Source organism: Arvicola amphibius, chromosome 8, assembly GCF_903992535.2.
Source record: "Arvicola amphibius chromosome 8, mArvAmp1.2, whole genome shotgun sequence".
Taxonomy (NCBI): domain Eukaryota; kingdom Metazoa; phylum Chordata; class Mammalia; order Rodentia; family Cricetidae; genus Arvicola; species Arvicola amphibius.
Genome location: NC_052054.1, coordinates 90,385,481 through 90,962,196, shown reverse-complemented (window position 1 = coordinate 90,962,196; position 576,716 = coordinate 90,385,481). Strand labels below are relative to the sequence as shown.

At 41.8% G+C, this 576,716-nt stretch overlaps 1 protein-coding gene across 2 annotated transcripts; it reads right to left on the bottom strand.

Moving 5' to 3' along the window:
* Nucleotides 1-231,840: 231,840 nt before the first annotated feature.
* On the bottom strand, nucleotides 231,841-515,953 carry Efna5 (ephrin A5). 2 transcript variants are annotated; one of them, XM_038338811.2, is made up of 5 exons: nucleotides 514,008-515,951; nucleotides 280,693-280,985; nucleotides 241,196-241,261; nucleotides 240,678-240,758; nucleotides 231,841-235,027 (listed from the first exon to the last, which is right to left on the bottom strand). In XM_038338811.2, the coding sequence occupies exons 1-5, from the start codon at nucleotides 514,130-514,132 to the stop codon at nucleotides 234,906-234,908; spliced, it is 687 nt and encodes a 228-aa protein (XP_038194739.1). In that variant the 5' UTR covers nucleotides 514,133-515,951; the 3' UTR covers nucleotides 231,841-234,905. The 2 variants fall into 2 exon arrangements, with proteins under 2 accessions (XP_038194739.1, XP_038194740.1); XM_038338812.2 differs by lacking the exon at nucleotides 240,678-240,758 and having other exon boundaries at nucleotides 514,008-515,953.
* Between the last annotated feature and the right edge of the window lie 60,763 nt (nucleotides 515,954-576,716).

Here is a 576,716-nt window from a genome sequence, read left to right as displayed (position 1 = left end):
GTTGTTGGACAAAGGTTCTATGGTGATATTTAAGATAATCATCTGGCTACAGGGCAAGGTCAGTTAGGGCACCTTCTCCTCTACTGCTTAGGGTCTTAGCCAGGGTCATCCTTGTAGATTTGCAAACAGGAATCTTGGGAGCATGAGAGGACCAATGAGACTGGCAAAAGAGGATGGGACCCAGTCACTTCAGTGCTCGAGTTCAAATGAGGAAAACAGGTTTTATTGTGTACAAAAAGAGATACCATATCTTAACCATGACAAATTCCTTGCCATGTAAAAGTCTATACTTAACACGTGCCTTTTGTTCATTGTTATTTATCTTGTGCAATGTGATGAACCTTAAATTCCAAAAATGTTTAATATTATACAACAAATTTAAATGTTTTCATGCTTATTAATAGTAGAGTATTGAGGGAAAAATACTAATTAATATTGACCAACAGTCCGGTTTGTATATTGCTTTTAGTTCCTCAGGGTTTTGTTTTAATTTGCACACTATAGCAGAGCAAGAAAGAGACACAGAGCTAGGGAACATAGCAAAATTAGGACCTACTTTCAAGCAGAATCTACAACACCAAGATACAGATACTGTACTTCTCTCTCCAAACGTTTATGTTAAGTGGTGGCTATTGTCCTTCCATCTTTAGAACTGCCACACTCACAGTGTTGGAATGCTTACATTCAAGCTTAAAAAGATTTTAATTTATTCATGAAAAAATAATATTGTGGAATTCCACTTCCCAATATGGGAGATTGACTTTCACCCACCTTTCCAGTGCATGAGGTGTCCTCTCAGGACTCACCATTGCAACTCTCAACACTTTTTGAGAAAACCTACACAATCCATTACAATACATCACCCAAACAGGGATGAAAACAATCCAACAAACTGAAACATGCATAAAAACATCGAAAAATATGACTCTCTCTAAATAAATACAGCAATGAATAGAAAAATAGTGTGAATACTCCAAGATAGTACAAACGTTACAATGAACAGAAACCAATTTTAAACAGCTAACAATGAGAAATGTGGAGGTTTAAGAGAAAATATGGTCTTAACGAGTGAAGAGATAAGAAATATTAGAAAATTCAGAGGCAAGAAGAAGAGGAAGGGTGGGTGGAGAAGCAGCAGGAGCAAATGGGACAAGAGAAAATCTGGAATTCAGAAGTACAAAATCTAAAATGAAAAACTCACTTTAATGAGCTTGACAAATCTTTGGAGAATGCAGGGGAAGGGGGCAGCAAACTTCAATTATTTGAGTGGAAATCATCTGAAAAGCAGACAGACAAAAATGGAACAGAAATTAGTTATTCTGCAATAACCTGTGGGAAAGTAGCAGACAACAAAATATCTGCAGTCAGGATCTCAGGAACATGCAAAGCTATGAAAGACAGGAATTAGGTGTTTGGAAATTTCATAGTGGAATTTGTCCAATTTATGAAAAAGAGTCAAATTATAGATACATTTATTAAATCTAAAATGAAGAAAACCACACCTATACACATCATGGCAAAATTATTTAACCCAAAAGTTAAGAAGACAGGCAGAGGAAAAAAGAAATATGCAAAGAAATCAGCATGGAAATGTGAAATATTTTGAAATGTATACCCTAGCAATGCTGAAGCATGTATAGGCAGCTCGCACGTACATGGTGGTTCTGTTGAACTTGTCCATGTAGGGTTTCATGGTCTAAGTTGATGAGGACGACTGACCAGGTCTCTTCCTCAAGAAGGCACCGGATCTCATTACAGATGGTTATGAACCACCATGTGGTTGATGGGAATAAAACTCAGGACATTTGGAAGAGCAGGCAGAGCTCCTAACTGCTGAGTCCAGCCTTAGAAAACCACAAAACCAAACAGCTGACTTCTCACCAGAAAATGGGGAAAATATGCCAAGTTATGAGTAAATAGGAATTATTACTTTACTTTTCCTTCTCTCGATTTCTCTTAAGAACAAGTGCATCATTAAAACAAAGATAAGATAATCCGAATTTATTTTATCATCTATGTGAAATGAAAATATTGGAGGACTAGGGCTCCTGTTAACAAAGGCTTCACAGCACAAACATAAGGGCCTGAGTTCAACCCTCGTGACCCATTTGAAAAAAAATTCACCTGGCAAAGTGTGCCTGTGATTACAGCTCTGGGGAGAAAAGACATGCTGGTCAGCCATCTAGTCTACCTTCTGAACTCCAGGCTAGTGAGAGACCCTCTCTCAAAAGCAAGGCATCTGAGGAAGATGCCCAAGACTATCCTCCAACTTTCAAATACACATGCACACACATGCAAGTGCATTGACACAAGCCACACACATGCACAGAAGCAAATAAACAAAAAATATTTAAGAAATCACAAAAGAAGCTATAGATGCTAAGCATATTGTTGTTAGTTTCTTACAGTGGTCTGTAAGAAACACTAACTCTAAAAATCAAGAGGGAGTTAATTCAAGTTACATTCAGTACCAAAACCACGTTACAGAAAAGATAGACATAAAAACTCATGAGAAAACAAATTAACAAAGCACAAAAAAAACCCATTCAATTAAACCAGAAGTAGCCATTGAATAGACAATAAACTAGAGGTAAATGATACAAAGAGGAAGATAAACTAAGTGGGTCTTTCTCTATACTCTAAACTAGTTGGTAGAAGAATGATATTTTGAATTTTTTGAATACTTGGTAGAAATCAAAGTGGAACTGAACAACTCTTTGTAGAGAATATTGTTATTATTACAAATCTAATTTATTTAACAAACAGGGAGTCTTTATTTTCCTTCTTATTCTCTTCTTTTGTCAATTTTAAGATTTTTATCTAATTTCTTAGATAGGGTTGGTAATATTTTCACATTATCTGAATGCTCTATAGTAACTATCTTTCCCATTGGACTTTGTCAGAAAATTATCAATTCTAAGTTTATTGTTGCTGTTTTGTTTATTTTCTTTTAAAGAACCAACTTTTGACTTTTTTAACTTTTAGGTTGTTTTTCCACAGAGAAAATTTGGGACTTTTTTCCCTTCTTTAGTAATTGGTTAAATAAGTAATATTCTTTGTATAGACATTCATTAAATGCCCATATCTTGTTGAAAATATGTAGCAGGATTTTTCCCTTTTTATTTATTATAACATGTCTTTTTAAATGTTTGAATGTCCAAGTAGACATAAATGGATTGAAAAGTGCAATAAATGGCAAACACATGTTAAATAAGTAGAGAGAAGCATTAAAACTTCATATCCCTAGTATCCATAAAAATCTATTATTCAATATGAAGAGTACTACATGAAATACAAAAAGATTAAATAATAATAAAAAATTCAGCTGAAATGTAACAATTTTATATATGCATTTAAATAAGAAATTCTTAAAAAATCATGAAACAGGCTATAAGATGGCTCTGTGGGTAAAGTTCTGCATGTACAAGTATGGCATTCGTACTGAGTTCAAATTTCCAGCTCCCATCTACAAGGCCAGGGATGGTGGTAAAACCTGTGATCCCAGCACAAGAAGACAACAGGATGTCTGAGGCTTGCCAGTCAACCAGTATGACAGAATTTGTAATCCCCTGATCAGTGGGAAACTCTGTATCAACAATCAAGGTGGGATCTAACTGAAGAAGACACAATATCTGGCCTCCACAGAGAGATATACCCAGGTTTAAACACCCATATATATGTATGCAATGTGTGTTATATAATACATATGATTACATATGCATATGACATGGAAAAATTAGTGTATTGGGGTAATGTAATTGAAGTAAAAAGGAAAATACAGGGACTGATAGTCATGATTAAAACATAGAACAACTTTCTCCTAGTTACTGATGCTGTGTGAACATACACAAAAATAAACACATAAAAAATCTGCACTTTTTGTCTAATTATCATTAATAAAAGATATTTACATAGTCCCAACTTTAAGTAATTTAATTAGAAATTAAGATGTCTAAAATAGTTTCAATATTTGGAAACTAAATAGCATACTTTTAAATAAACAGTGGCTAGAGAAAAAGACAAAGAAAATTTGGACTGAGTAATAATGATACCAAATATATAAACATTTATGGATGTACCTAAAATAGTTCTGATGTGGAACTTCATGGTTTTTAAGGTCAATATCAGAAAAAGAAAAACATATAAAAGGAATTATTTAACTTTCTTTGTCAAGGTGATAAAGAGAAAATTATATTGTCTTAATTTCAAGAGCACAGAGAAATGAATAAATGCATGCATGCTACTGCTCATCCAGGTCTCTCCTTTCTGTTCAGTCGGGTGTCCAGCCTACTAAATAGCACTGCCTCATTCAGACGGGTTCTGCCTCAGTTAGGGCACTTCAAAACATCTCACATGGCCAATCTAATGGAGACAGATGTGGGATTCCCCTTTGTATGCTGTAAATACCATTGGTTAATAAAGAAGCTGTTTTTGGCCAATGGTTTAACAGAATATAGACAGGCTGGAAAAGATATATAAAAAAAGTAGGCAGAGTCAAGGAGAAGCCATGTAGCCATTGTAGGAGACAGACGCCAAAAGTACAATGGATCATTACCTATAGGCCACAACTACTTGGCAATTTACAGATTAAAAGAGATGGTTTAATTTACAATATAAGAGTTAACCAGAAATATGCCTAAGCGAATAGCTCAAGCAGTATTTAATAATACAGTTTCTGTGTGGTTATTTTGGGTCTGGGAAGCTGGGAAATGAACAAGCAGCCTCTGACTATAGGAGATAATCTCTTATTGAGGTTCCCTTCCTAAGCAATTCTGCATTGTGCCAGGACAACAATCAAAATTAATCATTATATATGTGTGTGATATATCTAAGTATATACACATATTACATATGATATGTATATACTATAGAATATATTATATAATATACATGTAATGTTTATCAATGTGCATATAATAGTATATATGTGTGTGTGTGTGTGTGTGTGTATAAAATCTCAAAGTCAATTGCTAAAGAAAGAAAGTACTGAGTTTTCTTTGAAAAACAACCCAAAGTTTAACAAAGTCAAAATTTGTTCATATATATATATTCATATATATATATATATTCATATATATAGATATAGATAACTGCCTGACAAAGTCCAATGGGAAAATAGTTACTGTAGAACATTCAGATAATGTAGAAATATTAATAACCTTATCCAAGAAATTAGATAAATATCTTTTAAAACTGATAAAAGAAGAAATAGAAATACCCAAGAGGCTCCCTGTCTGTTAAAGAAACTAGACTGGAAATAACAACAATACTATCCACACAGTGACATTCGAACCCACTCTGATTTCTACCAAGTATTCAAGAAATCAAAATATCATTCTTCCACCAACTAGTTCAGAGTACAGAGAGGGACTCACTTTTCAAGTCATTTTATCCAATAAGTGCCTCCAGTTTCAAGGCAGTGTAACTAAAAACCTTCATGGATTCCATGAAGATTGAAAATCCAAACTTCCAACCCATCTTAGTCCTGAGATGAAAGAGCATTGCAAAAACTTGAGCAAACTACACTCCAATGACTTTTCTTGAATCCCTCAGGTACTTGAAATAACAGAACAACTGACAATACAAAATCAAGAAACAGGCAAATGTGGTCATGCCAAGACTTCCTTACCCAATGGGGAAGCAACTAGAGCCTCAGGGGCTGGGCATTCAAAGGGTAACTTTAACCAAAGTCTGGGACCTAAGATTTGGCATGTTTGGCAGGTGCTTGAGGACCACTGAGGGGGGAGAGGCTGCACACTTCCACTCCAGTAACCACACTAGGAGGATGTGCTTTTGGTGTTCGTTTACATGAAGAACTGTGAGATGTGTGCAGTGCTCCCTTTGTGATAAACACCTGCTCTCCAGGGGAAAGGGCAGTCCTTGCCTCTTGTAAATAAATGGAAACTCCAGGAACAGGTCTTTGGTTGGTTGGTTGGTTGGTTGGTCTGTTTTAATACTAGCAATCAAAACACACTTGACCAGAAATAAAAAATAAATGCATTGGGAGGGCTCATTAGTGGACTGGGCATAGCCAAACCTAAGGTAAGACTGGTGAAGATACAGTAAACTTGTCAAGCATATTTAGAGAGATAAAAAGGAAAAAGCCTGAACAGTGGGAACCAGAACTTCCATTCAAGAACTTGAAAGAGTTTCAAATGTGTAACCTCCATGCACTGGGAATGCCAGAAGGAAGAAGAAAACAGAGGTATTTTAAATAATAGAATTTTCTAAATTAGTGAAATATGACAAATCATTAAAATCTAAGAACCTCAGAAAACCAAATCATATAAGCATTAAAAAAATTTATGCTGGAACATATTGTATTCAAATTATAGAAAACATGAGATAAAATCTTACAGTAGCTGCGGCTGAGAGGGATCAAGTTTCGAATACAGAAACGAGGATGAGCATTACAGAAGAAGGTAGCAACAGGACAAAGCATGCAGCGTAGAGGCTGGAGAAAGAGGTAAAACAATAGCCATTGTCCTCCAAAACATAGGTTGAAAACTGCAGAGAAAAGAGGCTTCTCTTGGGAACAGAAACCAAAAGAGACTATCACCAGCAAACATGCTTTGACATAAATGATAAAACATTCTTCCCAAAGGTGAAACCTAGCCTGAGACATGCACCCACACACAGAAAACTCTGGCAAAGAGAAAAATTAGGAGTTCGTAAAATGTTTCATTGCTTCGTTTTCCTTTATTCTATTTGGTTTAGTATTTTGTTAAAGATAATGCAATACCCTCTCTATTCAGAAAGCAGGAGTGGATAAGATGCAGGAGGGTAGAAGAAAAGCAGTGGGGGATGGGGAGTATAAAGAGGGAAGAGAGGGAACTGCAGTCCTTATGGAGGGTAAATGAAAAAATGTTATTTAAATTAAAAAAAAGGAAAAAGAGAGAGAATATAACACAGCAGGTGGTGAAGCATACAGGCAAAGAAAATGAATGAGGCAGGACAGACGACTGGATACAGTAGCAAAAGGCAATGAGTCTACTTGCCAGATATCCTCATGGTAATTGGTGGTGGACTTAAGTAGATCCATATATACACATATTGAAAAACTAATGCTACTAGATTTTTTCAAAGACACAAAATTGATATCCAGAAATTCAATAAAGTTCTAAGTTAAATTTTTTTTAAAAAAATGGTAAAATAAAATTACAGGACAGTGTCTTTTGTAAAATGGTTTGAAAAATAACAAAACAATACCTAGTAGAATTTCATATGTTAAGAAGTGAAGAATCATAGTCAAGGGAAAGTTATTAAAGAACTAAAAATGAGTTTCAATACTTGAAAACTAATCAGAGTTAATTTACTACATTAACAGGACAAACTGGAAGTCACAGAGTGACATCAATAGATGCAAAAAATCATTTGAAAATTTCAGCATTTAGTCAGTAAAATATGTAGTAAATTAGGAATACACAAAATGCTCGTATATTTGGCAAATCTTATGCTTAACAGAATAATGTTAAGATTCTAATAGATAAGGCTAAATCCATTCTTAGTGTTATATAAGGTGCTTTTCTCCTAATTTTGAAAACAAGCAAGAATTCTGCTCTTTTTTCATATTAAAAATTATATGGAGGTTCTGAATAAGGAAACAAGGCAAGGAAAAGAAACAAAACACATAACTTCTAGAAGCAAGTAATTAAAACTTGCATGGGTCACGAACGGCACAATTAATGTTATAAACCTTTTAAATTTTTCATCTTATAACAATTTATTAGTTAAAAATATATGTCAATAAGATTAACTTTCTTTTAATTTTTTACTTTATATGTTTTATTTACTTTAAATACCAACCACAGTTCTCCCTCTCTCCCCCCTGCCACTCCCCACCTTCCCCCAAACCCTTATCCACTCCTCAGAGAAGGCAAGTACTCTCCTGGGGAGTCAACAAAGTCTGGTATATCACATTGAGGAAGAACCAAGCCCCTGCTCCCCACATCAAGCCTGAGCAAGGTATCCCACCATAGGGAATGGGGTGCAAAAAGCCAGCTCATGCACCAGGGATAAATCCTAGTTCAACTGCCAAGGGCCCTCTCAAACAACCAAGCCACATTACTGTCACCCACATGCAGAGGGCCTAGTTTGGTCCCATGCAGGCTCCCCAGCTGTCAGTCCACAGTCCATGAGCCCCCAGTATGAACTCGAGTTATTCATAAGAAATAATTACTAGTTCAATAACATAAGAACAAAGGTAGAGGCAAATTTCCATGAAAATGATTTTGAGGTACGAATGCAAACAGACAGCAACAAATGATTCTATTAATATGTAGAGAGCACCAAAACAGATCGAAAATATTTGAGTTACAGATACCAACACTGAACAGAAGAAAAAAAGACAACAGAAACGCCGCCCTCAAATCTTTCACTCTTCCAAAGGGGATTAACTCAAAACATAGACAGGTTAAGCAGCATCCCAAAAGATCTGGAAGCTTAGTGAGTCAGAGGTATTTTCTGTTTTAGTTGGTCTTCCTTTTGTTGGTTTGCTATGGCTCTAACGTTGTATAAAAATATGTATCAAATTTACTAGATCATCTTAAAATTGAAAGTCATCATAAGGATGCTCTCAGGAGTGGGGTGGCTGAGCGCTGCCAGGGAGAAACGGTGGCTGTTCTCTAATTATCTGCTCATTATGATTGTGAAATAGCCTCAAAATCAAGAGACATCACCGATTCCACTCATTTTTGCATTAATCTATTTCTATATGGATAAATTACATGACATATAGTCTTCTTGACCTAGTTTATGGGAGGAAAACACAGAAAAGAATTCCTAACATTCTGTTCGTCACATTATTAGGCCTTCATATAAAAACCTGTATCTCGGCTCTTTTAAAATTGGTAATAACCGTAATTGTCAGTGACACATAGACGATGAAGCTTTATGGAGTATAAACAGACACAGATTCAACTGTTTTCTAAAGCAGCACAGAACACTGAACTCTGGTTTTCAAACTGGTTAAAAGTCAAGGCATTTTTGAAACAGTTTATGCCACCCGGAGCATCAAGATTTTTCAGAAGGCGTCACCTTTATTTGTCAGAGGATTACAAAAGAACAGCCCACTAGAAAACTCAGCTCTACTCTCTTTTATGTTCTCAGTTTGTCAATTTGAAATTGACAAACCCTGTTTCCAAATAACTGTTACCTGAAGGCCAACCCAACTCTGAGAATCCTTCTGAGAGCCGCTGAAGCAAAACTAAATTCCGAGCTATGACACTTAGGTGGGAACAGGTGCAGAGGGAATCCTGTGGTGTTTATCCCACACCTGGTACTTAGAAAAAACGGTAATAGCATAGAACCATTCTGCATTGTTTTTATTGGTGTTATTTATTACCCCAGCTAGGCTAAGTTTCTTTTTCATAACTAGCTAAACGGGAATGACAAACGCAAGACGAGATGATGAATATGTACTCCTTGGCATAGATGAATCAGTGGCAATGGATTCTTCACTGAGTTTAGAAGACCCCTGACATTTTAGTCTATGCAAAATAAGGAAAGATAATCTGATTTGACATGTCCTGAGAAGCCTGGAGGCTGCAGGAACCCCACTGGACTAGTGCGTGGTTAGTTAACAAAGCGAAAGCAGACTGACACCAAGGTGAGCAATAATTAAACCCGCTGTGAAACCCTCGAACAGGAAGCAGTAAGTGGCACGGTGTTAGCAGAGTGATGTTTCTTCTCATGACACCGATGGGCAAACCTCAAAGTGAACAGAGATTCTGCTCAAGGCAATATGACTGTGCTTGGGCATTACCGTGAACTGGCTGCTCCCAGGTCACGTTCTGGCTGGCAGTGTCTGCCATACTCAGTCTGTTGGGTGCCTACTGCTTTTCACAATTTATGCAGGGGTGTTAGGACTTTTCATTAATGGAGATAGTGCTCAGGGCTAGGAATCCAAAAAAATAAAATAAATCTGCTATCATAAAAAAGCTTGAAACAGTATAAGATATATAAAGAGATAAATACGTATCAGACTGCTAAGGCTTACAAGAAGGCTGCGCCTAACTCAGCATGTGAGGACCAAGAATATAAAAGAATGAAAACGATGGCATTTAGGAGCAAAAATTGGGGGTCGGGGACAGAAGAGGGCTCAAATTATGACTACACATTTGTAAGATAAAGAAGACATTTCAGGCAACGAAGACCAAATATGAATAAAGATGCAAAGAAGTGGTTATAAAAACGAGTGATAATCCATGAAGTCATACGGCTGCCATCTTGTTCTTTGCGCAAGAGACCATGGGCAAAAAAACAAATCCATCAGAGAAGGACCAAACTGTGAAACACCCTGATGCTGAGCAGACTCTTTTATGGTAAGCAGGATGATCCTCAGCTGAGCATAGATTACAGGAAACATTAAAACATGTTTTCCAGGCGACAGTTAAAATTCTTTTTGTCTAACTCAAACACACTTGAAAGATGTCTGAACATGAGCAGTCAAAGAAAAGGATGCATTAAGATGTCATCATCACCCACTTTATTTGTTGTGTAAACAGTGAAGATAGAGTAGTGGGGTGAGACAAGAGGCTGCGTTAATAGCTAGGGGTGCCCCCCGAGATAGCTGAGATAAAACAAGAGCCAAGCCCACACCGAGGCCATGAAAACAGGGTGAAGAGAAGTGAGGAAAGATCTGGAGTTGAACCAACACATCGTTTCTTTGAGATAAAGGGAGATGACGAAGAGATTATTGAAAACAGTCAGCTTGGACAGAATGCTTGGTGGCAGTATTATAGGTATCATTGAGAACATCATGGGAAAAACAGGATCATCATCCCCATTGATGATGCTCAAAGTCTGGACTAAGGTTTCCAGAAAGCAGTCCTAAACCAAAACCGAATTTTTTTCCCCCTGCACTGTTTTGTTTGGTTAATAATCATTTACTCTCAGTCTACAGTTATGGAATTCCTACAGAACCTTTATTGGTCATTTCTCTTTTCTTCTTCCAAATATAATTCACCTCTCTTCTAGGAATCCACAATCTAGTTATGTTTCAATAACTACACGCTGGGTTTTCTTTCATGGAAAGCAGGAGAGGAGGGAGAAACAAGTTTGTTTCTCAGGTGGTACTTCATAGTGTGAGCAAAACATAAAAATTAGTATGAGGTTATCAATTACATTACGCTCACGAAGGAAAACTCAGAACTCCTATGCTTATGTGTTTACAGGAGGTAAGGGCTCAGTGGGTTGCAAAACTGTCCTCTGAGGAAATCCTACTTAGGAACCTCAAGTGATGTCCAGTGAAACCAGAGCGAGTTCCTGCTTCTGCAAAAGGCTCCCGCTAACTCGGGAAAGGTTTGGCAACAGAGATGGAGACAGTATGACACCCGGGAGTCCCTTGCTTTCCCCCTGAGCCTGTTCTGCTATGCACCCCACACTCAGTCAGTCTCCTTGAGCAAGCATTCTGTGACAACTGGGAGAAGCCTTATTTCAACAGAGTGATGCAGATCTGCCTACAAGAATTACCTGCTGGGGCTGAGGTGAACTTAACCCTGGACGTTTTTCCACATGCTGATTTTGGTGATGCGGATGCTGTTGAAAAGCACCTGGAAGAAAAACAAAAGTTACGTCAAGCTTGAAAGTTACGTTGCTGAGCCATGTTTATGAAAACAGGCTTGAGCGAGCCCTTTATTCTCATTAGCAGTTCTTGGTAGAAAGAGGAGTCTTTGGCTCATCAGCCAAAGCTACCAAGTAGCTAGCTCCCATCCCTCTGCTGAGGCCACAGGCTCCCACACAGAGGGCTCCTAATGGCCTGCAGCCCAACCTTCGACTCACCACACCGCTGCAGTATGTCATATTCCATCAGGAGCAACTGTGCAAATAACATATTTCCATTTTTAAAGTCTGAAAAATGTCACAAAAAGCTTTTGGCATTTACATGACTCAGGCTTACACCCTCTAATTCTCTCTGCAGCTAATTTCTTATGTTCGATACATATCCACCACAGGAAACCAGGAAAAACGATTACAGGAAAAGCTGAAGTTCTGCAGCCTGGCCATTAGCATTCACAAGTCTAAAGAGTCGGGATCTAATGGCACGATCGGCAGTTATTTCTTATATAACGAAAATTAGGACTTTCAACATGTGAGACATTAAAAAATATTCAGTAATTTTTGTTATAGCCTATAGGGCTTTTTAATGCATTTCTGGGAAGCAGCAAAAATCTACAAAGATGTGCACCGAGAGGGTCTGATAGATCAGAAGAGGGAAATTATAGTCAGTGTGGGTAAAACAGTTTGCTGTACGCTCTCCAAGCACTGATCGCATCGGTGGTAAGCCTGCCCCATGCTTCATTTAATGTTGGACCACACTCACTGTGAGAGGATATTCATGCTTGTGTTTTATGAAGCTCAGCATGTAAAATCCACATGCAATGTTTCTACTTCTTCAGTCTCCGTTTACACAGATTGGACTTTTATCTATCTGCTGAGTAACGTTTGTTGTTTTATTTTCTACTGTTTAATATTATAAAAGCTTATCAAAGGCCATGTAGAGACTGGGGTGGGGGAGGTCTCTCTTAGCCCCAGGATGAGATTCAAACGCACTCTGAAAAAAATCATTCATTTGAAGTTAATGGAGTTGTATGCCTTGCTTCAAAAGGAAAAAATGTGCACGATCATAACTATTTCTTGTAAAGTCGATATGAGCAAAATGTACAAGGTCCAATCGTGTAGAAAGCCACATACACAGCAAGCTAGCAGAAACTTAGCAAATAAGTTTGCTACTTACAGGAATAGCAGTGACCACAGCCTTTTGCAAGCCTAGATCCCTAATTCCTTGGCTGATTCGCCCACAAGTGACTGACTTTATTATGTTTTTTTTGTCACGATATTTTTATTGGTTTTTATTTTGGGGGGGTTACATAATGAACCCCAATAGTTTTTGTTTTGTTTTTTTTTTTTGTCTCCAAACTATTCTGCTAGCTAGCTGTGGTGGTTTGAATGAGAATGACTTCCATGAACTCAAATTTTTGAATGTGGATCCCCAATTGGTAGAACTGTTTGGAAAGGAGTAAGAGCTACGGTCTTGGAGGAGGGGTGTCACTGGCTTTGAGGTTTCAAAAGCCCAGGCTACACCCAGTTAGCTCCCTCTTTGCCTCTTACTTACAGATCAAGATACAAGTTCTCAGCGGCTGCTCCAGCCATATGTGACCAGGCCTTCCTTTCACCATCATTGATTCCAAGTCTCTGGAGCTGTGGGCCCAATTAAACTATTGTATGAGTTACCTGATCAGAGAAGCTTATAACAGCAAGAGAAAATGCCAGCCTTATCTTCGTATTGATTACTTAGTCTTTGACTGAGTATTATTGTAAAGATAAAAGAGCTAATTAATCACAAGAAAAGCAGCTGTCTCGTACCCTCTTTCCTTGGTCCACATGCAATGCCGAGTTTTTGGACCCCTTTTACATCAGTTTATCAATTAATGTGTTTCCAAATATCCTGAAATGCCCTAGTTAAAGGCACGCTTTAGGAAGACCATTTCCTAGAAGAGTCACACCAAAGACTAGGGCAGAAGAAACGTTGAAGCAAAGGATTGTCCTCCTATGATGAATGGGTTAGACATCTTTCATATACACAACATATTTGTAAAAATTAGCTGTGCATATATAATAAATACCAACTGGATGAAGCACTAACAGATGGCTTTTTAATTTAGATTCATCTTGACTTTCTTCTGGAAAACGGAGCTGATATCGGGCATTGTCTCCTTATTCTCTGCTCAATGGTGAGAAGGAGATCAACAAAATTTCCTCAAGTAGAACTTACAGAAATATTAAAGACAATCAATATACTTCTTCCACACATACTCATGACATAATGTAGTTTTGATAATTCAATAAATCTATGTACGCAAATTCTTAAGAATTGTCAATTTTAACTAAATTTAAAAACCATAGACTATTCTTAAAAATCTAATTTACCCTAGTGGGAAATTAAGGAGAGTGAGCAATAAGAATAGTTGTCAGTCACTCTCTAACTCTTCTAAGAATAGCCTACTGATCTGTTGGCATTCATTTCCCACTAACAAATACGTACTGAATATCTATCTATATTTAGAGATTTCTAGGGGCAAAGAGTTTTAGGAAGTCAGTTAAACCTGCAAGTAGTTTTCTAATATTCACTAAACTATGCATTTATTCAGCAAACATTTTACTTATGATGGGCAGTTGTAAGTAGACAAATCAAAGGAAAAAGACATATCTGGACTTTACAATGTGAAGGATAACACCAGTATATCCATAGATTTGTTAGCACATATTACGAATGCTAACCGCAGTCTGTATTAGATGACAGAGCAACCAATGGGAACACAGGTTCACCCAATAAGAAAGGGAGGGGAAGGACCATCTTAGAAAGCCCTACAAAGAGGATGACATTGCTGAAAGGCAATTAATAGGAATAAGACCAAAGCTGGGGCAGTAGTTAAAGACACAGAAATCAAATTAAATAGTGGAAAGAGGGGCAGCAGGCAGCAGGCTGGACATTGCTCAAGCATTTCTCAAACCCAAGGGACAGAGGAGCCTGAATTATGTTCACTACAACTTTCTCCATTCCTGAAAATATTCCAGAGTTTAAACAAAAAAGAAGAAAAGAAAAAATTTCAGAGTGCAAGCAGAAATTACAAACTTGCATGCTTTGAACTTTTCTTTAAGAAACCCTGGACGTGTTGTACTTAACTGAAAGAATGCTTTAATTCATGGATAATTTGCAAAAAAAATTCACATATTCTCAAGTTTGAAGCCCCTCCTTTTGGGGTAGGATCTCCCTGTCTATGTAAATCTACTAACTGCTGCCCCCCCACCCCACAAGTGAATTATCAAGGTTCATTTGAAAAAGTAAATTTTTGGCAAATCTGGGCCAGAATAATCTGGAGAGGAAGAACAGGGCTGCACTGCAGAGGCTTTGCGCCAGCTCACTGCCATCCTGTCTTGGCCAGCTTCAGTTCTTACTCCTCCCTGGCAGGCTCAGGCTAGTGTTCTCCTTGAGATGACTGAGCTAAGTGTTTAAGACTTCTGCAATGGCAACGCACCTAGAAAGTAAAAGGTGAAATGTAACCTCTGAACTATGATTCAGTAATTTGCCATTAACACAGTAGAAGAGACCAAGCAGTTGGATAGTGAGCTGGGAAACAGAGCAGTACTTTATGAAGTCATACCTTGGGCATGATCAATCAAAAACTAGCGTTCAGTTGTTCACTTCAAACTGGAAGCTACTTCGGTCCAACATTGAGCTAAATCGTTGGTCTTTCCCCAATGCATATCTTTTCTTATTTACTTAGGTGTTCAAGTTTGCAAGCCTGTAAGCTTTCTCTCAGACCTCTCCTGAAAAGCTCCTGGTGCCATGTCCACTCGCTGGATTCTAACCACAGACATTATCTCCAGGTAAGTAAAATGTTCACTTCTTAAAAAGAAAGAGGAGCCAAGTATCATAGCATTGTTAAACTCCACAGAAAACACATTGGGCATGAGAATTCCCTGCAAAAGCCTTAGGTTACTTTGTTTTTTAGGTTTTGTTTTGTTTTGTTTTGTTTTTGAAGAGTGAATATCCTTGCACACATTGTCACCATCCACCATGTAGGAATAATTATCATCATTAACCTGCGTCTTATTAGGCAGCCTACTTATTAATATGTATTGCCATTCACTATAAGTGCTAAGTTGTGGCAGAAAAACAAAAGAGGTAGCTGAATAAAAATGGCATCCCAGGCTTCAGGAATGTTATTAAAATATTTAGAAAGTGGAGCTAATGAGTTCACCTTTCTTCTCAAAACACACATACTCAAATGCTCTTAGCCTTTCAAAGAACATGTAAGCTCAACGATATTATGTAACCTGATATATACAGAGAAAGTAGAGGAACTCTTACAAAGAAGTTCGACATCATGAACTGCTCATTCACAGAAGACAATGAAGAAAATCAATGACTTGATCAAAATGCTTGAAAATTCCTGAGTTTCACATTCCAAATGTGACATTTGGAAAGCATGCGCTCAGAACCCACAAACCAAAAGCAGATGAAATGTTTGCAAGGGCTTCTAGCAGACATTTAAAGAGTTTCCCAAGCTTTAGGGGGAAAATCCTATGGGGTCAAGGGCTTGGTTTTTGCAACTGTAGTAGATTACTGCTACAAATCAGGACCAACCAAGGGGCTAGGACCCAGGACAGACAGACAGCACCCTCACCAAGGTGAGCAGCAAGACTGAGCTTCTCAAAGTCAGGATGTTCTATGCACTGAAGAATCAAGGCTTTATACCAAAGGCAGATGGCAAGGGGCACAAACCTACTCCAGAGAATAGGGTGGAAATTTATGGAAGTTTCTAACAGTGAAAATGTTTCATGGAAAATGGAAGAAAATAGGATAAGTCAAAGAAAAAAGTTCTAGTTGGGACCTATGGGTGTATGGTATGTTACTTCCTTTCAGATGCATTCAGGAATATCAGCTCTTATCTAGAAATTGTACACTGACCTGTTATTTCTATTCTATCTACTTAAGAAGAATGAATAAGACAGCAAAATGTACTGTCAAAGACATGGATTTTCCTTCTTCATAATGCCACTACTCTGATCTTTATCTTTACCTGTATGCCCCCACTCTGAACCTAGGGAGACAACAGTTTTTCTAAATTCAATGACAAAAATTCATGTCCCTGTATATAATCTTGGTAGTTCTCTTTCAGAAACTGTGTACATCAAGAAAGCAAAACAAATTTAATGTGAGGGAAATAGTAGGGGAAGTCAGATCCTTAAAGAAACTGAAAATAAAACAAATATTATAAAAATCAAGAAAAATGTTAATGAAGATTTTTATTTGATAAGTTTTGAAGACTTCTTTAATATCATCCTTTCCATTCTAATTGTACTTTCTTTTACTGCTTCTTATGATTATCCTTTCCTATAAAATAAAATGGGAAAACAGTCTATTCTTTCTAACAGTGGTTAGAGTTTGTTTAAATTCAGTCATTGAAATGTGTAACATAAAACTTCGAAAGAGGCATAATCATTGTTTATATGACTGATATGAGTTTATGAACACTAACACAAAAATTCTGGTAAGTTCTTTTTTAAGTTCCCATTGGGAAAAAGATGAAGGACACAGTTGAGTTCATCGAAATATATAATTTCGTGTGCTCACGATAAAACTTCCAAACCTTAATGGCAATGCTAACTGAGTCTTCCATTTAAAACTTAAGACACCAGGACAGGCTCTAGAAACTACAGGGAAACCCTGTCTCGAAAAACCAAAATAAATAAATAAATAAATAAATAAATAAATAAATAAATAAATAAAACTTAAGACACCTTATTTGAAATGTTTTCTATGAGCTGTCTTCTGAATTTACGTTTTTCAAACATTGAAATCATTCCTGGTACTAAACATTATAAATCAGATTCACATTATGATAAAACCCTTGCTCTACACACATGGGCAACTCAGCCCAGTGGGCAATCGGGACAACCTGGAAGGCAAGTAGCTAACAGAGCCTGGAACCATGTAATTATATACAGAAAACACAAGTACTGTCTATCTGCAACCCAGCGTCCCCATGTCTTGCCTCAAGACACAATGCTTGCATCCCCATAACCACCTGACTGAAGGAAAGGATATGAGCATTAATCAATTGCAGTTAAGGGACTGAAGTGATGGCTCAGTTGCTAAAATGCCTGTCATGCAATCATAAAAAAGGTGAGTTCAGATCTCCATTCCCCCTGAGAAATCTTGGTGCAGCAGTAGGTTTGGTAACACTTATACGGGTGGATACAGGCAGCTTCCTGGGACTTGCTAACTAAGCCTGCTGAACCAATGATCTCTAGGTTCAACAAGAAACCCTGTCTCAAAAACTAAGATGAAGAATCATCAAGAAAGCCCTTGGCATGGATCTCTGTCCTCTATGTGCAAACATACCTACACCTATCCTTATGAACAGGTACAAACACTATACCCCTTTACCCCCCACAAACCTGAAAATAAAACGTATAAACCTCAATTGCAGTTAAAATATGTGCTGTAGTTTAACATGTATTCTCTACCGAAGCGCATGTGAACTTCTATTTCCAAAGTTACTTATTTGAGAAGTCGTGAGTCCACAAGAGGCCACAGGGTTTTAGGGAATGAGGGGGTAAGCTGAATCTGGTGAGGCTATATTCATCACTGAAAGAGTGGGATGCTTTCAAGCAGAAGCTTCTATCACCTTCTCCTATGCATGCCACACTGTTGGAAAATGAGCTACATAAATTTCTTTTTATAAATGACTCAGCTTTGTGTACTTTGTTACAACAGAGAACTGGCTAAACAATAATTACCTTCAAACTCATTAATGATGTAATGCTGAGGATGTGATCCTAGGACCCCTCTTACAACGTAACAAATTTCTTAAGATGAAAGCTTCAAAATGAATTTTCAATGTCAAATGATCTGGTTATTTTGTGATTGACTTGATTGTAAACTATTTCTAGTAATAAAAAAGCTTTTAGGGAGTCACTTTATGCAAATATCACAAGATTTTTACTAAGCCAAAAAATATTGTAAATGTAGGACACCATGGGAGTTTCTTTAACGTAACTTTGTAAAATTAATATTTTTGTTTGCTATAGATATATATTTCATTATTCTAATTTTCTGTATGTATATCTGTACACACCATGTGTAAGCCTGGTTCCCTTGGAGGCCAGAAGAAGGCATGAGATATCCTGGAACTGAGTCACTGAAAGTTGAAAGCCACCATGTGGGTGTTGGCAATCAGTGTTAGGTACTCTGGAAGAGCAGTCAGGGCTCTTAGTTACCAAGCCACCTCTCCAGCGCCTTTAGTTAGATATTTCAATGTTAACCTAAAACCCTCTATGAGAGAAGTTTGAGGGACATAGTCATTCACTTAGCATATCTAATTCACATTTTAATAACCTGAAAAACCTATTGATTTACACAGACTGACCATACAGTGTTTAAGTAACCAGCATTCTAAGAAGTAATTGAAGTACCTGTCAAATACTTGGCCCTCATCATTTTACACTCTACCAAAAATGAGCTGCTGAACATCATGTTATTTGTTCTAGTCCCCTATCGGATACAGCAAATCATACGCTTGACTAACCTATGCTAATGTATGAGTCATTACAAGGATTTTTCTGACCAACTAATGGAAGGGCAAGGGTTTCCTTCCCCATGGATGATAAGATTTTTCAAGGGTAATTTTGGCAACTCTCACTTCAACCGTTGGTATAAGTACTTAACCTTTTGGGGTAAATTACATGTTCCTGTGCCTCTGGTACTAGAAACAAGGAATTGAGTTTATAAACTCATGTAAAATAGCCTTGCTTGGGTACCAAAAAGAATGTTGTCATTTTTATCAAGGATCAGTGGGCTAGTCTACCAAGAGTACTGAGGGCTGAAGATTGTGAGCCCACAGTCTCAGTTCAGGCATTGGCATGGAGATCATTCTCAGGAAAGTAATTTCTATGATACATGTAATCTAGATGATCTATTTTACTTACTATAAAAGCTCAATTAAGCTCACTCAAATATCTTCAACAACTTGATACCCACGAAAAATGTCTCTTAAACCCTATTGCTGTTTGCACAGCACAGGAGCTTTGTACCTACCCACAATTGCTCTAAATACATTATGAATTTTACATTTAAATGGGTTTCCATTTTAATATGCTCCCAAATAAGTTATATAGTTGCTCTGCAATAAATACCTTATATTATTATTCATGTCCAATATTCTAAGAACATTCACAGCTGCAATCCAGTCGTCCTTCAGGCAGCTGAAAATTAGATTCATTTCATCCTCTTAGTATTTCAGAACAAATCAACCAGTGGAGTTTCTGAAAGCAAACCATGAAGGACCATTCTCAAATTTTTAAATTTTGAAACTTCCTGAGGAAGCACTGCTCGTACAAAGCGGAATCATGCAGTAACATCATTCCAGGTGCATCTGCTCATGAAGCACAGACCACTTCCAAAGTTGGACCCAGGACCACTCAAGGCTTCTCATTTGATATTAATGACACCATAATGTCTTCTCATTCTCCATTGCCATCCAGAAGAAGACAAGACTTGCTTAAATCCGAGAAATTGGCACCGATAAGTGAGAAAATCATCCAAGCCTCCCACGGCAAACGTTTACGCCCTGGAAATAAATTAAGCACATCTGGAAGTAACATTAAAACTCTGCCAGGCCGCTGGGGTGCAGCTGCAGTCATTTGTTAGTGAACGACACCGGTGCAGTATAGACAAACATGCTGTTAAAAGCCATTTCACTCTCAAAGAAAAGCTGAAGGCTTGAGGAAGTCCCAGTGACCATTCTAAATATAATGAAATTTAGACCACATTTGCCATTGATCTGCTTTTTTTCCCCTTTCTTTCCATATTGGTTTGTGTGTGCATCCGCTGTGCTTGCGCCCTGTCCAGAGTTCCAGAGATTAATCTCTACCTTCATGTCCTTTAAACCCAGCTCCAGAAGCTGAATGAACTTTTCCTGTCCTTCATTGTTTCCCTGAGAATTGTTACTTCCAGTAACCTGAGCCATTCTCAGATTTTTGACAAATATTTCAGACTGTAGCCACTGCTAATTTTTCAAGCTCTCCTAAAGCCAGGAACTACTTGTATAGGAACTACTTGTATAACATGAGGACCTGCTTGTTGGGGTTTCTGTCCTGCCTAGTTCCCATAGCCAGTAAATCCCCAAAGAAATCACACAGAGGTCTATATTAATGATAAACTGATTGGCCCATTAGCTCAGGCTTCGTATTAACTTTTATAACTTACATTAGCTTATTATTCTTATCTGTGTTAGCCACATGGCTCAGTACCATTTTCAGCGGGGCAGGTCACATATTCCTTTTTCCATGTCTGAGCAGGACTGGGAGGAATGGGCTTCCTCCTTCCCAGAATTCTCCTGTTTTCATTAACCTGCCTATACTTCCTGTCTGGCTGTTCCGCCTATAATTCCTGCCTGGCTAATGGCCAATCAGCGTTTATTTAAAACATCATTGATAGATTATAAAATTGTCTTGCACCATGCCTGTTTAATTTGTCACAATGTTAAAAACAATAACTGGAAAGATGAGTGAGTCATGGCATCATTATTTGGAGACACTGACAAAGGGACCGCTAGGGACACCGAAAGATGGTGGGGGAAGGGGGTTCCCCTTGCTGGGTGGGGCTATAGCAGCAGGTCTTAAGTGAGGATGAACTCGACCAGGAAACAAGCTGTGGAGGTCAAGTCGTTTCCATCTCAGGACACTCATGCCTTGAAACTGCTCACAGTGTGCCCTTTGCTTGCCCCGATTTCTGAAATTTCATTACAATAAAATAAATGAATGAAAATGAAACCTCTTCAAAGTATTTCGGCTGGGAATGATACTTGTCGAGACCTATTTTAATTGGCTGAGGTTAATGTGCAATGCTACTTTATGAAAACATCCAATATTTTAAATATTGCATGGTGCCAAGTTTTTTTAAAGAAGTAATAATACAATTAACTGAAGAAAATCATCACCTGTCTCAAAGTGCCATTGCTGTTGTCCTCTGCTGCCTGTCACTGGACTTACAAGTGCGAAAATATTTCCATGCCCTGTGAGTGACAGTTTTTAAATTAACAATACCTTCATGTTTTTAGAAAAGAGTGCAGGAAGGAAAACACACCAGTGTGCTTCTCGATAGGAAGCTGGACGGTGTTGTCGCTCAAAAGTGAGAACCGTGGGACGTGAATGCCCCTCAGGCCTCGAGCTAGACACCATTTCTCGCTTCCAAGCCCTTGGCTGCCATAACTCACAGATCAACGCTGGACGGTCACCAGCTTCTGTGCACAAAACTTGGCACAATTTCCAAAATATAAGGTTTGTCTATTTTGTCCTGCCAACCTGCTCAAGACCAAATTTCTTCTCGGGGCCCAAAATATAAAGGGGGGCAGTATATTCTTCTCCCTTCGCTTTTAGAACCTCAGCCTCCGGGAGAAGCCTTAATTTATTGTAACTCCTACAAGGAAGCTACATTTTAGCAGCAAGAACTGTAAGTCAGCTCGAGACATCCAAGCCTTTCAACTCTAATTCATTCCGAATGAGGGGAGATTCGACCATTTATTTGCCCACTAAGAAGATCTGTGCTGTCTCTTAAAGTCAAAAGTACTTCGAAGCTGTCTAGGGTTCACTGCAGCACTGCTGACAGTCATGCTTTGAGGAACAAGTGACTATGGCAGGGACTTGAATCATCAGGTGCCACAGCCCAAAGCATCGACCATTCTAAGACATCTCTGCCCCAGACAAAGACAGGAGCTGACCATTTATAAGCAGTCTTCTAGCGCAAAGGAGAGGGCAGCTGAGAAGCACAGTTCACAGGATCCAAAAAGGTCAAAGTGGGAAAGTCTTAAAATTCACAGACTAAACTGTGAACAGATTTCACAAAATAGGAGATCGACACAATAAGTATCATGTAAGTCCCATTTTTCACTATGAAAAAAATCAAGCAAAACTGACACTACCCAATAACTTAGTCAAAACTCCAAGCATGTACCTCTGACTAGGTACTTGACCGATTGGTATAGTGCCTGCCTGGTTGTGTGGGGAGCTGGGTTCAGTAACAGGGCTATGAAATAGTCAAGGGCAGCGAACCCCACCACAGAATAAGGAAATAGCAACCTTTATATTTGACGAGGACATAAATAAGCAAGAAGAGACATTTTAAATAAGCACAGAACCATTAGGAATTCCAAGTAAATAATAAATAATTGTGCAGTCAATAATGACTCATGATTATCAAGAAGGAAAAATTTTAAAATGTGAGACAAGAAATAGCATAAGATTCATGGAAAGTTTTTTTTTTAAATTTTAATGAATAATTTAAGTGAGTCCTTAGGGGAAAACATTCTCTGAGTTCAGTGACCACATTTCTCAACATTTTGCTCTTAAGAATGTGTGAGCAGAGCTCAGTGCTAAAACTCTCTTCTAGTGTTTGTGAGATTCTTGCTCTACCACAAAGTTTTGATGGAAAAAAATCATTGGCTTTTATGTGACTTTAAACATGTACAGGTAGAAAGTGAAAGAAATTATTTTTGCAAACTATATTTTTAAGAAATACTAGCTAAAATGTTCACAAAGTAAGCTATAAAATTTTAAATATTTTATCTTAGATTGTTTATATATTAGAGTGGTATGGGGAAGAAAGAATAAGAAATCTGTCAGTATTAGACTACAATACAATCTATTGGCAAACTGGAAATTTCATTTATTATTTTGATAATAAATAATAAATAATATATTGATAATAAATAATAAATATTTGATAATAAAAATTTTATTTTTATTATTTTGTAAACAAGCTGTTATTTCATATTTTTTCAATATCTGACTGATATGTGTAGTTCTCCCTAGCTTAAAAAATTCTTGGTCAGGGTGGTGGTGGCGCACGCCTTTAATCCCAGCACTCGGGAGGCAGAGGCAGATGGATCTCTGTGAGTTCGAGGCCAGCCTGGACTACAAGAGCTAGTTCCAAGACCAGCTCCAAAAAAGCCACAGAGAAACTCTGTCTCGAAAAACCAAAAAAAAAAATTCTTGGTCATACTTATGAATATATTAAAGAAATTTTAAAAACGTTACTAAGGTTTGAAGTTCCTACTCAATCCTGAATATCTGATGAATAAATATTAAAGACTAGTAACAGAACACAGTCAAAATGGATATGGTATTATTTTATTTTTATTGAAAATGGATTTTTTTTTCCTCATACAGGACAACAATCCTGACTGCAGTTTCTCCCCGAACCATCCTTTGGCCCAGATCCACGACTGCTCTGTTATTGCCTCCTCAGAAAAAAGAAGGCCTCCTAAAGAAAAGCAGCCAAGCTAGACAAAACAAGATACAGTAAGACAAGGCAAAAAGCCTTTCATTTCCAGCCTTCATTGTTTAGGGATCATCAAAGGACCTCCATAGCCAACAACTCAATTCAATGCCACCCAGCCCCACCACTGGAGGCTTTCCGTGGCTGCAAAAGATGGCCAGTTCAGACCCTGCATCCTCCAATACTAAGGGTCCTCACTAGGGTCACCCTCATAGATTCCAGGAAGTTTCCACTGCACTGGGTTCCAGACACTCCTAATGCTCCTCAATTCCAGCTGTCTCTCCCCTCATTCTCTCCCTCCATCCTTTCACATCCACTGTGAAGTGAATTATTTAGTTAATATTTTGTTAATATATTATTAACTAGAGAAATATGTATCATCTAATACCTTATACAAATTAAGTCAGTCTCGACCCCCACATCCCATTCATCATTCTTGCTTATGAAGATTTCACATGTCCTTAGAAATACAAGGGCTAGAACTTGACAGATGGAGATAAATGCCTATAATTCTGGCACTTGGGAATTGGGAGCAGAATAAAGACCGCATGAGACCTTTTCTCTAAAAAGACCGAAAGAAAGATAGGTGAGTACTGGAGCATTTAATTTCTCCACTAAAATATTTTAAATGGTTGATATTTTATTTGCCCTTTAAGTATATTTCTTGTGCCTGACTTAGTAAAAATGATAAAATATTCACACCACTACTATGATCAAAATACACTGTATAAAATTTTCAAAGAATTAATTAAAATGTTATATAACTTTTAAAAGAACACAATTATCAAACTCGAGGTGTCAAAAACCAAAATCTTGTGAACATGAACAAAATTAGTCATGGTAACAATGAAACACAAGATATTATTTCCCGGGAAACCAGATGTGCTCTAACTACCTGTTACCAGAGAAGTAGTACACATGTCTGAGCGTGGCCCCTGGGTTTTCTAAAGAAGAGACTATAATGGCTTCATGACATGAGCCACTGTGATAACAGAAATCAGCAGAGAAACATATATAACAATTGTTTCATTTACAAACATAAAGAGTGGAACATTGCTTCCAGAAATTGTGCCTCTAGACCCTTTGTGAATCAATAATCAGCTTCCATTTTCACACACACACACACACACACACACACACACACACACACACTGCATAGAGTGTAGCAAAACATCTTCCGAAGTTACACTTGGGATCAGCTGAATGGGAGAACAATGGCAGGGAATATTTAAATTTAAACTGTTTCGGAAAGTGTTGCTTTGTGCTGAAAGAATTACATGGTGTGCCAAAGTGGGCTTAACACGCTGTCAGAAATCCTTCCTCAGCATTATCCATATCTTTCCAAAGGCCTGGCCACTTCAAGAAAGGAGAAATGTGGGTAACCCCTACTTCATGTGTCCTTGCAAAACAAATAATCTTTGTGTGCAATACAACTGAGATATCAAAGCATGCCTTGCTTCCTTTCTTCCATTCAAACTTAGATTTCTTGAAAAACGAAGCTCTTAAGAGAAAATTATGAAAAGGAGCAATAGCTAAAGGCGTGGGCTTCTCTAGTTCTGCTTCATCAAATTCGCAGATGGGGACCTGTCCTCCTTACTTTCTGACAGTGTAAGAAGATCCTGAGCAAAACCAGGTTGTGGAAGAAAGAGTTTGTTTGGCTTGCACATTCAGATCATAGTCCATCTTCAAGAAATGGCGGAAACTCAAGACAGGAACCTGGAGGCAGAGAACTGCGGCAGAGAGCCTGGGAGAATGCTGTTGACTGGCTTGCTACTGCTGGCTTGCTCTGCTTGCTTTCTTGTACCACCCAGGATCTCCCCCCCCAAAGGGGTGGCTCCATCCACAGTGGGCTAGGTTCTCCCACATCAATCATTAGTCTACAAGATATCCCACAGACACTTCTCCAACTGAGATGCCTACCAGATCATCTCTACCAGATGACTCTAGTTTGTGTCAAGTTGACTAAAAATTGAATGACATACTACCCAAAACTTCAATACTATTTGTTAGATATTTGTTTGTTATTCATGTGTGTGTATCTGTGTGTGTGTGTGTGTGTGTGTGTGTGTGTGTGTGTGTGTACATGTGAGTGAAAGTGACTGCGGAAGAGACTGGATTGTCTGGAACTGAAGCTAATAGGAAGCTTTTCAGCAGCCCTATGTGGGTGTTGAAAACACAATTCCATCTGAAAGATCAACAAGCACTCTTAACTACTGAGCCATCTCTCCAGGTCAAAATAGAGCAAGCATCTCACGCTGCTGTCAAGAGTCTCATTGCCATTCATGAAGGTATATACGAATACTTTAATTTCCTTGATTGCTCAATAAATTATCACTTTTCAATACAGCAAGAGAGCTTGATCTTTATACCTCATTATTCTTACTATAATTTAATCATTATGAAGCTTTTGTGAACAACTTACATGTTTAATATTGCAAACAATATAAATACTTTTTGATCTCACAAAGTACCACCTTGTTTGTTGTTTTGGTTGTTGGCAATATGCACCTCTAACAAGTCATTACAGAAAGAAATATACCCAACAGAACATTGCAAGTCATCTCTGAGAGCACTGATCCAAATAAAATTTCAGAGTCACTCATTTTAAGTCTTCTGGAAGTATTAAAATCATAGATTGCTGGTGCCATTTCCATATTTGATGCTTATCATAATGTGTGTCACCAAGCATTTTCCCCAACTTCACTTTTTTCCATAAACAAATTAAAGTGGCAAACTGAGATAATTATCCAAATCATTCAAGCCAAAAATTGCTTTTGCATAAGTATACACAAAAATCAAAATAATGAACTCGATATCTACAATTATGAATTCTCTGGCTATTGGAGGACCAGCTGCCTTGCACTGGTCATGTTTCTATTGCCTTTTTCACTGAAATAATCTTTTAATAACTGCAGGAGCTTTGTTCTTAATCAATTGATCCATGTCCCACATTTCAACCTAGAGCATACATACCAAAAAATAATATTAAATAATGAGGTCAAAGAGTAGTTGATGAACAAATTTTAGTATTGATTATTCTGATTGCCTACACATAGGGACCTGAACATCCATAGGCAAATGACACTTACATCATTAGATCACGCTTTGAATTTTCTTTTCCTCAAGGAAAGTACTAATCTACAAAACTGAAAGAATTGAAAGACAAAACCACACACAAAATGTTGACAGACTCCTCCACAAGAAACAATTTGAAAATAGAAGCTAAATCTTAGGGGCTGATTCATTTTAGTTTTATAATTTTGACTTAAAATTTTTACATATTTTGATTATTTCCCTCTCCTCTTATCCCTGCCAGATTCTAGTCATCCAACTTCATGCTTTCTTTCTCTCCCTCTTCCTTTCCCCACCCCACTCATTTGCTCGCTCTCTCTCTCTCTCTCTCTCTCTCTCTCTCGATTTCCTTTACTCTCAAAAAAGGAAAGAAAGAAGGAAAGAAAGAGAGAGAGAGAAAGAAAGAAAGAAAGAAGAAAGAAAGAAAGAAAGAAAGAAAGAAAGAAAGAAAGAAAGAAAGAAAGAAGAAAGAAAGAGAAAAGAAAGGAGGAAAGGAAAGAAAATAGGAAAAATGAAAGTCACCATTAAACTGCAAAGCTATGCACTGAAAGCATGCTGACTCAACTCTCCATCACCTGAGGCCATGCTACCTCTAGCTCTCAGAGGTCGAAAGACCAAAGACCTTCTCCCTGTTTGTACTGAAGCTATACTGCTTGCCATCTCAGTGTTGGCTTCTGGGTCAGTATCCCCGGGCAGGAAGAGCCACCCAGAGTGACATCCCATGGAGTGATGAGGTCAGAGTATAGAAAAACAGGCAAAGAGGAAAGAGAATTGCGGAAGATAAATCCAGGATCATTCTAAAGCATATAGGGATTAGTGCTAAGACAGAGAGCCTTAGAATCAATTTTAGTATTTATTCCTTCTAACAAAATTCTTTTAAATTCAAAATCATTATAGTGGAAATCTTTAAGCATCTTATAAAGTACATATAAGCATAAGGTACAAACAAAGAAACAATTCAAATAAATAAACAATAAGAATGAAATGAACCAATTAAAAACTTAGAAAGCTGGCACTCCCTGCTCAACCACAGGCCACACCTGCCAGAAAACCAAGGAGGCTGCCCACAGACCTTCTCTGTTCTCTCTGCTTCCCCAGACAAAGTTCCTCAGTCTCGTCCCTAGGGCTGCAATAGGATGCCAGCGGCAACCTCCCTTCCACCCTACCCACATCTTCTGTGGATCCCACAGAACATTCCCCTCCTTAATGCCCCCCTTCTCACTGTATCCCAGCCTCCAATACCAGCAGACATTCCCTGTGAACACACCAGCTGAGCAATGAAACAGGCTTTCACACTCTCCATCACACTCAATGAGCATCCCACTCTCCAAAACTCCAGAGAGAAAACAGAAGCCAAGGAACAAAACACCTACCCAAAAAAGGGATACTCAGAAATCAGCACCTAGGCCTGTAATCATCCCCAAACCAGATGCCTAGACACCAGTATAAGAACAGAATCACTAACAGCCTAGAGTACTATGTCTCCACTAGAGCCCAGGTATCCTACCACAGCAAGCCCTGAATATTACAACATAATTGAAGTACAAAAATGACTTTAAAACCAACTATATGAATATGGTAGAGATGTTTATGAGGAAATGAATAACTCCCTCATAGAAATATAGGAAAATATAAACAATTAGAGGAAATGAATAAATCCATTGAAGAAATTACACAAAAAACAGTTGAATAAAAGTGTTCAACACCTGGAAATGGAAATAGAATCAATCAATAAAGAAAACATAAACTGAGGAAATTCTGAAATTGAAAAACAGGAATTTGAACAGGAACTATAGAGGCAAGCTTCACTAACAGAATAACAAAAAATAAAAGAAAGAATCTCAGGCAACAAAGATATGATAGAAGAAATGGATACATCAGGCAAAGAAAATATTTAATCTGAAAAATTCCTAACACAAAAACCTCCAGGAGATCTGAGATACTATGAAAAGACAAAATCTAAGAATGATATCAATAAAGGATAGAAAAGAATCCCAGCTCAAAGGCTCAGGAAGTGTTTTTAATAAAACTACAAAAGAAAATTTTCCTAACCTAAAGAAGGAGATGCCTATAAAGGTATAAGAAGTATTCCAAACACCAAATAAGTTGGCCCAAAAGAGAAAGACAGAAGGGAGTAAGAACAGGGATTAGTATGTAAGATAAACTGGATAGATTTTTTCTTTTTTAAATAAAAATAAAATGGAAAAAAGTAAAACATGCTGTACATACAAAAAAGGAAAGATATTTTCCCCTTGCAACATAATATTCAAAACACTAAACATACAGAGTAAAAAAAAAGAATATTAAAAGCTATGAGGGAAAAGCCAAGTAACATATAACATATAAAAGCAGACTTATTAGAATTACACCTGACTCCTCAACGGAGACTCTAAAAGCCAGAAGCCCCTAGACAGAAGTGCTCCGGACTCTGGAGAACAGATGCCAGAACAGACTACTATACCCAACAAAACTATCAACCACTATAGATGGAGAAAATAAGATATTCCATTATAAAGTCAAATTTAAATGATATCTATAGATTTAGCCCTACAGTAGGTGCTAGAAAGAAAACTCTAATCCAAGGAGGTTGACTACACCCAGGAAAACAATCTCCTGCCATCAAAAGGGAAGCACACACACAACAGCAACAGCAGCAGCAACAACAATAGAAACAACAAAATATCAGGACTCAACTGTTGGTCATTGATGTTTCTCATTATCAATGGTCTTCATTCCCCAACAAAGAAGTATAAACTAATAGAATAAGTACAAAAACAGGATCTTCCCTTCTACTGCACTCAAGAACCACACATCAACATAAGTGTCTAAGGGTTTCTATCACTTCAACAAAACACCACGGCCAAAAGCAATTGGGAAGGTAAGGGTTTGCTTGACTTACATTTCCACATCGCTGTTCATCACTGACTTGTTTCTCCTGGTTTGCTAACCCTGCTTTCTTATAAAACCCTGGACCACCAGACCAGAGGTGGTATCGCCCACCATGGGCTAGGCCCTCCCCCACTGATAACTAATGGAGAAAATGCCTTACAGCTGGATCTCATTGAAGGACTTCCTCAACTGAGGTTCCTTCCTCTCTGATGACTTTAGCTTGTGTCAAGTTGGCACACAAACACAGCCAGTATACCTGACCTCTTGTCAACTTGAAACACAAATGCATCACTATTAAGTCACAACCTAATTTCTTATTCATCCCTGAGATTTAGCATTAAAATCATAAATAATTTTGAAAGTCCCACAGTCTTTACATATTCAAACACATTAAAGTTTCAGTCCTTTTAAAATATACAATCTCTTTTAAAAGTCTTGCATCAGTCCGGAGCCTCTTCTGAGGCTGCACCTTCACTAATGGCCTCTTCTGGCCTCTCACAGTGCGCAGCCTCAGATGCTCTCCATGACCCCTTCAAGCCTTCAAAACCAGTATCACCTAGGTGATGCTTACACATTATTAAGTCAGGCTGCCGGCACAAGGTAGAATCTTGACCAGCTCTGGAACACAGCTTCTCTGTGCTCTCACAAAACACTTCCCAGATTTCACATCAGTGATACTGGTCTCCTCCTTCTCCTCCTCTTCCTCCTCCTCCTCTTCCTCCTCCTCCTTCTTCTTTTCTTTTCTTTTCTTTTTTAACTAATTGATTTTTTATTTATTAGATTTTTAAAAAATACCAATCCAAGTTCCCACTCCCTCCCCTCCTCCTCTCCTCCTCTCCTCATCCCCTCCCCTTGCCTCCTCCTTCCCTTCTCTCTTCCTCCCCTCCCCTCCACACACCCTCCCAATTTACCCCCTCCAATACTCAAAGAGGGTAAGTCTTAATCAATGCTAATTTCTTAGCTCCAGCTGATCAGCATCAATTGCCCCAGTAACGTAAATGTTTCAGTTTAGTAGTTCTGGTATCATGTTATTCACAGCTGATTCTTCACCCCCAGCTAACCAGAAACACAGGATCTTAATTCAAATTAGCAAATGGTTCTGACAGGATCTTTAAACTTCCCTCTGAAACTTCACAAGTTGCCTGTCTTCTGCTATACTCTCAACGTTATTTTTCAAGTTCCTACAGAACATGGAGTCTCAACATTTAATGGCTTTTCCAGCCCAAAGTTCCAAGGACTTTCCACAATCCTTCCCAAAACATGGTCAGGTATGTCACATCAACACCCCTCTACACCGGTATCTACTTGTCTTAGTTAGGGTATCTATTTCTTCAACAAAACACCACGACCAAAAAGTAAGTTGAGAAGGTAAGGGTTTATTTGCCTTACACTTCCACATTGCTGTTCATCAGTGAAGTCAGGACAGGAACTCAAACAGGGTATGAGCCTGGAGGTAAAAGATGATGCAGAGGCCATGGAGGGGGTGCCACTTAATGGTTTTCTTCCCCTGGCTCGCTCAGCCTGATTTCTTTTAGAATCCAGGAGCACCAGCCCAGGAATGCCTTCACCTACCATGAGTTGGGCCCTCCCCAACTGATCGTTAATGAGATAATGATACCTTACAGCTGGATCTCAATGATTCATTTCCTCAGTTGAGGCTCCTTCCTCACTGATGAACCTGTGTCAAACAAACACACAAAACCAGCCAGTACATCAAGAATAGATATTACTTCAAGGTAAATTATTGGAAAAAGATATTCTAAGCAAATTGACCAAGAAGAAAGCTGGTGTAAGCATTTTAATATGTAAGAAAACAGATTTCAAACCAAAATTAATGAAAGAGATGGGGGAAAATATTACACACTCACCAAAAGAAAAATCCACCACGATGACATTTCATTTTTTAACATGTATGCCCCTAAGACAAGGTCACCCACTTTGTAAAAGAAACCAACGCTCTACAGTTTAAATCATGTATTGACCTTCACATAGTAATCGTGGGAGATATCGATACTCCACTCTCAGTGACGGACAGGTCATCCAGACAAAAACTAAACAGAGAAATACTGGAGCTAACAAATGTTCTAAACCTGAAAAAACCTAACAGATATTTACAAAATATTTCATCTCATGGAACTTTCTCTAAAATTGATCACATACTCAGACCCAAAGCAAGTTTCAACAGCTATGAAAAAAATGAAATAACTCACTGTATCCCATCAGAACATCAGCATTAAAGCTGGATGTCAACAGCAACTAAAACACAGAAAGCTTACAAACTCACAGAAACTGAACAACTCTCTACTAAATGAAAAATGGATCAAGACAGAAATAGAAAGAAATTAAAGACTTTCTAGATTTCATAAGATCTGAATGCCCAAGTGTATGGTGCACAATGAAAGAAGCACTATGAGGGAATTTCATAGCACTAAGTGCCTCATAAAAAAATTGGAAAAATCTCATCTTAGCAATTTAACAGCACATCTAAAGGTTTTTGAACAAAGAGAAGTAAGCACACCCAAGATAAGTAGATAGCAAGAAATAAACTAAAGGTTGAAATCAATAAAATAGAAGGAAAATACATACACACACACACATCATCATCATCATCATCATCATCATCACCACCACCACCATAAATTGGAAAGGAAAAATCAAAGTATGCAAAAGGAAAGCCCTTAAAGTAGAATGAATCAAGTTAAAGATAGAATATCAGGACTGGAAGATCAAGTAGAGAAATTAGATAACACAGCAAATAAATTTCTAAAAAAAGAAAAGAAACATACAGGAAAAAACATCTTTAAATTATAAGCTTAAATAAAGGAGAAGAATCCTAGGTCACTGGCATTGACCAGCTTTTCAACAATATTGTACAAGATTTGTAAACTAAGTAAAGAAGACCTTGTAAATGCAAGAATAACACAGAACACCAAGTAGAAAGGTCCAGAAAAGAAACTCCACCAGAGTATACATCAAATATGTAGAACAAATAAAAATATTTAAAGCTGAAAAAGAAAAAATCTCTTATAAAGGGAAAAACACATCAGGATAAAATCAAATTTCTCAATGAAAACCTGAAGGCCAGAAGAGCCAGAAACAATATACTCTAAGTTCTGAAAGACCGTGACTGACAACCTAGACTATTGTACCTAGTAAAACCATCTGCCATATTGGAAGGAGAAAAAAAACATACCATTACCAGTTAACTCACTCTCTGCTTCATTTTTGTGGATCAGATGGAAGCTCGCAGTTACTTCTCGAGTGCCATGCCAGCTTGCTTGGTGCCATTCTCCTTGCCATGATGATCTAACCCTCTTAACCTGTGAGGTGTGATGATGAGGCGAGCAGGTCTGCTTTTCATCCCACCTGGCTTCCGCATGGCTAGCTTAACCCCAGAAATAATAACACGGAAACTGTATTCATTTAAACACTTCCTGGCCCATTAGTTCTAACCTCTTCTTGGCTAACCCTCACATCTTGCTTTAACCCATATCTAGTAATCTGTGTATCACCACGGGGTTGTGGCTTACCAGGAAGATTCTAACCTACATCCATCTCGGGCCAGAACTTCATGGCGTCTGCCTGACTCTGCTTTCTTTCTCCCAGAATTCTGTTCTGTCTTCCCTGCCTACCATGCTGACCTATCAGGCCAAGCAGTTTTCTTTATTAATTAACTAATAAAAGTAACAGATAGATAGAAGACCCTCCTACATCAGTGAGGCACAAATTAAATGCTTTCTTTTATAAATTGCCCAGTCATGGCGTTTTGTCACAGCAATAGAATAGTAATTAAGACCAGCTCTGAACAGAGATCTCTCAAGGGAAGAAATTTAAAAAAAATTGAAGAAATACCTCAAAAATTGTTTGTTGTCTGTAGCAATTAGAGAAATGCAAATTAAACAACTTTGAGATTTCCTCTTATCCCAGTCAGAATGACTCACTTCAACAAAACAACTGCCTCCCCCCAAGAAAATGCAGCTAAGGATGAGGGAAAATAGGAACCCTCATTCATAGTTGATGTGACTGCAAATAGTACAGAAACCCTGGAAACCAGTATAGAGAATCCTCAAAAGATAGAAGTAAATCTACTACCTTATGACTCAGTTATACCACTCCTAGGCATATTCCCAAAAGACTCTTACATTCTACTCCACAAATACTTGCTCATCCACATTCATTGCTGCCCTTTTCACAATATGTAGGTAATAGAAACAAACTAAACACCTTCAACTGAGAAATGGGCAATGAAATCATACATACACACTATGGAATACAATACAGCTTTAAAGAAAACTGAAATCATGAAATTTCCAAGTAAGTGGATATATCTAGAAATGACTATATTGAATGAGGTAAGACCAAAAAAAAAAAAAAAAAAAAAAAAAAGAACAATGTTACCTGTTCTCTCTTATTTGTGACTCTTAGGTCCAAATCCTCAGAGGTGAGTATAAAATATGGAGTAACCACAAAAAATTATAAAGGGTCCCAGGGGTTGGGGAGACATGAGGGGAATATCAGAATAAAAGTATTTTGAAGAAGAAATGGGAAAAAATGGGGAGCAGACTTTAAATGGGGATGAAGAGGAGAGTCAATACAGAAGAAGAAGGAAGGAAGGAGGAGGGACAAATAACACCAAGCATGTCTGAAAAAACTTCAAGGAATCATACTAGTTTATATTTACCTAAAATTATATATAATACATGTATACATATATTCATAAAGTTATTTTACTTGGGATGGCAAGCGAAAAAAGTTATAGTCTATTTAACAGAATCCCTGGTACCAAACATAAGTACCCTCCATTTGAGCCCTTAGTCAGGGTAGCCCAAGTGACTCCCAATATATCATAGACTATTGCTGCTGCAGCTTGGTAGCCGCTCAGAAGCTGAAGTTGTAAGACCCTATTGCTGGAAATGTTGCACATGAAAGACACAGAACTCAGATGATTTCAGCTGAATCTAACCTAAAATCCTCTTTCTATTGTCTAGTTTCCAAGGTACTGGAAAGTGCAAGCTGTCAAGGGAGGGGAGCCACCCATAAGTCCTAACCAGCTATGACGACTATGAACCACAGTGGCCATCATGGCAAAGCATGCCTAAAGCTGCAATAGTGGCATTCATATGTGGTTGGTAACCAATGGCTGTCTAATCAGACGTACGTCTGGCTCATCAGGAGGAAAGTACCCTAGATTAGTGAGGTCATGGATCTTAAAAGAAAGCCTAACTCTGCCACTTTACTAGACCAGCCTAATTTCTAACTACATTCTTAATTATATCCTCATACCGACACATAAGTGTAACTCTCACCCCTCATTAAGGACACTTCCCTTTACACCAAATGGGGGCTATCACAATAAAATACAACTGGACAGTGCAGAGATCAATGGATCTTAGGAAGCCCAGACTAAATAGACATTTCTACAACTCCTGCATGGTCTTAGTCACTGTCCTATTGCTGTGATAAAACACCATGACTAAGGCAACTTACAAAAGCATTTAATTGAGAACTTACAATTTCAGCGGGTGTGTCCATGGCCATCATGGTGGGCAGGCATAGTACTGGAAAAAAAAAAAGGCTGAGAGCTCACATTTGCAAGAAGGAGGTGGCGTGCAAAAGAGGTTCTGTGGTAGAAAATTAAACTGGGCATGTTTTTGTCTGCAGGTCAATTATTCACTAATGTAAGCCTAACTGTAAACTGTATTTGAGGTTCAGCCTATTAACCACGATATTATGAATGAGAAAATATGGCTGGAGTTGGAAATATAACTCAGGAGTTAAGAGCACTGGTTGCTCAACCAGGTACAATTCCTAGAACCCACATGTGGGCTCACAACTATAGATCTAGGGGATCTGACACACTCTTCTGGACTCTTTGGCACTGCCAGCATAATTGGTAGTGCACAGACATATATATGCAAAATTCCATACACATAAAATCAAAGAAACAAAAGCTTTTAAAAGAAAGCATTGACAAGAAATAGACCATGAAGCTTGTCTATTCAGGTGGGTATAAATTTGGGGAAGGGCAGAATCTCCTCTTTATATTCAACTGCTTCCTGTTTAAAATATTAGTTTTTTTACAAATTAGGATACGTCCTTCTCTTCCACTCCAGGACTGTAGCCACAATTAACCCTTTTCTGCAGCTGAAGGATTGCCAGAAATTTTCTCTAAGGTAGAATGATCATAATTAAATTCCTCTTCTTACAAAACCTGCACTATGTGTCTTCTAATGCACTGTTCCATACTATGATTAACCAGGAAACACTCTGTTGGGTTGGGAATAAGGAGTCATCATTCAGTGGATACAGAATTCTAGTGTAGAGTAAATAAAACAGTTTTGGAGATGGCAGCAAAAGAGTGTGAATGAATTTATTACTAAATTGTGTGCTTAAAAACACGTGGCAATGCCCACGTTTACACCATGCCTGTTGTGTCGCAATAGAAACCTTACATGCCGAATAGCTTCATCCGTGTCAAAGAAGGAAATAAGTAGTGTCTGTTGTATGCCAAGAATGACTTCATGGTCACGGCTGCGACTCAAGACAAGGCATTGTCTTACAGGTTCCCGGTTTGTGGCTACCCAACCGATACTTTCAGTCTTGCCACTTTTTCATTGCCCATGTGGCAGCCCTCCAAGGGGAAATCCACCTGCCATCAGGACATAGCACCAGCCCTTGCAAAGCTCTCACCTCCTGCCCAGGCAGCTGAAGCTGCCCTGTCGTTTCTTTTAGCCTCTTCATTGGAGGCCATCGTGGGAATTTCTCTCACAGCAATTGTTTGATCCTCTGGGGTTCACACTACAACTAGGATAAATCAGGAGATTCTAGGCTGAGAAACTCTGAAACGCACCGTGACCCCCCCCCCCCCCACCAACAACGGCACAAGACATACTCACGAAGGCCGTAGGTGGTATGGCCCTTTAAATCTCTCTCCAAATTCCATCCCCTGGGAAGAGTTCTCCTAAATAACGCCAGCTTAGAGTCTAAATGGAACAACTTTCTTAAGTCGGTTTCGTTCTCCCTGGCCTTTGCTAAAGTAAAATAGGAAAGAGAGTAGTTTTTCGTCTATGCTTATTTCCTTACAATATTTTATGTGTTATCTATTCTTCGAGAATACATTTGTATACATTTGTATGATGTATACATCATACATTTGTATGATGGGTTCTGATCATATCTACTCCCTCACCCCTCATCCAGCTTCTCCAAAACATTCCCACCTCCCCTCTCAAGTTTGTATTTCCTTTACGTTTTATAACCCACTGAGTTCAGTTATGGCTGCTGGTATCTACAAGGCTGTTCAGACCGTTCACTGGAGAACAGACCGCCACAAGAGGATGCAATGACTGACAGAATACAGAAAGTTAGTTTCTAAAAAACATTGCTAATCATGAAATCAGATCTTTTTCCATCTCTTTCAGAGCAAAATAATTCCTATTCTCAGAACTTCCCCTCATAAGGTTGAATTTCCCTTCTTTACATAAAATACATATAATATAAAATTTTTCTCCCAAAGAAAATTTGTTAAGTTTCTCCTGAAACATAACAAAGAAGAGAACACTCAGATTATTTTATTAATTTATTACATCATGGACCATGTTATTATAGTTATCATATTATCATTATCAGGTTAAAGGGAAAGTTTATACTCTGAATTTACACACAGGGATTCATTGTGTCTCAGAGTCACTGGTACTGCGTTGTGGTCAATTTTGCTTCATCAGTCATTTTTCTTATTTATATTGATATTAGTCTATTAGTCCAGATTTTACAATCATGAACCATCTTTCCTTCTGGCTAATGCCAACTAATTATTCTGATATGAAAGAAGACTAAATACGGGAGAAGAATAAATTAGAATGCATTTATTAACCTCATAAACATGACAAGATTTTTAAAATAAAAATGGTTGTGCATTTGAATATCTCAATTCAATAAAGCTAACAAAACACACTGTCAATAATTACCCACCAAGATAGATGTTCTCCAGTATATGGTGTACTGACTTGCAGCTCCGTGTTTTATTTTCCTTTTATTTTTTTTTACATTCTGTATTTTTTTATTAAATTATATAATTTTACAAATTTTCACCTCCTCCCACTTCCCTTCCCCTCCCCCCATACCCCCTTCCTCTCCCTCTCCAGTCCAAGGAGCAGTCAGGGTTCCCTGCCCTGTGGGAAGTCCAAGATCCTCCCCCACTCCATCTAGGTCTAGGAAGGTGAGCATCCAAACAGACTAGGTTCCCACAAAGACAGTACAGTACATACAGTAGAATCAAAACCTAGTGCCATTGTCCTTGGCTTCTCAGTCAGCCCTCCTTGTCAGCCACGTTCAGAGAGTCCTGTTTGATCACATGTTCCATCAGTCCCTGTGCAGTTGGCCTTGGTGAGTTTCCATTAGATCAGTCCCATTGTCTCGGTGACTGGACGAATATACTCAAGAGATGCCCTATCATACTACAAAAGCATTTGTTCAACTATGTTCATAGCAGCATTATTTGTAATAGTCAGATCCTGGAAACAACCTAGATGCCCTTCAATGGAAGAATGGATAAAGAAAGTGTGGAATATATACACATTAGAGTACTACTCAGCGGTAAAAAACAATGACATCTTGAATTTTGCATGCAAATGGATGGAAATAAAAAATACCATCCTGAGTGAGGTAACCAAGACCCAAAAAGATGAATATGGTATGTACTCACTCATTAGTGGATTCTAGCCATAGAATTGAGCCTATATTTCATGATTCTAGAGAAGCTAGATAGGAAGTTGAACCCAAAGAAAAACATGTAGTTATCCTCCTGGATATTGGAGGTGGACCGGATTGCCAGGCAAGGGTTGAGGGCTTGGGGGTGGGGGTGGGAGGAGATGGGGGGAGAGGGCTGCTCCATGTTTTAAAACCAGGTTATGAAGCAAAGGCCCTTTGAGTTTGTATCACACACCAAAATACTTCATAACTCTAATAGAACATCTATTTTATTCAAACTTTTTTTGCAAGTTCCCTTAAGTGGGAAAGGCAACGCAGGAGTCAGAACCCTCCATTACACAAGGAGTGTGAAATGCACCCTGCAGCTCCATCACATTGCAGAGAGTCAGCGTGTGCATTCAGGAGTGGGTATACTGTGCTGAGACACACAAGCCCAGAAGAGCAGTGCAGAGCACGTGATCACCATCATGCAGATGATCTTAATAGTAGAAATACCTCAAAAAATTAGTGTTTTACAGCAGGCACACCCTGTAGCTCACAGCCTGCAGTTTATACATAATCTCTGCTCTGTTCTGGGCTCCAAACATCCCCAGTTAGGACTGCAAACTCTCACTGCCAAGCAAGACCAACCAGATTCCTGAGCAATGATGGATGTGAAGAAAGGAGGGAATAGGGCATCTATGCCATGGCAAACCTGTTCTGACCAGTCCCCCAAGGTGATGAAATGTGTGACTGTCACAAGACTCAGTAATACTGTTATAATTGGGATGTACAGGGAATAGATGCCAGCTGCAGAAACAGTGTGGGCTTTGACAAGGAGTGTGTCAGAAGCAACTGCCAGCCCGTGCCCGCTGCCAACTCCACTCAGCTACAAATAGAAATGACGAGGCACACTGGGCCACAGCTCTTGTAATCTACTTCGCCAACCACTGTCCCAGGACTGAGGAGGATCTGGAATTCTGAAGGGCTCGTGGCGGTCTTCAAATCAGTGACACACGGCAGAACTGTGCCACTCCATGATACCCAGGACTCGCCTGTGTTAGCATCCCCAGAAAAGCATGCCAAACAAAGCCTTCATCCTTACCCAAGCCCTACTGAATCAAAATTCTTGAGGGCAATGCCTGGGAATCTGCATTCTCAAAAGACCATTCTATCGTGTTGTTTCCTAAGTGCAAAGATTTCAAAGCTAAAGGCCAAGCAAACCAATTTAAACAGACACACAAAAGCACAAAGCAAGGTAAACGAGGAGAAAACTGCATTTTCTTTTGTTTTGGCCCATAATAATCTGCCAGGTGTTTTATATGCACCATTATTTCAGCACAAGATTGGATGGAAACCAAATCACTTGCTCAAGATGTGAAAAAAAAATTATTAAGAACAAGAAGGCGTGGCACATACCTGTCTAGAGCACTGTTCATTCTGCTGCTTTCTTTCACGTGTGCAATAATTGTGATGACATGAGAAACACTAAGAAGAATAGAAGTGACAGCAGCTCTTTAGATGGGCCAAACATACTGCTAAAATTTTACACTCATTAATATATTTAATCTCCATAACAACACATAAGACATTATACTTAACAGTTTTACCATCCACAGAATGAAGTCATGAGACATTTAGATTCCTCAGAACAGAAGGCAAATAAGTACTACACCTAGAAACAAGTACACTCTGCCTGTTATTAAAGAGTGAGCCCCAGTCTCTGTGTTCCGTACCCCTTGGTGTGAACCACTGGGTCCACCTACAAGCTGCACCATTGTGGAAGGTGACCTGGCCTCTTTCTCCTGACTACCAGTCTTGCCAAATGGTCCTCTCCGCGACTCTTTCAGGATGGTGTCACCAGTGTTCCCTCTTCAACGATGTTTATTATATGCTCATGGCTTGGCAATAGGAATACAATGATAAATAAAATAAACTTGCGACTTCTGCCATGGAGGGTAAGTGTTGGGCTATACCAGTCTATACTATGGCACTATTTCCCATGACCAAAAGCTAATGATCTGAGATGACCCCATTTTTCCGTGGTCAGCCGTTTATAATAGAAACAGCCCAATTCGTATTGCTTCCAAGGGTCCTTTGACTGAGATAAAGTGTAGTGTCTGTTTCTAACAGTTTAGTAAAATATATTGACTATATCAGTCTCTCAGTCCTTGCAAAGCTCTATGAATTTTAGCAAATCCAGTTCCTTTATTACTAATAGCATCTAACAGGCTCAGATCCCACACTCAGAGAGGCCTGAGTTCACTCTGTCAGAAATAGAGTTGTCAAAAGAAAAAGCCCGTATACTTGGCTTTCACAAAAACAATTATTTTTGACTCAACCACTGAAAGTCCACAGGATTTTCTACATAGATTTAGACTAGGGAAGCCACCGAGACTGTACAGAACTCACTTAGTATCCCTGCTTTCTGCAGTCTTTCATCGTATATTCTCAGCCGTTCTTCCAGCGCTGTAACCGGATGGCTCCCAGCAGCTAAGACACCCACCTCTAAAACTATTTGTGGGTGCAAATGAAAGATGGAACTCATTTTCAGACGTTTTCATCAAAATTCCAGGCTTGAGTCTCATGAGCCTAGTCCAGGAGCCAGCATGTAGCAATCTGTGTGTTCCGGCTAGAAAATAGACCCTTGTGGAAAGAGTTCCGGGCCCAAAGTGCCTAACTGAAAGGAAGTTAGCTGGAGATGCTTCTCTAAAGGAAAGACATGGTGCTGCTAGTAGAGGCCATGCAAACAAAAGAAAGCGTCTATAAAGTCTCCTAACTGGGACTTTAAGAACAACAATGCTTGATGCAGTCCTCCCCCACCCCCCGTAGCTGAGGAGACATTGGCAGCACTGTCTTTATTAGGCGAGTCTCCTCATTAACTTCTGAAAGTGCACGAACAGGAACGGCACCACCAGCTCTCTAGAACACTCCAGGCTCCCCGTGAGTACTGACACCGTGCAGAACGGCCACAGATGGCCACCCAGAGACAACCATACGACTGCATAGACTTCTGCAGAGAGCAATATGTGCTGGAAAGTGCAGCCAAAGTCTCCATTCGAATGTCGCCCAGGAATCTCGGAACTTGCACTGCTGCCAGAGGGCTTCCTGAGGAGGAAGGAGGCTGAGCAGGTGTCTGCGCTTGGTAGCTCCCGCCCCTTCCAGAACAAAGACATTAAGCCCTCGATAGTATGAGAGCCGCTGTTTCTCTCCTCTGCATAGACTGTTGCGTGGTCAAACATGTTACTCGCAGTCTGGGATATTCGACTTCTACTTGTATACCTCCTGCACTTCACGTGTTGGTAGTTTCCATCCCGTCTAATGCCACCAGAAATAGAGTTTTCTATAACGAAGTCCACCGAAATGCAGAGCCAAGGCACCATTCTGGGTAATCATTCTCTTGACAGCGTATGCTGCAGAGGTCAACACAGTGCCACACCTTGAAAACAAGGGAGGGTCAGCCTGTTCCCGGGTACACAGGGAGAGCTCAAGTGAGTGAAGTGGAAGCAAACACTGGAAAGAAATGGTGGCCTTCTAAATGTGTGCCTTTGGGTGATCCAAAAAGCATATATTTTTTAAATGCATATAAAATTAATAAGCAGACACCTCCTCACCAGCTTAAGAGTTAACTTTTCTGTGACATCAAATGTCTTTTCAATACTCGAGACACTATGAATAAATTTTCCCGTCTCCTCTATTATTTCTGGTACTGATCACTCAAGCAGCTAATGGCCCCAAACTATCTCTATTGTAACATTTTGTTCCCTTCAGCTTTTTCTTTAATTCATTTTTTAGAAATCTATTGACAGCTTAAATTTACAGTCTACCTGGCATGTTTACTTGGGTAGAATCATGATTTCTGCATTTGTCTTCATTTTATTCAATAAAAGAAATGCAGTGTGGTTCTTTTTTTTTTTTAATGTTGGCCACTTGTACAATGTCCTGTTGAATCAGTCAAAATATTAAGAAAAATTTTAAATTATTTTACACTCAATGATAAGAAAAATTACTCTATTTTCAATTAGCATTTTAAAAAGTAAAACGGTCAAGATATTTCTATCTTTAATGTCTATATGCATAAAATTATTGCTATAAAGCTAGGAAACTTAAAAGTACATCTCTTTGTGTTTTAAACTTAAGTAAGGCAGATAACGTTTGAATTCACATATTTACATGAGGCTTACCAGAGTCATAATTACAGGTTTTAAACTATAGGACCAGAATTCTTTGTAAAATAAAAAATCCTTCGCTCACTACAGTTACAATGGGTAGATGCAATAAAATTTTCGTCTGCAGACAAAGTAAGATATCGTTCTATTTATCCTTTAGAATTTCAGGACATTCCTAACATGCCATTATATTAGATTTATTCCAAGGAATAAAATGCAAAATAAAGACCCATATCATTTGCTTCTGGAGTCCTGGTGTGACTCACAAAGTATTTCCACGTTAATTGGAGTCTGCTTGTTCAGCATTTTATGACGGTATTGCCTTCTCGGAGTTCATTACACGGTTGCACAGGATCTGAGAACACTGTTAAAATTGCACAAGACTAGCCTTGTGCAACAGTGATGAAGACCACAGTAAAAAGCACATGCTAGCGTTAGATTGCACCACTGTGCATTGCATGCCTATTATGTCATGTCAATTAAGTCATTTTTAAAACAAGAATTTTCTTGAAGTCAAATAGTTGTTATTCTTAACTGGCACTGTGTGTTCTGAACATGAGGCTCAAAGTGAGCAATTTCATTTGATAGCTAAAAAGTCAAAATCCTTTTCACCCATACAAAGGGTTTCTTGGCTTCTCGTATAAGAAGTTTCATGAAATCTAGCAACTGGGGGAGGCCAAATAACATATTCATTGAGTCAGATTTTCAAAGGCCATCTCAGGAATATTTGTATTTTATTAGTTATCTCTTGCCAATTTTTACCTTTATTTTCGGTGACTTCTGGATATTTTGCCTTTATGTGCTTCTGTGATACACCGTCTGAGTCAGGATCCCCTGGAATTGAAGTGACAAACAGTTATGAACCACCATGTGGGTACTGAGTGTTGAACTGGGTTCTCTGGAAGAGTAGTCAGTGCTCTTAACTACTGAGTCAGCTCTCCAACACCATGTCTCTTTAAAAACAATTATTTTTATTATTAATTCTTTGAGAATTTTATCTGATGTATCAATTGTATACATCTTTTCTCTTAACTCATCTCAGATCCACCCCACCTTCCCACCCCCTACAACTTCATATACTAATACTATTAATAATAATAATAATAATAATAATAATAATAAGCCACCAACTCTAAAATGTGCTGTCCAAATATTCTGAGTGTGGAGCCATTTGCTGAAATTTGGTTGACTGTCTTAGTTAGGGTTCCTGATACTGTGAAGAAAGACCATGACCATAACAAATTTGTAAAGGAAAACAATTAACTGGGACAGTCTCAGAGGTTTATTCCATTATTGTCAGGGCAAGAAGTAAGGTGGCATGCAAGCAGACATGGAGAAGGAGCTGAGAGTTCTATATCTTGGTCTGTAGGCAACAGAAGGAGACTATGTACCATACTTGGTGTAGCTTGAACGTAGGAGATCTCAAAGCCTACCCCCACAGTGACACACTTCCTCCAACACTACACTATAACCAGTTGTGAATAATCTCTGTTTTTTGCCCTCCCTTCAATACACAAAGAAACTCCTTGGATGAGATCTGAGAGCTACATTAGTCTATGTGAATAGAAATACAAATTTAGAGGAAGTTTGATTCCATGTCCATTTATGAAAATAATAGTAGGTGGTGCACCCTTGGGACCTGTGATCCCCCAGTCATTTATAGTGCTAGACATGTTTCTACCAGTTAAATGGACCTTACATGCAATCAGAGAGTAGTTGGTTATCCCCATACCATTGGTGCCACTATTGCACCCTGGGGCATGTCTTGCCATGATACTCAGTGTTCATCACTTGGGTAAGAGTTTTGAGAACTTCCTTTTCCCCCAGCAATCTGAGAGGTCATTGATTGAAGCTATGAAAGTAAAGCCTATTGTGTAGGCTAGCCATCTTAAGATGTTCCACATTCCAGAGATGTGGAATACCTGCCAAGGAGCACTGCACAGAGGCTAGAGAATGAGCCCCAAAGACATAAGAATTTTACAGGAACCAAAGACAGAAAAGTGGAACTTTCTAAGCTCTCTGACATCAGACATAGATTTGAGGTTTGACCTGATGGATTCCAGTCTTATTCTAGTTCAGTATTTTCATACTGTGTCCAGATACTTTTTGTATGGTAATATATATCATGTTCCATTATGTGTTGGAAGTATATAATTTGCTTTTTTTATTTTACAGGATGTTGCAGTTAAGAGGTTACCTTGAGTCTCAGAAGAGATTTTGAATTTTGTACTTTTAAACAGTTTGGAGTCTGAAAGAAAATGGGGACATTTGAAATTGGGGAAAATCCTTTTTGTATTATGATACAGCCCAAGGCTGGGGGCAAAGAAATAGAATGCAGTGGTTTGAATGAGATGCCCCCATAAGTCTTGAGCACTTGAATACTAGGTCTCAAGTTGGTGACTATTAGTGGAGGATTAGGTACAAACCTTTCTAGATGAAAGATGTCATTAGGAGTGAGCTTTGAGGTTTAAAAAAACTAATGACATTCCCAGTGTGCTCTATGACCTCCTATTTGTAGTTCAAGATGTGGACTATCAGTCATTACTGCTTCAGTGCAGAAACAACTCTGTCATCATAGACTCTGACTTTCTGGAACTGTAAGCTCAATTAAACATTTTTCTTTAAAAGTTACTTTGTTTGTGGTGTTTTATCAGAATAATAAAACCGTAACCAATGGATATAGTTTAAATAAATTTATTCACCTTGGGGTAATGCTTCCTCCAAGAACCATAGATATGTAACAAAGCCCCAGTACCAGGCATAAGGAACCTCCATTTGAATTACTGAGCAGGAGAGTCCAAGAGATCCTAGCATTTCAGACACAGGATTTTGAAGGGTAGAGATAGATCTGGCCCAAAAGCCTCCTCTCTGAGTTCTAGCTTTCTCTGAGTTTCTAGCACTTTCTGGAAGTGCTATGCAAGCTAGCAAGGGAGAAAAGCAACCAGTATTCCTAGCTGGCCATGATGCTTAAGAACTGCAACAATGATAAGCAGCAGGTCAAGATATCCTAGGATTGCAAAAGTGGCACTCATATCTTGGTGGTAACCAATAGCTATCTGATAGCGTCAAAGATCTACTGAACAGGAACAAAATCATGCCTGGTATTGAAAACCTAGCCGAGCCAATCACCAATGGCTAATGAAGTCACGTGTCTCAGTGGAGGACCCATGACTGTCTCTTTCCTAGACTCGTTTAATTCCTAACTGCATTCTAAATGCTTACCTTTATACCCAGATAACTGTAGCTCTCACCTCTCATTAAAGAATTTTTTTTGCTACAGAGAATGACTATTTCAGAAAATCTTAACAAGCCAGAATGCATAAGCCACCATACATTTGATTCCATTTTCTATGCATGCATTCTCTTTTTATGAAAAATATTTTTAAAAAGCTAACAATATTGTCATAATATAAGCTCTTAATATTATTTTAAAATGGAAAGAATCAGAAAACATATATAACCTAACCAATGTTACTAGAGTTGACAGAATTATACTTTTTCCTCCTTGAGTTTCTAGTAATGATTATTAGAATTTGAAATTAAGAAATATAGGCAAGGCTTCAGAACAATAAGCTAATGGGTAACTAGAACTCTAATAATAAAAAAGTAAGAGTACTGACCTCCAATTTAATGTTTAATAGAAAGAAACATTTCCTCTATTACACAATAAAACTGAGTGCATCTTATCACAAAATATAGTAAATGACACCTCATTATTTTATGGGATTCATGGTTTAGTGACACTAAGAGCAAATCAATTTCAAGAAGAATACATTAAACTTGTTTTAAAGAAAAACAATTGTCAAATGCCAACATATCAACTTTTTTATTTACTCTATTCCCGTAAAACTGTGTTACAAAGAATAATCATTCCCTTATACAATTTCAAAGTATAATTTTCTTTCTTATACTAATTGTATACAATATTAAATGAGTATTTGAAGTTTTTAATTTGACTTATTAAGTAACTATCATGTACTGTAGCTAAATGTATTCCATATAGATTCTGATCAGAATACAAGAAAAGGAGGAAAGTAAAGCAAAACAGCTTGAAATAAAAATTAATCATAAATTTCTTCCCTCCATAGATGTCACCTGGTTAGACAAATTCATAATGTGGGTTGGGAGTCAACCAGTCGCTGCTACCTTCTTCCCTCTACTTGTCTTCAGGTAAACACATCAACTGTCACGAAGCAGGACTCTCTGATGCTCTGACCTTAGCTCTTAAACACTTCCAGACTTGGCCTCCTGCCCTGTTTATGAATTTGCTTAAGGTCACTTCCACCGGCTCTGCTACTGAAAACCTTCTCAGACTTCTCCCGCACTGGTAATAGCACCATCTCAGGACTCCAGTGAGTATGAACTGAGACCCCTCACTTGGCACAGGCACATGCTCATAGATTCCACCTGCTGCTGTTTACATCTACTGTGATAAAGTCTGTGCCATTAATGGGTAACTTTGTGAGAAATTAGACTTCTCCAGAACATGCCCAGCTTGCCTATTTCAGTCTCTTTTTCCCAGTCCCATGCTTTGTGCTGCACCAGATTTGTCAAGGGATGGTGTCACACATAATAGGGACATAGAGTGGAAACTTTAGAGAATCAGATGAAACACAGAGTGAGCATCAATATGTCACTGTCTTTCCTTCTGGGTCCCTAGAATTCTCCCTTCTCCATTTGCTCCCTTGTTCCCACATCTGGGTTCCATTCAAGATCCTAAAGGAGGAGTCCGCGGCCCATCCTCTTGGCATCCGCATCAAAGTCCATCATATGACAGATTCAGAGTCATCTCCAAATCACTTTCAAATGTGAACCCATCTGTCCCACACTCATCCAGTGCTCAGTAACGGCACGGTAACCATGGTGAAAGTCCTACTGGAAGTGAGACGTGTGAGAGCTGAGCAGAACCCCACGGGTCTGGAGCAAGGCTGAAGTGTGCAGATAGTCTGAGGGCTGGTAGACGCAGCAGACAGTACTCTGAGAGACCCACATTCCACACTTGCGAAGGTCTCCCTAACAGCAACCTCTATGGAAGTTCTTTGCCTTTTTCAGTATCCACCTGACTACTGCCCCAGCGAGGCTTCTCAGGCCTCACTGTCACCTCCACATGAAAAGAATGAAGCTCCAAAAAAAAGTGTTTTGAGTCTTAAACAAACCTAAACCGAAGCTCACGAATCTCATTGCCGAGTGAATTTTCATTTTAAAAATTGATAAATATCAAAGAAGCTTCTTCTCGTGGTGGCCAATTGACACAGAGACCCTCAGCTGGTCAATATGCAGAGAACAATAGACTGGGGAGTACTCATCCCTAAGTGAGGTGGGCATTTCACACCCTAGACCCTCAGCTGGTCAATATGCAGAGAACAATAGACTGGGGAGTACTCATCCCTAAGTGAGGTGGGCATTTCACACCCTCTCGAGGAGGCACAGAGCACTTCAAAGAGGAGTCAGGGGTGGTAGGGGATATAAAGGATATTGTCTTTATCTGGACTCAGTAGTAGGGCACATATGAATTCTCAGAAAAACTGACAGCACAAACAAGATTGGCTCAAGCTCGAACCAGAAAAAAAGAAAAGAATCCCACCATAAAGGGGACAAAATCCCACAACTAGTTGAAGAGCTATCAGCACTTGACAGCTGCTGAGAGCTGGAGAGTCGGCACTCTTTAATGATGTGACTCCTGGTAGAAGGACCACATCACAGGGCAGGCATCACACTCAGGAGTGGTCAGCAACTCAGAGTAGACTCAATGGAGGGGGAGAAGAAATTCCAATAGGATGGGTATGGAGGAGAGGGTGGACGAAGAATATATTGGAGAAGGAGGGAACTGAATAGGATCAAAATATACTATATGGAATTTTCAGAGAATAAATAAAAATATTATTTCAAAAATTAATAAAGTTTTCTCAAAAAAATTTCAAGAGTTTAAGGTAAAGTTGGTTTCTATTCTTCTTTAGCAACACCACCATGACTAACCTTCCCCTTTAGTGCACACCACACACACACACACACACACACACACACACACACACACTATATTTTTATTTTAGCCTAAGAACCATTCCTTAAGACTGCAGGCCATTTATCTAACCTAATAGCCCCCAAATGCCCTGAGTTAGGTGAAAGTCTCACTAGATATGTGCCTCTATCACAGGCTGGGTACAGAGATATCTCTCACAACCTGTGGTACCATGGATCTACCAGAACAAAACAGAAGCTTGGATCCCTGTATCACTCCATGGAGTAAACAGAAGCACCCACTCCACTGCTGTTAGGCTAGTAATCAACAGCTACTGACTTAGGCCGTTGAAATTTAGAGGTTAGTTTCTTAATGTGTTTAATGGTCCCAAAGTTTATACAATCAAGTGCTCAAAAGTATTCTAAAGATATTACTGTATTGTATGGTAATAATGCATACAATTGTTCTCTTTATTTAAAGCTCAATAGATAGCAACTGGTATGCTACTTCATCCATGTAGCATTCATTAATGCTCAGAATGAAAAAAAATCACATCTCAGTTTGTCAAGAAATGCGAATTATTTATTGTTCATGTTTTCTATTGATCAAATAAAATGGCATCATAAAAGACACTTTTAAGGCAAGAGCTAAGTTTGATAGTATTCATCTAAAACTTACCAGTTACAATGAGCATAAACTACATACGAAACAAAAAGTCACATGGAAATAGTCAAAGTTTTCTCAGTATGTAAATATTAAATGTAATGATTTTGAAATACCAAAGATCACCACAAGGCTGCATTTTTGACTTTTAAATTATTGATGATTTAAAGCCTAGGTATACAACATTCTGCGTAGGTATTATATACACTGATTATACAGATGGATTTGAAATTTTAAAAAGAACTCTAAATTAGGTTTTAAATACAGAACATAACAATACTGATCTGTCTGTCCTTAAAATAACAGAGTAACAAAAACTATAGGTTTGCCTTTACTTACTCTATATAACTCATTAGCAAATTGGCAAACAACTCTCTAATAATGTCCCATTTTGTTTTAGTTTATGCAAATGAGTGTTTATATCTGATGTATGTGTAACGAACAACCTAAAATTATACTTTTGAGTATCTGAAAAGTAGTTAACCCCAGAAAATCTGATACAAAGAAAGGTTAAAAGGAGGAGAGCTTTATTTTCCCTTTATAATGATACATTGTATAATCTTTGTAACAGTGTGAATGATTCATGCTTGTAAATGGTTTTAATAGAATACATTGTCAGAGCTGAATGATGGAATCTGGGATGGCTTCATTTATAGTTGGTGCCTAGAACAATGCTCTGCCCGAGGTAGGCGCTCAGTAAACAATTGTTAAATGAATAACTCAAGGCATCGCATTCAGAAACTGTTGGTACATGAGACGAGGGAAGAGTTCGTCTTGTTTGATTTCACCACAACGAGATCTCAGTTGTGACAGAACTGACAGCTGGCATTTGCTTTCCAGGGATGCATTATAAAAAGACTTTGTTCGTGTTGTTCTTGAAAAGCTAATAATAAAATTAAATTAGCTATTACAAAAAATAGGTTTAATTATATATTTAATCTTTGGTGGAGGATTTTTTTCCTTTAGAAAAACACAAAAGCCCAAATGGTTTTAAAATGGAGACTACACAATCTTATTTAGCTTGGAACACCAAAGTTTTTGAATGTACCACTTTCTTTTTCTTAATGTCTTTCAATATAAACTTCAGAGAGAATATAGTTTGCCGTTAAATACAAGGGACTTCTAAAAATACCATCTCTGTGATGAGCTGGGTCTTATGTCAGGTTGGAAATATAAGCTGATTAAATCCATGATGATCGCAAAAAGAGAGGCAGATTCAAGAAATATTAGACAGAATTGCACTCAAGATAAAAATGAAATCATAGGAAAGATTTAGCAGTTACCAAGCCAGCAGGAGGAGTCCTGAAATCGGCAGCAGGAACTTCCATTCCTTGGTGAGCTGAACAAAACATATGAGATGCCAATATCAGGTTCTACCAGCCCTGACATTGACCAAAGCCCTTCCAGGAAAGAAATAGCAGCTGAAAACAACCAGGAATTCAAATGTCCATTTTAGACCTACTAAAAATACATGTGCATGCTTAGAGTAAATAGCATTGTACTGGAAACTGTCTACTCTGAGAAAGACAATATGGAAATCATTACCAAGGGGAGTCATAGAATAGAAGAAAATAATCCCCCCCCCCAAAAAATCTCACCTTTTTGGTGTTCAAAATGCTTTTTATCATTTATTTTGAGACTTGCATACATGAGTACCATATTTATGTCCTTTCCACTCCTCTTTCTTTCTTCTCTAAGTCTTCCCTTGTCACCTCTACTCCCTCTCCAATTCATGGCCTCTTCTGCAATTATTATTGCTATACACACACACACACACATACACACACACACACACACACACACACACACACACACACACAACTAGATCTTGCTGAGTTCATTCCATGTTGTTCATATGAATATGTGTTTAGGTCTGAGCACTTGTAATTGAAGTAATTCTTTAAAAAAAAAAACAGATTAAAGAGAGTTATGCAAATTCCGTTCATGACTCCTAAGCTGGATGTGTAATTCAGTGGTAGAGCCCATGCCTCCCATTCTCTGGTCCCAGTTCCAACCTCAGCTCAATCTTAGGAAGAAAAGTAGGAGGGTCTGGCTGTACTAGACAATGCATTAAAGAGACGCATAAGAAACTAGCAAGCATATGAAAATATGCACAGTGCACATTTAATTAGTGAGCTGAAAAGCAAGCACTAGTACACAACCATTAATTCAGTCAAAATGAAAGACAAACAACATTCAGTGCTGGAAAACGTTCGACAAAGATTCCAAACAGGATCTCCCAGCTTTGTTGATAGGAATGGAAAATGCCACTGCGAGTTTTGAAAAGTCTGGTATTTTCCTCCACACCTACACAGACCTCTATCTTAAGACACAGTGTTGGTGTTACTCGGTTATTACCCAATGGTGATGAAATTTTATCTTCACACAAAAACTTTAAGATTGGCACTAAGTAGATTTGCTTACAATTTCTAAGACTCAGAAGCAACCATGTGTACCTCACTGTATACACATATACATATACACATATATATATATATAATTACATAAATATGTAACTATACTGGTCACTGGGATATGAAGAAACAGAGATAGAGACCGAATCAGAGATAAAGATAGAGGATCTGCCAATGGAAAGACACAGGGGAACTTAAATGTGATTGACTAACCGGAAACTGAGAAAACTTTGCCATTCTAACTGTATACTGTTCTGTAAAGGAAACCTACGAAGACTGCCAAAGGGCATTTCCCAGGAGTAGGAAGGGACAATGAACAGGAGCGAAACAGGAGAAAGGACAGTGGAACGTCTCTTTTTAATTTATTTCAGGCACATTTGACTAAGACATAGCCATACACCAAGACTGAAGTTTTATGTAAACGTTGGACTTTGGGTGACAGTGAGGTACAAATGAGGTACAAATGGTACCAACCATCGCAGGATTGGCTGTGAATAGTGAGACAGGCTGTACATACTGTATACATACTGTATACATGCTGGACATGTGTAAAGTCAGAAGGAGATGTAATCTGTTTATAGCTTACTTTTGAATGAAGGTAAAGTTGATCCAATTGTAAATTATTTATGTTTAAAAGGAACTAGAAGCCCATGGCCTGTCCTCCAGGCCTTGTATTCAGGCAGGGGCTCCAGATTCAAAACACTAACCCCATCCATCCTAATAACCCACTTCCCACCCCCTCTCCAGGTAGAGACCCTAGACTCTACCATCATCTCTGCCCACACTATGGCTTATACTCCCAGTAGGGAACCCACTCTTATTGACAACTCTGCCCATCACTGCACCTTGCTTTCTGCATCCTGTTTCCAAGTAGGGACCCTAGACTCCCACAACCAACTCCATTTATACTCCATAATCAACCTTTTATTAGGATACAAAACAAGTCTCAACAAGCATTCCCTAGCCGAGAAACTTCTTTTTACCACAGATGATGATTTGCACAAAAAGTCACAGCTGCTCAAAGTATAGAGAATAGGTGACAACGGAGTGCACAAGCCCAAACCACAAAACTATCCTGGCATGAAGGGGGAAATTAGACATGGAATCTCATTCCTAGCTATTTGAGCAATCAATTGCTATCTGATGAGGATGGCTTTCTCTCCTGGCTTGATTCCTGGTAGGTCTGACACACTCCAGTTCATATCTACCCACCTAAGGGTATATAGGTGCACTAGTGGGACTCAGTGGGTTTTAAAAATTAGGTCACAGTATTAGTTGGTCACAGTGAATCTGGGAGAAGATGGGAGAAGGAATGAACATGATCAAGATAGAATTTACAAAATTCTCAAAGAATTATTAGGAAGTAATACATGTGTGTATGTGTGTGTCTGTTGTCTATAGTTATAAAAACTAAAAAGGAAATGAAAGGTTAAAATGGGAAGCAAGAAAAAAAGATTTCCTTAAACTTTGAAACTCTTAAAAGCGAATCACTTGAGTCATTTAAATTTAGGATTTCCTGATATTTGATTAACATGGATTAACTGGTTAGTCATTTCTCAGTTTATACAAGATTCTTGTTACCGAATAAAGAGGAACCAGATTAGGAGAGCTCTAAATTAAGTGATTAGAACATCATGTTTACTCTGAAGGAAATTCCTTTTGTCTGAGCTTATACTTTACTTACGGGACCCCTCACAATCTCATCTAAAAACTGGCCAATGTCAAACTTCACTAACCCCTGGCTTCTCTCATTCTAACCTTCGATGGTGCCTTTATTCCTTGAAACATGATTGAGTGCCAGCGACTTAAACACTTTGGGTAAGAATTCCTGAGAAACTTTACTTTTTACCCTGAAACACTAAGGGTCTCCATGAGTTAAGAACTGAGTTCATGTCTGTAACCACCACAAGAGAGCCCTTGGGAGTAGCCACACATATGTCATAGAAGCTATGCTCAACAGAGCAACCTTCTGGAACTTTCATTTACTTGATAACTGGAAGTGAATGTATTTGGTATGTTTTAATGAGTCTTAAGCATTCTACTATGATGAGCTGTGAGATTTTTATCAGGTGTAAAATAGTTTTGGGGTGTGTGGGAGGTAAAGACTTAACATATTTAGGAAGAAATTGTTATTAAAATTGTAGATTGCAAATAGGATCTGCGACATTTTTCTTCTCATTTTACTAATATTGCCCATTTTTAAATTCTGCTTTGTATTACGGAGGAGCAGAAGAAACTCGAAAGATCCTACCAACTCTGTTTTCGACTCAACAGTGACTTTCCCATTAGGGCCCGTTACTCAGACACTAGATTCTTTTTCGGTCCCCAACTACTACAAAGACATACAGTTATTCCAATTATTTTGATCACTTAGCTCTCTTCAACTTCTGTAGAAGAAAATAGCCATCAACATACAATGCAGGTATAATTTTAGTATATTTCATGTTTCTCCTCTTTTCAGATAACCATTAAAAAGGCTTGTAGTTTTGATAAACTAGGGTAAAATATGCAGACTTCCTCCTAATCCTGCTCTCTGAAACCCGCTCTGCTAGAATTCCCCTGTTCTCACCTCACAAACATCTCTCCCCTGTTGAAACCTTACCCACCCTATGAAACTTTCTGGATCACCCGCAACCAGATGTGCTCCCACCCCTGTTGAACCACACAGTACTTTGGACTTTCCTTACGGTGAGTCTCACTTTGGGTCTCATGTTAATATTCTTGCCATATTGCCTCCTACTCAGGACAGCCCCTTCCTTGAAAGATGGCCAGTGTTTCGGGTGCCCTTCACCTTCTTTGCCTATTGCTCCTCACCTACTGTTTAATAGGGCAGTAGGTGCATGTTCATGCTGTATTTTTCTAACTAACTGGCTTCTAAGCTTTGGGGCAGCAGATGGTTAGTTTGTTGACTTGCTTGGTTTTATTGGTGAAGGGTTTTTTGGGGTTTTTTGGGGTTTTTTGTTTGTTTGTTTGGTTGGTTGGTTGGTTGATTTTGGTTTTTAATTTTTATGTTTTGCTTTCTGACAGTTAGTTTTATTTTGAGACAAGGACTTTCTACATAGCCCTGATTGTCCCTTTTAGGACCAAGTACTAAGTATTCTAAGGTCTCCTGCTCTGTGCATTGTCTGTATGTCTCTGTATTTGTTCCCATCTACTGCAGGAGCAAGGTTCTTGGGTGATGGCTGAGCCAGGCATGGATCTGGTGCCCTTACCTGCATCCCTCTCGGCTTTTGATGGGAGAACAGAAGGACGGCAACAAATTGAAAGCTTCACACTCAATCAAAAGCACTGAAATCTTTCTTTCATTTTATCCACAGCAACTCAAAGAGGTGTCATGGTACTTATTTCTGGAGAGCTGGTCCTTCTGTAAGGACCTGAGCTATACCCAACACTTTGTTCTTCCAAATCCCTCTCTGGCCCCTAAAACTTACCTTGTCATCACCTCTGGAATTATGAATCACAGAGAATTTCATTTGCTTTCCTATTTCTTTATCTTTAAGAGACATGTTAATGATATTAAAACATCTGCATATAAGTAGAGCAATACACAATGACATCCACAATGAGAAATATTTCACTGATTCCCTGTCACCCCAAGGAAGAATTCTAGACTCTAAAATAAATGAGTTAGCTGTCAACAAGTCTAAAACAGAAGCAAGGAACCTAAAATGCAGTCCAGTCTGCCTTTTGTGTGTGAGAGATCATAAGTAAGTCACTTAATTGTCTACGGACCTCATATTCAAATTATCAGTTATTTCTATGTTTTGTCTACTTTATGTCATTATGAGGCTTGCATAGGCAGCACACTAGACTGTGTGCAGAATGGGGCATAAAACAGGTCAGCCTTAAGCAATGTGATGTGGCTCTGGCCTCAGACTCTGGGTTGGAGAAGCACTCCGCCCTGTACCCCCTGTGAATACTTTTCTCTGACACCTTCTGTGTAACAAGAGGAGACAAAGGAACATGACTAGAGATTATCAGAGGAGTAAATAAGAAAATCTGGGAAAGCGCTCAGCACTGTGTCTATTACTGTTGTAACACTGTAGCTCCAATAAGAATTTTGTTCAGAACTTTTAGTCTCTTAAATACCTTGAAGCTGCATGGCATGACACCAGCACATGGTTTTTATATATAAATCTCCTGGAAGGACTGAAATACTTAGAAAATTTTATGGAAAGGAGCTTGCATTTAAGTATTTCATCACACACTGCAAATCTCTTAAGCAATGTTAAGTACAGAAAAAAATTAAAAAGGCAGACGACGTTCAACACTCAAACTAAAGTCTTGCCATTCAAAAGTAGATGTCGGCACGGCATGGTAGTGCACGCCTTTAATCTCAGCACTTGAGAGGCTAAGGCAAGTGGATCTTTGTGAGTTTGAGTCCAGCCAAGGCTACCTAGTGAAATCCTGTCTCAAAACAACAACAACAAAGTATGATTTTTAGACCCATGAATGAAATTTCACTTTTGACTGATTTCTATGCTCCCATCTATAAAACAATATTCTCTCAGTCCCCAACACTTTACATTTTTCTTATAACTCAATTGCTCCACTTCTGTGCATGTCCATAGAAAACAAGGCGGCTATGTGTACCCTGCAACATGCTATTCGTCTTTGGTTAACAAACTCCAGAGTAAAGAAGTTTCCTAGTAGCCTATTTTGACAACTCTTGTAATTTGCGGTGGTGTTTTCATTACAGTGTGTCATACAGGAAGCCACAGAGGATTAGACACAGACCAGCTCATCCGCATTTTGTCCAGTCAGTAATCACAGCGCTCCCCACCAGCATCCTTAAGCATCTCAGTACCCACGTTCCACTTGCCCTACACGACATCCCTAAACTTGGTAAGAAATAGATGGGCCATGTGGTCAACAAAATGTTATATCTACATTTTATTAGTTTCTGTGATTTGACCCTTCATAAATACCATGGCCCACAACAAGATGAATATTGTGTGGGTCAAAAGGGTGGGAATTAAAAGCCACAGAGAAACTTTAGAGGAACGAAGAGGACAAGAAAACATGAGCTGGAGAAAGACAGAGCCTGAGTAATCGGATTCATGCTCTACCTTCCTCTCGGCATGATAAACCTGATTTGTAAAACTCCATAAATCATGTGTTCTCCATCCAAACCTGAACTGGGCAGAGGAACCTTATACCTTTATGAGACTAACGGAAACCAGGTGATAACGTTTGTCACCAGAATGGAAAAGCCACACCCAGAACTTGTTACTTGTTGTTAATTTATTTCTATTTCCTAAATTATTTTTGGCAGGACACACTAAGGATTAAAAAAAAAATCATTTTAGAACTTTGGGCCTGCTCATCACTTCACAGACTGTCTACAGTTTGGTCCCTCTGGCCAGTTGTACTTCAGTGCCATCATTCTGATGGAATCATTTGACAAGGTTATTTTTGTGTGCTTTGCTTTGTTTGTTTTTTTACTAATTTCCCCTGTTGGACATTCTAATTGGTCCCTAGGTTCTGATTTAAACTCTCTGGATATTTTTTCAACATTTCTTTCCCAGGTTTCTCTCCTGACACCAAATCAGAAGAGATTATCCTTAGCCCTCTCTTCGTTCTGACTCTCTGAGTGATCTCATTCATGCTGCCAGCTATAGCCATTATCTACCTACAACTCCTAATAGTGAAATAGCACTTTATAATCCTGCCTTTGCCCTGAACCTCACTCTCAAATTTTAACTATTGAACCATCTCCTATAAAGATGCTGTATCTTTTATGAATTCAACTATCAAACTCGATTTCTTTAAAATGCTATAAACTTATTTTGACGTTAGGATGGCTGTGTTTGTTGATATGAGATTATACACACATGGCGAGAGAGGTGTGTGTGTGTGTGTGCATAAATGTGTGTGCATGTTTGTTGTGCGTGCACACTCACGTGCACAGGAAACCATGAACACTGCCTTTTCTCTTGAAATGCTGCCTCTTCACATTTAAATCCTAGATAGTACAAACAATATCATTCTGTGATTGGTTAGATATTTCTTTCTTATTACCTCTCATGATACTTTTTATGTGACTCTCTCATAATATTTTTACACAGTAAGTAACTATTATTTCACCTACCTGTGTATCTCAGTTGTAAAGAGAAACAGAGAGCATTCATTTTTTTAAATCTTGTATCACTATCCAGAACTGTGCCTGGCACAAGTAAAAAAATCCAATCAATATTTACAAATGGATACATTAACCAAGCAATTCAAAGGCTGACTTTAATAACTTCACCTTTTTCAGTGCGACATATTTAGAAGAGATCATACACAATTACAATGTTTTCCACTTACCCTTCATGTGTTGTGTTATAAAACACATCTCCAAAAGAAAAGCTTATATCTCAAGTTACAGCATTACTGAATTTCAGGACTTGAGCAAAGTGATAATGCATGACGTCATATGTTTCTAAGTTATTACTTCTAACTATCTCAGAGATACACAACACAAAGGCCTCTGAGCCCTTCCAACAAGCTGTACCTTTTCCCTGGCACTCATCTTCCCAATGAAGAGGTGAAATTGACAGCAATGGCAGGACCCATTCCCTTGAACCTCCTTCCCACTTCATCTGGGACATAAGTGTCTACGATACCTCTTTTAACTGTGTGTGCCGTCAAGTCTCTTTCTGCAAGCCCAGTTTCAGCATTTAAGAATTTACAATTGAGTAGTTTCTTTGTGCCTTGATTACTTATGTCATGAATTTTAAAGTGTTTCAAAACTTTCAGTAGATAGATAAATTCATCTGAGATTATCTGTCAATGTTCTGCCTCCTTAAGAAAAAAAATCCCAATTTTAATTTTTCTGTTTTAGTTTTATTTCCCGGGAAATTTATTCATTGAACAAATATTGAAAAGTGGCTATAAACAGCAGGAGTGTGTGTAAGTGTGTGTGTGTATGTGTGTGCGTGTGTATGTGTGTGTGTGTGTGTACCACATACTATATATATTTTTTCAATATAACATTCTACTGAGGAATATAAAAAATAAATAAAAATACAAAAATAATATATTAAAATAATAAGTAAAACAACAAGAAATGCTATTCATTGGGTTGGAAAGAAAGAGAGAAGGCATGCTTGCATTATAGAAGCCAGTGGTGTGATATGGGGGTCAGATGGTGGGTTTGAAGGGGTATGTGGTTGGGAAAGGAGAAATAGAGATTACAGGCTGTGGAGCTTTTTGTAGATGATAGAATTTTACTCCCTCAAAGAACAGAAGGAAATGAAAGATACTAAGAAGCACGTTCTTATATTTTCAAAGGAAATTGTTGGCTATAGCACTGAGAATAGTTTACAGAAAGCCGAAGTGGAAATATGAAATCTAAAGAGCTGCATAACAAACCAGGCAAGAGTAGATGGTAGCTTGGTGTGGAGCAGCAGAGGAGAAAGGCATGAGAGGCCACTGGATTCTGAATGTTCTCTGGGGATGAGCATAACGTTTCACGGATTGGATGTAAAATACAATACTGTAATACCAGTTCCTTCCCTCAACATCTTTAATGGCATCTTCAAATCTGCACAGCATTACAGAATCATTTTTAGAGTGTCTACTTGTCTCTGAAAAAAATAGATTGTTACAATGTTCTCTCATTTCCAACTCCAAACATCAACTTCTCACCATTCTCAACTTTCTCATCATCAATGTGCAGACCACTATACTTAACGTCCCCCACTATTCTTACCTGGAAATTGCCATAACCTGTTATATGCTTCATATTTTCCAGGTTTTCTCATCTCTAATTCATCTTCCCTAGCAGAACAATATTTTCAAAGCATATGCTTATATCTCTCCTCTCTCCAACAAGCCCCAAAGTCCATACGTCTCCAACTTCATCACCCAAAATTTCTGGTTAAAAAAAAGACCTAGCATGTCCGCCTCGCTTTAATATGATCTCTCTATCTCATGTTCACAGGCTTGAACATACTCAGTGACCACAATGCTGTGTAGCTACAACTTCTTCATAAGGACTTCAAGACATTCAGGACTCTGCTGCAGCTTCTGGCGTGGCTATCTACCGCTCTATCCGGTTTTCATAAAAGACACTCAAAATGCTCACACCCGTGTTGTAGAAAAATGTGCCACGTCCATTGCTTAGGCTCACACTTGGCCAGTCAGTGACCACTCCTTTATTGTTATATTGTAGTAATATTTAACTCAAAGCTACCATGCAGAGAAATGATGCCAGTAAGAGATCCTGAGGGAAAATACAAATAGCCTTTTCTTTTTTTATTATTATTATTAAAATTTTCCGCCTCCTCCCCACCTCCCATTTCCCTACCCCTCCCTCCACTCCCCTCACCCTCCCTTTCTAGTCCAAGGAGAAGTCAGGGTTCCCTACCCTGCGGGAAGTTCAATGTCCAACCCACACCATCTAGGACCAGGAAGGTGTGCCTCTAAACAGACTAGGCTCCCCAAAAGCCAGTACATGCGGTAGGATCAAAACCCAGTGCCATTGTTCTTGGCTTCTCAGTCAGCCTTCATTGTCCGCCACGTTCAGAGAATCCGGTTTGATCCCATGTATTTTCAGTCCAGGTCACGCTGGCCTTGGTGAGCTCCCATTAGACCAGCCCCACTGTCTCAGTGGGTGGGCGCACTCCTCGCGGTCCTGACTTCCTTGCTCATGTTCTCCCTCCTTCAGCTCCTCATTTGGGCCTTGGGAGCTCAGTCCTGCACTCCAGTGTGGTTCTCTGTCTCTATCTCCATCCATCGCCAGATGAAGCTTCTATGGTGATATGCAAGATATTCATCAGTATGGCTATAGGAAAGGGGCATTTCAGGCTCCCTCTCCTCAGCTGCCCAAGGAACTAGCTGGAGACATCTCCATGGATACCTGGGACCCCCTCTAGAGTGAAGTCTCTTGCTAACCCTAAAAGTACTACTCAGCGGTAAAAAACAATGACATCTTGAACTTTGCATGCAAATGGATGGAAATAGAAAACACTATTCTGAATGAGGTAACCCAGACCCAAAAGGATGAATTTGGTATGCACTCATTCATCAGTGGATTCTAGACATAAATAAAGGTCAGCGAGCCTATAATTCCTGATCATAGAGAAGCTAAATAAGAAGGTGAACGCAAAGGAAAACATATAGGTATCCTCCTGGATATTGGAAGTAGACTAGAGTGCCAGGCAAAAATTTGGGATCTTGGGGGTGGGGGTGGGGTGGCAGTAAGGGGTGATGGGGAGATGTGGATAGAAAAGTGAGGAGGGGAGGATGGGGAGACCCTGGGGGAATGGGATGGTTGGGATGGAGGAAGGGTGGATAGGGGTGCAGGGAAGAAGATATCTTAATTAAGGGAGCCATTTTAGGGTTAGCAAGAGACAAATAGCCTTTTCTTATTCCTCGTTAACCACTCATCAGCAAGCGTATTACTTAACAAAGCCTCCCCTATAAACAACCTCCACATTCCTTTCTCCTCCTACTGGTGTGCCATCCTTTCTTTCCCCCTGCCTCTCTCCAGTCATTTTTCCATACGTTATCATCACACTGTTCACTACCACTACAATCAGGGTATTTTTTTGTCCCTGTTGATGATGCTGAAATTGACCTACACCCTGACTTCTAGTCTCACATCTCATCAAATTTCCTTATCACTCAGATGCCAAACAACGTCCTCTATGCAAATGTCACAGAGTTCACAAATACCACTCGCTTTAGCTCTCTCCTATTACCCCCTTTTGTCTGATCAAACTACTATTCTATTTGGTCTGCATAAAATATGTAGGTTAGCTTTTGCTTTCTTCTAGATCCATATTTTATACCATAAGTAATAAAGAGAATATTCTCATTTTATTAACTTATTTCCTTGACAATTTCATTATATAGATAGATTTTCATTGTATAGATAAAATAGATTTATATTAGTCTCTCCCGTTACCATGTATTATCTCCTTCTTATCCTTGTGACACCCAGAGATCCCTACCAGTCCCTTCCCCAGATTCATAAATTTCTGGTGGTTTTAGGATCCATTTTTTGACCCAGGGCCAAATGTATAATCATTGGATTGAAACTTTCCATTAAAACCTGACAGGGTACCAAGTGGATACAAAACCGAAGCCAATGACTTTCCTCTTCTTGAGTCCATCAGTGGCAAAGAGTTCAGTTACAGGAGATAGGGCTGCCAAGGCCCTTCACCATTTAAGACTGGCTGTTGGTGGGCCTATTCCTGGAGACTTGCCATACACATCTGTAGTTGCTATAAGCTTCTGACTTAAAATGGCTGCATCAGTTCAAAATATGACATTCTGTTTGTGGTCTTTATTTCCTCAGCTCTAAAACCAATCTCCCCTACTTTATGTCTTCAAATGAATTTCAAATGACCCTATTCACCCCATGTACCTTCTTCCTATACACCCTAGCTGTGGCTAAAAGACTATAATGTCATCTAATATACACATAAACACACACACACACACACACACACACACAGAGCAGGTGGGGGGCAGAAAGAGAAAGAGGGAACATAAAGAGAGAGGGGGAGGGAGAAAAAGAAAAGGAGGAGGGAGAGAGGGAAAATCATGTATACACTAATACAGATGCTCCTAGCTGAGCAATTCCTAATCAGGAATTCCAGATCTTTCCATCCAGAGGTTCCATCTCACAAGGCCTGCATTCAACCAGAGAGAAGATGCATGTCTTTTAAGCATTAAGCACATTAGCAACAAGGTGATACCTATCAATTCATTCAAGTTTCCCGAGCACAAAACTCAGACTCATCGTCTTAAATAATCCAAAAAAGATAGGAAAATTAATCTGGTGATATGACCAGAAAAAGAAGAAAATGAATTTTTTTGTGAATCCATTATCCTTCTCTGTTGGGTTCATCTTACTAAAGCTAGTCTCTACTCCTTGCCCAAAGACACAGTTTTAAAAGAATTAATCTCCAGAGCCAACCTGAGTGTCAGGCTCCTCTCAAATGAGATGGCACTGGTGTTTGGATGAAGGATAAATTGCCTGGACTCCTCCAACTTTCAGAGTGAAAATAAAGAAATCTCTTCTACCTACTCCCAAATCCAAGCCTGATGAGTGTAACTCTTCACTTTCATAACGGATTATTAAAACAAGCAGAGGACTATGCCACCAGGTCTATGACAATTTAGAATTGTCGCTTAACATCACAGGACACTTAAGACAAAAGCTATATGTTAGATGCTGCTAAGAGAAACACCAGTTCACTGACCATCACCTGTAGCCAATTAAAAAGACCACTTCATTTTTAGACTCATCCTTGTGACTCAGTAACATCAAGGAGACCAACTACAGACACACATTGTTGCCTTAACTTAGAGCAAGAGGACAGCTACAATCGGTCGACACAACCATGGTTTTATTATTCCCATCCAACGGTAGAGGAACCTTGTTAAGGAACTATGTCCAAATCTTAAAAACAGATTAGCTCAACTCTTAGATGTTTCAAGAATCTGTTTTCCCTTTATGAAATGAAAGATTAAATCCCTCCTAGCTGTCACTTGTAAAGAGGAACAACGCAACTGTTGGCGGAAGATATACACATCGAAGTAGGAAATGTGTTCAGACTTGTGTTCGGACTTACAAATCTGTCAAACTGTCAATGCTTTCCACCTTCACCACCTCCTCCTTGAAGCATCAAACCCAGGATGTATTCAATGCAATCGAAGTTGAACAGAAGTTTTCTGAAGGTAAAGTGACACGCAGCCATCCACACGACCACTCAATTAAATGAACAGAGATGCGGGTCTATGTGTCACTCAGAGTGACAGCTGGCCTTTTACTCATTGGACAGTCATACATATAATATAATAGCTCCACCAATTGTCAGGAAGAAAAGAGCAGGCAGTAAAGGTAGCTATTGCCTGCTTCCCAAGCGGTGAGAAAATTCAGTATTGCATTATGTAGTGAAAGCTGAATGTAAGGACAATTAAAAGCTAAAGAGTTGGGAGATAAAATCCTCTTAACTTCTTACATGGCTGTGATGGTCTCCATTGTTGTTTGGTGAAAACTGTGAGTTAACTGAGGTGATGCTGGGCAGGTGTTACACATGGTGATGTTGGGCAGGTGTTACACATGGTGATGCTGGGCAGGTGTTACACATGGTGATGCTGGGCAGGTGTTACACATGGTGATGCTGAGCAGGTGTTAACATGGTGATGCTGGGCAGGTGTTACACATGGTGATGTTGGGCAGGGTGTTGCACATGATGATGCTGGGCAGGTGTTACACATGGTGATGCTGGGCAGGTGTTACACATGGTGATGCTGGGCAGGTGTTACACATGGTGATGCTGGGCAGTTGTTACACATGGTGATGCTGGGCAGGTGTTACACATGGTGATGTTGGGCAGGGTGTTGCACATGATGATGATGGGCAGGGTGTTACACATGGTGATGCTGAGCAGGGTGTTACACATGGTGATGCTGGGCAGGGTGTTACACATAGAATCCCAGAACGTGGGAATCAGAATGGAAGCATGTGAGTGGTCAGATGTCACTCTAAACTGCACAGGAGAATTCTTAAAAAAAAAAAAAAAGAAAGAAAGAAAAGAAGAAAGAAAGAAAGAAAGAAAGAAAGAAAGAAAGAAAGAAACAGATCCACAGATCCAATGTAGAATGTAGTTTCCATAACTACACAACATAGATAAAAAACGTTCATGTCTCTGCTCTAAGAAAACTAGAAGGGATGATGTGCAGAGGCCCCAGGGAGTAAAGGGCTTGCTATGCAAGTGTGACGACCTGAGTTCTGATCCCAGCTGGAACCCAAGAGGAAGCCTAGTGTGGCAGTACTCACCTGGGACCCCAGAACTCTGGGAAACAGAGACAATAGATCACTGCCTCACTGCAAAGCCAGCCTAGCCAAATTGGCAAGCTCCAGTTTAAGTAAGAGATCGAGTCTCAAAAAGGCAAGCTGGAAAATGACTGAGGAGGATAAAGTCAACCTCTGATTCCCACATGCACATACATGTACACATCACACAAACACATACATACACACACACACGCCATACATATACACCACACACACACACCATACATACACACCATACACACACACCACACACATAACATACATACACACCAAACACACAGAGACACCTGTGCATTCATCATACACACCACACACACCACACACACACTTTAAAAAAATAAGCTTATCATAATCCAAGATGTATACACATATGTGTGCCATAAAACTGAAATCTTCCTTGCTCGTGTGTGTGTATCATATATTTAAAATTGTTCTTGCAAGTGAACTGAAATTCACTCCGAAACTCCAGCTAGAATGAAGTAATACATGTTACTAAGGCTCCTAATGCTGCAACTAGTTAGTGGTAAAATACCAAACGCACCAAGTTTAATTCATAAACAATGATAAATCTTCTGTTTATTCAACAAGTGGTTATTGAATGTCTGCCATGTCACTCTGGAGGATTTTTCCCACCCATGGATGCTATGCACCATTCTAGCACCAGGAAGTCAGTAGTAGCTGTAACTGCAAAATCGCTTCCTGATAGAGCATAGGCATTCAAATTGGGAGAGCTGATGATAAACAAAATAAATGATAAAATCGTGAGTGTATGATTAAGCGGTAAATGTCCTAGAGAAATGAAGTGCAGCCATTTCTTGAGCCACCTAAACATGATCCATGAAGACCAGGGCCATGAGAAATTATAAACACAGTACTCGGCAGCTGGAAAGATGGCTCCCTCAGTGGGTAAAATCACTTGCTGCTTTTGCAGAGGACCCAGCTTCAGTTCCTAACATCCACATGACAGGTCTCCATTACTCCAGTGCTAGGAGCTCTGGCTCCCTCCTCCAGCCTTCACAACACCGGGTAGCTTATTCTTCAGACCTCCACAGGCACCGGGGAAATACACAGTGCATATGTGTCCACACAGACAAAATACTTATACACATAAAATAAAACTACATTAAATTTGATAAATAAATAAGGGAAAAGATGGGCAAAGATTTTAAAGTGAGAAGATACCGTTTCCAACCTTTGGGAGCAGATTATCGGAGACAGAGGGAAGAGCTGCCATAGATACCTTGAGAAGACTGTGCATCCTGTCTTTAAGGGAAAGCGGGGAAGCAAGGGTGGCTAAAGAGTGTGAAGTCAGAAAAACAGAGAAGAAAAATGGCCAAGATATTTTATTGGCAACTCCTTTTGTTTTTTTGGTTTTTGTTTTTTTTTTTTTTAATGTATTGAGTTTTATCTGAATAAAGTGGGAACCACCAGTTGTGAGCAGGATCTTAGCTGCATTTCAAACTGATCATTCTAAGCATCGTGTTGACAAAAGATTGGGCTGTGCAAAAGCGGGAGCAATGAAACCAGTTACGAGGCAAGCACAAGAATGAAGCTTGTAGGAGTGGTGGCATTGCTCAATGGCTAAGCACACTTGCTACTCTTCCAGAGGACCCCTGTTTGATGCCCATCACGCACATCAGGCAGGGAGCTAGCAACTTCCTATAACTCCAGTTTCTGAGTGCCTTGCTTTTCTGTACAGCAACACCATGTCTAAGGCAACTTATAAAAGAAAACATTTAATTATGACTTAAACTGAGGACTTGCTTACAGTTTCAGAGGGTGAGTCTGTGAACGTTATGATGGGAAAAGACAGCAACAGGCAGGCAGGTGTGGCTCTGGAGCAGTAACTGGGAGCTTACATATAATCCACAAGTGTAGTGTGGAGCTGCAGGCAGGCCTGCTTTTCATCCCACCCAGCTCCCGCATAGTTAGCTTAGCCCCGGAAATAACAACACACAAACTGTATTCATTTAAACACTGCCTGGCCCATTAGTTTCAGCCTCTTATTAGCTAATTCTCACATATCCTGCTTTAACGCATATCTAATAATCTATATAGCACCACAAGGTGGTGGCTTATCGGGAAGATTCTAGCGTACGTCCATCTTGGGCCGGAACTTCATTGCATCTGACTCACTTCCCTTCTTCCCAGCATTCTGTTCTGTCTACTCCACCCACCTACGTTCTAACCTATCAGGCCAAGCAGTTTCCTTTATTAATTAACCAATGATATCAACAGATTGATAGAAGACCCTCCTCCATCACACAAGCAGGAGAGAGAGAGAGAGAGAGAGAGAGAGAGAGAGAGAGAGAGAGAGAGAGAGAGAGAGAGAGAGAGACTGTGCTTGGCATGGGCTTTTGAAACCTCAGAACTCAACCCCAGTAATACACTTTCTCCAAGAAAGCCACATCTCCTCCAAGAGGGCCACAGCTCCTAATCCTTCCCAAACTGCTCCACAAACTGGGAGCAAAGCATTCAAACCTATAGGGACCATTCTTATTTAAAACCACCACACTAGGAATCAGGTACCTTCTTCTGGCCTCTGTAGGTGAGTGCACACATGTGACATTCACACCTATGACATAAGCACACAAATACAAATTTAATTGTTTTAAATGAATGAAGCTTGGATCTAGATTGCAGCAGGGGAACTAGTAAGGATTAAGATTCTTGGAACATCCGAAGATCATGTAAAAAAGAATTCTGAAAGAATGATGTCAAACATGAAAAAAATGACCAAGAAAGATTTGAGGTTGTGTGGGTTTTACTCGTCTGAGGTTTGTGCTGTCGCATTTGAAGATAGGCAAGAGTGCGGGTACAGCATATTTTAGGGGGAAATCCAAGTGTTCTGTTATTAGCATGATTAGTTTAATGTATCTATAAAATATCTAAGTGGAGATGTTAATAGGCCATTGAATATATGAATCTATAATTGAGTTCCAGTTTGGAGACATAAATTTGTGAGTAGACAAAGTAAATGTGATAATAAAAGAGATCCCAAGAGAGTGAGTACAGACAGAGATCCAAGAATTCACTCCTGCATGATTCCGTAGTAAGAGGATGAAAAGATGAACAAGAGCTAGTATGGAAGATTAAAAGAAGTGCCAGGTAGAGCAGGTGGGAAACTGCGTTCAGAAATGGAGGATTACCACCATGCCTGGTACTGTTGGTAACTATTGCCTGATACAGCCTGTTATCGATGAAGAGCTTACTATGCAATACAACCCAGTTAATTAAAACTAACTAACAATCAGAAAAAGAAACGTTAATAGTAACAATAATAGTATGTTGCATTGTATCTTAACTAGGGTTTCTATCGCTGTGAAGAGACAGCATGACCACGGCAACTTTTATAAAGGAAAATATTTAGCTGGGGCTGGTTTTCAGTTTCAGAGATTTAGTCCATTATCACCATGGTGAGAAGCCTGGCAGCTTGCAGGCAGACATGTTGCTGGAGAAGGAGCTGAGAGTTCTACATCTTGATCACAGGCAGCAGAAGGAGAGACCATGTGCCACACTGGGCATAGCTTAAGCTTATAAGACCTCAAATCCCTCCCCCACAATGACATACTTCTTCCAATAAGGCCATTCCTACTCCAATAAGGCCACATCTCCTAACAGTGCCACTCCCTATGGGCCAATCATTCAAACATGAGTCTATGGGGGGCATGCCTATTCAAACCAACACATGACATACATGTAGTCTGCATTGGACACGCTGTCATCATAATCACATGGGCTACTCTGGAAACTATACTATTGCAGAAAATTCTTCTGGCTCTGAGAACTCTTGTGGTTTTCCTGAGCTCAGGCAACTCTTTAAGGTCACACTCTACGGTTACAGCCACTATTCAGTATTCAATTGTAGTGCATCTCACCAGATCGAAGTCTTTACTGGTCTGAATTTCCAGTTTTTGAAGAGTTTTATTAATTTGGGCAAAGATCACATGTAAAAGACAAAGAAAATAAGACATGCCTACACGGTAATGAAGCCTCTGGGGGGGAAAACTTTATTATAAAAAAGCAATGCAATGTTTTTACAAATTATGCACTAAAATTTACCACACCCAAATACTCTTAAAATTAAACAATTTCTCGCTGTATTATAGAAGTTAAGCCTCAGGGACCATTTTTTTACATGACGGTACATTCAAAGAAAAAAAAGTCTAAGCCTTGACATTTTGATGAACAGCATAGATATTTACTCATTCTTTCTTAGGAATAAAATATGAGGGTGTCAGGATAGAGCACATGTACCATTTGCTACTAAATACTCTCTAAATATCTTATCTGATATATTTCCCTATCCCTCAGTATAACTGCCTTTCTCTTAATTAACCACTTTTGCAGTCACTTAAAACTTTGATGAATAAATGTAATGTCTCATTTGTGAAACAGAATAACAGTTAAAAGTTAAATCCCTGCACCAACTGGAGTTGCCCAGTCCTACTGAGGTATATTAGTACTTTTTACCCTGGCTTTCCCCAGTTACAAAATACAACGACCGAGTTTCATGCCCAGGCCTGTAGAAGACTGTTTGCAGGCGCACATCCTCCCATCCTTCCTTCCTTTTCTGGGGACTCCACAGAACCCTGAAGTGGACCCAGCTTTCCTTTTGCCTGTGGACCTTCGCATCCCTCCATTCTAGCCCATGGCCATTGCTTTACATCATGCTCAAATTGCTTTCTAGCTGAGACTCCCAGTGACCACGCCCAACTGGGGGTTGGCTAGGCAATTTTTACTCTCCTTCCTGTCCTCCAGGGCAATTGCTTATCTCCAGCCCTGTAGTAGACTGCTTTCTGGTGTCTCTTCTCCTACCCTATCTCCATGTTCTGGGGATTCCGTAGAATTTTGCTATAAATTCAGTTTCCCTCCTTTGTGTAGATCTCCAAGCCCTCTACTCTCACTCCTCTGTATTAGCACCTGTACCTAGAAACACATTCTACTTGGGACACCCAACACAGGCTGCGACTCAGGCAGGCAATATTCGCTCTCCTTCCTGTCCTCCATACAATCTCTCCAGCTTCATCTCCAGACCCCTAGCAGACTGCTTGCAGGTGCTTCTCTTTCCCACTCTACCTCCATTGTCCATTGCCACTGGGTGTCCCAAGTAGAGCGTTCCTAGGTACAGACGGCTAATACAAAGTAGTGGCAATAGAGGACTAAGAGAGTCCACACGGGAGGAAAGCTTGCGTTTGTTGTAAACCTCACCAATAGAATAAAAGCAATGGAAGAAAGAGTCCCCAGCATTGAATATTTAGAAGAAGAACTTGACACCTCAACACCCCTCCAAAAAATTAAATATAAAAAGGTCTAGATGCAGAACATCCAGAAAATATGGGATGCTGTGAAAAAGTCCAAATCTACAAATAATAGGAATAAAAGAATGAAAAGAAATGCAGGCCAAACACATAGAAAATATTTTCAACAAAATCATAGAAGAAAATTTCCCAAACCTAAATGAGGTTTCTATCAAGGTACAAGAAGTATACAGAACTCCAAATAAACAAAACCAGAAAGACATTTCCCATAACACATGATCAAAACACTAAACATACAAGACAATGAAAGACTATTAAAAGCTACAAGAGGAAAGGACCAAGTAACATATAAAGGCATTTATATTCCCCATTAGAATAACAACTGATTTTTTAATGGAGATTCTAAAATCCAGAAGAGCCTGGAAGAATATTCTACAGACTTCAACAGATCATAGACTATTATACCAAGAAAAACTATCAATCAGAATAGACAGAGGTAGAAAAACGCCACATGATAATACCAAAGTTAAACAGTATATATCTAATAATATAACTCTACAGAAAGTTCTAAAAGAAAACCCATCTATAAAGCTTAATCACTCTAAAGAAAACATAAGAAGTAAATTATCCAAGATCAGTAATTAAAAAGAGGAGAAAAACCCCACATCTTAACAACAAAGTAACAGGAAATCAATAAACACTGTCAATTGATAATTGTCAATATTAATGGCCTCAATTCCACAATGAAGACACATACTAACAAATTAGATTAGAAAACACAGTCCATATTTCTGCTACATCCAAAAAATACATCTTACCATCAAGGATAAATATCACATCAGGGTAAAAAAAAAATGGGGAAAAAATTTCAAGAAAAGAGACCTAAGAGGCAAGCAGGTGTAGTTATTATAGTATCTGACTAAATAGACTTCAAACCAAAACTAATCAGAAGCAAAGATTACTACATGCTCATCAAAGGAAAAATCCACCAAGAAGATATTACAACCCTCAACATTTATGCACCAAACACAAGGGCACCAAGTTCATAAAAGAAATATTACAGCAGCTCAAATCACATATTGACCCTCACACACTGATAGTGGGTGACTTAAACACTGCACTCTTGAAAATGCGTAAATCATTCAGACAAAAACTAAAACAAGAAATAGTGAAGTTAAATAATGTCATAAATCAAATGGATATAGCAGATGTTTACAGAACCTGTCATCCAATCATAAAGGAATATACCTTCTTCTCAGTAGTTCATGGAACTTTCTCCAAAACTAACCACATACTTGGACTCCAAACAAGGCTCAGCAGATAGGAGAAAATTTAAATAACACTCTGCATCCTATTTGACTGCCATGGGTTAAAGCTATATATCAACAACATAAAGTATACACACTTGTGGAAAATGAGCAACACACTACCAAATGAAAAATGGGTAAAGGCAGAAATTAAAAAGGAAGTTTAAAATTTTTTTAATGAATAAAAATGAAAACACAAAATACCTGAATCTATGGGGTACAAGGAAGGGGGGGGGAGGTCAAAGAGTCAAGTTCATACCCGTTTCCAAAGAGAGAGAGAGAGAGAGAGAGAGAGAGAGAGCTCATATTAGCAAACTAAAGACAAATCTGTAAGCTCTAGAACAAAAAGAAGTTATGCCCCAAATGAGTAGAGAGCAAGAATAATCAAACCCAACACTAGAATCAATAAGATAGAAACACAAAAAAATACAAAAAAAATCAATGAAATGAAATTAGTTCTTTGAGAGAATCAGTAAGAAAGATAAACCTTTAGCTAAACTAGCTAAAAGATGGAGAGAGAAGATACAAATTATTAGCATTTAATACAAACAATGAGAGCATCACAACAGACTCCAAGGACATGCAGACTCAGAAGAACATACTTTAAAAACCTGTACTCCACCAAACTGGAAAACCTAAAAGAAATAGGTAAGTTTCCTGATCTATACAGCCTACCAAAGTTAAACCAAGATAAGATTAACAACTTAAACAGATCCATAAACCCAAGTGAAATAAAAGCAGTACTTAAGAGTCTAAAAACCAAAGAAAACAAAAAACAATACAAAATTTAAAATAAGCAAATTCCCAAGGCCAGATGATTTCAGTGCAGAATTCAACCATACCTTCAACAAAGAATTAATACCATTACTCCTCAAATTATTCAACAAAATAGAATCAGAATAAATATTTTCTAATTCTTTTTATGAGGCCAGAGTTGCCCTGATACCTAAAATACATAAAGACCCAACAAAGAAAGAGAACTATATATTAATTTTCCTTATAATTGTATATGCAAAAATTCTCAAATGAGAATGATACATCAAAAAGATTATCTGCCATGATTAAGAAGCTTCATCCCAGAGATGCAGGGATGGTCCATCAAACAGAAATTAATAATCATAATCTACTAAATAAACTGGTTAAAAGACAAAAGTCACATGATAATCTCATTAAATGTACAAAAGGCCTTTGACAAAATCCAACATCCCTTCATGATAAGAGTCCAGAAAAGCCTAGGAATACAAGGGACATACCTCAACATAGTAAGACAATACACAACAAGCGCACAGACAACATCTATGTAAATAGAGAGAAATTCAAAAGCATTTTCACTAAAACCAGGAACAAGACACTCTCTCCATAACTATTCAATTGAGTACCTGAAGTCTTAGCTAGAGAAAAAAGAAAACTGAACAAAGGAATACCAATAGGAAATGGAGAAATCAAAGTATCTTTATTTGTAGATGATATAATAGTATATGCGACAGACCTTAAAAACTCTACCAGGAAACGTCTACAGCTGATAAACACTTTCACCAAAATAGCAGGATACAAAATTAACATCCCAAATCATCCTGAATGAGGTAACTCATCCCCAAAAGGACAATACTCTATGCATCCTCTTACGTGTGGATGTTAACTTTTAAGTCTTTAGTAGGCATGTTAGTCTCGGAATCACCACAGAAATTAGGTATGGAGTAATGGGGGGAAGAATCTGTCAAGGAAAGAGAAATAGAATATATAGTTAAAGTGAAATGGGGGAGAATGGAAAGAAAGCATAAGTAGGGAAGGGGGAGGAAGAGGTGGGGAATTGCCCAAGGACTGCTAATAGTAAGGGTCATTTAAGGGATCAGACAGAAGCCCACAATTGTCAAAGCTTCTTGAAATACACGTGTGGAGGAAATCTAAAAGGAATCTCCATATAATGGGGGGAGGGAGTCCCACCTAGACATATCTCACCACCACGTTACACCTCTAGTGCCCAGAGTAGGTTACATCTAATTAAGTTTTTGGTCAAAACAAACAAAAAATGATTCTACCCAGCTGTGAGACACACAAACCACCTCAATGGCCAGCCTAGCAAGATATTCTTAAGTGTGTGTCATCCTTGTGGTTGCTATTGCTGAGATGAAACATCATGACCCAAAGCAAGTCGTGGAAGAAGGCTTACATATCCATACAACTCTGCATCATTAAGGAAGTGGGGGCAGGAACTCAAATAAGGCAGGATCTTGGAGGCGGGAGCCGAAGCAGAGGCCCAGGAACGGTGCTGATTTACTGTCTTGATCCCCAGAGCTTGCTCTATCTGCTTTCTTATAGAACCCAGAACCACCATCCCGGAGATGGCACCACCCACCTTTGGTTGGGATCTCTTCCATCAATCTTTAAGAAAATACCTGGATCTTACAGAGGCATTTTCTCAAAAGAAGCTTGCTCCTTTAAGATAACTGCAGCTTGGGTCATGTTGACATAAAACTCTACAGCACAATGAGGTCCTATGACTTTCTACTATATCCACAAGTCAGTGTCTTGCTCACTCATCATCAGAGAAGCTTCCTCTTGAAGTAGATAGTAACTGAAACAGAGACCCACAACTGGATAATGTACAAAGTGAGAGATTCGAGAGTATTCATCCCTTGTAGGATATCTTCATCAAACTCTGCTGTGGGATATTTGCGCACTCTGTGAGGATGTGTCACTGTGACTGGTGTAATAATAAGCTGAATGGCCAGTAGGTAGGCAGAAGGTATAGATAGGTGGGGCTTCCACACAGAGAGGGAACTCTAGGAAGACGCAGGGCAGTGTCACTAGCCAGGTGCAGAGGAAACAGGATGGGCAATACAGAGTAAAGATAACCAGGCCATGTAAAACAACATCAATTAAAAGATAAGGGTTAATGTAAGTTATAAGAACTAGTTAGGAACAAGCCTAAGCTAAGGCTGAACTTTAGTCTCCTTGCCATTATGTGTGAGCTGGCAGCCCAAATAAAAATCCATCTACAAAACTCCTCCCCACAGGTCTTAGGATTCTATGCAGAAGAGCAAAAAGAAGAAAGATGGTAAGAGCCAATGTGGATGGGTGACACCAAGGAAACTGTCTTCCAGACATAACAGGATTGACGCACATCTGAACTCAGAGACTGTGGTCAAATGCACAGGGCCTGCACAGGTTCAAGTCAGAAGAGGTCCCAGTGCTAAGAGGAGAAAGTGGGCACGAGTTCCCATCCCTAACGAGAAGTTGCATCCAATTAACAACCACTTGCAAAGGAAAAGCTGGTTTTTCTCAGATGGAGTCTTGGGGGTCTATAAACCACACTTTTGCCCCTACCTAACAATATATGGCCAACACAAGAGAACCCAGTTCTTGTTGGTTTGGATATGGGTGCCCTATATTGTTTCGTTTGGGCATTTGTTTAACTCACTGATCTTTTGCTTGTTTGTATGTTATGGTTTCTGATTTTGTGCTTTTTTGAGTTCTTGGTGTGTTACTGTCTGGTTTTTGTGCTTTTTCTTTGTTGTTATTTTTAATTCTGGTTCCTTGGCTTGTTTTGTTGCCTGTTTTGTTCCTAAACAGAGAGAGGAATAAGAGGGGGATGGAGAAACTTTGGTCGGAATATATTGTATGAAAAACTTCATTTTCAACAAAACATGAAATAACATTAATAGATGACTTTAATTTTTACATGGGTTAGATATGTTAAAAGTTTAAATATACAAGCATTTTTGACAGTGTTATGTACATAAGGAATGTAATATAAATGTTCACTACTACACTTTTTAAGATATTAAACACTTTCTACAAATACACACACACACACACACACACACACACACACACACACACACACACACATATATATATCATCATTTCCTAGGCATTATGATCATCTTCCAATTTTCACATATTTGCTGTTCAATTGAGTAGTTAGCTATTGACAGTCCTGTCAGTATCTCTCTGGTCATAGTTTGACAGATTTTTAAAGACTAAAATGACCTCTATGTGTGCATCCCAAGGACTCCTCTTATTCATCCTATGATACCTCAGACCAAGTTTTATTCCTTTTGCTTTCCTGGCTCTTACAGCAAGTACCGTGCCCCTCAAAGCTGCTTTTAGCAAGTCCAGGGCAAACTTGTCATATTTCTGATGGGATGTCAACCCTCTCCAGTCCCTAGTAATATTAACATCAGTTCGATTAAGCACTCAGGAGAAAATGCAGGAACAAACATTTCCCGGTGTGCAAACATATTTGACTGTAGATCTCTAACCTAGGGTATGTTTCTTTGGAATTTTTCCACGTCCCTGGAACACTTCATTCCCCTTGTGTTCTGTTATTGATCTAGGGCTCTGTAAAGTACTTCTGTGATTTTGATTTGATAGATCAGAAAAGACATCTACACTTAATGATTATCCTCATGGAGGATGGCAGTTGAGAGAAGCCCCTTGCTAAAACAACTAAGGCCCTACCAGGATAGTCTCTTGCTCTTAAATTTTTCTACAACATGGTGACAGGAGGCGTTCAAAGCAGTAAGGAGCCAGTTAAAATGGAAGCAAAGCACTGTGCATATGATTTCTCCTGAGACAAACTAGGAAGCCAAGTGTCCAACATGCTCATACCAATCCGTTCAGCATTTGCAGTCTGAAGACTCCATTTGCTGGAAGATCAGATTTCATGAAACTGAAGCACACACACACACACACACACACACACACACACACACACACACACACCAGTGCAGCTTCCCAAGATAGGCCTTGTCTCAAGTTCAAAGTTTGGTCTGTGTGTCCTGAGACTTGACAGAATTCCCTCCTTGTCCTCCAAACAGAAGTATTTGGTTCCTTGGCTTAGCAATTAAATCCCAGCCACTGCCTATAAATGGAGAATCTCCTTCTGCAAGTTCTGGCAGAGCATGTTTTAACCTACTGCCCCCTGGTGGGTGGATCAGTGCTGCAGTTAGTTTAATTCTGAGCTTTGAGGACTAAGTCTTTCCATTTGTTGATGCATAGTTGTCAATTCAAGCCCTGAATCTGTTACTCTACCTGCCATTCCCTGTTGAGCTTGGATCTGTAAATGGCCGGAATGTCTGTAGACGCTCGCTTAACTGGGAGCATTTCCCTGCTCTGAGGCTATTTATCTTTGTTCCATTTCAGTGGCATTTCTAACCACTTTCACAGACCTTTAGTCCAGTCCCTGGCATAATACCTCCTACTAATATCTCAAGTTTCTAGAAGAGCTGCCTTCTACCTATGGGCTCAAAGCCGGCTTAATTCTCATCCCAGACTTGCAGCCAAGACCCTAGAGATTTGTTCTCGTCTCGTGAAGTAAGGCAACAGCAACAGACTAACCCAAGCAAGGCTGTCACTGAGCTCCTCTACTTTTCCAGGAACAACTCCAATTTCCTTTGCTCATGGATGCCTACTGACTTTGTATTTTTTTTAAAAAAAAATGTTCAGCTTCTTCTTTCCAAGGTAATTTTTAAGGCTTCCTCGGTTGACCCTCAGCCATGAATCTCCAACCAACCAATGGAATGCTACAAAACACAACCTGATAGCCCTAGATCCATCCCACGAGGAACTGCTCCCACAGAAGCCAGATGCAGCAGCCATTTTTCGGTGAGAAAAACTGCACCATCTTGGGAGCAACAAGCCATCTACAGCCTTTGATTTAAAAGTCACATTTAGTTAATAATAATCTAGCCAAAAATCAGAGACATGGGAAGGAATCTGACTTTTACACAATACAAAGAAAGTGGTTTTCCCTCTTCTCTCACCTTTCGACTTGCAGTTTCTTTGTGAGCCACTATCTCTCTATCCTGTTGACCTCAACTTCCGGTTCTTGTATACTCTTTCCTTTACTGCTTTCTTATTGATAGCCCGTGGCCTCCTTACTATAAGAGGTAGGATCACCTGAAGATGTGATCTCTTAAGTGATATGAGATTGAGTCCATTTAGTCAGCTCTTGTCTGGACACTTTTGATCCATTTATAATCTAAAAATGTACTGTGGACTCCACGTGCTGCCTGGATATTTTATGTGACTATTAACCTGGATCAGTTCCTCTGGCTTCAGTGCAGATCTCAAGCTCTGTGACTTCCTTCTAAGTTTCTTTTTTTTTCATGGTTTATTATTTTTTTTATATTTAAAAATTTCCATCTCCTTCCCTCCTCCTCCCCCCTCCCTCCGCTCCTCCTCCCCCTTCCCTCCCCTCCTTCCGTGAGGGAACCTCCAGCTGGCGACAGATGGGGAAGGTGACTGAGCCCCACATTGGAGCACTGGACTGAGCTCCCAAGGTCCTGATGAGGAGCAGAAGGAGCGAGAACATGAGGGAGAAAGTCAGGAACGAGAGGGGTGCGTTCACTCATGGAGACGGTGGAACAGAACTAATGGGAGATCACCAACTCCAGTTGGAATGGGACTGATGGATCATGCGACCAAACCCGTCTCTCTGAATGTGGCCAACAGCGGGGGCTGACTGAGAAGCAAAGGACAATGGCTCTGGGCTCTGATTCTTCTGCATGGACGGGCTCTGTGGGAGCCTTCTCAGCTTGGTCGATCACCTTCCTGGACCTGGGGGGAGTTGGGAGGACCCTGATCTTAGCATAGAGTGGGGAACCCTGATGGCTCCTTGGCCTTCTAAGTTTCATTCAAACATCTACAACTATCTTCTGCTACATTTCCTGCAGCCATTCAGTCCCAAGTAAACACACAGAGGCTTATACTAATTATAAACTGTGTGGCCTATTGCTAAGGTTTGTTACTTACTACCTCTTACAATTTAAATGAACCTATAATTCTAATCTATGTTAGTCACTGGCTTGGTAACTTTTCTCAATAAGGCATTCCCATCTTGCTTCATCTATGTCTGGGTGGCAACTGCTCTCTGCCTTTCCTCTTCCCAGAATTCTCTTCATCTGGTTGCCCTAACTATACTTCCTGCCTAGCTACTGGCCAATCAGTATTTTATTAAACCAATATGAGTGACAAATCTTTACAGTGTACAGGAGCATTACCCCACAGCATTTCCCCCTTTTTCTTTTCAAAATAAGAACTCTGAATCTAAAATCTTTTTTTATCATTTTTCCTGACCATTATCCATAACAATTTGTAAACAACACTTTAAACAAAGACAAACATCCATAATCCATTTTTTTGGTGAATGTGAGCACATTTTTCCAGGCTACTTCCTGCTAATTAGGGGTGCTGATAATCTTATGGGGACCCAAAGAAAATTTAGGATTATGGTCAAGTCCTGACTGGAGTATTCTGTAAGGCTGGATCATCTCGCCAGCAGTATTAAGGCTGGATGTAGAACTCAAAAGAAACTACAACAGAGGTGCTTTGAAACATTGAATGACCTGGGCCATCTGTTTCCACTGGAGATTTTTCAGGAGGTTTTCTTCAATCAAACCTTATTTTTCTTAGCCCAGAATGAATCTACAGCCTCTCATTTTCTGTGGAAACAAAAGCAAAACCTATTCTCCAAAGTAACATATCTTTTGACTTAAATTTTGAAGTCAGGGCATTTTCAAAATATATATGTTAGACTAATCCAGCAGCATTTATAGTCAAATGTCTTTTAGCAGCTGTTGCTCCTTTTTCTGCAAACAATTCAAAGACAACACAGTAACACACACTATCCATATTCTCTGTGTATTTTCCCTCTTTACATGGCTTTTTTTACTCTATCTTTTATTTATCTTATTTAATTTTTTATATTTTGAGACAGGCTTTCTCTGTGTATCTTTGGCTGTCCTAGACCTCACTCTGGAGGCCACACTGGCCTTGAATGCACAGAGATCTCCCTGACTCCCAAGCACTGGTATTACAGGCATGTGCCACACTTGACTACTCTATTCCTCTTTTCCAAAGGGTTTTCTCTATCCTTTTTCTTATCTCTCCCAAGCCTATGTACATTTTTAAACACAATGAAAACCACATAAAGGTTTTGCTTTGTTTTGTTTTGTTTTTCTTCCACTGAATCCGTCTCTATTGTGTATCTGTAATCATTTTCTGACCAGGAACGTTTTTAATCTGCTAAGCAATATAGCTAGCATTAAAGCTGCAGCTTTGATGACTGGCTCTACCCTATTCCTTAGATCTTTAGAGTCTGGCTTCGTGGCAGAGGTACTGGCAGGAAACACATTTATTGTCACAACTCTGTGGAGTTTCTAGGTCCATGCAAACACCTGATACTGGCTGCTCATAAACACCATTTAAGTGTTTGGTGGCAGAGCCTCTTATAAGAGCTGTGAGGGTTTTTGCCACTAATGCTGAGTCAGGAAGCCTCTCTTAAAGACTCTGAGCCTCTGCTGGCCTCTAGCAAACAAAGCCCACTTTAGAAAAGATGGTTACTTGACTCTGTTCTTGTCTGTCTTGAATCCTTTATTAAAAAAAGAAGAAGAAAAGAAAGAAAGAAAGAAAGAAAGAAAGAAAGAAAGAAAGAAAGAAAGAAAGAAAGAAAAATCAGCTTTCTCAGGCTTTATGTGGACATTGTTGCCAAACATCAAACATTTAGGCACCATTTGTAGATGAAAGTTTCTGTTCCACCTGGTCCCATAGTCATTCAGAACCAAATAAACACACAGAGGCTTACATTTGTATTTATTATATATATTTATTATAAACCGTTTGACCTATTGCTCAGCCTTTTTACTAACTACCTCTTACAACTTAAATTTACCCATAATTCTTATCTATGTTTAGCCACGTGGCTTTGTACTTTCTCAGTAAGGCATTTCTCATCTTGCTTCCTCTGTGTCTATGTAGGCAACTGTTCTTTGCTTTTCCTCTTTCCAGAATTTTCCTGATCTGGTTGCCCTGCCTATTTGTCCAGCCTGACTACTGGCCAATCAGCATTTATTAAACCAATATGAGTGACAAATCTTTACAGTGTACAAGAACAATTTATGGAATGCACAGATGTACTGTAGGAGTTTACAGAGCTCCCTTATATGCTCCTATTTTGTAAAATTATACCTTGAAAATGTCTGCTTCTTACATTGAAGTAGTGATACAATGCAATTCTCATATAATTCATACCTGCATAATTGGAAAGCATAGATACTATCGATGATAACTTTTAGCTTTATTTAAGGTATTGGAACACAAAACCCCAGATATCCATGCTAAAACATAAAAAATCAGCTAAAGCATAGCTGAACCTCATTCAGGCTTTTCTATATTATATCATTATATTATATTATATTATATTATATTATATTATATGTAGGATAAAGCAGGCTGACCAGGGGACCACCAATGCTTTAAACAGATATTGATTAAGAATTACATATTTGCACAAAGCTCTAAAGATGTTATCCTGAAGGGATTCTTGGGCATCTCTATTTCTCCCAGGTTTTCCAAGTGAGGATTCCTGATCATCCCCCATTCCTCTCCTGCTTCCCTACTCCCTTTGACACAGCAAGGAGAGCGACAGCTCTCAACATGTGGTTCTCCACCCTCCACAGCCCCCAAAGTGCAGACTTTGTCTTTCGGCCCAGAATTCTTTTCCCCTACCAGGAGAATTCTACTGAATAGCAACTTAAAGTCCACACCTTGTTAAATTTTCACTTTGTGAAGTATTCAATCATTCACTAATCATCAGAATTGTTCCACAAACACAAATTGTTTTCAGCCACTTCCTCTAGATACCTCTTTCTGATTTTAAGCTACAACATCAATTTAAAGTAATCCAAAAAGAAGGAAGGACCATAGCAAACAGTTGGCAACAGATTTGCTGTCTAAATGAGAACACTTCCGAAACTACTTTAGATCCATAAACCATATTAGACCCGAGTGATTATACATCACTTACTATGTTTGTGCTTAAACAATACAGAACCTCTCTCTCCATACTGATATCTACAATGGTACTTGTTCCCTGACAGTAGTACCTACACATGGTATTTAGGGATGTCTATCCTGAGTGCTGCATTGCTACTCTCAAGAGAATTTCATGGCCCTGAGGGTCAGCTTTCAAAGAGCAATGCATCTTGTCAGACTGGGCTAAGACTAGGGTCTGAGACAGATGCTATTGATGGATTATCACTGAAACTGAAGTGTGCTGAAAGTCGTAAATCATCAGCTTCCTTTAGGCTGAGATGGCACTGATTACTAGATAGATCATCAAAGTCACCAAGCTGTCCTGAGCCCTAAATGGTACATTTTTAAAAAGGCATCATCAAACAAAAATGTAAACAAAACTAATACACATTCCAAGGGAAGAAGCTTGGAGACTACTCATCTCAGATAAATGATAAACAAATAATGAGTTCCGTGTAAATCAAGAGTGTTGTCAAAACATTGCCCTTTTAATCCCAGATAAATGATGACGTTTACAGAAGGAGGTTTTTGAGGGTCATGGAGGATTGTTTAAACATACATGGAGAGTGGTTTAAGTGCTAATCCGTTGCCATTTGTGTATACTGTATTGCTATCGTCGGCCTTTGCTGCCTAAAACTACCTCATCATTTTATAAATCTGCAAACCTAGTCAAAACTCATCCTTACTGGGAACAAATTTTTCACATTAAGCTGGAAAGCTTTAGGCTGTCTGTTACATACACACCCTGACACCACTGTGAAACTCTAGGCTCAAGACATGAAGAAGTTTAAAGCACTCCATAGCGTTCATGAGCGCCACTCTCGACCTGACACTCAAAGATCTAACGGGGCAGAAATGCTTCTCCATCAAGATGTTTCACAAGACACTTTGTAAATGGATCTGGATTCTACTGGAAGCCGTTACACATCTGCTTTGCTTTTCCAGCAAAGAACACAATATGTTGATGGTCTTGGTCCAAACCCGTTTTGCAAGCGAGAAGGAAATGCAAAATGTTCGGCTAATTGCTAAGAGGAAATCCATATGTGTTATTTGCTTTCCATGAAAGGACAGGTCTTCTTGCTGCTTAATTGATGAAATGTTGTACACAAAACCTGACAGTGATTAATACCATTCCGAGATGCCATTTTAAGAGTTGGGAGTGTAATGCTTTAGAATATGTTCTTTGACATTTACATTGCTATTTGCTGGGTATAAAATCTAGTTCTTGCCTTAAGCATTTGTGTTGGGGGAAAAATGTTAAGTAATTTTAAATGGCAATATCTTCCCAGGGAACCAATCTTTGAGAAACCAGGCACCGATTGCTTTTTGCCCCCAATTTCCTTGTTAAAAACAAACACTATGCTAATGCTAAAAATTCACCTAGAAACATTTTTCTAGTACCCAGAGGGTATCTTAGGTAATTTCTCCTTGATAATCTCTTCCCGCAGAAAGACTTGAGGCGCAGATTCCAAATAAGCCTCACATTCAAGGTGCATACAGGAAAACGAATGACTTCTCGGCACACTCTTCTATCCATGGTCTTGTCTCCACACATGAAGAACGTAGCTAGGAAGTCTGTATTCCATTGAGTCCCAAGACAATACACAAGACTTCTCACATTTCCCTGCTTTGGGAGGAGGTAGGGTTCAAGCCTAGGATTTCCCTTGTAATTTCCAACATTCTTCAAAGAATTTACAGTTTATTACTTGCAAACTTTCCATACTTCTCAGGCAAGATTGCCATCCTGAATCACTTATATCTAAAGGAAATAATTCTCTCTTCCTCTTTAAACATTATTACTGATATCACCAATGTTCAGAAACCAGACACACATACACACACACCACACACAGACATACTAAGAGAGACACAGACACACACGTGCACACAAACTAAAACATAGAGAGAAAAAGAGAGAGAGATACACACAGAGAGAAACACACAGACACAGATACACATATGCACACTCGCACACACACACACACACACACACACACACGCACATGCACATGTAGTAAACCCAAATGGCCTTTTATAAGAAGAATCAGTATGCCCTTGTCTCCCTAGAGTTGAAGGCAGGCAAGCAGACCACTGCATTGAAAAAAGAAAGAAAAAAAGAAAGGAAGAAAGGAACGAAGGAAGGAAGGAAGGAAGGAAAAGAAAAAAGAAAGAGAGAGAGAGGGAGGGAGGGGGAAGGAGGGAAGGAAAGAGAAAGAGAGAGAGAGAGAGAGAGAGAGAGAGAGAGAGAAAGCAAGTTGACATTGATACAGTTTTAGTAAGGCAAAATTGCAAATATGAGTTAATGAGTGGCAGTTGACACTGGCTTCGGTGTCATGGAGTCTGTGGTGAAGTTGCTCTATTTAAAAGGGCCCACACTTACTAAACCAAAGACAAGTCTATAAACCCAGAATTTTCAAGACTTAATGGTTTCCTAAGGAGCTGGAAAATCAATATTTTTATGTGATGTTTCTCAACTTTTTAAGTGATAACAATTAAATCAACTAAGTGGAAAAATCCACCCATTCATATCAGAGAACCAAATCTAAGATCAAGGTTAAGAATTTGAATCCATGGTTTTAGTTGGCTTTTAAAAAACATGGGATTCATTTTTCTAACTTTAGTTGAAGCACAAGATTCATTATTATTTAAACTAAAGTTTGGCGTTTGGTGTATTTATTTAGTGTGTGTGGTACTCTGTGTATGCATATGGTTGTACACACACACCCACACCCTTGCATGTACATGCACACACACACACACACACACACACACACACACATATATACCATGGATTCTGGAAGCCAAAAGGACAACTCTCAGAAGTCATTTTCTCCTGCCGCCTTGTGGGATCCAGGGATCAAAGCTAGGTTTATAGGCAAGCACTTCTCTACCTACTGAGCCATTCATTCTACAGATCTTATAGGCCCCAAAGTAAGGCTTTGCTACTGGGATAGTTCCGATAATGAAATCTGCAGCTCTGTAACATGAATTGCCTTGTTGTTTCTTGTCAAACACCACAGAAACTCAAAAGGAACCGATTCCCTTGTCACCAACCACCCATCTTGAACCCTGGAGAACTGAGTCATGATATCCAGCAGAGACACAAATAAGCGAACTGCGGATGAATTTATCTGCATTCATTAGCTGCTTCAACTACCCAGAAGGCCTTCAAGAGAGGTAACAATGTCTACAGAAAGACAAAAGACAGCTCCAATTGGGATGAGAGTAAAACTCAGGAAAGACAGCACAATGGCCCATTAAGCTCTTGAAGGTTGGGGGAGTGGAAGATTAATGCAGGAACAATAAAAAGCACTGACATGGTGACGTAAGCAATTGAACAATGGTCTACATGGATGGGAATTCTGTGCATTCATGAACCACCATCCAACTGAAACTTCCTCCCCTTCCTGATGTCCGGGTGACTATGACTGCTTAGAAACCACAGTGTGCTTCCGTTTCCTGCCATAGCCTGGTTTACTGCTATAATGTCTCGGATGCTCCCCAACCCACATACCCACCCCACCCCCCACACACACACGATAATCCTACACACTTTCTAAGGTCATATGAAGGAGCAATCCACTTTGCAAGAGCAAGGGCAACTTCTCTGTGCGAGTTGCGGCACTCTTCTGAAGACGCTGACCAAGGGAAAATGTCAAATCCTCCATTCAAAACCCTTGCCTTGCTAATGGGAGGGCCAACATCTGCCAGTTTCGTGTGGCAGGCCCTTCATGGTTTGTCTTTGGCAGATCACTATCAAACCAAATAGTTATAGGCCAACATTTTTTTTTTGTACATGGAGACCAAGGGCTTCATGCCTGCTGGTGAAAACTTAAGCAGGCATGTGGGTAATATGAGTATGACAAGCTGGCAGCCCACAGCCTTTTTGAAGTGAAGAGCAAACAAGCTGAGGATTTTTATAATGTAGGCTTTGTCCAGTAATGCAGCCAGAAGTTTTACCAAGGCAGCTGCTTCCAAAAACTCAAACACATGGGAATGAAAGCATTGCACTTTAAAGCAAACAAGATTCACGGCCAGGACCAGCATTCCCGGCAGCTGAAGAGTAGACACGCTCTGCCACTAAAAATAAAGGAGAGGCTGGATTCCGCATGCCTCCCAGACAGACCAAAGGTAGAGGATGCCGGACCACTACAAACTGTAAGAACAACTGGAAACGCCAGCATCAGCTACAACCTCTCTGGGGGGTGGATTGTGAGAAGCACAGTGGGAACTGGCAAGGGGATGGCAGTCATGAACGTGATGCTGAAAAACAATGAATGAAAGGCACAATAAATGATAGGAAATGTGTAGCGCCTTTAATCCTTTACTCCTCATCCTGGGCACACACGTGAATAAATTCATCGGTCTGTCAAGGTTAAAGGCGATCTCCACTTTTTAACTGTTCTTCACACACATGGTCATTTGTCCATCTCGCCTCCTTTCAAGGAAGCCCGGTCCTAATCACACATCAGCATGCAGCCCCGTTGGGTTTGAACCTTCAGCAACCATTAAAGACCCCCTTTCCGTTCCACGGAACAACGACAGCAAAAATCATTCTGTGTTAACATTAGATGACAAACTGCACAAATAGATAAATCAATATTGTCTTAAATGGTATCTTGTGAACGCACAAAGCCTAAATTTCTAAGGATCCCCCTAAGCTAAGAAGCTGCTCTGAAGCCCCTCCTGGGATGTAGGCCAGTGTTCTCTGTCACCGAAAAGAGAAAACCTCAGTTTGGAGTTCCGGGGCTTGAACACCCTTCCATCTACTGGGCACCTAAATGATATATGCTAAAGAGTAGGTAGATAAGGGGGGCGTGAAGGGCCATTTCAGCCAGAAGTCCATCCTTCAACCTGGGGCATAATTTGTGTTCCTCCATCTATATGATAGATTCCCCATTACAGTAATTACTATGAATTATAGATAACTACTCTGGGTATAATGTCCTGCTCTCCATTTCCTACAAATCAAATTACCGAGGCTTATATTGGATTGCGGACATATTTAGAAAATCCTTTTATGGTTGTTTGTTAATTTCCCTTCCGCCAAAGCCTCCAGTCCTCTTCTGACCAGATGGCCCGTGAGGGAGCACTCGCCGCAGAGAGAGCCTGGTACAGGGTGAAGGACTGGAGGCCCTGAAATCACCAATGAGGAAAATAACCAATGGCTAATAAATCCATCCTGACAGGGAAATACTTAAAGTTCCCTGGACGTAAGCATAGGTCGGGTGCTTAGAAAAACAGAATGTCCACTCCGGGTTTTATTCCAAAGAGACAATAGAGAAAACTTGCTTCCACTGAGGGAAGCTGTCGACCTGCCCTCGCAGGCTGTGACTGCTTCCGGCCCCAGGTGTTTGTTTAGGTCTATAAAGGTTGCCATTATCAGCATAAGGAAGAGTGGACCCACAGAGTATATCTACGCGCCGCTCCTACCGTGGAGAATGAATTCTAACATGTTCTAATACTTCATTTGCTCATCGAGCAGGATTCTGCGTATCTTGGCAGCCATAGTTCACACAGATAGGCTACGTTTATGACTGAAGGTATAAGGAACACGTCAAGGAGATGGAGTCACAAAGACCAGAACTACAAAGGAAAACCTGGAGGCGCCCACCCTGTGCTGCCTGTAATTACGGCACTGAAGACAAAATATATTACCATGCAAGTTTTCATCCTTTCCCCCAGGATTATTTCAAAAGGGACAGCTAGTTGTGACAGTAAATACATGTTGCTGTATTATTAAGGGCTAGTAAAGTAACCCTATAATTTTTTAAATGATAACATTTATTGCGCATTCACTGTGTGATGGCTCTTGTTGCATTGGATCATCTCAAGAATCTAATAGGTTAGTGGTATTTATCACTCCCATAGGACAGGTATGGAAACAGGCAAAGAGATATTGCTACTGAGCGGGCGAGTCTGGACTACTAACTTGGTTGGTTTGAGACTTGCCTACACTCATAAAGCACGGTCTCGAAAGCCTGTGAGGAAATTTCTAGAGTGGATTAACTATGGGGAGGAAGCTACCCTGAATGCAAGTGGTTCCACCCGATCGGTTGGGAACCAAGGAGGATCCAAGAGAATGATGAAGAAAGCTCATGGGTGCAAGCTTTCTCTCTGACACCTGGCCACTAGGAGGTGAGCGGCTCAATGCCACCAACACTGTAGCCTCTGTCTGACATTTGCCCTTAAGAGTGACTCTAACCAGGGAATGTAGTTCTGCTAACATACTCAATCCCTCCACATAGCAGCTCATACGCCACACCAGAGGATGGATGTATATATACATACATATATATATATATATATATATATATATATATATATCCATATATCCCTTTTTTTTCTCTGAACATCTTGTCCAGTGGCCCTCAATGGTCAAGTTTGAGCCTGCATCAGATAGAAGCCCATGGTGGCTAAAAGGCTGTGGTTCCTTGCTCCTTCTTCAGTTGGAATACATCTGCTTCAGGCTTTTTGCATGTTATATTCAGCCATAAATTTTCTTTTGCAGGCTAACTCTGGATCTTGAAATCCGTTGATCTTAGAACACAGATATAAACTGAGCCATCCCAAATGCAACCTGAAAGTCATTGTTTCATCCCAAAACTCTATTTTGCTTTGCTTTCATCTAAATGCCACATTGATGTTTAAGACTGGAGATCTTCTGTATAGGTATTGATTCTCTTTTGAAAGATTAGGTGTGTGAGAAATGAAAGACATACCATCACAGCCACTGGGTAGCACGGCCCATTCACACAGTAACTCATGACAGCAATCACTCAGCTCCAGTCATTCAAACACTTCCTTGATGCCAACAAATATCTGAATTTAAAATCTCTAGATTATCTTTAACATTTGTTTGAATCCTGTGTATTTCTACATTGGACTGTACATCTCTAAAAACCTTCATTTTCCATGTATTTAATGTTCACCAGAGATTCCTGCCTCCCTTCATCCCTGTTTTTCCCAGGTCGAGTCATCACCTGGGATGATATGTGATCGCCCAATATCAATGTCCACTACATACTTGAGGTTCTGTAAGTCAGTAAGTGCTCTTTAGATTTGAAAATGACTGTCTGTAATATGCCACTCACAAATACTTATCTCTTATTCATCTTTTGTGTGTGTTTGTATATATAGAATATGTGTGTATACACATTGATGTATATACGTACATGTGTGTAAATCCATGTGCATGCGAGTGCACACACAGAAGTCAGAAGTCAATGTTAGTACCTTCCTCAATAACTCCTCACCTTAATGTTTCGGGTTGTTTGAGAATTTCATATATGTACATAATGTATTTTTTCAAATCCATCCCTCCTCCCTCCCGTCAAATTTGTCCTTTAATTTCCCACCATATTTCTTCCCCTTCACATGCTTTTTCTTTAAACACGCTTAGACTGCTTACTGCTATGTTTATGTGCATGGATGTAAGGCAGTCTATTGGAGTACAGGATAGCCTCTTGGGGCTGCAACCCTCATGAAAACTGACTCTTCTTTCCCAGTAGCCTGACTGCTGAAGGATTTTATCTTGTGTTTGTTTATATGTATGTTTCAGATGCCCTCAAACCAGAGTTACAGGGAACTGTTAGCCACCCCGTTTGAGCACTGGGAACTGAACCTGGGACCTCCGCAGGAGCAACAAGCACTTTTAACTACTAGGTGAGACTTCTCTCTATCCTTACCAGTCTTAGTTTTTGAGACAATGCTCTCACTAAACCTGAAACTCACCAATTCAGATAAATTGCCTATCCAGCAAGCCCCAGGGATCCTCTTGTCTCCCCAAGTGTTGGGATTACAAGGATGCACTGCCATGCCCAGCTTTTTAAATCAATGTTTGGGATCAAAACTCCATTCTGAGTGCTTCCCCAGCAAGCGTTTTAATCAACTGATCCATGTCCTCAGGCCTCATTTTATTGAAGACGCTTGAGCCCTCAATATTTTAACCAAAAGGCATACATTTATAGTATTCTGTTATCTAGTATGCCAGGCAGGTATGTGAGAAATTTAGTGGTTGGTTGATGGACTCTTTGAGCAAAGAATAGTGATTCTAATAGTTACCTCAATTAAGTAGAGTTAATTATAAGGCTGAAATAGGGATATTATGGACCCTTTGTACACTGCAGAGTCCAGTGAGTTGAGGAATAAGAAAAAAAAATCCAATATGGTTCCTGCAATACTATTCTTATTGGCCCAATACCACCAAGAATGGTGTTGCTCTCTTGACTGTGACTCTGGCCTTCTGGCTGCAGCTATTTCTCTCACTAGTACTAATTAGCCACCTCCCATCTTTTCCCTGACATCTCCTTCAGTTCTGCCTACTCATACGTTGTTTACTTGCTCCATCAGTTTGTTCGTCTTTCTTGCTGCCACAAGACCTCTTCTTGTGGTTCTTTCTTAGCTTATGCTCCCTCCCAAAACCAGCTAATTGACTCCCTCCCCAGATGCCCTAGTTCAAATTCCTGAGTGAGGACATCTGACCTAAGTAATCACCATTTTGCCTGTTTGGGCAGTTTTTATGCCAAACCATCTCATAGGACATTGGCCAGCCCAGGGATTGGTTAAGGGTAGGACCACCCTGGACCAGTCAGATGTGTCTGGAAAAAGGGGACTCATAGCCACCCAGGGTGCCTGTCACAGCCCACTTGTGGGTAAGAAGCTTCCATTAGATGAAAGCTATTGGGGTGTCAGGCAACACACTGAACCTGCCCAATAGATTTGTTAGACAATGTCTCCACTTCTGAGGGTGCTTTCCATCTGGAAGAGAAACAAAAGCTACAACATTGCTGTAACATTCCTATTGCTGTGGGCTTTTCAGAAGGCGACTTCAGAGGACCTTTGTGGTTCTTTCATACTCTTTGATGACAATTTTCTCTAACTCAATAAAACAATCCCTCATATACATGGGCCTCAACTGTTTGGGGGTTATAGCAACAAACTCTTTGTATGTGTTATTATCTAGGCTTAAATTCCAGTAAATTATCCCAGCCCCCAAACTTCTTCAACCGCACCATTCCTATGACTTAATATGGCATCTCCATGATAAGGATTCTCAGCAGGATCAACTTTGCCCAACACACTCATCTGAATTCCCTCTCTGTCCTCCATTTCCACATAAATATTCCATAATAATTCCATACTTGTTCAATGCCGCTAAAGTTTATCTTGTCCCAATTAATTCCACCTGCCCTCTCTCCAGTTAAATGGCTCTTCCTCAGTTATCTGCTGGTTCACACAACAAATGTGGCTGTCTCTCCTCACTTTTATGTCTTCTAGGCCTACATTCAATTGATCATTGGCATTCCTGTTGAATATTCCTTCAAAAGCACCTTGTAACTTTGCCTCCATTGCTACTGCTAGGGTAAATTTTTTTTCATTTCCAAGGAGACAACGCTCTTTTGATGTGGGATTCCTCTCTGTATACTGTGAATACTATTGGTTAATAAAGAAACTGTCTTCAGGGCTGGAGAGATGGCTCTGCGGTTAAGAGCACCGCCTGCTCTTCCAAAGGTCCTGAGTTCAATTCCCAGCAACCACAGGGTGGCTCACAACCATCTGTAATGAGATCTGTAGCCCTCTTCTGGCAGGCGGGCAAACATGGAGGCAGAATGTTTTATACATAACAAATAAATAAGATTTTAAAAAAACTGTCTTCAGCCGGACAGTGGTGGCACACACCTTTAATCCCATCACTCAGGAGGCAGAGGCTGGTGGATCTCTGTGAGTTCAAGGCCAGCCTAGTCTACAAGAGCTAGTTCCAAGGCAGGCACCAAAGCTACAGAGAAACATTGTCTCAAAAAAACAAAAAAGGAAAGAAAGAAAGAAAGAAAGAAAGAAAGAAAGAAAGAAAGAAAGAAAGAAGGAAAGAAAGAACAAAGAAAAACTGTCTTGGGAGACAATTAAAATAAAGTAGAGCAGAAAAAACTAAACTGAAGGCTGGGAGAAAGAAGGTGGAGTCAGAGAGACTCCATGTAGCTGCCACGGGGAATTGATGAGCTGGAACCTTGCCAGTAAGCCACAGCCATATTGTGATACACAGATTAAAAGAAATGGGTTAAATTAAGATGTAAGAGCTAGCCAATAACTAGAGCTAATAGACCAAGCAGTGATTTAATTAATACAGTTTCTCTGTGGTTATTTCAGGAGTCTGGGTAGCCAGGAATGAACAACCGGCCTCATACTAGACTCTTTGACACCTCTAGTCCCTTGTATGACAAAATTATTTCTTCTGACAACATTCTTGAACCTGCCCAAATCCTAAATTCCTTCTGTCCTTTTCCTACACATTCTTCAAGTCTCAGATAAGAGTCACTTCCTCAAGGAAACAATTCTGAGGACAGAAAACCCTGCTATTTGCCTCAGTCCTCCCATTTTGGTTTTTTCCCTGCATGCTGTTTGGGTTTATCTGTTCCTCTGTATTCCCACCTAAACAGTTTGCTGTGTCTGAGACTAGAAGCACACCCACCTGTTTAGAGTCTGTTTTCCCAGGACCAGCACAGGAACCCACTTACAGCAGGTCATCACTGAACACTTTTAATCTGGAATGGTAGGGCACACCTGTTACTCAAGCACTGGGGATGCTGAAGGGAGAGAATCACAGTTTCAAAGTACACACGGGCTACATATCAGAATATCTCAAAAAAGACAAAACAGAAACAACAAAGATCTGTATGCCTGTACTATAATTTTTCTCAAACTCCACCCAAAGGAAAAGGTTATGGTGTTGATTAAATTTCAAAGACAATTGGAAACAGTCAAAGACATGCAGAATCCTGAACATGAAACAGTGAGTGATACACAAAAAAAGTCACACTGAGTCTTATAAATCAATTTACATAAGCAGAGTAAAATGTTTTATTTAAATATGTTTCCTAACCTACATTTCTAAAGACAGTAGCATGGCATGCCCCTGGGAATTACAGAATACCTTCCCCCCCCCCATATTGTACACTTTCATACTTTTGAAACTCAAATATTCCAATAAAGAATTACAAATAACCAAGAGTTAGAAAGAAAGTTACAAATTATAGTTATATGTCACAGTCCAAGCAAATAGCAGCCAAATTTCTCTGTATAAATTACAGTATTCTCTTATGATTTCACAAGATGTAATAAAAAGAAAATCAGCAAAAAGAAAATTCATTTCTTCACCCAACTAATATAGTACATTGGAAAAGAACTCGTGTTTAAACAGTTACAGATGAGTGAGTTTTTCTATAAATGCAATTTTAACAAAGCATAATGCCACTGAGATATTAAAACTAAATTTAAAATTTTGTGAATTAGGTTAACACCCTCAGTGCAAAATGATGTTAAGTATCACATATTTTAAATAATGATACTCAGCTAGCAGCAATAAAACATTTTAAAAGAAGACAATGGGAAAATAAAGCTAGTCAACAGGATCTTTAAGGGAAAATTTATTTCAATATACTAAACCTATAACTTAATAATGAAGAATGTTCTATGGGGTGACCCTCCTGTTGTTTGATTTTGTTGCCATAGTTATCGCTGTTGATTACTACTAAGTCCAAAGTTGTGGCTTTGAGAATAAGGCACAAAGTGACACACTCAAGTTTTGGGGCCAGACTTCTATATTTTACTTCTGAGAACAAATCTAATATTCCAAGATAAAATTTTTTTTTATAAAGTGACTATTATGTTTAATACACTTTCACGGTGGAGAAGTCAGAGTAATGTGCTGATGGGGACCCATTTAAAGAGAAAATATGAAGAACCTAAACCTGCAGCCTAGGTTTCCATAAAGGACGGGTGAGCAAATGAAATAGCAGTGCCTTGGGTCAGCTGAGCAGACAAGCAGATGACATGAGACTTTCTCTTGACTCCACCCTCCTTACATCAGGTCCCTGGCCCTGACACAACACAGTTCACCAGACACTGTCGCTTCTCATTCTCCATCAAAATAAGCTCTGAAGTGGCTCCTGCTTACAGGATCCTCACACGGGATAATGTGGGTTTGCCGTTTACATATAATTACGCACTGATCTCAAGTTCAAAAACATAAAGTGTATTCTGCTGCAGTCTGATAAAGAAATTATAAATGTTCACATAATAGAAATAAGCTTGTTCTGGCAAGGCAATTTGGGGATAGTACTTGGCATCTTTGGGCTGTATTAAGAAATAAGTTGAACATCCGTTCATAGCCACCCATAATGACACCATCTCTGTCTGTATTGTAATTATGCTTATAACTGCTTTGAGGATCCAGGCTTGTCTTTTTTATTTCATATTTAAAGGTCTATCTAAGATCTCTTTTATACTTTATTTTTTTCTTGAATCAAGGAAGGCAACAAATTCCAAAAGTAACATTTCCACAGACTGTACAACAACATGAAAAACTCTCAGGGTAAGTCCTTGTGAAATGTGCTGAGTGCGGTGGAGTCAGACCTCTTCCGCATCTCCCAGTGGCTGTCAAAACAGATGTGTGATATCTGTGTCTGTCAGGAACCTCTTTAAAGTCTTACATGGTTGGCTTGTCCTTGCTCTGCTCAGAGTCATTTAAAAAATACTTTGAGAGCCAGCCCTGAGAATTACAAATCATTTTTCAAAGGTATGTACAGCTCTGCAAATTACAATGAGTTTACAGGCGCAGTCTTATTCTCTGTAACCTAGAGATGAAAGAGTTATCAAGGACACCGATGCTCATTGCTGCATCGATGAAAACCTCATGAATTCTAAAATTGTGGCAATAATCTCTTTCATGGAAATAGATCTATGAGGTTTTCCAGCAGAAGCCACCTGATTTCCGCCTGGATGATGAGGCCCTATAAAATTCTATAAAGCTCCGACAGCTACAGGGGCAGGGAGTGGAAGCAAAGATCCTCACCCCTCTGAGGAAATAGGACAGTCACTCTCCTCTAATTTAGTTCACTGAAAACTCAAAGTCACTAGCAGAATGCTTTGCTTTTCTCTCATTTAAAGTTGAGGACACCTAAACACACACACACACACACACACACACACACACACACACACACACACAATATTAAGAGGCACACTGAAATGTTACAGGATTCTTATTGGAAAGGAACTAAAAGGAGATTTGTCTTTGATCTCACACACACACACAGAGGGGGGGGAGAGAGAGGAGAGAGAGAGGAGAGAGAGAGAGAGAGAGAGAGAGAGAGAGAGAGAGAGAGAGGAGAGAGAGGAGAGAGAGAGAGAGAGAGAGAGAGAGAGAGAGAGAGAGAGAGAGAGAGAGAGAGAGAGAACCCCAGAATCCCAAACATCCAACACTACAACCCTAAATTTTCAAACTGCAACCTGATAGTTTCACATTCCCTCGCATCCTTATCTTTGATCTACCCTTTGACCAAACTGGTCTGCTCTGTCTTCTATTGCTGAGATTAACACCATGACCAAAATTAACTTGGGGAGGAAGATTTCATCTCTACCTCCATATGACAGCCCATCGCTGAGGGCAAACAAGGCAGGAACCTGGAGGCAGTGTCTGACTCAGGGACCATAGAAGAATGCTGTCTACTGGTTTGCCCTCCGTAGCCTGTTCATTCTACTTCATTTACATCCTAAGACACGTATACACACTCCCTTCGTACGAAAATCACTATATTATCAGGGCTACATTCTGATAAGTACCCATTCCTATGTATCATTCCACCATGCCTTCCTTTTCAATAAATTCTAGTCTCTCTTCATTTTGTCTTGACCTGTTATACCATTAAAAGAGCATCCTGGGCTAGTTGTTTCTTAACGCTAATTCTGGTAATGGAACTAGGAATATACCTTTTATTCTCTTTACCCTGTCTTTCTCCAGGCTCTCCTTTTGAGCCCACTATACATACTCTCTCTGTGCTGACACAGATAAGCCATGGTTGTGAAAATCCAGGAACCTAAGGCAACTAGTCTAACAGATCCTACCACCCTGTCTGCTATAAAGCAACATGACTACTACTCCTTCCTGACCACAAATTGCTTGCAGATCATATCTTAGGCCTATACTCCCTTCATGATATTTTTAATGATAGACTTTGATCTGTCTACTTGGTGATCTAAAAACATCTATAACTAATTAGGACAAACTAAGTTCTGTGTCCACTCCCTTAAATCGTTGCTGACTTTCAACTTATTACTATATACAGAGGCACTATTACCTCTGTGAAAAATCAGTATTTGAGCTGTAGAGGCCTCTTTATTCTCTCTTTGCTCACCTGTCCCCGAGTGAGACACTGATTAGATTTGCTTTTCTGACTTGAGACCCACATATTCACCCCCTACCGGCTTCAGTTTCAGGAAGCCTACGCATAAATGTCTGTTGCCAGCTTCTCCTAACCACACATACCTATCACATAGAAATAATGATTACCTCCCCATCTGCAAAATCTTCACCATGGTCTACAGAGTCTTCATTTCTGGTCCCTGTCTCAGGTTTCTATTGCCATTAAAAAACAAAAAATAAAGCAGCATGAACAAAGGTAGTTTGGGGAGGAAGGAGTTTATTTATCTTCACCTTACACAACAGTTCGTCACTGAAGGATGTCAGGATAGGTGCGCAAGGAGGAAAGGAACTGAAGCAGAGGCTGTGGAAGAACGCTATGTACTGGTTTGCTCCACTTGGCTTCTTCAGTCTCTTTGCTTATACATCTCAGACCACCTGCCCAGGAATAGCACCTCCCACAACCATCAAGGAAAAATCCTACAGTGTTACCTATAGCCAATCTGGATGGGGGCATTTTCTCAATTGAGACCTCTTTTTACTGATAACTCTAGCTTGTGTCAAGTTGCGGGGACACACAGCAAATTCCTTCATATCAATAGGCCTCATTCCTCTTGCCTTTCCATGCACTGGTTTGTTTTGGATTTTTTTTATCTTGTTTTCCTTTCGTATCTATTAACTTGAAATGCTTTTCTGCCTTCTAGCTTTGAATATTCTGTCCCTTGTCACTGAGTGCTCTATAATACTCCAACTGACCAATACCAACTCAGCAGCTTCCTCCAACTTCTATCAATAATATTCATTTTTAATAAACCTTGTTATAAAAAACTTGCAAACAAAATAAACATCACACACCAAAATTAACCATACCCCAAAAGCCTATACATACCAGTTTCTATACAGTCAAAATAGCCATTAGGGAGCTGTGGCTCTTCACTTTGGATTTTAGACTTTCACTATTGAATGTAATTTTTTCACACTGTCCACCACCAAAATCAAAAGATCTATGACAGCATTATAAGCAGAAGGAATAACAGGCTTTGTATCTTCCTTAATATCTCATATCCATACCCACATTCAGTCCTTCCTAGTCCTCTAGCATTTGTCCTCTTTTGTTCTCTTTTGCTCATGTTGTCCTGAAGCCACATTTACACTTGTTCACATATGCATCTTTGCTAACAGAGAGACTTTTATAGGAGGGATAACATACAGTTTTGTTCCTATCTGAGATGTTTGTGATCTCACTTATTATTCCATATTCTCTAAATCATATCTTCCTACTTCCTATGAACAATTCTAAGTCCATCCATTTACCTCCAAATTATCTGTCAGCTGGATTCTGTTTTATATAGATTCCAAATTTCCATTATCCACTCATCTGTTGATGGACCCACTAGGTTGATTCCAGTTCCTTGCTATTGTGAATAAAGTAGCAATAAACACGAAAGTACACACATCTCTGTAATAGGGAGTTCTCTGGGTTTCTCCCAAAAGTGAAATAGTTGGGTCGTGTGGTATTTCTAAGTTTTTGAGAAATCTCCAAATGGATTACCACAATGTCTGCATTAATTTGTTCTCCTATCAACAGTGAATACAACTTCCTTTCTCTTCACATTCTCCCCGACATCCTTTGTCAGACTTGTTGGCGAAAGCCAGTCTGATTGGAGTGAGGTGGTATCTCCATGCATTTTTAATTTACATTTCCCTGATGACTAAAAATATTGAACACTTTAAAATTTGAGATTATAATATTACAATATTTACCCCCTTTTGTTCCACCCCTCCAAACCCTCCCATGTTCTTTTTCAGATTCATAGCCTTTTTTCTTTATACTATTACATATTTGTGTGTATGAATATATGTGTGTGCATGCTTTAATACACACAAACATATATCATAAATACATACATACAACCAACTCAGTCTTACAGTGTTACTTATATGTACAGTTTCAGAGCTGACCATTTGATGGTCCTGATTGAACAAAAGGTGTGCTCTTCATTGCTCTCCTGCTCGTTCACAGAATTTCTTAGTTCCCTATAGTTCTTTATCTAGGGTTGAGGCCTCTTTAATTTTACCACAGGGGGTCGTCTTTTCCTCTCAGCCCATTCACCATCAGTGCAAGAGAGGAAAGAAGTAGAAATAGTGACAAAAAATTTTGTGCATAGCCTATGAGCACAAACAGAGAAGGCCTCTGGGAGACAGACTTAGGTGAATCAGTTCAACTTTATTCCAGAGTATAAGGAAAATATAGGATTGAGAAGACTGGGAACAAGTCCTATTTGCATTAAGGGGCACATTTCTATCACAAGGCTTTGTATGTGGCAGTAGGGTCCTATCAAAATGGCTAGAGCACTTGCCTAATTACCATGTGGGTCATCAGGGGAAGAGCGTTTGCAGGGAATTATGTCAGGGTCATCCTACAGATAAGGCACACATCCTGGGCCTAGAGACATCCTCCAGATAAGGTTGAGTAGAGAGCAGGAAACTATTGCTGGAGGGATGGAGTCCTGCATGTTGCCGAGCTTAGAGAAAGCTGCCAGGCTGCAATCTCTGATCAGCAGAGTCTTCCAACACCCCAGTATTAGCCATTTGTACTTCTTATTTTGAAAACTATCTATTCAGGTCATTTGCCCATTTATTGATTTACAGTTTTATTTCTTTGGTGTTTAACTCTGCTATTTTTTTTGTAAATTCTGGATATTAAACTCTTGTCTAAAGTATAGCTGGTAAATATTTCTCTCCCATTCTGTGGAGTATCTGTTTGCTCTGCTAAAAACTCTAAAGATTAAGTTATTGTGCCCTGTACTTGTCTTTTCTCATGTTTAATGTAATCTGTAAGTAAATACTTATTTCTGAATAAATACAAATTCAAGGCTGATGAGTAAAAGTACCACCAAACCTAATGACCTGAATCTGATCAACAGAATCCACATGATGGAAAGAGAACCAGATCCTACAAGTTGTACTTAGACTACCACATGTGAGTGCACACACACACACACACACACACACACACACGAACATGAGCACAAAATAAATAAAATATAATAAAAATTCATTACATTTTCCAAATTGATTCTTAAAGTAAAAGAAATAGCATTCACAAAAAAGTCAAGGATGAGAAAGACAGTGGCCCATGTGTAACAATGAAGGGTTACTCTAGGACTGAAACAGAGACACAGACTAGATGGTGTAAAAGGACACTTGGGACACATACTGTAGAAAAACATTGTAAGTCATGGACTGGTGTGTATGCGTTTTCAAGCTAACAATGTAAAAGTATTGGAAATTTAAGAAATGGCATACATAATATGATTATTCTTCTTTGCTTTCTGTTGCTTTGAGAAAACACTAACCAAAAGCAGCACAGGTAAAAAGGAGCTTATTTGGATTCTTCCTGGTTATAGTCCATCATGAGGAAAGCCAAAACAGAATGTCAAAGTGGGACTCCAAAGGCAGGAACTGAAGAAGACACCATGCAGGAAAGACTGAATGGCTATAGCCACTTCCCCTGACTTGGTCAACTACTTTTCTTCCCACATTTTCCCCAACTTCTTTACTTCTATAGCTTAGGCCTGCCTGCCTAGGGACAGCACTGACCACAGTGGGCGGGGCTCTCCTATATTACTTAGCAATGTAGAAAATACTCCCCAGACACACCGACATGTCAATCTGAAAGAGGCAATTCCTCAGTTGAGGTCTCCTCTTCCCAGGTAACTCTAGTTTTTGTCAAACTGACATCTAGCCAATACAATGATCAAACTTGCTTTGTTTGGTTTTTTTGCTTGTTTGTTTTGTTTTTTGCTGGTTTGTGTGTGTGTGAGATCACTCTAGGTAAGGGGTAGAAAGTAAGTCACGGAAGGACAAGATCTGGAGGCTCCTTCAGATATCTTGAGCAGAAGCATGACCATGAAGGTAGAAAGAGGTGGACAATGAACAGGAGTAGTCTGTAGTGAAGCTGATATGCTTCACCTTCCAACTAGCGGTGGCATTAAGGATCGATCATAAATGCCTTCTTTGAGAAGACTGGTGGAGATGAGTCTCTTGATTAAGAGCAACAGATTGGAAGAGGATCACATGAAAACTATTGATGATTTGGGGGTTGAACAGGTTGAATTTTGTAATCTTTTAGAGAGGCCACCAACATATTCTGCTTGATATGCAAATTTGAAAATTCAACGTATCTTAAAGGGTTGAAGTATTGATGCCACCTAGAGATTAGAAAGGTCATTAACGAAGACCAGACAGCTAGGAAGTTTTCCTTGACATACACACTTCTTTCTGTTGTGATAGCTTTTTAAAGACGTCAGAATTTCACTTAAAATTTATACTTTCCATTAAATCCTTCCAAGCTCTAGATTGTCTTTGTCCTACCCTTTTACTAATGCTCCTTGCCCTTAAAACACTGTCATTGGTGATGTGTGTATATACATAATGTTCACAGGGCTATTCTTGTCCTGATAGCACATTGTAAATTCCCAGAGCACAGGTGTCATGTTTCCTCTCTCATTAAACATGCATCTTATTAATTCAGTGGATATACTTGGTCAGCACCATCTATATTTATCAGTAATAAATACCTAGTTAGAGTTTTATAAATTTTGAGTTTTCTAAAGTCACTTAGCAGTTTTAGTAATTTATGCAAATATTTCTGCTTTGCCCAAGCTATGCATGTAACTGAAGAAGATATAATCATATCATTCTGTCCAAATAGAAGGCTAGAATTATAGCTAGAAAACATACTGACCAAAGAGAAATATTAAGGAAAAGCTGCTATCAAGAGCCTAAATCCAACTATAATTTTTCTAGTATTATTTGCAATTCTAGCCAGGCAAGTTCTTTGAGCCTGCACGAGTTGGCCTGCACAGACAGATCTTCTTCTGTCTAAAAGTGTTAGCTATAAAATAATGTCGAGCATGTTCAAGCCCACTAGTTGCTTGGATGGTAGAGAAGGCTCAGAGCTTCAAAGGACAGTCTCTCAGGACAGTCTTCCTCTGGAGTCATTGAGCCCCAGTTTATGCTCTCAGGCTTCCTCTGAGCTCCATGATGGGAGCAAGCAGTAGGAACAAAAGAGAGACCAAAAAGTTCTTGGTGAGATTTCTATAACACCATTCATTGAGTCAGTTAATTAGCCTTCCTTTCTAACTGGTTCTTAAGAGTTTGAAAAAGAAACCTTGCTGAATGCTTCAGAGCATTATATAAATATGAACTGAGCACAGGAATCTGTGTTCGGTAGCTCATACCATGTTTCAGCCCCTTTAAAACAGAACCACAGCTCTCTGGTTATACATAAGACCTACCCAATAAGAGGGAAAAGATGTCTGCTGCTGGAAACCTATCTAACTACTCAGTGCTAGTGAAGTCATAGTTATTAGAGGAATCTAGACAACCACTCATTTACTAAACCACCATAATCCCTAACAACAACCTATGAACATCTGTCCTTATGCCCACAGATGAGTGTGATCTTCACCCACCATCAAGGAAACTTCTTTTCTGAAACAAACAGAGACCACTACAGAAAACCACAACCAATCAAAATCCAGAGTTCTAAAGCCCAGTTCCAGTAGATAAATCTATCACACACTCCCACACCAAATACTTAGGAAACATTACAGAAGAGAGGGTGGAGGATTGTAAGAACCAGAAAACTACGGAGTTTCTTGTGAGAGTGTATCTCCTAGTAGCGTCAGAAGCTACACCAAAAATTCTCAGCAACATAATTGCCCAAACATGAGCTAAACAGGGACAACAACAGAAAGGCCACAAAGCCCTCAACACTAAACAACTACAGGCCAGTGAGGAAATCTGGGAGCAGGAGAGTCAATCTCCCCTATGGAAGAGCACAACAATTGGCTGTCAAATGTCAAATGGTCACCCCTGAACACATACATACAAGTAACATTATACAGACCAAACAGGCTATATTAGGAATAAATATTACTAATTATAATATATAGTATATGATATATAGTATATATTACAATATAATTCATATATGCTATATAATTAGTTATGTATAAATATATATAATTATGTGTGTATGCTATATAATTAGTTATATATAATTACATATAATTAGTACATATACTAATAATTAGTATATATAAAATTAGTATATATACTAATAATTAGTGAAATATGAGGACATGAATTTGAAGGATAGCAAAGTGGACATATATGGGAGGGTTCCGAGGAAGGAAAGGAAATAGAGAAATAATTAAATTTTAATTTCAAAAAGTAGATAAATCTTTTTTGTTGTTGTTTCAGTTTTTTCAAGACAGAATTTCCCTGTGTAACAACCCTTGCAGTCCTGGAACTTGATTTGTAGACCAGGCTGACCTCAATCTCACAGATTCCCTGCCTCTGCCTTCCGAGTGCTAGGATTAAAGGTGTGTGCCACCACACCCAACAATAAATCATTGTTTTAAAAACATATTTTTACAGAAGCATGCTATAGATTAAATTCAAAATCAAAGAAATGGGCTAACCTGATCCATTCGTATAGCATAGTATATGAGAAGTTGAACGTAGGTCAATTTTTTTCCTCTGAGTAAGATTATCCATGCTAACAAAATAAGCATATTGTTCCACCCCATTGGCAAATCACATGGAATGAGAGACTGTCAATGATTGGAAGCCTTAAATGATACTCACACTGCCGTATTGGAGCTACAAAGCCTTCATCCGTGTAGCCACCTATTCTGTAAGTAAGTCTGCTTCAGTAGTCAACATTACAAAATAGGCACGATTTCTCAAAATTCCTTTCCTCCCCCAAAATGATATCCCATAAAGACATGTAAGTGAAGCCAATTAACTGAATAAATTGTACAGTCAGACAAGATGGGCACACTGAATTCCTAGTGTGCCTTGAACTGGAAGTGTCTGCCACCAGCTCGTATTTTCAGTTCTTGTTTCCTTCCTAGTGTGTCAGTTCCAGAGGCTGTGGAATCTCCAGGAGTTCCATGACCACCTGCTGGCATGAGTCACTAGGGGCAGACCTACTGCCACAGACTGAGCTGCTCTGGTTAGTCCTTCCCCACCGTAATGGAAGTCCTCTGAAGCCATGACATAAAGGAGACCCTTCCTCGCTTCTGCTAAATATCTTAAGACAAGAAAAGTAAATAATAATATATCAGTTTTCCATTTTTTTTCCTGTTTCCTATGGGTCGTAGCTAAAGGTTTGTGGTCAATCTTATATGAACAGACAGCAAGCAATTTTGTTTTGAGATGAATTCTAACATTAAAGGAAAGGCTCGAGAGTCACTGCCCCTGACCAGCTCCACTACCTGTGGGTCATTCCCGGCTATTCCTTTGAAACAAAAGATTTCCTGAGAGAAACAATTATATTAAGAGACTAACCAATGAATAGGAGTTAATAGGTAATCCCAGTTACCTATGGATTATAGCATCTTGGTTCACCTTAAGGTATGCAGTTACTTAAGCATATGCAGTAATTAAAAAGTTCCACAATAAAACGCTAATCACTTCTACCTACAAGTACTGTGGGAACTGCAGGGTGCTTAATCGCCATATTCAGCTTACTCATTTGCACAATTAGTAAAATCCTGTAAACATTACGAGTAATAGCACTGATTTTACTATAGTTTATGGCTAAACCTATTTGCTTTTGCACATTGAAAATTAACATTTTTATTTTATTATTATGTGTGCATACATGCACATAGGGTGTGTATGTCTCTGTGTGTGTGTGTGTGTGTGGTGTGTGTGTGTGTGTGTGTGTGTGTGTGTGTGTGTGTGTGTGTGTGTGTCTGGGCATGCCACAGTGTACATATGGAGATAAAAAGACAACTTTTGGGAGTCAGTTCTCCCTTTCAACTTTGCTGAGTTCGCGTCTCCCTTGGTGTTTCTGCCACTCTGCATATTCCAAGCAATTAGGCCTAAAAACTTCTGAGTGAGTTATTCCCTCCCACCTTGCCAAGAGGGTGCTGGGATCACGAGCCATGGTATCTGGTGTGTTTCTGGGTTCTGGGTTCTAAACTCATGTCATCAACTTGGAATGAAGGAGGTTTTACCCATTGTACCAGCTCACCAGCCTAGCACTCGTTTCTCAAAATCGCGTTCTTTTAACTAATGCTGGAGATTGAATGCAGGCCTTGTGTATTCATGATAGGCCTCTGCCACTGAGCTCCCAGTACTCATTTCTTAGTGATAACTGATGCACTTATTGCAGGGGGAAAACACCCACACAAAATTAGCATCATTAATATACAAGGATAGAGACCATATAAACATCTTTATCTTGGCTAACAGGTAACACTGATTGTTGACAATGCTGTGCATTATTATATACTGGGGTGTGCTCTTTGTATTAGAGTACATTGGGGTGTGTTCTGAGTTCTTAAGTCAGGATGAATGGGAAGTTTATCACCAAAATGCTAACCAACCAGAGTATAGAAAGTTTTAACGACCTTAATACCAATAAAACTTCACATATCAATTGCTCGAGGTTAACAAACTACATTTTAAAATAAAATAGACTCATTCTCTCACATTTCTAAAGAGCAGAATTCCAAGATCAAGGTGTCAGCTCTGTGATGGCCATCCTTTCCTTGCTTCTTCTAGCTTCCAGCTACAGTAGGCATACACGGTAGCTATTACCGCAATCCCTGCCTCCATTTTCACACAGCGGTGTCTTTTGTCTATCTTCTCTTATAAGGATATTTTTCAGATAATCTAGGTTGACTTCACTTTGAAAATCTTAATTATATCTGCAAAGACTCCATTTTGCAAATCTAAGACATTTACAGGTTCTGGGAATTAAGTCATGGCTATATCATCTTTATAGACTGTGACTATCAATGTCGTTCCTGCTTAAAAAAATGCTCATATAATTGTGTAATTTCAATAATGAATAAAGGAACAGCACTGGAGCTCATCTATGTTCAATCTTACATCTATTCTGTATTGATTAAATACCCTGTTTGTGCAAATTATGTGTCCGTTAGGCAATGAATACGCCATGGCAACCCAAGCAGCCATGGAATTTAGAGGCGACTCTCAATAAACAAATACATTTTCACATGCTGTGTACTGTGACCACTCATGGAAAGTACAAGCAAGGTATTATGAAAAGGATATCTCTAGTCAGTACTCAGAATGACTGCTCTAAGTGGGAAACTTAGATGAATATCTAACAGTACAAAGGGGGCATATACCTGAAGGACAAGGGCTGCAAGAGAACAGAGAGAACAACCCATGAAAGGGCTTTGAAGCAGTAGTGAGCTAGGCCATTTCTAGGGCCTAAAAATGGCCCATAATATTGGTGGAGAATGAGTGAGGTCAGAAACAAATAAAAGGCAAATATGCATTTAACAGTGGATAGGAACAAAAATATGCTTAGCCTTGGGACTTCTTGTCATTTGTTATGATTAAAAAACAGTTTTTATTCATAGGGACATTGGAAATTTGGAAGACTTTTACCTAGATATGTAAATTTTAGACTACTTTGGTGTTCAGACTGAGAGGCAGTGAGACGGGGTAAGAGCAGGAAGTGTGGCTGGAAAAAGAGTGGTGGCCATAGCTAAGAAAAGGGTGAACTGGGAAAGTCTTTGCAGAGAAAAACAAGTCTTGCTGAAGGGTTTACCCTGGGGGTTGGAGAAAAGAATGCTAACCATTGCAGGTGTTAACTTCAACAGCAAAATGAATGCCAGAAATGCGTAAAGAGATGAGAGAGGATGCAAACAGCATTAGGTAGGATTGGTAGTGGAGAGTTGTTCAATTGGTACTTTTACACATAAATTTAGTATGATGGCTACTTTTGCTTCTCCAGGACAGTGTAAAATTGGATAAAGGCTGTTAAGCCAAAATTATCTCAGGGCCTGTACCTTGAGGCCTGTAGGACAGATAAAAGCCTGGCTCGAGTTTGAAGGATAGTCTTAAAGCTACTGAGGAAATGAGACAGCAAAATCTAGGTAGATGCGTCTCCAGCCAGAAAGAAGTTTGGCTGTCTCTCATTGGCTGGAGGTACCCCCACATCACATGATGTCACTTAACTTATATAAGCTGATGCTCACAGTAATAAACTGAGTTCCTGCTTTGACTTGACTCCCTATTGCATCTGATTGTCCTGCATCATGAGGCTGTGGACCTGATTGTCCTGCATCATGGGGCGGCAGAATGGGCAGAGAGTGCATTCACCTTTCCCTGGGAAATAAGGCTAAGGAGGCTTGGCAAAAGACAGCATCAAGATAGTATACCATATCAGACTAAATGTCATTTATAAGCATTTTAAAATGGGTTTGAGATAAACTCGCAAACTCTGAATAAGGCAAATTACCCTCACCTAACCAATGAGAGAATTTAAGGGCTTGGTACAGATAGAACTCTGTGTCCTCCAAACTGCCCTAGATCCAAGACTCGGTGTTGAAAGAAACATCTGTTCTGCTCAGTGTCTTGTAAACTTCAGACTTACAACCATGGGGGTAGAAGAAGAAAGGGAGAAAGAAAGAGAATACAGTATGTATGAGTAGTCTCTATTTTATTAGTCTATTGGTTCTGCTTTTCTAGAGTATCATGATAAATACATTTATTAATGATATAATATTATCAAATATTTTTGTATAGAAGCATGTACGGAGACTTATGGAAAGCAGTCCCCATCTTAAATTTTTAGTCACTTTGTGATTGGGATGCCTGTGAGGTACACACATGGAAATTTAAGTAGGGAACTGGTTGTGCAACTCAGGGACTCTGAAAACAGGTCTGAGCCAGGGTTGGGTAGTTTTGCGCTGTCGGCATATAAATGCATGTGAAAGCCATGGGACTGGATAAAACATAGAGACAATGAGAAAGTTCCAGAAGTTACAATTGCGTCGTATGCATCATTTCATTTAAAGATTACAGTGCTTCTATAAAACAAATATTATCATCTCCAACTTACAGATGAGAGAGGGTGTGACTCATAAAGATTTTGCCTGAAGCCACCCAGGTAAAATGAAAACCTGAGAATGACTGAATCTAAACCTCTCTTTCCCACACACTCAGCCACGTTCTTTTCGAGGGATGGGGATTGAACCATAGCCTTGCACATGGGAGGAACACATTTAATCATTGTGCTTCGTCTTAGCAAAAGCTGACGCTGTTATCCAACATGACGACAGTTTTTGTTGTTGTTGTTGTTGTTGTTGTTGCTTTATTCACCTTTACATCTAGATCAAGTTTTATCAGGAATTTAAAACCCCACTTTAATTTTATAGCTAAAAGGTTTGACAAATTACTAAGCAAAACTTTTGCAGAATCTAATTTTTTACACACAGAGACGCCTCAAGTACTTTAATGCCACACAGAAATTCTACTTTTAACGTCCTCCCTAAGGGGTAGGGGGCAGGGACAGATGGGAAAGAAAAGGTGCTCTGTACAGAAAACGTCACTGTAAGATTGTTCATAATCTTCAAAGCCTTGAAGAACGTAAAACTCCAAAAGTATCTGAATAGTTAAATTATTAAACGTTCACCCTGCATCTTCATGTAGGCAGTGAAAAATGAGAAACAACTTAAAGCATTGGATACAGACTTGAATATTATATGTGAGAAAATACAGATACTTAGAAGAAACATGCTATAAAAGTACACATTTATGTATGTGCATGTAAAGACTTACAGAAGACATACCAGATGTTCACAGTGGTTATGTCTATGGTATAGCATTATGAATAACTATATTTTTCATATAACTATTATCCAAATTTTCATATATTCATATATATACATATATATTATTTTCAATTTGCACACAGAATAGGAACTTTTGTTCTATTTTTAATAAGCACCAAGTTTCAAAATCCAGGAGCAAAACTGGTAAAGCTTCTATTCCCTAGCAAATTAAGCCATTTAATGTTAGCTCCAGCTATAGCTTGAGTTTATATTTTTATTAAAAATATTTAATGAGTATAAAAATACTTACTGCTCTCCTAGAGAGTTTTAAGAATTAATGCTTTTACTGTGCTTTGGGATCATCGGATAAAAGGTGCTACATAAATGTGATACATTATTATTAAGTATTATTAAAGTAAACTGAAGGCAAGGCATGCAATAAAATTGTCCCTGTGGCAACAGCTGAGGTCTGTGTACAGTTCCATAGTGCTTAGATCATATTTAACTGTGAAAGTACCAATATACGCAAGAGCAGTTCTAGTGATGCTGGGAATCAAGAAAGAACATATTCGATATAGCATTCAGTTTTTAATTACATTTCATATTTCATGAAACTTACTGAAATTATATGCTACAAATCCGGTATTATTTCCTAGGTGCCAAAGTTACAAAAATATTAAAGTATATGTTCTCACTGAAGCCACGAGAAGTTCACTGGGCTACGGTCCTATTAAGGACACACTGAAAGAGACTAAATTTTAAAATCTCAAGCCATAGTGAGCTTCCCAGGTCTACAGTCCTATTTTGATCAGTTCCTACTTGTTCTCCTCAGAAGTGAATAACAGAGGACATCTGCCCGTCTGCTTCCCATGTTTTTGAGTCATCAGAACCAAGGGATTAGCTAGTGACATGCAAGTCTGCAGAAAGGCCGGGCATCCAAACAGAGAGAGAACAAGGAAGAGGGAAAAGCCTCATGAAGTGGAGATGTGGAGAGTCCAGACGTGGAGGTTCAACAGCAAGCTCAGCACAGCTGGAAAAGTGGAAGACTTCTCTGATGGGCTTTCAGAAAACCTAACGACCCCAGGTGTATTCTATGAGAGTGGTTGCAGAAATCTGAATTCATTGTATTTGTTGGCCAGACACTTTTCCTTGAATATTATTATCTGTGGCCCATGGGAGGCCCCTTCGGGTTACAAAGGAGTGTAACTGACTGAAGAACAGAGGAGTTAAACATACTCACTCTTCCCAGTTCTAGAAATACAGCTTAGCGCTTGAGTAACTTTGCCTGGTGTTCATGAGGGCCTGAGTTTAACCCTTAGTATCCCCCCCCCCCCATGCACACGTGCACACAGGTAAACATCCTTTCCTTTTCATTGCACAACTTAAAGGAAAAATAACTCCATATTTAAAAGATAAACTCTGACATCAGTTTATAAAACCATATTTGCTGGATTGGATTAATTGCTAGAATCAACAACACTGAATGGGTCAATATGGTCGACCATACAGCTAAACGATCAGTTTCACATTATGTAACTTGTCCTTTTAGATTTAAAAAAAAAAAAAGTCCACCATATATATTTCCTTCAATTTTTTAAAACAATTATCTCAAGGTCGGGTGGTGGTGGCGCACGCCTTTAATCCCAGCACTCGGGAGGCAGAGGCAGGCGGATCTCTGAGTTTGAAGCCAGCCTGGTCTACAAGAGCTAGTTCCAGGACAGGCTCTAGAAACTACAGGGAAACCCTGTCTTGAAAAACCAAAAAAAAAAAAATTATCTCAGCAGAAATTAAGTTTTTAAAAAGTTAGCAAAGCATCATCAATTATAAATAAGCCATAAAATGATCCCAAACAGCAGCGAATAGAGTGGCTTCCAATGCTGGGGTGAAGGCAGGCCCTCATAATGCCCCTATGCATGGACTACCATCTAAGCCTTTTATTCAGAAGCAAATTCCAAGATCCACACTCCCATGAAGATTCTGACTCAGGTCTGATTCAGAACTGATTCAGTTACCTGGCAGGAGAATACAGGGCAGAAAATCCAAACAAGGCTATATGTGATATTTGGGGTGACTTTATATACATAATAGACAAAAATGGCAATTTCCAACCAGTCCTTAAATTCACATACACAATTTCAGAGCATACAAAATTGCTATGCAAAGTTTGGCTGGCCCATTCTTAAAAATAGCTATTTTTTTATTTTTTTTTCACTGCAAAGGCCAGTGTTCATGTGAACTGTTTTATAGCACACTTTTATTATACTAAATTATTGGCATGGTGTTGAATATTAAAACTGAGTTGATGGGGAGAAAGTAGCAATTTACATTCAAAAAGTTGAAACTCGTTTTCCTCTGGCTCATTAACATTTGCAGACTGGTTTTGCCTATACGGATAAAGAAAAATGGAAATTTGTGTAATTATTCTGTGGATTTGTGTACTTGACCCTTACATGTGAAAAAGAAAACCAGATTTCTCACAATAACAATTTTTTTCATTCAAATTGTCTGGGTAATTTCCTGTATTCTCGAGTTTATATAACCTAAGTAGAAACAACTGTCTCCATTATCCACTAACTAAATCTTTTTTTAGTTTTTCTGAAAGTTTAGCTACAATTTATGTAGATGAAAATGAAAGTTGTTTCTAAGGAATTTAAAACTGAGGTCTTAAAGCATTTAATAAGTACACTTACAGCATAAGACTACATAGCCAGAGACGGGAAGATGGCTCAGTAGACCACCAGCTGGCAAGCCTGAGAACCTGAGTTTGATCCCCAAAGCACACACAGTGGAAGCAGAGAACTGACTTCTGAAAATTCACTTATGATGCCCACCATAGTACATGCATGCACATGTATACACACATGATAGATAGATAGGTAGATAGATAGATAGATAGATAGATAGATAGATAGATAGATAGATAGATAGATAGATGATAGATAGATGCCTTTTAGAAGTTTTAACAATTACATAGTTACCTTTCTTAAATGAATTAAGAAATTCAGAAGTCTGCACATATCTCAACTGGATACTGAGCCCCAAGTATGGTCTTATTCGTCATTTTATTCCAATTGTGAGCAGTAGTTCAACACATACTATTTTGGTAAGTCTTCTCATACATCAAAGCTAAAGACCATATGCTGTTTATGAGAATTAAGTCAATTCACCTTTCTTTGTTCAAAGGTATGTCAACGCAGTTCCTAAATAAATGATGGTAAATAATAAATGGTAAAGTGTTATATAAAGTGTTTCTAGTCACCAAAGAAATTTGAAGCAAAGCCATTTTTTGTTTTTGTTAACTAGGCAACCCGGGTCAAGCGCAAAACAATTCTTAATCAAAAGCATAGCATTAAATTCTCAGAGACATGAGTCAAATTTATAAAAGAGTAAGCTCTCAGGGGCTGATTCACAGAAACGCATGAGTTCAATTTCTTCCTGACTTAGCCTACACAAAACGCCTACAAGATTTTTGAATACCCCACCCCTTTCTTCTCAGGTAAGACACTGACTAAAGCAAAGGAAGTCCAAAGTAGTTTCTCTATCCATTAATGGTAATCCCAGCACACAGAGGGGAATCCCACATCACAAAGACAACACTAGCTTCCAATAAGGGAAGTACAGTTCAGGTGGTGGATAAGTTCAGAAAGAAATAATGTGAGTTCCGGATACTGAGAAGCTGTCAGAACCAAACCAGCATCTGTCCTGAGCAAAGACCCTAGCGAGGGCTGTCCTTTTCCTTCTTCTCTCCTGTACCCTGCCTTCACATTCTGTCCGTTCCTTGCCCAACTTAACCATCACTGTTCCTACTCCCCCTTTCCCCTTCACACCACCCATGCTCTATCCTTCTTCCTTTGCAACCCCACCCCTCAGCCCTTCCTAGTTTCTTGACTTCTGTGTGTGCCCCAATTTAAATACACATATCCAGAGTTTTAAATGTGGTGTTTGTCCTTCTAGGATTGGGCTACCTCAGTAAGAATGCGCATTTGCCTGCAAATGTCATCATTCAGTTTTGCTTCATGGCTGAAAAACATCCCGTTGTGTATAAGTACCGCGTTTTCATCATCCATTCCTCTTTTGATGGGTAGCTAGGCTCTTTTCTGGGTGTTGCGGATAAAGCAGCAATCCACGTGGATGAACAGGTAACTCTGCAGTAGGAGAGAGAATACTCCTGCAGTAGGAGAGAGAATACTCCGAGAAGATGCCCAGGAGAGGTACGCCTGAAAAAACTTTTTTACAACTAAAACATACTTTTATTTCAAATGTGAAATGAAGGTTTGTGAGTTTTTTTCATTTATTGAAAAAAATTTTCATACAGTATATTCTGATTACTGTTTTCTCTATCTTTATTCCTCCCGGGTCCTCTCTACCTTCCCTCTGATCCAGATCCAGTCCCTCTCTGTCTCTCCTTAGGTCTGTTCCAGATTTTCTCTTTAAATCAATTTCTAGCTTCTGGGGAACCTCAGCAGTAATTTCCACGGTGACTGTACCAGTTTTTCCTCCCACCTACAGTGAGTAAGTGCATCCTTTCCCACAAGTCAAAGCCATAACAGCATTTGTTGGGAGGATAGGTTTGTTTTTGTTTTTCTTAGCTGTTCTGGCTAAACGAAGATGAAATCCCAAAGTTTTAATCTGTATTTCCCTGGTAGCTAAGGATGTTGAACATTTAAAAGAAACTATTTCTTTGTTCATTTTTATTTCTTCTTTGGAGAATTTTCTGCTTTCTTCCATGCCCTAACTTTTAATTGAGTCAAATATCCAGCATATATCCAGTTATCTAAAAGGAACTAATTCTAGTCCTTATAAAAATAAACAAGAAAATAAATAAAAGTGTGACTACTGGGGGGGTGGGGGAAGGCAAGAAAGTACTAGAAAATTCAGTATGGGAACTTGGGGGATTTTCCGAATCAGGTACTCAGAATGTGTCTTCATCATCTGAATTCAAATGGCATAACTCCCCAATGCAGCAGACGCCTGGGTTAACTAGAGTACTGAAATATAGAGCAAAACAAAGAAAACAATTATTTGCTATTTAATTTTCTTGCATTCCCTTGTCAATTACCTTCTGCTAAAATAAATATTTTAAAATTTCAAAAAAATTAGCTTGCACCCCAAATTGCTCAAATTGAAAGATAACTGACTAAATTATGCAATGTTTCATATTAAAAGCAACAAAAAAATTATTTTTTCTCACTGAGAAATAATGTTTGGGCCTTCATTGTCATATGTTAACCACCTTCATCTCCAGTTCAGGCACACAAAATGACAGATTTTAAAAAAAGAGAAAGAGAGAATTTAAAACTTAATGTTCAGTCCAAACCGAGGTAGTCATGCCCACAGCCTAGAAAGACAAGGAAATCCGTGGGACAGGCTTGATGACCTCTGTGCGGGGTTCTATGCTGAGAACCAGACAGGTGTGGGGGGGGAGTTTTCTGCCCACACAATGGTGGAGACTAATCCCATATGGGAGTGGTGGCTGAAGCTGCCTCTGCGCTTGGAGTAAGAAGATCCCCCGCTGTAAAAGGGAATTGAAGAGAGACTGAGAATGCAAATATCCTCGAATGTGGGCTCCCCTGAAGCTACCCTGTCTTTCTTAAACCAGTTCTTGCCCTAATGTCATCCTGGAGCCAGAGACCCAAGGTGATTTAACTAAGGGAAAGAGCCTCGTAAGGAAACTGGACAGATCCATCTATAGAATCACTGTATAAGGACAGGTAACGTCCACAGAAAAATGGGTAAAAATCACCACTCCACCTGAGCCTGTGCACTACAATGATAAGCGGGACAAAAACATCTCCCCAAAATGAAGCCCGAGGGCTGGAGCGATGGCTCAGCGGTTAAGAGCATTGCCTGCTCTTCCAAAGGTCCTGAGTTCAATTCCCGGCAACCACATGGTGGCTCACAACCAACTGTAATGAAGTCTGGTGCCCTCTTTCTGGCATGCAAGCATACATGGAAAGAATGTTGTATACATAATAAATAAACAAATAAAATGAAGCCTGAGAAACAGCCAGCTGATATTCACTCAGTATCAAATGGAAATAATATAGTAGGCTGGCAATGATTTTAAGATAAGAGTTGTTTAGAATCCTCAGAGTCAATAATAAAATTAGGACTAGGATAAATGGACATGAAAAAAATAAAACTTTCTAGAAATGTAGTTGAACAGGAACTTTAGGTATTAAAATAATTTCAACAAATTAAGTATACTCTAAAGAGAAAACAGAAAAAAATACCAAAGCATTATAAAGCAGTGCTGAGGAGTTGCCTAAGATTATGGCAAAGAAAGAAAATAGCAGTTAACAGCTATGGCATCAAGGGACGAGTTTAAAAAGCATCTGGGAGAGACAGGGTGTTGCCAAGTGCCTGTAATTCCAGTACACAGGAGGTGGAGGCAGGAGAATTGTTTGGGTCAGCTTTAGCAAAGGAGCAAGATTCTACCTGGGGGAAGGTGGGGTAATAAGAAATATATGGATAAGTATAAGTCTATAAGTCATACATGGACTCAAGGATTAGCACCCCAGCAATCCCAGTAATGTTAGCAAAAAAACAGCCAATTGTCATGGGCACATCTGTGGTTCATCTCAGTCCTTGTGCTGCTGATGTCTAGGGTGTGAGTGAATCTCCGTTAACAGCAAAGCATGGGTCAGGAATAAGTACAGATGTCTACTGTTAACGGCTCTCTGGAGTATATAGACTTACCTGGGTGAACTAAAGTGGCTATCACTAGAACTGTGTCGCTCAGGGCCTAGCATGACTGGAATACCTCTTTACTCTCACAGGTGCCACTGAGGCCTTGAAGAACGGGCAAACGCCGGCATCCTTAATGATGGACCTAAAGAGAAGAAATGGACTTCGTTGCTAGGCAGCCATAAACAAGTACACAGACTTAACGTCTCAAGAAACAGAATTTCCTCACGTTACAAGAGGTGTCATCAGCAGTTGGCTTCACTTTGAAGCCTCTCTCTTTGACTTGCGAGTGGCCGTGCATGCCCTCTCTTTTCACGGGTTCTTCTTTTGTACAGTCTGTGTGTCAGGAACTTGAAGGATAGTCTCCATGATGACCTTGTTAATTACATCTTTAAAGATTCTTTCCACCAAATGCAGTTGCATACTCTATGGCTGAGAACAGTTACAGGGGTTCCACACAGACATTGGCAGCCCCCCCCCCAATAATGCCAGATTCTTTTCTCTAATGTCGGAACCACCCAGGACTAGCTTGCAGAAATGTTCTGGTATTTGCAAAGCAAGGCAACACCAAGGGCTGCCAAAACTTAGCAACCATAGAGACCTGGCAGCAAGGGTGTGCAATGCATCTTCCCAGATACTCTGCTCCGTGGAGTGGTGTAACCTAATTCTAAGGAAACTTGGAAAGAAAGCTCTAATGGAAAGATTGAACTTCCTGTTAATTAGAACAAATGAAGGCTCAAATTCAACCCCAAAAGAAAATTACTTTTCTTAGCTCAAGATAGAAAATGAAGTAAGTCAATTATCATCTGAGAAGTCACATAATCTTTCCTGTAAAAGGAAAAAATCAGTATGTGGTAAAGAAGCAAAGAGGGTAGGTAACCAAGAATACAGCTTAAGAAGGATGGGAGAGAACACTCAGCGGTTAAGGGCAGATACTGCTCTCATAAGGGACCTAAATTGGGTTCTCACAAACCTCTGTAACTCCAGTCCTGGTTGATCTGAGGCCCTTGTCTGGTCTCCATGGGCATCAGGTGTACACAAGCATACATGCAGGTCAAATGCCTACATGTGTGCCAAAACTAATGGGAAATGGATGGATGGATGATGGATGGATGGATGGATGAGGGATGGATGGATGATGGATGGATGGATGGACAGACAGACAAATAAATGGATGGATGAATAGAGAGACAGACAGACAGACAGACAGACAGACAGACAGACGAAGAGGTATGGCTCTGTGCTTATCACACACAGTTAACAACCTTTCCCCAAAGCTTCTGTTTATGTCAGAAGGATCCCTGCTAACGTGTTATGTGAGCAGAATGTTAAAATCAAATATTTGTTTTAGTACAAAACCAATGTCATATTTTTAAATCCCATATAATGTAAGATATTAAAAATAAATGAAGCAAACAGAACATGGAAAAATCATATCTACGGCATTAATTCTCAGATAAATCTATCCACACAGGGACTGCCATCACTCACACACCTGCTTCCATAGTAACTAATCAATACCCCAAGTCATGTGTGCAAATGGCACTAATGAAGAAGCTTGCACATTTATTATTTGTTCATTCAACAAACACTAATGAAAATATAATAGCAAATGAGAAAGACAAGCTTATAATTTTCCCATCTGTGCCCAGTAAGAAGCATGTAGAGATATTTCAATAAAGAACCACTCATAAAATCATGGTCAGAATTAAAGAACACTAGAGGTTGTCTTAGTTGGGGTTTCTGTTTCAGTGAAGGGACACCATGACTATGGCAACTCCTATAAAGGGAAATCTTTTATTGATGTGGCTTGCTTACAGTTTCAGAGGTTCAGACCATTATCATCATGGCGGGAATATGGTGCTATACAAGCACACATGGTGCTTAAGTAGTAACTGAGAGTCCTCTTACAGGCAAGACGAAGTTGGTGGAGACCCTCAGTGGTATCATGAGCTTAAGTGAGCTTAAGAAACCCCAAAACCTGCCTTCACAGTGACACAGTATGCCCTTCCTTCAACAAGGCCATAGCCACTCCAAAGAAGTCACACCTCTTAATAGTACCATTCCCTATTAGATTATGGGAGCCAAGTACATTCAAATGACCAGAGAAGCATAATGTGTTGTTCTGTGTTGAGCAAGTAGGAGCTTATTCCATTATAAGACTGAAGAAGTAAGGAAAGGGGAGGTTACTGGAGTCAAGAGGGCAGTCATATGAGGAGGGTCTTCATGATATCTAGTACTTACTCAGAGAATAAAAGCAGTCTGTCCAGTTTGCTAGGAAGGGGAACAGAGGAACTAAAAACCTGCCTTCTTCCACACTGTCCTTATATCTCCCACCAGGGTGACCCACTAACTAATCCCACCTGAGACCAAAAGACAGGCAAACACAATGCTGCAATGCACACAGCTCAGTCTCCAAGACAGAGCTGGGTGAAGACGGGGGAGGAGCTCCATCTTAAAGGGAAAAAGCAAAGCAGATGGCCTGCATCCCTATCACCACATTTTGTCTACTGGAGTCCAACACGCAGAGAGCTCACTCTCTTTTACACACACATGTTGGCCCCCGCCCCCCAATAAAAGGCCTTTCCAAATATTTGATGTTTTATAGTAATAGCAAAGAAAACTTCACTCTCCAGGAATTTGGAGACTCATGAATGAGATCAACATAAATTTCAAAGCGTTCATTTCAAGGGCTCCCAACGGCTCAGTGACTGAGCATAAAAAGCTGGGAGTTCTTTCTGGCAAGGGTCAGTGATAATAACAGCTTAGTCTGGAGTAACTCCGGAGCCTGTACCTGGATAAAAAGACTTCAGAATCTATACTCTACCTTTAAATGTTAAAAAACCCCTAAAAAGACAGCATTGAAAAATCATCAAGACTCATAAAGCAAGATAAGCAAGTTTTGTGTCGTTTCTCTAAGCATCTGTAGAAAGCGTGCAAACATCAACATCCCCTTGTCACCATCATCTCGTGTGTATTATCCACTTTAAGCTAATCACTGATATTTTCTAGTCCCCATCATTTTGTGTACATTTCAAATGGCTTCAACAGTCTTCCATCCATGGATCTCAACGTGGTTTTTAACGTTCACTTTTTCAACAGGTATGTGATGTAAAAAACGTAGGTATCACTTTTTCCATGTTTGTTTAAATATGGGACACAGAAATGGTTCTTTTTTTTCAAATTTGTGGTCTCAGCTTACATCACTGTAGAATGAGCCTTACGTACAGGCATTCTCTGCTTCCTGGTCACCCAAGGCAAGCTTCTTTGTTCTGCTACCTCTTCCCCATTGTGACAGATTGAGTCTCCAAATCCAAGAACCTAAATAAGTCTTCTTCTTTTGAATTCGTTCTCCCCAGCATTCAGCAGGTGATGAGATCTAATACAAACATCTCTGGGGTGTCAGGCACTGTGGTTAAAATAAGTGATTCTTAAACTCTGCTGCACATTTGGAGCACTGAGGAGGTATTGGAAAGTCCTTATACTCAGACTACATCCCATACAAATCAAATCAGAACCCTTCAGCAATGGGTAAAAAATTAATATATTTTAAACTCAGTGGGCAATTCTGAAATGCAGCCAAATCTCAACACTAGCTTTAAGAATCTTTCACCTGGCATACAGACCAACAACATTAATATCATCTAGAACAGTAGTTCTCAACCTGTGGGTCCTGACCCCTTGGAAGTCCAAATGACCCTTTCACAGGGGTCATTGCCTAAGATCAACAAAAAACACAGATACTTACATTACAATTCATAACAATAAAAAATTACAGTTATGAAGTAGCTATGAAAAGAACTTTATGGTTGGGAGTCACCATAACATAAGGAATTGTGTTAAAGGGTAGCAACTTTATGAAGGTTGAGAACCACTGCTCTAGAAGCTTCTAAGACGTGAAGACCTATATCAGCCACCCAGATCTACTGTAGCAATATTCATTTTAGTGAGCTCCTAAATAATTAATAGGCATGCCGAGGTTTGAACTACTGCTTCAAATAACCCAACAAGAAAAATCAGGCCAATATAACTATCTCCATTTTATAGGAAAACATGTTGATGAAGTCTAAGTAATAGGAAAGTATTGTAATTCTGGGATGTCTGTTTTGGCCACATTGTTTTTAAAACTGAAAAACAAACGAGATTCATAGACTTTGGTGTACCTAATGAAGATTATTAATGCACTGTGGAAGATTTATCGTCCCAGAAGTCCCTTGCTATGGTTCAAGTATGAAATGTTTCCCTAAATGCATATGTATTAAAGACCAAGTCTGTAGCTGATGGCACTATTTAGAGATGATTGTATCATGAGAATGATAATTTCATCAATGGGTTTCTTCATTGGTGAATTCTTAACTGAACAGGCTATTAGGATGGAATTGACAGCCTACTCAGAGGAAGCATATCACTGCCGGAATGCTCTTGAATGATATACCTGGCCCCTCCTCTTCACTCTGCTTCCCAACTATAAAACGGTAAGGAGATCTTCATTGTAACTTCTCTGTGATGAAGCTTCCCCTCCTGTCTTAGTTGCTTCTCTATTGCAATGACAAAACACCATCACCAAGGCAACTTAGAAAAGAAAATACTCACTTTGGAGACTTAAAGTTTCAGAGGGTTAAAGTCCATGACCATTACAGTGGGGCACATGATGGTAGGCAGGTGTGGTGCTCGGATAGGAGCTGAGAGCTCACATCTAACCCACAAGCAGGGGGTAAAGAGGATGAGATGGGACCTGGCATAGGTTTTCGAAACCTCAAAGCCCATCTCCAGCGACATACTTCCTCCAACAAGGCCACACCTCCTAATCCTTCCCCAACAGTTCCACCAGCTGGGGACCAAGCATCCAAACACATGAGCCTACTAGGGCCATTCACATTCAAACCACTGGGTGTCCTACAGGGAATCTACATAAAGCCAAGTCATTAGTGACTGAAAACCTTTAAAGGAAACCAGAGCAAACCTTTCCTTCCACAAGCTGTTTCTCTTGGGCATTTTATCAAGCAGCCACAGGTAAACACTCCCCCATGTAAACCTCCCCCTCCACAGACACCAGATTGTAAATACTGCCACCCTTATCCTTCCCCTAGACTGCTCTCTCTATTCTGCATGCTTGGGACACTTGACTTATTTCTGGTATAGAAGGAGATCTGTAGTGAAAAATGAACTTTATCTTGAACAGATAGATTTATACATGAATGACTATATGTGTGCAAGTGTTTATAAGTCTACACACAGAGAAAAACCTTCCTGCGAACACTCACAGTGCCCTGAGAATTTTACAACTGATAGTCCTCTCAAAAGACACACTGACAAAAGGTAACATTGTTCATGGGCTCTTCTCCACACCTGTTAGCAGTTGAATCTAATTATTCAGCAGCTGGTCCTAATTTGAGATTCTTTCACTATACCTCATTATTCCTGCTTCATGAATTTTTTTCTACTTTCATGCCACTCTTGCTACTTCTGCACAATGTATATATCTTTAAACTAAAAGGACGTGCTTTGAAAGAACTCTGGAGGAGACATTAACATTATTTCTTTGCATACTATGCAGTTGAATTTATTTAAACTGACAGTTGTGATCATTGGGAATGGAACATTCTAAGGGCAAGAAAAGCGTCACTACTTTGATTTCCTTCGTTGTTTTAAATCTTTTTCTGGTCTGTGAGTAGTTTAACTGAACTCATAAAGGATTGGTTTCTTGGTAGATATTTGTGAAACAGAATGTTAAGTATTGTCCTTGTGGGAGTAGAGAAAGATGGTCTTCCTGGTTTGGAACCCACAATTAGCTGTATAATTTCACAAAACGAAATCTGATCAGTTAGTAGACCAGACTGAAAATGATAGTGGCAAAAACTTTCAAATGTAAAGTATCAAGAGAAAGTAATGGTTGCACAGACACACACGCCAAAGCAAACATACCTGAGATGTTCACTTATCAGCATCAAATGATCAAGAGAAGAGCTGAACGTTTACCTGTAAATCCAAATGAAACTTTCCCCGAGTACATTATGTACATCCAGAGCAAAGTACAGTTTAGAAAGACCCAAGTCTTTCTAAAGTGCCAGAACATTGAATAATCATGAGTCAAATCCTTAATGAAGTAAATACAGAGGTCATCAATCACATTTAAATTCACTAAAAATGCAAAGCAAGGTTCTGGGGATGTGGTTCACTGAAAGAATGCAGACTTATCTTGTGTGAGACCCTGGTTTTGATCTCCTGTACACCCTTCCCCAAACAGAGAGAGAGAGAGAGGAAGGAAAAAAAGGAAGGAAGGGAGAGAGGAAGGTAGGGAGGAAGGAAGGAGGGAAGGAAGGAAAGAAGGAAGGAAGGAGGAAGGAAGGAAGGAAGGAAGGAGGAAGGAAGGAAGGAAGGAAGGAAGAATAAAAAGTTACTCATCAGTTTCACCTATTAAAATAACTTCTTAAAAAACAAAATTAACTTGCTAATCATTTATTAATCCTAGAAATACAGCATTTTCTTTTACTTTCCTTGAGCTGAAAAGAGTGGAGTCTTTCAGGTCACACTGCAAGAAAATATGTTTAAAATAAACACCTCAAAACCAACATATAGAACCCAAACTACACAAAGTCGGGCTTGTATGGATTGCTATCGAAATGAATTCTGATATTTAGTGAGCACAGAGAACTAATCGTGTGACAGTCTCAACCAGTGTGCAGGCTAGTTTTTGTGTCAACTCGACACAAGCTAGGGTCCTCTGGGAAGTGGAAATCTTATTTGAGAATAAGCCTCCACAGGATTACCCTGTAGGCATGTCTGTAGGACATTTTCTTGATTGGTGATTGATGGCAGAGGTTCAAACTCACTGTGGGGAGGGCCAATCCTGGGTGGTGGTCCTGGGTACTATTAGAAATCAGGCTCAACAAGCCATGATGCCTAAGTCAGTAAGCAGTGGTCCTCTGTGGCTTCTGCTTCAGCTCCTGCATCCGGGATGCTACCTTGAGTTCCTGCCTTGACTTCCTTGGATGATGAGCTATGAACTATAACAAGAAATAAGCTCTTTTCTTCCCAGGTTGCTTTGGTTATAATATTTTTTATATTAATAGAAACCCTAACTAAGAGAATCAGGATCTCCAAAACTATCTTAGAAGTAAAGATTTTCTTTAAATGATTTCCCTTCCTAAATCACTGAATGGCAAAGATCACATATTTTCATAGCCCTGGCTCACATTCACTTACACCTGCATAAAATTCATTCTTTCCCTTCAGACACGTACAGAACATTAATTCATCATGCTGCCATGGTACGTTTTTCCAGTTGTTCCATGCCTGAGAGGCTTTCCGGAGTCATTTTTAAATCTCTTTTGCTCTTCACCAAATGACTGGTACTCTAAACAGGCAATGTTATGAGTACTGTGCAGGCTAACCTTGGGTCTGAAAGTTATTAGAAAATAGTTATGTTACTTGCCCTTAAATCTCTAGTTGGTAGTATGCATTTATTCTTCAGTGATAAGAGCAGAGAGCAGATGGATTGCTAGAGTTCATATGTTTAACTACAATCAAGATATTCACCCTGATATGTGTGTGTCTGTGTGTATGTGTGCAGTGTAGAATGTACAGTGTCTGTACTCACTAAAATGGATGATTTGCATGAACATTTATAACCCTGAGTGGAATAGAATTGCATTAATTTGCCTCACTATTAATGGCGTTAGCTTTGGATTTACCTACTAGTGTTCTTATAAATCTCATTAATAGATGTAACAGAGGTCCTCTTAACAATGCGCCCTCAGTAATTCTGCAACCATAGCAATAGAAAACATTGAAGTGTCTTGAGACAATTTTCTTGAAAGTGGTGTTTCTATGGCTTGCTAGATATTTATTGCAACATTCTGTTATGTCTTTATCTTTCTTAATGCAGAATTAGCATTGATATTGGCTTCAAGAGAGAATTATTGACTAGAAAGAGTGCCAAATAATGAAGAAAAAGATACTCACTCTTCTTAGACTGAGTAGTGTATTTGTAACGATTTTACAGAATAAATACTAGTTGTAGAATTGGGTAAATATTCACCTCAAATTTACAGTTGTATAATTAGACCTTTGCCTGACTTTTCAATTGTTGCTAGTTTGGAGAAATGTTTATTTTTAAAGACTGAATTCAAACAGTAGGATGACAGCATAAACCATAAACATGAATCCATAATGTTTTAGTTCTTCATTTATTATTCCTTCTCCTCCCGACTGAGTCCAACCGAGTTGGTGGAAAGAGTCTACATCAAACTTGATCTTCAACCATAGTTCTGCCTCTGTCACTGTACAGCAATGTAACCATGAACAGGAACCTTTGCTCTGGGGAAATCCAGTTTCCTCCGAGTAGAACAAGAAAGACCTTCAGGGCAAGAGAATTTTTCACCTGCTTTTAGCTCTGTCCTCTAAGGCATCAACAATGTTATAATGTCTTAGGGAATTGAGCCAGAGAGGATCTTTCCTCTCTGTTTTTCACCACATTACTTCATGAATTATAACATAGCTCCCATAAAGGGTATTTTCCAGAAGTCTTATAAATATAGACATCATGGAGCAAGGCAATGAAAGATGATGCCACAGCTGGTTATTATCTATGATACGCTAACTCTAAGTCTTTGTAACTCTTCCTTCCTGCTTTCCTTCCTTCCTGCCTTCCTTCCTTCCAGTCTGTCTCTTTCTTGTTATTAATTAGACAGGGTTTCTCAATATAGCCCAATCAATTAAATAGTTGACAAATAAATGCACTAAAATAAATAGCTCCTACCTTCTATTAGGGTAACCCAAATTCGTTTCTCACTTTATTACTCCGGCAATTCAAAATGCTGATGAAAGTCACAAAGAATAGAGACTGTGGAATGATCACCCTTAAATGAGACATCTCTGTCACAGCCCCTCCCGCCAAGGCTCGGGAATCATTGCAGAATGAGCCAAAAGCAGTGGGTAAATGAGCACATTGAAAGAACAACCTCCGAACACAGCAAGGCAGCCACATATATGAACTCACAGCAGTTGTGACAGCATGGACAAGCACTGGGCAAGACAAGACTCAAGCCAGACCCAATCTCAGAACAGACAGGAAGGCAGACTCCAGCCGAGTTCTCTTGGCAACTGTCAACTGCTGGGAAAGGGATGTAGGCTTTGTTAAAGAGCATTTCCCCTGTTAAGTTCATCAGATGTAGGCTGTGTTGAAGAGCATTTCCCCTGTTAAGTTCATCAGATGTAGGCTGTGTTGAAGAGCATTTCCCCTGTTAAGTTCATCAGCGGAAGACCACCCATCCAAGAATATATGCGCAGCTCAAATTGAGCTTGATAGTTGGTGAAAGAAAAAAGAAGACAATACAAAATTGATCAGGGGCAGAAATGGTAGAAGTTATGGGAAGAGCAAATATGAACAAAACACAGTATAGAGAATCCTCAAAGAATGAATTAAAAAATGTGAAAACTATACCCCACAGTAACAGGCTGCCCACTGTCTTTGAGCTGGGCTCTCTAGGATACCAGATTTCTGATGCTTCCAGGTACACGGGGCATGAATAGTAAAATGTAAAACTTGACCACAGTGAGCCATGAATATTCTCTGACCTTTGTCTTCCCGGTCACACCATCTTCTACTTCCAGTGCCTGGCTTGGTGCCAACTCAAGAAGCGCCCATCAAATAGATCAAGAGAATCAAGCATTGCAAACGATATGTTGCTTTGATCTGCCATGACACAACAGAATATTCAACACCAGCAAAATAAAATGCACTAAGAGCTGGTATTAGTCAGACTTGACAACGCTGCAGACAAAACTCTGAAAACATGCCGTGGTCGACTGTACAGTGTTCCCATGACTCCATGGGAGCAGGATGTTTCTAGTGGGGAGGCTAGGACTGTTGCTCCAACTCAGCTCAATCAAACAGATTCTGCAATATACCTCAGTTCTGTGCCTGGTGCCTTGAAGGGAAAAGAGACTTGGGTTACTTCCCGCCAGCACCGAGCCCATCTCCTGCCAGTTACAAAGAACCTGCTTTCAACAAATAAAAATACAGAACCCTCAAGATACACAAGGGTCATTGGTATTGGTAATTGGCATTGTTGTTGGTTTGAGTAAATGTGTGTTACTGGAGAAAGCCCTGGATGTTTGGAAGAAATCTACCTTCATCTTCAAGGGTCTTCATGACTCAAGCTTTTGCATTGATCTCCTTTGATGCTGAGAACCCTGCCTGGGCTGTGGGCAGTGCAGGAGCTCCATCTGTATTTTAAAAGGTGAGGGAAGAGTATCCAGAGGGTAGGCAGCAGCCTGGAGGTCAATGATGATAAAGTGCTGGTGCCAGTCAGCTCTCTGACAGGGCCATTTCAACATCCCATAATGATTCTTATCTCCAGATGGATGAAGATTCTTTTGACCCTGGCTTATGGTTTTGGCACAGTCTCCCCAACCTTTGTGATGGCTGCCAAACTCAGTTTTTGTCTCAGAGGCTTGCTATTTATAAATGACCACTGAAAGCCAAACCCAAGGGGTAGCAGGTAATGAAGAGACGGCTGAGGATGAGCTCTGTCTCTCTAATGGCCTCCAATCCCATGAGGTTCAGATCAGTGTCTGAGAGTACCCAAGTGACTGCCTTTGCGAGCTATGAAAATAAAGCTAACTGTTAAACAAATGAGCAAGCTGATACAATGCTCAGAGGAAATTAACACCTGGGCAATTTATTTCTAAATCTAAACTCTTCAAACTTTGCATTTAACACGTAGTTATTCTAATTATAGTCTTAATTTCAATTATTTCTTTTATACATACACACACCCACACACACACCTTAACCTGTCCCTTTCCACAGCAAAACATTTATATAAACTCAAGATATATTCAAGTTACCTTAATTAGCAGACAGCAGTCACTGTGCCCTTTCTAAAAGTGTTGATCTTTTATTGCAGAACTAATTTTACTTTCTTGGTTTTGTGATTTGTCAGTTGCTCACAAAAGAACTTAAAAATTATTTGTGGTTCACAGAAATTAGCATCTAGTTCACACCTTAATCAATCTGTTTGTGCAAACTAGTCATGCACCAGCACAGTGCTTTGCCTTCTGTGGGTGTTTAATTAATATTTGGGGAATGATTGACAGAATAAATGATGCAATGACCTATGAGCATACAGTCTCTTCATTCTGGTGTGTGACTTCCAGCAGAGAACCAGAAGGTCATGAAGTAAAGACGATGGCCTTTAACACAAAGACTCTGGTCATCAGTACTAAATAAGCAAATGACTTAGGCCAATATGTATGACTCACCAGGGTGCTTGGGTTTCTCCACAATGGAGTAAGTGTGGATAAGAATTTAAAATCATCTCTGAAGTTACTTCCAGTGCTAGTGTTTTGTAATTCTAGTTTGAAAAACTATCTGCCAAAGAAAAATATTACCCTCACCAGAAAATAAATATGATTGCAGAGTGATCCCTACAGAGGCTTGGGTTTCAGCTTTAAATGTGTCTAGGGGGTTAAGAATCTTAATGATCCTAATTGAAGACAATGAGGACTTCCCAGATCCTAACAGAGACTGCTTTTAGCACATTATCATCTATTACAGCACCCCATAAAGGGACTGCAGAGGCCACACCAGAGGAGGCTCTAAAGAAAGCTGAACTTCATGCCCTATTCTCTCTCTCTTCCTCTCTCTCCCTCCCTGCTGGTAGCCTTCTCCCTTATTACCTCCCTCTCTGACTCCCTTCCCCCAATCCATTCTTTGACAAATCATATGTAGGAAAGGAAAAAACATCATACTGAGGGAGGTAACCCAGATCCAGAAAGACAAATATCATACGTACTCACTCGTAAGTGGCTTTTAGACATTAAGCAAAGAAAAACCAGCCTACAATTCACAAATCCCAGAGAATCCCAACATCAATGAGGACCCTAAGAGTGACATACATGGATCTAATCTACATGGGAAGTAGAAAAAGACAAGATCTCCTGAGTAAATTGGGAGTAAATCCCAATGAGAGAGGGTAGAAGGGGAAGGAGGAGAAAGGGAGGGGAGCAGAGAAAAATATATAGCTTAATGAAAACAATTAAAAATAAAAAAAAATGAAAAAGAGAAAGCATCTATAATGAAATATTTTGAAATTCCAGAACCTGGGGATAATGCCTAAAAGTCTCTAGGTTTACAAAATGTCAATAAACCTAAAGAAGCAAATGTGTGGGAATAGAGCTGTGCACAGGACACTTTTTCGAAAAACTGGCCACTCAAATGAGTGTTTCAACCAAAAAAAAAAAAAAAAAAAAAAAAAAAAAAAAAAAAAAAAAAAAGGCTGCAACCTCAAGAAAGACACCCCACACCAGAAAAGACCCCAGAGAAGCTGAATGGATTCCTTCAGTCTCTGGGAGTGGGCCAAGGGCAGGAACTCTAACCTTGAGGAGCTCTAAGGAAGCTTAGACTTGCAAAAGACTAAACCTTTAACCAGGTCACCTGCCTGAGCCAGCGAGCCTGATGTTCTAGACAATCCCCTTACCGTTCCACAGCATTTGAAAGAGCCGGCAACTGTGCATGAGAGGACACCACTGGCAGAGAAAATAGCAGGACAGGGAAGCATGTAACTCCAACTGTGAGCTTCAAGACTTTCTTTTTTCCAGTTTCTCCCATGGCAAGCCTTCCCTGGTCTCTGTTTCCTCAATGATACACAGAAAGTTTTACCTAATGTGGCCTAAAACACATGCTAGATAAAATAAAAGAATATAGACCCCACTTGAATACTCATATGTACCTATTATATGTAGAGGTTTTTGGAGAATTAAATATAAAATGTTTTATATAATATAAATAACATAAAATATAAATATAATATAAAATAATCATATAAAAATGTCAGGTGGTAGTACAAATCTATAATTCCAGCATTTGGGAGGTGGAGGAAGATCAGAAGCTCAAGGTTATCCTAGGCTATACAGTAAGCTTGAGGTTAGCCTGGGCTATGTAAGAACTTGTCAGTATAAAAAGCAGATTAACGTTTTTAACTTTTGAAAAATATGAGCAAGGCATCATAACAACAATAAAACCTATCAATCCAGAGAGGAAATGATGAAGCAATTAATAACCCAAGTTGGGACTAACCCAGTGCAGAGAGTTCAAGATCAATTTCTTTGGAACTGGGATGGTAAAGCAGCACAAAGCAGCACAAAGCAGCAGCAGAAGCATGCCTGGGGGGGATGCTCTCTTTCTCTCCATGGGAAAGATGGAGAGAATCATCTTTGAAGCTGTTCTCACCTGTCTTGCCTGGAATCCTACAGACACGGCAACTTTGCATCTATTCCTTTCTACCCATTACTCAGGGCCAAAGAGACCTCTCAGGATGAAACCACATGCCACTGGCTGTGCTCACAGCACAAGTCGAAGTCCTGAAACTGGCGTAAGAGTTCGCCAACTCTGGTCTCTTCCTCGGCAGCCTGGCTTCCACTGTCGTGGTGTGTTCTGTCTTAGCCTTAGCGCAGCAGGTTCCCACCTTGTGGGTCAAGACCCATTGGAGGTGGAATGACCCCTCCACAGAGGTCATATGAGACCTTCCAAAAACACAGATATTTACATTATGATTCATAATATAGCAAAATTCCAGTTAGGAAGAAGCAACAAAAATAATTTTATAGTGGGAGGTGGTTGGTCACCACAATGTGAGGAACCATATTAAAATGTTACAGCATCAGGAAGGCAAGGGGAACACTGATTCAGTGGACTTCATTCCTCACTTCCCCTGTGCCACGATCCTTCCTGCTCTGAGATTTACCTCTGCCATGTCTTCTTCTTAGAGTGGTTGTCTCTCCTCTCTCCCCAGCTTAGCTCTTCTCCTTCTCCTCAGGGCTCCATTCATTCCTCTCTTAACACACCACCCTGCTCTGTTCTCACCAGGCCAATTCCTTGTATTGTTTCTGAAAGACTCTGCGCTTGCCCCTCCCATCACTTACATTGATAGATAAACATGTCTTTCGTAGAATTAGCTATTGATGGATGAGACCACGAAGGTAGAGACTACATCCGTGCTCTCCCCATTGTTATACACAACATCTGGATCTGGGCAGGTAAACAGTAGGTCCTCATTAGCAGTGTTTTCAGTGACTGACGGATATCCATGACTAATGTCCGGGGCTTTTTCTCAGGAAAGTCAAACACACTACTCAGAGCCTCAAGCCGCTGAGCCAGAAAAGGTACTCTTGCCTCTAGACTTCGAATCCCAGCCTTCTCATCCTGCCCTGGCAAACGCAGCTCTAAAACTGGTTCTGAAGCCAAGTCACACATTCCAGTTGTATGGCTGGACAAAAGGTGATTGAGAGGAGAGACAATAGGAATTATTCATTGTGGCCTATGAACAGTGGATCATAAGTGAGAAATTGGGAAATGAAAGCCTGAAGCTCAAAAGAAAAGACAATGAGTGGGATGTGTGGGTAACATATTAATTAACCTAGGGATGGCAGGCGGGTCAGGTTGCTAAGTCTGAAATACACACACACACACTCACACACACACACGAGAGAGAGAGGGAGAGAGAGAGAGACCGAGAGAGACAGAGATAGAGAGAGACAGAGAGAGACAGAGAATGAGACTCCACAAATAAACACACATTCACAGCCTATAGCTAATTAATAGAAAAAGTTCTTCGGTGTAACGAATGAATGTTCTGAAAGGTATAATAGGGCCAAAGTTTTAATCAATTGATTTTGGATCACAAATCCTTCTCGGAGGGAAGAAGAGATAGAATAAGGGCAAAGGTGGAAAATGGATTTTATTGACAGTTTCAGATTTGAGAAATTATACTTAGCAATGTATACACAATGTGTGTACAATTGATTTGTTTTTTTTTAAGGTCAAGTCTTTAAAAGATAATAAGGGGCAAACTAGGAGCCACAGAAATGGCTTATGTCTGATATAGTGTTGAGAGTCGGAGATGAGGGGGGTCTCCATGCTGGTACCCCCACTCTTCTCTTTAGCCAGATCACATCTTGGATGCAATCCTTTCTTTCAACTGGTGCCAGTTTCACTGAGGAGGTGTGAATCTAGGGCCAAGGCTGAAGCACAAGGTTGATGAGCTCAAAGGGTAGGGCTGCCCCAGCCTAAACAGAGAAGGCAAGGTCTCTTTTATATTTCCGCTGAAAGAAGCACGCTTTAACTCAAAACTGGAGGGCTATTAGTTTCCCCACCAAAAGAAAAAGAGTCTCAAATGTGGGATTCCACATAGCAGGGCTGCTTTTGAACTCCCCAGCCCTCAACATCTGCAGCCGTTTCTATTCTTCAGGCGCTGCCAACTTCTGCTTTAAGGACTGATATCTCCATGCACACATGGGCTCTGGCAGCCTCTGTTCAGTACAATGGACTGCGGGAAGCCGAGTCAGCAAGGAGAGGGGTGAAGGGTCCTTCACACATGGCTTTCGCTTTGCTTTGTGTCTGAATCTCCGCCTACAAGAAGAGCTTCAGAATGTACAAATGCAGCGTGCAAAGTACAAATGTGCCCCGAATCATGTGGAAAAATAACCCCCAGGCTTATGTGAGGATAATTAAACAGCAAGTATCACAGAAAGGGCCAGGGAGAAGGCTCAGTGGGCAAAGACAAGACTCTTCTGGCCTGACTTCCATCTCCAGAACCCACACGGTAAAACAAACTCACCAGAAACTGTCCCTAATCTTCCACATGGTAAAACAAACTCACCAGAAACTGTCCCTAATCTTCACACACACACACACACACACACACACACACACACACATGCACACACCATCACACATAAATAAGTGAATAAACATAAGAACAAATATGTAAAATTAAGAATAGTAAGTAAATACTCTCAGAATATCCTGGTGAGCCCTGTTTTCTGATATCAGAGGAGGGACCATGCATTTATAGCTGATTTTTCTGTGGAAACAGTGCAAGCTTCGGACTCACATGAGTTTTGAACCTTAGCTGGGAAACCATGAAAGAGTTACGGATTCTTTTCGAGGCTCAGTTTTTCAACTTTGCTTCATATAAACAAGGAACATCTATGGACACTTTAGAAATCTTGGGAAGGATTGGAATAACCCAAAGCAGGCAAGCAGAGCCTGGAGGGGAACACACTCATCGAATGGCCACTACCTGCACACGTCACAATCTAAAGAAAATCAAGTTGTTGCTTTCCTGCTTCCTCTGTTGGTATTTTTAGCAGTCATTACCAGGCTCATAATCCTTCAGTTTGTAAAAATGAACTCAGCTCAGAGAGACTGATCGGTCATTGGCAAGCTGTTCTCTATCCGGATTCCTGATTCTATTAACCAGTATAAAGGGGCAGTGAAGAAGGACTCTGACCCTCCAAAGTTTCAGAAGGTGAACTCTGCCTCAGTCAGACCAAAGACACAGTTGATGTCCATGAGCTCGGTTTCCTTTGGCCCATCTGCTTGTGTTTCCAAATGCTGGAAAATGCAGCAAAGAAAAAAAGAGTATTCTGTTTGAGATTTGAAATCCTGCTGAAATACTAACAATCACATATTATTATTTAATACCTTTTTGAGGAGACTCCCCTAAAGTACGTTACCCTTGACAGTACCATCCACACATGGTTCCTACTTGCCAGGAGACAATCATTTGAGCCGGTTCTCTGAACTTTGAGTTTTGAGCAACTAAATCGCACTACTAAAGAACTGTAGAGATTTTCATGAGCAATCTATACATTTCAGCAACTTTGCCAGAGCTATCTATTGACCCTTGGTGCTGATCAGGGATTTAAATGCTCATTTGACATGTATCCCTCCTTGTAACTGTCCACTAGCTTGAGTTTGAAGGTCTTGGCATCCTTGTTCCACGTCAGTCTCCAACCCTGCACTGACTCCCTAGAATGGGTATGAGCATCACATCAGTTTCAGAGACTTTGCGTTGGTCCCTACCCTCAGTGTCTTCTACGTCCTATGAACGAATGCTGAAGTTACGGTGTCAGGCTACACTTACACCATTGAAGCTCTGTCACTCTCGTATGAGATTGTTATCTTGCCATCATTTTTAATCTAGTTGTCTAAATTGTCACTGTTTTACTCCTGACAATTAAACTATAGGCATATTTTATTTTTAAGCCCAACATAGTTCAGTATGAATGAACGTCCTCATTGCTTAACACAGTGTATGACAAATCTACTGATCTTCTGGAGTTACTACCCCAGCCCTCAGGAGGCAGGGGCAGGAGGATGTTCTGGTATAAACCAGTTTGATAATATAGCCAGACTCAGTCTCAAAACACACACACACACTCACACAAACACATACACACACACACACACACACACACAAAGATTATTAGCAATCTTTTGAATAAAAGAACCAGACAATTTCTTAGCAGGCACTATTCAGTAACATTATAAACTTTCTATCAATAAGTAGCCCATATTTATTCAAAATGACTTTCGTCAAAGCTGAAGTGATCAGAAGCCTAACGCTTCCACTTATGCCTCCTCACTCAGACTAGCTTCCTTGTGAGTCATGCTGACTCTGCACCTTCCAGTCCCCTCAGCCAGGTCAGTTCAGATTTGCCATGCAGACCAATTTCCTTTCACCTGAGAAATGTCTGCACTTCGCTCAGACATTTCTGAGCGAACCATTTTAAAGTAAAATGGTTTCTCCTTCTACTTCTTATTCTGACATGAGCTAGCTCAGTGAAAATTAGAGACATAACCTGAGACTTTGCATGTAAATAGGTTCAGAATCTGTCCGTAAAGACAAAATAAGCATGCCAAAGGACGTTTGTGGCGCGTTAGGGAGATGGTTGGCTTGGTAAAGTATTTACTTTGCAAGCAAGAGGACCTGCGCTCAATTCCCAGTTGTGGCAGTGTGCTGGTGCATGTACCATAAAATCCCACGGCCGGGAAGGAGGAGCCTAGCAGATCTCATGGGCTTGCTGGCCAGCCAGGATAACCTACTCAGCAAGTTCTATAGCAATGAGATATCTTTCTAAGAAAACAAGGTGGGTTGTTCCTGAGGAACTATACCCAAGGATGACCTCTGACTTCCACATACATACCTATGTAGACATACAGACACCCAGGCACTGTCCGGGATCACACACTGTGATGCTAAGGGATTTGAATGATGGGTGTCTTAGTTAGGGCTTCTACTGCTGTGAAGAGACACCATGACCACAACAACTCTTATAAATGAGAACATTTCATTGGGGTGGCTCGCTTACAGTTTCAAAAGTTCAGTCCTGTATCATCATGGCGGGGAGCACGGTGTATGCAGGCAGCTCTGGTGTTGGCTACATCTTGAACAAAAGGCAGACAGAAGTCGACTGTCTGTCACACTGAAGGAAGCGTGGACAAGAGACCTCAAAGCCCGCATCCACAGTAACACACTTCCTCCAACAAGGCCACACCTCTTAATAGTGCCACCCCCTTTGGGGGCCATTTTCTTTCAAACCATCACAATGGGGGCCCCAAAAAGTTTTGGGGGTCTATAAGCAAAAAGATTGGAGGTCACACAGGGGAGCAGAGCTTGAATTGATGTCTTCACAAGTTTAGGAAAGTAAACCAGGAGGTTAAACAGCCTTTCCGGCATTTCTCAGGCAGGGAGCAAGCACAAGAGAGAGACAGAGAGAGACACAGAGAGAGAGAGTGACAGAAACAGAGAGCACGCTTATGAAGCAGGGCAGGATTTATAGTCATTCAGCGCTCCATGTCCGTAAAACAGGATAAGGAATGTCTCAGTGCTACAGATAAAAGTTATTTGGAAAGAGAACACTCCCTTTAATCCAAGGAATGTAAGTTGATTAGATGAAGAGAACGAGAGAGGAGAACAACACTTATTATTAATAATAATAAAATGACTTTGAACTTCTCCATACCCTTTCATCTTGGAGTTTCAACTCGTCTATTAAACCTCACTTTTGCTTTATCACCTCCTATAAAGAAGCAAGCCTATAGCATGCAGAATTCCTGGATTCTCTTATAGTTTTAAGTCCTTTGTAATCATTTATTTCCCATTCATGCTATAGTCTACTGAGCAAAGTAGTATAATCACCGCCTTTATACAGTTAGGGAAACTGAGACAGAAACATGACATATAGCCAAGACCACACAGTGAGGCGCTCACAGAGGCAGAATCAAGGCCAAGTAACACTTGACACTGAAGCTTCGGCTAGAAAACCAAAACTGGTCAATTCTCCAATTCTTCCTGAACAGCTGACTTCACAATACAAAGTTGGAGGATTTGTGTTTTATTTTTTTTTTTAATTAACCCAGAAGAAAAAGAATGTTAAATCTGAGTATTTCAGATCCTCAGGACAAGGGAAAGGCTCACTAGTAAACCCAAGTGTGTGTGTGTGTGTGTGTGTGTGTGTGTGCATATGCGTGTGCGTGTGTGCGTGTGCGTGTGTGTGTGTGTGTGTGTGTGTGTGTACAAGTGTGAGCGCTCAAAGGCGGGTGCCTGTGTACATATATATGTAAAAGCCATTCCAAATTTTCACAGTGGACAACTGAAGATAAATGGCACCATTCAGACAGTATTTATGTCTCCAGTATGTTATCTGATCCAGCTCAGAGGGGCTTTCTTCCCTAGCTCCTTACCGGCCAAGCCCTGGAGAAAGGACCAACACTATCTCTACTACATTGCAGACCTTGCCTTAGGACTCAGAACAACATCAACAACTACTGGATAGCGTTGGGCATTGGAGGCCTTAAAACCTACTCATTTGACGTTAGGTAACTTAGAATAATTGCTTTAAATACCATATTTTAAAATTCAAATACTAGGCTGAAAGAAGGTAAATACTTTATCAGGCATCTGTGGTCACTTGACCTTTTCCAAACCCAGAATGTTAGCCTTATTAAAATCCACAGCTTTCCTGCCTCTCCCCACTGGGAAGGTGGGGGAAGGAAAAGACCTAACCCTTAGACAAGTATTTTATTTAAATTCAGAAGCCACTGAAGTATTGTATTTCCTTTGTGAACTTTCCAAGAGCCTTCTGCCCCAGGCAACACGCAAGGGGTGAATTTAAGAAGTGGAGAAAGCAAATGCGGCTTGGCTGCTCCTGTCAAGAAGCAAAAATCAACATGTCCTGCAGTTGGGAGAAATCGCCTCCAAACTCGTAGTTTGGAAATGAGGCAGGGTCAGATCAGGCCAGGCTGGGTCATTGTCCCCACCGGCAGCTATTGTCGGAAAGGGGTAACGTCACAGGCAGACACAGCGCTAACGAGAGCCCCTTGCCTCTTGTAGCTCTGCACCCCAAAGACAGACCACGCACTTTGGCATAGTCTGAAGCCACAGAAAGGCAACCGCCTCTTGACTGCTAATCTCAAACTGCAGGCAATGTGTGAACGAGGCAGCTGGCAGGCTGGGATGACCTGCGCAGTCCTCTCTAGAAGCCCAGTCAGGGCTGCTTGTGTTTCTAGCAGTTACTCCAGGAACGGAAGAAGTGTCAGCCTTGGCTTTGCTGCAGGACGACTGGTGTTTCCACCCTTCCTGTTAACCTGCCCACCAGAACTACAACGGAAGGATGGGATCCTTTAGAGCTTTCAGTTAGTGCTCGGGAAACATTGCCAACACGGTCAAAAGAGCCACGAGTCTCCTACCAAACGCCTTCCCCAAAATGCTGAAAGAGACGGTTGGAAAGCAAGGCAGAGCAGGCTGCAAGGAAGTCAGAGCAGACAAGCTGTGGTGTGCTGATCATTTTAGACCTTGAATTACAGCTCCTTAAAGCACTTTCAGAGAAAAGAGAAACAGCAACAAAAACGGGTGGGAGAAGCAGGAAAGAGAGGGACAGAGGGAAAAGAGCGGGACAAAGGGAGGGAGAGAGAGAGAAGTTCCAAATCAAAGGATCCATCCAACGTCTTTTTAAGAATATATAATTTGGTAAGCATCTGCCTACGAGAAACTGGTCAAAGTTATTCGCTGAACGCAGAGCTGATCAGCTGTAAGTTCATCAGAGAACCAGCTCCTAACATCTCAGTAGAAGGTCAGAAGGCTGGCTTTAAATCTGACAGACTGACGTGAGGCAGCTTCTTCTTAACAAGTCTTCATCCAAATACAGCATGGGACCCAACTGTCCCTTGCAATTATGTTTCAGTGGCTCAAGCCTGGTGCTCCTGTTTTCTCTAGGTGATTAATAGTGCTCACATTTACATGGTTGCAGTCAGCCCCTGCACTCATTAACACTCCATTAAGATGGATGAGAATTACTTCTTTTGTTTCAGTCTGTTGGGCTGTGGGCTTAACAAAACCACAAGGCAGTGATTTAGGGAGGGAAGGTTATCTGAGCAGACAGACTGGCTGAAACTTCCTTTAAAACAAAGAACATTTTTAAATACGTTATAAAAACCTTATTCTTGGAGACACTCTTCAAATATCATCTTAAGGATGCTAAACCCAGAGTTGCCCATACCTGGACTTAACGCATTTATTTGGCATGGTTCTCAGGAATGTTGACAAAGCTCTTCTTCTTCTTCTTCTTCTTCTTCTTCTTCTTCTTCTTCTTCTTCTTCTTCTTCTTCTTCTTCTTCTTCTTCTTCTTCTTCTTCTCCTCCTCCTCCTCCTCCTCCTCCTCCTCCTCCTCCTCCTCCTCCTTCTCTTTCTCCTTCTCCTTCTTCTCCTTCTCCTTTCTCTTCCTCTTCCTCTTCCTCTTCTCCTCCCCCTCCTCTTTCTCCTTCTTCTTCTTCTTCTCTCCCCATTCCTTTGCTGGAAGCCTGTAATTATGATCAGAAGGCTGGCGTTTCTAAGGAAAAGCAATAGTAACATGAACATCTGGTTACCTATGAGGGAGCAGACTTCAGTGTAAGCCCATGTGTGACAACCAAACACTGGGTCTATTTCCCCAAGGGGCAGTGGGAACCTCGAGTATCTGGAAAATTCAAGGAAGACTTCATTATTTCTATTTAAAGAGAAAATGAACAGCCTGACATTTGGAGCAGGTTGCACCCCGAGATTCTGTTTAACCACCAGAACTGTCATTGGCACTTAATATTTTCAGTTTCTAAGAAAAGAAGAAGAAAAAAAACCAGCATTCCTTCAAGAGCATCATGCCCAGGGGACATTGGTGGATTTGTAACAGATGACCTATTCACAGAATTCTGGGGCAAGGTGCCTCACTTTTCTGTCTGAAGGCTTCATAGGGAGGCAGCAGAACAGGCCTTTCTTTAAAGGTGGGAGTTTAGCAGCCATGCTGGTCATGTCAACAGAAAACTTCCGGACAATTGTCAGGTACCATGAAGTTTCCACCTTAACTTCCTAGTTAAAAATTTGTTGAAACAATAGACATTCGCCACTATTGTCTCTAAATTGTTATCTTCCATTGAAATGGGTATCTTCAAAGCCATACGGAAAAAATGTAAGAATCTTAAAACATACATTATCCTAAGGGGCTAAGATGAAAGCACATTGTCTCATCTCCTTCAGGGGACAGGGCTGGTGGAGAAGGAAAGGAAGAGAGAAAAGAGAGGGAGAGAGATAGATGAGGGGGGGAGATAGAGAGGGGGAAGAGAGAGGGGGAGGAGAGAGAGAGGAAAGAGATGAGAGAGAGGTAAGAGAGAGAAGAGGGGGAGAGGAGAGAGAGAGGGGAGGGAAAGAGAGGGAGAGAGAGGGAGGAGAGGTAAAGCAGAGAGAGAGGAAAGAGAGAGGGGGAGAGAGAGGGGGAAGAGAGAGGAGAAATAGAGGAGAGAGAAAGGGAGAGATAAGAAAGAGAGAGAGGAGAGAAAGAGGGGGGAGAGAGAGGGGGAATAGAGAGAGGAAGGAGAGACAGAGGAAGAGAGAGAGACTTTTCCTTGCCATATAGGAAGAGATTTTGCTAAGGGGCAACAGTAAGTAATATAAAATTAAAAGTATAAAATAAAATTATTAGATTCCTATTTGTTTTATTTCTAAAGTTACCAAACTAGCCATGGTCCCTGCCCCTTCCTGCTGTATTTGAGTAGCTGACTATTAGTAGCAAGGTCTGGGTCCTCCACTAGGCTTATAAAGACAAATACCCTGCACTGTGCATCGAATGCTTTTGGTTTATTGAATTTTCCCATCAGTACACAAGCATGATTCAGTTTTGCTTATGTTAATGAAATTGACCATTAATCCTGTTAGGAGCTGCGTATCTGTGTAACCCCAAACCCTGAGTCCCAGCGGAACGGCACTAGGAGCTGGACGCTCAGGAGGCAATTAGGTCATGGAAGTAGAAAGATCACGATGGGTTAATGTCCTTGTGAGAAGAAAGAAATGATGAACTTCCTCTCAACTCTGTGAGTACACAGTGACAACCCAGGCGGCGTGCCTGTCCCAGACACCAGATCCTGACCTTTAAAACTGAGAAATAAAGTCGGTTGCTGAAACCACCTAATCTGCGGCATTTTGTTCTGGAGCCTTAATTGAGATAGATCCTATGTCTTCCTCCAAATGTCACTTTACTTCTCAGATCCCGTTCACAGGAAATATTCTCGAGAGAAATTCTCACCGCCTTATCGCCCACTCGTTTTTTCCCACTGCCTCATTTCTTCTCTGTTCCCACCACAGCACTGATACGGCTGTCACACCTACCACCAAGCTCCATATCATTGTTTCTCCAAATACTTCGCTGACCTCATCTTAGCAGGACTCGCCGCAGTATTTAAAATGATGTTTATTTCCTGTCTCTGGCACACAGCCCCTGTGCGCACTCTGGAGGTTTCCATGCCACCTCTGGAGGTGCTTCTGAGCCCATTGGCAATCCCACAGCACCCACACAGCTTTGGATTGTAGTCTGCTCCAAAGCTGCTTCTTGCCTTCTTTTATCCCCCTCTCCTAGTGGGAGCCACAAATCATAATTTTAAAAGTGAAGCAAGCAAGTTAAGTAATAATTCGTCTTGCTAATTCTCTAGACCTGGAGGCCAAGATGGCCTAGTGAGTGAGAGGAAAGCGATAGTCTTTAGTGTTTAGATCAAAGGGAAGGACCATTGTGGGGAGGAAGAGAAGACCTGAGTGGATGTGTGTTGTTTACATGAGTACAGCCCTGTCAAGGACTCCAGTGCCTCAGACCCATGGGAACAGCAAAGCTGACCCTCCATCAGGCTCAGGGAATAGATGGAGTCTTTCTCTGGTCCAAGTGCAAGTGTTTAAAAACAATTTGCCCAGCGTGTCCAGACACCAGCACCCACAACTTCCACTGCCAGGATGACTGCAGGCGGAAACTGCTCCCCTTTAGAGACCTAGCAAGATGACCTAAACTTTCTTCCTTGTTCCAACCATATACCATAAGCCACCTCTTCATTTAACCCGTCCCCTCCTTTCACATTTATGAAATAAACGTGCTGAGTTTCCAGATTGCTGCTTCTGCTGCGTCTGCATCAGTGAGCACACAACTGACCGGACTCCAGCTTTTCTGTATGTGTTTCAGAAAGCACACTTAACAAAAGCTCAGAGACAAAAATTGGGGCTCAACCTATACTAATTGTGGATAACATTTCTGTATGTCTGTCCCTACTTCGCTCCCTCTTGCACCAGTCAGGTTTCCAGGAGCATGCTGTTCAGGATTCAGTACACCATCACCCCTGCCCTAGACAGGGGGATCAGAGGCTCATGGCTACCTTTGGCTATTCGGTGAGTTTAATGCCAGTCTGGGATACCTAAGACTCTGCTTCAGAAAGGGAAGAAGGGAGCGAGGGACAGAGACAGAGAAAGAGAGAGAGAGAGACAGACAGACAAACAGACTCTTACACTGCTAAGTATAATCAAAAGTGAAATATATCCATTGAACTTTTCTTTAAACATGGAGGTTGACAAGACCCTTAGAATCTATGGACTATCATGATGGAGAGAGAAAGGTATCTGAGAGAGGATCTAGCTGGGAGTGAAGGAACAGAAGCAGAGGGAAGAAAAGATGGCTGACAACATGCTGAAGAGCAGCTTGCTTTAAAATTCTCCAGCGTATGTAATATGACTTATATGTGTATGTAAGCCAACTCTAACCAAGCCCCATTGGGAAAATAGTTAGCACATAGAGGAATCTAATTAGGAATCCAAATTTCAGTGTGGCGCTACAGCAAGGGCTTCACATATTTTCAGTCTACCCCTAGAGAGTCGGCTAATTAGTCTAATAAACATTGGAAATACATTTCCTTTTGCATGATGAACAGGGTTCATGGTGTTTGAAGAACAGAAATGATTGGATAGAGGTTGCAGTTCCCACCTGAAAGACAACGAAGAATCCAAGGAATCTAGTCCTTTCTGCCTGGATCAAGTACAAGTTCCGCGAATTATCAGGGGTTCTTCAGAGCAGTTCTTCAGGTCCAGTGGCAAAGGCAGTGATTAGGGAGCCAACAGATTCCACAGGACTGGCTTTGTGAGTTGTGCCTCTATTTCTTAATGTTCGTATAAGGAGAAACTTTCAGACTGCGACTTCCTTTCCGTATGTCACCACGTGGACACAAGGTCATATGAAAAGGAGCCTTAAGGCTCATCAGTCTGTTTGGATCAGAAATGGCCATGTTTTAACAACAACAATAATAAATAGCAATAATAATACATATTAATTGCGTAACGTAGGAGATTCGTGCTGATGTTTTCACACATGCATATATGATACATTAAGTATGAGTTCCCGTGTGTACCAAAATCACTGATCACTGTTAAACTGTGGGTTTTTCTTGAGTCTGCTAGCAATTTTGGAACAAGGACACAAGTGAAGGAAAAAGTCAGCCAGTAAATGCAGGGGGTGAGTATGACTTAAGAAACCGTTTTGTTGTTATTGTTCATTTCTCTTGCTTCTAAATGGAAGAGAAGGGAGAGAGAGTAAACAGTTTAAAAGCAAGAACAAGTGAAGGAGAGGGAGATTCTGGCAGATAAATCAGTGGCAGAGAAGCCTTAGAAACATAAGGGAGGGAAGAATGGGGAACACTGGGGAGTGACTTTCCAGATCTTATAACAGGAACTTAATGGAAATCCTATCTCCACCAGGTAAAAATCCTTCTTTGAGAATAAGTAAAGAGGTAAATAATTCACAGTTCTAAATTGTTCTTAAACAACGTGATCAATGGAGCTCAGATTTAATGTTGAGAGTTTGTGGGGTCTGTTATTCTGGAGACATCAAAACCATGATTACACGGGACTACAAACTGCAAAAGGAAGACCTGTGAATTCTCAGCGGAAATTTATTTTGCCTTTTCCTGCAGTTCCATTATTTCCAGTGCTCCGACTGGAGACTGGAGACGGTCGTTTAATCCCTTCACTGGGGGAAGGCATCACTGCTCGGTGAGAGGGAGGGTGATTTCAATTACTGCAGAAACACCTCAGCAAAAGGGCATGGTCACGCCATGACCGCACCCTCGCTTCAAGGTGGGGGGATGGGAGGGGAAGGTCAATAGGAAGCTTATGAATTCAACTTCTTCCCTTTTGCTTATTTCTTAAATAAAGTAATTTGGGCGCAAGGACCTGGTTTTGAATTTGCTCCAAACCAGCCTTTGTGTTATTGTTATTTTTGCAGCTGTCACTGAGCCTTCTATTTCATTTTATTTCAAAACCAGCGTTTTAAGTCATTATCTTTGAGATGGCAGTCATATGGGAATGAACCTGTTACAAACTGCTGGAGAGCAGAATTTCAGTCGCGACGTTTTTTGCATTAAATGGAAATGATGCTTAGCAGACAACAAAACTTTGGTTCTGTTTTCTTCTCAGCTTTTGTATTCTGTATGAAGCCCCGGGAAACTAGTATTTGATGGGAAGGTTATATGTAAAATGCAAAGGTCATGCGAATTATTCGTGCATGTGGTCTGCGGTCCGTGTATCATTGACTTAGAAATCTGGAGTATTTCATCTTAATGCTAAAGCTTGTGGAATGCTCCGGGCATCCCCAGCACATGGTGGAAGACATGGGAGAAAACTGGCAGGGGCCATCCCAGTTTAACTGACTGAGGCAGGGCAATTTTGTTGGAAGGGGCCTGCTGACAATCTGTAGGTCTCGGCTTGCTCCTCTATGCCTTGCTGAGAGAAGGAGCTCTTGGAAGAGAAGCAAGGCGTGCAACTTTTGCCGGTCGAGTGTAAAACGGGTAAAGGCAAATGATCTCCAGGGCACCAATCCTTTCACCTTGGTAAACATGCAACAAATCTACAAGAAAGAAAAGCTGAGAGGCGGCCCATTTCTCCTCCTGCAGCGACTCGGATACCTGGAGGCTGCAGACTGACTAATAGGTGCCCCACGAGTCTCTACTGGAAGAGAAACGACCTAAGAAAACAAAAGAGACAGAAGTTTGAGGATAATATATATATATATATATATATATATATTATATATATATGGATTTCCCAGAAAGGCCCAAGTCAGTCTGACTAGAAAGCATGTTGCCATTCCTCCTTGTCCTTGCTACACAGATAAAGATGTTCTGACTGACACCAGCAACGGTTTCTAATAGCCTTTTGTTTTATTTTTAATCTCACAACAGGATGCCATGTTTTGTGTTGTTTTGCTTTTTAATCAACTCCATTCTATCCTATTTACGAGCGAGTAGTCCCTCAACAACTTGCTGTGTCAGGGAATGACTCTGAGAGGCAATCTCTTAAATGAGAGCTGAAGGATGCTTCCCCCTCCTATGATTCCGTTTACCGATTTTAACTATTGATTGAAAATTGTTTGCGATGGGTAAAAATACACATGGAGGGGAGAGCGTGGAAACATAAACCCCACACCTAAACCTAAAGACATTTTTCCTGAGTCATACATTTCTTTTAAATTATCGGTGCGGACGGTCAGTGCGTTTGAGGACACCAGGAAGTCTGTAGGAGTTGCTTTCATCCCCAGAAATCTAAAAGCGAGTCAACTTTGCGGTTTCTCAGGCCCTTATCAGAAAACAGGAGCATGAAAAATAGCATTTGATATATGGCCCCTAGAGAAAGCGGTGAGGCAACCCGGCACCGAATTACAGGAACATTCCAATTATGGATGTTATACCAAGATCGCAATCAATAAAGCTATGACTTTTCCCCACCAGAGATCCATCACTTCGAGAAACACCTGAGCTTGCCTTTAAAACTCCGGGCAGTGTGAGAGGAGAGACAGGGGAAATGAAGGGGGTCGCTGTATATCGAATCCTACCATCTTTAAAGAAAATAAGAGAAATCCACTGCGGGAACAAAGTTAGGCGATCCTCAGAGTGTCAGCATCCTTCCTAATAGAAAGGAAGGAAAAGCCCCTGCCCATGAGGATTTCACGGCTTTACTTTCTCTCTTTACAAATCCCTTAAAAATGTCAACTTCCACCCATTAAAAGCTCTAGCAGAGGCTTGGCAATAAATGCAGATTTTTCTACCACCAACAAATGAGGCAAATAAGTCTGGAGGCCTGAATTTCCCCCTCCCTTTCCCAGAGGTGGGCTGTGGTGCTGAGGACCCCCCATAAAGAACACAATGAAATCTTGACAGGTTATCACAGCCACAGGAAAAGGCTTTTGCATGACAGAAAGAGTGGAGTCAGAACACAGAGGGAGGTGGAGTCTGAAATCCCATGGAACCCTATGGACATAAGGTCCTGTTAGCGCAAGGTGGATGTACACAGGATGTCATTTCGTCAAGTGAGATTTTAATTTGGATGAACGGGGAAGATGATCTCAGTGAGGAACCATGAGTGACACTAAATGACGGCTTCCCAGATGGTACTACTGTGTCACCACTGCCATTGATGACCTGGACTCATCCAGGATCAGTCAAGAACATTTACTGCTTGCATGGCAGTAGTGTGGAGAATGAACAAACTGGGGTAGAAAAGGATACACACAAGACACCCCACAGTCGGGCTTTATTGGCAGCAAATGGGGCATATTTGTGTCATCCCTGGGACTGAGTAGAAGAATTCAAGAGGACACCTGTGGCAAAAATTGACCCAGTGAGGAGGGGAGTAAGAGAAAGGGCTCATGGTGCTGAGGAAGGCAGAAATGGAAGGTAAAGCCATCTTCCCCACTGGGTATAGACAGGGACCAGGGAAGAGTAAATGTGGATGAACAAACCACTTGGTCTTCTGGACTGTGGATTTTCTTATTTGATTACCTACCACTCGGGGCTGTCTTCACTAGAGCCTTCTGGGAGCTTCCTTCAAGTGCTTCTCTTTCCAGCCAAAATGCAAAGCCGTGGATATTTTCTAAAATGTTAATTATCAGACAGTAGTATAGGTGTCACCTTCCCATAACGGCTATCAAAACAAGCACACAATAAACCTTCGAGCTGAAAAATATTTCATCTGCCAAAGTGTGGTTATTCTCTTCCATTTCCACTCATGACTCATTCACTTAACAAACATTTATCAGAACACAGGAATGCAGCGAAGCTGTTTATTTCCAACATTTTTATTTTTCTTTCTGAGTTTCTCGTGACTTTCCCCCCAGTTAGCCAGAGGCAAGCACATAGCCTTGAGGAAAAGTCAATTTTGGATATTTGTTTTTAATTTCTAAAACAGCCTCCAGAGAATCAAAAGGAAGGGCCTGAGGGGAGTCAGTGATCAATTCCAGGCTATAAAAATAAAATAGGTAAGAACAGAGGAGAAAGGTGCAAGGGAAAAGCTGAGGCAGGATGGGGGCCCCAGTGGACTGTAGACAGCTTCAGGCAAAACCAAAGTCCCCTCTGGGACCCCAGACACACAGCGCAGTGAAGGTGAACTGTTGCTATGCTCTTCATGAAGCTGAGGAACGAGAGGCTCTTCTAGATGCCATCTTGGTACTCCTCTGACCTTTCTGTCCCTCTGTCCTTTCTACACTTGAGCTGACATGCAGGAAACTCCCCTCCCTCTTTGCACAGTCCCCAAACAAGGGTAAGTCCTCAAGATACCAAACAGGGCTGTCCACACCCAGGCAGCAGGGATATGGTGGGAAATGTCAGGCAAGCATGCCAGCATTGTCTTTGTGCACCCTAAGGACTCAAGACAATGCAACACCTTGTAGGCAAAGGGAGGGAGAGGGTAGACAGTAAGAGAGAAAAGCAGGGGTCACCGTGAAGAGCACGGGGTATCATATCAGGAATGACACATAAAGGACAATCTCCCAAAGCAGAACTAACTCCCAATTGCTTATGAAAGCGTTCACAGCAATTAGCTGTAGGGTGGGATGCATTAACTTCCTACTACAGCTGTCTGAAACTACCACAAGTTTAGTGATGCAAACAGCAAAATGTAGAGCCAGGGGGATGACTCTATCCATAAAGGGCCTGCCGCATAAGCACCAGGATTGAGTTCAGATCCCTAGCACCCACAGAAAAAGTTATATGCCCAGAGCGTGTCTGCAAATGCAGCACTGGTCAGGTAGAGATGGGCAGGTCTTTGAAGCTCACTGGCCAGCCAGCCTAGCTGAAGTTGTGGACTCCAGGTTCAGTGAGAGACCATCTCAAAAAATAAGGAGTAGTGCAATTTAGGATAACAACCAACCCCTGGCCTTCATATGCACATGGACACATATGCACATGCACACCTATGCACATGCATTTGAACACACAGAAACAAACCCAACAAGAGCAACAACAGCAACTTTATAGTCACCAAAGTGGAAAAGCTGAAATGGTTTCACTGGGGTAAAGGTGTAGGCAAAGCTGCACTCTTTATACAAACTACAAAAGAAAGTCAAATCTTTGTTTATAGAATCTGGAGTATCAGCCAATGGCTCCCTCCTGGCAATGGCATCACTTGGACTACTGTGTTCATTATAGTATCATCTTGACAGACTCAAGTCCTCCATCACTAAAAGGATGACTCTGATTACATTAACAATCCCAGAACCTCTAGGTCACCCTATTCAGGCAACAGTAGGGTATAGACAGAAACCAGTGATCTCTTTGCTATTTTAGTAGCTCATTCATAGACTCAGGAATAAGACAGGAGTATGCACTACCATGCCTTTCCAGAAGAGTTGAGAAGGGGCCATGGTCAAAGCAAAGCCCCAAACGTCAGAAAACAATGACCGTGAATAAAAATATAAGCTGAAAAGACTAACACCAAAGACACCATAGCAGGTGTGATGGCTAATCTTGGTGGTCAACTCTACCACATCTGGAGTCCACTAAAGCCCAAATTGCTACGCAAGTCATTGAAGAATTTTCATAATTGGGTTATGTAATGTGGGAGGACACACCCTAAGCCTGGTTTGCATCTCCTAGTGGCAGCCTACATAAAAGAACATGGAAGATAGAAGACTTTGCTTTTTGGACGCTTGCCCTCGCTCTCGCTGGAAAGTTGTTTCCCCTGTTGGCGCAGCCAGAATCTAACATGAGCTGGAGATTAACAGCTCTCCGGGAATCTCCCTGGACTCCAGCACCAGATTAGGACTGCTGAGACGCCCAGCCTTGTGGACGGAACAACTACTGGATGCTAAGTCTTTCTGTCAAGAGACAACCATTGTTGGACCACAGCCTATAAGCCAGTCTAATACATTCCGAATTCTCCCCCTCTATCTCCCTCTCTCCCTCTCTCTCTCTCCCTCTCTCTCTCTCTCTCTCTCAATCTCTCTCTCTCAATCTCTCTCTTTCTCAATCTCTCTCTCTCTCTCTCTCTCTCTCTCTCTCTCTCTCTCTCTCTCTCTCTCTCTCTCTTCTATCTCTTTAAGAAACTCTAATACTTAAGAGCACAGGCTGCTCTTCCAGAGGTCCTGAGTTCAATTCCCAGCAACCACATGGTGGTTCACAACCATCTGTAATGAGATCTGGTGCCCTCCATGCCAGAACACTGTATGTATAATAATTAAAAAAGGAAGAAAGAAAGAAAGAAAGAAAGAAAGAAAGAAAGAAAGAAAGAAAGAAAGAAAGAAAGAAACTCTAATACAACATGACTAGTGCCAGAGGATTCAGGAAGAGGAGTAGGGAGGGATCAGGAGAAGCATTTTATTTCACTTCAAGGAACTGGATTTTAATAGGAAAACCGTAAATTGCCATGCATGGATTCTAAGTAGGGGCCTAACATCATCAGAATGCCTTCTAGAAGAAGCATTCTGGCTAATGTGTACCACAGTATACCCCAAAGTCCCAGAAAGTAGTGAGAGGTTTGAAAAGAAGGAAACAAAGAAGTCTATTCTCACGGCCCAGGAAAGTGACTAGAACCTGAACGGGGACCACAGATAGGGGAAGCGTGAATGGGTGCAAGAAACTGCAGAGAGCCTGCTTATAAGATGCTATGGCTAAAGTTAGTGCAGGATCAACAAGGGGGAAGAGTCAAAGAGGATGACCTGGCTCCCTTCGGGTGACAGCATACCTAGTGATGTTTCTGCCTGACACCTTTCACCAAGGACAGGAATAAAGGGAGCTGGGAATCAGGTTTCAAGGAGGCATGGTGTGGCAGTAAATTTCATTTTACCCCCAACATTCTGCCCCTTCGTAACCACTTTCCAAGTCTCAGCATCTACCTACACAGGGCCCAGTCTTGGGTATAGCTGCAATGCCTAGCCACACCCCAACCTCCGCTGGCTTTTTAATAAGCTAAAAAACAAAACAAAACAAAACAAAAAAACAAAAACAGTAAAGAAATTCTTCCAATGGAAGACTGGTGGTCAGGCCAGCCATCCAGTCTCTATGAAAAAGAAAATTGCCCTGGTAGTGGCAAATGGCTTGGGTGATTAGTCTAGAAATAAAAAAAGAAAAGATAAAAACCAATTGAAGGGGTGGAGGTGGACCCAGTAGCAGGCGTGAAGTCTGAAGACCTTCACACTGTCTGTCAGTACACTCTGAAAGAGACACTAATTAGCACAGTAGACTGACTGTCTTGGACAGGGCTGTCGTTTAGCATATGTCGTCAATCATTCCCAGTGGTGGAGCAATATTGGTATGAACATATGAACACAGCCACGTTAATAGGAATGGAAACGGTGATAGCCAGACCATCATGAGTTCCCCATGATCTAACGCTCAGATAGTTAACATGCTCCTAAATTAACTCTGTGGCAACAAAGGCTACAATGCAGCCGCCCTGTGGTCTCACCCCCTGCAGAGGTGGAACATTGCATTCTGGCCAGCCAAGTTCTGCATACCTCTTCCACTGAGGCAACACCATAGAGTTGATAGAAGAGGTTCGATACAATAGACTTGTGTCCGTGAATGTTTGTTCTCAAGAGAGAGGGCCGGACCAGAAGCTCAGCATTGGTTTCTGTTGCTAATGAAGATTCTTCTCACCTGAAGTTGAATGAAGACATAGCAAGCACAGACAAGAGGTGTCTCTATTCACTTTAAGCTACCACCGGATCCCTGTGGATTTTCTGAGTCAAGTAGCTAACTAATGAAGGAGTCATTTTCTTAAGAAAAACCTGTTTCTTTAACAGCCAAGGCAAAAGATAAAGGCAGTGGCTATGACCTGAGGTAAGCATGAAGACTCTTAGGATGAAGATGTGAGGGTGAAGTCTCCCATCAGATAAACAGCTAGACCAAGTGAGCTTGGCCGGGGAGCTGGGTACAGAATGAACGGAAAGGAGGGAGATGATGAACGCCAGTTGCTTCTCCGAGACCAAGGACTGTGAGCAGACCTGCAACTCACCCTATAGATAGCACTTTAGCCATTGGAATTTTAGGGGAGTCATGCCCAGAGGCCTAAATTTAATACATAAGAGCAAAGGAACTGCTGAGTTTGTTGGCTGTTTGCAGCCCACAGCAGAGTCTACCCTCAGTTGCAAGAAGCCAGCTTGCCCAAGGTTACACCCATATTAAATCACCAGTCACTGGGGGGTTAAAAATAAATCACACATGAGCTCCTTGCCTCAGTTCAAGATGTCTCAGAAGGACCAGTCCCATTGGAGGGCACCACAGGGTCTGGCTGGAGGCTCTATTGCAACCATGCTGCAGTTTATTTTCTCCCCGCGTAAAGCCCGAGTTCCCTCTTCCCATTAAAAGTGTCATTCCTAAGCTCGCTCCCAATAAACAGGCTTCACACAAATCTCGTTCCAGGGTTTGCTTCCCATGGAATCCAAATTATACTTGGCTTCTTTCTCGGTTTTGGCATGATTCAGTCTATTATAAAGCTTTCTGTGCGTTTATAGTGCTGTATAAATAAAAGTCCCAATTGCATAAGCTGGAATACTTCATACTCTTGGTATTATAAACAAGACCAAGTTCTGAGCCTTGTGGTTATTATTCCTAGGTAAGTTTCAAGCTAGTTTTATGCCAACAAAACATGATACACACACAAGAACGTCAAATAATACAATACGTTCTGTCTAGATCACAACCTAAAATGTTTTAGAAATAACTTATTTCGTGCATGCCATACTCTTCTGAATGGTTTCCAGGATAGGATTCATTTAATTTTGGTTCATCATTCTGTATCTATCTTGTCTGGTCTGCACTCACCAGCTCCCATTGCAAAGACGAAATGTACTCTGTGATTTCGTGCTTTTGACGGTATGTGTCTTAAAACACAACTTTAAAACATGTTTTAATACATCCTGCTGTCTCAACAGAATGATGCTTCAAAGTGAACTACAGGGATGATGTCTCTGCCTAAACACAATAATTAAGAGACAAGACATGTTTTTTTTTTTTAGAATCAATTCGAGAGATAATTCTAAGTCGCTCTAATCTGAGTGTCATTAGTTTCTCACATTTTCAAAAGTGACATAGACCGACATTTTTACATCATCCGTGCCCTTGATCTTGTTTTTAATCCTACCGGGGATTTCTGTTTCAATGCATCATAAGCTTTCTCAAAGCAGTCAATGTTCAAAATATGGGTCTTGGCTTTTCATCCCCTCGGCCAACAGTGATTCTTATCCAATCTTAGAAATGAGAATGCCACCATTTCCTTTATTGATCAAGTCAAACCTGTATTTGATTCATTATTTCTCCACTCCCAAAGTCATCCATCACCAAGGTCTGTCACCGGTCTTCAAAACGTACCCCCAAACTACAATCAGTCTCTATCACCCCAGCCAAACTCCTTGACAAGCCCTGTGTATTGTGTCCTACAGTAACCCTCTTGATGCTCTTCCCACCTCATCCCAGCCCCTTTCGGGACACATTACCATCAGAGAACAAAAATGTTTTAATGTAAAGCAAAACACATTATGATTCCACTTAGTCCCTAATGCTTCCTATTGATCATGCAGTGAAATAAAGGCTCCGTCTCAGAGCTCGCAGGCTATTTTCTCTTCCCTTTCTCCTCGAAGGCCCATGTCACTTCATATCACATCCTCTTTATGCTCCAACCTCAGACATTTTGTCTTCAGTTGCTATTGTAGTTTTTGATCAAATGTGCCAGTTTCCTTTCTATCTCGAAACACCTGCTCCATTCCTTCAGTTTGAAAGGTTCTGGCCCACTGCTTCCTGTCACTTGCTAATGCAATCAATAAGTCTTAGCTCAACTCTCATGTCCAATGGGTTCCCCAATCAGCTTCAAAATAGACTACAGTACTCCTCTTCCCAGGAATACATTAATTGATTATCTTATCTAATTTTTATAAACTGCTTACTGTTATTTATTCTAAATCTTTGACTATTTTCTCTTCATGGTACACAATGAAAATAGGGACCTGACCTGACTTCTTGCAGTTGACATATTAATATTTTATCATGCCTACACAGTACTAGGTACTCAGTAGATATCTATTAAATGAATACACCAGAAATACAAATAAATATGAAATGTGAAATGAATATATTTATGGTATACCAAATACAATATGTAAGCATAATATAAATATATGGATGAATTTATAGTTTGAGTGCTTAGTGTAAACACTAGAATATATAGGGGATGGGATTTATAGCTAACAAAATGTGTATTAAAGGTGAAATTGTGTGTGTGTGTGTGTGTGTGTGTGTGTGTGTGTAAAACCATAATGAACTAGTTATTAGGCAAACACACATCCAAACTACTACAATAGGAAATCAATTCATACCTACTTGAGAGAATGAATATTACCCAGTAGACAAAATACTACAGCCATTGGTAAGGACAGGGAAAAAGGAACTTTGCCCAAAGTTAGTGAGACTGTATCTGCAGAGATGTTATGGGAAATTGTATGGAAATGTCTCAAAAATTAGAAGTAGAACCACCATACCATTTTGCAATGTTCCATTTTAGTTTTTCAGACAGGGACTCATGTATCCCGGGTTAGACTCAAATTCTCTATGTAGCCAGTGATGAGCTTCAACTTCTGACATTTTTGACTCTATTTCGTGAGATACATTCAAAGAAATGAAATCAGTATCTCAAAGAGTGATCTTCAGTCCATTGTCCATTGCAGCATAATGCAGTGGCTTATATATTAGATATGTCTATTGATGGAGATATAAAAATGTGAGATGGAAATACATGTATTCCCACACCTATGCATTCTTATGCCTACAAACACACACACACACACACACACACACACACACACACACACACACGTAGATGGAACGGCGGAGGGCCGCTTTCCCAAAATAATTACACAGACACTGTATTCATTTAAATACTGCTTGGCCCATTAGTTTTAGCCTCTTATTGGCTAATTCTCACCTCTTGATTTAACCCATATATAGTAATCTTTGTAGAACCACAAGGTGGTGGCTTACCAGGAAAGATCTTAACCTGTGTCTTGGAGAGGAGAGGCATGGCGACTGCCTGAGGCATCTGCCTGATTCTGCTTTCTTTCTCCCACAATTCTGTTCTGTCTACTCCGCCTACCTAATTTTCTGTCCTATTAAAGGGCCAAGGCAGTTTCTTTATTAACCATAACACATAGACAGATGACCCTCCTCCATCACACACACACACACACACACGCACACACACACACACACACACTGGAATGCTATTTGGTCTTTTAATAGAAGAAAAAGAGAACTCCACGATGCATTAGTGGTATAGTGACAAGCCTTCCAAAGGAAGGAAATACTGCCAATTGCAGCTTCATGAAGGAGCCTGGACATTGAACTGTGTAAAACAAGACAAACAAACACTGCCTGCACTCACTTGTAAGAAAAATGTTGCAGCCGTAGAAACATAAAGCACAATGGTGATTTCCAGGTTACAGGGGTGTGGCAAAGGTAGGATGCTGGCTAAAGGGTATCAAGATTTAGATATGAGAAGTACATAAACTCTGATGATTCTGGTTCGTAATATTGTAGTATATTTGAAATTTGCCAGGAATAGAATTTAAGTTTTCTCATCACATAAAAATATAAGCACGTAAGGTATGTAAATTAATTAGATTGAGACTTTTTACAACATACATATATTAAAGTTCCACACTCTCTATCCATTTTCAACATTTATTTGTCAATTATGTCTCAGTATAGATTTATGAAGAAGTCTCTATGAAAAGTACAGATTTTAACCTTCTTGGTTGTTTTCTTTTCATATAAGGGGCTATATTACAAACTATACTTTCTCAATTTTGAGTACAAATGCATTTTCTCACAGTTTAAGTGTCCTTGTATGTTAAAATCCATGTAGTTATTTAATGTCTCTTATATTCTGTGTATTAGATTCAATATTAAGTAATTGCTGAGTGAGCACCCTTCGCTGTGAACAGAGTAGAAGCATGGGCCTGTGAGGCAAGCAGAGGTGGGGTCTCAGAGGAGGGTCTCTGTAATGTGCTACCTCACTCAGCGAACAAAGAAAAGAAACTAGCCCCTTGACTATGATCTCATTAATACCAAGCTATGACAACCAATTTAAATGATATCTGGGTTAGAAAGAAAAATCAATGCGACTCAGACTTCAACACTGTAAATGAAACAAACCTCTAAATTATAAATTAAGATTTTTCACATAATTACAGCTCTCTCTTTGAGGATCTTTAACAGCCTTGGTGGTGCCGCTGAAAACCCCCATCTATACATCCTTTACTTTGTTCTAGTCTGTTTTTTTTTTAAGTGCGAAAAACCGCTAGTGCTTAATTTTCATATTCAGGCAATGTTAACACCTAAGAAGTGCAGAGTGAATTCAAGTTCGCACCTCTCCCATTGCTATTAGTCAGCTGAGGAGCGTTTAATTAAAGCAGTGAGATTTAATAATTTCTCAGTCTTCTTATCTGTGATCTGAACACACCTCAGGCCTAGAGATGAAACTGAGTCCCAGGGTAGCAGAAAGAATCAGAAATAGCTCACCTCGTTTCCACCCTCCTGGCTCCTCTAGGTGGCCCAGTAGAAAGCAGGGGCGGGTGAGTTACCAGACACATTAAGGAACTCTATCCATTCATCCTAGAACCAAGACAGTCTCGATCTTAGGGTGGTCATGTGACTTCCCTGCATGCCTACTTGTTTGGGGTCACCATCATTCAATCCTAGCTCGAGACAGATTTCTGGTCAGATTTAAGAAGAAAGAACACTATCATAAATGAGCAAAGCATACTAAATCAATATCTATTTCTGAGCACCCACATCAAGTAGGATATTCCTCCACATAATAAAGACTGGTAGATTATCAAAGCAGCAAAGCCTGGTATCTTGTATTGTTACTTCCAAAATTAAAAAATATTTCTTATGCAGCAAGCTCCATTCTAAGCTAATTTTAAATGTTTTAGTTCTTTTAACACCTACCACAACCACAGTGTGGGCAGTTACTTCCTTAGGTCAAGACTGAGCTCTTTGGTTGCTGAGATCTTTGGCTCTCCAATGTCTTTTATACACCGTACTACTTTTGCCTGCTGAGTTATAATACTGACAGCCAGCAAAAGTCCTCGTCTTCGGTCACATGCACTCTGAGTGAATAAGACAGTCAAAATTTCAGTTTCAAATAGTGACTTGAACTGCAGGTCCATAGATGAAACAGTGCCTGTAAGAACCATACATGTGGGACCACCAAGAACGTCTCTAGAGAAATGAACGATGAAGAAAGAACCGGATGATGGAGGGAATGGGGGTGTGTTTGCAACCGTGGGATCAGCGTGTATAAAAGCCGGTGAAGCAAGGACCTGCTGAGCACCTCATGGTCAAGAGCAGCCTGAGGTCAGACTGGAGACAACACTGGCCTGTTCTGTGATCTGATCCCTGGCCATGTCATAAAGAACAATGTAGGCCATAGCAGCAGGTGTGGATGTTATTTCCAGAGCAATGGGAAGCTACATTGAATGAATAAAGACACAATTTCAGCTTATAAAAGACTCGAGGTGAAAAGGGAAAAATAAATAAATAGAAGTCCCTAGTTTAGGATACTTGGCACTTTTCTTAATTTGCTCATTAATTAATTTTAATTTTCTCATGTTTGCCTCGTCTAAAATAAGCTCCGAAGTGGGTGGGTTGTTATCATTCTGCCCACACGTTTCCGGCATACGCTCATTAGCAGAAAGGCTCCACCATGGAACTGCGGAGCAACTGCTCTGAGCCCCACCAAGAATTGTAAACAGAACCGATTCCAAGAGTGGAGGAGGGAAGGATAAGGACGAGCGGCTTCCCAGGCAGTAATGAGATGCTCCTTCCGGATGCACGGGGACCTGACTTCACTTGAAGGTCATTTGACTTTGCACTTGGGGACAGAGTCCTCCGTTTTTGTTTTCACTTACTGAGATTTTTTGATTTTTGGTCTTGATGTCATGAAGTTTCACTGTTTGTCTGTTCTTCCAGAGGATATTCTGTAGAGTCAGAACGCTCAGCGCCAGGACTGGCCAATCAGAACAGATACTGGACTGGGCCGAAGCCCTGAGCTCTCTGTTTCTAGGATATACCATGAAGAGCTCCCGGGGTCTAGGCAGAGATCACAGTGGCCAAGCAATGTTGACACAGAAGACTCCTCAAAAGATGGGCTGGTGCAGAAGTAGATACTAAAACATCTCCTCAGGCTGTAGAGATATTTTACTGTCTGGGTTGCCCTCTCTCCTGGACCCTCTCTAATCCAACAATCGGGATTCTAACTGGGAGTGTCTAAGAGAAACAGGCCCAAGTTGATTTCACACGGTGTTCTGTCAGTTCCCCTAATACTTGGACCGTTTGTTTACACAAGAACAATCAACAGTATGGCTGGAACAGGCCCCTCTCTGTGAGAGAACACATTGATTCTCATAGTACTTTTTTTTGGTAGAGTAGTTGGTTAGGTCAGCCCAGCTCTGTTAGCAAAACACCACCCACCTCAGTCTGGTCAGCTATGAACCAGACTGTTGTCCTAATGCAGACACCAAGTTATAGCACAATAGAGAGGAGCTTGCCAGTGAATGCTGGATGCTTGTCCAACAGCCTAGTAATAGGGGCATTGTATTACATACACTCACGGGTATTGTTCTTTAACGCAGAGCAATACAGCATAAGCCTTGGAGAGCATAGAAGAACCACAATTTATCTCCTGGAGGAATGATGAATACCGTACCCCATCTGAAATCATTAGTAACACAATTTCTAGCAAACGTAATAGGATTTCTAGGTTTCTGAAATCTTTGAACCATGTAGCTTTTCGACCAGTCTTAACTCATTATAATGTCTACGAACAAATATATGAAATACAGTAAAACATTCAGCTCTATAAAATAACAATAAACTGTGATGTTTTTAAACAATTCTCATGATAATTTGAACACATTTTTGTTAAAAAGTATCTGGTAACATCATTGTAGTATCGACTTCTGATTTTTAAGTACTTTTTAATGGGGGGAGGGGTACCTTCATGTTAATGGTGATTATTTTCTTGTAAGAACTGGTCAACCAGCAAAATGACTTTAATGGGTAAAAACACTGACTGTCAATACTGATGAGATACTCACACACTAGAAAGAGATTTTACTCCAGACACTTGTCTCCTGAGCCCTACATATATGCTATGGCACAAGCACACATGAGTATGCACACACATACACACACACACACACACACACACACAAGGATATTCAGACATGTGAACATACAGATACAGGGATACAAAAATATAAAGTATAGTGAAAGATCTTAAACTGAGGAAAGACATTTATATTGACCTAATTTTCACTTTAGGAAAAAAATCTCTTTACTTAAATAAAAAACGAAGTAAAATCCAGTTTGTTTGTAGAACAGTGTGTCAGATTTGGCATAAATTCATTTATAGTTACAGGTTTTTTTTATGATTAAAGGGGTTGGAGAAGTTGAGAATATTGGCTGCTCCTCCAGAGGACCCAGATACAATTCCCAGCACCTACATGGCAGCTCATAGCCATTTGTAAGCCAGTCACAGGTGGTCTGATGTCCTCTTCTGGCCTCTATAGGCACTGAATACATATGATGCACAGATACATACAGTCGCAACTCTCGTGCACATAAATAAACACACACAGTCACAACACTCATGCATATAAATAAAGACTAAATGAAAAGAATCACATCACTTTTCAAGACTCCCATTGTCACTGGAGTGAGTTTTCATGCACATACTTATATATCTATATACAATATTGTTTTTGTTTAAGCCATTGTATATATTCTTTTAGGAATCAAGTGAATCATTTATTCATTCCTCAAAAATTTCATGACATGTATCTTAATCATATACACCCATCCCCCTTCCCTCCAATCACCTTGGTGCCCACCCAACACATCTCTCTCCTTTCTGACTCATGTCCTCCTTTTCTTTTCTTTTTCTGTCTTTTATTGGATAGATTTTTTCTCATATCATATCCTGATTATAGTTTCCCCTACCATTACTCCTCTCAGCACCTCTCCACTTCCCCTCCCTTTAGAATTCTGCTTCCTTTTCTGTCATTAGAAAACAAATATGTTTCTAAGAGATAATAATAATAATAATAAATAAGCTGGGCAGTGGTGGCGCACGCCTTTAATCCCAGCACTCCAGAGGCAGAGGCAGGCAGATCTTTGAGATTTCGAGGCCAGCCTGGTCTACAAGAGCTAGTTCCAGGACAGGCTCCAAAGCTACAGAGAAACCCTGTCTCAAAAAACAATAAATAAATAAATAAATAAATTATAATGAGAAAACCAAAAACTAAATTTAAGAATTGAATAAAACAGAATGAAAAGTGCCCAAGTGAAGAAACAAGGACCCACTTGTTTGCACACTCAGGAATCCAATAAAAACACTAAACTGGGAGCCATGCTATGTATGAAAAAAAGCCTGTAGCATAAAAAAGATATATATATATATGTATATATATCATATTCATATATATCATATATATTTATATATATAATATTTTTTAAAAATAAGATAAAAATTCTAAAAGGTGGGAGCGCCCTGACATGACGTTGCGAGACAAGGGACCTCCAAAGATGCCACTGCTTCATTTCCCTTGGCCATCTACAACGGGGCAGGCAGCCCATCCTTGAGAGCGGTCTGTTTCCCTAGTGAAGCTCCCCTAGAGGAAACTGAATTTTCATCTGCAAGTAGCCATCTACCAGAGATTGCTTCTGGGTCAGGTGTGGGGACCTGTGCACTTCTCCTTTCAGTTCTAGGTTCCTAGCTGATGCACACCTGTGAAGGCCCTGTGTTCTGTGCACTCATATGTGCATCATGACTTTGACATAGAGGGCCTTGTTTTCCTGGTGTCCTCCGTTTCTTCTGCCTCCTCTTACACAGGGTTCACTGAGCCTTGAGGGGAAGAATTTGATGAAGACATCCTCTTGTGGATTTGGTCTGCGTAGTCCGAGGTCTCTCACTCTCCGCATAAGATCAGACTGCGGTCTCTGTGTTTGTTCCAGTCTGTTGCAGGAAGAAGCATCTCTGATGATGGCTGTGCAAGGCACTGATCTATGAGTAAAGCAGACTGTCATTAGAAGTCATTTTATTACTACTTTTTTTGCTGTTTTTATTTGTTAGAACAGTAGTATTTGCTTCCCCGTAGGTTCCTGAGCTATCTATTCTCAGGTTCTTGGTCACCCAAGCAGTGTGGGATATGGGTTCCATCTCATGGAATGGACCTTGAATCAAATCAGGTGTTGGTTGAATGTTCTCACAAGTTTGTCTCACCATTGAATTAGCAAATCGTTCAGGCAGGATACCATGGAAGATGAAAGGTTTTGTGGCTGGGTTGATGTTTACATTTCTCCTTTGACAACATGCAGAGTACCTTCCTGTACCAAAGACTAGAATAGAAGGGTAATGGTTCTATGGAGATACCAGCTCGCTTTCCCCATGTTCAGTGAGCTGTGTGGGTGTTGTCTTTAGCAATGGGACCTTGCTGTGAGTTTGCGGAGAGCAACATATAGCCTTGGCAACAGCCTGGGTTGTTTAGGGATTCACATTTCACCCCTTTGGCCAACAACTCAATTAGATGTAACCAAATTCCATTACTGGAAACTTCATTTGGTGACTAGAGATGGGCAGTTGTGGCTCAGCCTCCTCTGGTTTTGTTTGGTTTGGTTTTTTGTTTGTTTCTTCAACGATTTCATTTAAATCACCTTCATATATGAATATATATTTTAGGACCCTTCTACTGTGTTAGGTTTCCACATGAGTTTTCAAATGCCCCTCAATTTTAGCTGTCCCTCTTTGTAAGCAATGCCCCATCCCCACTTCTCTCCCATTCCCCACTTTGTCCTCCCATTCCAGTCCCTACCCATCCATCCATCCATAACTGTTCAATTCCCTTTCCTAGTCTCCCTAGTCCTTTATTCTATTCCTAACCTCTGCGGTTCTATGGACTGTAGCTTCGTTAACACTGACTTCACAGCAAATATCCACATATAAACAAATACATTCCACATTTGTCTTTCTGGATCTGGGTTACCTCACTCAGTGTGTTAGCTGGGGTTTTTATTGCTGTGACCAAACACTATGACCACAAAGGAAGTTGAGGAGGGAAGATTTTATTTGGCTTATACTTCCCGATCATAGTCCATCATTGGAGGAAGTCAGAACAGGAACAGGGTAGGATCATGCAGGCAGGAGCAGATACAGGGCTCATAGAAGAGAATGCTTACTGGCTTGCTTCTCCTGGCTTGCTCAGCCTGCTTTCTGATAGAACCCAGGACTACCAGCACAGGAATGATACAACTCACCCTGGACTGGGCCTTCCTCCATTGATCACTAATTGAGAAAATGCCTTAGAGATGGGTCTCATGGTGGTATTTCCTCAACTGAGGCTTCTTCCTCTCTGATAACTCTAGCTTGTGTCAAGTGGACACACAAAACCAGCTAGTACGACTGGCCCTTTGTCAATTTGACACACAATGATACCACTCTTAAGCCACAGCCCTTCGTTTCATATTCTTCCCCAAGATCTCACATTAAAATCAGAAATAATTTTGAAAGTTTCACAGTCTTTACACTCAAACACATTAAAATTTCAGTCTCTAAAATATCCAGTATCTTTTAAAAGTTCAAGTCTTTCATCTGTAGGTTCCTTTAAAAATCAAAATGAAATAAAACACCTTCTTCAAGAGGAAAGAACCCGGGCACCATCACAATCTGAACCAAGCAAAACCAAACCCCAAGAGTATAAATAAATAACTCAATGTCCAATTGTCTGGGATTCACTTACCATCGTCTGGACTCCTCCAAAGGGCTTGGGTCACTTCTCCAGCTCTGCCCTTTACAGCACACACAGTTTATTATCTGGGCACCAGCTGGCTCCTCTCCTCCGCTGCTGCTGTTCTTGATGATGGTCCCATGGTACTGGCATCTCCAAAATGCTACAACTGGTCTGATCTTTCACCAATAGCCTCTCATAGACTCTCTTCATGGTGCCGAGCCTCAACTTAATGGCATGACCCTTTCAATCCGGAGCCTTCAACTGCCACTGAGGCTGCACCTTTCACTGAGGCTGCACCTCCACTAAAGGCCTCTCCTGGCCTCCCACAGTGCACAGCCTCCAGCTGATCTCCATGACCCCTTCTTGCCTTCAGAACCAGTATCACCTGGGTGATTCCTGTACATTACCAAGTTTGGCTGCCAGCATGAGGTAGAATCTTGACCGCCTCTGGAACACAGCTTCTCTGTGCTCTCATGAAACACTCCCCAGATTTCACCTCAGTGATGTTGGCCTCTTCTTAATCACTGCTAATTCTTAGCTCCAGCCGACCGGCATCCATTGTCCCAGTGACATAAAGGATTCACTTCAGTAGTTCCGGGATCTTGTTCACAGCCGAGCCCTTCAGCTGACCAGAACCACGGGATCTTAAATCAAAATAATAAATGGTTCTGATTGTCTTTAAACATCCCTTAAAACTTGCCAAGTCAAGCCTTCCTCTGCACTGCTCTCAACCGTCTTATCTTCCGGGTTCCCACAGAGCATCCACAGTCTTTTAACAATCAACGGCTTTTCTAGTCCTAAGTTCCAAAGCCTTTCCACAGTTCTCCACCAAAATATGGTCAGCTCTGTCACAGCAATAACCCTCCTGGTACCAATTTGTCCTAGGGTTTCTGTTGCTGCGACGAAATACCACAGCCAAAAGAAAGTTGGGGAGGAAAGGGTTTATCTGGCTTATACTTCCACATTGCTGTTCATCACGGAAAGGAAGTCAGGACAGGAACTCAAGCGGGGCTGGAACCTGGAGGCAGGAGTTGACGCAGAGACTATGGAGAGGAGCTAGCTGCTTACTGGCTTGCTCCCCATGGCTCGCTCAGGTTGCTTTCTTATAGAACCCAGGACCACCAGCCCAGGGATGGCACCACCCACCATGGACTGGGCCCTCCCCCATTGATCACTAATTGAGAAAATGCCTCACTGCTGGACCTCATGGAGGCATTTCCTCAACTGAGGCTCCTTCCTCTCTGATGACTCTAGCTTGTGTCAAGTTGACAAACAAAACCAGTCGGTACACTCAGGATGATATTTTTTTTTTAGGTTTTATTTTATTACCGTTTTTCTCATTTATGTTACATACTGATCTCAGTTTCCCCTCCCTCTTTTCCCATTCCCACCCTCCAGTTCCCCTTTGCCCTCCCCATCCACTCCTCTGTCTCTGTTAAGAAAGGAACAGACTTCCCATGGGTGTCAACAAAGACTGGCATATCCAGTTGAGGCAGGACCTAGTTCCTTCCCCTGCATCAGTGGTGGGCTAGGCAACCTAGCATGGCACATAAGTTCCCAAAAGTGAGCTTAAGCCCCAGAGACAGGCCCTAATCCCATTGCTAGGAGCCCCACAAACAGACCAAGCCACATGGCTGTCACACAAATGCAGAGGGCCTAGGTCAGTCCCATGCAGGCTCCTGGCTGTTGGCAGGATGATTTTTTTCTACTTCATTTACATGCAAATTTCATTTTCTGACAGCTATGTAATACACCACCGTGTAAATATACCACATTTTTCTTTATCCATTCTTCTGTCGAGAGACATTTACATTATTCCCAATTTCCGGCTATTATGAAGAGAGCAGCAATGAGCATGATTGAGCAAGTGTCCTTGTGGTAAGATGAAGCATCCTTTGGGTATATCCCCAAGAAGGGAATAGCTAGATCTGGAGACAGGGTCCCATTTTCCAGATGAGCTGCCATGCTGATTTCTATAGTGGCTGTATAAGTATGTAGTCCCACCAGCAATAGATGAATGTTTTCCTTACTCAACTTTCTCAAAAGCTATTACTTGCTTTATCATCTTAGCCACTTTGATGAACGTAAGATGAAATCTCAAAGTAGTTTTGCTTTGTGTTTCCCTGATGAGTAAAGATGTTGAACATTTAAGTGTTTCTCAGATATCTGAATTTCCTTTTTTGAAATTTCAATATTTAGATCTATATCCTATTTAAATTGGACTATGTATTTTCTTGATATATAATTTTTTGAGTTCTTTATATATTTCGGATATTAGCCCTCTATAGGATGTGTAGTTGACAAAAAAAAAATCTTGTCTCATTCTCTAAGCTGCCATTTTGTCTAAATGAGAGTGTCCTTTGCCTGAGAGCAGCTCTCCAGTTTCATCAAGTCCTGTTTATTCATTGTTGATTTCAATGCCTGTGCTAATAGTGTTCTGTCCAGAAAGTCTTTTTCTGTACCAATGAGTTCAAAGTCATTCCCCTTTCTCTTCTATCAGGTTTAATGTGTCTGGTTTTATGTTGAGGTCTTCGATCCATCTGGAGTTGAGTTTTGGGCCAGGTGATATATGTGAACCTATTTGGGTTCTTCTACATACAGCTGTTCAGACTGACCAGCACCACTGACTGAGGATGCTGTCTTTTTTCGAGTGTGTATTTCTAGCATCTTTATCGGAAAGTATGTGTCCGTAAGTGTGGTGGTTGGAATAGGAATTGCCCCCACAGGCTCACATATGTGAATGCTTTGTCATCTGGGAGTAGCAGGAAGTGACGGTGGCACCCTAACCAGGTGTGAGCTTCTGAGACATCAAAGCCCACCATGTAGTGACACACCTAGTCTAACAAGGCCAAACCTCCTAATGGCGCACTCCCTATGGGCCTTAGGGACCAGTTTTATTCAAACTATCACAATATCCATTTAGAAAATTATTTATACGTTTTAGATTTTCCAGTTTGGTGGAGTGTAAGTTTTTGAAGTACATCCTTATGATTCTTTGGGTTTCCTGGGTGATTGTTGTTATGTCTCCCTTTTCATTTCTGATTTTCTTAATCTGGGTATTCCCTCTCTCTGTCTTTTAATTAGTTTGGATAAGGGTTTGCCTATCTTGTAGATTTTCTCTAAGAGTTAACTCTTTGTTCCATTGATTCTTTGTACTATTCTATTTGTTCCTATTTTATTGATTTTTAGCCCTAAGTTTGATTATTTTTTGCTGTCAACTCTTCTTGGGTGTGCTAACTTCTTTTTGTTCTAGAGCTTCCGGGTATACTGTTAAGTTGCTAGTATGAGATGTCTCCAATTATGTTTTTAAATTTGATTTTAAAGAATTTTCTTGAGAATATTTGCATACAAGGAAACCAGTCTTTCTTTGTTGTATTCTTATGCCATTTGGTATCAAGATAAGGCTGGACTTGTAGGATGAATTTTGTAGTATTATTTTACTTTTCAATGTATGGAGTAATGTAAGCAACATTTGTGTTGGCTTTTTGAAAAAGGGCTAGTACAATTAAACATTGACTCCATCCAGTCCTAACTTTCCTATAAATCTGTTTCAGTTGTTTATGTCACATAAGTATAATTTTGATGTCTAAAACTGTATACATTTATTCTAGATTTTCTAGTATTTTCTAAGATAAGATTTCGAATTACTTCCTACTGATATCTGGAATTTCTAGTAACCTCTTCTTTTTCATCTCTAATTTTATTAATCTGGGTCTCCTCTTCTTCTACCAATTAGTTTGGATATGGATTTGTCAACCTTGTTCATTTTATTTTTAAGTCAATTGTTCATTTGATTGACTGTATATTCTTCCAGTTACTATTTCATTAATTTCTTCCCTGATCTTTATTTATTGACATCTACTGCTTTTAGGTTTGGGCTATTATTTTTTTTTCATTTTTCTGGGAACTTGAGATGTATCATTAGGTTTTTTAAATCTCTCTGGTTTTTTAATATAAGCATCCATAACTACAAACTTTCCTCTTAGACCTCAAAGATTCAGGCACTTAGTCTATAAACTTTCCCCTTAACATGTCTTTCATTGTTCCCCATAGGTTTGGATATGCTGTGCATTCATTTTCATTCTAGAAAGTCTTTTCTTTCTTTTTTATCTGTTTCAACCCATTTTTTATTCAGTAGAGAGTTGTCCAATTTCCATGAGTTGTCCAATGAGTTTGTAAACTTCCTGTTCTTTCTGTTGATGTTGATATCCAGCTATAATTCATTGTGATCTGATAGTATGGAAGGATTATTTCAAATTTCTTGTATCTGATGAGACTTGCTTTGTGTCAAAGTATGTGGTTGATTTTGGAGAAAGTTCCATGAGGTGTTGAGAAGAAGACCTATTTTGTGTTTGAGTGAAGTGTTATATAAGTAACTGTTAGGTTCTTTGGGTGTATAATATATCTGTTATAAATATCTATTAGCGCCTATATTTTTCTGTTTAGTTTTTGTCTGAATGACCTGTTCTTTCGTGAGAGGGAGGCATTGGAGTCTCCCACTCTCACCGTGTAAGGGACAATATATGATTTAAGCTGTAATCGTATTTCTTTTATAAAAGTGGCCACCCTTGTGTTTGGGGCATAGGTGTTAAGAATTGAAATACCATCTTGATGGATTTTTCCTTTGGTGAGTATGTATTGGTTTCCCATCTCTTTTGATTAGTTTTGGTTTGGATTCTATTTTGTTTTTTTATATTATATTTATGTTTTAATGCTCATACCAGCTCGGATCTTAGGTCCATTTGCTGGGAATTTCTTTTTCCAGCCCTTCTACCCTGAGGTAAATACTTGGTGCTAAGAGTGGTTTTTGGATGCAGCACAAGGATGGATACTGTTTCTGTGTCTTTTTATTAAAGAATGGAGACCGTTAACATTGAATGATATCAACAAGCAATGTTTGTTAATTCCTGTTATTTTGCTGTCAGTGTGTGTGTGTGTGTGTGTGTGTGTGTGTGTCCTCTTTTTGTTGGTCTGGGATTATTTAGTCCTTGTGTTTTCGTCAGTGTGGTTAACATCTTTAAGTTGGAATTTTCCTTCCAGAGCCTTCTGTAGACCTGGATTTATAGGTGGATATCACTTAACTATGACTATGTTTTTGTTTGTTTGTTTTTAATCATGGAATGTCTTATTTTCTCCATTTATTGTAACTGAAAGCTATGTTGGGTATAGTAATTTGGGCTGGCATCTGTGATCTCTTAGCATCTGTAGAACATCTGTGCAGGCCTTTCTGGCTTTTAAAGTCTCCATTGAGAAGTCGGGTGTTAGTCTAATAGGTCTGTCTTTATAAGACTTGATCTTTTTCCCTTGCAGCTTTTAGTATTCTTTTGTTGTATTTTGGTTGTTATGTACTGAGTGGACTTTCTTTTCTCTCCCAATCTATTTGGCATTCCATATGCTTCTTGTACTTTTAGGCATCTCCTTCTTTAGGTTAGGGAAATTTCTTCAATGATTTGGTTAAAAATAATTTCTGTGCCTTTAACATGGGTTTCTTCTCTTTTATATATTCTTATTATTCTATTATTTGCTGTTTTCATGGTATTCCAGACTTCTTGAATTTTTTAAACAAGAGATGTTAAGATTTAAAATTTTTTTTGACTGACATACCCATTTACGCCATGTCGTCTATGCCCAAAATTCTCCCTTCTGTCTCTTGTCTTCTATTGGTGAGACTTGGCTCTGAGGCTCCTGTTCGCATTCCTAAACTTGCATTTCCAGATTTCCCTTAGTCTGGCTTTACTTTATCAACTCTATTTCCACTTTCAAGTCTTGAACTGTTTTAATCATTTCTTCTCCCTGTTTCCTTGTGTTGTCACAGATTTCTTTAAGGAATTATTCATTTCCTGCTTAAAACCCTCTATCATATCATAACGGCTATTTCAAGGTCTTTTTCTTATGCTTCAGCTATGCAGCAATACTCAGGGCCTCTGTGGTAGGGTTGCTGGGCTCTCGTGGAGACCTATTGTTCTAGCTGGTATTTATTGTGCTTTTACGCTGGTTTATAGGCATCTGGATTTTAAAAGATTGTAGTTCTAAGTACTGATATCTGGTCTTGTATTTATTGGGTAGGTGTTTTCTTTCCCTTATTTTCTTTTGTCTTCTCTGATTCTTAGGTAGGTGTGTTGACTGGTAGGGATTTCTTTTTTTCTGGTGTCTTTCCAGCTGTGGTCACTGGGTGTTCCAATGTTTTGGGAGCGGACACTTAGGAATGAGGATGGTTTGGAAGGGTGTGCCAGGCCTCCACAGGAGGGAAGAAAGCAGGGTGTGCCACCAAAATCTGCCTAGTCCACTGGGACCGGAAGCAAAGAGTGAGAGATTGAAACAGGCGATTTGCTGCAGAGCTGGGGGTGAGAATGGGGCATTGGACCTCGAGGAATGGAGGAAAAAGAGAAGATGTGCTGTTAGCCTACCTGCTTAGCTGGCCTGGGTGGTCTGCAGTTCCTGGGAACTATTATTTTATAACCACTGAATCTAGTGCTGCTCATATATGCGCAATGGTATGGACTCTCATCTATTGGCCGTGGGCCACCCACCAGTGGCAGCTTCACACAAGAAATTGACTCTTCCTCCCCAATCGCCATTGACTGTCAATAGCTTCTCAGCTGGGATTGAGTAGGGCCACAGGAGCTTCCTGCTCCTCCAAGCTAGAATTTTCAACTGAGAAAGAGAGGACATTAACTCAGCTTAAGTATCTGCCTTATATTACTTTAGCACTATAACAAAAAAAAGAACCTAATAAGAGTTTGTTAAAGGTCAAAGCCATTTAAAAATTTGAACTGATTAAAAATTGATTTTAAACATATAAATCTATCATACTAATATGAAAGGAAGAACTAACAGACTTCAGCTGCTTTCTAGATAAGAAGCCTTCAGAGAGGCTCATCTTGCTCATCTACAGTCTCCAACCTAGCTAGCTTGAATACAGGTCATGAAATGGAAAAGATCAAAGGTGGCCATATCCCCTCTCAGCTACATCCAAACATGCACAAAGTGATCCCCAGTCACCTGACAATCATCAGAACAGATCTGCTCTTGCTCAAATCACCAGCTCCTAGAACCCACATGATTAGCACAGCACAGAGTCATACTACAGATATTTCAGGCAATTATTAGAGATGCACTGGCCCTGTGCAGGTTTGTAGTGCTTGTCTAAGACTTCCTTTTGCAAGGAACAGTCCTCAGACCTATTTGATCTTCTACGCCTTCCTGAATCTTAGGCTGTACAATACTCTCAACTAGTAACCTACGGATTCAGGGTAAGTCTTTACTGGGACCCTAGAGTTGCTGTAAGAGGAGGATGTGAGCAAAACTGCTAACTCAGTACAATATGGGTCTTTAGGGGATGCTGGATTTGTTAGGGTACACACTCACTTTATTCTGAGAAGATGAAGAGCCTGGAGCCATGGCAGCTCTTTTTCTCTTCCAGGACTGAGAAAGGATAGAAGAGAAAACAGGGACCTGGGGGGAGTTGGGAGGACCTTGGTCTTAACATAGAGTAAGGAACCCGGATGGCTCCTTGGCCTGGAGAGGGAGGGGGGTATGGGTGGAGGGGAGGGGAGGGAAGGGGGAGGAGGAGGGGAGGAGATGGAAATTTTTAAATATAAAAAAATAAACCATTAAAAAAAAAACAGGTACACATGGAAGACAAGGAAAACCAGTGGCCCAAGTAAGTTCTCAATCGCTTCATTTCTCCTCACATAGACTTGCTTCGGTGGGTTTTATTCCATGAATAGAGAAGAATGCCCTACTTCCACGAGTCTTCTTAAGTCACTAGAATTTCTGGTCCAGGCATGGTGGCACCTACCTTAAAGCATAGCACTCAAGGTATAGAAAGGAGGAAAGAGAGTTTGGGCCCAGTTTGATTGCATAGCAGGACTCTATCTCAAAAAAAAAAAAAATTAAAAAGCAAGTAAATAAATATATTGTATTTTTGAGTAATGAAACTATTAACTCTTAAATTTAATTAGACTCACAAATTAAGAGTGAATAAGTATCTCTAAAGTCAAAAGCCTTGGGAACACAACACCATGTGATCATCTCTATTCTTTCTCCCAGTGTGCCCATCAGTAACTTATTCCTCCCCGTCCTAATTGTGAAAATGCCAGAAGAGTCCCCTGCAGACAGCTAGGGGGTTTCAACATGACAGTGACTGGTTCAGCTATGAACTGGAAGCTTGTCATCTAAGCTAGGCAAAAAAAAAAACAGCCTTCTAACTTTTTTGGTCTTTTAATCTCTTAGTTACTTATGGCCATGAATATTTTAAATAGCCTTTGCCTTTCCGCAGGCCCTCACTCACCATGGCCAATTAAACTCAGTGTGAACTTTGTTAGGTACCTTGTCCCACTTCCTATTAGCACAAACACCCCAACTTTTATCACTGCCAGAATCTATGTGTGTGCACAAAATCTATGCGTTTGTGTGTATGTATTTGTGCCTGTGCATGGGTGACTATAGTTATGTTACGTAAATAAATTTACATCTGTATGTCTGAAACCAATTTCGCCACCTTCTAAATATCGTACACCCTGAGAATTCACTGGGGGTGACCCGGATGCCAGATTTTATAGTAATCATAATAACAACCTCAGTTCATATTTATTGAGTGTTTACTACATGCCAGGCTCTCTCCTAATTGCTTTGGGTTTATTGGCTGTCTAATCCTCTTAACAACCTAGAAAGTAAATACTATTATCCTCACTTTCCATATAAGGAAACAGAAGCATGGGGAGGTGAAGGTCACTGAGTTATGCAGATGAGCTGAAACTCAACCGTCTCTGTTTGAGTGAGAGCCTAGTCACATGACTGCCATGGTTGTTAAATGTAGGCTCCAGGACGACATTGTCCAGAATTAAACTCTTACATTGGTGTATATAACATTACAGGATGCAAAAAGCTTTTATATGAAAATGCCCTATTAAATTAATGGTTAATTTGCTATTATTCCTATTTTACAAATGCACCAAAAAATGCAAAGATTAATGGTTTTATTTACTCAAGGTCATTAAACTAATGAATGGTGAATCCACATCTCCATCCAAGCAAAGGAAATTTAGATCAGAAGATTGCTTTCCCACGGGCTCTTTGTCTAGAGATAAATGTTTGAAACTTCGACAAAAATAGCTAGCCCAACTCATTCTCTGTAACTTCATAGCAGCAAATGGTAGCCTCTGGGCTATCTGGGGGACATTGTCATTAATGATCAATTAGTATTGTAATTTATTTTATTTCCAGTTTTCAAAATGATGCCACAGTCTCTCCCCCAAATTGCTTCCTTCCTTCTTCCCTAACGTTCTTTGGTTTTCAGTACCAGTATCACTGTAACTAGGAAGCTACAGTGCTGCCAAGAGAGTCCTGGTTGCTCTTTGCGAAAGCAAAAACATGGTTTTACATATCTTGGTTTTACAGAGCCTGATACACCTCCAAAGTAAGCAAGCAAGTGAAATGAAATATGTCTTCATTGTGGGTTGACTTATACACACTTAAAAAAAGCATACATGTCTTAAACCCCAATGCCTCAGAATCTAACTTTGAAGTAAGATGGTTGCACACCTAGAAGACAGGTTCGCAGAGGCAGAAACTGGACTTGCTGGGTTAACCAAATGGACGAAATGAAGTCGGGTGAGCACGGAAAGGAGGTGAAGCTGAGACGAGCTGGAGGTGGAAGGTGAATACTTTCTAAACACATCGTGCAACATTCTCAAAGAACTAAACAAAAATTAGGGGAAAAAAATGAATGAGCACACAATGGATTAGAACGGGCTTTTTGTCCAGGATTACTGGTGCCCTTATTAAAAAAAAAAAAAAAAAAAAAAAAGGAGGGGAAGAAGGAAAACGTGATCATGTGCAGACAGAAGCAGGGATTGGTGTTAAATCCAGGTGAAGCAAGCTATGTTCTCCCAGAGCAATGAGAAGCTATAATAAGCAAGGAAGGTTCTTCCCCTGGAGTGCTCGGAGAGAGCGTGGCTCTGCCAATACCTCTATCATAGACCTCAGAAACTCTGAGGCTGGACTCGAAGAAAACAGCAAAGATGTTAAGACATGGTTACCACTGGATTTTTGAAACAATAATAGGAGCACAAATCCCCACTAAAGTTCGCACATCCTACGTAATTGAAGGCCTCCTAGTGTGGGATCCAATGGCAGCAGTCAAGAAAAAGCACTTCATAAATCACTTAGGATTTTGAAGGAGCCCACTCTTACTTATTGCCTGTCCCGTCCCCCCCCAAACTATCTCCAACCTATTTGTTCTATGTTTAGTTCCTTCTCTGTTAGAATGAGGACCAGAGACCTTTAGTGAGCAACCCGCTCTCAAAATGCACGGTCCTGGTGCTCTCAGCTTCACTCCTCGCGCTCCTGCACACGCCCTTTAAACTCCAAGATTTGAGTGATATCTAGCACTGTTCCTCAACTGTCTTATCCCCGCCTCCTTTCTAGGATGCCCACAATGCTATTTCCTCCTCCACAGTCACCTGCCTTCTTTGCGCCTGCCGCCCCTTTTCAAGGCCACCAGTTGCAGAAGAGGAAGGGCGTGCCCTGCTGCTGTGTGACCCCGTGTGACCTAGCAGGTGGCGTGTGCACGCATCCTATTTCCTTTTTGACCCGTCCCTCTTGGGTCTGTAGAACAAACAATTCAGATAACATAATCACTACGGGCTGGGCGGAGGAGTGGAGATAAGGGAAATCATGGCAGGCACTGCTCAAATTTAAATTGTCCTCCACAAAGTGCTTATCCTAATCCTTCTTTAAAACTGTTTCGGCGACGCAGCCTGGTGCGGAGGCTGTTCAATTAACAAGCTGGGGTCTCTCCCCCTATGCAAACAGAAATGCCAAACATCCTACTTATTTCGACTAAACAGTTGAATTTTCTCTGACAATAAAACAAATAAATGTCTTAAGCACTGGGCTCATCAGTTCATAAATTCACAGAGGTTTACTTGATCTCATTTCCATCAAAATTGGTAACATCTGGGAGGCCTCCTCTGACATTTAAATGGACATTGAGAAATAATGCTCCTCCATATATTTAGGTATGTTACATGTGTTCCGCAGCTAACTTTTCTTGGCAGGAGTATCAGAATGCAGCCCTGCTTTACCAGGCCGCATAAACATCGTTCTGGTTGACTCCAAACCCTAACACGCTACAGTTTCAAGGGCCAGGCCAATGGGAAGATTCAGAGTCCAGCCTCATTGCAGCTTCCTGTGATTGGAGGAGAGCAACGTGCCGTCTGGTTGGGTGAGAAGGCTGCAGCGGCTCAACAAACCAATTGCGCCTCACTTTCTTCTGTGGGTTTGGGTTCAGGGCTGTGCCCTGAAGCTGACAGCGATCCAGCACTCGCTAAAAGCCTATTTAGAACATCTGGAATTGGACAGAGATGCCCAGGGGAGGCGAAAGCACTTCCTTCTCATGGGCTCGCCCAACTCTATCCCTGTATTAAGTGAGATCTTTGACAAGCAGAATACTTACACTTTCTTATGTGCGGCCCCTTAGGAATGTCTTCATTGAATTATGTTTTAATATTAAATCATCAGTTAGCAAAGAGGACAGACCCAGGGGGTCAGTCCGAACACTCTTTAGATATGGCAGAAGTAAAAAGCTGCTGTTTATTAGGGGGGAGAAAAAAAAATCCCTAATGCAAGAATCCACATAAAAAGTTCTCTTTTAATTTACATCCTGAAATAATTTTTCCCACATACTAAAGTTTGTGCTGTGTTTGGGTTAAACAATGAGGGTTATGTAACCAATATATTTCTGTTTTGCTTTAGAAGCCAAAAATTTCAAGTCAATTCAGTTCAGCAACAACTAAGGAATTTTCTTATCATCAACCATCCCCATGATGTAATTTATAATTGTTTTATATGGCTGTTTATATTTGTCTAATCACATGTTACAATTCCATTTTACAAGCGACGTCAAGCATCCAGGACATGGGATGGTAATTAATCCTAAGAACTAAACTGCTACTCTAAACTTTTTCTTTTTTAAAAAAAAAGGAGTTTGAAAGGTCCTTCAAAAGACATGAGTAATCATTTTCATTTGAAGAGCCGCGACAAAGGAAGAACAAAAATCATGGCACTGTTGTGTCGCACAAACAAGAGCAGCGGGGACTCTATATGGTGGTATGCTTTTTTTTAATCAATCTATTTTGAGTTTGGTGACTCCCCAATGTATACAAATTCCAAAAAGAAAGCGCAGACAAATTCATGCTTGTTGCTCACATCCACAGAGTATTAATAGCTTTTAGAATTGAAATTGTTTTATTAATTTGATTAGGTTGAAGGAAAAATCCAAGACTCATGAATAATTCAGGTTTCTGTCAGCTCCTACAAAGTCTTATGGAAAGCACTGTTATACCTCAAAAAATGCCCTCACAGTAGACCATACATTTAATTTTCAATAACATTGATTTATAGTTTTATAAAGAAAAATAATAAATATAATGAATTACCCCCATATTTCCTGATCTCAGTCACTATAAAATAACTGCTGTAGTTTTACATTTCCAGTGTGAAATATTAAATGCATAAATCAAAACAAAATTATTTTTCATCCAGAGAAAGGGACTGGTTCCTGAGCCTGACAAATTCGTTTTATTTTAAAATTAATGTTTTAACAGGGGAGGGAAAGGCTCCAGTGAATCCCCACTACTTTAGGAAGAAAGAAAGTTCTTACAGATGACTCTTTTGCCTGCGATGTTTTTCAAGCAGGTACTGTGTGTGATGTTATTAAGATCCCCACAACGAAACTTATCAGGAGCCGAATGGTGCCGGCTTGCATGAATCATTTTCCTTTTCCACTTCCTTTCTCATGACGCTTCCTTTTTCCATAATTGTCTCACTTGAAATGGCCACCCCGAGATAAGCTTCACCCACAATATGCTTCGCCAATGCCAGCAGACTGGCATGCTTGCAATTCCAATACTCTCTTACAGCTAAGACTAAGCAATCATGTAACGAGCAGAACATTATCGAACGAGAGCAACTCAGGAGAGATGCGGATTTCTAAATAGGCAGAAACAGATGTGTGAACTTCTTTATTTTCTCAACTTCCTTGCTTAGATTTTATGGAGAATAAGAAACTGCATTTTGCGTCCTTGTTTTAAAAAGTAAGTGTAACTACGAGGATTCATTTTCACATGTAAATACCTCTCAGCTTTTGGGCGTGTTCAACATTCACCCCCAGGAACTTTCGGAAGGTGTGATGAAGGCTGATTACTAAATGTGAAAATCTCCTTGACACATGGGTAGCTCGGAGTTAACAGGCCAAAAAGAAATGCAAACCATCTAGCGGTCATGAGATTGGAAACATAGCTGTAGCATTGTCTCCAAGGCTCGGCCCCATACAAAGAACAGATCAATTCAAATCAGCTTTAAAAAAATATATGAAGGGCTTTTACGATTCTTAAAATGTTATGTGTATCATTGTCAGTTATGAATATATTTGCTCATTGATTCTAAAACTAAAAGTTACATATCAATCTTTTAATTTAAAAAAGTCCACTTGTTACATGACCAAGTGCAAACTAACTTCTATTATAAGCTACTGCATGTAGAGAAAAAGCTATGGATCTTTAGATTAATCTTTGCAAAGCTCAGCGCAGCTTTGCGGTGTTGCGTCTTCTGGAGGACTTTCAAAAGGAGAAGAAGAGACCTCAGAGGTCCTGAAACAACCGTCTGGAGAAGATCTGAACAGACCTCCCTAAAAATAACAATGGGCTGTAGACTTCATAAACATTTTTAGAAATTAAATAGCTGCTAACTCATTCCATATGGAAGCAAATTCACAGAGTCCAGTGTGTTGTTCAATGAGATCATCATAACATATACAGCAAAGGAAGAGGGAAAGCCATCCCCAAAGTCATTCACAAGAGGCCAGAGGAGACAGATGTTGGTGAACCTCCTTTAAAAAAAAAAGGCAAAAGGTTTTGAAAACTACAAGCTACTGTGGCTTTAAAACTCTATGGACAGGCAGCCTTTGGTCAAAAAATCTTTTAAAATCCCCACTAATATGAAACACTCCTTAAAAGGGGCATAGCAAAGTTATTAAAATTTCAGACAGTAGTTATAATTGCAAACCATGAATTTATTTGAATTTTTCACTTGGCGAAAAAGGCAATATCTCATGAATCTATTTTCACAAGATACTTAACACCATACAGAATCACAGGGATTTTAAATTCTTATTAGCATACAAGATATTAGGTTTCATTATGGAACTTCCTTTCAAACAACTTTTGCTTAATGTTCCCCCACTGCCTCCTTATTCCCTTGACCCTGTAGCCTCCTTTCCACTTCCACGTCTCTTGAACGTTCCCTTTCTCCACTTCCTCATACCCTTCCCCCTGTCTTGTGTCCCACTATCTGGTTTCACAGACTACCACAGGACATTAAATGCCAGAGCAGCTGAGGGAGGGATTATATACCTACAGGGCTATCCTCCGTGGTTCAAAATGGCCCATTTGTCTTTTAACTCAGAAATCGTAGTCTTGAGTAATCTTCCCAGCTCAGATTTTGGGGTTTATTTTGGGTTTATGCTCTCCACATAGAAGAAAAGGGAATGAGACTGTGGAACAGGGACAGCCCAGTCTTGCATTTGTTTGGCTGTTTCCCAGCATCTCACCCTGGGCTCATCCACATGCAGGGCTTATTCCTCCCAACTTTATGTTAATAACGTTGGAGAAATTGGTTTCCTCTGGTAAGAAAACACTTAAACTTCAAAGTATTTCCCCTGTATTCAGACCCATGATTTTCATTTTTTGATCTTTCCATCTGCTGTTGTATAGACTCAAACCCCCACCCCCTGCCCAGATCTCTACTCCCTCCAACAGTTCCAAACACATGTTTACTATTTAACACCCAGCACTCCGGCCTCACTGCTTTGTACTCCTGATTTGGAGAGAAACCGGTCACAAGAAGTAAAATTAAAGATGAGATGATATCAAATACATCCTCAGATGAAATTTATTCTGGATTTCATAATTTAAATCAGAATAGGGCTTGTTGGTTGGTTGGTTGTTTGGTTTAAATAAAAGGGAGGTTAAATTTCTGGGCTGTTGCCATAGTGAAAAGAAATAGGAAAAGCTATAGGAGAGAAGCGTAGGGTGTCTGGGGCCGCTGATTGCTTTCCCACTGGGGAGACGCGGTGGGGTCGTGATATTATTGCCTATGTGATCGCTACAGCATGTTTGTTCTTGGATACCAGCAGAAACCTAGGAAATGTGTCTGAGGAGAAGGGAAGAGATAAATATGGAGGCCTTTGTTACAAAGATTCAAATTTCCCCGGATTACGATTTGCTGTGAGTTAACGCTTGTGGGTTTACCTCGACAACAGAAGCGTTGAACATTAACCCATTTTCATCTGGTGGCCCGAAGATCAGGTGGTTTGTGTTGCTTAGGGAGCACAGAGCCAAAACAATTTCTTGCTGTTTATTCTCAATTTCAGGACCATTTTGTAAATCGCTGGATAGGTGGTCATTTGTAGTGGGGACATTTGTGGAGTGTACACTATCATGGTTGATAGCTGGCCATTTGAAGAAAGTACACTGAGTCTAAACACTTTGGTTATCTACTAACAAGTGACAACTGAGATTTCATCACTAAAGGCTGATTTTTCCATAAGACCCTAGTAAAAGTGGCTACTTATAGGAGTCAAAAGGTGACGTTCATAATGTAAGCAAATTTTATTTTGATTTGTATGAATGTATAGCCAAAGGCTAACTCTATGTTTTGAATGTGTCCATCACCCCAGAAATCATGTGTTGGAATATTATCTGCCGATACAGCGACATTGGAAGATGGTACAACTAATGGTGGTTCATAGCTGATAAAGGCTTACTGCTTACAAACCGACTAATGTCAATTTAAGAAAGGGCTGAAGCTGTGTACTCAATCTCTTTTCCTTGTCTTTCTTAACCTTCTTTTTTGCACCATAGCATATAGTAAGATACCTTTGAACTTTGAGCTGCCAGTCTCGAGGACCATTGGCCAGGTAATTCTTTACTTTATCAATTACTGGTGTAGGAGAATCTTCTTTCTATGTGTTGTTTTCATTAGTTGAATAAAGAAGCTACCTTGGCCTTTTGATAGGGCAGCCCTTAAGTGGGTGGAGTAGACAGAACAGGATGCTGGGAGGAAGAAGGCAGGCGGAGAGAGCCGCCGTGGAGCCGCCCGCCAAGAAGCTGCCAGGTCAGACATGCTGAATCTTTCCTGGTAAGCCACGACCTCATGGTAAACACAGATTAATAGAAATGGGGTAGATCAGGATGTGAGAGTTGGCCAATAAGAGGCTAGATATAATGGGCCAGGCAGTGTTTAAATGGAATAGAGTTTTCTGTGTGATTATTTCGGGGGTTAAGTTAGTCAGGTGGCTGGATGCAACCCACTGCTCCTCCTTACTACAAATTACTCAACCTCAGGAATTCTAGCATAGTCACTTAACTGAACCATGGTGGTGTCCAGCTATAAACCTGGCCCTTAGGAGACTGAAGAAAGAGAATCACAAGTTTGAGATCAGGTTGGTCTATATAGTGAGTGAGTCCCTATCAAAACATTCTGAAGTGGTTTCAAATATATCTTCTTGAAACTTTTGATGCTCTACAGAAGTTTCAGTTGAAAAGTAAATGACATATAAGGACTTAATTTTTTAAAAAAAAAAAAAAAAAGTATTGTATTTGCAAGAAGTTGCTGATAGCCAGCTGTGAATGTGAGGAACCCTTGACCCAAAATTATCTTTACTTATGAGTCTCCATCCAACATGCCTGTCCAACCTCATTCATATCATCTCCAGATATCCCTACAAGTGCAGAAAGAAAACCAATACCATAAATAGCTCAAGTTTGAAGTTCAACAAGAAAAGATCGGTAATGAAGAAAAAGGAAGGAGAGAAAGAAGCTGGCTCCTCCTGAGTCTATTTCCTGATGAAAATAGATGTTCTGAGATCGACCTCCCTCCCCCCAAACACACACGGGTGGGTTTTGTAATACAGCAAAATCCAATTGAGAATTACTCTTGGGCAGAAATATGTGGACTATGAGTCTTCTTGAGTTATACTAGCCGCTACCACAAACAACCCCAAATCCCAATGGCTTAACAAAATAAAAGTCTATTTTTTGTTCATATCACAGTCCTAAAAGTTTTCAGGGCTTCTCTGAGCAGGTTTTCCTCCAAGTACCAACTTGGGACTAAGAGTTCCTTCCATCTTTGTCATGCCAGCTTTCACAAATGGCTTCCACCACTGCCGAGGAAAAGGAAGAAAAGGCAGGCAGACATGGTTGGAGAAATCCTTTATGCTCACATCTATGGCCCCTAAACAAATACAAGGATCGCTACAAATATGGTTTTACTTTGTACCAGGAGAGAGAAACAAGATAAATTAACACATAATCAGTTTCCACAATCCCCCCTTCAGAAGTCCTCCTGCAGTCTTTCTGGGCCGCTGTATCAAATTCAAAGTCCTGTATCTATGAACAAAATGCAGTCCTTTCCTTCAGACTGGATATGACCAATCTAGTTCTTTCCTTAACAGAAAAGTTAGGCATTATGAGCCCCAAAGACACATTCCCTACAACACTGTGGGATAACACCGTGTGATAACAGCATAGTACCTATGCAACCAACACTCCTATGTGTGCAGAAGAATCTGAGTCACACAGTAGGCAATTGCCTTAGGGTTCCTATTAATGTGAAGAGACATTATGACCACGGTAACTGGGTGGCTCACTTACAATTTTAGAGGTTCAGTCCATTATCTTTATGACAGGGAGCACAGCAGTGTGCAGGCAGACATGATGCTGGAGTAGGAGCTGAGAGTCCTACATCTTGCCGACAACAGGAAGTCAACTGAGACAATGGGCAGTGTCTTGAGCATAGGAAACCTGAAATCCCAGCCCCACAGTGACACAGTTTCTCCAACAAGGCCATACCCACTCTAACAAAGCCACATCTCCTAATAGTGCCACTCCCTATGAGATTATAGGGGCCAGTTACATTCAAACTGCCGCAACAATGGTCCACAATCATTCTTCAGTTCCACGAGACAGATGGAGGCACTTCCCTGAGTTGTGCAGCTCTTGTTGGGCTTGATTCTTCTCCTTGAAAGAATCTGCCTGTCAACTTTTCTTTATGGCATCTGACTTCACCTCCTGAATGACCCTGTTTACACATCACCTATTTGTGCCTTATGGTCATGTTTCAGAGCATGACTCCCTTGGAGACTTTAAAACATGTCAATACATGGATTTCAGATTCCTTACTATGTGTTCCCTTAAAATCAAGTGGATGGACCAGGATTTACATGACCTAGGACTGGGGGTGACATCAAGAAATATTGCAATGATGGCATCTATAAATAAGGCTCAAAGGTTACTTGAAACTTGAGTAGTCACAAGCATCTTTGGTGGTTTGAATGAGAATGACCCCCATAGGCTCATATATTTGAATACTTGGTCCCAGTTGATAGAAGATTTTGGGAAGAATTAGGAGGTTTTGCCTTGGAGGAAGTGTGTCATTGGAGGTTGGCTTTGAGAATTCAAAAGCCACACCCAGTTATCTTTGCTTCGTGGTTTTACCTCAAGATATGAGCTGTCAGCTCCTGTTCTAGTGCCATGCCTATCTGCCTGCTGCCGCACTCCCCACCACAATTGTTAAGAACTCATCCATCCTCTGAGACTCTAAGTCCCAAATAAACCATTTCTAGTATAAGTTGTCTTGGTCATTAAGCCTTATCAAAGCAATAGAAAAGTGACTATGACAGTATCTTTAGTCTGGACTCACCAGTTCTTTGGCAATACAATTCCCTCAGCAACTTAATAGGCTGCCAATGCATTTGCCATGAGCTCATGTGTTCTTCAATTTTACATCTTAGATATAATTCCTAAGTCAACTCTGCCTTTTTTATACTCATGTCTCTCTTGACAATTTCCCTTAGAGGATGAGGCAATCTTCCTTATCAGTAAATAGCCAGCAAGAATTAGCTGATAATCATCTAAGTGAGTGATACACCTTTAATCTGATTTCCCTTGGTTATTTGAGTCTACCAACAAGTTTAAAAAAAAAAAAACCTCAGCTTTTCTTGTTGCAGTTCTCAAGACACTTTCCAACCAAACATCCCTAGACTCCATATCTTCCCTTTAATTTTTGTTTGTGAATCAGCTAGTTTATTCCTGAGTCCATTGCTTTTTGTAATACCCAGAAAAATATAACAGGTAATAAATAGAAAGCCTATAGTAGCATTCTGCTTCATTTCAACTATTCTCCCAGAGATGCAGGCTAAGTAGGGATTTGTCCTTGCCTCGAACATGACAAGAAAGCCTCACACAATTTAGATTTTTTAAATGGCAGTACTTCACTTTGGATTAAAAAAAAAATCTCTCTGTAGTTACTACAAACAAACGTCTACAAAATTCCAGATGCTTAACACCAAAACCCATGTTTCTCATTCAGACCCCTTCTGAAGTAAGTTGGCAACTCTCCTAGGAAGCTATACACATAGTCAGACTTAAAAGATTTTATAATGGTATGATCTCTGAGATAGCTTTCCTGATCATTGCTTGTCCACCTTCAGTTCCTTGACAAAATACCTAAGCAAAGTAACTGGGGAAGGAAAGGTTTTCTTGGCGGGGGGTTTAAGGGGCTTCAATGAGAATTGGCTTGTTCCATTGCTTCTCGGTTGGAATCAGTGCAGAAGCTTCATAGTGGAAGGTGTCCTGGAAGAAGAGAAGCTCATCAAGATCCAGAAGCAGCCAGAGAAAGAGGACAGAAGAGGACAAGACATATTTCCTTTAAAGTCATGTCCCTCAGGAACCTACTTCCCCAGCCTGAGTCACAACTCCTGATAGTCCAGTCAGCTCTGAATCCATCCATGAATTTTTTTTCATTGACGAGGACACCTTATGATCCAATCATCTCTGAACCCTGCTGCAAAACCAAGCCTCAATACGTGATTTCTTGGGGTCATATATAAACTATAACACTCACCAAGGCAGGAAAAGAGAAGATGAAGCCGTTTAGAAGTTCAGACTGTAAGTCGCAGGGTTCCTCTTCGCTAATACTGTTTTAATCTCACCTCAACTGCAAGGGTCTTGGTAACGGCATTTTGTACAAACACAGAAAGAAGAAATGGATTTACCAAGCTTTATGACTGACAACCAGATTACCCCTAGTAGTACATGGCATTACTATCTGCAACTCCAAGAGAAGACTTACCCTGAAACAAATTAATCTACTGCAATAAAATTCAATAATCACTATGTCACCTAGATAAAGAAGGCCAGGTGTTCCCTATTATCCTGTAGATTATACCACAGTCACATGTGAGTGGGGACTGTCCCTACATTGACAATTCTCATCATCATTAGAGAGTAAGCTGTCAAGAAGCTAACTCCCTTGGCTGGTGGCACATGTGGCTATTTTCCCCACAAGTTTTCCAAGAAGAAAACACGGCCAGTTGCCTTAGACACAGACACAAATATAAGAAAATCTGCTTTCACTTCCCTAGACGCATCCTAGCGAAAACTATTGAAAGCTTTGTAGAAAACAAAGTATGTGTGTGTGTTACATCATCTAAAACAAAAACAACAACAACAAAAAAAAAACAAAGAACAAAAAACAATAACTTCATTAGCCAGGCTAGGGACATGCTCAGTGGCGAAAAGCTTCTCTGGCATGCGTGAGGCCTGAAGTTCAATCCTCAACACTAAAGCAAAAGGCTACGTTTCAGGTGTCAACACGCATGAAAATGTACAGAAACTAAGAAGGAAAAAAAAAGGCTTGTACATTTGCCCTAGCGAAGAAAAGACCAGGATTCAAACAGGGTTTTAAGAATCTCATGGGCCCGGCGGTGGTGGCGCACGCCTTTAATCCCAGCACTCGGGAGGCAGAGGCAGGCGCATCTCTGTGAGTTCGAGACCAGCCTGGTCTACAAGAGCTAGCTCCAGGACAGGCTCTAAAGCTGCAGAGAAACCCTGTCTCGAAAAACCAAAAAAATAAAAAATAAAAAATAAAAAAAATAAGAATCTCATGGTAGATGCATTCAACTTAAGACAAATCAACTACTCACATTCGGGATTCAGTTTTCAAATGCTACAAAACGAGGAGAAATTGCATCTTTATGCATGTACTGTTTCCCACACTCCTCGGTTTTCCCTGAATCTATTACACATAGAACTGTACAACCAAAACCATTGCCATTATACACAGTAAGCATAAAAGCCATGTCCAAAATAATTTGGACTGTGCAATTAAGTACTGATATATTTTTTTTCTAATTCACGTCTAGAAGACAACTTAATTCCTTAGTTGTCTCCTTTCTGTACACAAGCCACCATCCAACTCACCCTCCCTGAATCCTGACACCATCTCCCTCTTCTGGTTCAGCCTCTGCCAGGTCTTTGTGTACAGCTCTAACCCGGCAACAAACATTTGTTTGTGAATAATCTTTTTTATGATAGCCAGAATCTGACTTTCTTTTTTTAATTAATTAATTAATTATTATGTATACAACATTCTGTCTTGTGTGTCTGCCTGCAGGCCAGAAGAGAGCATCAGATCTCATTTCAGATGGTTGGGAGCCACCATGTGGTTGCTGGGAATTGAACTCAGGACCTTTGGAAGAGCAGGCAATGCTCTTAACCGCTGAGCCATCTCTCCAGCCCCTGACTTTCTTTTTTTTTTTTTAACTTTCTTTTTATTTATGCTTGGTGTTTTTCACATCATCCATCTCCATTCCATTCATTTCCTGTCCCTACATCTCCGCCCTCTACCCTTGCGTCCTTCCCTCTCCCAAATAAAATAAAACCTAAGAGGAAAAAAAAGGAAGAAGATCTCGTCATGCAAAGCTGCAGCGTGACACAGGGAGTCATGCAGTAGACCCTTTACCCATAAATCTTTATGTGCAAGTGTTCATTGCAAAGAGCCACTGGTTTGGTTTGCGGTCTCTGGTTTCTGCTACATCATCAATGTCGGGCCCTCACTGGGACTCCGCTTAGTTATCCTGTTGTCCTGTCCTGTGGCGATCCTGCAGCTTTGGGTTTGCAGCATCGGCCCCTTCACGTGCTCCAGCAGATCATAGATGGAGAGGATGTTGGGGTGGACCAACTCATAGCTCTGGTTCTGGGTCTGGGTAGTTGCAGGTTGATCGTCCCGTCAGCTCTCCCCTATCTTCACCATCAGGGTGAGCTCCCCAGTTCAGCCCTTGCAGCAGTGACCAAGGGGCGGGGCCAGTTCTCCTGCTTTCACATCCTCAGGGGCTGCTCTCCCACACCTACTCCTTTACACTCCACCTTTAGGGCCAGCTCTACAGTGTTGCTCAGGGGAGGTGTGGGAGCCACTCTCCCAAGTGCTGCAGCAATAGCTCTCCCGCTCTTGTGACCTCGGGGGCCAGTTGTGCCACCTGCCACAGGTGGCGAGGGGCATCTCTCCCCGCCCGCCCAGGCGAGGGGCAGGGTCCACTTTCCCAAGTGCTGCAGTTAGTAAGGGGGAGGGGTCTGCTCCCTCAGCCACCGCAGGAGTCATAGGCAAAAAAAAAATACAGTAGTAGCAAAGATTTGAACCCTGTCCAATGTTTTCGAAAGACAGTCGCTTCGTATGGAATCGGAAGACCTCTTTAGAAGCCGACGTCTTGATGTGTGCGTGGGACATAAACTCAAATCTTCGGCATCAGCTCTGAGCATGACTGAAGGAAGAGAACAAATCCTTTGTTTCTACAGCTGTCTGTCTCCAGTCACTCAGCGCCACGCATCTTGGCTTTGGCTCCCTGCCGTACTTGTCTGCACGCACAAGCCTCCCTCAGTCTGTATTCATCAAGCATCCACTTGACCAGAGAGTTCCAACTCTAGGGCCACCTCATCCACAAGTTCCAAGAGGCTGCTGCTTTTTTCCCCCAAGAAATACAATGCTGATCACAATAGACACTATTGTTTTTTACATTGGTATCTTACCCACTTTCATTTCTTACATCTTTTTTTACCTACTTACATATATATATATATATATATATATATATATATATATATATATACACACACACACACACACACACACACACACACACACACACACATGGGGGGGGGGGAGATACATACAAGTATGAAGACCAGAGGATAACGTGAAGGAGTTCATTTTCTCCTCCCACCATGTAAGTCTTGAGGAATGTATTTAGGTTGCCAAGACTGACAGCAGATGCTTTGACCTGCTTACCTGATGAGCCCTCTTGCTGGCCCGCCCGATCAATACCAGTTTTTGAGTGTTTACTTTGTAGCAGTCACTCGGCTGACCTTCATGAGTAGTGACTCACTTAACAACCATATGAGATATTTTTACGTTCTTCATTTTATGAATGAGGACATGAAAGAAAGTATTTTTCCCCAAAGCACAATACCTATAGTGATGGGAATATGATTGTACCCATAAATTCTGTCTCCAGAGTCTGAGCTCCGACACACTTTGGCCCTTAGAAAAATTCCTGCTTTGGGCTGGAGAGATGGCTCAGAGGTTAAGAGCATTGCCTGCTCTTCCCAAGGTCCTGAATTCAATTCCCAGCAACCACATGGTGGCTCACAACCATCTGTAATGGGGTCTGGTGCTCTCTTCTGGCCTGCAGGCATACACACAGACAGAATATTGTATACACAATAAATAAATAAATATTTTTTAAAAAAAGAAAAATTCTTGCTTCATCTGTCTGAAGACTATGCCTAATTTTCAATGAGAAACAAACCTACCTTTCAAGGTTGATACTGTCATGATTCTGAGCCCTCCGTCCTAGGATGTTTTCACATTGATTAACTGGGGATGATCACTTAGTCCAGCATTATTATTTCAAAAATTACTTACAGCTCTTTACTTTGGCAGGAAATCAGTAAGAGCCGTCGTTGTTTACGTCCTGCTGCTAGAGTTCTCCTCGCAGGAGCTATTTCCTGAGTGGGGACTCAATGAGAAGAGACAGCTATTCAATCACCCAGACCCCAGCAAATGTAACTGAAAAACGCAGACTTGTGGAAGAGGGAGTCATGATGGATATGCAATTAGTACTGAGTATCTCCCCCTTGAATTGAGTGCTGTCTGCTCAACGCCAGAAAGAGTCCATCAATTTGTTTATTCAAATAAGCCAACCGTTTCTTCAAAGAATAAAATAATTACAAGCAAGCAATTTACTTAGTAACCTGCAAGTATAATATTTGCATAGAGAGGCTCCTGAAATGGGATGGGGTTATTTCCCAAGAAGCATACTCTAAGTTGAAAATATCATCAATTTGAAAAAAACAAAACAAAACAACTAATGTATCCCATTTGTCAAACACTGGATCTTGACAACAATGTTAATCTGGAGAGTAACTGTTGTTTGTCCTGGTGATCCTGTCATCAGGTGGGAGTACTGACTGGCTGCCACCTTCCAGTATCAGAGGAGAGTATCACAACGTTGCTGAGTGGAAGAAAGATGGAAATTCACAATTGAGAGTGTGATCTCTACTGAATATCCATTGCTTTTGTTTGATCTTATAGTTAAAAACTTAACTCCAACCATCTCAGGTCAGGGATTGCCTATATTTAGTATATATAGCCATGCTTAAAAAAATAAACAAAACAAACCTTTACCAGCCATCTGCTTGAGCCATTGATAAAGAAATGCAGAATGCTGTGGCAACAGGGAGCCTCGTGCGTCTTGTTACATGCATGAGTTCTTCCATTCACATCATTGGATGACAGAGGGAATAACCTTGGAACAGAAGGATATTGTATTAAAGTGGCCAATTACACAGAGAAAGCAAAATCAAAACATGCTCAGACTGGGATCTGGATTTAAGCTCTTACTTAAATTGCTTATTGCTCTCTTTGGGAGGTAATTGTGAGAGTATCCTGTAGTTAGGCTTCTGAGTGTATCTTCCTGTATCTTGCTCTTGGGATGGTGCTTGTCCTCCCACTAGTAGGGTTCGGGAACGGGAGACAGTAGGCAACTGGCTATGTGACTATGTGATAATACCGAAGGACCTGACAGGTGTGTTGGCCTAGACTATCTGTCCTTTCCAACATGAAATTTCCACTTCTTGTTTTTGTCTATTGTTCTAAAGCCATGCCCGACGATGAGACTCCATGAAAAAATACATGTGCTGCTTACATAACCCTTTATCTTTACTCGGTAAAGGTCATTTACACAATGACCCAATGTTGGATGGCAGATATCAAGAATCTAGCAGACACAACACTAGTCAATTTCATTCCAACAGAGAAGAGAGAGGAAGTGGAGGCACCGTCGGAGGAGTCAGGACCAAGGGTGAGCACTTCTAAGGAAAAAAGACATTTACGGATCTGGAAAACAGTTTCCCAAAAAGACCAATGGAAAGGTGCCCAGTAACTCAGCTAGCCTAAGGCATGAGGTGACCCATATTGCTCCTGTCTGCCAAATGATAAAGGAGAAATCATGAAAAGGTATCTTGTTTGCGAAATTCAACAGTCTCTGGATGGGGTGGCTGGGGGTGGGGCTCTGAATACAATGGCTAAGAAGGTCAAAGTTCCTTATTGATTCAATCATCCTCCATTTTCCTTTTCAAATATTAGTCTTGTGGCTACAGTAGCTAATCACCATGACGCTAGCAGATAAGACAACAGAAATGGTTTTTCTCACAATCTTGGTGGCTGAAAGTCCCAAGTTGAGAAGTCAGTGGATGGACGGGATCTCAGGAGCATTAAGGAGGACTGGTTGCCTCAACGCTTTCCCATGTCAGAGATACCAGGGACCCTAGGCATTTATTGGCTTTCAAATAAGCAAAACCAGTGTTTCCTCTGCTGTGGGTCTATCTCTATACTGTCTTTTTATCAGGCCTTGGATTAGGGACTACCCCAATCAAGTCTGGGATCATCTCAACTTTTTAAAATCATATATTTGTAATTAAAATAAGTACACCATCCCCCTCCCTTTCTTTTCTCTAGTTTCTCCAGGATCCCCTCTTTACCCCTTCTCCCATGTCTCCTCTTAAGATGGTGGTCCCCTTTTCCTTTAATTATTATTGTTACATACATGCATATGTTATATATGTACAAATACATAAATCTAGCCCGCTCAGTCTGTTTTTTATGTCGATATGTATATGACTTCAGGGATGACAACTTGGCATTGGATAATCAGTTAGAGGCATCATCTGAACGCAGCCCATCTTCACACATCCTATTTACACATAAGGTCGCATCCACAGACAGTCAGTGTCAGGATGTCAGCAAACCATGTGCAAGGAGAAACCGCACCATAGGTCTCTATCCAACTGGCAAGGAGCTTAATTTACCCTTGGTGATCACTGTTCCCAAGGGCCTTCCCACCGTGTAGACCGGATCACCCACCAAAGCAGCCATTCAGCTGAAGCAGGTGATTTAGGCAAACACGACAGCTGTGATTATGAAAGCAAACAGCTCCTTGATATTTAAGACCGTACTCGAATTATGTGCAGCCCATATTCCTATTACGTTCTTCCATCTGGAGCAGCTCCAGCATCAGCATTTCCATAAAGTTTTCAGAGTTTCGCCCTTGGTAGTGAGCCAGTACTCGGGCACAGCAGTAAGGCTTTGGCCAAGAAACACAAAGGTTCACTGTTAGGGTTGGGAGTGGCACCTCAGAAGCATAGAAGACAGAGATGAGCTAATCACAGGGACAAAGGAAGCTGCCCATCCAATCAAAGAGAGTCTTAGAAAGACAGGCTAATGGAGTCTTCGTGTCTATATAGCTACTTTTAGTGAGGTTCTGAACAGAATTGCACCCTGGATAGTAACTAGATATGTTTAACACGTAAATGTCGTCTTCATTCCACAATTTTCTCATCTTGAGGGTTTTTTTTTTTTTTTCACAACTACATCCACACCCAAATTCCGTGCATGCAAAGAAACTAATTAACAGATCAGTCATTGAATAAATGAAACTCAAGTTATCCATGGCATCCACTGAAAATGGGCCAACCTTAATAAACCTACGCACCCATGCAAATCGTAGTGAATCCGTCCTCTGCCGTCAGCACTTAAGACGTCAGCCCCTGAGAGTGGAAGCTGCAGAATGTGTGTGAACAAAATAGAGATGCAACTGACATCAAAATCGGCCACTGGCAGAGCAGTTCCATTACACAAATTAGAGAACCCGACAAGCTTTAGAGGTTTTGGGGGGAAGGAGGTGGCAATCTCACACCTCTTGAAAGTCAGATTTAAGAAGAAAAGAGATGAAACCACGTGCTGAATAGTAACGCTATAGGAACACAAGTTAACCACTCACCTCCGCATTCAACAAGGCTGACCTATATTACTTTTAATCTACAGACTCATCTAACTAAGGCCGTTGAGAATTAAGTTTCATGCTGCTCGCTCGGCCTGCATTGTTAAAAAGCAAGCAGAAATCCTGAGTACCTACTACTTGCTATGTAGTATTTTAAAAGTAAGGCCAAGTCCTTACCCCATGCAAATAGCATGTTAGCAGGGTAAGACAGTCGGGCTGAAGCTTGGAATCAGGGTGCAAGACAGCCTTGGAGGAAGTTGGCTTTTCCCCCTACTATATGTGCATCTTAAAATGAGAGCTTCCTTTCTCAGAGAGGGTTCAGATAGCCCAGGCTGGCCTCCAACACACTAGCATAGCAGAGGGTAGCCGTGAACTTTTGATGCTTCTGCTTGTGCCTTCCAAATATTGGGATTACAAGAGTACATGTGTGCACTACTACCCCAGGTTTAGGGCACCAAATCCAGTGCTTAGGGAATGCTGGCAAGCTCTCTGCCAGCTGGGCTACATCTCTGGTCCCCAAAACTACCTTAGAGGGCAGAAGTTTCTTCTCAATCTTAATTGCCTTTTATAGACACTAGAGAAATAAATACAGAGACATGATAATGTGATTGGTAAATTATATGAGAAGACAAAAAAGGTTGATTAGCACAAGGTCAAAAATTTCAAAACGTATTTTTGCTATTTGATTCTGACAAAAACAAATGCAAAAACTTGAAAAAAGTCATACAACCATAGACAGAAAAAGGGAAAACAAGGCACACCACACAACCATAAAACAGACTTACAGGGATGGAGAGATGGCTCAGTAGTTAAGAGCACTGGCTATTCAGAGGACAGACTCTCAACTCCCCGGTGTCATAATTACCTCAGAGAATCATTGGTCTTACAAGTATTTAAGACAGAATGTAATTTTTTCAGAGCTGGAGATGGGGCTCAGTTGGTAGAGGGCTTGCCTAGCGTGAATGAAACACTAGGTTCAATTCCCAAGGCCACACAGACTAGATACGGTGATGTGTATCTATGATACTAGCACTGGGCAGGCGAAGGTGGTAGTAGCAGAAATTCAAGTTTATCCTTGAAAGAAATAGAAAGCTCAAAACTAGCCTGGGCTACATGAGATCTTGTAACCACCACCACCAAAAGGAAAAAAAAAACAAAAACAAAAAAACCTAACTTGCAAATAATTTTAAAATAGTTTTAAATACAGAGCAAATGTATAATCAAATAATGTTTTGTATAAAAAAAATGGACCATGGAAAACAACCAGAATAAAATTTCTGTGCTCCTGGCCGGGCAGTGGTGGCGCACGCCTTTAATCCCAGCACTCGGGAGGCAGAGGCAGGCGGATCTCTGTGAGTTTGAGACCAGCCTGGTCTACAAGAGCTAGCTCCAGGACAGGCTCTAAAGCTGCAGAGAAACCCTGTCTCAAAAAACCAAAAAAAAAAAAAAATTTCTGTGTTCCTCTTGATCTCAAAGCACGTGTTTGATGTTCCAGAAACTGGATTGTCATAAAGAAGGTTATATCTGTGATCTGGTAATGTTGATCTCCATAAAGTTATTCCTGGCAAGACATGATAATACATGTTTATAATCCCAGCACTCAGGAAGGTTGAGATAGGCTGCCTCCTGAAAGTTCAAAGCCTTCCTGGTCTGCATTGCAAGGCTCGGGGTAACAGAGGCCACATAGCAAGACCCTGTCTTACACACAAAACAGAATAACCAAATGAGCTAGTCCCCAGATTGTCTGCAGGATAGCATATGGCGACGAGGGCTTCGGCCCAAGCACCCTGGGCTCTGCTGTTCCCAGCAGCTTCCACTCAGGGGATGCATTTGGTGTTGACCCTGCTCCCCCAGCTTTCATTCGGATCTGCACACTAATCGAGAGCCAACACATCACTTGGGATAGAATAACTAATTTTGGTACATTCTACGTTTTGTAAAGGTATTAATTTTAAATTTGTGATGAATGATACAGGTATATTAGCTATTGGTAAGAACCAAACATTTTAAAGAAAAATAATTATTGCTTGGCTTTCAAGTTTCTAGGTCAATTTATTTGAAGAAAATCCTGAGGTTCCAAGATGAGCTGCTAAAACCATGGACCATTTGCACCTACTTATTGGTGTGAATTGGGATGATTTCCCATATTATGTAAGTGATGCAAAATGCAAAAAATAAAACTGAACTTTGAGTCTGTATCTGTAATTTTTATAGCACAGGGTATACATGAGTTCACTAATATAGTGTACGTCTCATTATTTTGTTTGCACAGTAAGTAAATGCTACAAATATTCACCTTTAAAATAGTGTTTCAAAGGTACCGCTGCTCTTATCTCTTCTTTACATGGACATTTTTACATGATATTGGCTTAGAAAATGCTTTTTCAAGAAAGCAACTTTTTTTTATGTTGAAAAAGTGTATATTTAGAATTAGCCGGCAGGGCTCAGTTTAGATGATTCCAATTTCATTGGCAATATCCAGAGCATCATAATCAGGAGCCAACCGGACATATGCCTTCTTCTCTCCGTCGGGCCTTATGAGGGTGTTGACTTTGGCCACATCGATGTCGTAGAGTTTCTTCACAGCCTGTCTGGTGCTTGTTGGCCTTGACGTCCACAATGAACACAAGTGTGTTGTTGTCTTCTGTCTTCTTCAGGGCTGACTAGGTGGTCGGGGGAATTTGATGATGGCATAGTGGTCAAGCTTGTTCCTCCTGGGCGCGCTCTTCCGGGGTATTTAGGCTGCCTTCGTAGCCGCAGGGTCTTGGGCCGCCGAAAGGTGGGCGATGTGAGGACCTTCTTTTTGTGGCTGTGGACGCCTTTCAGCACTGCCTTCTTGGCTTTCAAGGCCTTCGCTTTAGCTTCTGCTTTGGGAGGGGCAGGAGCTTCCTTCTTCGCTTTCGACGCCATCTTGACGAAAAGGGTTGCCTACTCTCGTCAGAAAGCAACTTTTACAGTCCTGGGGAAGGCTTCCTTTCAAAAAGCAGAAACTTACTGTAAATATTCACAAGTTTCGACTGTCAATATAAGCAATTCCAACATGTCTGCTCAAACTGTGGTCTTTAAGGCCTGCCATCACGTCGGTCCTGTGCACAGCTCTGGTCTCAAGTCCTGCCACGATCTTCCAGGCTTACGGCGCACCAGCCACACTGAACACCTTGGTGCCTCTTGCCTACCTTCTCATTGTGTGACATTTTTCTGATATTTCCACTTGAAACTGTTTCTCCAACTGTGCCAGGAGACTACTCCCTATGATCAGCGCCTCCGTAGTCCTCTCCTCTTCTCCCTTTCCCCCTCTCTCTATCTCTCTCTGTCTCGATATGTATTTCTGCCACCCTTCCTTCCTCTTTTCCTTCCTTCCTTTATTGTTTGGTTCTTTTATTGAGACATGGTCTTATTATGTAACCCAAGCTCCAGAATCTTCTACCTCCCAGATGATGATTACATATGTGCACCACCATCCATGCCTGTCTCTTGTTTTTCTTTTAGCCATTTTTGTCTTCCAAATTACAGCCTTAATGGCAGCTCCTAATGCTGACACAGAATGATTATAGGATTAATTCTGAACAAATAAATAACTGAGGAGTAGATGAATGAGCAAACAGGATGCTCAACCAAAGGAGTAAACGAGGGAATGGAGGAACTCAGTCAGCTTTGAGAGTCTATTGTTCTCCCCGCCCCCTGTTTTATCTCCTCAATTTACACCTTCTGTTCCTTTCTCCAAACATGTGTTCACAACACTCAAAACTCCCCGCAGGCTCAGCACTGCCTGAGTGCTCATGAGTCTTCTTCTAGCCTCTGTCCCTAGGTTCAGATTCTCAAGTGAGATGAAGTATAGGCTCGGCTCAGCCTCTAGGCTGACTCAACCTTTGTCACGCCACCAAAAGAAGTGACGTAGGATTGGTATGGTAAGGATTCAACCGGCTTTTTAGGAGCACATGTCAACAGGCATAGCTGATGGCAACTTAGCACGACTTCTGCTGGCCACCGACAGAGTACAGCAAAAATAAAAAACGCTAAGGAAGGCCACCTCAGATCCTCCCATTCACATTAACACTTTGACAGCATAAAGTGGAATATATTGTATTTCTTTTTTTCCACTTCTTGTTACATTTTGTAACTAGAATTCATTTCATTGTAATTTACCAAACCTCAAATTTGCTAAAACAAACAAACAAACAAACAAAAAAAAAAACAAACCAAACCAAACAAAAAGAAACAAACACTTGAAATATACTAACTCACAGAACTGAATAGGACAGATGTGTTCTAGATTCAAACAAGGCTTGATCTTGACCTTGGGTTTTTTGTTATTGTTTGGTTTTTTTTTGTTTTTTTGTTTTTGTTTTTGTCTTTGCTTTGTCTTTATCTTTCTCAACTTAATAACCTCAGTGTTCTCACCATTTCAAATGACTGCCAGGCGCTCTGGTGTCCATATTCCCATGCATTCAAGACACCCTGCAAAAGTGCCTACATTTAGGTAAGTCAGCTTACATTGAGTTAACTATACCTGATAAAGAATTGCGGTGTGATGGTTGGCTTAAGCTTCAGCCACAAGTTCTGTCCCAAGAATGAAGAATACAGTTAACTATCATAAGTTGTTAGGAGCTGAGACTATGCGAGAAGAACATCTACCAACATGAAATGCAGCTGCTAAGCAGAAAATTGACAGGCTTCCATTATACTTGGCATCTTCCTCAAGGAGCGGTGGCTGGAAATGATTCCTCGCGTATCCATAAAGCATCTTGACCTCTGAACGTTGCTCTGCTGACTTTAATAAAATAGATAGTGACTACCAAAACAAAGTACTTTTTCATTGGTCTGTAGATAAAGTATCATAAAGTTAATATTACTGCTATATCCTTTGCTTTTGGCTGAATTAACCTATTAACCAATCACTTCTTAGTGAAGTCTCAAAATCCCTACTCACTATACATGTACATTAGGTGACATGAACATCTAATCAGTTAATACTTGCTGGTCAATGCTTTGACATTTTCAAAGGCTGGTACACAACTGCGTGAAACTCTAAGATAAAAATAGGAAAGTAATCAAGAAGACTTGATGACAAAGAAATCGGCTTGATCCAAGATGCCTTTGTCAACCATACTAAGACTTCACATCACACTCACAGTCTGGGTTCTGTGAAAACTCAGACAGATCATGTCCCCCACACAACTCCCGTTCACGGGCTAAAGATCATGTGACCAGTGAAATAAGTCACGGTAAGACAGAGTGTTGGGGCATCTTGTGGACCTGGGCTTTAAGCTTCAAACTCCAGTTTACATTGTGTTGTATCTATTTCTACAATACAACCTCTGTTCTCAGAGAACAGACAGAAATTAATGTATAAAGAGAAAAATATATCATCGAGGTTTAAAACCTCTGTGAATTCTCATGCTAGACTGCTTAGAATCAAGTCCCAAAATTGTACTTATTCCTTGTATGTCCATTTTAGCACCAGAAAAAAAAGTGGAGATACTAATAGTGACTCTCTGCTGGGAACATTGCGGAGGCTAAATGAGTTAATCCACGTGAAGCTCCTAAAGACTTGGGAAAAAAAGAATCCAAGAATTGTTACTACTACTACTACTATTCCCTTTCTCCCTCTCTACTTTTAGTCCTTCTCCTTCCTTCTCCTTCCCTCTCTCTCCCTCTCTCTGACCCCCTCCTCTTTTCCCCCTCCGCATTAAGAAATGCTATTAAATTGCTTTACGACACCTCATTTCTCTATAATGCATATTGCAAATTGGCCCAGCCATGACCGAGATATAATCACCAAAGAGATGCCTTTGACAGAGATGGAGTAGCTGACAAGCTGCTAAACACAATGTTAAATTGTTTGTTATTGTTGAGGAGTGGGAAGCTTCTCTTTCAAAAGACTCCCAAGTTTAAAGCCAACATGATTAATATTCAGAGCAGACAGACTAGGGTATATAGCCAGAAACACTGAGGTCAGCTTGGATAATGGGAGGCCAGGCTCATTCTGAGCCTGTGGTGACACATACTTACATCCCTACCGAGTCTGGGCACCTCAGGCTTGTCAAAGAGAGGTGTGTCCACGGGGCTGTAAAGATGGGAACCTTACAAATGGGCATCATGTAAGCATCCGGGTGAGTCACAGCCTGTTTTATGGGTGTAGCTCATCTTCAAAGAAAGATTGAACTGACCATAAACATCAGATCATGGAACATAAGCTTTTCCAAAGGCTCCTCATAAAATACACAATAAAAATAAATAGAGCTATCTCCTAAGATTCAAAGTCTCACGCGGATTTATTGAGAATCATATGCATCATTTCTCATCTTTTGGACAGTGTAGCACAGAACTAAATTTATTTTTTAAAATGTTGATAAGCCATTTTTGTTGCTATCCATGACTGGTTATAGATGACAACCCCCACAGAGCATGGAAAATGAAAAGATGTTAAAGTATCTACATTTTCCTGTTTTCTGATGTTCCTTTGACCATCCACGGTCTTCCAGATGCACATCAGCTCAAAGGCCATCCGGATATAATCTAACATGACTTTTAAATAAGACGAAGACTTCGAGTGGCCGAAATCTCAAATGAGGTCAAGATGGAAACAAAAATATACTGAGTTGGAGTCATACACATTTTTCCACGTCTGGAATAGTCTAAATTGTTTTATTGATGTTATTACCGTAACATGGGATTGAACCAAATGTCTCCTGCATGCTAAACCAGCATTCTCCCACTGAGATATAACTTTTTACTTCTTATTTTGTGACAGGCTCTCATCAGGCTGTTCTTGAACTCATGCTATAGCCCAGGCAGGCTTTGAATTTCTTGTCCTCTTGCCTCAAGCACACCACCCTAGATTTTTTTTTAATTAGACATGAGAAATCACCTTTTCTTTCCCTTCCATTCTCTTATCTTCCTTCTTGTCTTCTTTTCTCCTTTCCTTTTTCTCTTTCTTTCTCTCTCTTTCTTTTATACTTAAGTCAATAAGGGTCCCACTTCATTGCCCTGGCTATTGTCACCCTCATGATCTTCCTGCGCCAGCTTTCTGAGTGCTGGGATTACAGGCATCGGCCAACGGTCAGCATAAAAATAATCTTCACCAAATACATAAATTAGGTTTTTGTTCTGATTTTAGTATATTTATTAATTTACAGCACCAGCTAGGTGTCGTTGGAAATTTAGAGCAAGCACAAAAGGCAGTCTCTGTACCCTGGGAGCTTCCATTCCACGAGGGAAATTAGCACACGAGCAAATAACAACAAACAATGTACAACAGACAATTTAGCTTTTCAATAGAAACCACTATTATCCAGGATCAGAGATGAGGAGCAAGGACAAATCTGGCAAAATTCAGCAAAACAGCCTAGATATAGTGGGAAGGGCCTTGGTCCTGCCTCAAAGCAATGTGCTAGACTTTGTTGACTCCCATGGGAAGCCTTCGCCTCTCTGAGGAGTGGATGGGGGAGTTGGATGGGGTGGGCGTGGGGAAGGTAGAGGGAGCGGGAGGAGGGGAGGGAGTGGAAAATGGATTTGGCACATAAAATGAGAAAAGATAGTTTTTTTAATAAATTAAAATTAAAACAAAGTTGAACTGAATGAACTTTAATGGCCTGTAGAGACAGAAGCACAGGACATCATAAATGAAGTCTCCAACAGGGAGCCAGTGACTCAGATTGACCTAAACAACAGTAAAATCATGAAAAGATCAGCACAAAAACAAGAAATCAACTCTTAGAAAATTAGCCAGGTTCCTTTGATAAAAATAAAAACACCAGTCAATGATAATTCTTGGATTTCAAACTTGGGCAACCTGGAAAAAAAAATTCCTCTTTAAAGATACAGGTGAAAAAATGTTCACACATAAGGGAAGTTTTGCTAAACTGGGCACAATTGCCACATGCCTGTAATCCCAGCACTCAAGAGGCTGTAGAGGGATTTTGACTTCCAAGCTAGCCTGGGCCACATAGTGAATAAGAAGTCAGCCAAGAAAACATGATGAAACCCTGACTCAAAAAAAAAAAAAATAATAAAGGAAGGAAGGGCAGGAGGGAAAGAGGGGAAAAAGGAAGAAAAAAAGGAAAGGTTTTGTTTAGGAGGTCCTACAGTTGAAGTGTGTGTGTGTATGTGTGTGCGTGCGTGCGTGTGTGTGTGTGTGTGTGTGTGTGTGTGTGAGAGAGAGAGAGAGAGAGAGAGAGAGAAAGATGGCTGTTATGATATCATCTTAATTGTCCCTTAGCAGCTTGCTCAATGGTGTCCAAGTTGCCCATCAATCTCCCACTACCAGCACAAAACAGAGGAACCCTTTCTTTGAACTGTGTCCTAAGCCTCTGAATTTTTTACCCAGGTTTATTGTTTGATGAACAAACAACATTGTTCGATGCTAACGGGGTCATGATGAATCCAGCCATATTTTCCAATTGTCTTCCTCTCCCAATACCTACAAAGTCCAATCATGCACTAGATATGCTAGATTTTAGGTTTTCCTAAGTGAAACATTACATATTGTATACAGTATTATTCCATGTAAGTGCATTGTAACATTAAAAAGTCCATTGTTTTTAGATTTTCTTTAAGCTCATTATCTAAGCCTCAACAGTTATGTTAAGGCCACTTCAAATACCCCTATTATCAAAATCTAAAATTACATGCCATAAATAATGGTCAGAGTAGCCTTTAAGATTATTTTGTATTTTTCACCCTTGGTCACATTATTTGAACCTTTATTATGTGTCCGTAAGAATAAAAGGTGGAAGCCCCAGAGAAGTAGAAGCAGGGGGTTTATTAGGTAAATAACAAGGCATGAGAGGAAGTTCACATACGTTCACATTTTAGCAAGTGCCATTTCCCCGGGTTGTCACAGACACTCATCTTTGCAAAAATACCTTAAAGGAGCCGGGCGGTGGTGGCGCACGCCTTTAATCCCAGCACTCGGGAGGCAGAGGCAGGCAGATCTCTGTGAGTTCGAGGCCAGCCTGGTCTACAAGAGCTAGTTCCAGGACAGGCTTTAAAAAAAAGCTACAGAGAAACCCTGTCTCGAAAAACCAAAAAAAGAAAAAAGAAAAAAAAAATACCTTAAAGGTTCCTTCCTCCCTTCCTTCCTTCCTTCCTTCCTTCCTTCTATCTTTTCTTCCATCTTTTCTTCCTTTCCTCTTTTATTCCTTCCTTTCTTCTTTCCTTGCTTCCTTCCTTCTTTCCTTCTCTCCCTCCCTTCTTTCCTCCCTCTCTCCCTTCCTCCCTCCCTCTCTCCCTTCCTCCCTCCCTCTCTCCATTCCTTTCTTCCTTTCTCTTTTTGACAAGATCTAATGCATCTCAGGCTGGCACACCTCAAACTTACTATGGGATTGAAGAAGACATTGAACTTCTGATCTTCCTTGCCTTCACCATGGTACTGGGATTTCAGGCATGAGCCACCACACCTGGTTTCTATAATGTCAGAGAACGAACAAGGGGTTCGTATATGTCACACAAACACCCTATCAACTGAGCTCCATTCCAACCCCTAATAGATTTCTTAGGAAGACTTGAGTCTGGGACAGACACACGGGGTGGGGGAGTGGGGGCTTTCTCGGTGGAAGGTGTTTCTTGTATTCTGCTCCCAGTTGAGACAGGAATTCAGGCTTTGCACTTGAGTACTTTTTAAAAAGATAACCTTCAAACCCTAACAGACTCCGGAGACTGAGACTGAACTCTCTTTTCCCTGAAGAAAATCTGAAAGGTTGTTAAAAAGAAAAGGCCACGAAAAAAAATGGCAATGGACTCTTAAGATCATTTTTACCAGGTAGGGCTGATTCTCTTGTTACCAGTGGATAAATTCAACCAATCTCGTCTGGAACTACCAGCTTTTTTAACCTCATCAGGCCTTTTCTCCTCCTGTTGACTTCTGTGCTCTTAACCCTGTGTCTGATCCTAACACCCAACGATTCCACACATATTCTCAGAATGTCTCATGTCAGACAGGTTCATGTGCCGTGGTGGCAGATGTATGATTCAATTTCTAGCCAGATCACAATTTAGGAATTTCATGGGACCATATGGCTTGATGGTAGCTCCTTAAACTTGGGAGTTACTTTCCAGGATGTTTGTTAACATTTGATCAATTCACATGCATAGTACAAATGATGAAAATCAAGCAAACACTAATTTGTTTCAGAATGAAACAAAAAAAATAAAGATAGAAGTGTACTTAACAACCTACGAAGGGAAGTTTGGTTAATGATTCTGTGTAAACCTTTGTGAAACTTATTTCTATGGATGTCTGTTTTATCTTAGGTCAATATCTGTGATCAGATCCGTAACTGTGGCTGCCAGGTTTTCATTTTCTTTGTTTGCACGAGGAAAAAATACACAGGGAAATATATGTAGTGTTTCAACGTCTGAAAGATACTTAAAAGCTAAAAACATTTTTGTAAACGTTGAGTAAATTCCTTTTCCTCCCCCTCTATTTAATTTTTACTATAGGAATGAATGGTGGTAAGGATTTCTAGAAGAGTCGGTTGGTTGGTCTTAATCCCTGGGAAATTGGATTGCAGATTAATCATTTAAATGTATGCTTACCTATGTCATAGCAAATAAACACCGGAAACGGACTATGTTTCCCTGGGACTCGGAGTCCCTGATAGCGAAGGCCTGGTGTGGAGCTCTGATCATCTATTGTCCACGGAACCTGCTGGGTGGCAGTTCAGTGGAGATGGCGGTGAGTCAGAAGAGGAGGGAAGCTTGTGACAGCAAAACCAGAAAGGGCAACAACTGAAGCCCTGTCCACTGCTAACCAGGCAAACTCCCCCGGGAAAGAGCTTTGCCACGCCCTGAGAGTCGCCCTGCTTGCACCTGGCATGGTCAGTTTCGCCGGCTGCTCTCCGGAGTGCCTGGGCACACTGCCCTGGGTTGTAGTTTCTTGCTAGCTACCTCTCTCTGGGATGTTGGCAGTGCTTCCTCACCAGGGCGGACAGAAAGTCCAGGAGCAACATTCACACGTAGGCTCTTTCCCCCGCACCACACACTTCGCTTCGCACAGTATTTACTTACGCACATTTGCTGATTTCTGCTCCCTCAAAGGAGCCTTTCAAATTCCATGATTTCGCATCTATCCCCATCTAAGTTGGGTAGAGTGGCTTTGAATGCTGAGCGGTCCTCCGTCGACATTACCATTTCATACGGAGTAAGCGCCGATAAAGGAGAAAGCACATTTCGGCTCGAAACTACGTCTGAAGTGGACAGACAGGCTTGCCTTCATAAGCCCAGCCTGGACGATTATGATAAACTTTGGCTTCACTCTTTCAGACTCTTGAATCTGGGGAACGACTCAGCTGAAGTTTCTATACAGAGTGCAATGTGAGGCTTGCCCAAAAAGCAAAGCTGCCCGTGGGGGAAAAAAGATAGACGGTTTTAAACAAGGCTAATTTAAAAACCTGAATAGAAAATAAATCAAGTCTCTGAATGTAGAGAAACAACACCCAAACCCGAGGTCCACGCAACCCACCAGTGGAGGAGGAACCACCTCCCCTCCGGACAGGAACAGAAGCCCGGGGCAAGGACTCTTTCATGAACCTGCTCTGGCTGGATGAAGACAGACATGGCCCCTGAGAAGAAAAAAAGTATCTATGGTATCCGGTAGTGTGTGTATGTCTGTGTGTCTGTGTGTGTGTGTGTGTGTGTGTGTGTGTGTGTGTGTGTGTGTGTCTGTGTGTGTGTGTGTGTGTTTCAAATTGGAGAAAGCTTTTATGATGTCTCTTGATGAAATATAACCACCCTCTCAGTCTAAGCAGCCCCTAAATCCTCAAATGTGTGTAAATGGAAAACATGCTGTGGGTCTTTATTCGACTGAGCAGCAAGGAATAAATCAGAACTCCCCCTTCCTCGCTACCCCCTCTCTGTCTCTCCCCTGATACCTCACAGATGTGCAGCGTTAGAGGGAAGAGCAGAAAATACTTTACGAAATTAATATGTGGAAACTGCTTATTTACCATAAATGCCTAGCCCAGGGCTTTCTCTACAGTGGCCTGTCAAGATATTAAGCTGATGTCTTGCCTTCTGCCTACCAAAAAGTCTTCCTCTATTTCTATGGGACAAAAGGGTCCCCATCCTCCCATACGAGAGAGGCAGTTGTTAGTGGCTTGGCATTTGTATCAGAAGTAAGGGGGCTTCAACTTAGCGGTAAACAAAACATTTCATCTATGATATATAAAATGTGTAAATCCCTTTAGGATCCTGCTGGGTTCAAAAATCCTAAATAAACACCCTTCATTAGTATAATTGATACTGAACTGGATGCTGGAGACCCCATAGATGAATACAAATGCTAGAACTTGCCTTGGAGTTCATTCATATCTGAAACTATGTAAGAGATATACCACCGCGCTCATGAAAGGCTCTTAACTGATTTTAATAGCAGTCATTACATGAGAAAATGAAACTTCCCCTTGTAGCAGAGATGAACTGGGAAGAAACAAAGGAGGAGAGGTAACCAGTGCAGCACCCCAGTGCCCTGCCAGAATTACTGCTCATCAGTCTTGCTTTCCGCAGTGAGCTGGCGCCTTTTGTCAAAGGCTACCACCGTCTAATGAAACAATTAGGGCTTGACAGTTTAAATATGCTATTTTGTTCCTTTCAAGCCTCCGTGCCAGCCACTAAGACAAACTATACCACCACTTTCCTATCAGCACAGCCATTGTTATCCCAGATAGAATGCCCTAAAAATAAAATCCATTTTGTATGTGAAGCTTCATCAAGTCAGGTCATGTCTGTTCCTTAGGGCAGCCTGCAGTGTACTAATTTCATTATGCTATTTTTAAACGTGGCCTCCTTGGATCTTTAAGTGTGTCCTACATAGCTCCACAGGGCCTCCAGTTAATGTTCGGGGCTTTCTTGCTAATCACCGCTGCCCACCCTGCCCTCGGTCACCTCTGCAGGCCTATATGGTTACATGAAATAGGCACAGTCATGACGGGTATGGTCACACTCAGATGAGTGTCACCTACTGAACGTCATGCAACACACGAGCCGGTGGTGTATCTAATGGGAGTCAGTTTCCTGAATTCATTATTAAAGTTGCTCCAGCTTTCTAAAAGAAAGGCGGGGGATAGCACAAAAAAAGGAGAATAGCTTTCTGGGTGTTTTAGTCGGGGTTCTCTAGAGGAGGCATACCTATTGAATGAATGTTCATCACAGAAGGCAATTTACTGGGTTGGTTTATGTAATCTGTGCTGGGCAACCCTACAGTGACTGTCTGCATGCTGCTCGGTCCCTGGAACCGGATACCCCAGTCATCCCCATCAAGCGATGAAAGCCTGCAGGGTTTTTGGAGAGTTCATGTCGGAATGAGGAAACTGGGTTATAACATCAGCGAAGGATGGTAGGAGTAGCCACAGAAGAAGGGTGGGCGCACTCTCCAGCAAAAGAAGACTGGCAAAAAAACAACAGATTTTCCCTCATATCTCCTCCTATCTGGGATGCTGCTGGGAGATGCCATCCACTCCTGGGGCGGAGCGGAGGGGCTGGATTCTTACCCTCAGTTAATGCTTACCAATAACATCCTGTTCGCAACTACCTAGAGATGCAGAGCTTAGTTGGTTGCATATAATATTAAGCCGATGACCAGGACTTACCATTACACTAAGATACCATCGTAAGCCATTTTGAACCCCGGAAACCACTTCTGTTTGGTCTCTTGTATAACATGCTTCTTGTAGTTGTGAACTGAACCCTTAGTTGCATGAAGCTTAAAGAAGAGCATAGCTTTAAAAGCTACTCTTTGGTTCATGACTAACAAACGAACTCAACCCCACTATGTGATGGAGGTACACAGTGTTCTCTCCCTATCTGGTTTCATTTTCCTCAAACCCAGTATGTGATGGAGACACACGGTAGTTCTCTCCTTATCTGGTTTGATTTCCCTCAGCCTCAGTTACTATAAAAATGTTACACAACAAATTCCAGAAGTAAACAACTCATCGAGCTTAAGTCCTTCCATGTTTTGAGAAGCTTGATAAAATCTGTTTCCAAACTCCTCTACCATGCCCACAGTCGTGAGTCATTTCTTTGTCCATGTTGCATATCCTGCCCACTCATTAGTAAGCTAGTAACAACTTGGGCTATAAGTACTTGTGTTTAAGTAGCCCTTGTTTTACTTAAAACACCATGTCCTGAAAGCTCAGGGGTCTTCCTCCCTGTTCAAGCCACCAAGTCAGAGAGGTTCTCTCTTCCCAGGGGTCCCTCAACAGTCTCAAGATAACAATCATATCAGTCCAGGAACCCTAACAAGGACTCCTTCATCTCAATATTGCAGCTAGAGTCCCCACACTAAGTCTTTATAAGGGTTTGATGTAGATGCCCAGCCCTGAACTTACAGTATGGCCGGAGAAATGGAAATGTCTGGTTTCCTTGCACTTGGTTTTGCTATAGGCTTACTAATGTAGCAAGAAATTTATATCTGTCCTGAACAACCCTCATGGGTAGAAGGAAGGAAACATGTCCCATCAGAGATTACTGATTTTGAGAGGAACATTCAGAGTATGAAAAAAAAATAGATATTCACCACAAGAACTGATGTTACCACACACAAAAATTAATATTTTTTAAAATTTTTACATAGATAGAATCAGAGATACAGACTTCACATTAGAAGAAATGGAAGGATTAAAAGTTTTTTTCTTTTTCACGCATTTTTTTGTTTGTACTAGTTGGAAGAGTTTAATATTTCTTCGTCTAAGATTTAGATATTGTCAGGAGATGCCAGGAAGAGGAAAAATAAGGAACTAATACCCAATGAAGAAAGGATGAATACTCAGAATGTTGCCACTGAGACAAAGCACCCATTAGTTCAAGTCCTCACATTTGAATTCGCTGGTCACCTGCCTTCCTTTCTCATTTTTATCTGATAAAAACATGCCTGGTTTTCTGGAATGGTACTACGTTCAAGATTTTCCTTTTCTTTTCTTCTCTTTCTCCATTTGTTTACAGCATGTTGGTTGTGGTGTGTGTAGGTACTGGTAGCCTTTCATTTCTCCTGTCTGGAATGGTTGGGATGGTTTGAATGTGAATGCTAACATTTACAATCAACTTTGGAAAGTCTTAGCCCTTTCATCTCCATCTTTCTTCTCTGTGTTGATAACTTCTATCAGCTTATTTTGAAGAGAAAGTGGTACCCAGATTTCTCTGACGCTGCTTTAGCTTTTAACCCTTTTTCTGTATCTCAAGTGGTTTACACTCCTTAATTGATATAACTTTGTCTGATGGTTCTTCTTTCCCCTGGGAATTTTGAGCCTTTCTCATGAATTTTTCATTATGATCGTATTATTATTTCTATTGATTTTTTAAATTTAAGTGTGTGTGTGAGAGAGAGAGGAGAGAGAGAGAGAGAGAGAGAGAGAGAGAGAGAGAGACTTGAGGGCAATGCTCAAGATGGCCAGAAGTTGCCGGAACCCCCATCTGGAGTTGCAGCTAGAACTCATGTCCTCTACAACAGCAGTACAGTCTCCCAACCACTGAGCTATCTTGATAACCTCCATTTTTAACTTCAGAATTTCCATTTGTTTTTTTAATGTTCGCTCTTTGATGAGTCTTGCTTTAACTAAATATTGTCATTGTGTCTTTTTAAATTCATTAGACATGGTTTTCTATCATTCTCTGAACACACTTTCAATAGATTCTATGAAGGCCATGTCTGTCAATCCTATCATTGTACTTCCTCCAAAATCATTTTCTATCATCTACTATTTTTATAACACATATATACCCTTTTTTGGTTCTTTGAATATCCTTTTTTAAATTTTAAACTCACAGAAGATAATATATTTATGCAATTCTGGATATTCATGTCCCTTTGGGAGTCAATGCTAGATATTTTTTGGCTTGTTTGTTTGTTTAACCATTTCTTTGGCTAGTGACTAATTTGCTGAGGCCTGTTTCTCTTGTACTACACAGCCTTAATGCTCCTGCTCATGCCACTGTGACTCCTTTTTATTTTCTAGTCTGCTTTCCCAGGGCTTGTCTCTTCTTCAACATAGGCCACTTGTAAGTATTATAAGACAGAGTTTATGCTCAGCTCGTATTGTCTGTTAGATTTGTACCCTTTTCCACTGGGTAAGGAGGGGGCTTTAAAGTACTATTACGTTCCAGGACATCCACGATCAGACAGGAATGAGTAATTGTAAAACTGCCTAATTGCTCCGGAGATGGCAACACCTAGGACATGCAGTGTCTCCGTAACTGGCAGGAGACATGTAGCACCAGTGCTGTTTAATGGGTGTGGCCCTTGGACCAGAGCATCTTACTAGTCAGCCAGCATCCAGTGCTTGTTCCAGGCAGCTTTCTGTGGTGGATTGACCTGTGTGCAGTATGAGTGATTTGAAGTCTCCCACAAGTCCTGTTCTGACCACTTCTGCACAGCTACCCAGCACAGGGCAGTCTTTCTGAGCAAGACTTGGCTGTGTTTCCAAGAGAGTCCTACTTGGCTATCTCTGACTATAGTTCTCTCTGTTAAACTTCTGGCTGCTGTGCTGTTTTACCTGTTGCTACTCGTACATTGCAGCTACTAACGCCCTCTTAATTATCCTCCACTGAATCCCCATTGTCTTCAAATCTCTCAGAACCGGAATTCTACAGAGTCAACCCCCTCCAGGAGAGCTGTTCTCAGTCTTGAGAACAGCAGCTTGGGAAAAGGACAGTGAGCTGTCTCTCTTGAAGTGACATCTTGGCTCCATGAGTGGGTGATGGATGGATTGTATAAAAGGTGCTAACCCTCTGTCTACACTCGCCCCTCCCCATAGGCAACCTCCACACAATTGAGACACACACAACCGGGACCCTAGTCTTCTCTGCCTGCCATATCTGGGGTGGGCCCTCTGTCCTCAGAGGAGGAGGCTGGTGAAAGATAGATCCTTGGTCCTTTCAACCACACTTTCTTCAACAGAGCTTTTGCTTTCAGGGACTGAAGGGGCGGAAAACAAGCATTACCTGCCAGCCTCATTGCCAAAACATGGCACGGTACGGGGAGCTTGAGGAAGAGGGGGGACCTCTCATTTCTACCTCTCTCCTCTTGGCTACACATGCCCATAGTAAAAACACCAGGAAAGAGATTCCCAACACATTACTTGGAGCTCTGGGGTATGAATCAAATGCCATAGAGGCTGGGCTGTAATGCTCAATCAGTTTTCTAGGGTGACTTACATGTATAACATGATCATTTCCAAAGATCTGAAACAGGATTTTAGAAATACCTTTTTAAAAAATATTTTTATGGTTTATTTAATGTGCGTTGGTGTGAAGGTGTCAGATCCCCTGCAACTGGATCTTCAGACAGTTGTGAGCTGCCATGTGGGTGCTGGGAATTGAACCCAGGTCCTTTGGAAGAGTCGTCAGGGCTCTTAACCACTGAGCCATCTCTCCAGCCCCTAGAAATACGTTTTAAGCGCTAAATGGCTGCCTAACTCAGAGTTTTACTCCACACTCACACTTAACCTCCAGTGCCGTGGGTTACAAATCCTAGAGTCGCCAGGCCATTCAAGAGCTTAAAGAGTTATTTGGTCTATTCCTTCTGCCTTTGGGCAGGCTAATACCTTAGCCAGCCCAGATAGATGAAAATCTATACTGGTTTTGAAAACCTCCAGAGAAAAAACATTTCACAGCCTTCCTTAATAACCCAAATCAGTGCTTAATAACTCGCGGTGCCAGGAATTCCTTCTTGCACATAACCCGAAGCCCATGTGCTCTAGTTTAAAGGCCCTTGTCTCAGCAGCTGTCCTGGAGGAGATAGGGAACAGCTGGTCACCATACAGCACACTTCCTCTCTAGGAGACACCAGCAGGAGCCTCTTAAAAAACTATATTTTCAATCCTCCTTGGCTTCTCCCTGGGAATAAATAATCTTAATATTTCCTCATATTCTTCTTTTTTCCCCCAGTCCTCGAATAACCTTTGTGCTCTCATCTGAAATCTTTCCTCTCCTGTATTTGCCCTCTAGAGATCCCCAGTATTTCTCAGGGTCAGAGGCCAGTGGTGAATACCTGAGTGTCTCTGAACACTGGTTAAATGTGCAGATTCCTGTGTTCCACCCGAGGCTGATATTATATCATGGTTATGGAACTGGGCATCAGAACACTTAGCGAATTGCCCTGGGTGGTTCTGGTGCTCTCTGTCCTGCTGAAGGAGGTGCCCTAAGGCATCTGCGCCTGGATAGATGACAATCTGGGACGAGAGGCTGCAACTCCTTACACAGTGGAATCCCACGGACACGTTGGAAAATTCTGAAGTCCAGGCTGCACCCCGATCCAGCCAGCACATGGTCTCCGAGGTGGCATGAGGGCTGGAAGTCTTTTCAGATGTTTTCTGTTGGATTCCAAGTGAAATCAAGAGAATATGACAGCTCTTCAAAGCAAGGTTAATATTAGCATCTTATCCCAGCACTTACTAGCACGGAGACTAGCCGAGAGAGTATGAAGTCACGCTCTCTGTGTTAGGTGACTCGAATTTAAGCCTTACTCCTACATCTGTGTTTATGGGATACCCTATGTTCTTTTATCTGTATCATGGGATTTTATGGAGAGATGTGGGCGTGGGTACCATGGTGCTTGTGGGGAAGTGAGGACGACTTTGGGCAGTTGGTTCTGTCCTTCTGTCTTCACTTTGGTCCTAGGGATTGAACTCGGGCTCTTGTAAAAGGGGTTTGTTTTGTTTTGTTTGCAGCACTGGGGATCTAACTGGAGACCTTACATAGGCTAGGAAAGCACTCTACTGCCGAGCTATGGCCCCAGCATAGCTTCTTTTCCCATTGCAGTTTTAAGGTGGTTCTATATATTAGTAATTAACAGATTCTAAAAATAATTTGAAATAATTTTGTGAGAACAAGATAGCCATAATCAAAATATTTGTGATCAATTCAGATGAACATTTTTATTCTTGTTTATATATGCATGTGATATATATATTTAGGAAGGGAGAAATATGTGCTGAAAAACACACCAGCTCATAAAAGTTCATTGTCTTCTTTTGTTAAACCAGGGTCTTAAGGAACAGTCTTCCCCCAGAGCAGTTAAATGAACGGAACAGAATCTTCTCCATCACAGCAGCTAGCAGAGTACTTGCTCTAGTGTGCACTTAGTATGTGTCTTCTGGCCAAACACATAATAATGAGTAATTATGCTATGGTTCTTGTTGGCTCTTTAAACATTTTCGCGACCAGGACATCTAGGAAGTACCAATGGCTAAGGACAGAAACAGTATTTAACACAATCGAGCAGAGGACAGCCAGTAATGGTAGAGAATTCTGTTCATTATTGCCACTACCATGTGCTCACTACCCTTAGTGATGACTCTAGATAGCAGATAGATCTCACATTGAACAAGTCCAAGTCTTTATAGTAAAGACAAATATTCTAAGAAATTGTATTTATGTTATTTTACATTTTGAAGTTTTTATTTGTTTATGCTTTATGTATGAATGTTCCGCATGTACACCAGCATGCCAGAAGAAGGCATCAGATCCTATTACGGATGGCTCTGAGCCACCATGTGGTTGCTGGGAATTGAACTCAGGACCTCTGGAAGAACAGCCAGTGCTCTTTTAACTGCTGAGCCATTCCAGGACCTATTTATGTTATTTTAAACAAACCATTTTAAATAAAAAACAAATGGATGTTGCAGATAGTATACATGTTTTTAAAAAAATGGTTTTAAAACAAAGCAAAAAAAAAGCCAGGACTGAACTGTAAACAGAAACTGATTTTTATTTTTTTTTGGTCGCTCAGACCTGAATCATACAGAAACTATATTAATTACAACACCACTTGGCCAATGGCTTAGGTGTATTTCCAGCTACCTCTTACATCTTAAATTAATTCATTTCTATTAATCTGTGTATCACCACAAGGCTGTGGACTACCAGTAGATAAGGTTTTAGAATTCTTCTCATTCAGCAGCTACATTCCTCTCTCTCTCTCTCTCTCTCTCTCTCTCTCTCTCTCTCTCTCTCTCTCTCTCTCTCTCTCTCTCTCTCTCTCTCTCTCTCTCTCTCTGTGTGTGTGTGTGTGTGTGTGTGTGTGTGTGTGTTCAGATTTTCCACCTGGTTTTACTCTGCTAAGCCATTGACCAAAACAGCTTTATTCATCAATCAATAAAAGCAACCCATATAGGACATCCCACATCACTGAGCCTTTAGAATCATTCCCAGCTGTCTGATGACCATAGGAGATCTCACTTTGTGACTAAAATGAATCTACTACCTGTTTTGTAAGTGTCCTTACAATTCTAATATAACAGTAGTAGAAGATACACCCTAGGGTTTTTGTTTCATTTTGTTGCTTTTTTAGCGGGGAGGGTTTGGCATGAACTAAAAGGGTGTTTTTATTTCCTCAAGTCCGTCCAAGAGTATCTTTCAGTTGTCTTCATAGGGTGTGGCTGCTACCAAGAAAAGTTTCTAAGTAAGGTCCATGCAAAATGACTGCAACCACTTTCTGCTGATATCGTAGCCTTTGCTGGAGGATTCTAATCATGCTCTTTCTTACAACGTTGTATTCATAAAACACACACCTAAGTCTAAGGCCACACTATCATTTTTCTATCTGTACAGTATGTTTTAGTTGCAGTTTGACAGTTTCTGTATGGAGAACCAGAGAGACTAATGCAAAACACCTTTCAAGGGAAAGTTTTGCATCCTGCAAAGCTGATGGCAAAAACCGTGCCATTGACACAAGATTAATTCAAATACATTTTTTCCAGGCCTCGATTGAAAGATTTATGTAAAAGATACACATAAAGCCATTCTGTCTACTAAGCCATATATACATTTTTATTACCACATCCACTTTTTCCCTCATGTGGTTTGAAATCTATATTAATCATTTTTCTTTTGTCATTTGTTTTCTCTCTATTAATGTGTCAGGTACCTTTAAACAAATCAGAATATATAAGCTATAAAGCTTTTTATGTAGCAACACAGAGTCTTAAAAATGCCGAAGTCTTCAAGCTAAACAGTTGTCCAATTAGTAAATCTTTTAGAAAGTTCTATGAATGAAGCAGTTTGGCCAGTGATACTAACTTAATGCAGAGATAGTAATGTTGAAGGAAAAGCTGGTTATCTGGGAGATCGAAATGTGCCATTGAAGTACTTACCGGAGAGTTAGATAAAATAACAGAAAACCCATTGTCACTTAGAAAGAGGTAGGAGTGGGTAGAAATTGGATTTTTACCTTAATTATTGTGATCAGTAATTCACGTTGATCAAGATCATTGGATACATGTTGACACCTCTTGTCAGGAGCAGATAGATGCACATCTCAATGAAACGTGGGAAGATAGATATAGATGTATCTTGAGCTGGTGTTAAATTGGCTGTGAATGATTTCTGTAATCCTCCCCTTTACAATGACTGCAGGATTACTAGTTTGAATTAAATTATTCCAGATGATGCTCCACGGGCCTTACTTAGTTGTGTGGAGTTGTGTTAGAGAGAGACTCTTACAAACCAGTGTTTTCATCAGGCCAAGGTGTGTTTCTACCGAGCTGAAACATCAGAGAACTGTAGTAAACTCAGACACCACCCCTGTGTAATCTGGAAAAGCTGCTATCTTCTGGGATCACAGAGCTTCATGCTGGCAAGTGGGATGCCACTCAGACCCTCCTTAGCCAGTAGCCCACATGGATGGATTGTGGTTGGTTTTTTTGTTTTGTTTTTCTCTTTGGGAGCCCACTACGCAGCTCCTAGATAAATATATGGACATTTATTCTGATTTATGAAAACCTGGCCTTAGTTGGCTTGCTTCCAGCCAGCTTTTCTAAATTAAATTATTCCATTCCTCTTTACCTACATGTTGCCTCTGGACTTTATACCTTCTTTATTTTTATATCTTTCTTTCCTTCTTACTCCATAGCCAGCCATGTGGCTGAGTGAGTGGTCCCTGGCCTCCTCCTCTTCTCCTTTTCTCACTGCTCTAGTCTTCTCTAGATTTCTCTTCCTATTTCTTCTCTATGCCTGGCAGCCCTACCTATCTCTCTCCTGCCTAGCTATTGGCTGTTCAGCTCTTTATTAGGCCAATCAGGCGTTTTAGGCAGGCGAAGTAACGCAGCTTTACAGAGTTAAACAAAGGCAACATAAAAGAATGCAACACATCTTTGCATCATTAAACAAATATTCCACAGTATAAGTGAACGTAACACATCTTAAACTAATATTCCACAACCAAGGATGTCTGGGGCATCAAGAACGAGCCATCTGAAATTTTTGAATGTCCAATAACCAATATTGTCAGGAGAGTCTTTTCAGTAGTAACTGACTGCTTTGACAGACTAGGATGCTTACATGCAGGTACTAATCATCCTTATTGTTTTTTAGGAAAATAACTGCTTGTTTTATTTGTGAAAAAGAGACAGACTCTTTTAACGGTTTTCATCGAAATTTTCTTCATGGAAAGCATTGATTTGGACTTGCAATGGTTTCATTATTGACCCAGGAACCCTGGGAGCACAAAGCCTTGGATAAAAGCAGAGCTTATGTGACAATTTAGTTTTCATCAGGCGAAATTATGCTATAAATTCGAAAGATGATAAAGGTTATATCCATTGAATTAGCATCTGAGACGATAAATACCATAAAACCACCTTTTAATACAATTTGCTCTTCTATCCTAGGATTTAAAAAAATGATTGGTTTTAAACCTGATATATGATTTTAGAAGCTGTTTTTAGGGTTAAGTTCTATAGTTTCCTGAGTGGGGAAACTCTGTCAGAAAACGCTCACAAGATATTTTAGGCTGTTTCAGATGTCTTCGGGTGTACACTGGGTGTATTCTCAATAGTCCAGATCATTGAATGTCTCAGACATTTCTTTTCTTACTGCTCAGGAAGGAAATCCAGAATCAGTAAAGAAAGTGCGCAACTTTTGACTTAAGAAGCCGAGAACTGCCATATCACGTGGAATATTATTGCACCTTGAAAACACAATCTCCTTTTCTGGCTTCCCCTGATAAACCTTGCCATCTATAAATTTGACATTATTTGTGTAAAATACATTAAGACAGAAAAAAATGTAAGCTGAATGTTATTAAATTCCTAGAGATGAAGTCACTAAATTATAATAGTAAAGCATTACTATGCAAATTGAAGCTAATTTTCCAATATCCCTATCTAATTATTTACAGTGTATGGAATCACGGCGCTGTTAAGCAGGACAGGATGCTGTGTGAAACAGCGTGTTTTTAATTTGAGCCATTTTTACTTCCTGTGATTTTTTTTTCTTTAGTTATAGTAAGCATGGAAAAGGATTAAGCACGGAGAAAACAAGGGCAGATGTCTCCTTCATTGTGTACTCAAGGACTTAGCTAATTAATATTTTCCATATGCTTCAAGCTCAGAGATGGAGATGCGCCCTCTTCGGAGGCGCGCAACGCTTCCTTTTTTCCAGTCTTTATGAGATGTCGGGCAGAACAGTCTACAAAGATTTGCTCCAAGGAATATTTTTAAGAGATTTGTTTTGAGATGAAGGGCTTCTTGAGTGCTAGGCAGCCTAAGTGGGCCTAAGCCTCCAGCTGTGTTTCTCTCCGAAAAGGGTGAGAGAAGGCCGCTTGCCACGTGGCCTTGCAGAATTACCTTTGAAATGGTACTTAAGGAAAGGCTTGGAGAAGACAAGACCACTTTCCATCCCGAGGAGAAATCACGTTGAATAAACAGTTTTGGTGAAAGGTCGCTGAATACTGCGTTCGAGGGACCTGCCTCTTCCTAGATAAGCAAAAACCAGGGCTTGGATCCATTTAGGGAGGCTGTCTGCTTCCTGTTGCCCCCGCAATCCTACGTTTATCCTTCCTATTACTCAGCGATTTCATATAAGCTAAACCGCCGGCATATGAGAAACCTCTCTGCCAATGAGATGATTTTTTTTCCCTCAGAAAACCTTGCCAAGTTTATGAGCCAAGAAATAGTTGAATTATAATGCCTGCAACTTCAAAGAGAAAGAGGAGTGAACGGTACTAAATATTTTTGAGAAATACCTTTGACTCAAAATCAGCAAGGACTGATCGATATGAGAACACAGTAAAAGTTTAGGGCGTGACAGGGTAGGGCGGGGGAGTATCTGGCGACGAGATAGCCCACAGGTGGAGCCCTCTTGCCCAGTGATTTTCCATTCTTAACTTGAGAAAGTGATTGTTAATTCAAGGGGGAAATGTGTCAGATGAACAGGACCTCGCTCTTTTCTCTTGATTTAACACATTTTGTTCCTTCTGTGAGCCACATGTTTTTGAGGGGGTAGCGCGGCTCTTCTGAAACATCCCTATAAAAAGTCTCTTGATCATCAATTATATAAGAATAAGACAAAGCTTTCCTCATTTTCAACTCTTCAAACGCCTATATTTTCCCTCTGAAGCTCTATCCACTGTTACAAAGCCTGCAGGAAATGATCTTAAACCCGGTAACATTTTACCGCTCCCAGAGGACTGTGCCTTGCAGCAGACTAACAAGACACACTGCTTCCTAAATGTAGCCAATAGTTTTATTCCAGGTATCATTAGGAGCTGAATTTACTAGGAACAGAGACAAGATAGAACAACAGATTGAGGCGACTGATTTCCCCCACATGGAGGAAGTCTGGTGATGGGGGCCTTGGATTTGGGGTGCTCCATGTTTCCCTTCATTCTGCTGCTTTGCCTGTATTTAAACCATAGTTCTCATCCTCTACTTTGCCACGGAGTCAAAGATGGCTGTTGCCATACTGGTCATATCCAGGCAGGGATGATTGGCGACAGAAACTCTCTCTCCCTTTTATAATAGTTCTTGAGAAGTTCTCAGATAACTTTTGCTTGCATACTACTGACTATGCCTTCTTATTTAGGAATATCTTTGTCCTCAGTAAATTTGGAGGCTTTGACTTTGAGAAGGAAAAGTGGAGGGTTAGGGACGCAGTTCTGTGATAAAACATTTGTCTAATTATGGTTGAGATGCTGGATTCCATGTCCAGCACCACTGAAAATATTCGGGGGGATAGTTAAGGGGTAGGTAAAGTCAAGGTGCTGCACCTCTTAAAATGCAAATTTCTCTCACTTCCCTACGTACTCCATGCGCATACACGCACAGTCATTTGTGTTAGCCTGTTCTCAGGACTTAAAAAGATAACTACATTATCAATGCAAGGGCCATATGGATAACATATGGAATAAAAATTCAATCCCGTAAGCAAACTACCAATCACTCTTTGTTCTTAGCTATACTGAGAATGGCCAACTCATCCTATATACTTTTGCTCTCTACTTATTTTCATGAGAGTGAGACACTAGATTGTCACGGATAACAAGATACAGATAGGGCTATTGAAAATCTCAAAGCCAACACCAATGTTCAGAGATTTTTTTTTTTATTCCTACTTAAATTATCAGTTGAATTTCACACACAGGAAAACAAATGAAACCAAATCCTGTGCTGGTAGACAAACCCACACACAGAAGAAAATTACAGTTCATATAAGTGGAAAAGGCAGAAGCTTCCTGTCATTGTCTAAAAGAAGTTGTCAAGAAAAGAGTCTTAATATTTTAGTGTGTTGGTGTGAGTAACGTGGCATTTAAAGGCGAACAAGCATGGTAATAACGTTTCCATTTCTCTCTTTCCCCTCCCCTGCGACCCTAATAAACTGGACTTGTAAAGAGCTAATTGCTGAAGTCTAAGGTAAGTCTTATAAGTTTCCAGAAAGCATGTGGCTTGTGCCACCAGAAGAAAAGGATGAAATATCTGACTTTACAATAATCAGGGCTGATGGTAGAAGACTTGCCTAGCATGAACGGGATCCTTGGCTCAGTTTCCAGCACTACAGAACAACAGAGCACAACAAAACAAACAAACAAAAACATGAAACTCATGAGTTGATTGTGGAATATCATGGCTTTTTCCTTTCACTCAATAAGACCTCTTGAGGGTTCATTCACAGTCTTTGCTCAACCCAGTTTAAGTCACCAGGACCCCCTCTTTCTTCCTCCCTCTCTCTCTCTCTCTCTCTCTCTCTCTCTCTCTCTCTCTCTTTTCTTTCTCCTTTCAAGTTTATATATTTCTTGACATTTTTACTTTATTTTTGAGATTATAATTACACATTTTTCCACTTCCCTTTCCTTCCTCCAAACTCTCCTATGTATCTCGCCTTGCTCCATTTCAAATTCAAGGCCTCTTTTTTTTCAATGTTTGTTTCGTTACATGTATATATGCATATGTATGTACATATACATTCCAAAATATTGCCTGCTCAGTCTTTAGAATGTCAGTTGTATGTATTGTATTGTTTTTCAAGCTAACCATTTTGTATTGGATAACCAGTTGGTGTGCTCTTCCTCAGAAAAACTCTTTCTCCTGCCCTGGGCATCTCTAAGTTGCCTGTAATTCTTTGTGTAGGATGTGAGGCCTCATGGGCTTTTTCTTTTCCTCTTTGGAGCATCTATTGTTATTCTTGTTCCACTCATGTTGCTGAGACTTTATGGGTGTAACCTCTAACATTACAATCTCGCAGTGAACTCCCTTATCCCCTGGCTCTTTCTGCCCAACTCTTCTTCTAACCCAGAGCCTTAGGTGTGGGAGTTATTTAGCAGATGTATCCACTGGGATGGAGTATTATAATTGTTCATTTTGACTGATGTGGTTTACTGCAGTGGTCTCTGTTGTAAAAAGAAGTTTCCTTAAGGTGAGGTGATAATTACACTTACTTGTGTGTATAAGGACAAATATTTTAGAAGATAATTAGGGATTATGCTGGTTTAATAAAGCAGTGGTTGTATAGTCTTCTCCAAGATATTTGGCTTCACTAATCATGGATAGTTGACTATATTTCCAGTACCAGAGATGGTTTCCCTCTTGTTGAGTGAGTCTGAAGTCAAGAAGAAGTAGGGAGCTGTTGGTTACCACCAAGGTATGTGTGCCATTACTGCACCTTCTTGGTTATTGTGCCATGCTGGTCATTGTTGTGGTCCATAGCATCACAGCACTATAGGACTATTGGTTGCTTTCCTCCTTTGGAAGAGTACATGTTGCCTTCAACTACCATAAAAGCTAGTCTTCAGGAAAGAAGCACTCAAATCAGTTCCAGCTCAGGGGCCTCCTGACCATGTGTCTTAAATGCATAATTACTTCAGCAATAGGAATTTACCTTCCATCTATGCGTGAAAACCAAGGACAAAAGCAATAGCATGTATATTTTAGGGGTGTCTTGGACAATCTTGACCAACAACTCAAAAGAGGATACACACGCTACAAGGCCTCTCAGCAATGAACAATATACTTAATTTCACTTATAACTGCCTCTGCATCTGTCTTTCTACCTCAGAAATGAGAAGCTTTGGGAAAAGGAATTCAACTTTCTAATGCTCATTTTCTCTTCTCTAAAATGGTGCAAAGATGTAAGAGACAACATGAAGGATAGACCTGACATACAGGTGGCTTGAAAATGGGTTAGGCTTCAAGCCAGAAAGCAGAGGGGCTGGAGAGAGGTGACTGAGACAGTAAGAAAACTTGGTTTTGTGTAAGACTCGGGTTCTCATGAACTCACATGGTGGTTCACTACCCTCCATAATTCAAGTTCCAGGAATCTGCCATCTTCTTCTGACTTCTGTGGGCAGCAGGCATGCACATCTTGCACATACATACATGCAGGCAAACACTCATACACATAAAATAAATATTTTAAAGGTAAAGAAACATAGAAACCATCAAGCAATGTCCTTAGTCTTTTATGGGTCTTTGGGAGGCAGGTGTGAGTCACTCATACATGTGCAGTGACAAAATTTTCTAGTGTAACGTGCATGAATCATCAGCTTAAAGTGTCAGTTTTGAGAGAAAAACTTAAAATATGTTTAGCACCACAATAATAATGAGCATCACTTTAATTTCTTTTGGTAGCTCATAAACTACTTCACCATCTTGTTTAGACTGGCAATCATCAAGACTATAAGAGATGTTCATTGTATGGCCAAAAAGTAGTGGTTAACAAGGTGTTTTGGTGAGGGAGATACCCAACCAAACAGTTTATCTATATTCAGTCTAAATGTGGCTTACAAGTGTTACCAACTAGGTTTTAAATTAGAAGGTTTATATTAAGCCATAAGTACTTTCATATGACACTTGGACAGCACATCTCAAGTTGATGAAATTAAGAAGTCTGATTTATTCCATAGTCATCATTTCTATTATCTAGGTTTGTCACATATTTTTCTTACTTCATATATTATGTATATGAGAAATGTCATCATGCCTGGATTTGCCAGGAGAAGCATAAGGTCGTCCATGTGAACATATGTGTATTTGTGTGACATGTTTATCTTAACTAAGTACAAAGTGTTGAAATAAACATCTGATATCTTTGTTCTTCAAAGAAACAACTTTGCCAGGCAGTGGTGGCGAACGCCTTTAATCCCAGCAGGCAAGAGACAGAGGCAGGTGGATCTCTGTGAGTTCAAGGCCATCCTGGTTTAGAGAGGAAGTTCTAGGGTAGCCAGGGTGGTAACACATAGAAACTCTGTCTCAAAAAAATCAAAATAAATAAATAAATAAAAAGAGGAGAAAGAATGAAAGAAAGAACTTTAAAATTTTAATTAATTCTAGAATTTTAAATTTATATAAAATATCAGAGGACTTTCCCTTCAAAATACCCAAAACCCATAAAAAAACACTGATATTTGGCAAATTACATTTTGTTGAAAAATACCCCCCCATAGCTCATTCACGATAGCAATTTTGGTTTCAAGAAATTTTCCTCTCTCAAATGAAGAGCACCTTTATACATAAAAACGTGTCTTCTCAGAGGATGCTGGAAAGGTTCTGAAGGCAATTACCAAAAGGGAGCATTTTTAAAAGATTTTTAAATAACTGTACTATTGCAGCATGGCTATGGGCTCCTGGAGGACTGTTAGGAAGTGAGAGACTCACAGGAGGAGGAATCCTGATGGGTTTCTTTTTATAAAGCAGCCGTCTCAGGTATGCCATCTGTTGAGCCTTCCTGATTCTGTCAGACAGGAATATTTTCATCATTCCTTCCTCAGAGAGAATGCAAGGCGCACAGAGCAGGGGAGAAGCTTAGAGAGTAGGAGAACGTTAGTCACATCTATCTCTGAAGGAGGAAGAAAGGAGATCAGAAGAGAGAAACCGAATGTAAGTGCTGCCTAAAGACAAACATAAGATGGGGTAGTGACTATGTTCCGTAGTAATTAGATATCACTTTGAATGTTCTTGTTGGTGACGAATCTCATTGAGCATTTACCACAGCCCAATCACCATGCATGGCACCTGACACGTGATAGTTCCCATACACCGTAAGTGCCTCCAAGTGAGATGTCATTACTAGCACCTTTCAGGGACCGAAGTGGCCTAGACCACATTCAGATTCCTGTTTCTATGACTTAGAAGTCATGCGTTGTTCGCATCATGAAACAAACATAAACCAGCACCTCAGGAGACTCTTCAGAGAGTCAGGACTTTCAGACGCATTGAAGACACTTTCTCAACGAATGTGGACGATCTGCCGCTCTGAGCCCATATCATATGCTTCCTGTTGATTCCATCCAGCGTTTTTTATTTAGGCATCAGACTACCTCTTGCAAAGCACATCCCTGGGGTAAACGGGAGCACCCGCTCAGTGCCAACTCAATTAGAGTGACACTAGATAGCCACAGAGGTCCTAGAGTGCTATTTTATTTGATTAGCTTCCCTCTTAATACTGAAAAAACTTTCTACTTGAGTTTCTGGATCACGACTATGTCCCACAGGATCTTAACACTGCCTACGTCACAATAGGTCACCACTGGGAATTAACTGCCTATTGAGAAACTTTTCTACAGATTACAGGTTTTGGATTTTTTTGTTTGTTGGTTTTTTGTTTTGTTTTGTTTTGTTTTTTGGGTTTTTTTGTAAGTTAGCATACAAAAGAATGGGTTTCACTATAGCATTTTCATACACCTTTTCTGTCTTGGTTAAGGTTTCTGTTGCTGTGAAGAGACACCATGAACAAGGCAACTTTTATAAAGGAAATCATTTAAATGGGGTGGCAGAGGTTTAGTCCGTTATCACCATAGCAGGACATGGTGCCATGCAGACAGACATGGCGCTGGAGAAGGGCCTTAGAATTTTACATCTTGGTCTGCAGGCAACAGGAAGTGAACTCTCTACCACACTGAGTGTAGCTTGAGCAAAGGACACCTCAAGGCCCACCCAACAGTGACACACTTCCTCCTACAAGGTCACACCTACACCAATAAAGTCACCCTGCCTAATATCTGTTTGGGGGATATTTTCTTTTTTAATATTTTATTATTATTATTATTATTACTACTACTACTACTACTACTACTACTACTACTACTACTACAAATTTTCACCTCCTCCCATGTCCCTCCCCCTCCCCTCATTCCCCCTCCTTCTCCAGTCCGAAGAGCAGTCAGGGTTCCCTGCCCTGTGGGAAGTCCAAGGTCCTCTCCCCTCCCTCCAGATCTAGGAAGGTGAGGATCCAAACAGATTAGGTTCCCAAAAAGCCAGTACATGCAGTATACTCAGAGCCCAGTGCCATTGTTCTTGGCTTCTCAGTCAGCCCTCCTTGTCAGCCACGTTCAGAGAGTCCGGTTTGATGACATGCTCCATCAGTCCCAGTCCAGCTGGCCTTGGTGAGTTCTCATTAAATCAGCTCCACCATCCCAGTGGGTGGGCGCACCCCTCGTGGCTCTGACTTCCTTGCTCAGGTTCTCCCTCCTTCTGCTCCTCATTTGGACCTTGGGAGCTCAGTCCAGTGCTCCAATGTTGGTCTCTGTCTCTATCTCCATCCATCGCCAGATGAAGGTTCTATGGTGATATACAAGATAATTCATCAGTGTGGCTATAATATAGGGCCAGTTCAGGTGCCCTGTCCTCAGCTGCTCAAGGAGCAAGCTAGGGACATCTCCTTGGACACCTGGGAACCACTCTAGAGTCCAGTCTCTTGCCAACCCTCAAATGGCTCCCTTAATTAAGATATGGGGAATATTTTCTTTCAAGACTATCTTAAGTTATCCATTCCATACAGCCTACTCCACATCCCCCTTGAGTCTGCATAGCCCTTTGGTGCTTTTTCCTTCGCATACTGAACTAAAAATGAAACAAAGGCCTAGAAACTGTTGTCTCCTTCTGCCTGGATGCTGACCAGAAATGACATAAATGGCTCTCGTTTATTTTTTTCTCCTTTTTTCTTTCATTGGGAACAGATTTTTAAATATAATTTTCCTAATTACAGTTTTCTCTCTACTCCTCCCAGTTCTACCCTACCTCCCATTAGGTCCACACCCTTTCTGACTCTCATTAGAAAACAAGCTGGCATCTGAGGTATAATAATAAAATAAAACATACACCAAAAAATGGGATATAGAAACAAAAACAAACAAACCGAAGGAAAAGACAAAATAAACAAACACAAAACCGATAAAAATGCAGAGACAAACTCATTCACACATTCAGGAATTCCAATGAAAGCACAAACCCAGAAGCCACAATATATTTGTAAAAACCTATGATGAATAAATTTTAACATTTTAAAAACCATCCTGATCCAGCAGTGAGAGACAAGGAATCTCCAAAGACGCCACTGAATTCAGATTTTGCTGACCATCTACGGCCGGGTGTGGGGCCTATCCTCCCTTAAGAAGAGTTTGTTTTCGCAGTGAGACTCCCTTGAAGAAAGGTGATTTTTCATCTGCAAGGGACTCTCAGTCGGAAATAACTTTTGGGTCAGCGATAGGGCCATGTGTCCACTTCTCCTTTCAGCTCTGGAACACCATCTGGTGTAGAACCTGCAGGCCCTGAGCACACTGCCTCAGTCTCTGCGAGTGCCTATGTAAGAGATGCTGTTGTGTTTAGAAGGCCTTGCTTCCTTGGTACCTTCTAGCTCCTCTGGATCTTCTTTCTTCCCTCCACTTCCACAGAATTCCTTAAGACCTGAAGGGACAGATTTGATGAGACATTTAGTTTAGTGCTGAGTGGTCCAAGTTCCCTGACTCTGCAGGAAGTCTGACTGTAAGTCTCCCTATTTGTTCCCATCTGCCTCAGGAGGAAGCTTCTCTGATGATGGCTGAGCAAGGCACTGATCTGTAAGTATAGCAGAATGTCATTAGGGGTCTTTTTTAATCACTCCATTCTTTTTGTAGAACCATAGTATTTGGTTTTGCCCTAAGAACCTGGGCTATCTAGACTCCGATTCTTGATCACACAAGCAGTGTAGGCTACGGATTCTGTCTCATAGAGCTGTGCCTGAAACAGCATCAGATATTGATTGGTTACTCCCACAAGTTTTCTGCCACCATTGCGCTATCTGACCTTGCAGGCAAGACACCATTATAGATTGAGGACTTTGTAGCTGGGATGGAGTTTACATTTCTCCTTTGGTAATGTGCAGGGTAGCTTCCAATGCCAAAGCAGAATGTGGGGATGCAGGTTGTAGGTGTGCATAAGAACAACTTGTACATGATCAATGAACTATGTGGGTGTTACTTCCAGTAATGGAGCCTTGACATCAGTTTGTGGAGAGCAACATACAGCTTTTTCCTACATCCTGTTGAATATTCATTCATAGGGGACCCTTTGGCCAATAACTCAATCAGATGTGATCCATTCTCAGTACTGGTTTCATTTGGTAATGAGAGATGTCCAGTTGGGTCTTTGTCTCCCTCATTATTTGGTGATTTCATTTAGATCACCTTCATATATGTATATAATTTAGGAAACCTCTAATGTATTAGGTTTCCATATGATGACTCAAATGAGCCTGATTTTGGCTGTCCCTCTCTGTATTTCCTCCCTCATCCCCCTCATCCTCTGACCCCCTCATCCTGCCCCCTCTCTGTTTGATCCTCAAATTATAGCACCCCACCCATAATTATCTATTCTGTTTCTCCTTCCTAGAGAGCTCGGTCCTCCACCCAGCCCCTTTACTTTGTACTTAATCCCAGTGGTTCTATGGGTTGTAGCCTGCTTATCTTTGACTTAACAGCCAACATCTTCATGTAAGGGAATTCATACCATATTTGTCTTTCTGGGTCTGGGTTACCTTACCCAGGATGATTTTTTTCAGTTCCATTTATTTACTAGTGAATTTCATGATTTCATTTGTATTAATGGCGGAGTAATATTTTGTTTGTTGTGTGAATGTACATTTTTTATCTATTCATCTGCTTGAGGGAATTTAGCATTTTGCCCCAGTTTTCTGGCTATTATGGCTAGAACACCAATAACCCTGGCTGAGCAAGTGTCTCTGAATAGAATTAAGCATCCTTTGGATACAGCTGGATCTGGAGGTGGATCAATTTCCATCTTCCCGAGATTTCCATAGTGGCTTATATGCGTTTGCAGTCTCAACAGCAATAAGTGAATGGCAAATGCATATTTGAATTCTCTTTCACCAATCGTAGAAACTAAGTCCTCAAAAACGAATGTATGTCTAACCATTACACACATCTTAATACCATGTGAGGAATTCCAACTGAGCATGTGCAGCTGTGAGCTACTACAAAGGCACAGAAGGCACACTCCCATTCTTGCTCTTTATCAAAGCATTGTACATTCCATTCTGTCAATTGATACCAGATAACACACACACACACACACACACACACACACACACACACACACACTACTGGAGTTCCTACACAAGAGGCATTAGAATGTACCTCCTCCTTCCCTTCCTTCTCCTCCTCCTCTTCTGCTTCCACCTTCATCCTTCAGCTCCGTTTCCAGTTCCTTAGGGAGGCAGTCCAGGGTATATCCCATAGGAATTCAGTTTCCAATTAGTCTTTTTGCTCCATGAAAACCCTATCACTGGTTCCTCAGATTTTAATACCTAGACAGATGTATGTGCTCTATTAAGGAAGACGCGCTGTGGAACGCGGTGTGCTGCATGCCAAGATTAATCTCCTATTCCAGAGACGCCGGTACTCAGTCTTGGTTGACTAGGCAATTCCCGTGTAGCTTTTGCTTAATGTCTGAGTAATTGGGGGGAGAAGGACGTTGGTTTATCTTTCTCCCTTTGTGACTTCCTCCTTTTGCACTTTTCTTGAGGTTATGAGTGAGTGTGATTTCAGATGAGAAACATTTAACAGTGAGTCAGGAAAATGAAAGAAATTTCACTGAGACACAGAACACAGGAAGAGAAAATGTGTGAAAACTCACGTTGACTGGGTTGTCTTGGTAGCTCGTAAAGCAGAGAAAGGAAATTCCCGCACAGTGGGTTTTTAATAAAATTGGCAAGCTGGGATGTGGGGCTGTGTGAGAAGGCTGGAGAGGAATACAGAGACGGAAAGCAAGTGGCGGAATCATAAGGCCTTTCTTATCTTGGACATTTTTCCCCCTGCACCTAATTTATTCTCCAAATGAGTTCCCAGACGAGAACTGTTTTCCTATGAATCTGCAATCATAAATCTAAGAAGCTAGGGATACATCTTCCAATACAAAAAGTAAATCAAATACCAGGCGATATTATGCTTTGCGACTAGAGATGTCTATGAAGAATTTGCACGCATCTATGTATATGCTAAAGAATATATAAGAATTAAGATTCTCCGAGGAGATAAAGTGAGGCAGGATCATTACTTAATGAAGAGACTCATCATGCAATTAAATAAGAGTCACACTTTAAGAGATTTATAAATATTGTTTGACTCTCATGCAACTTTCCCAGACTTTTCAAGTCTGCCATGTAGAGCGTGACCATCACACGATGGCCACGGAACTGTTTTCTTAGTCCTCATTTTATCTGTGAGCCACCACTTTCTAATTTGTTTCCTTATTTATGTTCTTTTTCCACCTGCCAGTGTCTTGTTATTAACGGTATAGCTCAATGGTAGAGTATCTGCCTAATACTCCCAAGGCCTTGAGTTTGATCACCAGTGTGTGAGTGCGTGTGTGTGCGCGTATGCATGCAAGTATGCTTGTGCCATCATACATACACATACACACACACACCACACACACCACACACACCACACACACACATACACACACACACACACACACACACACACACAAGCATTCTGAATACTCAGAGCCATTTGTGGTACCCATTAGATACTCTGTAACTTGTTTACTGAATAACAAATGACCTTGAGAGGCTGGGAGAGGTTAAGTCACATGAGAAAACCACTGGAATCCCAGCTGGCAGCCAGTCCAGAGCTCCGTCATTTATCACTGTTGCAATAGTTCTTGTTTGCTTAGCCATCACGGTTAGTGTGCAAGAGGTGACATGCCCCCAGAGGAGGCTGCTGAAGGCAGGATCCAGGACATTGAGCACCCCTACGTGCCAGCAGTCACATTGGGAATCGCAGGCGATGTTAGTGGACATAGCTGCTGCCACCCTTCCCTTTGAGACACGTGATAAAGACCCTTCCCAAATTAAGGCCTTTTGGCCTTCAAGAAAGTCAGCAGATTCCAGAGAGAGTGAGGGGTCTTCACTCAGCAACTTCAGGCTCTGCGGAGTGCTTCGGATTTCCATAGCTGGCGCAGAAAAGGCCCGCCAGAGAATCCTGCTAGAGATCCAGGTCGCTTGGCTGCTAGGAGTGGAAGCCACTTTACTATACTACTTCCTCCTCTCCCAAGGGAGACCACGGGCTCAGGCACAAAGTGTGGACAAAATGCCTATTTTGTCTCAAAACATCTATCAAAAGAGGGAGAAAGCAGCCCAGCTCCCGTGCCCCAGCTTGCACTGGAGCTGTGGGATCGGAAGGGGCAAGCAGACCCGGCTCTTCTCAGAGGGATCCACTCTAGAGCCCTGCTAGTATTAACCACTTCACTGTTTTGGGCCCATCTCGTTATCTGTTCTTGTTCAAAATCTTTATTATTCATGGAAGCAAAGAAAAAAAATCCCATCATTAACCCATCATAAATATTCATAACCCTTCGCAGTTGTATGCATTTCATTTAGCCACTTGGCAAAACTTCTCTGAAGTGCCCAGGTTTTAAGGAAATCTGGCTAATGAGACGAGAGCCCAGGAAATGCAGGGTGGCCTCTCTCCTCTGTGCTATTTTATTTTAGCCTGAAAACAAATGCAAAATATAAATAATAATTACAAGAGCTAAACAGGGGAGGCGCTCACCGACAAAGAAGAGCCGCATATCCTCTGGCTTTGTCATGACTGTGTTCTTGTGTTTAGCTGAAGACAACAGTAAACTCTGTACTCCAAGAGGGGGGTTGTGAGTTTGCGCTACTAATGAATTTATCCAGAAGCCAACAGAGGCAGGGCTCTTTCTTCCCATGGTCTGTACCATTACTGACGTCAGGTTGAAGCGGAGATAAGAGTAGTCCTTGTCTTGTACCTTGTTACACCAGGCAGCCATCCCAGTTTCCGTGTCTGGGAAGGTATTATATCACCTCACGCTTCTTCTCATCTACTTTATCTGAACTATGCGCTCTCCCATCAATAAGAAAGCTTTGCGTGGAAGTAAAAGGAAACCCAGGAAATTTCCACTGCCGACGGATACAATTGGAATAACGGACTTCCCCACTGCCATCCCCTCCCAGTGAGGAGAACTTCAGTCCCATAAATTTTCATCTTAAAAATCTCTTTTCTGCCTTTTAACTTCAAGATTCTTATCCCCGAAAAGGGATGTTTACATGGAATGAACTTGGAGAAGAAAATACGTACACCAGTAGACATTGCCCCTTGCCCGCACTTGTTTAGGGTTTTTCCAGGCCACCGCTGACGGCGTTTATGCTCCCTAATGAGCTGCTTTTCCAGCAGAACGGCTAACAGGTGCTGGGAAACGTTTGGGAGCAGTTGAAACCGGTCGGCAAGTTCTCCTGTCCCTAAGGCTTTCTGCAGTATAGAAACAAGTTACCACCAAGGCAAGGACTAGACTGGCTGGTGGCGTGCATCACTTCGTTAGGAAATGTCACATGTTAATAGGGAGCACGCCAGGTTCCCAAGCAGAGGACCAATTAAGGGAAGCTCTCTGTGGTCCGGTCTTGTGGAATTAGACGGAGTTCTTCCAACTATTGATTCCTGAGCTCATTTGTGGTAGTGTTCGGCCTCTGTCGCATTGTTTGTTGGGCCATCTCAAAGACTCTAATTAGAGTCTTTCTTTCTTAAGTTGTCCCTCTGCTAACTGATATGGATTATCATCGGGGAGAAGGGACTCTTCCCACTATTTATTTTATATTCAATCCCATAGAAAAGATCTGTACCGTCCAGAAAATTAAGTGTGCTGTTTTCTAGGATTCATTGTGTCAATGTACATGTGACCTTTGAAATGCGGCACATTTCTTCAGTGAGTTATATATGAAAATTCAAAACCAGGTCTTAAATTCTCATAGTATTAATTACTCCCACAGTGTCTCCACCGTACTTTCTTCAGAATCTCCTTAGCCCAGCATCCTCGCTTAATAAAGTGTTTTGCTTGCAAGGAACTATGACTCGCTCAGAGTGTCACTCAGGTAATGAGGGCTTATTTCAAGGGTGTCTGTGCCATTAATGGAGCCAGAATCTCATGAAATCCTCCAAGTAGAAGCCAGTGGTCTGGCGGTGATGCCGCTGCAATGAGAAAGTGACTCTGCATTTAAGGACTTGGTTCTAAGGAGCTGGAGAGCCGAAGCAAGGCTTTGCCACAAGAGATGCGCCTGGGATCGTGATGCGGACCCATTCGGGTTTCGCTCTTTCCTGTCTCTTCTAACTCATCCGACCCATATCATCTCTTAAAAGGGACACATTAGGGTCCCGAGTAGTCATTCATGAGAAGAGGGGCATTGCTCTCCTTGTCAGGGCACAATAGAGGCCGCTGACCTCTGTTGTTGCTTGCCTTTTGTGTCAAGTGCCCATTCTCTGTCCAGTCAGCTAGCCGTGGTTAAAGTGACGAGCAGATTACACAGCTTGCCACGGCTTCATTGTACTCCCCTGGGTGGCAAATTCTCCAGTTCATGGGAACAAATTCGAGATAACTAGCAGCTTTTCCTGGGTGGGGCCAGCCTCCTAGTAACACATCCACCATGCTTAGCATCAGTGGCGAGGAGCTGTTGGTGCTCCATCACTTACGGGTTACTTGTGGTCCTGCTTCCCGAGGGTGTTTTTGGGTGAAGTAATATTGACTGGCGTTCACATATGGTTTGATATCATGTACTTGTCAATGAGGGAATTCTTCAGGATTCTGGCTTCTAAGACATACATGATAGGTTTCTTTTTACCTCTCCCCTTTCTAGATTTTTCTGTGCATTAAAAAAACAAACAAACAAACAAAACAAACTGTTTGGGTGTGGTGGGCACATGCCTTTAATCCCAGCATTTGGGAGGCAGAGTCAGGCAGATCTCTAAGTGTTAGAGACCACTCTGGTCTACAGAGTAAGTTCCAGGACAGCCAAGGCTACACAGAGAAATTCTGTCTCAAACACACACACACACACGCACGCACGCACGCACGCACGCACGCACGCATGCATGCACGCACGCACTCACACACACGCACACACACAAACACACACAAAACAAGCACAAACAAAAACAGAAAACAACAACTCAAGAGTCATAGCAAAGTCAGCAATCCAGTATATGATATGATATAAAAACTAAACTTTAAGTCTCTCTCCTATACTGGAGTTGCTTTCCTTGGAAGGAAAGAATAAAAACCCTACAGCTTCCACAAGAACAAGCTGCTGGGGAGATGGATTTGTTTTCTGCTTTTCAAAGAGTCATGCTTTGTTTTTATATGGAGAGCTAGACTCCTCCCTTCCAACCCCTTCCTCTCCCTTGGGTCTGGGACAGGTCTCACAGACACCAGGGAGATTAGAGGTAGAACCAGGCATGATTGGCACCCCCTCCTCCCCTCAGAGCAATCATGGGCACACTGCATGGCTCTGCTTCAGTCTCTCGGGTGTATCTTTCCAGGGGAATTAACTGTCTACAAACAAGAAGACATTCTGGACCCACACACTTGATTCTTCTAGAAGCACAAACATGTAGCACCAAGTACAAGTTTGTGCCTTACAAAGGCCTCTCCTGCATGAACTGTCACCCGTCACTGAAGCCCCGCTTTTACCTGTTCCTGCTTGTCTGTCCATGAGTAGGAAGACAGAGTAGGTCACATAGAAACCTAGAAAACACGACAGCAATTGAAACCTCATTTTTTCCTTTTGAAAAATCTCCCATATAAAGATGTGTATTAGTCAAGAGTGGTGGTGCACATCTCTTATCCCAGCACTCAAGAAGCAGAGGCAGGTGGATCTCTGTGAGTTAGAGGCCAGCCCGGTCTACAGAGCAAGTTCCAGGTCAGCCAAGGCTGTTACACAGAGAAACCCTGTCTCGAAAAACTAAAGCCAAAACCAACAAAAAGAAAAACCCAAAAAACAAAAACAAACCAGCAAAAAAAGAAAAAAGAAAAAAGAAAGAAAGGAAGAAGAAAAGAAAATATCAATTCTTCAGTTCTTTCCTGCGAGTCTTTTCCTTACTTTTTATTATGTCCGGGACACTGCTTCTAGAAGATTCTGTTTAGCCGCTGTGTTTCTATAACTAGTTGTGGTTGTATCAGTTACCTTTGCTATCTTCTTGTCTGTCTCCCGTTTCCTCCTACCACTCTGCAGGGTATTTGTCAATAGCTGGAGAACACACTTTTTCCTCTTTCCTCTCCACGGTGCTGTCAGAATTGGGCCAGAGAAGTATGGTATGTGTGTCTGCTTTGAATAGCTTAGTAAAGGAAGCTGATGTTCCCAGTAGGCAGAGTAAGTAATAAGTCTTGTGGGCAGGATCGATGATAAAAGGAAGAGAGAGGCGGGGTGGGGTGGGAGAAGTAGGGGGGGAGCTAGACCAAGAGGAGGGCAGCCACACGGATCCCAGCTAAAACTGACTCTGCTTGCAAATGAATGCACTTGCTAGTACTGCATTCCTGATACTCTCTTCACCTCTCAAGTCAAGTTTAAAAAAAAATTGATCTCATGCCAGTTACAAGGGGCAGAGCTGTCACTTATCAGGCAGATTAACTTGCTTTGTTGAATACTGACAGGGACGAAGGAAGGGCAGCAGCCACACAGAATGGAGGCCGCGCTAACGCATGGTAACCTCGACACCAGGACCAGGAGTGGACCAAGGGTGTGCAGTTTGTGCCAGCACCAAGTCCAGACTCATGGAACCCCCAGGGAGTGAATTGAAGGAATCCTGAAACCAAGAAGGGTTTTGGTCATCTCTGAAGAATCTTTATGCCCAAACTGGTTAGAGGTTGGAAGGTACGGGCTCTAGTCCTTCGGTCGCTGTCACACTCTCTCATGCCGAGCCCGTGACACCAGTCAAAAGAGGTTAATTGTAATAAAGGCTGTACTTGGCCTTGGAAGATTGGGTCACTCTCTGGGTAGGGAATAAGCATAATTGAAGGAAAGACACCCAGGGTCCCTAATGCCAAGTGATGCTTCTGCCAGAGCAGATGGTTTCCCTGTGCAGTTGAGCTCTGGGAAGTCTCTACAGTGTGGTCGGATATGTGGATACTGTCGTGCTTGGCTGGCCGTCCCCCAGCATGGCTTCTTTTAACTGCCACATTTATGCCCTATGGCTCTAGATGTTATCAGACTGATTTCAAATATGTCTAACATGATTCTTAGTGTCCTTTCAAATGCCACATGGCTTAGAACAGACACTGCCTTGGGGGGGAGGGAAAGCTGCTGTAAATACATAAAATTAGAGAATGTACAAAAAAAAGCCTGAGTGTGTTTATGTGGAGCGCGGTAGGGTGGTAGTGGGGACAAATACCCGAAAGAAGTGATAATACAGATCAGAGTTAGCTTTTCCCTATCCGCAGGTTTGGCGCCTTTTGGATTCAACCAACCGCTGGTTGGAAACGCATCTGTCCTAACCATGCAGACTTGTCGTTATCCCTGAACAGCACAAGAGCTATTTCCAGAGTGCTTACATCGTGATAGATAGTGTAGGGAGCACAGATGTGATTTACAGTATGCAGGGCAAGGCCTGCGGCTTTATAAAAACACTACAGTGTTCATATGCAGCACCTGCGCATCCACGGATATTGATTTCTATACGAGTCCTGAATTCTGTCTAGATAGCCAGGATTTCATTAAACGTTTCCTAGGTTTTAGAGATAAATTTGACTATGTCCAAAAGGCCTGCGAGGACTTGAGAAATTAGAGAAGAAAGTTACACGGAAGAGTAAAGGTTTATGGTAAAACCACTGACTCACAAATAAGAAGTATTTGGAAAGCTGCCCGGTCCCTTTCTCCCAATTGCAGGGCTTTGGAAACTTCCTTTAAGACGGGATAAACGTGTCATTTGTTTTTCCTTCAGCCCTGGCTTTTTAGTTCTTAGGAATGGGGAGGAACAGACTGGCGCCCCTGTCCAAATCCTCGCTGAACTTGCCCCTCCCTCCTCCTCTCCCAGTGCTACCTGGGTAAAGCAGCTTGCTGGGCTCCGCTCCTCCAGGGAGGGGAGATGGCAATTCCCCCCACCCCCACCCCCGCGCCCGCCCTTTTCCAGTTAATTCTTCCAAGCTTGTTGGAAAGAGCCATTGGTTTATATTTCATTCTCCATGCCTTTGAGATCTTGGGATGAAATACTCTCTATAAACCACAAAGCCTATTACTATTTTAAGTACCTGCATCTTCCAGAAGGAACATGCTGGCTCCCTGCAGGAGAAATAAATGGAGTCGGCTTTCGGGCTGGCACACTCTCTTTAGTACAAAATAAGAAAGACACAGATTGTCCTGTTCTGTCTACTGTAGAAAATGTGTCTTGATCTAGGAAAGCAGAGCACATATTTCAGAGGAGGTCCTTGTCACACTCTGCTTCACAAACCACGCGGCCTTTCCCAGGGCAGGGGTGTGGAAGGGGTCAAAAGGGGAAAAAAGCAGGCTTTGCATACAAAAAAGACTGATGATAGAATTCACTTTCAGGAATGCAGGGGTGGGGAGAAACTTGCTCTTTTTTGTGTTTTAAGGTGTTCTTTCACGGACGTAAAGGAAGGAAAATGGCTCTGGCTACCCCCATTTCAAAGCCACATACGTGCGGTGTGAGGAAGCACCTGGTACTTCTGAACAACACAGCAGGCAAAAATATTTTGTTCTGTTTTCCCATTGTCATCCCTCTCTCAGATTTTTTTTTTGCCTGTCCCTCCCTTTGTGTCCTTGTCAGGATTGACAAGCAACCGTGTGTTACCAAGTAACATGAAGTTCTTGCTTGAATAATCATGATGAAAATCCAGGGTATTTCAAAGCACATTATTGACTCAGAGAACCACCCACTAGATTGAATTCTTCTGATTAACATTGACTGACAGCATCCTTGAGGTGGTGTTTTTTATACCAACCGGTCAGGTCTGCCGATGTCCCTGCTTTAGCTCTGACACTGGCGTCTTTGTCCCAGAGCTCTTCAGATGTGGGTTGTAGTCAGGAAGGTTTCTCTCACTGAGGATACAAACTCTGCTCAAGTAAAGCAAAACAACACAAAAAGAAAGAAAACAAAAAATAAAACCAAAAAACCCTTAGCAATTGACAAGAAGAGAAATTAGCAGGGATTACTTCCCTTTTTCCCCCCTTTTCTTCCCATCTCTATTATTCATCGGCCTTCAGGGCTGCAATTGGCTGTAATATGGTGGAGCTCATGCCATACTTAGAATGAACAGGGGATGTTTTATTTTTTTTTATTTTTTCTGTCTTTTTTTTTATTTTTTTTTTTTAGGTTTTTCGAGACAGGGTTTCTCTGTAGCTTTGGAGCCTGTGCTGGAACTAGCTCTTGTAGACCAGGCTGGTCTCGAACTCACAGAGATCCGCCTGCCTCTGCCTCCCGAGTGCTGGGATTAAAGGCGTGCGCCACCGCCGCTTTAAGCAACGATATCATGCTTGCCTCGCGGTGTGTGCAGAGGTCATTGAAAGAGTGTAGCAACCTGTGGTGGAAATAAGAAACGGCTCCTTCTGTCGGGGCAGGCTGAACAAGAGGCTCCTATTCCCATTTCTTCTCCTTGGTCCTAAGTTGAGTCCAGAAATACCCCATGAAAGGGTGAAAACTGCACCCTGCTTGGAAACGGGAAGGAGACTGAAGGCTTCCCTGGGAACGCTATCTGCTCAGTGAGCCCCCGGTTTGTAACTAGGTAGGTACTAAGTTCTTCACAGGAGTGGTTTGACAAATCATTTCTTCTACATATGAACTAAATGCTTGGTGAAGTCCTTGACTGTTTCCTGTGCAATGCAATTCCCTGCCTCCTCTTCCTCCTCCTCCTCCTCTTCCTCCTCCTCCTCCTCCTCTTCCTCCTCCTCCTCCTTCTATATTAGGCATTTCCTTATTGTCTGTTTGGTTTTTGTTTTGTTTTGTTTGGTGGGTTGGATATTTTTTTGTTTTGTTTAAGATTGAAACAGGATTTCTCTGTGTAGCTTTGAACCTGTCCTGGAACTTATTGTATGGATTTTAAGAAGAGGACAGAGCTATTACAGCTTCCCCACCCAGAGTCAAGCATTCATGGCTCCATCTTCAATTAGGCACACACGTATATTTAGCCACTGCGCAACCTAACAAAATGGAAGGTATCACACTAAAAACTGACAGAGAATACAGGTCTGGTGAGTTATTTATGATTTTTGGAATATCTCTTTTCCAAGGGGAAAACATAACGCTTCCCAGAGCAGTTCTGCAGTGCTTTCTTAAAGGATTGAGATATTATTAGCTGAACGCGAAACTAAGCTTTGTCAAGAATCTCCAAGAAGCTGTTTTGCAAACAGTTCCCATGAAACTGTTGTGATCAATGAACAATTTCTCAGAAATGCTTGAATTTTTATAGCACCTATATTTACTATTTGTTCCTGTGAGATATGGAATTCTAATACGCATGTGTGCTTTATTCACAAAACACATGGCGACCTAGATGCGAGATGTCCCCTGTGACTTCTTATTTTCGGCACCTTGGATGACAACAAATTCCAAATGCATTTGGTTCCTGTGAACACTGTTCAATGGCCCATCAACTCTGGTCCAGCTTGCTTTGCCATTAGTGTGGCTAGTACTCTCTGTTGAGACCTGTCTCTTCATCTGAAGTTTGCAGCTGTGATCAAATTGCCCATCAGTCTGCAGGTTTTATACTCTGCTTCATTCCCTTAATCATGTGTGTGGGCTCATGCATCATGTCTGTGTGTATACCATGTGTGTTCACCCTCTACCTTCACCCAGACGCTGGACTGCTTAATGTAGATACAGCCTTGCATTCAGGATCAGCTATGTCATTTCTATAAAGTGGAATCTGAAATTGTCATCATTTTTCACTGCCCTTATATCCTCCGGGGAAGAAATGACAATTTCTGTAGGCCCACATATTCAAAGTTAGTTTAGGAACACTCATATTGTCTTGGATCCTCTCACGCTCATAAGCTGCATTATGGCAACCACGAAAGGCCACCCCATGACCTCATCTCTCTTAAAGCCCACAGTGGCTGTTCACTTACCTAGTTTTCAATGTTGTCACGCACTTCTGATCTCATTTTGACTATGGTTTACATGATTTCCTTTAATTTGAGTTTCCTAATCTTCAAATCCCCAACTTTTCTCACTCGCTCAAAAAACAAACAGAAACAAAAAAGACATATACCTATTTGTGCATGGTAGAAAGACCTGAATTGTACACCACCACCTATAGGTGGTTATTACTAGGTTTCCAGGTGCAGCCTGTCCCCCATTGTAAACTTTGAAAGCAGAGACTGTGAAGCCCATTCCACACAGCGCTGCCTGAGAGCAATGCCATGACGGCTTCGATGCTTTGGAGGAGGATGGTGAAGATGGCAATGGCAACGGGACGCTGTTCTGGTGAGGATGCCACAAAGGCGGTCCAGTACATCTTGTGAAAAACAATGTGTGCTGGTTTTCATTTTATAACACTGTCATTCGTCATTAGTAGGAAAAAAAAGTTATGGTAAATTATTAGTGTGTAGTGTCCTCCCAAACAATTCTAGTAGGAAGGTCTCGGTGAGCACAATGTGAGTATCAGGTCACTGAAGCCAAGCTAGGACGCAATGGGGCGTCTGTTGTCACATATTTGTCGGCTTTCCCTCTACGGATGGACGCTGCAGTTGTCCTTATAGCAATGTCTTCCTCAAAGACAAAAATACGTGTAGCTCAGATACAAAATGGGCTCCATACTGCCCAGTGGGCAAAAAGGGTCTAAGGACAGCAACAAGTCACCTCTAAAGTGTCACCACATTCAGAGAAGTAAACAGGGTTCTAAAGATACCATGTGTTTCGCCATGGTCACACCATGTAAGTTAATTCTTCCTCGAGAAGGGAGATTGGGGTTCGGGCTGTACTGAAAGGGTTAATTCCACTGCTTCCCCTGAAGTGGCAGATGACTGTTGCATTAGATGGTGGGATTGAGAAGTTTGTGTAAAATAAAAATATAATGTGTAAACCGGGTGGTGGTGGCGCACGCCTTTAATCCCAGCACTTGGGAGGCAGAGGCGGGCGGATCTCTGTGAGTTCGAGGCCAGCCTGGTCTACAAGAGCTAGTTCCAGGACAGGCTCCAAAGCTACAGAGAAACCCTGTCTCGAAAAAACCAAAAAAAAAAAAAAAAAAAGAAAAAAAATATAATGTGTATACTCCTGATGTATCTGTATCACTAAGAACGCAAGGCTTGTCATACTGCCTATTTTAAGGCTCAAATACAGACAAGGCCGAAACTGCACCATTTTCTCATCAGAATAAACGTGCGTTTTTAAAAACCCGATATTCTTTGATCTTCCCATACCTTCTCTTATATTCGTCATATTATCGTCTCTGTCCATAAAGATTTTTTTCAAAAAAAATTTCAGTAGCGTACAATTAGTCCCTAAAATAAAGGCGTCATTCAAGGAAGAAAGAAGGAGAAGGAGGGATCCAATTAAAATGATGAAAATCTTTAATTTTTATTTAGGTATACTTGTACGGACATGTGTATATACAAATACAGATCATATGGGTTTGCGTGTGTGTGTTTTAATTTTTTTTTACATTTTCTGTTATGTTTATATAATGTCAGCATTTCAAAACAGCACCCCATGAGTAAGTGCAAAGGACTGCGAAGCAGGGAGTACAAGCACAGGGCCACATGAAGCTGGACGTCACACCCAGACGCACACACAATGAGTGGCTTCAATGGGGTGTCAAGGGTAAGCATGGAAAACGGATTCTGACTCATGGGTAACCTCCAACATGCCAGCATCTATTAAACTGTACAAACAATGGGAGTGAGGCCATTGTAGGGAGATTTGTCTCACATCCGAGCAGCTCTGGGGTAAAGGCATGGGAAAATCTCAGTGATGCCAAACCAGAGACAGACCTGCCCATTCACGGCTTTGGGGGGAAAACAGAATGTGGGATGAAGGCAACAACAAAAAAAAAGGAGAAAGTGGGGGGGGGGCAGGCAAACGGGGCTGTTGGTGGAGGTGGTTTTCAAAAGAGGAGCTGGTGACCACAACTCTGAGAGCAATGAATGGAAAAGGAGGAGTTTAAAACTATTTTTTTCTAATTTTGTGAAATTAATAAAAATGGCTGCAGCCGTTGCTAAGGCACAGGAGAAGAACAGAGTCCCTGAAAGCCCACAGGTACTGCGACTCTTCCTTACACAGGACACACAGAGAGAAACAACCCCACTGAGCCTTCCTATAGGGACTGGTCTGCAACCATCCTGAGTCTGAGCCGTACTCGATACTGACAAGACTTCCTGGGGGTGAGAAGGGGGAGGATGACAAACAGAAAACCAAACCAAAGTACAGAACCATTTCTAAGTTCTCTAAACCTTTTCAAACCACATGCTTGGGGTGGGGGAAAAGGACCACAGAGCTCCGACATCAGACCTTGAAAGCACTGAGGACAAAGTATGAATCGAAGCAGTCCTGTTTTTTTTTTTTTTTTTTTTTTTTTTTTTCTGGTCCCAAGATGATGGAGCTGTAAGATTGAGTGGGCAATGACCACGCGAGTCCAGCATGGAGCAGTGTTCCAGTCACGTGTGACTTCTCAGCCATGTATACATTGGATGTTTTCAAAGCCTCAATGCATGTTTTGTATCCTGAAAGTCTACTGTTCTCAGTTACAAAAGACATAAGAATCAAATTAATACTTTATTATCAAACACTATATACAACAGAGGTTGCTAATAATACAGAATTAAAGAACGCATTTTTTTTTAACATTTTAACTTTTCTTTCCTCTGCCACCCAAGAAAGTACAGTACAAAACAATAGTCTAAAACTAACACGGACTGCTACCTGGTCTATTAAAGGATACACAGTATCCACTAAACAGCCAGATCTTTATTCCCTGCTTCATGTTGCAAAGCCCTTGGCAACCAGGGGCAAAGGTCGCTGGGGTTTGACCAACTGGGGCTGAAGGGGCGCTCCAGGGCTTCCCTTCATGCTTTTGAATTGTTTTTAAAATTAAACCCACTACCAAGATGCACCGACATCCTAAGCCCACAGAGGACTGTAACAACACCACAAAAGGCCACCAGCGTTTTTTTTTTTTTCTTTTTTTCGGACAAGATAAAAACGGCCTGACACCAACTGTCTCGAGAACTCCACACGAAGGTATTAGCTATGATTATGTTACTTACAGGTAGGAAAGCATATTGTCTACTGGTGTGGAGAGTTCTGCTTTAAAACCAAAAAACCTTAATCTGCGGTGGCATGACTGTGAAGTAAAAGGGTCCTAATTGCACAGTGAAAAAAGAACGACAATGGCAGAGAGGGCCATGGGTAATTATTTCATCATTTGTTAGAGACAAATGCTAGAAGCAGCACAGAATTCACCTTTTCTAAAATGACATTAGAACTGCTAACGTCGTTAGGACTAACTGGAATTATTACAGGATCACTTTGTTCCCTTGACTGTAGTACATGCAGAATTATTTTGGTTCTATCGATCCATCTTAGAAGGGATTTCTTTTTTTGTCCCCTGACTGAAATCCCACTAACCCACAAACCTGTAACTATTAAGAAAAAGAATATATCTGGATATTACTGAGAGTGTCGAGCCTATAAATCAAGGTAAATCCAATGCTTTGAAGTCTGGCTTCAGTGAAATGGTGGGTGCCTTCTATGATGAGACTCTCCCACTCCGGAGAAGTCTCAGATGTAGGAGGAAGAAGACTGACAGTCTTTGAGGCCGGCAACTGCACGCACATGGTTCAAGCAAGAGCAGATTCCAGTTGACTCCACTCCAAAGGGACCAGGTAAGCCCGGCTCACATTCCAACGTGTGTGAACTCTCTAGGGTGCAGTATGTTCCCAGCTGCCTTCCATTCACATGTTCTTCTAATTTGAAACTACTCACGATTCTAAGCAATTTCCGATTTCACGAAGTTCATCTAGAATGTGAACTCTTTTTTTTTTTACATATACATCTTAAAAACGATTATATAAAAAATTCCTTCCTTTCCTGGAATGCTTTCAATTTTCCACATGACATGATCATTGCATTTACTGACTTGCTTGTTTACAAAGGCATGGCTTCTATTGATGTCGTGCGATGGCAGAACAAGGTTAGACCACCTTTTCACTGGGCTGACACTTTTCCCTGGCTAGGCTTTGGGGTTGAAAGCTCATGGACACCCCGCCAGGAGAAACCCCCGTAGCTTTGTGTTTCCTGGTAATCAGCGGGGACCATCCCCTTGGCCATGCTAAGGTTCTTTGAGCAGGGTCATCCTGTGTTCATTCTCCTTCTGCCCCAACCCTACTAGAAACAAGATACCCCGCCCCCCTCCCATGTTTCTAAATGTATCAAGGGATACCACCTTTTCTCACAAGTTTAAATAGGACAAGCATATATACTCACTCTCAGCATAAAGTATATCTAAATAATGTATTTTCTATTCTAGTGGATTTTTAAAAAAATATTTTGTCAAAGTCTTTGGGACTCCATCTTGTCTATCCCGCACAGATAAACACGTGTTCCCCCTACGCTTTAGGCTGTGTCAGAAAGGGAAAGAATAGAAAATCAACACTTGAATTTTTATTCCAAACTTTGGAATTTTTATTCCAAATTTCCCTTTAGCCCTCCCAAGTAGTGCTGACTGACTCTCCTGGTGACAGGGGTTTGTGTCTGAGTCCCCTGTGAACACGGAGCATGGAGCAGAACGTGGGCATCGGGGTGGGGGTTGGGGAAAGGCCACAGCACACTGGAGCTCCAGCAAAGCCAAATCGCATCTCCTCGGGCCACAGACTTCCTTTCCTTGTACGTGTTGTCCCCAGAGGGGCAGCCAAAGGTATTCTACTCTCTATTCATCAACCCTGGCTTGTCAGCCTCGGGGAAGGTCACTTTATTCATAAAAATGCCTCTTTGAGCTCCTAAAAAGAAAAAGAAAAGTTGTAGCACCATGGTGATCTGTATTCAAAGGAAAAAAAAATCAGGTGTGCACTGCCCAGTGTCACTAAAAAGTTAGAGGCACTCACACCGCCAGCAATAGATCGTTTTCTCAATATACACATCTTCTGCATTACCATCCCTGCATCCAACACTCCTTCCGGGAGAAAAAAGCTTCTTGGGCACAGCACAAGTTTGGCTGGCAAGAACGCTTTAAGACAGTCCTATTTGATAAAACAAAAACTAGTATCTGAACCTTGGAGAAGCCTGCTCATTTCTACACTCCTAGAGGATATGGTGTAATTGTATGTCTACTCTTTATTCCGCCCCTCCAGACCTGACACGCCAACATCACGCTCCACACAACCACCTTACTGTCCTGAATGAGAAGGCGTTAAGTACTGGATAGGAGAGAGATACCCTCTCGGCCTGGCCACGCTCCTTCCTTGTCTGCATACCGTTGACACCCTGAGCTTACAGAGGTGAGTTCGAGAGGAGAACCCACTGGTGTCGCTACAACGATTTGGCATTTTCATCTGGAGTCCATTTAATTTGGAAGGGGTGAGAGAAGTCAAGGACCAGGGCTGGGGATGGGGTAGGGTGAAGGAGGGCAGCGACGAGTTTAGCCTCCAACAACCCCAGGTTGTTGCTTAGAAATCAGGCTGAAGGAAAGAAAACAAAAACAAAACAAAAAAAAATCTGACATCTGCCAAAAAACCAATAACAAGTCCCTTCTTGGGATGAGCAGTTAGGCGGATCTCTGGTGTCCCAAGACCCTGATGTTTACTGTGACAGGTGACGAGAGGAGGCTGTGCTATAATGTCAAAAGCATCGCCAGGAGGAACAGTAGGATTGCCAAAAGGCGGCTGGGTATCCTTGGTGTCTGTGCCGCGTTCTCACCGCGGGATGGCTCGGCTGACTCATGTACGGTGTCATCTGTTCAAACAGAAAGCACACATTCCAATGAGATTTCACATCCTTAATAACTCCCTCACAGCAGCCCGCTGTTAACAGACCTCGCCACCCTCTGCAAAGTAGGGTAATGAACCCTGTGCCACCATTGACTTTCATGTCTGCATAATCACTCATTATTTACAGCAAACAAAGGAGAGGCAGGGAAGATTGGACTTCCTTCACAGTATTTATACTCTCTCTTAAAACCGAGGGAGAAACTGTGCATACAGTGTAATAGTTGCTGCATAAGCTACTTTGATTTGCTATCGGTCGGATGCACTTTGGACCAAACTTGAGATAGGAAAGGGACCTCTAAGTCCGCAATCCTGCGGGGAGGAAAGCCACATATGGGGAGGGAAGGGGGAAAGAGTTATGTGGGCCTATTAGTGGTTACGCAGACAGAGCTGCTCATTTTCTGTGTTTTAGGCATTTCACAGGATTAGTGGTGAATGTTGGGTTGTTCGGTGCCTACGTGTACTTTTGAATGTGAAAAATCAAGTGCCAAAACAACAGTATTTTAAATAAACTATATATAATACCCAGTAAACATCAGAAATCCTGTGCCCACTGGGCTGCCTACAATTAGGAATCAATTACGGTGCTATTTCCATTACAGGCCCTGCATCTCCCAGATTAAATTACTTGAACTTGACTATTCTTATTTTTATCAGGCTGAAGCTTGGCACATAAATTATCAGTGTGGATGCAAATTTTCCTCTAAATAAAATGGATTAAGTGAGTTAAGCTTCTTTTATTTAGCTATAAAGTGTTCTACGAGGCTGCCTCTGACTTTGGATCGCCTCCCTGATCTGCATGATTAACAGGCTTAACTTCGAAATGGGAACTTTGCAGTAATTAGTGCCCAAAGATAGATTGGAGGCTTGCCCATGAGCCATGCTATTCTCTAATGTGGCCCATCTCCTTCCTCCCATCTGGCCGAGCTTATGCTTTTAGCCCAGATGACCTCTGGACATGTTTCTGGAGCTGACAGTTGGCCTCTGAGCAGATTTCATTTCAGCATCAGGGGGACTTCCCATGGGAACACAAGAATTGCTCCTCGGGATTCGCTGACTGGTTAATCAGAGAGAAGAGTAACAAGTGAGACTTCAGTAATTGTTCTCAATTATGTAGACCCCATAAGACAGTCCCTAACAGCCCTCACTGACCTACGTGGTGTCTCTTAGTAGATTAATTGTCCATTATTTTAACCTCATGTAAGGTCACCTACCACACATGTCATTATTAAGGGTACTTTTTTTTCTTCTTACAGGAAAGAGTCACACATTCTATTATCTATCCTGAAGGGAAATCCTTTTTTTTTTTTTTTGTTCACACTTTTTGGAAGTTTCTGTTCATCTCATTCACATCCCATGTGAACTAAGAAACATGCCTTCTCAGAATTAAGTCTTCTGCCCTGGTGGACTCTTATTTCGGCAGGTCTTCATCTAGGAGCCCCTGAAGTCCTTTGTTTAATTTGTCCTCCTTTCCCGGACTTTAGCAAACCTGGATAGATTGCTTTCAGCTTAGGAGACTAGAGAAGGTTAGGAAGCAAGAACGGAGAGGCAAATCCCACACAGTGTAGCCAAGTACGCGTGGGCTCTCGTCTTTTCTTTGCTCTTTTCAGCCTTGCTAATGCATTAATTAAATCTGTAGTTAACAGGAGGCAGAAGTAAAGGCCCTTAATAGCCCTGAAATTAAAATCCAAATCACATTCTTAAGAGCACCAATATGGTGTCAATCAAAACAATGGAGCACTTCAGGCTTAATTATAAAAGAACCATAAACCCCGAGGATTCCACAGCTCATTTTGAAACATCACTTATATTTATACACCTGAAATTACATCACCTACTGGGGTTCTTCTCCACCCTTTTCTCAATAACACATTACTCAGTCTTTCACCTTGTGAAGCTTGGGAACAACCTATTGTTACAAGATACCCAAGCTGCATTTCTGAACTTGGGGCAAGTATGCAGAACAGGGCTTCCCTGCTTCCCTCTCCTGCCAGAGGCTCAGCAAAGGTTATCCACCAGCCCAGGCTCACTCAGTACAAGGCACAGGGAAAGAACCTTGCAGAATACCTGACTTTAACAAGAAGGAAGGCTGCGGTTTTCTTCTAAGCCTAAATTTGGATGCACCTTTCAAGTGCTGCATCATAGATAACCTGTACAGTTAGCCCTTCTGTGAGCTGTGTTGTCTGTTATTTTAACCTCCCGTGTATTCACCTACCATACATGTCCTAATAACCTCCCATGTATTCACCTACCATACATGTCCTAATAACCTCCCATGTAATCACCTACCATAGATGTGCTTATAACCTCCCATGTATTCACCTACCATAGATGTGCTAATAACCTCCCGTGTATTCACCTACCATACATGTCCTAATAACCTCCCATGTATTCACCTACCATACATGTCCTAATAACCTCCCATGTATTCACCTACCATACATGTCCTAATAACCTCCCATGTATTCACCTACCATATATGTCTTAGTAAGGGTACTTTATCTTACAGGGGAGAGTCATGTTTTCCTAAGTTTCTCTCGAATGAGAAAGCCCACTGCATGCTTTTGTTCCTATACCATGATGTTCACGAGTCAGGGTTCTACATGTTGTGCTTTGATTAAAATAGTCGTTGATGGGAAATTCTATGCACCATCACCCCCACCCATACCCCTTACCCATGGCAGTTAATGAGAAGCTGGAGACCATTTAGATAATTTGGGGGGAAATTCAGAATTCTGAGTTGAAACTCCTGAGGGAAATCTACCCGAATGGAAACTAAACCTACATGTGAGAGATTACGTATACTTGCAATAGTGAGTGTGGCTTGGTGGAAGAGAAAGCTCCTCTGCAGAAGCCAAATGGAGTGTTGCCTCTTAGTTACAGGATCCCACCACACCGGGGGTTCGGTGGTTAACTGCGAACACTAACGATACTTCGGAGCATGTAACGTGACATATGTCTGCCCTGAGATCACCCTGGGTCCCTACAGATAGGAAACTGGCAGGCAGAGTGCGCAAGCAAACAACAGAAGACGAATGCATTCCACAGACAGGTGAATTAGTACACGCGGCTGAGAGCATGCGGTAGGATGCGTTCAGGCTCCCTGCGTCTCCAGAGCCTGTATCTAGGGCTGGCGAAAGGAGAACGCTGGTTAAATCCAACAGTTGCCACAGCGGCGAAAAGCGCCAAGTGGGACCGACTAAATTCTCTAGGAAATAAAGAGAAACACTCAACTCTGTTACCACATTCATACTGCCAGGCACTGTGGCTCAACCCCTCTTATCACATTAGTGAGGACGCCTGCCAGCAATCTCTCCACACACACACACACACACACACACACAAACACACACACACACAAACACACACACAAAACTACACTCTGCTAAACTTTCCAAACTTCTATTGGTAATATGTTCATGGATTTGGGGCCACTACGAATTTCAAGTTCTGTATGAGGAAGCGCTTGTCTCTTAGAGACCCCGACATATGCCTATGTAGGAGAGCTTCTTAATATTTCCATTCTCTCATTATTCGAGTCCAAAGGTGATTTTCTCAGTAACAGAATAGTCCCCAGTGTTCTTCTTCATCACCAGAAAATAAAACAAAACAACCAAAAAAAATACACCCATGAAATCTCTTATGTCTCTAGAGGTGCTGGTCCTCGCTAGAGAGGCGATCGACTTTGCCTAGAAAATAAGATCGTGGGAAATGCACATCAAAATTCTCGTCCTGAGCAAGTTCGTAACAGGCCTAACCTGTGGGTCATTCTACTCATGACTTATTTGAGAAGCTAGGGGAAGTAACTTTTTTTTTCTGAACGTCGATACCTCTAGTCGTCTATCCCTCTAGATTCTCTTCTATGATCCTGACAATGGGAGCTAAGGATATGGAGTCTGACAAGCTGAGTGGCTTGGGCTGGCGTCCGCGGCCATGGGAAGAAGGATGTAGGCTCTGTGGTTTTGAAAAAGCTCCTGTTTAACGTGCCCCTATGGTAGTCATGTCCTCAAGCTTCAAGTCTGGTACCTTGAAAAGCCACGCTAATGCGTCCAGTTTTTTGAGACACAATTAAAATTAAAATACCTCCACGTCAGCACTCACTTCTTGCTACTTTCTAGAGTGGTGAACCGATCCCTGGGGAGCCACTAAGGCCTCAGAAAGCTCTAGTACACCTCCCTTTTGCGCTCTGGGTGAGATGGCTGCCTTAGAAAAGACGGGAGTGCTTGGGAAACCCCTAACTCTTCCTGGCAGCTAGAGCGCTAAAGCCTTGTTGGTCTGGAGGCACAGCACTTACACAGGGTACCGCTCCCTAAGGCTCAGTCGTCGTTATCCCTATGACAACACTCAGAGGATGAAGCAGACTGTAAAGCCCTTTAGTTCCTAGAACCGTAAGAAAGATCAGTCCTACTATAAATATAAATAAATAGATAGATAGATAGATAAATAAAATCAAGCAGAAACCCTATCGCTTACATGAGGGGGGCTCAGATTTCTTTGTGAGGGGGAAATGATTTTATTTCTCTTTAGCTCTAAGGTGTTCATGGGAGATGGATAAAGAGCACTGTGAAGATCCACCACGTAGGTGGATGAACTGAAGCGAGACAGGGGCCTCCACAGGGTAAGGTTAGAGGCCTGCTCCCCGTCACAGTGGATCTGGTCACGGTCAACGACCAGATGAGATGGATGAGCAAAGAGAAGGTTTATCCCAGTTTAAACGACCTATGGCAGGCTGCACTGAAAGTGCTTGCATGAATATTCTTGCAGTCTTTCCTTTTCTCACACTGATGGGGAAGTTGAGTATGAACATCAGTAGTAGAAGCAAAAAAAAAAAAAACAAAACTGTCTTTAAAACTTCTTTTGTCTGAGTACTCTAGGACGGCTGCTGGCTCAAGGAGCAGCTGTGTGCATTTGTGGTGGCAGCGGGTATGTGAGTTTGGGGCGGCAGCACAACTGGATGTCTCCAGGCCAACTGCTATTAATAACAGGATAGATAATGCTGAAATGAAATACGATGTTTTAGATCAGTTTCATTGATGCACATACATTTCTAGAGAGAACTAAAGATGCTGAGTCAGTGTTTTTTTTTTTTTTTTTTTGGTTTTTGAGACAGGGTTTCTCTGTAGCTTTGGAGCCTGTCCTGGAACTAGCTCTTGTAGACCAGGCAGTATTTTTATGCAGTGGTTTTTTTACTACTTTTATCCACAGATTTAGATATGATTTTTTTTTAAAAAAGAGAAAGTTTCATAAACAGGTACAATAGAAATGTTTTCTGTCTTGTGAGGAAACTGGCCTTTATCACCGTGATCCACCGACACACCCTGAGGATGCGGCAAAAGGGAGGGAGGTTTTAGTAGTCTGGTAGGGTTTCTATATTAGAATACTGTGTCAAGTGAGACCCACGTCCAAGAAAGAAAAGTTGCATTCTATCTAGCATGCACTACACAAAGATACTGGAGGAATGAGGAAGGAGATAAGTAATATTAGCAAGCCGCTAGCAATGGGCAAAAGCAGAAACGACTGGAGCATGCACACATGCAGAGAGGGAGAAAGGAAAAACAGTACGGAAGCGTGCAGAGGTAGATGCGTTGGTTAAGGAGAGATTCTCTAAGCATACTAACCTGCTGGTTCTAATGAATTTTCTACTTTGTCGTTAACATCGAAAACACGATCATGAACACCTATAGTTTTCATACAGCTATCTATAACAAAAATAGAGATAACAGCCAAATATGTTAGTGAAGACACCCTCAAACTCCCATTTCTTTCTTTTCTTTTTTCTTTCTCTCTATTGCTTCCTTTTGTATTAATGTAGAGATTGTTTTTTGCAATCAATGGCACGTATCCACATGCCAACAGCGTTCCCATTTGCTGTGCATGTACAACAGTCTAAGAAGCAACAAGTTAGCAACTGCTGTGAACTTTTATAAACAAAATTTAAAAAAGCATCGTGAAGAATGATGAGGAAATAATACGATGGAAAACTAAAACATGGATGTGGAAATACAAAACAGATACCACACAAGATCCAACAGTAAACAAAATAAAAGAATAAAATAAAATTTTACCGCTGTGAACCAGACCACAGGATAAAGCATGCGCAGTGAAGGGGCCCTCTGGACTCATTCTAGGAACTTACTTGTGGGTCTCACGAAGACTTTGAGCTTTAGGCAGGACCTTCTTCCATTGTCTGGGATTGCAGAGGCTGCGGGGAAGACAGGGAGACAGGGCAAGAGAAAGAGGAGAGAACAAGGACTCATTATTCCTCGTTTTTCACCTGCAAACAAACGGTCTACGTGTACTCTTTCAGGACATGCTCTAATTCTTGTCCCGAAGCTAAAACAAATAATACTTTTCAGCCTAAGACAAATGCTAGAGAGAGGTGACTTCCACGCTCCCTTCTTCTCTTTCCAGTACAATAAAGGAAGAATCATGCAGGAATGTGGTAATCTAAAGAAAAATGCTCAGGGCTTCTATTTCAAAGGCACTTCCCTTCAACTTGGTCTGCTATCAATTTTCTCTAAATCGGGAGGATAATGCCTGAACTCTCCTGCTCCAGGAACAACCTCCTCCTCAACCGGGAGAAAGAGGGCCCAATAAAGCGCCACAGCGAGGAGCGCTGTCGAAACCAGTAACAGACAGTTACGAGGCCGACTTCAACATGACCCACTTCTGCTGGGGAAAGCAGAGCTTTGTCTGTCCTGAAAGCTTGTCTGTCAGTGCTCGGCAGGTAATTCAATTAGAGGTTTTACTCAGAATTTGGCTGCGCTTTCTCTCTGACTAAGCCAGCCCCTCGACTCCACCATGCTATTGTAAGCACAATCTGCTATTGAGAGGGGACGGGCTGCAGCGGGCACATCGATCTTCTTTTAATTTTCCGCAGAGAAGGATGGAATTAATAAAGTGAGTTTGCTAAAACACGACAACATGTTTCCAGTTATAAATCATCTGAGGAAGAGACTTTCTTCCCCTCTTCAAGACAAGATCTCCGACTTTCCCTAGTTTTTCAGAGTATCTCCTCTTGGCACTCACAAAGCAGTGTCAGAAGGATTCTGAAGGGTGGCCAGATCCTCCACGACCACATGCGTTTACCAACGCCCTCTAGAAATGACAAAAATCGCAGAAATGAGGGCCACATACTTTCCTCCCCGCGGACTTTGCTTCAAGTGGTTTCTTTGTTCAGAAAAGCAGCTGACATCAATCAAAAGGCACATGGCTTAAAATGAGTTTGGGTAATGCTGAAAATGACAGAGAGGCAGCCGGCAGTGCACATGCCTCCTCTCGTCTATCTTCGTCTTGCTCTTCACGACGAGATCAGAAACAGTGCTCCATATGAGGAGAGAGGAGTCAAGCTCCGAAGTTCTTCTGCATGAACTTCCTTATTTACGGAGTTACGGATCCCTGCGGATCTCCTGCCGATTCTCCACGTTCAAGCGCTATGGGACGTAGGCTACTAAAGGTTCTCCACTGCCACTATTCAACACCTGTTGAAACTCTTAATTTGAAGACAGACTACAGAGGAAAGATGCTTTTGGCCCTCTGCGTCTCTCCGGGTCTCCCCGACAAGCAGTTAAGACATGGGAACAGCTGGCTTTGCTGTAGGCTCTCATTAAATCAAAGTTGGGAAGACTCCCCCTACTGACATGAACAGTAACGAGTGTGTTATTTAGGGCACAATATTTTACACTCCGTGGTTTGATCCCGGAAATGGTGTCCTTCCTGTGGAACTCATATGTAGCAAATGAACACACTACAAATACACTGCACACAGGTGACTCCAGCTCATTACAGAGCCCATGGGGTCTCAGTCATCACAAGGTCGTGGGAGAGGTGCCACCGGCACATGGCGCTCTTCTGAGCGGAGATGAAAGTCCCTCGAACTCTCTGAGCTTGAGTGTCATATGCAAATGACTGACTTCCATGTGACGCTTCAAGATGAGCAGGTTCAAAGTAATATCAAAGGTAACTTTTTGTGGGAGTCTTTTTTTTATTTCATGGCGGTTTTTCAGATTTTTATTGGGGAAAACTAAACCCCAACATCAAGAAAAACTAAACGAAAGCAAATGGTGACCTATAAGAAAACTTACCAGCTCACAAACGAGATGTGAGCCTTAGCTATTGTATAAACAGCATTCTCCTGTGAATTAAAGATATTCAGCGTACTTCCGTAAGATGGGAACTAAAAGGCTTATTCTCAACAGCCCCCCTTATCACTCAGTCACCTATCACCCAGAAAGCTGCAATAGTGACAGGCCTGACCTTTTATGATGCTGACTGACTATTTTCCTCCAATCCTTTGGGACATTTGTGGACAAATGATATTCATACATGACATAGTTTGTAAATTCATGTGTAAACTACAGTAGCCCAACCCCATGATCTCTAGGCCTACCCAGACCATGGAATATAATCACAGCTCTCTGGAACTCTCTATACCACCTTGTCTGAAAGTCACAGAATTTTACCTTAGTTTTGCTCTTTCAAAGTTGATAACAGGTATGGCTACAAAACAAGATATCCTGACCTAGGATGTGGTTACTTGGTGTTTGGACATTAAGATGGTCCATACAGGTAGATCTGCTCCCCCCTAACCAATGGTCAGAGAATTCAGGCATACTTCTGCTCCTTCTTTTGAAATAGGAGGTTTGACTTAGGAATTGGCTGCCTGCAGATACTTAATAGGATGTGTTCACTGCCCCAAATATCAAATGCTTTGCTCAGGAATCAATGGCTCAATGTCTCAAGTATCGGAGCAAGTAACTGCTTCTGGTTGTTCTTTGTATCATGTTAAAGCAGTGTGTTGCCTTCTCCCCCACGTTTGTATTGGGGTATAAGAGTGTATGGAAAATAAATGTGGGGCCGGGCGAAGGTGGCGCACGCCTTTAATCCCAGCACTCGGGAGGCAGAGGCAGGCGGATCTCTGTGAGTTTGAGACCAGCCTGGTCTACAGGCTAGTTCCAGGACAGGCTTCAAAGCCACAGAGAAACCCTGTCTCGAAAAACCAAAAAAAAAAAAAAAAAAAAAAAAAAAAAAAAGAAATGTGGGTGGAATTCAACATCGAGTATTCGTTGAGTTGCTCTCCCGGTACTACCCTATGTCTCTGTGCTTCTTTCTTACCTCTGTTCCTCCTACCTAACATTTCTAATCCTCATGTCCCTACCCTGGAATGTACGAACCCATCATGGCTGGACTGTGGCAGAAGTTATCCCCAAAAGGTGACTCACAACACCAACCTATGATGTGACCTTTACTAGGCCCTAGTCACCTGACTTCCTTATGTTTTTGCACTGACACACAAAACCAAAATATAATATAAAAATATATCCCACACATTACCAAAACTTCCTTTACTTACTGAATTTTGTTTTTAAAAAAAAGTGAGATTGCAGTTTACTCTATGTTAAATTTGTGATTTCTGCCACCTGTACTCCTTGGCTTCCAGAGGGTAGAGACATTAATTCTGTTTTAAATATAGATGGTTAGCCGTTAGTAGCCTTGGAAGATACTAGGCAATTTGTAAATAGTGTTTTACTTGTCATAGGAAACAGATGGCAGAGGGAGAGCACTGAAACCACAAATGACATTAATTAAAATATGTAAGATTCCCACAAGTCAACGCAGAAATCAAATCCTCTTGAGATGATTAATAAGCAAAAGATAGAGCCATTGGTAGAAGTGAAAGATTGAAAACCTCCATTCTGCCAGGACTCTGTCGGGAAGGGAACTAACTAATGCCAAGGCCTCAAATTCCAGAAAAAAATTATTTTGTAACAACCACCACTAACCTTACTTTAGTCAAAGTCTCTCTATAACTTTATAGATACAAATTATAAACAGTCATATGTACATTTTTTTGGGAGTTGGGAAGTTGGGAGTAGGGACAGAGGAACCCACTAAAACAAATCCTTCCGTTCTGCCATCTTAGCCACTAGTTCATGAACCTGTCCATAGGCAAAGTACCAGTCAAAACACTGAGATGCCTAATGAAATACTAGCTGAGATTCTCTGGTCTTTTGACTTCAGAATACAACACTAATAGGGCAATGAGGGTCCCTACTTCATTCACGATCTCAGAAGCCCCAAGTTTAAGCATTCCTGAAGCCTCATTCCCTTGGTCTCTTGGTGCTCAAGCGAACTTGGCTCAGCATTTAGTCAATGAGGCACCTATTAGAGACCACATTCCTAGCCGCCGAGTGAGTTCTTATAAATGTGGTATTTAACATTGAAAACGTGCTATTCACACCTCAGGCTACTAACAGTCTACCCATCTAGACACAGCAAGTGTGACCAGCACCATGCTTGACATGGATAGCTTCTGCCATCGTTCTCAACGTTCCCAACAGACTTCCATTAATCCCTCAGTCTCCCATCTTTTTTTCCAAAATCCCATCCCCTGGAGTGTGGGCTGAGTTTAGTTTCTTGCTCCCAATGAACAGAACACAGCAAAAGTTAGGACTTGTCTTCTCCATGATTATGTTCCAAGAGTTGTTGACTTCCTTCTTTCAAAGCATATGAAACAATATGCCATATTGTAAGATTCCAAGTGGAGAGACCCATGCAGCACAGATGCTTCCTGTCAGGAAACTGATGATCCTTAGAAAACATACCAGGATCTGAGTGTTGCTAACACTCACGTAAGTGGGCGAGAAAAAGGGTCCTGCTTAGCTGAGCCTCGAACTCACTGCAGTTTTGTGAGCTGAACCTGGATTCCCAGCTTTCAACTAATTTGGCTGCTTTAGACAAAATAATACAGGTTGAGCCAACCTATTGTTCAAGCATTTACTGATGTATTTTACAAGCAAACTCATGTGACTCCAGGTTTCTCAGGGCTGAGTTCTGATTGACGAAGGCATGGCACCATCCCCCACTCAAGGATGGCCATGCCCTTGCTCCACAGAGCTGTTTACTCCCCATTCTGCGCTGTGCCTGGAGAACTGGATCATTCACTACTTAGACAAACCTGGGAGAGAGGTGATTCTCAAGTGTCTGTTAAAGAAATAGTTGCTCCTACTCCAAACATTTTTTTTTGGTTTTTCAAGACAGGGTTTCTCTGTAGTTTCTAGAGCCTGTCCTGGAACTAGCTCTTGTAGACCAGGCTGGCCTCGAACTCAGAGATCCGCCTGCCTCTGCCTCCCGAGTGCTGGGATTAAAGGCGTGCGCTACCACCGCCCGGCTCCAGCATTTTTTTTTAAAAAAAAAGTTTTTCATTTTCTTCCTCATGCCTCAGTTCAACGCCAAATGACTGGGTGAACCTAAGTAAGTTTCAAAATAAAATGTGAACTTGAATGAATTGTAACAGAAAGAGAGAGTGTATCTCATCAGATCGAGGAAACAGAGTAAAAGAGTGAGTTCTGAAAAATACCCCAAGTGAAAGAACTTAAGAAGCAACTTCAAAGTCCTCCGATTACCCAACATCGTCTATTAGTGATCTTCAATGTGCATCGTCCCATTAAATACAAACATTATGAAAGTTGAGGCTGCTCAGACGTTCCTGGGTAATTAAAGCAAATGTTCTCTGAGACCCAAAGTTTGGCCAGGAGAAGGGTGGGACTTGTGGATCTAGTTTCTTTCAACTGTTCAGGTCCAGTGCTGCGCCATCATTCACCACCCCTGGCTAACCTCATTCCGTCTCTAATCTAAGTCCACAGGCCACAGCCCCCCTTTCTGAATCCACATCAATCTGGATACTTTGGGAAATTTTACTTCTAGAGACAGCTAGCCACTTTCTTCTCTTGAAGGGAGTGAGCATGTGTGAGAGCATTAAAAATGTAGTTTTCCATTATGTTTGCCACGGGCGGCAGTTCTCAATTTGAGCAAGTCAAAAGAAGAGACAGGCTATTAGCCGTTAGCAGGACATGGTTCTTCCCCCTGTAGGTTTTTCTTACGGTTCAACATATAACACAGATACATGTAAATTAGACAGGTAAGGCCAGAATTAAGCACACTATTCCTTCGACAAAAAGAAAAAAAATCCCATTTGAATCCAGAGTGGTACTGGATATGTTTCCCAGAATTTAATGAATCAATAAAATCCATTTTGTATATGTGGGGAAAGGGTGGGGAGCAGAAGTGGTGGGAATATGAGGGAGACTAACCAGAGCCATATGGGAGTCCCAGAAAATGGTTACCAGACATACAGACACACACAAAAAAAAAAAAATTAAAAAAAAAACAAAATAAGTTAGGTCTCAGCAATAATAGCAACTTAGCTATCTGCCATATATCTATATCCAATTATCACATTAAAACAACAAAATAAAACACAACAAAAAACTACCAGTTAGGACAGAATACATAATATTTTGTTTCTTATAGACCAGACTTAAAAGAGACATTGGTGTGACCTAGGCTTGAACCCAGGGCCTTCTGCATGTTGGGACAGTGTTCTACCAAGGGGCAATACCCCTACCCAAAGGCCACCTTGCTGCAGTCACTTGGTTTATGGAACTCCCACCTTAAGAACAACCTCAGGAGCTGCCTAATTTGCCTACACATTTCACCTCTTGAATTTGCTGTGTCTCAGACTTAACTGACAACTCAAGGTCAAGGCCCCCGATGCAAACACTGGAAAGAAGGTTACTGAGTCTAAAGACCTGATAGAAAGTGAAAAGACCACGCTCCTATCAGGCTCTTTAATACAGCTCTGGGACTATTTCTTTTGTACAAACCAGAAGGTGGGAAGGGATGTGTTTCCCAGAATGTAACAAGAACGATTGAAAAAACACACTCTCTAAGTTAAAACTTGGTTTCAACACCAGGGGACTGTAGGGGAAAGAATAATTAGAGCAAAGTTCGGGGCGAAGAAGAGAAAATAAATTCCAGCTGGACAGCCTGAGAAGAAAGCAAGCTTGGAAGGAAGGCTGCTCTCACCTCGCGCCCGGCCTTGACCTGGCTTCCTAACCCTCAGGCAAACTTCTCACCACAGACCAGCTAAAATCCTGTGCAAAAATTCCAGCAGCTACATCTCAGTAGATCAATTACTGTTCTTAGAAAACGTAGGTGACAAAGACAGAGTCTGTTCCCCTTATTTCCGGGAAACAAATGAGGCAAAATGATGCTTATGAACACAGCTATGTGACTTGTGAGCAAACTTCTACAAGACCTTCAAAGTTCAGTGACGATCTGTTTCTGCTACAGAGGGGCTCAACTCTCCCCTATGCCTTGGTCTTTACTGACTAAAAGTAACCGGGAGTTTGGAGTAGTATTTTTAAAGGCCCCTAAAAGAAGCATTTTTGTGTAAGAAAAAAAAAATTTGTTTTTACAACAGTTTAACTAACTCCCAGCCTGTGATTCTAGACTTCAGCCTCTCTCCATGGATGGGAAAATCCACTCCACTTAGGCACAGAAGGAAAAGACAGTGTTTAGATAATTACCTTTTAAAGTCTAGACATGATGGAGCTGTTAGCCTTACTATTAGCTGTTTGCCCGTTTTGTTCATGTGAAGCCACTGAACACCCTTCAGCACTTAGAACACAGCTGGTGTCACAGCAAGTCTCCTAAAGCACCCTGCCCAAGCCTCAGAGTTTAAAGGACTAGCCATGCCTCATAGGTCAGCTGTTCCTCCCCTTCTTACTTGTGGTAACTTCAGTGAGCCTGCTATACTAGATAGGCATCATTTGACAAAAATAAGCAAGCAAAAGCATGAGCAGCAGAACCCTTGGAAAATTTTTCTTCACCTGGAAGCACATAATAAAGGTAATAGCAACAACAACAACAACAACAACAACAACAACAACAAAGTCCAAATAAAAGGCAGAATTCCTGGAATCTCACAAGAAGAGTAATTTATACTTTTCCTTCCCTGTAGATTTCTTGCATTCCTATTATCCATCCACCCACCCACCCATCCATCCACCCACCTATCTACCCACCCATCCATCCACCAACCCACAAACCCATCCATCCATCCATCTACCTATTCACCCACCCACTCACCCATCCATCCATCTACCCACCCACTAACCCATCCATTCATTCATCCACACACCCACCTACCCACCCACCCACCCACCCATCCATCCATCCCCCACCTATTCATCCACCCATCCATCTATCCATCCAGCATGAAGCACTAATAAAGTATGAAATTAATTACTAATTAAGTTATCAAGTTAATACAAGTCAAAGATTGGCGTGGGCAATCCTTCTGTGTATGTGTTGCTTTTATTGGTTAATAAAGAAGCTTCTTTTGGCCAATGGCTTAATAGAACACAGCCAGGATGGAATATATGTGTATATATATATATATATATATATATATAGAGAGAGAGAGAGAGAGAGAGAGAGAGAGAGGGAGGGAAGGAGGGAGGGAGAGAGAGAGAGAGGGAGGGAGAGGGAGAGAGAGAGAGAGAGAGAGAGAGAGAGAGAGAGAGAGAGAGAGAGAGAAGGCAGAGTCAGAGAGAAGCCATGTAGCCCCGCCAGAGATAGACACTGAACAGAACCTTCCCGGTAAGCCACAACCATGTAGCGATACACAGATTAATAGGAATGGGTTAAATTAAGAAGTAAGAGCTAGTCAATAAGAAGCTAGAGCGAATAGGCCAAGGAGTGATTTAATTAATACAGTTTCTGAGTGGTTATTTCGGGGCTGAGCAGCCGGGAACAAGCAAGCGAACTCCTACAACAAAGGATATTCTCAGTACAGTGTCACTATTTCTTCGAGCCTCTTATAACATCCCTCTTACCCCAGACACCTGTGCTAAAGGTCCTAAGGAGAAACGGGGTTGAGGGATATCAATGCAGGCAGAATCATGCTCAGCTTTCTCTCAGATTCATGCATTTCGGCCTTTCTTCATGGCTCTGAGGCAGCTGCTTAATCTGTCTAGGCCTCAGTTTCCCAGCGACCCTCCCTTTCTCAAGAGATTTAATTATCACCCACTTTAGAGGGCATGTATAGTTTTCTAATTCACTTGGGAGTTCAGGTGGCCTATCCTTACAGATCTAGAATAATATCCCACCTAAGAGTCATAGCTACCGATTTGTTTTCTTTCTTCTTCAGAAGTAAGATCCTTCTAAGGTCCTTCTAACTGGGACCTTCTAAGGTCTCTAATGGTGGTGATTGCTCTTCTCCAATACTATTCTCTCTCTCTCTCTCTCTCTGTCTCTCTCTCTGTCTCTCTCTCTGTCTCTGTCTCTCTCTCTCTGTCTCTCTCTCTCTCCCTCTCTCTCTCTCTCTCTCTGTGTGTGTGTGTGTGTGTGTGTGTGTGTGTGTATGTGTACTGCAGCTTTTATGCCTTTGAGTATAGCACCCACAGCAACCAGAAGAGAACACCAGATCCCTGGAAACTGAAGCTAGTTTCCTGACTGAGTGATGAAAACCAAAGCCATGTCTTCTGGGAAAGCAGCTGACAGCCTTAGCCATGGAGGCATCTCTTCAGAACCAGGTCTCTAAGTTCTGAATACCCATATGGGGAAGGGGCAGATGGGGAAGTAACAGGGAGACAGAGTGTGGCTCTTCAAAGCCTGTATGGTTTGCTGCATGCATGTTTGCATGTTCAAGGCAGGTTCTCACTGCTATTCAACCCCTGAGATTAAGTGATCCTCCTGCTTCAGCATCATGAACTTTGGGAACTACCTGCAGCAGTCTCTAGAACCTAAAATTTAACTAATTGTATTCTACTGCAGTTATAGCTGGTATTCTTTTATTTGTGTAGTAGGAGTGTGATATTGATGAGTGCTCTCTCTCTCTGTGTGTGTGTGTGTGCATGTGGTGTGTGTGTGTGTGTGTGTGTGTGTGTGTGTCACTGTGCACTTAGGACAGGGGGATACTTTGAGAATGAGAAACAGCATTAAAGCACCTCTTGTTTTTGAAAAGCATATGAACATTGAGTTTGTTTGTTTGCTTCCAATCGATTTTAAGGTTGTGAGCGTGCTATTAAATTTGAGGCCTGGGAGACAAAAGATGGAACTATGGATTCTTCAGAGGAGCAGCCAGGCTGGCACGTAGACTCCCTTTGTACTTGAAAGGCTGGGGCCAGAAATAGCACCAAAAAATCAGCCTGAAATGGACACAGATACTTTAGCATGTCCTCAGCTGCCCAGATGTGGATGCAGACACCTTAGCATGTCCTCAGCTGCCCAGATGTGGACGCAGACACCTTAGCATGTCCTCAGCTGCCCAGATGTGGACGCAGACACCTTAGCATGTCCTCAGCTGCCCAGATGTGGACGCAGACACCTTAACATGTCCTCAGCTGCCCAGATGTGGATGCAGACACCTTAGCATGTCCTCAGCTGCCCAGATATGACACTACTTCACCAAGGATACTTTAACTCCAGTCTTAAGTGTTCTTTCATAATCTCTAGGCAACCACCTATTTGCACAAATCAGTGAATTCTTTGCTTATTTTTTTAACCAGTAGGCCATGTTCTCTGTATCTTTTGCTTCTGAAGGGACTGAACGTAATACAGGCAGGAATACCCACTGGCTCAGGCAATAGGCTACTGTTAGGGAATATTATTTTAATTGTGTAAAGATGTGTTTTATTTCTGTATGCTGTGGAATATTACTTTAACTGTATAAAAATGTGTTACATTTGTTTATGCTGTAGAATATTACTTTCAGCGTGTAAAGGTGTGTTTCATTTCTTTATGCTGCATGTGTTTAATGATGTAAGGGTATGTGTTTAATTATGTAAAGATGTGTTGCATTTGTTTCGCCTTGGCCGCTTAAGGTAGCCGATTGGTCTAATAAAGAGCTGAATGTCCAATAGCTAGGAGAAGAGGGATAGGTAAGGCTGGCGGGCAGGGAGAATAAATAGGAGGAGAAATTAAGCTTGGGAGAACAAAAAGGAGAGGAAAGAAAACGAGGAGAAAAAGGGTGACATGCCTGGGGCAAGAAGCCTGGCAGCTGCCAGCTAAGCAGACATGAGAAACAGTGAAAGGAAGATATACAGAAGGAAAGAAAAGTTAAAAGCCCCAAGGCAAAAGGTAGATACAAAGAAACAGGTTGACTTAAGTTAAAACAGCTAGCCAGAAATGGGCCTAAGATAGGCCAAGCATTCATAACTAATAAGAAGTCTCTGTGTCATGATTTAGGAGATGTTTGGTGGCCCAAAAAAGAAAGCTTGGTATAGGCTACTGATGAGACTCAAGACAACAGTGTTCTCTCTGACAGGCTAAATTTTACCAAGGACAGATGGAGGTACCAAGATTGGACAGTTCATTTCAAACCAGACCAAAAAAAAAAAAAAAAAAAAAAAAACTCTTTACTGGATTTTTTTTTTAAGTTGACATAGTAACAAAAATCAAAGCTTGGGTCTCAGTTCTAGGTTATTCTGACTGTGTGTTCATTGAGACATTTCTAGGAGGGATGGCTGCACCCATCCAGTGGCCCGCAGCATAGCAGCCATGGTCTTGCATGATCTGGTCCCAACCCTGATTTTCTTCTCGATCTCTCCAATCCTTTCTTCTCCTTTAATACGCGTTAAGGCAGTACTGACAATGCTACGTCCAAAGAAATCGCCTTTCTAACTCACAGGGCCTTCCCTTTGCTTCTCAAAGTGCTCTTCATGGTGCTTAGGACATCTGTTTCCGTCTCCTTCCCCACATACACCCCATTCTGTGCTACCTCAGAACAGGGTACTGCACCTCTTCTCTGTTATTACAGTCGAGATGCAGTTCCACAAGAACAGGGCCGTGCGAGGTGTTCAGAAGTGGGTAGTCTACTCCTTTGTTCATAGAGAATATTCATTAAAGATTTGAGGACGAGGGTAGAGGATAGGAAAAAAAGAACAGTCTGCAGCACAGCAATGTGCTAGTCAACTGTGAAACAAAACAGTAAATAGGGGGAAAAAAGAGTCATAGTAAACACTCCCCAAATAAATAATGAAAGAAAAAAATTCTTCTGAAAAGCTCCTCTCCCTTAGCTACGTGCTCTTTCTTATGGAATGACCTTCGAAACTACGATTTATAGTCAGTGAAGTACAGAGATACATAGAATTCAAATAAGTAGTATTTTAAGCTCCGTAAATGTGTAGTCCCAAGAAATAAGTGAAGGGACCATGGGTATCTTTAAAGATAATGATCTATCTAATCTAAAGGACAGACTGAGCAGAAAGAAGCTGCACACCCTTCTAGTGAGCAGAGGAATAGGAAGTAAAGTGAAACTAGAATCCAGGTCGTCACCTGCTTCCTTGAAGGAGCGTTCAAAGCAAAGGTGATGCTGGGAAATGCAGATCCCAGGTGAGGAGTCAGCCTGCTCCACTCACTCGGAAGTATCAACAGGATCTCAGATATCACGGTAGGCTGTAACCCCAGAAACTCCACTGAAGGTTCTAGCAACCCTTTAGCCAGAATTAAGCTATAGGCATTTTTTTAAAAGGAATTTTAAAGAAATTACAGAATCAATAGTAGTATTCATACATAGGTATGAATAAAAAACTTTAAATTTTAAAAAATGTGTGAAAACTTCAGCCAATTGGAGTCACAATTTAGAGATGTAATTCTAAGTTAAAAGATATGATGGAAGGGCCAGGTACACACCTATCATCTCAGTAGTTGAGAGGCTAAAGCCAGAGAATCTGGAATTCAAGGTCATTACCGGCTGGCTACACAAGGAGTTTGAGGCCATGGGATCCTGCCTCAAAACTAAAAACATATACAATGGGGAAAATTATTTAGATTTGTGACCAACTCGACATGGGATTCCCCTCTGTATACCACTGGTGAATAAAGAAACTGTTAAGGCATAACTTAGGTAGGTGGGGAAAAACTAAACTGAATGCTGGGAGAAAGTAGGCAGAGTTGAAAGAAGCTATGGAGCCCCACCAGAGCCAGACGCTGGTTGAAATCTTTCAGGGAAGCCACAGCCACATGGCGATACACAGGTTAATAGAAATGGGCTAAATTAAGATGGAAAAGCTAGCCAATAAGAAGCTAGAGCTAATGGGCCAAGCAATGATTTAAATAATATAGTTTCTGTGTGATTATTTCGGGTCTGAGCTGCCGGTTGGCAGGGAAACAAACAAGCAGCCTCCTCACAACACCAACTGAAATCCTAAGTTTAAAACAGTGAAGCCTGACTGGTGAAACATTTTAAGAGGATGAAAATATATATTTTCAAAGACAGAGCATATGAAAAATTTTCCAACATAATATCATTAAAAAGACATATGTTAGTTTTGCCTCTGGAATAAGATTAGGAAGAATTATTTTTCAAAATTTATTAACTTTGAAAAACAAACTTTGAATCCAAAGTAATACTCTACATGGGCAAAAGCTACTTTTCTGGTTTGGCATGAACACATGTCTATAACTCCAGCCCTTGGCAGCTGAGGCAGGTGACCACTTCAAGTTTTAGGTGTCACGTGAGCCAGGACTACTTGGCCTCAGTCTCGAAAGCAAAGCAAACTGAAAGAGAAGGGGAATAAGGGATGGCTCAGTGGGTAAAGGTTCTTGCTACCAAGTTCAATTACCTCAGTTCAATTCCTGAGACCAACATGATAGAGGAGAGCCAACTCCCACAAGTTGTCCTCTGACCTCCACATGTGTCATAGCATATCCCCGTCTCTCTTCCTCAAGATGCAGTAATTTTTTTTAAATAATAGAAGTTACTTTCCCATGTTCCAAGAGTTCATACTGAAGAGGTTGTACTGTCCCCTCCAGAGAAGCCTTCTATGACCAGCCAATTGAAAGCTGCCTCCATTTTTTTAATGTGACCACCTCCAACTTGCTTTGGGTCCCAGCGTGATGGCCTTGTTTTCTAGTTTTTGTCTCATTCCCCAGCAAGTTGGCAGCCCCAAAAGGTGAGACTAATTTGGTAGTGCTGTTTATCGACCATAGGGCCCACTTGATGACAGACTAGGAAGTTTCTGGAACCTAACACAGTCCTTGGCGTCAGGCAGACATCCCGAATTATTTCTGCAGAAATGAGTAAACAATCGAAGTAAAAGCTGAATGAATCAGAAAAAAAAAATAAGTCACCCACGCGTTCAAAGTTCTGAATGCTTCTGCTGCATTCTGCCCTCCGCTACTATGACTTTGATAGCATCCTCACACACTCAAGGAGCGATCTCATCAACAGCAAGGCCAAAAATTCTCCCACTTGATCACTGCAGCCAACTTTTAGAGACTTATTCACTGCTTGTTTTGCCAAGAAGTCCTGGTTTAGCAAGCTGATAATGCACAGATGGTAGCAAGATGGATAATAATGGGTCGATAAGGAGGAATTATAACTTTCCCATCTAGTGCATTATGTAAGTCAACGGTGTGCTTTTGAGAGAGTTTAGTATGCGGAGCTTGCAGAATGGAGAAAAAGATCAGCATCTTACACAATATGTTTTTCTTCTTTTTTTCCCGTTATTTGTGAGGTTAACCTAAAGCAAGTATTCTATGCAGTTATACGTTTACTAATTTATATGTCTATGTAACAACAATGGTTAAAGACAAGGAAGCACTGATTTGGGGAGGGAAAGGGACTGGATATGGGAAGGGTATGATAGAACATATGTAATTATATTTTAGATTTCAAAAAATCATTTAAAAAGCAAACATTCTACCTACTAATCATGACGTATTATTAAGTTTTAAGTCAATTGTTTAATAACAACGTGCTGTTTATGTTGTGAGGAATCATTTCTATTTCAAAGTTGGCCCCACGTGTTGCATAGAGGATATTTCTTGTAGCCTGTGACATTTGGGGGGAGACTTTTACTTTTCCTCTGTTTTGTGGACGAAAACTCCTGAGTCAACTTATCTTTTTAATCTAAGGGGTCTCAGTTGAAATTGGCTTTGAAGATTGTTAATTACAAAGCTCAACAGGGGTTTTTCCTTATGTGGTATAAGTCATATTTCTTTTCATTAACCTCAGTTTTAGAAGAGATTAAAAAGTCTGAATAGAAACAACTTAAAAACTGAAGAAAGGCTTCTCCCCTGTGATACCTTCAGACACTTCAAGCACGGCCTTCCCCACACTATCTAATTGCAATCTGTGGCTTTGGGAAGGAAGGGTCAAATGTGTGCACTCCGTTGCAGGGAGATGAGAAATCGGTACATTTTTTTCCCCTCTTTCTGTACTGGGAAATTTTATGTCAACCTGGGTTACAAGGAAATCAGGATTCTGAAGGGCCATCCTGCCAGCTGCTTTTTTGTGGGGCCAAGTCACCGAGTTCACATTCTGTCTTTCTGGTGAAAAGATCATTACCGGGCGGCTCCAGGGAAGTCGGCCCTCCTGTAAGCGCGCTCCTTTGTTATGAATATGGAACAGATGGGGCCAAATCTATCTGCTCCATAGGAACAAAAACACTTACAACCCAGCGCTCTCTATTAAAGACTCTACTTAGCTCCTTTATACCATCGGCTTTCTGTGCACTGCTGTGAGGTTTTGACTTTATAGAAAAAGGCACTTCATAAAAGCAACGGTTCTTACTCTAAACCAAAGTGGCCTAAGAACTAAAGAAGAGGAATGCACAGTTTCACCCACAGGGCTCCTTGGAGATATGTAGATATTCTATTAGGAGTGTGTGTGTGTGTGTGTGTGTGTGTGTGTGTGTGTGTGTGTGTGTGTGTGTGATGTATGGATGTATGTATGTGTGTGAGTGGAAGATTGTATTCAATTCTGGTAAATGACTGCATTAAAACGTGGAAATATAGAGGAGAGCGATGAAGATGTCATGTTTCCCATTACAAGGATGGCATCTAATTGCTCTAGCATAATAAAATGCCAGGATTTAATTTTCTATGTCTGCAAGGCTAGTAAGGGGCTGTCTTGCACACACACACGCACACACACACACACACACACACACACACACACACAGAGAGAGAGAGAGAGAGAGAGAGAGAGAGAGAGAGAGAGAGAGAGAGAGAGAGAGAAATATGACTAGGCACAACAAAATCATGCGGGTAAGCATAATTAGTAATTAAGACTATACCACAGGATAGGGTCGGTGTGATGAGTCTTCACTATGAAAAATAGTAACAACTGTGTTGAGCATCATGCCGTGTTGCCTTCATACAATGAACGACATAAGCATGGCAGGTAAGACCAGCACATGCACTTACTTATCATGCTGATGAGCCAAACGACATCCAAGGCCACCCTTACCATGAGCTGCTATTGGTATATGGGTCATAGGCTTCTGGGTGTAGACACAGAACCAAATGGGCACCCCCAACCCCCATTGATAGCAACAGGGAAGGGAGGGCCTGGCTCGTTTCATTACATTTATTATACTGATACATTGAAAGTCTGGCTGCCTCTTCGGAGATAATTGAAAAGAGAAATTCTGCAGCAGGATGCTTTGATTCTGACTAAATCAAGTCTCCGGGCAAATTTCCTCCCGCCAGTGGAAGCACAGCTTGCCTCAAGTCGTAACCTTTGTGGGAGGAAAGGAACTGGCCTTGAAGCAGGATCATGAAGCAGATGTTTTATGCCAAATCAGAGTCTGGGGATACGTAGGCTACTGCTAATAAAACTCTTCTTCTGTCTGCTCAATCATTTCAATTCCCTGCAGTGTGAAATATGAACTTGCCAACAAATGGCCAGCATGCTGTGTCTCCCAGCAGGGGGGGAAAGTACCACAGCTGTGCCAGAGACGGGAGAACTCCAGGCGCGCATGACATGTTCATTAGTCCCCTGGATGGCCAGGGCCTGATCCAGGCAGGTCTCCAGAGCCATCCACGGGGAAGCAGAAGCAGTGGTTACTACACCCAGAAGACTTAAAGACACCATTTCCACGGACAGGAGATACGAACTCTGAGCTCTCCGATGACCTCAGGAGGTTAATCTTAAAAACAAGAAACCAAGGGCAGATCCTCATTGCAAATAGGAAGAAAAGATAAGAAGAAAGGCTGCCAATGATTACAGTTTTTCTCTTGACTCTATTATCAGTCTACCCCCTGAGCACTAAAATATAAAATATTTTGATCCTCAAAACAGCCATGAGAGATGGAAATAGTTTAGATCCTGTGCACCAGAAGGATGAGTGTGCAGGAACAGATTGGCTCACCTGTTGCATGGACGACTAGATCATTCTAGGATACTAGCTCTTTAGCCCGTTCTCCTCACAGTTTCCCAATGTTAAAACAGTGAATTCATCTAAACTGAAGTAAAATTATACCAGCAGCTTTTAATGCGAGGTCCCCTACAGTATAGAGAATACACACATTCCTAACACCCTCACGAGTCAACTCTAGAACATACATATATACACATCCATGTATGTATCCTAATCAATTATGAGACTTTTCAAAGGTTACTCGTTGCTGTCTACTGCTGTATTCTTTCACGGTTTAATCATAAGCTCCCTAAATAGAAATCATTTGCATCTGTAAACATTTCCTTGCAGTAGTATTTATAATATATTCTCTGTGAGCAGAGCTATTTTTTTTTTAAAAAAAAGTGTGTAGGAGGGGGAACACAACCTATTAGGAACAACAGTCAAGGAAGCAACGGAAAGGGCAAATTAAAGGCGAGAGAAACCTTGCAACCGCTTTATGTGATTCCTGCTTGAGAGATGTTTGAAGTGTCTCAATTTTAAAATAGCTCAGAATCAGAGAATTTATTTTAGACGATGGATTTTAGGGCTGCTACCCGTGCAATCTAACTTGTGACCTAAATCGCACGGGTTTTCAAGAGATGAAATGAGTTTGAAATAATTTATGACTCTGAAATGAGGCCAAATAAGTCCACATGGTTCAAGCTTGTAATGATACGCTATTATCACAGCCAATGGTGGCGTCTCATTAGTTTACCCTTTCTAAATGAATGCTGTAGTCAATAAATCTGTCTCGGAACAGCAACAAATGATTGTTTGAAGGAATTAATGACAAGACTTATATTTTTATTTTTAAGATTCTTTTGGCACCAATTACCCTTGAATATTATTTTTTCATAATGTTTCTTTTCCCCCACTTAACTGGACCACATACAAATTAGAAACATGAAATTATTTCTTAATTGACTTGGAGCTTGGTGGGAGGGAACCACATTGCAGGACACAGAATACCAATAATATTTTTACAACAGTTATCATTTATCTACTATTTCCATGCACTAGGCACCACGCCAGGTTTATTAAATTTAATCCTCAGCGCATCTGTTTGAAGCAGGTATTATTCTTATTGTAGAAACAAGGAAACCGAGGGCTTAGGGTATGTCACACATAGCTAAGTATATGGAAGAATGGATATTCAATTCCAAGTTTTTTTGATGACAAAACTATACAGCCTCAGTTTGTAGTATAAATCCTACTTTCCTTCATGATTGCCCTTCTTCACATATCTGTCCCATAACTTTCCAGAAGCTCCTAAAAGTCTTTCTTTAAAAGGCAAGGGGACGGTGAACCATGGCAGAGCTTGACTGTTTAGTCATAAGTGTCAATAATAGGTCCTACCTACTGGGAAAGCCCAGCAGAGTTTTGTCCACAGAGACATGCTCTGTACATATTTCCTAATCCAGTGCTTGTCATGAAAGAGCCTTTAAATATTACAAGGTCATGACTGATAAACTCCCAAATATACACAGGCATCATGCTGCGGGGAGGGGGGCGGATACTCGGTCATTCTGTGTTACAGAAGAATCAGGAGAGAGGTGGCGACAAGACTCGGGATGTGGCAACAGCTCTTGCTACTGCCAAGCCTGATGACCTAAAATTAACCCCTAGTACCCACATGGTAGAAGGAGACTCCTCCAAGTTGTCCTCTGACCTTGACCTACGCATCTTTGTGAGTGTGCATGCGTGCGCACGCACATGCACACACGCACACACTCCAGTTTATTCAAAATAAAGTAAAAATATTAAAAAGAAACAGAAGAAATCAGCAGTGTTTTTATTATGTATTTATTCCCCTGAGGGAAATTCCTGCGCTAGCCTTGCGAACGCTGATATCAGAGCACTCTCCTCGAGACTGGGTAGCTCTTGCCTGGTACCCATCTAGAGCCTTAGACTGGAAGAGACACAAACTAACATCGTGGCCTAAGATGTAAAAGAACAGGCACAGCAGGATTGTCTTTTCTCCAAACCCTACCTGTGTAGATCCGTATGAGGAAGGGGTCTGTTGAGCTCACACCCACCTATGTACATACAGAGAGTTGGGGTCTTTTCGGATGCCCTAGAAGATAAACACGTAGAAGAACTACACAGCCACTTTAAATCCAGTAAGGCTGTGATTGCCCAAAAGCTGCCGCACAAATGACCTTCTATTTTTCTGTTGTGTTTGCCTATAATGACGGTATTTGATCAATGAATGTCTTTTAAGTGGCAATTACATTTTTTTGTGTACCATCTCCCATTCTTTGTTTTAATTGTTTAAGAACATGGTTCCCATGTAGTAGTAGTAGTAGTAGTAGTAGTAATAGTAATAATAATAAATAATAATAATAATAATAATAATAAAAAGATCTATGCCCTGAGATGAGCAAGTGGACAAAAGCTCAGAGAGACTCCACCAGGAGAAAAGAACCCTCCCTGGCTCCTATCAGAAGAGAATCAAGTCCCAAATATGCGCTGTGCACCAACGTGACTCACCCTCGCCTTCACACACACTGATCTGTGTTTTCCACACTAGACACACTCACGGCGCTCTCTCCTCTGTTCACACTGCTCCATCTGGTCTTGAGAGACTCCTCATGGACAAATCCGGCACACAACCCCAAGACCTCTGCTGTGTTCCTGGTACCACAGCCTGGAAAATTCTTTTGGCAGACAGAAATGGGAATTTCTTCTGGGTTTCACCTTCAAATGCTAACTCCCGGAGAGGCCTTCCTTTAACCACAAAGTGTAATCTATTTCACACATATCAATCTTTCTTTCTCTCTGCTCTCCATTCTCTTTATTCTGCACACACACACACACACACACACACACACACACACACACACACACAGTTTCAAATTTATTTGTTTGTCTTTTACAGCCCTTTCCTTACTTCCTATGTTCAGAAGTTCTATTAAAGCAGAACTTTTGTCCATTAGTATTTTTTTCTGTAGTATTCACAGAGTTTGAAATACAACCTGGCCAAATGTCTGTGAAATAAAGTAGAGAAGAAAAAAAAAGAATAAGTGAATGAAAGTCAAGATCAGAGAAAAATGTTTATTTTTACAGTGATCTATTATAAACACTTAAATCACATTCGGAGTAGAAGGAACAAACTATATATATTACCTGTATTTTACATATATTTATATATAATGTATTTATAAAATCACTGAATGAGCATGTGAAGTTCATGCAATGTAATTAGGTTCTTAAGTCTGCTATAAATATAAAAGTGGCTCGTTTATCAAGAGCGGGACTTCTCACATTCAATTAAGTCGTGTTAAAAATGCATTTACATAAAGTACCTTTGCAAAAGCTACAGCTAACCTGGTAGTTGTTTAAGGTGTTACCATGAAAGATGCGATTGCAGAGCACCAAGTAGGCCTGAGAAGGGTTTAATGTTTCCTCAGTGGCCTTTCTTTGTAGTTGTGCTGAGCAGCAGCCTCCGGCCTGAAAATGCACCACAGAATGACACGGGCCCAGAGGACAATATCTTCTTCACCATCAGTATCCAAACAATGAGCACTTGGAATCCTGAGACCAACCAAGGCTTACATCACTCCATCATATACTCCAAGTATGTACATCCACCTATTCCGCTTCTTGGGAGGGTAGGACAGAGATATAGGAGGGGGGACAACCAACACTAAGGATAGAAAGTGCCATATGGCAACCTTTATAAGCTACACACACACATATACACACACACAATAAAGAGTTTAATTGCATTTATGTTATTTATAGGATAATGTTCCCATAAGAAGCCACAGATTGTCAAATAAAAGCCCAGTGCCAGCTATGGGATACCCCCCTCAAGTTGTTGGTTGGCGGTATCCCAGAGAGACCATGAACTACTATTGTTCTTGATCTCTCACCAGAACCTGTAAGACCCCGTTGCCTTCGACATCATACACTTAGCTACAGGACATACAGCAGAACAAAGCTAGATAGTAAGCGAAAAGATCCCTCCCTGCTGGATGGCTGTCATAATACTAGAAGGCACTATGGGTTACTGGGGGAGAGGTCACCATCAATCTTATCCAGCTATGAACCCTGGGAAATAAAATAACAAGCAGTAGGGTTAAGAACTGCCCCTGGGTAATGCTTTGGGGGTGATCTACCATTTTCTGATTTGCTTTGGGGCCCACTCTACAGGAGGAAACCCATGCCTGGCTGTAAATCTGTCCAAGAACCCATGGTTGGGAGCTCACAGGCTCCAGAGGTTCACAGCTTACTATTATTCTGCTAAATGGATGCAATTATCAATGTGCTCTCTAAACTAGTATTTCTGTATCCACAGATTAATGCAGCTCTCAGAGCCAATCAGAGAGGTTTCTGTGTGCAGCAGGCAGAGGCATTGAATGCTAACTGAGGAGCTATGGACATCCCTATGGCTCATTGGCCAGCCACACTGACTAAGTAAATTTCCAGCCAATGAAAAACCCAGTGTCAACAAGCAAAATGAATGGCTCCTGAGGGATAATACCTGGGACTGACCTCACCCTGTACCTACATGCACGCAACACATACAGTGTACACACACACACACACGCACGCGTGTATGCGCACACATGGGCACACAAAAAGCACATACACACACATGCAAACTCACACACACACACACATATACACATATACATGCACAGAGGACACAAACAGCAACAGAGTCTCGCCTCAGCACCTTTATTTAAAGTGTGCCACGCTCTGGAGAAAGAAATCAAACAGCAGCTCCGACTGGGACACACTTAGCAATGAAAAGATAAAAGTTCATCCAACTTTCTAGGACAAAACCGGAGCAAAGTGACCACCCCCAGGTACTTTTTCATAACAACTTATGAGGAATTAAGTCCTTAATGAAATTGTTATGGACAACTCTGCTGAAACGTGTCAAAGAGTTTGGCTGAACTCTTTATCTACTGAATGTATTCCTCGGAGCATGTGAAATCAATGTGTATGATACCTTTATGTCCCTTTTATAGAAAGGAATATAATTTTACTATTTTAAATAACTGCTGAAAGTTATGAAAGTTGTGGCTGCTGCATCTTTGCCTCTGACTGGGGGCAGGGGAGGTCAGGGTGATGATTTATTTTCTCCTTAATTACATGGTCCCAGGATCAATTAAGATAGTAGTCTTGAAGGGCAATGGGAGGCGTATTACAGCTCTCCAAGTTATGACCAGAAAGTGCAGGCATGAGAAGTGGGAGCTGCCTATGGCACCGATGTGCAAACTAATGAAGTCACAGAACTGCTACTTCGCCTATGCTGCTCCCAGCTCCTACTCTCTACACAGCATAAACTGTATCTACACACGTATGACGTTAGCCAAGGCCAGACGGGCCAACAGAAAATAACACACACACATAACTGCCACCACAGTGCTTCCATAAGCACACTGTACCACAAAACAAGATAGGCATCACTCACCACCAACCTCCACAAAACACAGACATTTTGCCAGCAACTGCAACAATGAATAATTCACATTGCCGCCCAGAGAAAACAACACACATACATCGGCACAGCACACCAACAGAACAACACATCCCAGCCACCATCACAATCCTGAAACAACACACAAATCACCATCATACCACACGAAGCAACATGTACAAACTGCTGCCACAAAACAAGACATACACATCGACACATTACCACCACACATTATCATAAAACAACACACACATACCACAAAACAACACACCCACGCCACTATCACCAAACGAGACATAAATTACCACTATCACAGACCATAAATGACATACATCATCACTACCACAAAACACATATACATCATTACCACCACACCACAAGATAACACACGTGTGCCACCAAAATAAAACAACACATACACATTGCCACCACATCACCGCAAAACACACACTGCGAGACTATTGTAAAAACATCGTATTGACTACCACACCCTACTACAGAAACTACACATGTACACAATGCCACCACACCACTGCCGCTAAATACAACACACACTGCCACAAAAACAAAACACCAATCACGGCCACCACCATCTTATTAAGGAAGAAGTTTATAATATTTTTTTAAACTCACTTCTTGGCTATCAAGAATTTTATCTTACTTTCAGAGACATGTTCCTCCAGCTTCCTACAGATACAAAAATCGACTCCTTTGGCATCTAATAAGCACTGTGACTCTGAGAAATACATGAACACTAGGTTTTAAGAAATAAAATATTTTTTCAAAAGGCTCTAGGGCTATTAACAATCATCCATTTCTTTTTGTAAATGAATCAACCACTCTGGCATTTGTCTTTTTGTAAAGTCATAATTGTCCTGTGCCATACTTGTTTAAAAATGATATAGATCTCTAGACATTCGCTCAAAGGGCGAAAACCAATGTTAAGTTCTTTATACTCAGATGTGGTTAGAAAGTTTCTCTGGGATGGAAAACAGAATTTCAAAGTATTTAGCAACATCAGAGCCTTGTTGAAAAGGAAAGCAATCAAACGGGAAAGAAATCCTACCTGAAAAATGCACGCCAATATCATTAATTTGTTGACCTCAGGTAAGCCTGTAAAAGTATTAGGCAAATACAACAGTACTATATAAAGACTATTACTGCAAATCAGGCAGCAGTGGCACGGGACTTTAATCCCAACACTTGGGCGCCAGAGACAGGAGAATCTCTGTGAGTTTGAGGCCAGCCTGGTCTACAGAGTGAGTCTCAGGACAGTCAGACTACACACAGAGAATACCTATCTCAAAAATTAAAAAAAAAGAGAGAGAAAGATTACTGTATATAACTGTGTGGCAAACAAAAACTCCATATGGTGAGTTGATACCCTGCTTCAGAGGTACTCAAATGATCAATATAGATCTGCATGGTTCTGAACCACTCCATGGGTTTTGCAGCACCGTTCATTGGCGAAGCACACACTTGCGTTGGTCAGGAGTTGTTTCGGTCAGGTCAGCATCATTGCCTATCTTGTTTAGGCTAAAATGCAAGCCATGGAAAACATGTTGAAAACTTCTACCTTATTCCATGAATTCTTAGGGCTGCCAATCCTGGTGCCCTTTATTCTTGTCAAAGGACTGGCATCGTAGCCGATCGACTCCATTCTCCCATGAGCTTGAATCCTGAGTGGGATCACTCGGGAGCGAGGAAACACTGCTGTTGAGGAGAGCACGTGACTATGTCTGGGCGAGACACGCTATGCTCTGGATCCACAGACTTTAATCCTCTCCATCCTGTAAGACCCAGTTAACAGAAGCAAGCACACTGTACAGAGTAAGGGGAAGGTTGTGTGCGTTGCTGGAACTGATAAAGCCTTTCACACGCAGAGGACCGTCATTAACGGATGTAGCCCCGGTCTGCAGTGCCCTTTGCAAAACTGAAAGAGCATCAGGACACGTTCACAATCATAAGGGTCAAATATTTGGCAATTACTTCTGAAAGTCGTCACAAAATGAAAATATTCATGAAAGTATCGAATTCAGGAAGGAGAAGTAGAAATAAGCAAGGGAAGTTGAAGAGAAATTGATCAGGGTGTGTTGCACGCATACATGAGTATGTCGCAATAAAACTTATTATTTTATATAATTAATAGACACTATTAAAAAAAACCAAAATGGCAAGCTAACAAGAGACCCTGGGAGGATAATACGCATGCATTTATGCATCTCCTAAACACAGGCAATTTTTTTTCTTCACACAAATCTTGCTGAAGTCTAAACAGTTTGGGTTACGTTAGACCAACCTTGGGAGACTTCCTGACTAGCCTTTTTCTGATGATGGTAGGAATCACACCATATGTCTCTACTGCATAATTTTATCAGGGAGGTGATAAACCGTGCTTTGTAGCGATGCCTTGAACTGAAGAGGCGTGTACAGTAAAATATGGATTTCCTCGAACGAACTGCCAAAACCATTAATCTTTATCTAAGGACCCCTAATAAGAGTTTGTTCTCAGTAGCAGGTGGGGGATGGAGAGAAAATGTCTTCCAGAAAGCACTTTGGCAGTCAATCTGGTTGATAATAAAGCTTGATGAAACATCTGTGATTAATATTAATTCTAATTCTCTCCTTAATGGATAATTGTGAGAAAGATAATTTATCCCATTTCATTTAAGATTACAGCTGAGTTTCTCAATTTAGGAAAAACGAATATTTCTCCAATGGTTTTCAGGTATAAGACTCCAGGAGAGAAAAATAAGTGCACAAACCCTGCCAACAGCAAAGCAATTTTCTAGTTAGTCCTTGAAAATATTTTGTACGCATTCATCTGACCACTACAGACTTGGATGTGAACCAGACAATGGCTCCCTGAGTGAGCAGGATGATATTTCAACATCTTTACCACTGTAGAAAAAAAAAATAAATGAACCCAGTGAACTGAATTAATGCCTTTTGAAGTGAATTCATACATTTTGGTCACATCTGATACTATAAAAACTGTGAGTAAAATGTACTTGTGAGTAAATGGCAGTGAGCTATTTCTGACGACTACTGTATTTCAAACTCGTTGATGATAGGAACTATTTCTGACATATGCGAATGTATAATTTAAAGTACCCATAAAGATTTGTCATGGAAGTGACCATTAATTTTGATAGAACCAAGAAAGTAACTAATTGCCTTTCAGATATCAATATTAAGAATATCATTTATTAAACTAGCACTTCATCTCACGTATATGCGGGTACCTTCAGGCCTAGGTGGAAATCTATTGCCCCGCTAGACAAACCTAGTCCACAGTAGACCCACGCCTCTTCATCAGAAAGTTCTTTTTCTAAACGTGAAATCTTTTAAAAATGAATCTATGAGATAACAGACTTCTTCTCCAGGAAGCAGAGCATATTATGCAGGCTTTTCAATGACTGCTGTCCAGCCCAGTTTATGAGTGGTAGATGGTGATTAAATACACATCCACGTTGACCTTTAATCATAACCGAATCATTGCTCCACTTAAGAGACACTGCTTTTTCGTCAGGCTCTAAGTGACATCAGGCAAGGGAAAACAAACTGTCAAGCACAAAAGGTCACAGACAATAGGCCCTGACTTCTTGCCTGCACTTCCAACAACCTGGGCTCGTGTGACGAACGTCAGGCTGAGTCACTATCCTTTACTTTCTCCTCAGGAAGAGCTCTTCCTTCCATGGCATGAGCCCGAAACGAACGTTTCTCACCCGCTCCCTTTCTGCTCTTTTTTTTTTTGTCTCCATGTTTCTGGGGTTTTGTCCTTGTTTATGAAGCGTATTGCTGTCTAAAAGGTGTTCATTTTATAACAACATATTTTAAAAATTGTACCAAAATATACTCAAAAGATAAAAAAAAAAAACCCACAGGGCTACTGGCTCTCATTTGCATCAGCCAATCAGAGTGGGTCTCTCTCTGGATGAAGCAAATGAAGACAACCTGATTGTGAGGCAGAAAGATGGCGGATGGCCAGTGTGAAAGAGACAGGCCTCAGAATCTCAGTCCGCCTCAGCCTGCCTTCGCTTCGTGTTACCAGACCTCCCTGGGTTATGCTAACAGTCACAAGAGAGAGTTCATCTTTTCTCAAGATCGAAGCCAGCACAGATGTGACCTTTCCACGTCTAGTGCTCATTTCAGACACATCCACATCCATTTTCCTACAGCGTAGGAGAAGCAGCTGGGAAGGAAGTCCAAACGGATCCATCACCCCATACAAAGGAGTGAGTCCGACCGTGTGGAAGTGAGTTCTAAGACCCTGCAATCTCACACCTTCCTTCGCCCAGGTAGATCAATGCACCTAGGGTAAAGTAGCTATCCTCACAACCGAATACCACCTTGCCCATCAGCTCGGCACTTCCCTCACCACGCATCTTAATTCCAAAGCTTTAGTTGCTTTTATCAACACGTATTCCTCCCATTTACTGTGAGCTCCTGGGGACAAGGGCTGTCCACGGGCACAGTGTACGCCACACAGGCCACAGACACAGCTCACACAGCACACCAGCGCACAGCTCAGCAAGCACAGATGATCCGCTTAAACAAGAGGAGAGTGACCTTCTTACAGCCCGGTAGATTTTTTTTTTTTTTTTTTTTTTACAGATACGATGCATCTTAAAAGACAGCATTAAATTGAGTTTAATCCATGGATATATAGCATTTGAATATAAATATTTCAAGAAATAGCTTCAATAAATCTTCTTAAAGGGACTTCAAGAATAAACATATCATATCTAAAGGTCAGAAATTTTGCTTTTTAATTAAACTAATAATCCAGCAAACGCTATTGATTTAGCAATTCCATTTAACATAAACATCATAAAAGCCGACACACAAAAAAAAATCGAAACTGTATAGCTATGGCAACAGAGCTGAAGGGAACACAGAGGCAACAGCGAAGTGAGAAAAGCCAAGTGAAGGGTATTAATATCTCTGAGAGGAGAATAATTTCTTAATAACTACCAGGGCTGTCGAAGGAATTGGTTTTTAAACATGACTTTCCACTCACAGACAAGATCTAAGGGCATGGACTTCGGAGTCAGCCTGTATTCGCTCAGATTTGGATACACACATGAACAGTCTGTTTAGGGCCAGTTCCTTGAACTGTGTGAGTTTCAGTTTTCTCGTCAGAAAAATGGAAACAATAGATGCCAAAATACATAGATAAGATGGCAGAGCATACTATGTGAGTAATGGGTAAGTGTTCATATGGTAGCTATTATCATATAACAAATGATTTCAATGTATTTATATGCTAATCCCTTCCTGGCCCCTCCAAAACAAAACAAAACAAACAAACAAAAACCCCGACTTCCTCCCCAGAATCATGTTTCTCTTAGATACCTGTTTTTCTTTTCCTTTCCTTTCTTTCCTTTGAAACAGGGTCTCGCTATGCAGTCCTTGCTGACCTAGAACTCACTGGGCAACCCAGGCTGGCTTCATCATCCCAGAGATCCTGCTGTTTCTGCCTCCCAAGCGCTGGCATTAGAGGTGTGTGCCACATTGCCCATTCTGGGTTCTTGCTGTCCTAACTTCTTTCAGAAGTTGAAGGAAGCTTGTTCAGTTTGGGCTGGGATGTCTTTCCAACTCTAGGTAAGCATCTTTGTGAACCAGGGCCAAGATCATTTCTATGTGATAATTCCCAAACTTCATGCTAAAGGATTTCAAGTATAACAAATCTCCAATACGGTCTGAATTATAATATCTATCTATCTATCTATCTATCTATCTATCTATCTATCTATCTATCTATCTATTTATCTATCATCTATCTATCTATCGACCTATATATCTATCGATCTATATATCTATCGCTATATCTATCCATATACATACATGTATATGTAATGTTTCTAAATTTGTAAAATGAAGAATCCTTTAAGACTTCTAAGTTTATGGAGAAGCAAAGGATTAAAAGGAAGTGTGTGTGTGTGTGTGTGTGTGTGTGTGTGTGTGTGTGTGTGTGTGTTGCACATGACTGTGTAGGTGTCCTTGCCTATGTTCATGCATGCAGAGATGAACGGAGAATGTTGGATGTCATCTTCTAACGCTCCCCATCTCATTTCTTTGAGGCAGGGTCTCTTACTGAACAGGAATGTCCCCACGTTGGCGGGACTGCTCGGCTGGGGATCGGCCGTCTTCAAGGCTGGAACTATAGACACTAACAGCCACGCTCTTGTTTTTCAGGGGTGCTGGCTATTTGCACTCACAGCCTTTTCCTTCTACAGCAAGTGCTCTTAGCCACTTAGCCATCTCCACAGCCCCCATCAACTGTGGGACTTAAATAGTAAGAGCGACGGTTGTTACAGATGACAGGATAATAATAAACTCAACAACGGTAAGGTCCTGTGATCCTCGGGGATCGGGTAAGCAGTTTCTGGCAGGTCATATTAAGAGCTGCAATGCTGAGACAACTGGTCACAAAGCTTTACAATATGTCTACCAATGTCCAAACTGCACTATTGATTCTGTTAATGAAACTGAACCCTCTGAAAAATGACTGAGGGCATAGAAGAGACACACACTTTCAACAGTCTAGAACATCATTAAGCGCCTTTGTTATAGCAAATGACACACCTTAATATACAATCATATTCTGATCCCACAAATCATTCCACAATGATCTGATGTATAATATCTGTCACATAGGCCTTTTGTGACTCTCAGTAATAAAGCAAGAGTAAATATCCCTAAAGATTTTATTCTAGTTGTTTTCAGAACAGGCACTGCCCTCTGGAGTACAAGGGTCCTGTTCAGTGTTTAAACTCTGCCTTACTTCGACTTCTTTAGAAATACTCGTTATGAGGCTGTGGGTACAGCTCAGGGATAACATGCATGCTTAGCAACTAGAAGGCCCTAGGTTCAGTCGCGATCAGCAAACAATCTATTTTTATACATTATGAAATGCACAAATAAAACTTCGACCTGGAGGCATGCTGCAAGGGCTTAACATTTACTACGCTCTCTGAGCATCAGCCTCCCTTCGTAACACTGGGGACAACGACACCACCTACCTCACAGATGAGCTTCCAATGGCTGGGAAAAAACCTAGGGCTGGAAACCAATATACATAGTACATGCAATAAATGCTAGATCACTATAAATACAACGAGGGGAATGATCACTCATCAGGGCACAGTAAACCTTTAGCGAAAGGATGAACTATGCTAATCTAATTTAGTGCAGCAGCCACCACATGGGCTCAGATGCCACGGAACCGACTGTCCCCCAGCAAGACCTTTACGCATTCTCTCACAAGCTACATGTTTGGGGTCTCCAACTCCAGCTCTTGCAGGTCTCTTTCTTAAAATGCCACCTGAAACAGAGCAAGACTTTCTAAACTGAAGGGTTGGGACCCACTGAAACCATCCAACCCACCCATTCTGACTCCAGTAAGAATTGGTAGCATTTGCCCTCGGTGGAAAATTAAGGTTTAAAAATTTCTAAGAAAATCAGGTAAAGCAAATCTGGATTAGAGCCCTGGTTCTTCAGGTAATAGAAAGCCGGGTGAGTTCAAGCAACGCACCTTCTTTATTTTAAATCATCCAGAGCATGTTATTTGTTTTTAAAGGATTTGCATGCTAAGGGGATGCTAACTGCAGACTGAAACTCAGCTTACGGTGATGGAGATAAAGCTGGTCAGAAATAGTGTACATCTGTGGAAATAATAATGTAAAATGAAAAGATATTATCATTGCAATTTCTAACAATAATAGACAGGCTGGCTGTTCTCCAATTCACGATATTTTACTTTTGGGGCTCAGAAGGAATTAATATTTTGCAAAGATTTTAAAATTTTCAACTAAGCCTGGATATTGCATTTATATTAAGATTTTGTTGCTAATGTGGATTTTATACAATCTACATAAAAATATTTAATGGAAAAACAGCCTGTTGCCAAAGTCCACATATTTCCCCTATTAAACAGAGGTGAGCCACAGCCCCGGGAACCATACTTCAAGCCCACAGGATACTCATGAACTAAAATAATGAATGATAAAGCCTCGTTCTCTGCATTAATATTAAAGGAAAGAGAAAATAGAAAACTTTATAGCCACTATCAGCCCTCTGGACCATAAATCTCAAGTTTTGAGAATTGCTTCCCAAAAGGGCTGGGAACGGGATGAGTAGTGTGGAAGCTTCAGAGCCTAGAGATATTTTTTAGGCAGCCAGGAAAGCACTGACACAGATCTCTACATATATCTGGCTGTGAAACGTCTCATTTGTGGTGATTTATATTTCCTCATAAAGAACCCTGTAGATAATATAAGCCTGCTGTGAGGCTGTATGACAACTTTCAAACCAAGAGTTACAAGACCATTCTGTTAAAACAGAGCAAGAATCGACGAGTGGGAAACCCTGCAGAAGTAGCGTTTCTTCGGATGGAAGGCCACAGCCCCGTTAGTCCCACATGAGCCCTGTCCAGTCAACTTTCACTGTGTATGTGTGTCCCGTGGAAAGATTGGAATTTTCTATACTACAATGTACACATTTTCTCCCCCCTGAAGATCGACTATGCATCTGAGGTGTGCATGCTTGTGCAATTTATAACAAATGTCACTTCGACATCACCCCATTGAAGTTGGGTTGCCTTCGTAAGTTACTAAAGGAGACACAGAGACTAGTATGCTGACAACCCCGAGTCAACGAAGTATAAACACCGTTATCCCAAGTGTCGCCAGTATGTTATTTCCATCTCTCCTTGCATCTGTTCTATGTAGCACCACACGTACAATGAAACACAGGAGCCCATCCAACTATTTTCTGTTAACTCTGAACCCAATTTAACGCATTCCGTGTATATAAGGCTGAGTTTTGCTGCTTCTTCATGAGATTATGCAATTAATCACAGGAGTTATTTCTGGAGATGTGGCCACTTTTGACTTTTAGGGGAGAAATGGAGCAATGCTTTAATTTGTTTCTCTTCCAGCGTTTATTCAAGGCATGGGGAGAGGAAGCAAAAGGTGACACAATGCCTTCTCATCCCTCAGGAAGTCGGGATGCTACATGCTTTCTCCATCTCAAACAGCATTTTGCATTCTCGAAGGGAGTACAAATAAAAAAATGATTTTGTTGGTGAACTTCTTATCTGAATGTCATAGCCTTTGAAGTAATCAGACAATGGGAAGGCTGCTTAGGAGTGTCGGCTCCTCGTGTTCCCATCAAGTCCCAATTACTCAAGAGTTGTCACGGGTCCCTTTTCAAATTTCCGGAAAGCTCGCCACGCCAACGTCCACGAAGCAGTTAGGTTCACTCCCGGCTTCCATTTTCACAGGCCTGCCATTAAAGTCTCCGACTCCTTTTAGCAGCGGTGCTTCTCCTTCTGTCCACACATTTAACAACACGTGCATCTCTTTTTAGAAAAGATAAATGCTTGACGGAGCAACACCGTGAATTACGGTAAAAAAATAATGAAGTCCTGACAAACATACTGTGACCCTAGCAGTTTCTCTCAGGCCACCTGATGTGCACAGGGACGCCACCCCAGCCTGGGTGCTGCACCGGTGACCCAGCGGCACTGAGACCACACCACACACTCTCCTTCGGAAAGTTGACATTAACACCTGGCAATAAACAATTGTTTCCATAAGAGAAAAATGACAACTGACACAGGGGGAAATATTCTGAGGTCCCCGCACATCTTACGGGTTGTTTATTTAACTTTCACTTAAGGACTTTCGAATCTGTTCGTGCTTTCCTAAGACGGCCAGGGACATCTTGAACCAGAAACAATTCTCTAAACTCATTCCTTAAATGAAAAGGCACAGCCGTGTAGGCTCACAGGAGACTGGAAGAGCACACAAAGAGAATAAAAATGACTATTATTGGAAAGGGAGCTAATACTATCCCTGAAAGATGTCAGTGTCCTATTGGAGAAAAATGTTTACATTCTTTTTAAATTTTTTTTTTTTAAAAAAAGCTAGTGTTTTATTTCTTCTTTAGAAAATATCAAAATCTGTTTCTAATAATCTCTTCGACTTTTTCTGTGTTAACATAAATAGGCTTCAAAACGCCACTTTCTGGGACACCACCTTAAAAATAAAGCTGACAGGTTAACTTAGTCCTTGAGGAGAGTTCTACTGAACATTTCTGTTATGAATGCCTAGGATCTCAGAACGGTTGCTACTGGAGGGAATAATGCCAAAAGAAGGGCTCAGTGATAATAACAATAATAAAGACCAATAACAGAAAAGTGTGTGTTTACACATGAATGCAAACAGACACACACAAACTCTCTCTCTCTCTCTCTCTCTCTCTCTCTCTCTCTCTCTCTCTCTCTCTCTCACACACACACACACACACACAGGAACAAGTATTGAGGTGTTAATTCTAAAAAATATACCATATTTATAAGTTACCTCCCATGCAAGAGTAAAATAGTGTGTATGATTAAAACATTTTGCATTCTGCTTTTATAAGTGAACTATTTTTCACATTCTTCTATTGCAATAAGAAAACTCATGAAAAAAAAGTGGATTGGTGGAAACTTCCAAAAGCAAAATAATTCCTAATGTAGATGACCAATGGAAGCCATCACAAATCCAGACTTTAAGGGAATTTAAGACATCCATGGGTGAATATAATTCTGGCATAATTCTTCTCGTGGAACTAGTTTTCAAACGTAATCTTTACATGGTTATGCATTTTCTTGAATTAAAATATCAATTTGGGCTATTTAAGGTAACTTAAATTTCCGAAGACACCAGTTGTTTCAGGTAAGAATGGTTGAACGCACCTGTTTAGCAGGCTGCTCCTTCTTTAAAAGACAACACATTTCCTGACTTGGGAATAAGAAAGACCCACGGTGAAGAACTCCTATAGTCAAACCCATTTTACACACGAGGAAAGGGGAAGCTTGGTAAGGTTAGACAACATCCCATCAACACCCTAGCATCTAGGAGACTAGTACAGGAAATGGAGAGATGATCCAGGGGTTACCAACACTGTTTTTCCAGAGGACCTGGGCTCACTTCCCAGTGCCACATGGCAGCTCACAGCTGTCTCTTAACTCCAGGTCCAGAGACCCTACAGCCCTCTTCTGGCCTCTGAGGCCACTGCATACAGACATGCGTATGGACAAAACACCCAAACAAGTCTTCAGAAGACCAGGTAGATTCAAGCCCAAGGCTGCAGTGGCCAGATTCCTGACAATTCTATCCTCCTTTGATGCCATGGTATTTCCATTGAATTTAAAGCAAGCAACTGAGCTACTGCAGAGCGTGCCATACAATACAGCCTTCATTAAAATTACTCGAGTCCCTGTAGGTGGTGCACTATTATGACACATAGTCATGCAGGTGTTGTTTGCGGAGATCTCCCGGATGTGCTGTTTGACACTATTTCTCCTCGAAATACAGTTTCCATTGGTATTGTGACTAAGCGGATGCTCTGTGTTGTTGAGCCCTCATCTGATTTTATAAACACGTCTACAAGCAAATGCCACTCAGAGCCCCACATAATTCACCTACAGGAAACTTCTGGAAGCAGATGGTAAGTGAAGGAGCTTTGCCTTCATATTAATGTTCCGCTGTTCTGAATATTTCCGTATCTATGAAAGGTTGTTTAATAACCACACTGTGCAATCAGTTTCTGGATCTGGATCATCTGGATCCGTCTCTTAGTAAAACTTAGGTTATTTTGTTGATAAACTGAGTAGGGCATATTAGGATCGTCTCACAGCCTAAGACAAAGCTATGCACTACTAAAATACATGGAGGATTGACAGTTAATATGCATTCAAGGAGCAATATACTATGAATTTATGAAAAATGTGTCCATGCATAGAATATGCCCAGCAATAAATTAGATGCAGCAAAGGCCCTTATACTGTCATTTTCTGAAGATGATACTTATATTTAGTAAATAATTCATTTAGATTCACTAATTTGCCTGGCAGTGGTGGCTCACACCTTTAATCCCAGCACTTGGAAGGCAAAAGCAGGCGGATCTCTGAGTTCAAGGCAGAGCGAGTTCCAGGACAGAAAACCCTGTCTCGGAAAGACAAGCAAACAAAACAACAACAACAAAACCCAATAAAGATTCATTAATTCGGGGGTACAGAGATAGTTATAATCTAATTTGGACACTTCACCACACAAGTAGCAATTTAGGGGTTCTGTTTTAGAAAATGCAACTTTCTTGGCTTTGGGAGTTGCCTGGCGTGACAGAGCTAGTAATGTCTTCTGGAGATGGGAAAGCATCCTGCAGAGAGCTGCAGATGCACACACACTGCTCCGTGTGTGCTCAGGAGACAGGCTAGCCAGCATGCCCGCCCAACTTTCAACATTCATATGGGCTAAAGATCCTAACGCACGCCCTCACGCTTGTCTGTCAAGGACTTCACTGTGTCCTTTTCTAACCAAAAAAAAAAAAAAAAAACAAAAAAAAACAAAACAACAAAAAAAAAAAAAACCTATCCTCTTCCTTCTGAAATACAGGAGAACTTCGATTTTTATATTTTTCTTTCTTCTCGTAGCATATGCCCCAAATCCTTTTTCAAGTTACCTGACCTTTGCCTCAATTTCTTCATTCACAAGAGAGAGAAAGAGAGAGAGAGAGACAAAAAAAGAACACTATCTCGCAATATCATCCTAATGGCCAAGTGCTCAGAATTGCACTTAGAACGGAGTCTGTGCTCTAGAAAAACTGTTTACTCCTAGTTACTGAACATGTTCTCCACGACAAACAGTATAATACATGCCACAGGGCAGAAAGAGCTATGAACAATAAATCATAAATATTTAATGTCAGGAGTGATAAGCGCCTGAGGAAAAATAATAGCACAAGACAGTAAGAGGGCAGAGAATGATAAAAAAAAAAAAGTGTGGTTTTTATATTTTTTTCAGGCCTTTGTGATAAAGATGTTTACCAACACACCTCTGAAAAGAGTGAGAGTTAGGGACGGTCAATGAGGCCGGGAGACATTACAATGCCAAAGCCCCACCACTGGGGAGTGCTGCCTAGCTACAGGGAACAGGATGGGCGGCGGGGGGGGGGGGGGGGGGTAGCAGCAACAGGGAGGAACGGAAGGATCTGAGAGGAAGATGGTTGGGGGAGGAAAAATGCAACCATGGAGCACCTTGTTGGTCTGGTTCAGAAAAGATGAGATAGGGCCGGGGCAGCAGCACCGGGATCTGGGGAATCACAGAGGAGCCTGTCACACTTGGCAGAGAACACAGACAGCAGTGACAAGGAGAGCAGGGTTTGACACGAGTCTCTATTTCACGTGTTCTCAAAGCTCCCTTGGTCGCTAGCACTGAAACCTACTCGGCACCATGTGGGGCCACTGTACAGATGCTATCGAGGTGCGGCGTCAGATAAAAACTAATAACAGAAGGATATTAAAGTTTCATGTAATTTCTGAACTCATTCATTTCAGCCACATTATTGTACAGAGGTAGACGTAGAACTCCAAAGATAATAGATGACTTACTCAGGTTCAAATAGCTCATTACAGCAACTGATGGGCCAGGCAATCACTGCTTTTATTTCCCCCCTCAACAAAAGGCTGCCCTCAAATCAGTATTTCTATGGACCTTAGAGAAATAATTTAACGTCCTTATTTTAGTTATTTCTCTGATTGCTTCTGGTGTAGCTATGGGAGCAGAAAAAGTTCTAAACGTTTTCTCTATAGGTTAATATATGCGAGAAAAATTTTAAAGTATTTTTTAATTTCTAAAATTGCAATTTCCTTATCAAAAGTATTGACAGTGAAACACCAAGCTGTGATCTCCTAATGTGTAGGGCCACATTCATAGCCATCGCTGTCAGAGGATGTACTCTGGCTCTGGGTATCAGTTTGAACACGCCCGGTAATAAAGTCTATATAAATGACCTATTGCCTTAACCAGCTGACTGGCAGTTCTGAGAATCTATTACTACAGACAGAAACACCGCTGATCTTTCTGTAGCCACTTTCGGATGCCAATCTCTTATCAAGGGCTTGAAAACTGTTGGTCAGACTCAGGAACAGTCCCATGTGTCACAACTCTGCCTGTAGCTAGCTCCCGAGGGAAGGGATGGGGGCAGTGACAAGCCCTCATTTGAGATGGACAAAGGAGCTAGAAAATTGAAGGGCACTTCGTCCTGAAGGTAAATCAGACACTCCACAAGAAATACAGTCAACCATTACATTTTCTTAATATATGTAATGCAAAGAAGTTAAGAAAGAAGACAAGGGGCTAGAGAGATGTCTCAGAGGTTAAGAGCACTGACTGCTCTTCCAGAGGTCCTGAGTTCAATGCCCAGCAACCACATGGTGGCTCACAACCATCTACAATGAGATCTGGTGCCTTCTTCTGGCATGCAAGCATACAGGGAAGGAATGTTGTATATAAATAAATAAATCTTAAAAAAAAAAAAGAAAGAAAGAAAACAAGCCTCCTGAAGACGAAGGGGATATTGATGAGAATTCTCGGGTTGTGTCTTGTCTGAACCTAGGTTCCCCTGCTATGAAATGCTTGCCTTGTCTTTCTGCCAAATCTGTTGCTATCTTTCTGGTACCCTGCCTCACAGCTGAGCTCAAGCCTAAAGCAGGACAGGCCACAGGCTATGGGCTTCTTCCTCTTCCTGGTTCTGGAGATGCGAGGAGAGAGATGTTAAGAGACTTGGTCCCTTTGTTCCCCACAAGAACACTCTCTGATTTCTACTGGTGGGCAATTAAACTCGTTTCTGAGATGGATGTAACAAGTGTGAAGAAAAGCCATTTCCCAATCACTTTTTTCATTCCCCCACATCTTAGGAGAAAGAAAATTCAACTGAGGGCCAATTCTCCCCGAAGAATCCTATGCTTTAATTATGAGCAGAGCACATTAAACGTGCTAAAGCGTCCATGTTAGCCCTGCCACTGTTCTCTGCAGAGAAAGACAGGAGAGCCTTTCACTATGGAGCAGACAGGGAGGGACGCTTCTGAGGGTTGAAAACATGGTTGGAAATTCCATTTAATTGAACACCAGGCCACTGTGCCTCTTGTAAATGAACATCGCTTTGCTGCTTAATTTTGTGCTATTTTACCTTTCATTAAAAAAAAGTAATTTAAGTTAAACTCAGCTGAACAGCAAAAAGCTCTTGATATTTTGAAGCATTTTGGAACAATTACTTTGACGGAGCCCTTGACAGTTAAATGACTCCGCTAAATGGATGTTATAGAAGACACATAATGATTTTTAGTGAAATATTGAATTTAACCACAAATGAGGAAAAACCTAGTCACAAGCACTACAGTATATGTGAATAACGTCTTGCTTATGAACCTCAATGGATTCTATAATTTCTAATAATCACATAATCAACTAGTTGGCTGGTGAGTGTGTTTCCCATCTCGAGGCTGTCTCTTTATTTCCAGTCTCTGCTTTTGTTGGTTTTTAAATCTGAGAAGCCAATAAGAAGATATCAGTTCTGGTAATAATTTCCCCTTATAATACAGCAGTTTACAGTTGGGGAATTAATGAAATTAATGCTGCCCCATCACTGAAAACCTCCTCCTTCCTGTTCCTCCCTCTGCTGAATAGGATTCTTTCACAAAGTTAGAACTCGTGAAGCTGAGTGCACTGCCTGAGACCGTGAGGGGTCACCGGGTGCCAGTGTTTCCTGCATCTGTGAGACTCAATCTTCCTTTTCTTATTTTATGCGCTGGATGTGAGATAGTATCGAGGCTTTTTTACATGTTTTCTCATGACTAACAACAGAAGTATGTGCTGAAATAATAAAACTGGTACTGTTCAATTTCCTTTTTAAAATTCAATTCCAATACAAGCGAGAGAGCCGTGGCGACGGTGAAATCTGACTTACGATGAAATTCTGTTTTCTGAAGATGGGGAGGAGCCAGGAAACTCAGGGGCTCTAAACCACGTGGGTGGAGACATTTGGATGGAAGAACTGAGTCAGAAAAACAGGAATGTTCTCTGTCTTGTTTGTCTGGCAAGCTGATGTGGGAAAGGGATGCCAAGCATTCAGAGTGGTATCAGGTGGATTTCTACACAGCGAGTGCAATCATGCTTCTTCATTCCTGACACAGGTAAGCCTCAAGTCCTCCTGAGTCCAGACTGGCCCTTACATCTTTACTCAGCAACTGTTTTTACCTGCACTCCCTCTTTACAAGTCTCCCCCTTTACAAAAAATAGGGAATATCTTCGTCTAGCACCTCCAACACTTCAGAGCCAAAGTGAGCTCCTCAATAAATGTACCATGAACAGACAAATAAGCTTCTGTGACCTACTGCCAATAGGAACCACAGGAAAAGCCAGAGTCCAGCACTTAGACTCTAAGTATTCGATACTAAAAAAAAATGTCCAGCTATCAAGAGGCCTACGGTTGGTATCAACTAGAACCCTGTTATCAACGTGTGGCCCGTAGGGCAGCAATATGAACACTATCTGGGCACTTGATGCCTGCAGAATCAATCTTAGGTCTAAAGCCAACATCTGTATGACAACCAGACCCCCAGGGGTCTCATGCATAGGGAAGTCTGAGAGAAGCCCTTAGGAGTAATCTCTAACCGTGTGAAGCCTCAACATGGAATGCTGTGTATGACGGAGAGGAAGGGCCGCCCGTGGCACTGTGATGAAGGCAGGTCTGCCGAGAACATTCAGAATTCTCTCAGGAGAGTCACACAATGCTCACAGGTGAGAAACGAGTTCCCTGGGAGCTCTTCCTAGATCCTGCTTCACGCTTGCCTGTCTAAAGACACAGCTGCTCCTAATAATTGTCTCTTCTCCTCGGTGCAAAGCAAGTATTTTATCGTCAGCCTGCTGACATTTGCAGGCGTTGTGGCTTTCTCCACGAAAAATGTGGATTGAAAGGATATTGCTGACACCTGAATAAGAAATGCAATGACTTCAAGTTATGTAAATTTAATTATTTCCTTTAATTTTTTTTCAGGAATCTTTTTTTTCCTTTCCCCAAGCTTTAAAAAAAAAAGTCTTGGCAATTTTCATTTAAAAGAAATACAAGTCAGCAGTGGTTCACTGAACGGGCTGACACGCAATTTCATAGGGGAAGAAGCGGTGTGTCTTTAATCTAATTTGGGTTCTCAATTCCCAGCTAATGTATCTAGGGACCATGATGTGTGCATTTACAAGGAGACATCTGTAATGCAGAGTCCAGCTCTGCAATTCTCCAAAACATAGGTTGGGTTTTTCTCTTTTTTTCTTTTTTTAGATGAGCCTGAGTTTTGCAGCTGCCCCACAACAGAATAAATCTCTATGTACTTACAGATGTAGAAATATTCTCGGCCTGGCCTGAATTCAAATCCTAGAGAAAAGGGAGTGAAGAGCTGGAATTTCTCAGAGAACTTCAGCGGTCCATTTGGAGAGTGTGGCCGGTTACATTCCCATCTCTTGAACCCTTTGGAAGTATGGTCGCAGGCACTGTAGCCATCAAAGTTCACCATGTAGAGGACATAGCGTTCAGTCTTATCTTCTGGGACAGAGTCCTCATAGTGAGGGCAGAAAACATCCAGGTAGTCATTGATACAGACGTCAATGTGGTAGTCACCTCTCTGGAATCTGTTGGAAAGAGAAGGAGATGGAGATAATTCAGACAGGGAAAGTTTCCGGTTTGGAATCAACAGTGGAAGCCTCCAATAATCCTGGAGGTAAAACATTTAGTACGAAAAGTTCTTACCAACCACTGTTATAGCCTGATGTGAAAAGTTACAAATCCAACTGCATACCACACACACACACACGACACCAGCCCGTGAGTACCACATGTCTGCTTCAGGACAAGTCTATAAAACTATGGCTTCTCTGTCTTAATTAATATCTTTCCCAACAAACTGAAAAGTATTTCACAGGCCACAGTGATGTGGGAAGTAAGAATCATATGGGTAAATCTTTCTCAGCCTAAAATCATGACAGGAAAGCTTATAAAAAAATGCCTTTGTTTTTAGCTAGTGGGGAAATTCTTCCCTAAGCCCTCAGAAAGGTTCACTATAAAGCTGTGTTACTGCTGAAATACAACACTCATAAAGCCCCATAATCTTCAAGCTGGACAGTCAAGTCTCACACGAACACTTCCCAGCGATGATGAGCTGGTCAATTCCATTTTTGGACATCTCTAAATGTTAGAAACTTTCCTCCTCTATTGAGCATAAATCTGCTTCTGTGTAATTTCTACTCACTGATCCTACTTCTGCCGCCTGGAGTTACAAAGGGCGCATCTAATTCCTCTGCCACAAGGTAGTCCGTAAAACATTTAGAGATGTCAGCTGCGTCCGTAGCCGCCTTTCTGAGTACATGAAAATCCTTGTTCCTTGGGTTATCTCTGGGACAGTTCCTAGGCTCCTTCTCGCTCTAAGCACATCCTCATTCCCTCCAGTTTCCCACTGAGTTCTTAAAATGGAGGACCCAAGCATAAATGAGAACCTCAGCACCATGGGACTCAAGGTTAGGCCGGGAGAAACAGACCAATTTATTCTTAATGCTAAACACTCTCTGGCAAAGATTCCTGTCTGAGACACAACACTGTTCAAAAAGAAAGCGGGAGAAGCACTCACTTAGTGAGCAGACCTGGCTTTAAGGATTGTATCTGATGAGTCAAAGTCATAAATCACCCAGAGCCTCAGTTCCCTTCCATGTACGATAGGAGAACAATGGGTATCCACCTTGGTTGTCCCCTCCTCCCCCCATAGCTCCTCAAGTCTCAGAGGAGGAAGCATAGAAAGAGCAACTAGAGGTTTAAAAGTTCCCAATAAAAGCTGGGCGGTGGTGGCGCACGCCTTTAATCCCAGCACTCGGGAGGCAGAGGCAGGCGGATCTCTGTGAGTTCGAGACCAGCCTGGTCTACAAGAGCTAGTTCCAGGACAGGCTCCAAAGCCACAGAGAAACACTGTCTCGAAAAACCAAAAAAAAAAAAAAAAAAAGTTCCCAATAAAAAAACAAAGGGAAGATATCGGAACATTTCCATTCCATCTAGGATCCTTCCAAATACACGGGCATTTCTTCCAAAGAGAACCGCGCGTGTTTATGTCTTTGTGTTTATCATGATCGGGAGTTTACCACTTCTTCATTACTGGCAGGCACTGATTTGTCAAGATGTATGGAAAGACTGTTGCTTTTAAGAGACTTCTGAACATCAAGGTAACATCGCTGCTAAAGTACAAAGAAAAGACATTGCAATGTTCAGATAAAAGGTGTCAGGCTATGAATCATCAGTACTCAAGAGTAGCCTGACAGTTTTGGATGAGAGCCAGACAAGAACTGCAGCAGAAGGTGATGCCCAGATGCACTTTAAACTATTATATTATTATTATAGATTTTAGAGACATTCGTGGGGGGGGGGTGTGGGGAGGGCTCTTTCCCTGGTGTCACTCATGCGAGCTTGACTAGCATTTGAAAGTGCTCAAATTGAAAATGGAAATTAAAAACTGTCATTACCTGGATTTATTGTTATTCTATAATTCTGTTGTTCTACAATTAAAAGCCACATTGCCACGTTTCTTTGTCACCTCCGGTTTAGTTTATCTTTTCCATTTTTTCTCTGTTAATGTCACTAAAATTTTAACAAAGCAAACTATGGAACTGAAAACCCATCCTCCATTGGGTTGACCAGTCGTCCCCCCCCCCCACGATACTGAACTTCTGTGTGAGGTAAGTAAATCACTGAGTTGCCTATTTTAAATACGTGCTTGTTCTAACAACTCATACTCTTTATCAATTGCTGAAGATGATAATCTTTCATGGCCAATTTACACTTCTGTTCCAGATCCTTGATTGCTCCATCTGTTTTTTGAAACAGGTGTTATATAGCAGAGGCTAAACTTGAACTTGCCTCGTTGTCAAGAGTGGCCCTGGACTCCCGAACCCTCCTGTAGCTACTCTTAAGTGACAAGATTGTACGCCTGTCTTGTTTCGGGTCTTTAACTTGCACATGTGTTAGTAAACACATATGTCAAAGAATAGGCAATATCTAAATAAAACAATGACTGAGTGAAACCCCTGAAAGGCATTATACAATGTGCCTCGGTATAAAAGAAAAAAAATAGGATTAGATATTCTAATTTTATAGCACACAGAACATGACTAAGATTGAATACTTACTATGTTACATTCATATTTCAGTTTAATATCCATCACAGAACCACAGACGATTCACTACTGTGCTATCTAGTCAAAGACAAAGACACTGAGATTAACCCAAGTGATGTGCCCAGTGTTCACAGCTAGTAAAGGCAGAGGGGAACTGAAACTAAAGCCGTCTGACCTCAGAGCTAATGCTCTTCATATTGTGTTTCCTAAGAGATTAAATTGCTAACATCAATTCTGCAGGTCTGCTTCATATTCCCTAGAGGGACAAGTCTCATTCTCAATGGAGTTTCGGATCTCCTTCCCATTTACTAATACAACAAGCATTTGCTGTCCTGGGAATCCGTGTGTGTTCTGCATATATGACATACATACAACTCTGATACTCAGAACTACTATATCAAGCAGTTATAATGTTTTACGTTACCTCAGGAACAACATCCAGAGAGGATATCATTCTCTTAGCTCAATTTTTCACTAGGGGTTAAAGTGAGAACCCAAGTCTTACTTGGTTCTGAAGCATATTCTGTTCTAGAAACTACAATGGTCCCGCAGTGTGACAGCTCCACCATTGCAGCAACTCCTCTTCTTAAATGGTACCCTCTTAAAACGGTGGGTACCAGTTTCCTTTAGGGTGACACCCATATGGGACAAGCCTGCTTCTCTTCCCTGCCTGCCCACGTGAACATCAGCATTGACAAGAAGCCTTCGACGGCAGTATTAGCCCTTGACTCATGCACACTGTGTCTCACAGAAGACAATGTTGTTAGGCTCAGCAGCCATTCACCTAAAGGGATTGTTTCCACCAGAAAACAGCTTTCATGAGCCTGAGCTCACACTAAAGAAGAAATTCACATCTAGAAAAGATTTTGCATGCCATACTTACAGCACACTTCTTAGGGCCTTTCCTGCAAATGCCTTCTCTTTTTTACTTCCTCTGATTTTACCCACTGTGTCCGTAGCGGTGACCTTTTTGAGATCACGGAATCTTTAATATATAATAATTAAATAAATTAAGTAAAAAACTACAATATCTAGCAGGCCACCAGGTAAGGGAGTAATCATTTGTCCTGTCTCTAAATCATCACTGTGGTTCACCCTGTAAAAGCATGAACACTCACCATATTTAGTAAGGGGGTTTCATCTGCATAAGCAGTTACCACTCTGCCTGCACAATGTAAAGCTCTCAGGATCCAGAAACATCCCACATACATAGAAAGATGGTCCCTGTTGCCCACTGGGATCCATGACTGGTCAGACCAACGCTCCTCACAACATACAATAAAATATATTCTCTTACAACAAAGCTATATTTTTCCCACCTATCAGAAATCTGTCAATATATTGGTTGAGGGTCAATATCATCTCTATTATCAAAGGTCCATGTTACCTGCCTATGAATAAAATTCAGCACAAAAATTAAGCCTGTGTAATCATCCCCAATACCCAGGGTGAGTCACAGAGTTGGTGGAAAGTTGGAGACGATGAAGCCACCAGACAGGCTAAAGGAAAAGCGTGTTTCCAAAGGTGACTTGTGGCAATGTGACCACAGAAGTAGGGACGAGAGCTGGGAAGCCTGCCTCTAAGTACAGGTAAGGGGATGTGTCTCACAGTATTTGGCTGGTGACTTTCTATCATATTGCTAAATGTCGTCTTGATTATCAATTTACAACCATTGTTAACATCTCTTTTCTTAGTTAACCTGTGCAGTGGAAGTGAATCATGACTTGAATCTCAAAACTCAAATCAGATAACGAGATGACAATTGTCTTTTCATTTAGTTCTCAATGACATGCCCACAAATTCTTCCTGAGATATAAACTAAACTTTCATTTGACAGCGTTAGTTAGCTTGACCCATACATCTCTGTCCTCCTAACTGCTTTATTTTCCACCCTGGATGACTAGAAAAATCAGACATCTAGTAATGAGTACTTGGTTTCGTTTTCAGTGGAGTTCTTAACTCAATCCTGTCCTTTGGTGACTCCTTTAGTAAAGCAAACAGAGAGCACTCAGGTGTCTTTGTCAGGGAACGGCTTTTCGTGACACTGACATTTCCTTCTCCTCGACCATATGCCCCTGTGTCGTGGGCTCTGACAGCTAGAGACGGCAAACGCCAGAAAGACACAAGCAGTGGCCTGGGTTTCGGTACACAGTGCAGCAGGAGTACAATCATCCCCCAGCCATTTTCTCCCGTAGCCTTCCTCCTCCCGCTCCTTTCCCCCTCTGCTAAAGCCAAAATACATTTCATCTTCCTAGCTGGAAAAGGAAGGGGACGGTGCATATTTAAAACATTCTAAACTGGCCTTTAGCATATGTTGCTGGCACAGCAGAGAGCTTGCTCCCAGGGAAATACATAGTGAGGTATTTTATCAAGTGGCTCCTGAGCGAAGTGTCTTCACTCCATAAATACAGACACAGCGTCACTGGAAGGAGATGCCATTAGAAGTTAGGGAGCTTCAGGGCACTTTTACTTTCCTTCGGGTAATGTCTTAAAGCACTCAACAATGAAAATGTTATTTCTCCCCAATCGGACAGTTGATGACTACGTTTTAGATACATCTTAATATGTCAAGAGGTGATTGTTTTAACATTCCTATTTGAGTAGGACTCTGCTGTCACCTCCTTAATTACAGGGCAACCTAATATATGACATTCTGGAAGTGAAATGCAAAAAAAAAAAAAAAAAAACCCGAATGTGATTTATGATCAAAGATTAAGCAAATTTATCAGCTCAGGGTTCTTCTCAAATTTTAAACTAAATCTAGAATGAATATGTCTCGGCAGCATGGTCTTTCAATTCCACTAGTTTTGATTTAAAGTCTAATTACAGAATAAGATGTGTCTGTTAGCCGGAAGAATTTCTCACTCGTCCCAAAAGGACCCAATGGGCCCTGGAAGAGACGTGGGCTTTGCTTTATAAATGTGCTTCTGTGCAGTGGGCAGGACAGCAGTCCAGTTATGTAACACGCTTCTCCCCAGCTCCCTCTGCTCTTCCGCTCAGCGCAGAATGCGAGCCCTAGGGTCCCTACCGTAAATCCGAGGATGTTCTTTTTTTGTGTTTTGTTTCCTTGCAGAGGTTCAAGCATGAAATATAAACAGCAAGGGAAACTTGGCAGAGATAAATGGTAGCGGTATCACCAAAGGCTGGACAAATATTTGTTTTGCTGATTTTAAACTTCTCCCCTCTCTCCGGGGCTAAAACAGGAGGCTTTTGGGGATGCACTGGCAAATTGAGAGGGCTCTCAGAGTGTGGCGCATGGGTAGTTTCAGTGCATCCAAAGCACTTGAAGCCGATGATGTCCAGTCTACCTCTGCCAGGTTCGGCAGCATAACAATATCAACTACTATTCCTGGAGTCGTGAGACTCGTCAACTGGAGGGGAAACTTGCTTCCATATGTATTTCAGGGATGTATCCTCCTTCATCTTTAGAAGACGAAACACAGTCCAGTATATGCTACGTAGATGCAGCATGTGTGCTAATAGCTTCTGCTACATTATATACCTCTCCGTCTGATGAAGGGCGAGATACTGATGAACTACTTACTACACAGATGTAAGTGCCGTGTTGATCCGTTCATGAAAATTCCAGAGTTCACTGGCCTGCAGGCCTGCAGCACAGGCAGCTTTAATGAACTTGGTTACAGTGATAAGACCTAATATCTTTGACTGACTACTCAGAATTCATCACTAGACGAGTAGGCTAACCTGTGGGTTTGGTCTTTCTCTCTCTCTACTGTGTGTGTCCACTTCAAAGTCCCGTTATCGAGTGTTAATTATCCATACCGAATGAGTAGATAAGAATCTTGAACAGCCCTTGCTCATTGCTATCCTAGTATTAGGCGTGCCAGTCCTAATGGCTTCTTACAAACTGTATGTCCTGTGAGCAGTACCTGCCTCACACAGGGCACACAGAATGCTCTCTCCCCGCGTTTTAACTCATGTGGAGTTCGTTTTATTAGCTTGACAGAGGAGCTCCAAAGGAAAGAAAGCATTAAATTGGCAGAGCCTAAACAAGACTTTTCTCTAGGAAGGAACTGGGTATTTTGGGTGACAGTCTAATTGCTTTTAAGCCCCCAATGAAGCCTGGGGCATGGGGTGTGAGTGAGCCAATGTCAGCAGGCCAAGTCAGCCTGTTTACCAGGCAGAGCCCTAACAAGACCGACACATCACAGATCATGTCAAATCGTTTTCGAAAGGGGATTTGGAAAGAAAAATAAAGAATTAACATCTGGCAATCAGTGTGGTCCTAACATGGGTCACTTCCACAACGCAGAACAGGCTGTTTCTCACCATGTCTGCTGGCCAGGAGTTTTCAACAAAGCTAGGCAACAGGCTCCAGGCATCTGGAGTTTTAGGGCCTCTTGAGTGTATGGGGTCGAGACCCTACTGCATCTATGCACACTGACCAAGAGTAGGTGTAGAAAAAGAATCATCAAGTAGCTTATACAGCCAGTATCTCATCTGATCAGGGGGTATGGGAGTCTACCAAACCAAAGAATGATCTGTCCAATTGCTCACTTCTAAGTATGCCAGTTCATCCCTGGTGAGGAGGTAGGTATCTGGCAGAAGTCCAGGCCATTCTTAGTTTCAAAAGTAATAATAACAAACAGTAATAATAATAAACCTGTACTTTCTTCACCAAACCAAGAGGAGGATTTTGGAGAATAATGATTCGGTATTTCTCACATCATCCCTGATATACAAGCAGGGAAATATTTGTATGAGTTGATGGTAACTTTTTGAAAGTTATGCTCCAAGCCCCAGAGTTATCTCTGACTTTTCAAGAACTGGATTTTGAAGACCCATGTGGAATGAGTCTATACTAATTTACTGATAAACAAACAAAACGCAATAAAGCCAGGAGATAGGAAATACGCACGTCTTATGTGACCCTCATCAGCCAAAAGGCAGCATGTGTGCCAAAGAACAACCACAGTAATGTCATCTAACCGGAAGCTCCGATTTGTAAGGCAGAGAGCGGTGTTGCAGCTAAGAAAAATGGCACAGAAGAGGCAGCTAGGTTCACAGGCCACTTAGGAGGACCTTTTGAGTAGCTGGATTAAAGTCTGAGGGTAAGAAGTGAAAGGGGATAAAATCTCGAGTATCAAGAGACTAGATGTTCACGACGGTCATAAAAAGTATCGAATTCACCCAAAGAAAACGGGTAGACTCGGGGAAACTGGGACGTGTCTGTAGGCGTCTTCCCACGGTTTTTACCATCTCCTTGAAGCTGCTGCAGCCTCCTATTGTCTCGGCCACCCCGAGACTCACCTGAGTGCCTGCACTTTGACGGATACCCAAAGAAGGGAAATTTTCGCTGAATAATGTATCCAAGAAACGGGAAACAAGTGATCATCTTATGGATTCTGGGTCGCTGTGTCAAATTTCCCGAAGAGTTTCACGGGAATGGTAAACAAAGGTCAAGGTCATGAAACAAAATAATGGCGGACGGCAGGACGGAAAAATGACAGTCAAGACTGTTGTTCCAGCAATGCTAGAAAATTACGCCGAGCCGAGTAGACAACTTAAGCACCTAAGGCAGAATTAAAGTTTCTCTCTTGTCATTAAGTCCTCTATTCAATTACCATTTATCGGGGTAATTAAACACTGGAAAGTGATGCCAAGCTAATTGTTAGATTATGATAATTACATGTCTTTGCTATGCTACAGCTGATCAAAATAAGATGTGGTCCCGTGCTCTTAGCTGAAGCCGCACTGTAATCGCAGACTTTCGTACAGCACCAGGCCGTTTATTACCAATTCATTACAAATCAGGCGGAGAAGCTTATTATTTGTAATGTTGCTTCCTCCCCCCCCCCCCAAGTCTCCTGGAACAAGACTCCCAAAAGGTTAAGCACAAACTGCTGCCTCTCATTGGCCCATTTCCATCCCAATTACACAGCTGAGCAGCACTGGGTGCCTCTATTTGAGAGGGTTCAGCAGACTGCTTCACAAAACCCTGCAGCCGCCTCTCACACTGGCAGGAACACCCAAGACTCTTTTCAGCCCCTGCCAGCCACTGTTCTGTTCTGTGCTGTGTCCCCGGCAACCAGACGCTGGCAATCCAGAGGCTCCTCGGGGCTGGAGGCTCCCGTCTGCTCAGGTCAGGACCAAAGCAGGCAGGGCTTTTGCGGCAGTGAGAAGGCGTAGAGAATACAAACGGCCCGACATCCAAGTCTCTCTGTCGCTGAACCCGGAGCGAGGAGAGGAAACCGAGTTTCTCAGCAATCAGCCAGTCACCGCCAAAGTGTGCCCCAGACCCTTGTGAATAGAGACTAGAATTAAGTCATTGTCCTTAGTCTCTACCGGGCCAGAATGCCTGGCATCTTCTACCTCTCTCCCAGTCAATCCAGGCCACTGCTTGAAGCCTGGTAGGTAGACCGGCTTCCCACTGTTTTTACCTTGGGACGTCTTAAGTTTTCCCCTAAAGCTATCGTCACCAGAGCACACTGTGCACATAAAGAAGCACAGAGCAAGCACCAGGTCAAAGTCTGGTGACCTACAGAGTGCACATCGTGATCTGATCTCTATTTGAGACTCGGTTTGTTTCTTCCATACTTGCAGTGTTACGCACTTAACATATCTCTATCCCCAGGCGACTTACGTTGAAAGCCTAGGCTCTATATGAACGTATTTGGAGACTGGATCTTTATGAGGGTAATTACGGTTAAAGGAGGATTTAGCCAGTAGGATTAGTATCCTCTTAAGAGGAGACAGCAGATCACTCCCTCTGTTGGCCATCGGAAGACACGATGAGCCGGGAGCTGCTCATAGCCACATAGTCACATTCAGCTAAGCCTAACCAACTCCTGCTGCATCTTTATATTGGATGCCTCCCTCTGGAAAACCAATCTGTTGCTTAAGATACCAAGTCTATTGTAGTTTGTACCAGTAGCCTGGATGACTAATACTGGGTTTTTTTAAAAGATGAAATTAATAGTATGGAAGAAAGGAGAGAGGTTTCAAGTTAGAATACTACCAGTGACTATATACTATCAGTTATAACACTATCAGTAATAATAAAAATAATGAATAATAAATTCATGAGATGCAATAAAGAATAACTAAAAATACCCAGGGAAGAAGGGAATGAGAGGGAAGGAGACAAGGGTAGCATTAAGCTACTCTTGGTACCTCCCACAGCATCCTGTGTGAGGAGATGCTCAATATCTCTGAGTTGTTCTGAGTAGACGGAACACACTATTTTCCTAAGTAGGGATCGTTTTACTTCTGAAATTAACTTATGGTGCCACAAAAGTGACGGTATAGTCACGAGACAACTGTGCTACCTCGAGGCCTCAGCAAGGCTTTCGCTTAGAGACAGAAGAAATGAGGGTGGTATAGGAAAGTCCCTACTCCGTTTTTCTCCTCCTTGACCCTGGAAGTGAAGCCAGAAAATGCTAGCACCCTTCAAGCATCACAGCAAATGTGTCTTTGGAGCACAGCAAACCACAAGGTACTTCTACTATCAGAACCAAGGAAATTGTCATTTAATGTACATGCTGGCAGGACGCCCATGGCTTAAGCCTGGGAAGCTAGGTACTACAGGTCATCCCATAAACGTGGGTTTACACTGCTTACTATTATTATGATTTCTTCCCTGAAGTTATTAAAAGGATATTCATTCATATAGCTGGCTCCTCTATTTACTTTTATAGCCTGGACCACAGGAAGATATATGTAAGAATAACCCAACGTTCAAAATAAGAAATGGATTGCTCGGTCCCAAGGAAATGTAAGAGAAGGAAAGAGATAAACAGTTCACGATTTATTTCTTAGAAACAAATCCAGGCACTTCGGGGAGCCTTATGTACAATAACAGCTCTACCTACTTGAATCTTGTTTATCTCAGTGACAGAGAATAGTTGATGTTTTGCTCCATCAGTTCTGTGTTAATAACCTCTACTTTCAAAACCACAGTTCAAAGCAAGTGGACATGACCTGCGTCTTGAACTTTCACAAGTTTTGGGACAGCTTGCTACAAGGTTTGAACGAGCCACTTGTGTAGGTTTCAAAGGACTCAAGATACAAGAATGATGAAATAAGGTGATAACGGACACTCCATGCTGGGTGACAAGCCAGCTCTGTGAGCTCGGAGGGGAGAGGGTCACAACTGGCTCTCCTCAACATTCCGCAGCATAACCACAGACCCCAAAGTTTCGCCATGTGCACAGTAACATTTTATTGCTATTCAAAGTGTTCCGTCCCCTCAAAGGGAGAAAACAAAACAAAACAAAACAAAACGTGAGCTGTGGTTAGTCACAAACTCAGCACTGATGAGCTAGGTCAAAGAATAGTAAATGGGTTTATGAATCCCGTGGGAGCTGCTAAATCAGCCTGGAACTTAAAACACAGAATCTGTGTCCAATGTTGAGTAAATGTGACTTTAGCTCATCATTCAACTTATTTACAGAAAAGGCCAATTTCATTTGTTGAAATGTTAATTCAACATCTGGTTCCTACTTTATACATGCCAAATATTTAATTAAAATCATAACCCATTTTACGTGCTAAAAGGAATTTGTATTTTTTTTTCCATCCTTCAGATTAGATATCAAATACACCTATCAGCTCTATCTCAGAGAAGTAGGGTATAGGTAAACAGAAGATTCACTTTGGGGAACTCAGAGTTATTGACCCTATAGCCGAGAAACAAAATTTGCAAGGGGAAAGACCTAAGATCTACCCAAAGACAGTGAGTCCAGTCAACAGCAGAAAGGCAGAGGTCAGGGTCCCTAAAAGCAAAGATGACTTTGGTTTAATAGCCATGACTAGCAAGAGTTTCATGCCACATGCTTTGACAAGGTAGGTACCACAGTCTACAAGATGGATGAACAGCATCCAATGTTGGTATTGTCAAGGCCAACCTGGACCATAAAGTGACATCCAAGGCTGGAGGAAAGTCTACTGAAGCATATGATAGGCCACAGCTTAGAAGTCAGAATTCTACGGAGTTACAAACTATCCTTCTTTTATATAATTTATTTATTTTAGTTCTATGAAAACTGGTGTTTTGACTGTGTGAATGTCTATGTGAGGGTGTCAGATCTTGGAGCTACAGAGAGTTGTGAGCTGCCATGTAGGTGCTGGGAATTGAACCTGGGTCCTCTGAAAGAAAAGTCAGGGCTCTTAACCGTTGAGCCATCTCTCCAGCCCCTACAAACTATCCTAACCCCCTAGAAGAAAGGAACTGAAAATGCACATGGGGCAGATAAAGATTTTTGTTTTATTTCAGTGTAAATAAACTTCTGTAATGCAAACTTCTGATAGAACATTAAACTTAGCTTTGCTTATTTTTCAGATTAAGGTTGTGGCTTCACTATATAATTAATATCTCTAAAGAAGACGGATGTTTGGAAGCAAATGAAAACATGAAACACTATCATTCTCTGACAAGCTATTTCAAAAGTTGTACTACCTGGAGGAGACCCTGCCTGCTCTAAGAACAAGAAACGTTATAAGACACCTCAAAATTGGCCACATCATTCCTGGCTTTTTTACTGGTCAACTGCAACGCAACATCTTCAACCACAAGCTGAACTGGAATAATTAGCACCGTATTTGTGGCTACATGTTTATTATTCACTGTGAGCTCTTCTCAAACAAACTTCAACGCTCAGTTTTGACTCAACAGTCACAACTAAGCTATCTCAGCAAAAGCAATAAAATTCTTCCTAAACACATCTTTAAAATATCATTTTATTCTATATTTTATTTTATTTTCATAATTTCATCAAATTGAAATGTCATTACATCATCCCCCCCCCCCGCCTCCACCTAACTGGTCTCCTCTCCCAGGTTGTTCTCCATTTGTGCCCCAGACACTACTCATGCTGACTACTCTTAACCTACAGGAATTACAAGTGTATACATCATGCATGGTATAAGCCTGTCAAAGGTGAGCCTACTTTCGTTCCCTTGATACTTCGTAGTCAGCAGCAATTACATTAGAACCTTGCTTCTCCATCAAGACGATAATGAGATAAACAAGGGATGGGTTTTGAGGGATCATGGCATACAGATGTTTGCTTTCACGACTGGAAATTACCTAGTATCGCTGCTGAAACTCTCCAGAGAGAACTTCAGTCTTAAATAGCACTTCTCCCCCAGAAATTTAAGGAGCAGTCCAAATTTGACTCCTAAAGGACGTTCCTTTCCCGGGGCATCCCACAGCGTGTGCCTCAGGGCATCCCCACAGCCCTGCCCTCGGAGAAGATCTGTGAGGAGAGCAGAGGAAATTGAGCTCGTGTTTTCCTAGGAAAGTCAAGCTGATTGTATTATCGACTGTCTACTGCATTAGCAATTTCCAACTGAATTACAAACTGTTTTCCTGCATTATATTGCTATTGTTCAATACCATTTCCATTGCCCTAATGAGACAAAGCTATATAATAAGACCATGAAGTACTGATTACAGTTAGGCATAATGGAAGGAAGCTAAGCAAAGATCTATTTTTTTATGCAAAGAAACATAGATACGAAATTCTTATAATTGGCAGACATGATTCTCTTTATTCTTTTTTGGATTTAGTGGAACCAAAACAATACTGACAAATTAATTATTTTTCTTACAATAACACAGATAGTATTTTCCCTAAGATAGATTTTTTTTTGGAAGAATTCCCTAAGAGTGAAAGTGTCCTAAGTAACGACAAAAAACAGCCAGTTCGCCCCTGAATTTTGCACACATCTTTAAAAAGAGGGACTCAATCCAGAATGCTCTAGCATCATGGAGGAGAACATCCAAATCCTCCCAGGGGAGCAGGGCTCTCTCTGTCTGCATGTGAGTTTTCTGGAGAAATGCCAACATAAAACCATTAGCGCGTTGCTTATCGCCCTATACCGAGTCAACCAACAACATAAATGACAAGGTTGGTATCCTGGGCTGGACGCTGCCCAAGTACGATGACCAATCCATGACTGACGTTTCTACCTTTTGGCAAAGGCAGTAAAGATATCTGGCAGCCTTTTATGTACTTGACTCCTTTTGGGTAGCTAGATGTAGAAATGAGATCCTGGAAGGGACAGACAAAAGTGACAGAGGATGTTCTTAGTTAATGAGCTACATTATGACTGGGAGCTGTAGTGTCTGGCACATATACCATCCGTACCCAAAGCCCTGTACACTGAAAGGCACACAGTAGAATGGGAACGCTGGGGAACAGAGCTCAATGTTACGACACACTAATCATGCCTTGAGCTGAGCTGGTGATACTTAATGAAGTTGGGCAGTAGCTGGTCTGCAGTGACTGCCCTGGTTCTAGAATCTCGGCGGTCAACATCAGAAAACTCCTCTCTGCTGTTTCCTCGGTGGGCATAGCAGGGATGTATAGCTTGCTGCAAGTAGCCGGATGTGAAGATCAGAGCCTCATTTCTCCAAGACTCATTCTGGTCATGGAGCAAGCCCTCTGGAGATCTTTGTTGGGTATTCATATTTCCATAAGGAACACCGACAATAGAATCGTCCATGTGGACACACCATGCTGAGATCTACACACTGTATTTGATACATCGATCTAATGCCAGCAGCTCAGAGCTCTCTCCTCAATGCTCAATTTACTTGCATTTTTTCCCATTTCTGCACCCTTGAACAAAGCCGAAAAATAAATCAGCTGCTTTCTCTTAGACCTTTTTCAATAGTGGGTATGACTTGAAAGATGAACGAGAATACACATTTATCTTTCCCTATTAGAGTGCTAATTTATGCAAGTCCGTCTGCCTTTTGTGTCTATTGATTTGATTCTTGTTGTCTCATCCTCTGTACTCCATTAGGATCCTCGCTGACTTAACAATAATGCAAAGCCAGACAAAAATTTGTACAGATTTTTTTTTTACATGCGCTCGCATCTACAGCCTATTGGGAAGTTTGCATACGCAAGGCAGTGCAGGGAGAAATCGTGGTTGGCTTGAAGAAGTGTTGCACTTCATCAGCTCAGGAAGAAAAATCTCAGAGAAGATTGAGACTACTTACGGTTAGAACTTCTCGCTTCAATTTTCAAGAGTTATGTCTGAGCGTCTGAATAGAATCCCGTGCTTCTGTCACAGTGACATTAAAACAGAAGCACAATTTGAGATTACAGATTACGAAACCAATAAGCGCAGCTGCTATATGCAGGACAGAAACGCCCTTTTCCAAATCTACTCGGCAACACACTCAAACTTAGAAGTAAAATTTCCTTTACCGTGACAACTAGGGGAAAAACATGCTTAACCCCAGAAGAACGATTTTTTTTTTCAGATAAGGTTTGCTATTTATTTGCTACTCATCTCTAATAATGCTTGATCTATTACTTCACTGGGAGATATAAAATACATAGCCCTACAAATTTTCAGTGTTAATTATTAGCCTTAATGCTTCCAGTTTATGGGTTCAAGCAAACTAATCTAGTTTTAGTCTTGAAAACAACGACAAAAATATAAAATGGGCCTCTGACTCTCTCCCCACTTTTCTGCTTCTCTCTCTCTCTCTCTCTCTCTCTCTCTCTCTCTCTCTCTCTCTCTCTCTCTCTCTCTCTCTCTTCCTCCCTCTCCCTTCTCCCTTCCCCCATGACCCCCTTGAATAAATATTCAACTTCAAAAAATATATAAAATGGTTTAAGTTGTTGATCATAGGATAAAAGCACATAGGAGTCGCCATCATAAGATGCGATTTTTTTACCCCCCCCCCCAATTTTTTTAATCTCCTTTGCAGTGTGTGCAGGTTAACTTCAGAGTTTGACTCTGCCCATTTAACCAGACCCTGAAAGGGAGACGGGGATGTGAAAATCCAGCATCTGCTCTCATCCTGCTCCCGGTGGCCCTGGAAGCAGGAATCCCACGGTGAAGAAGTCACAGATGCTCATGAGCCCACGGAAGGGAGGCTTCTCAGCTTATTGAGCATTCTAGAAGTGCTCAGGCAGGGATGTCTGACATGGGCAGAGGGACACCTGGCAGGCAGAGAGGTCAGCCACCCAGGGTTCTCCAAGGAGGGTTGCCACCGCTCAAGATGTCCAGAAATACTAATGGGCATCCTTGCAACCACCTGGGAGGTGTCAATAATAAAAAGTAGAAATCGGTGTGGACAGAGAATTTTCTCTTTAATCCCTCTCGCGGCACCTGGCTTTCTGAGCGCATATGGTACGCTAGGTTTTTTAGTGTCTGGAGGTTATCAAGGAAGCCACAGTTGATTAAAGATATTTCAACTTTCAGACATCGCTGATAACATGAAAGGAACAACTGTCTGTTGGTTCCAGCAGGCAGGGCAGCAGAAAAGGTTGAGAGAAAGGGAATCACAGCCACCTTCTCAGCTTCCACTCTGGGCTCCACTACTACTGTCTAACCCGGATATGTTCTACTACCTCTCCACTGCCGGTCTCGGGATAACAGTCATGCCTCACTCCTCCAATGCTCGTTACGTTTTAAGCATTTCTTTGTGCTGATAAAAACTAAAAGCACTTGGTACAGGACTTGTTATACAGTAGGCGACACAAAAACAAACATTAATGGTGAAGGAGACCCAACTCTAATACTGAGATAATTTAAAAGGTACTCTTGACAGCCACAAGCAAGGAAATTTTTTTTAAAGTCTTGCTCTGCGCATTATGTCACACACCTGTAACCCCATTTCTCTGGCAGCTGAGGCAGGGAGCTTGATTTCAAGGACAGTTTGGGAGGCATGGCAACAAGAGCCTCTCAGGAAGGAAGGCCAGAGAAGGAAGGGAGGGAGGAAGGATGAGCCAGAGGGAGGAGGAATGGGGGACGGCATGTGAGCAGGCATACTGAGATTCCCAAGGGGGTTTACAAATGAAAATACCCAAATGACTGCCATGTAGTTTGAAAGATTGGAGTATAATTATAAAACATTTGTTAATGTAACCAGTAAAAGTAACTTTGTTTAGAAAAGGTCTTCCTATGTAGCCCAGGCAGATCTCAAACTGGCAAATCTTTCTCCATCAGCCTCCTAAATGCTGAGATTAGAAGTGTCCGCCAGCATGCCTAGCTGAAAAGAAGACTTCTGAGAGAAGTTTGTTTTGTGTCTAAACACAAGAGGAAATGATGATTCATTTAAAGGGTCCCATGTGTATTTGCAAAAGGTAACACCGTCGTCCTATGGAAGTGTATCACACACATAAACGCACAGAGGAAGCATAAAGTATCGCTTCAATGGTAGGATTTCCAGGACACAGAGACCATCACCTTCCACCAGGAACATCTCTCCTCACCCATGTATGGAGTGTGTCTGCCTGGGAGGAAAATCACACTAGCTGGTCAGTGTGTCAACATGTGGTCATTTCTCCAACACACTAACGCCTATCACACACAGGACGAAAACCCGACAGGCCACTGACTATGTGGGGACATTTTGATGAGGAGGGGGGTCTCAGGAAAGAGGTCCTGAATAGGAAGACAGATATGCAGGATGGGACATTAGGAGAACACGGTTACTTCTACATTCTACTAAGGCAGGCTACAGAAAGAAAGCTCATAGCCCACTATGATGTATAGCTTTCTGCCAGAAAAAAAAAGCTTGTTTGAATTTAAACTTTAAAGCTGCACTTTGCTAGAACAACATATCTGATTGTAAAACCGTATTTATGTCTTGTCCTGCTAATTGGTCAATTCATTACAGACAAGTCTATTGAGAGCATTCTGGGGCTCAGGCACTGTACCCGAAGGCAGAGGAACTAAAATGAATTAAGACAGGGGAGTGGACAACCAGTGGGACGAAGGACAGCCTGCCACACACATCCGTCACAACAAGTAAGTGACAAACGTCCGCAGAGATACTGCTACCAAATACTATGCCTCTTTGTAGACGATAAGGACAAACTCTGAAAGAGTTCGTGAAGATTTCAGACAAGCTGAGTTTTGGAACAGAGACAGATTAGTTTAAGAAGCAGAGGGATGGACTTCCCAGGCACTGTGACCTACAAACCCAAAAAGGCCTAAAGCAGTGAGTTTGTTGAGAGCAAGCGAAGCCACCAAGGAGAACCAAAGCTTCACCTTAAACAACATCTGACAGGCACTGAAGACACAGGGAAGATTTTTTTTAAGAAGGTGCAGACATGGTTGGGTTTGTATGCTAAAGCGATCACTCTCTGAGCCCTGGAGAAGGCAGCCTAGACAGACAGAAAGCAAGCCTGGAGCAAATCATTAGGATTCTGTTGCAAAAGACTGGGCGCGTGCATGCACACACACACATGCACGCACGCACACACGCACAGCCAGCCAGCCAGCCAGACAGACAGACAGACAGACAGACAGACAGATAGGCACACACACACCCTTCACAGGCGTCAGCTGAAAAATTTTGCTCCCAGGCACCCGCCAATAAACTATTCACGTTTGTATCTATCCGGTGGCTATTTTTAGAGGCCCTATTCTATGCAGGACATGTGGCATTGTTGAAAGCTATGAGTTAGATTAAACACAAACTCTCTGACTTCTTGTGATTGTCTAGATATGAAGCGGGCTTAAAGAGGGCATCTGTGGGATTAAAGAAAAGGAGACGAACCAGAGAAAGGCTACAGAGAGGCCACAACATCAGAGGAGGGTTAAAGATAATCCTCCAGGTTTGTCCGTTATTTGGGAGCTTTTTCGTGTCACATGCCAAAAGAAGAGAGAGTGTGAGACGAAGAGCCCGGCTTTAACACCGTTTGCCTTTTATCGTCTGTGAATTTGAGCACACGATTTAATCTCCTAATTTATCACGTTTTAAATAAGAAAGTGAACAAGTCAGTATCACAGTTTCAGCTTCAATAGGGAACACATGGGCTGGGGGTGTGATTCAACCATAAAGCGCTTGTCTAGAATATTCTCGGCCCCGGTTTCCATCTCCAACTCTGCAAGCATAATAAGCAAAACACAAATTAAATACTTCCTGGGGAATGGAGATGGCTCAGAGGCTAAGGCCAGTAGCTGCTCTCCCAAAGGACCTAAGTTTGAGTGCCAGCACCCACATGGCAGCCTACAACCATCTGTAACCCCAGTACTGGGGATCCAACACCATCTTCTAGCTTCTGAGGGCACCAGGAACCCACATGGTACACAGACATACATACATGCATCCTCCTCCTCCTCATCATTATTATCATCACCACCATCATTATAAAACAGAAAATAAATGGGATGAGTAGAGAATGATTAGTCGGTATGTAAGTGGTAACTGAATTATTTCAACAACTAATGGTAACATTTAGTTGGCTACTGAGATTAGATTACTACATGTGAAAAAACCATTCTCAAAGGTAGCACCATGATTGTCTGATGGCTGCTACAGAAAAGAGAGACAAAACAAAACAAATCAAAACAAACATGGCAACAAGCCAAGCATGGTAATACAAGCTTTTAATTCCAGCACTTGGGAGGCAGAGGCAGGCGGATCTCTGTGAGTTCGAGGCCAGCCTGGTCTACATAGTGAGTTCCCGGACAGTCAGGGCTATGTAGAGACCCTGTCTCAAACAAACAAAAAGAAAACAAAAACAAAAACATGGCAACAAACTAACCAACTACACAAAGGACAAGCGATTCAACTCTATCTGTCCAGAAAGTGACAGAACCAAGGACAATTTAGGTGATGGCAAATGGCGAGAAGCTACAAGAGACTGCAGTTTGTGACTCCACCTGCCATACTGAGGGGTGAAACCACCCAAGAGAAGATGGGAAGCACAGCAAAGAGAAAAGTCAACAACATCATCATCCATCTAGCAATTCCCATCAAGTACCTTCTCACCCGGTTCCGACTCTTGCATCCAAGGCCCTGGAGGAGCTGTCTAGTTTCCAAAATCTCCAACAAAGGGGTACGAATATGGAAGATTGTCTCAATGAAAATGATTTTACACCTGCTCAGCGCTACTAAAAATGACAGGAGAAAAACCTCCGCATCGCCCTCTCTGGACAAATAAAATTTCTCTCCCGAAATCTTTCAGAAGATATAATTAAGTGTCTTAACTGAGTGGGTAATTTAAGACCCTGTTCATACCCGAAACTGTTGCTAATACGTCAAACAGATGGAGGCCATTACTTTTATCTTCCACCTCTGCTTCTGGATACGAGGACACAGCCTGCTCCGTTGTTCTGTGTGGCAGACAGCCCTGTCGATCCCCAAGGTGACACAAATCTTGTCCTTTTAAGCTAGCAGCTATTTCTGCCGATAAACAGGGATGACGGTGGCCAAATGAGTTGAAATACTTTATATGCCTCAACTTCCACGTGAAGAAGAAAGAGACTTATGACAGAAGGATGTTCACCCTGCAACAGCCTGGGATTGAGAAATGTCCCCTGGAACCCACCCTTACCTGTCTCCTTCCTCATGTGTCTGAGCAGATTACAAAGATAATTCACACCGAACAATTGTTGGAGCCTAACTGCTCAAAGTGCTGCCCAATCGATCAAATGGACTTTTTCTACTTTTGCTGCTAAACAAATCTGTCTGTGATTGACCAAAACCATGAGATACTGAGCAGTGGGAGACGAAGGGTGAAAGTCGGGATGCAGAACAGACTTGGCTCATCCAAATGTCCCCACAAAGCGTTCATTATTTCACGTCAACCAGACTCTGCTTTGTGAGAAACATGGGGGTGCTTCGAATTCTAAAATTATAAACATAGACGATCATGGAAATCAGAAACCACTCAAACCAACGGGAACATGGGATTTATACTTCTATGTCGTGATTCAGAAGAAATATTTTACTCCATTCATTCATTAAGTGAAAAAGAGTAAGGCATCGAGGGGATTTCCGCTCTCTCTATGGAACTGCGAGAAACAGGGCTACTTGGGCTTGGCATTAATCCCTGAGCATCAATCCCTTAGGTGGTCAGAGAGCTCTCCTCACGATGTAGATACCACACTCTTTCCTATAAACTGCACCTGAACAAGACAGGAAAGGTTAAATATATTTTTTTAAAAAGACTATTAAAAGTTTTTGACATCACTTTGTTATTCATTGATACTCGTCGATAAGCTCCATCGATCACTAGAGGACTCTTAATGTCGCCTCTAGCACAGTAACACCTGTGCGCTCAAGCCTCAGAGATCCATTTCTTTCACAGGTATAATTTGGCCACTTACCCCTGCTGGGATAATACTCCCGTTTAATTGACCATGGAGCAACTGGATAAATCGGCTGTATTGGTTTGTATTAATGATCTATGTACATGTGTAGAGGAAAAAAATCAAGACTGCCCAGCTTATAAACTACGAAGATTAGAACACAGTATTTTAACAAATCAAAAAATAGCAGGCACTTTTGGAATTTGAAAAACGGAAAAATAAAATTTGAATATTTAAAGGAAATCTCAATTATTTTGTCATTTTAGAGGCAGACAGCAAATATTCTCGATCTACATTTATCAGTATTTCTATATAAAGATTGAATGGTAATGAATGGATGAATGCATAACAAAATTAAGAAGAAAACATAAGCTACCCAAGCCTGGACACATTTGAGAAATATCAGATTTACAAACCTGATATTCACTGGTAAAACTCGTTTGTTTTTATTTGATGAACAAATACACAATTAAAGTGTAATCATTGCACAAAACTAATTAAAATCTTTCACATATTAAATTTAAGGAGTCTTTTTCTACTTGAAATTCCTGTTAGTTCTTAGTCAAATGTATGAATTGCATTGCATACACCCCAAAAAAATCATAAACACAAATACATACACAAGCATGCAAGGTGGTAACTTAAAAAAATGAATCGCAGTAAAGATCTTAATATTTCAAATAAGTAGAAAGTACTCCTTGCTTGTTTTTTCTTTCCTTTTAAAGTTTTGTATGAATTTTTATTATCATATAAAAGTCATAATCTGCATATTATTTAAATTTTTTACCATGTGCTTGCAGTGCCCATGGATGCCAGAGAGGATGCCAGATCCCCGTGGGACTGGAGTTAGAAGCAGTTGCTAGCTGCCATATGGGTGCTGGGAATTGAACCTAGATCCTTTGGAAGGTAGTCAGTGCTCTTAACCACTAAGCCATCTCTCCAGCCCCAATCTGTATAGCATTTTAAACAAATCTTAATTTGATATAATTTTCTTCTAGTGACATCATATTCTTTCTTCTTCACTTTGTTGTATATATTTTGCTGCATAGTTGAGGTTTTCTTTGGACTTCTGGCTTCCTGCCTCTACCTCTCAAGTGCTGGAATTCCAGGGCTGCATCACACCTGGTTTATGAAGGGCTAGGAAACTAAGCAGAGCTTGTAGGGGCTGAGCAGGCAATCTACCAGCTGAGCTATACCGCCAGCTGCTTTTGATTTTTCTGAGACAGGGTTTCTCTGTGTAACCCTGGCTGTCTTGGAACTTGTTCTGTAAAATAGGCTGGCATCAAACTCAGTGATGCACCTGCCTCTGCCTCCCAAGTGCTGAGATTAAATGCATGCAAAACCATGGCTCTAAAGGTACTTTACTTTTAACTGGATAATCTATCATTAGATTGGAGATTGTGATGTACAATCTATACTTAATAGTACTCTTGGGGCATAGCCATATTCTCAATTAAGTTCTAGAAGTGTAAAGTATTCAGAAGGAAATATATTGGATCTGGAAAGATAGCTCAGTGATGAAGAACATCCACCGCTCTTGCAGAAGACCTGGATGCAGTTTCCAGCACCCACATGGTGACTCAGGACCATCTGAAACTCTAGTGCCAGGGCATCAGACATCCTCTTCTGACCTCTGGGCACCAGGCACACATGTGGTACACAGACGTACACACAGGCAAGACTCACAGAAATAAAGCAAATTAAAAAAAAAGTAAAGGTTACAAAAGCCATTGTTCTCTTCATTAAAAATATGCAGATATTTGGTAAATTAGGCAATGTCTTTGACTAATATAATATCATATCAGAACAAATTTTATTTCACTTGAACATGTACTATCTTATCTTATTCTAAGTAATAACTTAAGACATCTGAGCCTGTTGTATATGAACTCTTTCTTCTGTAACATATGTATGTCATTTTATGTGGAAATAGATTTATAGGAAGTGAATTCCAGAAGAGCAAACATACAGAAGCAAATAAAAAGCTATTTATAGGTAACTGATTTCACGAGCCTAGGTGATTTTAAAAATGGCACTTGCCATGGAATTTGCCAACTTTATACTTTGGGAAATGTCAATACCTTGTGGTCACAATTTAAAACGAGCCAGATTGCACAAACTCAGGTAGTTTCAGAGGAGACGGGCAGACCCTGCTGGCTTCAGAATGATGGAGTCGGGCAGGTATATTCTTGGCACACTTGTTGATATGATTTAAGAGTGCTCAAGGCCATCTGAGGCTAAGGGCCGCACAGGAGATCAGCAGAGGCTTAACCTGGCCCACTGTCTCCTCTGACTGTGATGGGTTTGATTACAATCATGAACTCTCAGCAGCCCTCAGGCAAAGGTGCCAATGGAGGTGGGGGAAGAGCAGACAGATACAAGGTCCCCCATTAACCCACTGTTACAACATTAATGTCACCAACAGGAACCAAAGCAAACTACCCTCATAATTAGCATGGGCATTTTCCTTCTGTTACTCCGGCCGCATTTATGCAAAGCAAAACAGATATGGCTAGCCAGGTTCCCTGGAGTGAAAATGTGTCACTGGGAAAACCCTAATTCTTTCTGGAGCAGTTGTCTTAAGTTACTTTACAGCAAAAACAATAAATTGCTTAATAAATTGTGAGTCAACATTTTCTACTCTCTTCTCACCAAAAGACTTGAAAAAAAAATGTTAAAATCCCATGTTCATTTTTGGAATACAGAATAAAGATCCAGTTATCAAAAGCATTACATTAAAACCAGCCAAGTTCAATTCCCAAGGCCCTGCGTTCGGATCTTCCTGCTCCCTTCACCTTCAGGTTAAAATGACTCTTTTTGTCTCAGGAGTTTGTGCCAAGAATCTTTTCCTTTACTACTCCTTTGTGAAAATGTTTAAACCCAGGATTTATGATCCCCGAACATTTAATTTCTTAAAGGTGAAAATCTGGGGGGGGGAATTCAAAATGCAAAAGGTAACATTTACTCCCCCAAATGCTACTAAAGACATTCCTCTGTGTTTATATATTTGTCATGCTTAGTACATTACACAGTACAACCGGGCTAGAATAAGAAAGAACATGCTGGAGTGAGAATAACTTTGTAAATGCCTCGCAAGTTTGATTTTTGCTTCTTAAACCTTCTTCCTAATGTGGTTATAAAAATTAGAGTGAGCAGAGCAAGCGACTGGAGTCCTGAGTCTGAGGAGCTCAAACTCAGGCCCAGGGATGGAGACGCTTTTAGCCACAGTGAAGTGTTTAAAACATCTGATAACATTACACACAGATCTCCATCTACCTGCCAGACTGGACCAAGTCTCCAGCCTTCTTCGCCTGGTGCCTCCAAATGTAACTGTCAGTCAGTTAGTGTCAAAACCTAATGTCTTTTCCACGGCCTTACACATCTGGTCCCCGTCAGTGTCAGCAGGGCTTGTTGGATATGGTGTCAAGGCCAGGCAGACGATTTATATGCACAGACCCAAAGATCGCAAGGCTCATTCAGGGGATGCGTTTCATCTGGTACACTTGACATCAACAAATGATTGACTGAAATTAAACAAAACTTTACATCCTGAAATCTGAGCGCTTACTTCTCCTCCGCTCAGGCAGACAGGAATAGGGCTCTGGAATTCACAGAAGACCCATGTCAACAGCCTATCAATAAGATGGGGGTGGGGTGAAAGCACATGAAACACCTCTGAGTTTTGACCTCTGACCTCCTTAAGCTGGCACATTTTTGAAATTCTTTATGGGATCCAGAATTACTAACCAGCCCACACTGGGGAATAGAAATAACGGATATTTGGTATTCAAATGTGCCGAGTTTTCTTTGAAAACCTTTAACTGAAGAAGGCTGTATATATAATGTACAAGTTTTGAAAAGGATGCTATTTTTTAAATCAAAAACTCTCTCAGTATTTGTTTGATTGGAAGAGGAACCACTTCAGTCCGTCTTCAATGTTTCTCCTATCACTAAAGGAAATCACACGGATATGTAATAAATCACCCAGTATTTCTTTCTTGGGCATTTGGGCTCGTTGCTGCAAGTTGGTAACGGACAATTCTCTTCACTTTACTCAGTGTGAATTACTCTATTTTTCACAAGGCACGTGACGATCTGGAAAGGCTAACACTGGTCCAGTCAGCATGAGCATATGTTCAGACAACTTTAATACTCAGATTTCCTGTCTGGGTGCAGCTACACCAGGTTTTGAATGCTTCCCACAAAGAAAGCACCAGCCTCTCTTTGGAAATGGTTCATGTTTATCTGATGTCTGATTAGCATAGTTTTAGCTTTGACTGACATAATACAATGTCAAAGATATTAACTCCTCCTCTGACTTGGTGGCCTTAATTGAAAACACCGCGACAGGGAGGGCTAAGGAGGGGTCGTGTCGGTACCGTACACATCAAGCTAAAGTTAATTTAAGATCAACGAATGAGGGTGCCATGCAGATTTTTTTCTCCCAGTGTGCTCTGAGCCATTTCTGAATTCCTCTCTGTGAACATGCAGAAACTTGCTTAAGCACCGGAGAAAAGGAAAAGATGTGAGTAATGATTGTTTAGTAACACCAGGGCAGTGCACACGGGCGCTCGAAGAAGCCAGCTGTTCATGCACTGTCCTCAATCCAGGAAGGCTTGTCCTAACACGCAAAGCACTGTAACTCTGGGAGAGGTGTAAAAAGTGGCATGTGTAGCCACCAGCACACAAGAGCAAAATCCTTTCTGATCTTGCTGAGCCTCTGGAGAACCGAGAAGCATCTTATTTTAAGAAAAGATGTTTTGAAATCAAGGGTTGCTGCAACTGTGCTAATAGTTGGGAGTCGGGGGCGTATGGGGTAGAAGAGCAAACCACGCCGGTCCCAGAAGATGCACCCAGTCTCTTTGCTGCCTGGTGGGGAGTAGGAGTGGGGGTTTAGGGGAGCTCTTTATAACCTCCTGCTTCCCCACCTGTCCAAGTGAGTTTTTTAGTAGGAAACACCCTTTATCCAAGATGGCTTTGCAAGAATTCGGAGGAAGAAACTTAAATCTATTTCTTATAAGGATTCATGTTGCTGGTACATTCCAAGGACATTCCCAGGTAACCGCGTAACCCAGCTCTTGTACACCCCATGCCTCATGCTTCCTGGATTTCCAGGCAGAAAAGTCCCTTCTGCAGGTCAAACGTCATGTGCTTCCTTTCTTTCTGTTTGCAGCCAGGCCCTGCCATCAGCCTAACACCCAACAGCCCCAGTTGAACCAGTCAACTGCTGGACCCCTTTGCTGGCATCTGTAATAGGCTTAAAATACAAGAATTTGATGTGCCAAACGTTGCCGAAAGAAACGCCACTTTTATGATTTTCTTTTCTCCTTGAATGTTCATCAGCGATCGATCTGTTATCCTCTCCAAAAGAACCATCATTTGCCAGTTAAACCAGCACACCAAAGAGGCAGGAACCAGCCAGCCTTCAGCAAACACACTACAAACAAACCAAAACCGAGCCTCCTTTAACTGTTCCCTGACCTATTAGCTATAGCTTTATAATGTAGTTTAGAAAAGCTATTTAGCTAACTTTATAAAAAAACAGTTAACTTTAGAGAATGCTTTGAGCAGGAAGGAAATTTTGAATTGTTCTGAGAAGTCAAATTAAATTTAAAGGGTGTGGAGTGTGGGGAAGATGGGTCAGTCAGTGGTAAAGGATCCTGCCACTAAGCCTAAAGACCTGAGTTAGGTCCCCAAGTTCATATAGTGAAAGAAGAAAACTGGCCCCACAAATTGATTCCTGACCTCCACATGCTCGTCTTAATACCCCCCCAAACACATATAAATAAATAAACGAGAAAACAAAACACAGTGACTTAGCACAAGTGTGACTTAGCACAAGTCTGACTTAGCACATGTCTGACTTAGCACATCTGACTTAGCACATGTCTGACAGCACAAGTCTGACTTAGCACATGTCTGACTTAGCACATGCCTGACGTAGCACATGTCTGACTTAGCACGAGTCATCAGAATGTATCTTCTTTGCATTTCTCACTGTAATTCCTCCTCAGCCCTCAGAGCACCGATGTGGAGCTGAAGCCGTTTATTCTCGCTTTGCAGATGAAGTAACTGAGAAGAGAAGACATTCTGAAACGTGTTCTGGTCAACAATTCTGACCTTCAAGTCACATGCTGCTCTGTGTGAATGGCATGGCTTTGGGTATCGTATTTATTATTAGAGTTAGCTGCAGGGAGCTAAGACAGAAAGGCAATGCTCTGTGAGGGTAAGGTATTCTTAGTGTGTTTGTTTCTCTCATCTTTTACACTTTTTTAAAAATAGTTTTCAGCAGTAGTCTCGTGTGCTCTTCATAGTAAATATGTTGACTGATTATTCAAAAGTTTGTGCTGAGCTTTGTGGGCCGGACGTCACGTGGGACAGCAAGGAAGTAACGACAAGGAGAATTCAGTCCCACCATAGGGACAGAGCCATGAACTTCTAATTTTGCGGTATGTAAGTGGGAGGCTGCATAGAGCCTTGGAGATCAGAAAAGGCTTGCCAGAGTCGAAGTTTGCACAGGAGTATGCTTTCTCTGATTTTAGACACGAAGTCAGCAGAGACATTCCAGGGGTGTGGACAGCACAAGCAACAAAGGCAGAAAAGAGAAGCCAGGCGCCTGCGGAGTGGACTACTAAAGCCTCTCGGTGGACTGGCAATCCCAGCTCCAAGGGAACACTGCATACAATGGTTTTCTTGTGCGGAAATGAATGCTAGAAAACCTTATTATGGCCGGGCGGTGGTGGCGTACGCCTTTAATCCCAGCACCTGGAAGGCAGAGGCAGGCGGATCTCTGTGAGTTCGAGACCAGCCTGGTCTACAAGAGCTAGCTCCAGGACAGGCTCTAAAGCTGCAGAGAAACCCTGTCTCGAAAAACCAAAAAAAAAAAAAAAAAAAAAAAAAAGAAGAAAACCTTATTATGGATCAGTACCATGAATTATTTGCTCAGATTGTAGGAGAAGCTAAGCCTAGAATTCCCTTCACAAACCAATTTAAAAACTTTAAAAAAAAAAAAAGTGATCGAGCCCCTCTGTGGAAGAGTGAGCATTTTAGGAGGTATATTTTTTTTTCCCACAGCCTTGTCTTTTATGCAATAGAAATTTTAATCACCCATCATACTAACTGGGGAAAAACAGAATAATTTAGTCTTTTTTTTTGTAAACTTCAGAGTTTTGCTGATATTTTAATGAATTCATTCGAGATCATTCTCTTCTTACATTTGATTCTCTACAAAGGACTCTAAGTACAATTCTTGATTTTTTTTATGTTGACAATGAGATATGCTTTTTCATAAATGCACACTGACAACTCTTTGTTGTCTGACCTAAGAAGCGTTTCTCCTTTCACAATTACTTTGAAATTAAGAAGGTTTTAAGATATCAGTAGGAACATTTCTTTTTTTAATATTGCTCTGGATACAGGAAAAAAAAAAAGAAGAAAAGAAATGTTCTAGGGATCAATAAAAAAAACCAGGACTACAAACAGAGGCTGGCGTGGAGATGTGCTTGGAGATCAATTTGCACACACCAGTGTCAGAGAGCTGAGAAGCTGTCATCTTGCAGAGGTAGACTTGGGCATCAAAGATCCCCAGAGTTAAAAACGGCAGCACAAGAGAAGACTGTGTTCCCGAATCCCAGGGCAGAGATGAGGATGTCACCTCCAGGATCACTGTGGGTGACATGACTGAAGACCAAGGAGCTGGTACTTTCTCTAAGAAATCACCATGTAGAGAGTACAGCAGATCAGAGCGGTCCTGCCGTGGCACCGGTGGAGGGAATCTCCGCGGACAGAGGGTCGGTTAGGAGCGATCCCTCGGTGGACCGCACTGTCTGGAATCCCACTGAGGAGACCTGGGGACAGAACCTTACTGGAGTTCCCTAATTTAGTGGCCATCACTGTCTGCCATCTCTAAAACCTCATTATGTTCAGCCACATGTAAATACCACCATCTCCTAATCCCCCTTCTGCAGGCCTAGGAGCCGGCCGGCCATTCTAAAGGGAACGCATTTGGGTGCACTTTTAACTTTTCTAGCTGCTATGGTTTTCTTCAATGAGAAAAGTTTACTGCATTATAGAGAGTCTACTATTGTCGATGAGGAGTTACATGTGGGAATGACCTGCCCTAACACTCAGTAAGTATGGACTGGCTAACAATCCACAGAAGGCTAAAAGCCAAATAAACTCTAGAACTTTCAAAAGTGCCTGCTCTGTGGTTTTGCTGACACCAACCTCATGATGACGACATGAGAATTATTTTTTTTTAAAAAAAAAAAGGTACTAAAAATGAATTTAAGAATTGGATCTTGCTGGGTGGTGGTGGCGCATGCCTTTAATCCCAGCACTCGGGAGGCAGAGGCAGGCAGATCTCTGAGTTCGAGGCCAGCCTGGTCTACAAGAGCTAGCTCCAGGACAGGCTCTAGAAACTACAGGGAAACCCTGTCTCGAAAAAAAAAAAGAAAGAAAGAAAAAAAGAATTGGATCTTGCACCACGAAGCAAAGGATTATGGGCCCCATCCATTTCTGCTTCGTGTGTCCCATTATTGCCTGCTGACTATTGCTGCTCATAAGGGACCGTGAACTATCCATGAGTGCAAAATGGATACAGCACAAATTGATTCGGTACCATCACACAGACATGTATGAATAATGAGGTTTGGTTGCAGTCTGTCACACAGCAAGCATATCAGTGTAACTGATTTATTGAAAACTTGAGTGAGTAGAGCCTCTCTTAGAGAGGATATTAGCTCTTTTTTTCTTTCCTTTTCTTTTCTTTTCTTTTCGGGAAAGCAACAGATCCGAACAAACTAATACCCTTCGTCATTTAAAATGTGCCAGCTGAAACTGGCACACAGCTGACCTACTTCCAATATCTCAAATAAAAAAGGAAAGGGGGGAGATAAATGATACCACCATTATCATAAAACTTAAAGGCTCATCAGAGATGCTAATCAATTTCAAAGACCCCAAGGAAAGCCGTGGCTCCGATGGGCGTCTATGACAGTCAGAGGAATGTACTTGTTGAAATGGGGGAAATGAGCCTGTTAACTTCCTCCCCTTCTGAACAACATCCTAGGATATGCTGCGTGGAAAACAAACGTGCCCTCCACATTCATTCCATATCTGTCACGCAAATATGGCAGATGCAGCTGTGAAGACGGAGGGAGCAGCAACAACCGTAGGCACAATAGCCCAGCGTTTCTGAATTTGACCCCCTAGCCCTCTGGGTTCTCAGAGCAGGAGAAATTCCAAAGTCTGGCCATCTGCGCATTTCAATAAAAGAGGGAGAAATTAGGATTGATGGTGACAACTAGCTCTTCCTGAATTTTCAGGCTCCAGGAGACCATACATTTAAAAACAAAAGACTTTTATATTAAAAAAAAAAATCTAAAGGATAGTGATAAGAGAGAGAAATGAAAAGTCTTAGTTAAAAATGGCTATAATTGTAATTTTCAGTTATAAGTAATTCTCTTCTTAAGCAAGCACTATGCAGTCACCTGTGCAGACGAAACCGGACTAAGAATACAAAGAATGCTATTCTTCTGAGTTCTTATAGGATTTCAAGGTACCACTTAGGACATCACTGAGGGCAAGCTCCAAATAGCATCTTTGGGGATGCAGTCAATACACTCCTGAAGAGAGGTCTCACATGTCAGATACTAAATACAGAGAAAAGCACTCTACAGGTTGTAATCTAGGCAAGAGAGGGGATAACCATTACTCAGCTAAAGAAACCAGGAACAGTTTACGGCTGCAGCCTCACTCCGGTGGGTCAAAAAGTGTTTCCTTTATACAGAATAACAAAAGATCCTATCATCACCCATTTAAACAAAGTAGTATCGTAAATGTGAGCAGAGGAAATTAAGCCAATGTAGCAATAACTTGATTAGCCCACACAATCGAGAATCAATTATTTAATATAAGCATTAAATAATATTTTTTAGAAAGCATCTGTAATTTATTCACCGGCCCTAGGGATATCTTTGAAATCAAAGACAGCTAAGCAGAGTTCTGAGGTTGTCACCAAATACTTGTGCATATTTTCAGAGCCTTGAAAGCAGCTCAGCACTTTTCTGCTTCAGGCTACACATGCACAGAATTCCAATGTGTCCTGCATAGGGTAACCTCTTGACCAATTCTCTTCTGCAAGTCTTCAAAACTTTTCTTTTGTGGAGAATGTGGTTAGACCCTGAGGTCACTAAAATGTCAAGATACACACACAAAGACACACACACACACACACACACACACACACAAACACACTACAAAAACTATGGTCTAAATCTGGCATGCTAACACTCATGTCTTCCCAGCAGAGAATAAAGAACTGGCAGCATTCAGAAGAGGTGTGGAGGAGTGGTTTCGCAGGAGGAAATCCGCAGAAGAAAGGATCAGAAAGGAAGAAAGGAACCTGGGCATCTTGGTGCACATCTTTAATCCCAGCACTTGGAAAGCAGAGCTGGACAGATCTCTGCGAGTTCGAGGACAGTTAGGGCTACATAAAAAGACACTGTCTCCAAAACAAATGAAGGAATAAAAATGAAACTAGACAAGATGGGGAGAAAAGAGAAACAGGCAAGCACCCTCTTGTTTGTGTGGTTTAGGACAGAAGGCTGTCTATAACAATGAATACATTTACTCCCTATATCAGGGAGGGAGAGACTGAGTTTAAGGTCAGCCTGGACTACATAGTGAGTCCCATGCCAGCCTGAGCTACACGATGAGGCCCTGCCTTTAAAAAAAAGTAAAGTTTTGGGACTGCCATTTTTATTCTCCATTGAGAAATCACGTGAATGAATGGGACAAATCCTGCTCTGTTACTAAATTCTCTTGTCATTCTGAATAGAGTCCAAACTCATAGCAAGCCTTCCCATGCAAAAAGTTCCCAGGCTCCGTACGAGATGAACTGTAGCGCGGCCCTTCTGGAGCAACGGGGTTCCTGGGTTCCCCCAACTTAATCGCAAGTTCAGGGGAAATACCACTCCCCAAACCTCTCAGAGACTGACGAAAAGAAAGAAAGAGGAGGAAGGAAGAAGAGGAGGAAAGGAGGAGGAAGAAGAGGAAGAAGGGGAGGAGGAGGAAGAGGAGGAGGAGAAGGAAGAGGAGGAGAAAAAGGAGGAGGATGAAGAGGAAGAGGAGAAGAAGCTGCTGCTGCTGCTTGTTATGTCAGACAGCATTACCTAGTATCCCTGCTATGTAGCCACACACTTCTGCAATAAGCACCTCAGGGGCCTCAGTTAAACCAAGTCCTAGTCTCTTCTTCGCAGAGACTCGCAGACCCATTCTTTAGATTTATAGCGGCTTACACTTCTGCTATTATTGTGCTGAGACTCAAAACATTCATGAACCCGGAGCTCATTCACGGGAATAAAGAGAAACCCTTCATGGAGATGTGTGCCGGTGAGAAGACACAGCTGGCAGGTTGGCAGGGCCCCTGGGTTCTATCTCCTGTCCTGTCATCAGCTGCCAGTGTGCCCCTGAATGTGCCACACACTCTCCAGAGCTCTGCATTCTCCTCCGGGAAGTGTGCTGGAATCAGACCAAGAGACAGAGGCAGCCAGGTTTTACAGCTTGCAATTCTAAAGCAGAAAAAAAAAAGTTTTGCTCCAGAATATATCTCAAAGTATCCTGTAAAATATTTCCTGAGTGTTTCGTCCGCATGCACATTTGTGCGCCAGATGCATGGCTGGTGCCCACGGAGGCCGGCAGAGGGTGTGGACACTTTGTTAGACATCATGTAGGTGCTGGGAATCAAAGCTGGAGAGTCAGTGTTCTTTCCCACTAAGCCATTTCTCTAGCCCCAATGCTTTCGAGATACTTCAGCTTGGTCATTTCTTTAGCAAAATAAGTATCATATAAATGTCATATTTCTAAACTAAAAAAGTTTTAGAATAATATATAAAACTCATGTATATTTCAAGCCATATACAACCTCCTTCTTTACACACACAACATACACACACACACACACACACACACACACACACACACACTGTGAAGGGCCATTTACAAATAAAGTTTTTGTTTCTTTGGTTGGTTGGTTGGTTGGTTTTTTGAGACAGGGTTTCTCTGTAGCTTTGGAGCCTGTCTAGAAACTAATAGACCAGGCTGGCCTCGAACTCACAGAGATCCACCTGTCTCTGACCCCCCAAGTGCTAGGATTAAAGCTATGTGCCACCACTGCCTGGCTATAAATATTTTTATCATTAAAATTCTAATTACTTCAATGATAGCTTATTTCTTATATTATCAGAAAAAATAGAATTTTAAAATGAAACTATTTTCAGGGTATCTCCCCAAATACTCCCTGGCAAACTGTGGCAGTCCTGACGTTCTACGTGAGTACACATATGGACTTGGCTTGTGAAGATGATTTAAAGTTGCCAACATTGACATGACGTCATACAGACACATCCAGCAAGCGATGTCTGCGAATCTAACTGTAGGTCCCATGAGGTACCAGGTGCCTCACATGAGATCAAGGTTGAACAACATCATGGGGAGGAGGCTGGAAGCATTAAGAAAACCATTTCAAAGCTCAGAAGAGCTTTCAGGAAACTTTAATATAAACCTTTAAACAAGAAGCGGTGACTGCGGAGAAGGATCATGGGAACATTCCGGGGATTTTAAAGAGTGGCAAGAAAACATGTTAGGCCTACTACTCATATCCTAATCTCAGAAGCCCTGGCTGCTTTGGCTTCAGCCCCAGCGATGTAGGAGCTATGAAGAAAGTTTGGGGACCCACTTCGAGAGTGCGTGCTTCATCACCTCTCACAACTGGGGCTCCCTGCCACATCCTCTGGTGGGGATGACAGGGACCATATTACCCCTAGCCCAGAACAAACTAGAAAGAGCAAGAATGCTCTTTTGGCAAGCCTTGGCAGTAGTACACCTTCTAAACCATCGTCTGTCTTCCCTCGGGGGACAAATCTCTTAGTCTTGCAGAGGAATTATCACCACAGAGGATTCTGGACACAGCTTCCCAGAAGCACCTCTCATTGGAGGCGGCGAACAGCCACAGCTTCCCACAGCTTCCCACAGTGCACTCCAGTAACTCGGGCCTGCGCTGGCTGCCGGGGCCAGTTCAGCTAAACTCACAGAGTAGAGTGTTACAGATAGAATCCCACGCAAGGGGAGAGAGGCCCATGGGCTCAAATTAACTACCAGTCCCCATGCAGCTAACCCTTAACGCCTCACAGAGAAAGAACTCTCAAGGAGAGCCAAACCCATCACAGCAGGAGAAGGACAGGCACTTTGACTCCAAGGCCGCTGCTCTCTTCTCCCCACTGACCCCAGATGCTCACAGGGACCGTGGTCACAGCCATCCCGACTCTGGTTTCAATGTGAAACTCCTTCCCTTTCTCTTTGTCCTTGAGACCAGCACTGAGCTCACTGAGGAAACAGAGCCTAAGGGTTTACACCTGCGACCCAAACTTTCCATTCGGTGTGGGGGTTTTATTATTTTTTCTTTCTCAAGCAAAACAGTTCAGAGGAAGTTTCCGAACCAGTGCGTGTCCTTAGGCCAGTGGTCACCAACAGCGACAGCCAAGCTTTATAGCTTCAAATGTGACCCGAATTATGACTTCCACTATCTAGATTTCACCTTCATGTCCTACCGAGTCCCTCCCCCGGCCGTCTTTTCTTTTTCATGTGGGAGAGAGTGAACTCTATTATTTAAGCCTCTGACGAATATGGTTGGAGGTTACCTAAGAGGACCAGCCAGTGTCATTTCTCCCTGTCCCCTGGACCTTCTTTCACAACTCATGTAGTCCACTAGAAGAGATCGTATGGACAGCGCAGTGTTGGGCAGCTCCCACGGGGCAGTACACCGGTGTCCCGCTTCTTTTCGCTTCAGGACGCCACACAAATATTTGGCTTTGCTCACAGAGTATGAGCCAATCTGACAGGGGAGCCAGGATGATGATCGTGACATTCTGACAATTCCCAAGATAACCCTACATCATTAAAATCAAGTAAATAGGGAATTCAATAATCACCAAAGTTTCAGTTCCAAGCAAACCTATCACAGCATGAGAAATGTTTTAAGGAGTAATGGTGGTGCCCTTCACTCCAGTTCTGGGCATTTCAGTTTGCTTGAAGAACTCTTCTTCATTTTGAATGTACAAGGAAGAAAGGGGGCAAGTACAGCACAACTCCTGCCCTTAAGGTTTGGGAACACTGAACAAGAGAGGACAGAAGGTTGAAAGAGCCAGAAGATCAGGAAATCTGCCATGAGATTCTAACCCCTAGAACTGTCGAGATATTTTACCTGTATGGCTGCCAAAACAAGACATGAACAATGACAATACCATAGGCATTCTAACATAGAAATGGGGAATCTCATGGGGCCTCACCCCTAGAGAAAGCGTTACAGTCAACTAAGGAATGTTGGGATCAGGATAAATAAGACTTGTCTAGGGATGAGATCCCCTAATTGGTTATCAAATACAAGTGGTCAGCCTGAATCATATACATATAGGTAACACTAAATGAACTCAGACTCAGCAGGCTGTGTTTACATAGTTAGGCACAGATACACAAGCCTGCACGTGCCTAACTATGTAACTATAATATATACATATATATTATATGTATACACATGTTATATATGTGTGTGTGTCTCTATATATATAGACATAAAATGAAAAGGGTCATGAATTTGACAAACAGCTATAGAAAGAGGGATATAGAAAGGGTTAGAAGGAAGAAGAGGAAAGGTAAAAAATGTAATTATATTTTAATTTTTTAAAAAACTGAAGAAAAAAAGGCCAGGCAGTGGTGGCACATGCCTCTAATCCCAGCACTCAGGAGGCAAAGGCCGGAGGATCTCTGAGTTCAAGGTCAGCTTGGTATACAAAGCGAGTTCCAGGACTGCCAGGGCTACAAAGAGGACTGTCTCAATCAACAGAAATAAAACAGAACAAAAAAGACAAGGGGAAGGCACTAAAGCTTCACGATGTCTGGCCCATCAATGCCCCATGGGTTCTAAACCATCTGATTTTTTACCAAGAATACTCAGCAACCCTTCTGGGAAGGAAGACTCATCACCTGCCACTACCTCCCCCTCACCTCTAACCTGGACAGGAAAATGTAGTACACTAGGAGTCAAGGAGGCCACCTCATGTCACCTGGCACTGGGGTAGAAGACTAAAGTCCAGCACCACAGCACACTTCTCATTGTGGCAGTGTGTCCCTTTGCCAGCGCGGTGCCACCGAAGCCTCACAGTGGATGTAGAAACAATGGACGGTCATAAATTGTGCTAAGCCGTAATCTGTGCCAGAGGTGCTGAGTTACTAAATGCTGAGTTAGCGCTATGCTCTGCAGAAATGATGCTCGATCCTCCCTGCCCACTTCACAGCCAGCTAGGGCAGGCGAAGAAATAGTTCCAGGAGAGCTGGAGACTAGGGCTAGAAAGGAAAGAAATGATTTCTCTTTTGATTTTTTCTGGGTCCACACCTCGCCGAGCTTCCTGTCTGACTGTTGCAGTGACTCATGTGTACGGGAACAAGGCAGGGTGTCACTGGGCCAAGTCTGGGGAGTTGGAATGCTACCTCTCCCAGCTGGGTTGCACGAGGAATGTTCTTGCGCAATCAGCTTACAGAAACTTACACTGTGGCCCTCGCTTTCCTGTTTTCTGCCATAGTCTATGGTGTTTGGTTTCCTGGCTTCACACCATTCCCCTGGTGTCTAGAAGAAGGGGTAAGTTCATTTTAGAAGGGCCAAGAGTGTGCCGGTCTGGGGACTTCAGTGAGCAATGGAGCCTTTAGCACTTGGGCTGGGCTCAAACGTGTTGAGATTTGATGTGAGCGTTGTAGAATGTGTGGTAGTGAAAAAGTGGGGAAAAAAAGACAGAAGAAGGAGCTACTCTAGGCTTAAAGAAATCCTGGGGGCTGGAGAGATGGCTCAGTGGTTAAGAGCACTGTCTGCTCTTCTAAAGGTCCTGAGTTCAATTCCCAGCAACCACATGGTGGCTCACAACCATCTGTAATGGGGTCTGGTGCCCACTTCTGGCCTGCAGGCATCCACACAGACAGACTATTGTATACATAATAAATAAATAAATATTAAAAAAACATCCTGAAGAAGACCCTACTTCTTTAAGTCAACTGAGGAGAGTGTAACATTTGCTTTACGGACTTCTTTGAACCTTTCCACGGTCGGATGTCTAGTCTCTGATCTTTGGTGGAAAGTTAGTCCCAATAAGAAGGAAAAGCAATCTTTAGGAGACTACTAAAAGGTTACAGAGCAATTTACATTTAAATAGGTAATTACTGAACAAAATCGAAATATAAATCTAAAGGAATGATTATAATGGAGGAGTCTGAGAGTGTAACAAGGGAAGGTGCTTTCTCGGCACCTTCCAGATCTCATCCCTCAAGGCAGGGCTCGCGAAGAAAACGGCCTATTCCTCCAGAGGTATGGGCCCGCCATCGATACGACATTGATGGCCAAGGAGTCACACCAGGAGATACTTTTTGACGGGTCCTCTTTCAGGCAGCCTCAGCATGATGCTAATGGGTCTCCCATACCTCCCCAACACTGTCTAGTTTCTATTTTTGACACCAAACCAGAGCCTTGCGGGGTTATTTTGGCAAGTTTTTATTCTTGGCAATATAACATTCGGGGAAAGTGGAAAACCGCTGGTGAGTAGGGCTGGAGAGGTAGCTCGGTGGTTAAGGGCACTGGCTAGTCTTCCAGAGTACCCAGGTTCAATCCCCAGGATCCGCATCCCATGGAAATTTACAAGCATATCTAACTTCAGTTCCAGGGTACCCAATGCCCTCTTCCAGCCTCTGCAGGCATTAGGCACACATGTGGTGTACATTCATACATGCAGGCAAAACACACACACACACACACACACACACACACACACACACACTAAAATAAACACATTTTTTAAAGTTCCCATGAAAGCTGGCAAGATGGCTCAGTGAATAAGGATGTTTAGCACCACGCCTGACATCCCAAATTTGATTCTCAGGACTCCCAGGGAGGAAGGGAAAAATCACCAGATTTGGGGAAGTCTCCAAGTGACCTCCACATACATAGCAGGGCACGTCCAAACTCACATGCACATCCTAAAAAAATAAATGTAATAGTAAACAAATTTAAGTTTCTCTGACAGAAATACTAATTAAAAATTAACTGTATCCATTTGAAATAATTAAATTAGGTAAACTCTGACACAAGAGCTATGTGCAAGCAAGGAAAACTCTGAAGTTCACACACAGACCTCTCAGGCAGCTTAGTTACCACTCTGCTTCAGGGACTCAGAAGCCAAATGTAAGATTCAGTCCGTCTCAGCAGGGACAGTCAAGGCTGTGTACTGTGGCAGCAAGTCCAGATGCAGGGCAAGGCATGGTGTCATTCCCAGGCAGAAGCAAAAGGGACCAGGGACCCACTATCCCAAGTCCCCTTCCCTTGGCAAGGTGGATCAAAAGGAAGCATTCAGGGCAATGCACATATAAAATCAATACTAGGACTTTTCTCTTTGGGGAATTCAGAATTCCATTACAGCAACAGGAAGACGGCATTTGAGCCCAAACTTTCACATGAACTATATATAATCTTCTTCTCTTTCCATGACCTAGTAGCCAGCTTCACCAAGCACTCTATACCACCCATGTCACTGCAGAACTGACAGCGCAAAGCCACAGAACTTAATGTATAAAAGCAGCATTACATAAACACGGCTTAAAGTGTGTAAAGAAACGCCGAATCTCAATTGTTCAAAAAAAGAAAAGAAGAAGAGAAATCACAATGGTCCTTTGTCTTGTCACAATGCAAGGTTATCACCTAGAAAAATGAAATTATACTTGTAGTTTTGTATAGGCAAGACTCACATGGTCAGAGTGACAGTTATTTTCTTGAAAATGGCCACCCTGAGGCAGGAAAGACAACATCGCTTTTAACACCAGAACTGTTTAGAAAGAGCTGGGAAGAGTGTTCAAAGAAGCAAAGGGAATCAGCCACAAAGCAACATGGCGCGAATGGTACGCTCTCTCTCACTGGCCAGTACATAACCAAGCCCAGCTACAGGATCATTTAAAGGCCTTTCCCTTTCGCCATGGCAGTGGTGACAGGGAACCTCCTTCATGGAGGCTAAGGCTACTCTGGAAGTGTGTCCGAAATCTCCCAGGGAGGTCTAGGAATGCACCTCAACCCTCCTAAGTGTTCGGACCTTAGCATCCGGGGGACTCTGCCAGTTCTACCACCTCTTTTCAATAGAACTATACACTAACACATACACAACTAAACCATTACTCAGTCTTCTCATAGTCTCAAGTCATTGATGGTTTATATTTGATGTATAAATAACCAACTGAATAGTTTTTTTTTTCAAAAAATAAGTCAAACAGGTTATTTGGCATATAGCTCCTTAAGTAAATGACCTTTCTCAAAAGGAACAATCCTGAAACATTGATAGACTGATCTGTATGTTGATAAGAGTGTAGACTTTAATTACACACTGGGTGGCTGAGACTCAGTCTGCTAGCACACTCGCTGAAAGCTAAACACTCTGTTACCACCACCAGGAAGGTTTAGCAGGACTAAGTGCTTAGCTCGGAAGATACGGGATCCAGCACAAAATAAAAAGGGGGAGTAGGGCTTGCTAAACATTATCAAGAATTTCAATATGGGGGTAAGTAAGACGGCTCATTGCCACACAAGCCCAGTGGCCCGGAATTAGGACTCTATCAGGTTGTCCTCTAGTCTACATCGACTTAGCTATTCCCCACCTCGACATCAGACATACACATGCAGAGACATGCACCCATATACAGACTTTTTCAAACAAGAATTTCAAGAGAGTAGAAATACAGATGGAACCAGCATTAGACCCACCTCGCCCTGAGGCAGCCTGTGAGCAGGTGCAGGCTGAGCATCCTAGCAGCGAAGCTCCTAGACTCCCGACTCCCATCTATTCTGTCTTCCCTCAAAGAAATTCCTACCAAACAAGTATCCTAGAAGTCCATCAAGACAAATGAAAACAGAGCCACAAATGCCCCCACACCGCATTCCCCCTAAGAGACGGAAGCATGCAGGTAATTCTGACTCCCTTTCCCCCTATGGCTCAACCATTATTTATTATTTACCACCATCATTACGATCATCTTAAACAAAGACTTCCCAAAATGTTTTCGTTTCCTGCTGCAAAGTTAGACCAAGTAATTGTTTGGCGGTTAATAACAGGCAATTCAGCGTATTATAAGGGAAGAAATTAATAGCCATCTTGAAGCTGAAGCCTACATGAGCCCACCGCAGCCTGGCTGGGCTTACCACAGGGGTGTCTTTCTTTCCCTCTTAATGCGTCTTTCGGCGCTCCAACAGGATGCCAGCTAAGAGGAAAAGTTCCTGCCCTTTTCCTACCACAGGAATCCCTGTTACTCCCACAGAGGGTCTGTGCATTGTGGCTTAACCTCCAAATGAAATGGTTGTGCAATCTGTGATATTTTTCTTTGATGTCATTCCACCTATCAGAGGTAATGCCCTTGTCATCAGTGTGAGTTCGCCTCCTCTCCCCAAAGCTGGCCTCCTCCCACCTCTCTCTATTTCCTCCCAAATCTCCAGGCTTTGCCTGGTCAAAAGAAAATCAAAAGAAGTGCCTCCCTATTCTGGAAGGCCAACGCTGACTCATGCCTGCCCCTGTGTGTACTCAAGATTTTGATTACACACCACACACACACACACACCACACACACACACACACACACACACACACACACACACACACACACCCTGGAAAGAGACGCCATGGCTCAAATTCTACCTCTGAGGTCTAATATCATTTCCTCTTCCCCTATTTGAAAACCTTACTCTCTTTGAGCTTAACAACTCTTTCTGGCAATGCAATATGAAGAGGTGATGATTTCTTCCAAATGAGGAGGACATTAACAATTAAGTGTTAATGCGGACGCCCGTTAACAGTAATGCAATTATAACTGTATTCCACAAAGGGCAATAGGAAATAATTACTCCGATCCTCAAGTGAGAGTTGCAGGAGAATGAGATTCTCCATCTACAATTCATTAGGAAGGGCTTGGAAACCCAGACACACACCTCCTGCTGGACTAGCTGCTTCTGTAGTGACAACAGCCGCCTGTCAGGGGCAAGGCAGGTATGCGCGTTCGGTTTGTTTTGACTCCTCAAAATGGTTGCAGCGAGGGTCCTGGGACCACTAGCTCACGGCTCTTGGGATGGCCAGGCAGCCCTTCCAATAGCCAGAGATGCCACTTTAAGCCTCCAAGCTAGAGCAAATGCAACTGATGCCCAGTCACCACGCGGCTACTGAGGATGATGAAGTGAATCCAAGGAAATGACTAATCTCCAATTACCATACGCGTGTCAGCATCGAGACTTGACCAGAAATACTGGGTAACTGCAAAAGAACCATTAATGCCTATCTCAGTTTTATTTGATGAAAAGCGCAGGACTAAACAGAGGAGCGGATAGAATCTGTCAATTGGAAGTGTTTTCTCCAAATGGTGCATAAATGGAAATCTGGCCTCTAAATTCTCCATCAATCCCCAGTTTCAGCAGTCCTTCAATAATCCATACATTCTCTTCTTCTGTGTGTTAAGGATTAACGGTGCAAATAATGGATGAAACAAACTTTTAAAAAAATTCCCAAATAGTCTCTGATAGACTTGCCTACATGGAGAATGGAAAAGCAAAAATGGAAGATATCTCTCTCTCTCTCTCTCTCTCTCTCTCTCTCTCTCTCTCTCTCTCTCTCTCCTTCTCTCCCCCCTTCCCCCTCCATCTCCCCCCTCTTTTCCTCCCTCCCTCCCCCTCCGTCTCTCCCTCTCTCTCTTTTCTTCTCTCTCACCCCCTCTCTTAGTCAGGTGATTACAGGTGTTTAGAGACTCTGATATTTTTCTCTGATGTCATTCCACCTATCAGAGGCAATGCCCTTGCCATCAGTGTAAAGTTCACCTCCTCTCCCCAAAGCTGGCCTCCTCCCACCTCTCTCTATTTCCTCCCAACTCTTCAGGCTTTGCCTATTCAAAAGAAAATCAAACCAAGTGCCTCCCTATTCTGTAGGCCAGCCCTGACTCATGCCTGACTCTTCATGTACTCACGGTTTTGGTGCCCCAGCCCGGAACCCTGCCCTTGTCTTCTCAGGTGCTGTGTCCACTCCTACCTGCAGATCTCTGCTCTCAGTCCCCTAAATCTGCCCCCCTTCCCTGAAAAGCTTTCAGCACCTTCACATCCACCCGCAGCCATCTACCGAATCACGTATGACTGAGGGTATTAATGCACAATTACCTAAACGTGTGTAAGTCGAGAAATGATCTTTTAAAAATATGGTAGGATCCTCATTATATCATGTAGTTGCCGGAATTGGCAAGAGCCATATTTCCAGCTTCTCTTCATGTTTCATTTTGGAACACAAATTCACGCTAGTCAGTTGAGGACAGAAATATCATCACTCTGACTGGCAAGTCGAGCCTGGACGACTGCCCTCGAACAATGTCTCTATCAGATTAAGACCCTTGTAAGTTATGGGTAGGGGAGGTAAGGGCACAGAGTTCGGAGATGTTCATGGAGATTCTGACGAGTCATGACAGCACATCCTCTATGGGAAAGCGCCTCATGCATCTATTTTGTGGTCAGTTCTCATGTACCCGGAAAGCCATAAAAACCTGCTACCTAGACTCTGACAGATGTGTGACCATATCAAATGAAGAAAAGATCAGAATGTGTTAACAAATGGATCTCCGTTAAAGGCAAGAGAGAAAGAAAAGAAGGAAGGAAGAAAGGAAGGAAGAAAAGATGTCTTTCTCCTGTTTTAATTTCATCACTGTTCTTGTGAACAGGCATGTCAACTAGATGGTATTGAAATTAATTTTAAATATTAAAGAATTCAGTATTCTCTGCTGGTTGGCATTATACATGGAGAGAATAGTGAAGCCACAGACACCACAGCACAGTAGTTCTTATGTATAATTGGACATTTCTCATTGTTTCTTTCAACATTTAATAAATGACATCTGTGTCTGCATATTTTAGAAATAACCACGATATGATATTCTCTAAGAGAATCAAAATAGCCTTAAATCTGGGCTGCCAGATCAAAGTTTTGGAAACTGTACAAAATGCTGTAGATAGTCACAGGAAATATATAGACCTATGTGCAAAATGAAGAACATAAGATAGCAAGTGTAATTAGACAGTTTTTAATCCAGAAAATTTTGAGAGTAAATGTGGATGTGTGTGTGTATGTGTGTGTGTGTGTGTGCGTGCGTGTTGTGGCAGGATCTCATGTAGCCCAGGCTGCCTTTCATCTACCCCAACTCATAACTAATAGGATTACAATTGTGAAATATCAGGCCCAGCTTAGATGTGGGTAAGGAAGAAATAAAAAACTCAGTTTTCATAATGTTTGGAGACCAGTATCACCGATAGCAACCAGACACTGTGCAGACAACCTGACAACAAGGCAAACTTGCACTATTCTGAAATACGGTCATTTTCTTTTCTTTTCCTTTTTTACTTAAAGAGTCTGTGTTTGCAATTAGCTAAATCTATACAAACCCTGTTGTCAATATTAGTTTCGATAATTAAAAAGAAAGGTAACATTTCAGACAACGAAACCCACCAATTCCCAGTAAAGTCCTCTTGAACTTTCTCAGAATTTAGGGAAGAACTTGGAACACCTCCTACATTCCTGACCGTCTGTTAGCGACCGTCACTCTGCAGTTTCCCATATGAAGAGCGCGGGAACCTAAAGACTCTGGTCTTTAATAAACCGTGCCCAGAGGACATTAGTAAGCTGCATGCATCAGGTGACAGGACAGTGCTTCTTGAGCCGGCGAGACTTGTCAGACACGGCAACAGGATCCCGTGGACCTGTCTCAATCAACTTAATTACGGACATCTGCAGCACAAGGCTCTGGCCCTGGCAGCTTATTTGCACCAAAAAGGTACAACTCACACGGGACCTCGGAGAGCTAGGATGACAAGTAGATAGTAATCAGCAACGTGAGCCGGCTCCGTCATCTGAGAATACTCAAGGTTGAAATGAAGCTGTGGTGCCCGGGGACACACATGTCCAAATGTGGACTTGATGAAAAGGCTGGAGGATATTTGAACAAACCTTTGATACGCTTAGCCCCTGCAGGAATCTCAACACGGTAATGGAGCCCCCGGCCCCTCCCCCAAGCACCTGCTTGAACTTTTCCGTCATCGGCACCATACCTCCCAGGTTTGTCCAAGGACCCCTTCAGCGGTTTTTCTCCAAATAACTCTGCCCCTTTCCAAGACGCTGCCGTGGATGGAGATCTAGTCTCGGAAGCGGCAGCCTTTGTGCTGCTGATGTTGCTTGAAACCTTGGCCCGGGAACCTAGACTCTACACCAAGCAAAGCTTGGCTCTTGAAGACCAGGCTACTCTCACACTACCTCTACTGAGCTTAATTGAGTTTTTGGTTTGTTTTTTTTTTTTTGGTTCTTTTGTTTTAATTTATCTCCCTTGTTGGTCACAGTCTGAAGTTCACTGAAGATGAAAGCGGTCAGCTCTTTACTGATTTGACTTTGTATGCAGACACAAGGCAGGAAAAGTTAGGTTTCTTCACCAACTACAACCAAGTTTTTTCTCTAGATTGTTATTACCGACCCTGTCTTGTCTTAATGTTAACTATAGCAACTAGGAAGACTCATAGTGTTAAGTCCAAGGAATTGTGACTATGATAGACTCTGTTCTCCAAACACACGAATCTGAAAAGACTCTAGGTGTACTGACTACTTTTATGTCAACTTGACACAAGCAAGAGTCATCTGAGAGGAGGGGACCTCACCTGAGAAAAGAACTTCATAAGATCAGACTGTAGGCAGGCCTCTAGAGCATTTTCTTAATTAGTGATTAATAGGGAGGGCCTAGTCCGTTGTGACCAGTGCCACTTCTGGGCTGGTTGCCCTGGGTTCTAGAAGAGCACAGGCTGAGCAAGCCTGGGTGGATGCGTGGGGGCAGGGTTGGGAGTTGGGGAAGGGAAGGCAGCTAGTAATCAGCACTCCTCTGTAGCTTCTGCATCAGCTCCTGCCTTGGGGTTCTCGCCCAGGTGGAGTTCCTACCTTGGCTTCTCTCCATGGACCCTTTCCTCCCCAAGTTCCTTTTGATCATAGTATGTCATCACAGCAATGGTAACCCTAACTAAGATGGTAATCTAACATTTTCAAATTAGGGAAAGGGAAGAAATGGGTCTCAAACCAGACACAATCTTCCAAGCTCCAGGATGTGTTCTAATCCAAAATTATAACTTATAAACAAATGGAGTTTTTATTTGACATTAACATCTACTTAGTTAATAAGCCATCATGATTTAGATCTAGATTAAACATTGTAAACCTGTAGCCTCTGAAACAATTTCAGGTCCATGTATGTAGGTTCAATCCAAATTTAACCAATATATTTGTTTGTTTGAGACAAAATTTCACCTGTAGCCTTGGATGGCTTGAAATTCACAGAGACTCATCTGCCTCTGCCAGTGCTGGAATTAAATGCTTTTCTGTGTGTGTGTGTGTGTGTGTGTGTGCGCGCGCGTGCGCACGGGCCTGTCTGTCTGTCTGTCTGTGTTTCTTCCCAGATAAAATTCACTTTATTTTTCTGGCATAACAGTTAAATATGGTCACCATAGATGGAGTGAGCCTACATTCTCTGAAAAGAAACTTCATTGTGGGTTGTCACAAGGTGAGCAATGAATTTCAAATAGTCAGACTTGGTTACCACAGTTTCTTCCAGGGGTCATGGGTCAGGTAGTTGTAACTCTTAGAGGTGGCATCACCTCTAAGTTATTGAGTGAAGCTCTCTAGGATGGCGGGGCACTCTCCTGGCCAATGGGTAGCTGTCATTAAACCAGCCATCAGCAGTAGCTTCCTGAGCACAGGAACAGAACCGAAGCCAGTGTCTCTGGGGACAGAGATGAGATACAACAGCACAAACTCACGGTAACCTGTCACCTCATATGGAAAGGGTGTGGGGCTTGCCAATCTCGTTCTCCTAGAAGCATCTCCACACAGGGACAATAGAAAGCTTGGCAAGGTATTTTGAGGGATTTCCTATAAATCCCTATGAGAGACTTCCTATAGAGTAGAACTTTCGACCTTGTCTTGAGAAATAAGAAGCCGGGGCTCTGTGTTTCCCTGTATGGAAATTATCTGCCAGGTAGAAGAATGACTTCCTTCCTGCACTGTCTACCCTCCCAGTTTGTAGCCCAGACTTGATTTTCTTACTTAGTGATTAGCGCATACGTGGTATTAGTCATGGGACTGTGCATGCCCCGACAAAGAACTTCAGCATTTGTCACTTCTCAGAATTTCCCACGAAATCAATAATATTTCACCGATTGTCTTTCAGTTTAAGAAATAGTCATCAACACAGAACAGAGAAAAATAGAGTTTTCAAGAATTCCAGACAAGAATGGATTTCAGTTTTATACGTAAAAATGTCCCCGAGGATGGGAAACCTTGGTTGAGCTCTCATCCAAGCATGACTGAGACCGCATAGGGAGGTGCTGCCATGCAGTCTTGCGCCTCTGCATTGGCAGCGAGGGACAGTTCCATTGCAAGTCACCCATCTCTAGCATCCTGGATGGCTTCAGCTGGAGGCAAGGACAGATCTCTATGCCACCAACTGCAAAGGTGTCAGTCCAGGTGGTATTGAGTCCCGGCAAATAGCAGGAACGCTGCCTCAGCTTGAGTCTACGTTGGAGTATGAACTTCTGGCATTGGTCCGCTGGGCTCCAGAACGATGCTGGCTGACTTGCCAGAGGTGAAAATACAAGGAGAAGCATGGCTATTCAGTGCTATTTCACGTGAAAGGACAAATTACGATGTTTCCTGTCTACGCAGGCGCCTACCATTCAAGTGCTAGTATATTTACATAAAATCATTATCTAATAGAACAGCTCTGCCCCGGTAGACAGCATTTGTGCAATCAGACGGTACTTCTTCCCTCTACAGGTGGTAGGACTGTGCCTTGTTTAATAAACTTTTGGGTTAACATATTTACTAAACTAGGAAATGATTACCTAGTCAGTGGCTAAGGGACACAGCCTTTAGGTATGACCTGTGGCAGTTGTAACGCCCTCACTGTGGAACAGGTGTGTCATAGTAGACCGTGAGCAAACGTTCCCTTTGTAAGCTACACGCTCTTCGGTGTTAATAATTAATTTGCCTTTGTGGATTAGCACTCATGGTCTTTACAAAACCGGCACGGGTGCAACCTCGCTCCACAGTGGTGAGGCTGCTAACCATTTCGTATGCTTCACACTTCCCGGCTATCGGTATCGCCGACCTCGAAGAGAGAAGTGTGAAACGGCAGATGGCTTGCAGCACTCAGCGATGTCCTATGACAACTGAGAATGGGAGACCACGTTAGGATGGTCACGGGGAGTGGAGGGAGACCTAATTTCAGCTTCCCGGGAAATTCAAGAGGAACAAGATGCCACTGCAGTCCACCAACGATTGGCGAGGATCTTGGGAGAACGTTGGAAAGAGATTCTAAGGCTGTCAGGGACACAGCATTTTCAAAGAGGGTTAAAGGCTATTTTTAATCTGCAGCCTTGCTAAAAGGAGAATGAAACCTGAAAAACCAGTATCATTTTAAGGGCTGACCGAGGACAACATCAGCCTCGCGTAAGACTTGTGCATCCTAACACAGATGTGCCTAGGGTATCCGCAATCTGATTAGCTATTTCTCAGGAGAGCTGACCCATTAATATCACCCCAAAAAGAGATCCCACAGAATCACTCTTCTTGAGACTATCTATACCTTTAGAGTTGTTAAGTGCACAGGCTGAATGGTTTCTGGAGCAATGGGATGCTTATTATTAACATCAGTACTTTCCAGGCCCTTAAAAAACTGTCGAATGTCAAAATCTTTTAGAAAAATGAATTCCAAACCCTGTTCATGTTTTCTCACCACCTGGTACCTTTTGAGATGGTACCGTTGGAAAATCAATAAAACATGAGAAGGAAGATGTCAGGGTGTCTTGTGAGCTTTGGACGAAGCATGATGGGGTGCAAAGCGGCACACTTAATTCTTAGAATGGACGTATGTAAGCCGTTAGAAGTCTGTGTTCTCATAGCTCCCTCATGAAGCGCAAGCCCAACATGGTTTTACTGATAAACAAAGCTATCAACTGGCTTCGTTGGGGTTTCAAGACAAGACAGACCATTCTATCCCTGCTGTTTCCCCCTTCTGGCTTAATTAACTATAATGTAAACAAAATGACCAGTTCAACAAGAACATCTGAGTAGAATCTGAGAGAGAACACTTCATTGCCTTTCAAGTACCATTCGCAGAAAGTTCAGATTCAGGAGTCTGTGCTTCTAATTCCCTGTAGAAACGCTTTATAGTTAGTCTACTTATCTACCTACAAGATGCTTATTTTCAAACATGCATTTATATACATGCACTATGTCATACTAAGCAACAGAAATGTATGATTTTCTTGTTTGGTATCATGATTCCAAGAAATGATTTAGTTTAGAAATAAGAACAAGACATAATGTAATTAGAATTTACAGTCTAAAAGCAAACATGCACCCCAGTGGGTAGAAGAGAGCTCAAACAGCTCTTGCCTTATAAGCATGAGGACTGAAGATCCCCAGAACCCACCTAGAAACGGGAAGCCAGGTGTCATGCATGTGTACTCCAACTGCCTGGAGGTGGAGACAGGGACATCCTGGACTCATTCTAGCCTAACTGGGAAGCCCCAGGTCAGTGAGTGCTCCTGTCTTAAAAGAGGTGAATGTTACCTCTGAGGGGAGCACCCAAGGCTGTCCTTGGCCTCTCTGAATGCAGAGACTGACAGGCAGAGAGACAAGCAGGTAGGCAGGCAGGCAGGCACGCGAGCGCGCGCACACGCACACACGCACGCATGCATGCACACACACACTTAAGGTTTTTTCCCCTTCTAAAACAGATTAAGAACTTAAAATTCATTGGAACAACTCAATCTTTCTAGATTATAGTTGCATGTGTGACCATGAACGGGCAGAAAGAAAAACGCATGTCAAAGGGCTCTTTATCCGGCATTACTACGAACTGCTCTAGAAGATACTCTATGTTGAATGTAACCGTGAAAGAATCTCTGATAATTACACTGATTCTATTTCAACTAGCTTTGGTTCATCAACTGCCTTTTGGGGAACAGACTTTTCAAATATTTTCTTTCCCTCAGTAATCCTACTTTCTTTGGGGGTGGACCTAACAGTACTAGCCAAGCTACTGGTGCAAGGTGTGTCCAGGTGTATCCATGGCTTTCTCTTGACTTTCTACCTGGACTGTGGCCTTTGCATTGCATGGTTCGCATATGATTAATGCAGGTAACCCTACATAAATGATAAATTTTAAGTTGGGGAAAAGCCCAGAGCTTGAAGTATACTGTAGTTTATTTGCTAAATTATGCAAACTAGTATACTTCTAAATCAAACACATACCTGTTCTAAGGAGAGTCCCCCTGGTGCTACAGCCCACTTTAACAAGCCATCAATCAGAGTATATTTAGAAGTAGCATAACTGATTAGTAGCAGTGGGATTTCAGGCCATTTTTTTCAGTGATAACCACTAAAATACAGGAGCAGTTTTTCAAAGCCCTTGGAAGGAAAAAAGCCTAACCCCCCCCCACCCCCAAAAAACCCTCTGACAGATACTTAATGCTGTGATAGAAACACCACTCGCCATGTCACACCGAATAATCCACATGTGGCTCATTACACAGCTGTTTGTGTCACACCCTGTTGCCACAGAAGCTCTTCTGCTCTAGCAATTAATATGCGCATCAAGCACAGTGGCCATCATCTATGGAGCAGAGGAGGCAGGCACGGGAGGCGCAGACAGAAGACCTCAGCAGAAACCCACTCAGCATTATTCAGGAATGTTGAGTTGTTTGCTCAAATTCATCACTAACAAAGGGCCTATTTCCCCAAGGTTCGAGCTGTGTAATTAGCAGCAACAAACACTGCCCCAAATCAAGTCAACCTGTGGGATTAGTTACAAAGGTTTTGTAAATTTCAGAAGATATCTACACAGATGTCAGGAAAACACCACACACACACACACACACACACACACACACACACACACACACACACAGTCCAGTATAATGGATGCATCCACAGCCATTAAGTAGTTTTGGATTTGTGAGGCTCAGACAACCAATACATTTTATGGGGGAAGTCATAAAAGTCAGATAGGAAAAAATATATAGCATGAAAGTTGCAAACTTCTAGACAGCATGTAAAAAAATGCAGGAAAGTGGCAGGGGCAGAGGAAAAAACACCCGGGCTGGATCTCATCACTCTTGATAAATAAGACAGGGTCACCTGAGTTTACTTCTGGAACCAACAGAAGTCCCCTAGTATCTAATTATTTCGTTAAAGGATTGAATTTCTTCAGGCTCGCATTTGCTATTGTCATTAGACTGTTCATACTTCATTAGTCAGCTTTCAAAAATGAAACTTGCATTTTATTTATGAAAGTTTTTATACTTCTCTAAGGCTATTACAACAACCAAAAAACATAAAATTAAGCAGAGCTAACCTTTCCATCAGGAAAGCAGAGGAAACCGGAGAGATGCGAATCCAGGGCGGTGTTGCAAATTGATTAAAAAAGGCTCAAATTCAAGAAAGGAATTCTAATTTGGATGAAAAGAATAATTTACAAGTGATTGGGGTCCAGAATGACATTACGAATGAACGTTAAAGCTAGAGACCTCATCTTGACGGATCACTCTAGTCTGCTTAGATTTGTTCATATTTGGTCAGCTCCACTGTTTAATACTCAGGGTAACTATTCAATTTTTTAAGCAGGTTGGCGATTTTCAATTCAGAAGCCAAAATACTGCCTCGGTTGCCAATAATTAATTAAATAATTAATAAAACACCTCTAGCCCAAGGGTACATATGCAAGCAAATGAATGGTGATGGATGATAAAGGTACACTTCCTTCTACATCTGGTACTAATTAAATTCTGATCAGAGCAATAATTGAGCAGTGCCCAGGCTATCCTTAATTCTTCGTGTCAGGTTTCAATTGTTTGACACAAAAGCACTGACCTCAATAAATGAAAACACATTAAAAAAAATCTAAATTATAACTGTCCTTATCCAGGCCAACAAGTGATTTACTGTCGCTCTGGGCTTGGGGGTTGCATGAGACAAAAACGTTTTCTCGTGAGTTCTATGTGCCACTTCTGGAACAGGGAAATCCCCGGAGCTTTCCTTCCGAGGCATTCATTCCTCCCATCAAATCTAAATACAAAACTAAGGGTTCCTTGCCTATACTAACCCTAATTGACATGAGATAATAAGACATTTCCTGAGTTGTGCATGTATGGGAGTCAGGCTCGCTGCTAAGCATTTCAGGTTCATGACGTCATGACGTCTTCGCAGGATCCTGCAGCAGAAGGATAATAAATAATATGCGCTTCTCCTCACACATAAAGACACTGCCTAAGACTCCACAGCCTTATTTTTATCACACTTTATTAGAGGAAGGGGAAGAGAAGGCGTATCTAGATAGTTTGTAAGCAAGGGAAAGGATACAGAATTTCCAGCATAAAATACTTATACTCGGCCTGGAGAGATAGTTCAACGGTTAAGAGCACTGGCTGCTCTTTCAGAGGTCCTGAGTTCAATTCTCAGCAGCCACACGGGGTCTGGCAACCATGTGTAATGGGATCTAATTCCCTCTTATGATGTACAAGAAGACAGAGCACTCAAATACATAAAATAAATAAATGACTCTTAAAGACATATTTGTACTCTCTGAACTACCTTTTACAAAAAAAAAAGCAAAACCTCAAAGCACATTAGAAATAGTACCGACATACTTTCTTTGGATGTGACAACTAAATTAAAAGAAAAATGCCCGCTCTTATCAGTTTTAAAAGCCACTGGAAAACACAAAATAATATGCATGTGGGCTGGAGAGATGGCTCAGAGGTTAAGAGCATTGCCTCCTCTTCCAAAGGTCCTGAGTTCAATTCCCAGCAACCACATGGTGGCTCACAACCATCTGTAATGGGGTCTGTTACCCTCTTCTGGCCTGCAGGCATACACACAGACAGAATATTGTATACATAATAAATAAATAAATATTTTTTAAAAATAATATGCATGTCCAAAGTGTTCTGTTTTAACATATATCAAGCTCTAGTTGAAAATGAGGGCAAATGTTACAAGTTTGGTATAACTGTATAAAAAAAATGCCCACTGGGGCTGGAGAGATGGCTGAGAGGTTGAGAGCACTGGCTCCTCTTCCAGAGGTCCTGAGTTCAATTCCCAGCAACCACATGGTGGCTCACAACCATTTGTACTGAGATCTGGCACCCTCCTTTGGTGTGCGAGCATACATCGAGGAAGAATGTTGTATACATAATAAATAAATAAATAAATCTTTAATAAAATGCCCACTAACTCTTGAATTGAAGGCGTTTTCTCCCCTCATAAGCCAATGTGTTTCTAGAACCGTTCAACCTTTTTTCTCTACCCAATGTTTACTGTTCCTATTTAAAATCAAATTGTGGTGCCTTTTGTAAAATACTGTATCTTGCTTCATGAATGGATTCAAGACAGAGACAAGAAATACTATCAGCTATTGGTACGAACTAATAAAAAAGCTCTGCTTTGTACAAATGTTGTATTAAAAAACTCTTATAAAAAAAGTCCTGCTGGGTGGTGGTGGCGCACGCCTTTAATCCCAGGAGGCAGAGGCAGGCGGATCTCTGAGTTCGAGGCCAGCCTGGTCTACAAGAGCTAGTTCCAGGACAGGCTCTAGAAACTACAGGGAAACCCTGTCTCGAAAAACCAAAAAAAAAAAGTCCTCTCGGACTACAGAAATCAAGGCTAACAGCTCATGGTTGGGTTGGTCCTACAAAGGAGCCTATGGAGAGGGCCTATGTATGTATGTGTGTATGTATGTATGTATGTATGTATGTATGTAGATCATCCAGTATCAGTTATGTCAATGTCTGAGTCCCTCTGATAGGAGAACTAAAGAAAATTGAAATTTTAAAAGAGATCATCTTAGACATCTGAGAAGAGGCCATGACCTAAGCAGAAGCAGGACAGTGGGAAAACTGGATATGGACGGGTCAGGACAGACTGGAAAGGTGAGCTGAGACCTATAACAGGGGCCGAACTGAGACGGACATTGGATGCTACACCCTGGGAACCACCTTGACTTTGTTACGGCGGGGGTTGGCCTGTTCTCGTTTTTCACAAGTCCCCCTTATTTTCATAATGATTTGCTTAGGAGCACAAGGCTAAGTAACTATGAACCGAACTTTCTGAAACCGTGAGCCTAAATAAATAATTGCTCCCTTAAAGCACATTCCTTAGGTACTCAGTGAGCTCCGCAAAAAGTAACTAATGTAAATGTTCTCATTACTACAGAGTTCAAAGCAGGAGAAAATCCACTCCTCTTATAACAACAGATGCACAAGTTTTAGACAAATGTACCTTTGCATTATTATTGTTATTATCGTTTCATTCAAGTAAACACACTTACAAAATGGAAACTGATTCTTGACTAGTCCTCTGTCCAGAAAAATATTCATTTTAGGAGAAAGGAAGAGGGACAAGCCCCTTGTAGAGCTAGGGAATGAGAAAGTCGATGGTGGCTGGTGCACACGTTGCCACCCTCACTCTGGGTCTTCGTAGCCTACTTTCAGGAAAGCCCTAGAGTTTGGCAAACAAATAAAGGCTACATCCCTTGATAAGGTCTTGCTGCTTTGGTAGCTACCGGAGGCTCTGATCAGCAGCGCGATCTCCTGTGGGCCTTCTCATGACATCATTTGGGCCATGGAGCCGGCGGTGGCAGAAAATGAAGCTGATATTTATACAAGGTATTAAAGGAGGGCCATCTCATGCCAGGCTGAAGATGATCAAATGTCAGCCACAGTCTTACGACAGTCTGTGGTCTCCCTCTTTCTTTCGGCTTTCCTTTTTTGGCTAATATAATAACATAGACATGTATTTACGGACATACAGATATGTGTGTGCACACGCGCACATAAACACACACACACACACACACACGACACTAGCAGAGGAATAAACTGCACTGAGGCAGAGTGCATTTCATGCACTAGTGCCAATGTTTCATATCTCATGAACCTCGGGAAAACAATTCGGAGAACTAATTAGTTGACAGTGTGTAAGCAGCTTGTTCTTCGTTTTTAATCTTCTTTATGGAATACTGTGAACAAAGCCATACTATCTTCTGATTTTTTTTAATACAGTTTAACCAATATAATCTCCCTTTTCTTCCCAGAGATTACTTCATTTAGACATCAAACTATGCTGTTGTTGTCCCCCAGCTCCCCGGGGAGAAAGGATTGAAGTAAACCGACATCTTTTCACATGGGTCTCAATGGTCTACCAGATCCACCCAAGGCCCTAATCCTCTTTGTTATCATGGAATCCACCTGACTTAATTATATTTACAGTGTTGTTTTTTTTTTTTTTCAGCTATACTACACAACGCGCGGGTTTTTCCTGACCTGTTCACATCTTCCTGCATCCTAGCTATACGTCACAAACTGGCTGCTGTCACCTGAGCAGATTCGGGATAATAATAGGGTACTCTTGCCTGACACACAGCATTAGGGTCCTCCAGAACAGAGCCCTGATAAATCTCCGTTCTGGCCTAGGAATACAATTTAAGAGAACCCGTGACAGAGTCCGACTGGATGGAAATGAAGACAGGGATATGAAAATTAGAGGGCAAGGAGAGGAAGAAAAGAAAACACCCTCGGGGGGAGGGGATTTATATTACAATACGACATTTCATCACGATCCTTTATCTTGCTTTTATATTCTGGATGGACACGTAACGGCTAAACTATCGTAATGCTAAGATACAAGATTTTGACATGGCAAAAATATCAAGGTTAATATTTGTTTATTTATTTAACTATGTACATGTATATGGGAAATGCACACGGGTACTGGGAACCTGGAGGCCAGCGGTGCCACGTCTCTCTGGAGTGTGAATGTGTGTGGAATGTGCACACGGGAACTGGTACCCATGGAAGCCAGCAGAGTCATGTCTCTATGGAGTGTACACATGTATGGGATGTGCACACAGGTACTGGTACCCATGGAGGCCAGTGGAATTAGGTCTCTCTCTGAAGCTGGAGTTACAGGTCTTTCTGCATCACTTGATGCGTGCTGGGAACTGACTCCGGTCCTCTGTAAGAGCAAGATGTAATCTAAACCCCTTAGTCTTCTTGTTAGCCTCATATAGTAAAACTTTAGACAAACTAAATTAAAATCCAAGACTTCTTCAGGCTGGAGTCGGAATAACTATACTCTCCTCGCAGGTGTTAGCCATACACAAAACTACTCACACCACCAAGAATTCGAGGCCATTGTCCCCGAGAGAGTGTCTTTCAGCTGGCAGAAACCCTGCCTCAGACTTCACTTCGCTTTGAATACACACTATTCAAGGAATTCTATAGTCTTGGTAAAACACAGGACTCCATACAAACTTTCATCTGCTTGCTTGAAAACTGTTGGCAGTCCCATGGTAGCAATCTACCTTAAAGTTCACTCTGGCCTTAATTGTCAAACAGATTCATAGTAACTCCTAATTAGTGCAAAACAGGTAATACAGCTGCGCCTGCCAAAGCACCTTCAGCATCTCTATTAAGCTCTGGAGCCCTCTCTGCCCTCCCAAGGTTAATGGTTGCTACTCTTCAGAGAATTATGGAGTGGTTTCCCACAGTGAGGGAGGACCCCTGGCTCTCCAAACCTTTGCTCCTCAGCTAATGGAATCAGCAGAAGACACTGTCAGGTTCCAGCAATAAGGCAAAAGAAAGTCTCTACATTGCTTCCAAATCACAGAGTGGATCGGATTCGGAACTCCGCTGGGAGATTTAAATGGATCCATGGCAACCACATTTCGCGTGCCGTTACTGAGATGAGGGGAAAGCCATAATACAGGCTCCTAAGAGTTCTGAGTTTAGGATGCACGATCACACAATTTAAGCCAACAATAGCAATGATGTTTGCCCCTCAGATCCTACTTGAAGAGCATTGTAATGAGATCACTGGACATCCCAGGCAGGCCACACCTCAGTTCAGGCCAATTAATTAAATGAGTTGAAAGTAAAGAATGAAATGAGATGGACCTGCTATCTGGGTGTCTTAGTTAAGGCCATGGTGAAGAGACACCATCACCACGGCAACTCTTACAAAGGAAAACATCTATTTGGGGGTAGCTAGCATTTTCAGAGGTTTAGTCCATTGTCATGGACTATGGTGGATGGACACGGGACTATGTGCTGGCAGACTTGGTGCTGGGGAAACAGCCATCTGTCCTACATCTTGGCTTGAAGGCCAAAGGAAGTGGTCCGTCTCACTGGGTGTGGCTTAAGCATCTATGAGACTTCAAAGACCGCCCCCACAGTGACACACTTCCTCCAACAAAGCCTTACCTATTACAACAAAGCCATACTTCCTATTAGTGGCACACCCTTTGGGGGGGTTCATGTTCCTCCAAACCACCACATCTCAGGGGACATCACAGTAAGGTACCAGCAAGAGGCTGAGCTGTTGTGACAGTCTCATGACTTCTCTTTGCCTCCTCATTCTGGGAGATCAGGGATGCTTCCAAGCAGGTGTACCGCGAGCTCAAAGGCAGTGTGTACACAAAAGGAAATATTTCCATCAAATAAAAATGTCAAGGCATAGAGACAGTGTTGAGAAAGATGAAAGAAAAATTAAGGAAACTCCAGGAGAACCCACGTAAGGCAGAATTAAAAACAAGAAACAAAGAAACAAACCAGAACCCAAAGAAAAGACAGGAAAAATCGAAGAGAGCGGTTTAAATTTCTAATCCTGTTTTCTTCCCCCCTTTGATTCAAATTCCTTTTCCACACTGCAGTTCTGTCTGCGCCGTATGACCCAATTTTAGATCAGCTTCCACTTACAGCAGTCCCGGGGTAGAAATAATGGCGGGCAGGGGGAATAAAGAAAAGAAAAAGTTCCTTCTTAGCTATGAAGAATGCAAAATACGTTAAAATGCAAATTCAGGGTAAAAAAGAAAGCAAGACAGACTGCGCACACTCCACCACGGTGAATTCTCAGGCAGAAGTGGAAGCCAGCTAGTAACCCCCTGAGGTGCGCTAGCATAATGTGAGTGTTTCAAGCTTGCTGGATGACAGATAAACAGCTAGCCCCATTACTACTCAATGAATCTTTCCCTTTTTCTTTCTTTTTTCTTCTCCTTTTTTTTTGTCAGGGCCGGAAAATGTCTGTGGTAGAATTGGACCTGGAGAAGGAGTGAATTGATCTGCTAGCTTTTTGTATCGGACCAGAATTAATTATTGCCATACCCGCTTCCCATGGATTATGTTTAAAAGCTGTAGGCACTCACTTTGCTCTGTTTTTAGACTACAGGGAACTGGCTGGAGCCAGGGATCACGCTCACTGGCTTGCACTTATTTTAAAAGTCAGGCTTAGTACTGAAGAAGTCAAAGAAATGGAGGAGGAAGAAGCAGAGGAGAAGGACAAGGACGAGGACGAGGACTAGGAAGAGGATGAGGATGAGAAGGAAGAAGATGAGGAGGAGGAGGACAAGAAAAAAGTATGAGGAGAGGCAGGAGGAGGACGAGGAGGAGAAAGAGGAGGAGGAGGAGGAGGAAGAGAAGGAGGAGGAGGAGGAGGAGGAGGAGGAGGAAGAGGAGGAGGAAGAGGAGGAGGAGAAGAAAATGGTGGTGATGATGATGATGATGACAGTATTTAATTGTGGTCAAGTAAACCCTGTTTCAGATGAAGTTCTCAATGGATCTCAACCTCACCTTCCACTGCAGAAGAATCCATTCTTCAGAGTTTCCCTTTTAAGCTGCATCTTTATGGGCTGATTTTTAACCTGGAATAGCAAAATGATTTGCTGTCTACTCAGTCCCACAAGCTGGCACTGAAATGAGCAAGGCATATTTAGATGCCCTTACACTTTTAGGGTCACCTTCAAAATGTGCCACAGCAATGTCACATTCAGAGTAAATGTGCGTTTTCACTTAGACTAGACAAGAAATGGGGGGTCTCACAAGCAAAGCGGCATGAAGGGCTTTACAATAAATTATTGTATGATCCCTATTGGTCCATCTTAGCACTAAGAAGATTGCAGTCAGCCGATAGATATGCAATCTCAAACAAGGGGAAAATAAATCATGCGATTCCTGAGCTTTTTATGTATGAAAAAGACCACCAAGGCCAGACTCCCACATGCACACACATCCCAGTTCTGCCAAATTCAACCCAATATGTTTTCAAACCCACTTATTCAGTGCACCCCCTTTCCCTGAGTGTTAGGACTGGAGAGGGATCTTCTGAACCTCTGAGGAATAAGGCACATGCATAAGAAAGGACTAGATGATAATTCCAATAAAATGCACAGCCGAACAGTGAAAGGTTATTTAAGTAATATGGACACATTCTGCAGCTACAAAAGAAAAGTTATGACGGGCTATAAAATGGAGGGGACTTCTAGAACTGAGCCAAATCCACCTTCCTCCCCTGGCATAGAAGGTTGCTACATTTCCTTGCTTGGGTGGGGCTGCAAGCAGTTGTAAATGCATTACTCACTGGAGCAAAGTGATTCCTCGGTATTTTGTTACAGAGAGGACTGTGTCAAGGTGAAAAGATTGAGAAATATATTGAAACAGCTGTTAGCACCAGTCATATGCAGACTACTGCCTACCATAATATTGCCAAGTCCTGGAAACCTCAGGCCTGTTGCTTCTGTAGTATAACCTATCCTATCATAACTAATATGTGTGCATCAAGGCAGGGAGGGTTGCAAAGCAATATATCTGAACATGGTCACAACCCAAGGATCTCCTCAGTATATTTAAACTGACTCTGTTTCCCCCTTTGCTGAGAATATTCCAATCTTAAACTTCCTGAAACTAACATGACTTTCTTTCTTTACCATGTCACTGTTGGTGTTCCAAGATTCATGTCAGTCACATCTCGATGGCAAACAGCACGAAACACACACACACACACACACACACACACACACACACACACACACACACACACGAAGATAAAGATCACACTCCTTAGCATAGAACTAAGCCCCATTGTGACCTTCCTTTCCTCAGGTACCCAGACTGAGCCAGTTCCTACTCTCACCTTCTACCTGCAGTGCACCCACCCCCAACTCCTCCCTGGTGAACTCCTAATCAACTTCAGGCAAGATTCACTTCCTCTGCAAGGCCCCCATCCCCTCTCCTCCCTCGGCTCTTTGCACATTCTATTTCAATACGCTGCTCCTTAAGAACGGATTCCTGTCTGTCTTCTCTCACTGGATGGTGATTTGCTCCAGGCGGGGACTGATTTACTTTTGCTTCCTCCAGAGTGTCTGACAGGCAGTTAGAAGTTGCCGAAATAATGAATGAGCAAAGGAAGGGAAGGAGGCATGGATGGACATGTGCATGACGACATTCGGCGGAGGACAGGAGCAGAGTCGAAGTTAGATGAATGGTATGAAACAAAGATTTAAGTGGCTAGGGTGGTGTCCAATTATAAAGCCTGAGAAGTCTTCATTTGATCCAAAAGGTGACAGTGAATCATTATAATCTACGGAGCAGGGAAATGACAGAAATTTTGTTCAGCCCCGTAGCACCTTCTGCCCTGAATGACAGCTATTTTTTGTGCCAATCTTATTCCCTCTTTGACTGTAAAATTCCTTGAAAACAGGAGTTGTGTCTTAATAATGTTTGTATCCCCTTCGGCGGTAAGCACAGAGTTTGTATAACAGGCGCTGACGAATGTTGGATGAATTTAATTGTATAAGAACTATTCCCTCAGCTGTGAAGCTGGAGACAAGGCTAAGCAGACCATTACATGGCATGCAGCATCGGGTGGGGAATGGACCTAAAGGATGGTGGCTTCTAGAGTCAGCCCCATTAGAAGGCCAGGGTCTTGAGGGGAAGTGGTACTATGTTTAAGACACGAATCCCTGGTTGAATCCCACAGTGAGTTTATGTGGGGGCACACAGCAGAGTTGAGCCAGCCAGAAATACACGCGGATACAAGCAGTAAGAAACAGTAGGCTGATCACCTACTAATTTTATACCTTTTTTTGGGTTATTTTTTGTGATTTGTTAATTATTCATTTATTCACTTTTACATTTATAGATCAGCTCCATTACACGAGACACATTTATTTCTGAAGTTTATTCAGAAATAATCTAGTTTAATTTTTTACTTTGACCCTTTTCATTAAATCCCCCAATTCACATTGTCAAGAAGGTGGTGGAAGACTGGAATATTCTCAGTAAAGTGGGACTGAGACTCATTGAAATACATCAAAGAGGTCTTTACTATAAGACCATGTTCAGAGATATTCCTTCTAGGCCCTCCCTCACTTTCTACACGTCTGTTAGAACAGGAAAGCCACGCTACAGTGATCACTCCAGGATCTGAGGAGCTTGACAGTGTTTATCACGCAGGTCATCGTTTACCACGTATGATCCAATTAGGCATTTCCCGCAAATTTTTTCAGGGCTGTCTAGACCATTGTACTACATAATTCTTATAGTGGGCATGTGGTTTTTTTTCTTTTCTCTCTTTTTTTTGTTACAAATGATATGAAAGAGTGAGGATGTTCTGGAGCAAAGCTTAAACAGTGACATTGGACGTGGGGGTGGGGAGATAAGTCAACTACATGTTGAGATGTGTGGCTCTAAAAAGTTCTGTCTGATCTAGAGTAACCAGAAAGACGTCTGAGGAACCGAAAAGAACAGAGTGGACAAATTCTGTGTGTGTGCAGTCATCGTGAAAGCATTTCAGCAGACAGCCACACACCCATTCAGTGGGGAAAGAGATGCAGTACTAAGTCTAGTTGCACAAGCCCTAACCCCGGGTGACCTTGCCCACCCTGACATACGTGGTACCTTGCAGAGATGCTACTGACCCCACATCTGAAAAGCGATGAGAGTTCGCTAACGCTTTGACTTGATGATTTGGAAACTGAGTTTTCCAGCTCTCTGGTCACATGAAGCTTAGCAGCACGTTTTACATTTATTCATTGACTCCACATCTTGATACAAAGTGAGTTATGAATTAGAGAGCACGCACGTTATCGGGTTTCCACTATAAAATATTCAGGGACTTTTGGCTTTGTCATCACCGGTGACAGGAGACACACTGGCTTTTCCACGGTCTACTCAAATGGCCCGTAGGGCAATGGTTAGAAACTAAGTCTGCACCTCTGGGAAATGGTAAGCCAGGGCACAGTTTATGCCTCAAGTAGCAGGACTCTTCTCAGTTCCAACATTTTCTAAAGAAAACACCTTCAGTTCCTATTAGGTTCTCTCTTTGTGATATTTAAGGGAAGGGCGGCGTTTTATGGCTTTCTATGTGTAGTAACTGAGTCTATAAGTGAAAGTCACCTTCGGAATGGAACAGGATGACTGGATAGAAGGCTTTCAATTGAAGTCTTTTAGAGCCTGTGAGTTTTGAAAGAATGTTTAAAATTACATCTATTTTTTTTCTACCTGGAGGGACAGCTGTGGGTGCTGGGAACTGAACTCTTATAGTTTTGGTTGTGAGCCTAGCTTTTAACGGGTGAGCCATCCCTCCAGGCCAATTACATCTATTTATTTATGTGTGTATGTGTGCACACGTGAACGGGTGCGCACAAACACACATGCCAGTATACCCTCAGTGGCAGCAGTCTGCGACAATTACTTCATCACCTGTCGCCATGTGTACCCCTTAAAAATGTCTACCAGGAGCAGATCACTGCTCTCTGCTTCTTTTGCCTCACTTCCTTTTGCTGTCTCTTCCCTATTCTCTCTGTCTCTCTCTCTGTCTGCCTGCCTCTCTTTCACTTCCCCTCTCCCCAATAAACCCCTTGCACTACCTCTGTTGCATGTGGCATGTTTCCATAGTGAAACACCTTTTCCTGATCCCTCCAGCCAGGACACGTGCGGAGGTCAGAGGACAACTCTCAGAGGTCAGTTCTCTCTGTCCACCATGTGGGTTCCAAAGACCACGCTCAGGCCATCAGGTTTGATGGCAAATGCCTTTGTCTGCTGAACCATTTCACTGGCCCGTAACTTGAGTTTATACCCATGTATACACAATACACACACACAGACACACACACAGACATACAGACACACACACACACACACACACACACACACACACACACACACACCACTATACACATCTTAAAGAATCCATGAAAGAAAGAAAAAAAGAACCAATCTTTATGGCTGATTCTCTACAAACAGTTCAAGGAGTGTATCTGAACTTCTTCACGGCCAATATGTCACCCTCCTGTTGTGATTATTATTCAGTCAGAACGATCCGGTACCCGCCAATGTTACAAAAGGTAGAGACTTTTCAAAACTAATGTGTTTTCAAAGGAAAACATGTCATGTCATTTCCCCTAAGGTATTCACGAGGAATCTCCAGCGCTTCAAGTAAACACGTATTTTCTCATTTATCTATAGTGATCAACTTACTCTCTCCAATGGGACTCCAGGAAGCTTCTGGAATGGGCTTTTATTGCATCATTCACAGAAAGGCAGCAGTTTATGATCCTCTCAGAACAAAATAAGACTGAGGTGTGTAGGCCCTCAATTTCCCTTGCAAAGAAAATTACCCTAAAGGTGTATTCTCGTGATATGCACATATCACAAGATACATTTTTTTAAGAGAGAGGAACAAAAGAAAAAGTTTTGAAAAAATAAAATGCCAGATTTGAAGCCACCAACTGGGGAGAAAAGTAATATATCCTATTGTTGCTTAATGCCCCACTACAATAATTACTTTTATTTGTTCATTTTCCAGAGCCCACACAATGGTTTTGACTTTATCTTTTACAACCAAATACTTTTCAGTAAACAAGAGATAAAAGAGCAATAAAACCTTTGTTCTCCCTCCCTCCAACCAAGCCACCCTAAGGCCCACTTTATCTCCAGCGCTGTTATCTGAAGTGAATTACTGATAAGAAAAATTAAAGCCCCAGACTGAATCCGTGAGGTAATTGCAGAGTGTTGCGCATGCCCGGGCTCTATTTGTGGGCTGGCTCAAGAGTCATCACATTCTTACCCTGCAGCTTGTTTAGGCAAAGAAAGCTGCCTAACCAGCTCAGAAGGCTCCATGACTTTTCCAAGGAGAGAAAAAAAAAAAAAAAAAAAAACAAGGAAATAACAACACTTGGAAAACCAAAGGCATAGATCCATGTTTATACCTATGTGAATTTGCAAGGTAAATGGCGGGAGGATATTAACCTCCACTTTCAAGAAGCCTCCTCCTCCTTAGACAGATTAGATCCCACGACCACCTTGGCAGACTTTAGGAGGCCCTCCAACCCATCGCTCGGTACCCTGTTCACAGCTTCAGTTATCACGAGTCATGCACCATCTCTGAGCATCTTTCTAGGCACTTCCCATGCTGCAAACTGCTTAGTATTTGAACAGCCCTGTGCACTTCGTGATTCCGCACATGCCGCAAACATAGATGGATACAAAGTCCACAGTGGATCCACAGGCCTGCATTGCTAGACTGGGCACTGCAAGTCGTGTGACTCAAAGCCTACCTTCCACAACAGTTGTCTATGAACTATTAAGATAACCAACGATCGCTTTGTTCATCTCAGTAACAGACTTTCCCTGTGCTCGTGATGCAGGTGGCACTCAGCCATGAGTTCTTAGTCTTTTTTTAATAGCAGTCATTTTTAATAACACATATATCACCTCCTCTAAATATGGGCAATCTTGTGTCTGGTACTTGAAACTGCTTGGTTTCTGCTTCCCCACAAGTCAGCCTCTTCTAATACCCGTAGCTCTTGCAAGCAAATGGCTTTAGGAGGTCTGGTGTGGACTGCATTGTTGTGCCAAGTTAACCCAGAGTGAACCCCGGGAGCATCCGGCAGGGAGCAGGTGGCTTGTGTCAAAGAGAAGAGGAGAGCTTTGGCAAAGCACTGACCAGGTACATGTTCTCAACCTTCCTCTTTAAACTCAATCCAATTCCCCCTAGTCCCTGCCTTGCCCCCAACCACCACCCCTAAGCAGCTGATTTTTGTCACAGATAAAAGCACAGGGTTTGGGTCACCCTCAGAGGTCCTGTTGTAGAAGCTCTGTTTTAAGTTCTCTGTGTGTCAATTCAGGGTGGCGCCTGGCTCCTGGAGGAATACAAAGCACCTTATTACAGCCTGTCTGAATGCCCTGGGGGACCTCTACTTTTTTTTCCCCCTACTACTCCACAAAACCAGATCTGCAACCCAACAGGAAGAAATGAAAAGTGTCCCCTCTGGGGAAAGGAGGCTGACTCTTGCTCCAGAGATCAGTTGATACTGTCCTGGGGGCTTGCAACGCATCTGTGTGGCCCTGACAAACAGCTGCAGCATCCACAAGTGCTTGACAGCCTTGAGGGAGGAACGGGCTGAAGGAGCAATCTAGCCAGCAGATCCACCGCAAACTGCCAAGGCGGTAGAGCTGCCAGGTCTCCTGAAGCAAGGCCACAATCCCTCTTGCTGAGATAAAGTAGTTTTTTGGCCAGTGCAAAGGAAACACTGCTCGTGATTGGCTTCCTGGAGCAGGTCATTTCCCATTCGGCTGGGGAAACACTCCTGAGCTTCTTTGGGCAATGCTCACCAATCTCTTACTGAGCAGCTCTCCCAGTGACCCAAAGGATAAACCTATGGTTTCAGAAACCAGCTCCCAAAGCTGGTTTCGTTTACTGGTACAGTCTGGGCACAGAAACAGGTTAGCACTTTGGGGGACAGTGGCCTATAGTCTCATACAATGTCCCAAGCCAAGTATCAGCGTGAACATAGTAATGTCCTTTTATGGCAGGAATGTTGGCACTCCCAAGGACAAACAAAGCCACCCACATCTCCTAACTCATTGGCAGGACAAGCTCACATTGAGCAGAGAGCAGAAAGTCAGGAGATGGGCAGAGGCAGAGCCTCCAACGGGGCAGGCATTTCATGTTAGGATCCCCGTGTAAAATTCCTCCTTTTGCTAACCATGTGTAGAACGTAACAAGACCCTCACATATTATTAGAGAAAATAACAGTCTGAAAATGATACTTTGCTCGGACAAAGGATTTAAAAGGTTCCTTGAACCGTAGAGGGTTTGAAATGCAATGGAATCTGAATAAATGGGGATTTAGGCAGGGAGCAAAAGCACAAAAAAAAAAAAAAAAACCCCATGCAATTGGTGTCTCATGGGCCACCCAAGGAAGCATCAGGAGATGGTGGGAACCTCTGCCACTCACGCCAGCTGAATGGGCCTCGACAGGACCCATTATGTAAGGTTAGAGACACAGCACAATATGAAAATGCCTTTAATGACACTAAATTACAGGGCTTTCCCCCTCCTTCCTGGTGTCTCTCTCCTCAATTTGTCATGAGGCCTTTTATTTGCTTATTAGTATTGTTCTAAAGAAACTCTGACATATTTCATTATTGCCTGACTTTTACCATTCATCTTTATATGGTTCAACAACAACTAAGTGCAAAGAGGAGGGCACTGGATTTGTATGTGAAATTGTCAAAATGACACTTCCTGGTTTGTATGCGGACATTTATGTCATTGTTGCTGGGACAGAGGAAGCACTGAATGAATCTAACCCAACTGAAATGAGCTTACCTTACAAGCTTTAGGTCCTGATCCCACACATATCCCACCAATATTCTACAGAAACAAGTAGTCTCCATCACACGCCAATTTCGTGATTGCCGGGAGCCTGAATTCTTACATGTCAGTCATCGGTCATCTTGCATTGATGGGGCAGCTCGAGACGGTAGGCAAATGCTGTCATAAGGGTGATGCTGTGGCGTATGTATCGCCACTGCTCCCGTGATGCTTCACCTACGAGCTACCAGACAGTGACAGTAGAGTAGAGTAGATACTGCCCAAGTGCCACAGCTATCCAGGCAGCTCCATGCTGCTGCTGCAGGAGGTTCTACTTCCCAACAACAATACCAAGGTCTTTCGAGGATGAGGGTTTGAAGGCAGTCAAATGAGTTGTGGTAAATCAGCAGGAGGCAGGCTATATGTAATTACCCTGCAAATTACCCGTTCATACTTTCCAGGGCTATGTGGTCCATAATTATATGATGTTCTCATATAATACTAGGGTGGCCTAGCTGGTGACCCAGGATACAATCCAGATACACGTATAGAACAACTAAAGAAAATGTTAAGTGCATCCTTTCCCTAGGAAACAGGGACAGTCACCTGCTTTGCATTCTGCATTGCTTTTTTAAATAGGTCAAAACTAAACACACACACACACACACACACACACACACACACACAAATGCTTAAATTCCCTTCAGAAGAAAACAATAAAGTTACCTCTCCTAACTGGCAGGAATAAACTTTTATTTATTTATTTATTTATTTATCTATTTATTTATTTATTTATTTTTGGTATTTTTTTCAAGACAAGGTTTCTCTGTAGCTTTGGAGCCTGTCCTGGAACTAGCTCTTGTAGACCAGGCTGGCCTCGAACTCAGAGATCCGCCTGCCTCTGCCTCCCGAGTGCTGTGTTTAAAGGCGTGCGCCACCACCGCCCGGATTCAGGAATAAACTTTTATCCCTTTTGGTCTCCAATAACAGTGGGTCCCACTCAACTAGTTTAAATTAAGGAGCCTACTCCGCCAGCCAACAGCTGGAATCCAGCAACTGTTGTTAATCTACCTTAATTGCTTATTATTCTATCAGTTCTTGTTTGTGCTTCTGTTACTCAAAGCAATTTCCCCCACATACGCACGACCAAGAACGGTTCTGCAAGCTGTGGCTGAAGAATTCTTGAGTTTCAACCCTAGGGCTGTTACTGTTTTGTTTCCAGTCCGCACTAACGCCGGACTGGAAAGAGAGAGACAACGTTAGTGAGGATGCCCATGACGAGAATACAGGTGCGCGGGGGATGCAGGCATTAGCCACTGTCTAAGTAAGAGCCAGCCTTTCCTCTGATGTGTTAATTAGAGCCTCGGCTCGCGCGGTGCCATTTTCCCTAAACAATTCTTCCCCTCTTTGCTTTAGGGAGGGATTTTCACTCCACCACTTTATTGTACTCGTGAATAAATGAGATCTCAGGGTTCCAGAGAGGGGAAAAATTATCAATATAAATGCATCAGGTGCAAACTGCGAAGGTAAATAGGCCCATGGAGACAGGAAGCTGGCAACACCAACTTGAATATCTGGGGGGGGGGGGGGGGTGGGAGAGGGGTGGTGGCTGAGGGAAAGCTCCCAGGTCGTGGTCATAGTTTAGACCGGATAATTTACCCTGAAGCCTCCAGAAGGTATCCACAGTGCCAGCCAGTCCTTACTGAGGAGTCAACGGCTTCAGGATAGCTTCTTCCCTTCCCTCCTTTAATTATCTCAGATGTCACACTTGGGCATTGTCTCTCAACGCCAATCCTTCAGGCTGGGAGACCCAATCCACTATAATCTCCAACTATAGGCTAATCACAGGTAATTATTTGCTTTCTGGGACTGTGTTTATAATCTGAAATAAAGCAAAACTCACACAAATATATCAACAATGACTCTGATCAGTAGGGCATGAAGGTTGATTTTTCCCCCATTTAATCTTCCCTACAGTTTAAGCTTTATCTTCCGAAAAATGTCTGCAGTTTTGTGTCCTTACCCCCAGCTCTTTATGGTAACGCCCTTCTTGTCCTCTAATAATTTTGTTCACGTAAGTCAAATCCCCTTGCAGGATTCATACGTACTAGAGAACTCATATCTATCTTTCTCGCCGCGCCACACTGTTGCGTGCTATTGAGTGAGTTGGGATGGGAGAACATGCGTCTTCCTGTTGACACGAGCCTGTTCCCATCCGACGTTCCGCGCAGACGTGAGCCGTCCAACCTCTTCCCTTTCGATAACTCTACTTGAATGTACACTTATTAGCCTTATTCATTTCCTTAGTTGTACTAGCGATGTGTTATTGAAAATTGAGGCTGTTCCACCCTGACTCGAGCAGGAGACACTTCCAGGCAAGGACACATAAGCTCAAGTACGACAAACGGGCATTTCCTTTGCCCTAATTCACCTTTACTCTGTTGCTTCAAATAGCAAGATGCTGGAAACCATTCCTTTAAAAATAAAATAAAATAAAATAAAATAAAATAAAAATGGGTATCCTGTGTCTGCCTCAGCAAGGACCATCTATCCTGGAGCCTATGGGGAGGAAGGGGTTTGTGGGCCAGTGGGATTCACAGTCAAAGCAGCTACAGTTCCCAGCTCTTGCAGTTTCTCCTCCGTAACCCCATCTTAATGCTTCTGTATTGGAGAGCACAGCAGCCCAGGAAAGGCTGTGCTGAACACACAGTGTAAACTAACATAAAGACAACTCCTTAACTGGTCCGTCTAGTGCCTTAAAACTCTTTCTACAGGCTTTGTGTAGGCTAACCTTAACTGCAACGTAACTCAACTCTATGGCTTCTGAGATGCCTTTCGCCTATTTTCCTTTCAGGATACTTCCAACCATCTGTACAGTATTAAGCACAGAATCAATAAAATACAGCTTTTATTTGTACATTAAGCTTCTTATTCTATTTGTGTTATAATTACTATGTGGTTTGGCGGTGATCTGTAGTTTTAAATAAATAATGTGAAATCCCAGATGACACGGGAAGTGCAAACACTAAGGAAATCTGCTTCTCATTCATCAGCGCCAATGACTCGAACTCCCCCCTGAGCAAGGACATTCCCAAAGACTACTCTTCTCATTCAGGCTTCCGGATGTTAATCCCTCGGAAAGTGTCTCTGCCGGCTGTGGTGGCACAGACCTGCTGCCTGAGTACCCGGGGAGGAAGAGCAGGGAAGACTGCAAATGTGAGGGTGTGCTGGACCACATGTCTGGTTTGAGGCTAGCCTGGGCTGTGCAGTAAGACCCACATCAAAGTCAGAGGCTGGGCAAGCAGCTCACTTGTGGAGGAATTGGCTCTGAGCTCCATGTCCTCCTGGCTTTTCCTTCCCGAGTGCTGTGATGACAGGCATTCACCACAGTGGGGTAAATACCGCCACCGCCGCCACCACCACCCACTTCTCCAGTGGTTTTTGTTGTGGTTGAGACAGGCTCAGGCCAGTCTGGTCTCTGACTTGCTGTATATCCAGGGCTGGTTTGAACCCCTACCCTCCTGCCTTTAGGGTACTTGTCTCATAGGTGCAAGTGCCTGGATTTAGTGATTAGCACGGAGGAAAAACAGCGACTGATTTTGCATCACCATTCACTTTTTATTAAAATTATTAAAATTTATTAAAATTAAAAATACCTTAATACAATAATTAAGAAAAAGATAGCCAGGTGTAGTGGTGCACACCCATAATCCCAGTACTCAGGAGGCAGAGACAGACATATCTCTAAATTTGAGGGCAGCCTGTTCTACAGAGTGAGTCCCAGAACAGCTAGGGCTACACAGAGAAAACCTTTCTTGAAAACCAGAAACAAAGCACAAAAACGTAGGTACAGACTATACACTAGATTTGTTACAGGTGTTTCAAACAACTATCACCCTACTGAATCTTCAACAAATTCCAACACTTGAATTAAACAAGGTTGGGTTTGTATGTGCAGGGAAGAGATTCAAGAAAATGTCCCAGTTAATTCATACCTTAAAGTAGAAAAGCCATAGCTAGATATGCTGATATAACTCTAGTAATCCTATTCCTCAGAAACAGGACGTTCTCAAGTTTGAAGCCGGCCTGGATAGTTATAGCAAGTTCAAATACAATTTGAGCTACAATGAAACCATTTCTGTGTGTGTGTGTGTGTGTGTGTGTGTGTGTGTGTGTGTGTGTATGTGTGTGGTGTTTCTTATTTTGTTTGTTTGTTGTTGTTTTTAAAGGTGGCAAAGAGATGGGACTCTAGCTCAGTGGTATAGTACTTACTTTGCATGCATAAAGCCTTAAACTCCATCCCCAGTACTGTGAACATTCCATAAAGTCAAAATAATAATATAGAGAACTATACAAAAAAAGTAAAGAACTTTTTGCTTAAAACAAAAGTACTGTAGCTGTCATGTAATCCGGAAGTACTCCCTATTCTCCATAACAACAGCAACAACGACCTCAAATGGAAACCCATGGGAATCTCCTGTCTGATGGGGTTGTCACACAGAGCCTGGGCATTTCCGCTGGAAGTCAGCTAACCACACCAACCTCCACCCAACACGGGCCTCCCCCAGCTGAGGGCTCCTCTCAGTTCACCAACTATTTCTAGTGGGCAAGCATCCTGGCAACCCACTGGCACCTCCCCTCCCCTCTCCCATTCTCTAAGAAAACAATATGAGGCTAATTTATGCTTAGTTTCTCCATTTCCCCTACTGCCTCACTGCCCCCGGAAGCGGCTGTCCGTGCTTTGTTTGAGCAGACTCATCTTAGCCATGAACTAACAATATCATCATCATTTAGCAAAAAAAAAAAAAAAAAAAAAAAAAAGCTCAGCTTGTCACAGTCAGCACCGAAACTATCCCTCAACACTCTGAATTTATGTAGCTCATGGTCCCTATCTGATGCCAATGAACCAGCAATCCTTTCAGGAGAAGAAACAGTGCTTTCTAGAATTGTGAGCCTGACACTGTGGAGGTTTACACATTGCATTAGGAAGCACAGCTGTATCCTGTTGTTTCATCTGGGGGCCCTTTGACAGCACGCGACTACAGCTTCTGGAAAGCAGGCACGGGGTTGATATACACGCACAGACATACATACTCAGGACGTGCAGCAGAGGATACGGCTGTGCTCTGAGTGTATCAAACTATGACTTCTAAATTCCTTTCCATCAAATGCCAGGAGAAGCACTTGATAAATGGCTCTTAGGAGAGCACTTCTCGTTGCCTGAGGACGGAATGACTCGCAGGCAGACGACACTCCATCAATACAGAGAGCTGGCAGATTGAAAGGCGGGAAGGCCTATCTCCGATGGGGTGCATCTGCTTACTAACAGCAACGGGCGCTTCAGCCTCTTCCATTCATGGCCTACAGAAACCACTCCTAGAGGCACGCCAGTCAACAGATGGTCTCTGGCTAAGGTGTAATCAGGAGCAGCTTGCTAAATTTACCCAAAACAAATAGAATTACAGGCTTTTGCCCGAGTCTGAAATTGAATTGAGAACTTGGGTGGTGGATAATGGCAGCTCAAACACGGAGGAGCTCAGAATGTGTCTCTGTGCATTGGGAAAGAACAGAGGTGGGGAGAAGTCTGCCATGAACCTCACCGGACGGGGGTGGTGGTCAGCAATCCCCACTGAGGACCACTTCCCCTGGCTATCTAGGTTTCCGGGATTCTTAAAGTCATTACCAACTAGCAAAATCATCCGCCTTTGTCAACCGCACAGCGGACAAGACAGCACTCAGTACAGTGGCTATGGTTCGCTAGGTTACAGCATGCGCAGTCGAGTGCTGCTTGAAGCTGCCCAAGTCCTACAGGTACGATGTGACGTTCCCTAAAGAACCTGTCACTCAGGAAGTCCTCTAAGCATCAGTGTTGTAACGAGCATCCCCAGAACTGGTCGGAGCTGTGCGTTTGATCTCAGTAATGGCAGCATAAAGTTTCGCAAACTGCCTGAAAGAAAAAAAGAGTCAGCATAAAACTAAAAAGTAAGTCATTGAACCTATGCCGTGGTTTCACTACCTACAGAGTAAAACTATGCCACCCACGCAAATCACAGCATAAGGAAGACATAAAAATAAACCAGACCAAATATGTAGAGCATTTTAAATGCTAAAGAGATGTGGTCTCCCATACTGATTCCCTCAGTCCAGGATCAGTTCCCACTCTCACTGCATAAGGGTTCCCTCTTCTCCACACCCTCCCCAACCATACCACTTCTGGTGGTATGGTATGTAGACAGAGAACAGAGATACCTTTGTGCCCACATTTACTGAGCTCTTCCCAGCAGCCAATATGGAACAAAACCATGTTTCTGCAAAGAGACGAGTCGATAAAGAAAAGACGGCATACACACGCATAAGTTTTACTCAGCCGTAAAGAAGAATGAAATTGTGTCGTTTGATGGGGGAATGGATGCAAATGGAGACTGTCCTATAAAGCACAAGGGACAAAGTACTGAAAGACAAATGTCACATTTACAGGCACGCGCGCGCACACACACACACACACACACACACACACACACACACACGGCATAAAAGCAGAAGGGAGACCAGGGGAGGAAGGCGACAAGTGGTTAAGGGATAGAGGGAGGAGGAACATGGGGGATAGGAGGAGGGCGCACACGGTAACAGAACTCAATGTGCCGGAGTATCAACAGTCCCTTCTAAATCATTTTTACAATTACCATTATTATTTATCACTATAGAAAATTGCTTGCCCACGAGAAAACCCTTTGAAGGGAATTTCCTAATACTATTTTGTTTCGAAATCTTCAGAAATCAGACGACATGCTGCGTCCATGCTTTATAGCATTCAGTGCTGGCTGTGTAAACATCTGAGACAGGACGGCAGGCACCGAACTGGTGTCTGCAACAGATCGTCCTCCCTCATTCCCTCTCAGGCACTCCTGCCCATCAGCTGCACAAGAAGCATCAAGGAGCTTTCTGCCTCCTTCTAGAGGGTTTTTGTTTTAAAGAACTCCCTGCTGTGCAGAAAAGGAAGGTGAAAAGTCTTTCTTGCAGTAAGCTGAAATAATTAAGGGAGGGACATTTCTGAAGCTTTCTCTGCATGTCTCAGGGGGTGTGGGAGGGAGCGGTTTAGATCACAAACTGACGAAGGCTGACATATATTAAAACACGATCGTCTTTAAATTGCCAAATTTAAAAGGAAACTCATACTTTTGTAAAAATGGATGCTGGCAAATAAAAAAATAAAAAAAAAAAGCAAAAATGCGCCCCTGCTCTCAGGAAAAAAGCCATCGTGGTGCAACCTCATGAAATTAGACACCAGATGACCCTACTCAAGTATGTGACCTCTCCATTGGGAACTTTATTTGCTAGGTTCTCTTATCCTCTTGCATAGAGACAGAACTCAAGGTAGGGGTCAGTGAGATGAGACGGCAGGGAAAGGCCTTGCTAAGTAGTCTGGCAGCCAGCATTCAATGCCTATAACTCACATAAAGTGGATGGAGAGAACCAATGCCACAAAGTTGTCCTCTGACCTCCACACGCATGCTGTAACACACACACTCATGTTCCCCTGCATACATCATGCATACACACATAAACACCCACAACAACAATAATAATAATAATAAAGCTAACGGTAAGAGCAGACAAATGTATCTATAACACCACATTGAGAAAATCCTTTAACTGCACCATGACTCAGTTTACCCATCTATAATATCATTGAAACAGCCTTTTTGTCCCTCCCCAGATACAAGGTCAGAGTCCATGAAAAGTGGCAACAGAAGCCCTGTTTGAACTCCAAACTTCCGAGGGTAGCAGGTGTGTTTGCAAAAATGCATTTGTTGGGATTTTTATCACTCTTCTGGTAGCTTCTGTATTTTAATCCTTTGGAACAATCCTCACTATTTCAAAACACTTCGAAAATAAAGCTGTAACAGAAAAAAACCTACCACAGAAACAACAGTAAAATTATGGCACTATAATATTATTGTATTTATTATTCAATTATTGCTTCAATAAGCCAGAGTATGTATAAAACAGTAACCTTTGTTTTCCTGTATCTTTAATGCAGTCTGTTCTGAAAACTACCATGACATCAATAACAAAGGACAAGCTCTCTGAAGAGAGAGTGCCTAACAAGGTCTTGGCAATAATCACAGTTCAAGACGAAAATGCTATGAATTTTAAGATGACAGACCTGCTACATGTTAAATAAATATCCATACTTTATAAATTGTGAAGGGGTAAGTATTTCATCAACGGAAGGGGAAAAAAAACCACTGTTCATTACAGGAACAGCAGTATTAAATACAACCCAGTGACCTAAGGGGAAGGATGGAGGGAAATCCTGTGGCATCCCGACATTACTAATCTTAGACTAATTTCATTAGCCATGTGGAGCTGCCGGGTACACCGGGTACCGACTCACCATGCAAAGACGGCAAACGCTACCTAGGGCATGCTGACTGGAAAACCCCGACAGCTGGAAATCTCAGCCGACAAGGAGTTTCAGGTCATTGATCTCAGAATTGGAAAACTTCCCCTGGAGACCCAAAATAAACCCAGCACATATTATTCACACACGTGTGCATTCACAAGCATGTATAAGCACACACACGTGCTCTTCATATCTCCCAAGGCCACAAAAAAGTAGCATGGCGTTGACAACTATCGGAATGGGATGGGGGAGTGTAACTGTAAACACACAGCCAGGTGACTTACCAGACACAGAACTGTGACTGACAGTTACGAGGCAGCTGCTCAAAACTCTCCAGTTGTTTAAATTCTCCATTTTTTGCGTCTATCCCCCTCCCACCAATTAACAAACATTGTCAGCATAATACGCCTTTCCAGGTTAGAAACCCAAAATATTCACCAAGTAATTTTCCCAGGCTAACTAGGATGTGAGCTCAGGCCATCTGCGTGTTCGGGCGATTGCTCCACTGACCTCAAGCAGAACCAGCACGGGGGACATGAGAGACAGTGCAGGCTCCAGTCACTCAAGGTCCCTAGCACAGGCTCTAATGCCTGAAGTGATGCTGGGCAGAGATGCCAGTGTCCCAGGAAGCACCCCAGGGAGAGCTGCCCGCTTTCCCCTCCGGTCTACAGAAACACCTTGTTCTGCACTTTATCTGATCAGTGTTGCAATCATTTGCCTACACATTTGCCCTTTTGACACATGGAGTCACCCTGGCACCCAGCACACAGGAAGCATCCCACAGGGTTACTCAACATAAGACTAGCTGTCCTTGGAACAGCCTAAGAAATGGAAAGGGATCAAACTCTGGTCGTTGAAATGCTTGCTTTTGATGAGGATGAATAAGAACCAGGGCCAAATTAGTTCAGGGTATTAAATAAGGGGCGGGTAAAGAAGAGCTGAGTGTGACTCTACTCAGAGCAAGGATGCTCTTGGTGGGCAAAGCAACCCAGTTAGGTCCCTGGCATTAGAGCTGGAGCAAGGCTCCCAAAAGGGACTGGGCTGTGGCAGGCTGGGATGGACATACCTTTCATTGCAAGCAAAGGAGCCTAAAATCTACTGTCTGGGACCGGAGAATGCTGGGTAGGGGGATAATAAGATCATGGTCAGAAGAATAACATGGAAGAAGTATTTGGGGTTGCAAGAAGGAAAAAAATAATTAAAGAAAAATGGTATAATAATGTGTGGGGGGATGTATAATCTACCCAAAATCCTCCTGCAGTAAGAAAAAATCATGACAGAAACACTACCACACAAATGCTTTACTTTCTCTAATAAGCAGATTAGAGCCAATGGGTTTTGGTGTAAGCAAGAAGTCATTTAACATGTATTCCTGCCTCGAGTTCCCACAAGCTGAATACAAAAACAGCACCTGAAGAAGAACCTCGGTTTGTGAAAACTGAAATACAAAACAGAGATGAAACTTTTTTAAAAAAAAAGTATGTTTTTTTAATAAAAGTCAGAAAAACAGCTATTATTGTTTTCCCACAATATGATCTGCCAATACAAGCACCCTAAGAGAACATGCGATGTGATGAAATACAGTATATGTACATATGGAAAAGTCCTGAGGAAACCTTTATTTTGTGCAATTAATATGCATTAATAAAGTACGATGCATGTTTTAGAAGACAGATTATAAGATCAGAAAACGATAAGACAATCTAGTCATACAGCATTTTACAGATACTCAAACTGTGAGGACCAGAGCATCCAAGCAACCTCACATATACCAATGGTAGGCTGAGCAGGAAGCTGCTGCCAGGGCATAGCGCACTCCTCCTCACGCTGGCTACTGTGCTGGCTTCATTGGGACAAGATTGTGGCTCCCTGCAACCAAGAACTTCTGCCCTGTTTTTTCCAAAACTTGACTCTTTAGTAGCATCTATATGAAGTTTAAAGGATTAAAACAATACTGATCACGACAATGGAGCATTCCTTGGCAGCCTGTAGCAATTTGAGAACCTGTCCAGGCAATGCGTGAGTGGAAGTTTTAGAAACAAATGACAAAAGATAACATTTTTAGAAGCTCACAGTCTATCACACTGTAACAAATGTAAATTACACATGGGATTTTGAAAATTGGATAGAAAACATGTAAAACACCTCAATGTTTTCATATTGATTTCAATGTTTTCATACTGAAATGATAATATTTTGGAAATAATGAGTTATATAAAAACAAATTTCAACAATAGATGGCTTTTAGGTATTTTTTTTAAAAAACGGGATTATAAAACTCAAAATATGTGGTTTACATCCTCTTTCTACTCTTGGTACAGTAATGAGATAAAAAGGCACCAGGCTATGCACTACCACATGCCAACAAGTCTAGGAAGGCAAGATGGAATCCAGCCATTGCAGAGATAAGGATCTGAAGAGAAAAGAGATGAGTCTTCGGGGCACTATGCTATCTCAAAGGGAAACCATGTGGGCAGTTCTGCACCAGAAAGGCATCCCACTATCCTTGGGTACCTCAGGGGCAAATCAGGTCTTCCCTCTTCTCTCACTGAAGGAAGCTTGCCGTTTGTCACTTTGATCTCTGTAGAACTGTGAGCCGACTGTCCTACAGTTAGAATAGAACCAAACGCCTGCCAGCACTTATGTTAGAATAGCATCCACCCTCCGTGACCATAGCTGTCATGTGAACATCCCAGGTCCTCATGGTGAGGTCACTGTAGTATAGCGCCAGCTCTGTCTGGAGCAACTATGTGTACTTAACAGCCACGTGCCTGTGTGTATGGACATGCAACACCATCACTGACTCCTTTGCTGTAAAGGATCATTTCTGTGTACTTAGCATAGGTGTGTCTGTACGCACGAACACACATAACTGACTCCCTCGCTGTAAAGTATTATTTCTACCGGTCTTCCTTAATATGCGCAGAAACCATTGCAGACCTCATCTTTGTTATGGCAACCTCAGATACACAAGTCGTAGGCAAAACTCCAGATATATTGGGGTCAATGCTAGCGTTTTCTATCATTTTTTTTGGCCTCTGAGATAGAGTAATTGTATGCTTAAACAGATTCTTCTCCAAATGGAAACTGGTTAAGTCAATCTGAAAACCAACACTATTCTCAGGTACAAAGTATTGTACTAAAAATAGGAAGCGTGTGATACAAATGCACACACTAAGTAAATCTTGTTTGTACGACAATGGGAAAAATCATTCTAGAAGCTAATGACACTTAAAAGTTTTTCCACCTTTAAGTGCAACAGTTTAAAGTATTTTATATTTTATATTTTTTAAAGTATTTTATATGTATATGTGCATATATATGTGTGTGTATATATATATGTATGTATATATGCATATATACATACACACACACACACACACACACACACATATATATATATATATATATATATATATATATATATATATATATATATATATATCTCCTCATTCAGGATTTAGGCTTATCTGTCCCTTCAAACATTTCATCTAATCTTTTATCATTTGTTTAATTCTTTGGTATATGCAATAATTGTTCCAATGTTTAGGTTTCCTCAATTACAAGGACATTTTAGGCATGCTGGTTTTAACAAGTACAATTGAACTTCAGGTTTGTAAAGGATATTTGGACAAAGTATTAGTCTCATAAATTCATTTATAGGATGACTTTTCTTCTCAGTTAATTAAAAACAGCCAGGTTTTAGACCTTGGCATGTTAGTTTTCAATGAAATTTTGTCTAGATAACCATTTAAATATAAGAGAAGATTCTTTAGAGATTCAGATTCTGAAACAACTATTTGTTCCTTTAATCTCAAAGAATACACACGAGAGAACAAAGACGTCAAGTGTGCATCCACTAAGAACACAATCATATGCATAAAATTGTTATTAATGATTTTTAATGTAAATGAGAAACAAAGGCATATGGGCTTCACAGGGGCAGAAATTTTTGCCCATGGTGTGTTGACTGCTGTATCCTGAGAACCCAGAACAGTCTCGGCACACAGTGGACGCTCAATGAATATTCTGAATGAGCTGAATGGTGCATAAGAGGCACTCAGAATATAAACAATGAATGACTGGCTAATTCATGGAAATGGTGGGGCCGCTAGTTCTCAACACGACAGGACCCCCGTTTCTATGCTGTCAGGATGCCCCAAATGCTTTACACTAGAATGGGAGTCAGGGTTTAGTCAGTTTCCCTGAACGGGTGGAGGAAGGAGCAAACTCTATCAGTGCTTCGCAAAAGGAGTCATGAACTGTTAAAGATCAGAAGCGAACAACCTTTTCTCACACAGTTCTGGGATACAAGCCTGAACACTGTCTGAAAAAGCTGTAATCAGTGCTTCCAAAACTCCAGAGACTAGGATAACAGAGCCGTCCTCCTGGGATCTGATGGAGACCAGACATCTCTCCTTGATTTACAATGCTGTCAGGTAATAATTCAAAAGCATGTGGGCTGGAGAGTCAGAGACATGATTATGCAACTATTTTCACAGAATGGGACAGAATTCCTTTCATTTAGATGTTAACCTGTAGACTGAGTACCCTGAAGTGTCTGGTGGATAGCTCTGGATCTATCCACCAGCAACATCAAGACGCCTCTCCAAAATTAAAAAAAAAAAAAATCCAGTCAGTTAATTGTCTTTTAAAAGGTTAAAATGTCTACAAATACATATATGCATACAATAAGAATGAAGAACAGGGTCATGGACTTATAAGGGCAAAGTGGAGTGTATAAGAGAGTTTGGAGGGAGAAAAAGAATCAAAGAAACGTAATTAAATTGCTATCTCAAAAAACAGATAAAAACAAAACAGAGAGAAGAAGCTAACGTGACTGAGACCCCATAAACGTGTTATGCGCAGACTCGGTCGGTTCAAAGGGCAAAGAACCTTCAGAGACAGGCCCACTCGCAGAGGATTCCAAAATTTTCACAAGCTTACATCATAGCAAAACTTCACATGGCAAAACTTTTGCGTTGGAAAAGACAGACTTCCCCTAAGACCTTGCTCACAAAACACCCAAAAGGTGCATTTCAAGCCCACTAGGAAGGGAAATGCCAAGATGCTATCTGTGACTGTCAATGCTTGTTTTGCTTCCCTTTGTAAGGGCCAGATCGTCAAGGCAGATTTCAAATGGTGGGCAGATGCAAATGGCATTTGGCTGAAAGAAAATAAAGCAGCATTCAACGGGGGAAGTCCTACCCCACTGAGTCTGTATGAGACTCACTCTGTCCCTGTTGTCATTGAAGACAGGGCTGTCAATCAATCCTCACTCAGTAGTTAAAGAACCCCAAGTCCGCGCCTCAGAAGGGCGCAGATTACTCCAATAAAGTAGGTAGAAGCAACTTATTTTCAAGCTAAGACCAAGGGGTTTGGACTGACTAGTTTCTTCTTCATAGACCCTTAAGTGCACACCCATCCTGTCTTCTGACTCCCCTAGTTTACATTACCTGAAGGAATCCTCATCCCAGGGACTCATAGAAGGCTCACAACCGAACCCTCTCACTCACCCCAAGAAGTTGAGAACCCTACGTAGACTTCCAGAGAATACCAACAAAGAGGTGAGAGCTTAGAGCAACGACAAAAGCTTTTGCCAGGGCAAAGCAAGGCAGTGATATTTTTCCTGGAGTAAATACAAGACCTTCCACCCTGGGGTGACGGCATCATTATGCAATAATTACCAAGAATGTCATTCAGAATTAAAATGCAATCTTATCAACTGCAATGTCTCACTAGAGATCGCTTAATCTCTTTTAGGCCCCATATTGTTCATACTACATTACCTGAATGTGGGATGCTTATTTGGAAAAAAAAAAAAAACAGCGTCAAGAATTGTGGAGTTCTTCACAAACACGAACTTGTGATAGGGAAAACTGAAGCTCTTCAGTGAAGACGTCTCCGAGTGAGCTAGCTTTGGTTCTTGCAATGCTTTTGGCAAGTTCTACTGTTATGAAGGGGCTCTTTGCCTTCTTATGAAGGTTGTTAGCAGGACTCAAAGGGAGCAGCAGAGGAACAGGCCTTGGTTCTCACCCACATGGAGTTAAGGGCTCATTTATGCTCCCCATCTTGGCCTCATGTCTCTGTAGCAACATCTATGAGGAGACCATGGCCCAGCCCCAGCTACTGAGTCCAAGTTCTGCTACAGTCAGAGGTATTAACCTGGGATAGAAGAAAGAAGGTGTTTACCAGTGTGGTTAGAAAGAGTTAAACTCAACTGCATGATATGCCTGTCGAGACTTCCTAGGAAACACTCACTTGGGATCTCAATTAATAGTAAAGGATGATGAGCATTGTTGACTCTGCGTGTTTTGTTTCCAACACGCTGTCACAAATTTGCAACCCAATCATCCTCCAAGCACGCCAGAAACGGGTACTGGTCCCACTGCAAAAATGAAGAAGTTCGGAAAATAGCTTCCTTGTAGAACAAGTGGAAGCCAGATGTCAGGAGCCGTATGCCGGGCAGATGTTAGAGATTTAAAATGAGAACTACCTGAATGGCCCTGGTTGGAAACATGGTGTTCTAAAAATAGAACCCTGACACCCTACTGAAATCAACTGTTCATTTCTGTATCCTGCGCAGTGACTGCAGTGGGCACCAATTTCTTGCAAACCTGTACACTCACACCCATGGGCTCCTGATGTCCTTTCTAAGCAGAAAGCAGCACGACCATTAAAAACAGGCTCAGCACTGAGACACTGGGCTCCTTGTTGGCTTTTATTTTAATCTCGAGAACTCAGGAAGAGCCAGGACAATACTCAGTAGCTGGCTAGGGCTGGCTAGGCAGAGGGGAAGGGGAGTAAGTGGCATCTGTAAACTGATCTGCAGGACACCGGTAGAGCGGAGGATGCTGCAAGGTAAGCCTGGGTCAGCAGCACACAGGTGCTGGCGTTGGAATTTGTTCCCTGAACATCTGTGCCTACCATAAAAACAGCCAGGGCTGTGGGGGCAGAAATAGCAGGTCTCATATTGCCTTAACAAAAACAACCAAATAAAGCATATCCCTGTTTTCTGTGGTATCCGCCATGTGAAATGACATCCCTGCTCCCAGGTTTAGCTATGTATTTGCCACCTCATAAAACCCTGATCAATCTGCCTTTCTCTCCCGGCACCAACTCACGAAGTATCTCCAGTCTCCTGATCTCCCAGACCTAAAAAAAACAGCCAGGAGATGAGGACACCCATCAGGTGAAGGCTTCCTTTGCAGTCTGAATTTGAGACTAAATAAAGACCTGAGTCCTCTCTTGGGACTCCAACAGAGCTCCATCTTAAGCAACACTCCAAACACAAGCAGCCAGGCCTTCCTGCCCCTAGGAGAACACAGAGAGAAGGCAAAGGTGTCTATTTCATGGGAAGTGATCCCCCCCTTCTCTGTGGGGGCAGAGAACACATCATCGCACCTGGAACGTGAGTCATTTGTGAACCTCTTGTTTTCAACTCGGACTTTTCTGTAACCCAAGGCATGTGCAGGAGACCCCATGAGTCTGACACACACAAGAACGGATTTATTTTTCCACGAGAAGAAAACCACCAAGGCAATGGTATCCCAATGCTTTTGTGGTCAAGCAAATAAATAAAATCCCATTTTCCTTCCCAAGAAGAGGAAAGTGCTCAGGACCGTCTGATAGTTTCAGAGCAGAAGGCCAGATGCCTGAGACCCGCCTGTTTCGGCCGCTCTTTCCCCTTGCCTGCTGTAGCAATTACACTAACTCCTTATGCAGCTCAGAACTTGATGGCTCCTGACATAAGTAGCGATTTTAATGGAAATTTATTTATTATCTATTGAAGAGGAAGTTTCTGAACTTACATGCAAGTAACTTTTCCATATGATAGCAGGTTCTCCATAATGCACTAAGGTCTGGATGCCACCAACCAAATCAGTAGGACTTAAACAAAAGCTCTGTGTACTTGCTAATCTCATTGCCTCTTCCTACTCATCCTCACACTCCCACAGATGCCTGCCTGTCTATCTATAGTCTATCTAATCTATCTGTCTGTCTGTCTATCTATCTATCTATCTATCTATCTATCTATCTATCTATCTATCTACCTACCTACCTACCTTTGATGGATTATCTCTATTTATGTCTCTGTCTGTCTCTCTGTCTGTCTGTCTGTCTCTCTCTCTCTCTACCTACCTACCTACCTACCTTTGATGGACTATCTCTATATCTCCCTCTCTCTCTCTTTCTCTCTCCCTCTCCCCCCCTCTCTCTTCCCCTACCTATGATCTATCTATCAATGATGGATTACATACACTATATATCTTTCTGTCAATCTGTCTCTCTGTCTATCAATCTGAAATGAAATAAATATAGGAAAGTCCATGCTAGGATAACTGAAAATTATTCCAAAATGTTTTTGAAAAGAACAAAGATGATTTTGTCATTTAGCTTATTACATATTCCACTAGTTGAATTAATCTTCATGCTGTTTATTCTAACAATTAAAATTTAGATACTTAGGGTTTTGTGTTTGAAGCAGCTACAATATATAGGAATTAAGATGGTTTAATCCTAAAGAGCCAAAAGGAAAGACTTGTATGAAAGGAAGTTATTCAGCCCCTACACTATGTTCCAAATAACCTGTTGATCCGCTTGTCTGTTCATCAAACAAGTATTTTAACTATATTATGAGAAATGACCATTTTATGTTGTTTTTCCCCAGAGATTTAAGAGTCTTTGATCCTCCCTTACTGTGTATGACACACCACAAACAGAGCTAGAAAATGATGAGATGGGTTAAAACGGAGGACACCATTTCTGAACATTTTAGTGTGTATCTGGGAAGCTCGGGGGTGATGGTGATGACGGTTATGCCTCAGTGTAAGCTCTTGAGGGCTCCAAGAGAGCTACATAAACCTGGCGTGACAGCTGGAAGCCATAGCCTTCAGTGAGCAAAGCCAGGGCGCCCCTCTCCTAGCGTCAGGCCTAAAAAGACTTTTCAAAGATAGCTAAAATAACCAAGCCTTACATATAAGCCCATAGATGTCTAGAACTTTAAAAACATATGTTCATCAACAAAAGAAGTCATATGCAAGATAATACCATGGTTTGATTCCATTACTATGAAATGTAGAAAGAAGTCAAGTATATAGAGGCTCAGATGAGATTTCAGGTTGTTCCGGGCTGAGAATGCAAAAACCAATGGCTGAAAAAGCACAAAGTCCTTCCTATGGCGGAAGCATCAGAAAATTAGATTGCAGAAAAGCGTATATAGCTCGGCACATGGATCAAGACTCTTTACACTATGTATTTTAACTCCTGAATTTTATGGTATGTAAATCACACCTTCACAGAGCTGTTCAGAGAAACTGAATGAGAAACACGCGCAGTGTCTTCGGGATCTTCCAGTTCATCAGGCAGGGAGAGAAACGGGAAGAGAACGGTACTCTACAGAACTCATCGCCTGAATTGTAGTTTCTGTGCTTTGGCTGTTCCTGCTCAGTCATGAGTAGCTGGGAAAGCACTGCAAGTATGTCAGGCATGGCATCTTGGAGAACATACAGAACCGTGGGCCAGCCCACATGAGCCAAATTTACAAGACCCCCTCCTGGCTCTGCAACATTCAAGGAAGTCACTTTAAGGCAACCTCTGTGCTCCACATCATAAAAATAATACCAGCAATTATTACATCACAGGACTGGTGAGAGCCTCACCTTCAATACCCAAACAATGTTAAAAGATGTTTGTTAGTATTATGACCCCTTTAGCATCACCTGGTATAGCCTATAAATATTTCAGACCTGTGTATAGGGCACGGTGTGAGAGAAAGAACGGTTGCTGAAGAACTGCCTCGCGTGTGGATCAGACTGCATCATGGGTAAACCGTGTTCTATGACAAGTTATGTTACAAGGGATACTGTTCTGTACCTTAAAGAGACAAAATAATGTACAAGAAATACGTGTACTACAGAAAATGATTGCCTCATAAAGATGAAGGTTGAGGGTCACCTAAAAACTCATTCCTGAGGAGCCTTTGAACGTGTACGTTCATCATCTTCTAGTACATACGAACACAACAGGAGAACTTTGCCTACTCAGCTGTCACCGTCAAAGGAGACCTGGGATGGGTTGACTGGTGTGTCTTTAAAAAAAAAAAAAAGTACTGTATTTTTCTCACGCAATGAAGTGTAACCAGCAGGGATCCAAACGATATACGTGGCAACACAACACGATTAAAAGCTTTTTAATGAAGGCACTGTAAACAGCCTTTTCCTTCTGCTTTAGAATATTTCAAATACAAAATTAGCAAGCCCCAGAGACTGGAATTTCTGTTACAGGAGAGATGAAAGGTTAACTGTCTAAAAGGAAAGAATATGTTTGACATATTCTATTTAGAAAATAAAAGGGTTTCCTAATAAAAGCAGAGCCCACTCGATGCGCCTAATGCTCCTTCAGTGTTTGCATACACAACCGGGTAATTAGAAAGCTCACTCAAAAAAAAAAGAATGCAGAGCCATTGCAGACATCAGCCCCTTGTTTACCAGGCTTGCTAGAGGCCCCCGGAGGTCACTGTGATTGACAGGATTTTGGTGTTGGTAGGAGGGTTGATAATGCGCACACATCTCTTGAGAAGAGAGCTCCGGGTCCTGACCATGCTTAATAGAAGAGCAGCCACTATGAAGAACAATGTAACAGGGGAAGCCTGGGGGAGCGGTGGGCGGAAGGATGCTCAAGGATTGCAAATGGCATTCCCAGTCAATTAGTCCTCATTGGGAAGCTGATGGATACCATGCCAAGAAAAAGAAGACAAGAAAGAAAACTAAAAATTCCCAGGGCAAGCTTCTGCGTCTGCCAAAGACAAGGCACTCCTGTAGCCAATTCCGTTGGTGACATGTCAGCAACCCCAGCTCCCCAAACGCATCTTTATAAACTGCTGAAGTTCAAGACACTCGAGGGAAACCACCCTGGTTTCTGTAACACACGATGATGCTATTTGCCTTAGGCACGTCTGACAGGCAAAAGTAAACAAACAAAAAAATTTCACTAAACAGCACACGACCACAGCAGATAAGACTACGGATGTGAGTCACAAAGTCCCCTTAATTTTAATGTCTTCATGTCTTTGTGGAACTTGAATTCCTAGAAGCTCGCTGAACAGTACTTTCTGTATTTCTCATGGTGGAGGAGGACCATGTTCATTTCTCCCAATGGTCCTGCTCTTCAAGATCCCATGACTTATGCTGAGAGGAGCATCCAGCCAGTTTCACCGAATGCACTGATATTTGGGATATATAGTGACAGGGATGATAATAAGTGTATTTCAGTCGTATGTCATGGAATTGGATTCACGATAGGACTACAGCCCAAGATGCCGTCCTTGAAGAAGCACTATGGTTACTGCATGAGAAGCTTTTTATACCCTCACTGCGCGGGAGCCCTGCTCATTAAGGAGATCGGCTGCTGTCTGAGGAAAGTGTTCACCACGAAGAAAATGCTCTTTTAAAACCCTGGTGAGCAAAGTCTCGGCGCAGCTGCGGGCAGTGCTTCTCCCGGCATCAATTAAAGCCGCAGGCCGAAGCCCGGGTTTTCCTCAAATGGGATATTTACCCATACATGACTCCTTTATCTGAAAACACAAGATGATTTCTTAGGGCAAAAGAAAAAAAAAAATCTTGTCTTGACAAGGTCAAACGAGGTTTTCCTAGCTTAATCCTTTTGGAAAACCTGTTGTCACTTAATCCATTTCATTCTGTGGAAAGCCTTGTCCTGAATTTCTAGATGATGTTGAAACAATAAACAGACACGCAGGGTGTCAAAGTTCTAAGGGGAAAAATACACAGAGGCCCTTGATATGGTGTCCTTTCTCCCAAAATAAAACATGCAGGAAATCGGTGTTGTTTCTCTGGGGCCCCCAGTGAAGCGTTCGCCCCCTCAGAGAAAGCACATGCCGCAGAGAATATAAAATTAGACGTCTCTCCAAACAGGAAATCAACCAGGAAGCAGGTATTCCAAAGACAACTCAAGTCTGAAATAAACATCACCTTGCTTAAGTGTATTTTCGTGTTTTGACTCTAAAAATAGAAAATAACTTTCGGGAAAGCCAGAATTGTTAATTGGCTTTGCCTCTGAGATGAACAGGACTGTACCGGAGTGGAGCGGCTGTGTCCCCTCCCCTCTGAACGGGGCTGGCAGTGCCTCCTGGAGGTCTGATAAAGTGGGTGCCACACAGACAAAGCACAGTGACTCACTTTCCCCCTCTGCCCCGATCTCTCATTCATAGCTTTGTTTCCCTTCTTTCAAAGGGTGGAACGACCCTCCGTTCTTTGCCACAAGGCCCCCAGAACCATTTTGGGGCTTACGGGGACAGTGTGTCACCAGGCAACTGAATTAAACACAGGAAAGACAGATGTGAAGGCCGGAATTCTTCAAAGGCAAGGGGGTTTGACACTTCATAAATCACCGTGTCACTCTGCGCGTACTGTACCCGAGGCGCGAGTTGGCTAGACAGGGAGAGCGTGTTTGCGCACCACATCTGGCCCATCACCAGGAGCTTTATAAATGTAATGAATCAGCAGGAGCATGACAGAGGTGGGGCCTTCCTCCTCACACAGTAAAGCCTTTTGATGGGGAACTCAAGGAACCAGTTACTAAAAGATACCAAAAGCGCTAAAAATGATTCAGGTATGAAATGAAAATACTTTAACATACATACATGGTAGGTTTTATGGTCGCCATCTGACTGCTTTCACTAGACTCACCTAGTCTCAAGATAAGAGGTTGAAAATAGAGGCTGTCTATGGGCATCTGAATCTCAGTTAGTCTAGCGTTTACATGCTAGGCGGTGGGAAAGTCCACAACACCCACCGTGGTATTTTCTCTTAATGTACAAGAACAAATTTTTTTAAAAAATTCAGAAATTTTTAAAAATGGGGCCTTTCTGTTCACTTGGTGCCCTATTCAGACTGATTGGAAGCCTAAGGAATTGACAGGGACCAGTGTGGATCAATATGTTTGCTGTTGCTTTTACGGAAGTATCTTTGTCATGGTCGCTCAGGGTGGTCAGGAGTCACCCATTCCCCGGCTACAGCATCCTGCACCACGGCTAGATGCACGGTGCTGAGCAAAACACCAGATTTCCTTATTCTCCAGGATTTTTGCCTTTTAAATTTAGTTCATACCGACTATAGCTGATGAATGCATACTACTTAAAACTTAAGGGAAAAGTATTTTGTGTCATTTTATGATTAGACTTGTAAGGAACTTCATGCCTTGTCTGGTCAGAACACAGATGCCATTCTCCTGCAGCAGAAATGGCCATGACCGTTTAACCCAGCATATCCCACTCTTGGCCAAGGTGGTAACGTGGAACAATGTGCTTTGTGGCGTTAGTCTCACAAGACCACTAAAACGTACAAAAACTTACATTTCATGAGACATTTTGCGAATGCAATGCCAAAATATGCAGTTTGGGAAAAAGAGTAGCATACACTTCTGACTTCTAAAATACAAGGAATGGGAATATTACTTTCAAATACTCATAGGTCACCCAAAACTGCTACTCAGGCCACCAAAACTTGTATCTCAGTGTTTTCTCATTTGTCTGGCTTCAGTTCAGACAGGAGTAGCTAGCTCCCAGTCATCCTTACCGACTGATTGAACTCGCTTCTGCTCAGCTGAGCTTGTGGCTGGCCAGCGATCTTGGTTGTTTGGTGGTTTTGTTTGTTTTACATGTTTTTTTTTTCAATCTGACACATGCTAGAGGAAGGAAACTCAGCTGAGAAAATGGCCTCCATAAGATCAGGCTGGAGACAAACCTGTAGGTTTGACTGATGTGGGAGGGCTCAGCTCAGTGTGGGCAATGCCACCTCCGGGCAGGTGGCCCTGGGTTTTAAAAGAGATCAAGCTGAGCAAGAAGTAAGTAGCATTCCCGCATGGCCTCTGCATCAGTTCCTGCCCTGACTCCCTTGGATGATGTACTACAACTTACTCATTGCTAATGGTATCTGTATATCAATTATTCTATGAAATCAAAACCCTGTTCTACCCATGCTGCTTTTGGTCATGGTGTTTTGCCACAACAATAGAAGCCTGTAAGACAGGAATTGGTAGTAAGTTGTGGGTATTGCTGTGACAAACCTGACCATGTGTCTGAAGGAGGCTTGCAGTGGCATGTGAACTTTGGGCTGGAAAAGCCCTCAGCTTAGAGTTCAGTTGGCTGTTTGCGGGGAGCTTGGAAGACAAGAACACTGAAAGCAATGGGGTTCTGGCTCTGGCTCTTCCAGGAGAAATCTAAGAGTCCCTCGAAGATGCTCTTGGGGTTGTTTTTGTGATATTTTGAATTCAGAATCCAGATCTGAAAAAAATATTGGCTGTGCTTAACAAGCAACGAGGACCACATCAGTGAAACCTTTCTTTGGTGACGACTGACGCTGGTTATCCGGATCTAAGAAATTAACACTGAAAAAGAAGAACTCAGCATTACGGTAATAAAACCTTTGGAAATGTCTCCTCAGAGTAAGCATACGGAAGCTGTGCTCCAAAGGCGCCCAAGGTTGTACCTCATGGTGGTAGCTGAACTTGGCAATGTGTAAATTTCCCAGGTGGTGCTGATTTTGATGGCAGTTAGGGGCCGTGGAAAGCATCTGAGGCAGAGTACTGGGGAGCAAGTCTGAAGTCCCTCAAAAGAGCAGTCCATTTGCTCAGGTGAAAGAGCAGCCCATTCACACAGAACCCATCATTCTGGAGAAGCCGGTATCAAGAGATGATGATCCAGGACAGTGGTACCCTGGGAATGGAGCCTGCCATAGCCTAGGAGACAAGCTGAGCGTGCTATGGCCAGACCTTTGGAGCTGACTGTGAATCTTTGAAATCTGACCCTAGACATTCCATTGCTGAACTTTGGTTTTGCTTTGACCTGACTGTGACTACACCTTAGTTCTTCTCTCTTGGAGTTAGAAAGTATTTATTTATTTTGATTTTTTTTTTACAGGAGCCCACAGTTGAGAGACTCTGGAGTTTTAGAGTCGTTTTAGAGACTGGATATTTTAGAAAGGCTCAAACTTTAAAACAGACTTTGGATGTCTTAAAGAGGCCGAACTTTTAAACCGTTGACATTTGTAAAGACTGTGGGACTTTTAAAAGTTAGAATGCTTTATGCTGTAATGGATTGATATGAATATGCTCTTGGGGCTAAGCAAGAAAGGAAAGGTGATGGTTTAGCCAGGATGTGTTTGTCTGTGAAGCTGACAAGGACTCAGTTGTGCTAGCTAGTTATACATCAGTTTGACACAACTAGAGTCATGTAGGAAGGGGGAACCTCAATTGAGCAACTGCCTCCGCTAGGCTGACCTGTGGCCAAGGCTGTAGTGCATTTTCTTGATTGCTGATTACTGTGCAATGTCTTAGTTCATTGTGGGCAGGGCCACTCCTGCACTGTAAGGAAGCAGGCTGAGCGAGGCAGCAAGGAGCGCTCCTCTATGGCCTCTGCATGAGCTCCTGCCCTGACTTCCCGCAACAATGGGCTGTGCTGTAGAACTGCAGGAAGAAACGAATGCTGTTCTTCCCCAGGTGCTTTGGTCACGGGGCTTCATCACAGCAATGGAAACCCTAAGACGTTGCTCTATCATACCTCTGCTTTTTATGAGTCTTACGCCTCCTCAATAATCTTCAGAATCTCCATTTATTCTGCTTGTTCATTGATTTGTACGCTATCTGTGTCTCCTATCCCAAATGAAGATCAAAGGAAAGACAATTTGCTCTCTTAACATATACAGTTAGAATCATCACCTATCCAGGGCTCTTAACCATTCCCACTGACCAAGTTTAGGACCCTGAATCTGAAAGTCCAAAATTTGAAATATTCTAAATAGGAACATAACACAAATTGTATATTAGGTATTTTGAATTAGCAAGGCTCAGAGGTAAAGTTTATATAAATATTGCCCTCTCCCTTACAAAAAAAAATCTTTCAAACTCTGAAATGCTTCTGTTTTTAAAGCTTTCTGGACAGTGACATTCAAACTGGTATTAATTCTTTAACACACTGAGGTAAGACTATTAAGACTATTAAACCCCATGACTACTGCTGCAAAAAGAAACCAACAACAGCTGATTTCGGTCATTGTTCAGATCCTTGTTTTTGAAAGATGTTGCATAAGACAGACACTTCTGGGAGCCCGCTATCCTAATATTATGCCAAATCAGAAAGCTGCTACAACCACAAAGAACTGTGAAAATGGGTATGTGTGCTCCTTTGAAAAAGTAGCCCCAGCTACAATCTGCTTGTTTGTTTAAGCAGAAACAGTCTCAGGTCTGTGTGAGGCATCTGCTGACCCACTGCTTTGCAGCAGGCACAGCACTCGCAACTGTGCAGAACACTTTGTGCAAATACCCAAAAGGCTGCATCGAATTCAAAAGCTCTTGTTCGCAAGGGGCCAGCAGGTGGAGAACTAAAGGATCAGCCACGAGTCTTCTGCCTGCTAGGAAGCAACACAGATGCATAAAGAGAGGATTATGGTCCCAGGCACAACTCCAGTCTGTCCAAGAGGCTGTATCATTAAGCGAGAATACAAAGATTATAGTCGGTACCCAATTCTACAAGCTCGCTGCAAGGCTCCGAGGGTTTAAGTGCACTTATCCGTCATCCCTTCACTTTCCTTATTGAAATAAATCCCTGTGTCCTAACAAATGAGGGTTTTCTCCTTTTCCTTATGCAGATGAGCAATGCATGGGTGCTTTTCATTTGGTTGATAGGGAGGAAGGAACGACAAGAGGCAGCAGAAGCAGACTGCGGGTTACCATCTGCAATTAATAAGAACAATATAGCTCTCCTCTTACTGCCCGTTGCTTTCACCCCTGTAATAGCAAATTAATACATTTCACATCATTTTACAGTAAAGGCTTGGGTCCCGAATATCTTTGAGGTGATACAAAGCAGCAATTAAAAGCTTTTTTGTTGTTGTTGTTTGTTTGTTTTTTAATGTCAATGGTTTGGATGCTGCAAGCAATCTATTGAGTTCTCCTGCTTTGTAACTCATGTAGTTAATCAACCAAAATAATAGCATTTAACCCCTCTCCACTCAGACAACCCTTACTGTACAGGAACAGCACCGAGCCATGCACATTCGAACTTGCTGTTTCCGTGAATGAGGCTTTAAACGGGAAGTTACTCACCTCAGTTCCTGGCAGAACAGATTTGTGAACCAGAAATTCACTTTAGGTAATATAAAGCTATTCTTGGTGCTAGTGGTGCCAGTAGAAACGATTACTCAACAGGTAGGAAAGAATAGAAAGAATGAAGAAATACGGTTGCCTGCCTGGTTACAGGAAAAAGGGCCAGAGTACAAGGTGAGCGAGTCACAGCCGGTTGAGAGACCTTGGAAATAGGCAAGGGCCTAAATACAGTGGAAAGTGCACAGCAGCTGGAGGTGGTGGTGCACAGCTCTCCTACAGCAGAAAGTGCACAGCAGCTGGAGGTGGTGATGCACTGCTGTCCTGCAGCAGGAAGTGCACAGCAGCTGCAGGTGGTGGTGCACTGTTGTCCCAGAACTTAGGAAGCTTGGGCAGGAAGAACGTGAGTTCCAGGTTACCCTGGGCTACATAGTGAGACCTTATTTCAGAAATGAAAGCTAAGCGCACAGCAGCTTTGGGTACCTGATACTATCAGCATTGCCACATGTACCCTTCACACGTCACCTACGGCTCACTTCACTGGGATTCTTTTGCTCCAGGCAAACAAAGAACAGAACACTTGAGTAAATACAGGTCCAATGACAGTAGGCATCAGGAACTTGTCAGAGCATTTGTTAAACTGAGTGCCAAACTGGGTTTTGACACTGTTAGTGTAGTGAGACCTCATATTAAATTGAAGGGCAAGTAATTTTCCTTGGTATCTGTGACAATCCCGAAAGAGCAGAAGGGTCCCTGTTTTGCTGTCTCCGTCACACACCTTCCCCAAGGTGATGTCACTTTGTACCTTCAAAACCCTTTAAATAGTGGCTTTGTAGTCATAAGAGAATCATAAGAGCCACCTAGAAATTTCTATTATAGTAAACAATTGGATTGATAAAAACTAGTAGCAAACTAGGAAATAGACTTTAAAATTTTATAATGTAAAAAGAAAAACAGCAATACCATAACTTGCAGGGGTTACTGACATTGCAGGATTAATGTGTTAGCATACAGGAATGCAGAGACACGATCACTGTGAACAGTCTATATATAGCACATACACACACAGTAGATATGGCATAGACTCACTAGATGTTGATTTCCTATCCCTTTCCTTAATTCATGTTTATGTAAATATCCCAATTTTAACTTTAAGCAATAGATACCATTTGTTATTTGCTTTTCATTTTGTTTTATTTTTATCCAAGGTAGGGTTTCCTCTGTGTGGCTCTGGCTGTCCTGGAACTCACTATATAAACCAGGCTGGCCTACAGAGATCCACTTACCTCTGCCTTCAGAGTGCTGGGATTCAAAGCGTATGCCACCACTGACCAGCTTTTTTTTTTAACTTAAATATCATTTTTAAATTTGAGGCAACCTGAGAGCAATCTGATATTCTTAAAATCTATACCTACATTTTCCTTCAAAGCTCTTACTAAGTTTGCAGTGTGTGGGATTCCCCTCTGTATGCTGTGAATACCATTGGTGAATAAAGAAACTGCTTTGAGCCTATAGCAGAGCAGAGCACAACAGAGGTAGGCAGGGGGCGGGGACTAAACTGAATGCTGGGGAAAAGAAAGGAGGAGTCATGGAGCCTCCGCAGGAGACAGAAGTGCTGAAACTTTGCTGGTAGGCCAAGACCTCGTGGTGACGTACCAATTAATGGAGATGGGTTAAATTAAGATGTAAGAGTTAGCAAATAAGGAGCTAGAGCTAATGTGCCAAGCAGTGATTTAAATAATATAGTTTCTGTGTGATTATTTCGGGAGTCTGGGTGGCTGGGAAATGAACAAGCAGCCTCCTTACAACAGCAATGAATTTTATGCTCTTGTGAAAGGTATCTGGGGGTGGGGGGGCTGGAGAGATGGTTCCGTGGTTAAGAACACTAGTTGCTCTTTTAGAGGACCTGAGTTCAAGTCCCAGCACTCACATGGTAGCTCAAAACTGTCTGTAACTTCAGTTCCAGGGGATCTGGCATCCTCAGATGGACATACATTCAGGCAAAACACCAATGCACATGAAGAGAGAGCGAGGGAGAGAGAGAGAGAGAGAGAGAGAGAGAGAGAGAGAGAGAGAGAGAGAGAGAGAGAGAGAGAGAGAGAGAGCTGTGATAGATAAGCAGAAGGACCAGAAACTGTACCCACAAATCAATTAAAAGACGGCATGACACTTTGACCGTGATCATTCCCACAGAACGGAAGAAAAAAAAACAAAAACAACAAACCAAAATCCACCGCCTCCCCCCCCCCCAAAAAAACAGAAATGTAGTTGTCATCTTTTTTTTGGTTTGCCACTGGGCATGGATTATTCTAGACTCTGAAAATGGGGATAACATTGCTTCTTGCAATCACAGTAGACTCCATCTTGACGGAAATGGGCAGACTTCAAGAGGAGGAGGAGCCTGGCCCTAGTCTCAGCTCCTTCCCTTCACAGCCAGACTTGTATTTATCCAGGAACAGGTGTCCTTCCTGGAACCAGGGCGGGTCCTTTCATGGGAAGCCCGCGCACACAGGAGAATGCCACCACCCGGCCGTGCCAAGGTGTGACCACAGCGGTTGGGATTGCTGTGCTGTATTAGGGAAGTGAACGTTCTCCTTTTCTGGACACGTTTTTATACTCAGGCTTCAATAATTACAGATTCTCTCATTAAAAAGTTTCCTGAGTGAAAAGAGCAGAGGACAGAAAAGAACAGGATTTCTTCCTGAAAGAGATAGTATATTATTTTATTCCAACAGCTAACTGAAAGGGGTAGTGAGCTAGCCTGAGGAGACCGGAAAGGGCCAATTCCTAAATAATAAAGTGCTATGCTAAAAATGGGAGTCTAAAGAAAGATTCTTCTTTCTTATATCATAACGATAACTATAAGGTCAAGAAAATGGTGAAAAATCATTAGAAAACTCTACAAGTTATGACAAGAAAAGGCCTGTACTCGGGCATTATTTGAATAAACTCACCACTGGGATCAAATATAGTTACATTTTTTTTTTTAAATTCAGAATGAACAACTATATGAACCATAACGTGCCATATTCTCACTTATTTTCTGCTGAGAAAAATTTTGAGAAAACACCTTTGTGGTGGGCAAAATTATTTGGCCTTTTTTTTTACTTTTTGGCTTTGTGATTAGGACACAGTTCCTTGCTTTATCTTTTAACTGCCATCAAAGTCAACAGCAGGGCAAATACTTAGAACATCTCTTTAGGGCTCACAGTACGGTACTGTTTCTGTAAGGGTAAAAACCAGAATTTAATAGGAACGGGAGAATGGAATGTGTTTGGGCACCCAGGTAAAGTATGTCTGTCTCATGTGCCCTCAGGCTGACATGCATGATCTCAAAGAACCTTCTAGCTAACTTCCACACAATCACGTCCTCACTTGTTTTAAGATCCATTGGTTTGCTTTTTTTCCCTGTAGCTAAAATAGTTTTGCTAGCCACAACTAGCCTAAAAAATTAAAATGAAATGTTAAATTTCTCTCAGTGATGACATCATAGCACAGTATTGCAAATAAAATTTAAATATTTTAATCATATCATTAATAGACATACACAGAGGGGTTGTATCAAGTGATATATTGTAACAGGCAGATTAACAGTGGTCTAGGCTTTTCAAACTGCAGGTCCTGACTTTATTGGACAACTGCTTTTAAAATATAACATGGAATTAAATAATAATACATTTATAAGGATAATATTCTTTTGTGAAATTATTCTTTAATTATGTGTATGTTATAAATGTGTTTGATGATCTATTTACTAAACTAATTTCTTACAATGGACCATTGTCTTTTGAAAAAGGCATGTTTTAAGAAATACCAAAGATGCAAATTTCACATTTTCTTTTATGACTTTTCATACAGTGGATGGGGCACTCAGATGTGTGACGCAGAACCGCTTGAACCCAGGAATTTCGGACTAGTGTGGGTAACACAGTGAGAACCTGTCTTTCACCAAAAAAATATTTTTTTAAGAAACAAGATGATCCGTTGAAGTTATTTCCGTTTTCTCAACAATAAAATCAGACCAGCCGTTGATTCCAATATTGCCAGACAAACGGTTGGCGCAATTAAAAACTAGTCTAATGTTACAACTGATAATTAGAGACCCTGGTAATGAAGGCCCCTGACTTAAGGTTTGTAAAGGCCTGTACTAGACACTACCTGCATACCGGGTAATTCTCTTCTGGCTATACTACCTACCAACTACCCTGCACCCAAAGGGCCTTTCAGGCAAGCAGAAGCCTACAGCCCTAGGGTTGCCTAGACTGGGACACTCTAGGGCTCTGGTCTCCCAGATGTCTGGGGGTGACCAGGCCACACACGCTGGAGCTGAATAGGATTTTGATCAGTGGGAGCCAGGAAAACGCAAGGATCTAGGAGGTTAATTGCTTGCTTGCTTTCTCTGTGAACCAAGCAGGCCAAGCACACCCGGCACTATCTTGCAATGCCAAATGACCACTTTTGCTCTGCACGCGCCACCTTGGATTGCTTCTCTAGTTTCGGCACCTCAGTCCGTCTCTCTCCTCACTCTTCCTTCCCTGTGATGGGATAGGCAAGAACCACTCTGCCTACTGATTCAGCATCTGCTGTCGAGGAAATTCATCTTTTTTTAAAAAAAATATTTATTTATATTTCATGTGCATTGGTGTATTTGCCTGCATATCTGTCTGTGTGAGGGTGTCAGATATGACAGTAATAGACAGTCGTTAGCTGCCGTGTAGGTCCTGGAAATTGAACCCGGGTCCTCTGGAAGAGCAGTGGGTGACACTTAACCACTGAGCCATCTCTCCAGCCCTGAGGAAGTGCATCTTAAGACAATGTCCTCAACACAGGTGCAGACTCCACGACTAACAAAGACAGTGGAATAGAGAAGTCTCTGGCACTGTCTATATGGGGCATTGCCTTCCTTATTTTTTCATTGAAGAGAATGTTGAGTCAATGCAATTTTCTAATGTTTAGTCATGTATACATGATGGTGGGGTGGGCAGCAAGAGCAGAGGGACTTGTGGAGGCCAGAGGAGGGTGTCAGATCCTCCGGAGCGAGTGTTACGGACAGCTGCGAGCTGCCCCAGGCGGGTGCTGGGAACTAAACTCAGGTCCTCGGCAAGAGCAGAATGAACTCTTGACCGTGTGCTGAGCCATCTCTCCAGCCCCAGTAACTGCAATTACTGAAATCACATTTCACCTTTGGCAAGGTAATAGTGATAGCCATAAGAAAGTATGAGATTACAAAGTAACAATCAACTTCCAAATTTTTGGTGATTTAAAAGTAATAAGGATTTGTGTTGTGATCACCGATATGCCTACGGCAGAAGTCAGGAGGGGGACCGTCACTGCAGTCACGGGGTGACCAGGTGGATAAGCAGTACTGTCATGCATGTGGTCAGACCAGAGGAAACAGAGTTCTTGGCCAGCCCACGTTGCTTCATAAAACTCCCGTTACAAGGAACACGGGTCAGTTCCACTCACAGCCGTTGGCTGCAGACAGCCGTATAACCACAACAAATTTCAATTTAACAATATGCCTGGGAGGTAAGAGAACCAAAACCTTTGTTCAAAGTTCAAATGGCTTCTACAAATAGCATATGAGGTAAGCTGTCCCTACCACAGAGTATTTTACTCTTGGGCCTTAATCCACTGACTTAGGATGACTTGAAAAAGAAAATGTTTCATTGTAAATATTGGAAATAATGGGAACTCACCCAAAAAGCCAAATCAGCGTGTAAACTTTAGCATGGCTATCAAGACAGAGCAGAAAGAGTGAGTAGCAGACTTGGGCTCGAGCCTTGCTCATGCTACTTGCTGGTGTCATGGTCTCAGATAACTCAAGAGATGGGGCCAAGTCTGGTTTCCATACAGGGTCCAGAGGGGGTGGGGGCAGGGCCAATTATACTCACCCTGTGGGTTTTCTGTAAAGATGAGAAACACAGCAATGGGAGCTCCTGCTTGACACTAGGAACACACACAGCAGCACTGGTTAAGGAAGCTGGGACCTGCATGTCCCCTGTGCTGCTAGGAGACACCAGAACACCTCATTTCTTTCTGCTCGGCATGTGTGCTTTTCCAGCATATGCATGACACTTTATAAGGAGGTCTCTTAAATTCAGCTTGCCAGTGACTCACCTTACAAAATGATGGACTTGGAATTCAACGCCATGTTCTTTACAAAGCTTTTTTTTTTTAAAAAAAAAAAAGTTTTCACTCAGTATCAAAAAGTCACCACATAAAAGGCAAAAGGGGGCTGACTCTCTGAACTTAACTAAGGTTTACATGACTTAGTCTGAACGCTTCTGGCTAACTGCAAGCTCACAACGAACCAGGGAGACATTACAACACCCTCCATCCCTCTCCCTCCAGGTAACCCTGTATACATGACTAAAAATCTAGAGTCCAGATCAAAGGACTTGTTACTTGATTTTGGACAGCCAGACCACACACTGCTGTGGTACCTGGAAAACCAACTGATAAATGAAGAAGCAAACAGGGTGGTGGGTTGCTGCAGAAGAAAAAAAAAAGAAAGGAAAAGAAACACACAGATGGAAACATTGAACTGGGAGAGAGACTGTTGCAGAAACCCACATCCCTCCATCCCTCCTCTCCAGTACCTCAAAGGCTGGGGACACAGAATGACTCTTTCTCCATGCTGCTCTAGAGAGCAGGAGGGAGATGCCACAGTGAGACCCACCCTGGGCTGCAGGGGAGATCACAGCCCGGTGCAACTGCTGACCCTGCTGAGGATGCGGGAGAGATTCTACATGGCCAGAAACTGGGGCTGTGTCTTCTAATCCTACCCATCTCTCCGCCTTTGGGTGTGCTGTACTTGTTCTAAATAGGCATCCTTTTCCATTTTAATAAAGACATTATAAAAATAATAACGTAACGCGCAGAATTCATTTACGCTGCTTATGCTACAGAAATCTTGATTTACTAGATATCCCTCCAGGTTACAATTTCTGCTGCTGGCTGCAATAGAATAAAGATGCTGACAGTTGTGAATTACTTCACTGAGTTCGACAAGTTATCAAGTGCAATGGTAAATAGGAGAGAAATGGAAGGTAAAGTAGGTGGCTGGGTCAACAGGGGTGCTGACTGCCTCTCTACATAATTTAAGGCCCTCTGAGAACCTGAGAACTACGGCACATAGATGTCCCTTGCTGAGGAAGAAGAGAGAGTATATATGGCTCTACGTTTCAGGACATAGAGGTTAATGGAAAATGGGAAGGGCTCTGTTTTATGGGCCCTCCTGAAGATGGATGGCGGAGGAGATGGGCAGGAGGAATTATCTCTTATCTGGAAGAGGTTGAGGGTAAGAGATGAGGCAATGGCGTGTGAACGCCCCATGGGACAATTATTAGTGCGGAGCGCTGACTAAAGGTGAATGGCCTGCTGGGAGATGGGAGACATCTGATAGGTAAAGTCAGGCTGACCCTGGGGCCACGACCTCATTAATAGTTAAACAACAGCACTGAAAATTAATGGCCCACACCTGACTGCCCAGTGGAACGGCAGTCATCGCCACAACTGTCCGGAAACCCACATGAGCACATTCCAACAGGGAGTCTGGCTGTCAGTGGTTACAGCAATCTCTGTGGAAATCAGCCGGGTTAAATGGGCAGCGAGCGGTTCCACAGACGACGTCAAAGACGCCATCTGACCTGCACGGTGCAACAAGGGTCAGAAGCAGTCGGAAGTTTCGCTGAAGCAGAGCTTGGCCATGTTGAAAGTATTTAGCGGGAAGACCATGAACGTCCCCTTCGAGACATCGATGGGGAGCAGGAATGACACTCATCTAAGGAGGGTGGGGGCCCCAAGTGACCTCCACCCCAGCTGCCACACAGCTGCCGGACAAAAGCCATTCATCAACCCTTCTGGTCACCAAACTTACTGGCTCAAGATCACCAGATGGAAGGGAGGACATTTTTCAAAGAGCAATTAAGACCACATCATAGTTCTAAATCTCAAGACTTCCCTCTTCGACACATACAGGATTACCTACCAATGTGTCCCCATCATCATAAAGACCTAAAAAACAAAGACGCCCTCGCTCCAACGGCTGCCTTTCCCCCACTCTCCGGGTTGTCTTTCTGCTTTGTGAACAGAATTTTGAAAATAGAGTACAATAAATTCCATGCGTGACAGCTTACTGCAGCTAAAGACGGGGCTCCTGAGATGCACCTTTTTATTTATTGGGGTTGGGGAGAGAGGTGGTAATGTTTCCTGTATCGGATGCCTATACTCTGCAGACCTTTGGGGACTCATCTCTGCTGAATTCTTTAACAGCTGAGCTGACAGGGATGTCCATTACCCAAATGGACAGCACTCTGTATTGATCAGGGCCTCACTTAGCGATCTCATTCGTCATCCCTATTGTCTCTCATCTTTACTGCTCTCGATATGAAGCTGGGAGGGGGCATCTTTGTTCCAGGTGTTGGGTGGTTAATCTACGTTTCAGGCACAACTGAGCAATTAGAGCAGGCAATGAGCAGAAGCCTCTAGTGCTCCCCTCCATAGAAGGCTGAATGGGACGTCTCTCTATCTCTCCCATACAGACCAGAGGAAGTTCAGAGCTAATCTACTCCTGAGAAAGCCCAGAAGAATAACCCCGGCCATATCAAGTGCTTACTTTGCCTCCGTTTCTGCTTTCAGAAACTCATTTTAGAAGATAAAAAGGAATATTATAGGAAGAAAGTTCCAATCCCAACAAAACAAAAGAAGGTCTACCTAATCTTGCCAGTTAATCATTTGGGGGAAAAGTCTTACTTTGCATCTAATTAGATCCATGCAGTTAAACACCCATCAAGAATTCTCCTACAAAGGGTATGTTTTATGTAGCTCTCATAGAGGGATTAAATTGGGCATGTGGAAAGCAATGTTGATTCATTTAATGGACTTCCCCACAACATACATCAGCACCCGTGTCACGGAGCTAGACGGCTTCTTCATCCTTTCACCAAAATGCAATAACAGAAATAATTAAACATCTCTCAGACCCGAACTGCATAGTCATTAGGCAACAGTCAATGACTGGAACCGCCACTCGAGCCTGAACCGCACTTTACCTTGGCTTTTTCTAGTTGCTTCTATTCAGAAAGCTTCCCATATCAGGATTTCCCCTGAGAACTATTTCATGATGCTATAAAGGCTGCCGGCCAGAGGCAGGAGCTCCCCAGCACCTGAGCTACACACAGAACTATCAAATAACATTTAATTGCTGGATGACACTGTGTGTCTGGGCTTGAATTCCAACCTCCAAATATTATCCATGCAACTGCCTGCAGAGATAAGGCTGTTATGATAAATAACACCAGATAAAAAGCAATTAAACCTGGGAGCGGCCAACACGTCAAGATCTTGACTTCCACAGTAAACAGAATTTGAGGATGTATAAACTACAAGAGGAGTGATACTATCTCCCTTATGGAAGGAACATTATTGGCGGCCTCTTCTCCTTCTGTGTATGTGGGTGAGTGTTTCCATGTAAACACATGAGCTAAGAGAGAGCCACACATGCGAACTATTAATTACTCTTTTATCTAGTGCGGGAGAGCCAGCGACAATAAGGAATGTAAATAGAGTTGGTTTTTAAATACTAGCCGTGGCTTTCGTTAGGGACTTGAACATGCCATCGTGAATACCCTGATCACAGTTTTCTCCTGTCCCCATGCAGGGAGCATTCTTATTTCATTTCAGCTGACAAGACTCTACTAGTGTCTCTAGCTGTTTGTATCCATGCTATGCCTGCTTCGTGACAGGTTTGCAGAGCCCAAGCCAAAACACCAGACAGCAGTGCCAAACCTTAACCCCAAGTTCCTTCTGGGAGACCACAGATAAGGAAGGGAGCCCTAGATTGGGGTGACAATGGACAGTGTGTGTAAGCTCCCTCGAAAGCTTCTCAAAACCTGATGACTACGGGGGACACAGGGAAACTGATCCACCAAAGACCACTCGAAGAAACGGAGAAGTGACAGGAAGGGAAATGGTACAGCTTCAAAGGGAGCCAGATTCTATAAAGCATGGCCGTCTTTCATGAGAAATAAATAAATAAAAGTGTAATGGAAGTTTGCCACTAAGGAAAATATTCCATTTTCTTTTTCTTAAAGTGACTTTCTATGCGTTTTTGTGAAGAAGAAGAAAAAAAGATGCTATCCCCTCCTGCATGTATTTCTCTCTGCAGAAGAGCAGGGAGGAGGGAGTATTAGGAGCTATTTCATTAAGCGCTCTCTCACACCTGGGGTATAAATAGAGGATAATAGCCCCTATTGTCCAAAAGAGGTGGGTAATGGCAGTGGCATTCAGCAGTGGTGGGTAGTAGGGAGGTGGATAAAGAACTACAGACTTAGCAAGGAAAAATAAATGTCACAGATACCAGGGGAACAATGAGTAGCTGGAGATTCAGGAGAAAGGAAACTGGATGCCTAATGACCCCCCAGCTAACAAACAACACAGTGTGCCGTTTAAAAAGAAAGTAATTTACCAGCAATATCAGATGATAAACAATACTGAAGAACTCCAAAGGATCCTTCCTACAATGGAGGGAGGCAGTGGCCCCTAAAAAACAGGATGCTCCAAAAAAAAAAAAAAAAAAAAAAAAAGAAGAAGAAGAAGAAGTTGTACTGGAAGCAAGAATATAACAAAACATCTCACAGACCGGAAAATAAAACTGACAGAATTAATAAAAATGTGGAGAATTCTGAAAAGAAAAATATATATTACTCACATGAAAAATAAACCACTTATTAAAAAACAAAGAATTAGGCATTGTTAAATTGAGGACATAACGCAAAAACCTCTCATAGTAGCAGGAATGATTTCGTTAGCTGTAAGAAAAGAAATAGATTTAGAAAAGTGATACGGTAGAGATTTAATACTTCATTTAGTTAGCGACAGTTGTCTCCTGTGGTCCTTAGAGCCCAAATTACTAGCAATTAACTTTGGTTATGAAGATCACTGCCATCATTACTCTCAATTAACGTAGATGGAAGAGTCAGTGTATGTGAGGTGAAGGGGAAATACTACCATGGTTTTATGAAGACGCAGAATTCCTCGCCCCAAACATGTTCTCTACGTGTCTATCTGGGAAGTGCCTACTTCGTCCTCTTCCTCTTCTAAGGCACCAAGTCCTTTCTATTCTGATCCCACGGCAGTCTCTCAAGGGCCAAACCTCAACAGGAGAAGCTACTGTTGGAGCGAGTCTGCACCTGACCTACATGGGGCGCGCTAGAACGTTAATAAAACTCAGGCTTTATTACTATGCAGCTAGCTGGTCAAGGCTTCCACGTTATACCTTCTCAACGGTCTCACTGCCAGGGAAGAAGGTAAGCACAGTAAGACATTAAATAGTAACACATGGAAATCTTCAAATAATCTTCTCATCTCACTGACAGCAATAAAGAAGAAATCCTGATGTAATTGTGCTCAAATCTAGGCATCCGAATTCTTTTTTTAGACAACCTATTTGATTCTACTAGATAAAGAGGGTAGAATAATATTGACATAAAGAATCATGGCTTCTTTCAAATCCTTTCCTTCATTTCCTACCGCAAGCCACTCAATTGCATCTTCATGCTATTTGTGGTCATGTAAACTGTTCTAAAAATTATTCAATACTTTTTATTGTATGAATTCCATGCTTAGCATGCCTCACACACTGGTCAGGTATTACTTCTGGTGGTTCCTTAAGTCTCCATTGTAAAGAGAAAACAGACATAATATGTACAAATTTTTAAGTCGGGAAGTATTTCTTACTGAGTGTGGGAGCTCCATGCCTTTAACCTCAGCATCATGGAGGCTTCAGTAGGTGGACTGCGATAAATTTGACGACCAGTTGCACTACAATGTAAGACCGTGTCTTAAAAACAAAACAAAACAAAACAAAACAAAAAGGCTGGGTGTGGTATAGCTCAATGACTTTAGATCTTCATGAGTTCCAAGCCAGCCTGGTTTAAATGGTGAGACGGGGGGGGGGGGGGGGGGGGGGGGTGCGCGCGCACGCGCGCGTGCCCGCGTGTGTGTGTTTGTGTACGTGTGCACACACATACACGCAAAAATATATGAAACAGAAACTCAGAGATTTTTTTCCAGTCGCCCTACCAATATGCCAGCCCCCGCCCAAAACAAATGGCTAGGGGCAATAGTTCAATGAAAAGTACTTACTTACATTAATAAAGTGCTGGGTTCTGTCACCAGTTCTGTTCAGAACAATGGCAGTGTGTATGCATGCACATGCATAATAATTTTGTTTTTAGCATTAAGTGTATGTAAAAGGCACAGTTCTCCATTTGGAAATATAGACAGTACAGATCTCCCATAGAGGAACTTGCTACTCAAGAGGAGTATGGAGAAAAGAGGGATCTGGGGCCTCCGAATGGCTGGAGATGGAACTCATGGTTTCACACATTAGACAGGGTTCTGTCATTGAGTTAGTCATTAAATGTCTGTCATTGTCATTGAACAAATATGCTGTTTGCCCTGAGACAGTGTCTCACATAGCCCATGGTAACCTCAGACTCGCTGTGGAGTCAAAGGTCTGATCTTCCTGTCTCTACCTACCAGGAGCTATGATTACAGGCACGTGCCCAGCTAGGAACACACATACACACACACAGGCACACACACACTTAAAAGCTCATCATCGAGTAATGACAATAATTATTTCATTGGTATTTTGACTTGTAGTTTATCTACAATTTAATGCATCTTCATGATAATTCTATGAAAAATCTTGAGTGTTTTCTCACTGTAGTTTTTGCCAACTCAACACAACCTGGAGTTACCTAGACATAGGAACTTCCCTGAAGACGACGCCTCTCTCAGACTGCCTCCCCAGGTTGGTTTTGGACATGGTGTTTCATCACAGCACTAGACACCCCAATTAAGACAAGGAGCATTTTACAGACGACAAAACTAAGGTTAAGAGTCACAGGAATTACTAGGTAACAACCATGTGAACCAAATTCCAAACTTACTTAACCCTAAATCCAGGAACAAATGTCATACTAATTACTTGCAGTATGCAAAAGGATTAAACTATGGTCATGAGACCTCAAAGAAGACTGAGAGAGAGAGAGTTATGGAAGGAGGCCAGGTATATACAAACAATTCGTGTAGAATCCACTCTGGTATTTGCAAATACCATGTGATAGGCAGATAAGCGTTCCTATCTTCAGGATTGCAGAAGAGGGTCCGATGGAGGTTAGAGAGTAGGGAAAGGCTGATGCCATGGTAGACCGTTGGCTGTGTCTTGAGAGACAGGTAAAGCTAGATAAACAAGAAGACGGGCTGCAGAAATTCTACAGATGAGGGGTGTCCTTAAAGTCAATGTGTAGTTTGTATTAAAAATAATCCACAAAGGAAACATCTCTAATTTTCATTTAGAACACAATCTGAAGCCAAGAAACGTTTACCCCCTCCACTGTGCCAACCTTATTCAACATGGGAAATAACCTAGATCCCTTTCTCAGCCTGAGCCGCTCATTTGTTTTCTTAGAGGAAAGTTAGTTAATCATTCAAGCATTTCTGAGAGTCCCTTCTAAGGAAGGCAATATGGTGCCCATTCTGGCAAGAGATTACGTGCGGGCTCTCAGACTACAGTCTCAGCATGGATCCACAAATGTGACACTCAAATTAAATATTATGTAACTAAGGAACATACGGATGGTTTGAGCAGCTTATGCAATGAATATCCCAGGAGAAGTGGGATGTAGATGCGCAGGAAGTTGGGAGGGATTGTCCTTGCCAGTTCATAGCATAAGCGGAGCTGCTAAGGGCAAAACGAGTAAAAATGTATGCAGGTAATGGAGCCGACAGTGTGTGTGTAAATTTCACTAGCAGTATTCAGCAGGAGAAAGGGTTTCAAGAAGCGAAAGGGGTTCAAGAAGCGGTGGTTACTCTACGCTATGTTCACAGCTACCACCAGTGAGATCCAGACTCCTTTTGTAATGACATCATAGGAACAGCTGGGTCTTAGGTGCAAGGGACAGGAGGAAGGTCCACCTTTCTATGGAATGAATGGCTCCCTTGAGGTGCTCGGCTTTTCTTTGATAACACAAAGAATGGACACCGTTACAGTCATCAAAGAGTGGATTTTAAATCTCATTTATGTCCCCAAGAAGGTTCACACCACAGGCCACAGTGATAGTTCCCCAGATAAAAACACCTACTGTGTAAATAGGACAACCTAAGTTTCAGCCCTAGATTGCATGGAAGGGGAGAACTGACACCCAAAAGTTGTCTACTGATCTCCATATGTGTACCTGAATGTGCACGTGCGCGCGCGCACACACACACACACAAAATAAAGAAAAAGCTCACACCACACTACCACGTCCTTGAAACCCCCTGGGAGACACTGGTTTCTCTGTCTGTAGTTTTGGCCACAGTGGCAGAATAAAAGCCACACCTTCTATGCCTAGACTGTTTAAGGCCACATACTGATGGGTTTATGGCACTGAAAGGAAAGATGGCTACCATCTGTGAAGGGACTGGAACACAAACGGCTTCTCCTAACTCACTGTGCACAAGAGCTCCCCTTCTCCTTTGAACACTGTCAGAGAGGGAGCGCTGGTAAGGGCTAACCTGCAGCATGGCTGCTTGGTGTAGGAGGTCCTTCTGTTTGTGTTGCTTTCATTGGTGGAAACTGCCTTGGCCTTTTGATAGGGCAGCACTTAGGTAGGCAGAGTAGATAGAACTGAGTGCTGGGAAGGAGAGTCAGAGAGAGAGCTGCCATGAGCTGCCAGGTCAGACATGCTGAATCTTTTCTGGTAAACCATGACCTCGTGATGACATGTGAGAGTTAGCCAAAAAGAAGCTAGAACTAACGGACCAGGCAGTGTTTAAATGAATACAGTTTCGGTGTGGTTATTTCAGGTGTAAGCTAGCAGGCGGCCCAGAACCAAAAGCAGGCCCTCCCTCCATCAACAGCTGCTGATGCTGTTTTTAAGCTGTGACCAATGACAACCAGCATGAAGGCTATGCAGGACATGGAAGTGAAGTTTAAGGCAAGAGGGAAGGTCACTCTCAACTCCAACCAGTCATCATGCCGCTGGAGGAAACCTTGCTGGTGAGAAGGAAGAGGGAGGGAGAGGAATCGCTGAAGAAAGAGGGGTTTATTGAAGCTGCATCTCACCTAGTGGCTCTTCATACCAGGCCCTGCCCAGGAATCAAGGCGATAAACCATTAGCTTTTCCTCAGCCATGGATTCTTTACTCTGGAGGATTCTGAGGAAGGGAGGGCATTGCTAACTCCTCAATAGAGATGACCTGACAGATGATCCCAAGGGAGACAAGGATCTTCCCAGGAGGGGAGGAGAGAGGAGTTAGAGTTGGGAGCAGACAGAGAAAACTGGAAGTGTATATAACTCTCAAGTTTCAGGAACTTATATAAGTGTGCCGTAAGCAACTGCATGGTCAAAATAGCTATTCAAAAGTGGAGTCTAAAACAAGAGTAAGAACGCACGACAAAACTTATTTATGTAAGTTTGGGAAGACTGAAAAGGAGCGTCACATAAAAAGGATGCTATTTATTCTTCCACACATTTAAAAGGGGGGAATCTCATGGAATGGAAGATAATATTATTGAAATTATTGATTATTGATTGAAGGCTTCCAATGATTCCATGAAAACAGTGTTAAAGAGAATAGGAACAAACTGGAAATATGTGTAATACGCACATGAAAGCATTCACTAATCAATGGGGTATAGAAGGCCAGTGACTAGTTACTGCAATTTATTAACGCTGGTGAAAAAAAAAACACCTCAATGTTCTAAAATGTTCACCAATAAAAATCTATTAAGAACTTTACCAAAGCAATTATCCAATATATATTAAAAATTTTCAACGGGGTCTCATTTAGCCGAGATAACCTTGAACTTCTCATGTCCTTGCCACTACCTTCCCAGTGCTAGGATAATAGGCATGTATAATCAATGTACATAGCATATATATTTAAAACATTAACTTTATAAGATGTCAATGATGTATAAAGAAAAATATTGTAGATGTTGGACGATTACAGCTTGTAGAATGGCTAAGCAACAAATCAAAGCTCTCATGTATAGATGGGAAAAATATGGAAAGCTAGGGCACGATAATGTTAACAACAATCATGTGAGGCCTTACTTTACTCCAATACATCAGAATGCTACAAATAGGTTACAAGTGATACATTTTAAGATAAGAAAATATAATCAACATCTATAACTTTAAAAGTAGCAATTAAATCATAACACCTCTGCAATATTTGTGAGCAATACAAAATAAGCCAGATTCCAGCTCCTATCAGTTCCTAATTAGACACTGACGTGAGACTGTATCTCACAGCCAGAGAGCAGGGGCTTTGTGTCTGTCAGGCAAGTTTTGTGTTTGTGTGCACACAAATCCCAGGATAAGACAGACACAGTTCCACCTAGGTTTGACCAACTGCAAAAAGAAGAAGGAGGGGATAGGGTTTCCTAAGTACTTAGACGCTAAAGAAACAGCACTCAACAAGAGGCTGGAGAAAGACAAGAGTTCTGCTTTACCAACTTCACTGGCCAGATGGCGGCACACAACTCTAAGCCCAGCGCTTGGGAGGCAGACATAGGTGGATCCCCAGGTTCGAGGCCAGCCTGGTCTACATAGTGAGTTCCAGGACAGCAAGAGAAACCTGGTCTTAAAAAAAGAAAGAAAAAAAACTTACTGAGTTAATTACATATAGGACTGTTCACAGACAAGCTGTGGAAATAGGCTAGTTGCTATCCTATCCTAATTAGTTTCTCTGTCATACAAATATGGTCAGACTTCTAAATTATTGTATACATATCTTAAGTATTGGGTAGAGAAAGTCTATTTGCCTGAACACCACAAGTTATTTAGCAGACTGTATAGAAAAAGTTAACATGGAAATTATTCAAGAAACGTTAATTTCAAAGGAAAATACTGACTTTTCTGGTTAAGTTCCAGTGATTCACAACCTTGTTATTTTGGATGGGCCCAGAGTTAACCTGCACCCCAGTTTAAGGTAGAAAATAGACATGTATAGCATGTTTTCCTACGTCTTGTCTAGTTTTTGAAATGCTTAGTATTATAAGGCTGTTCACAAAGTTAAAGTTTCAGAGAACAACAAACAAGAGGTTTAGGCTCCCCAATACTGTACCGAAAGGAAATTATCAGAAGGAGCATAAAGCCCACTCTAATGAGCGCTCCTGCGTGTGTTCTGGTCCTGTGGACACAGTGAGGGACTCCTGGGGAGAGGGGAAGCACAGCTGTGGTCAAATTAGTAAAAGACAGAGAGGAAAAGACAGATTCAAGGTCTGTCCTCTGCAAAGAGTGACCTCGAACTTCAGGCGCAACAAGGAACGGTGGCTTTGCAGAGGCTGCTCACGGAGCACACGCTGGGCTTGTCATAGCTGCAGTGTGGGATACTATATGGATAGGGTGGGAGTGGGCACGGGAGGTAAGAGGGTCATGCCTTCTCCATGGGCCATCTGTGACTCATGTATGCTAGGAGGTGGAAAAACCATTTCCCTGGTTATCAGCCACCCTGACGCAGGTCTCCTGGCATTCCAGAACACCCAGTACCAGGAAAGTCTGGCTGCTTTCACAATGCCTGGCTAGGAAAAGTGCATCTAATCTCAGCTGTAATATCAGTGCGATAGCGGGGAGCATTTGTAATCACCACGGAGGAAGTAAACAGGCTTGCCTTGCCTCCACCGGCAGCGCACGCTTGCCTGGTCCTGGCTAAAATACCTGGAGGAATGTGGACAGTCACAAGCCGAAATAAAAATGACGGTCTCATTCCCCACTTACGACACACACCCCGGCAGCTCAGCCCAGTACCCCGAGAAAGAAGAAGGGGCTCAGGGTGGAAAAACCCACACGCCTCAGACCACACCTGGGCAGGGCTGTGAGCAGAACTGTACAAGCATGTAGGATGTGCACTCCCTGAGAGGCTCCACACTCCGGCGGGAGCTAAGCTCTGCCAGCAGTCAAAGGAGAAAGTAGAAAGGGAGAGAAGTTAAGGACTCCAAGTTTTTTAAAAAAAGGGATTTTCAAAGCAACTCCTTCAAAGGACTTTTTATATTTATTTTAAGGAGACATTTGAATTTAAGTGACACTGTCAATCATTTCTTTTTTTCAAATATGACAATGCTATTCTACCCATACCTTCTTCTCCTGGCTTGATGGAAATGAGGGGGAAGCTATTTTCTTCACTCGAGAGAACACCTTGCGAGGGCAAGCAATTTAAATGCTTTATTTTCTCTGTTCTTTTTCATCTAGATGTTTTCTATATCCTTACTATTGCCGCCGATGGGCTCTGATTAAATAAACTTTAAGTAGAGAACATACAATTTCCTAAAATCATCCAGGGGCAAGGAAATTCAGGAGGTGCAGAAAGAGTAACAAAGCGGGGAATATTCCAAACTATAACCGCCCCCCTTTTTAACAGGCTCCATTAAGCCAAAATGTAAATTACAATTCTACCTGTGATATCCTAAATATCAATCTCGGTGACACTATCCTGTATCTATTTTAATATTTAATGTTTCAAAATGGGACTAAGAATACCCACACATCTTACAGATCCTGAAATTGTAAAATGTCAAATCAGAGGATTCCGAGCTACTGTGTGCCATTCTGCTCACTTCTGGGGCGGTCAGCTGGAGTCTCATCCAAGTGGTTGGGAATCTGGGGAGTAAAGGCATCCAGAGAGGTCTGTCAGGTGGCCCTTGAAGAAAAGCCCATTATGTCTGTGGGGTTCCTGGTAGTGGGGTAATCTAAACCTCACTGCATGTGTGAATCCCCCATGGTGGGAGGGAGCTTTAGAATAGATACCTTGTACTCAAGCAATTAAGATCATTTAGGAAACAGAGAAAATGGGCAATAAGGCGCTCCCTCCTGGAGAGGGATGCTGACACCGTAGACAGCTCCCAAGATTGGAGCTATGGCACCAGCTACTTAAAGCACTCTGGGTAAACGCTGGGACTCAGTTCCACAGAGCTTTCAAATCTTGAAGAGCCCTGCTCAAAACACCCACAGCTGTCATCTAGCATTCGTGGTGTCCCTGAACACCTGAGCACCAGGTAAAACAAGGACACGTGAACACTGGGGTGTGGTTACTCATGGATGAGAAGTAATACTACTCAAGAGATTCTCTGCTAGGAGTAAAACTATGACCCTGAACGTCACGTTACTCAGTAGCACTACTTAGAAAAAGCCAACGCGGAAGCTTTGTGAGCCCTGGAAACTATCTCCAGCGCCTCCTTGACTTGAACAATACAGAGACATAAGCAGGACAGGCTGCTCTAGAATAGCTGCTTGTCCCAAGTGATCTTGTATTGTCCCAACTGTGCGCTCATCACGTCACATGCAATTGTTCATACATGCCACCTGAGGCCCGGAGAGCAGCAAATGTAACCTCTTAAATTTCTTTTTTCCCTCCTCATCCTGACATTGAACCCAGAGCCCGGTACATGCTACTTGTACAAGCTCTCTTTGTACTGAGATATCTATCTTAAGTTCCCCCAAGCTTGCCGTGAACTCGCAACCTAGTCATAGCAGGCCTTGAACTTGGGACCTTCCTGCTTTAGATTCTTGAGTGCATAGGATTACAGGCCTGTGCTACCAGAGCAAGCACAGTCTTATTTAAATGTTACCCTAATGTGTACCATGAGGCGGAGTCATTTGAGTGGCCGCATAAGTTCAGTCTAAACCCAACCGGAAGGATGTTCTCAGATATGAGAAAAGGCAGGCACAAAAGATGACCGCTGTCTCTAACTGTTCATTTCACAAAACATCTTCTCTGTTAATGCAGTCCCCACTGGCTGCATCTTTATTATGCGATGCTGTCTTTGGAGCCAACGTGACTCATTTTTTTAAAAGCCACTGAGAAACAGAACTGACAATGTCCAAAAGGCAGCTGACGGTGGCTCTGAATGTGTGTCCTAAAACCCTGCCTAGACCTCAGCTAACTGAGGAAATTAAAGTCACACGGTGAACCTCCACTCGCTGTAAGACATAATCAGGGCTGGGCACAAAGCCTTGTGTTGGTCCAGTGCTATCAGCCGTAAGCCAGCTGTGACCAGAGCTAGAGGCCACGTTTTCAAAAACAGATGCAGTCTCTCTGACGATTTGTATTTTAGGTATTCTGAGTATGAAATTGTCTTTCTACCAACTTGATTACAAAGAAATCACCTGGAGGAAAAACATTCATGGAGGGCTACAGACACAAGACAGAGGCCACGGGATAGTAGAGGGCTTAGCGGACGGCCGCAGACCTGCTTTGAGGCAAGCTGCTCTGCTCCCACACTGGCATCCACTCAGTACCTAAGGGGTGGCAATCTGGCTCTTTCTCCCGGTGCCCTTAGAGAGCGACGAGGCTCCTAGATGGTTAATTACTTCAGGCTGGGGTCAAAAACCCATGGTGGGAAAGCCCGGCGGAAGGTCCTCGGTAGCTGGAGTTTGACTTCTCAATCTCCCCGCATCAGACAACTGCAAAGGAGTTTCGTTGGAAAGAAGGGCTTTGATAGCTGTGCAATCAACTCGGCTTCAACAGGCCTTCTACACAGACTGAAAGCAAAGTCAAACTCAGAAAGCCATTAGTTTCCCCCCAGTGAAACACTGTCTCTTGCCTTCTAATGCCCTAGTGGGAATTATTTCTATGAACTAGGAGAAAATTTTGTCTGTCGCAGTTTGACAACAGAGAAAATGGCACTCCTGCGACCCTGACATTAGTGTTTTGTTTCTAATTGAAATCCAACATCAAATAAACTTGCAATCAGAAGAGAGGGAGAGAGAGAGTGGACCTTTGGAGAAAAAAAAATGTGGTTTTAGTAGATTTCACTACCCAGAGAGATTGGGTTGTTTTCCATTTCCATTTAGCTGTACCAAAAGTGGTCGCTTTTTTTTTCCTAATACAGAAGTGAAAAGTAGCAAAGGCAGCTTTCCCTTTTCCTGCGGTCTAGAAAAAAGCCAGTAGACAACAGCTCCCAAAGATAATACAATTTGTAGGGGCCACGCTCTTAGCACGGCTCGGCTGCTCAGCCCATCCTCACGGATCAATCCGGTCGTCTCCAGCACATCTGCTTGGGCACTGACAAATGATGCGTTCCATCTCTGAATCCACAAGCAGCAAGGAGCCGACTGATGAACAGCCCTGAGTGGAAATGTATGCACCTTTCATAAGCAAGACAAATCACTCATTCTCCGCAGACGCTTCCAACGGGAACGCTAATTTTGTATTTATTTGCGCAGCATATGTACTGTGTCCGAAGCAGTGCATTAAAAAAAGATCTCTAGGCAGCCAATTGCTCTGATTACATTTAGTCACCGTTGTATTACAAGGGCTCAAAGGCAAGCCATGTAACAGGAAGCCGCGGAAGGCGGAAACACCTCATCAAATGGCTCCTCAGGTTGGAGGTTTTTCTGAAGCCTGTCTTTCTCCTCCTGCTCTGAAGTAGGACTTAAAAAAAAATGCAATGCTGTGACTGTGGCCATGCATCTTAAATCTACCATATGCCTTTCCTGTCAACCAGCAGTTATTTTTATTAATAACTCCAAGAACATATTGTGGGATTCTTTTTGTTTTGAGATCCAGTCATGTGACTCCTTCCATAGCAGGGAACACTGGGTAAATTGTAATGTCCTAACACTCCAATGAATGGTCCCTTGTAGGGCCAAGTTAGTGATGAATTGGTATTTGGTGAGGCCTAAGCAGGCATAGGGCACGACGTCTATTCCATCTTCTGTGTGCCCTGCAATGATGGATAGAAGGGAGGAGCAGCAAAGCCCTCGCAGAGAAAGGTGCAAGCTGACAAGCCTGCAGCGACAAGGAGATTGTTTTCACCAAACCACAGAAGCAGTGGTTTCTTGTGTTGCCCACTATAGCCCCATCACGCTGCTCGTGGACCCACTGCACCTTGGGGCTGGCTGAACACTAGAATGCAGTAGGAAAAACAGGAGATATAACACCCCACCCCAGGCCCCACAGGAAGGTCTTCTAAGCCAGGCATTCTCTCCTCTCACAGACGGCAGAATTAGAGACAAACGCCACAGCCCGAGAGACCCGGCCTCTAAAACGGAAGGTTTGTGGCTCTCCTTTGACACTCATCCCTACAAAAGAACCCTCCCTCCAGGGCCACAGCATGAGTGTTTTGACGTCACACGGGGCCATCGGAACCTTCCGGCAACAGTGCTCTCCTGCATAGTGGTTTAAGGGTATGTCCGAAAGGCACAGCGACACCCACACAGTGTTCAAAGATACATAAGCCTACTGCACCAGATTGATGCAGGCTGGGAAAAACCAAACACCTGATTAGCGCCAACCCTCAGCAAGACAGTTTTGGTTGCGTCAGCTGTGGAGCACTAAGAAAGACATTAAGTAGATGGTGTATTTCATTTAACTCACCTGTGACAGGCATTAAAAAGGGTATTTTTGCTTCTCTGATGACATGCATTCACTGAGGATATCTACAAAAGCAGACATTGTGAGACTGTGCTTCTTTCTTCCCCAGAAATTTTATGATACTGAAACTTTAGACCTATGTGTAGTAGTATATCCCAGCTCTCTGGAAGAGGAGGGAGGACGACAGGAAATTCCAGGACAGCCTAATCCACAGAGAGAATTCCATGCTAGGCAGGGCTTCATAGGCAGACATGACCTCAAACAGGTATTTGGCCTAAAATATCAAAAACTAATCAAACAAAAAAATTGGTCGAAAACAAAACTCATTCGAGCAAGCAAACAAATCTGACAGAATCACAACTAAAACTCTGCGCTTTGGGCCTAAATGTAACTTAAAGTTTTGAAACAACAAACATGATTTTCTAAACCAGAACTCAATCTCAGAAATGGTAGCTTTCTCTCTATAGAGTAGGCTCTCCTTTCCTAGGAAGTTCTATATAGAATCCTGTGATGGCTATCTTTGCTAAAGATGACTGGGAAGAGTAAACTTCATTCAGAAAAGACATTGAAGAAAACCAGCAAAATCAAAGAAACTTAGATTTCTCAACAGAGAAAATGGGTTTCAGAGAGATAGCCTGCTCCCCAGGAGCACGGGGCCAGCAGGGCTGACAATACACCCAAATTGAGCGCCTGGAATTAAGGCAATTATCTAATTAAGATGGACTAAGAGAAAACAAGCTAATTTTATGAAATGATATATGCTGGAAATAGTGTTCTCTTTCCACACCCCAGCTCTATGGGAAAACTGGATATCATTAATATAATACTACTATTTTTAATTAAAACATTTTAAATTATACTATTTTTATTCTTGTGTATATGTAAGCACACCATGTTGCATGTGTGGAAGTCTGAGGACCATTTACAGGGGTTGGTTCTCTCCTTCCACCAAGTAGGTCCCCTAGGATGGAACTCAGGCACTCAGGTGGTAAGTGCCTCTCACCCACTGAGCCACTGAGTCCCTGGTTAGTCACACACACACACACACACACACACACACACCACACACACACACACTGGGGGGGTGGGGGGTGGGGAGAGAGAGAGAGAGAGAGAGAGAGAGAGAGAGAGAGAGAGAGAGAGAGAGAGAGAGAGAGAGATCAAAAACGGGTTTCTCTGTGTAACCCTGCTGTCCTGGAATTTGTTCTGTAGACCAGGCTGGCCCTGAACTCAGCGATCCTTTCTGTCTCTGCCTCCTGAGTGCTGGGATTAAAGTTGTGCACCACCAACGCCCAGCTTCCTGGGTCTATTATTAATAAAAATATTTTCGCTGGAATTTTGCCTAATGGTTGAAATGATAGTTATTTTTAGAACAGCAACAAATGAAAATAAAAAAATGTTGTGCATACCTCTTCAGATCACTTTTCCGAAGAGAATCAACAGTAAAGTCGAAACCTGGGGAACCCTTGCTTGTATTCCTGTTATGTGATAGTCTAAAGTCTATGAATAAGTCAGAGCAGAACTGCACAGTGGATCTGAGCTGTGAGCAGACTTGTCGGGTAGAGGTGAAGAGACTGACTGGGGCTGAGTAACTATTGAATCAGTCCTTTGTTTAGGCCCAGATGTTCAGCGCATGAACCCACCCAGCTTCCTCGTCTATAGGAAGCTGTCAGTCAAGCTTGTGATGATGTCTTTTGGATGATGGCGGCAGGACCAGGGTTCCTCCGAGTTCAGCCGTGACCAGTGGGATCCAGTGCAAGGCCAGTCAAGGGAAGGTGTCCTGGAGTTTACTCCAGAGGTGAAGATGGCCCCCGGGCCCTTCTGTGTCTATGTACAACTGCACAGCTCACACACGGGGGACAGAACATTCACAGTACCATACACTACACTGTTGTCATTGATGAACATACATTTTTACAAGATGATGTCTTTTTTATATACAATCAAGCTTGAGGGAAGAAATTCACACAGAGTTTGCCAATAATCTCATTTCCTAAAACAGCACTCCTGACTGACACATCTTGGGGTACTATTGCTATGAACCCAACAATTACCCCAAATATACTTGACTGCCATAACAAAATTCTTTGCTTCCTTTTCTGAGTAACAGTCAAAATTGACCAAAATTTTTATGACTTTAAAATAAAGGTGCCCCACCAATCTTAATTCTTCTTGGTAATTAATCAAGAAAAAAATCGTATGCCATATCTCTGAACTTACATAAAACAAGCTAGATGCGCACACGTTTTAAAAGGGAAAAGGCTGTTAAATTTTACGAAGTTGAAAACCCCACTACTCACCGCTAATGGCCCACACTTTCAGCTAAAAGGGGACTTTTATGACAATCATTCCTTCAATTCATTTTTTATAGAGACTGGAATCTTTCAAAATGTTTTCATATATATGTATAAATGATTTTCTTTTTCCCTTAAAGCTCTGGCTTCAACAGAGTTAGGTAATCCTGGCCACTCACTACAGCACACAATGGGGCATAAAACACGACAATGTTCTTACTCTCTCTGCAGAAAGCAGGGAATGTAGGAGAGCCTTCCGGACACTCGCTTTATGGGAAAGGAGAACAGCAAAAGTAAGGACAAAGAGTGACAAATACACACCAGGACTCAGCACAGAGGAATACCACCCGCTAGCATTAACTGAGAGCAGATTTTATGCACAACACTGGTCTCAGCGTGGGTCAACTCATTTGATCCTTGCATCCTTGAGAGAAACGCTGGCCCATCATCCCATTACCGAGACAGGAGAGAAGGGGGCTGGGAAAGACTGACTCAGCTATGACTACAGGCTACTCTTTCTCAATGACCCCTCCATAAGCAGTAGTTGACACAGCCTAGAGTAGTTGACACAGCCTAGAGCAAAGGACAATTACCCATGGAACTGGGGCTGCCACTTAAGTGACTGTAATTCATACATTACTAAATACAGCCTGCTTATAGGAACAGGATACACCCTATCAGAGTTTGAAGGTGTTATTTGTGTTTTCAAAATCTACACAAGAATGTTTTGATGTTTTCACGTGGACCAGATACTGTCTCCAGCCACATACGGAACAGTGAAGTGGTAAAGACTAGCTAAGCCCTGCAAGGGAATCCCTGGGTCCAGCTCTGGGTCACTGAATGACTCGGAATGATTTCTATAACCTATACAATATGGAGACAACATGCATTACTTGTGAGAGTCAGTTTGAGGGAATAAATGAGACAATGTATAAGATAGCAGTTTTACACATTGCCAAAGAAACAGATAAATGCAAGTTGTGGTTTTGCTGTGACTGTCTTCTCTAAGGAATTAGACTGAGATACAAATTTCCTTCCAGAGGTTAAATCTTAACACAAAGCAACATAAATATACAGGGAAAAGGTACTGGGGAGAGGAAAGGAATACCAGTGCTCCAATTCAATGGAACACCCCAGAACTTAAGGTATCTGCTTTCCCCAGAGACCTTATTAAATCACAGACAGGCTGCAGCCACACTAACTGGACGAGCACTAACGGCCTGCTCGGAGCAGCCAGAGTCTTTGCAAGGACCGGAGAAGAAGGAACATGATACAGGAGGACGTTAGAAGACAGGAAAGAAGATCTCATCCTCTCTACTACTGTCTCGTCTCGCTGGTTCTGCTTCCCCAGCTTGGAGAGAATGCTCTGCTCCGAGTCAAGCCATGGAATCCTAAGGAAGATAAGCCTCCCCACTAGATTCCTATCTCTAAAAGGAAGACGCCATCTCCCCATTTCCTGTTTCTGTCAGCCTGGTCCTTTCAACATCAGAAGACCTCACGCTTGAACAGACCAACGTGGTCTAACATGTGTTCCCTCTCTAAAAAGACACTTCGTTTCTCTGTGGCGATTGCTATTGGCAACAGTGTATCCAACGGGAGTTCGACAGAAGTCACCTGACAGATAATAAAACTGAATCCTCTGTCGGCTGACAGTTGCGGTTCTGGTTGACACAAAATGGCACGCCATCCCTGCGATCAGATCAGAAGGATACTTTTGATGAAATGTGTTCTCGCAGTAGATTCTCTTACCCAGCGCCTGGGCTGCTTTCTATTTCCATAGGAATTTGTCAAAAGTGGTCACTTTTTCAAATGAAGAAGTGAAGAGGAGAAAAGGATAATTTCCTTTATGATTTCCTTTCATAACCGAAGCACACTGAATATTGAAATTTTGTCTAAATGAGTGATGATCATCGCCAGGTGTCATTTGTCCGAAGTCAGTGGAAAGGGTTTCCACGACCATACTCCCACTTATCAGCCTCCTTTCTGTCTGCGCAGGGCCTTTAAAAAAATTACTTTCTGACCTGGAATGTGCATATGTCTACTATTATTCTTTATAAAGGAAAATTATCCAGAGCTACAAAATGATTCCTTTCAAAAAGTCGAATGCTTTTGTGCGTAATACTCTATGTAGAATTTTTTTCAAGTTTTTTTTTTCATGAACAGAGAAACGGCAATTGATGTTCAGAAAGCTGGCTGATTACCCCTACTCTTTGCCATCATTCTAATTAGAATGGTAGTGATAATAGCAGTTCATTTAAAGGTACATTGTTTCCCATAAAATATTTCAGGTCTAGCAAATTAGAAGGAGTGGGGAATTAATTGCTCCAGAGTATAAACAGATGTGTATTAAAAGCACACAACTTCACTGTAGAAAGAAAACTGCTTAAGGCTTTAAGGATCTTTTTTTAAAAAGTCCTCCCATTCCAATGTTCCAATCCAGTCTTGTGCCCAAAATAAAGGAGGTGTTACTGATGGTCATTTTTTTCTGTGCCACGGATACAGGAACAATTAATATTTGCATAATACATGCAAGGTTTCTAATAAAACAAAACTTGTTAACAATTGTCTACATATTCACAATTGTCTACTTTTTAGAAGTTAATTGTAGAAACATTAAGTCAAAGAGAAGGGACCCCTGATAAGATTTCAGGGACAGAAGAATGTGAAGACAGTAATTGACAGGGAAAGAGAAATATTAAGAAGACGCAGAGGGTCTCTATTTAATCCTGTGGTTATGCCTACAAATTACTATGTGCCAAATGCTATGTGGTCAACCTTAACCACATCAACGGGCCTACGAGTTAGGCACTATAATTAATTACACATTTGCCGATAGGAAAACTGAATCTCAGCTTTTAGTCATGGTTCAAGTGCTAAGAAATGCCAGAGCCAAGCCTCAAATGCCCACTGTGCATGCCTTTGGAGGAGCATATGCTCCCAGACCCTGCAACAGCATCTTCTCCGAGCCAGGTCTAGAGGTCAGCATGCTGTTGGCCTGGCAGCTGTGCGTACCTCCAGCTGCTCTCTGAACAACTGAGAAATGTTTAGCTCCATCAGGAACGGTGGCTTGGCGATGCCCTGTAACCTGGGCACTTGCGGGGGTCCTTCACCTCTTGCTCCACGCGGGGCAACATTGTTTAACATATCCCACAGAGACAGATGTGGAGAGCTGAGCTTTAAAAATAGCAAGTCTTGGAAAACGCCTGGCTTATTAGCCCACACACCAGTTCACAGATGACTGGAATTCTCAAATCAGATTACCTGACAGGCAATTTCATTATCTTGCTCTGGTACACCTTCAAAACCTTGAGATAGCCAGATAGACATCACCTATTAATCTGTTTGGTCGTCAGTGTGCAGCTCTGTAATCCTATTTGTGCAGCTGCCAGTGTTCAGTATTTTCTTAATATTTCCAGGTCCATTTTTATATGTTGTTTTATGTATTATTGAAGGAGAATGGTCATTTTATTATATATATATCACATATAATTTTATTATATTTATTACTGGACAACAAATAAGACTTAAAAGTCATTAACTTAAAGAGATTTCTACCCCCTTTATTTCTTTATTTCTCACAGGTCCTCTAACACTGAGTATTAAACGCTATGCCATGTAAAATGCTGACCACAACCTGAGTTTAATTACCCTGTAACAGAAGAAAGGAACGCAAAGAATGGACAATGCCTTCAAGTTAAACGTACAATACACATTCTTCTATAATAGGAGTTAAATAGCTAATCTGATTTCACTGTAGCTATTCGTTTCGTCTCAAGCTAAATTTAATGAAAAACAACTTTGTATGATTAAAAACTGAGTACAAAGTTCCATTCAAATAATATAGTGAGAGGAGCGTTCGCCCCACTTCTTTCTCATCCTCCACTGGGAAACTTGACCAAGAACAAAAAGCTTCTCCTGGAGGACAACACAAACCTTCCATGCCTCCTATCTGGCTTAGAGACAGTCCTCTGGGTAATCAAGGCAGGGATAAGGCAAGAGGATCAGGCACTGGAAGCAAGCTGCCCTTACTCTCCGCTCCTACGCCTCCCTTCTCCACACAGCTATTTACTTCCTAATCCCTTACACCAACAGCTGCCTTCTGGGTCAGAGAGTCAAAGTCTTTGCCTCTCTCTGGTCCACATGCATCCTGGCTTGCATCTGTGGGGAATCCCATAGCCCCGCCAAGGCTGGCTAGCCCTATCATGCATGGCACCTTATCTACTTGGGGATCTTCTCGGCCCTCTACCTATTGAGCCATCTCCCCAGATCCACAGTTTTCCTCCTAGAGACAGAGTTTAATATGGCCTTGAACTTGCTACCTGGCTGAGGATGACTGGGAATTCCTGATTCTCCTACCTCAGACTCCCAAGTCTTGGGACAACAAACGTGTGCCCCCATGACTGGCTACGTCTAGCACACTTCATGGGCCCTAAAGTATCCATTAGGTGAGGACTAGGCTCAATAAAGTTAGACCATGGTAAGAATTAAATAACATCTGAGCCAAGCTCTCCAAGTTCCTGTCCTAAAACTCTCTATATGTCCCCTGCATATCCTGTATTAATCCTGGCACACCTATATTTTGAGTCCTTTTGTGCAGTTCATTTCCTTATAGCCAAGTCCCAATGTAGCTGTGAGCTCTGTAAGAGCAGCAGCCAAGTCTGTGATGAGACACACATCTTCGCCCCAATCCCCAGCACAGTCAAGGGCACATGGCAGGTGCTCAGATAACACCCAGCACAATGAATAGCACATGGTAAGAGCTCAGTTATTATTAGTTCAATGAGAAGGGATGAAGGGAGAGAGGCACGGGTCAGGTAGACAGGAGGCATCCATCCCGGCATGCAGAAGCATACTGGGGAACCTCAAGACTAAGCTGTCCCACAGCCTGAGCTCAGGCTGACAGAAAATCACAGGTGGGAGTACCTCAGGCAAAAACATTAAAAGGTATTTCCCTATTATTTTTATTAGTATTATTAATTAAAAATAATGAACTTCATGGTGAGATTTTCATAAATGTATATAACATTTGGTTCTATCTACCTCTCAATTAACTTCCCTTACTCTCCTCCTTCCTCTTCTTCCCTTTTGCTCAAATAATAATTCTCTTCTACTTTCACCTCATCCATTTCTTGCCTAGATTTTGCATATAAAGGATCATGTGCTACTGCCACCTTTGTGTATAAAAGCTGCTCTTGCTTTGTAATGTCTAAATAATGAAATCTGTCAACTGACATCATTAGAAGGGCGTTTAGTGTATGTTAGCGGGGCGTTCTCCTACATTCTGCAGGACTTTCCTCCAAGCGTGGAGCTGGCTGTACAATGGGATTTATAAAAGAGCTTCTTCCTTTTTAGCAAACTGAGAGAGATTTTGTTCAATGACCACAGTGACGAATGACCTTTTCCAGAGTTTCTTTAAAGACAAATTGTTCACATGCACAACGTTTTGTCACTTCTGTGTTGAGAATTGCTTTCACAACTGGATAATCTAATTATTTAACTTCTCACAATGACTGAGTCAATCATGGCGGTCAGCAGCATGGGTCCTGGATTCAAACAGTAAGTTCAAATTACCTTTCCCACCAGTCGAGCAAAGGTAAAAGCCAACCTTCGATCCTATGGTAGTGTCTGTCCTATGGTGTGGTGGGAGGATCCGCAGGCTAAACATAAAGGACTTGGGAGAGTGGCTGGCACGCAGCCAACATAAATATTTGTTATTATTGTTATTTTGAAATAAAAAGAAATCTGAACCGCAAAGATCTTAAATGACTGGCTCGGGCTTCCACAGAGCCCAGAACACGTCTGGAGCTCCATGCCCAATTCCAGCGTGCCACACAGATTAGGCTGTTGAGAATGCAGCTGGCAGCTCCCCCCGCTTTCCTTTTTCACATTACACTGAACAATAATTTCCTGGCTTTCAAGAAATAGTAATTTTTAAATGCTTACTACCTGATTATATTCATTAAAGATTTCCAAAATAGTTCCTAGTCTAGCAAAGTAGAAATCACACTATGATTATGTTATTATAGAACAGGGGGGTGGGGGGTAGAAGAGAATATATTTCTCTTCCAAAACTTCTTGAGAGTCAATATAATTTCCATTATACTTTCCTTGCTATTTTATTATCCCTTTCTTTATTAGAGGTTTAGATTTGAAGCAGTTCTGAGGAAAAAGGGTAGGAATAGAAAGAGACTTAAATTACTCTTTGTCCATATTAAGGCCAAAGCTTTGGCAGATAAAGGCAAAAGGGAAGGTCAAATGCTGTGACCTAATTATGTCTTGACTGACTTTCTTATCCTTTTATTAATAAGAACCATCCAATTTAGACTGACTTAGTAATTATGTAACAATAAAAGCCATATATGTCTAACCGTATCGTTTTTCCTGCCATGTGCTCACTTTCCAAAGGGGAATATTTATGTAGCAAAAAGATCCCATCTGAATTTGAAAGGGACAAAGGGCGCAGTGCCTTGTCTGGGGCTGCCTTTGTATTTTTTCCTTTTTAAATGTGGTCTGCTACTTTCATGTTTAAGGAAAACACTGGAGCCAGAAATGAAGGGAGTTCACCCAGCTAGGGCGGGCAGTTAGACAGCAGAGTCTTAAGCATTGTAGGAGAGACACTGGTATTGGGAGGACTCCACCAGAGAAAGGGAGTCTGGCAATCAGGAGGATTTCAATGACCTTGGCAGGAGCTGTATGCCACGACCGCAGTGCCCCTTCCTTTAACCCCAGTGGCACGGTGCTTCTGCACTGGTCACCCCCAGCCCAACTTGGTCCCATTTCCTCCACAGCCGTTCGTCACTGTACTTTTGGTTGCCTGAGACTGGATTTTCTGATCATGCATTGGGACTCTTCTTCTACCGTTTACCGCTTTCACAAATGTCTTCCTCACTAGAAACGAAAACCAACCGGAACACTCCCCCAAATATATATTTCTTGAGTATACCTTACTTATTTGTAACCCTGTTGGGACATAGAATAGTAGTGGACCCATGCGTGCACTAAGTGTTTACTGACAAGAAGTGGGAATAAATGAATTCCTTGGTAGTAATGATGTTTATATACATGACTTCCCAAGAGTTCCTTCCTAATTTTCCTCTCCTTCAGTATAATTCATAGCAGAATGCTAACTTTACATTTTTACCAAAAATGTGATTACACCTACTTAAGTTCATTTCATCTCATATATAAAACTTAAAGTAAGAAGTGCAATCCAAAGAATATTTAGACTCTAACTGAGGGGAAATACGATCTTAGAGCTATTTGAAAGTTGCCTGTAAAGGGAGAGTTTTTTTCATGCCCAACCTTGAGTTAGGTGTGCAGTTAACCTGGAGTTAGTTAGGTGTGTAGTTACCTGGAGTTCAGAGTGTAGTTCCTTAAAGGGAACAGAAATGTCCCCCTCTGCAAAGACAGACAGATAGTGCAACATACAGTGATATTCCCAGAAGACCAGTTATCCTCTGAGGAGTTTATCTGAAAACAAAACAAAGCAAACAAAAACCACACACACACACACACACACACACACACACACACACACAAATCCTTCTGGCTGAATGTTTTTCTACTCCAAATCTGAGAACATCAATATCCTTTGAAGAAAGGACTGAGTATATACATATTGCTTTGCATAATATGGGCTCTGAAATTGACTGAAGGAACAAGCTAGCTGAGAAGATAATATCTTCATATCGGATCCTATCTCAAGCCTGTTACTGTAAAACACTTTGGTATTCTAAGAGTATTAGAGTAGTTACGTTAAAACTAGATTTATTCTGTTTTCTCAAAGGCTCACAACACTGACAATTCATGCCTCTTCGGCTGAGAATTTATTTTTTAAGATTGCTTTCACAATGACAAGCCGAAGAATGAATTGCTTTCAGCTTCAATTTTATATATTTATGTAAATATCCACAGCATATGAAGATTTTCAATTTTTATAAAAAAAATATTGGCTATATTATCAAACAGAATGGCCCAGTTAAAGCTCTTCAAACACTGAGGGTGAGGGGCCAGAGGAATCGGTTACCTGGTAACTCATTGGCAGGAGAAACAGCCGCCTCTGCTCAAGCATCACGTTAGCCACCCTTCTCCTTTCTGTCGTAGGATACTTGACAGAAGCCACAGAGGGAAAGAGGAGTTCATGTGAGCTCATAACTAGGAGGCAGACCATCAAGGTGGGGAAGCTAAGGCCGGCAGAATGGCTCCAGCTGGAGCAGGGGGAAGGCTAGAGACAGACAGTCATGAGCACCCAGAGACAGGAAGCTGGTACTTAGCCGCCTTCCTCCATTCCCCCATTTTACTCAGCCTGGGATGCTAACCCACAGGACAGTGCCATCCACGTTCAGGGTGGGTCTCCCCTCCCCAGTTACACTTCTTTAGAACTACCCTCATGGACATGCTCAGAGACATGTGTCTAGGTGATTCTAAAGGAGATTAGCCATTACAGGCGTTGTGAGCACAGTCTTACTTATGAAGTAAGTAATCCGGCTATATGCAGAAGCACTGGTGACGATATTCGGTTGTCCTGTTTGACTAGCGAAATATACTCCTTTAGTGACATCTGTCTGTCCTACTTTCTTTCAGCTACAGGGGTCATTTCCCACCTAAGCTGGAGTGACCTCATCTTTTAGCTGATCACAGACAGATGTCAATCCATTCGCTCTTTTGTTTTCTACTCTCATACATGGTATTGCTGAGTTGGGTGACATGGGCAAGTGACTTAATGTCCCCAAAGAGCAGACTCTTCATCTGTCAAGAGGGTGGTGCAGACTCTTCTTGCTTTTCTCCCAGCCCCTCAGTCTAACACTGCACGCACACACACACATACCCTTCCCACGATGGCTACATGCTTAGACTCCGCATGCACGCACCCCCTTCACCACAATGGCTACAAGCTTAGACTACGCCTATCAGAAGTCTCCCTGGGATCCCGGCTGGGTCTGTGATTCCGCAACATGAATGCTACCTTTACATCAGTGTTGTAAAGAAAGAGCATACGATATTTCTTTTAACTAACAGAATAGCTTCCTTGGGAAAAATCTATAGGGTCTTAACTGTCAATAAACTTTCCCTTTGAGAATAGGAGAAGTGCCACAGGGAAGCCGGATTCCGTATCAGAGCTATGATTCCTGTTGGTGCTTCCGGATCCCTAAAGTCTGCCAATGTTCAAGGCAGATAATCCAATTAAGCACACCTGGATATTCACAACAACCAACAGCTCCTGCTGAACCGCCTTCTTCAAGTTATGGTTCAAAGCTGCAAATCTGGTCTTCAGAGGGTTATTAAAAAGTCATTAAGATATAACCTACAATCTCAACTAAAGACTGAAGCTGAGTGGCACTACTTACATTATGAGCCACGTGACAAGAATCTTGTGCCCCCTTTCCCCACCTTGAGTGACTTCTTTCATGGAAAAAAAAAAAAGAAGAAAAAGAAAACTATTTGAATAATCAGGTTTCTCTTTCTACAGCCACCAGGAAACTAAAAGTTAAATTTAGTGCTCGAACAGAAGTTCTGAGGCCGTCTACCAAGGGCTGCCTTAAATACTGCCATCTAAAGGGTTTTTTAAAGCACTTTTTATCACTATTTCAAGCGATGTACTTACTCGTAAGTAGGTGAATATGTGGGCTAAACACCAGTACCTTATCGGGTTAACAGGATGAAAACATAGGCCATGCAGGCAGGCAGGTGTCACAGGGAAACCCATGGAACTCCAAGCAGGACGTCGTCTACACAGCCTAGGACGTCTACACAGCCCACCCCGCCTTAGGCAAATGTATCCTCACTGTCCCCGCCAGCTGTGGCCAAGCCACTGACAAGGAAAAAGTTCCCACATCAATGAACTTCCGGGCCCCTGATCTACATTAACCACATCAGCAACTCAGGCCCAGCCGCATTCATTCAGAATTTTTTCTTTCATCTCAGTCATGTTTCTTGATCCCTTGACGAAATTAATGATGTAGCAATTCATTACTGACAGAGCAAAGAAGATTGCCACAATGTGCACAAGCTCTAATAAATTATGGATAATTTACCAAATGAAAAAAATCCCCCTTTATATTTTCATTTATCATTCTACCTAGTTCTACCTCTGTCTTCCCACCTGCATCCTGCCTATAGACAAAGTCAGTTTAGAAGTTACAGTTTCTAAAGCCCCTCCCCCCACCATGTGTGCGCAGGTGTGTGATATCTGGAAGTTGCTATTGCTCACACAGATAATATTCCTCTAGCACAATTATTTTTAGGTTTTGTTTTTCCAGACAGAGTTGCTCTGTGTCCTCCTGGCTGTCCTGGAACTCACTTTGTAGGCAAGGCTGGCATCAAACTCAGAGACCCTCCTGCCTCTGCCTCATGGGTACTGAGACTAAAGGCGTGCATCATCACACCTGACCCTCTAGCCAACTTTCGAGTGCAATAAGATTCCGATCCAGGTAAAGGTGTACTGTTGCTGGGCCCTATGCTTGTGGTACCCAAGAACTGAACTTGAAGCACCGAGGAGCGGGATGGGTGATGGGAATCGACAGGCGAGGGACATCTACATTACTTGTCCACGTCAACCTTTCCAAAATCTGTGACAAAGTTAGCAGACTATGGTGAACTCAGCTAACCATCATAAGTAACATTTTTGGAACACCCACCGTGCCATCACCGAACTCTTAATCTAGGGCAAGGAATAAAGCTGGAGGGAACGCTGCGTTTTCTTTTTCTTTTTTTTTACATTGGGGCTTAAAAAGAATATATTGGTGGATGACCTTATAAAGCCGAATTATTCTTAGCATCCAGATAATTTCTTGTGGTAATAATGGGAAATTATACTCATAATGTAATATTTATATTGGAAGAACCAGCATTAAATTACGGAGCTGACTGTTTATGTTGTAAAGCGCGAGGGGACCGGCCTAGTTTTCCATGGGTTTACAAACCAACATAAAAGCAAGTGGGGTTAACTCCATAATCAGCTGCTGGCTTTGCGAACCTCCAGATGACGGCACAAGGCAGATGCCAATGTTTTCTTAAAGCCATACCCAACTTTGAGAAAACAGATTTAAACTCCTTTGGAAAGAGCAAAGTTCAATTAACAGTTCTTTCTCTTTACTGATCAAACCTTTAACGAAGCACCGCCCCTGTCCTTGCTAGTTTTGAATAGTTCTATACTAACAGGCCACATCCCATCCCAACCAAAGTCAAGCTTGGCTTTTCCAAGGATCAGCCTTACTCTGTCTCTTGCCTGAGAACCTGAGTATCACACCCTCATGCTTCTGTGTCCCTTCTCATGGTCAGATGCTCTCTCTCTCCAAGGCCCTCAACATGACTTTCCCTCCTTCTCTGGAAGACTCCGTGGTTGATACTCGTAACCCTCTTACCTGCTGCCTTAGTTAGGTTTAATATAACTGTGAGGAAAACTCATGATTAAAGACCACTGAGGAAATCCAAAGCAGGAACGCAAACTGGGTCTCAACCCGGAGGCAGGATCTGATGCAGAGGCCACGGAGAAGCTCTGCTTATTGGTTTGCTCTTATGGCTTGTTCAGCCTGCTTTCTTACAGAACCCAGGACCACCAGCCCAGGGCTAGCCTGGACTACCCACAATGGACTAGGCCCTCCCACATCAATCGCTAATTAAGAAAACTGTTCTACAGGCTAGACTACATCCTAATCCTCTGGAGGCAACTTCTGAGCTGAGGTTCCCTCAACTCAGACAACTGCATAAAACCTGGGACATAAAACCAGCTGGGACCCTTGGATTTCGAGCACTGACAGACCAAGGCTATCCCTCTCCATTCTCCCTCTCTCTGTAAGACTCCTGGCTCTAAAGTCCAGTTCTCACTCTGTAATTATCCCGCTCTAAAGTCAACCGTGGCTCTCTACCGTCCTGATACATACAATCCCCCAAGTGAAGCCCCTGTTTACATCCAAAAGGCTTCATCCAGAGTGTCTCAGAGAAGGTGATCGGAAAGACTAAGCTGTAGAGAAAGATCTATCCCTTCAGACAAGGAACAGGCCCAGGGCTGGGGGGTCGGGACCAGGGAAGCTGAGCTGGGTGGGAGAGGGACACTTCGCAGGTCCCAGTACTTCCCAGACGCAGCAGCTGGGTCTGCTTACTCAAGTGTCCAGCATCAATCATTTTCATGGAAGATGCTGCTGGCAGAATGGCCCGACAAATTACTGTCAGAAGTTGAACTCCGGTGTCTCTATCTTGGCCTCCTGACCCTCCCTCCATTCCACATTTTCAAAATTCTAACATTTCACACCCGTCGAGCCTAAGAGATCCTCCCAGGGCCCTCCATCATGCGTGACTTCCTCGGTCCCTAGACCCCAACATCTGATAACTGTTGGAGGCTCATGCTTGTATAGGTCTCGCTGTCGCTGATACCAGACCCTAGTGTATTTGCCCCATTTCCAGCGTCAGGATATAAACAACATAGAACTCCCCAAACCACCCAAATCTACCACAGGCACCAGTGAAAGTTTGCCAAATACTAAGATACCGGAGAAAGTAGAAACCGCAGCTAGGATATTTTAACCTTAGATTGCGTTAGTCTTTTTGATATTGTGACCTTCCTTAGAATATGTATTTCCTAACGGCATCATCAGGGGAATTCTGCCGAGTCTGTGAGAGACACTCATACCTACGCTTGTCTCCTGTTTTACTCTTTTTTTTAGATTTAGAATTATTAACTTGCTAAGAGTACACAGTCACACACATCTAATTCCTCCAACTGCTTATTATCTGATCTCAGAAGTATGTAAACAGTTGGAAGGGTTTCATAAATCCAGACTCCAAGCACTGAGCACAAGGAGCCCACACTTCCCACCCCACAGCCTTCCTCCCAAGAACCCACACACCTCTCGGCATGAGTGCTTGGCCAAGAGGCAAAAGCCTTACGTCACTGTTGCAGGGATTTGGTGATTGAGAATAGAACGTTGGGCATTTTCTGGCAAATGTCAAGACCAATAATATGATATCGCTCCAACTGAAAGCCACGAAGAAAGTCTGCCCCAGAACTCATGGGCACCAAACAAAGCCTGAGAGAATCCTCACTCTGCCATTGTAAACGGAAAAGAAGGAAAATAAACACATTTGGAAATTTAAACCATGCCAGGAACAAAAAAAAATACAAATGGAAAGACCACAGGAGAGTATTTTTATGGGTAACTTTCAATTTTATCAAGACAGAGTCAGGAAAATCTGCATAGCTGTGCTATCTAGTCATGCCAAGTTTTCATTTTGCTTTATGTTTACATTAGGGCTTCTCTTATTTCATCTGTTTATGTTTAATAAATTATATTATATCAAACCCAGATTTAGAGTATCTTAATATAAATACTTGAGTGATTCCTGTTAATATTTTCATAGGACTTAAACTTCAGATTTTTTTTCCATGTTTCTCTGGGAAATAACAACTAAGTGTATAAATTTAATTCAACTACATTAGTACATTGCTGAATTATGCATCTATCATTTGCACAGGAAAACGGGCTATGTCTGTTGTGTGTTTTATGCCTACTTGGAAGTGTGTATGTACTTCTTTTCCGGTTCAAAGAAGGCTGGGTATATTCATCACCCGGTAACTTTTTCCTTTATTACACATAACATTTTTTAAAACCAAGAGCTAAATGATTAAAAGGCTTTGTCAATCAATAAACTGGCAGAGGAAATTAAAAAGTAAATAAATAAATAAATAAATAAATAGCCGAGTCCATCAAGTTTCAACTCTGGGAAAGAAAGGGGTGGAGACAACTCAAGTTTACATGACGCGGCACAATTTTAACTTAGCTGCTCTTTCACTCCGTGTCTGAGAAGGCTGCTTTGGGAGCCCCTTTTGTCATGGGTACAGAGTGGCTTTACTATTGTCCTCCAGGGAAGGCTGCTCTGCACTTTGACCTCTAACCCTGCCTCAGCAAGGGGGCTCATTGATAGTCCCAGAAGTCTCTCTCAATGGGAGACAGTCATTGAAGAGACCCCCTCGTTTGGGGCTGGTGGTCCCTACTCCCTACTACCACCCTGTGCTCTTGCCTCCCTGTAAGTGATGGCATGCAGGTTTGGTCAACCCCAACAACTCCAGGGCCTTCCCAAGCCACTATTTTTCACGTCTATTTGATAGGCTCTTCCCTTACTATTGAAAGCGGCTTCCACAGTCATGTCTGGGTGTGAGGGCTTTCTAGCATGGCCTCATATTTGATTAATTTGCAGCATTCATGTGTCCGATTCTCTACACACAAAGGGGATGAACTGGCTTGGACTGTATCGGCGGGGCGTTTCTGCCAGGAGGGTTCAAATGGGAATCAAGCTCTTGGTGGAGATGGGTCCCAGCTTGCCGAAAGAAGCTTAGGAAAACAGTGTCTCGCTTGAATACGGACAAAATGCCGCTATCGCTGCCAGTGGTTTCGCTCATGATATTCTAAAGCACAGAGGAAAAAAAATCTAACCGCTGTGTCCCTCGTCAACGCGTGCATACTTCTTCACAAAAAGGAGTGTCTGGAATGACTGCAGCCGGAGACCGCACACACACACACACACACACACACACACACACACACACACACACACGGAAAACGTCTCCTGGCTTCCTTTCCAGTCCCATCACTCAACCTTTATCAACCACGGGGGAAGCAGAAGGTGATAAACACTGTCTGCAGTATCATTTGGGTTTTAAGCTTTGGATCTCTTCCAGGCCTGTTTGCGGAAGTGCGAAAGTATCAAGGAAGAGAATACCGCTCTCTCTTCTTACTACTCGATGAATATTTTCAAATTTGCCTCTAAACACGATTCAGCTGACCCTGGCTAATCTTCTCAGAATGACAGCAGGAAGAGAGAGTGACAAGTGACCTCCTTACTGTCTCCGTGTCATCATTTGAATTTCAAAAGTTAATATTTACTTTTTAAACTCCAGGGGGGAAAAATGTCTATTTAATGGCCCTTCAACTTTTACAAAACATTTCAAAGAGCTTAAAACTGTAGGCAAATTATCTGCAAGAAACAGGATAAGAGAGACTCGTCCTGTGTGTGGCACTGGGTTCCATGTGTCCTTTTAATAAAAAGTGGAATTATGGTCATCCCATGATGTCCCTGGTCCTCTGTATTTTACAAAGCCCCCAAAGACCAAGTTCTACTTCCTTTTGTGGAGCCAGAGATGAAATAAATCTTTATAATGTAGAGGAGGAAAAAAATGTGTACGAGTTCTTCCAGAATATATGGGAGAGCCTGCAAGGAACAGGGAAAGAATCAACAACCTGGTTTCCAGTTTTTCTGATTTACTTCAGTGACCTTGGGTTCACCCTCCTGGTAGAACCAGGGGGAAGGGGAAGGATGAATCGTTGTGTGCATTTCCAGGGGCTCGCGGACTTGACTCTGCACTCTGGAAAAGTGAGAAATTACGGTTCCTGGTAAATGGGAGTTTGGGACAAATTACACACACAGATTCAGTTCTTAGGCTGTGAGGCCTGAAACCAAACTGCCTGCAGCTCCCAAGAAAAAAGCAGACGTCACGCACTGGGTTCTAGAGACATTCTGCCTTCATAAGAACAAAGCGGCTCCGAACTTAAATATATCAATAGCCAGGTAAAAAAGAGGAACGAAAAACAGCGATTAGTGTGTCGATTTTAGAATACACTAAGAAATTTGGGGGCAGGGGGGAACGTGTGATTTGGAATAAAAGTGCATCTCAAATATACAGTATGTATGTGCACATGTGAGGGTGCGCGCGTGTGCGCGAGCACGCATGCGTGTGCGTGGGTGTCTGCATGGGTGTGTATATTAAGGGAGGCAACAGGGGCGGAGTAAAGATTGTGAAGATGTAATCCAAGAGAAAGGCAGGAGCGAGCAATTAGAACAGCACTATATTAGCACTTAAGTGACAAAATGGTAAAAGCATCAGGACAGAAGGAAGCCATGAGCCCACGAGCTGCTGTCCTGTGCCTGTGGAATGCAGCGACGTCTCTCGGGGCTGCTCCATGAAGTCAGGCCAGCAGATGAATAGACGCCTCTCAGCACCGCTAGATACGGACCACGGCGGACGTGTGGAGAACTGTGAGATGCAAAACAATCATGCGCAACATGACTAAACCTTCGGAATTTATTTGAGATCCGAGTTGAGGGGATGAGGAAATCAGCTACTTCAGAGGCAGTTAAAACTTTGATCACACAGGCTAGGTGCCTAACTAAGAGACGGTATATCTGCAGCACCACAAATAATAAATAAACATAAAGAAATAAATAATGTCTCGGATGCAAAATAACACTTCATTTTTTATAAAATCAGTATAAGCCCTCTGTATTTTTACAAGTACACCTGTTTCTAGATTTCGTGGTAATGGATCTACAATGGGAACTGGTGTTAAAAAGTCCTAAAAAGGGCATGCCAGGACAAAAGAGTATCATATATCATAAAAAATGCCAGCTCTATCATGATGCCTTGCAGCCTACTGACCTAAGTCCTTTCCCTAAGCTTAAGCACATACACACTCACACACAGAAACACACTCACACACAAGCACTCACACATGGGCACTCACACACAGAAACATGCACACACATAAACACACATATAGACATACATATTTATACATACACACAGATGTTCACAGACACCCAAACACTCACACAAAAACATACTCACACACAGATGCAGACACACACAGAAACACACATACACACATTTATCCATACACATGCATAAACACATACACACAGACACAAAGACACACAAACACATTCACACATAGATACTCATACACAATCACACATACATGCTCACACATGGACACACACTTATATAGATACACAGATAGACACATACAGAGATACACATTCATATTCACATGCTCACACACATGCTTACATACACAAAGACATTCACAAAGCATGCAATTGTGAGTTATGACAGCAGGAGGATGGTACATATGTACCATTAAGTCTCTATGCAATAACCTAATGCCAAGATGGGCACAAACACACGGGACAGTGCACATATAAGTCAGAGCTCTGACTGCACACACAGAAGCCAATTCTACTGAACTTAACCGAAATGGCATTTCTGATATGGGATTCCCCTCTGTATGCTATGAATATGTTTTCTTACCACTGGTTATTAAAGAAGCTGTTTTGGCCAATGGCTTAGTAGAGTAAAGCCAGCCAGAAAATTTGAACAGAAATATAGAGAGAAAGTAGGCAGAGTCAGGGAGATGCCATGTAATTTCCAAAGGAGAAAGATGCCAACCAGCCAAAACCTTATCGGTAGGGCACAGTCTCATGATGATACACAGATGAATAGAAATGGGTTAATTTAAGATGTAAGAGTTAGCTAGAAATATGCCTAAGCTATTGGCCAAACAGTGTTGTAATTAATAAAGTATAGTTCTGTGTTATTATTCGGGTCTGGGTAGCAGGAAAACAAACAAGCAGTCTCATACTACACATTTCCTTTAAGAAAAACCCATCTTCTCATATAAATCTCCTAGTAAATTAGAAAGCAACTGTCCTGAACATAAGACTACTGTCACTGGAGCCAATGTACCTGTCCTTGATGAGCAGAAATGGGGCCACTGCCAAGATCATTATGCTTCTTCCCTAAGCAAAGACATTAGTATGGTAAGGTTAGATCATAGACCTGCACCTTGGCTACAGGAGATTGCAGGCAACCATACTCTGGCCTTGGGGCTTTCTAATTTAGAGGTAAACCTCTTTTTTTCTTCCCTCCCTTTATCTCTCTTCCCCTTCCCTCGGGAGTCTTACAGGTGGCTTTAGAGACAGCTCCTCTAAAAACACAGGGTCACCACAGAAATGCAGATATACTCTGAAACACACACTGTGAAGCAACCACACACTACTGTTTTTCAAGCAAAGGTGTGACAGTAAATTTATTTATAGGGGAGATCCTAGATTTTTCTTTTTAAAGAACATAAAATTCCAAGAAACAGACTTCGAATAAAGAGCAGTGAACTATTAAATTCTACCCTAACCAAGAATATGTCAACTTTTATTTAAAATGCAAATACTAGAAGAATCCAATGGAGGAAAGGGTAAACCAGAACTATCTGGATTCTTTCCATAACCCCCAAATTATGACAGAGTGTCTGAGGCATATTTAAAAGCTTGTTGTATCTGTTTAACAAAAGTTCAGAGCAGAGGGCTAGCCCCTAATGGGGAGAAAAACTGTTTCCATATTTTGAGAAGTCCCAAAACTAAAGGACCCTCTAATTTCTAGTAATTGCCCTGGTACCTTAAAGTCCATAATTACAGAAAGAGGGATGCCCTAAGCTGGCCTTTAGTTTGTTCTGAACTCAGTGCTTATAATTAAGCCTTGATTAATATCCCACATTTCACATCAACAGAAACCGTGAATCCAAATGATCATGTGTTCTTCTGCCTCAAGAAGCCTTGCTGTTCAACTTCCCAGCCTTTAACAAGGGGATGTGCTGAGCAAATGGGATCAAATGAAGCCCTGGCACCCACCTTGGCCTAACTTTTCAGGGAGAAGCAGCAATGTCGCTCCTGTAACCATCTTAATCCCTTGTATCAACTAATTAATACACAGAGAAAGCTTTCACTTGCATGTGAGCGATTAGACCAAGTTCCTGGTCGGTGTCCAAATGGACTCACAATGTAATTCATGAGTGAGGCTCAGGGAAACACCTCGACATAAGATGACTTCTAAACTGAAAAAGAGCTGGAAGGGCAGCCCTTAAAACGACTCTGTTAACACCTAGGGTTTAAGAATAGAAAACAAACGTCATTTTTCAAAATCACTTTGGGGGCCTTACTTGCACATGACTAGCTTAACCAGGCCCAGGTATGTATGTGAGCAAAACAGAACCAACACCACCAAAGAATTGTGGCTGTGTCTTTAGACAGCCGAGATGGCCGAGTGGCTCGTCAGGGATTCGAAAACAAGGAAACCGCACATCCCTGCATGACCAGCAGCTGCCAAAACATCCGAGTAAGCTCACTGTCCAAAGACTTAGGAAAGCTATCAGGGATTCTAGCTCGGTGGTCCCACGTTGTTACCTAGGCAGTAACTGTGTTCACCTCTTTTCTTTCTGTTTCTTTTTTATTTGTAACAGTAAGCAACAAGTCAGTACCCATGGTTGCCTGAGGACTAACCAGAAACAGGGGGCCAGTGGCAGAGGGCAGAGGTGCAGAGGAAGGCTCGGCGGCCTGAAGCAGTGCACAGCAGATCACTGAAGCAGTGCACAGCAGAGCGGGAATGGCTCCAGCTCCAGGGCAGCCTGTCAGCCAGCAGGGCACACAGGGCACAGGAACCTAGTGGTTCAGGCATTCGAGAAAAGGCTCGCCTAACAAAGCATTACATTATGGTAACAAGAACAAGACTGGGTGCGCACTGAGAACCCTTCCTGTGCAGATGGCTGACTGGGAGAACTTTACCCAACAAAGTCCAGGCAACGAGTCCACAGATCCCATGCTTTAAGAAATTAAATGCTTCCTCCAGTAACCCCAACCCCTGCTAACTACCAGCTCCCACACATGTGGGAACACACACACACACACACACACACACACAGAGAGAGAGAGAGAGAGAGAGAGAGAGAGAGGGAGAGAGAGAGAGAGGGAGTCCAATATACTAATCACATAGGCACATAGGTTTGGACTGTCTGAAGTACTGTACTGAGCCACCCTGGGAACCAGACGCTATCCTCCCAGCTAGAAGACTAAAGAATGAACAATCGCCCACCCGTGGAATTTTCAGGATCGTTTCCCACCTTCCCAGTATATACCCACTGGCACGAACCAAAGGGCTGTCACCCCGAGGAGAGAAAACAAAGCTATGGGCTGCTTTGCGAAACAGGTTTTTCCTTCCCCCGTAGAGACATTCCTTTATGGTGAGGTCATGTAAAACAGCAAAATGCTCAGTGAACACATTGGGTTCTGTTCCCTGCAGGTGACTGTGCCCTTCAGCTTGACCCGTGATACAGAAAGAGAGAAAGAAAACCACTCTCTAGTTTCTAAGTAAAAGGTGACCAGACAGCAGCTAAGGCGATGCAGAGACTACCGTTAACAACAAGAAAGAAACGGAATGCGATGTGGGCAGAATTATTAGACAGGTGTGACCAGGGACCTGGGAGCACAGAATAAATGTTTCTGGGGTCGAATCTTGAGCCAAATTAATTTAAAAGGACAGGATGGCAGAGCATGTGACATGTGCCGTGCTGGCATCGAAAAACCTGTTCTTATCTGGCAAGGGCGCCCCCTGCTGGCCGCCACTCTGAACTCCGCCTCTTGGTCTCTCTCCAGAGCAAGCAAACCGGCTTGCAACAGCACTGAGAACCCCGCAGAGCGAGGTGGGCGAGTCCCTTGCAAAGAACACAAAAAGAGCAAAAGGTGCGGGCGCCGCCCCAACCACAATCTTCGTCCGTCAGGTCACGGTTCTCTGCCCGTCCGATAAATTACAAGCTGGCTGGAAAGAGCGAATCCTCTGATTGGCCCTTTGCAGGTGAGAAGTTGAAAGCTTGGGAGGAAAGAGGCCATTTTATGGGGCCCAGCCACGGAAAGCATTCCTCGGTTACTCGCGTATTTATAGTGCCCGACTGCGGGAGTAAATCTTGACTATCCTTCTAATGGCTCCAGTTTACTGTGACATCCTTAATAGTAATTGCTTAAGGTCCCTAGCACATGACGCTGCCTGGGTTTAAAACATATTCAAACACCAGGGTGGAACACGTTGCCAACAAAACTCAGCCCTAGAGTCCGCCTTGAATTCCCACGGCTTTTTTTCTTCCCCTCTGTGCGAGCTACTAGGCACCCAGACACTTTTCATAAGCTGTCTTTCCCACATCTCGCCTTCCTATCGCTTATTTTGTTTGCTGCTGACCTCTTCCAGAACCACGCAAGCGGTTCATGATATCATCACACTGCCTCCTAGAATATAATCCCTCAAAATTCCTGCCAAACGCCATCAGCAGAGAACCCTTCGCCATCAGGGGCTTGTGTGTAAACTCACTATTGTCAATTGGAGCCAGTTACTTAAGGAAAACTGCCACGACATTCAGCTGGTGCCACGCTCCGGGACTACCAAAAAGAAACCTGTTTGTAATGGCACAGTGGGTCCCTACACTACGGACAGAAATGTCATCCTTGAGTGTCTTTAGCTCAAGTCATGCGCCCTTAGTCTCAGGCAGTTCACCACCTCAGGCTGAACTTGGCTTCTCCCTGGGACCTCAATCTCATGTCTGTTCCCAGCTCTCAACTTCAAACACAGGGGACAGAGAAGCAAGGGATCTAGACGTGAGTAGAGAAATAGAAAGGGCAAAACAAACATGCTTCATCCCCTTTGGGTCACTGGGTCTGGTTTTCATTTTCTAGTTTACATGTGAAACCAAGGGCTGAGGAAAAAACACCCACGGAATATAGAACCCAAGGAAAAATTCTCTCATTTCAGAGAATTTTAAACTCATTTCCATAACACTGGAACTTTGTGCTTGCTCTTTATTTAATTCAGTTTGCTGAAAAAATTTAGGTTTCATCTCTTGATGTTTCTTCTACCACTGAAAGACCATCTGGATAAAACAGTCTATAGCCATTCTTCTGTTTACTTATATATTTATTTATTTTGTTCAAAGAACACCTGCTGAATGCCAGGCGTGTTTTTGTCAACATGTCCTGTGTGGACAATATTTAATTCAGGAGTGGATTTTGTTCACCGCTTCCTTTACCTTGTACTGCAGGCAAGCGTCCCTGGGAGCGACATGATTGGGTTTCCATGCTGCGGTTTAGAGAGGGCAACCTTTACCTACCAAATGTGAGAATGAGAACGTGGGTCTATTTTTATAAATAAAAGGGGAGAGCTGAGTGATTTTAAAATGAATCAAATCAATGTGTACCAGTTTGGGGACTAACTCTGCTCTGAATGGACTCATCAAAACATGTGCAGTCAGCCTGGCCCTGCGTCTACAGGAGGCCAAAGGTTTTCATAACGTTTTTAATGCAGAGGATTTTTATTGGTTAGCACTTAAAGACAGTAGAGAACTTGTGAAACTTGGGGTGACTTTAGTCGTCCCACAAGTGCAAAGGCCCCAATGTTTACACATTTATCTTTACACCCACATGTACCATGTATTCCCTTGGACACCAGAATCAGGACCACGCTGCTTCCAATGAGGGGCAAGTACAATGGCTAGTAAGTGCCATTCTTACTGGTGTGAAGTAGTCAAACTGTCTTTAATAAAATCAGACCTAAAAGGCTGTTTGGGAGAATCCTGAAGAAGTTTACTCATGGCTTCAAACATTACCAAACAGTAAGCAGTGTGGGAGCACCAGGGAACATCCTTCGCCAATCAAACCCCTTTTTCATGTGCACTGTGTCTCTCTCTCTCCTACTGCAACAATACTCAGAGACCTTGCCTACAGAGAGAAAGGGAGAGCGAGAGAGAATCAATAAGTAAGCTCTGCCTGATACCCCCTGATTAGACTCAATATGCCATTAATATGAAAAGAATTTGACAGTTTACATAAGGGATGTGACCTGGTGCCAACAACCTCTGGCTTCTTCATTCTCCAGATGGTAGCAGATTAGTAGGCAGCCTTTATTCTCCTAAGAAGATTTTCCTCCCATGGAAAAACTATAAAGACCAATTCTGTTCCAAACTTCAAGTCTCCTTCACAAACGTCTACCCGATTCTAGGCCTCAACTAATGCCTATTAAAAGAAGTCCTTGGGCTTGAAGTTATGCGATGTGGGGGGAAAAGACGAAGGCAAACTTAACTCTAATGCCTGCCTTTAAAAGATCTATTGACAGAAGCAGTAGGGAGAGTTTGAACTAATGTTAACTTAAAGAAAAGGGCTGGCAAGATTCAATTGTGGATGTGAATGCTTGCTTGAGTTTGATCTTGACGGGGGCTTAAGATAAGGGAGATAAAAACCCTAAGCCTACTTACACATTAAAAAATGCAGTCGCGCTAAATTCACGCCACACCATGGCTCGCAATTTGTTTTAGGCCCATCATCACTGAAGCTGCCGAAGGGCACCCTGTATCACGGGGTACAAAGCCCCGGCAGAGGGCAGCTGCCCGGCTCTGCCGATCCTAACATGAGGAAGCCCTTCCTGGCATCACGCAATGTCCCTTTCCACTGAACCCTCAAGGGTAACGCGGAATAACATAATTGAAATTTTCTTTAGTTTTCTTCTGAAGGTTTAACCAGAAGAGCTGGCTAATCAAAGAGATCTGAGAGATGAAAACTAGTTCTTCACACGAAAAAAAAAATCCTTCCCATATCAGACAGGAAGGGATTTTGGAATAATTAGGGAAAACAGCGTATTTTATAAACAGACTGACCCCAGTAAAACTATGAAGAGCTCACAGTTACACTTAAAAGCCAGGCAGGTAAGTGAATGGTTCTGCAGCCAGGACACAGGCCATTCATCTCAAGGAGGAAGTTACTGTCTCTGAAGATCCTCTTTTCTGGGAACCATTTGAAACACATAAAAACTACTTAGTACCGAATCTTATATGACCAATGTACAAGACAGGTTAGATACACTTGTTACTTTTTATACTTCTAATATTCCTATCAAACTCTTCAAAAATGAAAAGTGGGGAAGTTTTGCCTGGTGTTGCTTTTATCCTTCTTTGCTGACAAGTTGACCTACAAAATAATCTGCTCCGGAAACACCCTGCACAATAAAAAAAACAAATAGTATAGTAGAAGATCACTCTTTTCCAGAAATTTGCACCCTCCTGATAAACACTGTATCAGAGAAATAAAAAGTTCTGGAAATGATCCGAGATATTAAGAAGGCAGAAATTATAAAGCGCTTGTCTCTATTTAGCAAGTCCTCCTCCGATCAGCTTCTAAAATCATTTAGGTAGGAGAACATTAGCATTCGCCCACAGTTTTGTTTTTTTTTTTTTTGAGGTCCCCAGAAATAAGTTTTCATGGAAACCACAAAGACCATAAAAAAGAAAAAAAAAATTTATTTAATTTCTTTTATGCGCACTGCCTCATTTCCTCAAGGAGGAAATGCCAGACAAACAGTAACTTAATGGTCATATAAAACACTCACCCAAGGATGCCATTATTGGTAACAGCCCAGAACTCATCGAGGCAAGGCATGTAGTCTCTTAAACACATTGGCATAGTTCAAAACTGAGTTATTCTGAACGGATATTTTCTTGTCTTATGGTCTCACTATGGTGTTCTCATAGAAATGTCGCTTTTGGTTTTAGTATCATACTCATTTTTAGCAAAAAGAAAAAAAAGTTACATTCAGTTATGGAAGTGTTCTCCAAACCAATAGCTGGGACCATCACTGCAATCAGATAAGGGTTTCGGAAACAGCTTAAGGAAATGAGCTAATAACATGACTGCCCACAAGCAGATTAGCCCTGATTGCCACAAAGAATGCTGTTAGGGGGCACCATGCTTCCAAGTGATCATTTTTCCAGCCTGTTACAGAAAGGTTAATCTGCAACCCTGTTCGTAAAATCAATTTTGAAACATGCTAAATAGAAAACAATTACATTTAAAAAAAATCCATCACCGGGAGCCATGTTGACTTTGCTCTCAATTGTCATTCGAGGGCTTTCCTGAGCAAAAACTGACCAATAAAAATACAGGCAGGAGAGCATGACTTAACCAATTTATACTGCCATCTAGCATATCTGGAGCAGGCTCACGAGAGGAAAATATCGTTGCAGTTTATAAAGACTAATAAACATTTAACTCCCAAATTCCTTCCCTCAGGGGGATGAGCGAACATTATCCAGACAACTCCCCAAATACTGAGCCTCCTTCCTTCCAAACCCCAGGAAAACAGATGCCAGTGCTAGGAGTACTGAGGCGGGAGAAAATCCTGTCCGACCCACCTTCTGCTGCACGTCCCCCCCCACCACCACCACCACCACCACGCCCCGCATTCCAGGGTTATCTCCAGTCCAAACAGAGACACCTGTTCCGACCTGCCTCCGTCAGAGGTCAGAGACTTTAGTCTAAAGACTTAAGGCCCACTTTTCACTCTCTGATTAGGAAACAGCCAGTGACCAATGGCGCCACATTTTCGCCCTTGGCTGGTAGCAAGATCAGATTGTGAAATGTGAATCAGAATCCCTTTCACCTGCAAAACCGACTACCATAAAAGCCAGGGTGAATTGCCTCCAGGCCCAAGGGAGCTTTTCTGAGGCGCCCCACCACCTGGGTGCGCTGAAATAAGTCTATGGTGAACGCAAAACCCAAACCTGGCTTGGGAAAGCAGGCTGGGGAAGTGGGAGATTTACCCTTCCCAAATGAAGTCAGTTTCTCGGTGGAGCTGTTGACAAACATTTCAAAGTTTCTAAGAAATCTAAATATCAGGTACTCCTCCTGCAGGCCCCAGGCAGAAGAATGATCTGCCCCTTTCCGATAGAGAAAGCTCAAGGAAACAGAGAAACTTAAGGGTGCCCCATTCTGGCTGGATTACATCCAAGACCCACTTATCGGAGATAGAATTAGACCAAATGTCAAGAGGAAAGAATGGACAGGCTTACCCCTTCGTGTTTCAGGAAGAGCTAGCCTTAGGATTTTGATGACATTTTAAGTATAAAAGAGTTTTATTGTAAACTGTGGACCCCTAGAAGGCCTGCTTCTAGAGAGCTCTGAAAGGGGAGATTAGCTGGAAGAGCCTCAGCCTTGGATTCCACCCTTCAATCACGTTAGACACAGGGCTTTAGCCACTTTTTTGCTCAAGAGTCATGCATGTGGTCAAAAGTTTAATTATATCACCGGCTGCATCGGCCAGCGTATTGTCTCTCAGCCACAGGCGGGAGCAAACCTTTATCGGAATGCTGGCGCTCAGACACCCGAGTGGAGGATTGCCACAAATTCTCAGGTTATGCCTGACAATTGCTATTTTTTTTTCCTTAACTGATCAAAGAACACAGCCTGGATCCTGATGAGATTCTAAAAGGTTTCTCTCAAATTCTCAACTTCTGGCGGGAGTCCCGCTCTCTCCCCAAACAGCTGAGTTGCTAATGGCCAGAGTCTAAACACAATCATATTGGCACCTTTTACATAACTTCCTGGGCCGCCGCCAGCAGTCATTCCATCATTCAGCTGACAGGAATCTACTAAATGCTTAGGTGTTGAGAAGAGAGTTGTTCCCAGAGAAGCACGCAATCTCAGCCAGGTAGAACACCAACTAATTAGACTAGTTATGAGTCAATTAAACAAGTTAGGCGTGTAGGCCAGGCCAAAAATGCAAGAAGTCTGAGGTAGCCCCGAGTTTCACTCTCCAGGTTGAGAAACGTTTATGATCACCAGCATGGCTTTCAGACACCCGCGAGCTGACAAAACCTTGTCTATTCCAAAAGGAAGGAAGCAGACGAGGAAGAATGTGTCTTCAAGATGAACGCAAGAGGGATAAAGTGGCATTATGTGTCCCCAAATGCCATGAGACGTGATCAAACAAGGTAAGTCAGAGGAACGAGGGAGGCTGCCATCCTTACAGACACAGCCAGCCAGCCAACACCAAGGGCAAGAGCATTTTTGCTCATCCCCAGCACACACCTCACACCATGGATGTCTGACGAGCACACGCTTAGGCCTGCAGAGTGGGCCTCAACACCCAACTTGATTCACAGAAGGAAGTCTTTTATCTGAAGTTGAAAATAAGCCTTGGATGATTTGAGCTGACTTTCTTTATATGAGGGGCCCTGAAACCTCACTTGCCGGGCCCCATACAATGTTTTCAATTTCTTCTAAAACCCAAAAGAGGCGCGGGGGGTGGGGGGAACATCAGTAAAATGCAGGCTGGATTATGCCTGTCTTTCTTCCAGCATGGTTATGAATATATGAGTGTGTGTGTGTATGTATGTGTGTACGTGTATGTGTATGTGAGTGTGTGTAAGAGTGTATATATGTGTATATATGTCTGAGAGTATGTGTGCGTGTATATTTGTGGGTGAATGTGTGTGGGGTATATGTATGTGTGTATAGGTGTGTGCGTGTATGTGTATGTGTGTGAGAGTGTGTATGTGTGTGTAAGTGTGTGTATGTATGTCTGTGCGTGTATGTGTGTGGGTGAGTGTATGTGGAGTGTGTGTGTGTGTGTGTGTGTATTTTAAGCAAAGGAATCATGAACAAATCACGCCATGGTCCTGACCAGACCTACAGAGATCTATGTGCCTGCTGAGCACCCTGCAGGAGCAAAGCTGCTCTATCCCTCTCAGCAGCACTGGATGTTACGTGCTAATTCCGTCCTCACTTCATGTGTGTGGGCGCTGTGGTGAAAGAGCTCAAATAACCGTAACACACAACACAGAGTAGATATTTTAGGCATAACCACATCTGGGATGCAATTCTGACGTCCCCATTAGCCAATTACGCAACATTGAACAAAGTATGACATTTAAGTATTTTATTTACTTAATTTTTAATACGTTTTATTAATCAAAGTATGAGAATGAAGAAAAACATATACAAACAGCTAGCACCTAACAGGAGAAAATAGTGGCTATTACTACAGTAATTACTAGTGTTCAAGGTTAAACAGCTGTAGGCAGACCTAGTACTCAAACTCGGGTTGCTACCATGGACCACAGCGTTTCTTCTCTTTAGACCTGCATGGCGTAGAAGAGAGATGCTTCAAGATTCTTAGTTATTCAAGCCTATCTTTCAGAAGGTAAGAAGGTGTGTGTGGGAGGGTGGAGTTATCCTTGATAAACTGTATTGTGCACGGCAGGAAAACATTAGAAGTCACAGTGAGTGGCGCCTGGAAACTGGCAGTGTGACTCGGTCATTTCAGTTCACACTGCACAGTGCGAAGGCTTCCTTCGCCCGAGGCTGCACCCTTGGTTCAGTTCCCGCAGCCTCCCCTGCGCCCTACCTTCGCCAAGGTGGCTGCACAGCTGCACTTCTGACCTTTCCGCTGGGGATTTCGCGGCTAACAAACTCTCCCCAGCTGTTTACAATATTTCAACTATGTAAGGGAGCCGCAGAAGGCTGATTACAACGCAGAATATTTGTAATGGAAGTTTTTATCTGTGAGTCTTTTCTCAGCTCACCCTAGCCCGGAGCACCTCCTGGGCTCTCAAAGCTGCTGGTGGATGCGCACGCACATATATGAAGGCGCCGATGGCGTTTGGTTTTAAAGTCACTTGACGAGTACCCACAGTAGCATACATATTTCAGTGTAATGATCTCCTTTTCCATATCAATCTGTATCGCAAATTCAGAAACTTAATAAGAGACATTAAATCTCTGACGAGACTGGGCATTGGGAAGAATGTCCCATTCGGAGACAGTACTGAATGTGTACTGACCTCCAAACCTGAATTTAAAAATTAAGGGGATCTGGGCATGAGAAGAGAGTTTCTGTTTCGTCAAACCTGCTGTTGCTGTGTATACACCGCCCTGTTGAAGAATTCTCTGAACCGTGGACAAAACCATCAAGGACACAATACCCACACCCTGCCATTAAAAAAGAAGAAGAAATAAAGCAAAAAGAAAGAGAGGAAGAAAGGAGGGGGGCAGAAAGAGAAAGATGGAGAGAGATGGGTGGGGAGGAGAGGGACAGGGAGAAAGAAAAATAGCTCCAAATAAGTGCAGGCAAACACAGCCTGCGGGACCACTCTGAGCCCATACAACAGTTTGGCTGCGTTGGTTAGTGTGCTGTTCTCCAACCTGTTGGAGCCTCTGAGCTTAATTAAGTTAGTGTGATCTAAAAAATAAAAATAAAAATAATAAAAATAAATAAATAAATGAAGCGAGCAAGCTTCAGGAATTCCTAATCTCTGCACTGAGCTGGTACATTGAGGAAAAATTTTTACTATAAATTTGTACTTCAGATAAAACCGGAAGATGACATAGAAAAGGAAAATTTTTATGATGCACGAGTGTACATAAAATATATGGTTGTAGCAAGACATCACTGCGATTGGGCAATCCAGGCTGTCAACAACGCTGCCAGCCAACTTGTACGATGCGGATCTAGTTCCCTCCTCCCCAGCTCGCTCGGTTGCCAAGACGCATTAATAACCTCCAGAAACATCACGTTCTTCAGCCTGGAACAAAATGCACACAGGTTAAACTGTTTTTCTACGTGCAGTTCTGGAAGGGGCAACAGAAATCATTTAAGACGCCTCTTTCCACAACTGCTGAAGCTTCATTCCCCCTGTGCCAGGATCCTGAGAGAGCTCCCATTAGCATGGCCCTTTACCCCTGAGACATAGGAAAGAATAACAAAGAGAAACAGAGACGCGTTGTGCCCTTGGGGATGGCAAGGGCCCCAATCAGTGAAACATTCCACTAGTCTAGGGCACCTTGAATATCTGGAGTAAGCTACCAGCTGGAATCAGACATCAGTGCCAATGACAAGGGTTTGAAAGAAGTTCTGAAGACATCGGCGTGGTGGCCAAGGGCTCCTGGAGGCTCCACGGCCAGACCTACGAAGGGATGGGAATTCCCCAGACAGTTCACTGTGGCACACAGTAACAGTTGCCACATTCAAGTTTCATGAGCTGCAGCAGCCTGAGATTAGGCTCAAGTTGTACTTACACAGCTGCCTGCCTGCCTGCCTGCCTGTGTCAGGGAGGACAGAGAGGAGGCTCAGGAAACAGAGCCTTGAACATCTCAACAGACAAACTCACCGCTCTGGAGCCCTTGAGATCCCACAGTCCCGTGTCGCTGCGGTAGCCAAAACATCTGTTCTGGATATTTAGAATAGGGTTCTGACTATATGTTATAGGATTACCCCAAGTCACAGACTTTGGAGGGGATCAGAAGACACCTCAAATCCTATCAGAACAAGGAAAAGCAGAGACAAAAGACTGATGTACATGTTTCCTGGATAGTAGATCTCCATACAGTTGCTAACAGTCACATGCCAAGTTCATGTGTACAAATCGATCACATACAAATGGAGATAAGTGGATTAAAATTGACTGACACCTTACAAAGATGAATCGGTAGTGACTCCAAGAAGATGATACATTACTTGTCGGTCCATGTTCACTTTTAATCAGTATAATTATACTAACTATCTTTGACATGTCTGGGTGCCTACCAAGTACGCAGCCTTGTTTATAGTAGGTACTCAATAGATATTGACAGAACTCATAGGCATTGGTATGTGTATGTGTGGCATACATATGTCGTATCCATGCTTATGCATGCTCATGTGTATGAATGCCCATGTGTGTGTGAGTTTACAAGCACACATATGACAGTGTGCCTGTGGCGAGGCAACCCTGAGTGCTTGCCTTCCACCTCGTTTGAAGCATGGTCATTTGCTGATGATCCCTGTGTGTGTACCCAAGACTTGCTGGTCCTGGGACCTATAGGGATTCTCCTGTCTCCACCTCCCATCTCAAGGTGGGGACACTGGAATTACAAGTGTATGGTTTACTGTCCAGCTTTACAGTGGTGCTACAGGATCCAAATTGTGCTCCTTAGCACTTGTGTGATGACAAGTACTTTGTTCGCTGCCCATCCTCCTCGGCCCCTAACAGGTATCGAAGCAACATGTTGAGTATCCCCTGTAGGAAATGCTTGCAACTAGGGGTTTCACACTGAGGTTTTTTTTTTTTCCATCTTTGAAAATATTTGCATATGCACGTTTCTAGCTCTCAGCAGGAAATTCACTTATGGTTTGGACACACATGCCCTAAAGATAATTTTATACAAGATTTTTAATAATGTTGTGCGTGCATCAAAGTTGTATAGATGCTCTCTTAGAAAGCAAAGTGGTTGCTCTTGCAGCCACCAGTGTAGTTTGTTGGCCAACACCACCACCTACCACTCCTGATTTGGAATGTATATGTTAGTAGTAAGTGAATTAACACGAAAACATAGTATGTTGAGGGTAACCGGCAGCAGGAACGCATTATGTGGTACCATGTTGATGCACAAAGTGTTTCCATTTTGGAGCATTACACATTTTGGATATTTTGGAGGGGAGAGGCTCAGCTGATATTTGTATTCATGAATCTTTCCCCATATCTGCTCAGGAACTTAAGTTCACTGGGGGATGTGATTATCTTTATTCATTTGAACAAGTATAAAGCAGAACACAACAAAGGGTAAATGGCTCAACAAATAATTAAAGCACCAAAGCCTAGTCTTCTGAAGACATTAAATGCCTATAAATGCCATGTCTTCCCAGGTTCTGACACAGGTCCCAGAGGGTTAAGATGCTGGAGCAGCAAAGCAACAGTCCATCTTTGTTCAGGTGATATTTTTGAGCTAATTTTCAAATGTTATTTTTATTTCCAACCAACCAGTCCCTAAAAGGTAAATGATTCAGAGCAAAACTAAGCATGATTTCTGAGGATTTCATGAAAACGCTGTTTGAAAAGATAAAATAAATGAGAGTAGCTCCTTACTCTCTACTCGCTGGCCAGCCTGAGAGCAATAATCGCACATTCCCACCCAACACAAGAAAAACAGAAGATTAGCTTTTCGGGGAGACTGCTGTAAATAACTATAATCTAATTAGTAGGGTTCCTTTTTGGCTCAAGAGGTTATAACAACAGGAGTTCTAAATTTTCCTTATCAAAAACTTTAATTCCCTCCTAAAGGAAAACACCAGGGTGTCCTCTAAAGATCAAAATAGGTCATGAGCCTAACATTACATATATGGGTGAGGATAAAGAACCAGAGTAAAGAATTTTAATCCAATATTATTTAGGTACAAAAAGACCCAAGAGACTCACAATAGTATTTTATGAGGATTTGGTGATAGGAAAGGTATATTAATCAACTAATTGCCTAAGTCATAAGGGTGACCCTCTCTAGGAAGTAGAACCTTCACGGGAAATGCCTACCTAGACTTGGGCAATTCAAAGCCACTCAAAAATTATAGTGGAAATAAATTATGCAGGCAAAAATTCTGATTCGGATGTATTTTAAAAGGAAACTATGAAAATAAGAGATCATTAGCAGAACAGTGACGATCTGAATATGAAAATGTTAGCTATTCACCACAAGTCAGGCCCTGTCGAGACACGATGGGACCAGAGTGGGCATAATTTGCTCTTGCAGAAACCTTGCTGATAAGTGATGGTTTTGGTGGAAATGCGACCTGCCTAGAAGAACAGAGCAGGCACATTGAAGAATTGGGTTCAGCCTAGAGAAGCACTTGCTTGGGTCCTACCACACCTGGAAACAGAGGTAAAGAGGCCTCATGGAGAAAGAGAGCTGAAAGGGGACACTAGCAAGACTAGGATCCATTTGTGTTCTAAAGCCTGGCAGCCATGGAAATTGGGTATTTCTAATAAGAAGATTCCCAGAAGATAGCCACCATCCAACCAGAAGAGAATCATGACCGTTGCTTGATCATGTAATAACGAGTATTTTCATTCTCTCTGCCACTAGCCCTGAAGACACTCACAGCAAATTAGACATAGGTCGGTTATGTGATGCCCCATGACCGGTACACTTAATTTACTCTTCAGAGCAAAGATGAAGGACCTCGTAGTTTCACAGAAGATCCACCAAGATCTACCAAGGTAGCATCAATGTCCATGAGGGTTTGTACAGCCCTGGGGAAAACCCACATGCTAACAGTCCCGAAGGTTCAATTAGCTCCAGGGGAATACTAACAAGGTCCAGGATGCTCTGGAAGTAGAAAAAACTGTTCCCAAATGGTCCAATCAGGATCCCTTTAGGAGACCCACAAAGAGAGAACTCTGCCCTTAAGAGACAAAGCAATCAGGCAGTAAGCCAAAAATGCAGAGGGAATGATTCTCTGAAGCAACTTGAAACTTTCATTGGGACTGGAATCTATCAAAGACCATGTTCGCTTAAATTGGTTGCTTCTAAACGCGAGGGAACCAAACTCTCTGATGATAAAGCACACTCCACTCTTCGGCGTTCTTATAATAAAAGTGAGAATCCAATATTTAGTCCTTTCAGGAAAACACAGCCGGGGCATCGTCCGTGTGGCCAGATGTTGCGTTCTCTGAGATTTGATTCCCTAAATGTATTATTTCAGCATAAATAACAATTAAATGCAATATTGAACATTTCTTTTTAAAATATTACCTGGATTTCTCATCACCTTTTAATCCTCACTTATGCACAACTCAACCATTAAAAATTTTAATGGACATCATTAATTTCTCTGATTTATTTTTCTTCCCAAGTGGCCACATTTACTAACAATTATTTTTGACGAGATACTTGCTATCGTGTTTCCATGTTGCTAGCTCTGGGGGCCTTCCTGGTAGTGAGAAGAGACTCAATAAATGTCTATGGAAAAAAATGAATGAATGGAGAGGCAGGACGAGTTGCTCTAAGATTGATACAGACCTCACATAAGGGATGTAAGAGTGTAAGAGGGACGGATGTCAGAGTGTCTATGACCTACCCACTCCATAGTTCTGAAGCGAAGGTAGAAACTGCAGAGATGGGAAGCAAAGTCACAGTGGCGGTAAAAGCGGCCTGACTTAGTACCAAAGAGAAATGCATATTTTATAGGGACTATTCCTCGGTCAGGAGAACACGGCCTTTCCTGACACGACGGCACTAGTGAGTATCACGAACGTGCACGGGCAATCCCTCTGGGCTGCAAATGGTGTGAAAAATCTACACTGGGAACAAACGCCATCCCGCTAAGAACTGTGGATAAAGGCCAGATGGTATCTGGGAGGAAAAAGAAAAGGTTTATGCACTATCCACTGTAATTGGGAGTGTGTACAATTTCCTGTGTCTTGCTTATAATCAGAGATAGCGAATGGAAACTCTAAGTCGTCTTCTGTAAAGTGCGAGTGCCCCCGGAGATGACTCATTCCTGTTGCATCTCATCAAGAGGAAAGGGGCTATCCCTCAGACCCTCAGTTCCTGCCCATCCCTTCTTGCAACAGCAGTCAGGTAGAGGCAAGACAGCAATCAGCTTGGCGATCTGCACAGATCAGTTCTTTCAAACAGAGAACGAGAGCCGAGTTGGGGTAGTGATGAGCAGAAAATCGTCATACACAGGAATAGAAAGCTTAGGACTCGCCCTACTTCTGACCTCACGGTACAAATGAATGAGTCGTTTTCATAATGACCCTGGGATGCATCAAGCAGTGAGGCCTGTACTGTTCCCATTATCTACGGCGGCTGCGAGCAGCCATAGAAAAACAAGGGTGAAAGGAGAGAGGATTATTAAATTCACGACTCCTTTAAAATCAAGTCGATGACTAAATATGGAAAAGATAATTTTCTTTCCGTGAGAGAAACTGACATGTTGCCATAGCAGAAATTAGCCCTCAATGTCTCAGAATTGTGGCTAGAAGTTAAGTTACATAAGAACATCTGGGTGATGATAAATGCGTGGAAGACATTAGATGGTATAAAAGAACTTACATTTGGAGGACAGTTTAGTCCACTGGTAGGCTTCGTGCTTTGGATGGCACGGTGAGAAAAGCTACTGACATGAACACTGCCACGCAGAGCAAATCAGTCAGGGAGAAAAATCAGACTGACATCAAAATCCCCATCACCCTAACACCCAGGGCAGCAGCATTCTTTCAAATGTGACTTCTCTTGCCACTGGTCTGCAAAAAAAGAAATACTAAGTTTACAATGTTTTCCTTTGTTTCTGAAGTCTTTGGTGGACTCAAGGGATGGCTTAAATGTGGGTATTTCTGTTTTTGCTCAATCATGCTCAATTAAGAATACAGTTTGCCTAAATAAAACTCGCCACCTAAAGAACTGCAATTGTGAGAACAACCACTCAGAGTAGTTTTATCACACGAAAGCTTTCTAAAGGTACCTCTATCTAGAAAACAGAAGCAAGCTGGGCTTTCCCCAGGGAACTCTACAAGAGATGACAAAATGCAGCTCAGAGGAGGACTACTGAGTAAGCCTCAAAATGGCCCCCTGTAAATCTGGTCAAAGAGTGAGTGACGCTGACGGAGGACACACAGCCATGAACAGGGAGTAAACCTGTAGGACCCGAGAATGAGCTCCGCTGCTCTCGGATCCTCCAGGCATCCTCGCTGAGATCTTGTTTGATGAGTGTCTTCATTAGCTCTCAACTCAAATAATTATTTTTTATCAGTGTATACATCTAAAATCTAAGAGTGTTTAAACGTTGTTTTCCAATTGTGTGATACGCCTGAGGGAAAATAGCTCCAATAATATCACATTTATCAAAATGTACCAACATTTTTTGTTATCTTAGATTGTTTTGTTTTATATGTGTGAGTGTTTTGCCTGCACGTATGTCTGTGTACCACATGTGTGCCTGATGTCTGAGGCAGTTAGAACAGGGCATCAGATTCCAAAGAACTGGAGTCACAGATGGTTGTGAGTTGCCATGTGGGTCCGAGGGAATGAACCCCAGTCCTCTGTATAAATAGCCTGTGCTCGAAACTGTTGAGCCACCTCTCCAGCCCCCCCAATGCACCAAATCTTAACATGAAATCTTCATTTAGAAACAAAAAATGTAGATTAAACATTAGAGATAATTTATCCTCAACAGCTACTATCTTTTAAATATGTGAATGTCTTACTGAAGAGCACAATGAAGTTTCCATTTTTAGACCAACAAATCAAAACATTGAAACCTATCTCTCAGATACGACTAGGGGAAATCTTACATAAACACAGAAGGATCAACTTGGTTGTTTCTCATAGGAACTTCCTAGCCTGTCAATGAAGATTAAAAGAATAAACCACATTAGAGATCACATTCATTGCCACCTCTGTCTCAGAAAAATGAATAAAGCAAGGAAACATGGTTAAATGTCTTAAGAGAATGATAATATTATCTGCACCCCATTTAGACAACACTCACAAAACAGCCAGCCTGGTAAATACACGCCTGTCTTCCCTCCTCCCCTTTTGATGAAAAACTGGGAAAGTAGTAAATGCAGAAGCCTCCTGGCCTCCAAAGAAACCTGGAAGTTATTTCAGGACTCTCAGAAGACTTCTTAACCTACTTACATGCTGGGGGAAAAAAAAGGAGAAGGGGCAGAAATTAGATTTAGGGTTTTTAAGGTTGTAAAGACCAAACATGAAATTGTATGCATCACAATAACTGCGTGCTAAGGTGGCAGTAGGCTTCCTTCTTGTCTTCTTTGCCATCTAGAATTCTAAGCTAGGATAACCGTTCACTCTCCTGGAGCTGCCACTCCATAACACTATAGAAACAACGCCAGCAGCAGGAGACACTGAGGGGAGAGAGGTGGACAGCATGCTAACGAACGAAGCGCCCCAAGATGCCAGCAACTGGGCTACAAAGCCACATGTTCAAGAGTAAGTAACGAAAGCCAGAGAGGTTGCGAGACCTCCATTATTTAATATGCGCAAGGACGGAACCGGAAAATCCGCAACCGCTCCCTTATGCTAACTCACTAAAAAATATGGGATGGCGGGAAATTAGCCACACGCACCAAACCACTTCCCGGGAAGAGTGTTCAAACCCTACATATGGCTTAAATGGTCTGATTTTTTTTTTAATATCTAGATTTCTAGTTTGGGGTGGGGGGATGGGAAATAAACAACAGGGAGCTACTAGGTCTTTCGGCATAGTGTCACGTACTCAGGATCTCTGACGGGGGGAGTCTCACCCTTGTCACCCCATTGTACTCTGGGGTCCTAGGAGAGTCTTCTCATGGTTCTTTTCTTCAAGTGATGTTCACCACCTATTTATCCCGGTCTCTGCACTGACACTAATCTGCCTTGAAATTGGCTGACTCTGCTCGAGCCATGTTTACAGGGAAGTGAGTTTCATCAGGTCATCCTGCTCACAGACCAGTTTATGCTCCACAGCAGAAAGATTATTAAAAACTATATATTACGTGCATCTACTTTCCAATGGCTCTACTCGGGAAAGATAACTGTATGGTATCTGCATTTCTCTGCCTCAGCTGTATAAAGGGGCCGGGAAGCATTGCCATCTTGAATAAAAATTGTTTCCTAAATATATTATCCTCCATAAGAAGCACTTAGCAACTGTTAGCGCCCGGGGGAAAAGGCTAAGGGGGAAAAAATGTGGGTAATAGAATATAGACAGAGATGGGAAAAGAGAGGAAAAGGTCTCATTTAAATTATCAAGCTGAGCATTAACCACAAGGAGAGGAAAAACAAATGCTCTGTATTTTGCACAAACATCAATTATGTCTAGTAATTTAGCTGATTCCTCTCACGGAACAGGTGTTCTGGCTGCAGTGTAACGCAGAAGAGTGTGCACGCCACTCGCCTCCTCTAAAAGGTACCAAGGGCCCTCGGCCTGCTCTCCAGGAGACTGCAGCCCATCCTGGCCCTGCCATCACCGACAGCTAAGAGCCCCTACCCACAATGCAGCAGGATGAGAGTGAATCCAGCCCAGAGACTTGCAAAGGGGGAGCAAAGAGAAGAAACTCCGACATTATACAAATGGACATAGATTCTGTTATGTAAACCCAAGGGAATTATGTTTGGTAGGGAAAAGCAGGAGAGCTGAATTAAGATAACCACAAACTCTAATGCAACAATAGAGATGACTTGTTTACAGACCTACCTACCTCCAAAGGGCTTAAAGAACCAAGTTGAATTGTCACACCTCTTTACATCATAAAACATCAAAACATTGTATCATAAAAACAAAGTAACTAAGAGACCCAAAACAGGTATAGAAAAAGGACAACATGAAGAGCCATGCTAAGATACAAAGTAAATAACCCTCAACACCTGAAAAGCAGAGTGTACATATAAACACACACCTATAAAGAGAATAAACACTTAGACACCATGAATAAGTGGCATGGAGGAAGGTAGACGTGCACAGATGACACGTGTGTGCAGAGGTCTAGAGCACAATGAGACCTGAAAGGATGTGACATCATCTGCCGATCTCTTGGCTTTATCATGACCATTGGGGAAAAAAATATCCAGGAAAGAATATGTGACATGTGTGGACGGAAGTAGATATGCATAGCAGACACATGTGTGCAGAGGTCTGTAGCTCAACAATGAATCCAGAAGGGATATGACGTCATCTGCTCATCTCTTGGCTTTATCATGACCATTGGTGGAAAAAGTCCAGGAAAGAAGTTCCTTTGACTTCCTTTGTTTAGCTTCCACCTTAATTACTGATGGGATCCCCAACCGGGATGGGGGTTTCCCCAAAAAGTAATCACTTCTACAACATCTGTGTGTTGGAGATTTACTCCTAGCTAAGCCAACGTAAATGACCTAAGCTTTGCTTCTTTTGTTTATAGTTCTCAATCCCAAAGTATCTCCTTTCTTGAAATCCTGCCAGACCAAGAATCCCTCAGTGTGCCTGCCTACTGTTCACAATGGCCAGCTATGGTTCCTTGTCTTGTGTAAATACACATCCCACGAAAGACTTCTATAAAACCGGGGAACACAGACACTCATTCTCCATGGTTCTTACTGAAGACTGACTTGGATAGACAAGCCATGTCTCTACCCTGGTTTCTGACTTGTCCAACAGGAGAGGCAACAGGCTCAGGCCTCTTCTCAAAGCAGTGAAGAGGTTAAACACAGGTAGAGAAAGGCAGATTCCCAGAGCTTTGTAAAATGCTAAAGAATACCGAGTAACTTATCTCGTTCCTATAGTCTAAACACTGCCCTCCAAATAGAAACCTTAGGAAGAATGACATTCTTCAAATGCTTCCAAATGAATTCCACCCAGGGAGAGGCCAGTTTCTAGTTCTCTGTCAAATGTCAGTAAGCCAGGGCCTCCAGTCATGAACATGATTTTATCTTAAAGGCAACTGATGGGCAAGAATCTTATGTGTATCACAGTCATGGGGCTGGATCAGACTCACTGAAACCACAACTGCTTTGCAAATTATTCTGAGAAATAATGCGGCCACAACGTGTTTAGTCATTTGGATAGTTTATGTGCCTGTATTTATGAGGGCTGTCCACACCAATAATCATAGACGCTTGGAACCAGTTTGGATCTTAATGCAAAAAAAAAAAAAAAACTTAACAGTTGTGTGGGTGGGTCAAGAGGGGAGTGTGTGTGTGAAATGAAGCTATCATTGTACATATTTTACTACCATCTGTTCTTTCAATAATTTTTAATCACTTAACATGAAATCCTCAGTGCTGAGATATATTTCGAAGTAAGGCTCTAAAGCAAGCGACCCTGATTAGATGGTTTGCATGTGCTGAAGAGGGAGCGGTGTCGGATGGAAAGAGGGGAGGACTGACAAGGATCAATGTCCCACAAAGTCTTCAGCCTTCACACGTTTTTCTAGGCTCGTGCAGATTTTATTGTGTTATTTAACTGAGCTGGCATCTAAAAGCCAGTGTGCAGGTGACCTCAATATTTAGATTGCTTGCTTCTCATAAAAACATGGTCACACCTGGCAACGCTGTTTTTAATATTCATGTCCAGGCATCCAGCTGACCCACAGAAACCCTTGAAGTAGGATCTCTACATTCTGTCTGACAATACCCCCCCCCCTTCTCTCTTCATTCTTTCTAGAGCATACTAACTCTTTACTGATGTATGTAATTTGCTTGAAAGACATTGACCTTCATGAGACCCTGGTGTATTAACATACAGATCAAGGAGACAGACACATGGTACATGCTTTAAAAAGATAACTGAATGAATGAATAAATGAAGAATCAAAAAATTTTAAAAATTCATCTTAGACAAGCCCAAACTAGATCCCCATCTATTTCCCAAAGGGGTTCTCTTGTGTACTGTCAACTCCATAAAAGCATGAAATGCACTTCTAAAGAGATTCCTCTTATTGTATTGTGAGAGGGCTCACACGCCACAGAAAGAGTGTGGATGCCAAAGAACGGACCACGAGGTGAAGTGAGGTCTCTTTACGTGGATTCCAGCCAACTCACGTACAGGTTTGCAGGGCAAGCCATCATTCTGTTGCTCCATCTTTCCGGCCCTTCAAATGGCCTTCTAACATTAAACACACAGTTGTTGTTAGAAGTTGTTGTTAGAAACACCAGTGTTCAACTTCCACGAAACCACAGTACCCACGTGATGCACAAAGGTGAGCACAGATCTAGGGGACCCTGCAGACAGTCCTCATCCTCAAAGGAAATCTGAGCCAACGCCACATCATCATTCATAGCATGGATCTGCTTTAAGCGACCTGTGAGTCCTGCCCCCTTTTTTGTCTTAAAAATTAAGTTGATGCATGTAAGTTGCTTTAAAGATTATTAAAGACGGCTTTGCGTAAGGGAAATGAGACAGACCAACAATGCGATTTCCTGCAGTAAGTTGGCGGTTACTTCATACGAGATAAAGGGGCACCCGGGACTTGCCAGAAGACACACTCTAGAGGAGCCACAGAGAAAGACCTCAAAAGGGGAGAGAGTGTGGAGCTGGGGTATAAGCTGTAAGAAGAGCTTGGTGGTGACACTGGACATGATGGGGAGGTGAAATGGGTTTAGGATGAGAACAAGGCATTGCCCTTCCTAATACCTCCACCTGAGTGACAAAACCAGGAGCCCACAGCCATTCCCTGGCGGCACAGTCCAGCCCATAAGCTACAATGGAGACAGGAGAAACAAACAAACAGAACGCGCGCCATCTTCTAATTTTCCTGAGTAGTCTTGAAGAAGGACCGATGAGACAGAATCTGTCAGATTCATTGTTTCACAAGAACAGAAGTGCAACACGTAAAGAGATGTGAGTAACTGGCCTTGAGAAGGGGCTGGGGCTTGTGATCCCCATCCACACCCCTACTTACTCAGGGTCTGTGTGGTTCTTTGCTGTCCGTGGATGGACATTAGCACCTGTTCGAAACCAGCTTTGAGAGCAGCGGAGAGATCCCACGGTTGGGAGAAACTACACAGATCCTTGGCCACTGTGTGCGCTCCTCACTGCCAATCATCCATCCAGACCATCAAAAGAAGGCCAGCGAGTTTCTGGGAGGCAGAGCCTTCACTGGGCTTCAGCAGCAAGGGGCTCAGGACTGTGCGCCAGGAGGACAAAGGCACTCCTTTCTGGAAGGCAAGGAGACTTCCGGCCAAACTCTGAGTTCTCTGCTGTGGCGGCTAAAGCCTAGACAACGGTGGGGAATGTCACTTTGTAAGTCCCGCTGACCAGAAGGGTCCTAAAACAGCCGCAGTTCTGTAAGAGACGTCTAACCCGCAACTTTAAAAGACCAGCACTCCGGTCTCCCTGACTCAAATTCAGTCTCACCCTAGGGAAAACGACTTAGCATCAGACTTGCCCAGGGTGATTCCAAGGTGTAAGCTGCTGAAGCTTGGGTCTTGACAGATCTAAGAGAGAAAGGAAGTGTGAACTGGAAAGCAAAGAGTCGGACTGTCGCTGTCAGGACTCCGGCCAACACCACATCACCGCAAATTTACCCTACAATTGCCCAGGATGGGGCAGATTAGGTTTTTCTCCCAAGTCCGCTGCCGTCTCTTCCCACCTGATAAGTCTCCTTGGCTACCATGTTTAAGCTCGCACTGCACTCCACCTTCTAGAGAAGAGATGCTTCTCCTCATTTGGTTAGAAAAAAAAAAAAAAAGTAGAACCCGCGGAGGTAGGCGCTTGTCTTCTGGTTCTCTTTTACCCTAAGCTTTTCAAAGAACTAAACCTAAAAGAACAAGCGCTTCCTGTCTGAAACAACACCCGAGGCCTGAATGTAATTCCCTCACCAATGTGACCTAGTTCATCAGTACAGAAAACACCAGTGCCCCGACAGGCCTGAGAAGGACATCCTGGAAAGAAAGACGGACGGGAAAGATGACTTATCCGGGTCCTCGGACATAATGACTTTCCAAGTAGGGATGTGAACGGATGAGGCGGTAAAGCTTGGAAGGAAGACTGGAAGCTGCACTGTCTGCTCGTGGGACAGACACGGCCCGGGGGCCACCAGAAGGTAGAGGTGAGGGCAGGAAAGAATGAGCCCTGTCACTGAAGGGTGTGGCTGCCGAGGTTTGGAGAGCTGTGCCAGTGGCTGTCATGACCGCCATCCGCAAGCCAAACCCTTTACACACAAGCTCGGGGATTCAATTTTTTTTTCAAAAGTTAAATTTTTTTTTAAAATCAAAACCCAACTTAATAAAATGTTCCAGTAATCCCCTATCATCAAACTTGACTCAATTTGTGGTATGGACTTCATTTCTTCATATTTTTAGCTACCAAGTCAGGGCCTGCTCTCTTCCAAACATTTTCTCATCTTCCTGCAGAGCACTCCGCAGGCCCCAAAGGCCAGGCAAGCGGGGTCCTTTCTGGTCGTGCTGTGGAAACTGAGGTACTCCACTTAAAATTATAAGGAGAAAGGAGGGGCAGGGAGGGAGGGAGAGAGAGAGGGAGGGGCGGACCAAGGGAGAGGAGGACAGGAGATAGCTACCCTCAGTTGCAGAGGGCCAGAGTCTTACATTTCTTCACGGTTCGCTTCTGTGACCTGGATCCTGAAGCAAGCTTTGGGCCAAAGCAGCGGCTAAGTGGGTGTGCCGCTTCTTTCGTTACTGTATCTCATATCAGATAGTTTGATTTGGGGGTAATTTGTGGCATATGGCCGTATGACAAAAAGAAACAACATGGAATCAAAGAAAATAAGGATAAAGGAGGAAGTGGAGTCAGTGGTCCCCGCCCCCCTCTACAGGAGCCAAAAGACTATACACTACAGAAACCAAAATTAAACCAAAAAAAAAAAAAAACTTTTTTTTAACTTCGATTATACAGTTGGGTTGGTTTGTGAATATGGTAATAAGTATAACCTTTAGAATGGGAAGTAGGATGAGCAGATGGGACCTAATTAATAGTGAAATATTATTAATCTGTCTTCCTACAAGGAGGAAAAAGTCAGTCGGTCTTTACAAAGGGATTTCTCTGTACAATTTAATAAAGGCGGCACTTGGCATACAACTGGGGGCTCATTAGGAAACAGATATGTTTGATACAAGCCTGTCCCAAGCCCCAAGAATTAAAATCACTTTATCCTATCACATAGAGCTTAAGTATGCTATTAACATGAACTCAGCTGTTATATATCATCACGTACCAGCTAAAATTCATTATTTAATAAATATTCTTTACAGAAAATGAAGCCATAATTCATTTTGGGGAAGCTGGGAATGGAAAGATAAAATTAATTTACTAGGAACTCAACTTTATAATTTCTCAGAAATCAGACGTCTTATGTGGAAAAGGGCTCTCATCTGGGTAGTCTTGCCACAAGGCAGAAGTCACAACCACACCCCACAGGTGCCACAGCTGGGGACCAGAAGCAGGAACCTCAGAATCCGCCTGCTCAACCCCAGCCTCTCACTTCTACCATCTGTGGTGACATCAGCAAGTGAGGCTGTCCAGCCCTCAACATGCTAACTTCTAGAACAGGTAAAGGATATATGTCCAGCAAGTGTCTGTCACCTAACAGAACACGGTACCGCACACCTAGGAAGAGAAACTGCAAGCACACACATTCACACGTGGAAGCAAGCAGAAGACACCCTGAGACGATACCTCCAACTCCCCCCACGCGATCATTTTCTAAAGCTGTCTGGGAAAACAGTGTGTCTTTCTTCCTCGTCAAAACGTGATTGAAAATAAAAGTCAAGGGCAAAGTCGTAAAGCTAAATTTTTACTTACAAACATGCTGTTTGAAGAATAAAGTAATTTTTATTGTGTCAAAACACTGAGCTCATCATTATGGCCACTTGCAAGCGTGCAGGACTCTGGTGCTGGCAATCAGTGCGTCCCTCTGGCAGATCCAGTCAATTTGTTATCTTGTAAGACGGAAACTTTCCAGCACCGCCACACTGGAAGCCCAGCAATGACAGTGCCCTCGCTGGAATCAGTATCAGTCTCTTAGGGCTAGGCTACCTCAGCAAGCGCAATGGCTAAGTAATATTCCACACAGATTTCTGCCACATTTCCGGAAGATGCCTAGGCACTTGGACAGGGTCCCTCTCTCAAGTACTGCAGTTAGTGGGGGGCGGTCAGCATGAGTGTTCATGTTCCTTGTAGAAGGTGATAACAGATGTCTTCCATTTTTTTTCCAGCCATTTGTCAGAAGTAATTATAATAATTTATCAATATTAATTACAATGATTTGGAAAAGAGCCCAAATCTGTCTTGGGTCTCACAATGTTTTAAAAGTGACTTAACTCGTAAAATGGAAATTTTGGTCTCCCGGCAAGAGGAGACATGTGTGACCGACAGGCTCTGATAAGATTCTCCTGCCCACCCTTGTCCACAGCAGACTAGGAGAGACTCCTAACTGCTGTCTGTCACTGCTGAGGCGTCATACTCGTAGAGGAGAAAGAAATCTAAAGTAACAGTTGTAAGGCAAACTCTCACTGGTACCTCCGCACCAACCAGAAACTCAATAAAACGCTGAAATGTATATAAATCAAGACTCAGCATCAACTCTGGCACCAGTAACTGTGTGGCCACGAGCAAGACACTCAACTTCCCCGAGCTTATTTCTTTACCTGTACATTGGGGTTAATAACACTCACTTCCTCCAGCGCTGGGACAATGATTAAACGAGACAACGCAGCTAAACTGCCTGCCAAGCACATAGAAAATATTTTAGGAAATATCGTGTTGTTTTTAAGCTGGTTTAGGACTGTTGCTTCCAAGATCCAGGGGGATAAAATAATTCCCAGTGGGGACAATGAGAAATACTTTTTAATTCTTCTAAAGGGGTAACTAAGATTAACTACCAAAGTAAAACTGTATCCTACATACACACACCCCGTAAGGTCTATATGAGGAGGCAAAGAGAGAACACACAGCCCTCTCGTTCAGATTTGGTTCCTATCAGACAACTTCACCAATTCCAATGTAAGCTCTGACATAGCCAGCATTACTTGGAAATGGATTCATCTTCCTCAAAATTATTTCCTCCTGCTGGTACTGACCCATCACCACAAACATCAGTAGGGATTTTTTTTTTATTATTTTTTTTCATAGCACTGAATTAGTGGCTGGATACAAAAGCTGAGGGAACATCTTGAAACTCAGCCATATTGTATCACGCAGAATATAGCTTGGAAAAAAATATTACTTTTCACAAACAAAAAACTTGGCTAGAGAAAAGGAACGGGAGATTAAAACAAAATATCTCCAAGTAACAGTGTAGCACAGGAATTGCTGCAAAAAAAAAAAAACGGGAGAAAGGAAGTGGACTCGAGCCCCGTGTCCTGCCACGGCTTCCCGGAGACGCATTCTGAATATAACAAGATGAATTTCAACAGACCGTGAACCAGAGATTTTGAACATGATAAAGGGGAAGCGATATATATTCAATTTTTACAAGCACTGAGTGAGCAGAAAACTGAAAATTCTTCAGCTCCCGATAGCGTGCTGATAGAAGTGTATCCTCTACAGAATTCCTAATAGACTGCCAGGAAAGGAGGGAGGTAGTGAGCAGACGTGAAAAAAACGCAGGAGTAACCCCGGGGCACAGACCACCCGTCTAGAGTCACCTTTCTACTTTGGCATGAGAGGGTCATTAGATATCATCTGAATAATTTAACCATTTATAATCACCCTTAAACATCCCCCAAATGCAAAAGAAAGTCATAGTAACATATAGTACTTCTGTAGTCTAGGCATTTACCACGATTAAATACCACGACAGGCGATTCACATCCATAAAGCATCTCTCTGTAACATCCAGGGGAAGATATTATATTATCTTCATCTTACTAATCAGGAACCAGATGAGCCAAGTATTTTCCCCACCGAATCAGTCTTCTGGGTTTGGCACTGTTTTGAAAAACCTATCCAGAATAATGTATGTGTACGATGTAAAATCAACACAAGAAGTAGGGATAAAAATAAGCTGGATTTATCTATGAACAGAATAAATGAAATTCTATGAAAAGACTAGCTCTCCGTTAATCTCTGGAAAACCAGTTTCCAGGCATAACGATGCATGCTTGTAATCCCAGCACCTGGGAGGAAGAGGTGGTGTTTAAGGTCATTCGCAGCCTCACACAGGAAGTTCAAGGCCAGTCTACATTACATGAGACCCCATCTCAGGAAAGGAAGAAGGAAGTTAGGAAGTTAGGAAGATAGGAAGGTTGGCTGGTTCAGGGTTGAAAGTGGCCAACACACGATATAAAATGAGATACAATAGGAACTACAAAAGAAAAGAAAGACAAGAATAAAATGGAATCGTTGACTTGAAAATTTTACGCTTTTTATAAGAAATGAAATTATTATTTATTATTTATTAGTGAAAAAAATTTTTTTTGGTTTTTCAAGACAGGGTTTCCCTGTAGTTTCTAGAGCCTGTCCTGGAACTAGCTCTTGTAGACCAGGCTGGCCTTGAACTCAGAGATCCGCCTGCCTCTGCCTCCTGAGTGCTGGGATTAAAGGCGTGCGCCACCACTGCCCGGCCTTATTAGTGAAATATTTTTAAAAAGGACTTATGTTATTGGTTAATTTAAAGAAAAAGAATGAAAGTATTATATTGATATTTAAAAGTAGAAAATTTAAATAAAAGTAGTTGAGCATGACATTCATGTTTTGGGCCCATAACTATTCTGAACTCTGACCTGAAAGAACCAGCTATGTGTTGGCCTAGGGGAAATAATAAAAATAACATGGGAAGGGGATGATAGGGTTGAATACCATCAAAGGACATGACATACTTCACAAAAATCCCTTATTAAACTCATTTCTCTAAACAATGAATATATGCCAATAAAATTTCTATTAAAAATATTTACAAGCTTTCCTTTGGAATGCTTTGTGTTGCAACTGTCCCCACAAAGCAACTCCTGCACCCACAAATACATACAGGCCAACACATAGCTGGTTCTTTCAGGTCAGAGTTCAGAATAGTTATGGGCCCAAAACATGAATGTCATGCTCAACTACTTTTATTTAAATTTTCTACTTTTACATATCAATATAATACTTTCATTCTTTTTCTTTAAATTAACCAATAACATAAGTCCTTTTTAAAAATATTTCACTAATAAAACTCCACATAGCTTGATTATTTATATTTGATAGTAGATTGCTTCCTCTAAATTCTATGCAGTCTCTTTTAGCTCAGTCCCTTAGATAAGTTGCCCAAGGAGGAGCTCATGATTGAGACTCATAGGGAACACAGATTGTTCCGACTTGGGGCATCTTCAAGGCACTGTTTCTCCAGTTGAAAGGTCACTGTGAATATCGTAAGGATATACTACACAGAGAAGGGTGGGGGAACGGAATACAAAGGCCAGAAGCCATGAAGCCGAAATGAACTGTGCACAGACAGGGTCATCAACTACAGCATCATCTCACAGCGAAGCGCTGCAGGAGTCCGCCACTGAGGACTACTCAAACAAACTGTAAGACACCCACACAGTAGGACAGCATGAAGTTGGGATGAATAAAGACAGAGCCCTCCAACTGCTGATGGGGGAAAGATCTCCTTTTTTTTTATTTTTATTTTTTCCTGATACAGGTTTTCTCTGTGAAGCAGTCCTAGCTGACCTAGAACTCACTCTTTAGACCAGGTTGACCTCGAACTCACAGAGGTCTGCCTGCCTCTGCCTCCCAAGGGTTGGGATTAAAGGTGTGTGCTCCCACTGCCTGGCAGATCTCCAATTTTAAAAAGCAGGACACAGTAGGAGGTAATCCGCTCTGAATGTGGATAATCTCTTGGAAAGGAAGCCAGGATTGGAATACTATTACATGTATGTGTTTGCACAAATGTAGACTACTCAAGAAGCAGGCAGAGTTGGTTCCCCTCGGGGTATGGTGCAGTAATAATAGAGAATAAAGTCAGGATGGAAACAAGGCTTCTTGACATGTTTCTTTTCATATTCTGTTGACTTTTGGACCTTCTAACTATTAATCAAGTAAAGTGAAATACACTGGAGATAACTAGAACCCCCATATAAAATCTTTGGTAGCACGTAGCAATGACGACCACTGCACTCTAGATTTAGTGAATATTTTACTAAAAAAAAATACTTATGAAACAAGTGACAAAGCTTCAGAGAATTAATGAGGAAGAACGCATAATTGCTAAACTATGTTTCTAGTAAAGTCTTAATCTCAGCGACACTGCTATGGAGATCTCAGGGACCTAATCTTACGACCGTGACACTACTAGAAATGCCAGCGACAGCCTTGTCTCTAGAAACACCTCTGAGCAGGTGCCTGGCACACGCTCAGGGGGAGGTGACCCGTAGGAAGGTACCTGGACAAAACTGAACATGGCAGCTACAGCCCGCGGTACTAGCTCCTTTGGAGGGCTTCCCCAACTTATGTGAGACCCTACAAGTCCAGTGAACAAGAATAAGCCAGACCCGAGAATGATCATTGCAGCCCAGAAGATTGTGGAGGATAAAGTTTCTCTGATGCCATCTTGATGTCAAACACGAAGGCTCAGTGCTCAGCCAGGGTTAAACCCCAGGCTGCTTCCCAGAGGAAGTCGACCTAAGCCAAGGTTTGAAGGTGACAAAAGAGAAAGGATTGCCAGGTTGACAAGAGATGAATTACAGGAAGACCTCACAGGGCTGTGTGAACAGACAGAACAGAGGCATGGAAGCTGCAGTGTGGGCAAGTGTAATGGCACACATTTAGGGGAAATGAATATAAATTACACTTGGAGGATGATCAATGGGCTTCACAATGACAGTTACAACCCCAGAAGAGGAACTGCTGGCCACTGATGACTATTGACGGAAGATTACAACCATATATTGCTGTGGTCCCAATGCCAGCGATAACTTGAAGGTAATTAGTGAGGTTATTTAAAAATGTTTTCCTTTTAATTCTCAAATACAAAGTATGCTTGCACCTGGTATTCCATCTGAAAAGCTAACCCCCACCCTTTGAAGAGCCAAAGAGAGTCCAGAGAAGAGAGACTACTCTGATCAAGACAGGGAAAGGCTCCAAGAACTACAAAAACTAATTCTAAATATGTATCTTTAGGCCTGCAGAGAAGTGTAGTTCTTACTAGGCGATGGAGACCATTGCAGAAAACCACAGCCAATCAGAATGAAAAGCTGTGGAATGGCTACATCTACAGCTCAGTCAGAATGGGTACCTCTACAACATGCTCCCACATGGCTCTGAGAACATTGTAGAAGAAGGGGCGGAAGGATTGCACGAGACAGAGTCGGGAGCATGGCATGAGACTGTGTCTCTGAGCAAAGTCGGAAAAGGTATATCCATGGCTGCTTAAACAAGACCTAAGTTAAGATGACACTAATAGGCATTCTAGAGTGGATGGGAAAAGCCTAGGAGGCCACAACCGTCCACCAAGAACCACAGGCAACTGAAGAGCTGAGCAAGAGAAATCATCTTCCCAAGGAAGAACATACCAATCGGTTATCCAATGCCAGATGGTTAGCCCCCAAAACATAAACATGCAAGTAAATTATACAGACTGAAGAGGCTATATTTATATATTTAGGAGTATATATACATACCGACAAATGTAACAAAAAAGTCATGAATTTGAGAGAGAGCAAGGGAGTACATGGGAGAAATAGAAGGGAAATGATGTGATTGTATTATAATCTCAAAAAAGATTTTTAAAAAAGAAGCAAAAATGAGACTCCTTCTGTCTAGACTAATGAGAGCCGAGAAAAGTGAGTTCGAGCCAGCAATGCCTTCAAACAAGTAGATGCAAAGTATTAAAGCTAGGAGGCTTTATATTTAGTATGTAGCAAACTTGGAAAACTCTTTGCCCTAGAGAGATGCAGACAGAATTCCAAAGTAACTTCTAAAAAGGTTTAGATTGTTTCGTAGTAAGTACATCCATATTACATGATTAATATTTTAAAAGGTCCCTTTGTACTATATTCCCAGGGAGGGGAAGAGGGGATCCTTGGCTTTGCACAATTTTTTTGGCCCAACCAGTTAGAGAGTAAATACCTACTCATAAATTCCCCCTTCACCTTGGCTCTTGCAGCTACTGTGGAGGTGCCTGGAGAATTTGTATCAGCCACAAAGCAGAGCATCAGGAAGGGCAAGGTAATTCATTCCTCAGTCTTCACTGATAATTGCTTTGAAATGCACAATTATTTCAAGGCCATAGAAATGATAGCTATGGTGGAAAAGCAACGTAAATAAGCCAGTGTACAAGGGCGAACAGGTGAGGAAGTAGGACAGCAAATTAATATTAAATATTCAGTCACTTAAGAGATAAGACAATGATCTTCTTAACATAAACAAAACAAAACAGAACAATTAAAAAAAAACCAAACTTGGTACCTTAATACTATAATACCAGTGCTTGAGAGGCTGAGGCAGGAGAATCATATGTCCCAGGCCAGCTTGGGTCACACAGCAAGACTTAGTTTCAAAACCACATAAAAACTCAAAAAGCAAAGCAAACTAAAGGCATTTAAAACACAAGGTCAGAGAAGCACCTTAACGGAGTGACACTTAGTAGTCACCAGACACTGTCCTGGGTGCTGCGCGTTAATTGTGCTTTCTCTTTGTGTTTTTGGATGACACTGAAATAGGAATGAGATAATCTTGGGTCTGTCCTATTGTCCTGTGAGCTTGACTACACAGGATGATTGGCTGAGACAGCAAACTGTGTGACAGCCTGGTCACTAAACACTGGATGTCTTCTCAAACCCTGTGCTTTTGCACAGAGCAAGCTGTAGCTTCCCAGGAATCAACTATTTTCCCCCATCTAGCCCTGATGCATGTATTTAATTTTTTCTGAAGTTACTGAGCACCAGTAATGAGCATTACATCGGATTTAACCCCTCGTTAATCTTGAGAAAGAGATGTGAGTTCACAGAGGAGGCAAAGAAGGAACAGGAATTTATGATTGCTCAGGAAATGCATGCATTACTTACAGAACGCAGAGCAAAAACACATTCAATAAGGAGCCCTCCACCATATCCTAACATGAGTTAAATGTGGAAAACTGACAGTCACGTCACTTTGGTATCTCAACCACTGCGTTTTACTAAGTGTTCCCAACTCTGAGGGTTATCAAGGGGCAGTAGGAAAGGTCTGGAATGATACTGGCCCTAAAGAGGCTTGGCAATGTATATACACTGGCAACAAAACAGTCATGCCAAAAGAGAAATTAATCTCACTGGACCGTGGATCAAACATGGAAATAACAGTCTGTTATGTGCCTTGAGAAGCGGAGGTGGGATTGGTAGTCTGATATTTAGGTAAAATGAAAACAGCAGTTAGTACATGCGCTTTTCTTAAATGTACAGCAGTGGAGTCAGGTGTCCTCACCAAGCCCTGCTGGTCAGGATAAAAGAGGCATTATTTTGTGATTAAGTCAGGTTACTAATCTAGAACCAACCAGAAATCTCAGGCTGGTTCTAGTCTACACAGAAGAGAGGGGAGAGATTCTTCAGTAATCTAGAGCAAGCTGCCAGAGGTCACAAATTGGCAGAGAACAGGAATGGTCCCAAGGAAGCGGAAGGAAGGAAGGAAGGAAGGAAGGAAGGAAGGAAGGAAGGAAGGAAGGAAGGAAGGAAGGAAGGAAGGAAGGAAAGAGAACTAATTAGAAGAACACAATGCCTAGAGGCTCTGGGCTTTGGGATTTTACAAAAAAAATACCCTCGATATTGGCAGGAGGCAGGAGAACCAGCCATCTGGGGAAAATCATAAAAAAAGAAGTCAGTTAAACCTACAGACTCGTAGGCTCCAGAGTGCAGCCCAGCCTTGCCAAAGAGCTGTGTCGCTGGTGTTCTTAATGAGGGTCCTGGTTCATTGAGAAAACTCACCCTACTCTGGTCTTGTAAGGACTCTGGCATTTCAGAACCATTTGTAATGAAGGCATTTATAACTGCTCCATCGTTTAAAGGACTAAGCAGACCGAACCAGAATTTCCCCTTCCTAGACATCTGGAAGGAAGGTTATTCTTTCTCTTTGCTTAGACCGGATGAAATACACAGAATGAATTATAGGTCTTCAAGAATATGTCATAAAACATATTTCTCATTTTCCTACAAATTTCAAGGCCCTTCTAAGTGACAACGGGGAATCATTCTGATACAGGAAGATTAACACATAACCGAGATTAATGGGCCATACTTTAGGAGAGCAGACCCTTCTTTCCAAAACACACAGGCACCAAAGGAAAGGTTGCTCATTTGCTCCACCAAACAGCAGCTCATCTCAGGCACCATTGTGGCTCGCCTGCTTCCTAGTACCCCAAAACCTGAAAGGGATTACATCACCAACTTCTTCAGCAATCTTTCCATGCAGGTTTCTCCTGTTTGGTAAACCGCGGTTATTGAGAGCAGAGAAACGCAGGATGCGTTGTTCTAACCCTCCCTACCCATGAGGAACTGTGACTTATGTTAGGAAGCGAAAACTGGTGGGAATGAAATTTCTTTTACAAGAGCAAGCCAAGACGACAGCAGAAATTCCCTTCCTGCGCCGAGTTTTATGGAGCTGCGGAGTGGTTCCTGCCCGTAGAACAGAGCGAGCTAGCTAATCTACTTTGCGAGAGACAGTGACCTTTCAAAGCAGGCTGCTGGGAGAGGCTGATTCCTCCCTTCACAAAGACTATCACTTCTAAAGCAGGCTCGTCAGGGCAAGGTGATTTTGTGGGGACTCATTCAGCTATTCCTTTCTCAAGGTGAAGGGCAGACACTTCTCAAATCTTAGGGGATGTGGACCAATGGGACTGCACGTATATGCAATGAAATCCAGACGATCTTAGCTCTAGAATGATAAATTGAGAGCTACACATCTGTAGAGCTGTTCCTTCTCACTAATCCCAGTCCTGATTTTTTTTTTTTTTGCTTAAATTGGACCGGTTCCATATTTTAAAAGTCACAAAATTAAGATGTCTGTGGATTCCGCGTCTTACTTCTCAGCAACCATAAGAAACAAAGAGCTTGGCGAAACAGTGCCCCACTTTCTGCAAAAGAAACTAACATAATTTAGTCTTAGGTCTGCCCTATGAGCCCTCTTTGGCCTTGACGTTATCAAAATGAACAAACAAATTAATCAATAACACAGGGAGGAAGATGATGACATATGACACGGGTAACACATACAAGAAAACATCCGAGATTAAAAAAAAAAAAATGAAAGTAACAGGTAGCAGTTACCACTCCCGTCTGCTGAATCACGGTGGGAGGGACGCGTCTCGGGACTGTCACGTTTGCTATGCCCCGGATTGTTAAGCCAGAGGTAGAACGTAAGTGAAAAGAGCTGGTGTAACCCCCCCAGATTGTGGGATATGAACCCTCAGATAAAACCATTCACCCACTAAAGCATGGTAGTCCATCAGGGGCTTACAGTCTCATTGGTGCGCCATCTTCATGACTTAAACGGAGGATACCTTGACAAGTCTAATGGGATCTAAGATGTGGCTATTAGTCCCTCTCAGGCTACAAGCAACCATCTGACTCTTTCCCGCCCATAACCTGTTGCACACCGGCACCCTAATGATAGCGACCTCAACGAGTCAAGCCAATTAAGTCTTCCTATTTGCTGTCCATCACATAGGGCAACAAGGGAAGGGACCACGGAGGCACTGAGAGGAGAGCATGTGGGACACATTAGGCACCCCTGTACGGTTTGAAAGCTGGGGAGGGGGGTGCAGAGCTAACGAGAGGCAGCTGCTGGGATGTGGTTTCAATATTCCTATCCTCCCCTTCCCCCCAAAGGCCTCTTAGGGGTGTTAGGAAGCAAAGCACATGTAAGACACCGTGGATCAGCTCTGAATGGACGTCAGGCAGAGACCATAACTCAGCATGCTGGAGACAGTTACCAGTCAAGAGAATGAGGTAAATGGCTGTAAACCTTTATTTGATAGTTTTCTTAAGCCTTTTTCATCTCCATACACTAACAACAACAGAAAATTGCACTGTTAGCAGATAGTAGTCATGATAACCGAGAGAAGCCTACAGCAGCAGTAAACTCAAGCTAACTGGGGGTTTAAAGCAGACTTACCAGCTGCAAATGGTACATCCTGTTGCCTCGGTGACCTCTGCCCTGCACCCCCCAAACTCCACCTTCAAACTCTCATCCCAAGGCTTCAGTGTGGCTCACTGCCAGCACCTTCGTCCTTTCTTGGGTTCAAAAGTAGTTCTGCTGTTCTATACATATTTCAGGAGGCTGGGCTTTGGGCTTCAGCTGAGAATTAAAGTCACACACTATTTTAAATAACACAGAGAATGTATTGTTCTGACAAGGGTTTCCCTTTGCCTGCCTGCCCTGACCTCTCTTCCCTTCAATATTGTCCTCAATAACGGGCTTTCTTCCCTCCTTGTAAAGCCAGTATGGGGCACTGAGAGGAAGCAGGGGGAAGGGAAGTGTTTCTATTGCTCTTGGCACCGAATAAAACGGCTCTCTAAAGGACAGAATAGCGCTCCCATATTAATAAAACTCCAGCTTCCTATACAGTATCACTCAGGTCCCTTCAAGGTGAGACGGTGATCAGAAACAGACGAGAGAAGACGGGACTTGAGGGTCGGACTCAGCACAGGCGACATGGTGCAAGTCCATGCAGCGCCAGATTGCACCAGCCCTGCCACGACCCATACACCAGGAACCAAGCAATTCCATATGCTCAGGCGAACGGCGGCTGCAGGTCTCTAATACAGCACAGCTTCGTTCAAATTTTAAAATATCCCTTCTCAAACTCAGGTATGATCAACCCATCACACGAGGAACATCAGAACTGACTCTCACTCGTGAGCTGCTTGCACCCGAGTTTCTAAAGCGGAGTAAAGCTCAGGGTAGCACTGGCCTTCACTCTTGGAATGGCTCTCTCCTTCCCAGGACACGAGTCAATGAATCCACTTAATTCAGAAACAACGCCTTCATCCATCTATCCATCCACTTGTTCGGCTTTCTGTTGCTGTGAAGTCCAGGCTCCTACTCTTCTGCCCAATCAGATACACGTGCGCGCATGCACAGGGCTACTAATTCGATGTGGTAGAATTCCCACCCGAACTATATCCTTGGTAGATACTTTTGGCAAGTTACACAACATCTCCAAATACTCAGTTTCCTCTTCCATAAAACCAGGATGATAACCGTTGTCTCATGAGCCTACTGAGTAATGCCACAGCCACCAAGTACACCCTGCACAGCAGATGACATTCTCTGCCCCTGCTAGAGCACAACTGTCTCGCCCCTCTAGATATATATGTTATGGATGGGAGGCTTTTTCCAAAGTCTGCCGATGCTATAAATAGCAGCGTTTTCTTCTCCATTGCCAGTTTCTTAATCAGGAATTTTTTTTATCCCTTCTTTCATGAGTACATTTTTCTATCTTACATAGGTTGTTTTTCTGTCCAGTCTTTCTACAAGTTTTTTTTTCTTTAAGTGAAAGGTCTAATATAATGATAAGAGTTAGTACCATCATCACATGAGCAATGTTTTAAATTTCCCAGTTCCATGAAAGCCAATATAAAATTTATATCCTAAAATACAAATGAAAAGCCCTTCTAACCACACCACTATGACTAATAACCTATCGGGTTAAAAGCGGAGAGGGGTGTGTGAGCTTTCTTCCCTCCTCCAGCAGGAAGCTCATCAGAAAGCAGCCAGAGAGCTGCCTCTCTGCCTTCTGCAGAGAGCTCTGTCCATTTCTTCTCCTTCCCCAAACATCTTCAGTTGAGCCTAAGCCCAACTAATCCATACCTTACCAACATCATTTAAGACAACGCTGTCTGGTTTACTTTCCAGCTACTGAATGTACAAACTTTTAAAACTAATGATCTTTTTCCCAACTGTTTCAATTTTACTAACCTGTGTTTCCAGACAATAAAAACAATCTATTGCTCCATTTTAAATCACCATGACACTGATGACGTATGGTCGCTGAACTTGGATTTTTTTTCCCCTACAAGTTCATTCCACTCCTCTTCCTCCTGTGCCTCAGCTTCTTCTTCCTCCAGCTCTCAAAAAAAGTCTATTCTGAAGGTGACATGGGATAGACAGAGGCATGTGGGGGGGGGGGTCCTTGATTTCAAAAAATAAAAACCATAAATCCTAAATGTCAAAGGGCTATTGTGTGTTGCCCGTGTCTACAAGATCTAGACCAACCACGTTCCTAATCTGGCTCCGAGTTCCCTCCTACCCTCTTCCTTCTCAAAGCTGCAACCTTCACAACAAAACGCAGAGAAGCTGCCAGAGCCTGGTCGTCCAAGCCGTCTACTCTCTCCATCTGCTCAGAAATTTCAGAGAATTTTTAAAATTCATCACCGAGAAGGAAAGCGGCGTTCAGCAACGTCAAGACAAATAGAGTCCAACGTGCGCTCTAAGGAGGTCTGGCGATGCTACATCTCTGCTTCTACGGTTCATTTCGAAGCAGAAGCAGTATTTAAATAATCACGCAACTTCCCCTGCAGCGAGGGTTTCAAAATTTAACGATGGATTTAGCCGCTAGGTGCCTTGCTTGCCTCTGAGAATTTTTGCTTCTTGGTCCCCAAACAGCTCTGCATTTTCGAAAGCCACTTGGCAATAAGAAAGACATGGAGGCCCGATTCTGGTTCTGAGACCTGAATCATACACGGTTCAAAGGGTTAAGTGTTATCTGTCATAGAAAGAGACTAAAACCCCTAGGCTTTCAAACGTTATGTTTGGTGCAGGCAGGACACTTCGGAAGGCCTACCTCAGCTGAACATGCTCTTTGCAAAACGTTCCTTTTGCTCCCTTCACGTTACCATGTGGAGAGGCCACGAGCAGAAGACACAGCTTCTTAGGGCAAAGACACCTCGGAGCAGGGAATTGGCGCACATGGCTGTATACGCCATGATGGTTGTGACTCACCGCTGCACAAGGCACTGGCTCAGTGCCACAGCTGGGCTCACCATCACTGAGCAGAAGCACCTTGATGCTCTCTCTGCCCATGGCCTTCATCCGCCCTGGTGAAATGATGACCCCACGCTGGCCCTCGGAGTCAACTTATTCACAATGATCTGTTTCTACAACTTCATAAATTCTCAGTCAGTGGAACAATTTATTCAGAACGGATGGTTCTGAGGCTTCTGATTTTAACTCCTGATTGTAATATGTATATTAAATGGATGCACCGCAAATCTGCTGCGCCCTCTCTTCAGGCATCGCTTTCTGAGGGTCCTATTTCTCCCTGTGAAACATGCATTTTTATACCCCATGCATATCTATCTATAGCTACAATACCTTCCGTAAAAAGTATTAAACAATCAAGCAGCGGATAAGTGCAGAAACTGAAGGCAGGCAATGTAATTAAAGGGCTATCCTCTCAGCAGCTCTGATAAAGCGCACTCTCGGCTGCCCTCCCGCAGACTGGGTCTAGAATTTACATCAGCATCCAACCCCAAAGAAACAACGGCAATGAAAATTTACTATCAGTCATTTCCATCCGCTTCAGCAAGGAACAAACTCTGTCATGGTTAAAATTATCTACGAACTGGGTCGTTGAGACTAGCTGTCTGTCACACCAGCCCTGGCCACCTTCCCGTCTTCCCGGGACTTGGCCTTCATTCATCCTGCTCCTCTGGTTCTTGACATTAGTGGCAGGAGTAGCAGCAGATCCACATCAAAAAAATAAATAAATAATTCCTAAGCAGAAGAGGGCTTAAACACAGCAAGCGCCCCAGAAGCTGGTTCACACAGAGACAGGAAGCTAAATCATCCCCAAGCCCATCTGGGAGTGGGGGCTGCGGCTCAGGCAACTCGCCTGGTAGCCACTCCATCAAGTTCATTTGCCAGAGAGGTCACCGCTGGAATTATCTCTCTCCAAATGTACCCATCATGTACTTACTTCCCCTGCTGTCCAAGGCCTAAACATTCCAAACACACAGTCCTTCAGCCTTGCCTAAAAACTCTCCAAACCACCCTTGGCCTCGCCTGCCGCCAACTAAAATAAGACAGCTGAATGATGGCCTCTTGAAAGGTCGCGATAACAAATCCAATTTACCATTCTCAAAGGGACAAACCCAAAAGGTGGAGGCGCCTGAATAGGTGAAAAAGTGTATTATCGTTTAATTTTATTCATCAGCAAGATCACCTCTCACTGAAGAAGCACGGCTAGATAGCGGTGTTCAGTAGGATAGGAAGGGGGGGAAGCCAGGGGGAAGGTGTGGAAGGGAATCCCACCTGCCCTTCAAAGTGGAACCCTGAGTTAAATTCTCGTCTATTATTTCTGTTCTTAAAATAGTCAGATAGCGATATGTTCAAAGGCATACAAAGCAGGTATAGTAGAGCCGTCTCCTTTCAAAGGGCCAGGGCAGCAATTCAAAGAGTTATTCAGGCCACAGAGAAATGACACGTCTTTATGCATCTATAAAGAATGCAGAGTTTTCCATTTTTATTAGCATTATTGTAATATCGAGGGTTTTTCAGGCATATCATGAGAGCTGCATTTACAGACACGCTGGGCAGACCAGGCTCCCGCGCTGCACCCGCCTCTCTTTATGAGGTCCACAGCCCGGCAGACATTTTGAAAAGCCTAATGAACACATACATAGCATCGCACTTGCGAGATCCCGCTAATTCTTGTACGTAGCCGTACACGTTACGTAAAAATGAAAAGGATCTGTCGTTTTTGTCCACTCCGGAGACCCCACAGGATGCCTCATCTTTGTGCGAACACACTCCTTGGGGCCACTCCATTCCTTTCCTGGCATCGGCATGTCACAAAAACTGTCTCATTTTTAAAATGTTTTCCTTTAATTTTGTGATTTAAAAAAAAAAAACTAGAATTGCTTCTGATTTCTTTGTTAATGCTTCAAGTGTCAAAGTCCCTAGTTTCTGATACAATTCCATGAACACATTTTTTTTTAATGATCCAATTATGTCACCTGCTAATTTCATTTGCATCTCCTAGCTTCTCCCTGGCATCGCCATGGCAGCCCCAAGCCTCCCATAGTGGCACTGTACACATTCAAAAATGGAAGACAAAACAGGTCATATAGCAAGCAGAGAATTTCCTAGCAATGTAGGTTTCGATCTTTGCTATTTCAGTGTTATTCCCGCTGAGCCTAGCGTGCCAAGAATACCACTGGCACTGTTCGGAGACACTCATGATGGCTCAATGGAGAATCGGGAGACCTGGGTACTTAGCTGTGAGCCTATTCCCAATGATATTCTGTCTCAAATCATTTCCATCCTCATAGAAACAGGAAAGTGGGGCAATGACAGATATGAAGCCCAGCATGAGCTGCCTGGAGGAACTCTGCCTAGCAACACAGCTCTATCGTTCCTCCACGCACATGAGGCCAGAGTCCAGGGGAAGATAATCACCACATAAAAGACCCTACTGAAAACACTACAGCTTAAGAAAGACTACGGGAAACAAACAACAAACAAACAACAAAACATACCACAGAAGTGAATGCTTAAAATAGCGTCAATGCACTAGGTAAGTACAAATGAAAATTACTAGCTGTTTTATGCACAATGAACCAAATGCAGTGTCCGTGTGTGCTCTCTTTATGGAAAATCACGTATGACTTATAAAGAACCATGCTTATAAAAAGTACACACGTCAGGAAATAAAACAATATGTTCAAGCCTTGACTTAGTCTTCGTTATAATAAAAGGAAACTGGTTATGTCCGGGATGGTTCAAACCATCGTCAGGTCAGTGATTCCCAACCTACGGTAACCCTTTGGATTCAAACGACCTTCACAGTGATCACCTAAGACCATCAGAAAACACGGAGTTACAATATGGCTCCTAACAGTAGCAAAATCACAGTTACGAAGTAGCAATGAAAATAATCTTATGGTCAGGCGTTACCACAACAGAGAAACTGTATTAAAGGGCTGTAGCCTTAAGAAGGTTGAGAACCACTGGTGAAGGGTACCGTTGAGTTTTCTTTAGTCTATTTCATGAACAGAAATGTCTAGAAGGTTCATTCTTCCTTCAGACTTTTTTTTTTAACCTTTAAGAATTCTAGTTTCTAATTGCACATATTTTTTGGCAGGGCATAGAATCTGAGTTTGTTTGTTTAGGGGGAAGGAGGGAGGATAGATACATGTGTGAGCTACTGTATGCATACTGACCTTTCAATTGGTATCAACCATCAGCGTTGGTGGGAGAGCAGACCAGGGCTCTGACAACGTTTCCAGCATTGGATGGGAATCTAATTAGCTAGTCTAATGGAGCCCAAACCCAAGTCCTTGAGTTGATTAGTAGCAAAGAGCAATTTTGTGGCGATGAAGGAATAAATGTACACAGAGCAGTTACTTCAAATCATTGTCTTTACTGGATTTCGTATTAAGAAGCCAAATGAGTAACTGCTTCTGTCCCCAGCTATGCAGCAATTCTGACATTAATAGTGACGTAATAAACCGTGGGAGCTGCCAGCGATTAACGCATACCCTCCAAATGGATCTGCTCTACTCAGAAATCAACAGTGAATTGTAAGATGCACTCTATGTTTCTCAGCAGCTGATAAGCAATGTCTACACATTTACTTCTGGACATTATGCATAAGCATATGTACAAAAACTGTTGTGAGATTTTTATACTATGCTTAGATTTACCTTATTCATTTTGATGTTTCTTAGGTGGTAAATTTTCCAGATCACATATCTGCATGGTTGATTACATTATTCTATGTCTTTCATAGTGACTCATATTACGGTAGCATAATACAAGTCTACAGAATCAGAAAAGCACATGACATTGGAGAATGTCAGGCAAAGTCATCTGTCCATGGACCTTGAACTCTTACAACCAGAAAAGCCTAGTTGTTATTAAAATGGGCAATCACCAATAACCTGTACAAGAAAAATAGTGGTAAGTAAACATACTCTTTTAAAACTGACTACTAATGACTAATGAGAACAATATGAATGCGTTGTTGCTGCATTAGTGTAATGTGGTGTGGTTTTGCAATGACAGAGGTGTCTGAAGCTCTAATCAGACTAATCTAATCTAATCTAAGTTGTAAATGTTCACGAACAGCCACTTCTGTTGTAGGCTGGCGGCTTTAGTAATTCTTACTAGTTTTCCATCTGCAGATTATGAGGGCTGTGCTGACTTTTGAGAAGATTGAAATTGCTTCACATTGTGATCCTAAATTTTATATTCACTATATTCCTTAAGAGTATTCCTTAATCAATATTTTATGATCAGAAAAAATATAAATTAAAGTATCATAAAAGAGATTAAAAAGTAGATACAAAAATACCTCCCTTGATTGGGCCCCACGTCTAACTGGTTGGTGACTGTCAATCCCATACAGAATTAGTCCACAAAAGGTTCAGGGGAGAGCATGCTGCTTGCTTATGGAGGAAGACAAGACTGGAGAACCTTCGCACTGAACATGGGCAAGGAGAAGGCAGGTAGCAGTCTTTCACAAAGTCTGGGCTGCAGAGTTCCGTTCCAGTCAGTCCCTGTGTTACCACACGGACCTCTCCTTAATGAACTGCCAAGAACAGAGCAGAGCCACGATGAGAAAACATTTCGTGTTTCCAGACTACAGAATCTGCACCAAGATCCCAAATCCTCTTAGATGAGTAGAACGTAAAGGAAATAACTTTCCAGACACAAAGGCTCTGTAGCAGAATAAGAAATAAAATAGTTTCAAAAAGGAGTTTTCTCGAAGACTTTGTAATTTGGCAAAACTGCAAAATTTGCTTGGTCATCTACAAACAGTAATAATGCTACACAAACAAAAGATAATCCCCTGAACATCTCGAAGGATGACTTCGACAATTTCCTTTCATGATAAAAATAATAATAATGAATAATAATCATAAAAACGATGACAAACACTGTGAGTTTATTCGTTTTATTAACCAAGCAGCATAAACTTGAATTATGTCACTAGGTTCATTTGCTAGTTAGTCATTTCCAAGTGTCTTACACTAATAAAAATAAAATCTCAAGTGTTTTATAAAAGTAACGGGCCTGGAAAATTGCTGGGAGTATTTTTAATATCAAGTATAAGTCTGTTTTTATTTTCACGCCTCTGGGGATACAGAAATGGCATGCAAGTTATTAATTGTAACGTGGCCAATGTAATGACTACCGCCAGATTACAGTGCACATAACCTTCAAGATGTTGCGAGTGTGTGGAGAAGGGGAGACAAGAGCACCGGACATCTGCTAACGTGTGTGAGGACATGGCATGGCCCTCGCTGTGTGGAGTTCTGGTATCTCCATCCGTTTCTTTCTGATAGGTCACGTGTCCAGAATGAAATAAATTAAAAACAATTTTCTACCGATTGATAGCTTCTTAAACACAGTGCACCTTGAAGGAGATCATTTACATAACGTATTTCAAGAGTTACATTGCTAAGTTAAAAAAAAAAATCAAAGTAATGGCCCCAGTAAGAGATGCCTGAATCGCTAAGCAATTTCAAATAAATGGAAAGAGAATGGGAGGCATTTTTCTCGCTGGATGATAGACTCCTGATTAAATTTCCTGACACTAAGGCAGGCCTTGTAGTCCTGACGCTCTTCATCTCAGCTGAGGTCATCGTAAAAATGATTATCAAATAAACCCAAATCAAAAAAGACTCAGAAGTTTTCAGAGCCTGCAATTCCATAAGATTTCTGGGCATCCTGATTGGCAGGCTTGTAAAACAGAAGGATAATTAAACTGACATGAAAATCACTACCCTGCATCAATCCTAACAGCCGTTTATCCAACCTCTTGGTCTCGGGAGAACTCAGGGTTGTCATAGCACCTGTCCCTAAGCACCATCCAGCGACCTTCATCAAGAGATTAATGCCCAGCTCTCACACCCTGCATAGTTTATGCACATAGTCCACGCCCCCTACGATAGCACGGCTGCACTAATTGTGTCTATAATGCTTCTTATTATAACTGGTTCACGGCAACATCATTCTCTTCTGCAGGCATGAGGCAGAATTAAATGGGTCTTCAAGAAAGACACTTGGTGAGATAAAAATTAATATTCTACTTTCAAACCGCAGCACACCAAATACTTAATACTTTTGACAGTGTTTAAATTTCCAGTGGCTTGACACAGTTAAACAGTACTTTAAAAGATCTCAAATTGTATACACAGTAGTATTACTTAATGCAAAACAAGCAATTTTTTAAATTAACACTTAAACTTTTCAATTTAAAAAAAAAGGCTAGGTGAGTGAGAAAAAACACTTGCTTGCCTATGGATTTCTCCCAAGTGAAGATACTCAGGTATGTATCATGTGTACACTTAAAATTCCGCCTATTTGAAAAGCAATATGAACACGTGCGCGCACACACACACACACACACACACACACACAATCTTTGAGTACCTGATGCTGCCTCTAGATAAGGTTCTCTCTAAGTCAATGGTTGTTTTCCTAACACAGACACAGTCACATAAATTTCCTTGTAAATCTCAGGGCTGTGTAAACACTCATCTCTCTCAAAAATTCCAAAAGGAACTTTTGAATATTTATGTGGTATTAAAGCAGGAAAGGCAAAAATCCAAAAAAAAAAAATATAACAAGCAGATTTTATTAGGAAGTTATAACATAACAATATATCTAAATGTTCAAACTCAACAACTTTCTTAAAAAAGAAAACAATGCCGTAAAATCACATATCAGCTCAGCCCTTTTAACAAGGGATTTTCCTTTTCCTTATTTCAGGCTACTTAGGAGCCATCATGTTTCCGCTGGAAAGTGCCTGCCCGAGAGACAACAGGTACTGAATAGATTTCCATGCAAAAAGCGTAGAGAGAATTGCCATGTCCTGCTTCTAAAAAATATTACCATTGCCCTCTTATTCCCTCCATCCTTTTCTGTTCAAAATCTTGAAAGTGACAAGGTATTCTTAAATTGGAGTTTTAGGGGTACCTGACTGGCTTGTCAGACTAAACGAGCATATTAACTACACTCATTGTGGCGCAGCGGGAGCCTCGGGTTTTATCATTTTGATATCCCCTCCAGGGTTTCAATCTTCTCTCTTGGAGCTCAATCATGCTCTGTGATGCTCCGTTCTTACACGAGGATGAGAGAATTTCTATTTAAAAATACATGGGAGGGGGGTTGTCAGGTACCACTGATTGAGAAGGCATTCCGTGATGATCCCTATTTTCAGTTAAAATGCGCACTTAAGAGTTTTGGATTTACCACCCCTGCCTCTGCAGTCAGACAGTCATTTAGCTGGAGTCAATCAAGCGTATGATTAGAAATAATAACTCACAAGCAATGAATTCAAAAAGATTAGATCTCTGACGAAATGCACAAGTACAGCAGCACCCCATCCCATTATGCATCCTTTCCTCTCGGGTTTCCAGAGAGCAGACCCCCCCCCCAAAAAAAAACAAACAGGAAAAAAAACAAAATCCCTCCTGCGCGCTGTAAACTGCCTTCTCTTGAAATCTGGCTAATCACCCTTTTCTCTGTGATCAGAAGCTCAGTCCACGGGAGATATGATCAGAGAGTTAATCAACAGAGGGCGGCAGGGTCTCGTCCACCTTTTCTTCCCTATGGCAAAAGTGGTGTTTTGCACTAAATGGGTCGAGAGCTGGATGGATTTTATCTTATTTACGTAAAGTACAAAAGGCAGAAGAACATGAGAAAAGCAAAAATCAGGAGAGTTTCCAAACTGCAAAGAATGAGTTTCTTCTTCCGTTCTTCAAATTACACTTCGCCCCATGGTCCAGGTTTTCAATTAAGCTTAGGGTGAGAAGTAATTAAGGAAAAAAAAAACTATGTGTAGATTTCATAAAGTATTATATTGAAACCCAACTTCAATCAACTGCTCCAGTGTAACATTTCAACCAAGCCAAAAGGATTTAATGTCACTAATAAAATACGGAGAACGTGAATGAACTGTATTATGTGGTGTGGGGGCTTTACTGTTAACCGGAATACAAATAATATCATAGCATATATGTAATTCAGTGTCAACGGTATAAAGAAATGGATAGGGTTATTCCAAAGAAAAGAAGATTGGCAAAAATGATGAGTATTTTTGTTGTAGAGCCTAATGTGATTGGGGTGAGCTGGCTTGCCTTCCCAGGTAAACTTAGCTGACACGCCACTATGGTGGCACACTCTGACAACACTGACATAATTCATACAAATAAGGTAGCAGAGAGCAGACTGGGAAGCGAATTTTTTCTGTGGATAAATTCCAAGGTTGAATAAACTGCATGTGAAAAACAGCCAAGGCCATTTAGATTTTCATATAAATTTCTAAAATGTTCCTGTGTATGTGTGTGAGAGTGCACACATGCGTGTGTGCGTGTGTGTGCGTGCACGTGTGTGTGCATGTGTGTGTATGTGCGTGCCTACATCCATATATGTGTGTGTGTGTGTGTGTGTGTGTGTGTGTGTGTGTGTGTGTGTTCTTTAAAGGAAGCAAAGGCTATCTCCACTGGTAATGGAAGATATCTTGCCAATTAAAGAATATGTGACCTGTAGTCTCACATTGAAAGTTAAGTTACATCAATAAAGACTTCAATTATAGTCACTACAAGCTATATGCTAAGAAAATGCCACTAAGGACATTTATTCACCAAAACGTGACATTTGAAAAAAAAATACCTAAATATTACTTTGGATACCTTTCACCACATTTGAAAATAATCTCACTTAACATTTTCATTTTCCTTCAGCTGCCAATTAGAGAATCAAATCCCATCCATCTAACATGATGACATCACCTAACTACAGAGGACACAACTGGGGAATCCTGCATCAGAAACCCTGGCCCGCCTCTACTATACATCCATAGAAGGAGCACCAAGAACCCAGGTCAAAGGCTCTTTTATGTTGTGTCTCTTTGACTTTGACCCAGAGAACTTCTCCGTGATTCGGGAGATGCAAGCACTTACCCACCATGTTACCTTGAGATTTCAAAAATCCAGAAAAAGGGACAGAGAGGACACAGGGACACACACACACAAACTCACAGTAGCATGTCTTCCCAGGACCTAGGAGAAAATGGAGCCGAATGACACTACCCCTTCAACCGTCACTTCTGGGAACTATTATTATCATAAAGGAATAACTGCACTAAAAGCTGGCAGATATGGGAAAAAGCCACACCAGGTTTGCCTCGTGCCAGCAGCTATGGGGCAGCTGACTTCCCGCGGAAGGAGCAGGGCTCCCCAATGCTTGTAGCTGGCTTGGTTGTTACAACAGCTTTAGACCTGGCAGTAAGGGTTGGGAGAGACCGAAAAGACAGACTATTGGGAAGTCTACCCCAAGACTGCACATGCCTATTCCCAGGTGAAGAGGAAGCGTCAAGAGCCACTCCCCAGTACTCTTTCCCTTCTGTGGTGGACTAAGATATGTCACGCAGCCTCTGAATGGAGCCCATCTGTAGAGGCCCAAACCATCCAGCAGATAGGAAAGGAAAATATAGTTTAATTTGTATTTATTTATCTTTTATTTTGCCTTACAGAAAAGTATTCATCTAAAGTAGGTCAACCTATGAAATATTTAGATTAAAAGCTGTGGGTTTCAAGAAGAAAAGGGAAAAAAGATATCTTCCTCCAGCACACTCTCTCCAATATTTCAGTCTCTTGTTTAAAGCTCTGCAGCCTTGCTATTATGTGACAAACCCGTCCCCGAGCTGCCGTCTTTATGTGCATAATATGCAATATATAAATATGCAACACAAAGATGCCATACTCTGTCCTGATCAGTCATTCTCTTCTACTTCTTGTGAACAAGTGAAGCCACAGAAAGAAAACATGAGGCTTCTGGCGCTAATTCAATAATAAATTCTTCAGGCTTCCCAGAGACTTCAGGCTGGGAAGGGAACGCGTGCGTGCGAGATTCCTTTTAAACAAAATTCATTAAATGGACTTGTGACTCTCACGTCCTGGTTCTTTCCATCGTTCCCAACACTAAGTGACAGCCCTGGCACGGTGATGGCGCTTCTGTCCCAGGGGTAGACAGCTATATTCCCCAGGCCAGGACACTGACAGATCACAAGGAAAGAGGCTCCAGCTTGCATCAGGTGAAATGTGTCAGAAAGTACACTTGGCACCGCCTTCAGAAGCGCCAGGTTTGGCGACATCGGGATAGGCAGTTTCCCTGACAGGTTCAGCCGACTGAAGTTTCAGAAGACAAGTTAGAGCGAGCTGGGGGAGCGGAGAGAGGGGGACAGGTATCCGCTTTTGTCTTCAATTTTGGAGGAAACTACACGCAACCAAGAGGAAACGTACGAGGAGCCACCAGGCCTCTGACAAAGACGTTCGAAATGCCTGGCTGCTTCATCAGTAAAACACAACTAGGAAAAGATCCAAGAGGACCGTGCATCTCTGCTTATGAAAACCACACTACCTGTGCTCCAAAGCTGTCTTCAATCTCGGGCCTTTCACATTTCCAATGAGCATAGAGCCCGCAAATACTCTAATAAGCGTGTGTCAAATGAGGGACTGGACGGACAGCATCATACGGCATCGCTGAGAAACTAAAAACATAAGGTGAATATGGGACACAGCACGCATGTGCTGGGACTTGTGTGTCCCTGCCAGCCCTTCTAAATGATTTTCTCCTTAACACGAGGCAAATGAAAACACAAGAAGACAAACCCTAATCTATACAATCTATACTAGGCTCCTTTTCAGATTTTATGCAACCCACCCCCCCCCTCGCCCATCCTTCCCCTTCCCAATACTCTCAGGCAGTCCTATCCCACAGAAGAAACAGCTCAATCAGTCCTCCAGGAAGCACCCAGAGAGCCAAGATCTCCATTTCCACCTCTGGCTAGAAAACTCTGACTCCTCCAATCCTCCATTCGTAAATAGATCTCCAAAAGAAATCAGCCCGAGGGCACCAAATGGTGGTGGGTCTCGGCATGGGCCCTGCAGACTGACAAGCAGAGCCTCCTCAGAGAGCCCGGGCAGCCGGCCCGGTTCAGACACAGGGCCCCCACGTGCTCTCCCACCACCGGCGCTGTCAACCTTCATCTCGGTCTTATTTATAAGTGAAGTTGCACAAATCCGCGGCGATAAAGAATAGTGATAAAAATCTTTGTTAGCACTTGGCATCTCTCATTTTCTACAAAAGCAAAAGCCAGAGCCCCGTTCGGGCAACTCCTAATTGTACTGGCCACGCTTCATTTACTTTCGCCACCGATTCAGAAGCAATCTGTCAATATTGGTGCCATAAATTACCAAATACTCTAAATTACTTACTGCAAATTAATTATGCATTTGCATATTTATGAATATTATACACTAAAAGTTAAAAAACCATGGTTTTTTTTACTGCCTAAGTGTATACATCCAGTCTCCCACATGGCATAAGTACTAACTCAATTAAGAGGTTTCATTTTAAAAAAAAATAATTGTTGTGACTTAACATTGGCTCTCTATTTCTGGCATGGCTTCATATTCTTTTTCTCTCACAAAGGAGAAAACCCATTTTTCCACCATATTGGGCAAATATAACATAACATAAGGCAACCCTACAAGAGACCCTTATTCCAAGAGTTAATCACTTCCGGATATGTACCCTTCATTGAATATTTACTGGGCATGAACTTGTGCCCGTATCATGCTTGGTTAAGGAAACACAGTAGAGAAAGACAGCACTGGAATGTCCCTAATATTAACTGAAGGAGAAAGAAAGGCAAATAGTTATAATTTCTAATGCTCAGTTCAATAGTTTCCTGTGCATAATTTTAGCCATGTGGAAGAAGGAGTAACCACGTAGCCTGAGAACTGAGGAATGACCAGGAACTGTTTAACTAACAAGGGGTGAGAGTATTCCATATGTGGGTCCTCTTGTTTAAAGAGTCTCAGGACCTCCTCAGGGAAACAAACACAATTTGATGTTCCTCAGAAGGAATGAAGGGTTGGGGCAATGCATACGAAAAGGAATGTGAGCTGGTAAAATGTCTTCTATAAAATAAGGAGCCGTCAGAGAATTCGAAGCAAGCAGAAGATGCGGTCAGATTCTCGGGATCCAAAGGTAACGGTGTCAGAGTCTGGCAGAGGGCAACTTAAAAAGAAACCAAGATGGGTCAGACGAGGACTGAGGACAGAGACAAGCAGCAGATGTCAGACAGTTTACGGCTGGCCACCAGGTGCTGCTTGCCGCCTTTGCAGGGGCGACAGGGGTTCCTGGCCTAGAAGCAGTATAGACCAACACTCAAAGGGCCAACTCATCCTAGGGAAGGGCACTCATTCCAGGGCAAAAGGAAGATGAGGGTTCGGACTTTCTTAAGAGATTTCCCTCAACCAAAACTATGGCGGCCACTAAGACCAACACGGCAAAATGCAGTAACCGATTATGCGTGGGAGGGCACAGGGCAGAGACACATCCGGAATGTGTTGGCTGAGGAATGCTGAGTCACCTCCAAGCTGTGCCCTTCTGACCTTGCTGACCTCGAAGGAGCTGTTCTCATGCATAAAAGGGGGATAATATTATTTATTGGTTTGTTATGGGAATTAAATGAGCACTGAGCATCATTAAATTATAACGGATAAAATAACACAGAATAAAAAGGAAGCATGAGGAGGGTCATCACAAAAAAGACCGCAGTTGTTTTGAGTTGATGTCAACATGGGAAAAAAAAACAAGTTTTCTTGAATTTGGCTTTAGATGAGTTTGGGTTTTATGAAGAGAAAGGATTGGAGACAAAGGCATTTAGCTAAAAGGCGATGCTCCCTCCTATACCTTTTCTCGATGTGACATTTGAATTTCACAACCACGCATGCATCCTTATACGTCTTCCCTAATTAAAAACAACCCTGTGTATGAGTTGGGGTGTGAGTGTTAGTGTATGCGAGACGTGTGGGGGTATCCAGTGAGGCCGGAAGAGGACATTAGATTCCCAAGCTGAAATTATAGGTAGTGTGGACCATCCAATATGCTGCTTTGTCAGAACTAAAACTGTACCCCACCCCAAAGATTAGCAAACGCTTTTACCCACTGTGCCATCTCTCCAGCTCCTAATTCTCCCCCATATTTTCACTGAATGCGTGATAAGATTTTTTAAAAAGTAGGGGGAGGGGTGGAGAAAGTTTCACTTTTATACCCTACCACTCCTTACAGCTAGGAAATTGAGTATTAACCAACATGACAGGAGCAGAAATCGGTATGTGGATATCAGCACATGGACCGACTATGAAGGAACAAACTCCTTTCCTTCCCTTTTCCATTTTGCTGTGCTATGAGAAGGTAAGTATGTCCGGAGCCTTGGCATGCATCGTGACCCGTGAGGACAAAGGTCACATCTCAGGAATGGTAGAGTAGCTTTGCAGAGGCCTTTGCCTGCAGAGAACCACTTGGAAAGCTCTTAAAAACACATTCATGCCTCTTCCTCAAATATCCTCCACTGCTGGGGTCAACCTATTTGTCTCTGGGTGTAAGCATTAGAATCTTCCCAGATAAACAAAAGTATGAAGCTAGAAAACTCATTAACGTAAACTCACAACTATCATTCCACTCTATTCTTTACTTTACTGGGGGGAAGGGGACTCATCACATATTCAAGGCTGGTCTTGATCTTGCAACCTCTCTGCCTTAACTTCCCAAGGGCTCCAGATGAATGCAAGGTCGAAAATGAGCCTGAACTCTGTGGAGATACCCTCTCTCATCAAAATAATAACAATTACTTATATACGGAGGCCCATCAGGGGGCCAGCGTGATGGCTCAGTGGGTAAAGGTGCCTACCACCTAGACTCACAATCTGAATTCAATCCCTAAAATTCCCATCTTAGAAAGGAGAAAACCGACCCCGTGCAAGTTGTCTGTGACCTCCACGTGCCCTCCGTTGCACTCGTGTGTGTGTGTGTGTGTGTGTGTTATTCAGTAATTAACTGTAAGATAGAGTCTCGTGACAAAAATAATATGGTGGAAGGATAAGTCACAGCTTCTCAACTCTTACTGTCTTCATCAAGAATCTCCTTAGGAGCCGGGCGGTGGTGGCGCACGCCTTTAATCCCAGCACTCGGGAGGCAGAGGCAGGCGGATCTCTGTGAGTTCGAGACCAGCCTGGTCTACAAGAGCTAGTTCCAGTAATAAGCCTTACCACTTGTTGACTGTTCCCACTATACCACCACAGTGGGCGAGATCTTCGCAAATCAATGCCTTCATTCTCTAATTCAATCCTTCTAACCAAGTGTTCTGTCTGTGTTACGGTTCTGTTGTTATGTCTTGGAAAACTGAGGTGGACTGAACTCATTAATGGAGCTGGGATGTCCCAGTTCATTTTCAAACCCAGAATTGCAGGAAACCAAAGCAGCTCTGCTGGCCACTGCAGGGCATCGCCTCTCCAGCTGGGTCTTAAGGCTTTCATTTAGGTAGGCACCACCCTGAAGGTGCTAATGAGCAGAAAGCTGGGCAGCGGAGGCGAGACAGAAGAGCTCACTGCTAACACCTAAGGTTGGCTGCTCTGGGTAGCTCCCAGTCAGCTTAACCTTTTAGGTCCTAGGGTCTGCTCTCCCAACAACGGGCCTAAGAGAAAGTGAGTCACTTTGTCTTGGCCATCTTGAGGAGCTAACTTTAGAGTCTGCACTCATTTTCATTCTCTGCCCTGGGTGAAAAAGGGAGCAAGCTCAGATCAACACAGGAGAAAGCATGCGGAGAGTGCCAGGGCCTCACCTAGCTCCAGCTCCCGGGTTCCGAAGCTGAAATAAATCAACTGAGGTGCGCAGAAAAACTCCTCTTTCTTTCCCAATGTTTAGCGATGATTTATAGCCGTAGAACATTCGTGAATTTAACAGCCCATCAAAGTGTCTGAGAGCACACCAGTTCTAAGGACTCATTAAGTGACATTAAGCATAACTCTCCATGAGGTACGGCGAAGCGCCAGAGGTGGGCAGCCTGGTGAACAGCCACGGTTACATAATTTATTGTTAGTAATTTTGTCTCATTACGTCTAAAAACATTCTTAAAGAGAGGGGAGAGCTTGTTACATATATATATATATATATATATATATATATATTATAAATACTTTGCCAATCCTATAAATCGGATGGGTTAAAAAAAAAAACTCTAGTGATTCTAATAATTCTTTTCCCAGTCACCCCAAAATGACAAGGAAGACATTTTGTGGCACAACATTGTAAGATTTTTTTTTCATGGGGTTACATTCTTCCCAACTCGCCTCCTCCCCAAATTCCAAGGATCACTCAGGAAAACAAGCCCAAAATCTGTGGAATTTTTCTCTCAATACCCAGGTGGGGTGCCTCGGACTTCAGCCCGCTCACACCCTCAGATGGAATGCCTTTTGTTCCAGACGTGCAAGGGTCAGAAGCGAGACTTCCTTCCCCGGGACTAGTCTTTACAGTCCCAGGAAGGCTCTGTTGGGTCATCCACACCACTTGAATCAGTCAAATCAGGAAGCCAATAAATGGCAGAATAGAAGAGGGGCTGCTCAAGTTCCCACAAAGCGTGCGTGACCAAGTTCCAGTAACAACAGCGAGCGGTCAAAGTTGGACTTTCTCGACACAGGAGGCAGCCGTCCTGTGCATTCCCTAAAACAACCCAGTAGCTTGGCCAGAAACAGCCTGTGACATTCGCGGTTTCCATTCTTCCACTGGAACCGTAGGCTTAACAGAACATAAAACTTTTAACTCTCAGTATACTACACATAGCAATTATGCTGACGTTAACTTTCACATGAAGCAGATCACTTATTTGGCTTAGGACTTGCTTTAAACATTGTTTTGTTTTGTTGTTTTGTTTTTTTCCCTCCGTTCTCCCCCTCTGGACCCACACAGGTGTGTCTACATTCCTTTGCCAAATTCTGCACTTCACTTTGACTGGTTCTGTGACTAAAAATATCCCCTCCATAAACTTCAGCAACTTGGTAGCGGATGTCTGCAGCAGCCATAGGTTCTCAGAAATAAAAGTGAAGTCATAGGATTAACATTACCTCAAGAGGGCAGCCACGTTGGAAATGAACTCCAAGTCACAGGGCCCTCAGCTAATCCACTGCGGTGTTCTTACTCACGAAGAACATGTGCAACAGCTCCTGCCAAGCAGGTGTCTGCTGGGCGCAAGGTGGTGCTGACTTTAAATTTTTTGAGTGTTATTTAATGGAAAACATGATTTTCCGAAAGATTATCATTTGCAAGTAAGCATGCAACTGGCTATTTGGTATAGCTCCAACCAAAGAGTCCAAAATTATTCTCAGTGATGTCAATTTATGTCCACAAATTTGTGTGAATTTTTAAAATTATATTTATTTATTTATTTTGCGTGTGCGTATGTGCGAGTCCAAAATTAATCTCAGTGATGTCAATTTATGTCCAAAATTTGTGATTTTTTTAATTATATTTATTTATTTTGTGTGTGCGTATGTGTGTATGTGTGTTATGCATATGGGTGTATGAATGTCATGGCGTGCAAATCAAAGCCTGAGTACAACATGATGAGAATTGCTTCTCTCCTTCCATCATGTAGACTACATGGATATAGAACTCAGGTATAATGCTTGGCAACAAGCACCTTTATACACTGAGCCATATTATTTGCCCAATTTGTGCTTCTTTTTTTTTTAAATCTGGGATATATAACACTAATTCTTACACAAGTCAAAAGGGGGCATCTACGTATGTTCATCTACATCAACTATGGCTGATTTATTGGCTAAGAAAAGAAAAAGTCACCAAAAAAAAACAAAACAAAACAAAAACATAAAACCTCCTAATCTGCTGTACCAATTAATATTTTTAAATCCCATTCAGGGGCTAGAGAGATGACTCAGGGGTTAAGAGCACTGACTGCTCTTTGAAAGGACCTCTGTTCAATTCCCAGCACCCACACAGCAGCTCACAACTGTCTCTAACTCCAGCTTCAGGGGAACCCAATGCCCTCTTCTGGCCTCTAAGGTCACTGCAGGCATATGATGCACAAACACACATGCAGATAAAACATCAATATGCATAAAATAATATTTTTAATTATAAAAAAATGAGATAAAATAAAAATCCTACTCGGCTCCATTAAACATGGAAGCATTCTGTAATGGTTTGAAAGAAAATGGCCCTCAAAGGGTGAGGTACTATTAGGAGGTGTGGCCTTGTTGAATTAGGTGTGGTCTTGCTTGAGGAAGTGTGTCGCTATGGAGGAGGGCTTTGAGGTCTCCTTATATTCTCAAGCCATGCCCAGTGAGACAGACCACTTCCTGTTGTCTGCAGATCAAGACGTAGATAGCACTCTCTGTTCCTCTGTCCAGCACCATGTCTGCCTGCATGTCATCATGATGATAACAGACTGAACCTCTGAACTGTAAGTCAGCTCCAGTTTAATGTTCTCCTTTATAAGAGATGCCGTGGACATGGTTTCTTTTCACTGCCACAGAAACCCTAAGCAGGATGGTTTCTTATCATTGTCCCTGGGCAGTCCACTGTGGGGATCAATTGTCTGAAATTAGTTTAGGTAGCTGGTTGCTCTGCACTTCTTAACAGGTGAAATCCAATTCTCTCATGGACAAGTCTGTTTTCGGCAACCGCCAAAAAGTTGGAAAGATTATTAAATCCACAATTAATCACTCTCTTTCAACATATGTGCAAAGCAGAAGCAAGAAAAAAATGAAATAAACCTATCGCCAGACTGAGTGCCTTTATTATTTTTTCTATCACTAATGCCAATTTATATACACTTCGTAACATATTATAATGTGAAGTGATTTATCCACTTTAAAATTATAATTCTAATTCCTTATTAATTGGTGTTAAGTAAGAATTAGTAGATTATTCTGAAGCTAATATTCTATCATAGCCAGAAGAGGCAGGTTGAACAGTCATCTGAAATTAGCTTTTTCACTGTAAAATAAAGATTGAATGTTAAGGTATAAAATTATTCTAAATCCCCAAACACACCAGAACCAATTGTGAAATTAAATGTGACACTTTCCATAATTCAAACTACAGCACTTCATTTTTGTCTTTCTCCTCAGCTACCCCGAAATTAAATTAGTCTTATTGATTATAACTCCGACATATTCATCGTCGTACCATGATTTTCAAGTTTTAATGAAGTGCACAATTCAGTTGTACGCAACCAAGTTAAGTTTTCTTAAACTACAATATAGGAGGTCAGAAACAGGTTCAGTAAAGAGCCTCCGACGCGGCTTCAGACACGATACCGACGGCGAAGTTCTCTGCTGCTTTAAGACAGCTGATAAGTCACTTGTTCCAGGCGTCTTTTCAGGCCCACTGAGAATGGTCTTTGGCTAAAATAGGCGCTTAGTGCCTGGTTAGCAGGGCTATTGAACTCGATATTGATGGCAGCTAAGTTATGGAATGAAACAGAAGCCCCCATCCAGTTAAATTTGTCACCATAGGTAAACGAAGAATAGCTGCAGGGAAAGCAGAACCAGAAGTTAATACTCACAGTCCTTATCCTGGAAATCCGAAGAGCAAGCACATGGTGAACATACCATGAATCTGCTAATGCAGACACACGGAGGAGCACAGACCAGCGGCTACTCGGTGCTCAGGAAACTTCTCTCCTGTGACTTCAGAAGCGCCAACTTCAGAAACGCATTTGCAAAACTCAGCCTATGTCTCGGGAGCATTTTCAATTCAGTGAGATTTGGGTTGGGTTCTGAATTTTTAATTCGCAAGAAAAACACGTAGCTTTTCCTTCACAACTATAATTGGCAGAGACTGGGGGTGGGGGTGGGGGTAAGAGAGAAAGAAAAAAGAAAAGTATCCCGAGACATTCTCCTACCCCCCTGGTTCAAAGCTAGGGCACTAACTCCCAAGCTGTCCTTCTTTGCAATGTGTGGTGATAAGAACATTCTCATGGCTAATAACAGGTTTTATATGCTGCAATAAACACTGTTACTTCATTAACTGCTGCTTTTTTCTGTCTTTAAAAAATGTACAGTCTATCAGTATCACCCTTGTTTCTCACATATTTAGGAATATATATATATATATATATATACATATATATATATATATATATATATATATATATATATATATATATATGCTCATACACAGAACAACAGTTAAAGAAATGAGGCCATGAATTTGCACAAGAGCCACACAGGGTACACAAGAGGGTTTGGAGTGAGGAAAGGGAAGGGAAAGATGATGTAATTATACTATAACCTCAAAAAAAAAAATACTTTTTTTTAAACGTCCAGTCTTCTTGAACGTAGCATTAGTGAGTTGTTTTCTGGGTTTTATGTTTTTTTTTTCTGTTAACTTCGGTGAAGTTAATATAAAATTAAATATAAAATTTCCCACCGAGTAATACTAGAGTACCCGAGTGAGGTGACGAGCTTGCCACACTTTACAACAGTAGTGGCACAACTTTCACCTTCTTCACACAAGCGTAATAGTAAGTGTTGGGCGGTCACCGAGGGAGCGTTTAGCCTTTGTCTGGTTTACATTGCCGTTCAGCAAAATGCTAGTCCAAGCTTCACTTCAGTAGCGGCCGCCATTATAGGAGTCCATACCAATGAGGGTGCTACTAAGGATGAGGATCCCTTAGCAGGGAAAGAGCGTTGAGCCACTGCTTTCGCGTCATGAGGCATCAATTCTCGACTGGGAACACATGGATATACCTTTAGTTGTGATGTTTCTTTTTTGAGCCAGGTGTTTTCCAACGTGACAAATCTCCATGGGAAATGTGAGCTGGTGTTTACACACGTCCACGGGTTTGTTTACACTCCAGGAAAGTAAGTCCTACCCTTTTGCACTCCTCACTGTCAAGTGTGAAACACATTTGCTTTTCACCATCAGCGAGGTACAATATTTAGTTTTAAGATATGTAAGTGCTCCATGAGAATTCATTTTTAGAAAGCCCTGGCATGATCCAGACATTACTTTCATAACCCATCACTCAAACAAGAATGCAGGCTTGCCTATGCCATGCATGGAACTAATGACTCTGTGCAAGGCATGCGTGCACTTACGAACGCTACCTGTGAATGACACGGGGCTAGGGGGGGGGGCAGTTGGTATTTGGCTTTCCTAGTTCCCAGGCGGATGTGAAGATAGAAGAAGCCGAAGAACGTGAGCACAAGTATACAGCCAGTGGTTGGCAGAGAATTGATTCTGGGACTTAGCCTCTAAATTCTAAAGTAAGCCGGGTCTGCCGCGATGCCTAAGTCTCAGTGGAACCGAACGCAGTGGGTTGCCAGCGCCTAGAGAAATTTCAACTTAAAAAAAAAGAAGTAATAGGCCCATTAAGTTATGCACATTGTAGCACTTTAGAATGTTCACGTTAGACATACTCAAAAATGTTATTAGCATATAAAATGAAACCCAAAACACAAGACACCTAGAATAAATGTTTTGCATGAACTGAACATCTACCTCTTCCTTCATTTTCCCCAGTCCATTCATTAGGAAAATTTGTCGCTGAGCACATGGAACATCTAAGCATTTCTTGTTTCTTTCTTAAGACTACAAGCTATTCACAGTTCGGGAAGGCAGCTCAGCTATTTGGTACTGAAAACGCCATACCACATTGTACCCAGAGAACCTCTGATAAATACTAAATGCTACACAGGCAATGAGTAATGGTCCCTGATAACAACGCCACAATTTAACCCAATGAGAAAATATTACACTGAAATAAGTCACATGTGAGTCCCATTCAAACAGTCGCTCACTCCCATTTGAGTCCTGAAAAATGAAAATGTCACCTTTCGGACAAAGGAAGGCAGCATTTTTAAGATTAAGTAAAGATGGGCTGGAGAGATGGCTCAGTGGTTAAGAGTATTGCCTGCTCTTCCACAGGTCCTGAGTTCAATTCCCAGCAACCACATGGTGGCTCACAACCATCTGTAATGAGGTCTGGTGCCCTCTTCTGGCCTGCAGGCATACATGTAGACAGAATATTGTATACATAATAAATAAATAAATAGATAGATAGATAGATAGATAGATAGATAGATAGATAAATAAATAAACAAATAAATATTTTTTTGAGAAAGATTAAGTAAAGATAATGACATCACTTACTGGTATTACAATGCTAAGACCAAATCATGCACCGACGATGCATATAAAGAATGAACAAACTCATCACAGAGCCTTTATCTAGTAACTGATATAAGTATATGTAGAGATCCACAGCCAAGGACTGGGCCATACTCTGAGTCCTCCTGAAGAAAGGCAGGAGGGGCTGTGGAAGCCAGGGCATGTGTCAAAGTCAAGATGAGGAACCCACAGAAACAGCGGACCTGAGCTAAGGAGGTTGAATGGGACCTAGCCAGGCCCTCTGCACATGTGTGATGGTTGTGTAACTTAGTCTCTTTGTAAGGCTCCGAGCAGTGGGATTAGGACCTACCCTTGGCGTTTAGCTGGCGTTTGGAAATCTGTTTCTCATGATGCATTACCTTGCCCAGACTTTATGGGGGGGGGGGAACCTTGGTCCTATGTCAACTCGATGTGCCATGCTACGTCCCAGCCCATGGGAGACCTGCTCTTTCTGAATGGAGACAGAAGGGGAGTGGGTGCATAGAGAGATGGTAGATGGGAGCCAGAGGAGGGAACCGATGGATAGGAGGGAGTGGAAACTGTGGTCGGTATGTAAAATAAAGGAAAATGTTAACTTTAAAAAAAAGACTTAAAAAATGGGTAAACTGTCTTGTATAACTGTTTCAGTGTTTGCATATAAATAAAACACATAGTTTCTATGCACCCTAAGGAATTATGATGGGAAGGGTATGTTTATAAAAGTGTTGGAATTTTTGGATATTATGTATGGTCTGAAATTTTCTATGTGTACATGCTGTCATTTTAATAAAACCAAGATTTTGTGTCTATCAATATTCACCAAAATCACAGCTAGTATTCTACTTAATGTTATCTTAAATACTAACAAGTGACTAATAACTCTGAATATTCTTTATCTAAAGTAATAAGTCACGAAGAAAAGTCTATTTTAAGTGCATCCAGCTATGTCATTTTTATATACAATTATGACTCATTCAACAACAAGAATATGTTTGACAAATTAATCATTAGATGATCTTGTCACTGTGAGAACATAAGGGTGTATTTTCCTGCAAAAAGACAGATGGAACCTCCCTAAATAATATGCTACAGGACTACTGTGGTAGGTGACGTCTGCCACTGACGCAAAAGTCATGTGGTACATTATCTGTGTATATATACGTGGAATTCATATGCATGGTGATTTAGAGAAGATAACTGATATGCAGGATGTAATAATTGTCAATACATACTAATGCGTAGCTTTCCAAGTCCATAGCTGGCAGAACACAGAGAGTGAACCCTAAGAAAAACTACGAACTTTGAGTGATAATGTTGTCTCGTCATAGGTTTATCATATGCAACATTATATTTTGGTTTTTTTTGTGATAAGGGGCATATAGGTAATCTTCATGTTGGTTCAAATTCATTTGAACTTAAATCTGTCCTGAAAAATAAATTCTATTAAATATACTTTGCCCTGTCTTTTTTTCACGTGCATGTATATAGGATGTATAATAATACGTATGCTCACAAACATTTTAGTTCATGTATGTAGTCTCAGAACTATCTTTTATACACATATTAAAATCTCCCAATGCAAACTGAATGAATTTAAATTTATGGACACCCACATGGCAACTGATCTTTCTAGACACCAAACACTAATAATTCTTCTTTCAAATTACAGGTGGATGTAACATAAGTAATTGCTATCAAAATATTTCATGTGTGAAGAAGCAAATATAGAGAGCTACACACATAGAAATTCCTAATAAAATATAAGAGAATTTGCTTAAACTCTCTTGAATCATCTCTACAGCCAAAATGTTTGGCCACTTTTTCTAAAAAAAAAAAAAAAAAAAAAAAAATTATAATCAGCACTGCATCTTAATTTCCTTATAGCAAGAAAATGGAGGTGGGCAAAGTTAGCAAAAGTTTATTAAGGTTTTAGTTGCGATCCGTTTTCACAACACAAACTGTGGACTTGAATAGCTGCGTCTTGTTGAAGTTTCTTTAGGGTCTCTCTGCTTCTGTTCTCTGGTGCTTACCAGGAGGAGCACTGGCTCTTCAGCCAAGCCCAGTCCGACCAAGGGAAAAGGAACAGTGGTCCCCCTGCATCTCTCTGGGAACGCCTTGGACAGAGGCGAGCGGTCAGCCACACTGCAGAGCCTTGCAGCAGCAGCGACAGAGCCATGCTGACAGCAGTGGGAAAGAACCACCCAGCTCTCACTTCTTGCTCGCTTCTTCCATCTTTACTTCCACCTCCCTGGTTCACTGCCCTTCTCATCTCTTCCTTTTCTCACTTTTTCTCCACCATTTTCCAGCCTCTACCACTTCCTTTTACGAGCACACTTCACTTCTTTGTATATTATATCCTTCTGTGTAAGGAAAGATTTTTAAAAAAAAAAAAAAAAAAAAAAAAGGAATAATGCACAAAGAACTGTAACAGTTGGGCAAAATCCCAGCAGGGAAAACCTGAACAGGCTGGCAAATACCAGCTCCTTCTGTGTTCTCCACACTAAACTTCCACCTCCTGCCCCGCCCACTCTCCTTCTCTCTCTCTCCTTTTGACCCCCCTCTCTCCACCTCCCTGCTTGTTTATCCTCCACTCCAGCATCCCTTTCTCCCTCCTTGTCCTCCCATCATCTTTATTATTCAAGTTCAAGAAGATGATTCAACCAAGTCTTCCACAAGCTTTCCCTTCAACGTTTAAAACCACAACAAACCCCAACCCCCACTAATTGTCATGCCGAGATGGACGGCTTATCCCATCCTTTGCCCTTTCCTTAGCAAGCCTCCAACAGAAAACCGAGAGGGTGTTTTCTAAATAAACACCCTCCAAGATGGAAATAATAACTTTTTAACCATCGCAGATGTCTGTTATGGTTGTGGGAGCTAGTCTTTGAAAAATATTTTCCTAATCTACTCATGTGCCCGGAATATTTTATTTAAATTAGGTTAAAATTATTCTTTCAAAATACCTTGGCCAACATTACATTTTAGAAATAACTTCATAATTCAGTAATTCTTCTTTCTATGCATTTAATCTCCTCTAAACTCATTCTCGATACATGTCTACTTTTATGTGCATAGCCGAATATTTTTCGTGTTTTGCTCTCCAAGAAAGGGCACACAGAGGTATAAAAGAAAGCCCTTCCGTGCTTTACATTAAGTTTATTTTGTAAAATGCACTCTGGCTTTTCAATTTTTCTTCTTGCTTTCATTATCCTCAAACCAAGATTCAGGGTCCTTTTCCGGAATGAACTGCTCCTCCAAAAACTACACGAAACCAGTTCTACTGGGAGTCGGGATCAGACAAGAACTCTGACTGCAAGAGATCTGATGTGCTGACCCTCCTGTCCGTCTTTCCTGTCCCTTTATGCATGGACAGGGTAAGCAGCAGGGAGAAAAATCCTGACAATAGACAAAAAAAGCTGTAGACCTGGAGTAAGGTGTTCTCTGCCCAATAGTTGTGGTCCAGGTCCCCACAAGTTGCTAGCTGTGGTCTAGGTACCCACAGCCCGGTAGCTGTGGTCCGGTTCTCCACAGCCCTGCTAGCTGTGATCAGGATCCCTACAACCCCGCTAGCTGTGGTCCAGGTCCTGACAGCCCCGCTAGCTGTGGTCCAGTTCTCCAGAGGTTCTCCACAGCCCCGCTAGCTGTGGTACGGGTCCCCACAGCCATGCCGGGAGAGCCCCACCACCTCGCTGCCCCGCTGTGGCACATTACTTCTGCTTTTCTAACTTTTCCACTTCTGAGCACCATCAATTATGCACTAGAATAACAGAGGTCTGGCCAGGCACTGGAACATAAAGGCCGATTATGAGGATGAATAATTTAAACACCTGCGTGCCATATTCTTTTAACCCGTGATAGGAGGCCAGGCGAATGTGATGCACCCGGAAGGTCCAAATGTCCCAGAACACGGAGCCTGGAGAGTGTAGACGGCACACTCACCCTGAAACTCCCCACTCATCCACCCAGTGTAAAAGGGCACAAGTCACGTGAACTGAGTTGTTCCCAAACTGTGTGGCTCAGAAAGGTCTCACATCCAAACAGCTCTGGCACTCATTCTAAATTCAGTTCAGGAATGTTAGCCCTGGGTACCATTTTATAACTTCCAGTAAAAACTCATAGAGGAAGACCGTTTCCATGCAAGGTTATTAAAGTTTTAAGAAATGACCAGTTCAGGTGCCCTTTGCTACACAGTATACACATTCATCTAAGAATAAAATAGAAACAGAAACTGTGAGGGATTACACACAGGGGACACGACAGTTCCCACTTAAACAGGGCCCCACGCACTATCAAGCAACTGGAATCTGGAAACTCCTCAGGTCTCTTGGGCGTCCCAATTTTTAAATCTTGACTTGAAAATTTACAGTGGAGAGGAAATGGCCTTGCAACGACTGCAAAGACAACAGAGATCCTCCATGAAGGACCCAACAAGGCTCGAAAACGGCCCAACACGGAGTCCTTGCAACACTGCTTCCCTACGCTGGGGAAATAAATTTCAAATTCGGTCTCTAGCAGCCTACACCCAAGCCTGAAACAAAAAAGCATTCCAGATCGGGAAAAAAAAGATCTAGAAAATGTCCTCAATTCTATTTCTTGTGAAGCTGTAATGCAACAGAAGAGTTGTAGTTTACAGAGGAGCGAACAAGGGACCCATGGAACTGGACTCAACAGAAGGTTGCAAGTACATCAACATGGATCTCCAACCATGAAATCCAGAAGGACTACGCTTAATCCCTGCCAAATGATACTCACTTTCCTTCTGCAGTGAGGCTCTCATTACCTAGAAATACTCCTAAATTAATCCTTAGTCTCCATGAGAGCTAATATTACTTTTCTAAATGCAAATGGATGAAAACTCCAGGGGAAAAACCATTTTGGAACTGTGGTTTCCAGAAGGCTTCAGGTTTAGTCATGTCAAATTAAAGGGGAGCGGAGCTTCTTAAAACAGGAGTCTTCCTAAATCACATCCATGTGATTTAGCAAATTGATATAGCCAAAGTCAATAAATCATGATGTAGGGTTTTTATTTTAATGTATGACTGCTTTAATTTTGTTGTATATATATTTGCTTTCAGCCAACTCCTTAAAATTTTTAGCCCAGAGTTAGATGCGTATCCATGTCTGGGCAAGATGAGCTACTTCTCTCATAATGGGTTCCTGCTTCTCAGTGGTAACACACCACCAAAAAAAAAAAAAAAAAAAAAAAAGAAATCACCCCCAAAGTTCAGCAGGGCACGGAGCTGGCTGCCTCTGTGGTTGTACCAACATGCAACCCATTAACTGCCTTTCGGTTGGCTGTATTTGAATGTGGAGAGTTTTCAGTACTCTTCAGTGTGTAAATGCTCCTTTTTCCTTAACCCCAGGGATTTCATTTTGTGCTGACACATACCCAAGAAGCAATCTCCATGAAACTATCCTTTTAAGGCAAGCGTTTTGTGCACTCCTTAATGATGGGTGTTTAAGAGAATGGTAATTATGATGGATTCTGAGCCTTAGGTAACAGCCTCACAGTGAGAAGGTTCACTACATTTAAGACCAAAGTCCTCATTAAGAAATGGAGATGTATCAATTGAGCCCCGTGCAGACACACTTGACAGCAAACCCCAGGTTAGGTAAAGCGTCCACCCCCACGATGGATGGCCTCAAGAGAATCCACATGCAGCAAGGTCATGCTAGTGCACCCAAATCTGAGTAAATGAAACTTCTTGGGAAAATTAAACCTAAGGGACATTGGTTGGAAATATTAAAAGAATCAATGTTTAAAATACTATTATCTTCTAATACTTTTTATGAATTTTTTTTGTTTAAATGAGTTACTGAAGCTATTATGTTGGATATTCTGCATGCTATAAATGATGCTGTATCATAGTTTGACAAAAGCAACCTACAATTCTTCACTAATGCTGGCAGTAACACTACCATGAAAACACGTTTCACGTGTGTGGGGGTATAAAGGCACGCATGTGTATGTATGTATATTTTCCACACAGCTATGACTCCTCAGACTCAGACTCAAGAAATTGCAGATCAGGGCTACTGTTAAATCAAAGAAAATAAGAAATTACTTGCACCAAAATGACATGACCCCAAAACTCTCCCTATCCAAACAGGTGCATAAAAAAGTTTTGAGGCAGGCAGATCTCTGAGTTCAAGGCCAGCCTGGTCTACAAGAGCTAGTTCCAGGACAGGCTCTAGAAATTACAGGGAAACCCTGTCTCGAAAAACCAAAAAAAAAAAAAAAAAAAAAAAAAAAAAAAAAAAAAAAAAAAGGTTTTTTGCCTAGCTTGCCTGCAAAGATGGCAAATAGAACTTAGTATTTTATAGAAGCCGAAAGCACAAAACCTGTTCAAATTTGATACAAGAAAATGCTTTCCCTCATTGCTTACAGATTAATAATCGAAAACAGTGAAAAATGTCAGAAAACTATGCCAAGTTTTAACCAAATGGCATATAAAGTTCCTTCTAGACACCCTCAAGCTATAAGCAAAACAGAAAATCATATTTAAATAAAGGGTTGATTTGATTAATCTCCTTACTTTAAAATATTTGTTACCGAAGGGTTGACATATCCCATTACGTTATTTATTATATCCAAAGTGACTTAGAGTATCCTACTCAATTTTTCTCAAAAAGAGGAGATCATGATGGTGAGAGTGGATGGTAAGAGTTTTGCATCTTGAACAACAGCACTTCCTCCGTGGAGCTAAATCCCAGGAAGCATAAAACCAGCATCTTAGCCCCACAGTAACCAGCTGTGAAGGATGGGGTGGGGGGGTGTTGTGTCAGGGGAGTGGCAGGGTGAGCCAGAGCAATAATCCGTGAGCCATCAGAAAAGGGCACAAAAAGTATTTAGCGCTTTATAAATATTTGAGAGCAAAGCAAGCATTTCTGGTTTAAATCAAGCAGATTTTAAACTTTCTGGTTTTATAAGAACATCCTGCTATAAATCTTTCTAAAATTTGCCTGCTTTTCGTTTATTTTATTTTACTCAAGCCAATAATGACCAGGACAAATGTCTAAATGCTGAACTAAGCAAAGATTCTTCCCCTAAATTGTGTGTGAGAAGCTTGAATTTCGTCTGCAAAGCCAATGGCAGTAAATAGGTTCATTATTGGTCACTTTCTTTTTGATAAACTGTAACCAAAAACTACAATCTCTAAAGAATTTTAAAAAGAATCAAAAGTCTGAGGAAAAAATAAGATTATGGCCATATGCACTCCAATCTTTAATCTACCTCACCCCCAAAAGGCTTTGGCTAAAATAAATTCTTCCCATCTATAAAAATATACTATGATAAGCAGTCCTATGACTCCAGCCTGCCTCCAGCATCTGTCAAGAAAACCACAATCCTCACTATTAATTTGAGGGAGAATGCTAACAGGAGGTGAAGAACACCTTCCAAGGGAAAAGGCACATTACCAAATGCAGAGTGCCATGCCTGAGGTCCTCTCTCACTGTGCACGGTCAAAACATAAGCTCCCGAACCAAAATTACATATAGAAGTTTCGTTGCTCATTTAAAAAAAAAAACAACAAAAACAAATTAAATGCAATTATTTACATACTCATACATATGTCGTTCACACATTATTGTATGCGTGCATGAAATCAGTTTAAACTGAGGGAAACCTCAGTTTTAAAGCCTAAACTAGTAAGTTATAATTTTTAGGTTTGTAATCAATACCTTTAAATGAAAAACCACATTTTAAAAAAAAGATTTATAAATGTTATGTGCATTGGTGCTTTGCCTGCATGTAGGCTTATGTGAGGGCATCAGATTCCCTGGAACTGGACTGACAGTTGCAAACTGCCAGGTGGGTGCTGAGACTTGAACCCTGGTCCTCTGGAAGAGCAGCCAGTGCACTTAACCATTGAGGCAGCTCTCCAGGCTGTAAAACCACTTTTAACGGCCTCTGCTTTTCAGTTCACAAAAGAGATTTTATCGAACACAGTACCCTATCTCACAAGCTCACCCACGCGTGGGGTGTAGGACGGCAGGTCTCAAAGGGACGGAGAGTAGGAGTGGGCAGACCTCAGAGGCCGGGGTGACCCCAAGGCTTCAGTCGAAAGACACAAAACCTCAACTCGGAGGAAAATGCTCAAGGCAACTAGTCAATATATAGAAAACTGTTAAGAGACTCGAAGTACGACAACCACACAAAAGATGTGAAGCAATGTTCATGGCAAATGGCACAGTCTGGCCATGCCACAAAGTACACACTTGAAAACGTGATGCTGGGTAATACAAAGCACATGCAGTATGTGTATTATTAAAAATAAAGGCTGAAAAGTCAGCAAAAGAAGGGAAAGAGATGCGTGCAGCAGATAGTAAAGAAGCATCCTGATTGCACTTACTACTACACAATATTTTTTTGTTTTTTTTTTGAAATTAAAATATAATTACATTTCCCCCTTCCATTTCCTCCCTCGCCACCCACTCATGGGGTCTTTCATCTAACCAACAACATTAATCTGAGCATTTGCCAATTTGCTCTGTCCCAAGCCTCACAAACACAGAAAACAACCCTGTGGCACTGATTAAAATGGTGTCAGAATTCATATTTTCCTGACTATACTATTAATTTGAAAACAGTAGAGGTGGGAAGAGCCAATGAAAAACAATGTTCACATGGTAAACTTAATAGTGTAATCCTTATTAATAAGTCTGCTTTGATAGTCTTGGTGGCAGAGGCAGCGAGGCGTGACGGCCAATGGCATAGATTCTGAAGCTGACTGCGGAGTGGGGGGGGGGTTTAAATCCCAATCCTGCCCCCTTCCAATGGTTTAGAGACAAGCCTAGAGTCTATGTCTTGCTTCCTCATCGGCAAAATGTCAGTAACAGAGCCTACACGCTAGGGCATTACACAAATAATGACTTCACAAGCACATGGGGCTTCTAGCAAGAGCAACACCATTTTGTCTCCTCTTAGATCTGCTTGTGCACACCCGTCACATGGCTAACTGCTCTGGACAATCCTCACTCAGCAGTATGGGAGCCAGGAAGAGTTTCACTTTAATGGCAGAGGATCTTAAGAATGAGATTTATCCATTATTAGCATCTTCACAGTCAGCGAACAAACAAGAAGCTCCTCATTGCACTTAAGATCAAATAAATGTATATCAAAATAATATCTAAGTGAGATCTTGAAAAGAATTTCCCCTGCGGGTTTGGTGGTTGGTGGCGCACGCCTTTAATCCCCAGAGCGGGCGGATCTCTGAGTTCAAGGGCAGCCTGGTCTACAGAGAGAATTCCAGGACAGTCAAGGCTACACAAAGAAACCTGCCTTGAAAAAAAAAAAAACAAATTAATTAATGAATGAACTGGAATATCCACTACCAACAGAGTATAATGAAACTATGAAGCAATTCGACAGTGTTACAAATACTATTTAAGATTAAACTGTTCAACTCCATACTACTCTGCCTTAAGTGAGAACCAGACAGAGAAAAGCTTTACAAAGAAATACTGAAGTTGCTTATATGTCACTAAGGTTATCAAAAATGAAATAGGTGTTTAGCAATGAGGAATCACAGGCTAGAATCTTAAAATAAGAGGTTAGGATATGCCCCCACATACAACTAGATTTCTCCATCCAAGCTTGTCAGTTATTACTTCTACAGAGACATCATTTCCCTGACCCTTCACTTCCCCCAGACACATTTGCTAACAGACACTATCCAGCTGTAACCCACTGTAATCAGCACCATGCATCTGGATGGGAAAGTATAGGTTAGCTCAGTAGGCAGTGGCTAATCCTGATGCAAATGTATGAGGTCATCAACGAGGAACTTCCAGTAATGCAGTCTGCTTCCAACAGTATGAAACAGACTACATTAAGTGGCGAAAGAGAAAGGCTAGATTTGGTTAATTAATTAATAGCCAAGCATGAAAGAAGCTCAAGGGGAAATGTCCCAACATGAGCTGTGGAATTGTGTGCACATGTTCCTACAGTGTGGCGGTACTTCTACAGCCAAAACAAGTTCGCAGCAACGGCACAGCGACGTGGCTTAGCGATATGCAGGGCTGTCTTCCGTCTTCCTGATTTGGAAGTACAGTTTATGTGGTAGTTACTTTAATACGGCCTGAGGGGAGACTCCTCACCGAAAGTGGCCTGTGACAAGAAGAACGCACAGAGCCATCACTCAGCTTCCCCAGAGGAAGACATGGAGGCAGCCAGCCCTGTCGACTGGGAAAAGGCTAATGAAACATTACCTGTGGGTGAGCAGACTGTCTTCCAACATCCCAGCTTTGCATGACAAATGATTTCCCAGCCACACAGCAAACCACCACACCGAGGAGAAGGCGGCCATACACTGGGCCAGTCACACCCTCTGCGCATCCTGGGTGTCTCTTCCCCACAGAAGATTTGGGGACTGGTGGGCAACCCTTGTAGCAAGCCACACCTCTCAGTTCTCTTACAAGTTTGACTTAAGTAACTTGGGATATATGCTGATATATAGTATCTATGTATCCATGTGTGTATGCACATGTGTGTGCTGAAACTCTAGATGCTTTGAAAACACAGCCTCACTCTGTTGAGGAAATGAATGGACGCTGTGTTCACATTATTGTGGCGTCAGAGATGTATTACCTAACGGCGTGGTAGGGTGTGAGCCCCCTCAGTGACTGGCAGTCCACTTTAAATGCCTCAGCTCCCCAGGTTTACCAAGACGAGTTTTTATTTGATGCCATGCATTCTGTTTAAGGATCCCCCTTTTCTTTTTGTGACCTAATAACGCACCTGAATTTTAACGAAATTTCATTTTTTTTTTTACTATAAGGAGTGTGTAGAAAGGCCACAGAACGTGGGCAGCATCTGCTCAATGCATCTGCACTCACTACCACCAAAATTAACCTTAATCTAAAGAGGCACAAATGGGTTTTTATGCCATCAGGAGGCCCAAGTACTTAAAAATCAATGACTGTCCACCCAGACAAAGAGCAGCTGTTTCCTGAGAGTCCAGCTCCACACTGGGCCTCTGCGCCATCCGATGGCCCTCACTATTGTCTCTTAGCAAAAACCTGTCAGGGAAGGACACTATCTAGAAACTACAGGCTGTATCAAGCAGAGACCGGGCAGATGGTACAGCAAAAAAAAAAAAAAAAAAAAAAAAAAAAAAAAAAAAAGCACCTTTGCCAATCATCACTCAGCAATTAGGAAAATCATAACCCATTTTAGATCACGTGTTCAGAAGTCTACTAATGAAATAACTGACCCGTTTGTGTTAAGAACATAAAACTCGAACTAAATAGGAGGAACACGTTTTCAAGGATGTGCTGGACATTGTTGGGCCTGCACCTGACATTTAAACACTGCATTGTACAGCAGCAATCAGATATGGCTGGGTATAAATTTTAAGGTCCTTAGTACATGCCCGTGTGTGTGTGTGTGTGTGTGTGTGTGTGTGTGTGTAGTGTTTCATCTAGTTTGATTTAACCCCTTCCTGTTTCATACATGCATCAAATCATCAGGTGACACATCATAACCTGCTTTTTTCCCTTTACAAGAGGTAGAGCATTCTGTGGGCCTTGAACTCAAGGATTCCCTCAGTGAACTCCACATGATATCTACAGACTACCACAGACAGGAGAAACATCATCGACAGAGACAGTTCAAAGAATCTCTGAAATACAGGCACTTTGGCTCTCCTGAAGGACAGGAAAGACAAGGAAAGAAAAATACATTTGCACAATGAAAAGCATGTGAGCAGCATGGCCATCCAGGGAAGCTACTGAGGACACTGGGACTTCCTAGGATGCCTTCCAGAAACATTTGAAACCAAGAATTTCATGAGAGACACACACATGCGCTTTCTCTTCAAAAATGTCATCTTTTTATATTTCCATCTGAGGAAAAAAATAAACAAACAAAACCTTACCTAAAAGACTGTAAACACACACACACACACACACACACACCACAATGTGGGGGGCTGTCTTCACATAATTTTCCTGACTCCCTAAACTAAATTTTGGAAGTTGCGTGTTGCGACAAAGTACCAAGTCATAGAAAAGTGCTCCTAGGAGATTCTTTCGAAATTTCATTGCCAAGTTTATCTGCTGAGGTATATATACATAATTGCCATCTTTTAAAACATCTGTGCCCTTTACAGGAATGTTGTAGTATTTACATATTTAGTGATTTCAAAAATAACACTAACCATCTGTAAGCAATGATGAAGCAAACAACAACCACAACATGACTATCGCTTCTGCTTGGGATGAGAGGAGCCGCCACCCTGCGCACTCCACACTGGCTAACAAGACACCAACCCAAGGAACCAATGCTTCGATTTAGTGGAGTTTGTCTGTTCCCATTTCCTATTTTTCTTTTCATTTAAAATAATTATTTTATATATGATTTCATAGCGTTATAGTTTTTCTCTTCCTAAATGCCATTTTTGTCATTTTAAATAAATTTGCAACAGAAATAAATTTTTTTAAAAAAAAATGAGGAAACAATGCCATATTTCTTTTAACCCATATGACCCACAGCACATAGGATTAGACCCTTATATAAAACTTATATAAAACCCATATGACCCATAGCCAATAGGATTAGACTCTTATAGAAAACTCACTAGCTCCAACAAGAGGTCATCCGACACCCTGCAATGCAGGGGTAACCACTGTGTAAAAGCCCTCAATGCAGAGAGGCACAGATAGGCACAGGATTAATGGCAATTCCGAGTGGTCGCCTCTGTCGTTTAAGTGAGCTGAACCACATGTGCTTAAGAAGCAGCAGGGAGCACCCTCTTCAGACTGCAGGGAGCACTCCCTCTGGACTGTAACAGAAATTCGCCTCTAAACTGAGGTCTTTTCTGATTCATCTTTGAGCGCACGGACTCCTGTTTCAGGGTTCTGCCTTCCAGAAGGTATCCCGGGGTGCTGCCTGAGCCCATTCATCTGGGCCCTCAAAGGGCCCATGGTTCTTGCCCCCACACCCCTCCCCCAGTGCGATTGTCTCCAGAACCGCCTTGTCGCGGTGTCGCAGGCATCAGGGCTTATTAAAACCCCAAAGGGAAGTAATCCCTGAATGCTACTAAAAGATCTCCAGCTGCTACCGTTTATGAAGAAGGCGGGATGAGGGGGGGGGGGAGTGCAGTGGGGCAGGAAGGGCCGGGGAGAGAAGAATTTGGACAAGGGCAAGTTATCCAAACAGAGTTGTGTTTTACCAGCTTGAGCTTTCCTGCCTCCTTTCAAGAAGTATTTCTCCCTTCAACTCCCATTAATTCTTCTTTATAGCTGAAGGCAATGCAAGGCTAGGGGAAGTCTCTAAGTGTATAAAAATTAGAAAGACTAGTCAGCTGGGTTACCTGGGAGCAACCAAATATCTTCCCTGCAAAATCAGTGGGAAAAAAAAAAACTGTGTTATTCCTGGAAAAGAATTAAAGCACCCTCTCTCTCTCTCTCTCTCTCTCTCTCTCTCTCTCTCTCTCTCTCTCTCTCCCCTTCTATACCCTTTCCAAAGGTCTTTTCATCCCATTAAGTTAAGCTGATTAATAAAAATGCAGCATTTTGCTGATGGATCCTTTAGAAGCAGTGTTACAGGCTGGAAGATGCAAGCGGAAGGGTTTTGTCCTGGAGACAATAGGGGGGTCACTTCTTAAGCCCATCGTTGTCATCCTCCATTAGAGACAGTCACCTTGCTCTGCTGCCTCACAACACCACACCGCTACTTGCTCCGTTCTAGTAACCTTCCGGGCTGGGGGTCCGGGGCGGGGGGAGCACTGCTCACTTAAAAATTAAAAGGGGAGAAAGAAAAACATTTAGAGGCAAGACAGTGAGAACATTTTACTTCACTTCAAAAAGAAATTATTTGCTCAAATTGCTCCAATTAGTAACAATGCATAGACTACAGGAATGGAAGGGAAGATTCATTAGGGAAAAGGCAATTTTATTCAAAGAAATCTCACACATAAACAAAACACTAGACTTCTTGCATTCCTGAACAACTCTTTACTTTGCCATCCAGAAACACTGCCGTGAATTGCCCAATAAGTACCTGGCACACGTCAGAAGCCTAAATACGAGTTAATAATTTCCTCGACAAACTTTAAACGATTGTGGTTTTCTCCTGAAGATGAAAAAAAAAACCAGTGTCAATTACAGAATGCCGTGATAAGCAAGGGTTTTCAGCAGTTCAGGCATAAGCTGAATTCACTTATGAAAAAGATGCATACGATATCTAGCATGTGAAACACTGTGAGCTAAAGATGAACATATTTATTGAGGGTGTAGAACATTTTCCCAGCACCGTTAAACCTGCAGGACACTGAACAGTTCATCTGAATTCTATCGAAAGTCTTTTCTCCCAGATGACTGAATTAAATTTGTACTTCATGATGTTTTGCTGAAAAGTCCTCTAAGTGGCATTCACTGTGGGTATGTTAATAACCCCTCCGAATTTGTATCTGTCAAGTCTTTATTTGTATACAACAGTGGCTGTACTGCCATTTTAACCAATCTGCCCACACTATATTGAATCAGGTTTTATAGGAAGTCTGATTCCATCACCAAATTTACTCTACGATACCAGATCAAATAAATATCTTTATCTGATTCAAAGAATTTGGGAGGTAAAATTTAAATCTCATGAATATTTCATACAATTATAGTCTTATAGAAGATCACCCACCCTCTTCAGGGAAAGGCATTTTATACAGGCCATCTGAACTTACTAAAACAAAAACAATTACCACCACAAAATCTCACTCTCAACCCTGACCAATATATTACTCTTTGTACCAGATAAATATGAAGAATTCAGCACCCCCAGGAAACTAAGTGCACTGACCTCACATTCCTTGGGTGGCCCATTTTTGCCATTATCAATCCATCTTTTCAAATATGGAAGAGCTCTGCCCAGCCCAGGCAGCGGAGGAAAACAAAGGAAACTGATCCATTTACAATCCTGAGGGAACTAATCCTAGCTAGCTGTCTTTTTCATGAGCAAATTATAAAATTGGGCTCACTAAAGTACAGCTCCTTTTCTAGGGGAGGAGTCAAGAGAATCTAAATAAATCCTGGGACTTAATATCTGATATTACCAGATAGGTGGCAGGATACAGGAGGTGGTGGTACAAGATGAAGTAAGGTCTACTGGACATCATGAGAACACGGTTAAGACTATTTCACTGTGTACTCAAGAGGGCGTGGATATGAATCTCCTCCATTCTCACAACCATCTCACCATGTGTGTGGGTCCCAGCCTGGATGTATATCTTGAATATAAAACATAAACAAATTTGAAACGAATTCTAAAACACACCGTAGGTGTAAAAGCAGAATCCTTTCCGGAATCTGAAAATTCTACGGTGGACCCACCAGCTAACTACCATGAACACAAAGAGTGAAGAGTCTTGACCTTGAGTCTGAGGGAAGCAGAAGCATCCTCAGGTGACACCTTCCATGAGGTGAGAGGAGATGTGGATGGGGCAAAGGAAGGACACCGATTCAGTAATTACTAGCTCTTCACTGGACCGATCTGCCTGAGCTCAGGTCTCTCCTTGTCCGACACAGACAGGAAGTAGCACACACGTCCAATCATATTTGCGTAGAGCCAAAGAATGTTAAAGTGCTCCCAAAATTGAAGCTGGCGGTGGAGGGCACTGCCACCTAGGTACTGGCACTGTCGAGGATAGTAATTCTTAAAATGGTGTACACTGATTCCAAAGAAATAAGAAATGTGTGTGTGTGTGTGTGTGTGTGTGTGTGTATTTGAAAAAAATCTTCAATCATTAAGTAGGTTTCTGTGTAATGTATAAACTCTCATGATCCATTCTCCCAGGTCCTCTAGAAATAGTATAATATAATATATAAACTCCATTAGAATCTGAACTTTTGACTGATTAACACATTGTAAGCAACTAATAATACTGCTTAAGTAAAATATAAAAAATAGCTGTGATGTCCGTAAGACTCCTATATTACAAATTATTTGCCTTTCTTTTTCAACTGTATCGTCTTCATGGTATTTTTCCTGGTACCCACAGATACTAATTCAATGTAAAATGGCATGTGCTTACATGTCTTCAAATATAATAATTTCTTTTACATCTTGCCTAATATCATCAACACATTTCTCTTAAACTTAGAAACCAGACACATTTCTTTCCCTTTCTTTCTCTCTTTCTTTCTTTCTTTTTTCTTTCTCTCTCTCTCTCTCTCTCTCTCTCTTTCTTTCTTTCTTTTTTTGTTGGTGGAAGGAAACACATTATGTCCATTTTCATCCTCGTCTTAAATACATCATGGGTATAACCATCTGTAACAGATCAAAATTAATTAAATATTTATGAAAATGTATCTTAAATCATACTCCCATAATTAGCACTGTTATTAAAAGCTCTTGTTCTTAAAATGTCTCCACTGAAAATAATTACCTGGTAACTGAGAATAAATATTAGGGAAATCTGTATTAATACTCACTCTGCTAACCAAAATAATCAACATTACAGATGTTTTCTGAGGAAAACACTTCTATATAAGCTAAGTTAGATGCTTAAATTCAACACTGTCCCTTCTTTTGACTTGAGTAGCCAGGAAATAAGAACTACCAAGCTCACAGACAACAGATTGCAGAAACACAGGAAAGCACACGTTTTTACTGGCGGTTATAGCTGCTACTCACAAATCAATCTACTTGCCTGAGAACAGGACCTCTAAGAGGACACGTTTTCCAGCTCTGTGACCAAACCCACCGTGACACAGGAAACGATGTGAATCCAGTGCAGCCTACCCATGAAGGGGAGTAGGAGTAATTTGACTAGAAATTACAGAGAAAATAGACCCAAAAGTGGGCCAGGAATCTCCAAGTAAATGGCTTGGTAAACTGGACAATCCAATGCAAGACATAACACAGAACAGGTGAAACGGGTAGTAATTCGCCGTTGCTATTTATACCTCTCCTCTATACTTCTCAGCACACTGACGCAAGTACACACTAAATAACTTACTTGAAAACGTAACTCATTTTAGGACTGAAGCCGTTCATTCTCCCATAGCGCACTGACCTCTCGGAAATTAAAGAGTCAGCGCATCTTGTCCGCTCAAGTTTCCGTGGGTTATTAAAACAAATTTTTGAAAGGTCCACTTCATATTGTTTACCGTGATGCTGTTTGTGCTCTTCGGTGATCGCATTTTTGGAAGAGAAATGTGCATAATGAGGAGAGAGCTCACAGGAAACTGGGATTAGAAATAAGGCTATGAGATTGTGTCTAGACACCTCCAAGAGGGGCTGCCACCGGGCGCTCTTGTACTGTAGGCCGGTGTTTTACATAGTTAGGCGATTGTTTAGAGGGCTTCCTTGCCTTGCCTCTTACCACCTCCCAAAGGCAAGGGAGAAGAAAGCAAACGAAAGCCAGTTCTTCTGCCTCACTGTATGAACCTGTAAGTGAACATTTTATTTTATTCTAGGTTCTTACTTTGTTCTCTTGAAGCACATAAGGTTTTTTTTTTTAAACTATCCTTAATTTTTATAATCTAAACTTAAGAGTTTACTCAGACACAGCTCGGTTGAGATTTCCCCATGTGGGAGGATTTCCATATTTGACTCATCAACCCTGGAGAGGGCAGCTTGAGTCTTTTGTGGTTGGATACGTGTGATACATTACTGTCACACTCGCTGACTGCAATTTTAGCTTAGCTTCCCATGTGCAAATCTTTTAAAAGCCGGTCTGGAAAGAAAACAGGAAAAAATACTTTGATGATCTATTTAGTGTCATATTTGAAATTAAAGAAAAATATGTGTGCTCACTTCAAGAGTTCACACTTGTTGTGGGTATATATGAATGAATTTTCTTGCACTGACAAAAGGGGGGTGGTGGTGTGAATTGTATGTTTCAACCAAGTCAATCTCAAAGGCTAATAGATTCAGCAAGTCAAACGCGACCAGGCAGAGGACAATCTCCTCTCTTCACAGATGAGGAGCCTCAACTTGACCTGGGTTAAATGACTTACCCAAAGTCAAGCAATTAACGGTGTCAGGGCTCTGACACATTCCAGATCTAATGAATCAGATGTTGTCACCTGAAACACCAACCGATTCAATCATCTTGCAAAAAATGAAAAGGCGAGTTTCAGGCTATGTGGCGATTTGCATGAGGTTAAACACCTAGCTGTGGAAAGAAAGAGAGGGAGGGAGACAGAGAAGAAGGGAGGGAGGGAGACAGAGAGGGAGGGAGACAGAGAGGGAGGGAGGGAGGGAGGGAGGGAGGGAGGGAGGGAGGGAGGGAGGGAAGGAGGGAGGGAGGGAAGAGGGAAAGAAGAGCAAATAACAAGAAAAAAAAAAGCACCCAGCCTGATTCCAAGCCTTGGCAGTTTTGGAAAAGACACCACCTCCTCTTTCAAAGGGTCCAAATCAGCACCTCCTTATCACTGGCATCTGACCTCAGTTAAGGTCTCAGAACACGCAGCTATATTAGCAGCCAGGATAAAACGACGTGCAGGCAATGGAACTTGTATGTGACACGCCAGTGATTAGCTCTCTAAGTGGCTGAATCATAATAGTGACGGTCCCTGGATTTCACTGAAGACATACCACACTCATTCGCTTTCTCAGTGAGTCATGCTGATGTTTCAAACAACACCTCCTCCCCACTATACATCCATGAAAGCTGAGTCGGTCAAAACCAGCTGCAAACCTACATGAGGCTTTATTGACACGGTTCTATCACTGTTAGGTATTTTGTACCAAAAAATATAAAAATTCATTTAAATCTACTTATTAATAGCCAATATGTATTGTCTACATAGTATACATGTAAAAATACATCATTTAATTGTGGCGATAATTCCACTGGGTGAGAATATGATTATTTCTCTTTGTAGGCAGGTAACTGAAACATGGGAAGGTTATTTTTTTCTGGGCTCAGCAAACACCCAGTGAAGAAGCACAGAACTACACCCAGAACCCACCATACACCCTTAAGCATCACAAGCCAGCCCGGTGTGCAGTGGTTTTGTATGCAAACCGCAGTCTCTGACTGCGAATCACATAACCTAAAACAGAACACACAACAGCACCAAACGTGTACATTAACTATTGCATGACAAATGCCTTTAAATTATTCACATCAGCAACTAAGGCAGCGGAGGGTGTGACAACTGCAACTTCAGGACAGGAAGGATAAAGCCCCTGATGTCTCCAGATACTCGCCCAACAGATTTGGCAAAGCAGATGTAGAGGGAATAAAAGGAATAGCAACCCCTTTCCTCCGCTGCCAGGTACTTCCAGAGGCTGGTGGGGAGCCTGATCCACGCACAGCCTGGCAGGGAGGTATCCTCATGACTAATGAGGAATAATTCACTGGCTTCAAGGCTACAGGGCAGAAACACTGGAGGAAAGACATTAAGGGATGAAAGAGGTGGATGGAGAAAGAATCTAGGCCACAGGAATAAAGTCAATTCAAGCAAACACAGTCTACTTCCTATTTGTTTCTCTGAAAAAAAAATACAATATGATTACAACATTTCCCTCTTGTGTTTTCTCCCTCTGACTCCTCCCCCAAACTAGTATTTCATGCTTGACATGTGTGTACTATAGGGTTAGCAAAATACATTAAAAGTTTAAATCCACTAGGGAGGCAGAGGCAGGAGAATCTCTGTGGGTTCGAGGCCAGCCTGGTCTACAAAGTTAGTTCCAGAACAGCCTAGGATACACAGAGAACCCCGTTTTGAAAAGAAAGAAAAATTAAATCACTCTAGATGATCATGTTTACCCAAACTGGCCCTAAGTACAGGACCTTAGATTAAATATTTAGGAAAATGTCCTGACTGCATGATGCTTAACTTTAGAACATTTATTCACGAGCCAGAGGTTGGCCGGCTCCTTCCAGACTGTGCAGGGGGGGGGGGGCGCTATCTCTGCACATATAAAACAACCTTACCGCTCCAAAGATCAAGTCCACAAAACAGCAGAGCTGTGAACTAATTATGTGCTGACCGGTGCGACAGTTTTGCTTGCTACTTCAGTCCATTAAACACTCAATAAGCAGGGACTGAAAGTGTGCGTTTCTAATCCTCCCTTCATATTAGCATAGATTCCCTATCATTTGACACCGTCGGTCCTCAGAAATTTTGCCCTAAGGTCATGCTTCAACATTCCACTAAGTTCTATTAAACTAAGGATGTCACTCCACACAGCCCAGCTGAGTGGGTAAGGGCCACTTACAGCTAAGAGGCCTTGGGCTGGTTGAAAATATGCAAAACCCAGTGTGCTCATCTGTAAAGCAAAAATCATTACAATGCCACTCTCACAAGAGCTCTCATCAGGACCAAATAAAGGATAACAAGTGTGAGGTCCCAAGGCACTGGGCACGGTATACAGTCAGCAGCAATGGGTGGGTGCCGCTCCATCATTCTGATAGGGGAACCCAGCACTGCCGTGGCCACACAAGCAGAAGTGATCTCTTCTACACCATACTCCTATTTACTCACAGGGAACAACAAGCCTGCCCTGTAAGTTAGGGGATCTAAATTTGGAATCCAAAATTCTAGGTGTTCTTAGCCTGGAAACGGGGGTGTGCAGATCACAGACCCTAAAACCCTGAAGTGTAGCCTGGGGTCTGTTTGGTAATGTTTGATCTGTTTTATGCATTAACTTCCCACTGGTGATTTGGGGGCAACAATGAAGTTTTTGTTGTTGTTGTTGTTATTATTATCTTGCTTCGTCTAAAAAAAAAATAGAAACAGAAAGTGTGTGTGAAAACGGCAGCTTAAGCCATGCCAGGAATAAACTGTGTTCTAAGAGATGAAACCCATCCCAGGTTTCACACAGAAACACAGAAGCTGCTGGGTCTTACCATTCCCACCTGACCACTTACAAGTCAAGTCTAGTTTGAAGATCTTCAACGTTCATCATTGCCTGCTTATGCTGAAAGAAAATAAACTGCAGGAGCCAGCCCCCTTCACCTACAAATGCTTACTCATGAGGGGACAGGGTATATGGGGTATTTCTGTAGCTACAATCTGTTCAATTGTGCTGTGAACATAAAACTGGTCTACAAAAGCAAAACCAAACAACAAAACACCTCTTTTCTTCCCGCCGCAAGCAAAAGCAGAGCCTTACAATCATAGCCCGGCACCTCTCCCACACACGCCTCAGATAGCTTCCCAGAATGCACGGCTCTTCTTCTACCTCCACTTCCACCTACAAGGCCAGTCTGCAAACTTTGTTCCCATTGCTGAAGGTCCTTGGGCTATTCCTCTACTGTTCCTACCGTGACTAGGAAAACCATGCCTGTCTATTCAGAATCTAGACTAAATGATTTCCCTTCCAGGAAGAGCTTCCCATCACCCCGGGGACAGATGTGGTTTCTCCTAGTGTGCACGGCATTCCATGCTCTGGTGTGACATTATTTGTCCTAACATGCGAGCGGAGCAGAACAGTTTGGTGATTGTCTTAGCAATTAATGAATATTCTAATCATCCTGGTATTTGCCTGCATGTGGCCTTCAGCACGGGTGTGTTCACATCGAACATCACTGAAGACTGTGCTTTTACAGTGACCCTAAATATCAGTGGAGATAAAAAAAAAAAAAAACTCCAAACATGTCGTTGGTTTGCCCTGTGTGTTTATTAAAAATTATTTCATAGTCAAGACACATGAGAATTCTTTTTTCTAAGAATGTTTACTTTCCCGGTTAGTAAAAGAACTGGGATGGTTTTCACTAAAATATAAGTCAGCCAGCTGTTTGTTTGAGTTCTTGAATTAAAAGATTTTAAAAAAATCTTAGTCAGCATTTACTTACAGGAATACACTTTCCAAGAAAATCTGCACTCTATCTAAAGGATGTCCGGAGAAAAAGTTCAAATTTCTCATAAGAACAACTCTCCAGAACTTCAGAACTTCCATTTTGAACAGCATATGGCTCTCCCCCACCCATCTGATACCTTAGGGATGTGGTGGCCCTTAGGAGGCCCAGGAGAGTGTGTAATCCAACATGACAGCTGAAGGCAGGAAGACTGACAGGGCCTCGGGAGAACTGTGCCTCTGGAATTCAGATTTATCCATTTCTCTTTCAAGTTCCCCCAACAGCTACCCATCCTGTCCCGGAAAAGGCGGCATCACCACCAAGGAGGCTGTGCTCAGAGACCAGCTGGACCCACCCAAACAAGCAGCTTCGTGTCTGCTGAACTTCTCTGCCACAGACAAGACGGCCAGTGTTTCTGCACTTCAGCTCAGGCTCCTCAATTCTCTGCAACCCCACACAAGCCCCGGCCGGCTTTGTGGCCGGCTCCTCTTTCCGCTGTGTGGTGCATTTGCGAGTTCAGCTGTGGGTCTGTTCATTTCCCTCCACGGCCTTTCTCCTCTCCCTGACACATGCACACTCCAGGCTGCGCTGGAGTGCTGAGTAAGCCGGAACAATGGGAGGCTTTGAACAGGGCTCAGGCCAGGCCCCAGTCAATATTTACTTCAGTGTGAAGCCACTGTTCAAAAGCTCCTTCCAAGCAGAACTCAACAGTGGGGAGTCCCTAGAGGTTTCGAGATTTTATTTTAACAAGAGGCAAGAGAGGGGTAGAGATGAGTAAATAGATTACTGTCCGAGCCACTTTTCTCAGAAAATAAGGGAGGATTTTCTACACAACAGGTTAGACTATCAATACTAATTAGCAATTTATAACAAGAAAAACCAATCGTCTTCCAAACACTGATTACTGCTGTCTTAAAACTCCAAATCAGGCTGAACTGCAAATCCACTTGAAGTGACCCCTGTATATCTATCTCTGATCCTATAAACCTGGAGCTTGCCAATGTTTGCCCCTGCTGCCCAGAATGGCACTGCAGGACCGTGGTGCTCTTAATCTACCCTCCGTAACTTGCTTTTGATCCAGGTCTTCTACATGCTATCAATTCCAGTGTGTCCTAAAGCGAAGTCGTGATTACCACACCCCATGGATGAAAAGTATGCCATGGGACATAACTGTGCCGTCTGTCTTGGCAACAGATGGAGCAGGTTGACCAGGATGCTAAGGAGAGTAGCTGGAGTGTCGTGTGTGTGTGTGTGCTCCCTTCCCACAGTTGGAGGGGGCTTGCTAAGGAACAGCACACAGGAGGGGGATTGTAGGCTGCCATACTATAGTGTCGCCAACGGCATTGAGACAATGTGAGGAGACTCCACTTAGTAAAAGCAAAACTCTGTAACTGAAAATATGGTCAATTGCTCAGCTGATTTAATGCTTTTTAAATTCCGAAACAGAGTCAATTCTCACAGCATTAACCCATAAGAGGTTGGAAAAAAATCTTACTAAAAACTATGAGATTATTACAGATTTTGATTATATATCTAAAAAATTTCAGAGTTGTCTGCTCTAGACAACTAATTGCAATGCATACTATTCTACCCAAATCAGTAAGCAAACTGTGTTATTTTTATAACCTAATCACATATCCTGCCCTCAGTTCATAAACTTCTATAAAGACAGAGACAAATCCAAACAGTTCAATGATAAAAACAAGAGGACCTGCAACTGGCCAGAGTTATCATTTATGACATTTTTTTAATTAAAGGGGCTAGTCATCATCTTCCAAATGCTAAAGATGTAAACACTGTAACACAATTTAGCCATTGCAAATACAAAGCAAGTCACTCAAACCATCCTTCCTTCCAAAATATATGAACAGAGAACGCAACAGAATTGCCTTCCTGTCACAATTCACTCAAGTCCTGAGCTGCACTGGCTCCGGTCTTTACACCATTTCCTGTATTAGTAAAATTCAAACAATTAAAACGTAATTCCACCCAATTGTTTCAACATGGAAAGCAATGACTGAATTGTTACACACTCTAATGGATCGACAACACACTCTCAGGGAAAGAAACTACTGAGGAAGCCTGGTTCAAGTACTTTTCTGGCTGGTACTTTATAAAACTGATACGCAAGAATTTAAGAATTTATTTTTTTAGTAACACAGTGACAAACTTCTTTACTATTCTTTTACAAAGAAAATAAGCTTGGGGGGGGGGGTGTGGACTCCAGGGGGTCCAGACTCCAGTTCCCAGCATCTACCTTAGACAGCTAAAAACCACCTGTACCTCCAGCTTCAGGGGTTCTGACACCCTCTTCTGGCCTTTGCGGGGATTCACACTCATGTGTGCGTATAAACACACAGACATGCACACATACGCATGAATAAATCTTTTTTGAGAGGGGGGGGAAGGAGAAGCTTCGGATGGAGGCCACGCCACAGAGTAAGGAAAATTATACACAACTGAAAGTTGTGGAAAGCCGGTTTTCATGGCAAACTTTAACTTCCACTTTAAGAAGCTAAAGCTTTGGTATGTGGTGCTAAGAGAACAAATATAAGTAAGCCCAATAGTCCCCTGGACATACAAGTTTAAATCTTAAAGCGCTGTGCTTCTAAGGGAACTCTGTTCTGCCATGTTAGCATGGCTCACTCACACAACCTCAGTGCTCCTAATGGCGACCTCAATCGGCCTATTACCGCTGGCCAAGCAGCACTAAGTGTCTGGGTGTTGCACACATGAATCACTGGTCATGTCCCTCCTGTAGTATGTTTCTCTCTTTGGGGGAAGGGATATAATTAAGAGTAAAAGGATGTTCTCAAAGAATGCCGTAAGGACATGAATGCTATTTCGGAACAAATAGTGAGCTCATTTGCTATTCACCTAACTAACTATAAACATGCGAAGTAAAATCTGCTTCGAATAACTCCCAGACGGCTCTCCAAGGAAGCCGTCCTTTGGCAGTGATGTAACTCGGATTTCACTGAAAGAAGTATGTGCTCCTTGACAGATTCAGCTGAATGCTATGATCTGTCTGTGCTTCTCCCATTAATGTGTGCATAATTAATATGGAGTAAGCTCTAAGGCCATCAGGAGCAAGACTTCTGAAGCAGACAGGCATCAAGAGACTGCCAGAGCCCAGAGCGGTGGGGCATAGATTCAGAAAACTCCAAGATCTCAGGGCCAGCCTGGTTGCCTGCAAGAACAGCCTTAGACAGAAATTGATTTGTTTCAACAAGCTCCTCATTGGAAATACAAGCATTCTCCAGGAGGGTGTCGGTATTCATTAATTTCTCCTTTGAGAAAGAGATATCTCATTACACCTATGAAGACCAAAGCAGAGAACACAATACAGACAACAAACCAAGAGAAAAGAGGACATCAAAATAAATGACCAAATGGAAAAAAGAGATCCAGAACTCATCTCCGAGAAAGGTCTTGCAGACATGCCCTAAGTACCACTTTCCCCACATTTCTCCTTTAGTGGGAATCAAACGATAAATTGTAATGAGACCTTCTTCAAGACAAAAACTAGATAAAACAAAGAAAAAAACGCAATGCAAGTGCAAAATTCATAGCTCCCAGATACAACAGCCCACACTGATAAATTCGTCTTTTAAAACGTTAACTCTCCCAAGTTGCTTTGAAAGGAAGATCTTATTTCTGAGAACCGAGTTTCTCTTTTGCAGTTTTTGTTTTATAGTGCTTGCCTATGTTGAGACAGAGTGTTACTATAGAGCACAGGCTAGCTTTGAACTCACCACTTCTGCCTCAGCCTCCCAAGTGCTGGGTCAACAGGCCTGAGCCACCCTCCCCACTTGAAGAACATTTTCCTCTGCAATCTATAAGAACATGTTGGGTTTTATAGAGTGAGAGTCACCTGTATGACGCATGCTCCCTTGAACTCTGACCCTTCCATTCCTGGCCTTGGAAGCAGGTGTCTGAGTGAGTCTACACTCCAGGCTAAGTGCTAACAAAGAGGAAGGCAGGTTCAGGAGAGCCTGGGCTCCTGCTCGGTTAAGGTCATGTAGGCTGTGCACTAGTGATGAGGTCTCCTATCCACCTTACAAACAGTTCTATAGCAATTCTAGGGTCTCCTATATACATTCCCCTTTAAATTTTCACAGAAGAGAAGCACTATTTTTATTGCACTTATTTATTTATTAGGATGGGAAAAACTGAGCTTCATATGTGACACTAATGAAGGGAACTTCTAATTCAATCAGCAATAAAATCTAACTAGATCTAAAATTTAGCAAAAAAAATGCTAAAAGATGATTGGCAAATTCAGTTTGATATGATTTTGGCTTTCTTTCTTATTTATTTGATGTGTAAGAGTTGTTTCCTGCATGTAGTATGTGAACCATGTGAGTGCTTGGCACCCACAGAGGTCAGAAGAGGGCATCAGATCTCAGGACCTAGACTTACGGATGGCTGTGAGCTGCCAAGTGAGTGCTGGGAACTGAACCAGGTCCACTGTAAGAACAGCAAATGTGCTTAACCACTCAGCCATCTCTCCAGCCCCTAGATATGTTTTTAAATATCTTGTGCACTAAGCCTTGTGCCTCTATATTGCTAAAAAAAGTTTTACCCTAAACATTTGTGATTACAAAACTCAAATTTAAAAAACAAATGAATTTAATGTTTCTTTTTCCTCCTTAATGTTACCAAAACAATTGACATATTTATATCAGAGGTCACCTAAAAACTCAATTACAATCTATTAATCTGACAAAAAAGTACCTTTAATAACCATAAAATACATTTTCAATATTCACTATATTTATCTTCTGTTTTGTAAAAATTGGGGTGTTATGTCGGGTCTTAGTGATGCATGCCTTTATCCCAGCTCTCGGAAGACAGAGGAGGATGGAGCTCTGTGATTTTGAGGCCAGCCTGGTCTACAGAGCAAGTTCGAGGACAGGCAGGGGTGTTAAGTAGAGAAACCGTGCCCCCAAAAATTTAAAAGGAAAAAACGTAAAGGGGGGGGTGACAAAGCATTAGTTAGAATTACTGACTATCGTCTACTTTACTCTAAGCCTGCCCTTGACCGTAAGTCGTAGGTACATGATCCTATGTTCAATGAAGACATTCCCTTGGAGATATTCAAATGAGTTCACTTTAATCAGTCAATACAGCCGATTCCTAAATTTAAAGTCTTCTAAGTACATAGCACGCTTCCCTTCTAAGAGCCACTGCAGCTCACAGTCGCAAAAGTGCCTCAAAAATTCTTAATCTAGGAGAATTATAAACTGTAGAAACAGGGAGAGGGCCCCTCAGCATTCCTATTGAGGAACATCCTCCTTTATGCCAGGGGAAGCATACACACACGCTTACAAATGAACAAACAGCCCTATACTAAATTACTATTCTTAATAATGTTCATTGTTCTTACCAACTGCTGCCCAGAATTTTAATTAAATTCATTATATCAAGAATTTAACAAGGAGGGTATTTGCTTCTGCTTTATAATTAACCACAAAAGTGTTGGCAAACAGTGTTATAAAATAAGGGCAAGCCAGGAGATGCGCTCCTTTATCCCAGCACTCGGGAGGCAGAGGCAGGCTGGTCTCTGTGAGTTCGAGGCCAGCCTGGTCTACACAGTGAATTCTAGGCTAGGCAGAGCTGCAAAGCACGACTGTCTCTACAACAACAACAACAATAAAAATAGTTATTATAATTATAATAATTTTTAAAAATAAAGGCACAGCTAAGTAGAATGCTCACTATCTTCTTGGTTTTCCTAAGGACCTGAGAGACAGCAGGTTTTATCTTTCTTCCCACATCAGCATCAAGTCCACTGAATGTGCTTTCAGAGATGTAGGGTTCACTTAGGTCGGTGGTACAGGATTCACCGCGAGAGAATAAGGACAGAAACAATAAACAAAAGAAGGCAGAGTGACCAGAGTCTAGCCAGCCCTGTGGCTACCAATTGATGAAATCATCACACACTTTTGGCGACAGAAGAAACTGAGGCCTTGGCTGCGACAGGACACAGAAACCTATCTATGGACTCTGTGGGAACAGCTGCTCACTGAGGACATTGGCAACATAGAAATTCAGAGCAGGAAGCATTTTCCCCCAGTGGGTAAAGCTCTGCTGGAAGTGTAGGCTCCTGAAAGCCACCCACAGGACACTCGGCCAGTGGGAAAAGAAAAACTGTCGATAGGCATCTTCTGTGCCGAAAATAAAATAAACATTCTGGGCTCATTTGACCTCGTGGAGTCAAATTAGAAAGTGTTAAAAGTCTGGTTTTGAGGTGTCATCCTGGAACTGCCACTTACAGTGCCTTCGGGGAAGGTGTTTGCATGTAAATACCCTAAAAATTCATAGCAAGGTTCTCGTCAAACTTCTTGGGCCAAGACATTTTCACTGCGGTAGGATTTGTCTACAGAGCAGACTTACAGCCAAATCCCCAGCCTTCACCTTGTTAATGGTACATTTTCAATGAAGCATAAACCTCAATGTACGATTTTATTTTATATGTCTGCAATTTGGCGGAAACGGCTAGAAATGAAGACTGCTGGGCCTTTCAGGCCTTTTAAATGGCGAATAATTTCACTCATGCAAATAGGAAGCCATTTTAGAAACCACAGAGACGGTTCCATAGGAAGCCCAGGCAAACACCACCCCAAGTCCTTAGCCAGAGAGGATCAACCTCTCCCACTGAATATTCACGGGACACTCAAGCCCAAATTAGTTCCCAGCCAAGGGTCATGGCATCACTAAGCATGACACTCTTCCCTGGTTCCTTGTCAGAAATGTGAGAGACTGGGCTTCTACCTAGGTCTACTAAATTAAAATCTACCTTTCAGCAAGAATCCCCAAGGCCTCCAAGTGCCCCCCAGGGGTGAGATAAAGGGACCTAGAAAGCACTGAATGAATGTTTCCTGGTGGCTGGCATGTTGTCTACAGAACTCTATTGCCAGCTCTGAGAACAAAAACTGGTCCACAGGAGACACTTTACAGGCTCCTAACAAGTGAAATGATGTGAAGATTTCTTATTATTATTTTCTACTCTGTCCTGTCATTAGAGCCACAAAATTCTTAACTCTGAACCAAACTCTTGAATTCCTTACGGGCACAGACACCGCCTGCCTTCTCTCTGCGTCTTCGTTATGCCTCTCGGTGTTTTACACATGGTCTCACTCAATAAATATTTTAGCAATCATAACTTCTAAATATCCAACACATGAATATATTATTACTAACAGAATATATTATTACTAATACCTACAACGTTCCTTTAATGCGAACTCTTCTTGTGAGATATGTTTGAATCAATACAAAATTCCTGAATTCCCCCAGTTCGATCTGGTATGAGACACAAGAAATGCATTCTTTTCAGTCAGAGAGAATTCGCCACCAAGAATGGAAAGTGTTCACGTAAAGCATTTCTAGAAGACGCAGTGACTCTGGGCAGGATACTCCACACAAGCTGAGTGTGAAGTGACCGCAATCCAGAACTGGTCCCGAAACATCCTTCTACTTAATAACTCAAAGGCTTGTGAGAGAACATACCAAAGCTGTTGACGGTTGAAAAAAAAAGCACTATTTCTTGTTTTATTTCCTTTCTTAAATCAAAACAGTGACCAGGACAGAGCACCAAAGAACTCTGTAGAATAAACTGATCGTCCTGAAAGCGACACAAACCTTTCAGGTAAGGAACTATCAATTTTCAAGAAATAATTGGAAGGAATAATCAGATAATCAACAACATGTGTGCATTGATTACAAGACCATGCGCAAATAATATCTAAATTAATGAGCTACTCAGAGGCATAAATTGACTGATTCCATCTATATTATGAAGAAGAGGCACTAAAGTGGGGGGGGGGCCTCCCCATCAAAGAACTTTTGTTCTTAAACCTAATTAGCTGAGCTGGATAGCTTATGTACATTTTGTTGCCAATGGTTCATTTAGATTCAGAAAACATATAGCTTAAAAATGAACCAGAAGGTATGTCTGACCCTATGTGTATACATATGGACTACACACACACACACACACACACACACACACACCATGTTGTTGTCTTCCCAAGAGGACAGTCAACAGTGGTGATAGCTGAGTGTGTAATTAGTTCTCATTGTTCCCCTGACAGCTATAGTTCAACACAAGACCTTTTCCTTTTTGTGTTGTAAATGCTATGGAAAAAAATACATTAATAACAGGCATTTAATTATGGGCCCAGCAACCATAGAGGAAACATGGCCAGAAAAAAAGTAAAGTCTGCCTACAAACACATGTTAATTTGTGGGGGAAGGGAGTTTCTTTCCCCAGTTAGAATAATCTCCAAATATTGATGACTGGCATAAAATGAGGGTGAAAAGTTTCAAAATAACACCCAAGTCTCTGGACAATAAAACATGTATAAGTGTTACACCAGAACTAAAACCAAGAATAGTATAATGCTTACACTAAAATATTAATAAGAATAAAGGCATTGCTTATTAATAAGGGAAATACTCTTTAGAATAGCTTTATGTTTTCGATAACAGCTGGGAAGAATACAGAGATTCAGTATTAAGTTATGGTTTTTGTCTCGTTTTTCACAGAATTAAAAAAAAATTATATTTGCATCTTCTATCTGGGTGCTACATTTCCTAAGGCTTACTTCAATTTCTTTTATACAGTATTTAAAAGGAAGCATCCCCAAGTTGCTGCCAGGGTGGACATGAGATCTGCCACCGAGGTCCCTTCTCGTCTGATTAATTAGTAACTGGGAGACACGTTTTGGCAGCTTTCATTTCCCTATTATTTTCTCTCGTTTGACACAAAACCCTGTCAGAAGCACGACTATTTGAACTGCACCCCTCTTTAGTGCTGGGTCACTAAATGCTAATAAATGGAGCCCCTGCCAAAAAACTACAGAAATAGGCATAAAAGTTTATTGAGGCAGTAACAGTAAACAAATATATGAAGAAAGCACTGAATGCCACAGTATCCAAAACATTAATGGTCTGCCTGAACCCAAAGGTTACTGGCAAGACTGCAGACCTGGAACTAAAAGAAAAGGCCTTTAACAAAGCCACTTCTTTCAGCTATCTTTAAAAAAAAAAGTATTTGCTAAATAAAGCAGGCAAGTGCTTTGTCCCAGCAGAAAGGTACCCTCTGAGCCTCCCTCATCCTTCTGCGTTATTCCAACTGGATGGGTAAAATTATCTGGGAGCAAAGATTTATAGCAGCCGCACCGTCGGAGAACACATCCAGAAGACAGCAGAGCTCTGAGCCAGAGAAGCGTTTCTCCTACAGGGTGCGGGTGAGGCCCTTAAGAAGCTGGGAAGCTTGGGGAAGCCCCGCAAGGCTGCAAAGAACCACAGCTTCAGCTGCAGGGGCTCCATCTCAAAGTGTCAGTCACTTCAAACCGGTCCCCTGCTACGATGGTGGCTCAGGACACTTATGGGCCAGGGCAGTGGCCATGCTGTGCGAGTCAGAGGTCACTGCTTCCACATTCCCACATCTGTCTGAATCTTCTTGCACTGAAACAATAGAAGGGGGCCGGGGTCCATTTGCTCACACTTTGTTTAACCTAATTGTTAAATACAAAAGACAATTTCCCCATATTGAGCGTTGCCTTAACCTTTCTTTCCATTCTCACTTGTCTCCATTAAATTAAACACTATAAAAACGTTATTCAGAAGGTTAAGTCTCCTATATATTAAGCTCAAAAAAAAAAAAAGCAACACAACGGTTTTCCCACTGACATCCCAGAAACATCATCCATAGCGTCTTCCCCCCATCATCAAAACCTGGGTAACAATTTGTACTACAATTAATGACTTCACTAAAACCATAACTTAATTTTACTCAAACCACAAGACCACATTTCCTACAGGAAAACGCTTTCATCGTGCGTGTTTTCATAGTGAGAGGCAAGAGCTAATTGTTAATTACAGTTTTTAACCTATATAAATAAGACACTAATAAAACTTAAAATGGAAACTCTGACAGCTCGGAAACAACATTAACAACAAAGGTACTCGTTAGTTCATTTAAAGCTAAAAGGTCACTTTGAACACTCAAGCTATTTTAATCTTCTCCACCAGCCTGTCAAAGGAAAGGAGATGATGAACCAGAGAGAAGCTTTCTGGTAAAAAAAAAAAATCTCTGCCAACTCAGATCTTGACTTTAAGCGTAAGATGGCTATCTGTTCTTTAAGCATGCGGCTTATTTGCCAACCCTGCATCCTGGAACCACGCAAGCGCCTCTTCTACTGAACTCAAGTGATCTGAAGCAGACCGAGGGCCCAGTTTAAACGAGACAGACTGAGTTGGGCTACTTTAGAAATTAATCTTCAGGAAGCCTTGCTTTTACCAAAATACAAGATAATTATAAGATAATGATGTTCCCAGACATCATCAAACAGATGCAGCAGCAAGAAGTGTAGGGTAAACTTTTGGTAAAGTTTACTAGGCCACATGTTCTTCCAACTGCACCCAGAAATACAGAATGTGGTAGAAAGCAGAGCAGACTCAGCCCATATGATCTCACAAGTTTCAGTAACAAATGTGCTTGCCTCTAAAATAATTCTCTTTTAATACCCTCAAAAGAGTGTTTATTGAGAGAGAGAGAGAGAGAGAGAGAGAGAGAGAGAGAGAGAGGAGAGAAAGAAAGAAAGAAAGAAAGAAAGAAAGAAAGAAAGAAAGAAAGAAAGAAAGAAGGAAAAAGTGAGAGGCTGTATTTCATGGGCACCTGGGTTCTGACATGACCTAATGCTTCTTAAAGCATACAAATGCTTTAATTTAAGAAGTATCCTCATTTCTACCCCTGCCTCTTACTGCATAAATATACCTGGTAATGATCATCAATTATATGTGTTCCTGCTGGGGAGTGGGGGGCCACTGATGTCAGACAATAGGAAGAACTACTTAATTGGGTCAGCAAAAAGACATCAGTAGAGAGGGTGGGGGTGCCGACATATTGCCTTGCAATTAGCAGTGAATCCTAAGCTTCGAGAGAAAAGCACATATGGAAATATGGTAAAGCCTCGCATTTAACATTAAAATATGACACACCTCGGCTAAGCACATCAACACTACTTAAAACACCCTTTTGTCAACTCAATACAGGAAGACAGCATTTTCGTGACTTTGTAAATGAAGCTAGTGCTTTAACAGAGTCCCACCAAAACGCTTACTTGGTGGTTTAGCCCGTTTCTCCATCCATATTCATTTCCAGACAATCTTCATGAGAAAAATGAAATCGGTCTTAAAACAAGATGGCTGCTTTGAGGGGGGTGGGGGAGAAAAGAAAAATGCTGAAAGCCAAGCCCAGCTTTTCTAAATGCAGAAACAGGACTTTTGCCTTATTCTAATTTCTGTGTGTTCATAAACTTCTACCTGGGAACACATCGGTTACACTGTACAGATCTTTGAAGGTATTAATAACAAAGCCACTTCTCAAAATGGTCCAATCTTTGTGTGCACACGGCATGACTGTCCAAGGCCTACACGCATGTGTGTGGCGATCCTGGGGCATCACAGATGGGTGGGTGAGTACTCCCTTCTGTTTCATACTAAATCATGATCCTCAGTCATGAAAATCAGGCCATTGGCTAAATCACAATAGGAATAATATTAACTCACATCTCTTCAGAATCCTATATAAAAACACACAAGCAGTTCAACGGCATTTGTCCTTGTAGAGTTAAAGCACAGGAAACCAACTGTTCAGAATCTCTCCTTGAAATGCATTCGCCGACCTTCCCTGAAGTAAGTGCGGAGATTAATTTGATGACTTCCATATAAAAATTAAAAATATTTCCCTCCATCTTGAAATAACTTTTAAGTAGATTTTTTTAAAAAAAAAAATCTTATAAACCTATTTTTATTCCTCCCTTGGGTGGAAAATAAGACCTGACAGTAACATTTTCTTCAACCTGTCAACTGTCAGTTGTATGAAGGATGTTTCTAAAGATGACAAAGGGTTAGTTTTCCTTATTGAAAATGATAGAATCCACCTGAATGAAGGCTGAGTGAGCCCTCGCGAGTGTGCTGGGGTCGCTCAGCAACTAGGTAACTTCAGGAGGAGTTTTCAATATCTTAGAGTAATGTTTGTTGAAACATATGGTTCCCTGTTGGAAAACTAGATTCAGAAAGTTCAAAAATCAGGAGTTTGTATCCATGTAAATCGTCTATGGGCAAATGCTACATGGATTTCAGAAGCTCCACAATACTCCTTTAGAGAATGCAGTAAGGACTACGGACCATAAAGAAGACCAAAATACATGGATTTCTCTTCACCAAGAAGTATGTATAGTAATTTCTGCATAGAAAGTTTACATTACTGATGTTTACTTTTAAACCAAGTGGTTCTGTGTCATGGTGCCGACTTGCTCGTGACTGACTACATTTTGAAAACATAAAATGCAAACAAATTTAAGAGGGGAAAAAAGCGGACTTCCTAGTGGTGAGTAATCTCCTGTTCAGAAACACTGGAAGTTCACATTAATCACAAGAAACTTTTCTACAAAACATCTCAGGACATGGGTTGAAAAGCAGACCAACATATAAATGGAAGAGTATAAATCAGCCCCTTCAAAGAGACAGTAATTTATTGACGCTTGGCCAAGACCACTATGGTAAGACAAATTATTAAAAGTGAGCATTAATAACTCATTCCTCATACTCCTCTTTGAAGTTTTTAATGCCTGAATATGAAGGTGTTATTTGTCACAACTGATCAAAACACAATTTTTCCCCTCTGTGTAGAAGACTCGTCTGAGTGAGTTGTCCCGGGCAAGGGGCAAGGACTGCCTTCCTCACTGTGCTTAGGGGAACATAGGCTTCCTTTTCACTTTGGATATTGTAGTTATGCTGTTATTTTAATAGTTTATATACTACTTGTGAAGAGAGAATACCATGGACTGACCCAACACAGAGTGGCTCATTACTGAACAGACCATACCTTTTAAAACCCTTCTAACGAAGGAGCTTTTTCAAAGCAGTCAGAAGAGGGAATGGAGACTTTTTCAAAAATTAAGCAAATGACTTACGTTGAAAAATAAACTATACAATGCACCAAATACTACTATATACATAAAATTGTTTTTTAAAACATATTCTTATGTTTTGTTCCTCTCTCCCACCAACCCCCCCCCCCTCTCTCTTGGATAAATTATTTTGGCATCTTCTTTTCCTAAGCTAGCAAAGCCCAGGACTCCTAAAGGACTAATTGTACGCATTCACTTTCTTGGCCCAGCGTGAGGCTGGTAGGATGCTCCTTTCATAGCAACAGGAGAGAAGGGAGGTGCCATCTTTATCTGTCCCTGTCCAACAGGAAACCAGGTCAGTGGGGAGACGGCCATGAAATGCCTGTTCAGAAAGGCATTTTGCAAGATTAAACAGCAGAAAACTCAGGAAGCGAATTTGCCCCAAAAGCTAAGTGTTCCTTCTAAACCTGCCCCTGTTGTCACAGGCAGAGAGCTCCAAAGCTATTGTGTATCAGCCACAGAATAAACCTGGCTAATATCTCTCAACACACACAACGGAAGAAGGGAACTCCTAACAACTGGCTCTGAGCTCTTGGACTACTCAGTTTATTGATACTGGTTTCATACTCAAAAGGCTGGATGAGCCCGGATAGCAGCCTCACACAGCATTGGTGTGTCAGTCACCTTAAGAGCAGACAGGATATGCTTTCTGCTAGCTTGCTATGACTGTAAAATAATGCACATCATGGCTGGGAAATAATAAACTCAGCAGCTAATCTTGCTCTGTAAAACTCCAGGAAAGTCAGGCCAGAAACTAAGACGAGGACTTCTGCAAATGTCTATATCTGAAGGAGAGAGAGAGGGAGGGTAGTGTAGACCGCAGATCTATAAATGGACACACATAAGGACATGAGATACCCATCTAATGTAGAGTACTTACATAACTCTGATATAAATATCAAAATGATAAAATTATCCCAATACAGCTAATAAAATGATACATTACATGGCACTGAAACTCAGAGTTCGATTTCATACGATGCCATTTTTTAATGTGTTTTGAACATATAAAGACATCACTTTAAAAATGTGAAACTTGAGAAATAAAGGAATCCTTTACAGATTCAAGCATAGACCCCACTGGAAGCAAAGATGACTCTTCCCCCTCTCCCTTCACTCCTAGTGCCTAGATTTAAACGGTGATGATTTCATTCACTTGTCAATGAAAAAGGCACAGTGCCAGGGTTCTGGCATACATGATCAAACTGACGATGGCTCAGATGTTTTTAAAACGAACAACTGAATTTTGAAAGACAAATACCTAAGGGAATATTCTTAGAAAAATATTAGCACTTCTCTCTCCTTAGCTACGTGCATGGGTCCCTCACCTTCAGAAACACTCAGGACTGCTAGCCCACCACTCCGATCACTTTCAGAACTCCAGATGAAAGCACAACCAAGCAACTCAAGTGAGCTACTACTCGTAGGTGACAAGCTTGCAGTTCCTACAGAAATGAAAGAATGCAAAAGAAAAAGAAAACTAGATTGTGCTTAGTGAAACCTGCACACTTAACAGAAGAGAATAAACTCTTAAACTAATAATATTCATACCTTAGCAGAAGCAAAACACAGATTGAGGAGAGCTGTATCCGCTATATTTGCAACTGTCTTTTTTTTTTTAACTCCCTTACCTACAATACAAACCGGAAGACATATTTAATGACTCCAGCATCACTTTTGCGAATAGAGAAACTAAAGAGCAACTTTCATTAGACACATGGCGTTTAAAAGAATATGTGTTGCGAGTTCAGAACTGTTTACGGCAATCTTCAGGTGAATGGACGTGTTCTTAATATCAAGTCATGTCTATTTGTATGAGCATAGCTACCAAGGGGCGATGCAAATAAAGTTTTATTATTGTAAGTTATCTTTAAAAGTTCCTTAAAATCTTTCTACGGTTTTAAGTTAAAGCAAATAGGTATACTCTCTTTGAGTTAGATTTTCATTGGGCAAATCACTCCCTTACAGTCTAGCTAGAATGCAGTTTAATAGTAAAGAAGATTGTCCACACTTTTAGGCAAAACTCCAGCAAGGCTTCACAATTGAGAAACGTGAAGGAGGCAGTTAGGCAAACGTGATATAGTATTTCTATTCAGACTGATATTTCTCAGTTGCTATTTCACAGATTTTTGCCAATTTGATGCATAAAATCAATTGGGTTCACTGCCTAATAAATACTGGCAGCTAAAAAGTTAGCAACATTTAAAAGCTGAATATCCATTTCCCAGAAGTGACCAGCACGGAGATGAGCTCTAGCTGTAGATCTATGCTGACAGGACATGAATTTATATTTTCCTATAATCAATGCAAAGTCAGTAAATATACTCCATAGGGTAGACAAAAATTCTATGTGCCACAGAAGTTACTTCAAATACATGATACAGAGTGAGCTGCCTGATGCTTATGACCAAGATATATTTAATTTTATTTCAACCTCAATAAGCACAGTTTCAAGCAGAATCTAACAAAAGTTAAAATATATTTACTTTGCTTACAGAAACTATTCATTCTTATCAGTTTAATGTGCTCACTGAACTTTTAAGTTAAAATAGAACTTAAATTGCAAGTACTATAGTCTACTTATTTTTCCAAAGGCCGAAGTCTGTTTATTGCTTTACTGATCCAGCAAAATCTTGACTCATCTAGAGAATCCCAAAAGTCGGGCTAACTTACTTTACAAAATCATAATGTATATAGAAAGGAAATACACAACATTCAATTTGTAATACTGAATAAATCCATACAGATTCTGTGACGTGTTTTCTATCCCTGTGACAAAGAATTGGTTTTTACTTTGAAATTACTTGTTTTTCATTTGCCCCCTTGGGTTACAGCAAACTGACTTTTCCTAATGCATACAAGTAAATTTCACTCAATAAAGCTGAATTAAAACTACCTACAACTGCCTATCTTTAAAGTAAGTTTTAATATAACAACATACCACAATAAATGCCTCCGTACATACCTAAGACTATTAAATGTTGGATCTGAGAAAGGTCCCTGACTCTTTTTTGGAACGTCATCAAACTGCTAGTAATCAAATAGTGAGACATTTTCCACAGTGTTCAAACTAGCATGCTAGTTTAAGATCTACTCCTGGTATTTTTTTTAAAAAAAGTCTACAGAAAACATAGAGCAGGTTCAAAGCCACCGTGGTATCCTGAGAGTTTTCTTTAGGCAGGCCAGATTTATATTATAAAAAAAAAAAAACAAAACCATGACCTATGACAAAAATCAATTTGCTAATCTCAAGCCAAACAACGGTATCAAAAGACTAAAACTGAGATAAAATGTCCTGCAAATTACTGAGCCTAACTTGACAGGTGTGGGGGTGGTAGATCAGACATTTTGATGCTTTCTTCTGCTAAAACCCAGTGCAAACTGAAATACCTACCTTTCTAATGAATGAATACCAGGACAAAAAAAACTAACTGATTTTTTTAAGTGACAAACAAGAGCGAACTGTCTCAAATTCAAATAACTGACTCTACTGGATAAAGCACTTAAGTTTAAAAATACAAGCTGTTGTTCCATACACGCTTCCCAATAAAGTCCAGAGAGGACTACGCCAAGCAACGTAATTAGACTCTAGACTTGCTTTTAACACCATCGTAACTGGAAAACTTGCTCTATTTGTCTTGTCGGCTTTAATAAAAGGCATATTCTTCAGCAGAGTCGTCTCTTTCTCTTTTCCTAATAGTAGTTAGTGGCACGTCAAAGAGGAAATAGTTTCCCATTCTAATCCCCACCCCCATAACACCCTTTTTATTAAAAACGCAAACTTTCAGGGATGTCTCCACTTGTGCTGGGCAGGGACTTAGGACTTAAGGCTACCTGGGTGTGACTGGGCTGGAGGAACAGGGCGGGGCGGATTCTCCCTAGGCTGGGCAACCCTTAGAGCATTCCTGGAGAAATCGGCTCTTCATCCCAGCTGACCCCAGTCAAGCTGGGAATCCTCGCGAATTCACACGGAGGGCAAGCTGGAGGCTCCAGAAAGGGATGGTGGGAAACTGGATTGGAGGTGTCCGCCGGTCCCCAAGTCCAGAGCAGTAGATGCGCCACAACCACAGGCTCAGCCCTCGGCCTCCCGCCTCTTTTCTCGCAACTTCCACTTCGGCTCAGAGAAAAACCTATGATACTAGGTACAAGCGATACTGCTTCCCTCCCAGGACAACACTAGCACCAGCCCACAGCTGGAAGCTGAGCGAAGTGGGCCCAGCGGGCCCGATTGATGGTCCAGATCCGGAAGAAAGTACGCTCTGGAAATGCTCCGGACCCGAAAGGGTCTGCCTGGTACTGGCGACGACCCTCCTCCCCTCTCCAGGGTCCAGAAACGCAGGGTGGCTGCGGCTGGCTGGGGCCCAGCACGTGCGCTGGGGCAGTCGCCGGAACCCGCCTCCAGCCTCCCGCGTAGCCCGCGGGCTTCGGGGTCGCGGGCACACAGTTCCAGGTAACCGCGCGTCCCTTCAGCTGCGCGGCGCCAGGCCCTGGGGCGAAGGCTCCCACCTTCCGGCTCGCCAACTCCAGCAGCTCGCTCTGCACTCGTGACGTAACCCGGCATTCGATCAAACTTTCTGGCACCTTAAGCCCACTGGGGGAAAGGAGGGTGCCCAGCTAGGAGAAGCCTTTCCACGGCCAAGCGCGCTGGGCCTTAGACCGACTCCGGTTGGGGGGGGTCACCGAACAGTTTTCTCTCAATTAAAAAGAACATTAAAACCTAAAGCTTCCGCTTTCCATCAAGACACGACCCCCCCCCCCCCCCACACACACACACACTTCGCTTCCCCTAACCGTGCGCTCTGGGCGCGCACGGGGGGAAAAGAAAAAAATATGTTTAAATTTCAAACAAACAAACAAAAAAACACCACTTTGATGTTTAGCTGGCTCCCTGGCCCCAGTCTTGTGCCCCCCAGGCTCCAGGAGCGCGCTCTTGCCGGTACGCACCCAGAGCTTTTCCCAGACCCATGCCCTGAGCCGGGATCCGGAGGTGCAAGCCAGTCTCCCCGGCTTGCAAGTGAAGTCTCTGGTCCCCGGCTCCCGCCCATTTTCGTGCCTTTCCCCGCACCCCCTCGGAGGCAGCGGCTTCGCGCAGCCCTGGAGATTCCAAGCAGCAGCCAGCCGGTCCTGCGGCCACAGCTTAACAAAGAGCGGCGCGGAGCGAGCGCTTCCCGCCGGCGCCCGGCAGCCAGCAGCGACAGGCGACGCAGGCAGGCTCCGAGGGCGCGCGCTGCCTGCGGCTGGTGCGCGCCACTCCCGGCCACCGCTGCTCCCCGCTCCCGGCCCAGGCCCGCGGAGCCCGAGCTCTCGGTGCCCCCACCCCGGCCACCTTACCTGGGGTTGCTGCTGTTCCAGTAGACAGCGTAGCGGTCGGCGACGACTTTGGAACCCGGGTCCTGGCTGAACACACACATCCAGAGCACCAGAAACAGCAGCGTCAACATCTCCACGTGCAACATCACGCCTGTCCAGCGGCGGAGCCCCCGACGCGCCACTCCGGGGAGAGAGCGGGGATCCAGAGGGAGGGAGGTAGAGGGGTAGAAAGAAGAGACCAGACCGGACGCCAAATAAATATGAATAAATAAAATGATGGGGCGAGAGGAGCGCGGCGAGCGCGGGAGGAGGAGAAGGGCGAGAAGAAAAGAAGGCAGTGGGTTGCGGCAGGAGGGGGGGACAAACTCGCACCCCCCCTGAAGGGCTCGGGAGGGGAGAAGAATCACAAGACGGAGAGACGCGTGCGTGTGTGCGGTGGCGGAGGCGAGGGCGGGGGAAGGGGTGCAGAGCTGTGTCTCAGGCGGCGGCTGCAGGCCGGTCACCCCGGGAGAGGGAGGTGCGTGCGGGGCCGGGCGGCGGCAGCGCGGGTCAGGGCAGGCGGCGGCGCACGCTGCACAGTCACCGGGAGTTGAGCGCCGCGGCCTCGGGGAGACATACACCGGCCCGCCGGGCCCGGCTCAGCGTCGGCGCCGCGGTCTACGCAGGGTTCCTCCGCTGCCGTGGGCCCTCGCTGTGCGCCCCGCTTTGCTCCAAGTTACTTTGGCGGCCGGAGAGAAACTGCGGGAGGAGGGCGCTGTGTGGACGAGGGCGGCGCGGGGGGGCAGGGTGGAGGGGGGGTTCTTCACGCTTGTGGCCCCAGGAGTCTGGACGCTGCCCGGAGCCTCCCTCTCGGTCTTGGCCCGGCGACCCCCGCAAGGCTCGCTGGAGTCCTAGGTACTGCGGTACCCGGAGGTGCGCAGAGAAGGGTGGGGATCCGGATCCGCAAGCCCGGCTCCGTCGGCGTCCTGGAAGAGCCTGAAGTCGCAGCTGCTCAGGCGAGGAGAGGAAGAGCGGGCTTGCCTCGAAAAACCTCAAAGAAAAGTTTGGCTCTCCCCGTCTTCCAGCAGGTCCCCAGAGGAGTCCGACCGCAGAGGCAAAGAGAGATGGCACCCCCGGGCGCTGGCTGAGTCGGGAATTTCTCCGGCTTGCTTTTCTTGGCCGGCTGTGGGTGCAGCCGTGAATGAAGAGCAGAGGTTGTGAACCAGCCAGGCGAGGCTGGGATGCCCAGACCTGCAGGGCGACGCCAACCCAACTGCTATGCTGGAAAGCGGGAGGGGAAACAATCACTTTCTAACCGAGCCCTCCGAGTCCGGGATGAGCTGATGTCAGTCTCCGATCGCCTTCCGGGAGCGAGCCTGAGCCCCTCACACCGCGTGCCAAGAGCCCCGGGGTGAGCTCTCAAAAGTGTCCCTGTGACTCTGACCGGTCCGGCCCCAAACCCAGCAACTTGTAGAGATTCATCAATCAGTTTGCAACCGGGAAACAAACAAAAAGGGAGAGGGAGCAGGGCACGAGCTGGTGGCACCTCCTCGGTGACTACATCAGAAAACCTTCCCGGATCTGAAGCTGCCTCCTCTTTCCCTCCTTAGGCACAGCAGTAACAAGAGGTGAAAGCCACCAACCGAATCTCCAAAGCCTCTGCCCAGGCGGGAAAATAAACTTGAGTGCAGCAGCGCGAGCAGCCTGGAGAGGTTGGAAGACTGGCGAGAAGTAGAAAGGGGTAAAAGTCAGTTTTGCAAAAGAGGAGGGGGAAAAAAAAGAGAGAAAAAATGCTTTATGGGAAAAAAAAATCTCCTCGGGCACGCCCCCTCGTTAATGACCTGCGTGTAAAGCCGACTGCCGCGGCGGCCCAAGCGGCAGCAGCCTCAGCACAACGCGAGGCCGCGCGCGTGAACGTGGACGTGGGCGGGGGGAGGGCTCCGCCCGGGCGTGTTGCGCGGGGCGCTGGGTTGGCAGGCGGGCGAGCGCGGGTGTGAGCACCGGACCGAGCAGGGGGGTGGCGCCGCCAGTGCTGCCTCTTCCGCGGCCCAGGTCATGTGGGTTGCTTTTTTTTCTAGTCTCCCCCCCTCCCTCCTTCCAAGCAGTTTACTTGTGAAGGGGGGTGGGGGTGATTGGAGTAACCAGTCAGGGAGGCCTGCTGTTTGCTTACAGATCGGGTTTTTTCCTCTCTCTTTTCTCTAACCGGATTGGTTTGCTCCCCGAGAAAGAGGCGTTTTCCTAATCTCCTCCCTCCCCACGCCTCCACCCCCACCCCGCCCCACCTTCCTGAAACCTGACTAATTGAATTACTGAGAGTGCCCAGGCACCCTCTCCTTGGCCCAGCCCGGCTGCACGTGTAACCCTTTGGCTGCTGAAGTGCGTTCGGACTCGAGTGATTTGGCATCTTTTTACTTGGGAATGGGCTGAGGGGTGTCTTTCCATTAAAAAGAAACTGGCTCACCGCTCCAAAAGGAGAGCCGAGAACTACCTCTGGGACTGCTCAGGTGACGTGAAGTCTACACGGACCGGCTGGAGGAGCCTTAAGTGAATCCGGGTTCGGATAAACCTCAACTCGGTTCTGCCCGCCCCACATTACCCGGCGCTGGGTCATGTGGAAATCTGAGCATCTCTCTCTTGCCTTTCAACGCCCTCTTCCTACCCGAGATTTACAGGCTCGGGGGCAGGAAATGGGACTTTCTTTAACGTGATGCTCTGAAAGCGCGATTTGAAAAGACGGGGGTCGGGGTGGGATCTCAGTTTAAAGCGATTACAATTCAGAGCGAACCTTCACCTGGAAGGAGCTAATTCATACGCGGAGCCCCTCAGTACCTTACGCCTTTTCCATGCAGATCCTGGGGGCTGGTTTGCTACGCACACCCCACATAAATATCTTGAACTAAACTCCTTACGAGAAGAAAGGGAGGGAAATAGGAAGCAAGGAAACGCCTTTATTGCTGAAAAAGGCCACGAATTTCTGGACAGGTCTGGAGGTTGTATCGGCTGGGTCTTTTGAGGCCAGCCTAACTGAACCTCCTGGGAGAGGGGCGCCCCGGGACGGGTCCCTTGTGGTCCTGCATCCTGGCAGCGAGCCCCACACCTGGCGCTGCGGGACCTGCAGCCCAGGCATTTTATTTTGTTTTTCAGTGTATATAGCCTGGTTAGAAGGCCAAACCAAAGGGGGCGAAAAAGGCAGTTCCTTTTTTTGTCTTTCTCTCTCAACACTGCGTCTTTTCCTTTTTACATATTAGACAAATAAAATCAAATATCATATTATCTGTCCTGCGCCTTCCAAACCTCGAGCCCTGGGTTTCCGGGCTCTTCGAAGAAATTTGGAAGCGTCCAGACGCCCTCCAGTGGTAGGTCTGCAGTCGGCACCCAGCAGGGGCATCGCCAGCAGCCTGGGCCCAGACTGAGCTGGATGGGAAAACCTAAGGTCAGGATGAGTGAGGACTTCCGAAGGGAGAAGCAGTTCCCACAGGGTAGGAGTTACTGGAAGTGATGGAGATTTTCCCCAATTATCCTAACGCAACGTTAATGTTGAGTGACCAGATGTAAATTGCAACCGTATTACTAGACTGCATGACTAGCCACCTGAGAGACAAATCTCCCTCTGAGTTTATAAAGGAGTTGAAACTCAGAACGTTCACTCAAGCCCTTCTCTGCCTGTTTCACCAAATGCCAGCATCAAGAAAGAAAAGACTTAGAGAAACCACAGGAAAGATTTTACCTTTGGAATCAATGTTTTTAATCTAAAATTATACCTCTGGTTTCTCTCTCTGTCTCTCTCTCTCTCTCTGTCTCTCTCTCTCTCTCTCTCTCTCTCTCTCTCTCTCTCTTTGTGTGTGTGTGTGTGTGTGTGTGTGTGTGTGTGTGTGTGTGTGTGTGTAAAATCTTGCTGGTGTTCAAGTTGAGGGTGCTTTTGTTTTTTTCAGCTGTGGACGGATAGATTTCTTCCCCTAGCCTTTTTGGTAGTAACTCTAATAGACATTCATATGACAAAGGCAGTTTTGCAGGAAATAATCTGGCCCCTTGTAAAGGATATGGGTGTCTTTAGGAAGAAGAGAATTCACGACTCCTGTCTTGAGCAAAATGCTGAGCCTTAAGAAGAGTTGTCTTGGGGAGAGATCAGATATCACAGAGCTAGCCAGCTGGCTTTCCTGGGACATTACGGTGGAAAGGGGCTAGACAAGAAAGAAATAATACCCACTGAGTTCCCCCCTGGAAAGGCATACAGATGAAAAAGGTCGGCATATCAGAAGAACAAGCATATTTTAGTATCTTAAATATCTCTAGTTTATTTAAAATAGGAATGGCCCAATTTTTATAGGAAAAAAAAGATAGTATGCTGTAGTCTTTCTTAAAATCATTCACGTGATTAGAATAAGATACTGAAATTTGAAATGGTTCAAAAGAAAACGCAGATGTCTATGAGAAATAACTCTCAGTTTAAATGTCTCCTCCAGGACCAAGTGTTGACATTGGACTTATTAAGCAATATGACCCTTAACTACTTGAGTAGATACAATTTGAAGAGAAGCATATATTAACTGTACATGTGTTACTAGATAATGTGACTATCTCTTCCGGGAAACACACACTTTAAATCTACAGAAAGTAATTTCATATAAAATAACATGCTTAACCCCATGTTACCAATCTGGCGTTTACACAATACGTTGCTTTCCTTTGGCTAAGGCAGGGGATTCTTGTCTGACCGAAAGAAAACAAGAACCATTAAAAGTGAAGGAATAAAAATGCAGGGAGTTGTTGAAGGCCTTAAGTTCCATAAGATGAAAACAGCATAGCCCTGAAAAGTAGGTTGGTAATGGTCTATGAATGGGGTTCACTATTCTGAAAATGTTTACATTTAAAAGTAACAGCAGCCAAATATTCTGGTGGCTTTAAAACAATTGACATTGAGGCAATACCATCGTTGCCTCAAAACATGAACCAACTCTAATATATTGGTTTGATATTTTTACTTTTAATTGCCCCGATCCGTGTGCTAATCTTAGCTGTGAATAAGAATCGCATGGGGGGGGGCAGTCTGTGGAAAGACAGTGCTTGGGCCCATGGTGCTTTAGGGATAGCCCCGTGTCCGTAAAGCTCTCTGCAAGCCGGGAGGTGGTGGTGCACACCGTTAGTCCCAGAGACAGGTGGATCTCTGTGAGTTCGAGGCCAGCCTGGTCTACTGAGTGAGTTCCAGGACAGCCAGGGCTACAGAGAGAGACCCTGTCTCAAAAAAAATAACAAAAAACAAAACCTCTCTGGAGAATTCTAATGAGCATAGAAGATTGAGAACCACCGATCCAGGTAATTTATTTTTGCCTGAATTACTTCAATCGTTCAGGAAAATAAGTCCTGTTCTTATTTGTCAGAAGCTCACCAGGGAGACAGGCTCTCTTGATCCTGTCTACAGAGTTGAAATGAGTCTTGTGAACAGTTTTCCATGCCACACGGTTAGTTATGTGTAAGTGCTGCCTCCAACATGTGGCAACATGGGCAATGCTTACTTTTAAATATGGGCCAACCTTTCTTTCTGGCCTTCTGGAATTAGCTTCCTAGAGTTCTATAATGTCAAGTGTCCAAACAAATGAATTAAATAATCTGGTGAATCAAGCCTCACAGTTCATAGACGAAGCAACTCTCAATTTACCAAAATTAAATTTAACTGGATATTAAGATGTTAAACTGGAATTTGTATCCAACAGAAATAATAAAGGAAATAAACTCTAGAGCAAAGGTTAAGGAAATTGTAATTAAGAGAATAAAACGTCCTACGGATGACTCACAGTATTTAAGCCAATCCTTCTGTTTCAGTAGAGCTTTTAGCGTTTATTCTAAAGCCCCGCTAAGCCAGCCCCCACCACCGAGCTGTCAATCATCAGCTGCCCTGCCCACAGACTGAAAAGGCTAATGAAGCTCTGCTTACCTCCTTTCTAAGAAGTTTCTCAGGACGTTTAGAAATAATAACTTTGCTGCCTTTTCTCTCCTCAGACATCCAGACGAGAGAGGAAACATTCGTTTTCAACTTCTGACCTCGCTTAGAGAGTACCACATCTCTACCTTCAATCCCATCACGGGGAGCTTCTTTCTCTGGCTCATCTTTCTGTCCTGGGACTTTCTGTAGTTGATTTCAGCCTCTTTCCTTTTTCAATTTAAAAAACAAACAAGCGAAAAACAGAAACACTTTTGCAAGTTGCTGCAATATCCTAAAAGAGGAATTTAAAAATGTTCCATCTCTACATTATGGGTCTTGGTTATTTTTTCCGTCTCAAAACATGTTTTAAATAATACCACTGTAGCAAATTCTCCAAGCATACAGATATGTTAGCAGTCATTTTAATAAACACCTAAATCTCATAATAAGATACACACATGTGTGTGTGTCTTGTGTTACAAAATTGTGTGTCCATATGTAATTCTGAAAGCAAACAAGAAGTGTTGTCTCAACTAATCTCCATACCACATTTTCTTATGTAGATTTCAGAGTATATACCACAGAGTTGTGCCACCAACCACTAAACACATAAATGAATTTATCCTTAAAGCAATTTTCCTATTCTATGTTGCTTCTTGAGCATGTAAGTAAATTATTTTATTCTGTATTTCCCTCTTCAAATTTTAAGTGAAATTCTATGAATGAAAATTATCTCCATTTTACAAATCTAATCATTTAGCATAAAGTATAATATCCAATACTGTCTTTTGTGAATTATTAAATAATATACGAGAACCCTTGCTTAAATCAATATATTTCCACACACGTATATCAATAACTTGTCTGTTTTTGTATTTTACAATCAGAGACATCTATAACATGCCTTTTTAAAAATTAAAAAGAATATATGTAGCCATTACAGAAATAAAGTTAATTTATACATTTTTTTTCCACATTCAAACTAGTGATTAGGATGTGCTTCTCCTGCCAGTTCCATCTATCATCATCCAGAGGGCACACAGTGTGCGTTTTTAAAATTCTTTTTCTTGCTTCGAGATGCCACAGAAGTCAATACATCTCTGTATAACCTGCCGGTGCTACCAACTCATACACACACACACACACACACACATATAGACACGTAATTTTTATGTGAGAATACACAGAAGAGCAAGCGCTAAGGTAGAGAGAACTTAGTCCCAATCAATTTTTCACCCAAGATTTTCATCTACTTCTGCAAGAATTCTATTTAAAGATGAGCCAGGGATACAACCTCTAGTCAATAAGCATGGTTATATAAAATGGGAAAGGCTGATTCCAAGCCCTTTTTAGCTTTGGCTTTACTTTTTCCCCCTTCGGTTCAAAACTGGCAAAGCAAAGGAAAATGTAGAATGATGGCAAACTAAGATATTCTTTCCTTAAGTTATGTGCATTTTTTTCAGATGAAAAATTTCTTTGGGGGGGGGAGACTGGATCTTGTTATTTTTCAATTCTTGACCATTTATTGTTTTATTTATTTAAATTTCTTTTCATATATATTACATATATATGAAATATATATTATATTAATTTTACTTGATCACATAATAAAGACAAAATTAATGTTTTAGAAAGTTGTCCTCAAAGCTTTGGCCCCAGCCCTTCAAATACCTTTGTCAGCAGTATAAATTTTATATTGATAAATTAAAAGATATAGTGAGGGTATAATTTTTTAAATCATTCCACTTGCAGTTTGGGATAACAGTTGTAAGCCTGGTCTAGAAACCACTATGATCTCTGAATGGCAGATAATAATACAGAGGATTATAGACCAAAACTTTTTAATAAAAATGAGAACTATTTTTTGGAAAATTGAGTCTTCCTAAACTCAGTCCTGTGAAGGAAAGCATGCTCTTAGTCTGACCGTCCAGTAATCGGAGATTATCGCTCTCCATTGCCACTGCCCTCCCTTTTCTCGGCATGCGATGTATGCTAAATTAAATGGGATTTATTGGTTCAGCTAGATTCTGAATTACCCTATTTTCCTGTGGATTAGGAGAGTGCATTTCTTAGCCCTTCCCTTCAAATCCATCAAGTTCTTTTATGTGGACTATCTAGTATTCTGCACACCTCCAATGCTTAGTGTATATTACACTGCAGTATTAGCATAATAATAAACCATCTTAAAGTACGACATGGGCTGCTAAGTGAGAGCCTCTTCAGTTTCGAGCCAAAACATCAAAAAGTTTTATTTTCTCCATATATGTACAAAAATATTTTTTTTAAAAATCCCTTTTTTAAAAAATGAAATGTCCTTGCATCCAAATAGATTACTTCCTACAGAGTAGGGCAGTGAGAAGCATATCTTTCAGGAGTATATTTATTTGTTTAGTACATTCTGAGGCCTGGAGTTTCCATTTTAGTAAGTGTTTTTAAATGGACCAAAAAAATTACAATAACACCATATATCAAAATGAATATCCTCTTTCCCATGTCAAATTCTAGGACCTGTTTTTACAAGAGTAGCAGCTAGATATTGTTCCTTGTTATTAAGAAATTATTTTGTCTCTGAAGGAGTGGGTTTCGGGAGGAGGGGAACAATTCAGTTTGTACCATTTCATCTTGGTTGCTCTAAGCAAGAGCCTGATTTTAAGGTATTATAAAGAAAAGAATAGCACACTTTCCCTTCTCACGGTTTAGAGCTGGGTGTGTAGCTCAGTGGTAGAGTGTAAGCAAGTGTAAGATTCTGGATTCATCTCTGATATCATGGAAGGGAAGGAGGGAGGAGACCAGGTGGGGATAGGAAACTAGTGTGTTCATGGACTAGGAATAGCTAGATGATCGAACCCTGCCTGGCAAGGATAGGATCCTGGGTTCCATCCTTAGCAGAAAGAGGAGAAAAGGGGAATGGAGGAGACAGGAAGAAAAGGAGGGCAAGGAACCCTTTCTCCGCATGTGAATTAAATGAGATAAAATGAGGCGTCATCTATGGTCAATAGCAAACATTCAAAATGGCTCCCGTATAGTGCACCGGTAAAATCAGTCCTTCCCGGTAACAGATGTAGCCTATTTTCCACCTCTTGAATTTGAGTTGATCTTATGACTTTTTTTTTTTTTAAACTAAAAGTATGGTGAAAACAATGTGCCAATTCTGAGCCACACCTTATACATTCAGGCTTCATCGCTCTTTTTCGAAGCCCCGCCCTGTTGTCAAGGAGACAAATGCCAGCCAAGATAGCCTTCGGGTTGGAGAGAGAGAAGCAATACAGTGACCCAGCATCTTCCCACCCCAGGCCCAGATGCAGAGCTACCTGGTTGACTGGCAACTACTGCCAGACACCTGGAGCTGGCTAAACAAGAAATGGGGAATCGAAGTGTATGACTGAGTCCCACCTAAACTGTGAACCCAAATATCCTGTGCTGAATGGATGGTTCTCCTTTCAAGATAGTACATTTTGGGATGCTCTGTTATTCACCAAAAGCTTCAGAAATAACGTCTCAAATTATTTAAAATAAAACTTTGAGTATTACTTCATTCAAATCTTATTCTTTCACAACCCTATTCATTACTGAGTTAGTGGTGTTAAATCTACAACTGGCAATGACAACTTTCTAAATGTTTGGAGCAATAAATGGTTACAAATTTCATAGGGAGCCCTTCGCTTCAACACATGACTATAACTGACGCTCTCCTCTTTGGACCCTGTCCTTTCATTAGAATAGCAAACCTGAGCGGTTGATATATCCAGAGGAGATTCTTCTTCCAAAGTAACGCCCTGCAAGAAAAATGAAATAGTGAAATCAAAGGAAGCTGTGTTTAGCTTCATCTCTGGCCTCCACATCACTCACCCCTATTGATTTCACATCACGGCACCGCCATATTTCAGTGGGAAGATCTGCCACAAGACAGAAACTGTAGCGACCCTGCAAGGGTCCTCTTGCCGTCAACTTCAAATTACAACATCTCTACTCTTGGCTGACAGCCATGGCAGTCCCTGGGTAGCACAGCTCTCCTATGGTAGATGGGATAGGTGTGTTTCAAGAAAATGAGATATGAAGTAAGATATATAGCAAGGCCTATCTCCCTATAATTTCAAGTTTTAAAACATGAAGAGGGTTTAAAATCCCATGGTGTGTTTACTAGCCTGCTTACTAACCTGAGCTTCCAGTGTCTACCATACAGCGTCTCCTCTAACCCACAAAGTTGTTCTTGCAGTGTTCATCCCACTTGTCTCCTCTCTAGCAACAGAACCTCCACCCATTCATCTTCTTAAAACTTCTCTCTTTTGACATGCATTATGTAACATTTGAAGTTTCTCTTATATCTTTGACTAGTTTCTTCTGCAACCTCAACACCAAATAAGTATTTTTTTAGGGGCTGCAGACCCTCAGACGCTGAACTTTCTATGTCCTCTTGCCTGCTGGAGTAAACAATTTGTGTTTCTATGCTTGCAGCTGCTCTGAGCAGAGAACCCTCGTGAGTTTCTGATAACAAGGAAGTAGTTTCTGGTGGGCTTGCAGCTGAGAAGTCCCAAGAGCTAGGGCATGGCCACTAATCGTGGAGAGCACTATATAAGTTGCCTTGGAACATCATAAAATTAACATTCTTGTGTTGAACAAGTTTTCAATCCCACCAGGTCCCTCAGTCATTCAGTCCCAAAGAAACACACAGAGGTATACATTAATTATAAACTGGTTGGCCTATTAGCTCAGGCTTCTCATTAACTCTTTCTTACATCATACATTAACCCATTATTCTTGTTTATACTAGCCACGTGGCTTGATACCTTATATCAGTGAGGCCCTCTCATTTTGCTTCCTCTGTGGCTGGGTGACAACTGCAGGCTGACCTTTCCTCTTCCCAGAATATTGTTCTCATCGCCCTGCCTCTACTTCCTGCCTGGTTGCCCTGCCTATATTTCCTGCCTGGCTACTGGCCAATCAGCGTTTTATTTTATTTTTTTAATTTTTTTTAATTTTATATGCATTGGTGCTTTGTTATGTGTTGCCTGGTCCCATGGAATTGGAGTTACAGGCAGTTGTGAACTACCATGTGGGTGCTGGGAATTGAACCTGGGTCCTCTGGAAGAGCAGTCAGCGAGTGCTCTTAACCACTCAGACATCTTACCAGCCCCAATCAGTGTTTTATTCAAAATAATACAAGTGGCAGGATAAAAGACCATTGACCCGCAACATTCTTGCTTCAAGAGTGTCTCTGTGTGTTCTTTAACCCCCAGACTCTTGCCTGATCACAGTTCCAGGTAGTGCAGGCGCCCCAAGTATTGTAAAATGAACACATTTATAATGCCCACCTCTGGTGCAGATATTTGTTTTAGGCCTCTCTTCTTTCTTTACTGGCCTGATAGTCTTTACAGGTTGTGCCCATGCTCAGCTCTTATTAGAGTTTCTCGGTGGCTTTTGTGCATCATGCCACCATCCCACTCCCTTCCCAGTCTTCTCATGGGCTTTTCCATCAGTACAGTTTCACACTTCAGAAGTAACACGCTCAAAAAAAAATCAGTCTACCCGTGGGAGATGTAGCCACACTCTCTGCAACCGCTCTTCTCCAGGACACCGACATCTAAAAGAAGTCTCCCGTAGTTCTCAAATGAGAACTCATAGTTGTCAGGCTCAGTAAAGCAGGCAAAATTTAATTTTCAAAATGTTCGCTTCTATGCTAGGTTACCTCCTAAGAATAGTTCAGCCATTCATTCTTGTCTCTGTCTAACAACTAATCCAATTTGTGGCTGGAATAATACATTCCAAGGGGAACTTCTGGTGTTACTTTTCACTGCTTAAATAATTGTCTGCTCTCACTCAAAATAAATTTAGTAAGAGTAAGCCTACCAACACCTAAAGTTTCTCTTTACCTTCTGCTCGAATTTCACCCAGTAAATTTGCCCCACACTCGGAAACTGCAGCCACTCTGGGCATCTGATGTGTCCTCACAGAAGCATGTCTTTCTGTCCTTGCTTGTGTGGTACCCTCTGCCTAACACATTTGAGCCCTCTCCTGGCAAGCTTATGATCATTCTTCAAATCTCTGCTAGATTGCTAATTCCTCTGTTTGGTCTCCCCTGTGCCGTAGGATGGGTCAAAACCCCTTCAAACAACCACATGACAGTGAGTTCCTTTTCTTCATGTGACCTGCGTCCTAGATAAAACTGTGTATCAGTGTGGTCCATCCCTTTCCTTTCGAGTCCAGTCACCCTCACTGTCTTGTCCACGCTTGGCGTTATGTGAAGTGTGGAGTAGACATTCTCTAGATGTCTGCAGTAATGGATGGATGGAGGTGCCTGGTGTTTGCTCCATGTTGTTTCTGCAGTTTTTATTGCGAACCCGATATTGGGTTATAGAAAAGGCAGGAGATGTAGGAAGGACAGTACAGTGCCTCACAAAGGTTTGGGGAGGTTTAAGCAGCAAATCTCCATACAAGGAAACCCTACAGGAACTAAGAAAATGCCTTGGGGAACACTTATAACCTAGAGCCAGGTTAAAATGAAGTCTTTTCTTTTTTCTTATTTTTTCTTTTCACTTTTTTATTTTGTTTTTTATTTTTATTTTTATTTTTTTGAATGACAATAGCTCCCATAGGCTCACATATTTGAGTATTCGGTCCCCAGTTGGTAGAACTGTATGAGAAGAAATATGAGATCTGGCCTTGATTGAGGAGGTGTGATAGAGGGGCAGACTTCTAGGTTTCAAAAGATTCATGCTATTCCCTGTATTCTTTCTCTCTCTGCCTCCTACTTGTGGCTCAAGATGTGATCTTCCAGCTGCTGCTCCAGCTATTCCTGCTGCCATGCCTATGCTCCACCATCATGGACTCTAGCCTTCTGAAACCATAAGTCCAATCAAATGCTTTCTTTCCTAAATGATCTCAGGCACGGTGTCTTCTCACAACAATGTCAAAGTAGTGAAGGGATATGCAGCAAGAGATAAAATCCTGAAGGTGGCGGCAAGCAGACCCTTTGGGAATCATAAACCTTTGCAAAACTGGAGATGTTAAGTACGGAAAGAAAGCGAAAGAGTAGAAGACTCAGAGGTGAAACTAGGATTTGGGCTTAGCAGGGTCACGGTAGGCAGGTCTTCTGAGACTCCAGGGCAGGAGAGATGCAGAACACCAGTTAAAGGCAGTCTGTTCTCCAGGGGCTGCTGATGGACGGTACTGAATTCTAATCCAGACAGGAGACCACCAAAGGTGAAGATGGAAGGATGTCTATGTATGTTCATGGTTTTGATTTAATTCAATTTATTTTATTAATTCTTCTTTCATAGTCACCTGCTGCTACCGTAGTTTGAAGATGAGGAATTCATACTAGTGATACTTGGATATCAATAAATTATCTTCCCCTAGAACTGCCCATGAAACAAGAGGGGAGGATTGGAACAGGAGCGTGGTTCTTAAAGTTATAACCAGCCCAAGAGAAGCATGATTCTTATGCAGGTGGGGCATGGCTTCAAGAACGATAAAAATTTTGAATGAATAAATGACTAACATTGAAATAAACAAGGGGGAGGAAATGTGCATGAGCCTCGGGAAAGGATTTTATAATGTATCCGAGTCAACTCAATGATAAATGTACGTAATTAATCACAGACACCATTTTGGCAAATGAAATTTTTAAGTGATCGAGGCAATTATCTATACAATTACATATGCACAGGAATGCATTATTTTCTGACTTTTAGCCGTCAGCCTACCTCACCGTGTGTAAAGAGAGTTACCTTAATTTAGCATCCTACTTTGTAACCTCGCTCTGTCAAGGACTTTCTCGGTGGCTAGAAGTTCGGGAGATGAACATAATACTGGCAGTCTCTTAGTTGTGTTACTGTTATCTTTGTGAAGTGATCTAACCACTTATGAAGTCTGCTTTAAATGTTAGTATAGATTGCACACTCTCCCTTTTCCATTTGCTTTAAAAGAGTATAAAATAATTTTCTAATTGCTTTTTCCATTGATGTTCTGAAAAAAAAAATACTAAAAATGTGTGGGAACAATGGAAGAACATGTGCACTCCCTGAGAAGAAATTAAAGTGAGAGAAAAATTTATCAACTGCAGAAAGCAACAGTCCTTTCTCTCTTACTTGGTAGAATACATTTGTCTGGTTCTTAGCTTTGCAGTCGTATCTTAGAAAGGCCATGTGACATGACGATTTCCATCCAGAATCAGACGAAGGCAGTTCCACAGGCAGCCCTACAACTTACTAAGATACTAACCCCGAGTTACAGATTATGAGTGTTTTGTATGCATGAAGCTTATCCTATCGGTCTTGTAAAATTTGCTATGTGAAATTATTTCTATCAAATATTATAGCTGGTCTAATGTTAGATAGATAACATGCTGGATTCTGTTTTAATTTATCAATAACATTAAGTCTTGCCATCCCCTAAGCTCTTTTATATCTTATCCTTTTAAATTAATCATGTCATTCTGTCATTCATTCTTGCCAATAAACTGAATGCTATGCATGTGTATAAGATTCATATATATACATATATGTATATATATGAACATCTCATTTTATTTCATTCAAATTCCTACACTTAAAAAACATTTTATTAGCATATTCATAGTTTAAAGTGACAGGTTTCCTAATGACATTTCATTCAAGTATGTCATTTGGTCTGACCAACATTCACACCCCATTAATCTCCTCTATAGAGGAGACTGTATATGTAGTCCATCATGGTTAGGGGAGGCAAGGCTGCTGGGGTAGCTCTGCCTGTGACTGGGAGAGCTTGCGACACTTTATTCATCTGGTGTAAGGAAGTAGTGAGCGTTTGTGAATATTCTCTCCCCCAGGAGACCTGCATCTGCCAGGCTAGACCAGTCTTCAACCTTACAAAACCATACCACCCACTGGGGATCAAATATTCAAATATCCAGCCAATGCAGAACATTTCACATTCAACCCATAACAATGGCCTTGCAATTATTGAACATCTAAAACATGGAGATTTGAGAGATTCTGAAAATGTAAAGTCACAGAGCAATTTTTTAAATCTCAGAAGAAAAACTACAAAATCTCATGAAGACTTTTTCCATGTTGACCACAAGTTGAGATAGTAATGTGAGGTGTTTGCAGGTAATAGTTATATGAATTATTAACAACTTGTTTTAATGAATTCATTATTTTTGTGCCTATTAAATGTGACTATTGGGGAATACTGTTCTGTGGATCATATTTATGGCTGGCATTGTGCTCCTATTGGAAGGTGGTGATCTAAACATTTAAATACAACAAGAAAGACAGGGAGGAAAAAAGGAAGAAGAAAGAAAGGGAGGAAGGAGAATAAAGGAGAAAAAGAAGAATTTTCAAGAACCAGAAAACTAAGCTTGAGAAATCTTACTTTTTGCAGATGCCTCCAATGTAGACCACCTAAGAGACTGAGACTATAATTAAATACAGTGTGGGGTACTTGGCACATGCTCGGTTTGTATCAGCTTTTTTGAATGTTGGCTAAAAAATAATGTTTTTTAAAATTCACTGTAGTAGGTCCTAGCACTGGAACAATGAATAAACAGTCCAGTCTGCCCAAGAATGCTCACTCTAAAAAGAAATACAAGCTTGACAAAATTTTGTAAACACTTACATTTTTATGTGTTATTGCGATTGTGGACCTAAACTATGTTAACTTTTGATTTTCAAAGTTTTGTGCATAGTTTTATATCTGACTCTGGTTAGAGCAAAAGCCAACAGTTTCTATTTGATAACAGGTAAATAAATTAACAGTATCTGTATAATGAAGGGTAATTATAATTTCTTTAGCAAAAATAAAAAAAATCTACTTGTTAAAATGCTACAAATGTGTTCAATAATAAAGATTTGATGTACTTGTCCAGTATCTACCTATTTCTGTACTATCTATATCTAATGTATTGTATGTACCATTCTTATGAAAAGGCATTGTTGAATTCTGAGTCCATTATAAAACCCAGTATACAAATACATAACATCATATATGTAAACATACACACACATATATATTTCTATATGTATATGTGCATGCATGTGTGAGGCAGCAAGTATGGTTCTGGTTGACCCTTACCATTTTTACCTCCTTTTTCACCATCAAGCTTCTAAGAAGCTTTCTTGGGCTCCTCACTTGGGCACACTGGACTAGTCTTTGGATAGGAATCTGAGCTGATAGACTATGAGGTGTTCATTGCAATTTTACATCTTAAAGGAAATAGAATCCTGTCCCTGGAGAAAAGATAAGGGAAGTCTTGCAGGAAGCAGAGTTAGGTGTCAGTCTGAAGGGGTGGAGAGAGAAATGACAAACAGGAACCGTGGCAAACTGTCGGAGACATGGAGATTTGAGGTGGAATGGATATTGATAAGAGTTGAGACTTGCCCAGATTCTGAGGAGAGGGAAAGCAGAGAGATCTGCGGGCGGAAGATTCCAAGAAGACTTGCTGGGGTTCATGTCGTCTTTTGATGACGTCCTGAGAAGTTTCAGTGAGGATGTAAAACACTTTTCTAACGTGGTTTGGCAGTGGTACAGTTATTTGATACTGGGGAGAGCAGCTCTAAGGAGTTTAGCAGTCACTAAGAGCCAATTCTGGGGCCTACTTCTTGACATCAGTCAATCTTGGGTGAAGACTGTCCCAAGGTCTGTAGTCTGGCCTCATCTGGAGGAAACCCTTGCACCGTGACCCTAGCAATCCATAAATACAGGCTAAATTAAAAACCTTACAATTTAGAGGAATATTTTGTGTTGATAGTTTTGAACACTAAATAAGTACATCATCAAATTTAACAAATGTGTCCTTGTGGCTCTAGGTGGTAGTAAAGAAACAACCCAGGCATTCCCAAATCTTCACGGTTGTCATACAAACTGCTGTTACACACGTGAAGGACTTGCTCATCTCTCCCTCATCAGAGGAGTTCTTTTGTTCAGTAGGATTCAGAAAAATAGCACCTGGGAAGTGTGGACAATAAGTGACTGAGGAGGGCTCAGCCACAAATGGCCAATCTGTATCATGTCATTCCTTAGGACTTAGGGACCAACACAGGCAACACAATCTGCCCTGCAGTCCACTCTGTCAGACCCAGCCTTCTCCAAACTCTAGAATATTTTCTCTACTCCTCTATAAAGAGGCTGCAACCCAGAGACATTCTCTTATTTGTCCTGTTTATGGTTGGGGAAAGGAGGGGAACATGTCCTGAAGCTCTGTGGGAGTGGACCACCCTAGGCTTCAACCTTGGATGACTACAGAAATGGCCTATAAAGTACAATGTCTTTAGGAAAGAAGCTATAATGAATGACAGGCAAATAAACCCAGGGTTTCTCTGTAGCTTCAGAGCCTGACCTGGAACTAGCTCTTGTAGACCAGGCTGGCCTCGAACTCACAGAGATCCATCTGCCTCTGCCTCCCTAGTGCTGGGATTAAAGGCGTGCACCCGACTAACCATTTACTTCTTATTATAACTCTCTATACTCTTTTCCTTCTCTCTCCCAAGCCTAGATACATTTTTTAAACACACTATGACCCGTTCGGAGGTTTGTTTTTGTCTGAATCTGTCTTTGTTGCATATCTGTAATCATTTTCTGACCAGGAGCACTTCTTTAATTAATTAATTAATTAATTAGCTAATTAATTAATTAGTTTGTTTGGTTGGTTGGTTTTTTGAGACAGGGCAGGACCGCTTCTTAAAATGCTCCGCAGCATGGTTAAGGCTAAGGCTGCTTTGCCTTTTGGCTCTGCCTAGTCCAACATGGCAGAGGTACATTCACCTCCAGCTCTGCTCGCCACCCCAGCTCCAGGGATGCAGCAGGTCTGTGTCGCCATTAAGCAGCTAGTAGCATGCTGTCCACAAACCCCATTTAAGTGTTCTGTAACTGTACCAGCATGAACTAGGAAGCCAGCTCTTAAGGGAACTGCACAATTTTTGCTGCTAATGCTGAGTCAGGAAACCTTCTCTTAAAGGAAGTGCAGTTCTGCTTGCCTCTAGCACACAGAGTCCACCCAAGAAAATTCTGCTACCAAGAAGCCATGATTAACTCTATTCTTTTGGGTCTAGAATTCCTTCCCAAGCTCTCTTGGGTTTTATGTGAATGCAATTGCACCACGTTGCCATGCCGTTTTGTAGGCAGAGACTGCTCATTAGTTTCCCAGCCGCCCAGACCTGAATAATCACAAAGAAGCTTAATTACAATACTATTTGGCCAATAGCTTAGTCGGATTCCTTGCTAGCTCTTACATCTCGAATCAACCTATTTCTATTAATCTATGTATTGCCATGAAGCTGTGGCTTACCAATAATGTTCTGTTTGGTGTCTGTCTCCTTCAGTAGCTACATGGCGTCTCCTTGACTATACCTACTCTCTCTATATATCTCTGTTCGGATTTCCCACCTGGCTTTACTCTGCTAAGCCACTGGCCAAGAAAGCCTTATTCATCGACCAATAAAGCAACACATACACAGAAGGACTTCCCACATCACAGCACTTAGGAAACCACCTCCAAGTAGAGATGACCCTCCCCGAGGCCAATTCAGTAGTAGAACCCTTTGCCACGGCCATATAGCCTGCTTCTTTTTAGCTGCCTGCTCTGCCCTCTTCTCATCAAGTCTGGGTTTCTCCGAGAGAGTGACGAGAGGAAACAACTGGAACTTCTCCATCTGTTTTCCCTCCATACTGGGGCTTCTTCCTTGACCCCTTTGCTTCCAGCCAGCTTTAACACGTTCTCGACAGCCTTACACACACAGCCTCAGCTCCATCCCCTATAAAGCTGGTCAAGAGTCCAAGATCGAGTACCGTTAAATACCAAGCCTCAGGGTTGCAGGACTCAGTTCAACAAAGCAGAGGTTACAAACGCAGTCCAGAGGGGCAGACTGATGGGTGCTTGAGAGGCTGGGTGGGAAATGGGGCAAGCTGCCATGCACCTGCTGCAACTCAAGCATGCAGCAGGAGACTGCAGCTGTAGGGGAGTGCTAGCACCCAACGAGAGAGAGAGAGAGAGAGAGAGAGAGAGAGAGAGAGAGAGAGAGAGAGAGAGAGAGAGAGAGAGAGAGAGAGAGAGAGAGAGAGAGAGAGAGAGAGACACACAGAGAGAGACAGACAGAGAGAGAGACAGAGAGAGAGAAAAATATTAAACTAGGATTATTAGAAGCAGACTACAATCTTTCTAAACTATTAGTTTTTAAAGAAATGTTGACTAGTGTTTAAATACTCCATGCTGGCTAGCTTGAACTTGTCTGTAAGAAGGATCTTGTTTTCTGGTCTGCTGTTTCCAGTGGCGCTTGGAAGTGTATTGCAGACAAGCCTCTACACAGTGTGAGCTGAAGACTGGGAAATCACCAGAGGCAAACCAACATGAAGTCCAGTAGTGCAAAGTCCTAAAGAACAGCCTGGAGATCTAGAGTCACTGGTGTTCATGCATGGAAACAACAGTAACAACCACAGGAAGGCCTATTAAATGGCAAACAGCCACTTAAGGAAATCTTTTAATGAAAGGATATTTTAAACATCCTATAAGAGGTCCACTGTGCATTCTTTTGTGTCAGAACACCTCATTTTTCATAAACAAAAGCCTCTAATTGTCTTCTACTTTAAAATATCTTTGTCAGCAAGGATATTGAGGAGGCTGTAAAAATTGGCAGTGAAATCAGTTTTCATATCCCTTATGACAGTTTACATTTTGAATGACAACTAAGGTTATCTATTTACAAGTCTTGTAGCTTTATGCTCTAACAAGGTGATAGAAAAACCCATCATTTCCACTATTACTTGACATTATCTAGAAAAAGGAAGAAAACTATAATACTTTAAATACATTATATTTCAACATAGGTTGGCAAAAGTAGCCAATTGACTAAAATTTTGGAACACAGTTTTCCAGCCTCAAATCTATTGACATGTGAGTCTGATAACGTTTGAAGGTAGGGGTCTGTCTGGTGTATTAAAGGCTATTTAGCAACAATCCTGGCCTCTCCCTACTTAGTACCAGTAGTGCCCTCCCCAGACCATTGCTAATACCCAATAACATTCCAGATACCACCAAGTATTTTGGGGGATGTAACTTTCTCTCCATTAAAAACCTTTGCTTCAGGGGAGTTATATGTGGCAACTTGGATTCAGAGCCACAAAAAAAAGTCTTGAAAAGGTAGTTCACACCAAAAAGAGTTATTGAAAGAAGCAATACCATGTCTTTCCTTCAAGTTACACTGAAGATTAGAAAGGGAGCCAAGAGCACTGGATGAAGGGAGAGTTGCTGTGGGTAACAGGGTTAGGAAAGGTCCCAAATGGGAAGTCTATTCTTGCCATTGTCAAAAATATCACAGCAAGTACGAATTGATAGAGATGAAGCCAATTGATAATATCGGGTAGATTCCAAGTTCAAGACCCAAATTCCAACCTTCTTGAGTCTGATTAAGTCAAATTAGAGGTAAATTTCAACATCCAGAGAGACAAGACGATTCTGAAGTAAGACATTAAAAAAAAAGTCCTTCCCAGCACTCGGGAGGCAGAGGCAGACGGATCTCTGTGATTCGAGGCCAGCCTGGTCTACAAGAGCTAGTTCCAGGACAGGCTCCAAAGCCACAGAGAAACTCTGTCTCGAAAAACCAAAAAAAAAAAAAAAAATTAAAAAAAATTAAAAAATAGTCCTTTTTTACCCATCAGTGTTAAGTAAAAACATGTTTCCAGGAAATGTTGCAAGGTCTTAATAGTGATTAGCAATCAGTAACTCCCAAATTTTTACTTTTGGTTACAGGAGAAATCATTAATTCTATTTATCAATAGAACTCACAAACACGTGCCAGAACAGAAATTAAATGGCTGTGTGAGCCTCAGGGGAAGATGTACAATGAAGTCTTCAAGTCAAGCCTGGAGAGCAGTGCACACAAAGGAAGGAGCAAGAGGATGTGTTGTGTGCATTTACAGTTTAGACAGAGCCCTTTGTCGAAACAATACAGTTTTCAAAGGCAAGACTGCATAATGTTTCTTGTATTGTTTTTCTGGAAGGAGCTATGAGGAACACAACCACTAAGATTTTAGTTGAGTTTCGGGTTATTTAACTGGTTCCAGAATAGTTAAATACTTCAAAATGGCATCTTCTCGGCTTCTTTACATGGCACATTATAAACTTAAAGTCTGTCTTGATGGCATTGTAATGGTGGATGCATGTGATTAGACTCCTGTCAAATATAAAATCTCCAACAGAAATGAGCTCAAAGGTTCATTAGGGGCTCCCATTAGCAATGAGGTTTCAGTGCTATTTCTTCAGTTGCAATAAACACACCACACTAATAGAAGATATTAATAGCAGGGAAGCAGTGAGTTCCAGTAAGAGTTTGTGAGGGGAATTCTCTGTACTTTCCACTCAGTCTCTACATAAACCAAGTGCCCTAAAATAACCCTATTCATCCAAATATGCTTTGGAAATTTCATAGAAAGAACTTGAAGTACTAAAATTCTCTATGTATTCTTTTTAAAGGCCCTGGAAGATTGAAAGAATGAGAGATTCTCATTCAATACTCAAGATGAAGAAGAGAAGGGTCAAGACTTCCTCACAGAAGCCTGGCCGTGAGGCACTCTTACCCAAACTCCTGGAAAGCTCAATTTGAACTTTGTAAATAGTGGATCTCAACACATATTTGGCATTCTTTTCATTTCTGTGATTTCTCAAGCGTTTATATTTTCTCCTTACAAGATAACTTTTGAAGGAAAATTCACTCGTAATTGTTTACAATGCATCACACACGGTAGGTAGAATGAGTGTCTAATTTACAGCAGCTAGTGCTAGCCAGAGAGTAGCATGATGAGACAGCCAGCCCTTCCTGTTCTTTAAGCAATAGCAAACAAGGTGTGAAGCTGACATCTAGCAAATTTGTTTTCTCCGTGGCATTCTGCTCACCTATCATAATAACGATAGACCCTAGCTTTAATTTCTGCCACAATGGAAGATTTTTCAATGCAGGAATTTCTTGGCTGGTTGTCAGAGAGGGAATCTCCAGGCTTGTTAAGACCCTCATCCGTCAGAGGAGGAAGGCTCGCAGCACAACTTCGTAGTAGATGGACCAAGGAGAGTGTCATGATCTAAAGACGTTTTAGTGATTATGCGTTCAGAGGACACACAGTCTAGAGCAGTGGTTCTCAACCTTCCTAATGCTGCAAGTCTTTAATACAGTTCCTCAGGTTGTGGTGACCCCCAACCATAACGTTATTTTCATTGCTACTTCATAACTGTAATTTTGCTATTGTTCTAAATCATAATGTAAATATCTGTGTTTTCCAATGGTCTTAGGTGACCCCTGTGAAAGGGTCATTCGAACGCCCCAAGGGCTTGTGACCCACAGGTTGAGAACCACTGCTCTAGATGGCAGTCCAGAACCTACCATGATAACAGGAAAGAACATACCTAGAGCAACTCAGATAAAATCCTCTGAATGAAAAGCAGACCTGGAGCATTTAAATACTCAATGCACCATAAGGAGGCACAGAAGTTGGCAAACTCATGTCTCCTGGATCTGAGGGAAATCAGGTTCCGCTGAGGCTGTGAATGCTGGGCAAGTCACTGTTCTGAGCCTAGACGTTTGTGGAGAGAAGCAAGGTGAGATCTTGTCTCAGCAGGTTTGTGGCAAGAGTATAAGCAGGATTTTCTCGTTGGTGTTCAGAACATCAGCTCTTTCATCGTTTCAAAAGGTTCGTGGTTCTGAGAGGCTCAGTGGGAAGTAAGGTGACTAGATTTTCAGGTCAAAATTTGCATTTCCAAAGCACTAAGAAGAAATAAGTGATATTTTGAAGTAAGACTAGAAGCTGTTTTTAGAAATGGGAAGAAGACACAATACAGCTGCAAGAACTCAAAGGGGTTCTTTGGGACTACGTACAAGCTTTAATGGACGTTCCCAACAGTAAACAAAATCTGTGTTTTAAACTGTGCATGGTGTATAATGAAGGCTTCTTGTAGTAATATTTATATTTTCTGTACGTGTGTGATAGTTTAAAAATAAATGAATCATGTGGAAGCGGAATGAATAAATTTTGATCACTTTAAACATCTGTGTATTGCTTGGGGAGTATTGAGAAAATTTATTTCACATTTTGTGAATTTGTGTTTGGGTTCTGTTGTCTGTTTCTCCCATTGTTGAATACAAACTCCACGAGAAAGAAAACTTGCTCTCAAACATAGACATCGGAAAATGCATTCCGGCTACGGACAGTCTCATCGCGTGGCTCCACTCCCGTGCCGATGATTAATTACTGGATAGACAAGAAGAAATGAAAGCTGGGCTCAAGGAGCCACTACCAACAGAAGGCCTAATATGTTTATGGCATAATAAAATGTAATTTACTGGAATTTATCTTCCAATTCTTTTCAAACCTGCAAGTGCTGTGTAAAATGAGATATACCAGTAAATTCCAGAGTAAAGCTCAGGCTCTTGGGAGCCTGCACACCTTTGATCTTGTCACAAATTGGCTCCTGGAAGCCATGGCTCCAGCACTCAGGTCTCTAGAGACCTTACCCCTGAAGCATCTCAAAACAAATAAGTCGCTGAGACAGACGCTAGGCCCAGACAGAATGGCAACTATTTCACAAAATTAACCCCAAACGATGTGAACAGACAATCCCCCACATGTTATTATGTCTTTTTTGTCCCCCTCCCATGAAATCGTTCTATTGCTTTGGCCTAAATGCAGGAGATAGAGGTATTCAGTCTGGGCTGGCAATATTTCCGATACATATTTCAATAGATTACCCTGAATTGGCCTCCTGGAAGCACTTAGGCTGACCAGCTTTGCAAACGTCTTTGTCAGCCCTCGCCCTTACCTGCTCACACCCGCCGCTAATGGATGAAAGCAGGGGGTGATGATAATCACTGTCTGTCTGCCAGGCCCTGGGTGTGCTGCCCGCGTCTCCACAACAGCCCGTCTGGAGCGGGAAGAAAAGAATAAGGAGTGTAATTCAATGAATCCTTGGGAAGCAAGCTTGAGGCTTTCTCTTTTTAAAGGAGAAGTGATATCAGAAGCAGGATTATGAAAAAGAGTTAGTAAAAAAAAAATAGGATCATTGTGAATTAGAACAGCGAGAGCATTTCAAATTGAATTACACAGGATCATGGCAATTAGAATTGGAAAAGATCTTTCAGTCTTTGTCAAAGCATGATCACTCCCAGTGGTATAGTCTTCCGAGCCCAGTCCAGTCCAATTTTAAATGATTCGAGTGATGGAGTGTCCTCTCTTCTCCTGGGATATCACTTAACAGTCAAAAACAGCTTACAGTCAAAAACTGCTGTGGTACCCCCGCATATTTTTTTCTTTGCCTTCTTTCCAGCATTCTGTTTTGTATTTTCCCAATCCATCTTTAAATTATTTGAATTTAATTTTAAGTGAATATAGTCTGCGTGAAAATGATTAAACCCAGCTGAGTCTGAACCCTTACCCGTGGGGGAACTTGTCTCTCGGGCTCTCGTTCTTTCATGTGTCCCCCCCACCCACGTATCCTCAGACACATGATCGTGTAGCCAATAAACATACACACAGAGCACAAACATAATATACACAATCTGAAAATATTATACCGGTTCATTTTCTGGTGAGGAAATAAAGGCCCATGATTTTTAGATAATTCTTTGATTAAACAGTTGCAAAAGTCGACAACCAATTCCCTTTCGAGCTGCTACGAAGCCAGAACTGGAAACTGAAATATTCTGCTTTGTGGGTATATTTCTTCAACACAAATAAAATGTTCTTCTTCTATGATGCTCACAGTAACTTATTTGGCATAAATAACATAGATTTACAATATAATACTAATATTCTAAATGTGTTTCTAGAGAATACATAATTCAAAGCTTTTTGACATCCATTGCATACGCTAACTCATATTTTCTTTATGGGCAGACTTGTTCATTCAATAAATATGGTTTAGGATTTGAGTAAGTAATAGATGCAGGAAGAACAGCTGGGGTGTTCAAGGTTAATGGGAACTGCTTAAAGGTAGTTTAAGGTAATCAAAGAGCTTATATAGCTTTCCACTTCCTTTAGTAGAACTTCCCAGTGTATTTTTCACACCTGTCAATCAATGAGCCAATTTCCAATCAGGGAGGAAGATAAGAGCACTAGAAAAAAAAAAGAAATACATAAATGAATAAACTTTTTTTAAAAAAAAATTGTAGAATTTATTATTTCTATGAGAATTTTATATGTCAGTAATCCATAAAATTTTTCAAGTTGGAATGTATCTTAGAAATCAGGTAACTCAGTGGTTATGTAGTCATGCCTTGAAGAACAATAGACTGCCTGTATGCAAAACTTGAAACTTTTAGATTTGTTCGAGAATTCATGGGTGTGTCTATGCAGAACATGGTCCTGCGTCAAATTCCTTTATAAATCTTTCTTCTTCTATTTTGGCTCTGGGGTTTGCCCAAGTGTTCTGGACAAGCATTCTGTCACTGAGACATGGGCACTAATCCTCCTGCATAAATCTCGAAAATAAAACCATGCCAGCAAAGAAATGTTTAAAACACAAAGGCTGCGAGATGAGACAACAGCAGAAGACATGACTCTAAGGGGAAGATGAAGAAGCAAACGGAATGAAGAATTGAATGAGGAAAAACCGCTAACAAAAACGAACAGATTTTGGAAGTTCAGTATATACTTAGCATTAGTAGGGAAAGCTTGACGTCATTTAACTGCAATCTCTTATTGCAGTGTGCACCACCCACACGTATCAGATAATGAACCTGCGTCACAATGTATTAGCATGAAAGTTGTTCCACAGTAGTACTGGTCCATAACACATCTACGCAGAGGGGAGCATCCGTGACAAGCGAGGCAAACTGCCCTCTCAACCTGTCAAAGAGTCAGTACTGGAGGACCCCTATGGTGGACGGGGTGAAGGGAAGAGCGATTGGTTACTTGGAAGTTCTAGTTTGCTGTGCCAGGTGAGTCAGAGAATTGGAAAAAAAAATGTGGCAGAAACTAAATCTTCTTAGGGGAATACAAAAAAAGAAAAAAGAAAGAAACAAAAAAAAACCCCTGACACTGTGGTTTTTCATAAAGGAGCCAACCGGTCACCTGATAAGCACTGAGGAGTGCCTATCTGCAAGGCTCCTCTGTATGTGGAAGCTTGCTGTCAGGCTTTGTTGCATCAGTCTTGATAACTGTTTCTATTGATTACATCGGCTCTTGATAATATGCTGACTTCCCTTGCAGTTTTGAGTGTGTGTGTGTGTGTGTGTGTGTGTGTGTGTGTGTGTGTGTAAAAGAAATGAAACTTGTATCCTATACAAAATAATGGATCATGGTATGTTTTGTCCCTGAATGTTCTTTATCAATCAATCCAATTTTGAAATACTGCATATTTTTATTACTTCAAGATCATATATTTTTCTATCACCTTACATAAATCATGAGTGTTATAAAAAAATGTGGATAGCAAAGTAAGAGGAAAAAGAGGCAAAGCAACCTCAGTGACCCATCAGAGAGGACCACTATTGAGATGTAGAGTCAATTTCTTATGGTTACCTATCTTCTTCCCTCCCTGTCAGCCCATTTTAGAAGACAAAAATTAGATCGGATCAATATGAAAAATGGGTTTTTTCCCCACTCAACAAATGTCATGTTTACAGCATAAAATGTACCCAAGGAACAGCTCAAGTATTGAAGGCGTGGTCCTACGTCAGTGTTCAAAGGAATTGAACCGTGGGAACTTTGGCTTCATCAATGAATCATAATAGGTGACTGACTGGTGGGAGCCAGAGGAAGCAGGTCACTGAAGTCAGCTCTTAAAAGGCTTTTCCTTCTGTTTCTTCCTCTTTCGCTCTGCTTTCCGGATGCAGCGTGGGTAAACAGCCTTCCTTCCTCTGCCACGCTCTTCTGCCTGTGTGCTCCTGCTAATCCAAACAACTCTTTCTACCCTTAGACTGATGACAGTAGATATTTTGTCACAGTGACCAAAAGCTAATTGATACAAAAATGTAGGGTGGGCACCTTATGTAACTAGTATAGATTTCCAAAATAATCTTACCGCATAACATTTGACCATATAGATGGTTTATGATTTATATGCCACTATGTTATTATTGGACATTATATTTATTTCAAATTTAAAGTGAGTATAAGGGATATAAAGGGTGATGATCTGGAATATCTAAAGTATTTGATTCTTACTGTAAAATTGACTTTAGAATTATTTCGAGAGTTTGCTTTCACAGAAAGAGATGAGCGAAATAACTTCTTCACTAACCTCTGTAAACCTGGAAATGATCATTTTCATAAAATTCTGAGAAATAAAAGAGACGATTGCAATTTAGTAGTTTAAATTTACAGTTTTTCGCGTGTGTGTGTGCACACGCACACCCATACGCACATGTGCATGTGCCGTGTGCGTGTGTGCACGTGTGTGTGTTAGATGTGAATATATGCAGGTGTATACATCTGTGGGGAGGTTATGTGTGTACCTGTGAGTGCACAAGTTTGTGGAGGCCAGAGGTCAACCTCAGACGTCATTTTCTAGGTGCTATCCCCCCCGTTTTTTTTTGAGATGGGCTCTCTCATTGACTTGGAGCTCACCCGACAGGCCTGGCTAGCTAGCAGCAAGACGCACAGACCTGCTTGCTTCCACTACTTCCAGTGAGCAAGAGCCACTACATTCAGTTTCCTTTTGTGCGATCTTAGAATTAAGCTCAGGCTCTCATGTCTGCCCAGCAAACACTTTACTAATTCAGTCCCCTCTCCAGCCTTTCCTCATACTTTTGTTGGCCTCCTGGATGCTTTAGAAAACAAATGTTCGCCAGCACTCCCTCCTGTGTTAAAGGCTTTGCTATCCAGCTGATGCTGCTCAGGAGGGGTGAACGGGTCATAAGGGTCCTAATTTCATCATTGATGAGTTCATTGTGAATGGGTTCATTTTATTTCTAAGGAAATGAGTTCGTTTCATTTCTAAGGAAAGTGGGATCTGGTTTAAGTAACTGGAGGCTTGGCTTTGAAGAGTACACTTATTCCTGGACTCTTTTTTGCCTCTTTCTGTTTCCTGGTTGCTCTGATTGACAAGGCCCTCTCCACCCTTGTACTGCCTAGCCTCAGGCCAAAAGCAATGGATCCAGTCATCCGTAAACGTGCCTTTGAAATCATGAGCCAAAATTTATACTTCCTCCCTTAAGTTGCTTTTTTTTTTTTCAGATATTTTATCACAAAGAAAAAAAGTGACTGGCAGTCATTTTTATATCTTCCATTGAAAGCACATTTAAATGTATCCAGTTTTCATTGCGGTGTTCTTTTTCTTATCAATATACAAAGACGCTACTAAGTTAAGGGTATGAAGACAGCTTACCTTTTCCTCTCTTATGCTTGTCTATATGAAGGAGCATTTGTGAAAAGACAGACAAGTAGACGGACAAAGGTCAAAAGGCTTGGGAGAGAGTTTCTACCGCCTTAGGTGTGGCTATGTTTGAGAATTCTAGTTAAGGATGACATTTTTAAGTCAAGAAGGAAATTGTTCTCCGGGTTCAGATGTATTTGGGAACGTCTTCTATGTATAAATTTGCATTACATAAGGAAGGCATTAACAGAATACAGGCTCACCTAAAACTTTAGGAGTTAATTCTTGGAATGACAATGAAATTTTTTTCTTTTTAAGAATGGATATGTCTCTTGGCTAAACATGGATGAAAGCTTTTCCTCAATATGGCATAATAACCCCTGCAGGCTCACAGCAGTGAAACTAAGTCAGCCCAAAGTATCTTATTACAATAAAATCAAATTTAACCTCTTACACTCAAGACATAAATCACTCATTTCTCGTTGCAACAATTTGTGAGTATATTATCATAAATACCACCTGTCACAAGACTGACAGCTGTCAGTAGCTAAAAACTGTGAATAAAATTGGAAATGCATTTGAATAAGAGAACCATCATGGCATTTTTCTGGATAAGTAACGATAACAAAAGGTTGTGACAGACAAGAGAAAGAATCTCAGACAGTGAAATCAAGAAAACTTTCTTTAAATTAAAGACAAAATCAGCCTCCACGGAATTTTATTTCCACAAAACCAAGTCAGTACAATAGCTACTGGCCCCCGGTAATGTGTAGCAGGGGCAAATTGTGTTTATTTCGTGAGTTTTTATATTGAAAGTATGTATCAAATTGCCGGGTATGAATTCAAAACTGTATTATCTGAGTTTACATCTTTGCAAATGATCCTGAACCTTCGTTAATATTTCTACAGCGATATAAAATGAATCTCTTCTGAGCTCTAAAGTATACTTTTAACCACTTATTAGAATGAATACATCAAATGCCTTTCAAAAGACCCAACTCAATATACTCTCAATAAAAGAAGTTGGTTCCACATTTGGAAACTCAAGTTGTCTTTCTTTTGCATTTTATGGTTTAAAGAACATAGCATTACATGCGATAACTTAAATAGATCTCAAGGGCGTTATGCTAAGTGGAAAAAGCTGACCTCAAAAGGTTAGATACTTTCCAGTTCTGTTTACATAACACCCTTGAAATGACAAACTATGGAGATGGAGAGGATACTCTCAGCTGTCAAGGTACAGGGGTGGAGGTGGTTGTCACTAATAAACAACACGAAGAGAGTGTCTCCGTATTGTTGGTTCCGTATCTTGGTTATGGTCGTAGTTACGGAAATCTATACACAGGATAAAACTGCAAGGAGCAATGTGCATACACTCGTGACTGCATGTCAAAGCTGATTAAAAACTGAACAAAGTCTGCAGTCTGCGGAGCAGCTCTGTACCAACATATATTTCCTGGTTTTGATCTTGTACTACAGATCAAATGGATGACATGTCACCATTGGGAAAATATAATGAAAAACTTCCCAGAAATCTAGTGCATTAATTTTGAAACTTTGTATCTAATTAGTTAAAAATAAGAAATGATTTCTGAATTACAATATCAACTCACTCACATTTTATCCTATATATACAGTTATCAGAAAGGAAGCAAATTATAATCCTTCACAGCCAAATTACCCTTCACAAAATTCATGTACCAGTAAATTTATCTCACTTGCTGGGGAATTCCTCAAACTCTCATTCAGCGCTTACCTGTTCTTGAAATGCATTTTTAATATGCTTAGTTGTTTAGTTTTCACAACCATAGCAGATATGGTTATTCAATCGATCAGGTGTTTATTCATTCCTTTCTCAAAATGAAGATGCATGGCCTGAAATTCAGGAGAAAAAGCTCTAGACAAGAGATAAATCGTTGTGGAGATCTTCAGCTTCAAGGATGTGTCCCTTGGGAAGATATTGTTCCACTTTTCCAAACAGAGAGCTGATAAATAGAATGGGAGGAAGGGGAAGATAAATGGGACTAACTCAGGAAAACCCCTCTGTGGGAGTTTTGGAGCATTAGCAAAGAGAACCCAAGTTGGGGTGTGGGATAAATGGTGGGGCTCGTTTTTAAGGACTTCATAGGTTTCCGTATGCCAGACTTGAGGTGAAAGATGAGTTGAGAAGTTCTTGTAGCAATTTTTTCTTTATTAAGATTTTTTTAATACAATCTTTTCTCATTTGAAATAGCTATCCCCATTCCCACTCTCTCCCCCCCTCTAGCTTCCCCCACCTTCACCCTACCGGCTCCCATCCACTTTTCAGAAAAGATAAGGATTTCCATGGGGAGTCAACAAAGTCTGACACTTCACTTCAAGGCAGGACCAAGGCCCTCCTCTTACATCTACACGGAGTAAGGTATCTCTCCAGAAAGAATGTGCTCCTAGATGCCAGTTCAAGTACTAGGAATAAATCCTGGTACCACTGCTAGTGTCCCCACAGGCTGCCCAAACCTCACAATTGTTCCTCACAATCAGTGGGCCTAATTGGTCCTATGCAGGCTTGCCCACTATCAGTCGAGAGTCAGTGAGCTCTCACCAGCTCAGGTCAGCTGTTTCTGGGGGTATCATCATCATGGCCTTGGCCCCTTTGTTCATATTATCTCTCCTCCCTCTCCTGGGCTGGTCTCAGGTAGCTCGGCCCAGTGCTTCACTGTAGATCTCTGTATCTGCTTCCATCAGTTGCTGGATGAGGGTTCTATGATGACAATTAAGGTAGTCATCAGTCTTATTACTGGGGAAGGCCAGAGTACAAACTTGTACAGTCACTTTAGAAATAAGGATGTCAGCTTCTCAGAAAACTGGGAATCAATCTTCCTCAGGACCCAGCAATACCACTCTTTGGCATCTACCCAAAGGATGCACACTCATAACAAAAGGACATTTACTCAACTGTGTTCATAGCAGCGTTATAATAATCAGAACCTGGAAACAACCTAGATGCCCCTCAAGTGAAGAGTGGATAAAAAAGATGTTATACATTCACGCAGTAAAACGCAACTTACTCAGCAGTAAAAAACAACGACATCTTGAAATTTGTAAGCAAATGGATAGAACTAGAAAAAGCCATCCTAAGTGAGGTAACCCAGGCCCAGATACACAAACATGGTATATACTCACTCATAAGTGGATATTAGATGTAAAGCAAAGGATAACCAGCCTGTAGTCCACGATCCCAGAGAAGCTAGGTAACAAGGAGAACCCGAACAGAGACATGCATAGATCCACCTGGGAAGGGGAAACAGATGAGACCTCCTGAGAAAATCAGGAAAGGCGGGGGAGAGGGTGGAAGGGAAGGAGAAGGGGAAAAGGGGAGGGTGGAGGAGAACATAAGGGAATGGGATGCTCAAGAAGGGGGAAGACAGTGAGGGAGAGAAAGGAAAGAGATATCTTTATTGAGGGAGCCATTAAAGGGCTATCGAGAAACATAACACTAGGGAAATTAATTCCCAGGAATCCTCAAGGGATGACCCAGCTAAGACTCTAAGACACAGTGGAGAGGACAAACTTGTAACCTCTTGTAACCTTTTGAGATGACTCAACAACAGTGTAGAAGCAGAAAGAATCTCAGAAGGAAACACTGACAGGACGTGGTTCCAATTCTTCCTCATCACTATAGGAATGGAAGCATCCAAAGATAACCCAAAGATGGTTGGCTTCAGAAGGAGCTTTGAGCGAGAATCTATTAAGTTCATGTCATGTTCACATTACTTTAGTAGCTCCAAACTTGAGACAGCCCAACTGTCATTTGGTAAATAAATAGACTTTGATGAAATCTATAAAGCAATGAAAATGAACCAATACAACTAGGCTCAATGACATAGTTGTGTCTCATAAATTTAATACTGAAAAACAGAAGTTATACAAAAGGTAGACAGTAGGCATCTATTATGACAAGCCCAAACACTAGGAGACAAAATTGTAGCTTCTTTTATAGAGAACCCTAGAGAGCAGCACTGGAAGAGAAAGAGACAGAGATGGCTTCTGGGGTCTGCTGAAATTCTTATGCTGTTCTTGTGTCCTGGTTTGCTTTTTATTGCTGTGGTAAAGCACCATGATCAAAATCAACTTGGAGAGGAAAGGGTTTATTTGGTTTAAAGATTCCAATCAGAGTCACATGGAAGCCAAAGCAGGAACTCAAGCAGGCCAAGATCCTAGAGGCAGGAACTGACTCAAAGACCATGAATTAATGTTGCTTACTAGCTTGTTCCCCAAAGCTTGCTAAGTTTGCTGTCTTATAAAACCCAGAACCTCTTGCAAAAGGGTGGCACCACCCACATCAATTATTAATCAAGAAGCACCGAACAGACTTGCCCATAGACCATTTTCTCACTTAAAATTTCCCCTTTCTAACTTATGTTAAATTGACAAAAAAAATAACCCGCACACTCTGTGAAATTTATTTGCTGCACATTTGCTTTTTCTATGTACTTCAAAGTCTGATTAAAATTTCACATAAAATGAGCACATAATAGCAAAAATTTACTGAAATACCAATCTGTCTGTCAATGAAGCAAATCCAAAAACTGTCTACTGAGTGGAAAAATAAATAGGTTTAAAATTTGCCTTGTATGGGGTCTACAGAGATGGTTCAGAGTAGGTTTTCAATTCCTAGCACCCATATGGCAGCCCACAACTGTCTATAACTCTGGTTCCTGGGGATCCAACACCCTCACCACAGACGTTCATGTAGGCAAAACACCAATGTACATAAAAACAAAAATAAATTTAGAAAATTGCCTTGTACTGCGATAAGTCTTTTTATTATACCTGCAAATGAATAGAAGTGAATGTGACAGCCATTAGCTATCACATTCACTAGACCATCAAGACATATGCAAATTTTAGCAGCTTTGGAAGTACCCGTTTTGTAACAGACCTACAAAACTATAAAAGTTACCTTACCTACTATCTATAAAAAAAGCAGAATTTTTGTAAACATTATCTAGGCAGTACTTTAGATTTCCAGACATCTGGCTTCTGTTCCATCATATTGAGAAGCTGACACTCAGTCCTCACAAGATGTGAAAAGCTAAACAAATTGAGAGATCGACACCTCTACTTAAATTCAACTCGAAAGCGGTGTCACAGAGCAAACCACTAAGCCGTTAATAGAGACAGATAGAAAGACAGGCAGCTACAGATACAAGCCAACTAACCAGGGGTCTCTGTGGAAGGGGTGTTGGGACACAAAAAAAAATGCTAAAAAGTTGGCAAACATGTAGAGACTGGATGTAGACATGATTCCACAGCTAAATTCCAGGAAGACTCCTCCACGAGGAGGCTTTCCCATGCTATGGGTTTCACACTCTGAAGCTCTACATGGGGAAACCCTTCCATAGCTGGTCTTTTTTCCAGGGTAGAGCAGGAAACCACATCAAAGCGTTCTGGTTTTAACAAACCCTGCACCAGGAGACAAATGCTCTGGACCTTAGGATCCAGGCTGTCAGAAGACCCTTGCCCAGCTCTAGAGAGAAGAGACATCAAACTCTACCTCACTGTTGCCATCTGGGTCCCACCTAAGGAGGAAGAAACCTGACAGGGTTTGCGAGGCTTAGAGCCAAGGGAGCAGACTCAAAGAACATCTAAAACCTTATTGTAGGACTACAGAAGGCTTCCCCTCCTTCCACTCCTGCCTTTCAGAGAATCTGTTTACTCTAATTCTTTCTATGCTACACGCAAGGCCCACAATACTAACAACAACACAGTACAAAGCATAGCAAAAGACATAGGACCAACAACAAAGAGCTTCAGAACCAGACTCAGTTATGACGAAAACGTTAGAATTAACAAACCAGTGTCTCATAGAGCCGTCAGAGCCTCGCAGACTTAATGGAAAAACGTAACATGTGAGATGAGAGGGAAAATGTGAGCAGAGATCATGAAAGAGTAAAGAAAAAGAAATTGTAATAATAAAAATGTTAAAGTAAGCAAATAAAATTTCTGGCCTTGCCGGAGATATAAGACTCTACTTGGACACGTCAATCACCTGGCGAAGGGACCTCAGGAAGATAGAGCCACCAGAAGGAGGAATTATAAACTGTTTAATGAGGTAATGTACTTAACCTCCCCAGAATTCTGACTCCCAAGGGTTGTCACCCAGGAGCCAGTATGAGTTTCTTCTGTTGGGTCTGCCCACTTCTTTGAGTCCTGACTAAGAAAGGAATAGCTTCCTCTTTTTCCACTGACCAGAGCATAAGAATGCTTCCTCTGGCGCTTGGGGCTTTTTCATTCTTTCTTTCCTCAGGCTCTACTCTATCACGTCCTTGTTTATCCTGTGTGTGTGTGTGACCTCCATGCCAGCTTAACTTAATGGGCGTGGCTTTGTATGGGCGTGGTTTTTTGTATGGGCGTGGCTTTGTATGGGCGTGGCTTTGTTCTTTTCACACTCTTCCTCCTCCTCTGAGCAGGGGCCAAGCTTGCCTGCTCGGGGTTCATCTTTAAACTCCAAGAGTTGTCCTTGAGCTGCCCGTGAGCCTTTTCTTAAATTCTTTTATTAGCAATACTTGAGAACTCCAAGAAGGGACTCTGATTTCCCAGTTAGAAAAACTTGCAGAATAAATAAGGATGGGCTTATCAGGGGTCTGCGCACGACAGAGGACAAACCCCGCCCGAGTGAGGATTTTAACAGCACGGAGTTCTAAAGCTGAAGAGGTAAGAGAAGAGCTGTAAGAAGGAGAACTGAATTCGGCACGGAAATCGGTGCGATCAGAACATCAGAATGGGGAGGGGAGCAACAACAACAGCGGAGATGAGAATCGTGTTTGAAAACAATTGTGACTGCGGATTTCACCAGGCTAATGTAAGACACGAGATCTCAGGGCCAGGCAGCTCAGTACAGGTTAGTACACCAAGCACCATCAATTTGCAGAAACCTGTCTGTAGCCAAATCAGATCTAAACTCCACAAAATTAAATATAATGAAAAAACCATGGGGGAGAAAACACATCTTACCTAAAGGAATGGGGAGTGTAATTCAGTGGTAGACCATATGCGTGCAGTCCTGACTTTAATCCCAATTTCTGAGGGAGTATATATATGGAGAGAGAGAGAGAGAGAGAGAGAGAGAGAGAGAGAGAGAGAGAGAGAGAGAGAGAGAGAGAGAGAGAGGGAGAACTTACCCATAGAAGGGCAAAAGATAAGAGTTATGCCATAAATCTCCTCAGAAACGATGCAACCCAGAAGGGGGTGGAATAAATACTTAGTGGGAAAAAAAACCCAGAAACCTAGACATTTGTATTCTATCAACTTACCCTCCACGAAGGAAGGAAAAACGCATTATCAGACAAACAAATATCACAAGATCTGTTTCCAGCAGACCTGCCGTGCAAAAAAGAAAAAAATGGGAAGAGGAATTCCTTGGGAAAAAAAAATGATATAGCTAAAAACCTTGGACTAGAGGAAGAAGGGAAAGCTCCCGAGAGGACACACATGGCCCAAGGGAGAGGCTTTTCCTGCACGTTGTTATCGTATAGATAATTTATTATTTAAAATAATAACGGTAGTAGCATGTTTGATTACATAGGCACATATGCACATGCATACTTCTGTGTATGTGGAATGAGCGACAAAATTGTTATAAGCACGGAGGGAAAAAAAACTCGGACTATGATGTCGACATAAGGTCTGCTTGGGAAATAGTATAGTACCTTTTGTCAGCAGACATGGGATAGATGTAAAGAAAGAAAGAGTGTGAATTCAAAGGCAACAAAACAAGACATGCGATTAATACATTCAGAAATGAGAAAAAATGAAATGCAAAATGAGCAATTGAAACTACGGAAGGAAGCTTTGAGGCGCATCCCAGTGGCAGAATAGACCCAAGACCCTGGGTAAGACATGGAAGGAGATGTATTTTTGCTATCCCCGATCTTCAAAAAACTAGAGAAAAAATATATATTAATTTCAAAAGTGCAGAAGTAAGAGCAAGGGATGCCATTGATTATAAACAGGGCATTGCATCGTGATAGACGGCTCCATACTTCAAGAAGGCAGCAATCCTGAATGCATATGAACCTAACAACCAAGCATAAAAATGTGAAGCAAAAGTTAAGGTGAAAAGAGAAAGAGATGAACGTAGTCTTGCCGTGGACTACTTCAGCACCTAACCAGGAATGGACAGATCCAGCAGGTAAGCGTCATTAAGCACACGTGAACTCAATTCTCCCATCAGTGAACTAGATATAATCGAAATCTGCCTTAGCGAAAGAACACACGTAGAACGTTCACTAAGGCAGATCAAACTGGTCGCATCAAACACACATCAGCGATATTTCAAAAACAGAGGTTACAAAGTTCTACTCTCAGTAAAAGAATTAGAAACTAGAAACACTTTCAAATAAATAGTTAAAGACTAAACAACAAGGCCGGGCAGTGGTGGCGCACGCCTTTAATCCCAGCACTCGGGAGGCAGAGGCAGGCGGATCTCTGTGAGTTCGAGACCAGCCTGGTCTACAAGAGCTAGCTCCAGGTCAGGCTCTAAAGCTGCAGAGAAACCCTGTCTCGAAAAACAAAACAAAACAAAAAAAAAAAAAAAAAAAAAAAAGACTAAACAACAAGAGAACTTTAAAATGTTTTGAATGAAATGATTGAAAATATAGATTATCAAGTTCTGTGGGATTCAATAAAAACACTAATTATAGAAATTTTAACATGTGGTGTATATATTAGAAAAGAAAGAATGATTGTGGTTTGTGTTGCCTCCGAGGGCCACGTTTGTGTCCATAGTACTAAGGCAGCTAGGGGCTGGAGACGATGTGGATGTTCTTGGTCCATGCTGTCACCAGAAACCTCGTGGAGGTCTATAGTCCATGCTCCCACTGGGTGTAAAGGGCAGGGAAGGTACTTTTACAGTGCTACGGATGATTGCAGACTCACAGTTGAGAAAGAGGGACATGGAAGGCTTCTGTGGTGACACTATCCAACACACACCCCACGCCAAATAACAACTAAACAGGAAGTCATCAAAGTGCTCTCTTAAAACTTGTGATAAGAATGCTGAAGCCTAACTCCTCGCAATTGATGGCTTCTGGTGGGAATATGGGTGGGGAAGAGCTCAATTTTCTTTAAGGAGGTGGCCACTGGGAGTTTGTATTATCATCCAGACAAACACAAACCCAGCCCCGCCCCCTGGGGAACCTGGCAGAGTGGCCACACCTGCATGCACAGTGGCAGTACCCTGACTCTGCACACAGGTGCAAAGGTCTCTTTAAGAGACAAGCTCCACCTGCTCCCTCTCTCTTTCTGCCATTTCTCTGAGGAGGCAGGTCTTTACCTCTCTCTGTCTCTGTCTGTCTCTGTCTCTGTCATTGTCTCTCTCTCTCTCTTTCTCTCTCTCTCTTTCTCTCTCTCTCTCTTTCTTTCTCCCATCACTCCCCTTCCTTCCCCAATAAACTTCCTTCATAAGTATGTCTGTATGATGGCGTGTTTGTCCCCTGCCATGGGATCTGAGGTCCCACCTTGTGCTGCATATCCTCACAGTTTGACCATTCACCAGTGACTACAAAAACAACATAAATTGGACTTTCTTTCTTTCTTTCCTTCTTTCCTTCCTTTTCTCCTTCCTTCCTTTCTTTCTCCTCCCCCTTCTTCTTTTCCCTTTTTCTATTCTTTTTTTAAACATTTATTTATTTATTTATTATGTATACAATGTTCTGTCTGTATGCCTGAAGGCCAGAAGAGGGCACCAGACCTCATTACAGATGGTTGTGAGCCACCATGTGGTTGCTGGGAATTGAACTCAGGACCTTTGGAAGAGCAGGCAATGCTCTTAACCACTGAGCCATCTCTCCAGCTCCCCTTTTCCTATTCTTGTTTTGGGGGGAAAGTCACAAGGCTGGGAGACAGACATGGGAGGACTGGGAAGTTAGTGTGATGGGATGTATGATGCGAAATTCCCAAATAATCAATAAAAAAAAGTTGGAAAAAACAAAAAAAGCATTTCAGAACAAAAAAAGAAAGGGGGGGAGGGAGGAAGGAAGAAAAAATACCAAAAAAAAAGTTAACAGGAAATCAAAAGAGAAAACCAAAATGCCGACTCTTGAAAAAGATCAGTAAAGCTGATGAAACTCTACAAAGGCCAAGAAAGAAGAGGAAGGGTACAAATGACTGATATCAGAAACAAAATGGTCATAATTATACTTTTCATAAGCACTTAATGAATGGCAAGAATACCTTGAACAAGTCTTTGTTCACACACCTAACAATCCTAGAAGCTAAAGATCATTACCTTGAAACGACCCTTCAAGCCTCACATAAGGAAAGAAGAAATGGACCATTTAAAGATGCTCACTATTGAGGCTGGAGATATGGTTCAGTGGTTAAGAGCACTGACTGCTCTTTCAGAGGACCCGGGTTCAATTCCCAGCACCCACATGGCAGCTCACAACTGTCTGAAGATCCAGTTGCAGAGGATCTGACACATTCACACCAATGCACATAAAGTTAAATAAACCATAAAATTTTTTTTAAAAAAGATGCTCACTATCTCTGAAATACATTGCATCAGTAATTAATAACCTTCCCAATCAGGAGTAAACCTACCAAGGTTCACTGGTGAATTTCATCAAAAGACTTAAGGGATAAATTACATTAATTCTCCAAATTGCTTTCAGAGGCTGGAAGGAGAAGGGATACTTCCTAACCCATGCTAACCCAGCCAGCACTACCTTAACGCCAAAAGCAGATACAACACTGCACAAACAGAAAATCACAGAACATTCCACAACAATTGATGTAAACATCTTTAACATAATATTAGCATCTCAAATTCCCACAACAAATGAAAGAATCATACAACAGATGATTAAATGGAGTTGATACCTGGTATGCGAGCTGGATAATTTTCAAAAATCACACAGAGAAAGCAATTAGTATATGCCTGAGCTCATTCGAAACCTAAAATTGCCAACAACCTAGGACTGAAGGAGCACTTCCTCAACTGCCTTAAGACCATCCAACAAGAAACACCAAATGTCTGCTGCTGTTCTTCTTCAGCTTGTGTTTGGGCAGTCATGCTGGTGAGACTTCATGGTTGTAACTTCTGACAGTATTTGGAGACACGGTCTCACAGCAAACTCCTCTCCCTGGTCCTCTGCTTCTTGCAGTTTTTCTGCTCCATCTTCTGCAATGTTCCCTGGACCTTAGATGCAGGAGTTGTGTTGCAGATGTATCCTTTGGGACAGGGCTCTACAACTCTAAGTTTTGATCGGTTGTAGTTTTCTGTAATGGTCTACATCTGTTGCAAAGAGAAGTTTCCTTGATGGGGGGGGGGAGGTTTACACTTACCTTTGGACATAAGGGCAAACATTTGAAAGGTAGGTAGGGATTCTGTAGGCCTCAGCCCTACGCAAAGAACTACAGGTAATTATAGAATGCTCAGAGTGTTAGTCTTACTCGGGAAACAGCATATCGATTGGTCATCTAATACCAAAGCGACAGACCTAAAAACATGCATGCAAGCAACATTATACAGACTAAGCAGATTATATTTATCAATTTAGGAATATATATATATTCAACAATTACTGGAAAGAGGGGCCAAGAATTTGAAAGAGAGTGAGGAAGAGTATATGGGAGGATGGGAGGGTGTAAAGGGAGGGAAGGGAAGGTGGAGTGGTGTCATTATATGAAAATTTCAAAAATAAAAGCAATAGCAACAAATGTAAATAAGAAAACCCCACAGATAACATCATAATTGATAGTGAAAAACTAAGAGCTTTCTAACTAAGATTAGGAACAAGCAAAGATACTCCCTGTGACACTATTTTTCAACACTGTATGTAATATCCCTAGCTGATAAGATAAGAAAGGGGAGCAAAAGGCAGATAAATTCAGAAGGCAACAACAAACTGTCCATATTTGTATAGAAAATCCAACAGAATTAGCATAAAAATACTTTGAACCAATAATAGCTATAGAATTATAGGATTGTATAAGGTTTATATACAAAATTTACTCACCTTTCTCTATAGCAGTAATTATCAAGTGACATTTGAATTTAAAAAATCATTACCATACATACTAGCATCCCCCAACATCAAATATTTAAGTATAAATACAGGAAGATATACAAAGGAGCTATATGAAGATAACCACAAAACTGATAAAATGCATCAAAGAAGAATTAAATAAATTCTGAAATTGTCTATGTTCATGGACAATACATAGACATTACATAGATAGAAAATACAATACCTCAAGACATTGGATTTCTATAAATTAATGTATAGATTCATTGCAATTCCAATAAAATCTGAGCAAGCTATTTTATGTAGTGCAGTAAACCAACTCTAAAGTTTATAAGGAGGGGCAAAAGATACAGAATTAGCAACTTAATACTGAAGGAAAAGAACAAAGTTGGAAATCTGACATTATTCTAGTTCAATACTTAATTGTAAGTCTAAAGCAATAAAATCAGTGTGGAACTAATGAATGGAGACAATTAGACCAGTAAAACAAAATGCAGAACCCAGAAACAGACTCACATAAATACTGTCAACTAACTGACAGCCAGAACAACATAATATAACATAACAAAGATGGTCTTTGAATGAATGAAGCCAGAACAGCCAGAAATGTACATGTAAAGTCACATAGATGCAAACCGAACACTGTCCACACACACACACACACACACACACACACACACACACACACACACACACAATTAACTCAGGATGGATCACAGGCCCGAATGTGAAATGCAGAGCTATTATCCTCCTAGAAGGTAGCCTACGAGAAAACCCAGATGACCTTGGGGATGAGGACGACTTTTTGATGGCGTGATTCATAAAATAAATAAGTGATGAGCTGAGCTTCATTAAAATTAAAGACTCTGTGAAAGAGAATGTCAAGATAATGAAAAGACAAGTCTGAGAAAATATTTGCAAATGATGCATTTGATAAAGGACCGTTGTGTAAAATACAGAAAGGACTCAAACTCGGCAATAAGAACTAGGTATCTAGCTTAGTAGAAGAATGGTTCTTGTCTAACTGTGGGAGACCTTGAGTTCATGATTCGGTACCCAGCATCTCAAAAAAGAAATCAATAAAACACCATAACAATCATAAAGTGAACAACTCATTTATTCATAGGAAAAAGATCTAAACAGGTATTTCACTAAAGCAGATTTACAGATGAGCAGCAATCATGCGAAAATGTTCAACAGAACATATTTCTAGGGAACTGTGAAGTGTAACAGACTCCACTGTGTACCTATAGCCACAGTTCAGAACTTTAACAACACTAAATACCCGTGAGCATGTGAAACAAGAAGAAATCTTATCTGTGGGGGGGGGGGGATGTAGAGCTGGTTCAGTCATTGAGAGCACTTGCTGTCCTTGCAGAGGACCCAAGTTCAATTCCCTGCATTCAGAGAAGAGGCTCACAAACGCCTAAACCTCCAGCTTCAGGGGTCCAGCACCCTCAATCACTGGCATGCATATTTACACACACGCACATGTACGCATAAAAAGTAGACAATTCCTTGAAAGAGAGAGACAGAGTACTTATTTACCGTTGATGGGAATGCAAAACAGAGGAGCTATTTTGGTGAGCAATTCGGCAGTTTGTAAAAACTCTAAACCACGCTTGCCATATGATCCAACAATTGTGCTCCTTCATGTTTACCCAAATAAATCGAAAACTTATGTCCACATAAAAAGCTGCACATGAATGTTCGTAGCAGCTGTTTGTAACTGCCAAATCCTGGAAACAACCAAAATGTTCTTTAGCGGACAAATTGATCAACTGGGATGCCTCTAGACTATGGGATATTGTTGAATGCTAAGAGGCAAAGACCCATGAAGCCATGAAAGACATGGAGGAAATGCGAATGTGTGTTACTGAGGGAGAGTGGCTACTCCTTGGAAAGCCTACACAGCACATTCTTCCGCCTCTGTGGCCTTGTGGCCCCGCAAAGCAGAGAAGCCATAGATCAGTGTTGCCATGGATTGATTGACTGGCAGTGAGGGAGACATGAACAGTAAAGCACGGAGAAGTTTTAGCATGGCGTATGATGTGGGAGTTCCCTCTGTGTGCTGTGATCACTATTAATGAATAAGGAAACCGCAGTGGCCTGTTGATAGGGCAGAACTTAAGTAGGCGGGGAACATGAATGGAATGCTGGGAGGAAGAAGACAGAGTCAGGGAGACGCCATGGATCCGCCACCAGAGATAGACATGCTGAAACTTTGCTGGTAGGCCACGACCTTGTGATGACACACAGATTTAATGGAGAAGGGTTAAACTAAGGTGTAAGAGTTAGCCAATAAGAAGCTAGAGCTAGTGGGCCAAGAAGTGATTTAATTAATACAGTTTCTGTGTGATTATTTCAGGGCTAAGCCAGCTGGGTGGCTGGGACAAACAAGCAGTTCTCTTCCAACATCTTCTCTGATGCCATTACAAAATACTGTATTCTGGATGCAATACAAAGACAAGGTTCATGTAGCCTATAGTCTCTGAGAATGAAAGCTGAAACCACATAGACTTCTTGATTCACCCTCTGGCAACTCCCCTCTTGGCCAAGACAGCACACAGAAGAAGGTATTGCAGGGAGGACCTAACACAAAGTCACACAGTCTATCCTATTATTTCATAAAAGCCTCCTAAAAACTAGCAGTGTCCCATGAGAAGTATATTCATTCTTCCAAGGGCAGCTACCCCCAACTACTTAAATCTTAGCACTACTCACATAGAAGAAGCCTTCCATTGCCTCTGACTTTGCCAACCTGGAGGCCAGTCTTCCCACATAGGACCATTTGAGGGAAATGCTTAAACTGTACCCAAACTGCAGCAAGTAACAAGGCTATTCATTTCAGCAGAATATTGATGGGTAGATATAATTCTACATTTTCCCCAAACCATACAATGCACAACATCGAAAGGGAGTTCTATTGAAACTAATAGATTTTGCTAACGGGTGTCAACATAGGTTTATTGATGGTAGCAAATGTGTCTCTGTGGTCAGGATCTCAATATTGATGTTGTTGGATGACAAGTTGGATGTGTGTGGGGACAAATGGCTCATGGACACCGTAGTTTCTACTTGGCTTTCTTTGAACCCAGAACTGTATAAATACATAATATATCAATTAAAATATATATCAAATTTGGAATATAGGTTCAGCAAGCAAATTAATTTTCAAATCCATATTCAGAATTTTTCCTTGATCCACTAAACTATACATGAAAATCGAGAGAAATTTTTGGTTTATTTGAGATGGGGTCTGACTGCGTAGCCTAGGATTTCCTGGAACTTACTTTTTAGTCCCCGCTGGTCTTGAATTCATGGTGATCCTCCTAGCTTGACACCCAGATGGTTTTATCCAGTTGCTTTTTAAGGTCATCAGTACCACTTACGATTATTTTTTGGGTCCTAGGCCAATGCTTCCCTTCACAGAAAGAATACACCAAGAGCCTATACACAAGAGTTATAGCATATAGCATATAACTTGCCATTGTAATGCTGGTGATTTAAATTTCATAGACTTAAGTAATAATTTCTCATGTTTAGAATCAATTTTGTTATTAATCTTAAAATATAACTTCTATAGATATTTCTATTGAGGTTCTAAAAAGAGTATAGGCCAAGAGTTTTTCTTATTAATCTGTTTTATTTAGACTAGGATAAAAATGAAAGTATCTAGAAATTCACTTTAGTGCTAACACAAAAGATAGACTGCGTTTAGATTAATCATTTATTGAGAAAATAGTTTTTCCAACTTTTTTTTCATCTCCGAAGAAATAATTCAGGAACCAGAAGAGAAACAGTGTAATATCTGCTGTCAGGTGCATCTTTCTGATTGTCTGCAGGTGGTGATGTTTAGGAAGAGCCAGACATTTCTCTCTTTAATGTTGATCCCTGAGCAGATCTGTGGCTGTCACACAAGTCTGTCCCCCACTTCCAACCGCACCTGTTCAATTTAGAGTTCACATTGCAAATAACGACATAATTATCTGCTTGGGGAGAGTATTTGTATGTTATGAGTAGGAGATAATGGATCGGGCACTTTGGTGTGATTTCTAAAAATGATGCTTGGACAGATGACTCCATGAACAATGAGTCAAGATGGATTTTCCAGGCTGGGCGAGTCCTAGGGACAAGCAGGTCAGCATATCTGAAAGGACTTTCCAGAGTCTCTGAGGTAGATTCGACCAAACTGAGGTGGGTTTTTTGTTTTTGTTTTTGTTTTTGGTTTTATGTCTTTAAAAGAGTAACTCCTGTATATTTATGAAAATAAATCTGAGCCCTCCAGCCTTCCTTCCCACCAGTGAGTCCTTCCTTGGTACCAAATTCTCTGACCTTACCTCCAATTACTTCCAACCCCACTCTTCTCTGGTTTTACTCAATTGTCTGTCCTCCAAAGAATTCCTGCAAACAGCCTAATAACTATTTTTTTTTTTTGCCTCTCCTATAATTTCCAACTACTTATATGTTCATTGTTTTTCTTGTTCTGTATGGGTAATGAGCTCAACACTCTGACTCGTGTGCTCAGGTCTCTGGAGGGATGTCTGAATGTCGCCATGGTGATCGAGAACCACAGCAAGGCCCTTTGGGAAAGGAGATGGAGCTCGGGGGTTGAGGTATACTCCTGGCAACATTGATTTAAGTGCTCTCTTTGGAAGAGAGCAGAAGGTAAATAAAGGAGCACACACTAGATTCCGATTCTTTGGTGCTGTGAAACCTTGGAAAGCAAACTTAACTCGTGACTTCAAGAAAAATAAACCTTGGCTTGGCAGTCCGTCTCCCATTCAGGTGGAAATTTGGCCAACCTTCAGTCCTGGAAAACCCTCCTGTGTCACCTTCACGTTGGGGAACAGAGAGGAGGGCGTGCGCATGTTCAGTGCCACAAGGCTCTTAAGGAAGCTGCCTTCTCGGTCTTTATCTGTAGCCATAGTTTGAAAATAATTCGTGCTGGAAGTCGTGGTAGAATTAATTACTAATGGTATCGTTATATCAAAGTCTGCCATACAGGACAAATAATACAGCCATTTCTTCCTGGCCTCATCTTAAAGCCCGTTGCTCAGGCATGTGTCCCTGCAGATGCCAGCGTCTATAGAAAGGCACTCCATGGAGTCCAGAGCTCAGGCTTTTACTACTGTGGGCCGGTGGGTGGGAAAACCAATATAGTTGTAAACCTGAGTTTTTTCATCCTAAATTTTTAGAAAGCAAGTTATCTAAAATGTCACAGATGTCCCGCCAACAGTCTCTCACTGGTCACATTCACAAAAAGAATCATTGGTCGGCTAAGTCCGAGAAAATTGCTGACTCAAAGGAGTAAGGTTAAAGAAATGAAGTTATGGAGCGCATTTGAGGTTTGACAATGGAGGCTCTAAAGGAATAATGAACGGAGGTATACACTGTAATTCTGACTCTGGTCTATAGCGGCCTTTGTGACTTACCCGTTTCCCTTCCATTGGTTGCATCTACCTACTTCACTCCCCTTCCGTCTCTTTTGTCCCACGTTGTGCTAAATAACGAAAATGTTTTCTATCCTTGGACCATGTCCTCCACAAATGGTTAGGGTCCAGAGAACTTTAAGTGAAATGGCAGGATTAGGATGCAATTCCCTTGCATAGGAATGTGGTACTTTCCCATGGTCTACTGTACAGGACAGAGTACCTGCATCGCTAGCAGAGTCCTAGGTAACGTAGATGCCGCTCAGCTGAGGGACACACATCGAGAACCGCAGTTTTGAACCAGGACTTCAACCCTGGCCACAAAGTCTGTTAATGCAGAAGGTTTGAAAGCTCCTGACATTCACGTTGAAAGACCCCCAACCCTAGTCTCCATCTTAAGATTTTTTGTGATCACCTAGGGAAAAACAGGATACCTATGAGTAGCAGAAGCAGCCTTGAGACCAGCTGCATCTGCCTAGGGGGCAAAACAGGTATCTGTGGGCAGCAGGAGCAGTCTTGAGAAAGAACACCCAGTCCTTTGTGTATCAAAGTTCAGGAGGCAGAGACTGGCTGAAAACTGGCTTAATTTAGACTTGTTTTTGTTTTTAAGGTTCTGACAACTTGGTAACTACACAATCTATACAGTTATAAGATATGATGAACCAGAGAATACTGACAATTTACTGTACAATAGCCTTATCAGTAAGTGCTGTGGACCATTTCTACCAAAAGGAAACGGACTTGTTTTTGTCCTGTTAGACTTGTTTTTATCCTGTTGAACTTGTTTTCACCTTGATGTCAACCCCCCTTATATGTTAATTTGAGTTGACCAATGATGTTGCTGTTGCTATGGTAACCCTGGGACCCTATAAATGCTTGCTGGAAGCATACCAAGGGGGCTCATACTCGCTGGAGTATTGAGTTCCCTGTTGGTGCCTTCGACATTAAAGAACCTCTTGCTGTTTGCATTCATTGGCGTGGCTTATTGAGTCTGGGGGACCCTGAACCCTAGAAATTAGGGTCTTTCAACGTATTGACCCAGACCAGGGACATCATGGTGGGAGTGACCAGCCTTCAATGCTTCCCAAAATGCCTTTGTGTTCCCAGCGAACAACCCCTGTCGGAGAACACCACCCAATTTCATAATAGTGTCTAGCCTGAACTTAGAGCTACCTGGTAACTTTACTTTTAATTGTGATATAACAAAACTATCCTAAAATTTACTCTCTTAAATGTGTACAAATTAGCAGATTTTTACTTAGCAATTGATTCAGGTAATCATCCTAATCAACTAGTAGGAACATTTTTATCACTACCTAGGGGACTTTAAAAATTCTGATGTGTGGTTTTGATACCCAGAGACTGCCAGAGCCTCTGGAGGACTCCGCAGAACACAAGAGGATTAGCTTCTGGTGACTTTCCCAACAATGGCACAAATCTTCTTTGTTTCTCCTCATCCCTTTCCTCCTCTCAAGAAGTCCTTCCTGCAGCTTTCGTATAAAGCGCATTTCTTGACCCCTTCTTTCCCCACTTTCTCTCAATAGTTTCTCCTCTACTGCCTTGGTCTTTTTGTCTACTTTTTAGCACCCACAGACACAGGCAATCATATACATTTGCACATTATATTATATTAAAATTATTTTTTATAAAACAAATATATTTAGATTCTGCATATGAGAGAAAATGTGATTTTTGTCTTTCTGAGTCTGGTTTAACTTAACATAATGATATTTCATTTCATCTATTTTTTTTGCAAAGGTAATTATTCAGTTTTTTTGTATGGCTTGAAAATATTCCATTGTGTATCTACATCCAATACTTTGCCTATTTTAGAACCTCTGGGTTCCATAGCTGAGACACCTTTTGAGGGAATCCCACTCCTCTGTTTTCTCACGGTTTTTGTGTTTGTGCTGTAGTTTGTATATCTGTTATTGTGGATATCTCTTCCAATGTTACTTGGGACTTTTATTCCACAGCCTACTCTTGAGGGTTCATCCATAGTAACATTCAGAGAAAAGAATGCAAGCTGTGATAACAGCAGCATGAAATGGCGTGGAATATAAAAATAAAATTAAATTGATGAAATCCACTAATGCATCACCAGTGACCATAAATAGAAAATGGCTAAAAGCAATCTAGAATATGAAGTGAAGTTAAGAATTATTTTGGATGGGGCCTGGACAAATGACTGAACATTTAAGGGCACTGGCTGCTCTTGCAGAGGATCTGGATTTGATTCCCAGCACCCACATGGTGGTTCTCAACCATCTGTAACTCCAGTTCCAGGGGATCTGATGTATTCTTCTGACCTCTGTGCACAAGCCTCCATATAGCATGCAGACATATATGAAGGCCAAATACACATCAAATAAAATGCGTAGATAATAAAAAACCCTTTAAAAATAATTTAGGCTGAATAGTGAAATAGAAAATGATTGAAATAAAGGAAGAGGCAGAGGAAGGAGACAATGCAGAGAAGAAGCAAGGCTGAAGAAAAGGGTGAGCAACACTTTGGAATGGGAGAGAAAGAGCAAGGGTTTAGGTCTCAGTGACTGCTCTGCTGTGAAGAAGCACTGTGACGGAGGCAACTTACAAAGAAAACATTCACCTAAGTTACGGTTTCTATTGTTGTGAAGAGACACCATGACCATGGCAGCTCTTATAAAGGAAAAACATTTAATTGGCCTGGCTTGCGTTTTCAGAAGTTTGGTCTATCATCATCAAGGAGCAACATGGTGGCGGCGTGCAGGCTGACCTGGTGCTGGAGAAGGATTGTGACTCACAGGCAGCAGGAAGTGGTCTAAGACACTGGGTGTGGCTTGAACATATAAGCCCATCTCCCCAGTGACACACTTCCTCCAACAAGGTCATACCTACTCCAACAAAACGAATAGTGCCAGAGCCTATGAGCTTATAGGGGCCAATTACGTTCAAACTGCTACAACATTTAATTGCTTATTGCTTCAGAGGGCTAACCAGGGACGGTCATGTCAGGGACTATAGCAGCAGAAGGCAGGCATAACCTTAGAGAAGTAGTTACAGCCTGACCTGCAGCAGCAGAAGATGGGGAGAAGAGGATGGGCCTGGCCTGAGATTTTGAAACCTCAAAGCCCACCCCTGAGGATACAGTTATTCTAACAGGTCACACCTGTTAATCCTTCTCACACAGGTCTACTGATTGGGGACCAAGCATTTAAACATGAGCCTGTGGGGGCCGTTCTCATTGAAATCATCACAGTTTATAAAAAAATGAAAGAAAGAAAGAAAGAAAGAAAGAAAGAAAGAAAGAAAGAAAGAAGAAAGAAAAACAAAAATTAAGATACACTATCTCAATAATAAGAGTTTAATTAAAAAGCAAAATTGGATAAATGTAAGAAAAGGAATTTTAAAAAGAACAAAAATGTGAGGCTTTTGTTGTTATTACTGTTTGTCTGTGGTGTTGTTTGTCTGCCTTTTGTTTTTACAGACTAAAATCACTTCAAAGTACTACTAAAAAGGCCCAACTGTGTCTTGGTCCTGACATCACACTCTCAGGATCTCTGGGTACTGATGACCCTGCTGGGCTCTGTAGTGGAGAAGGGGACAAAGACAGGTATTGATCCACACACTGATCACAGGCTCCAGGCTATCATTTGATAAGAACTGTTCTCCTGCCACAGGTGGGGCAGCCTTTCTCTAAGCCTTAACCATGTGAACCACAGCATGTAATTTTCAGCTCCCCCATCTCTTACTGGGCACAAATTCCTCCCAGGGCTGACCCAGAATATGTAGCAGGTTAAGTTCAGGCTTCCCTAAGTCTGGTTGTTCCCGCTTCTCAGGTCCCAGGGGAGGCTGGTACCCGGTCACTGTTCTCTGAGTTCTACAGAGTGGAAAAAAAAAATGGGATTCCTCTCCTTTGCTGACCAGGGAGGGATGAGCAGCTCGCAGAAATGTTGAGCTGTATTTGAGGCTGGTAAGGACTGTGAGTCTGTCCTGAGGATAGGACTGCTAGCCTCACGCCGCCTGAGACACCTGGCTAACTTTTTGGATGAGGTTTCTGCTTTCCTGAGGGAGGGTGACAGGGTTGAAGGAGTATCTGCCTTAGTTTGTTCCTTCTCCTGCACATAGCGTGCCTTTTCTCGTCGCTTTGCAACTGCTCTTCGGACACTGCTTTTGTGACTTACGGAGGCACGCAAGCGCCCTTTCTCTCTTTGGGATGTGCTCTAGTCTCTCTAACACCGAGTCTTCTCCTTGCCTGGGACCCACAGAGGCAGCTTTTAGGCTGAACCTTCCCTGGAAGTCCAAGGAGGTTTCTAAGCCACAGTCCTCTATCCCGAAGTTCTAGAATTCTCCAGCGACTCTACACGGCTCCACGATATGATTCTATTTTCTAGTTTTCATTTGTTACTGTTCTTTCGCCAGCAACATGCTGTCTTCACTGTCGTGGGCTTTCTTCATTCATGAGCTGTTTCTTTATGTCCGCTAGGATGAGTGCTGTTTCCATTTCTTGTTTGACAATTGTCTGGGTTCGTCACAGGCCTTGCTGTTCCATGCTAATCTTAGGATCAGTTGGTCCAGGTGCCTGAAATAACTCTTCTGGGATTTTTGTTGAAATCGAATTGAATATAAAGAGCTCAACTTGAAGAAGTCTTTATTTTTCTTTTAATCAAAACCTTTTTTTCATATAATATACTTTGCTCAAGTTTTCCCTCTCCCCTAACTCCTCCCAGATCCTCCCCCCTCTTACCCACCCAACTTTATGCTCTTTTTCTATCTTTAAAAACAAACAAAAAACTCACAAACAAAAAAAAAACCCAAGAATCACCCCCCCACACACACACACACAAAACACAAAAATAGAAATCAAAATAAATAAGCAAAATACCAGTAAGGCAAAAAAAATAAATAAAAATGCCCCAAACAAAGCAAAATTAGAGGGAAAGTCTACAAACATATCACTGAGTTAGTTTGTGGTGGGCATGAGACTTGCCCTGGGTGTAGTTAATGTGCATAGTGAAACTCCATTGGAGAAAAAAATTGTTCCTTTGCGGGTGACTGTCAACCACAGGCGGCTTCTTTAGGCTGAGCCCATGAAGCCACTTCCCCCTCCCAGTGCTAGGACTTGTATGTTTCCTCAGCAGAATAATAATAATATTAGCCTTTCTCATGTGTTTTATCTAAATTAATAGATAATATACACACAATGGCAATTTTGTCATTTGTCTTCAAATAGTTGTTTACTATGTCATTCCACTGGGCAAAATCTTGATTACTATTTTTGCCCAGTAACGTTCTAATAGATTAACATTTTCTAGTTCTAGACGCAATGGTTCCATAGCTATGAAGTAGCTATGAAGCTGCATACCCTCTTTGTTGAGAACTTGTAGTTTCCCCATAAACCTTTTTTTAACCTGTGGGGCTAGGAAGTGGCTGGGCACAGAACCTGGCTGGAAGGGAAATATATAAAATGCCTTTGATAAAGCGAATCCAGAGGTTAATTGCATGGAAACTAAGGTACTTATGCTAATACATACTTTGAATTTATGCTTGAGTGATTGCTATGACGGAACTAAATTCTCCTCCAGTTCTTTTCTCCCATTCTCCCCACATCTCAAAAGCGCTCTGGAGCCTCTTTGTCTTTAAATACTCACAAACGCCTCCTTGACGGACCTGAAGACGTTCTCTTTTTCTCACTCGCTCTCCTTACCTACTCAGCAATTTATTTAGCAGCATAACTTGACTTGTCTCCCAGAGAGAAGCAACCTTTCCTCTGTGGGAAGGGAAAATGCAGTATCTGAGGAGCAGGTAGGAGCAGAGAGGTGTTGTGATCATTCCAATTGGCAGTTTTTATTCTTTGTTTACATGATTTGGCAAGCCTGGGCTATATCATTAGATGTTAAGGTAGACATATTTGAAAACAATAGTTTCCTTTGGCTCTGTGCCCTCCTCTCTAGCAGCTACGATTTGTTCAACGTGACATGTTCCTGCATCACTACACTGCCCTATTTATGCAATGTAATGTGGTCCTGCTTATTTAATTATTTAAGCAGCTGTAAAACCTCGCTGATCCATTTCGAAAGTATACTTAACTAAATTCCCAGTGTTGCCCCGTTATTTGTATAATGACTTTTGGATCCAATTCAAAGATTTTATGTTAGTTCTTAAAATTATGCCCTAGTGTTCTGTCTTATGAAGAGATTTGGAAACGGACCTCGGTTAGCCAGCACACTCTCCGGTGTTCCGATCACCTTGCTGTCTGGAGAATTGGATGGGAATGCCATCAGTGTGCTCACCCAAACCTTTGATACATATGTCAAAAAGGACAGGGCCAGGGAGAACCCTGAGGCGCACCACTCTAAAATTTCCTTCTGCTTGACACGGAATTAGCATTCTTGGACACGACTCCTCAATTATTGATGAAGTCACCTGACTGTGCTTACATCCGTTTCACATTTTTACATGTTAGCCGCAAGGATTTCATGAGGAATACTGCCAGGTCAAGTGTTTTGTTAAAAGGCTAACCCACTGTATGAGCAGTATTTCCTTGACCCATCCCATTGGTAAACACCTGCATTGCTCAGTCTACTCAGTTTCTGATGAATTTCCACCAAAACTAGATTAAGCAGAAGACATGACCCATAATTTCGCCCAGCTCTATATTCTGCACTATCAGAACGCTTGCTCTCCCACCCTCTGTTGGACTTCGTTCGTATTCAGGTTATTTCTCTAGCCCCTGAGTCTAGACAGCTAGTTTCCCCAACTGTTTCTCCTGCATCCCAGGCTAATGTCATTGTCTTTTAGGAGATTACAACCCCGTCTCTAACCAGATTCGGGGAACTAGAATGTTCTGAGTGGCTGACACCGGGTCATACATCCAGCTCTCACTCTAGGGCTGGACACTGCTCCATCCAAAAATTCAGGAACTAAAATACCCCAGGACTGGCAGCACAACTGAAAGCAGAGGAAGGAATAGCTAAGGTCTATATTCAGTAAAAATGTCTCTGCTTCCTCAGCAGAGCCTCTCAACTATCTCCTGAACTTAGTTTCATCTTTTCTCTTTTGGTCCTTGGTTTTTCAAGACTTGGATTCTCTATGGGACAGCTCTGGCTGTCCTGGGATTCACTTTGTAGACCAGGCTGGCCGTGAATTCACAGAGATCCACCTGCCTCTGCCTCCCTGAGTGCTGGGATTAAAGGTGTTGCCTCACCACTGCCCAGCCATATTTTTATCTTTAATTTAAGAAAACCACATCAATTATGTAACCAATTACGATCTATTTGCATATGAAATCTCTGGCTATTATGCAGTTGAGAATATAGTGTTTACATAAGCAATAAGTTACTACAAATTTCTTTCTGTAAAGATGACTGAGTGTTTTCCATTCTGAAGTCGGCGAACTAATTTCAAACCCCACTTAACATAGAACATTGAGCATAAGAAACTATCTACAGATAAGAGGTGGGGTAACTATGTCTATATTCTGAACTGTCCTGCAATGTAGAAATGATTACTTGGTCCTGATTCATTTGGATGCTAACAGTAATATACAATCCAGAATGCAATGATCTTAAAGCAACAGGAAAAGTTAGGGTTAAAAGGCAAACAAAAGCAGTATTTTGGCTTTAAGCAATTAACTACTACAATCTAGGAAATCCAGGAGGCCTGAATACTGTGGTACAATGGTCTGTACCATGCCACTTGTATTATTTTTAATAAAATGCTGATTGGCTAGTAGTTAGGCAGGAAGTATAGGTGGGGCAACCAGTCAGGAAGTAGCGTAGGGGCAACAAGAATTCTGGGAAGAGGAAAGATTCAGTATGCTGTCCTGACCCAGATGCAGAGGAAGCAAGATGTGACTGCTTCACCGAGTAAGGTACCAAGCCACGTGGCTAACACAGAAAGAACTATGAACAAATACAAGGTATACGAGTTAGTGGGAAGGTTGAACTACTGGGACGATCAGTTTAGAACTAATGTAGACCTCTGTGTATTTCTTTGCGGCTGAGCAGCTGCAGGACCAGGTGAGACAGAAACCTCTGTCAACACCTGAAAAGGAATTTTCAGAAGTAGATTCGTTCTCTAAATATACTTAATGGTCTAATTGGTTTTGCCGCTTTCCAGCACACTTTCCCAAACACTTAATTTCATCAGCTCCAGTCACATGGAGGTTCATGGAAAAAGTTTTGCACACCATGTGAGAACCTTTTCAAGGAAAGATCTGAGGACAAGACTCCTTGTGGAACTCTATGAGAAGATGACTTGAAGGGAAAAGTCTTGGGAAACCTGCATTCGAATTGATTTGCAATCATCGGAAGCCAAACTCAACAGCTGTTTGCAGACAATTCCCATATTACTGATAGGATCAGCTTTTGTCTCTCTGAGAAGTCAGATTTGCCAGAAGGAAAGCCAATACCCATGATCACAAGACCCTCTCCCCTCTTTAATCATCCTAACTAATCTAACGCAGGCTTGGCCTGAACTATTAATATATATATATATATATATATATATATGCTTATTGACATTCCAAGCTCAGCTTGGGTAGTATCTATCCTGTTTAACTTTTTATTGTACAGAATGCCCTGGTTCTTGTGGCACGTGAATTTCAATTTTAATCAAAGACAATAGGCATCCGACAACAACAGAATCATCAGATGTCAAACTGCAAAGTAGACAGGCAGGCAAGAGAAAAAGCGAGAGTGTTGTCAACTGTTAGGAAGCTATTACGCTTTCCTTAAATTTACTAGGTATAAAAAAATGAAAGTAAATATACATCAAGGTATTTATAGATAGGTCATATATAGATAAGTCTATATCTATGTATCTGTATAGATAAATATAGATAGATATACAGACATATAAGAGTATACTCACAGGGAATGGAGCAGGAGTAGAGGGAGTAGATAATTTAGGAAACTAAGGGCAAGGCCAGTGGGCCACTTTCTTTCTTTAAACACAAGAGTCAAGCCACATAACCATGGGAATGTAGGACATCCAACTCTTTTCCAGCCTAGTCGATAACATTAAATGCTGCAGTTCAGCCTGACAAAATGAAGCAAGCAGAGAATCATGCCTACGACGTAAAGAACAACAGAATTGTAATTTATCCGAAGGTCCCACCATTAGAAAATAGGACACAATTTTAATTTCCTTTCCCCATTTCACAACAAAAAAGTCAATCCAGTGCTCCAGGCACTATTACATTAAATATTGATATAGAGTCACTGTATAGTAGCTTTTCCTTCTAAGAAATTAATAAATTCTTAATGAAGAGTAGGGAGAGGAAGTCTAACATGAATCAGTAATTCATTCCAATACAATTGACTATTGTTTATTGAACTTTTCTTTTTCCATATTGTAAGAAGAATGATTTTCCTTTGGATTTAATATTGCTGACACTGCTGCCTATATACCTAATAAATATTTCTAGATTTTAGATTAACATTTTTTTGCAAATCTATCATCTGGCACAAATAAAAATGAACAAAACTTAGCAGGGAGCTGCCTTAAAGCATGTATTTCTTGAAGGGCCAATAATCAATAGTTTCCACTTAGGAAAAGAAAATTCTCCAGTTGGCCACATGGCTTCTGTGGCTTCTACTTTCTGAACTCTGTGATGCCATTTTCAACAAGATGGTCTCTGGGTTTCAAATGCATGCACTAAGTGTGAATTATAAGATTCTGGCTAATGACACCCTGAGATGGGCATCTGCATGAGAACTACACAAAACCAACCACGTGTGCAGCTCTTAGTCCTAGCTTTTGGCTCCACCCACTGCTGCTCATTTTACTGAGCACATACCCAAGTACAGACGTTTGACCTGTAAGTTACAAGCAATAGAAACAGAGAAAATATGACTCTAGCCTTCAAGATATACGTCAATTGTTCCATATTCAAAGCGAGTCAGGAGAGCTCAGTAGGAAGAGTCAATGCGTGAGGGTAATATTTACCAAGTGGTATTCAGCAATATTTTGTTAAGACTAGGAAATAAATTAAGAAAAACATTTTAGAACTTGCAATTTGGAAAAGGAAAAGACAGGCTCATCTTTTGACCTCAGTTACCATAAGGCACTGGAAAAGTCTGTCGTTCAGATAGGCAGCAGGAACTGTCTTTGGATTAGAAGCCCACCAAGGGATGTTTTTGGTAGTCAGCATTCTCTGATATATACTTTATCACAAACAACTTAGAGATGACCCCTAGACAGACAATTGGCAGCCAACTGGCAAACCCACCTGTTCGGCAGAGGCATCGATAAGACAATTCCTTCATACAGGTAAAGGTAACTTGGATAAGAAACATTGGGATATTAGAAAACCTAACAAAAATCAAAACTTTTATGGGGTTTAGAAGAGAGTGAGTGTCTGAAGACATTCCAAAGGTAGATTCGATCAGTCACAACTACAGTGTAGAGGTTTAAATGAAATTAATTGAAGTGAATTAGGATAACTTGACATTTAGTAAGAGTTACAAATATTCTTGTTGGTCAGCATTACACTTTCTGGATATATGTGGATAAGAGATAATGCAATCTGGATTGTAAAGTTAATAGGTGAATCTTTGTGGATTTTTTTAGGGGTGATGTTGAGACAGGGTTTGTCTGTGTAACAGCCCTGACTAACCTAGAACTTGCTTTGTAGACCAGGCTAGCCTCAAACTCACAGAGATCCACTTGCCTCCATGAGTGTTGGGATTAAAGCCCAACTGTGGGTTTATGACTCTAGTTTTACTGTAGTGAATGTCTTTGCCTTTGAGCATTTAATTTTATTCTATGTTCTTCATTCCATGATAAAACAACAATATGAAAACATTTTAGTTGCATTCATCTATGCAACCTCCTTCCTTATTTTTTATGTATGGAGACTAAGAACTTAAGCTTCCCATTGATTGCTTCCCAAGTCATTTATTGGCATTAGGCTGTAGGTTCCAAATCACTACTCCAGCATTAAACATTCGTGCTGCCTCATACAATATATATAAAGTCTCCGTAGTTCCTTATCTACAGACTGAAGGCTATAATAATTCATGTCTCAGACACAGCTATCCACATAAGAATGAAATATAAGAAAAGATAAGTGCAATGTCTACCCCATGACAGCTTTCAAAAAGTATTGCCTAATTATTACCACTCGAATAAAAATAGTTATATTAACTTTAATCAGCACAGTCAAAAGTTTGAGATTACTGTTCTGTGACTACAAATTCTTAATATTATCACTGAATATGTCACTTCCAGTCACCCTGTCAATTGATCCCATGCGTGCTTCCAGCATTGCTTCTGATCTTAGCTCTCTAAATAAGGGGTTATTTAAATCCCGACCTGATGTAGACCATCTCTCAAGTTGATGACCTGCAATCAGATTCTGACCTGATCTAGACCATCTCCCAGGGTGATGACATACATTTAGATCCTGACCTGATCTAGACCCTCTCCCAAGTCTCCTGATCTTAGCTCTTTGAATAAGGGGTTATTTAGATTCTGTCCTGATCTAGACCACCTCCCAGGTTGAGGACCTCCATTTTTGCCATCACGACAACTAGGTTAGATTTGGAGAAATTGAATTTTAGCAAATACTTTCTACATGCTGTGTTTTCCTTTTTGATGGTGTGGTCATTGAACCCAGTGTCTCACACTCACTGAGAACATGCTCTACCACTGACTTACAACCCCAGGTTTATATGTTCCTCTTTTCTCCTATACAGTTCTCAAACTTTTAGACTTCACATTTGTGGTATTTATGAGTCTAGATTCTTCTCCTACTAGATAGTCATAAGTCTCAGAAACAGAAAGATCTTCCTTATTTTTTTGCCTAAAAGTGTCCCTGGCATATGACAATCACTCAAAAAACATTGCTTGAACCAACTTGTCAAAATGAGTTGAGTACAGTATGAAAGAACACACACACACACACAGAGAACACACAAACACACACACATAAATGTTGCTGTGCTTTGTTCATCCAACAAGCATCCCTAGGGCTTCCATCCATATTCAGGCTTCAAAACATTTCAATTCCCCTCACCCTGAGACACTAGACAGAAGCTTGCTAGTTCAGCACATACTATATGCACGATGCACTTTTAGCTATTATATAACACAGCACCAACATATGTATGATAAAAGCCAATACTTTGTATGATAATCTAAAAAAATTAATACAAAAATAGTACTGAGAACTGATCTAGACATACTATATGCACGATGCACTTTTAGCTATTATATAGCACAGCACCAACATAGGTATGATAAAAGCCAATACTTTGTATGATAATCTAAAAAATTAATACAAAAATAGTACTGAGAACGGAGTACATATTAGCCAGTTGGAGAGGCAGGATAATTAAGGAAAAGTGGATAACTTCAATATAAGACAGAATAACCCACGAATCGAGAGTCATGATAGGAGTACTGCCATTGAGGCTAGTTAAAAAATTCGGTGGTTGGGGCTGGAGAGATGGCTCAGAGGTTAAGAGCATTGCCTGCTCTTCCAAAGGTCCTGAGTTCAATTCCCAGCAACCACATGGTGGCTCACAACCATCTGTAATGGGGTCTGGTGCCCTCTTCTGGCGTGCAGGCATACACACAGACAGAATATTGTATACATAATAAATAAATAAATAAATAAATAAATATTTAAAAAATTCGGTGGTTAAAAATGCAAGAGAGCGTTTAAATGCAGAATGTCAACAGTATTCTGACAAAGTATCAAGAAGGTCTGAGTGACTACAGCAGAGGCTGTGAAGAATACTGCAGACATTTATATTGGAAAAAAACCCAAAACTTCGTCAAAGAAATTGGGTCTTCCAAATGTTGATTGAGTAAAACCGACCAGGCCCATTCTCTTGGGACATAAATCTACTGGGGGTGTCAGAAATGAATTAAATAATAACAGATATAAAATTGCATCCTTGTAAGAATACATCACTGGCAAACACAGAAAACTGGAAGTATATACAAATAAGATTTGAACAAGATCTGGGGAGTCTGGGAGGAATACTAAGGAAGAAGGAAGGAATTTTCTTCTTCCTTTCTTCTTCCTATCTTACTGAAAGGCAGTGTTCTTTGTGTTTGTGCCCCAGGTCACATAAAACATGGGCATAGAGGGCTGGAGAGACGGCTCAGCAGTTTAAGAGCACTGGCTGTTCTTCCAGAGGACCTGAGCTCAGTTCCCAGCAACCACATGGTGACTCATAACCATCTATAGATCTGATGCCGTCTTCCACCATAAAGGTGCAAACACAGAGAGAACACTCATATGCATAAAACAAATAAAATCTCTTTTTAAAAAGATGCACATAGAATTAGTCTGCTCTGACAATGTACCACAAGCTGAGGAATGTGTGAAGAACAAAAGCTTATTTCTCATCGTTTAGAGGCTAGGCAATCCAAGAACAAGGATTTGTGGGAATTTCAATGAAGGAGTGTTTGCAACATCCTTGTCTAGTAGGAAGCAGACCAATACAAGAAGAACCGGAATTCTAATCATCAGCTAAGAAGCCCTCATGGCTTTACCATCTCCTTAAGCACATCACTGCTCCCTGCCAAACCTCTAGCTGCAATTACATTGAAAATAACCAAGTTTTATAAGGGACATATTCAAACAATAGTTCAGCATGTATTTTTTTTTAATGAGAATCTTCTATCAAATAATTTTTCAAATGAGATGAGAGATCTGAAAGTATTTTTTTTTAATTTTTTAAAATAAGGTAATGATGCTTTCCTATGAGGAAATTAATATTTTGCTTTTTGAAGTGATAAAAGAAGGAATTATTGGGAAACCAGAGAGACACTAATGACCCCAAATCAGATACGCTGTGAAAAAGGCTGGAGCGTCAACGATGTCAGTGGACAGGGAAGCACAGCGCACATTAGAGACATAAGAATGACTTTAGAGACTGACAGGATGCAGGGACTCTGTCAAAGAAAAGCAAACCCTAGAGTCTGCGAGGAAAGAGGTTGACATGCAGGAACAGGAAAGGGGGGTGCACAAGGCCATGGTGTGGATGTGTTAGCCTGACTGTTTCAGAGACGCTCAACAGAATGATACATTTTCAGCATTGAACCCCCAAAGAAAAATGAACAAAGTCAGAGTCTTTCCTGGAAAGAGGAGATGGCTGGAAAAGTAAAGGTGAATGACAGCTCTGAAGAAGCGAGAGTTAGAAGAAAGCATGGCAAGGTTGGGTCTTAGGGCCCAAGTATTTGGGCACAGGCTGCTACATTACAGAGGCTGTGTTGAGCTGAAGAGCATCCTGGCAGAGCTCTTCCGTGGAAGCCTTTGGACCAAGCTTCTGCCAGGGATATGAGCTGCTCCAGGGAAGACAGAGGAGGAGAGCAGTCAACCTCCTCAAGCTGAACCAGGGGACCGATGCTCATAGGTTTGTGGAGTGGGTGCTCTGCCAGTTCACATTTGATGACCCAGCTGTCTCCTGGGATGAAAACACAGAAGTTTACAAGGAGAAATGGGTGACGATGAAAATGGAACAGGGACACACACACCCATGTAATCGGCGGTTTCTCTCCTGCCTCCCAGTTCCCGAATAACCACTCAGAGGCTTAATATTACTTATAAATGCTTGGCCAATTGCTCAGACTTATTATTAGCTAACTTTTACATTTAAATAACTCATATTTTTTATCTATGCTTTGCCACATGGTTCATGGCTTGTTATCTCATTTCTTACATGTCTTGCTTACTCAGTAGCTGGCTGGCACCCCCCCCCCCCAGACTCAGCCCTTCTTTCCTGTATCTCTGCTTGGAATTCCCCCTCCTGACTCTATCCTGTCTTGCTATAGACCAAAGCAGCTTTATATATCAACCAATGAGAGCAACAAATAGTCACAACATACAGAAAGACCATCCCAAAGCACTCCTACACCCCATTCTACATGCTTTTCTTTAAAAAAAAAAAGCATGAAAAAAATGAGAAGTATTACTGGGGATTGTTGGAGAGTATAACCAAATTGTTTTCTCTGTCCCTAGACCTGAAAAAGTGTCTTTTCCAATGGGTAAAAATATTAGATTTTTACTCATAAGAAATAACCATACATCCAAGTAATATAGAGTCTGAGCAGGTTATATTGAAGAATATATATGTGTACACATGCACATATGAGTGTAATAACGGTGGAAAACGACTGAACTTGAATGAGAGCAAAGCAAGAAATGCAATGATATAATCCCATTTTTAAAGAAAAGAGACAGAGACGACATACACAGAGGCAAGGGAGGGAGAGAAACCAGATTTCTGTAGCATTTTTCTCTCAGTAGACAGGCATAGTAGAAGTTATTGATAGATTATTTGGGTCCACCTCAGCATAACACAGCAAATGATTAAATATCTGTGACCAAATGGTTGTATGAAAGAGACATTCAGGATCGTAGTTAAGTCAAGCAACGACAATGGATTCCTCAGTGTTTTCTTTAACCATCATGTGGTAGAGTTGACCACTTCTGCCTAGTGCTTGTCAGTTTCACTGCAGAAGAGACAAGAGAAAGGGAAGCTGGGAAAGAAATGTATAATCCAGTCCCACACAGAGATCTAAATCCTCAGATCTGGAGCTGTGCTCTCTTCAAACATTTGGATTAGAAATAAACGAGATGGAGTCTTGGGGAACAGCGCCTCTGGCATGATGACTCACTATTTGAGGGTTTCATTAGGAGGGAAGCACGTGTCCCTCAGCAGCTCATCAGGAAATCATGACTGCCTGATTATTCCACTAAGTCCTGCAGAATTTAGCTAAGAAGGGAAGAGTCTGGGGGTGGAAGCTTCCACACTATATTGCCTTCCAATTTTTTTCTATTTCAAATCATGGAAACATATATTTTTAGATGGATTGATAGACACTCTTACAGGATATATATATATATATATATATATATATATATATATATCATCTTTTTGTAAACATTTACCTGTCAGAGTCTGTAATTTAGGGTACCTTTAAATGAAATCTCAACTGAATTAACCTAAAAATAAAATGTTTTCATATAAGCTCCCCAAAAGAAGATGAACCCTAAGAAGTACTACTCAAATTCATTCCAGAGAAAATGGGGACTAAATGAGAATACCAGGTACAGTTAGAGGGTTATTTTGATGAACTGATTTCTATATAATATGAAGGGAGATTAGAGCGCACGGAGTTATGCTTTAAAATAAATCACTGCATGGAAACAGAGGAAATAGAACTAAGAATTTTATCCCCACGCCTGGTTAACACTTTCGTCTCTTACAGAATTCAGATTTTTTCCTCTGAGGGAAAGCTCAGTTTCTGCAGTCTTCAGTCATTCAACGGAAAGACACAAAGGACCTCCCAGGAGCCAGGCACAAAGCTAGGCTCTGTGGGAAGGCAGCAAACAAAAGATAGCTCTCACTCTCAAGGAGCTGAGGAGGTGGTGGGGCAGGGGAAGAGAAGGAGACCTGTAAGGGCACCGATGGATGTCTCGTTACAAAGTGAGATAAGTGCCTACAGGGGAAGGAATGGAGACCGAAAAGAAGCAAGCCACAGAGCAGGCCAGGTAGGGTGGGTGGGATGCAGACCCAAGAAGGCAGTCATGGGAGTGGACTGAGCACGTGAGTTGACATCTAAAGATCAAAACGGAGCAAAAGCTCCCAGGAAAGAAAGGCGGTGGAGTGGAGAGCCCTCTGGACCTCTAAGGGTCTGCAAGGATGGACCCCACCCCCACTCTCAACCCTCACAGTGGGGAAGCCATGCAGCTCCTTGTTAAAGATTTGGTCTTTATCCCAAGAGCAGTGGGAAGCCATTGAAAGATTCTAAGCAGGTTGGGGACAGGATGAGATTTGTGTTTTGAAAGGAACACTCCCGGCTGCAAAGTTGCGAACAGATCGGGGAGCCCGTCTGAAGGCAATTGTTTTTCCCTGAGTAAATGTGAAAGGTAGCAGCTGTCACAGTCACTATCCTGTGGCCACCTGACCCTGCTAATGCTTGTCTGCACCCCGAGGACATTTGGAAGCTATTTCGGAGGACTATTAAGCATTTCTTGATTCCCGATCAGATTACTGTGTGGCAGTGTTTAAGTGCAGAGACACAATGCTTTTCTGTCTGCTCAGGATTTGGGTTGGCCGGCTAGTCGCCTAGTCGCTGTTCTGTGGTGACACAAGCAGAGACTCACACAGT

Coding starts and splice junctions, on each gene's coding strand:
- Efna5 (XM_038338811.2), bottom strand. CDS start 514,132: ATGTTGCACGTGGAGATGTTGACGCTGCTGTTTCTGGTGCTCTGGATG. Junction 241,262..280,692: donor CCGAGAATATTTCTACATCT/GTAAGTACATAG, acceptor TCTTCCCCGCAG/CCTCTGCAATCCCAGACAAT. Junction 240,759..241,195: donor AGTCTTCGTGAGACCCACAA/GTAAGTTCCTAG, acceptor TTTTTGTTATAG/ATAGCTGTATGAAAACTATA.